The sequence below is a fragment of the Lathamus discolor genome, chromosome 6 (assembly GCF_037157495.1).
Source record: "Lathamus discolor isolate bLatDis1 chromosome 6, bLatDis1.hap1, whole genome shotgun sequence".
Lineage (NCBI taxonomy): Eukaryota > Metazoa > Chordata > Aves > Psittaciformes > Psittacidae > Lathamus > Lathamus discolor.
This window is the reverse complement of record NC_088889.1, coordinates 1,700,889-2,242,878: the sequence shown is the minus strand read 5'-3', so window position 1 is coordinate 2,242,878 and position 541,990 is coordinate 1,700,889. Positions and strand designations below refer to the sequence as shown.

The 541,990-nt window shown below is 54.8% G+C and overlaps 44 protein-coding genes, 2 long non-coding RNA genes and 1 pseudogene across 103 annotated transcripts; 28 read left to right on the top strand and 19 right to left on the bottom strand.

Annotated features, from left to right (window-relative positions):
* Positions 1-30,073: 30,073 nt before the first annotated feature.
* Positions 30,074-31,029, bottom strand: LOC136016717 (olfactory receptor 8U3-like; annotated as a pseudogene).
* A 1,725-nt stretch (positions 31,030-32,754) lies between these two features.
* LOC136017855 (olfactory receptor 5J3-like) lies at positions 32,755-49,064 on the top strand. The gene is made up of 7 exons (XM_065686528.1): positions 32,755-32,969; positions 33,348-33,415; positions 35,679-37,210; positions 37,742-37,893; positions 37,983-38,111; positions 46,804-46,976; positions 47,408-49,064. Exon 7 carries the CDS (start codon positions 47,879-47,881, stop codon positions 48,815-48,817), a length of 939 nt encoding a protein of 312 aa, XP_065542600.1. The 5' UTR covers positions 32,755-32,969; positions 33,348-33,415; positions 35,679-37,210; positions 37,742-37,893; positions 37,983-38,111; positions 46,804-46,976; positions 47,408-47,878; the 3' UTR covers positions 48,818-49,064.
* Positions 34,965-38,548, bottom strand: LOC136016716 (olfactory receptor 5AP2-like). Its single transcript, XM_065684348.1, has 3 exons — positions 38,441-38,548; positions 38,182-38,265; positions 34,965-35,903 (listed from the first exon to the last, which is right to left on the bottom strand). The coding sequence occupies exons 1-3, from the start codon at positions 38,546-38,548 to the stop codon at positions 34,965-34,967; spliced, it is 1,131 nt and encodes a 376-aa protein (XP_065540420.1).
* Positions 42,288-44,280, top strand: LOC136017856 (olfactory receptor-like protein COR4). Its single transcript, XM_065686529.1, has 3 exons — positions 42,288-42,366; positions 42,905-42,970; positions 43,178-44,280. The coding sequence occupies exon 3, from the start codon at positions 43,290-43,292 to the stop codon at positions 44,214-44,216; it is 927 nt and encodes a 308-aa protein (XP_065542601.1). The 5' UTR covers positions 42,288-42,366; positions 42,905-42,970; positions 43,178-43,289; the 3' UTR covers positions 44,217-44,280.
* Positions 49,065-52,194: 3,130 nt separating the features above from the next.
* LOC136017092 (olfactory receptor 5AU1-like) lies at positions 52,195-55,896 on the top strand. Of its 7 annotated transcripts, none has more exons than XM_065685090.1 (4): positions 52,195-52,288; positions 52,428-52,473; positions 53,958-54,120; positions 54,650-55,896. In XM_065685090.1, exon 4 carries the CDS (start codon positions 54,687-54,689, stop codon positions 55,497-55,499), a length of 813 nt encoding a protein of 270 aa, XP_065541162.1. In that variant the 5' UTR covers positions 52,195-52,288; positions 52,428-52,473; positions 53,958-54,120; positions 54,650-54,686; the 3' UTR covers positions 55,500-55,896. The 7 variants fall into 7 exon arrangements, with proteins under 7 accessions (XP_065541162.1, XP_065541161.1, XP_065541163.1 ...); XM_065685089.1 differs by having other exon boundaries at positions 53,958-54,823; positions 54,953-55,896; XM_065685091.1 differs by lacking the exon at positions 53,958-54,120 and having other exon boundaries at positions 52,428-52,471; positions 54,658-55,896.
* Positions 55,897-59,636: 3,740 nt separating this feature from the next.
* On the top strand, positions 59,637-60,587 carry LOC136016713 (olfactory receptor 8I2-like). The gene has a single exon (XM_065684342.1). The coding sequence runs from the start codon at positions 59,637-59,639 to the stop codon at positions 60,585-60,587; it is 951 nt and encodes a 316-aa protein (XP_065540414.1).
* Positions 60,588-63,251: 2,664 nt separating this feature from the next.
* LOC136017807 (olfactory receptor 8U9-like) lies at positions 63,252-64,181 on the top strand. The gene has a single exon (XM_065686438.1). It carries the CDS (start codon positions 63,252-63,254, stop codon positions 64,179-64,181), a length of 930 nt encoding a protein of 309 aa, XP_065542510.1.
* A 3,817-nt stretch (positions 64,182-67,998) lies between these two features.
* Positions 67,999-68,961, top strand: LOC136017183 (olfactory receptor 5T17-like). The gene has a single exon (XM_065685259.1). The coding sequence runs from the start codon at positions 67,999-68,001 to the stop codon at positions 68,926-68,928; it is 930 nt and encodes a 309-aa protein (XP_065541331.1). The 3' UTR covers positions 68,929-68,961.
* A 4,800-nt stretch (positions 68,962-73,761) lies between these two features.
* LOC136017802 (olfactory receptor 8U3-like) lies at positions 73,762-88,297 on the bottom strand. 3 transcript variants are annotated; one of them, XM_065686431.1, is made up of 3 exons: positions 88,250-88,297; positions 74,131-75,074; positions 73,762-74,027 (listed from the first exon to the last, which is right to left on the bottom strand). In XM_065686431.1, exons 2-3 carry the CDS (start codon positions 75,059-75,061, stop codon positions 73,771-73,773), a joined length of 1,188 nt encoding a protein of 395 aa, XP_065542503.1. In that variant the 5' UTR covers positions 75,062-75,074; positions 88,250-88,297; the 3' UTR covers positions 73,762-73,770. The 3 variants fall into 3 exon arrangements, with proteins under 3 accessions (XP_065542503.1, XP_065542502.1, XP_065542505.1); XM_065686430.1 differs by lacking the exon at positions 88,250-88,297 and having other exon boundaries at positions 74,131-75,133; XM_065686433.1 differs by lacking the exon at positions 88,250-88,297 and adding an exon at positions 86,873-87,050 and having other exon boundaries at positions 73,961-74,744.
* On the top strand, positions 80,066-81,369 carry LOC136017803 (olfactory receptor-like protein COR4). Its single transcript, XM_065686434.1, has 2 exons — positions 80,066-80,132; positions 80,340-81,369. The coding sequence occupies exons 1-2, from the start codon at positions 80,116-80,118 to the stop codon at positions 81,367-81,369; spliced, it is 1,047 nt and encodes a 348-aa protein (XP_065542506.1). The 5' UTR covers positions 80,066-80,115.
* A 7,808-nt stretch (positions 88,298-96,105) lies between the features above and the next one.
* Positions 96,106-98,073, top strand: TBX10 (T-box transcription factor 10). The gene is given in 12 exon segments (XM_065684333.1): positions 96,106-96,255; positions 96,709-96,766; positions 96,769-96,847; positions 96,917-96,951; positions 96,954-97,017; positions 97,075-97,099; positions 97,101-97,247; positions 97,341-97,518; positions 97,582-97,633; positions 97,707-97,761; positions 97,763-97,853; positions 97,856-98,073. Coding segments are annotated over 12 exon segments (1,152 nt in total).
* Positions 98,074-98,136: 63 nt separating this feature from the next.
* Positions 98,137-106,663, bottom strand: TCIRG1 (T cell immune regulator 1, ATPase H+ transporting V0 subunit a3). Its single transcript, XM_065683190.1, is given in 20 exon segments — positions 98,137-98,380; positions 98,458-98,486; positions 98,488-98,630; positions 98,703-98,823; positions 99,342-99,452; positions 99,530-99,646; positions 99,754-99,967; positions 100,227-100,345; positions 100,427-100,517; positions 100,590-100,747; positions 101,308-101,447; positions 101,540-101,690; positions 102,433-102,645; positions 102,723-102,816; positions 102,918-103,000; positions 103,082-103,208; positions 103,675-103,769; positions 104,886-105,115; positions 105,699-105,777; positions 106,467-106,663. Coding segments are annotated over 20 exon segments (2,514 nt in total). The 5' UTR covers positions 106,584-106,663; the 3' UTR covers positions 98,137-98,298.
* A 1,720-nt stretch (positions 106,664-108,383) lies between these two features.
* Positions 108,384-111,783, bottom strand: NDUFS8 (NADH:ubiquinone oxidoreductase core subunit S8). Of its 2 annotated transcripts, none has more exons than XM_065683191.1 (7): positions 111,686-111,783; positions 110,610-110,697; positions 110,440-110,502; positions 110,270-110,359; positions 109,248-109,420; positions 109,027-109,155; positions 108,384-108,604 (listed from the first exon to the last, which is right to left on the bottom strand). In XM_065683191.1, exons 2-7 carry the CDS (start codon positions 110,647-110,649, stop codon positions 108,473-108,475), a joined length of 627 nt encoding a protein of 208 aa, XP_065539263.1. In that variant the 5' UTR covers positions 110,650-110,697; positions 111,686-111,783; the 3' UTR covers positions 108,384-108,472. The 2 variants fall into 2 exon arrangements, with proteins under 2 accessions (XP_065539263.1, XP_065539264.1); XM_065683192.1 differs by having other exon boundaries at positions 110,610-110,657; positions 111,686-111,751.
* A 2,395-nt stretch (positions 111,784-114,178) lies between these two features.
* On the bottom strand, positions 114,179-124,506 carry LOC136017304 (aldehyde dehydrogenase family 3 member B1-like). 2 transcript variants are annotated; one of them, XM_065685502.1, is made up of 11 exons: positions 124,419-124,506; positions 120,393-120,551; positions 119,913-120,075; positions 118,063-118,173; positions 117,822-117,942; positions 117,653-117,738; positions 117,365-117,446; positions 116,416-116,802; positions 116,041-116,207; positions 115,073-115,172; positions 114,179-114,429 (listed from the first exon to the last, which is right to left on the bottom strand). In XM_065685502.1, exons 2-11 carry the CDS (start codon positions 120,515-120,517, stop codon positions 114,236-114,238), a joined length of 1,536 nt encoding a protein of 511 aa, XP_065541574.1. In that variant the 5' UTR covers positions 120,518-120,551; positions 124,419-124,506; the 3' UTR covers positions 114,179-114,235. The 2 variants fall into 2 exon arrangements, with proteins under 2 accessions (XP_065541574.1, XP_065541576.1); XM_065685504.1 differs by lacking the exons at positions 119,913-120,075; positions 120,393-120,551; positions 124,419-124,506 and adding an exon at positions 119,287-119,480.
* Positions 121,115-132,978, bottom strand: LOC136017301 (aldehyde dehydrogenase family 3 member B1-like). 5 transcript variants are annotated; one of them, XM_065685497.1, is made up of 12 exons: positions 132,895-132,978; positions 131,174-131,278; positions 130,157-130,363; positions 129,498-129,660; positions 127,140-127,250; positions 126,920-127,040; positions 126,750-126,835; positions 126,456-126,537; positions 125,480-125,866; positions 125,231-125,397; positions 124,419-124,518; positions 121,115-122,087 (listed from the first exon to the last, which is right to left on the bottom strand). In XM_065685497.1, the coding sequence occupies exons 2-12, from the start codon at positions 131,209-131,211 to the stop codon at positions 121,894-121,896; spliced, it is 1,656 nt and encodes a 551-aa protein (XP_065541569.1). In that variant the 5' UTR covers positions 131,212-131,278; positions 132,895-132,978; the 3' UTR covers positions 121,115-121,893. The 5 variants fall into 5 exon arrangements, with proteins under 5 accessions (XP_065541569.1, XP_065541571.1, XP_065541572.1 ...); XM_065685499.1 differs by lacking the exon at positions 132,895-132,978 and adding an exon at positions 131,679-131,751; XM_065685500.1 differs by lacking the exons at positions 131,174-131,278; positions 132,895-132,978 and adding an exon at positions 130,833-131,164.
* On the top strand, positions 132,320-136,846 carry UNC93B1 (unc-93 homolog B1, TLR signaling regulator). Its single transcript, XM_065685501.1, has 12 exons — positions 132,320-132,382; positions 132,681-132,783; positions 132,871-133,012; positions 133,111-133,264; positions 133,337-133,498; positions 133,561-133,675; positions 133,749-133,842; positions 133,924-134,048; positions 135,391-135,573; positions 135,651-135,924; positions 136,094-136,212; positions 136,306-136,846. The coding sequence occupies exons 2-12, from the start codon at positions 132,700-132,702 to the stop codon at positions 136,579-136,581; spliced, it is 1,728 nt and encodes a 575-aa protein (XP_065541573.1). The 5' UTR covers positions 132,320-132,382; positions 132,681-132,699; the 3' UTR covers positions 136,582-136,846.
* Positions 135,122-137,906, bottom strand: LOC136017308 (uncharacterized). Its single transcript, XR_010613891.1, has 2 exons — positions 137,809-137,906; positions 135,122-136,627 (listed from the first exon to the last, which is right to left on the bottom strand). It is a non-coding gene; the product is annotated as an uncharacterized LOC136017308 (long non-coding RNA).
* Positions 137,907-137,982: 76 nt separating this feature from the next.
* MAX (MYC associated factor X) lies at positions 137,983-141,749 on the top strand. Of its 2 annotated transcripts, none has more exons than XM_065685508.1 (5): positions 137,983-138,149; positions 138,367-138,393; positions 139,752-139,859; positions 140,524-140,653; positions 140,733-141,749. In XM_065685508.1, exons 1-5 carry the CDS (start codon positions 138,114-138,116, stop codon positions 140,921-140,923), a joined length of 492 nt encoding a protein of 163 aa, XP_065541580.1. In that variant the 5' UTR covers positions 137,983-138,113; the 3' UTR covers positions 140,924-141,749. The 2 variants fall into 2 exon arrangements, with proteins under 2 accessions (XP_065541580.1, XP_065541581.1); XM_065685509.1 differs by having other exon boundaries at positions 137,987-138,149; positions 140,530-140,653.
* FNTB (farnesyltransferase, CAAX box, subunit beta) lies at positions 141,747-147,286 on the bottom strand. 3 transcript variants are annotated; one of them, XM_065685505.1, is made up of 12 exons: positions 147,160-147,286; positions 145,304-145,368; positions 145,136-145,208; positions 144,622-144,713; positions 144,126-144,272; positions 143,962-144,045; positions 143,785-143,871; positions 143,148-143,277; positions 142,925-143,057; positions 142,548-142,659; positions 142,338-142,452; positions 141,747-142,236 (listed from the first exon to the last, which is right to left on the bottom strand). In XM_065685505.1, the coding sequence occupies exons 1-12, from the start codon at positions 147,250-147,252 to the stop codon at positions 142,132-142,134; spliced, it is 1,236 nt and encodes a 411-aa protein (XP_065541577.1). In that variant the 5' UTR covers positions 147,253-147,286; the 3' UTR covers positions 141,747-142,131. The 3 variants fall into 3 exon arrangements, with proteins under 3 accessions (XP_065541577.1, XP_065541579.1, XP_065541578.1); XM_065685507.1 differs by lacking the exon at positions 142,338-142,452; XM_065685506.1 differs by lacking the exon at positions 145,304-145,368.
* Positions 147,287-150,783: 3,497 nt separating this feature from the next.
* On the top strand, positions 150,784-154,095 carry RAB15 (RAB15, member RAS oncogene family). Of its 9 annotated transcripts, none has more exons than XM_065683832.1 (7): positions 150,784-151,021; positions 151,883-151,943; positions 152,069-152,129; positions 152,238-152,315; positions 152,431-152,520; positions 153,423-153,590; positions 153,686-154,095. In XM_065683832.1, the coding sequence occupies exons 1-7, from the start codon at positions 150,898-150,900 to the stop codon at positions 153,839-153,841; spliced, it is 738 nt and encodes a 245-aa protein (XP_065539904.1). In that variant the 5' UTR covers positions 150,784-150,897; the 3' UTR covers positions 153,842-154,095. The 9 variants fall into 9 exon arrangements, with proteins under 9 accessions (XP_065539904.1, XP_065539900.1, XP_065539896.1 ...); XM_065683828.1 differs by having other exon boundaries at positions 150,798-151,021; positions 153,525-153,590; XM_065683825.1 differs by lacking the exon at positions 150,784-151,021 and adding an exon at positions 151,530-151,792.
* Positions 154,096-155,783: 1,688 nt separating this feature from the next.
* On the top strand, positions 155,784-156,589 carry GPX2 (glutathione peroxidase 2). The gene is made up of 2 exons (XM_065685135.1): positions 155,784-156,008; positions 156,178-156,589. Exons 1-2 carry the CDS (start codon positions 155,784-155,786, stop codon positions 156,526-156,528), a joined length of 576 nt encoding a protein of 191 aa, XP_065541207.1. The 3' UTR covers positions 156,529-156,589.
* A 1,222-nt stretch (positions 156,590-157,811) lies between these two features.
* CHURC1 (churchill domain containing 1) lies at positions 157,812-160,273 on the bottom strand. 3 transcript variants are annotated; one of them, XM_065685510.1, is made up of 5 exons: positions 160,169-160,273; positions 159,938-160,073; positions 159,025-159,095; positions 158,144-158,253; positions 157,812-158,019 (listed from the first exon to the last, which is right to left on the bottom strand). In XM_065685510.1, exons 1-4 carry the CDS (start codon positions 160,205-160,207, stop codon positions 158,161-158,163), a joined length of 339 nt encoding a protein of 112 aa, XP_065541582.1. In that variant the 5' UTR covers positions 160,208-160,273; the 3' UTR covers positions 157,812-158,019; positions 158,144-158,160. The 3 variants fall into 3 exon arrangements, with proteins under 3 accessions (XP_065541582.1, XP_065541583.1, XP_065541585.1); XM_065685511.1 differs by having other exon boundaries at positions 158,156-158,253; XM_065685513.1 differs by having other exon boundaries at positions 159,938-160,016; positions 160,169-160,255.
* Positions 160,274-161,929: 1,656 nt separating this feature from the next.
* SPTB (spectrin beta, erythrocytic) lies at positions 161,930-188,630 on the top strand. Of its 2 annotated transcripts, XM_065685595.1 has the most exons (36): positions 161,931-162,019; positions 166,710-166,904; positions 166,978-167,129; positions 167,881-168,054; positions 168,166-168,257; positions 168,340-168,420; positions 168,543-168,658; positions 168,860-168,972; positions 169,053-169,240; positions 169,319-169,436; positions 170,149-170,307; positions 170,379-170,681; positions 171,419-171,569; positions 171,661-172,522; positions 172,957-173,094; positions 173,270-174,029; positions 174,123-174,325; positions 174,428-174,518; positions 174,595-174,741; positions 174,825-175,088; positions 175,352-175,567; positions 175,669-175,758; positions 175,879-176,154; positions 176,993-177,123; positions 177,395-177,599; positions 177,674-178,048; positions 178,691-178,935; positions 179,400-179,538; positions 179,615-179,699; positions 182,422-182,618; positions 182,700-182,809; positions 183,130-183,214; positions 185,145-185,302; positions 186,497-186,670; positions 187,289-187,331; positions 188,445-188,630. In XM_065685595.1, the coding sequence occupies exons 2-36, from the start codon at positions 166,763-166,765 to the stop codon at positions 188,607-188,609; spliced, it is 6,948 nt and encodes a 2,315-aa protein (XP_065541667.1). In that variant the 5' UTR covers positions 161,931-162,019; positions 166,710-166,762; the 3' UTR covers positions 188,610-188,630. The 2 variants fall into 2 exon arrangements, with proteins under 2 accessions (XP_065541668.1, XP_065541667.1); XM_065685596.1 differs by lacking the exons at positions 182,700-182,809; positions 183,130-183,214; positions 185,145-185,302; ... (1 more) ...; positions 187,289-187,331; positions 188,445-188,630 and having other exon boundaries at positions 161,930-162,019; positions 180,693-182,472.
* Positions 188,631-189,326: 696 nt separating this feature from the next.
* Positions 189,327-202,299, bottom strand: PLEKHG3 (pleckstrin homology and RhoGEF domain containing G3). The gene is made up of 18 exons (XM_065685609.1): positions 202,238-202,299; positions 199,652-199,952; positions 199,459-199,559; positions 198,884-198,953; positions 198,737-198,783; positions 198,524-198,674; positions 197,308-197,442; positions 197,052-197,234; positions 195,593-195,685; positions 195,419-195,505; positions 194,566-194,599; positions 194,375-194,482; positions 194,198-194,272; positions 193,601-193,639; positions 193,479-193,486; positions 193,198-193,383; positions 192,227-192,298; positions 189,327-192,154 (listed from the first exon to the last, which is right to left on the bottom strand). The coding sequence occupies exons 2-18, from the start codon at positions 199,922-199,924 to the stop codon at positions 189,875-189,877; spliced, it is 3,942 nt and encodes a 1,313-aa protein (XP_065541681.1). The 5' UTR covers positions 199,925-199,952; positions 202,238-202,299; the 3' UTR covers positions 189,327-189,874.
* A 1,689-nt stretch (positions 202,300-203,988) lies between these two features.
* Positions 203,989-235,973, top strand: NUP160 (nucleoporin 160). Its single transcript, XM_065685597.1, has 35 exons — positions 203,989-204,235; positions 205,007-205,217; positions 208,637-208,859; positions 209,878-209,956; positions 210,865-210,979; positions 211,672-211,830; positions 212,585-212,662; positions 213,399-213,496; positions 214,318-214,402; positions 214,841-214,909; positions 215,206-215,289; positions 216,390-216,560; positions 216,670-216,769; positions 218,337-218,502; positions 219,104-219,219; positions 219,324-219,484; positions 221,390-221,523; positions 221,841-221,911; positions 223,670-223,829; positions 224,447-224,516; positions 227,223-227,321; positions 227,648-227,767; positions 228,404-228,499; positions 228,613-228,707; positions 229,477-229,573; positions 229,662-229,767; positions 229,851-230,011; positions 230,591-230,651; positions 231,399-231,509; positions 232,984-233,107; positions 233,870-233,971; positions 234,205-234,346; positions 234,556-234,681; positions 235,378-235,482; positions 235,623-235,973. Exons 1-35 carry the CDS (start codon positions 204,033-204,035, stop codon positions 235,707-235,709), a joined length of 4,185 nt encoding a protein of 1,394 aa, XP_065541669.1. The 5' UTR covers positions 203,989-204,032; the 3' UTR covers positions 235,710-235,973.
* A 2,059-nt stretch (positions 235,974-238,032) lies between these two features.
* FNBP4 (formin binding protein 4) lies at positions 238,033-249,745 on the top strand. 5 transcript variants are annotated; one of them, XM_065685599.1, is made up of 17 exons: positions 238,033-238,218; positions 238,447-238,518; positions 239,697-239,833; positions 239,946-240,153; positions 240,767-240,917; positions 241,009-241,114; positions 241,318-241,656; positions 241,747-241,957; positions 243,375-243,493; positions 245,659-245,763; positions 246,627-246,760; positions 247,102-247,199; positions 247,779-247,960; positions 248,337-248,570; positions 248,653-249,183; positions 249,263-249,420; positions 249,547-249,745. In XM_065685599.1, the coding sequence occupies exons 1-17, from the start codon at positions 238,092-238,094 to the stop codon at positions 249,635-249,637; spliced, it is 3,003 nt and encodes a 1,000-aa protein (XP_065541671.1). In that variant the 5' UTR covers positions 238,033-238,091; the 3' UTR covers positions 249,638-249,745. The 5 variants fall into 5 exon arrangements, with proteins under 5 accessions (XP_065541671.1, XP_065541674.1, XP_065541673.1 ...); XM_065685602.1 differs by having other exon boundaries at positions 241,006-241,114; positions 247,132-247,199; XM_065685601.1 differs by having other exon boundaries at positions 241,006-241,114; positions 248,358-248,570.
* Positions 249,746-249,789: 44 nt separating this feature from the next.
* On the top strand, positions 249,790-253,667 carry AGBL2 (AGBL carboxypeptidase 2). Its single transcript, XM_065685611.1, is given in 12 exon segments — positions 249,790-250,025; positions 250,109-250,237; positions 250,341-250,529; positions 250,634-250,741; positions 250,815-250,965; positions 251,046-251,813; positions 251,892-252,054; positions 252,162-252,288; positions 252,387-252,484; positions 252,560-252,669; positions 253,214-253,250; positions 253,253-253,667. Coding segments are annotated over 12 exon segments (2,334 nt in total). The 5' UTR covers positions 249,790-249,919; the 3' UTR covers positions 253,601-253,667.
* Positions 253,668-253,740: 73 nt separating this feature from the next.
* MTCH2 (mitochondrial carrier 2) lies at positions 253,741-258,041 on the top strand. Its single transcript, XM_065685605.1, has 13 exons — positions 253,741-253,891; positions 253,980-254,064; positions 254,185-254,291; positions 254,391-254,417; positions 255,075-255,128; positions 255,202-255,259; positions 255,367-255,418; positions 255,546-255,605; positions 255,986-256,079; positions 256,198-256,242; positions 256,586-256,653; positions 257,658-257,733; positions 257,859-258,041. The coding sequence occupies exons 1-13, from the start codon at positions 253,805-253,807 to the stop codon at positions 257,943-257,945; spliced, it is 900 nt and encodes a 299-aa protein (XP_065541677.1). The 5' UTR covers positions 253,741-253,804; the 3' UTR covers positions 257,946-258,041.
* A 690-nt stretch (positions 258,042-258,731) lies between these two features.
* On the top strand, positions 258,732-261,368 carry NUDT8 (nudix hydrolase 8). The gene is made up of 4 exons (XM_065685607.1): positions 258,732-259,648; positions 259,725-259,857; positions 260,808-260,885; positions 260,989-261,368. The coding sequence occupies exons 1-4, from the start codon at positions 259,443-259,445 to the stop codon at positions 261,217-261,219; spliced, it is 648 nt and encodes a 215-aa protein (XP_065541679.1). The 5' UTR covers positions 258,732-259,442; the 3' UTR covers positions 261,220-261,368.
* A 325-nt stretch (positions 261,369-261,693) lies between these two features.
* Positions 261,694-265,319, bottom strand: NDUFV1 (NADH:ubiquinone oxidoreductase core subunit V1). Its single transcript, XM_065685604.1, has 10 exons — positions 265,189-265,319; positions 263,806-263,888; positions 263,549-263,719; positions 263,294-263,477; positions 263,010-263,199; positions 262,626-262,838; positions 262,385-262,551; positions 262,225-262,306; positions 261,972-262,117; positions 261,694-261,874 (listed from the first exon to the last, which is right to left on the bottom strand). Exons 1-10 carry the CDS (start codon positions 265,246-265,248, stop codon positions 261,791-261,793), a joined length of 1,380 nt encoding a protein of 459 aa, XP_065541676.1. The 5' UTR covers positions 265,249-265,319; the 3' UTR covers positions 261,694-261,790.
* Positions 265,320-265,743: 424 nt separating this feature from the next.
* On the top strand, positions 265,744-268,172 carry LOC136017368 (calcium-binding protein 2-like). Its single transcript, XM_065685606.1, has 7 exons — positions 265,744-266,076; positions 266,457-266,618; positions 266,714-266,744; positions 266,900-267,034; positions 267,132-267,241; positions 267,327-267,474; positions 267,554-268,172. The coding sequence occupies exons 1-7, from the start codon at positions 265,837-265,839 to the stop codon at positions 267,577-267,579; spliced, it is 852 nt and encodes a 283-aa protein (XP_065541678.1). The 5' UTR covers positions 265,744-265,836; the 3' UTR covers positions 267,580-268,172.
* A 1,144-nt stretch (positions 268,173-269,316) lies between these two features.
* On the top strand, positions 269,317-270,452 carry CDK2AP2 (cyclin dependent kinase 2 associated protein 2). Its single transcript, XM_065685608.1, has 4 exons — positions 269,317-269,686; positions 269,759-269,862; positions 269,975-270,107; positions 270,205-270,452. The coding sequence occupies exons 1-4, from the start codon at positions 269,596-269,598 to the stop codon at positions 270,270-270,272; spliced, it is 396 nt and encodes a 131-aa protein (XP_065541680.1). The 5' UTR covers positions 269,317-269,595; the 3' UTR covers positions 270,273-270,452.
* Positions 270,453-271,202: 750 nt separating this feature from the next.
* On the top strand, positions 271,203-282,805 carry PITPNM1 (phosphatidylinositol transfer protein membrane associated 1). 3 transcript variants are annotated; one of them, XM_065685064.1, is made up of 23 exons: positions 271,205-271,401; positions 272,455-272,669; positions 272,757-272,878; positions 274,771-274,992; positions 275,572-275,886; positions 276,257-276,352; positions 276,485-276,592; positions 276,747-276,808; positions 276,886-277,130; positions 277,843-278,032; positions 278,157-278,264; positions 278,365-278,513; positions 278,798-278,976; positions 279,286-279,456; positions 279,685-279,834; positions 279,939-280,087; positions 280,170-280,280; positions 280,441-280,557; positions 280,725-280,873; positions 280,965-281,114; positions 281,458-281,641; positions 281,870-281,998; positions 282,088-282,805. In XM_065685064.1, exons 1-23 carry the CDS (start codon positions 271,324-271,326, stop codon positions 282,355-282,357), a joined length of 3,669 nt encoding a protein of 1,222 aa, XP_065541136.1. In that variant the 5' UTR covers positions 271,205-271,323; the 3' UTR covers positions 282,358-282,805. The 3 variants fall into 3 exon arrangements, with proteins under 3 accessions (XP_065541137.1, XP_065541138.1, XP_065541136.1); XM_065685065.1 differs by lacking the exons at positions 279,685-279,834; positions 279,939-280,087; positions 280,170-280,280; ... (4 more) ...; positions 281,870-281,998; positions 282,088-282,805 and having other exon boundaries at positions 271,203-271,401; positions 278,798-278,897; positions 279,286-279,450; XM_065685066.1 differs by lacking the exons at positions 278,798-278,976; positions 279,286-279,456; positions 279,685-279,834; ... (6 more) ...; positions 281,870-281,998; positions 282,088-282,805 and having other exon boundaries at positions 271,203-271,401; positions 276,951-277,130; positions 278,365-278,504.
* A 590-nt stretch (positions 282,806-283,395) lies between these two features.
* On the bottom strand, positions 283,396-285,732 carry AIP (aryl hydrocarbon receptor interacting protein). 2 transcript variants are annotated; one of them, XM_065685073.1, is made up of 6 exons: positions 285,525-285,729; positions 285,176-285,355; positions 284,752-284,940; positions 284,465-284,641; positions 284,238-284,379; positions 283,396-284,158 (listed from the first exon to the last, which is right to left on the bottom strand). In XM_065685073.1, exons 1-6 carry the CDS (start codon positions 285,621-285,623, stop codon positions 283,953-283,955), a joined length of 993 nt encoding a protein of 330 aa, XP_065541145.1. In that variant the 5' UTR covers positions 285,624-285,729; the 3' UTR covers positions 283,396-283,952. The 2 variants fall into 2 exon arrangements, with proteins under 2 accessions (XP_065541145.1, XP_065541146.1); XM_065685074.1 differs by having other exon boundaries at positions 283,993-284,158; positions 284,246-284,379; positions 285,525-285,732.
* Positions 285,733-285,962: 230 nt separating this feature from the next.
* On the top strand, positions 285,963-292,382 carry LOC136017084 (antigen WC1.1-like). Of its 4 annotated transcripts, XM_065685069.1 has the most exons (12): positions 285,963-287,605; positions 287,695-288,012; positions 288,749-289,051; positions 289,132-289,446; positions 289,786-290,094; positions 290,170-290,478; positions 290,559-290,936; positions 291,014-291,151; positions 291,256-291,339; positions 291,475-291,558; positions 291,785-291,895; positions 292,044-292,382. In XM_065685069.1, the coding sequence occupies exons 1-12, from the start codon at positions 287,182-287,184 to the stop codon at positions 292,148-292,150; spliced, it is 2,880 nt and encodes a 959-aa protein (XP_065541141.1). In that variant the 5' UTR covers positions 285,963-287,181; the 3' UTR covers positions 292,151-292,382. The 4 variants fall into 4 exon arrangements, with proteins under 4 accessions (XP_065541141.1, XP_065541140.1, XP_065541139.1 ...); XM_065685068.1 differs by having other exon boundaries at positions 289,786-290,478; positions 292,065-292,382; XM_065685067.1 differs by having other exon boundaries at positions 289,786-290,478.
* A 117-nt stretch (positions 292,383-292,499) lies between these two features.
* Positions 292,500-303,163, bottom strand: LOC136017085 (NACHT, LRR and PYD domains-containing protein 3-like). The gene is made up of 8 exons (XM_065685071.1): positions 302,388-303,163; positions 298,840-299,135; positions 296,420-298,097; positions 295,644-295,772; positions 294,731-294,901; positions 293,677-293,850; positions 293,441-293,602; positions 292,500-292,980 (listed from the first exon to the last, which is right to left on the bottom strand). Exons 2-8 carry the CDS (start codon positions 299,120-299,122, stop codon positions 292,782-292,784), a joined length of 2,796 nt encoding a protein of 931 aa, XP_065541143.1. The 5' UTR covers positions 299,123-299,135; positions 302,388-303,163; the 3' UTR covers positions 292,500-292,781.
* CEND1 (cell cycle exit and neuronal differentiation 1) lies at positions 301,191-325,397 on the top strand. Of its 7 annotated transcripts, XR_010613829.1 has the most exons (4): positions 301,191-301,304; positions 302,043-302,143; positions 302,314-302,655; positions 316,091-316,266. XR_010613829.1 is itself a non-coding variant. In XM_065685077.1 (3 exons), exon 3 carries the CDS (start codon positions 316,268-316,270, stop codon positions 316,652-316,654), a length of 387 nt encoding a protein of 128 aa, XP_065541149.1. In that variant the 5' UTR covers positions 301,220-301,304; positions 302,043-302,143; positions 316,091-316,267; the 3' UTR covers positions 316,655-325,397. The 7 variants fall into 7 exon arrangements, 6 of the variants coding, with proteins under 6 accessions (XP_065541152.1, XP_065541149.1, XP_065541148.1 ...); XM_065685077.1 differs by lacking the exon at positions 302,314-302,655 and having other exon boundaries at positions 301,220-301,304; positions 316,091-325,397; XM_065685080.1 differs by lacking the exons at positions 302,043-302,143; positions 302,314-302,655 and having other exon boundaries at positions 301,217-301,304; positions 316,091-325,397.
* Positions 325,398-329,337: 3,940 nt separating this feature from the next.
* GATD1 (glutamine amidotransferase class 1 domain containing 1) lies at positions 329,338-335,785 on the top strand. 4 transcript variants are annotated; one of them, XR_010613837.1, is made up of 9 exons: positions 329,338-329,498; positions 330,614-330,690; positions 330,949-331,054; positions 331,772-331,879; positions 332,588-332,682; positions 333,668-333,761; positions 333,846-333,916; positions 334,492-334,603; positions 335,114-335,785. XR_010613837.1 is itself a non-coding variant. In XM_065685179.1 (8 exons), exons 1-8 carry the CDS (start codon positions 329,378-329,380, stop codon positions 335,118-335,120), a joined length of 723 nt encoding a protein of 240 aa, XP_065541251.1. In that variant the 5' UTR covers positions 329,338-329,377; the 3' UTR covers positions 335,121-335,785. The 4 variants fall into 4 exon arrangements, 2 of the variants coding, with proteins under 2 accessions (XP_065541251.1, XP_065541252.1); XR_010613838.1 differs by having other exon boundaries at positions 335,111-335,785; XM_065685179.1 differs by lacking the exon at positions 333,846-333,916 and having other exon boundaries at positions 335,111-335,785.
* Positions 335,786-343,166: 7,381 nt separating this feature from the next.
* TALDO1 (transaldolase 1) lies at positions 343,167-351,027 on the bottom strand. Its single transcript, XM_065685165.1, has 8 exons — positions 350,843-351,027; positions 348,521-348,644; positions 347,972-348,079; positions 347,208-347,339; positions 346,594-346,769; positions 345,796-345,993; positions 344,663-344,808; positions 343,167-343,394 (listed from the first exon to the last, which is right to left on the bottom strand). Exons 1-8 carry the CDS (start codon positions 350,937-350,939, stop codon positions 343,362-343,364), a joined length of 1,014 nt encoding a protein of 337 aa, XP_065541237.1. The 5' UTR covers positions 350,940-351,027; the 3' UTR covers positions 343,167-343,361.
* Positions 351,028-352,994: 1,967 nt separating this feature from the next.
* EPS8L2 (EPS8 signaling adaptor L2) lies at positions 352,995-416,200 on the bottom strand. Its single transcript, XM_065686506.1, has 21 exons — positions 415,899-416,200; positions 395,007-395,071; positions 393,419-393,474; positions 378,835-378,899; positions 374,278-374,439; positions 373,262-373,411; positions 373,059-373,138; positions 372,518-372,657; positions 371,610-371,689; positions 371,041-371,167; positions 370,475-370,563; positions 369,720-369,794; positions 368,881-369,029; positions 368,585-368,711; positions 367,584-367,699; positions 363,098-363,209; positions 361,804-361,911; positions 360,247-360,388; positions 357,035-357,218; positions 355,927-356,059; positions 352,995-355,609 (listed from the first exon to the last, which is right to left on the bottom strand). Exons 2-21 carry the CDS (start codon positions 395,048-395,050, stop codon positions 355,538-355,540), a joined length of 2,211 nt encoding a protein of 736 aa, XP_065542578.1. The 5' UTR covers positions 395,051-395,071; positions 415,899-416,200; the 3' UTR covers positions 352,995-355,537.
* Positions 416,201-420,881: 4,681 nt separating this feature from the next.
* Positions 420,882-428,645, bottom strand: TMEM80 (transmembrane protein 80; the record flags this gene model as incomplete). The annotated part of the gene is made up of 5 exons (XM_065684283.1): positions 420,882-421,996; positions 423,037-423,129; positions 423,241-423,334; positions 425,254-425,270; positions 428,018-428,645. Coding segments are annotated over 5 exons (1,038 nt in total), but the record flags the coding sequence as incomplete, so codon positions are not given.
* DEAF1 (DEAF1 transcription factor) lies at positions 427,996-453,841 on the top strand. 6 transcript variants are annotated; one of them, XM_065686509.1, is made up of 13 exons: positions 427,997-428,962; positions 429,723-429,820; positions 430,893-431,022; positions 433,574-433,720; positions 434,511-434,650; positions 435,291-435,356; positions 436,249-436,375; positions 438,036-438,164; positions 439,328-439,456; positions 443,380-443,630; positions 450,215-450,280; positions 451,089-451,175; positions 452,975-453,841. In XM_065686509.1, the coding sequence occupies exons 1-13, from the start codon at positions 428,686-428,688 to the stop codon at positions 453,071-453,073; spliced, it is 1,746 nt and encodes a 581-aa protein (XP_065542581.1). In that variant the 5' UTR covers positions 427,997-428,685; the 3' UTR covers positions 453,074-453,841. The 6 variants fall into 6 exon arrangements, with proteins under 6 accessions (XP_065542584.1, XP_065542585.1, XP_065542581.1 ...); XM_065686510.1 differs by lacking the exon at positions 452,975-453,841 and adding an exon at positions 451,740-451,940 and having other exon boundaries at positions 451,086-451,175; XM_065686508.1 differs by having other exon boundaries at positions 427,998-428,962; positions 451,086-451,175.
* Positions 453,842-455,062: 1,221 nt separating this feature from the next.
* Positions 455,063-468,124, bottom strand: DRD4 (dopamine receptor D4). The gene is made up of 4 exons (XM_065686384.1): positions 467,813-468,124; positions 456,880-456,992; positions 456,002-456,549; positions 455,063-455,301 (listed from the first exon to the last, which is right to left on the bottom strand). The coding sequence occupies exons 1-4, from the start codon at positions 468,095-468,097 to the stop codon at positions 455,099-455,101; spliced, it is 1,149 nt and encodes a 382-aa protein (XP_065542456.1). The 5' UTR covers positions 468,098-468,124; the 3' UTR covers positions 455,063-455,098.
* Positions 468,125-471,028: 2,904 nt separating this feature from the next.
* Positions 471,029-489,193, bottom strand: LOC136017784 (uncharacterized). Of its 3 annotated transcripts, XR_010614080.1 has the most exons (5): positions 489,025-489,193; positions 477,571-477,894; positions 477,061-477,194; positions 474,731-474,816; positions 471,029-471,097 (listed from the first exon to the last, which is right to left on the bottom strand). It is a non-coding gene; the product is annotated as an uncharacterized LOC136017784 (long non-coding RNA). The 3 variants fall into 3 exon arrangements; XR_010614079.1 differs by having other exon boundaries at positions 474,731-477,194; XR_010614081.1 differs by lacking the exon at positions 489,025-489,193 and adding an exon at positions 478,637-479,165 and having other exon boundaries at positions 474,731-477,194; positions 477,571-477,836.
* SCT (secretin) lies at positions 478,394-486,034 on the top strand. Of its 3 annotated transcripts, XM_065686385.1 has the most exons (6): positions 478,394-478,628; positions 480,944-481,040; positions 481,962-482,066; positions 482,345-482,449; positions 484,077-484,178; positions 485,681-486,034. In XM_065686385.1, exons 2-6 carry the CDS (start codon positions 480,952-480,954, stop codon positions 485,790-485,792), a joined length of 513 nt encoding a protein of 170 aa, XP_065542457.1. In that variant the 5' UTR covers positions 478,394-478,628; positions 480,944-480,951; the 3' UTR covers positions 485,793-486,034. The 3 variants fall into 3 exon arrangements, with proteins under 3 accessions (XP_065542457.1, XP_065542459.1, XP_065542458.1); XM_065686387.1 differs by lacking the exon at positions 484,077-484,178; XM_065686386.1 differs by lacking the exon at positions 478,394-478,628 and having other exon boundaries at positions 480,785-481,040.
* On the top strand, positions 487,689-501,612 carry CDHR5 (cadherin related family member 5). Of its 2 annotated transcripts, none has more exons than XM_065686382.1 (14): positions 487,689-487,794; positions 488,278-488,456; positions 489,304-489,354; positions 489,959-490,051; positions 490,169-490,267; positions 491,669-491,779; positions 492,108-492,284; positions 492,669-492,759; positions 493,616-493,713; positions 494,275-494,481; positions 495,522-495,638; positions 495,802-495,874; positions 498,240-498,397; positions 499,258-501,612. In XM_065686382.1, the coding sequence occupies exons 1-14, from the start codon at positions 487,752-487,754 to the stop codon at positions 499,741-499,743; spliced, it is 1,983 nt and encodes a 660-aa protein (XP_065542454.1). In that variant the 5' UTR covers positions 487,689-487,751; the 3' UTR covers positions 499,744-501,612. The 2 variants fall into 2 exon arrangements, with proteins under 2 accessions (XP_065542454.1, XP_065542453.1); XM_065686381.1 differs by lacking the exon at positions 487,689-487,794 and adding an exon at positions 487,883-488,082.
* Positions 501,613-508,894: 7,282 nt separating this feature from the next.
* Positions 508,895-538,004, top strand: BUB1B (BUB1 mitotic checkpoint serine/threonine kinase B). The gene is given in 24 exon segments (XM_065686380.1): positions 508,895-509,143; positions 509,502-509,655; positions 512,158-512,217; positions 512,437-512,581; positions 513,371-513,567; positions 513,660-513,838; positions 513,942-514,135; positions 519,031-519,125; positions 521,728-521,954; positions 522,821-522,933; positions 524,264-524,361; positions 524,641-524,693; positions 525,080-525,164; positions 525,533-525,635; positions 526,295-526,581; positions 527,448-527,638; positions 530,025-530,171; positions 530,336-530,448; positions 530,722-530,883; positions 531,562-531,704; positions 533,009-533,180; positions 533,325-533,431; positions 537,417-537,581; positions 537,583-538,004. Coding segments are annotated over 23 exon segments (3,282 nt in total). The 5' UTR covers positions 508,895-509,143; positions 509,502-509,512; the 3' UTR covers positions 537,686-538,004.
* The last annotated feature ends 3,986 nt before the right edge of the window (positions 538,005-541,990 follow it).

The window sequence follows — 541,990 nt, the reverse complement described above, 5'->3', positions numbered from 1 at the left end:
CCAGATGCAAGACTCTACACTTGCCCTTGTTAAATTTCATCAAGTTTCTCCCCGCCCAACTCTCCAGCCTGTCCAGGTCTCGCTGAATGGCAGCACAGTCCTCTGGTGTGTCAGCCACTCCTCCCAGTTTTGTGTCATCAGCAAACTTGCTGAGGGTGCACTCAGTTCCCTCATCCAGGTCATTGATGAAAATATTAAACAGCACCGGTCCCAGCACCGACCCCTGAGGAACTCCACTAGTCACAGACCTCCAGCTAGAATCTGCGCCATTGACCACAACTCTCTGCCTTCTTCCTCTCAACCAGTTCTCGATCCACCTCACTACTTGATCGTCAAGCCCACACTTCCTTAGCTTATCTGTGAGGATGCTGTGGGAGACAGTATCAAATGCCTTACTGAAATCAAGAAAAACTACATCTACCGCTCTACCATCATCCCTCCACCTAGTCACTTCCTCATAGAAGGCTATAAGGTTGGTCATACATGACTTCCCCCTCATAAAACCATGTTGGCTGTTCTTAATGACCCCCTCATCCTTGATATGCCTAGTGATGGAGTCAAGAATAAGTTGTTCCATCATCTTTCCAGGGATGGAGGTAAGGCTGACCGGTCTATAATTACCCGGGTCCTCCTTCTTGCCCTTCTTATAGATTGGTGTGACCTTTGCCATCCGCCAATCCTCAGGCACCTCGCCCGTTTCCCACGACTTACCAAAGATGATGGAGAGTGGCCTAGCAATGACCTCCGCCAGCTCCCTCAGCACCCGTGGGTGCATTCCATCCGGACCCATTGATTTACAGATGTCCAGTTTGCATAGCTGATCCCTAACCCAATCCTCATCTACCAAAGCAAACTCCTCCTTTGTCCTGACTCCTTCTGGGGCTATAGAAATCCGGGGCCCTCGGAGAGAGTCTGCAGGAGTAAAGACAGAGGCAAAGAAGGCATTCAGCACCTCTGCCTTCTTTATGTCCTCTGTCTCCAGGGTACCCACTTCGTTCAGCAGTGGGCCTATATTGCCTCTTGTTTTAGTTTTATTTGCTATGTATTTGAAGAAGCCCTTTCTATTGTCTTTAACCCGACTAGCAAGATTGAGTTCCAAGGAGGCCTTAGCTGTCCTAATTGCCTCCCTACATCCTCTAACAACTGTCCTATATTCCTCCCAAGCGGCCAGCCCCTCCTTCCATAATCCATAGATTCTCCTTTTCCACTTGAGTTTGCCCAGCAGCTCCTTGTTTAACCACGCCGGTCTCCTAGATCCCTTACTTGACTTCCTACTCATTGGGACGCTCCGATCCTGAGCTTGGAAGAAGCGGTCCTTGAATGCTAACCAACTATCTTGAGCCCCTTTACCGCCTAGTACACTTTCCCATGAGACTTCCCTTAGCAGTTGACTGAAGAGGCCAAAGTTGGCCCTTCGGAAATCCAGAACTGTGGCTTTGCTAGGTATTCTATTCCTCCCACACAGGATCCTAAACTCCACCATCTCATGGTCACTGCAGCCAAGGCTGCCATTGACCGTCACCACTTCGACCAAACCCTCCTTGTTGGCGAGTACTAAATCTAGCAGCGCTGCTCCCCTAGTTGGTACGTCCACCATTTGCATTAAGAAATTATCATCAATGCACTCGAGGAACCTCCTAGACTGTGAATGACTGGCTGTGTGAGTCTTCCAGCAAATATCGGGGTAATTAAAGTCCCCCACGACGACTAAGGCATGTAGTCGCGAGGCTACTTCCAGTTGCCTGTAGAAAGCCTCATCAACTCCTTCGTCCTGATCAGGAGGTCTGTAATAGACCCCCACAACTGTATCACCCGTGCCAGTCAGCCCCTTGATTCGCACCCACAGACATTCCACTTGCTCCTCATCCGACCCCGGACAGAACTCAATACATTCTAGTTGCTCTCTCACGTAAAGAGCAACTCCACCACCTCGCTTCGCTGACCTATCTTTCCTAAAAAGGACATAGCCATCCATGACCACATTCCAGTCATGTGAACTGTCCCACCATGTCTCTGTAATCGCCACTAGATCATAACCTTTAGCCCGCACACAGACTTCTAACTCCTCCTGTTTATTCCCCATGCTGCGTGCATTGGTGTACAGGCATTTCAGGGAGCCAGTCCTAGTACCCTTTTTCCCCTGCGGGACAGGGTCTAAAGAGCTATCCTTTCCCACAAGTGAAACAAGAGATTGATAGTCCTCCTTAGCCCGCCATTCTTCAATCCCTAGCATGTTCCTCTTGGGCTTGTCCCCAACAGGCCCAGTTAAATCTCCTCCCCCCTTCCTAACTAGTTTAAAGCCCTGTCAATAAGCCCTGCTAACTCCTGCCCCAAAACCCTTTTTCTTCTCTGGGACTGGTGTATCCCGCCTGTCACCAGCAAACCAGGTGTCCCATACAGCAGCCCGTGACTGAAAAACCCAAACCCCTGCCTTTGGCACCAGTCACGTAGCCATACATTAACCTGCAGAGTCTTCTTATATATCCCTTCAGCCTCGCTTGCAACAGGTATGGAGGCAAACACCACTTGCGCTCCAGACCCTTTAACCAGCCGTCCCAGGGCCCTGTAGTCTCTCTTCATTGCCCTTACGTTCCTCGTAATAATTTCGTCACTGCCAACCTGAAAAACCAGCAGTGGGTAGTAGTCAGACGGCTGCACCAGTTCAGAGAGCTTCTTTTTAACATCTCTAATCCGAGCCCCAGGCAGGCAGCAGACCTCCCTGTGGGGTGGATCCGGTCGACAAATGGGCCCTTCTGTTCCCCTCAGAAGGGAGTCACCCACCACAATTACTCTTCTTTTCTTCTTGGTTGGGGAAGTTCTGAGGTATGTGGGTGAGTGACTAGCCCTGGGTGACTCACTAGATAGATTTGCCTCACCATCTCCATTCACCTGGCCCTGAATTTCCAAGACCTCGTACCTGTTATTCAAGGGCAACTGGGAGGGAGGAAGGGATTGTGAGGGTTTTCGCTTACCTCTCCGAGGAGGAACCTCCCTCCATCCATCCTTGTCCATTAAGCTCTCTCCTTCTGTCTGATGGTAGGAGGGAAGGGGATCCATAACTTGTTGAACCACTTCCCTCTACCCTTGCCTTAGGGTGTGGTTCCACCAATCTATTTCACTTTCACACTCTCTAATGGCTCTCAACCTTTCTACCTCCTCCCTCAGTTCAGCCACCTGCCTGAGCAGGTCATTTATTTGCTCACAGCGAACACAAGCAGTGTCACTGGCTCCCTCCAATACAAGTGCCAGGCTCAGGCATTCGCTGCAGCCAGAGACCTGCACAGCTGCATGTCTGCAGGAAGGCTCAGTCTGGATACCCACATTAGTACTCACGACAGCTTTCGATCGTGTTGTAACCATGATCTATCTGGTCAATCAATCCGTCTACGTCCCTCAGCACTCCTTCCCCCTCCTGTACTCCAGGCGAGTCCTCTCGATGAGGCGGATGGAACGCTTCCCTGCCCGCTCGCCTGCCCGCTCGCCTGCCCGCGCGAACTGCCGCGCAAACTGCCTCGACCCTCTGCCTCGACGCTCTCTGTTTGCCGGCTCTGTTCGCCGCGCTCCTGGTCGCCGCGCTCCCTGGGAAGGTTTTTTAGCCACTCCCAGCTGGTGCCACTCCTCTTGGCTCCGCCCCCTGTGAGTCAGCCCCTCGCGGGAGCTGAGCTTCCGAGTCCTGGGCAAGTCCTGTTGAGGACTTGAGGCTCCCTCCTCAGTGGCTCTTGTCGCTCTGAGGTGAGGCTCCTGGACGCTGATCTCTCCCCTCTCCGCTCCGGTGTTGCAGGCGTCCTCTCTCAAGCTACTCACCTCAGCAACTGATCGAGAGTCTTTGAAGAAAGAAGCCTGTGGCAACCCAAGCAAAGGCAGCCCAGCGGTTTGTGCTTGCACACCTTCTGCAGGCTGGTGTGAGCTCTGCATGCTGCCCTCCGCGAGCTCTTCTTTAGCAATGCAACAGCTACCTACCTCCTGCCACTGCTCCTAAATCCTGAGGCCTCTCTCACCTGGTTCTTGCTGGTGTAACTGGGGGGAATGATGATAGTGACAGATCACTTTGACACCCCAGAGGCTCTTTCACCCTGAATTCATTAAAAGTCTGTTCAACTCTACCCCGTTTTACCAGCTTTCGGCTATACTTTAGAGACCTACAGCCGCTGGTGATCACTTTGCTCCAGAGCTGATTTATTAGAGGAACTTGCTGCGGAGTACTGTTATGGACAGAAAAGAAGAGCTTTGAATCAGGGCTGCTCATTAGCAGCAGCAATCAGTCTGGCAGATCCCAGCCACATGTAGCCTTTTGTTCCAGAATAGTCAAAGGATTTGGAGAGAGAGTCAGGTGGCTGTAATATAGTAGGGATAGAACAAGCCCAGCAGCCCTGGACAAACTGAATAACTTCATAAAAGATGCCTTTTAAAGTACCATTTTTCTAGTGCTAACTTGTTAAAGAAGTATTTATGAGCAGACTTTCTATGTACTTGGTGTGGTGCTTTGTACTGACTACGTAGACCTGTTACACGTTTACACCTCTTAATGATTGTCTTTGAGGCGTATGTAGTAATTTAATGACGTTTACGACAGAAAACCGATGCAGTTCTGTGTAGTAGCAAGTGATTTCATTTCCGATGAAACTGTAGGCTTTTGTAGTGCTTGTGTATTTTTCTGGTTGGCAGTTACGAGTTGTATTCTTCCTGCGCTGAGGCTTGTCCGCTTGATTGTAGAGAGGGGCAATAGGATGGTAGATACCACACTTCTTTAATAAAAGAAAACCCTAAATCTTGGTCCCTTATCCATGATAAAATCAGGTGAGTTTTGTGGCATAGGCCTGAAATTCAGCTTTTGCACCGGAATAAACTATCAAATACATCTAGGGCAGGTTCAAAGTATGCGATGAGGGATCTGTTTCTATAATTAAGTAAGACATGGGGACCTTACATGTGCTGGATAGCAACATATAAATGGACAGGCCAAGAGACTGGAACAAACCTGGTTTTTTCCCTCAAGAGTTCCCGAGCTCTGGATATGTTAAAAGGAAAGATCTGCTTTGCTGAGTTAGCGAGAAAAATTGCATTGAGATCAATAAATGCATTGTGGAGATGAGAGGCTATGGAAGGGAACAGCCATGCTTTGCATGCTTTGCTGTGCCTGGCTTTTCCTCCCCTGGCAGTCTGAGGGTGCAGCCTGTCTGTGGTGGTAGCGGTGACTGTTGTTGCCTGCACCTTCTTCCTTTGGGAAAATTCGGAAGAGTAATTGAGCAAGTAGGAGATGAGTTCTCTGTGAAGCTGTTGGGCTGTTTATGTCGAAGTGCTGCGCTAAAGCTCTGGTTTAGCACAGCTCTGCGCTTTAAAGTGTGTGATGAACAGCACACCGCTTTCAAGGCGGCAGCGTAAGCTGGTAGGATATTCATTCTCCCTGTTGTAGGAACCTAGCTTAGGCATGTAGTTCGCCAGGACTTCGTTTGTAGGCCGTGGAGTATGAGACTCTGAAAGTGAGTTATTCACATGATTTAGGCTTGGCTCTTGCTCTTTGGAAAAGAAAGGTAGAGAATTACTGGCTGCTGTGATAGAACTGACCTGTTGGGCGCAGCTATACCAGAAACCCCTGCCCTGCCCTAGCCTTCCTTTCCCATCACTTGTGCTTTCCCTGGTACTTGCCTGTCCCATAACGAGTGAAGAGAAGGAGCTAGGACCAATGGGAAATTTATGCAGCCACATTCCGCCCCACCCCCCACCGCCCCCCCGGGTTTCCCTCCCCCCGCCCCCGAGGTGTTCGACTCCTTTAGTTCCCTACCTCATCCGGGGAACGCTTGTGCTGCTGCTGGGGAGTGGCTGGGAATGTGCAGATAGACAACTGAGGGAGCATGGGGTTGCGTCTTTTCCTGGCAGGGAGATGCTGGATAAGCAGAACTTAATGGCAAAGCTGCGCTGTGAGTGGTAAAAGAAGTCTTTGTCAGATGAGTACTTGCAAAAAGAGCTGCAGGCTTCATAATCAGAGTTTGGTGTTCTCAATCCAGCCCATCCCTTGTATTGCAAAAACATTATGGTACTAAAAGAGTTTGTGTGACTGTTCTTCATGATCTGTGCGACGCTCGTGCAGAGTAGAAAACTGCACAGAATAAAGCTGTTATCTCACTAGGGAACTTAGTAGGAAGATCCAGGTGGAGAAAGCTTCAAATCCACTTGCAAAGCACTTGCATGGTGTCAGAATTGTCCAGGTCTAGGTCTAGCTCTGTTCCTTCCTGGACCCTTTAAGTAGGGAAGAAATCACATAAATAGGTAAATAAATAAGGAATTGAAGTGGCATTAGTATTTCTTTTTTGCCTACAGATTTTTAAATCTTGCCAGACTGAAGCTCTCTCTTTCATCAGGTTTTTTGAGAAGAGCCCTTGCCGAGTGATGTGATAGAGCCTGTCACAGCTGGCTTGGAGCACAGCAGCTTCAAACACACGGCCCTGTTGGATACCACCTGTAGACAGGTACTCCTGTCCTGTGGCCTGTATTTAGTACAGCACCTGTTCACGTGCCTAGTATGTGCTATACGCGAATATAAGCCTTGCTAGGGAAGAAAACTGCAGGGCTTGTTGCTGGACACGCAATGCTGGATGGAAGCACTGGAGAATTTAGCAGCACCCAGTGATCTTGCCCCTTTGCTGTTAGTGATTGTATAATATATCCCCTTCAGTACTGTTTTCTTTCTGGCAGATGGGAGGGGACAGCCTGTATGCTGTTTTGACAGGCTTTCAGCCGGTCGAATGGGAAATACAAATCCAGACTGAGAAAATGGAGGGGACGGATAGCCGTTAATTTGCCCAATATCCAAGGGAGGAAATCTTGAGATTTGTCTCTAATGCAGAAATAATTCAATATTGACCAAGTGGGTGTCTTCAATGGGGTAGCACCTGGAAGAGGCCAATATTTAGGGGTTTTGCCCAAGGCACATTTAGTCCTGCTCTACTGTTTAGTGAAAACGCCCAGTGCAGATGCCACCAGAGCCTCATCTCGTGGAATAACGCTGTAAGAAAGAATGTGGTTTACTTGGGAAAGTCTTGACCTCTTCATATGAAAATAACACACAACTCAGTATTTTCACGGTGTATAAGTGAAACGCAGTTATTTTATTTCTTTTCTTTTCTTTTTTTATTTTTTGTCAATAAAATACCATTTCCTTTCCCAAATGTTTGGGTTTGGGTTTTTTTTTCCTCGGTGATATGTCTCTTTCCTCGGTTAAGTGGAAGTTCCCAGGGATGGTAACTGTGGGATTGGTGTGCTGGCATTTGTCGCCGTCTCACAAATACCTCCTGTAAGTTACCTGGAGCTGAGCCTTGTGCCTGTCCTGCTGTGTGTTACCTCTCCTCTGCTTGCCGTCCGCCTCAGGGAAGCAGACGGAGGTGCTTCCACTTTCCTCTGCAGCCGGCCGGAGCTTTCCTCCCAGGAACCCCATACAAGAAAATCTCACTCCCTGAGGCAGTGCCTTGCTATTAACTGCCAACTGCTCCCGAGTTCCTGCAGATCTGGCCAATTGCAAATAATTATTGTGAAGAACGCCTAAAAGCCAGAAGGAAAGAATTTAAACCTGCTTGCGCCTGAGTATTTCAAAACCCCAGCGTCAGGAATAAGGAGAGGTAAAACACACTGAACCCTCTGGGAATCTGAGGTATTTAAGTAGCCTCTGCAGTTAGCGAGGTTTCAGTGGGTGGACGTGCTGTCAAGAACGGGCAGTAAATCTCAGTGCAGCGTCAGAAGGGGACTAGCCTGACAGCTGCTGCTGGGTTAGGTCTCCTGAACAGCAGGCCAAAAGGAGAGGCATGACAACAGGTCCACGTCTTCTTGGTCATGTCCTAATTTATTGGCATTTTTGCGGTCGCTCTCACGCTGTTTGCAGAGGTCTCCGCTGCGAGTCTCCTTGCATCCAAATCTGCCGAAGGACACTGCTTGTGCCGAATGCCTGGAAGCCAGCTGGACTGCAGTCCTTACCGCATGCAAGGGATACTGCTGCTGAAGAGCCTAATCCTAACTTGCGCAGGAAACAACTCCTAGCTACCTTATCTACGTCTACCAAAATGATCCTCAAGTCCTATGCATCCAAGCGCCCTCTTGGAGGCGCTGCCCGCTCCCACGGCTGTGTGCAGCCCCATCGTGAAGCTGCTCTCGGGAAGCGTTTGGAGAATGCCGAGAAGGTCGTCACCGTCGCCTCTCTCCTCTGAGACGCCGAGCCGAAGAGCGGGCTGGACGCGGCGTGTGCCTGCGCTCTGCCTTGCCGGGCCCTTCATCCTCTTTGCCCCGGCTTCTGTTCCGCAGGGGCGGAGCTCCCTTGCTGGCTGCCGCTGCCAGCGGCCGCTCTCCTCTTTCTGTGCAGCCACAGGAGCCCCAACAGCATGAGCGGGGCGTCAGCAACGAGCCAAAACCCGCCGTGCTGCCAGACAGCGAGGAGCGCAACTTCCTGGAGCCCCCGCGGCTCCTGCTTCTTCTGCAGCTGCTGCTGCAGACACATCAGGAACTGCTGCTGCTGCTCCTGCTCCTCCTCATACCGCCGCAGGTTGACTCGCGTGATCAGGTCTGGCGGCTCGTTCCCCCTGAGCACGAAGTGCAGGAAGCTCAGCACTGTCAGCATGCGGCCGATGCCCAGAGCCATGGTCTGCAGGAGGAGGGAGAGAAGGGGTAAAGGCAAAGCGCTCAGCAGGGCTGGCCGGGAGGGAGATGGTGGCTGGCACAGGGGCAGGAGATGCAGGGGCCGAGCGACGGCTGTGACAGGGCACGAGGGAGCTGGCGGGCAGCACGGGAAAGGCTGCTGAGCGCTGCCCCATGGGGGCACGTCCTCACAACCCCCTCATGCACTCCTCGTGGCTGCCAGCCCCGGCGCGGCCCCTCTGCGCCCAGCCCTGAAGGCAGCATTATCCCTGCCCAAGGAGCTCCATGCGGTGCCTGCACCCTCGCCCCGGCCTTTGAGAGCCCTCCATGGCCCAGCACTTGTGCCAAGGCCCTCACCCAGCCTTGCCTTCCCCCCGCCCGCCACACTCACCGCTCTCCCGAGCTATACTGCAGGGGCAGTGCCGCTGCTGCTAGTGCCTTAAGGCACCCCTCTGTGACGTCAGAGGCACCACAGCCCCATGGCAACACCCCGCTCTGACGGCCACGCCCAACGCGTGGCTCTCCGGCCCCTGCAGCGGGGAAATACCGCCCCCCCGTGGCAGGACAGAGCTCCCAGGGCCCCTAAGCCTCCCCAGAAAGAGCAGCCGCCCTGGCACAAGGGCCTCCCTGGCCTGCACAGGGAGCTCCACGCCCCACTGTGCCCTTCAGTCGCCCTCCTGTCTCCCTCCACGGCACCCACAGCAGCAGCCTTGAGGAGCCTGTGGGCAGGAGCTCTTGGTCACGCTTTCCCACCTATGCATGTAGCACGCACACTCCTGCCACTCCCAGCTGTGCTGGAGAATTACATAGCGGCCCAGCGCCCAGAGACTTGTGACAGCCCAGCCTGATGTGAAATCGGGCGGCTGTTTATCAGAAGAGTTATGGAGGCTGAGACAAGGAGGCACAAAAGCACAATGTAGTCAGTTCTAAGTAACGTAAGTTTGATGGCTTTGTAATGGAAAAGAACTGCGGTGCTTCAAGGTAGTTGACATCGTTTCAGGTCCTTAGGACCTTAGTACAAAAAGTGTATGAAAAGCAGAAGAGAAAAACCGGGCCTGGGGATGGGGATTATCTGGGACTAGCAGGTGTCCAGGATGGGCAGAAGTTACGAAGATGGTTGGGAGAAGTAAACGACCCTTGAAGACCACCAGCACATTTTTTGTATGCATGTGGGAAAGTTTCTGGAAAATGGTGTCATTCATGTGTAGCCTCATATATAAGGATGGCCTGTATAGCCATACGGGGACACACGTTAGGAGGAGCTATGCCCCGTGTCTCCCGGCACCACAAGAAAGAATACCTGCTTGTCAACTTGAAACTCTGTTGGCGAGTTTGTTCCTGGAGTTTTCTCCAAATCAAGGCTTATCTAGTAATGGTCTCATTGCAACTGCCTCTGCTGAGGAAGAAAAGCAAGAGCAAATAAGGAGCAAGCAGATCCTTTCCCTGGAGAGCAACTTGCCGAGCCTCACGGTTGGGCTCCCAGTCCTGGCTCCCCTCACAGCTGCTGCAGCTGCTGCAGCAGCATAGAAGAAGGAGCCTTTGGTAGGGGCAGAGCAGAGCAGAGCGAGTTCTGCTCCTGCCTCCCCGAGGGCTTTGCTTACCCCTGCAAACCGCTTATTGCCTTGGTGCTCTTTCGGACAACAGAGCTGCGGTGTTGCACGTACCCCCTCACCTGCAGCATCAGTAGAAGCATCTAGGAGCTGATAACGTTGTCCCTGTGGGCGTTGAGGTCCTGGTAGGCACTGCCCGTTCTTATGGCCGCTTGCAGCCCTGTAAGAAATGTGTTCTAGGCAGCCCAGGTAAAGGTGTGACTACAGCAAGTCTGGCAAGAAGAGCTGGCCCCGTGCAGTCAGGCATAGGAGTGGTCCTCTCCTGTAGATCTCTCCTGTTTCCCTGAGGGTTTTCAGCTCCATAGTGGTACCTCCCATACCAACAGTTGCCTAAAGCTCTCAATTTCTTTTGAGCAACTCCCTGGTGTTGCTGTCCACATTTCTGAGATCTGTGCTGTACCTACAGATGGTGTCAGGTCTGCAGCTCTTTACCGTTACACGTCTCCCACTTTGTATTGTTCTTGCTGATCCATGGGGCTTTAAGTGCTGCGAGACCCAGTCAGCCCCCCGCAGCCTTCTGGCACCCACAATCACAGAATCACAGAATCCCAAGGGTTGGAAGGGACCTAAAAAGATCATCTAGTCCAACCCCCCTGCAAGAGCAGGGTAACCTACAGTACATCACACAGGAACTTGTCCAGGCGGGCCTTGAATATCTCCAGTGTAGGAGACTCCACAACCCCCCTGGGCAACCTGTTCCAGTGCTCTGTCACTCTTACAGTAAAGAAGTTCTTCCTGATGTTAACGTGGAACTTCCTATGTTCCAGTTTACACCCATTGCCCCTTGTCCTATCACTGGATATCACTGAAAAAAGCCTAGCTCCATCATCCTGACACCTACCCTTTACATATTTGTAAACATTGATGAGGTCACCCCTCAGTCTCCTCTTTTGCAAGCTAAAGAGACCCAGCTCCCTCAGCCTCTCCTCATAAGGGAGATGTTCCACTCCCTTAATCATCTTTGTGGCTCTGCGCTGGACTCCTTCAAGCAATTCCCTGTCCTTCTTGAACAGAGGGGCCCAGAACTGGACGCAATATTCCAGATGCAGCCTCACCAAGGCTGAGTAGAGGGGGAGGAGAACCTCTCTTGACCTACTAACCACTCCCTTTCTAATGCACCCTAAGATGCCATTTGCCTTCTTGGCCACAAGAGCACATTGCTGGCTCATGGTCATCCTCCTATCCACCAGGACCCCCAGGTCCCTTTCCCGTTCACTACTTTCCAGCAGGTCACCCCCCAACCTGTACTGGTACATGGGGTTGTTCTTCCCCAGATGCAAGACTCTACACTTGCCCTTGTTAAATTTCATCAAGTTTCTCCCCGCCCAACTCTCCAGCCTGTCCAGGTCTCGCTGAATGGCAGCACAGTCCTCTGGTGTGTCAGCCACTCCTCCCAGTTTTGTGTCATCAGCAAACTTGCTGAGGGTGCACTCAGTTCCCTCATCCAGGTCATTGATGAAAATATTAAACAGCACCGGTCCCAGCACCGACCCCTGAGGAACTCCACTAGTCACAGACCTCCAGCTAGAATCTGCGCCATTGACCACAACTCTCTGCCTTCTTCCTCTCAACCAGTTCTCGATCCACCTCACTACTTGATCGTCAAGCCCACACTTCCTTAGCTTATCTGTGAGGATGCTGTGGGAGACAGTATCAAATGCCTTACTGAAATCAAGAAAAACTACATCTACCGCTCTACCATCATCCCTCCACCTAGTCACTTCCTCATAGAAGGCTATAAGGTTGGTCATACATGACTTCCCCCTCATAAAACCATGTTGGCTGTTCTTAATGACCCCCTCATCCTTGATATGCCTAGTGATGGAGTCAAGAATAAGTTGTTCCATCATCTTTCCAGGGATGGAGGTAAGGCTGACCGGTCTATAATTACCCGGGTCCTCCTTCTTGCCCTTCTTATAGATTGGTGTGACCTTTGCCATCCGCCAATCCTCAGGCACCTCGCCCGTTTCCCACGACTTACCAAAGATGATGGAGAGTGGCCTAGCAATGACCTCCGCCAGCTCCCTCAGCACCCGTGGGTGCATTCCATCCGGACCCATTGATTTACAGATGTCCAGTTTGCATAGCTGATCCCTAACCCAATCCTCATCTACCAAAGCAAACTCCTCCTTTGTCCTGACTCCTTCTGGGGCTATAGAAATCCGGGGCCCTCGGAGAGAGTCTGCAGGAGTAAAGACAGAGGCAAAGAAGGCATTCAGCACCTCTGCCTTCTTTATGTCCTCTGTCTCCAGGGTACCCACTTCGTTCAGCAGTGGGCCTATATTGCCTCTTGTTTTAGTTTTATTTGCTATGTATTTGAAGAAGCCCTTTCTATTGTCTTTAACCCGACTAGCAAGATTGAGTTCCAAGGAGGCCTTAGCTGTCCTAATTGCCTCCCTACATCCTCTAACAACTGTCCTATATTCCTCCCAAGCGGCCAGCCCCTCCTTCCATAATCCATAGATTCTCCTTTTCCACTTGAGTTTGCCCAGCAGCTCCTTGTTTAACCACGCCGGTCTCCTAGATCCCTTACTTGACTTCCTACTCATTGGGACGCTCCGATCCTGAGCTTGGAAGAAGCGGTCCTTGAATGCTAACCAACTATCTTGAGCCCCTTTACCGCCTAGTACACTTTCCCATGAGACTTCCCTTAGCAGTTGACTGAAGAGGCCAAAGTTGGCCCTTCGGAAATCCAGAACTGTGGCTTTGCTAGGTATTCTATTCCTCCCACACAGGATCCTAAACTCCACCATCTCATGGTCACTGCAGCCAAGGCTGCCATTGACCGTCACCACTTCGACCAAACCCTCCTTGTTGGCGAGTACTAAATCTAGCAGCGCTGCTCCCCTAGTTGGTACGTCCACCATTTGCATTAAGAAATTATCATCAATGCACTCGAGGAACCTCCTAGACTGTGAATGACTGGCTGTGTGAGTCTTCCAGCAAATATCGGGGTAATTAAAGTCCCCCACGACGACTAAGGCATGTAGTCGCGAGGCTACTTCCAGTTGCCTGTAGAAAGCCTCATCAACTCCTTCGTCCTGATCAGGAGGTCTGTAATAGACCCCCACAACTGTATCACCCGTGCCAGTCAGCCCCTTGATTCGCACCCACAGACATTCCACTTGCTCCTCATCCGACCCCGGACAGAACTCAATACATTCTAGTTGCTCTCTCACATAAAGAGCAACTCCACCACCTCGCTTCGCTGACCTATCTTTCCTAAAAAGGACATAGCCATCCATGACCACATTCCAGTCATGTGAACTGTCCCACCATGTCTCTGTAATCGCCACTAGATCATAACCTTTAGCCCGCACACAGACTTCTAACTCCTCCTGTTTATTCCCCATGCTGCGTGCATTGGTGTACAGGCATTTCAGGGAGCCAGTCCTAGTACCCTTTTTCCCCTGCGGGACAGGGTCTAAAGAGCTATCCTTTCCCACAAGTGAAACAAGAGATTGATAGTCCTCCTTAGCCCGCCATTCTTCAATCCCTAGCATGTTCCTCTTGGGCTTGTCCCCAACAGGCCCAGTTAAATCTCCTCCCCCCTTCCTAACTAGTTTAAAGCCCTGTCAATAAGCCCTGCTAACTCCTGCCCCAAAACCCTTTTTCTTCTCTGGGACTGGTGTATCCCGCCTGTCACCAGCAAACCAGGTGTCCCATACAGCAGCCCGTGACTGAAAAACCCAAACCCCTGCCTTTGGCACCAGTCACGTAGCCATACATTAACCTGCAGAGTCTTCTTATATATCCCTTCAGCCTCGCTTGCAACAGGTATGGAGGCAAACACCACTTGCGCTCCAGACCCTTTAACCAGCCGTCCCAGGGCCCTGTAGTCTCTCTTCATTGCCCTTACGTTCCTCGTAATAATTTCGTCACTGCCAACCTGAAAAACCAGCAGTGGGTAGTAGTCAGACGGCTGCACCAGTTCAGAGAGCTTCTTTTTAACATCTCTAATCCGAGCCCCAGGCAGGCAGCAGACCTCCCTGTGGGGTGGATCCGGTCGACAAATGGGCCCTTCTGTTCCCCTCAGAAGGGAGTCACCCACCACAATTACTCTTCTTTTCTTCTTGGTTGGGGAAGTTCTGAGGTATGTGGGTGAGTGACTAGCCCTGGGTGACTCACTAGATAGATTTGCCTCACCATCTCCATTCACCTGGCCCTGAATTTCCAAGACCTCGTACCTGTTATTCAAGGGCAACTGGGAGGGAGGAAGGGATTGTGAGGGTTTTCGCTTACCTCTCCGAGGAGGAACCTCCCTCCATCCATCCTTGTCCATTAAGCTCTCTCCTTCTGTCTGATGGTAGGAGGGAAGGGGATCCATAACTTGTTGAACCACTTCCCTCTACCCTTGCCTTAGGGTGTGGTTCCACCAATCTATTTCACTTTCACACTCTCTAATGGCTCTCAACCTTTCTACCTCCTCCCTCAGTTCAGCCACCTGCCTGAGCAGGTCATTTATTTGCTCACAGCGAACACAAGCAGTGTCACTGGCTCCCTCCAATACAAGTGCCAGGCTCAGGCATTCGCTGCAGCCAGAGACCTGCACAGCTGCATGTCTGCAGGAAGGCTCAGTCTGGATACCCACATTAGTACTCACGACAGCTTTCGATCGTGTTGTAACCATGATCTATCTGGTCAATCAATCCGTCTACGTCCCTCAGCACTCCTTCCCCCTCCTGTACTCCAGGCGAGTCCTCTCGATGAGGCGGATGGAACGCTTCCCTGCCCGCTCGCCTGCCCGCTCGCCTGCCCGCGCGAACTGCCGCGCAAACTGCCTCGACCCTCTGCCTCGACGCTCTCTGTTTGCCGGCTCTGTTCGCCGCGCTCCTGGTCGCCGCGCTCCCTGGGAAGGTTTTTTAGCCACTCCCAGCTGGTGCCACTCCTCTTGGCTCCGCCCCCTGTGAGTCAGCCCCTCGCGGGAGCTGAGCTTCCGAGTCCTGGGCAAGTCCTGTTGAGGACTTGAGGCTCCCTCCTCAGTGGCTCTTGTCGCTCTGAGGTGAGGCTCCTGGACGCTGATCTCTCCCCTCTCCGCTCCGGTGTTGCAGGCGTCCTCTCTCAAGCTACTCACCTCAGCAACTGATCGAGAGTCTTTGAAGAAAGAAGCCTGTGGCAACCCAAGCAAAGGCAGCCCAGCGGTTTGTGCTTGCACACCTTCTGCAGGCTGGTGTGAGCTCTGCATGCTGCCCTCCGCGAGCTCTTCTTTAGCAATGCAACAGCTACCTACCTCCTGCCACTGCTCCTAAATCCTGAGGCCTCTCTCACCTGGTTCTTGCTGGTGTAACTGGGGGGAATGATGATAGTGACAGATCACTTTGACACCCCAGAGGCTCTTTCACCCTGAATTCATTAAAAGTCTGTTCAACTCTACCCCGTTTTACCAGCTTTCGGCTATACTTTAGAGACCTACAGCCGCTGGTGATCACTTTGCTCCAGAGCTGATTTATTAGAGGAACTTGCTGCGGAGTACTGTTATGGACAGAAAAGAAGAGCTTTGAATCAGGGCTGCTCATTAGCAGCAGCAATCAGTCTGGCAGATCCCAGCCACATGTAGCCTTTTGTTCCAGAATAGTCAAAGGATTTGGAGAGAGAGTCAGGTGGCTGTAATATAGTAGGGATAGAACAAGCCCAGCAGCCCTGGACAAACTGAATAACTTCATAAAAGATGCCTTTTAAAGTACCATTTTTCTAGTGCTAACTTGTTAAAGAAGTATTTATGAGCAGACTTTCTATGTACTTGGTGTGGTGCTTTGTACTGACTACGTAGACCTGTTACACGTTTACACCTCTTAATGATTGTCTTTGAGGCGTATGTAGTAATTTAATGACGTTTACGACAGAAAACCGATGCAGTTCTGTGTAGTAGCAAGTGATTTCATTTCCGATGAAACTGTAGGCTTTTGTAGTGCTTGTGTATTTTTCTGGTTGGCAGTTACGAGTTGTATTCTTCCTGCGCTGAGGCTTGTCCGCTTGATTGTAGAGAGGGGCAATAGGATGGTAGATACCACACTTCTTTAATAAAAGAAAACCCTAAATCTTGGTCCCTTATCCATGATAAAATCAGGTGAGTTTTGTGGCATAGGCCTGAAATTCAGCTTTTGCACCGGAATAAACTATCAAATACATCTAGGGCAGGTTCAAAGTATGCGATGAGGGATCTGTTTCTATAATTAAGTAAGACATGGGGACCTTACATGTGCTGGATAGCAACATATAAATGGACAGGCCAAGAGACTGGAACAAACCTGGTTTTTTCCCTCAAGAGTTCCCGAGCTCTGGATATGTTAAAAGGAAAGATCTGCTTTGCTGAGTTAGCGAGAAAAATTGCATTGAGATCAATAAATGCATTGTGGAGATGAGAGGCTATGGAAGGGAACAGCCATGCTTTGCATGCTTTGCTGTGCCTGGCTTTTCCTCCCCTGGCAGTCTGAGGGTGCAGCCTGTCTGTGGTGGTAGCGGTGACTGTTGTTGCCTGCACCTTCTTCCTTTGGGAAAATTCGGAAGAGTAATTGAGCAAGTAGGAGATGAGTTCTCTGTGAAGCTGTTGGGCTGTTTATGTCGAAGTGCTGCGCTAAAGCTCTGGTTTAGCACAGCTCTGCGCTTTAAAGTGTGTGATGAACAGCACACCGCTTTCAAGGCGGCAGCGTAAGCTGGTAGGATATTCATTCTCCCTGTTGTAGGAACCTAGCTTAGGCATGTAGTTCGCCAGGACTTCGTTTGTAGGCCGTGGAGTATGAGACTCTGAAAGTGAGTTATTCACATGATTTAGGCTTGGCTCTTGCTCTTTGGAAAAGAAAGGTAGAGAATTACTGGCTGCTGTGATAGAACTGACCTGTTGGGCGCAGCTATACCAGAAACCCCTGCCCTGCCCTAGCCTTCCTTTCCCATCACTTGTGCTTTCCCTGGTACTTGCCTGTCCCATAACGAGTGAAGAGAAGGAGCTAGGACCAATGGGAAATTTATGCAGCCACATTCCGCCCCACCCCCCACCGCCCCCCCGGGTTTCCCTCCCCCCGCCCCCGAGGTGTTCGACTCCTTTAGTTCCCTACCTCATCCGGGGAACGCTTGTGCTGCTGCTGGGGAGTGGCTGGGAATGTGCAGATAGACAACTGAGGGAGCATGGGGTTGCGTCTTTTCCTGGCAGGGAGATGCTGGATAAGCAGAACTTAATGGCAAAGCTGCGCTGTGAGTGGTAAAAGAAGTCTTTGTCAGATGAGTACTTGCAAAAAGAGCTGCAGGCTTCATAATCAGAGTTTGGTGTTCTCAATCCAGCCCATCCCTTGTATTGCAAAAACATTATGGTACTAAAAGAGTTTGTGTGACTGTTCTTCATGATCTGTGCGACGCTCGTGCAGAGTAGAAAACTGCACAGAATAAAGCTGTTATCTCACTAGGGAACTTAGTAGGAAGATCCAGGTGGAGAAAGCTTCAAATCCACTTGCAAAGCACTTGCATGGTGTCAGAATTGTCCAGGTCTAGGTCTAGCTCTGTTCCTTCCTGGACCCTTTAAGTAGGGAAGAAATCACATAAATAGGTAAATAAATAAGGAATTGAAGTGGCATTAGTATTTCTTTTTTGCCTACAGATTTTTAAATCTTGCCAGACTGAAGCTCTCTCTTTCATCAGGTTTTTTGAGAAGAGCCCTTGCCGAGTGATGTGATAGAGCCTGTCACAGCTGGCTTGGAGCACAGCAGCTTCAAACACACGGCCCTGTTGGATACCACCTGTAGACAGGTACTCCTGTCCTGTGGCCTGTATTTAGTACAGCACCTGTTCACGTGCCTAGTATGTGCTATACGCGAATATAAGCCTTGCTAGGGAAGAAAACTGCAGGGCTTGTTGCTGGACACGCAATGCTGGATGGAAGCACTGGAGAATTTAGCAGCACCCAGTGATCTTGCCCCTTTGCTGTTAGTGATTGTATAATATATCCCCTTCAGTACTGTTTTCTTTCTGGCAGATGGGAGGGGACAGCCTGTATGCTGTTTTGACAGGCTTTCAGCCGGTCGAATGGGAAATACAAATCCAGACTGAGAAAATGGAGGGGACGGATAGCCGTTAATTTGCCCAATATCCAAGGGAGGAAATCTTGAGATTTGTCTCTAATGCAGAAATAATTCAATATTGACCAAGTGGGTGTCTTCAATGGGGTAGCACCTGGAAGAGGCCAATATTTAGGGGTTTTGCCCAAGGCACATTTAGTCCTGCTCTACTGTTTAGTGAAAACGCCCAGTGCAGATGCCACCAGAGCCTCATCTCGTGGAATAACGCTGTAAGAAAGAATGTGGTTTACTTGGGAAAGTCTTGACCTCTTCATATGAAAATAACACACAACTCAGTATTTTCACGGTGTATAAGTGAAACGCAGTTATTTTATTTCTTTTCTTTTCTTTTTTTATTTTTTGTCAATAAAATACCATTTCCTTTCCCAAATGTTTGGGTTTGGGTTTTTTTTTCCTCGGTGATATGTCTCTTTCCTCGGTTAAGTGGAAGTTCCCAGGGATGGTAACTGTGGGATTGGTGTGCTGGCATTTGTCGCCGTCTCACAAATACCTCCTGTAAGTTACCTGGAGCTGAGCCTTGTGCCTGTCCTGCTGTGTGTTACCTCTCCTCTGCTTGCCGTCCGCCTCAGGGAAGCAGACGGAGGTGCTTCCACTTTCCTCTGCAGCCGGCCGGAGCTTTCCTCCCAGGAACCCCATACAAGAAAATCTCACTCCCTGAGGCAGTGCCTTGCTATTAACTGCCAACTGCTCCCGAGTTCCTGCAGATCTGGCCAATTGCAAATAATTATTGTGAAGAACGCCTAAAAGCCAGAAGGAAAGAATTTAAACCTGCTTGCGCCTGAGTATTTCAAAACCCCAGCGTCAGGAATAAGGAGAGGTAAAACACGCTGAACCCTCTGGGAATCTGAGGTATTTAAGTAGCCTCTGCAGTTAGCGAGGTTTCAGTGGGTGGACGTGCTGTCAAGAACGGGCAGTAAATCTCAGTGCAGCGTCAGAAGGGGACTAGCCTGACAGCTGCTGCTGGGTTAGGTCTCCTGAACAGCAGGCCAAAAGGAGAGGCATGACAACAGGTCCACGTCTTCTTGGTCATGTCCTAATTTATTGGCATTTTTGCGGTCGCTCTCACGCTGTTTGCAGAGGTCTCCGCTGCGAGTCTCCTTGCATCCAAATCTGCCGAAGGACACTGCTTGTGCCGAATGCCTGGAAGCCAGCTGGACTGCAGTCCTTACCGCATGCAAGGGATACTGCTGCTGAAGAGCCTAATCCTAACTTGCGCAGGAAACAACTCCTAGCTACCTTATCTACGTCTACCAAAATGATCCTCAAGTCCTATGCATCCAAGCGCCCTCTTGGAGGCGCTGCCCGCTCCCACGGCTGTGTGCAGCCCCATCGTGAAGCTGCTCTCGGGAAGCGTTTGGAGAATGCCGAGAAGGTCGTCACCGTCGCCTCTCTCCTCTGAGACGCCGAGCCGAAGAGCGGGCTGGACGCGGCGTGTGCCTGCGCTCTGCCTTGCCGGGCCCTTCATCCTCTTTGCCCCGGCTTCTGTTCCGCAGGGGCGGAGCTCCCTTGCTGGCTGCCGCTGCCAGCGGCCGCTCTCCTCTTTCTGTGCAGCCACAGGAGCCCCAACAGCATGAGCGGGGCGTCAGCAACGAGCCAAAACCCGCCGTGCTGCCAGACAGCGAGGAGCGCAACTTCCTGGAGCCCCCGCGGCTCCTGCTTCTTCTGCAGCTGCTGCTGCAGACACATCAGGAACTGCTGCTGCTGCTCCTGCTCCTCCTCATACCGCCGCAGGTTGACTCGCGTGATCAGGTCTGGCGGCTCGTTCCCCCTGAGCACGAAGTGCAGGATGCTCAGCACTGTCAGCATGCGGCCGATGCCCAGAGCCATGGTCTGCAGGAGGAGGGAGAGAAGGGGTAAAGGCAAAGCGCTCAGCAGGGCTGGCCGGGAGGGAGATGGTGGCTGGCACAGGGGCAGGAGATGCAGGGGCAGAGCGACGGCTGTGACAGGGCACGAGGGAGCTGGCGGGCAGCACGGGAAAGGCTGCTGAGCGCTGCCCCATGGGGGCACGTCCTCACAACCCCCTCATGCACTCCTCGTGGCTGCCAGCCCCGGCGCGGCCCCTCTGCGCCCAGCCCTGAAGGCAGCATTATCCCTGCCCAAGGAGCTCCATGCGGTGCCTGCACCCTCGCCCCGGCCTTTGAGAGCCCTCCATGGCCCAGCACTTGTGCCAAGGCCCTCACCCAGCCTTGCCTTCCCCCCGCCCGCCACACTCACCGCTCTCCCGAGCTATACTGCAGGGGCAGTGCCGCTGCTGCTAGTGCCTTAAGGCACCCCTCTGTGACGTCAGAGGCACCACAGCCCCATGGCAACACCCCGCTCTGACGGCCACGCCCAACGCGTGGCTCTCCGGCCCCTGCAGCGGGGAAATACCGCCCCCCCGTGGCAGGACAGAGCTCCCAGGGCCCCTAAGCCTCCCCAGAAAGAGCAGCCGCCCTGGCACAAGGGCCTCCCTGGCCTGCACAGGGAGCTCCACGCCCCACTGTGCCCTTCAGTCGGCCTCCTGTCTCCCTCCACGGCACCCACAGCAGCAGCCTTGAGGAGCCTGTGGGCAGGAGCTCTTGGTCACGCTTTCCCACCTACGCATGTAGCACGCACACTCCTGCCACTCCCAGCTGTGCTGGAGAATTACATAGCGGCCCAGCGCCCAGAGACTTGTGACAGCCCAGCCTGATGTGAAATCGGGCGGCTGTTTATCAGAAGAGTTATGGAGGCTGAGACAAGGAGGCACAAAAGCACAATGTAGTCAGTTCTAAGTAACGTAAGTTTGATGGCTTTGTAATGGAAAAGAACTGCGGTGCTTCAAGGTAGTTGACATCGTTTCAGGTCCTTAGGACCTTAGTACAAAAAGTGTATGAAAAGCAGAAGAGAAAAACCGGGCCTGGGGATGGGGATTATCTGGGACTAGCAGGTGTCCAGGATGGGCAGAAGTTACGAAGATGGTTGGGAGAAGTAAACGACCCTTGAAGACCACCAGCACATTTTTTGTATGCATGTGGGAAAGTTTCTGGAAAATGGTGTCATTCATGTGTAGCCTCATATATAAGGATGGCCTGTATAGCCATACGGGGACACACGTTAGGAGGAGCTATGCCCCGTGTCTCCCGGCACCACAAGAAAGAATACCTGCTTGTCAACTTGAAACTCTGTTGGCGAGTTTGTTCCTGGAGTTTTCTCCAAATCAAGGCTTATCTAGTAATGGTCTCATTGCAACTGCCTCTGCTGAGGAAGAAAAGCAAGAGCAAATAAGGAGCAAGCAGATCCTTTCCCTGGAGAGCAACTTGCCGAGCCTCACGGTTGGGCTCCCAGTCCTGGCTCCCCTCACAGCTGCTGCAGCTGCTGCAGCAGCATAGAAGAAGGAGCCTTTGGTAGGGGCAGAGCAGAGCAGAGCGAGTTCTGCTCCTGCCTCCCCGAGGGCTTTGCTTACCCCTGCAAACCGCTTATTGCCTTGGTGCTCTTTCGGACAACAGAGCTGCGGTGTTGCACGTACCCCCTCACCTGCAGCATCAGTAGAAGCATCTAGGAGCTGATAACGTTGTCCTTGTGGGCGCTGAGGTCCTGGTAGGCACTGCCCGTTCTTATGGCCGCTTGCAGCCCTGTAAGAAATGTGTTCTAGGCAGCCCAGGTAAAGGTGTGACTACAGCAAGTCTGGCAAGAAGAGCTGGCCCCGTGCAGTCAGGCATAGGAGTGGTCCTCTCCTGTAGATCTCTCCTGTTTCCCTGAGGGTTTTCAGCTCCATAGTGGTACCACCCATACCAACAGTTGCCTAAAGCTCTCAATTTCTTTTGAGCAACTCCCTGGTGTTGCTGTCCACATTTCTGAGATCTGTGCTGTACCTACAGATGGTGTCAGGTCTGCAGCTCTTTACCGTTACACGTCTCCCACTTTGTATTGTTCTTGCTGATCCATGGGGCTTTAAGTGCTGCGAGACCCAGTCAGCCCCCCGCAGCCTTCTGGCACCCGCAATGTTTCTCAGAGGCTTTGAAGAAAGAAGCCTGTGGCAACCCAAGCAAAGGCAGCCCAGCGGTTTGTGCTTGCACACCTTCTGCAGGCTGGTGTGAGCTCTGCATGCTGCCCTCCGCGAGCTCTTCTTTAGCAATGCAACAGCTACCTACCTCCTGCCACTGCTCCTAAATCCTGAGGCCTCTCTCACCTGGTTCTTGCTGGTGTAACTGGGGGGAATGATGATAGTGACAGATCACTTTGACACCCCAGAGGCTCTTTCACCCTGAATTCATTAAAAGTCTGTTCAACTCTACCCCGTTTTACCAGCTTTCGGCTATACTTTAGAGACCTACAGCCGCTGGTGATCACTTTGCTCCAGAGCTGATTTATTAGAGGAACTTGCTGCGGAGTACTGTTATGGACAGAAAAGAAGAGCTTTGAATCAGGGCTGCTCATTAGCAGCAGCAATCAGTCTGGCAGATCCCAGCCACATGTAGCCTTTTGTTCCAGAATAGTCAAAGGATTTGGAGAGAGAGTCAGGTGGCTGTAATATAGTAGGGATAGAACAAGCCCAGCAGCCCTGGACAAACTGAATAACTTCATAAAAGATGCCTTTTAAAGTACCATTTTTCTAGTGCTAACTTGTTAAAGAAGTATTTATGAGCAGACTTTCTATGTACTTGGTGTGGTGCTTTGTACTGACTACGTAGACCTGTTACACGTTTACACCTCTTAATGATTGTCTTCGAGGCGTATGGAGTAATTTAATGACGTTTACGACAGAAAACCGATGCAGTTCTGTGTAGTAGCAAGTGATTTCATTTCCGATGAAACTGTAGGCTTTTGTAGTGCTTGTGTATTTTTCTGGTTGGCAGTTACGAGTTGTGTTCTTCCTGCGCTGAGGCTTGTCCGCTTGATTGTAGAGAGGGGCAATAGGATGGTAGATACCACACTTCTTTAATAAAAGAAAACCCTAAATCTTGGTCCCTTATCCATGATAAAATCAGGTGAGTTTTGTGGCATAGGCCTGAAATTCAGCTTTTGCACCGGAATAAACTATCAAATACATCTAGGGCAGGTTCAAAGTATGCGATGAGGGATCTGTTTCTATAATTAAGTAAGACATGGGGACCTTACATGTGCTGGATAGCAACATATAAATGGACAGGCCAAGAGACTGGAACAAACCTGGTTTTTTCCCTCAAGAGTTCCCGAGCTCTGGGGGCGCAGCCAGGAGGAGTGGCACCAGCTGGGAGTGGCTAAAAAACCTTCCCAGGGAGCGCGGCGACCAGGAGCGCGGCGAACAGAGCCGGCAAACAGAGAGCGTCGAGGCAGAGGGTCGAGGCAGTTTGCGCGGCAGTTCGCGCGGGCAGGCGAGCAGGCAGGGTAGCGGGCAGGGAAGCATTCCATCCGCCTCATCGAGAGGACATGCCTGGAGTACAGGAGAGGGAAGGAGTGCTGAGAGACGTAGACGGATTGATTGACCAGATAGATCATGGTTACAACACGATCGAAAGCTGTAGTGAGTACTAATGTGGGTATAAAGACTGAGCCTTCCTGCAGACATGCAGCTGTGCAGGTCTCTGGCTGTAGCGAATGCCTGAGCCTGGCATTTGTATTGGAGGGAGCCAGTGACACTGCTTGTGTTCGCTGTGAGCAAATAAATGACCTGCTCAGGCAGGTGGCTGAACTGAGGGAGGATGTTGAAAGGTTGAGAGTCATTAGAGAGTGTGAAAGTGAAATAGATTGGTGGAACCACACCCTAAGGCAAGGGCAGAGGATCCCCTTCCCTCCTACCATCAGACAGAAGGAGAGAGCTTAATGGACAAGGATGGATGGAGGGAGGTTCCTCCTCAGAGAGGTAAGCGAAAACCCTCACAATCCCTTCCTCCCTCCCAATTGCCCTTGAATAACAGGTACGAGGTCTTGGAAATTCAGGGCCAGATGAATGGAGATGGTGAGGCAAATCTATCTAGTGAGTCACCCAGGGCTAGTCACTCACCCACATGCCTCAGAACTTCCCCAACCAAGAAGAAAAGAAGAGTAATTGTGGTGGGTGACTCCCTTCTGAGGGGAACAGAAGGGCCCATTTGTCGACCGGATCCACCCCACAGGGAGGTCTGCTGCCTGCCTGGGGCTCGGATTAGAGAAGTTAAAAAGAAACTCTCTGAACTGGTGCAGCCGTCTGACTACTACCCACTGCTGGTTTTTCAGTTTGGCAGTGACGAAATTATTACGAGGAACGTAAGGGCAATGAAGAGAGACTACAGGGCCCTGGGACGGCTGGTTAAAGGGTCTGGAGTGCAAGTGGTGTTTGCCTCCATACCTGTTGCAAGCGAGGGTGAAGGGATATATAAGAAGACTCTGCAGGTTAATGTATGGCTACGTGACTGGTGCCAAAGGCAGGGGTTTGGGTTTTTCAGTCATGGGCTGCTGTATGGGACACCTGGTTTGCTGGTGACAGGCGGGATACACCAGTCCCAGAGAAGAAAAAGGGTTTTGGGGCAGGAGTTAGCAGGGCTTATTGACAGGGCTTTAAACTAGTTAGGAAGGGGGGAGGGGATTTAACTGGGCCTGTTGGGGACAAGCCCAAGAGGAACATGCTAGGGATTGAAGGATGGCGGGCTAAGGAGGACTATCAATCTCTTGTTTCACTTGTGGGAAAGGATAGCTTTTTAGACCCTGTCCGCAGGGGAAAAAGGGTACTAGGACTGGCTCCCTGAAATGCCTGTACACCAATGCACGCAGCATGGGGAATAAACAGGAGGAGTTAGAAGTCTGTGTGCGGTCTAAAGGTTATGATCTAGTGGCGATTACAGAGACATGGTGGGACAGTTCACATGACTGGAATGTGGTCATGGATGGCTATGTCCTTTTTAGGAAAGATAGGTCTGCGAAGCGAGGTGGTGGAGTTGCTCTTTACGTGAGAGAGCAACTAGAATGTATTGAGTTCTGTCCGGGGTCGGATGAGGAGCAAGTGGAATGTCTGTGGGTACGAATTAAGGGACAGACTGGCACAGGTGATACAGTTGTGGGGGTCTATTACAGACCTCCTGATCAGGACGAAGGAGTTGATGAGGCTTTCTACAGGCAACTGGAAGTAGCCTCGCGACTACATGCCTTAGTCGTCGTGGGGGACTTTAACTACCCCGATATTTGCTGGAAGACTCACACAGCCAGTCATTCACAGTCTAGGAGGTTCCTCGAGTGCATTGATGACAATTTCTTAATGCAAATGGTGGACGTACCAACTAGGAGAGCAGCGCTGCTAGATTTAGTACTCGCCAACAAGGAGGGTTTGGTCGAAGTGGTGACGGTCAATGGCAGCCTTGGCTGCAGTGACCATGAGATGGTGGAGTTTAGGATCCTGTGTGGGAAGAATAGAATACCTAGCAAAGCCACAGTTCTGGATTTCCGAAGGGCCAACTTTGGCCTCTTCAGTCAACTGCTAAGGGAAGTCTCATGGGAAAGTGTACTAGGCGGTAAAGGGGCTCAAGATAGTTGGTTAGCATTCAAGGACCGCTTCTTCCAAGCTCAGGATCGGAGCGTCCCAATGAGTAGGAAATCAAGTAAGGGATCTAGGAGACCGGCGTGGTTAAACAAGGAGCTGCTGGGCAAACTCAAGTGGAAAAGGAGAATCTATGGATTATGTAAGGAGGGGCTGGCCGCTTGGGAGGAATATAGGACAGTTGTTAGAGGATGTAGGGAGGCAATTAGGACAGCTAAGGCCTCCTTGGAACTCAATCTTGCTAGTCGGGTTAAAGACAATAGAAAGGGCTTCTTCAAATACATAGCAAATAAAACTAACACAAGAGGCAATATAGGCCCACTGCTGAACGAAGTGGGTGCCCTGGAGACAGAGGATATAAAGAAGGCAGAGGTGCTGAATGCCTTCTTTGCCTCTGTCTTTACTCCTGCAGACTCTCCCCGAGGGCCCCGGATTTCTATAGCCCCAGAAGGAGTCAGGACAAAGGAGGAGTTTGCTTTGGTAGATGAGGATTGGGTTAGGGATCAGCTATGCAATCTGGACATCTGTAAATCGATGGGTCCGAATGGAATGCACCCACGGGTGCTGAGGGAGCTGGCGGAGGTCATTGCTAGGCCACTTTCCATCATCTTTGGTAAGTCGTGGGAAACGGGCGAGGTGCCTGAGGATTGGCGGATGGCAAAGGTCACACCAATCTATAAGAAGGGCAAGAAGGAGGACCCGGGTAATTATAGACCGGTCAGCCTTACCTCCATCCCTGGAAAGGTGATGGAACAACTTATTCTTGACTCCATCACTAGGCATATCAAGGATGAGGGGGTCATTAAGAACAGCCAACATGGTTTTATGAGGGGGAAGTCATGTATGACCAACCTTATAGCCTTCTATGAGGAAGTGACTAGGTGGAGGGATGATGGTAGAGCGGTAGATGTAGTTTTTCTTGATTTCAGTAAGGCATTTGATACTGTCTCCCACAGTATCCTCATAGATAAGCTAAAGAAGTGTGGGCTTGACGATCAAGTAGTGAGGTGGATCGAGAACTGGTTGAAAGGAAGAAGGCAGAGAGTTGTGGTCAATGGCGCAGAATCTAGCTGGAGGTCTGTGACTAGTGGAGTTCCTCAGGGGTCGGTGCTGGGACCGGTGCTGTTTAATATTTTCATCAATGACCTGGATGAGGGAACTGAGTGCACCATCAGCAAGTTTGCTGATGACACAAAACTGGGAGGAGTGGCTGACACACCAGAGGACTGTGCTGCCATTCAGCGAGACCTGGACAGGCTGGAGAGTTGGGCGGGGAGAAACTTGATGAAATTTAACAAGGGCAAGTGTAGAGTCTTGCATCTGGGGAAGAACAACCCCATGTACCAGTACAGGTTGGGGGTTGACCTGCTGGAAAGTAGCGAAGGGGAAAGGGACCTGGGGGTCCTGGTGGATAGGAGGATGACCATGAGCCAGCAATGTGCTCTTGTGGCCAAGAAGGCAAATGGCATCTTAGGGTGCATTAGAAAGGGAGTGGTTAGTAGGTCAAGAGAGGTTCTCCTCCCCCTCTACTCAGCCTTGGTGAGGCCGCATCTGGAATATTGCGTCCAGTTCTGGGCCCCTCTGTTCAAGAAGGACAGGGAATTGCTTGAAGGAGTCCAGCGCAGAGCCACAAAGATGATTAAGGGAGTGGAACATCTCCCTTATGAGGAGAGGCTGAGAGAGTTGGGTCTCTTTAGCTTGCAAAAGAGGAGACTGAGGGGTGACCTCATCAATGTTTACAAATATGTAAAGGGTAGATGTCAGGATGATGGAGCTAGGCTTTTTACAGTGATATCCAGTGATAGGACAAGGGGCAATGGGTGTAAACTGGAGCATAGGAAGTTCCACGTTAACATCAGGAAGAACTTCTTTACTGTAAGAGTGACAGAGCACTGGAACAGATTGCCCAGGGGGGTTGTGGAGTCTCCTACACTGGAGATATTCAAGGCCCGCCTGGTCAAGTTCCTGTGTGATGTACTGTAGGTTATCCTGCTCTTGTGGGGGGGTTGGACTAGATGATCTTTTGAGGTCCCTTCAAACCCTTGGGATTCTGTGATTCTGTGAAGAAAAAAGCCGACTGCCTCAATGCAGTTGAGTCTCTGCTTTGTCTTGATGTTACCTCCTGTGCCTTCCTTCTGCCACCGAGTGACGGGAGCCAAGGATTTATCCCCAGTGCAGCAGAGAACATCCACGTGCCAGCATCACCTCTGTGAAGCACCTGATGTGAAGAGAGGTGAGCTCCTGCCAGACTCCAAGAGCCCAGCTTGTGGTGCTGGGGCTGTAAATACAGCTGCATGTGCTCTCCTGGGAGGAAGCCTCCAGGGCTGCTCATGCTTTCCCAGAGGATAACAAAGGAAATGGTGTGAAATCACCTCTGAAAGGCATTGTGGTGCTTTTGCATCTGAGAGGCACAGTGTGAATGAGCCAAACCTGAGCACAGCTACACAGCAGCAGCAGTGATGAGCAGTTCATAGGATTCTTATGACATACTTGTGGACCGTGCAAAGGTTTTGGTCTCACCTTGGCAACAGAATGAGAATGGGTTTAGAGACATTTCAGATCTTGCAGAGGGTCCCTAAATGCGACATGAAGCACAAGTGACTCCTTCTCTGGAGTTGCTGATATCCGTCTGTGAAGCCTTGCAGGCCCAGTTTTCCATCTCCAGTGGGATTATCCACATATAGTGTCTGGATGTCCAACACCTGAGCTGGTGCTTTAGGGTTTCCACTGTATTCAAGGGTGAGAAATGGGCATTTGAGGCATTAATGAATTGTCCCAGGGTGAACTAATAGGCCTTTATTCCCCTGAGCAGCCTCAGCTGGGGCTCCATCCCCACTCTCTGCCCAGTTGTCCTCCACCTCTATTTAATCTCAGCCCAGGGATGTTAGGCTATGTTTGTGTTTTGGGTTCCAGTTTAGGAGGAGTTGTGCACATCTATGGAATCCTTTGATGGTGAGCAAAGCTTGCTCATGTATCTTCCTAGCAATTGCTGGGCCTGACCCTGATCAGGGCATTGATTTGACCTGTGTTGGCTTGGTTTGGCTTGGTCTTGGATCTGCCTCATAATCCCCCACTTGCTTGATGCTCTGCAGTCTTGGCTGAATTTAGCCCAGGTCTCTGTTCCTGCCCTATTGCTCTTGCTCAGGTACTGTGGGATGGGTCCTGCACCCCATGGTGTTCTCCTTCGGTTTTGTTTAGATAGATTTAGGAGACAAACCCCTGTGGCAGTCTCCAGGATCCTGCAGACTAGAATCTGTCACCCTCTGCACCCAACAGCCCAGCCAGTGCTCACTGTTCTGCCAGTCCCTCTCCATCCCGACCATATCCCTACATGGGCAACTTAGGACATAGTCTATTCAGGGAGGGAAATTAGAGTGAGAAATTGAACATTGCATTCAAGTGCTATTTCCTGATCCAATTTCAAAGGCCTCTGTCCTTCCTAACTTTTCAGCATTTAATTGCATTGATCGTGGCTCCTTCATTGACCACAAGCAGAAGACACTTTTGCCCCAGACCTAAGTCACCATCAACAGGCTTAATTTGTAAGTGACATAGACAGTTTGGTTTTCCCTGGTGTGCTTTAGCATGAGCTGGGCATGGACATGGGATGCGGGTGCTTATTGCCAGCTGATTTCCATTTATCTCACCATGTACGTAAACAGGAATTAGGATGAATGTAAAATACCCTTTAAAATGAATGGGATGAGCCCTTGATGTGCCCAAATTCTCTTTACCACTGGGTGGTCTCAGCACAGTTCATCATCCTGTATTAAGAATTGTACTGTCTCCAATTCCCTTTGAAGTGAAATCTCTTGTGAAGCTGCATCCTGGGGAGGGATTCCCCTCGATATTCGAATATGCAGCTTGAGACCTTGATTCCCACCAGCTTCTGCTCTTTGAAAGGCACAAACAAATGCAATGACTCTTTTGAAACCTTTGCTCTGACTCTTTTTCAGCAAGGAAATGTAAAACTGCACTTCCTCTTCCCTCCCACCCCAGCAGCTTTAATAAAGAGCTCGCAGGTAAGAGTGAGGAATTTTATTGGAGCTGAGGGACAAGGTCAAGATTCTTTCTAGAAAAAGACATGTTTACCAGTGCCAAAAGTTATAAATGAATAGACCTAATTGGTGGTTCCTGTGAGGAAAAGTACCCTCGGATAACTCAAGGTAATCTCTTCCAAAAGGTTGGTGACTGTGAACTGAAATGAAGTTTGAGGTTCCTTCTCCTTGTTTTCCTTCCAAGGGAGATGTGATTTGGGGTGCGTATTTCTCCATTCAATCCTGTCATTGGTACCTACATCAAATCATCAGGATTAGGGGAATTCCCATTCATGTCCTGGATGATACCACTCTTTTATGTTGCCAGCTGTTGAACAACCTCCTCCTGCACTTGACCAGAGCCCCCTTCACCTCCTTGTTCCTCAGGCTGTAGATGAATGGGTTGAGCATGGGAGTGATCACAGTGTAGCTGATGGAGGCCACCTTATCCAGGCTGCTGTGACTAGAAGGTTGTAGGTACATGAAGAATGCTGTACCATAGAACAAGACAACAGCCATCAAATGAGAGGTGCAGGTGTTGACGGCTCTGGCCCTGCTCTGTGCTGAGCCCATCCTCAGCACGGTGCCGATGATAGAGATGTAGGAGAGCAAAATGACCACACTCGTACTCACCTCATTGATGGTGACGAAGGCAAAGGTGACCATCTCGCTGCCGTGGGTGTCAGAGCACACGAGCTTTAGCACAGGAACTTCATCACAAAAGAAGTGGTCAATGCAGTTGGGACCACAGAAGGAACCTCCAAACACGCACCATGTGTAGATGACGGCACTGAAGAAGACAAATAAGTAGGATGATGCTACCAGCTGCCAGCAGATGCGTCTGGAGATGATGGTCACATAAAGCAGGGGGTGGCAGATAGCAACGTGCCTGTCGTAGGCCATCATGGCCAGCAGGTGACAGTAGTAGCAATGAAAGCAAAGGTGAAGAACTGCACCATGCAGCCAGTGAAAGAAATGGTTTTGTCCTCTGATAACAGGTCTGCCAGCATCCTGGGGGAGATGACTGTGGAATAGCAGATGTCATCGAAGGCAAAATGGGTGAGGAAGAAGTACATGGGGGTGTGGAGGCTGGGAAACACCCAAACCAAGACAATAATGCCAACGTTCCCCACCAAAGTGACAATGTAAATCAATAGAAACAAGACAAAAAGTGGGGTCTGCACATGTGGGCTGTTTGTAATTCCCAACAGGATGAATTTAATCTGTGTGTCATTTCCTCCCATGACCAGGTGCTCCCTGCTGAGGCAAAAGGAAGAGAAACATCACTCTGATTAAGAATAGAGATTCACTTTTGGACCATATGTAAGTCCAATCAATGAACAATCTAACTGTCACGTTTTGGTGGAATTACTATATTCTACTATATTTTCTAATCTGAAATTATATGGTTTTTTGTTTTTCAGTTGAGGTATTTACAAAGAAAGAGGGAGAGCGTTTAAGCCACAAATGGCATTTTCGTTTTTCTATGCTGGGAAACTTAAAACTATGCATTTATTCAAGCACGTGTGTTTTCAAATTAAAAAAAAAGAATCAGAACTTTCTTCACGTTCAATTTGTAGGCAATTTGGTCAAAAGATGCCTCAGAGAAACCTCACAGGACCATATGTAAAACTGGAGCAAGAGAAAGTCCCAGTCCCTGTGACTTACACATGAAAGACCTTCCGACATTTTCCCTTGGCTTTTGATTATCATTCGAGTCTTGAAATAACATTTATGAAAATGCTATATATACGATATAATTCACATTGGTAAATTCATGATTTATACCTTTCTGAGCTCCAGCACAATAAAGCATCCTAAACACATGGGCATTATGTTGCTTATTTGACAATGGAGCAGCTGATAAAACGCACTGATTCCTAAGGCTGATTTGTTAGTGACTGTATTCTGCTGACAATCTGCAACGTTGCATTTCTTTATAACAGAATAAGATTCATCATCATTTCAGTCTTGAATAAATCAGTGCATCTGCTTTAGCTGCCTATGTAAAAGAAACAAAACCTGCATCAGACATTGCTCCCTCTTACTATAAAGAAAACCCATGTTGGTAAGGCTGTTTTCTGATACACCTTTGCCAAAGAGTACACTAGAACCTGAAGACAAAAGCCCACTGCCTCAGTGCAGGTGAGGCTCTGCTTTGTGTTGGTGTTACCTCCTGCGCCTTCCCTCTGTCACCGAGTGATGGGAGCCAAAGGTTTATCCCCAGTGCAGCAGAGAACATCTACGTGCCGGCATCACCTCTGTGAAGCACCTGATGTGAAGAGAGGGGAGCTCCTGCCAGACTCCAAGAGCCCAGCCTGTGGTGCTGGGGCTGTAAATACAGTTGCATGTGCTCTCCTGGGAGGAAGCCTCCAGGGCTGCTCATGCTTTACCAGAGGAAAACAAAGAGAAGAAACAGCAAAGGGTGTGAAATCACCTCTGAAAGGCACTGTGGTGCTTGGGCATCTGAGAGACATGGTGTGGATGAGCCATGCCTGAGCACAGCTACACGGCAGCAGTGATGAGCAGCTCACAGGATGCTTCTGACATACTTGTGGACTATGCCAAGCATTCTGTTTGTCATTGCCAACAGAATGAGAATGGGTTTAGAGCCATTTCAGATCTTGCAGAGGTTCTCCAAATGGGACATGAAAGACAGGTGACTCATTCTCTGGAGCTGCTGCTGTCCTTCAATGGACACTTGAGAGCCCAGTTTTCCAGCCCCAGTGGGGTTATCCACATGTCCTGGATGTCCAACACCTGAGCTGGTGACTCTGGGCTTCCACTGTATTCAAGGGTGAGAAATGAGCGTTTTGAGGCAGGGATGAATTGTCTCAGGGTGAACTAATAGGTTTTTGTACCACTGATCAGCCTCAGCTGTGGCTCCATCCCCACCCTCTGCCCATTGGTCCCCCATCTCTATTTAAGTTCAGCCCAGGGAGCTTGTGCTTTATTAGAGCAGTTGTGGTTTTCAGTTTAGTAGGAGTTCTGCACATCTGAGGAATCCTTTGATGGTGACCTAAGTTTTGTTGTGGATGTGTTTAGCAATTTTTAGACTGGATGCTGACCAGGGGATTGACTTGGCTTGGAGTTGTATCTGCCTCCTCATCACCAACTTCCCTGATGCTCTGGAATCTTGGTTGAACTTGTCCTTGGTCTCTGTTCCTGCCCTGCTTCTCTTGCTCAGGTACTGTGGGATGGGCCCCGCACACGGTGGTGTTCTCCTTTGTCTCTGTTTAAAGATATTAAGGAATCAAAGCCCTGTGGCAGCCCCCAGGCTCCTGCAGAGTAGAACCCATCACCCTCTGCACCCAACAGCCCAGCCAGTGCTCACTGCTCTAGCAGTCCCTGTCTGTCCAGACCATGTCCCTGCATGGGTAAAAAAAGAGTTGTTCTTCTCAGTGACAGAAATAGAGTAGTAAGATGAACTTTATTTCCTGGTATTTTTCTCTGGTCATCAGTTAATTCTGTTTTACCAAGTATGATATTAGAGTTCTATGGCAGGACCTCTGTTATTCATCTGATATGGGAATTTTGTGTCTCTTCTCTTGCTGCTGTTTTCCAGAGCACACAGAGGACACTGTTCATGACCCATATACTTCCCAAATATAAGTTAATTCTCCCCCACAACAGGTAAAGGAAAGATATTTTCCCACATGTCATGGTTTAAGCCTAGGCCATAAATCAGAACCACACAGTCTACTACCTCCCCCCCACTTTATTCCCCCAGCTCCTGGAAGGATGGGAAGGAGAATGGAAAGAAGGCAGCTCCTATGGGTTGAGATAAGAACAGTTTAGTAACTAAGGTATAACACAAACCACTGCTGCTACCACCAATAATAATAATGATAAAGGAAATTATAAGGGAAGACAATACAACACCTCACCACCTGCAGACTCATACCTCGCCCCACCCCGCAGTGAATTAGCCCTTCCGGGTAACTCCCAGTTAACCTCCTGGGCATGATGTGCTGTGCTATGGAATACCTCTTTGGCTAGTTTGGATCAGGTGTCCTGTCTCTGCTTCCTCCCAGCTTCCCCTCCTCCCTGGCAGAGCATGAGGCTCAGAAAGTCCTTGGTCAGAGTAAGCATTACTGAGCAGCAACTAAAACCATCGGTGTTATCAGCGCTGTTCCCAGTCCCAAAGTCAAAACCACAGCACTGCACCAGCTACTAAGAAGGAGAAAAAATGTCTGCTACTGCTGAACCCAGGACACCACAGCAGTGGGGTTTTTTTTTTTACGTCTTTCTGACCCAGACAGCTCTCAGTTACCATTGGTTCTGGGTTCAGGAGTATCTTTCACCTATAGAAACTTGCCTCCTGCAGTATTTATAAGTGCAATGCACCACTTGGTGTTTCCTGGTGTGCTTTGGTGTGAGCTGGGCATGGACATGGGATGTGGGTGCTTATCTCCAGCTGGAATTCCATTTATCTCACTGTTTGAGTAAATGGCACTTAAAAAGAGTGTAAAACACACTTCAAATAAATGCAAGGATCCCTTGAAGTGCCTAAATTGTCCTTAACAGTGGGTAATCTCAGCACAGTTCATCAATCTGTATTAGGTAGTACATTTTCTACAGTTCTTTACTTGAAGGTAAATCTAGTCTGAAGCTGAAGCCTGGGGAAGGATTTTCCTTGATATTTAAAGGTGCAGCTTGAAACCTTGATTCCCACCAGCTTCTGCTCTTTGAAAGGCACAAACAAATGCAATGAATCTTTTGAAACCTTTGCTCTGACTCTTTTTTAGCAAGCAAATATAAAACTGCACTTCCTCTTCCCTCCCACCCCAGCAGCTTTAATAAAGAGCTTACAGGCAAGAGGAATTTTATTGGACCTGAGGGACAAGGTCAAGAATCTTGCAAGAAAAATACATCTTTATCAGTGACAAAAGTTGTAAATGAATAAAGGTGATGGTTGTTTCCTGTGAGGAAAAGAGGCTTGGGATAATTGTGGGTAATTTCTTCCTCCAGGCTGGGGACTGGGAACTGAAATGAAGTTTGAGGCTCAATCTCCTCTTGTTTTCTTCCAAGAATGGTGTGATTTTGGGGGTCTGTTTCTCATTCAATACTGTCATAGGCTTTTGTGCAGAAACTGTGGAAGAACTTCTATAAAGTCATGAGTATCAGTGGAAAATCTCCATATTTCAGTGTCCCATAGGCTTTCACACTGGACATGAACTGTTCATGTCCCAGATGACAGAACTCTTCTATGTTGCCAGTGGCTGAAGAACCTCCTCGTGCGCTTGATCAGAGCCTCCTTCACCTCCTTGTTCCTCAGGCTGTAGATGAATGGGTTGAGCATGGGTGTGACCATTGTGTAGATGATGGAGGCCACTTTATCCAGGCTCCTGTGGCTAGATGGAGGTTGTAGGTACATGAAGAATGCTGTCCCAAAGAACAAGGCAACAGCCATCAAATGGGATGCACAGGTGTGGAAGGCTCTGGCCCTGCTCTGTGCTGAGCACATCCTCTGCACGGTGCAGAGGACAGAGATGTAGGAGAGCAAAATGACCACGCTCGTACCCACCTCATTGATGGTGACGAAGGCAAAGATGACCATCTCACTGCTGTGGGTGTCAGAGCACACGAGCTTTAGCACAGGGCCCACATCACAGAAGAAGTGGTCAATGAGGTTGGGACCACAGAAGGAACCTCCAAACACGCACCATGTGTAGATGATGGCACTGAGGAAGGCGAATAGGTAGGATGATGCTACCAGCTGCCAGCAGACACGGCTGGAGATGATGGTCACATAAAGCAGGGGCTGGCAGATAGCAACGTGCCGGTCGTAGGCCATCATGGCCAGCAGGTGACACTCAATAGTAGCAAAGAAAGATAATGTGAGGAATTGGGTCATGCAGCCAGTGAAAGAAATGGTTTTGTCCTCTGATAACAGGTCTGCCAGCATCCTGGGGGAGATGACTGTGGAATAGCAGATGTCAATGAAGGCAAAATGAGTGAGGAAGAAGTACATGGGGGTGTGGAGGCTGGGAGACAACCGAACCAACGTGATAATGCCAATGTTCCCCACCAAAGTGACAATGTAAATCAATAGAAACAAGACAAAAAGAGGAGTCTGTGCACATGGGCTGTCTGTAATTCCCAACAGGATGAATTTATTCTGTGTGTGATTTCCTCTCATGACCAGGTGTTCCCTGCTGAGGCAAAAGGAAGAGAAACATCAAAGTGATCAAAAATGGAGATTCAGATCTGGACCACATCTTTCTCCAATCAATGACCACTATACCTGCCACACTTTAGATTATTCCGATATATTTTCTAAACAAAATTATATGTATATGTTACGTTTTTCAGATGAGGTAATCAGAATAGAACAGGTAGGTTTTTAAAGCAGTAAATGGCATTTTTATTTTTCTATGCTGGGACAATTAAAGCTACGGATTTAGTCCAGCACGTGTGTTTTCAGGCTTGAGCAAAGAATAAGATCTTTAATCATTTTCAATTTGAAGGAAATTTGTGCCAGAAGACACCTCAGAGGATCCTCATAGGATTGCACATAAACGTGGAGCAAGAGGATTTCTCAGTCCCAGTGAAAGCCCTGCTTACACATGCATGACCTCTGGATACTTTCCCTTGGCTTTTGATTATCATTCCAGTCACCAAATCACATTTAACAAACTCTTTGAGATCATTTACAACAAATAATATTGACATTGTTAAATTCATGATTTATACCTTCCTGAGTTCCAGCATGAAAAAGCATCCTAAACCAGCGGGCATTCAGTTTCTTGCTTTAAAATGAGTTGATGTTGTAACAGGCTGATTCTAAAGGCTGATCTGTTAGTGACTATATTCTGCTGACAATCTGAAATGTTGCATTTCTGTATAACACAATAAGATTCATCCTCATTTAACTCTTGAATAAATCAGTGTATCTGGCTTAAGCTGCTTTTGTAAAAGAAATACAACCTGCATCAGATATTGCTCCATCTTCTTATAAAGAAAACCCACGTTGGTAAGGATGTTTTCTGACACAGCTTTACCAAAGATGACATGAGGACATGCAGACACAAGCCCACTGCCTAAGTGTAGTTGAGACTCTGCTTTCTGTTGTTCTTACCTCCTGTGCCTTCCTTCTGCCACCGAGTGATGGCAGCCAAGGGCTTAACCCCAATGCCACAGAGAACATCTACGTGCCGGCATCACTTCTGTTAAGCACCTGAAGTGAAGAGAGGTGAGCTCCTGCCAAACTCCAAGAGCCCAGCCTGTGGTGCTGGGGCTGTAAATACAGCTGCATGTGCTCTCCTGGGAGGAAGCCTCCAGGGCTGCTCACGCTGTACCAGAGAAAAACAGAAAGAAGGAAAAAGGAATGGGTGTGAAATCACCTCTGAAAGGCACTGTGGTGCTTGGGCATCTGAGAGACATGGAGTGGCTGGGCCATGCCTGAGCACAGCTACACAGCAGCAGGTATGGGCAGCTTGTATCATGCTTCTGACATACTTGTGGGCCATGCAAGTGTTTTGGTCTGAACATATTGACACAATGAAAATGGGTTTAGAGACATTCCAGATCTAGCACACAGTCCTCAAAAGGGACATGAAGAACAAGTGACTCCATCTTCTGGAGCTGCTGATGTCCCTCTGTGAACACTTGAGATCTCAGTTTTCCATCCCCAGTGGGATTATCGACATATAATGTCTGGATATCCGGCAGCTGAGCTGGTGCCTCTGGACTTCCACTGTATTCAAGGGTGAAAACCAGGTATTTTGAGGCAGGGAGGAATTGGCCAAGGCTGAACTAATAGGCCTTTATCCCCCTGAGCAGCCTCAGCTGGGGCTCCATCCCCATCCTCTTCCTATTTTTCCCCCATCTCTATTTAAGCTCAGAACAGGTAGATTGAGCTTTACTAGAGGAGTTCTGGTTTCCAGTTTAGTAGGAGTTCAGCACACCTGTGGAATATTTTGGTGGTGATTTGGGTATTCTTATTTATTTTTCTAGCAATTTTTTCACCTGATCCTGCACAAGAGATTGACTCCACCTGACTTGGCTTGGTCTTGAATCTGCTTCCTCATCCCCAGCTTTCCTGATGCTCTGGAGCTGTGATCGAACTTGGTCCAGGTCTCTGTTCCTGCCCTGCTTCTCTTGCTCAGGTACTGTGGGATGGTCCCTGCACACCAGGGTGTTCTCCTTTGGCTCTGTTTATAAAGATTCAAGAGACAAACCCCTGTGCACTCTCCAGGCTCCTGCAGAGCAGAACCCATCACCCTCTGCACACAACAGCCTATCCACTGCTCACTGCTCTGGCAGTCCATCTCCATCCAGAACATGTCCCTACATGGGCAAAATAGGAGATACTCTTCTCAGTGAGGTGAGTAGAGTAATAAATTGATCCATACATTCAAGTGTTATTATCTTTTCCTTAGTGCCTTCTCCTTTACCAGGTACAACGTTAGACTTTCATTCTTCACTAGATTGACAACACTTTGATCTGGAAGTAGCTTTGGCCCGATGTTTGTCTGCTGCTTTTGTGACAGAGGACACCAGAGATTCACTGACACCAAGGGCTTTGGTTTCCCCAAGGCCTTCCTTAGGCTTCTAGGCTTGGTATGGAACCTTTTCTAAGTCTTGCTTTCTCCCTATGACTGGTTTGCGCAGCAAGACCACAGACAATCTGATTTATCTACACTCTTGTATTGCCTGCAGGTTTTTTTTCCCCTCCGTCTTGGTCTTTTCAGATTTACACTTGACATTAGCACCTGGCTCATTGCTAGACCTGCTAACAAGCTGTTCCACAGCTGTCAGCATCCCAGGTGATAGCTTAAAATCTGCTTTATGATCTCTTTGAATTTTCAGGGGCTTCTTCCTTTTCCTGTGAAGTAGAGGAATTGTAACTATTAATTAATGAAGTACATTATTACAATAGGAGAGATGTGTTTCTCTCGTTTATGTTAGGCCCTGCACTGTGGTTTCTGTCCCCTTTCTTATCTAAAGGATAAAGCCAGATAAGTTATCTAAAGATGAGATTTGCTAACTAATGTTTAGCTTGAGAAGGTCAAGTTCTTTCTATTTCAGAATACAGTCTTAAACGCTCAGGTCTATGTTGGCCACATTTGAATCATCTGATAGCAAACGTCTCTGTGCTGCCAAGCTCTTTAGCATTTAATTATACCCATTCTAGCTCATTCATTCACAAAGGTAGAAGCCACTTTTTCCTTGACCTAAGACAACATTTCCTTTCTAGTTGATGTTTCCCAGAGCACAGAAAAGAGACTGCTCACTATCCATATACTTTCCCAATAGAAGTTAATTCCCACTCGCAGCAGGTAAAGGAAAGATATTTTCCCCATCAGTGTGTTTTGGCTTCACTAAAACCCAGACAGCTCTCAGTTACCGTTGATTCTGCGTTAAGGGTTGTCTTTCATCCATAGAAAATAGACATATGCTTAACTTTCAGATTAAATCCACCCTTTGATTTTCTGGTGTGTTTAACCGTGAGCTAGGCATGGACATGGGATGTGGGTGCTTATCTCCAGCTGGAATTCCATTAATCTCACCATTTAAGTAAATGGCACTTAAGATGAATGTAAAACATGCTTAAAATGAATGGAAGGATCCCTTTATGTGCCAAATTATCCTTAACACTGGGTAGCCTCAGCACAGTTCATCATCCTGTACTAGGAATTATATTATCTATAATTTCTCCTTTGAAGTGAAATCTCTTGTGAAGCTGCAGCCTGGGGATGGAGTCCTCTTCATATTCAGAGGTCCAGCTTGAGACCTTGATTCCCACCAGCTTCTGCTCTTTGAAAGGCACAAACAAATGCAATGACTCTTTTGAAACCTTTGCTCTGACTCTTTTCCAGCAAGCAAATATAAAACTGCACTTCCTCTTCCCTCCCACCCCAGCAGCTTTAATAAAGAGCTTGCAGGTAAGAGTGAGGAATTTTATGGGAGCTGAGGGACAAGGTCAAGAATCTTGCAAGAAAAACAAATATTTATCAGTGACCAAAGCTATAACTGGGTAAAGCTGATTGGAGTTTCCTGTGAGGAAAAGAGGCTTGGGATAAGTGAGGGCAATTTCTTCCTCCAGGTTGATGACTGTGAAATGCAATGAAGTTTGAGGCTCCTTCTCCCCCTGTTTTCCTTACAAGGAAGGAAGATGTGATGTCATACATCTGATTGAAGGGACATAGGGATTGCTCTGACTAACTCCCCTGGTCAACAGCCTCTGGTTACCATCATTCCAGCCGTCAACACCTGACATTAAAAAGCACAGGGAGGTGTTGAAGCATCCACAGTGTTGTGGCTGCTCATGCAAAGCCTCTACAGCTCTGAAACAGGGAAGAGAAATGTGGAATGCGGTCCCCTCTCCCTTGCACCCACCCCAAACGCTGGTCCTGTCTCTGTGCTGGCACCCGGAATCTGCCATCTTGTCTAACACCTCCCGTCTCCATGATCAATCCCAGCCTGACAACAGGAGATGGATGGGCAGAAGCCATGGCTGTGGGGACATGGGATGTGTGCAGGGAGGTCATTGACACAGGGATAAAGGCTGGAGGGGGCAGAGAGCAAAGGGGCTGCTCCATAGTCCCCTTCAAACTGCAAACTGCACCACCTCACTGCACACCATGGGGCAGGATGAAGGATCCTGGGGCTCTGCAGGAAACAGGGGACATTCCCATGGAGATGCTGGTGGCTTCTGCCACTGCTGGTACCCTGGTGATGGAGGCACTGGGCAAGGGCTGAAAACCCTCCCTGCTCTGCATGGAGCTGGCTCCAAACTGGGACTCAGCCTTCACTTCTTAGGGATCAGTGCTTAAATCCTTCCTATGGACATCATAATGGAGAGGAGACCCTTGCCCCCATGTGCTGTGGAGGGGGCCAAAGGGGCTGTCAGCAGTGCAAGGATTTGGGACCAGGACTGATGCAAAGCAAGGAGGGACCATATCCGTGCACACCCCCCTATGTCCATCACGTCCATACACATCCATACACATATCCCATGCCCTGTGGAGCCAGCTCGGCCCCATCCATCTCCTGATGTCAGCTGAGCTGTGTCTGCAGGGCTGGTATTGAGCATGGAGATGAGGAGGTGCGAGAGGCAGAGCTGACAGCAGGAGGAGGATGGAGGGGGCTCATCCGCAGCATCGCACCGTGTCCTGCCGCTCCTGTGAATGGTTTTAGTGCTGGAGAGAGAAGGAGAGGATGTGGCTTTGGAAGGACATGGAACGCCAAATGATGCTCAGATTGTGGGGGTTTGCTCCCAGTGTGCACTGCCAGGGGATCTGGCTGATCTCTGGTGGGAATCCGTGTGACATGCACTTTCCTTTCATGTTTGGCTGTAGAAGGAGGTTCCCCATAACCCCCATGAAGGCTTGAACCTGCCCGAGGGGAGACTGAGCTGAGCTCTTAGGCACAAGCTCTTCCCTGGGAGGGTGCTGAGGCGCTGGCACAGGGTGCCCAGAGAAGCTGTGGCTGCCCCATCCCTGGCAGTGCTCAAGGCCAGGTTGGACACAGGGGCTTGGAGCAAGCTGCTCCAGTGGAAGGGGTCCCTGCCTGTGCCAGGGGTTGGGGCTGGAGGAGCTTTAAGGTCCCTTCCAACACAAACCTCTCTGGGATTCTGTGATGGGCTTGGGAGCACCCATCAGAGCCACCAGCGACAGGGGCAACCCTAAAGCATCCCTTCAGAAGGGCCCTTTTCCCCTGTTGCTGCCCACTTCACCCCTTTACCACACTCCTCATCTGTTCCTTCACATCTCCTTCCTTCCACTTTCGGGCACCTCTCCCTCAGGCTCTCCTTTGTCACTTGTGCTTCCAGCACGATGGGTAGAAGCAGGTGAATGTCATCATCAAGGAGAGCTCAAGGACTGGGGCTGCCTCGGTCCCCCGTGGGTTTAAGAACCAAATTCCTCAGGAAGCCGTCTCCAGGCAGAGGAAGGACAGGAGGGTGACCATGAGTAACCAGTATGGATGTACCAAGGGCAGGTCATGCCTGACCAACCTGAGTGCCTTGGGTGATGTGAGCATTGATGGCTGCTTGGACAGGAAGTAGTGGACAGCATTTACCTCACCAATAGCAAGGTCACCACGATCTTCTGTTAGTTCCTTTGCAGCCAAACTTGTGAGCTATGGTTTGAAAGTGGTTTCCAGGTGGAAAACTGGTTCATTGCACATGGTGCCTGACATTGCTGATGGACCCTGGTACCAGCTCCCACTGGCAAGGTCCTTCCTCACCTCCCTGCCATGATAATGTCAACCATGGCCACTCTGCAGCTGTGACTGCCTCAGAAATGCTCCAAAAGGGGATGTGAAAGGTGGGGTTGTTCTGTGGTTTGCTCTAAGGGAGCCCAAAGCCCTGTTGCTCGCTCAAGCTGAGGTCATCTCCTCTGGGTACACTTCTTCTCCAAACCAAGCAGCACAGAGAAGAGATAATGAGCTGCTGTGGGCTTTGTCACCTCCTGGGGCCCAAAGACATTCACAGTCCCACATCCCTACACACATGAAATGGGAAGGGGGTTTGCTGATGCTGGTTCATTCCCAGGCTCCCTGCACAGCTCCAGGCACGTTCATCTTCACATCCATCTCCGAGAGCATCAGGAGGGCAGCAGAGACAGAGCTGAGAGGTAAGTGAGGGGCAGCATCTTTCAGCCCATCATTCTGCTGTGGTTCTCTCTTGCCAACAAGCAGCAGCTCCTGTCTCCATCTCCTGCCCTACTGCAGGGTCCTGGGCTTCTTGATGATGCTCTGGGCTTCCCAGGGAGCTGCTTGTGCTGTGTCCTCCCCACGCTGCTGCTGAGAAGGCAGCTTTGGAGATCACCCTGGTGAGGAACACCCTCAGGAGGCTTGCTCACTGACCACAGTGTGTCAGGAGGGAGGGGAAATCAATATTAACCATTGTGTAAAGTTGCATAGGATCATAGTATGGCTTGTGTTGGAAGGGACCTTAAAACTCACTCAGTTCCACCCCCTTGTGATGGGCAGGGACACCTTCCACTAGAGCTGGTGCCACTGTCAAACCTGCACTTTCCATAGGTCAGGAATTCATTCCAGTTCGGAAAAAACAGAAGCAGAGAGGGAAGGAGTGGGTGGTTGGCAAATGCCCACAGAGGGATGAAGGATGAGCTCTGCACTGTGAAAGCACCACGTTTCTCTGTGTTCCAGCTTGAGCCGGATGAACTCCAAGCCCCAGACTGAGCATTAATGCAGTCAATGAAGTGCAGCACTAAGGTAAAACTACTCGAGTGTGCAACCTCCCATTGCTTTCCACAGAGGTCATTGCTCAACATCTCAAGGGGAGCCAGAGGAGCAGGCACCACGTTGTGCCATGGTGTTTAACTGCTTGAGCACCCCTTTGTTCTACCTGTGCTGGGACAGGACTTTCACCAAGCTGTTCCTCATTGGTCTGTGCCTGAACTCTCCCTTTACATCCTGCAGGACTGTCTCTGAGCAGCTCCCACCACACAGAGGCTTTTCCACCTGGGACATCCCTGCCTGTTGGAGAAGAAACCTGCAGGCAGGAGCTCACACAGAAAGCACCATCCAGCCCATGGCACAAAGCAATTGCACCCAAGTGACCGAGTTCAGCCTGGCGGGCTTCACAGAGGACCCGGTGACTCAGGGCAACTTGTTCCTGCTCTTCCTGCTCACCTACCTTGTCACCATCGTGGGCAACCTGGGCATCATCATCTTAATCAGGGCCAGCCCCCACCTCCACTCCCCCATGTATTATTTCCTGGCCAACCTGGCCTTTGTAGACCTCTGTTCTTCCACCATCGTCACCCCCAAGATGTTGGTTGACTTGATGTCGGAGAGGAAGAGCATTGCTTATGCTGGGTGCGTGGCTCAGGTCTTCCTCTTTCAACATTTTGGGATAACTGAATGCTTCCTGCTGTCTTCGATGGCCTATGACCGTTACGTGGCCATTTGCCATCCCCTGCTCTACCCCCTTGTCATGTCCCCAAAGTGCTGTTTCCAGCTGGTGTCTGGCTCGTACCTCATGGGGCTGACCAATGGCGTGGCACAGACCATCAGCATGTCCACCCTGTCCTTCTGCAGCTCCAGCACCATCGACCTCTTCTTCTGTGACATTTCCCCTCTCATCTCGCTCTCCACCTCCAGCACCACCCTCAGCTGCATCATCCTGACCACTGCAGCATCTCTCTTTGGTGTGTCCAGCATCCTGGTTATCCTGCTCTCCTACGTGGCCATCATCGCCACCATCCTGAGCATCAATTCAGCAGAGGGCAAGGGCAAAGCCTTCTCCACCTGCACCTCCCACCTCACCACCGTCAGCATCTTCTATGGGGCGTGCTTTTTTATGTATTTATTCCCCAGCTCAGACAGCTCAAGAGGAGCAGATAAATGGGCCGTGGTGCTCTACACCGTGGTGACTCCCATGCTGAACCCCTTGATCTACAGCCTGAGGAATAAGGAGGTGAAGGAGGCATTGAGGAGACTCTTGAAAATAAAATGATCTTGCATGATGTAAGTTTAGGGCCAGATAGAATGGAGATGTGGGGGAGATGCTCAGGGTTTTGTTAAGGATGGACAACATGTTGGTGGTCTTCTGCCCCCAGACTTACATGATTCACTGGTTGATGTGATTGAGAATGCAAATAATTTCACTCTCCAAACTTTGATAATTATATTTAGTAGTTAATTTCACATAACGAAGAGACAGGCAGACAACTACAAGCATGCACTTCTCTTCATCTGAGGATGAGGGGGGACGTTATCACTCCCTCCAACTGCCTGATAGGAGGATGGAGCCAGGAGGGGCTGGGCTGTGCTCCCAAGGAACAAGGGATGGGACAAGAGGAAACAGCCTCAAGCTGCACCAGGGCAGGTTTAGATGGAGCTGAGGAACAATTCCTGCCCCAGAGGGTGCTCAGGCATTGGAACAGGCTGCCCAGGGCAGGGCTGCAGGCACCGGCCCTGCGGGTGTTCACACACCATGGAGACGCGGCCTCAGTGCCATGGGTTTGGGGTGGCCTCGGCAGTGATGGAGAACGGTTGGACTGAATGAGCTTGAAGGGCTTTTTCTTTTCGCTCTCCATTTTGCATGGCAAATGAGAATAGACAGAGAGTGAATTCTACCATTCCACTAAATCAATGTCCATTTCTAGACAGTGTTGTTAAATTCATTAAGGGCCTTAAGAAAAGGACAAAAACACCTTTAGCAAGAGAAATAGAGATGACAGCAAATAAGTGTGATGCCATGCAGGAAGTATTTTTAGGTTTTGATGTACAAACCTCATTCAATGATTTCCAGCACCATTCACCTCATTTCATTTCAGACAGCAAAGAATTTAAGTGAAATATGGTAATTGTGTGACCACTAATATGAATGAAGTCCCTTTGAAAGCTTTTTAAGATGTGGAAGTGATGAATCCCCACCAAAGAGCAGATACTGTCAAGGAACCCCTGTCCACTGCTCCACACCTTTGCTTGCCATCCCCCTATTGACAGCAATAAAAGCCATGCTCTCCATGGCAGCCTGACCAGGACAGAGTATAGGAGCTATGGTGTTGTTCAGCAGCCTTCAGACCTGATACATGGCAGCCCATGGCAGCCTGGAGCAATGACTTTGCCTGCCCTCAGTTCTCTCCTGCTGCCTTCCTGCACAGAGAGCTGCTGTGTGACGGGCAATCATTGTATACATAAAACACTCCAAAATACTCCAATGTGTGCATTACCTGAGCCCACAGAGCTGCAGCCTCTGCCAGGACCATGGTGAAACCTGGAGCCATGGCTGAGCCTGAGGGCTATCCTAGAGACATGAAATAACTTGGGCTGCAGGGAGAAGCTCCATGGCTGGATTCAGGTAAGTTAGGATCTAAGTGGTTTGCTCATTTCTTAACAGCACACAACTAACAGGCACCCAGCGTCAATCACATGAACCCTGCTTTGTTCCCTGGTTATTATTTAAGCCAAACAGAATCACAGAATCACAGAATCCCAAGGGTTGGAAGGGACCTAAAAAGATCATCTAGTCCAACCCCCCTGCAAGAGCAGGGTAACCTACAGTACATCACACAGGAACTTGTCCAGGCGGGCCTTGAATATCTCCAGTGTAGGAGACTCCACAACCCCCCTGGGCAGCCTGTTCCAGTGCTCTGTCACTCTTACAGTAAAGAAGTTCTTCCTGATGTTAACGTGGAACTTCCTATGCTCCAGTTTACACCCATTGCCCCTTGTCCTATCACTGGATATCACTGAAAAAAGCCTAGCTCCATCATCCTGACACCTACCCTTCACATATTTGTAAACATTGATGAGGTCACCCCTCAGTCTCCTCTTTTGCAAGCTAAAGAGACCCAGCTCCCTCAGCCTCTCCTCATAAGGGAGATGTTCCACTCCCTTAATCATCTTTGTGGCTCTGCGCTGGACTCCTTCAAGCAATTCCCTGTCCTTCTTGAACAGAGGGGCCGATGGTTGATTCCCTGCTGAGCCTTGGAGACAACCAAGGACAGAGGTCTCACACCCTCCTTGGCCCCTATTTCAGTGTTTGACTGCTCTTACAGTGGGGTTTTCCCCCTCCCTTTGTTTCTAACTGGAATTTCCCATGCTGCAAATTCCCAATAGCAAATCTCAGATTTACCCTCATCTGCACGATAAAGCACATGGAGAACTTGCTGGTGGCATCAAGTCAAAAAGAATGTGACACTATTAATTCTTTCATGCATCCTTTCTCTGTCCCTGAAATCATAGAATCATGGAATGGTTTGGGATGAAGGGAGCTTAAAGCTCCTCCAGCTCCAACCCCTGCCACGGGCAGGGACCCCTTCCACTGGAGCAGCTTGCTCCAAGCCCCTGTGTCCAACCTGGCCTTGAGCACTGCCAGGGATGGGGCAGCCACAGCTTCTCTGGGCACCCTGTGCCAGCACCTCAGCACCCTCCCAGGGAAGAGCTTGTGCCTAAGAGCTCAGCTCAGTCTCCCCTCGGGCAGGTTCAAGCCATTCCCCTTGGCCTGTCCCTACAGGCCCTTGTCCCAAGCCCCTCTCCATCTTCCTTGTAGCCCATTTAGACACTGATACCATGGTGCTTTTGGTATGTTTAAGGAGCCTTGGAGAAGAAGAGAGGAGAAAACTCCCAAGGAAAGATTGACCCAGCCACTGACCCTGAAATAGTGATATTCACTTTAAAATGTGAAGAATATTTCTACAAAGAAATATTCTGCTGATGGAGAACGGAACTTCACTGAGGCTTCTGGTCCTGACACTCATCTGGTGGGGTAAGATTTTTTTCTCATCTTTAATCCTGTAAAGATTTAGTTGTTTTATTCTGAACCTCCATGTTATCAGGGACAGAAACCTGTAATTCACACTTTCATGGGGGTGAGCATCTTAACTTAGTGTCTAACTTAGACAACCAGAGTTGAGTGAGTTTGGTTTAGTACAGCTCAATGCTCTCATCATGGTGTTGACTCCTCTTAATTGTATATTCTCTCAATTGTATCCAGGGAATAACATCTTCAGACCCAAATTTTGCTCGTGGTCTCCTGGCTTTACCTCCCCAAGGTTTCCAAGACTGCAATATTAAACTCTTTATGTACTGAATGAGTGTTAGGGTCATGCAGCACCCCTTCCCTTCTCCTTCCTTAATTCCCAGCAAATTAAAGGCTCTTTTTCCTTCATCTCAATGACTTTTCCAAAACCACCAAAGGAAAGCTACAGTACTTTTAGGCTTATATGAGTTATAGCCAGAAGCTGCTGCCAAAATCAGAGCTGTCTTCAGAGAAAATCACAGGAGATCAAGGGCAGAGCTGATGGCTTGGTCTGTGTCACATCAATCCCTCTCTGCTGCTGTAGCCATTGGTCTCATCAAACTGTAGGTACCAAAACGGGATCCAGTGGTACAAAGGAACCTGCTCAAAGGTGTCTGGGGAAGCTGGGATGCTCTCACTTCAGAAGGGGCCTTCTCTTTCCTTGGGCTGTGTAGGAGGGCAAGCTTGGAGCAGATGGCCACAGAGCAGTCCATTCCACTGTAGCTCCCTGGAAATGAATAGTGGGGATGCCCTTGATGCACAGGCTGTTAATTGTCAAGTTATCCCATTCCAGTTCAAATAAAGGCATGGTTTCCACTGTCCTGTATTTTCCAGACTTTTTCCTTCCTTGGCAGATACAAAAGCCCTGAATGGCAGAGCAGAATCACACCTCAGCAGCAGAGTTCATCCTCAAGGGTCTCAGTGACCAAGCGGAGATGAAGGCAGCCCTTTTTGTGCTGTTGCTGCTCATCTACACAACCACCCTTCTGGGCAACGCAGGGATAATTGTAGCCATCCGAGGTCACCCACAGCTCCACACATCCATGTACCCCTTCCTGGGCAGCCTCTCCATTGTTGACATCTGCTTCTCCTCTGTGGTAGCCCCCAGGACTTTGGTGAACTTTGTATTGGAGAAGAAGACCGTTTCCTTTGCTGGCTGTATGAGTCAAGCTTTCTTCTACATTGTGTTTGTGACAACTGAGTGTTTCCTGCTGGCTGTCATAGCCTGTGACCGGTATGTGGCCATCTGCAACCTCCTGCTCTACTCGTCTGTCATGACTCAGAGGTTATGTGTGGGGCTGGTGGCAGGGTGCTACATTGGGGGTGTCCTGAACTCCATCATTCAGATGACCTCCATCATCAGGCTGCCCTTCTGCAGCTCCAATATCATCAACCACTTCTTCTGTGATGTTCCTCCTCTCCTGGCTCTGTCCTGTGCCAGCACGTACATCAAGGAGATGATCCTCTTCTCCTTGGCTGGTGTCATTGAGCTCAGCACCATCTCTGCCATTCTGGTCTCCTACGTCTTCATCTTCTTTGCCATCCTGAGGATCCGTTCTGCTGAGGGCAGGCAAAAAGCTTGCTCCACCTGCCTGTCCCACCTGATCGTGGTGACCATGTTGTACGGAACAACCATCTTCATGTATTTACGCCCTAGCTCTAGTTACTCCCTGAACACTGACAAAGTGGTCTCCGTCTTCTACGCGGTGGTGATCCCCATGCTCAACCCCCCCATCTACAGCTTGAGGAACAAAGAGATGAAGGACGCTCTGAGGAGAACAGCAGAAAGAATCACAGTCAGGCTTTGAAAACCCTGATCCAGGGATGTGGGTAACATGAGGATTTGTCCCAGAGGCTGTGGAGCCTCCACCCATGGACATGTTCAGAAGTTGCCTGAATGAGGCCATGAGCAACCTGATGTGACCATGAAGTTAGCAGGACATAGTTGTTGTTTCAGAAAGGACATCTAGGAGGTCTCTGTTCCTATGACTCTCAAATTATACACTTAAACACATAGATATGTGTGTATATATATATAAACACAATATTAAATGCATCCTAAACTACAGATTTATATATAACACAATATATTCTTGTGTTAAATGTGAACACCAACACACACGATACGGACTTTCCTTGCCTCAGTTTAGTTGGGGTCTCAATGATTTATGGGCTGGGTGGGGGAGGCAGCTCCTATGAAAAGCTTTTCCCAGAAAGGATGGAATCCCATGATCTAAACGGGTGAACTGATGTTTTAATGCAGTTATGGAGCAGTGGGATATTGTGTGTGAGCCAGGTGAGTGAAATGCAAATTCTTCAACAGGTCTGTGTTTGGAACCAGGCTGCTGAGTTAAATCATAGTCCAAATTGGCTTTGCCACCTCTTTTCAGGCAGCTGTAGAACTTTGGCCTTTCATTTTTCCTCCTCAAGTTCTGCCTTTCTCAAATCCTTTAAGGGAAGCTCTAAGGAGTTTTCTAATTTATACCCGCAGTGGTTTGTTAAAAACAAAGGCAAGAATGTTATCAGTGGAGTTGGCCGCAGGAGAGTTGCACTTTGGGTTGAGGCAATGGGGATTAAAGAAACCCAAAGCAAACATGGAAACGCCCAAACAGCCTGAAACAGCAGGAACATTGAAGGGAATGAAAAAAACCCAACCAAAAGTCTTTCTTTCCTATGCAAGAAGTAATTCCTGGCACAAATTGCAGCTCCCCCATATCCTGGTTGCTATAAAATCGCGATGCCACCAGGGGGAACAGTACCACAGGGTTTCCCCACGCCCCAAAACTTCCCTATTTCTTTAGCAGCTCATCACTCAAAGGTGAGTGATGTCCCTGATCCAATTGTGTTAACAAGCTCCTCCGGGAGGGGATTTGGAGACGATGGGCTGACAGGAAGGAGAAGGCTTGGCTAGGTCCTGGATGGGGATTTTCCACCTGTGGTCACTTGAGCTGTGGCATCACCAGTGGGAAAAACACTCTTTAATACAGGGGAAAATAACCCAAACAGGGATGTGACCCTGGCCAGCACTAAGTCTTTATTCTTTATTTATACTTTATTCTTATTCTTACTCTTTACTAAAGTTACCATTCTGAAGCTGACTCTTACTGTTGCCAGCAGGACATGACAGTATCCACATATGCCTGCTCTTTAGATGCCCATTTCCCCTTCAAAGCTGCATTTCATCTACTTCTGAACAAAATCCATTCCTTTTCCTATGTGACTTATGTTCCTTCTTCGTACCATTGCTCTCTGTGGTCACCTCCAAGAGGTGCAAAATGGTCATAGGAGTCCCTCTAGGTATCAAAAGGCAGAAGATTTGAAAGAAGTGACTAGAAAATCATGGATCGGGATTTCTTATACATCACCACCACCTACTGGACATTGCTGGGAATAGCCACTCCTTTTTATTTAAGATAAAACCATTTTCTTACTCGCTGGGAAGCTTTGCGTAGCCAAGTGGCTTGTTCTTGCCCAGGAAGCTGAGAAATAATAGGTAAATAAACTAAGGCCATCATGTTGCCTCTGCACTTGGCTGATCCTGTGTAGACAGTTCATTTTCTGACCCTGTTCAAGCAATGTCAGATGGCTTAACAGCTTCAAAGTCCCCTCACATTTAGAAATGACGCTTTAAACCCCACTTTTCCTAATGCAATTCTTGGCTGAGGCTTCAGGTTGTATGAAATGTAGATTATTGTAGATTCATAGAGTGGTTTGGGTTGGAAAGGACCTTGGTTCCAACCCCCGGCCATGGTCAGGGACACTACACACTAGACCAGGTCACCCAAGACTCTGTCCAACCTGGCCTTGAGCTCTGCCAGGGATGGGGCAGCCACAGCTCCTCTGGGCACCCTGTGCCAGCGCCTCAGCACTCTCACAGGGAAGAGCTTCTGCTTTACATCCAACCTGAACTGCCCCTGTTTCAGTATGAACCCATCACCCCTTGTCCTATCACTCCAGTCCCTGATGAAGAGTCCCTCTCCAGCACCCTTGTAGCCCCCTTCAGGCACTGGGAGCTGCTCTGAGGTCTCCACGCAGCTTCTCTTCTCCAGGCTGAACAGCCCCCATGTTCTCAGCCTGGCTCCATACAGGAGGTGCTGCAGCCCCTGATCATCCTCGTGGCTTCCTCTGGACTTGATCCGTGTCCTTCTGATGTTGAGGATAGCAAATTCACTCTGCCTTTTAAATGGTTTTTCTCTTAAATAGTCTGGGCTATCCATACACACTTTGAAGTGCTAATTCATGGTGTTTTAAATGATTCCCTTCTCCATCAGTTGTTTCCTATAGATGCACAGATCCCTCTCAGAAAGTATCCCCATTGCACATCTTTACTCCTGACAAAGCCATCCCAGATTTTATAATGGAAGCAGACAAAAACACATGAGATCTCAAAACAGGTAAGGTCTCAACCTTTATCCCATGTAGGTGAAGGATTTAATTCCTTGTTGTTGATGTATGTAAATGACACCCATCACCACCTAAATAATGCCAGGCGAGCAGCTGGGATTACTTAGGTGCTCTCTGGTGCTGAATTAAATGGGTGAGGATGCCTATACAGTAACCAAGTTCACTGGTGGATCTATCCTGGTAACCGGCATGGGGTAGGAAACCCACCTTTTGTTACGGAACATTGAGTGCTAGGCAGGACAAAACAGGGTCATTCTCTACTAGGGCTTTTGGGGAGTGACGAGGTGACTTCTGTCCTTTTCTGGAAGGCCCTGCAGCCCCCTCTCATTTTTGGGAGCACAGTAACGGAAGCATTTCTGATTGAAAAGTCAATGCAGCTGCACCAAGATGAAAAGGAAGTTGTGCTTTTGTATTTTCATTCTAAGTAGCAGCATAAACTGAGATAAAGGAGAGCTGGGTTTCTCCTCAGCTGAGGGAGGGACACTTCTAAGAGTCCTTCCCAAGGGGTAATCTTGTTTTTGAATACAGATACGACACACTACATACCAATATGTACTAAACCACCTTTGGGGATTTTTGAAGGCTGTATAGAAGTCTTAACGGCAGCAATTTTGGGCTGGTATTGTTCAAATAACACCTTCTGGTGCCATTAATTGTAAAACCTGTTGGGTGTTTCCTGGCCTGGCTCTTGGGAGCCCTTTGGGCTGACCCTTGCCTGGTCTGACAGCTCCCTGGCGGTTAATGTGTAATCCCCTGACTTGTTTTACCCCTGGCTCTGTGAATACCACAAAGGACAACGCTCTGGAAGGATGGGTAGATGCTGCGTGGGAGAAGACAGAGCAGCATTACCCTTCTAGCTGGAGCCTGGAGAAGCTGTGAGTATTAAAACCCATTTCAAGTGGATCTGAGAGCAAAGAGGAGGAAATCCCTGAAATGAAAACCCTGCTTTGTCCTGTGGCATCCACAGGATCCACAGGCCTTGTAGCAAACCTTACCTCCTCTGCTTTATTTCAGGGCAGTAGAAACCATCACCTTGAGGAATCAGAGGGATGCTGGTGGTGTGAGCATGGCGCTTTTTTGCTTCATATTTTAAACAATCCTTTTCTTCACTCATTTGATAGTTTGTGCTGTAAGACTCTCAGAAGAGCAGCTAGCCAGACAGTGTGTTGTAGCTCTATAGAGCTGGCACCTTCCCCTTCTTCCTATACAGAGTTCTTGAGGATAACATCCACTGTGATGGCTTTGGACTGCCAGAGTGGAGACTGAGCTGAGCTCTTAGGCAGAAGCTCTTCCCTGGGAGGGTGCTGAGGCACTGGCACAGGGTGCCCAGAGAAGCTGTGGCTGCCCCATCCCTGGCAGTGCTCAAGGCCAGGTTGGACACAGGGGCTTGGAGCCAGCTGCACCAGTGGAAGGGGTCCCTGAATGATGGACATTGAAACCAAATGAGCTTTAAGGTCTCTTCCAACACAAATCACTCTGGGATTCTATGCTTCTGTGAGAGCAAGCTAACTGCTACCTAACCGGGAGCTTGTGCTGCAAGGTTTTGCTCGGCTATAGGGTCTCAACAACATCTGGATGTTCTCCTATCCATAATGTCAAGAGTTACATCTTGGATAACACTAGCAACAGTCTGCTTGGTGAGTCCTAGGGCAGCTTGTTGAAAGCCTGGCCAAAAAGCAAGATCTTACCAAATCGGAGTAGGAAAGCCACAAATGGAGGTCCTTTCCCCAGGAAGACAGGGACAAATATTCAGTTAACTCTTCAGCAGAGTGTGGACCCACAGCCTGCATGGGTAATATCTAAACAAGGGCAGCAAGTATGGTTTTTTAGTTTATCTCCATTCCAGTGAGCGTGCTCAAGCTGCAGGGAGATTTGATTGCTGGGGGGAAGCTCTCATGTATAGCACAAGCTGCAGCCTTAGAAACATCCCAGGCTTCATATCTGCACCTTGGATCACTTCATACCAAGCAGTTGGTTTGTCAAGCAAGAAAAAGTGAGGGTGAGCCTTTGTTAATTGTGAGCTTCAGGTCAATTCTCCTCTGGCAGGAGATGTGTGTGTCTGGGCAGGTGGATGCTGCCTCAGGGGGAGGATTGAGCCCCAGACCCAAAGAGTTTGATTTTCATTACTTGGGTCACATCTTCCAGCTCTGTGGTGATGTTTCAGGAGCTGCTTTGCCTCTGGCATCTCTATGTGAGCAGTGAAAAGCAGCTCTAAAGCCCCATTAATAACACTGGGAGAACACGCGCTTTGCTCACAGGACATCTGAAATGAGGAGTCTGGCTCTGGAGGTGGACCTCATCCCTTCAGCAAAGGGTCATCAAATAATGATGACTCTTAAGTACGGCTCTGCTTGTCAGATACCAGGCAGCGAGGACTCCTGTTTTGCTCTCTGGTGTAACTCTGTCAAACGATGATTAATGTTAGGCAGGAAAACTCAATGAGGATTTATTCTACCTGTCGTAAGCTGTGATTTTAGGAGCTGCTGATTTCTGCCAGGGATAATTTATCTTTGATCAAGCCTGAATGTATCTTTTGTCTCCAAGTTAGGCATCGTGTCTAAAGCAAAGTGAGGAGAGAAATCCTGGCTCTGCACCATCCTACCTTAAGGAAAGAAAGCCACATTTGCCCTCAAAGAGCTCCTCCTGGGACACAGAGAACAGCCATTTATTTCTCATGTACTCACACTGGACTGGCAGCACCCAAAAGATAAGAAATAATTCCCTTTTCCCAGCAGTTACTCGGGAAGTCAAGGACTTCCATGTGTCAATGGCTTGAGAGGAACTATGAGGAACCCTGCAGTTTATTCATTCTGGTGTTGCCCTCCCTCCTTGCCTTAAAATATCTACTTGCTTCCAAGTGTGTTGGTGGTGGTTGTGGTGTTCAGCCGAGACTGGCCTTGGGAACTTGGTGTTTTCCTCTCCCAAAGAGAATTTACCTTATATTGACATATATATATACCTATGTGCGTGTATATATGTATATATACACACTTTCTATTGACTTAAAGTGGTGTAACCGATTGATAGACAAAACCTGACACTCTTAACATTATTGAGGGATTTGGGCCTATTCAGCATTTCAATTTAAAGACATAAAGCAGGCAAACTGCTTATAGGGTCACTATGGTTGAAGATAATTATACGTCCCCCTCTGAGTTTATTCTCCTGGGCTTCACAAACAGGGAAGACCTGCAGGTGATGTGCTTTGTCTTATTCCTCGCCATCTATGTGGTTACCTTCATAGGAAACCTGGGAGTAATTGCATTAATCAGAATGGATTCCTGCCTACACACCCCCATGTACTTCTTCCTCAGCCACTTGTCTCTCCTGGATGTCTGCTACTCCTCCACCATCATCCCTCAAGCCTTGCTGAATGTTCTAGTGGAGAAGAAGGTGATTTCCTTCATTAGGTGTGCCACTCAGCTCTTCTCCTTTGCAACCTGTGCCACCACTGAGTGCTATGTGCTGGCTGCTATGGCTTACGATCGCTACATGGCCATTTGTAACCCCCTTCTCTATTCCACGGTCACGTCCCAAAGGCTTTGCACTGGGATGTTGGCTGGTGCCTACTTAGGTGGCGTGATCAGCTCTACCATACACACGGTTTCCATATTTCGTCTCCCGTTCTGTCGGTCCAAGACAATCAATCACTTCTTCTGCGATGGACCACCACTGCTAGCCCTCTCCTGCTCTGACACCCATGCCATCGAGGCGATGGTTTCTGCCGTGGTGGGGTTCAATGTACTGAGCACCACGGTCTTCATCCTCATCTCCTACTTGTTAGTCCTTGCCACTGTCATGCGGATGCGGTCTGCGGCTGGTCGACGCAAAGCTTTCTCCACCTGTGCCTCTCACTTCATCTCCATTGCTTTGTACTATGGCAGCTCCCTCTTCATGTACCTGCGCCCCAGCTCCAGACAGTCCTCGAAGCATGACGAGGTGGTCTCCATGCTGTACTCTGTGGCTGTCCCCATGCTGAACCCGCTCATCTACAGCCTAAGAAACACGGATATGAAGAACGCCATGAGGAAAGCAAAAAGTAGAGTCCTCTCCTCTTTGTCCATTCATGGTTCCCTGCCCTGGTGAGGAGAAGAAGCAGGCTGGATATAGCACCTTCAAGGATGGTAGGATATTGTACCTTCAAGGATGGCTGGATATAGCACCTTCAAGAAGGATGGTTCGATATTGCACCTTGAAGAGGATGGTTGGATGTGGCACCTTCAAGGATGGGTGGATATAGCACCTTCAAAAAGCAGGGACTAAATATACCTGGAAGCATGACACCTGGAACACATGCTTCTCCTTAAACCAAGGCTACATACTGTGCTGGGATGGACAGGACTTTCTCTGGCTGCAGCCCAAGATCTGACAGTGACTGTGTATTGGAAAGAAAGTCCTTGTCCAAAGTGATTGTTGCTTAAATCTTACTTGAAATTAATATCTTTTATTATTCAAATGCTATTAAACATAACAATAAACTATATTTCAGGCTTCAGAGAGCAAAAGGGAGAAGACAGGTGGTGGCTTTGCCCTGCGGACATCAAACCAGCTGGTACCTGAGCTCATGTTTTATATTAGCAAATATTTTCTGGTGTTATTTCTGGTTTTAAGGAAATATTAACTGATATTTCCAGGTATTTCAAGACCAGACCACAAGTTGGGTCATATGAAATGACACAGGGGAGACTGAGATGAGCTCTTAGGCAGAACCTCTTGCCCTGTGAGGGTGCTGAAGCGCTAGCACAGGGTGCCCAGAGAAGCTGTGGCTGCCCCATCCCTGGCAGTGCTCAAGGCCAGGTTGGACACAGGGGCTTGGAGCAAGCTGCTCCAGTGGAAGGGGTCCCTGCCGATGGCAAGGGGTTGGGACTGGGTGACTTTTAAGGTCCCCTCAATACAAACCGTTCTATGGTCGCACATGGTGTGAATAAAAGTGCCCTAGTACGGGGTAGCTTTGCTTCAAAACCCCCCACATTCCTGACCCCATGCACAAGTGATTAAGGGTTATTTGAGCAGAAATGTAGCCATTCATAGATAGGTTCTCCATCAGATAATTCATATGCACAGGTATTGAACAGGGTACATTAGAAAATCCAAGCTAAAGCCTTAAAACTTTGGTTTATGTATCATATACTCAACACCTTTAGGTGGTTATTTGGGTTGGTCATAGGAAACTCACTGCAATCACAGCAAAGCTCTGCTGGAGCCAAGACCACTGCTTTCCCTTCACCTTATGCAGGGTGGGGGGTTCTTCAAAAGCAAATAAGCTTAGAACTTACAGCAAATTTCAAGTACGTGGCTTTGTGTTCTGATGAAAAGGATGCACCAGAACTAAAGAAGCTACAGAAGAGCATTGATTCAGTCAGAAAAATACAAAAAAAGAGAGAAAAAATCCTAAAAATTTCCAAGAAACCAGAGAAGAAAATATAAAATCTTTCCTGTTTTCTACATTTCGGGATGTATTTATTTGATTTTATTGTCTTACACTTGGGTGGACATGATGTTTCTCTGTGTATCATTAGTGCAGTGGATATAAATCCAGGTTGGACACAGGGGCTTGGAGCAAGCTGCTCCAGTGGAAGGGGTCCCTGCTCGTGGCAGGGGTTGGACCTGGAGGAGCTTTAAGCTCCTTTCCAACCCAAACCAGGCTGGGATCCTGTGAAATAAAGCTGTGACATTCTGTTGGTCAACAAAGCCCTTGTGGGAAATGGGGACAAGTCATATCTGAGCCTCTGCTCTGCTGTGAATTTCAGTAGGGGTGCAAAGAGCCTGAGTGCTGGTGGGAGGGAGGATTTGGGGTCCTTCTCCAGCCTGAGCAGCCAAGGTGCTGCCAGCCTGCGTCACTGATGAAGCTGATGGAGCAAGTGCAATACCCAGCTGTCTGCATCTGGAACCTCAAGCTGCATTGTTCACCCTGCACAAGCGCACCCAGGTATTCTTAGTGGCTCTTTTGGCCTTCATGTAGTTCTTTTCAATAACCTTTGAGTTACACATTTCTCTTCTTTCCGATATTTGATTGAGGGTTATTTCTCCCACTGTTATATTGATTTTCCCACTTCACAAACTTTGGGTTTCACCCAGTGCCCAATGGGGAAGAAAAACATCCAAACCACTCAGAAATCCTTTTCTACCCTCCTCCAGGGCATCTCCTGAACAGTCAGTCTGGTGCCTTCCAGCAGAAAACAAGGTTTACATTGAAAACATCTAAAGCCACCTGTATACTTCTACTTCTTCCTTCCCCACACTTTTGTAGTTCACTTTTCTACCCTGTTTGCCCCATCCTTTGTCTTTTCTTAATGTCTGGGGCAAGGTTATCATTCAGTATTTCTCCCAAGGGTTTTATAATGTCTCTTCAGCTAGGAGAAGCATTCAGGACACGCCGGCACTCACGCTTCTTCAGAGGAAGACTGGGAAATCTGACTTCATCCTGTTATATCCTCAAAGCAGCCATGTCTTGAGCCAATGCTTTTGACCGGACTGTTGTACAATCACTACTAAAGTGTATGGAAAGAAATGCATCTGATGGAAAGGACTCCCTAAGACCACCTCAAAGCATCCACACAGAGGATGCTTTGTTGTGCTTGTTTCCAGCTCCCTTCAATGCAATATTAGATGATCTCTGTGGATGTAAAGGGCTTCCTCGGGGAAACACTGAAAGGAAGAGGTATGTGATAGATGGGGAAATACAGAGCAAACTGTCCTGGGCCTCTCTTCCTGGGTAGGTCTCTGCAGGAGAACTGGTCTTGGAGGTGTTGATGCAGCCAGAAAGACTTTGGGGAGAGAGGAATTGAGAGGTTGTTCTGCTGATCAAGTCAAACTAATTATCCGATGGAGGAGGGTCCTTTGGGAGAACAGTTTGCACAACACAAGCCTCTAAGGTAATGCCTCATGTGAGATAAAACCCCTCCACCAGCCAGCCTGGAGCACCCTGCTCCCAAGCATCTCTCCTTCAACCCATCGCATGGGCTCCATGAGGAGCTGCAGGCACTGCATCCACCACCACCTTCCTCTTTAACCAAGCAGGTATAAAAGGGTTTGATGGGTGATGGGTCCAGTTTGACCCTGGTCGTGCTGCCTCTCACGTGCTTGATGGCATGCTGAATTTCACTCTTCTTCAAAGACTGTGGTGATAGGGCAAGGGGTGATGGGTTTAGACTAAAGCAGGGAAGTTTAGGTTGGAGATAAGGAAGAATTTCTTCCCTGGGAGGGTGCTGAGGCGCTGGCACAGGGTGCCCAGAGAAGCTGTGGCTGCCCCATCCCTGGCAGTGCTCAAGGCCAGGTTGGACACAGGGGCTTGGAGCAAGCTGCTCCAGTGGAAGGGGTCCCTGCCCGTGGCAGGGGTTGGAGCTGGAGGAGCTTTAATTTCCCTTCAAGCCAAACCATCCTATGGTAGTCCATGGTGTGAATGAAAGTGCCCTAGTATGGGGTAGCTTTGATTCAAAACCCCCCACATTCCTGACCCCATGCACAAGTGATTTAGGGTTATTTGAGCAGTTGTGTAGCCTTTCAAAGATAGGTATTCCATCAGATAACTCATATGCAGAGGTATTGAATGGCAGAGATGAGAATATCCAAGATAAAGCCTTAAAATTGTGCTTTATATATCATATATTTAGCATCTTTAGGTGGATATTTGGGTTGGTCATAGGAAACTCACTGTAATCACAGCAAAGCTCTGCTGGAGCCAAGACCACTGCTTTCCCTTCACCTTATGCAGGGTGGGGGGTTCTTCAAAAGCAAATAAGCTTAGAACTTACAGCAAATTTCAAGTACATGGCTTTGTGTTCTGACGAAAAGGATGCACCAGAACAAAGGAGAGTACAGAAGAGCATTGATTCAGTCTGAAAAATACAAAAAAGAGAGAAAAAATCCTAAAAATTCCCTGAAATCAATGAAGAAAATACAAAATCTTTTCTGTTTTGCAGATTTGGGGATGTATTTATTTTATTTTATTGTCTTCCGCTTGGGTAGACATGATGTTTCTCTGTGTATCATTTGTGCAGTGGATATCAATTATGTCAGAATTATTCTCTTTTAATTTCAGGCTGTGTAATGACTTCCTAGACCTCTTTGACTTCAGATCTGGGTCTACAGACAGAAATGCACCACTAAAAAGACAACATTTTCTATTTACTTTAAGGATTAAACAACTAAACTTCCACATTATTTCTCTCTTAGGGATTTATTCCTTTCATTTCAATCCAAATCCATCAACTTGTTGAAATGATGGATGCAGGAAACCTCACTGCTCTCTCCAGCTTCATCCTCTTGGGTTTCTCTGATGCCCCAGAGCTACAAACCACCATCTTCACTATCTTCTTATCCCTGTATGTTTTAATGGTGCTGGGGAACCTGATGATGATCCTGCTGATCAACACTGACCCTCACCTCCGCATCCCCATGTACTTCTTCCTGAGCCACTTATCTTGCATGGATTTTTGCCTTTCCTCTGCTATCACCCCAAAAGCTCTGGAGACTTTCCTGCTGGGGAGAAGCCACATCTCCTTTTGGGGTTGCTTTGCCCAGATGTATATTTTCATGGCTCTGGCTATCTGTGAGTGCTTCCTCCTTGGGGTAATGGCTTACGACCGGTACACGGCTGTGTGCAAGCCCCTGCTCTACACCACTACCATGACCAGGGCGCGCTGCTATGGCATGATGGTGCTGGTGTACACCATCGGGTTCCTCACCTCCCTGGTGCAAATCATGCTGGCAGGGAGGTTGTCCTTCTGTCGGGCCAGGAGCATCAACCACTTCTTCTGCGAGCTGCCCACCCTCCTGCAGCTCTCCTGCTCAGACACAAGCACAAACGAGGTTGTGTTGGTGTCCAGTGTTACATTTAACTCCACCGTCACTCTCCTGATGATCCTGGTGTCCTACACCCGCATCCTCCACACCATCCTGCAGATCCCTTTGGCCACGAGGAGGCTGAAGGTCTTCTCTACCTGCGCCTCCCACTTGGCTGCCATCATCATCTTCTACGCACCCGGGATCCTCACCTATGTCCATCCTCATGAGGCATCCTCATGGGATCAGGCAAAGCTGGTGTCGGTGTGTTACTCCATCCTCATCCCAACCCTCAACCCCCTCATCTACAGCCTGAGGAACAAGGAGGTGAAGGGGGCTCTGAGGAGGCTGTGGGAGAGAAAGCTGCTGCCACATCTATCCAGGTTTTGAAAGCACATTTGGAACTCTCTGTTACTGTGGAGGTAAGGAAGAATATGTGGAATATGTGATTATGGAATTGATCATTAATGGCCATTACTGGTTATTATTGCTCACTATTGGTCATTCTTACAGATAAGGAGATCACACAGCAAGTGCAGAGTATGGAGAACCAGCACAACGAATGGTTCTCTTCAAACAGCTTCAGATGTTTTTAAGCATGGCTAGAGCCTTCAATACTTCATCCAAATAAGTTTCAGGTCTTTAATAGCAGGACTGAGACAGCACCATGGTGTTTTGTGTCTAAATTGTGCTAAATGAAAGTAGTGCCCACAAAAAGGAGGCTCAGCCTTGAGGTAAGGCACTGACCACTGTCTCCACTACCTGCTTGATAAGAATATTCTCAATGATGACTTGGGGGAAGGACCAAAGGGTCTGATACAGCTCCGGTATCCCCAGCACAAGGAGGACATGGAGCTGCTGGAGCAAGTCCAGAGGAGGCAACGAGGATGGTCAGGGCTGGAGCACCTCCCATACGGAGCCAGGCTGGGAACATTGGGGCTGTTCAGCCTGGAAAAGAGGATCTGCGTGGAGACCTCAGAGCAGCTCCAGTGCCTAAAGGGTCTACGGGAAATGTGGAGAGGGGCTTTGGCCAAGGGCCTGCAGGGACAGGCCAAGGGGAATGGCTTGAACCTGCCCGAGGGGAGACTGAGCTGAGCTCTTAGGCAGAAGCTCTTCCCTGTGAGGGTGCTGAGGCGCTGGCACAGGGTGCCCAGAGAAGCTGTGGCTGCCCCATCCCTGGCAGTGCTCAAGGCCAGGTTGGACACAGGGGCTTGGAGCAAGCTGCTCCAGTGGAAGGGGTCCCTGCCTGTGGCAGGGGCTGGAATTGATGAGCTTTAAGCACCTTTCATCGCAAACCAGTCTGGGATTCTATGAAAGAAACTGATACAGGGCATTATCCGGCTCCATAAACTAAAATCTCTTCAAGTAAGTAGACAGGGAAGTGTTTCATGAATCCATGCACCAAGACCACAGTGTAGTGGATAAAACGTGTCACAGCACTTCGACCTAGTGGACAGATATCAGTGAGAAGAATTTTGTTTAGATACTCCTGCAGTTCTGGTGTTGATTTGAGTTCAGGTGGTTGCTGTTTCCTTGCTTTTCTCATCACTGCTCATAGCAAAATGGAAGAAAAACCCCAAATAGACGATAAAAACCTGGTGTGGGGACAATTACTGTCTTAGTGAAGTCAGCAAAAGCAAAAATTAACTTTTGAGGTGGGTTTTACAGTAAGATGTTAAGAAGGGGCTACTATGAGACTAAAAATGGTTGCAGGAACTGCTCTTTGCATTGCTGAAATCCTGTTTAAGTAGCATTAGGAAAGCCAGTAGAGAAAGTCATGAGAATAATCAGGGGTGAATCATGTAGACATTCACTTATCATCTACTCCCTCTCCTCAATGTGGGAGAACGGGGAAGACATCTCCTTAAATCCACATAGTTACAGCAAATTGTTCCTGGGCTCTATTAGTGCACCTGGAAATGAAGAGATTGATGCTCCTGGTTGATGTTGCTTGTTGTCAAGCTTCATGGACTGGAACACCTCCGAGGTCAGAGAAATTAGTATAAATACATCTTGAACACTAGAAACTGGAGAGGGCTTTTGTCTGCCCTTGCAAGATGCAGCAGCAAATCACCCTCAGTGCAGCTTGTAAGGAAAGAGTGCTAAAACCCACTCTCAACACCTGCTTGGAGATGAATGTGGCCTCAGTCATCATCTGGAGGAGCAGCCAAACTCATCCCAGTTGCTGAAGGAACTACATGGACCCTGCAGGTTTCTCCATCATCACTGTGACACCTTAAATTTCCTTTCTTATGGACTGTGTCTGCTGAAAACTGTGTTCATCTCAGCTTTAAAATGCCCACGCTTCTGCTCTGTTTTGCTTTGCAAAAGGAAAGGAAAGTCAACAGGAAAAGGATTTCTTCCAGTGGAATTGTTCCATGTTGGTTTATTTTAGAAAACAGCAGTTATTTTCCAAATGTACCTGTCATTTCCTAAGGAAAACCCAAAATGTTTTCAATGTCTGTGCTGGTTTGGGCTGGTATAGAGCAAATTGTCTTCATAGTAGCTACTATGGGGCTATGGTTTGGATTGGTGCTGAAATGGTGTTGGTAAGTCCAGGGTGTTTTAGTTACTGCTGAGCTGTGTGGGGCTTAGTTACCACCTGGGGTTAAACCTCGACCATAGAATAGTTAGGGTTGGAAAGGACATTAAGATCATCCAGTTCCAACCCAATAGTTAGGGTTGGAAAGGACCTTAAGATCATCCAGTTCCAACCCAACTTCCAAGAATTTCTCAGTTATTGACCTTCCTTCTGTGTTGAATGTACTCAGGAAGACATAAATAGGAGAGATGAAATGCTGAGCTAAACCCAGGTGGGTGTTCTCACTGTTGAGCTTGAGATTTTGGTTTTAGGATCCTCTTGTAGCCACTAAATGGAGGCTTGGCTCTTCCAAGAGCCCAAATCTCTTCCAAGAGCTATCCAGAGTCCAACTGACCCTGTAGCAGGATGAGTTCTGCTTCCCTTTGGTGACACTGAGGAAGCTGAGGGTCCTCTTGAGCTGCCCATATCATTGTCTATTTTCCCATCTCCTGCAGGTTGATGCATTACAGAGGATGACACCCGTCAATCACACTGATGTGCGTGAGTTCATTCTTCCGGGGCTGACCACCCGCAAAGACCTCCAGGTCCCCCTTTTCATGGCGCTCCTGGCCATGTACATGGTGACCCTCTTGGGGAACTTTGGGATCATTGTGTTAATCAGGACTGATCTTCACCTTCACACCCCCATGTACTATTTCCTCAGCCACTTGGCTTTTGTCAACATCTGCTACTCCTCCATCATCCTCCCCAAAATGCTGGTGCAGATTTTGACGCTGGAGAAAACCATCAGCTTCTCGGGGTGCGCAGCCCAGCTCTGCTTCTTTGTCACATTTGGGGTCACCGAGTGCCTCCTGCTGGCTGTGATGGCCTATGACAGGTATGGGGCCATCTGCAAACCCCTCCTGTACCCCACCATCATGTGTGCACGGATGTGCTGGTGGCTTGTGGCTGGTTCCTATGCTGTTGGTGTCTTCCGTGCGGTGACCCACACCACTATCATCTTCACCTTCTCCTTCTGCCACTCCAATGTTATCTACCACTACTTCTGTGACATTGCCCCACTCTTAGCTCTCTCCTGCTCCAACACCCACACCTACGAGGTGGTCATCGTTGCTGTTGTGAGCATAAACTGTCTCAGCACCATGACCATCATCTTTATCTCCTATGCTTGCATCCTCCCTGCTGTCCTGAGGATCCACTCAAAGGAGGGCAGAAGAAAAGCCTTCTCCACTTGCACGTCCCACCTGATGGTCGTCACCACGTTCTATGGGGCAATCTTGTTCATGTACCTGTGCCCCAGCTCCACCTTTGCGTTGGATGAGAACAAAACGGCCACGTTGTTCTACACCATCATGACCCCCACATTGAAGCCCTTGATCTGCAGCCTGAGGAACAGGGAGGTGAAGGCTGCCCTGATGAGAGCAGCTGGGAGAAGGCAGTGAATGGAGGAAGCTGGTGACCAGGAGGGTGTTTCCTTGTTGCTGTTATTGAGCAGGACTCATTGCACAGAGGGCTCTGTGAAGGTGTACTGAGGTGATTACTCTAATTTCTCTCTCATTTATAAGGTATCTGACACTGATTTGACATGTAACACCTGCCTAGATGAAGGTGGGTGAGATGAAGCCCAACCTCATTCATCACCAATGGTCAATGAGCACAAAGAGCTCCTCCAAACACCTTGATTCATCCTGTTCATCTCATTGCTCTGTTCAACAGCTACAGAGACAGCCTGGACTACCCTGGGCATGGGTTTCCAGGTTGCAAGGTTCAGAGGTGAACCCAGAAGAAGAGCCAGAAACTCTCTTCCTATGGAGTGTCTCTGAAACCCAGTGCCTACCAGGCTGGCTGAGAATGGAACAGACCCAAAGGACCACAGGACATCATATAATCAGTTAATAACTCGATCACACAACTTTCCATTCTACTTTCTCATGGTAAGGCTTGTGGCACTCTTAAATAAAGCTTTTCCACCCAAAACCTGGTTCCTGCAAGTGAAATCACAGGTTAAGCTGAAGGTGTTTGGTCCTTCGAAATGTGTTGGTGCTAATTTCTCTGGAAGCCTTTGGGCAATTTGAGCCTTGTCTTTGCTGTTCCTTTGCCAATGGTGTGCAAATGTAAAGAACTTAATCGCATGCTGGGTCAATATTGACTCTTTCAGCAGTGATTGAATCATCAATGTTGGATTTCCCAGCTCTTAAAACTGATTAAAAAATTTGACTTTTTACATAAATCACCAATAAGTTAAAGAATGGAGATTGCTGTGGATATCCTGAAGGTCTCTCTGTCAAAGAAGCAAACCCAGGTAAAAAATACAAGTAACCAACTTTAAAGTTGGGATAAACAATGTTCTTGCTCAAATAAATCATTCAACCAAAGGGTATTTCCTCCCACCCATAGGAAACAGGCACCTCTGTGTGTAATTCACCCTGTTGTAACTCCAGTCTCTAAAGCAAATCACATGAATCACAGCCCAGAAATGCCTGTTGGTCTCCCAGCAATGGAAACCTTTGTGCATGCGTGTATTTATACGGATATCTAGGATTATGAGATGAATCCTGGAATCCTGGACTGGTTTAGGTTGAAGGGAGCTCAAAGCTCATCCAGTTCCAACCCCCTGCCACAGGCAGGGACCCCTTCCACTGGAGCAGCTTGCTCCAAGCCCCTGTGTCCAACCTGGCCTTGAGCACTGCCAGGGATGGGGCAGCCACAGCTTCTCTGGGCACCCTGTGCCAGCGCCTCAGCACCCTCCCAGGGAAGAGGAGGTGCCTAAGAGATGCCTAAGAGCTCATCTCAGTCTCCCCTCGGGCAGGTTCAAGCCATTCCCCTTGGCCTGTCCCTACAGACCCTTGTCCCAGGCCCCTCTCCAGGGAGAGGGATCCATGCAGTAAGACCAGCTTTGCTTTATTTTAGTTTGATTTGGTTTAGTTTAGTTTTCAGTTTAGTTTTTATTTATTTTAATACTTCATATTGTTTTAATTTATTATTCTAGACTATTCTTTAGCTAAGTTACTTTAATATATATTTTTGTTTGCATTTTATGTTGTTTTCAATTTTAAGTTTCATTTTAATTTTATAATTTTTAATTCTTCTTAATTTTAATTTTTTTCTTTATTCCATTTTTTAATTTAATTTTATTTTATATTTTATTTTTGTATTCCTCTGTCATCCATCTCTGCACCCCCACATACACGCACACATACGTATGACAGAGAAATATAGTAATAATTGCCCTTCTCCCATAGGAAGCTCTCCAAAACACTTCTCAGCCAAAGCACCTCGAAGGTCTCAGTGGATTAGAGACAAGGGTTACAAAGCAATTACACCAGCAGGGGGGACAGGCAGTGCATATAAGTGTCCTCGTAATCTGTCATAACTTAATGTGAAGCAAGGAAGAAGAACCAAATGTGTCACAGGTAAGGACAAGGGGTCATCCAGATTTGTTTTATTGCTGGAGCTACAAGGTGGTTTATAATTCTTAGGGGATCTACAGTATCAAAGAATCCCAGCCTGGTTTGTGTTGGAAGGGACCTCAAAGCTCCTCCAGCGACATTCTCCTGACACTGGCAGGGAACCCTTCCACTGAAGCAGCTTGCTCCAAGCCCCTGTGTCCAACCTGGCCTTGAGCACTGTCAGGGATGGGCCAGCCACAGCTTCTCTGGGCACCCTGTGCCAGTGTCTCCTTGTGCAATACAGTACATAATTCCTTGCAGGAAGCAGGAGGGCAGGAGAACGGTTTCATCCTTCAGAGATGTGATCTGTAGAGAGGAATTTGATTGTTCCAGGTTGTATCTTTATTAGACAAACCAAGAAGAGCTGTTTGTTTCGTGGCGGAGCCAGATAACACCAGAAGAAGGAAGATCACAGAGCACATGGCTTTTGTGGAGGTTGTATACCAGTTATAATGGCTTGGTTCTTTTTTAAAGTTATAGTAGCAGAGAGCAGCTAAAATACCAGTTATAATAAATCTTTATCTCTGCAATGCTGGGGATCTCACCCTGAGTAATTCTGTGATACTACAGGTTGTGCACAGGGCTAAACCCTGTGTGCTTCTTCCACCTCTGTATGTGGTTTATCTGGTATTTCCATTCTGAATATGAGCCAGGCTGTTTAGTACCAGGTTTGCAGGGAGTTATTTTGCTGATGAGAAAGCCATACTCAGTGCACTGCAGTGATTGACTGACAGTGACAGACACCCCATAGAGCAGCACAGTGTTTTCCATGATCGTAGGCTAAAATTGAGCTGCTTTACCCAACAGTTTTCTTATCTCTTTCCTTGGTCTCTTTGAAATATCTGTTTATGTCACAGTGGTTCCTTCTGAACCCCTGTGGAGTCTGCTCAGTATCCCTCACTAATTATGTGATTAAAAGGCAGGATGTCATGGTGTATTTCCATATGTTTAGAACTCTTAAGTATGAATTTTAGAAAGAGGAGGTGTAGGTAAAGATGTTAAAAAGGGAAAGATTTTGTTGTGCTTTTTTTTTTTTCTTTTATTGGTTTCTTTTCTCCCTCATGATGGCACCACACCATTTCTATATACTCCATAGAAGAACAACCCTGAAACAGCAAAATACATGAAAAGTTATGGAAGAATAAATGGGGTTTTCCTCTTTTCTCTCTGCAGTGCCCAAGCAAAACGACCTTTAAGGAAAACCTCTCTGGGGAAGGCTTCCTAAGGTGCCAAATGTTCTATTCTAGCTCAAAGGCTGGATGTGATGACCTTAAAGGTCTTTTCCAACCCAGTTGATTCTATGGTTCTAAACCCTAGAATTATAGAGTCACAGACTGGTTTGGGTTGGAAAGCACCTGCAGTTCAGCTACTTCCAGCCTCCCAGGCGTGGGCAGGGACATCTCACACTAGACCGTGTCACCTCTAAAGACATGGTCTAGTGTGAGATTTTCATTCTTGGTGTCACTAATTCATTACAGGAAGCACTGAACCCCTTCTTTTACTCTTTCTTTGTTAGAACTTGGCAGGGTTACACTGGAATGTGATATATACCATGAGTATACAACAGAGAGATGTGTGTTAGAATGAATGGAATAGGGAACACTTGGCAGAGTAACTGCTACCAGAATAAAACCTTCATTGTTCTGCAAACTGGTTTTTGATGAATGTTGATGCAAATGAAGCAAATCTCTGATAAGGGGAGGGTCTGCCATCCAGACACTGGGCATTGCTGGGCTTTTTAGGTGCCGAGTGCCTCCATTAACTGTTTATTACGGCTCTATGAATGCATCTTACAGTGTTTTAGGAGAAGATGGCTGAGGAAAATCAAACCAAGCAAGTGACAGAGCTGACTCTTGTGGGACTTACGGACAACCCGCAACTACAAGCGCCTTTGTTCATCCTCTTCCTCCTCATTTACTTCATCACGCTGGTGGGGAACCTGGGCATGGTTGTGCTCATCAAGAGCAGCGCTCAGCTGCAGTCCCCCATGTACTTTTTCCTTAGCAACTTATCTCTGCTCGATGCTTGCTACTCATCGGTGGTGGCACCGAGGACATTAATGAACCTTCTGATGGAGAAGAAAACAATCTCTGTCATCGGCTGCGCAACCCAGCTTTACTTCTTCATAGCCTTTGGCACCACCGAGTGCTTCCTCCTGGCTGCGATGGCGTATGACCGCTACATGGCCATCTGCAAGCCCTTGCTGTACTCATCCCTCATGTCCCATCGGGTCTGCATGCTGCTGGTGGTCAGCTCCTATGTGCTTGGCCTGCTGCACTCCTGGGTGCACACAGAGTTCGCCTTTAGCCTGCCTCTTTGCCAGCCAGCCAAGGTCAACCACTTCTACTGTGAAATCACGCCTGTTCTGGCCCTCTCCTGCTCTGACACCCGTGTCAATAGGTGTCTGATATTTGTCCTTGTTGGTCTGGTGGAGATGGTGACCATCTCGGCCGTCCTGGTCTCCTATGCCTTCATCCTCGCTGCTGTCTCGAGGATCAGCTCTGCTCAGGGCCGGCACAAAGCCTTCTCCACGTGCACCTCTCACCTGGCTGGAGTCACCATCTTCCACGGGTCCATCCTCGCCCTGAACTTCCGACCAGGGTCTGGCAGCAGCCTGAGCACGGATAAGGTCTTTGCTGTGTTCTACTCGCTGGTGGTGCCCATGCTGAACCCCCTGATCTACAGCCTCAGGAACAGGGAGGTGAAGAACGCCCTGAGGGACTTTGTCAGGTGGAAGTAGCTTTGGCACAATGTTTTGCTGCTGGTTTTGTGACAAAGGTCCCTAGATCTTCACTTGACACCAAGGACTTTTGTTTGCCTTCCCTATTCCTTAGTCTTAAAGACCTGGTTTGGAAACATTTCCAAGTCTGTCCTTCTTCCTATGACTGGCTTCTGTCACAACACCACAGTCTGATTTATCTGATGTATTTTATTGCCTGTATTTCCCCCCCTCCCCCCACCTTGGTCTTTTTAGATGGGCACTGGACATTAGCTCTGGGCTCCTTGCTACCCTGTCAAAATGCTCTTCCACAGCCATCAGCATCTCCCAGTTGATGGCTTAAAACCTGCCTTACGACCTCTTCTTATTTTCAGGGCCTTTCTCCCCTGCCACTAAAGGGCAATGAAATTTTTCTGTAAAAGCTCAGGAAATAAAATCAAACTAATGAATGAAGTACTTTTAGAGTTGTGGTCAATGGCTCGATGTCCGGCTGGAGACCAGTAACGAGTGGTGTCCCTCAGGGATCAGTGTTGGGACCGGTCATGTTTAACATCTTCATCGCTGACATGGACAGTGGGATTGAGTGCGCCCTCAGCAAGTTTGCCGATGACACCAAGCTGTGTGGTCCGGTTGATACGCTGGAGGGAAGGGATGCCATCCAGAGGGACCTTGACACGCTTGTGAGGGGGGCTGATGCCAACCTTATGAAGTTCAACCATGACAAGTGCAAGGTCCTACACCTGGGTCGGAGCAATCCCAGGCACGGCTACAGACTGGGCAAAGAAGAGATTCAGAGCGGCCCTGCAGAGAAGGACTTGGGGGTGCTGGTCGATGAGAAAATGAACATGAGCCGGCTGCAGTGTGCGCTCGCAGCCCAGAAACCAACCGGATCCTGGGCTGCATCCAGAGGAGCGTGACCAGCAGGGCGAAGGAGGTGATCCTGCCCCTCTGCTCTGCTCTTGTGAGCCCTCACCTGGAGCATTGTGTGCAGTTCTGGTGTCCTCAACATAAAAAGGGCATGGAACTGCTGGAACAAGTCCAGAGGAGGCCACGAGGATGATCAGGGGATTGGGTCAGAGAGAAGGCTGCATGGAGACCTCAGAGCAGCTTCCAGTACCTGAAGGGGGCCTATAGGGATGCTGGGGAGGGACTCTTCGTCAGGGACTGCAGTGACAGGACAAGGGGTAACGGGTTCAAACTGAAACAGGGGAAGTTTAGATTGGATCTAAGGAGGAAATTCTTTCCTGTGAGGGCTGTGAGGCACTGGAATGGGTTGCCCAGGGAGGTTGTGAGTGCTCCATCCCTGGCAGTGTTCAAGGCCAGGTTGGACAGAGCCTTGGGTGCCATGGTTAAGTGTGAGGTGTCCCTGCCTGTGGCATGGAGGCTGGAACTGGATGATCTTAAGGTCCTTTCCAGCCCTGACTATTCTATGATCCTATGATATCAAAGGTCTCTGTCCTGCCGAGCTCTTTAGCATCTGATTATATCGGTTCTGCCTCCTTCACTGAGCACAGGTTGAAGCTACTTTCCCACAGACAATAGACAACATCTCATCTGTTGCTGCTGTTTGCCAGAGCACACAAAAAAGACTATTCACCATCGATGTTCTGTTCAAATCAGTTAATTCCCACTCTCAGCAGGTAAACGAAAGATATTTTCCCCCATCAGTGTGTTTTGGCTTCTTTGAGACCCAGGCAGCTCTCAGTTACCATTGATCCTGCATTCAGGATTGTCTTTCATCCGTGGAAGAGAGCCACTGTCTTCACACCTATATGAAATACTCTATTTGGTATTTCCTTGTGTGCACTAGCGAGAGTTAAGCATGGCATGGAATGTGGGTGCTTGTCTCGGTCTGGAATTTAAGTAAATGGCACTTAAGATGAACGTAAAACACCCATTAAAATGAATGGGATGACCCCTTAATGTGCCCAAATTGTCCTTAACTCTGGGTGGTCTCAGCACCGTTCATCATCCTGTGTTATGAATGATATTGTCTACAGTTTCTTCCTTGGAGTGAAATGTCTTGTGAAGTTGCAGCCTGGGGAGAGATTCCCCATGATACACAAAGGTGCAGCTGGAGACCTTGGTTCCCACCAGCTTCTGCTCTTTGAAAGGCACAAACAAATGCAATCACAGAATCACAGAATCCCAAGGGTTGGAAGGGACCTCAAAGGATCATCTAGTCCAACCCCCCCGCAAGAGCAGGGTAACCTACAGTACATCACACAGGAACTTGTCCAGGCGGGCCTTGAATATCTCCAGTGTAGGAGACTCCACAACCCCCCTGGGCAACCTGTTCCAGTGCTCTGTCACTCTTACAGTAAAGTTCTTCCTGATGTTAACGTTGAACTTCCTATGCTCCAGTTTACACCCATTGCCCCTTGTCCTATCACTGGATATCACTGAAAAAAGCCTAGCTCCATCATCCTGACACCTACCCTTCACATATTTGTAAACATTGATGAGGTCACCCCTCAGTCTCCTCTTCTCCAAGCTAAAGAGACCCAGCTCCCTCAGCCTCTCCTCATAAGGGAGATGTTCCACTCCCTTAATCATCTTTGTGGCTCTGCGCTGGACTCCTTCCAGCAATTCCCTGTCCTTCTTGAACAGAGGGGCCCAGAACTGGACGCAATATTCCAGATGCGGCCTCACCAAGGCTGAGTAGAGGGGGAGGAGAACCTCTCTTGACCTACTAACCACTCCCTTTCTAATGCACCCTAAGATGCCATTTGCCTTCTTGGCCACAAGAGCACATTGCTGGCTCATGGTCATCCTCCTATCCACCAGGACCCCCAGGTCCCTTTCCCCTTCACTACTTTCCAGCAGGTCAACCCCCAACCTGTACTGGTACATGGGGTTGTTCTTCCCCAGATGCAAGACTCTACACTTGCCCTTGTTAAATTTCATCAAGTTTCTCCCCGCCCAACTCTCCAGCCTGTCCAGGTCTCGCTGAATGGCAGCACAGTCCTCTGGTGTGTCAGCCACTCCTCCCAGTTTTGTGTCATCAGCAAACTTGCTGAGGGTGCACTCAGTTCCCTCATCCAGGTCATTGATGAAAATATTAAACAGCACCGGTCCCAGCACCGACCCCTGAGGAACTCCACTAGTCACAGACCTCCAGCTAGATTCTGCGCCATTGACCACAACTCTCTGCCTTCTTCCTTTCAACCAGTTCTCGATCCACCTCACTACTTGATCGTCAAGCCCACACTTCCTCAGCTTATCTATGAGGATGCTGTGGGAGACAGTATCAAATGCCTTACTGAAATCAAGAAAAACCACATCTACCGCTCTACCATCATCCCTCCACCTAGTCACTTCCTCATAGAAGGCTATAAGGTTGGTCATACATGACTTCCCCCTCATAAAACCATGTTGGCTGTTCTTAATGACCCCCTCATCCTTGATATGCCTAGTGATGGAGTCAAGAATAAGTTGTTCCATCATCTTTCCAGGGATGGAGGTAAGGCTGACCGGTCTATTACCCGGGTCCTCCTTCTTGCCCTTCTTATAGATTGGTGTGACCTTTGCCATCCGCCAATCCTCAGGCACCTCGCCCGTTTCCCACGACTTACCAAAGATGATGGAGAGTGGCCTAGCAATGACATCCGCCAGCTCCCTCAGCACCCGTGGGTGCATTCCATCCGGACCCATCGATTTACAGATGTCCAGTTTGCATAGCTGATCCCTAACCCAATCCTCATCTACCAAAGCAAACTCCTCCTTTGTCCTGACTCCTTCTGGGGCTATAGAAATCCGGGGCCCTCGGGGAGAGTCTGCAGGAGTAAAGACAGAGGCAAAGAAGGCATTCAGCACCTCTGCCTTCTTTATATCCTCTGTCTCCAGGGTACCCACTTCGTTCAGCAGTGGGCCTATATTGCCTCTTGTGTTAGTTTTATTTGCTATGTATTTGAAGAAGCCCTTTCTATTGTCTTTAACCCGACTAGCAAGATTGAGTTCCAAGGAGGCCTTAGCTGTCCTAATTGCCTCCCTACATCCTCTAACAACTGTCCTATATTCCTCCCAAGCGGCCAGCCCCTCCTTCCATAATCCATAGATTCTCCTTTTCCACTTGAGTTTGCCCAGCAGCTCCTTGTTTAACCACGCCGGTCTCCTAGATCCCTTACTTGACTTCCTACTCATTGGGACGCTCCGATCCTGAGCTTGGAAGAAGCGGTCCTTGAATGCTAACCAACTATCTTGAGCCCCTTTACCGCCTAGTACACTTTCCCATGAGACTTCCCTTAGCAGTTGACTGAAGAGGCCAAAGTTGGCCCTTCAGAAATCCAGAACTGTGGCTTTGCTAGGTATTCTATTCCTCCCACACAGGATCCTAAACTCCACCATCTCATGGTCACTGCAGCCAAGGCTGCCATTGACCGTCACCACTTCGACCAAACCCTCCTTGTTGGCGAGTACTAAATCTAGCAGCGCTGCTCTCCTAGTTGGTACGTCCACCATTTGCATTAAGAAATTATCATCAGTGCACTCGAGGAACCTCCTAGACTGTGAATGACTGGCTGTGTGAGTCTTCCAGCAAATATCGGGGTAGTTAAAGTCCCCCACGACGACTAAGGCATGTAGTCGCGAGGCTACTTCCAGTTGCCTGTAGAAAGCCTCATCAACTCCTTCGTGCTGATCAGGAGGTCTGTAATAGACCCCCACAACTGTATCACCCGTGCCAGTCAGCCCCTTGATTCGTACCCACAGACATTCCACTTGCACCTCATCCGACCCCTTTTCTCTGACTCTTTTCCAGCAAGCAAATGCAAAACTGCACTTCCTCTTCCCTCCCACCCCAGCAGCTTTAATAAAGAGCTCGCAGGTAAGAGTGAGGAATTTTATTGGAGCTGAGGGACAAGGTCAAGAATCTTGAAAGAAAAGTAGATATTTATCAGTGAGAAAGGCTATAACTGGATAAAGCTGACTGGTGTTTTCTGTGAGGAAAAGAGGCCTGGGATAATTGAGGGTGATTTCTTCATAAAGACTTCTGACTGAGAAGTGAACTGAAATTTGAGGCTCAGACTCCTCTCGGTATTCTCCCAAGAAGGGTGTGATTTGGCGTGCGTATTTCTCATTCAATACTGTTATTGACTTTTGTGCTGCAACTGTGGAAGAACCTATATCAAATTATGGGGATTATTGGAAAAAATGTTTCAGTGTACCATAGGCTTTCTCAGCTCACATGAACTGTGCATGTGCTAGATGATAGAACTTTCTTACGTTGCCAGTGGCTGAAGAACCTCCTCGTGCACTTGACCAGAGCCCCATTCACCTCCTTGCTCCTCAGGCTGTAGATGAATGGGTTGAGCATGGGGGTGATGACGGTATAGATGATGGAGGCCACCTTATCTAGACTCCTGTGGCTAGATGGAGGTTGTAGGTACATGAAGAACTTTGTACCAAAGAAGGAGGCAACAGCCATCAAATGGGAGGCGCAGGTGTGAAAGGCTCTGGCCCTGCTCTGTGCTGAGCACATCCTCAGCACGGTGCAGAAGATAGAGAAGTAGGAGAGCAAAATGATCATGCTCGTGCCCACCACGTTGATGGTGATAAAGGCAAAGATGACCATCTCACTGCTGTGGGTGTCAGAGCACACGAGCTTCAGCACAGGAACTTCATCGCAGAAGAAGTGGTCGATGCGGTTGGGACCACAGAAGTATCCTCCAAACACGCACCATGTGTAGACAATGGCACTGAGGAATGCAAATAGGTAGGATGATGCTACCAGCTGCCAGCAAATGCGTCTGGAGATGATGGTCACATAAAGCAGGGGCTGGCAGATAGCAACGTGTCGGTCGTAGGCCATCATGGCCAGCAGGTGACACTCAATAGTGCTAAAAAAAGCAAAGGTGAAGAATTGCATCATGCAGACAGTGAAAGAAATGGTTTTGTCCTCTGATAACAGGTCTGCCAGCATCCTGGGGGAGATGACTGTGGAGTAGCAGATGTCAATGAAGGCAAAATGGGTGAGGAAGAAGTACATGGGGGTGTGGAGGCTGGAAGACACCCGAACCAAGATGATAATGCCAAAGTTCCCCACCTGAGTGACAATATAAACCAATAGAAACAAGACAAAAAGAGGAGTCTGTGCACATGGGCTGTCTGTAATTCCCAACAGGATGAATTTAATCTGTGTGTGATTTCCTCCCATGACCAGGTATTCTCTGCTGAGGCAAAAGGAAGAGAAACATCAAACTGATCAAAAATGGAGATTCAGATCTGGACCACGTCTGTATCCAACCAATGACCACTATACCTGCCCCACTTTAGATTATTCCAATATATTTTCTAACAAAAATTATATATATATATATATAATGTTTTTCAGATGAGGTATTCAGAAAAGAACAGGCAGTTTGTTGAAGCAGTAAATGGCATTTTTACTTTTCTATGCTGGGACAATTAAAACTATGGATTTAGTCCAGCACGTGGGTTTTCAGGTTTGAGCAAAGAATCGGATCTTTAATCACTTTTGATTTGAAAGAAATTTGTGCCAGAAGACACCTCAGAGGATCCTTATAGGATTGCACATAAACGTGGAGCAAGAGGATTTCTCAGTCCCAGTGAAATCCCAGCTTACACATGCATTATATACAGGCATTTTCCTTTGGCTTTTGATTATAATTCCAGCCACCAAATCACATTTACTGAACTATTTGAGATCATTTACATCAAATAGCATTGACATTGGTAAATTCATGATTTATACCTTCCTGAGCTCCTGCATGATAAAGCATCTTAAACCTATGGGTATTCAGTTTGTTACTTTAAAAAGGAGTTGATGTTGTAACAGGCTGACTCCAAAGGCTGATTTGTTAGTGACCATATTCTGCTGACTATCTGAACTGTTGCATTTCTGTATAACACAATAATATTCATCCTCATTTAACTCTTGAGTAATTCAGTTCATCTGGCTCAAGCTGCCTATGTAAAAGAAACACAACCTGCATCAGACATTGCTCCCTCTGATTATAAAGAAAACTCACATTGGTAAGGCTGTTTTCCGAAGCAGCTTTCCCAAACAAGGGCACACTAGAACATGCAGAAGCAAGCCCACTGCCTAAATTCAGGTGAGGCTCTGCTTTCTCTTGGTGTTACCTCCTGTGCCTTTCTTTTGCCACCAAGTGACGGAAGCCAAGGATTTATCCCCAACGCAGCAGAGAACATCTACGTGCCAGCATCACCTCTGTGAAGCACCTGATGTGAAGAGAGGTGAGCTCCTGCCAAACTCCAAGAACCCAGCCTGTGGTGCTGGGGCTGTAAATACAGCTGCATGTGCTCTCCTGGGAGGAAGCCTCCAGGGCTGCTCATGCTTTACCAGAGGAAAACAAAGAGAAGGAAAAAGGAAATGGTGTGAAATCACCTCTGAAAGGCATTGTGGTGCTTGGGCATCTGAGAGACATGGTGTGGATGAAGCATCCCTGAGCTCATCAGCTGAGAACATCTCAGCTACACAGCAGCAGTGATTAGCCACTTATAGGATGCTTGTGACATACTTGTGAACTATGCAAAGGTTTCAGTTTGACAGTGGTGACAGAATGAGAATGGGTTTAGAGCCATTTCAGATCATGCAGAGTGCCCCCAAATGGGACATGAAGCACAAGTGACTCCTTCTCTGAAGCTGATAATGTCCCTCTGTGCACACTTGAGAGCCCAGTTTTCCATCCCCAATGGGGTTATCCACATGTAGTGCCTGGATGTCCAACACTTGAGCTGATGCCTCTGGGCTTCCATTGTATTCAAGGGTGAGAAAGGGGCATTTTGAGGCCATGATGAAATGTCCCTGGTAAGGTAATAGGCCTTTATCCCCCTGAGCAGCCTCAGCTGTGGCTCCATCCACACCCTCTCCCCATTTGCCCCCTAACTCTATTTAAGTTCAGCCCAGGGAGGTTGGTCGATGTTAGAGGAGTTCTGGTTTCCAGTTTAGCAGGAGTTGTGCATATCTTTGGAATCCTTTGATGGTGACGTAGGCTTCATCATGGATCTGTTTAGCAATTGCTGGACAGGGTGCTGACCAGGGGATTGACTTGGCTTAGTCTTGTGTCTGCTTCATGATCACCAACTTTCCTGATGCTCTGGTGTCTTGGATGCAGTTCATCTAGGTCTGTGTTCCTGCTCTACTTCTCTTGCTCAGGTACTGTGAGATTGTGAGATGGTCCATGCCCACGGTGGTGTTCTCCTTTGTCTCTGTTTAAAGAGTTTAAGGAAACAAACCCCTGTGGAAGTCCCCGTGCTCTGCAGAGTAGAACCCATCACACTCTGCACCCAATTACACCCACTGACACAGGGATAAAGGCTGGAGGGGGCAAAGAGTAAAGGGGTTGCTCCATAGTCCCCTTCAAACTGCAAACTCCACCACCTCACTGCACACCATGGGGCAGGATGAAGGATGCTGGAGCTCTGCAGGAAACAGGGGACATTCTCATAGGGATGCTGGTGGCTTCTGTCCCTGGTGGTACCCTTGTGATGGAGGCACTGGGCAAGGGCTGAAAACCCTCCCTGCTCTGCATGGAGCTGGCTCCAAACTAGGACTCAGCTTTCACTTCTTAGGGATCAGTGCTTAAATCCTTCCTATGGACATCATAATGGAGAGGAGACCTTTGCCCCCATGTGCTGTGGGGTGGCCACAGGGGCTGTGAGCAGTGCAAGGATTTGGGACCAGGACTGATGCAAAGCAAGGAGGGACCCTGGGGGACAGACACAGGGGGATGTCCTCCCAGCCCCCCTGTGTCCATCACATCCATACACATCCATACACATATCCCATGCCCTGTGGAGCCAGCTCGGCCCCATCCATCTCCTGCTGTCAGCTGAGCTGTGTCTGCAGGGCTGGCATTGAGCATGGAGATGAGGAGGTGCGAGAGGCAGAGCTGACAGCAGGAGGAGGATGGAGTGGGTTCATCCGCAGCATCGCACTGTGTCTTGCAGCTCCTGTGAATGGTTTTACTGGCGGAGAGAGAAGGGAAGGGGAGGATGTGACTCTGGGAGGGGTTGGAACCCCAAATGATGCTCAGATTGTGGGGGTTTGCTCCCAGTGTGCACTGCCAGGGGATCTGGCTGATCTCTGGTGGGAATCCGTGTGACATGCACTTTCCTTTCATGTTTGGCTGTAGAAGGAGGCTCCCCATAACCCAAATAAAGGCTTGAACCTGCCCGAGGGGAGACTGAGCTGAGCTCTTAGGCACAAGCTCTTCTCTGGGAGGGTGCTGAGGCGCTGGCACAGGGTGCCCAGAGAAGCTGTGGCTGCCCCATCCCTGGCAGTGCTCAAGGCCAGGTTGGACACAGGGGCTTGGAGCAAGCTGCTCCAGTGGAAGGGGTCCCTGCCCGGGGCAGGGGTTGGAGCTGGAGGAGCTTTAAGCTCCCTTCCAACACAAACCTCTCTGGGATTCTGTGATGGGCTTGGGAGCACCCATCAGAGCCACCAGTGACAGGGGCAACCCCAAAGCATCCCTTCAGAAGGGCCCTTTTCCCCTTTGCTGCCCATTTCACTCCTTTACCACAATCCTCATATGTTCCTTCACGTCTCCTTCCTTCCACTTTCGGGCACCTCTCCCTCAGGCTCTCCTTTGTCTCTTGTGCTTCCAGCATGATGGGTAGAAGAAGGTGAATGTCATCATTAAGGAGAGCACAAGGACTGGGGCTGCCTCAGTCCCCCATGGGATTAAGAACCAAATTCCCCAGGAAGCCGTCTCCAGGCAGAGGAAGGACAGGAGGGTGACCATGAGCAGCCAGCACAGATGTACCAAGGCCAAGTCATGCCTGACCAACCTGAGTGCCTTGGGTGATGTGAGCATTGATGGCTGCTTGGACAAGAAGTAGTGGCCAGCATTTACCTCACTGTAAGCAAGGTCACCACGATCTTCTGTTGGCTCTTTGCAGCCAAACTTGTGAGCTATGCTTTGAGTACAAGGAATTGAAGGCAGGTGGAAAGCTGGTTCATTGCACATGGTGCCTGACATTGCTGATGGACCCTGGTACCAGCTCCCACTGGCAAGGTCCTCCCTCACCTCCCTGCCATGATGATGTCAACCATGGCCCCTGTGCAGCTGTAACTGCCTCAGAAATGCTCCAGAAGTGGATGTGAAAGGTGGGGTTGTTCTGTGGTTTGCTCTAAGGGAGCCCAAAGCTCTGTTGCTCGCTCAAGCTGAGGTCATCTCCTCCGGGTACATTTCTTCTCTAAACCAAGCAGCACAGAGAGGAGATAATGACCTGCTGTGGGCTTTGTCACCTCCTGGGGCCCAAAGACATTCACAGCCCCACATCCCCACATCCCATGAAATAGGAAGGGGGTTTGCTGATGCTGGTTCATTCCCAGGCTCCCTGCACAGCTCCAGGCACGTTCATCTTCACATCCATCTCAGAGAGCATCAGGAGGGCAGCAGAGACAGAGCTGAGAGGTAAGTGAGGGGCAGCATCTTTCAGCCCATCATTCTGCTGTGGTTCTCTCTTGCCAACAAGCAGCAGCTCCTGTCTCCATCTCCTGCCCTACTGCAGGGTCCTGGGCTTCTTGATGATGCTCTGGGCTTCCCAGGGAGCTGCTTGTGCTGTGTCCTCCCCACGCTGCTGCTGAGAAGGCAGCTTTGGAGATCACCCTGGTGGAGAACACTCAGGAGGCTTCCTCTCCTCACTGACTACAAAGGGCTCCTGGATGAGCACCAGAAGCTCTCCTGAACATTCAGGGTGCTCCCCATTGCTGAAGTGAGGCAGCTCTGAAAGGTGACTTTTTTCCCCTACAAAAGAAAGCCATCAAGGAGAGATTTTTGAGTTCTGGGGGTTGCCTGTTTCTGTTGTAGTGTCGAGGATCAGACAAAAGACCCAGGAAAAGATTTTAGGGCAAACCAAGTGTGTCAGGAGGAGGGGGAAAACCAACCTAAACCTCTGTGTGAGAATGCATAGGTTAATAGCATGGTTTCGGCTGACGGGAACTTAGAGCTGATAGAGATGCAGCCCCTTGTCATGGACAGGGTCACCATTCACCAGAGCAGGCTGCTCCAATGCCCGTTAAACTGCACTTTACATAGTTCAGGAATTCATTACAGTTTGCAGTTAGGAAGAAGCCCCAGCAGAGTGGGAAGAAGCAGGTGCTTGGGAAATGCCCCAAAGAGGATGAAGGATCAACTCCGTGTTATGCAAGCACCACGTTTCTCTGTGTTCCAGGTTGAGCCGGATGAACTCCAAACCCCAGGCTGAGCACTAACACAGGCGATGAAGTGCACACTAAGGTAAAGATATTCAGGTACGGAATCTCCCCACTGCTTTCAACAGAGGTCGTTGCTCAACATCCAGGAGCGAGCCAGAGAGCAGGCACCACGTTGTGCCATGGTGTTTAACTGCTGGAGCACCCCTTTGTTCTACCTGTGCTGGGACAGGACTTTCACCAAGCTCTTCCTCATTGGTCTGTGTCTGAACTTCCCCTTTACATCCTGCAGGACTGTCTCTGAGCAGCTCCCACCACACAGAGGCTTTTCCACCTGGGACATCCCTGCCTGTTGGAGAAGAAACCTGCAGGCAGGAGCTCACACAGAAAGCACCATCCAGCCCATGGCACAAAGCAATTGCACCCAAGTGACCGAGTTCAGCCTGGCGGGCTTCACAGAGGACCCGGTGACTCAGCGCAACTTGTTCCTGCTCTTCCTGCTCACCTACCTTGTCACCATCGTGGGCAACCTAGGCATCATCATCCTAATCAGGGCCAGCCCCCACCTCCACTCCCCCATGTATTATTTGCTGGGCAACCTGGCCTTTGTAGACCTCTGTTTCTCCACCATCGTCACCCCCAAGATGTTGGTTGACTTGATGTCAGAGAAGAAGAGCATTGCTTATGCTGGGTGCGTGGCTCAGGTCTTCCTCTTTCAACATTTTGGGATAACTGAATGCTTCCTGCTGTCTTCGATGGCCTATGACCGTTACGTGGCCATTTGCCATCCCCTGCTCTACCCCCTTGTCATGTCCCCAAAGTGCTGTTTCCAGCTGGTGTCTGGCTCGTACCTCATGGGGCTGACCAATGGCGTGGCACAGACCATCAGCATGTCCACCCTGTCCTTCTGCAGCTCCAGCACCATCGACCTCTTCTTCTGTGACATTTCCCCTCTCATCTCGCTCTCCACCTCCAACACCACCCTCAGCCGCATCATCCTGACCACTGCAGCATCTCTCTTTGGTGTGTCCAGCATCCTGGTTATCCTGCTCTCCTACGTGGCCATCATCGCCACCATCCTGAGCATCAATTCAGCAGAGGGCAAGGGCAAAGCCTTCTCCACCTGCACCTCCCACCTCACCACTGTCAGCATCTCCTATGGGGCATCCTTTTTCACATACTTAAATCCCAGCTCAAGAGGAGCAGATAAATGGGCTGTGGTGCTCTACACCATGGTGACTCCCATGCTGAACCCCTTGATCTACAGCCTGAGGAATAAGGAGGTGAAGGAGGCATTGAGGAGACTCTTGAAAATTAAGTGATCTTGAATGTTTTAAGTTTAGCCTCAGGTAGAATACAGATGTGGGGGAGATGCTCAGCTGTTTGTGAATAATCTCAAATAGACAACATGTTGAAGAGGTTACACCTTAACTTACATGATGCATTGGCTGCTTTGATTTCACCAGCTGAGAATACAAATTGCAAAAGCTTTTACAATTCCCTGCACCCAAGGTATGCTCTATGTTGTGTGTTGCTCTCCTTTTGCTTGGCAAATCACAATAAACAGAGTGAATTCTACTCCTGCACTAAATCAAGCTCTGTTTCTAGACAGTCATTAAGGGCCATAAGAAAAGGACACGAACACACTTAAACAAGAAAAATAAAGGGGACAGCAAATTACTGGCACAAAGTGCAGGCAGGTTTTTTAGGTTTTGATTCTCAAACCTCACTGAATGATTTCCAGCACCATTCACCTCATTTCATTTCAGACAGCAAAGACCTTAAGTTTAATGTGGTACTTGGGTGGCTTCTGTTATGAATGAAGGTGCTTTGAAAGCATTTTTAGATGTTTTAGTGAAGAATCCCCACGACAGGGCAGTTACAATCAAGAAACCCCTGTCCCCTGCTCCACACCTCTGCTTTCCATTCTGCTGCTGACAGCAATAAAAGCCATGACCTCCATGGCAGCCTGACCAGAACAGATCATAGCAGCTGTGGTGTTTTTCAACAGCCTTCAGACCTGATTCGTGGCAGTCTGTAGCAATGGCATTGCCTGCCCCAATGTCTCTCCTGTTGCTTTCCTGCACAGAGAGCTGATGTGTGATGGGCAAACACTGCATACATAAAACACCCCAAAATACACCAATGTGTGCATTACCTCAGCCCATAGAGCTGCAGCCTCTGCCAGGGCCGTGGTCACCCAAGTCTCTGTCAGCCTGGCCTTGGACACTGGCAGGGATAGGGCATTCACAGCTTCCCTGGGCAACCGATTCCAGTGCCTCACCACCCTAACAGGAAAGAATTTCCTCCTTAGATCCAATCTAAACTTCCCCTGTTTCAGTCTGAACCCGTTACCCCTTGTCCTGTCACTACAGTCCCTGATGAAGAGTCCCTTCCCAGCATCCCTATAGGCCCCCTTCAGGTACTGGAAGCTGCTCTGAGGTCCCCACGCAGCCTTCTCTTCTCCAGGCTGAACAGCCCCAACTTCCTCAGTCTGTCTTCATACGGGAGCTGCTCCAGTCCCCTGAGCATCCTCGTGGCCTCCTCTGGACTTGTTCCAGCAGTTCCATGTCCTTTTTATGCTGAGGACACCAGAACTGCACACAATGCTCCAGGTGAGGGCTCACGAGAGCAGAGCAGAGGGGCAGGATCACCTCCTTCGCCCTGCTGGTCACGCTCCTTTTGATTATGGTGGACAGGAGATGTCACTGTGCAGACAGACCTCCTCTCCTTCAAACCTCTCCCCATAAACAATTTATATCTGCTATACAATGAGATGTTAGCAGCAGCCAGGCTTGGTGCACATCACCTTCACACTGTGCTTTATCTGAATTAAACATTCATTACTTATGTCCAAACCAGCAGTTCAGGTGGTGGCTCCATGTGTCATAGAATCATAGAGTGGTTTGGGTTGGAAAGTACCTTAAGATCATCCAGTCCCAACCCCCTATCACGGGCAGGGACACCTTCCACTAGAGAATGTTGCTCCAAGCCCCTTTGTCCAACCTGGCCTTGAACACTGCCAGGGATGGAGAATTTACCACTTATTTGGGCAACCAGAAGTCATGAAGTAACGTGTGCCTGTTCCTGAGCTGTCCCAGTCATTCCTTCACGATGATGTGCTGCACCACACACACATAATTCCATAGTCCAAGACCATTATCCCAATGAAACATCCACATGAGCATGGGTAGAGCGGGTCAGATTGGATGAACCCATGTCAAGAAGCACACAGGTATCTGGGACTGAGTTCAGTTGCCTGAACATTGACTATTAACACCCTGGAGGGGCCCCTGGGTCTCCTTCTGAGCTTTCAGATGTTGCTCCAGAATGACCCAGGTTGCATGATGTACATGTCAAGTGCATGCAATGTCCTGGGCCCTTCAGGACAGAGCAAATGGCACCGCATTTCTATATGAGGGAGACCAAATCTGACCTGGGGCATTTCTCTGCATCTGTCTCCTTCCTGCAACTTAAGCAATAGTTTCCACCACCACATACAAGGAAACATGAAAAAAGGGGGTTCTTGGTTCTTAAATTATGGGGTTTTTTTTTTTTCCGTTATGAAATTTTAGTGCAACTGAAAGGAAAACTAAAATAAAGCTTTTAAGGCTGTTGGGAGGAGGGATTAGGAGATCTGAAGCAGTTTCATCCCCTTCAAATTCAGATATATAAAAGCTGAGTCATTAAATCAGTTTTGTGTCTCCATCTGTGCTCAGTGAAGGTGTGTTTCCGTATCCCTAGGATTTGTTCAGATAAAGAGAGCAGCTTCAAGTGTTCGTGTTTGAAAAGACAAACACAAACACACACACACACACACAGAGCTTTCTCCCCTCCTTGTGTTTCCATCCCCATCATAGGCTGGGCTCAGGCTGCATGAACTGGGCTCCTTTCAGGCTCCTAGAACCAACCAGGTTGGTAAAGCCCTTTCAGCCCATCCAGTCCAACCATTCCCAGCACTGCCAAGGCCACCCCTAACCCATGGCACTGAGGCCTCTTCTCCACGGTGTGTGAGCACTTGCAGGGCCGGTGCCTGCAGCCCTGCCCTGGGCAGCCTGTTCCAATGCTGAGCACCCTCTGGGGCAGGAATTGTTCCTCAGCTCCATCTAAACCTGCCCTGGTGCAGCTTGAGGCCGGTTCCTCTTGTCCTGTCTTTTGGATTAACACAAACTGAAAATAGGTTTGAGGGGGGCAGCTGATCCAGTCTGACCTCCAGGAGGCCTTCAGATCCTGACTGGAATTAGTTTAATCCAGAGAAAGCTATTCTGAGATGCATATACCATGGACAGAGGGGGCATGGTACAAGTCCTTCTGATGTTCAGACCTGCTCTGGACCACATCCATCCTCACCAACTGTCCTAGGGTGTGATAAAACATCCTCCTATTCCCATCCATTCTAGAAGGGACCTGACTATCTCATAACTAAACAATGAATTCTAGCTGTTGAGTCAGGTGACCCCATTGCCATGCTTATTCTCCAATCCCAAATTCATAATGGTAGGAAAACCACGCTTATGAAAGCCAGTCAAAAAAGGAGGATGGACGTACTGGACTTCAACTTCCCTCACAGCTTAAGAGACACAAGCAAACCCATTCCAAGGCAATTAATAACAAGAGGTTTAAAGTATGAGGTGTCCTTGAGAAGGTCCAAAGGTGAGGGGAAATGCAATGAGCTTCCCCAGTTCCATTACTAGAGGGTCAAAAGCAGGAAGGGACAAAGCATCCCATTAGCAAGAACCACATTATCTGCACTTGTCATGAACACAAGGATGTGTCTTTAAAGAGAGAGTATGACCAAGCTTGTATGGGCACAGCAAGCCCTCCAGCAGGCCCGAGATCCAGCCCTTCACAATACAAGCAGTCACAGCTATTTCCATCACAAGTGATGCTGCTCACTTTGCCAAAGCAAGAAGTGGTCCTTGGGGACCAACCACCCTTCCAGGAGTCATCAGCTTTAACAAGACCTTCTGGGGTTTACCAAGGAAGTTTCCTCATCACCACGAAAGCTTCTCAGAAGACTTGGATGTGACTTACCTCATTGTTCATAACAAGCCATCAGAGATTCATTAGCTGGGGATAACAAGAAAGAAACTTTCTTCCTTGTGAACAAAGTTCACTCCTGCAGCTGCCTTGCTTGACAGAGATGGCTCCTGCCCAAAGCCAGTGAGGTGGAGGGTCAGTGTGTTGGCATGTTTGTGTATTAAGGACAACTTCATGGGCCTGGATCATAGAACCCCAGACTGGTTTGGGAGGGAAGAGACCTTAAAGCTCCTCCAGCCCCAACCCCTGCCCCAGGCAGGGACCCCTTCCACTGGAGCAGCTTGCTCCAAGCCCCTGTGTCCAACCTGGCCTTGAGCACTGCCAGGGATGGGGCAGCCACAGCTTCTCTGGGCACCCTGTGCCAGCGCCTCAGCACCCTCCCAGGGAAGAGCTTCTGCCTAAGAGCTCAGCTCAGTCTCCCCTCGGGCAGGTTCAAGCCATTCCCCTTGGCCTGTCCCTACAGGCCCTTGTCCCAAGCCCCTCTCCTGCTTCCTTTCAGCCCCTTTAGGCACAGCCAGGTTTATGGAGAAAAGTTTCTCTGTTAATGCTCTTGAAAGAGCAAACCAACACTAGTATTTTCCAAGGAATAATTTCCTATCCGTCTGTGGAGAATATAAACCCTTCTTCAGGAAGTCAATTTCTGCTATTAGCAGCCTTCATAAAAGGAAACACACACCACAACACTGCCTACATACATTTTGCTTTCTTAGTCCGTCCATTCTGCAGGGAAGGAGACAGATGCAGTGAAACACCCCAGGTCAGGTTTGGTCACCCTCATATAGAAATGTGGTGCCATTTGCTCTGTCCTGAAGGGCCCATGTCATTGCCATGCACTTGACATGTACATCATGCAGCCTTCAGAAGGGTTGGGTCGCTCTGGAGTGACATCTGAAAGCTCAGAGGGAGACCCAGGGGCCCCTCCAGGGTGTTAATAGTCAATGTTCAGGCAACTGAACTCAGCCCCAGGTGCCTTTACGCTTCTTGACACTGGTTCATCCAATCTGACCTGCCTTACCCATGCTCATGTTAAAGTTTCATTGGGATTATGGTCTAGGACAGTGGAATTACGTCTGTGCGGTTCAATACAGCATCGTGAAGAAATAACTGGGACAGCTCAGGAACAGACACCCGTTACTTCATGGCTTCTGGTTGTCCAAAGCAGTGGTAAATGCTCCATCCCTGGCAGTGCTCAAGGCCAGGTTGGACACAGGGGCTTGGAGCAAGCTGCTCCAGTGGAAGGGGTCCCTGCCCGTGGCAGGGGCTGGAGCTGGGTGAGCTTTAAGCTCCCTTCCAACCCAAACCGTTCCATGGTTCTATGAAAAGCTGCTTTCACCTCCTCGCTTTGGAGTGCAGTTCCTGAAGGACCCCAAACCTTCAGCACGGTGAGCTGGTGTTTCCCCTTAGGTTTAAACCGACTCTTCAGGCTATGGCCTGTGTGTGCTCTGAACACAACCCACACTGTAGCTGTGTCTGCCCATCACCCTTCCCTGCAAGTGCAGAGAACCATCCACTTTTTCCAGAAGAAACCCCTGATATGGATGTTTGAAATAGATTCAAGCTGAATCAAAGCCCCCAAATCATTGTGTCTATAAGAGGAACCTTCGGTGACTGATTCAGATGTGGAAACCTACAATTAGATAGCATGACTCCTCAGACTGATGTGACTCAACCCCAAACCATGGAATGAGAAATCATGAGTAAGCTGCAGCTGGGATGGAAAATAAGCTTTGCCTCGATGGACAGACATAAGGAGAAGAGGAGGTGATGGGGGAGATCTGGACAAACCTGAGAGCCTTTGAGCCATGAAACAAGTTGGGCATGTCTGGATACAACACATGGCCAGAAGCATGGAGCATCTGTGTCGTCAGCACCAGATGACATCCAAGGAAAAGCCAACACTGCTCACACAGGGTTTGGAAAGGCTGTTCCTGAACCAACTTGGGTGACTGCTTGTCACAGGGGATGAAATTCCACCCTGTTCCTAGGTCAGCATGGTGGTAGCTTTCCATGGGGCAGGCTCACCCAGGAAAGCAAGATGCCCAGATACATCCTGTGGAGGAAATAAGTACATTTCCTATGAGGAAATAAGCAGATGGGCACATGAAGCTGAGAGCTGGTCTTGATAAGGTTCCCCACCACCATGGTGATGGAGATGAGCAAAACATTCACAAAGAGCAGCTCCTACAGGCTGGTGAAGCCCAAGAGGACAAACGTGGTCACACTCCAGTGGTTTCCTCCAGCCACTCTCTTGGCAGCAGGAGACAAAGAAACATGGCAAGAGGTTAAATCACTTCTCTCAGCTCACAGGAACACACAGTGCATGAGGGTAATGCAGGATTTGGGGTTTCCTTTATGAATGCACCCAATTACGTGGACATAAAACCATGATGGTTGAAGGTCCTAAATAATAAGCTGAAAAACAATACCTTGATCAAATAATAGTCAATCGTTCCTATATGGAAAAAATAATCTTAATGCTTAAATCCTAAAGCTCTGGCTGGCCTGTTAGGGAAAGAATTGGTCCTGCAAAAGATAAGCATCTTCTCATGAGCATCCAAATTCTTTTTAAGAAGTAGCCTTGTCTGGGATGATTTCTTTCCTGTTTGTGGGGGTTGTTCTTATTTAAGGACAAGTAAATACAATTATATCATGCCTTAATTTACCACAAATTAGTGTTGCATTAAATAGATAAGAGATCACATTGGAGTGATTTTCTGACTGTAGTAATGTTTGAGTCAACTAAAGCAAGACCAGAATCCCTGAATGCATTTCCATGTACACGTAGCTTCAAGGGAAAAAAAACAGCCCCTTCTCATCTGAATTATACTTGCATACGTTTCTTCCTCTGTTCTAGCTTATATTTAAAGAACATGTGTGTATATAAATCTATATGAAAAGATGACTGCTGCTGCTGTTATCCTTAAATATGCATCGACCTTAAAATGAGGACATGACCTTAAGACGTGCGTGTTGCCTGTTGAGAAATGGGCATTACTCCTCCTTCCCCTCCCACTTCCCTCTTTCCATCAGCCCCTTTTCAAACAAGATGACCATTTCTGCAGCACATTTCACCTTCTCCCTCCACCCTTCCCAAAGCAGCTTTTACTTCCCCATTCCACAGCCTGTGGTCAGATGTTCATTGCACAAAGTCCCTTTACTCACCACCAATGCTCTTCCCAGGGCGCTGGTGGGTGCCTTTGCTCCAAGGACTTACAGGGCTTTAAACTAGTTAGGAAGGGGGGAGGGGATTTAACTGGGCCTGTTGGGGACAAGCCCAAGAGGAACATGCTAGGGATTGAAGGATGGCGGGCTAAGGAGGACTATCAATCTCTTGTTTCACTTGTGGGAAAGGATAGCTCTTTAGACCCTGTCCCGCAGGGGAAAAAGGGTACTAGGACTGGCTCCCTGAAATGCCTGTACACCAATGCACGCAGCATGGGGAATAAACAGGAGGAGTTAGAAGTCTGTGTGCGGGCTAAAGGTTATGATCTGGTGGCGATTACAGAGACATGGTGGGACAGTTCACATGACTGGAATGTGGTCATGGATGGCTATGTCCTTTTTAGGAAAGATAGGTCAGCGAAGCGAGGTGGTGGAGTTGCTCTTTACGTGAGAGAGCAACTAGAACGTATTGAGTTCTGTCCGGGGTCGGATGAGGAGCAAGTGGAATGTCTGTGGGTACGAATCAAGGGGCTGACTGGCACGGGTGATACAGTTGTGGGGGTCTATTACAGACCTCCTGATCAGGACGAAGGAGTTGATGAGGCTTTCTACAGGCAACTGGAAGTAGCCTCGCGACTACATGCCTTAGTCGTCGTGGGGGACTTTAACTACCCCGATATTTGCTGGAAGACTCACACAGCCAGTCATTCACAGTCTAGGAGGTTCCTCGAGTGCATTGAGGATAATTTCTTAATGCAAATGGTGGACGTACCAACTAGGGGAGCAGCGCTGCTAGATTTAGTACTCGCCAACAAGGAGGGTTTGGTCGAAGTGGTGACGGTCAATGGCAGCCTTGGCTGCAGTGACCATGAGATGGTGGAGTTTAGGATCCTGTGTGGGAGGAATAGAATACCTAGCAAAGCCACAGTTCTGGATTTCCGAAGGGCCAACTTTGGCCTCTTCAGTCAACTGCTAAGGGAAGTCTCATGGGAAAGTGTACTAGGCGGTAAAGGGGCTCAAGATAGTTGGTTAGCATTCAAGGACCGCTTCTTCCAAGCTCAGGATCGGAGCGTCCCAATGAGTAGGAAGTCAAGTAAGGGATCTAGGAGACCGGCGTGGTTAAACAAGGAGCTGCTGGGCAAACTCAAGTGGAAAAGGAGAATCTATGGATTATGGAAGGAGGGGCTGGCCGCTTGGGAGGAATATAGGACAGTTGTTAGAGGATGTAGGGAGGCAATTAGGACAGCTAAGGCCTCCTTGGAACTCAATCTTGCTAGTCGGGTTAAAGACAATAGAAAGGGCTTCTTCAAATACATAGCAAATAAAACTAACACAAGAGGCAATATAGGCCCACTGCTGAACGAAGTGGGTACCCTGGAGACAGAGGATATAAAGAAGGCAGAGGTGCTGAATGCCTTCTTTGCCTCTGTCTTTACTCCTGCAGACTCTCCCCGAGGGCCCCGGATTTCTATAGCCCCAGAAGGAGTCAGGACAAAGGAGGAGTTTGCTTTGGTAGATGAGGATTGGGTTAGGGATCAGCTATGCAATCTGGACATCTGTAAATCGATGGGTCCGGATGGAATGCACCCACGGGTGCTGAGGGAGCTGGCGGAGGTCATTGCTAGGCCACTTTCCATCATCTTTGGTAAGTCGTGGGAAACGGGCGAGGTGCCTGAGGATTGGCGGATGGCAAAGGTCACACCAATCTATAAGAAGGGCAAGAAGGAGGACCCGGGTAATTATAGACCAGTCAGCCTTACCTCCATCCCTGGAAAGATGATGGAACAACTTATTCTTGACTCCATCACTAGGCATATCAAGGATGAGGGGGTCATTAAGAACAGCCAACATGGTTTTATGAGGGGGAAGTCATGTATGACCAACCTTATAGCCTTCTATGAGGAAGTGACTAGGTGGAGGGATGATGGTAGAGCGGTAGATGTAGTTTTTCTTGATTTCAGTAAGGCATTTGATACTGTCTCCCACAGCATCCTCATAGATAAGCTGAGGAAGTGTGGGCTTGACGATCAAGTAGTGAGGTGGATCGAGAACTGGTTGAAAGGAAGAAGGCAGAGAGTTGTGGTCAATGGCGCAGAATCTAGCTGGAGGTCTGTGACTAGTGGAGTTCCTCAGGGGTCGGTGCTGGGACCGGTGCTGTTTAATATTTTCATCAATGACCTGGATGAGGGAACTGAGTGCACCCTCAGCAAGTTTGCTGATGACACAAAACTGGGAGGAGTGGCTGACACACCAGAGGACTGTGCTGCCATTCAGCGAGACCTGGACAGGCTGGAGAGTTGGGCGGGGAGAAACTTGATGAAATTTAACAAGGGCAAGTGTAGAGTCTTGCATCTGGGGAAGAACAACCCCATGTACCAGTACAGGTTGGGGGTTGACCTGCTGGAAAGTAGTGAAGGGGAAAGGGACCTGGGGGTCCTGGTGGATAGGAGGATGACCATGAGCCAGCAATGTGCTCTTGTGGCCAAGAAGGCAAATGGCATCTTAGGGTGCATTAGAAAGGGAGTGGTTAGTAGGTCAAGAGAGGTTCTCCTCCCCCTCTACTCAGCCTTGGTGAGGCCGCATCTGGAATATTGCGTCCAGTTCTGGGCCCCTCTGTTCAAGAAGGACAGGGAATTGCTGGAAGGAGTCCAGCGCAGAGCCACAAAGATGATTAAGGGAGTGGAACATCTCCCTTATGAGGAGAGGCTGAGGGAGCTGGGTCTCTTTAGCTTGGAGAAGAGGAGACTGAGGGGTGACCTCATCAATGTTTACAAATATGTGAAGGGTAGGTGTCAGGATGATGGAGCTAGGCTTTTTTCAGTGATATCCAGTGATAGGACAAGGGGCAATGGGTGTAAACTGGAGCATAGGAAGTTCAACGTTAACATCAGGAAGAACTTCTTTACTGTAAGAGTGACAGAGCACTGGAACAGGCTGCCCAGGGGGGTTGTGGAGTCTCCTACACTGGAGATATTCAAGGCCCGCCTGGACAAGTTCCTGTGTGATGTACTGTAGGTTACCCTGCTCTTGCAGGGGGGTTGGACTAGATGATCTTTTTAGGTCCCTTCCAACCCTTGGGATTCTGTGATTCTGTGATTCTGTGATTCTGTGAAGGACACATTGATGGCTCATTTTAACACAGTGCACACCACAAGCACCGTGTCCCTCTCTGCTAAGCTGCCCCCAGCCTGACTTGGTGCTTAGAGCAACTCTTCCCCATGGGCAGGACTCAGCATTTCCCCTTTTTGCAGTCTGTGTGATTCCATCTGCCCATTTTGGACCCAAATTTTGCCTTTGAAAAGCCATTTTGCATCATATGCCTCCAAATTTAAATAGCCTCAGGGTAGCTCTTTCCTGTTTGCAAAAGCAAGAAACGAAACCTATAGTGGGATTTGTTCCTTGTAGAGAAAAGCAGCTGACAGCAGACAGGGCTTTGCTAAGACTTTAACACCTTTAAATGGGTTCAGAAGATCCAGCTGAAGTTGTCTACACCCTCCTCAGGCAGGGGGAAGAAGGCAGCTGCTGTTTCCTATTGATAATGGCTTACACACTCAATGGCCATCTCCTCATCCTCATTCATCTCCTTCACCTTGGGTGATATAGTTATATCTATAACTAAGTTATAGATATATGAAGAGTAGATACCTCAAACACACACCTTGCATCTAACACCACTGAAACCAGCCATTCTCAATACCGTTCCTTGCCTAAACAGCGCAAAACATCACCCATCCCACACCAAATACCCACATCTTATGACACACACAAGCATCCCTTTCTCTGTGGTCTCTGCTTTACACACACATGCTGACACTGCAGGTGTCTAAAGCCAGCTGAGACAAGTCCTGCCCATGGCTCTGTCTGTCCTTTCTCAACCCAACATTCCCTTTCTCACTTTCATCCTTTCTCAATATACAGGAAATGCAAATTGCTCTTTCTTGGGCTCAAAAATCATAAATCAGAATCCCAGCCTGGTTTGGGTTGAAGGGAGCTTAAAGCTCCTCCAGCCCCAACCCCTGCCCCGGGCAGGGACCCCTTCCACTGGAGCAGCTTGCTCCAAGCCCCTGTGTCCAACCTGGCCTTGAGCACTGCCAGGGATGGGGCAGCCACAGCTTCTCTGGGCACCCTGTGCCAGCGTCTCAGCCACCCTCCCGGGGAAGAGCTTCTGCCTAAGAGCTCAGCTCAATCCACCACCCGTGTCTTTCCAAGCCATGAGCAGTGGTAAAGGCAGACACAGAGATGAACTCCCCAGTGTCTGAATAAGATCTCCCTGCTTCTTCCACCAGGACACTCAGGGGGGTTCTTTGCTCCAGGACAGCAATGGTGTCTAAAAGAAGCCATTCTAATGTGTCCCAATTCTCTTTCAAAAGCAAGAGAAAGACACCTTGGACATCAGTTCTAAAGAGAGTAAGACCAAACTGAGACTCTGCCTTTCCTTTCTGCACTAAGGGAAACTAAGGTATTTCTGCTTCCAGCTAGCCTAAAGTGGTACTCCATGCTCCTGGTTCTTCCCATACATACAGCTTTCACACAGTGGAAAGGAGTCCCCACCCCAGTGTAGGATCTACATGTTTGAAGCCCAAGTGTCAAAATCCTTTCCAATCAAAAGGGGGAAAAACCACATTTCCCTTGCTTCTGGGTCATTTTTAACCCGCTAGCTAAAGGAAACATACAGAAACCTCCTAACAGGACCGCATTCACCCTCTTTCACATGCAACTCACAGTAAGGAACAAACATGAGTGTTTTCTCCTCACCTGTTTCTGATCCAAGGTCTCATTACAGCTGATGAGACTCAGCCCAATGCAATCAGCAGAGTTCATTCAGATCTCTTCAGCTGGACCAATGGAGGTGTCCCCCCTTGCAGTGAGATGTAGGAACCCCACCAAATCTCCCTCAGCAATAAAGGGAGCTGATGGACCCAGTAAACACATAGAGGTGACCTGGTGCATTCAAATGGAAGGAGATAAGTGCTTGCCTAAAGACATTTGAGATAATTCTAAACCCAGTCACTAAGTACCCAAAGAAGGGAAGGTAGCTCCTACCCAGCATTTGCTCAGCTCCCTTTAAACCAGATTTAACTACAATGAAAGCAGCTCCACCTGGAAGTGAGGAGCTAAAGCCATTAGGAGCTCATCAGCAGGGATGCCAGAAGCCAGCCCCCTCATTGCCTGCTCATCATGGCCCACCAGGAAGATGCATTGCAATGCTGGCTGCTGCTTCTGCTTCCTAGAACCTCACCTGGTGTTTGCTCTCATGGTCAGATGATAACACCATTGAAGGCAGTGGCAGCCCTTAGACACAGCAAACCACTGGTTTCCTTAAACACACACAGCAAGGAACAAAAAGCTTTCGGTTTTGAGAGCAGCAGCTCCAAAGTGAAGCCACAATGAGCAGAGGTATAGGGGTGTAGCCACAGACTTGTGTTTTCAAGACATTAAGGGTTCATGTTCCTGTTTAACACGTGGTGATGGTGAAGGAGAGACCAGCTGGACATAAAGTCATTGAATATTGTTGTAGAAGGCTCCAGAGAGAGCTTATTGTGGCCTTTCAATACCTTAAGAGGGCTCCAGGAAACCTGGAGAGGGGCTTTGGAGAAGGGCCTGTAGGGACAGGCCAAGGGGAATGGCTTGAACCTGCCCGAGGGGAGACTGAGCTGAACTCTTAGGCAGAAGCTCTTCCCTGGGAGGGTGCTGAGGCGCTGGCACAGGGTGCCCAGAGAAGCTGTGGCTGCCCCATCCCTGGCAGTGCTCAAGGCCAGGTTGGACACAGGGGGCTTGGAGCAAGCTGCTCCAGTGGAAGGGGTCCCTGCCCAGGGCAGGGGTTGGAGCTTTAAGGTCCCTTCATCCCAAACCATTCCCTGGTTTCTATGATTTCAGAGACAAAGGATGCATGAAAGAATTAATGGTGTCACATTCTTTTTGACTTGATGCCACCAGCATGTTCTCCATGTGCTTTATCGTGCAGTTGAGGGTAAATCTGAGATTTGTTATTGGGAATTTGCAGCATGGGAAATGCCAGTTAGAAACAGAGGGAGGGGGAAAACCCCACTGTAAGAGCAGTCAAAAAACTGAAATAGGGGCCAGGGAGGGTGTGAGACCTCTGTCCTTGGTTGTCTCCAAGGCTCAGCAGGAAAACAACCGTTGGCTGGGTTAAATAATAACCAGGGAATTATCAGGAGGCTTTGGGAACAAAGCAGGGTTCATGTGATTGACCCTGGGTGCCTGTTAGTTGTGTGCTGTTAAGAAATGAGCAAACCACTTAGATCCTAACTTAACTGAATCCAGCCATGGAGCCTTCTCCCTGCAGCCCAAGTTATTTTCATGTCTCTAGGAGAGCCCTCAGGCTCAGCCATGGCTCCAGGTTTCACCATGGTCCTGGCAGAGGGCTGCAGCTCTCTGGGCTCAGGTAATGCACACATTGGAGTATTTTGGGATGGTTTATACATGCAATGTTTGCCCATCACGCAGCATCTCTCTGTGCAGGAAGGCAACAGGGAGAGAACTGAGGGCAGGCAATGCCATTGCTCCAGGCTGCCATGGGCTGCCATGTATCAGGTCTGAAGGTTGCAGAACAGCACCACAGGTCCTGTAATCTGTTCTGGTGCCAGCGCCTCAGCACCCTCCCAGGGAAGAGCTTCTGCCTAAGAGCTCATCTCAGTCTCCACTTGGGCAGGTTCAAGCCTTCATGGGGGTTATGGGGAACCTCTTCTACAGCCAAACTTGAAAGGAAAGTGCATGTCACATGGATTCCCACCAGAGATCAGCCAGATCAAACCCCCACAGTCTGAGCATCATTTGGGGTTCCAACCCCTCCCAGAGCCACATCCTCCCCTTCCCTTCTCTCTCCAGCACTAAAACCATTCACAGGAGCTGCAGGACACGGTGCGATGCTGCGGATGAGCCCCCCTCCATCCTCCTCCTGCTGTCAGCTCTGCCTCTCGCACCTCCTCATCTCCATGCTCAATAACCAGCCCTGCAGACACAGCCCAGCTGACAGCAGGAGATGGATGGACCGAGCTGGCTCCGCAGGGCATGGATATGTGTATGATGTGTATGGATGTGATAGACATAGGGGGGTGTGCACGGATATGGTCCCTCCTTGCTTTGCATCAGTCCTGGTCCCAAATCCTTGCACTGCTCACAGCCCCTGTGGCCACCCCACAGCACATGGGGGCAAGGTCTCCTCTCCATTATGATGTCCATAGGAAGGATTTAAGCACTGATCCCTAAGAAGTGAAAGCTGAGTCCCAGTTTGGAGCCAGCTCCATGCAGAGCAGGGAGGGTTTTCAGCCCTTGCCCAGTGCCTCCATCACCAGGGTACCACCAGGACAGAAGCCACCAGCATCCCTATGAGAATGTGCCCTGTTTCCTGCAGAGCCCCAGCATCCTTCATCCTGCCCCATGGTGTGCAGTGAGGTGGTGGAATTTGCAGTTTGAAGGGGACTATGGAGCAGACCCTTTGCTCTCTGCCCCCTCCAGCCTTTATCCCTGTGTCAATGACCTCCCTGCACACATCCCTTGTTCCGGAGGTGACAGCTTCTCCCCATCCATCTCTTGCTGTCAGGCTGGGATTGAGCATGGAGATGGGATGTGTGGGACAAGATTAGAGCTTCCTGGTGCCAGCACAGAGACAGGACCAGCATTTGGGATGGGTGCAAGGGAAAGGGGACCACATTCCACATTTCTTTTCCCTATTCCTTAGCTATACAGGATTTGCATGAGCAGCCACAACACTGTGGATGCTTCAACACCTCCCTCTGCTTTTTAATATCAGGTGTTGATGGCTGGAATGATGGTACCCAGAGGCGCTTTGACCAGGGGAGGAGTCAGAGCAACCCCTATGTCCCTTCAATCAGATGTATGACCTGAAGGAGACCCAAGAGTTGACCCTCCCCTGCCCAATGTACCCCGAGATCCATCTGGCGACCAGCAGTGGTCCCAGCAGTCCCATGGCCGCCGCTCACCTCCCGTCCATCATCACCATCACATCAAGGCGTGCAGGCAGGGTGGGAAGGGGCCGTGCTCCAGCCCCCGGGGACCCCTGCGCTGTCTCCACCCCCAAACTGGGGCATAAAACCCCGGCAGGATGCAGGGCACAGCCCAGAGCTGAAGCTGCCTTGCTCCATTGGGGTCCCCACAGCCACCATGCCAGGGGATGGCGACGCGGATGCTGCACCCATGGCAGGTAAAACCCACCCGTGGCCGTGCTCCCCTGTGTGCAGAAGTGGGTCCCAGAGCGGTTTTGGGGTGCGGGGAGGTCCTCCAGCCCCACAATAACAGGGCAGCAATGGGGAGGGGGATAAACCCCGCTGTGGAATGGATGGCAATGGGGGGGGGGGCGATGGTGCACGGGGTCTGCTCCCGTATGTGAGGTGCAGGATGAGGATGCATCAATACCCCCTTTATCCCTCCACAGCCTTCCTGGGGGGGCCAGGCGAGGGGCCCCTGTGCACCCCCAGCCTGGGGTGGGCGCAGAGGGGCCGGGGAGCGGCGGCAAGAACCGGCGCGTGTCCCATGCCACGGGCGGCTGGAGATGGGCAGCCTCTGGGAGGAGTTCAACCGCCTGGGCACCGAGATGATCGTCACCAAGGCAGGGAGGTGGGGACCACAACGGGGCAGGGGGTACCATCAACGGCGGGCACCCCCTCCCATCCGCTGTCCTCGCAGGAGGATGTTCCCCACCTTCCAAGTGAAGCTGGCAGGGCTGACCCGCTCTCCGACTACGTCCTGCTCATGGACTTCATCCCGCTGGATGACAAGAGATACAGGTGGGGATGGGCGACGGGGATGCTGCGGGGCTGGGTCTGAGCCCCCCATCCCTTCAGATACGCCTTCCACAGCTCCTCCTGGGCTGGCGGCAGGACGGGCAGAGCCGGCGGCACCCGGCCGGGTCCACTTCCACCCCGATTCCCCGGCCAGGGGCGCGCAATGGATGCGGCAGATCGTCTCCTTCGACAAGCTCAAGCTGACCAACAACCTCTTGGATGACAACGGCCACGTGAGGACCCGACCCTGGGGTGGGGAATGCGCCCTTCCATGGGGGGGTTCCTGCCCATCGCCCCTCTTTGTGCTTCCCCCCCCCCCTCCCTAGATCATCCTCAACTCCATGCACCGCTACCAGCCCCGCTTCCACGTGGTGCTGGTGGACCCGCGCCGGGACAGCGAGCGCTTCGCCCACCAGAACTTCAAGTCCTTCAGCTTCCCCGAAACCCAGTTCATGGCGGTGACAGCTTATCAGAACCACCGGGTGAGCCCCGCGGCGGGGGCACGTCGGGGTACCTCCCGCGGCACCCCCCGTGACCCCCATCCCGTCCATAGATCACCCAGTTGAGATCGCAGCAACCCCTTCGCCAAGGGCTTTCGGGATGGGGACCCTGAGCCGTGGTAAGACCCACCCCGACACCACCCCGATGCAGGGCTCCCTGGCACCCCCCTGAGCCCCGCATCTCTCTTGCAGGTGTGGGGTGCCAGCAGGGTCCCTACTGGGTGCAATGGGACCCCGTGCCCGGGCCCACGTTGTTGCCCTCCCACCCCGAGAAGCAGGACAAAGGTAGGGGGGGAAGAGAAGGGGCTGAGCCCCTGGTGCTGTCTCTGCCCCCTCCAGGGCTCCCCGTGGCCGTGGGGCTCTGGCCACTGCTGGAGCCCCACAACCAGCCCCAACAGTGCCAGCCCCCGGCTTCCCTGAGCTGCCCGTGCCCCCCTTCCAGCCCCTCGCCTGCCCCCCAAGTGTCCTTGTGGGGTCCAAGCCCCACGCTCTGCCCTACCCCTTGCTCAGCACCTACAGCACCACCGCGGCCCCCGCCTTTGGCTATGGGCAGCAGTGATGGGGGGCACCCCCCAAACCCCTCGGGACCCCCAGCATGGCGGAAGGAACAGAGATGCCGAGCTGGGGACAAGCCATGGGGCTTTATTCACTGCAAGCAGGGGACGAGAGGCTGCAGCCAGACCCCCAACTGCCCCCCTCAACTCTGGGTTTTGGGGGGCACCCCCCAACTGAGCTCCCATCAGTGGGGCAGGGCTTTGGCTCCAAACCTCCAGCATCCACACGGCTATTCCCAAGAGTCGGGCGCGAAGGCGAAGGGACAGAGCTTGTATCCAGCACCCACATAGAACTTGTTCTGGAATTCCACCCTGCCGAGGAGAGGGGCCGGGTGAGGAGCAGCGCTGGGGGACCCCATCCCACCAGCACCCCCCTCACCACCGCTCACCAGTGCAGGCGCAGGGCGTGGAGGAAGGCCAGAGAGCCCCTCCATCACCAGCAGGATGGCCACGGTCAGCACGGCGAAGGCGGCGAAGACGGGGACCAGCACCGCGCCGCCGGCGTAGCTCAGGCGCACGAAGCCGTTGCTCATCACCATGGTCCAGAGCACCTCGGAGAGCTCTGCGGGGCCCAGAGTGGGTGAGGAGGGAGGCAGAGGGGGTGAAGCCGTGCCGGGGACACGGGGACACTCACGGGCATGGGCCAGGCTGAGCGCCCAGAGCCGCAGGTAGGATGCGGTGTTGGAGACGCAGCCCAGGCAGTACTCGATGGTGTGGATCGCCTGGTGCATGAAGACCTCGGCGAAGTCCAGGTGCTGCAGGGATGGAGGGGACACGGGACAAAGGTGAGGACAGGGGACGTCAGGGAGGGACATGGGACATCAATGACGGACACGGGACATCAGTGGGGGACATGGAACATCAATGAGAGACATGGGACGTCAATGAGAGACATGGGACATCAATGAGGGACATGGGACATCAATGAGGGACATGGGACATCAGTGAGGGACATGGGACGTCAGTGAGGGACATGGGACATCAATGAGGGACATGGGACGTCAGTGAGGGACATGGGACATCAATGAGGGACATGAGACGTCAGTGAGGGACATGGGGTGTCAGTGAGGGACCAATGGTAAGGGACGTGGGACAGCAGTGAGGGAGGTGGGGCACCAATAAGGGACACAGGGCATCAATGAAGGAGACAGGATGGTGGTGACACGGGGCACGAATGACCGACCAACGGTGAAGGACATGGGACAATGATGAGGGCGCAGGACATCAATGAGGGACGCAGCCACCCCAACCCCACCAGCGCGGTGCCCATCACCTCAGCGTCAGGGCCGTGCCCGCCATTCTCCACGTCCTCCATGGTGACATTGACGGAGTTCCCAGCCTCCTGCCCCTCCAGCAGTGGCTCCTGCTCCCCGGTGCCCGCCGCCTGCACCAGGACATCACCGGTGGTGAGACCCCGCAGCGCCCACCCCACTGAGCCCCTCACCGTGGCCCCGGCCTCACCATGGGGTGCCCTGTCCTTGGCGTGCGCCGCCGGCACCACAGGTACAGCGGGGTCCCCAGGAGCAGGACGGGCACCGAGGCCAACGCCAGCACCACCAGCACAGTCTGCACCGGCACCTGCGGCACACGGGACACGGCTTTAGGGTCCCAGCCACGCCAGACCCATATTGCCCCCAGCCTGGGCAAGGGGATGGGTACGCGGTGCTGGGCCCCATCTCTGTTACCTGTCCTGGGTAGAGCGGGAGGTTCTCGGCGCTGGAGGTGAAGAGGAACATGTCGATGAAGTGGATGAGGATGCTGGGGGCCACCAGGGAGTCGGCGGCGCTGAACTTGATCCACTTGTAGAAGATGAGGAAGACGAGGTAGCCAAAGAGAGCCAGGAGGAAAATCATCTCGGGCAGGAGCTCCAGCACCAGCCGGTGCCGCTGCTTGAAGTGCCTGGGCAGAGGGACGTGAACCACGCTCAGCATCGTGGCTCCTGGGCTCCCAACACAGGGATACAGGACACGGAGCTGCTGCGAGGGCTGGGGCAGCTCTGCTCTGGAGCCAGGCGGAGAGAGCTGGGCTGGGGCAGCCTGGATGAGCTTTAAGGGCCCTTCCAGCACAAACCATTCCGTGATGACCCCACGTGCTCCCCCAGCACCCTAAGCATGACCATGGGCGGCCAGCACCCACGGGTGCAGCCATGAGGACTCACAGGTGGTTGAAGACCCCCAGCAGGACACCGAAGCCCATGTGCACGATGCCCAGCACCACGGACATCTTCATCTTGAAGGAGTTGAGGAAGTTGAGGTGGTTGGTGGCCAAACTCCAGATCTATCACGGACAAGGTGGGTGAGCCTCCAGGGCCGCCCCACTGAGGGCCCCACCGCATCCTCTCCCCCATGGGACACTCACTGGGTCTATCCCAAAGGGATAAGGCCCTTGGAAGACGCCGGTGACGTTGGGGTCCAGGGTGAGGAGCGGGTGGGTGGCGAGGTAGGCAGAGCTGTGGGCAGAGCAGGGGGTGTCAGGGGAGGCCGGCCCCAAGCAGGGCTCCCAGTGGGGTTTGGGGTCCCACCTCCAGGAGGAGTGGTTGGCCATGGTGGCCACGCTCCAGGCGGAGGGGAAGATGACGGTGGCTTTGCTGAAGCACTCGTTGTAGATGAAGCCGGTGTAGATGGAGAAGGCCCCCATGAGCAGGATGAGGTAGCGGCCCTCGAAGAACATCAGCCAGATCTGGTGGGGGAAACGTGGCGCCGGTGTCCCGTAACAGCAGCCCTGCCCTTGTCCTGTACCACCAACACCCCATCCCGTGGCCCCAGAGCCCACCCTACGCCTTCAACCCCATCCCATGCAACCAAGCCCCGTCCCATGCCACCACCATCATCCCATGTCCCCAGAGCCCACCTTATGCCTTCAACCCCATCCCATGCATCCAAGCCCCATCCCACGCCACCAACTTCATCCCATGCCTCCAAGCATGTCCCATACCACCAACCCCATCCCATACCACCATGTCCCACACCACCAATCCCATCCCATGCCCCCAACCATGTCCTACACCTCCAAGCCCATCCCATACCTCCAATCCCACCCCATGCTCCCAACAATGTCCAACACCTCCAAGTCCACCCCATGCCTCCAAGCCGCATAGGATGCCCCAAACCCCATCCCATGTCCTACACCTCCAAGCCCACCCCATGCTCCCAACCATGTCCTACACCTCCAAGCCCATCCCACACCTTCCAAGCTCACCCCATACTTCCAAGCCTGCCCCCGCCCCGGGTCCCACTGACCTCGTTGCTGGCCTGCCTCAGGCTGGGGCTGTCCTCGTACAGCACCATCCAGAGAGCGAAGAGGAACATGATGAGCCCGTGCCCCACATCCCCAAACATGATGGCGAAGATGAAGGGGAAGGTGATGATGGCATAGGGCGCTGTGGGGCACAGGGAATGTGTCATATGGGCCTCCTAGGGCCCCATCATCCAACCCTGGCCCGTGCAGGGGTCTGGGGCAGGGGGGCCTCACCGGGGTTCACCTCCTGGTAACTGGGCACCCCATAGGCATCCACGATGCTCTGGAAGCCGGCGGTGAACTTGTTGGTGCGGATGAGGGTGGGGGGACTCTCGGTGGTGGGGATGCGCTGCACGAAGCACTCCACGCTCGAGCCGCTCTTGTACTGTGGGGAGAGCACCCAGGGCATGACCCACAGCACCCCCGGCTGGAGCCCACCCAACCAGCGTGGGACATGGGGACACCTCTGGAATGGAGATAAGGGGACATCGAGCAACCCTGGCATGAGGACATGGGGACACCGAGCATCCCCTGGCATGAGGACATGGGGACACCAAACAACCCCAGCACAAGGACATGGGGACACCAAGTACCCAACACAAGGACATGGGGACACCAAACAACCCCAGCACAAGGACATGGGGACACCAAACAACCCCAGCACAAGGACATGAGGACACCAAGTACCCAACACAAGGACATGGGGACACCAAACAACCCCAGCACAAGGACATGGGGACACCAAGTCCCCAACACAAGGACATGGGGACACCAAACAACCCCAGCACAAGGACATGGGGACACCAAACAACCCCAGCACAAGGACATGAGGACACCAAACAACCCCAGCACAAGGACATGGGGACACCAAGTACCCAACACAAGGACATGGGGACACCAAGTACCCCAGCACAAGGACATGGGGACACCAAACAACCCCAGCACAAGGACATGGGGACACCAAGTACCCAACACAAGGACATGGGGACACCAAACAACCCCAACACAAGGACATGGGGACACCAAGTCCCCAGCACAAGGACATGGGGACACCAAACAACCCCAACACAAGAACATGGGGACACCAAGTCCCCAACACAAGAACATGGGGACACCAAGCCACGCACCGATCCCTGGCGCAGCGCGTCCTGCACTTGGGTGAGGTCCCTCACGGGGCACCAGACCTCAGCAATGAGGCACTTCTCGGTGACATCGAAGCTGCACTGGTTGAGCACAAGGTAGATGGCCTTCATCTTCTGGACCTGGACCTGCCAGGTAGGCAACGCCAGCACCACCTTGTCCAGCACCTGCGCCAGGTACTGCTCCGTCTCCTCCAGCACCTACGGGTGCCCAGCGCGGGTGAGGGACGGGGGTCTCACCGCGGTACCCCCGGTACCCACCACGGTGCCCAGCTCACCACGCTGAGGTCCTGGATCTGGCTCTGCAGCCCGCTCATGGTGTCCATGCGGCTGGCTTCACTCTCCGGGTAGGGATACACGTGACAGTGGAAGCTGGGATGGAGGGACACCAATGTGTTGGGGGGGCCCAGCACGTCCCCGTGGGGGGGCCCGTGGTGCTAAATAAAGCCCTGTGCGACCGGATGCTGCCTCACCAGTCGGAGATCTTGCGGATCTTCTGCCCGATCTGCTCGCCCCAGTAGGAGATGAGGAAGATGACCCAGGTGATGCTCTCGCCCTGGGGACGGCACGGTCCCTGTCACCCCGGCTGCCCCGGCCCGTGCCAGCCCCCAGCACCCGGTGTCGGTCCACCCCTCACCGTGGCCGGGTCCTCCATGGGCTCGGGCATCTCCACGAAGGTGGCCACCAGGTACCCGCGGCACGCGCGCCACAGCAGCCGCTCGAAGGCGCTCACCCGCCACGGGTGGATGACGCCGGCCACGAAGCTGCGGGGACATGGGGAGGGTTGGGATGGGCATGGATCAGCTGCGGCTCCTGCCCCATGGGTGGGGTCCTGCCCCATGGCCCATCTCCAGCCCTTATCCCACAGCTTTCTAGTTACCCCATTGCTAAGCCATTGCCCCATGGCCCGTCTCCAACCCCTACCCTACAGCCATACCCATTGTCCCATAGCCCACCTCCAACCCCTACCCTGCAGCCATACCCACTGGCCCATGGCGCATCACCAACCCCTACCCTACAGCCATACCCATTGCCCCATGGCTCATCACCATCCCCTACCCTACAGCCATACCCATTGCCCCACGGCTCATCACCAACCCCTACCCTACAGTCATACCCATTGCCCCATGGCTCATCTCCAACCCTTACCTACAGCCATACCCATCGCCCCATGGCCCACCTCCACCCCCTACCCCACAGCCATGCCCACTGCCCCACATCCCCTCTTACCTGATCTTGCGCTCCAGGTGCTGGTGCACCGAGGGGTCGAGGATGGGCTCATGCTCCGAGAGCGCCCGCGGCCGCGCCGGCGAGCCCAGGGCTGCCTGCGGTGATGGGCACCAGGGAGCTGAGCCCGCGGCGGGGAGACCCAACACAGCACCCCCAGGAGCCCCCCAGCACCCCCCAGCACCCCCTAGGACATCCTCAGCACCCCTCAGCACCCCCCAGGACCCCCAAGACCCCCCAGGACTCTGCAGCACTCCACAGGACCCCAAAGACACCCAGGACCCCCCAGCACTCCCAGCATGCCCAGCACCCTCCAGGACACCCCCAGCACACACCGGGAACCCCCAGCACCCCCAGGACCCCCCAGCACACCCCCAGCATCCCCCCAGCACCCCCTATAACCCCGCACCCCCCACCCCAGCACCCCCAGCACCCCACTGGCACCCCCCATGACCCCGCACACTCCCCGCCCCCCAGCACCCCCAGTACCCCCCCGGCACCCCGCACCCCCCCATCACCCCCCATGAACCCTCCCACCCCCGCGCACCCCCATGACCACCCACGACCCCGACCCCCCCCCATCACCCCCCATGTCCCCACCCCCCAGCACCCCCCAAGACCCTGCACCCACCCAGCACCCCCAGTACCCTCTGGCACCCCCCATGTCCCCATCCCCCCCCAGGACCCCATGACCCTCCATGACCCCACACCCTCCCAGCACCCCCCCATGACCCCGCACCCCCCCAGCACCCCGCACGCCCCCCCATCACCCCCCATGACCCGCACCCCCCCAGCACCCCCCCATGACCCCGCACCCCCCCATCACCCCTCATGAACCCTCCCCCCCCCGCACCCCCATGACCCCCCATGCCCCCAGCACCCTCCATGACTCCGCACACCCCCCAGCCCCCCAAGCACCCCCCATGTCCCCACCCCCCAGCACCCCCCCGGCACCCCCCCCTCACCCCCCATGAACCCTCCCCCCTCCCCACACCCCCATGACCCTCCATGACCCCGCACCCCCACCAGCACCCCCCCATCACACCCCATGAACCCTCCCCCCCTCAGCACCCCATGACCCCGCACCCCCCCCCAACACCCCTCCGGCACCCCCCCCATCGCACCCCATGACCCCTCCCCCCCCCCCAGCACCCCATGAACCCTCCCCCCCGCACCCCCATCACCCCCCCCGCCCCCCCCCCCCCCGCACTCACCGCGGGGCCCGTGAGCCGCTGCCCCTCCCGCAGCACGTGCAGGAAGCGGCGCAGGTCCCGCAGGCGCCCGCGCAGGGCCGCGCGGTTGCGGGAGACCTCGCGCAGCTCCCGCGCCAGCTGCTCCGCCTGCTCCTGCACCCGCAGCGCCTCCCGCGCCGCCGGCGCCCGCGGGCGGCCCCGCACCGCGCCCGGCTCCCGGCCCGCGCCGCGCAGCTCCTGGCGCAGGAACGCTGCGGGACACGGGGCCGGCATCGCAGCACGCCCCGGGGGGCTGCGGGGCCCCAGCGCAACGGGCGTGCAGGGAGGGGGTGCAGGGAGGGTGAAGGAGGCCACGGAGGTGCCAGGGAGCCGGAGCAGCCCTGCTCTGGAGCCGGGCTGAGGGAGCCCGGGGAAGAGAAGGCTCCGGAAGGGGAGACCTGAGAGCAGCTCCAGTGCCTAAAGGGGCTGCAGGGAACCTGGAGAGGGGCTTGGGACAAGGGCCTGTAGGGACAGGCCAAGGGGAATGGCTTGAACCTGCCCGAGGGGAGACTGAGCTGAGCTCTTAGGCAGAAGCTCTTCCCTGGGAGGGTGCTGAGGCGCTGGCACAGGGTGCCCAGAGAAGCTGTGGCTGCCCCATCCCTGGCAGTGCTCAAGGCCAGGTTGGACACAAGGGCTTGGAGCAAGCTGCTTCAGTGGAAGCGGTCCCTGCCCGGAGCAGGGGTTGGAGCTGGAGGAGCTTTAAGGCCCCTGCATCCCAGCCCATCCCACGATCCCATGGGGTTGGATGGGGTTTGGGGCACCCCCCCCCCGCCATGCAGCACCCCCATCACTCACTGAAGGTCTTCTCCATCTCCTCGCAGCGCCGCACCTCGCCCACGAAGCGGCGCTGGAAGGGGCTCACATGGGGGTTCAGCTGCAGGGACACAGTCATGGCATGGCCCCAAGGGGACACAGAGGGGCTGATGGCACCTGCACCCCTGGGCCAGGGCTGTGCTGCTGCCCGCAGTACCTCTGGCACCCCCAGCCACCCAAACGTAGTCCCCTGCACACAGCGCACCCCAAAGTATAGACCCCAATGCCCCTGCACTCATGGCATCCAAACCACCCAACCAAACCCACTGCACCCAGAGCACCCCAAACCACCCATCTCTACCCCTTACGACACCCAGAGCATCCCAAACCATGAACCCCAATGCCCCTGCATCCAGAGCATCCCAAACCACCCCAACCAACCCCCCTGCACCCAGGGCACCCCAAACCATGAACCCCAATGCCCCTGCACCCAGAGCACCCCAAACCACCCATCTCTACCCCTTACAACACCCAGAGCACCCCAAACCATGTACCCCAATGCCCCTGCACCCAGAGCATCCCAAACCACCCCAACCAACCCCACTGCACCCATGGCATCCAAACCACCACAACCAACCCCACTGCACCCAGAGCATCCCAAACCATGAACCCCAATGCCCCTGCACCCAGAGCATCCCAAACCACCCCAACCAACCCCGCTGCACCCAGAGCATCCCAAACCACCCCAACCAACCCCGCTGCACCCAGGGCACCCTAACACCCCCCCCGTGAGCCCCTTGCCGCACTCACATCCCTGAACTCGAGCAGCCCGCGCTCGCCCAGCTCGCTGACGCAGCTGTAGGCCGAGGCAGACTGGAGGAAGAGCTGGGCCAGGCAGATCTCCTCGCTGCGGAACAGGGACCCCATCGCGGCCCCACACCCGGCCGCGGGGCTGCGCTGCGACCGGACACGGCTCCTGCCTGCGGGGAGCAGCAGCGGAGGCAGGACTAAAGGGGGGGGTGCAGAGGGATGGAGACGGGTGAGGTTTGGGGTGTAAGGGGGGGACCACACAGGAGGAATGGAGATGGGGTGGGATGCAAATGGGGTATCAGCAGGGTTGGTTGTTAACGGGGATCAGCAGGGTTGGATGTTAATGGGGTATCAGCAGGGTTGGTTGTTACCGGGGATCAGCAGGGTTGGATGTTAATGGCGTACCAGCAGGGCTGGATGTTACTGGGTACCAGCAGGGTTGGATGTTAACGGGGATCAACAGGGTTGGATGTTAACGGGTACCAGAAGGGTTGGATGTTAATGGGGTACCAGCAGGGTTCGATGTTACCGGGTATCAGCAGGGTTGGATGTTACCGGGGTACCAGCAGGGTTGGATGTTACCGGGGATCAGCAGGGTTGGATGTTATTGGATGTTAACAGGGTACCAGCAGGGTTGGATGTTACCGGGGTACCAGCAGGGCTGGATGTTATTGGATGTTAACGGGGTACCAGCAGGGTTGGACGTTATTGGATGTTAACAGGGTATCAGCAGGGTTGGATGTTACCGGGGTACCAGCAGGGTTCGGTGTTACCGGTACCAGCAGGGTCTGGGGCGCACCGCGGAGCCGTCCCGGCGCGGATCCCTCGGGAAGCGCTGGGACACGCGAGGCTCCGCATTGCAAAACCCTTCCCATTCCCGCCCCCCACCGCCCCTCCCGCCCCCCCCCGCCCCTCTGAGTCACGGCCACGGGGACCGGACCCCCCCTCCCCTCCCCTCCGCCCCCCGACGGGAGCGAGACCCGGGACCCCCCTCACCAGGACCGGGACCGGGACCCGGAGCGGAGCCGCCCGCCCGCCCCTACCCGGCAGCGCGGGGCCACAGCGGGCTCCGCACTTCCTCTTCCCCAGGAAGGGCCCGGCCGCGGGGAGGGACCGGACCCGGAGGTGGGGGAGCGACCCCGGGGCTCCCCGCGTCCCCCCCCCACCCCACAGCGGGGCCGTCCGGAGCCGGGAGCCCGAGGGGCACGGAAGCAGGAGCGCGGCCCCGCTGCGGAGCAGGGGAGCGCTCCCCGGGACCCTGCCCCGGGAAGGGCAAGGTTGGGACGAGCCCCGGGTGCAGGCAGGGGCTCCCCCCCGCGAGCACGCCCCGACAGCCCCGTTCCTCCTGATCCCGGCGCCTTTTCCTGCCCTGCGTCCCTAAAGCCCCCCCACGCGGCGGGGAACCACAGAGGCAACCGGCTCGGAAAGCACCTTGAAGATCACCGGGGCCAGCCCTGCCAAGGCCACCACGGAGCCACGGCCCCAGGAGCCACATCCACACCCCCTGTGAAACACCGCAGGGCCGGTGCCTACAGCCCTGCCCTGGGCAGCCTGTTCCAATGCCTGAGCACCCTCTGGGGCAGGAATTGGTCCTCAGCTCCATCTAAACCTGCCCTGGGGCAGCTTGAGGCCGGTTCCTCTTGTCCCATCCCTTGTTCCTTGGGAGCAGAGCCCAGCCCCTCCTGGCTCCATCCTCCTGGCAGGCACTTGTAGGGAGCCATCAGGTCCCCCCTGAGCCTTCTCTGCTCCATCTGAACCCCCCAGGTCCCTCAGCCGTTCCCCATCACTCTCGTGCTCCGGGCCCTGCACCAGCAGTGATGCCCAGGACCCCTGGGGGGTCCTGATCCCTTCTATGTGCCTGAGAGGTTCCCCCCATTCCTTGCTCCAGTGCTGGGAATGAACGGACAAAACCAGAGCTCTGGGTTAGGAAGGGGCCGGTGGCCCCAGTGCTGAGGGGGGCAGATCCCCCCCCAGACCCTTTACTGGGGAGCAGGGAGGCCCGGATGTCACCGGTACAGGTAATCAGCCTGGATGTTGGCAGCGATCTCGGCCTCCCACTTGTCGCCGTTGTTGAGCAGCTTCTCCTTGTTGTAGAGCAGCTCCTCGTGTGTCTCCGTGGAGAACTCAAAGTTGGGACCCTGCCGGGGTGGGAGATCACGGAATGGGTTGGGATGAAGGGACCTTAAAGCTCACCCAGCTCCAACCCCTGCCCCGGGCAGGGACCCCTTCCACCGGAGCAGCTTGCTCCAAGCCCCTGTGTCCAACCTGGCCTTGAGCACTGCCAGGGATGGGGCAGCCACAGCTTCTCTGGGCACCCTGTGCCAGCGCCTCAGCACCCTCCCAGGGAAGAGCTTCTGCCTAAGAGCTCAGCTCAGTCTCCCCTCGGGCAGGTTCAAGCCATTCCCCTTGGCCTGTCCCTACAGGCCCTTGTCCCAAGCCCCTCTCCAGGTTTCCTGCAGCTCCTTCAGGCACTGGAGCTGCTTTAAGGAGATGCTGGCTCTTATGAGTCCCCCCCAGAGCTCCCAGCACACCCACAGGGGGTCCTGACCCCCGGCCTCACCTCCACGATGGCATCCACAGGACAGGCCTCCTGGCAGAACCCGCAGTAGATGCACTTGGTCATGTCAATGTCATAGCGGGTGGTGCGGCGGCTGCCGTCGGCGCGGGGCTCGGCCTCGATGGTGATGGCCTGTGGTGGATGAGGGGGGACCCGGTGTCACCCCCAAGGGGGGAGCCAGCGCCCCAGGGGGAGGTGGGGGAGGAGGAGGAGGAAGGCTGGACCTGTGCTGGGCAGATGGCCTCGCAGAGCTTGCAGGCGATGCACCTCTCCTCCCCGGAGGGGTAACGGCGCAGAGCGTGCTCCCCCCGGAACCGGGGGCTCAGGGGGCCCTTCTCGAAGGGGTAGTTGATGGTGGCTGGCTCCCGGAAAAGGTAACTCAGAGTCATGGACAGGCCTGGGAGAGGAGGAGATGGGTTATGGCATGCATGGGGTGGGGGGGGGGCCGGTGCCCCATAGAGAGGCTGGGGGCTGCATAGAGCATCACAGGAACACCCCTCAAGCATCATCCGTGCAGCCTGGAGAGGAGAAGGCTCCTGAAGGGGAGACCTGAGAGCAGCTCCAGTGCCTAAAGGGGCTGCAGGGAACCTGGAGAGGGGCTTGGGACAAGGGCCTGTAGGGCCAGGCCAAGGGGAATGGCTTGAACCTGCCCGAGGGGAGACTGAGCTGAGCTCTTAGGCAGAAGCTCTTCCCTGGGAGGGTGCTGAGGCGCTGGCACAGGGTGCCCAGAGAAGCTGTGGCTGCCCCATCCCTGGCAGTGCTCAAGGCCAGGTTGGACACAGGGGCTTGGAGCAAGCTGCTCCAGTGGAAGGGGTCTCTGCCCGGGGCAGGGGTTGGAGCTGGATGGGCTTTAAGCTCCCTTCATCCCAACCCATTCCATGTCTATGATTCCACTGGGCATCCACCTGGACCACCTCTGCGATCCCTTTCAGAGCCCTTTGTCAGGAAGCTCGGCTGTGGCCAGCTCTCCCCTTGCTGCTGGTGCAGGAAAGCAGCTGAGGACGTGCTGCAGACACAACGCCCGTCCCCAGCTGCCCTTAGAGGGGAGACAGAAGCTTGGCTTCCGTAGGGTCACTGCCTCCACGCAGCTCCTCTTCTCCAGGCTCAACAGCCCCAGTGCCCCCAGCCTGGCTCCATACAGGAGCTGCTCCAGCCCCGGAGCATCCTCGTGGCCTCCTCCGGATCGGCTCCACAATGAGGAGGCTCCGAGGGGTCTGTTCCTTCCGGAGGCAGCTCCAGGCCTCACCTCGGATGAGCTCAGTCCAGAGCAGGGTCTGTGCAGCGCGGTCGGTGATGGAGCGCATGTCCATGGCCGGCTCCTGGACATTGACGTACTCTGTGGGGAGAAGGGAGCTGTGCCCACCCCACAGAGGGGCTGCTGTGGGGCAGGGATGGGGCAGCCTGTCCTTTACTCACTGTAGCAGCCCCTTGGGGGGGTGGTCCCGAGCAGGCGCAGGTAGCCCAGGGGGGCTGGAGGGCCTGGTGGAGGGAGCGGGGCGGGGGGAAGAGAGGAAGGTCAGGGGGGGTTGGTGGGGGGGTGATAGGGGAGTAAAAGGGGGGCGATGGGGGTCCCGCTGTGGCCTCACCTGGGCGGGCAGCCCGGGACACCAAGCGCAGCGCAGCCATGTCCGGTCCTGCAGCCACAGAGGGGCCTGGCCTGGTGCTCACCACCGACTGTGACCCCCCCCCCCAAATAAGAGAACCAGGTATCCCACCCCCCCAACAGACCCACAGGTCTTGTTCCCCCCACCCACCCTCCCCATGGTTCTCTGCCCCCCATAAGGGACCAAGATATTCACCCCCCCCGCCATAGCACCCAGGGGTCCCAATACCCTCCCCTCAAGGGACCCAGGGGTCCTGCCCCCCATAAAGGACTGGGGTGCCCCACCACCCACCCCCAGGGCTCCTGACACCCCCCCCCAAGGGACCCAGGGGCCCTGCACCCCCCAACACAGGACACAGGGATCCTACCCCCCCCCCCCCCAGACAACGCAGGGGTCTTCTCCCCATACAAGACACTGAGGTACCCCCCCCCTCCCCAGAGGTCCCAACACCCCCCCCATAATGGACTCAGGGGTCCTGCCCCCCACCCAAGAGACTCAGGGGCTCTGTCACCCCCCACAAACCCTCCCCAAGGGACACGGGGGTCCTGCCCCCCCCAACACCTCCCATAAGGGACTCAGGGCCCTGTCACCCCCACACACCCTCCCCAATGGACCCAAGGAGCCTGGCACCCTCCCCAAAGGGACCCAGGGGTCTCTCCCCCCCCCCCAACCCAGGCTGAGGCACCCCCACCAAAGGTCCTGACCCCCTCCATGGGTCCCGACCCCCTCCATGGGTCCTGGCCCCCTCCATGGGTCCCGGCCCCCTCCACCTTCTACAAAGGACCCGGACGCCCTTGCCACCCCCCCCCCCCCGCACCCCTTTATTGCCCCCACTCAGCCTCCCCTGCCCCACAGCACCCCAAGGCCCGACCGCCACCCGCGGTGGGACCAGGCCCATGCGCCCCATGTCCGTGTGTCCCGGGGGGGCCCATCCAGCCCCTGCCCGGAGCGGGTGCCGGGGCCCCCCATGGCCCCCCCGGGGCCCCCCATGAGCTCCCGCTCCCGGTCCCGGTCCCGCTCCCGGTCCCGGTCCCGCTCCCGGTCCCCGCCCCTCTCACCTCCCGCAAGGACCCGGCCGTCCTGACCCCGGCCGCCCCCGGGCCTCACTGCGCAGGCGCGGAGCGGCGGCGAAGGACATTGGGCGGTGCCTCAGCGGGAAGGGCGTGGCTAAACTCGCTTCCCATTGGCTGAGCTCCGCCGAGGAAAGGGAGGAGTAGGAGAAAGGAGTCGTGGATTGGACTGTGCGGCGGCGGGGCAGGGAGGTGATTGGCTGGAGGTGAGGAGGGGCGGGGCTAAGTCTAAAGCGGGTGTTGAGGGCAGCGGGGGTACCGGTTGATGCTGGGGTCGCGGGTTCGATCCCGGGGGCTGGAGCTCCGCGGGCGGCACCGGAGGAGGGCACCGAGCGCTGCCCCTCTGCGGCCGGGCCGGTGGCACCGGTAACCCCGGGGCACGGTCCCGAGCGCGGCGGTGCCGGTGCCCCCGATGCGAGGACGCGGAGCTGCTGCAGGGAGCGCAGCGGGGCCGCGGGGATGCTCAGGGGCTGGAGCAGCTCCCGCATGGAGCCAGGCTGGCAACAGTGGGGCTGCGTGGAGAGCCCGGAGCAGCTTCAGTGCGTGAAGGGGGCACAAGGATGCTGGGGAGGGCTCTTCCTCGGGGATGGCAGCGATGGGACAGGGGGTGATGGCTTCAGGCCGGAACGGGGGGGATCCGGATTGGGTGTAAGGAGGGAATCCTTCCCCGTGAGGGTGCTGAGGCGCTGGCACAGGGTGCCCAGAGGAGCTGTGGCTGCCCCATCCCTGGCAGTGCTCAAGGCCAGGTTGGACACAGGGGCTTGGAGCAAGCTGCTCCAGTGGAAGGGGTTGGGGTTGGAATTGGATGTGCTTTAAGTTCCCTTCATCCCAACCCATCCCATAGCTCCCTGATCCCAGCATCAGCGCAGGGCTGGGCTTTGGCTTCAGGCTGAGACCAGCTCTGATTACAGACCTCAGCAGCACTCACGCTGATCCAGGAGCTTTCAGTCTCTCCTGCTCTGCCCGGGAGGTGGGAGCGGAGACAGGAACGTGCCCTGAGCTATCCCAAGGGATATTCCATACTGGATACTCCATACGTGCCATGCGCAGTAGAGAAACAGGGGCGGGTTGGCTGGGAGCTGCTTGGGGACCGGCTGGGCACCGGTCAGTACCTGTGCTGTGCATCCCTTGGTGTGTTCCTCCATCTCCTTTAATCCCTCTATTTACTGTGTTCCATCATTGAACCGTTCCCTCATCCCTTGGTTTTCCCGTTCTCCTTCCCATCCCACCACTGGGAAGGGAGCGCTTGGTTCGGACTTAAACCCTCCCGGCAGGATGGGACCTGAGGGTGCTGCTGCTGCTCCTCCTGGACCCAGCGGCTGCTCCTGGCTGCAGATGGAGGTGGTGGCAGCATCCGTGCTGGACACTGAGGGTGGGCCTGAAGATCCCTGCTCCCGGCTGATGGGGTTATCCCATCGCACCTCCAGCAGCACCCGGGTCGTATTCTGCCCCTCACAGGGGTTCTTGTCCTCTGCTGGGGGAGCTGGCACCGTGATTCTCCCCACAGAGGTGCTGTCTGAGGGCAGCATGAGCCCAACGTGGTCAAAACCACCCCATGAATCAACATCAGGCTCACAGGGGGCAGCCCCATGGCTCTGCTGCTGCCATGGAAAGGATGGGATGGGACAGGAGCATCCCTGTGGGATGTATGGATAAAGAAACCCCTTTAGGTCCAGGCTGCCAGTGCCTAAAGGGGCTACAGGAAACCTGGAGAGGGGCTTTGGCCAAGGGCCTGTAGAGACAGGCCAAGGGGAATGGCTTGGACCTGCCCAACCCATGCGAGACAAGGGGCAACGGGAACTGGGACGAGCCCAGCTCCAGGATTCGGGAGCAGAACGTTGCTAGGGACCTTCCCAGAGCGGGGATTGCCAAAGGGCATCACCCGGAGCCCCTCCACCCCCTCGGCCACGGCCAGCAGTGCTGGAAACACTGTGGGACGCTTCCAGGCCCTCCTGCAACCCCACCAGCTCCCAGGGCACCCTCCCAGTTCCCCCCTCTTCCTGACCCCAATCTCCATCCCATACCCTGATGGAATGGGATGGGATGGGACGGGAAAGAATGGGATGGGATGGGATGGAATGGAATAGGTTGGGATGGAATAGAATGGAAGAGGATGGAATGGAATAGGATGGGATGGAATGGGACGGGATGGAATGGGATGGGACGGAATGGAATAGGATGGAATAGAAAAGAATGGAATGCAATCGGATGGGATCGGATGGGACAGAATGGGATGGGATGGAATGGAATGGAATAGGATGGAATGGGACGGGATGGGATGGAATGGAACGGAATAGGATGAGATGGAATGCGACGGGATGGAATGGAATAGGATGGCATGGGATTGGATGGGATGCAATGGGATGGGATGGGATGGAATGGGACGGAATGGAATGGGATGGGATGCAATGGAATGGAATAGGATGGAACGGGATGGGACGGATGGAAGCACACAGGGCTCACCAGAGGGAAGACAACACCTTTCATTGCCCACGGGCACCAGTCCCCCCACGGAGGGAGGAGACTGGATGGGGATGCTCAGAGCAGGGCGCAGGAGCCCTTGTGCTTCACCCCGGAGGCAGCGCAGACGATGCCCATGCGGTGCTGGCTGTAGGGGGGGTAGCGCAGGGCGTTGAGGGCCTCCAGGCCCATGTTGCGGTGCAGGCACCCGCGCTGGTGGCTGAAGGTGTCGAAGGTGAACTTGCCGTGGTACTTGCCCAGCCCGCTGCACCCTGGAACACACAGCACAGGGCTCCAGGCAGTGGCTGGATGGGGGCATCGTTCATCCCGTCCTTCATCGCCAGCTGGTGCAGGACCCTCCGTGAGGGTGCTGAGGCGCTGGCACAGGGTGCCCAGAGAAGCTGTGGCTGCCCCATCCCTGGCAGTGCTCAAGGCCAGGTTGGACACAGGGGCTTGGAGCAAGCTGCTCCAGTGGAAGGGGTCCCTGCCCGTGGCAGGGGTTGGAGCTGGAGGAGCTTTAAAGTCCCTGCATCCCAAACCACTTCGGGATTCTATGCTAATTAAGCTCCCCTTTTAGGGCAGCCGGTGATGGAGACTTGTCCCTGGCACCACGTCTTTATCCAGCTGCTTTCTAACACCAGCATCACGGGGAGCGCTGGCCATGGCCAAGCTTCCCAGGAAAGTGATTTAAAGAGGACCATGGAGGTGGTCTCCATGGATGCCCAAGTGGAACCATGGAAGGGTTTGGGTTGGAAGGGACCTTGAAGCTCCTCCAGCTCCAACCCCTGCCATGGGCAGGGACCCGTTCCACTGGAGCAGCTTGCTCCAAGCCCCTGTGTCCAACCTGGCCTTGAACACTGCCAGGGATGGGCTCAGGCTCAGCTCGCAGCGGCCAGGGCTGGGGTTTGCACCTACCGATGCCACCGAAGGGCAGCGAGGTCAGGATCATGTGCATGAGGGTGTCATTGCCGCAGAAGCCACCGCTGCTCGTGCGCTCCAGGACCTGGGCCACCACCTGGGAGGGGAGCAGAGAAGGTGGAGGGGAGGCTTGGAGCCTGCTTCCAGCTCCAAGCCTTCCCCACAGCCAGGCCTGGCTGCTCTGAACCAAAGCTTTGGAGGAGGACCCTGGTTTAACCCCATAGAATTAACCAGGTTCATAGAATCATAGAACCATAGAATAGTTAGGGTTGGAAAGGACCTCAAGATCATCCAGTTCCAACCCCCCTGCCATGGGCAGGGACACCTCACACTAAACCATCCCACACAAGGCTTCATCCAACCTGGCCTTGAACACTGCCAGGGATGGAGCACTCACAACCTCCCTGGGCAACCCATTCCAGTGCCTCAGCACCCTCACAGGAAAGAATTTCCTCCTTAGATCCAATCTAAACTTCCCCTGTTTCAGTTTGAACCCGTTACCCCTTGTCCTGTCACTGCAGTCCCTGATGAAGAGTCCCTCCCCAGCATCCCTATAGGCCCCCTTCAGGTACTGGAAGATGCTCTGAGGTCCCCACGCAGCCTTCTCTTCTCCAGGCTGAGCAGCCCCAACTTCCTCAGCCTGTCTTCATACGGGAGGTGCTCCAGCCCCTGAGCATCCTCGTGGCCTCCTCTGGACTTGTTCCAGCAGTTCCATGCCCTTTTTATGTTGAGGACACCAGAACTGCACACAATGCTCCAGGTGAGGGCTCACAAGAGCAGAGCAGAGGGGCAGGATCACCTCCTTCGCCCTGCTGGTCACGCTCCTTTGGATGCAGCCCAGGATCCGGTTGGTTTCTGGGCTGCGAGCGCACACTGCAGCCGGCTCGTGTTCAGTTTCTCATCAACCTTTCAGATCACCAGGTCCAACCTTCAAGCATGGGGCGAGCACAGCCCCTAGACCATACCTTGTCATCAGAGGAGAAGACATACACGGCCAGCGGCCGCTCGCGGTTGTTAATGAAGTCAATGGCTTCATCCACACTGGCCACAACGACGATGGGCAAGATGGGGCCGAGGATGATCTCCTGCATGATGGGATCCGAGGGCTGCACGTCCACCAGGACAGTCGGAGCTGCGGAGAAACCACCCCAAAGGCAGCAGAGATTGGAGGTGACGCCTTGGTCCTCTCCCCAAAACCCTTCCGCTTCGGAAGGAGGACGCGTCCAGCTCCGTGATTCCCAAGGGACGCTTCCCTGAGTGTCCCCTCCATCCAGAACCTCCCCATCACTGACAGGACCCTCCCCAAAACCCAAGCGCAAGGATGCAGACGAAGCCCTCACCGATGTACCGGTCCTCCTCATCCGTCTGCCCGCCGATGGCCACTCTCCCGCTGCGCAGCAGCATCCGCAGCCTCTGGAATTCCTTCTCGTCCACGATGCGCCCGAAATCGGGCGATTCCCGAGGGCTGGAGCCGTAGAACTCGGCGATGACTTTCTGCAGGGCGGGCAGCAGCTTCTCCCGCATCTCCAGGGTGCAGAGCACGTAGTCGGGGGCCACGCAGGTCTGCCCCGCGTTGAAGAAGCGGCCCCAGGCCACCCGCCGGGCCACGCTGCGCAGGTCGCACGTGTCCGACACGTAACAGGGGTTCTTGCCCCCCAGCTCCAGCAGCACCGGGGTGAGGTGCTGGGCAGCGGCTGCCATCACCATCCTCCCCACGGAGGGGCTGCCTGCGGGCAAGGGATTGATGCAGCAGGGGCAGGCCCCCACCATGGTCACAAACCCAGGTCCCCCCAAGCTGTGTCCTCAGTGCCGTGGGTTAGTGGTGGCCTTGGCAGTGCTGGGGGCAGGTTGGATGTGATGGTCTCAAAGGTCTTTTCCAACCTGATGGATTCCATGGTTCTATGATGCAGCTCAACCCATGCCCTTCACTTCATTGGAAAGGGATGATCCTAAGGTCCTTTCCAACCCAAACCATTCCATGAGGAGCCAGGAGAGCCGTGTCAAGCCCCACTCCTGTCCTGCACCCACCTCAGTGGAGGCTGAGCCCCCTCCATCCCCACCATGCTATCCCCCGGTTCATCCATTACGAACCCCAGTTATGGCTATGAGATGCTCAGACATCCTGACACCAGATCCCCAACACAATGGGCCCTGTCTTCATAGCGGACCAGTACGGGGATGCTGCCCAGCAACTCACACAGATGGGAAAGGTAAGGAAGAGCGAGGGGTTCAGTGGGAGCTCCATCCCACCTTGCACCAACCCCGCAGCAGGCTCTGCTCTGGACATACCAGTGAAGAAGATGTAGTCAAACTTGTTCTCCAGCAGCCTGGTGGTCTCCTGAACACCAGCGGTCACCACGGCAAAGCAGTCCTGCAATGCAAGAGGAAGGGACCCCATGCTCAGCATCACCCACGTCTGTTGTGTCCCCATGCCCACCAACAGCATCGCAGCCATGTGCACACCAGAGGAAGGAGGCACAGCAGCTCCTCAGAGCAGTGCTGGTGAGGGCAAGGCAGGGTTGGGAACACCATGGCCCTGGGGCAGGGACAGGGACAAGGCCAGGAATTGCTGCTTACTCTATCCAGGTAACTGGGCAGCGCTTCAGCCATGAGCTTCTCAACATTCTTGGCCTTCTCGGAGGGCTTGATGACAACGCAGTTACCTGGGGGGAGATGGAGAGGACATCACTGCAGTGACCGGGTGACCACCAGCCCTTGGGGCACCCAGCCTGGATGCTCAGCTCACCAGCAGCGATGGCCCCAACGAGAGGCCCCAGGAGGAGGTTGATGGGGCAGCACCACGGCCCCATGATGAGCACCACGCCGTAGGGGTCCTTGCGGATGAAGGCAGAGTCCAGCCGCGTGGCCTGCAGGACACCCACCTCGTGAGGACCCCATCTCTTCGCTGCAGGCCCCATCCCCGTGCCCCGTCCCACCCAGCTCTGCGCAGGGCACGGGTCCTTGCCCCATCCTCTCCCTGCTCTCACCAGGTTCCTCTCCACGGGCTCATCCTTCATCCACTGGCTCAGGTTGTTCAGGGTCGCGTGGAGCTCGTTCTTGCACAGGAGGATCTCGGTCAGCTCGGCTTCGAAGGGGGGCTGAGGACAAGGAGCCATTATCCCTATATAGACCTTATCCATAGATATACACCATATCCCTTTATAGACTTTATCCCTATATAGACCTTATCCCTATATAGACCTTATCCCCATATAAACCTTATCCATATATATACACCTTACCCCTATATACACCTTCACCTTATCCCTATATACACCTTATCCATATATATACCTTATCCCCATATATACATTATCCCTATATACACCTTATCCATATATATACACCTTATCCCTTTATAGACTTTATCCCTATATAGACCTTATCCCTATATAGACCTTATCCTCATATAAACCTTATCCATATATATACACCTTACTCCTATATACACCTTATCCATATATATACACCTTATCCCCATGTATACCTTATCCCTATATATACACCTTATCCCCATATATACCTTATCCCTACATACACCTTATCCCTACATGCACCTTATCCCTATATATACACCTTATCCCTATATATACCTTATTCCTATACACACCTTACCCCTATATACAACTTATGTCCATATATATACACCTTATCTCTATATACACCTTATCCCTATATATATACCTTATCCCTATAAATACCTTATCCCTGTATATATACCTTATTCATATATATATATATCTTATATCTATATATCCCTTATCCCTATATATATCCCTTACCCCTATATTATATCCCTTACCCCTATATACATACCTTATCCCTATATATATATACACACACACCTTATCCCTATATATACCTTATCCATATACATACACCTTATCCCTACATACACCTTTTCCCTATATACACATTACCCCTATATACACCATTGCAGGCTCAAACCAGCCAGTCTTGAGGGCTACCCGCCACCCAGGAGGCACGATCTGGGAGGAAATGGGGTGGAAACGGGAATATCCAGCTTTTGGAGCCTGTTCTGTAGGGGTTTGGGCAGAGTGAGCTGAGGAAGCATGGGGAAGATCCACTACTGGGGCTGCAGGAGGGAGAGCAGGAAGCAAAGGACACCAGAGGTCCCGTGCAAGGGGGGGATGTAGGGATGCTCCTGGAATCATGGAATGGTTTGGGTTGGGAGGGACCGCAAAGCTCACCCAGCTCCAAGCCCTGCCTTGTGGAGAGGGACCCTGCAGGATGGAGGAGAGCGGGAGCAGAGCAGGACCGCGGCACAGCATCAGAAGGGAGGCTGAAGGAGCGGGGCGGCTCTTCCAGGGAGGGAGGCAGGAGGAGAACACCACGTCGGTGCCTCTTCCAAGGAAAAGGGAACCCGAGGCCGATGAGGAAGCAGTGCGGCTGATCCGAAGGACGTCCATCCCCGCTGCGGGACCGGGCCAGGCGATGCCACCCAAGACAAGGCAGAGCCCACACGGGGCTTTCCAAGGGGAGGGCAGAGAAGGGGAGCCTGGGAGCTCGCCGCAGGGTACAAAGAAGAGGAAGCAGAGACCCCAGCGGCCAGGGAGGCTGAAGGAGGTGGCTGATGTGGGATGGGGTGGACCACAGGCAGGAGGATGCTATCGACAGAGCCACGGGAGGTTTGGGATGAAGGTACCCTAAAGCTCCTCCAGCTCCAACCCCTGCCATGCGCAGGGACCCCTTCCACTGGAGCAGCTGGCTCCAAGCCCCATCCAAGCCAGGGCACTGCAGCAACCCCCTGCACACCCACAGCCCCTCGGGCTCCTCCAGCCTCTGGTCCCCCATTCCCGGCTCCCCTTCCCCTCACCTTGCCCACGTCCAGGGCCGTGGCCTCCAGGATCTCCTGCTTCTTCTCCTCCAGGAAGCGCCCCAGGGCCTCCAGCTGCGCCACGCGGTACTCCATGGGCCGCGTCTTCCCCGAGAGCCAGGCTGCCCGCAGCAGGGCCACCAGCCCCGCATAGGGGTTCCCGCTGCACGCATCGGGGTGTCACAGGGACCCTGCGCCCATCACAGCCCCACGTCCCCCCCCAGCCCCACATCACCCCAAACTGGGACCCACAGACCTCAAGGACAGGGCAGGGAGTCCCCACTGTGCCCCCTCCATGGCACTGATCCCGGCATTCCCTTGTCTCGTCCCTTGGCCCATGGAACCCAAACCTGTCCCCCAGCACCCTTCATCAGCACCCAGGTCTGCATCACCCCAACCCAGCATCACCCAGCACCCCGGGGGGAGGGCAGAGCACCCGCACCCCTCCTGCTTCCCTCCAGCCCAGCCTCATTCTCTTACCTCATGCCATTGCCATCCACGCTCCCCTTCCCATCACCACCATCATCATCCTCAGGAGCATTCCCAGTGCCCACGTCTGGGAGCTGCTGCGGGCCAGGCTCTGGGAAGACGCTGCTGGTTTCCATGATCCCAAGGGAGCAGGACGGGGCTGGAGCTTCACTGCAAAGGATTCCAAAGGATGGAAACCACGAGCTCCCCACCGCAGGTAACTAACGGGGTGCTCTGCCCGGAGGAGGCGGCTTTGGGGTGCCAGGACCCTGGTGAGGTGTGGGGCAGGACGGGTGCTGCCTGGGTGCTGGTACAGGCTGCGGAGGGAGGCTGCCCGCTTCCTCCTCTGCCCCACCGCACATCAGCGCTGGCTCCGCTCCAGCCCCAACCACTTGGGATGCAAACCATGCCCCAAACTCCATCCCTGGCGCACGTCAACAGCAGCCACTGGGTACGGGATCATCGTGGAATCGTGGAATCAGCCACGTTGGGAAAGAGCTTTAGGATCAGCCAGTCCAACCGTTCCCATGGCGCTGAGGGCCTTGTCTATGGGGTTTGTGAGCACTTGCAGGGCCGGTGCCTGCAGCCCTGCCCTGGGCAGCCTGTTCCAATGCCTGAGCACCCTCTGGGGCAGGAATTGGTCCTCAGCTCCATCTGAACCTGCCCTGGTGCAGCTTGAGGCTGGTTCCTCTTGTCCCATCCCTTGTTCCTTGGGAGCAGAGCCCAGCCCCTCCTGGCTCCATCCTCCTGGCAGGCACTTGTAGGGAGCCATCAGGTCCCCCCTGAGCCTTCTCTGCTCCATCTGAACCCCCCAGGTCCCTCAGCCGTTCCCCAGCACCCTTAGGCTCCAGGCCCTGCACCAGCTCCATTCCCTGCTCCGGCCCCGCTCCAGCCCCTCCAGGTCTCTCTTGGGGTGAGGGGCCCGGAGCTGAGCACAGGATCCCAGGTGCGACCCCCCCGGTGCCCAGCACTGGGACTGATGGAGCTCAGCAGGGTGCGATGCTGTGGCTGGGGGTGTGCGTGTGATGCACGGGGACACTGGGGCTCTGAACCCCCATCTCTGGGGCGCAGCTGATGGATTCCTGCCCCAAAGCAGGGTGATGAAGCAAGGGGAGGCCACGCAGCAGAGCTCAATGCAAAGCCTTTACTACAGGCAAAGACTTGCCTTTACTAGAGGCAAGGTTACACAGAGGAGCAAAGCAGCAGGCAGCACTGAGAGAAGGCAGAGCGAGGTTCGCACAGAAGGAGAGGAGATGGGGTGAACTGCTGGTCCTCATCCTCCTGGGGACCATTTCTTCCCTGGGAAGGGAAGTTTGGGGTGAAAAGCAGAACTTATGGTATTCCATTGCGTGTCGATGCCGAGGATGCAGAGCAGAGTCCACTGTGGAGGCACGACGGGTGCAGGACGAGGTGTCCATCCCATTGTCCAAGCCAGAGGAGGTGGAAAGGGAGGAGGACACCAATGGTGCCATGAGCTGTCCCCATCCTGAATCCATGAGGGTGCAGAGCAGCCTCAGAGCAGGGTGCAGGTGCCCTTGCGCTTGATCTCAAAGGTGGCCGTGAGGAAGCCCAGCTTCTGCTGGCTGTAGGGGGGGTAGCGCAGGGCGTTGAGGGCCTCCAGGCCCATGTTGCGGTGCAGGCACCCGCGCTGGTGGCTGAAGGTGTCGAAGGTGAACTTGCCATGGTACTTGCCCAGCCCGCTGCACCCTGGAACACACAGCAAGGTCCAAACCTGCCCTGGGGCTCTGCTCCTGCCTGCTCCAAGCTTTCATCCTGGAAGCGCTCCTGCTGCTGAGCAGGGATGTGGTGATGGAGATCTCGCCTTTCCCTTGGCCTTTTCCAGCTCTACAGCTCCTCAAGCACAGAATCAAGGAATGGTTTGGGTTGGAAAGGACCTCAAGATCATCCAGTTCCAACCCCCCTGCCATGGGCAGGGACACCTCACACTAAACCATCCCACACAAGGCTTCATCCAACCTGGCCTTGAACACTGCCAGGGATGGAGCACTCACAACCTCCCTGGGCAACCCATTCCAGTGCCTCAGCACCCTCACAGGAAAGAATTTCCTCCTTAGATCCAATCTAAACTTCCCCTGTTTCAGTTTGAACCCGTTACCCCTTGTCCTGTCACTGCAGTCCCTGATGAAGAGTCCCTCCCCAGCATCCCTATAGGCCCCCTTCAGGTACTGGAAGGCTGCTATGAGGTCCCCACGCAGCCTTCTCTTCTCCAGGCTGAACAGCCCCAACTTCCTCAGCCTGTCTTCATACGGGAGGTGCTCCAGCCCCTGAGCATCCTCGTGGCCTCCTCTGGACTTGTTCCAGCAGTTCCATGTCCTTTTTATGTTGAGGACACCAGAACTGCACACAATGCTCCAGGTGAGGGCTCACGAGAGCAGAGCAGAGGGGCAGGATCACCTCCTTCGCCCTGCTGGTCACGCTCCTTTGGATGCAGCCCAGGATCCGGTTGGTTTCTGGGCTGCGAGCGCACACTGCCAGCTCATGTTCATTTTCTCATCGACCAGCACCCCCAAGTCCTTCTCTGCAGGGCTGCTCTGAATCTCTTCTCTGCCCAGTCTGTAGCTGGGCCTGGGATTGCTCCGACCCAGGTGCAGGACCTTGCACTTGGCAGGGTTAAGCCAGCAAATCCTTTTGCAGGTCAGTGTTTGAGATGCAAGGGCCTCATTTTAGATGGGCTTGGAGCAACCTGGTCTTACCCACGGTTGGAACCAGACGAGCTTTAAGGTCCCTTCCAATGCAAACCATTCCATGATCCCATCTGAGTTCTTCTCCATTTATCTACACAAGCTTTGCTGGAGCTACAAGGCTCCCTTTCCCTCTAAGGCCTCTATCTACCCATGGTTAGGAGCTAGCAGTGTGGCCCCCATGAAGGTCAGCTTCTTCCCAGAGTATTTCCAATTGGGAGCCCCCATTATCACCACCAGTTCTCCCAGTTGCTGGGGCTGGTTTCATGCTGAGGTTGCACAGGGTGGTTAAAAGCCCAGTGACTGCTGTGGTGTGGAAGCTTTGACAAATGCCATCTAACCCGGAAGAGCTCAGGCCCTGCTATGGAATGGCTTCACCTCCTCATCCCAGGTAGTTTGGCTGAATCACTTCCATAAAGATAAGTTCCGGAATGGGAACCACCAAGGATTGTTCCTGAGCCACAGGCAGGTGAGGAATTAATTGCGGTTGGCTCTTGTGTTGTCCCATTATGTGTGATTCAAGCTGCTGAGCAAGGGCAGCAGGAGACTGAGGTGGTTCCTCCAGAGAACCCTCTGGAGACCAGGAGGTTGGGAAAGTATCAGGAGAGGATTCCTGTTTTCCCTGGATAACGCACCAGGCAGGGCCCAGGCAGAGCAGACCTCGCTTTTCACCTGAAAATACAACTGATGTTGCCTGTGGAGACCAGAAACTCTTTGTCTTGCCCATCTCCAAGGTACCATAAGAAGGTTCTCCAGATGATTACAAGAGTTTTGCTCCCACTATTTAGTCCTAATGAATGCACAAGCTTGCTCCTGAGGGATGCTGAGGGCTCCAATCCAGCACCAGGATGGCTGGAGGAGGAAGAGCCATCCACATATCCATCACCTATCCAAGAGCACAATGAGCTGATGTGCTCCATAATGAGGAGAGACCAAAGGGAGCAATGGTTGAGCACCTCCCACTTGAGCAAGGCAGGAACCCAACCCTGGTACAAAACTCATTCACAGTGCCCACGCTGCTCAGAAATAGCAGGGAAACAACCAAGGGGCAGAGAATTCCCAACCTTTTATATGGAATATCTGCACATACACAGGGAATGTAGTGCTTGGGACAGCAAACAAAGAGAGGAGAACCTCACAGGGCTCCGTACATGCAAAGCCAGAGAGCTCAGCCCTTCTGCAGTGAAGCCAAGGGCTTCTGGTGAAGTCCTACAGGTGCAAAGGGGTTTCCTGCACACCACAGAGCTCTGGGGCCACCAGGACCCCTCCTCATCCATGGCCAGTGCGGTTCAGGCTCACGGTGGCCAGGGACGGGTGGGCTGGGGTTTGCACCTACCGATGCCACCGAAGGGCAGCGAGGTCAGTGTCATGTGTGTCAGGGTGTCATTGCCACAGAAGCCACCGCTGCTCGTGCGCTCCAGGACCTGGGCCACCACCTGGGAGGGGAGCAGAGAAGATGGACATGGGCCTCACACCTTGGTTCCACCAGAAACACTTGGACCATAAACCTCCTCCAGCTCCAGCCCCTGCCCCGGGCAGGGACCCCTTCCACTGGAGCAGCTTGCTCCAAGCCCCTGTGTCCAACCTGGCCTTGAGCACTGCCAGGGATGGGGCAGCCACAGCTTCTCTGGGCACCCTGTGCCAGCGCCTCAGCACCCTCCCAGGGAAGAGCTTCTGCCTAAGACTCAGCTCAGTCTCCCCTCGGGCAGGTTCAAGCCATTCCCCTTGGCCTGTCCCTACAGGCCCTTGTCCCAAGCCCCTCTCCAGGTTCCCTGCAGCCCCTTTAGGCACTGGAGCTGCTCTCAGGTCTCCCCTTCAGGAGCCTTCTCTTGCCCAGGCTGCCCCAGCCCAGCTCTCTCAGCCTGGCTCCAGAGCAGAGCTGCTCCAGCCCTCGCAGCAGCTCCGTGGCCTCCTCTGGCCTCACTCCAACAGCTCCAGGTCCCTCTGGTGCTGCTGCCCCAGAGCTGAACACAGCGCTCCAGAGTGGGGGTCTCACAAGAACATCACCCACCTCATCCCCCAGTCCCATGTGCTTAGAGCAGGGCTCAAACGACCCCTCAGAGCATGCCCTGGGGCTTCAGTGAGGTGGACACAAGCCCTAACACCTGATTTCCTCACCCCCTTTCCTGTTCCATGCCCCACACACACCTTGCAATCACTGGAGAAGGCATAGACAGCCAACGGCCGCGGCCTCTCGTTGATGAAGTCAATGGCTTCATCCATGCTGGCCACAACAACGATGGGCAGGATGGGCCCGAAGATCTCCTCCTGCATGATGGGATCAGAGGGCAGCACGTCCGCCAGCACCGTGGGAGCTGTGGAGAAGGGTTATGGCACCACATCACCCAGTGCCCAAGCAAAGGAGCTCCCAAAATCCCCCAGCCCCCCCGTCCTCACCGATGTACAGGTCCTTCTCATCCGTCTGCCCGCCGATGGCCACTCTCCCGCTGCACAGCAGCGCCTGGATGCGCTGGAATTCCTTCTGCCCTATGATGCGGCCAAAGTCCGGCGACTCCCGAGGGTTGGAGCCATAGAACTCGGTGATGGCCTCGCGCAGGGCGGGCATCAGCTTCTCCTGCATCTCCAGGGTGCAGAGCACGTAGTCGGGGGCCACGCAGGTCTGCCCCGCGTTGAAGAAGCGGCCCCAGGCCACCCGCCGGGCCACGCTGCGCAGGTCGCACGTGTCCGACACGTAACAGGGGTTCTTGCCCCCCAGCTCCAGCGTCACGGGGGTGAGGTGCTGGGCAGCGGCTGCCATCACTATCCTCCCCACGGAGGGGCTGCCTGCAGGCAAGGGAAGAGCGGAGTCAGGGCTGCGAACACTCCAGGTACAGCCCGGCTCTGGGATGGAGCGCGCTGGGGAGCCAGGTCCTACCAAGCCTCAGATACAAGCATAGAACCATGGAATGGTTTGGGTTGGAAGGGACCTTAAAGCTCCTCCAGCTCCAACCCCTGCCACGGGAAGGGACCCCTTCCACTGGAGCAGCTTGCTCCAAGCCCCTGTGTCCAACCTGGCCTTGAGCACTGCCAGGGATGGGGCAGCCACAGCTTCTCTGGGCACCCTGTGCCAGCGCCTCAGCACCCTCCCAGGGAAGAGCTTCTGCCTAAGAGCTCAGCTCAGTCTCCCCTCGGGCAGGTTCAAGCCGTTCCCCTTGGCCTGGCCCTGCAGCCTCTTGTGCTCTCCCCTGTTACAACATCCTGGATCCTCCAACAGATCATGGATCCTCCACATCTCCAGCACAATGAGCTCTGACTTCTTAGAGGGCAGGCAAGCACAGGCTGCCTGGGCAGGGTAAGGAACAGTGGGGCTTCCAGAGGGAATCCCTCTTCCCACCTTGCACCAACCCCGCAGCAGGCTCGGCTCTGGACATACCAGTGAAGAAGATGTAGTCAAACTTGTTCTCCAGCAGCCTGGTGGTCTCCTGAACACCAGCGGTCACCACGGCAAAGCAGTCCTGCAATGCAAGAGGAAGGGACCCCATGCTCAGCATCACCCATGTCTGTTGTGTCCCCATGCCCACCAACAGCATCGCAGCCATGTGCACAGCAGAGGAAGGAGGCACAGCAGCTCCTCAGAGCAGTGCTGGTGAGGGCAAGGCAGGGTTGGGAACACCATGGCCCTGGGGCAGGGGCAGGGACAGGGATAAGGCCAGGAATTGCTCCTCACACTGTCCAGGTAGCAGCCCAGCGATTCAGCAAGGAGCCTCCCACTGTTCTTGGCCTTCTCGGAGGGCTTGATGACAACGCAGTTACCTGGGGGGAGATGGAGAGGACATCACTGCAGTGACCGGGTGACCACCAGCCCTTGGGGCACCCCAGCCTGAATGCTCAGCTCACCAGCAGCAATGGCCCCAATGAGAGGCCCCAGGATGAGGTGGATGGGGTAGTTCCAAGGCCCAATGATGAGCACCACGCCATAGGGGTCCTTGCGGATGAAGGCAGAGTCCAGCTGTGTCATCTGCAAGAAGACCAGGACCTCAGTGCTGTCCCCTCCCTGAGCTGCTCTGCCCCGTGAGTGTCCCCCTCTTTCCTCCCCAACCCAGAGCTTCTGCCTCACCAGGTTCTTGTCCACGTGCTCGTCCTTCATCCAGTGGCTCAGGTTGTTCAGGGTGTTGTTGAGCTCGTTCTTGACCAGGAGGATCTCAATGAGATAAGCCTCGAAGGATGGCTGGGGACAGACATCATCATGGATCATCACGATAAGACATCATCCCAACACCGACCCCGTCATCTCCCCTTCCACAGAAGGCATCTCCCCTCCTCTTCTGCCCATGAAGAGGAAGGACAAGACATCAAGTAGAAGCTATTAAGCAGAACCATAGAAGGTTTGTGTTGGAAGGCACCTTAAAGCTCAGCCAGTTCCAACCCCTTGCCATGGGCAAGGACACCTTCCACACACCTCAGTCTCCCCTCGGGCAGGTTCAAGCCATTCCCCTTGGCCTGTCCCTACAGGCCCTTGCCTGAAGCCCCTCTCCAGGTTTCCTGCAGCCCCTTTAACATCTCCACAGCATTTGTCCTTCTCCTGAGGCCACATCTCTGACCTGCTGACGGGGCAGGAGCCCTGAGCCAAGGGGGGAACCAAGCAATGTCCCCAGGAGCTTCAGCCAAGCTGGTGCTGGTGTCCAGGGAAGCTCCATGTGGCAGACATCGGATGGGACAATGCTCTTGCACTGTTGTGCCCATGTCCTGACCACCAGAACAGGCAGAACCCCCCATAGCCCCTGGTGCTCCCGCAGTGCCATGGGAAAGGCAGGTGGGGTGAGATGCCTCCGTTTGGGAATTAAACCCAGCAGAAAGCATCCCAATGGGCAATGGACACAAGGCCCACATGGCCAGTGATGGGGCACAGCAGTGGGACAGCAGAGCTGGGATCACAGCGGCTTCCAAGGCACATCCTGCCCACGGTGGGTCCTCTCTGCTGCTGTAACTGTGAAGCACAGCTCGGGATGCCCTTGCAGGAGAAGTGGGAAGACGCAAGAAGATACCGAGCAGGCTCAGTAAAGCCCTTCCAAAGTCCTGGGGAGCAGCAAGAGCAAAGCTCCTGCGCTGCAAAGCACATCCCAACATCCTTCAGACTCCTCCAACCCACCCAAAGGGGTTGAGCCCTCCTCCATCACCACAGCACTTTGGGGCTGGGGGGTTTGGAGGCAGCAGCTTCCGATGTTCCACCACCAAAGCCCGCTCAGGAGACCTTCAGGTGCATGGTGCCACCGGATGTGTCACTGCCAGGAGGCATGGGAGGGCTCAGCAAGCCCAGGAGGTGTCCGGTGAAGCAATGGGGATGCTCTCAGCCCTGTCTGAGAGTTGCATCACTGCAAGGATGAGGAAACTGCTGCTGCAGATTAAGGGTTCCAAGGAGACATCAAGGTTAGGAGATGGGATATTGAAGCTGAGGTCATGCAAGTGCCTTCCAAGATCAATGGGGAGCAAGCGGCACGGCTGGAGGTGAGGCACCCACCTCAGATATGTAAGAGCAGGTGAATTGTCCATCTAACTATGACGGTCCAACTGCATAACAAACGTGTTAGTGGACAACAGGAACTCATTACAGGCAATTAGGAGAGACGAAGGACGCACTTGGAGCTCTGCTGCCCATCTGATGCTGAAGGAGAAGGTCCTCCCCTCACACAAACAAGGCAATTACAAACCCTGGGAGATGTCAGGATATTGCAAGCCGGCTCTGATACACCCATAGATGTAAGTCCTTTAGGTCTGAGTGATCCCACTATATGATAAGAGCAGTTACCCCTCTGAGAACATCTCCTGATGATCCATGAGGGAAGCATGGGATGGGCTGCAGCACATCTCAGGGAGGGGAAAAGGGTCCTGAAGCACCCAGATGGACAAGAGATGAGCTCAAAGCCCAAGACAGAGCCATGGCGGGGATGCTCCTGCCGTGTCAGCGTGCTGCAATACCCAGGGCCACATCCAGGAGGGACCCGGATGCAGATCCCAGTGGAACCAGTCCCCGCAAGGAGCCCCGGCAGGAATGTGCAACCCCAGCACGTTGCACAACACCACCGGTAATCCCGAGTGCGACCGTGCTGCTGAGGAGCACCCCAAGACATCACCTCTGTGGAGGGCACCCGAAGCCACCCCTGACTCCATGTGTGGGGCAAAGCTTGGTGACACCCCGGGTCCCCCCCTGCATTGGCCAACGGGGGCTTGGCCTGCTTTAATGCTCCGGGGATGGGATTAATGGCACGGGGCCTGCCCAGCACCACGGTCCCTATGTACAGAGAGCTCTGCGGGGAGGCAGCACCTATGGGTGCACCACAGCAGCCCCGAAGCACAGCAAGGGGGGATGCAGGACCCCAGTGAGGACGCCCACAGAGCTCCAGACACGCGAGACCCAGGTGAAGGGCTAAGAATGGTCCCAAAGGTGCTGCCAGCACCCGGCTCCCCTTCCCCTCACCTTGCCCACGTCCAGGGCCGTGGCCTCCAGGATCTCCTGCTTCTTCTCCTCCAGGAAGCGCCCCAGGGCCTCCAGCTGCGCCACGCGGTACTCCATGGGCCGCGTCTTCCCCGAGAGCCAGGCTGCCCGCAGCAGGGCCACCAGCCCCGCATAGGGGTTCCCGCTGCACGCATCGGGGTGTCACAGGGACCCTGTGCCCATCACAGCCCCACGTCCCCCCCCAGCCCCACATCACCCCAAACTGGGGCCCCACAGACCTCAAGGACAGGGCAGGGAGTCCCCCCTGTGCCCCCTCCATGGCACTGATCCCGGCATTCCCTTGTCTCGTCCCTTGGCCCATGGAAGCCAAACCTGTCCCCCAGCACCCTTCATCAGCACCCAGGTCTGCATCACCCCAACCCAGCATCACCCAGCACCCTGGGGGGAGGGCAGAGCACCCGCACCCCTCCTACTCCCATTCATCCCAGCCTCACGCTCTCCCCTCACCATTCATGCTCCCATCCCCATTCCCACCTTCAGCATCCTCAGGAGCATTCCCAGCCCCGGGAGCTGCTGGGATGTGGTGGCCCCTGGACCCCAAACCTCTCCCCCCATCATCAGCACCATGGGGACCCCATTACCCTGTGCCTCCCTTCTGCCCCCCAGCCCCTCGCTCTCACCATGCAGCACTGCACATCACCGGCCCTTTCCTGATGCTCCCGGTGCTGCTCCCGCTGCCTCCACAGCATCCGGCGGCATTCCCGGGATCACTGCACACAGGGATGCACTTCCCACAGCCGGGCGGCTGCTGCCCAGGCAGCTCAAGAGGTTGCTGCATGCCAAGGGTTTGGAAGGAGCTGCTGGGCTGCACTGAGAGCGTGGTGGCCCTGGGGACAGACACAGGGATGGAAGTGCCGGAATGCCGGAGCTGGAAGTGCTGGAATGGCGGCTGGATCCCAGGAGGAGTCACCCGTGTCCCAAGCTGCCTGTGGCACCTCTGGAGGCTGAAGCTGTGCTGCTTGGGGCTGTCCTGGGCTGACTCATCCCGGAGGAGCTCCGGTGTGCCCGGCGGGACATGCCTGGCATTCCCGGGATCACCACCAGCCTCTGGCCCCGCTGCTGTGGGGTCACCCCATGGGGACGTCAAAGACCCACACTGACCCATAGGGACCCCTAAGGACCTCAGTGCGGGCCAACACTGGGACTTCCACAGCCCACTTGGGTCCACCAGGAGCTGTGGGGCAGAGCTGCAGCCCCATAGCTGCCCCTCTCCATGCCCCAATGCACCCACCTTCCCCCAAGGGAACCCACCCAGAGGGGGGCCCCACAACCTCCGTGGGACCCCAAAGGGCTCACCTGTGGGGCTCAGCGGTGGCCAGAGGAGCTGGAGGCGCTGCTGATGCTCAGGGGGATGCTCCTAAATGCTGTGGGGCTGGTGGCCAGGCCCCATGGCCAGCGATGGGCAGGGCTGGGCCCCGCCTCTGTGGGGCCGGCAATGGGGCCAAGGCCTGGGATGGGACCTCCCCTCCATGGACAGTGGGGTCCTGGGGGTCTCCTGTGGTCCCCAGCACCACCATGAACCATGGGGAACCGATAAACACCCATGGAGCTGGTACCCAGGGCCACCCTGAGCAATGGGGACCCCACAGACACCCCACAGGTCCCCTGCCCCACATCCCCAGCACCGTGGGGCTCACCCACAGCACCCCGATGGCAGCACCCGAACTGGCCCCATGGAGGGTGATGCAGTGGTCCCCAAGCAGCCGCTGTCCCCATGGAGGATGCCTCACGTCACCAGAGACCTAAAGGGACAGCAGGGATCAGAGACTGGAATGGGATCATCGGGGGGGGGCCCCATTACACTGCACCCCCCCAGCACCCCAACCCCTGCACAGCACCCACTGACCCCCCAGCACCCTGACCCCTCCACAGCACCCATTGAACCCCCAGCACCCTGACCCCCCTCCCCAGCACCCATTGAACCCCCCAGCACCCTGACCCCTGCACAGCACCCACTGAACCCCCAGCACCCTGACCCCTGCACAGCACCCATTGAACCCCCCAGCACTGGTGGCTCCTTCTCCTCCCCCCAGACATCCCCCGGTACCGGCTGGGCCGGATCCTGCCCCAGTCCCCGTGACCATGCCAGGGCGTCACATTCGGGCCCTCCCTGCCCCCGGGCACCCTGGCCTGGCCACACACCCATGGGTGCTTCCAGCACCGGGTTTGGGTGCCGCAGGGACCCGCACGTGTCTGGTCACCCCCAAACCTGCCCCGCACCCACAAACGGCCCAGGGTTGGGAAGGGGAAGCGAGAGCGGAGGGACCCGGCAGCACCCAGCACCCAGGGCTGGAGCACCCACACCGGGGCCTAGTGCGAGAGCTGGGGGGAAGGGGATGGGGTCAGGGTGCTGGGGGTTCAATGGGTGCTGTGCAGGGGTCAGGGTGCTGGGGGGGGGTCAATGGGTGCTGTACAGGGGTCAGGGTGCTGGGGGTTCAGTGGGTGCTGTGCAGGGGTCAGGGTGATGGGGTGTTCAGTGGGTGCTGTGCAGGGGTCAGGGTGCTGGGGGTTCAATGGGTGCTGTGCAGGGGTCAAGGTGCTGGGGGGTTCAATGGGTGCTGTGCAGGCGTCATGGTGCTGGGGGGGGTTCAATGGGTGCTGTGCAGGGGTCAGGGTGCTGGGGGGGTTCAATGGGTGCTGTGCAGGGGTCAGGGTGCTGGGGGGGGGTTCAATGGGTGCTGTGCAGGGGTCAGGGTGCTGGGGGTTCAATGGGTGCTGTGCAGGGGGTGCGGGATCGGCCCCTTTAAGCGTCCCCGTCCCGCCCGCCCCATCCGAAAGAGGAAGCGGTGCCCGCCCCGCCCCGGGCGCCGGTAGCAGAGCGGGTCCCGGTGGGGGGAAGCACATGGGTGCGGGGCTGGGGGTGCTGGGTGCTGAGGTGAAGGGTTGGGGGTGCAAGACACGGGTGCAGGGTCTGGGGTGCAGGGGGCAAAGTGCATGGGTGCAGGCCTGGGGGTGCAAAGCGCATGGGTGCAAGGGATGAGGGTGCTGGGTGCAGGGTCTGGGGGTGCTGGGCACAAGGGTGCAGAGGCTGGGGGTGCAAGGGCTGGGGTTCAGGGTGCAAAGCACATGGGTGCAGGGGTGCAAAGCGCATGGGTGCAGCGCTTGGGGGTTGCCAACAGCACCCCCCCACCCTGCCCCATGCAGGCCCCCCCCCGGAGGCAGGATGCAGAAGGACCCCGGCGTGTACCAGGCTGCAGGCACAGCAGTGGCGGGTGACAGGCTGGGTGCGGAGGGGACAGAGACGCAGGTGAGGTCCCTATGGGTGCCCCCCATAGGGTCCCAGTGGTGCCCCCCCCCCCCCCGGGGGCTCACAGCCACTGTCGGCCCCCCCCAGCTGGATGACTTTGTGGGTGCTCACCCCGACTACAACGAGGAGGAGGAGGAGCACAAGTTCTTCCGCCGCAAGCGCCTCGGGGTCATCAAGAATGTGTTGGCCGCCAGCCTGGCCGGGACCCTCACCTATGGGGTGTACCTGGGTATGGTCCTGCTGCTCCTCAGGGGCCCCCAGTGTAGTTTTGAGGGGGGGGGTGTCAGGGTAGGGGGGTGACAGGCTCTGGACCCCCCCCCCCATCAGGCCTGCTGCAGATGCAGCTGATCCTGCACTATGATGAGACGTACCGGGAGGTGAAGTACAGCAACATCCAACTGGAGGACATCGACCGCAAGGTGTTGATGGGCATCAACGTCACCCCCATCGCAGCGCTGCTCTATACCCCCGTCCTCATCAGGTACTGCACTCTCCACGCTGCCCAACAGCATTCCCAATGGGAATCCATGCTTCCCTCTCCAATCCCTGGCAGGTTCTTTGGCATCAAGTGGGCCATGTTCCTCGCAGTGGGTATCTACGCCTTCTTCGTCTCCAGCAACTACTGGGAGCGCTACTACACGTTGGTGCCCTCCGCCGTGGCCATTGGGGTAGCCATCGTGCCCCTCTGGGCTTCCATGGGCAACTACATCACCAGGTAGGCAGGGGTGGGGGGGTTGAGGTCCTGGGTGACACCAGCTGACCCATTGTGCCATGTAGGATGGCCCAGAAGTACCACGAGCACGTCAACTACAAGGAGGAGCAGCGGGCACCACGAGGGGCCAGTGATGCCTACATCATCATCTTCCAGACCATCTTCTATGCCTTCTTCCATGTGAGTGCCGGCACAGGGAATGGGATGTGGTGGGCAACGTGGTGCTGAGCACCTCCTGCTCTCCGTGTTGCAGCTGAGCTTCGTCTGCGCCCAGATGCCCATGCTCTTCTTCCTCAACGAATACCTCTACCAGCTCAACCACACGCTCTTTGGGGTGAAGCACTGCGGTGAGGACGGGGTGGTGCAGTGGGGGTGGCATGGGGACCTCCTGATGGGGGGGGGAAACCACGGTGTGTGCCCCCCAACAGGGACCCTGAGCCACGGCACCCTGCCTGGCTTCAACACCACGGTGCTGCAGAGCCTGCCCCGCAGCGTCAACCTCATCGTGGTGGACAGCGTGCTGATGGCGGCCGCCTTCCTCGCCATGCTGGTGGTGAGTGAGCTGGGGTGGGCGAGGGGCAGGCTTCCAGCAGGGCCAGCATCACCCCTATGGAATCATGGAATTAACCAGGTTGGAAAAGACCGTCAACATCATCCAGCCCAACCACTGCCCAGCACTGCCAAGGCTCACGTCCCCAGGAGCCACATCCACAACCCCTGTGAAACACCGCAGGGCTGGTGCCCGCAGCCCTGCCCTGGGCAGCCTGTTCCAATGCTGAGCACCCTCTGGGGCAGGAATTGTTCCTCAGCTCCATCTAAACCTGCCCTGGTGCAGCTTGAGGCCGGTTCCTCTTGTCCCATCCCTTGTTCCTTGGGAGCAGAGCCCAGCTCCTCCTGGCTCCATCCTCCTGTCAGGCTCTTGTAGGGAGCCATCAGGTCCCCCCCGAGCCTTCTCTTCTCCATCTGAACCCCCCAGGTCCCTCAGCCGTTCCCCAGCACCCTTGGGCTCCAGGCCCTGCACCAGCTCCATTCCCTGCTCCAGCCCCGCTCCAGCCCCTCCAGGTCTCTCCTGGGGTGAGGGGCCCGGAGCTGAGCACAGGATCCCAGGGGCCCGATCCCTGCCCTGGTCCTGCTGCCGCACTGGTGCTGGTGCAGGCCAGGATGCTGGGGGCTTCTCGGCTGCCTGGGCACGAGCTGTTCCTGCTCAGCTCCATCAGCTCCTTTTCCATGAGCGGTTTCCAGCCGCTCTTCCCAAGCCTGGAGCGTTCCATGGGGCTGCTGTGGCCCAAGCACAGGCCCCAGCACCGAGCCGGGTTGAATCTTACCCCATTGACCACAACCCAGGGATCCAGCCTGGCCAGATCCTTCTTGCAGAGCCTCCCTATCCTCCAGCAGATCAACTCCCACCCTTGGTGTCATCTGAAGTGACTCAGGGTGCCCTCCATCCCCTCACCCAGATCATCAGTGAAGATATCAAACAGCGCTGGCCCCAACCCCAAGCCTTGAGGGCCACCACCAGTGTCACCATCTAGATGTGACACCATTCACCAGCACTCCCTGAGCTCTGCCATCCAGCCAGTCTTTTACCTAGCAAAGAATCCACCCACCCAGGCCATGAGCAGCCAGTTTCTCCAGAACACTGCGGGACACCGCATCGATGCTTTACTAAGGTCCAAAGGGACAATGTCCACAGCCTTTCCCCCATTCACCAGGCAGGTCCTTTGTTGTAGAAGGAGATGAAGTTGGTCAAGCAGGACCTGCCCTTCTGGTGCTGACTGGGCTGATCCCCCTGTTTGTCCTGCACGTGCTTTGTGATCCGCAGCAGAAGATGGCTGATCCTAAGGTCCTTTGCAACCCGAACCATCTCACTTGGGATGATGTGCTCCCACACGCAGGTCCTGGTGCTCTGCAGTGCAGCCTATCGACCCACGGAGGAGATCGACCTGCGCAGCATCGGCTGGGGGAACATCTTCCAGCTGCCCTTCAAGCACATGAGGGACTATCGCCTGCGCCACCTCTTCCCCATCTTCATCTACAGCGGCTTCGAGGTGCTCTTTGTCTGCACCGGCTTCTCCCTGGTAGGGATGGATGGGGACAGAGGGGAGGTGACAAAGCAGGGACAACCCAAGTGACACTGAGCCCGTCCTCCCTGCAGAACTATGGCGTGTGTGCCCTGGGGCTGGAGAAGCTGGCCTATCTCCTCATGGCCTACGGGCTGTCCGCCTCGGCCTGCTCCAGCCTGGCCCTGTGCATGCTGCGCCTGCAGCGGCACATCCCGCTGCTGGCTGGAGCCTTCATCCACGCTGCCCTCCTGGTGACGCTGTTCTGCTGGGCACCAGAGCCCCGGCTCGTGGGCCAGGCTCCTCTGCTCTACACCATCGCTGCGCTCTGGGGCACGGGGAGCGCCCTCAACAAGACCAGCATCAGCAGTGAGTAGCAGGAAGGTCCCCACCGCGGCTTCTCTTGTCCCCCATCTTCCTCCTGCAGCATCTCCTCATACCTGGTTGTCCGCAGCTCCTTGGACACGCTGACAAGGAGCAGGACAGACCCACAGTGTCCCCAGAGGGGGACACTGACAGCAGCTCTCCTCCGTCACAGTCCTCCTGGGCATGTTGTACAAGAACAAGGAGCGCCAAGACTTCATCTTCACCATTTACCACTGGTGGCAAGCCCTGGCCATCTTCACCGTCTACCTGTGGTCAGAGCTACCCATGAAGGTGACCACAGTGAGGCGGGCAGAAGCCCACGGCAGGACCTGGCAGTTTAGGGGGTGCAGCCCCACGCTCACCCCCCTCTTTGCCCTGCTGCAGGCCAAGCTCTCCATCCTGCTGGCGACGCTGGTGGTGGCGGTGGGCACGTACCTGCGGATGGAGCAGCAGCTGGGGCAGCGCGTGGAGTACCGCCTGCCCCGCATCCCGCGCCCGCGCCACCAGATGCGCGGGTACCGCTACCTGGAGGAGGACGACTCGGACCAGACCGGCTCCGAGGGCGATGGAGACGGGGAGGAGGAGGAGCAGGAGGAGCGCCCAGCACAGGCCACCAGCAGCGAGGAGCTGCCCGGAGAGGATGAGGAGCAGCAGGGTTAGAGCAGCCGGGCCTGCTCCAGCACGGGGGTGGCCCCCACCTTGTTCTCTGTAGCAGAAAGGGGGGGTCCTCAACCCACCCTGGAGCTGCACAAAGACTCCTGAGCGGGCTCGAGTTTCCATAGGTGCCTCTGCAGCAACCCCAGGCAGGCCTAAAGACCCCATTGCAAAGCCTGCAGCCCATAGAAAGACCCAAAACCCCTCAGGCCAGGCCTGCAGCCCCATAGCCAGCCCCACAGCCCCCCCCCAGGCAGGCCTGCTGGCCCCCTAACCAAGACTAAAGCCTCTCAGGCCAGGCCTGCAGCCCCATAGCCAGCCCCACAGCCCCCCCAGGCAGGCCTGCTGACTGCCTAACCAAGCCTAAAGCCCCTCAGGCTAGCCCCACAGCCCCCCCAAGGGAGGCCTGCTGACCCCCTAACCAAGCCTAAACCCACTCAGGCCAGACCCACAGCCCCATAGCCAGCCCCACAGCCCCCCCAGACAGGCCTGCAGACCCCCTAACCAAGCCTGAAGCCCCTGAGGCCGGACCCACAGCCCCTCAAGCCAAGCCTATAGACCCCCAGGCAGGCCCACATCCACAGACAGACCCATAGCCTCTCAAGCCAGACCCACAGCCCTCCCAAGGGAGACCTGCAGACCCCCTAACCAAGCCTAAAGCCCCTCAGGCCAGGCCTGCAGCCCCATAGCCAGCCCCACAGCCCCCCCCCCCCCAGGCAGGCCTGCTGACCCCCTAACCAAGCCTAAAGCCCCTGAGACCGGACCCACAGCCCCTCAAGCCAAGCCTATAAACCCCCAGGCAGGCCCACATCCACAGACAGACCCATAGTCTCTCAAGCCAGACCCACAGCCCTCCCAAGGGAGGCCTGCTGACCCCCTAACCAAGCCTAAAGCCCCTCAGGCCTGACCCACAGCCCCATACGCAGCCCCACAGCCCCCCCAGACAGGCCTGCTGACCCCCTAACCAAGCCTAAAACCCCTCAGGCCAGACCCACAGCCCCATACCCAGCCCCACAGCCGCCCAAAGGGAGGCCTGCTGACCCCCTAACCAAGCCTAAAGCCCCTGAGGCCGGACCCACAGCCCCTCAAGCCAAGCCTATAGACCCCCAGGCAGGCCCACATCCACAGACAGACCCATAGCCTCTCAAGCCGGACCCACAGCCCCCTTCCACCCCGTTACCAACCCACCCAGCCCCTTTTAACTCCGCTATACCCCAATAAAGCCTCTCCCACCTCCATCGCCGTTCTCCACCTCCGCCTCGCCGCAGCCTCTCCTCCCTCCATGAGGGGCACCAGCCACCACCACCACCCTGAGGTGGGGACTACAGCTCCCGGCGTGCACCGCGCCCTAGGGCGCGGTGCACGCCGGGAGCTGTAGTCCCCGCCTCAGCATGGCGCTTTAACACCTTACCTCCAGCGAACTACAACCCCCATAATCCCCCGCGCCGACTGGGAAGGGGGGGTGTAGTCACGTGCTCCGCCGTCCACGCCTGCGCGCTGCGGGCTGTTGTTGTGGCGGCGCGGCCCGGCCGGTAGCGATGAGCGACAACGATGACATCGAGGTGGAGAGCGACGTGAGTCGAGCCCCGCTATCGCGACAGAGCGATAGGAACACCCCCACCCCGCCGCTATCGCTTCCCTACGGGTACCGGGAAGGGGTAGCACCGGTAACGTTTGGTTTCTCTTCCCTCTTCCTCATCGCGGCGCCGTTTCCTGGTGCCTTCCTCTTCCTCCTCTTCCTCGTCCCGTTCGTATCCACCCCCCCCCCAACCCCAAACTGGGCCCCATCAGGAGGAGCAGCCCCGGTTCCAGTCCGCGGTAAGCGCCGGGACCCGAACACGTGGGGGGGGGGGGGGTTGGAGTGCGCCTGCGCCGAGGGGGGGGTGGGGGGGTGGATTTGGGGGCGAAAGGGGTTTTTGGGGGTGTCGAATAGGGGGGGATCTGTGGGGCTGGGGTCTCCTGGGGGGGTCTGTGTAAGGGGTCCTGTGGGGCTGGGGTCCTTATGGGAATGCCCATGGGGCTGAGGGTCTTATGGGGGGGTGGAGCTGTGGGGCTGGGGTCTCCTGTGGGGCTGGGGTCATTATGGGAATGCCCATGGGGCTGGGGATCTGTGGGGCTGGGGTCTCCTGGGGGGGATCTGCGTAAGGGTTCCTGTGGGGATGGGGTCCTTATGGGAATGCCCATGGGGCTGGGGGTCTTATGGGGGGGAAGCTGTGGGGCTGGGGGTGTCCGGGGGGGGTGGGATTTATGGGGCTGGGGATGTTCTTAGGGGCTCCTTTGAGGCTTGGGGTCATCTTGAGGGGGGAAGCGGGAGGGCTGAGGCTTCTGGGGGGCACCCATGGGGCTGGGGGGGGGGTGTCTGTGGGGCTGGGGTCTCCTGGGGGGGGATCTGCATAAGGGTTCCTATGGGGCTGGGGTCCTTATGGGAATGCCCATGGGGCTGGGGGTCTTATGGGGGGGTGGAACTGGGGGGCATCTGTGTATGGGTTCCTGTGGGGCTGGGGTCCTTATGGGAATGCCCATGGGGCTGGGGGTCTTATGGGGGGGGAAGCTGTGGGGCTGGGAGGGGGCACATATGGGGTGGGGTCTTCTGGGAAGGGGGGAGCTGTGAGGTTGGGGGTCTTGGAGGAGGGAGATCCATGGGGCTGGGGTCTTCTGGGGAGGGGACACTCATGGGCAAGGGGGGCTTCTTAGGAGGGGACCTGTGGGGCTGGGCCTCATCCAGGGGGGCAACCTGTGGGGCTGGGGGTAGAAGCCCACTTCTGGGGTTGTGGATCTGGAGGGAGATGGTGCTGGTGGGGTGGGGCAGAGCTGTGTGGGGCTGGGGCCCTTGGTGTGGGGCACTGAGGTTTGGGGCTCAGGTGTCCTGTGGGGCCGGGTGTGGGGTGTAACCCATGGGGGCTGTGCCTGTTGGCGAGGGTGCCCCAGGGCTGGAGGTGGGGGGGCACTGGGGGCAGCCGGCACCTCCAAAGGCGAAACTGAAAGCAACAGGAACCGAAAGCCCCAGGAGCCGCATCCTTCCCTGCGGGTGCTGAGGCACCACCGAGGCTCTTCCCATGCATCCCGGGGGCCCCATAGGGCTGTCCCAGGGCAGGATTGGGGAGCAGAATGGATCCCCCCACCCCTCCCTGCCCCATGGTGCCACCCTCATGGTCCCTTTGTCCCCTCCATCCCAGGCTGACAAACGCGCCCATCACAACGCGCTGGAGCGCAAGCGCAGGGACCACATCAAGGACAGCTTCCACAGCCTGCGGGACTCCGTCCCCTCCCTGCAGGGAGAGAAGGTGAGTTTGGGGAGCGTGCTGGGCGCTGGGCTTCCTGCCGCCGTTCCCGAGGGCAGGAATTGCGGCCCGAGCCGTGCGGGTCCAGCCTCTGGAGGTGCCTGTGGAATCCAGGGTGTGGGGCTGCAGGGAGACCGAGTAGCTCCTAAAGGGGCTGCAGGGAACATGGAGAGGGGCTTGGGACAAGGGCCTGTAGGGACAGGCCAAGGGGAATGGCTTGAACCTGCCCGAGAGGAGACTGAGATGAGCTCTTAGGCAGAAGCTCTTCCCTGGGAGGGTGCTGAGGCGCTGGCACAGGGTGCCCAGAGAAGCTGTGGCTGCCCCATCCCTGGCAGTGCTCAAGGCCAGGTTGGACACAGGGGCTTGGAGCAAGCTGCTCCAGGGGAAGGGGTTGGGGTTGGAACCGGATGAGCTTTAAGCTCCCTTCATCCCAAACCATTCCGTGTTTCAGTTCTCAGCCTAATCCAGCACCATCGGGAGGTCACAACCATCCCTTCCCAGCCCTCACCACGGGGGTCCCAAGCCAAGAGCTCTGCTTCAGTGCCCTCGGCACCGCAACCTCCTTCCTCCCTGCCGCTGTGCTGCGGGAGGGACGGGATGGACAAAATCCCAATGGATCCTCCCTGGACTAGGTCTTTATCTCGCCTCTTGTCTTTTCCCACTATTGCAACAGGCATCCCGGGCCCAAATCCTGGACAAAGCCACAGAGTACATCCAGTACATGCGCCGGAAAAACCACACGCACCAGCAGGACATCGACGACCTCAAGCGCCAGAACGCGCTCCTGGAGCAGCAAGGTGAGGAGCCGAAGGGAATCCCGTGGGATGCGGGGTGGGATAAGGCCCGGGGGATCCACGTGGTGGCTCTGCCTTGCAGTGCGCGCGCTGGAGAAGGCCAGGTCGAGCGCTCAGCTTCAAGCCAGTTACCCCTCGACGGACAGCAACAGCCTCTACACCAACGCCAAGGGCAGCACCATCTCCGCCTTCGATGGCGGATCCGATTCCAGCTCCGACTCGGAGCCCGACGAGCCTCAGAACAGGAAGAAGCTGCGCATGGAGGCCAGTTAGGCCCCCCCCCGGGCCCCCCACTGCCCTTGGCCGTGTAAGGACTCTTTCCCTTCTCTCGTAGAGGCTCTCGGACTGCAGCTTCCCAAAGCCCATCCCGGCCCTTTCCCCGCTCTAACCGCACCGGCCCCGGGGGGGAGCCGGCCAAGCAGGGCCCCGACAGACTTGGGGGGGGGGGGGTGTGCTCCAAGGAGACATCCCCATTGCCCCCCCCGCCAGCAACCAGCGAGCCCCTCGCCCTCCTCCTTTCTGGTTTTATATGAGCATTTCTATTTATACCCGGGGACCACAGCAGTCCTGAGCTGAACGGGGAGGCTGTGCAGCCCCCCTCAATGTGTGTGTGTGTGTGTGTGTGTGCCCCCCAAAAAGGCCAGGCCCCACCGAGGGGAGCTGCTCCTGCCCCCCCATCAGACAAGCACTGGAAGGAAGTTGGGGGGGGGGGGGGGTCTCGCTATTTATTCTCTGCGTGTGCAATTCCAACTGCCCCCAATGCCTGCGGGAGCTTTGGGGGGACACACACACACAACGCCTGCACCCCCTCTTTCCACAGCACAGAGCCAGGCTGGGTGCTCTCTGTGTGCATCCTGTGCCCCCCTTCCTTTCCTCTGTCGCCCTCCCCATCGCCCTTCCCCTGTGCCATTCTCTGATCTCTAGCATCCCCTCCCTGCCCCATAGGTGCCCCCCACCCCCCCCCCCATCCCCATTTTGATGCCAATTCATTCCATGGATCTAAGGTATGTTGTACATACTGCCCAGAGTTGTCTTGCAAGTTGAGGCTTCCCTTTACTATAAGACTCTAAAGAATAAAACGGGACAAAAAAAAGCCTTATTTTAACTTCCCGGTATTCCCGGCGCACGGAAGGGACACCGGGATTGGAGCCAAGCATCACCTCCCAGCCCCAAAGCGTGGCACGGAGCAGGGGGGGCACAGCTCTGCACCCCCCCCCACCCCTGCCCGCACACAACACGGGGGCAGCTCAGCCTTGGGGCTTTATTCATTCCAAACAGCTCTGCCAACGGACCCCCCCAGGGCCGGCTCGGCTCCCAACGGGATCAGCACCGGGAATGGGCGGCAGGAGCTGGCGGCCACGGGAGCACGTTTTTGGTATTGCTAGCACCCTGAGGACCTCGCTCTGCACCAAAGCACCCGGGGCAGGGCAGTCTTGGGGTGGATGGGGCTGGGGGGGGGCAACAGGGATACCCCCCCCTCTTTACTCGGCTGCTGGCTCCAGGCTGGGCACGGGCTGCTGCAGGAAGTGCATCACCGCCCGCACCACCTTCTCCGGGGTGATGTTGTACACGGGGTGCGTGGCCTGCTGCGGGGAAGCCAGAGGAGAGGAGAAGGGGGTCAGGAGCCTGCTCGTGGTGCTGGGGTGGGGGGGCACCTGGGTGCTCAGCGGTGATGCTCAGCACCTACCAGGCGGTTCTCAGGGGTGCCCAGGACCACTTCGTGGTGCAGGTCGCCGCTGCCGAAGTGCTGCGCTATGGCCAGGCCGCTCAGGCAGTAGCACGTGTGGTAGAAATCCCGGGATCTGGCCACGGCAAAGGGGATGGTGGGGGTCCAGCGCACCAGGCACTGCCCCCCCCCCCCTCTCCCCGCCTCCCACCCCATAAGCGTGGTGCTCACTTGCCAGGCTTGTCCAGCAGCCCCCCGGCCGGGCACTGGCAGCACAGGAGGATGTATTCCTGCAGCGCCGACTGGTCGAACATCCAATGGGTCATGCTCAGGGCTGGGTCGCCTGGAAGGGAAGAAGGGAAGGTGGTGAAATCCATGGAGGGGATGCCAGGAATGTGGGAATTCCGCCCCCCCTTCCTCAGGGCTTCCTCCACACCACCAAGCCTCAAACGTCGCCCTGATGCAGCAGCTCCCACCGGACACAGGGACCCAAAATCACTGCGCTTCATTCCCTTCCCATAACACCTTCATGTCCCCATCATGTAGATGCTGTTTGGGGAGCAGAGGAAAGCAGGGACCACCCCCCCCCCCCACCAAAGCCAACTCACCCTTGGCGTGGAGGGCTCGGTGCAGCAGGGGCAGGAGCCCAGCTTGCCAGAAGGAATAGCATCCATCCACCAGCTTGTTGCAGCGGCCTTGGAAGCCGCCCTCGAAGCGCATCTGCCGGCTGGTCACCCAGTGCTGGGCAGGACAGAGCAGGATGAGGCCGGGGGGGGGGGGTACCGAACCCCCCCCCCCCATCCCGGTGAGGAAGGGGCTGGAGGTGCTCACCAGCAAGCTCCGCAGGTTCAGGAGATGCTCCTGCTTGAGGATGACCAAGGCGGCCACGCCGCAGAAGGTGTAACCGCCGTGAGCTTCCATCCCTGGCACGCCGCCGATGCCGCCCTCCCAGTTCTGGCACCTGCACGGGAAGAGAGGACAGGATGGGACCAGGATCCCAGCATAAGGAGCTGCTGCGAGGGCTGGAGCAGCTCTGCTCTGGAGCCAGGCTGGGAGAGCCGGGCTGGGGCAGCCGGGACAGGAGAAGGCTCCTGAAGGGGAGACCTGAGAGCAGCTCCAGTGCCTAAAGGGGCTGCAGGGAACCTGGAGAGGGGCCTGGGACAAGGGCCTGTAGGGCCAGGCCAAGGGGAATGGCTTGAACCTGCCCGAGGGGAGACTGAGCTGAGCTCTTAGGCAGAAGCTCTTCCCTGGGAGGGTGCTGAGGCGCTGGCACAGGGTGCCCAGAGAAGCTGTGGCTGCCCCATCCCTGGCAGTGCTCAAGGCCAGGTTGGACACAGGGGCTTGGAGCAAGCTGCTCCAGTGGAAGGGGTCCCTGCCCGGGGCAGGGCTTGGGGCTGGATGGGCTTTGAGCTCCCTGCATCCCATCCCATGATCCCATTGCCAGGCCCATCCCGTCCCCACCTCTCACCTCGCGATCCACTCGGCCGTGCCGGCGAAGAGCGCGGGGGTCAGGATGTTGGTCAGGGAGGCCACGGATGCAGCACAATAGGCGCTCCTGTGGGACACAGGATGGAGCCGGGGGGGGGGGGGTCAGGGAGGTGACCCCAGCCCCACGCTGGTACCCAGGGCAGCCCCATGCACCCACCTCACATCCACCTCGCCCCCGACGTGCATGAGGAAGGAGCCATCGGGCTGCTTCAGCGAGCGCAGGTACTGCAGCAGCTTCTTCCTGCCAGAGCCATTGTGCTGCGGGGGGGGACACACACACATGCCCTGTGCCCCCCCCCCGTACCCCATCACCATCCGTACCTGTCAATGACACCGAAGGCCTCCTCCGTGCCGATGATGCAGAGCGCGTTGACCGCAGCATAGGTGGGGGCAAGGTGGGGGTGCTGGCCCGGACCCCCCCCAAACCCCCCCTGGGGGCTCTGGCAGCGGCTCAGGAACTGGCAGACACTAAAGGAGAGGCGGCAGGGACCCATTGACGCGATGGGGACACCCCATAACACACAAGGGTCCCGTGTCCCCCATCCCCCCCCAAACTGCCCCCCCCCCCCCCATAAGGTCAAGGCTGGGGTTATCTCATCCCCCCCCCCCCCCATCACGAGGCGCTGGCACCAAGAAAGGCCCCATTGATGGTGACAAAGGGAGGAACAAAGCTCCTTTGGTGCGGGGGCAGCGGGAGCTGGCACCTCCAGCATCACATGGGGCTGCGGGATGTGGGGTGAGGGTCCCCAAGCTGCCTCCATAGGGTGGGATATGGGGGGGGGGTCCCCCCAGTTCTTGGGATGCTGCTGGTCCTTACTCAGAGGCAACCGAGTGGGGAATGGGCTCATCCAGCAGCTCCAAGCTGTGCAGGATCCAGTAGCAGAGCCAAGGGCGGCTGGCATCCAGGCACTGCGGGATAAGGGGGGGCATGGAGGATATGGGGGTGCAGGGAGCATCCGGCCTCATTCTGCTCCAGGACACCCTGCTTCCTATGCCGATGGAGCCTCAAGGAGCCCACAGGGATGCTCAGGAACTGGAGCAGCTCCCATACGGCCTCTTCCTCAGGGATTGGAGCCGTAGGATAAGGGGTGATGGGTTCCAACTGGAACCGGGGCGGATCCGCATTGGATGTAAGGATGGAATCCTTCCCTGCGAGGGTGCTGGGCACAGAGCAGCTGTGGCTGCCCCATCCCTGCGGATCACGGCCGGGTTGGATGGGGCTTGGAGCGCCCTGCTCTAATGGGAGGCGGCGGCGTTGGAAGCGGATGGGATTTAAGATCCCTTCATCCCAACCCATCCCAAACCATCCCATGGCCCAGCAGCTCCGGTACCTCATAGGCTTCAGTGAGCTGCCGGAGGCCTCTCTTCAGGTAATGGAAGTGCTTTTCCCGCTGCAGGATGAACCTGGAAGACAGGAGGCAGGGATCGGGAGCCGATGGCACCGCATCCCGGCTTCGCGGCCGCATCCCAGCGCAGGACCGGCTGCCAGCGGAACTCACGGCGGGATGCGATGGTTCGTCTTGCAGGCATCGAACACCTCCTGCACGAGGTCCTCCACCTTGGTCTGCACCCGCCAGGGAAGCGGAAACAAAGCCCACGTGAGCGCCTGCCCCATTCCCAAGGTTTTCTCCGGCACGGAGCAGGGGGAAAAGCAACGCGACCGAAGCCGCTCGATCCCGTTCTGCCTACGGGAGACTTAACCGGAGCTGCGGAGCAGCTCTGAGCCGGGATTGGAAGGGAATCCCGCTCGGCACGGGCCGCTTTCCCAAGACGGAGCTGGGCTCGTCCCCATGGAAAACCCGGGATTTGGGATGCTGCTTCCGAGCCCACTCGAACGCCCGGCATCGGGGCTGTCCCAAAGCGGGATAATCCCTATGGAAAACACCAGGGGGAGGACAGGCAGCACCAGACCCCCCCCCACCCCACTGCCATCCATGGGCACCGGGTGCTGGCGGGCCGGGACGAGCGGGAATGCCGCGCGGATTGGGAAACACAGCCCTGCCTTTTGCACCGCTGCGGCCCATCCCGGCGCCGGGACCTGGGTCAGATCCACGCGGAGCAGAGGGAGCTCCCCCGCCCACCCCGAGCTGGGAGTGGGGGACACGTCACAGCCCCCAGGGGTGCCCCGGCTGCTGCCAGGGGGAGGAAGTGGGGCAGGGAGCACCCAGCCCCATGGCGCCCATAGCCCGGCCCCATAGCACCCTCAGGGCAAGCTTCACAGCACTCCATAGCCCAGCCCAACAGCAGCCAGCCCCACAGCACCCTCAAAGCCAGCCCCAGGGCACCATGACCCTACAGCACCCATAGCCCGGCCCCACAGCACCCTCAGATCCAGCCGCACGGCCCAGCCTTACAGCACCCTCAGGGCCAGCCCCATAGCACCCCATAGCCGGGCCTTGAAGCAGCCTGGTGGCATCAGGGACAACCTCAGGGCAGCTTCAAAGCCGGCCCCATGGCACCCATAGCCCAGCCCCACAGCACTCTCAAGGCCAGCCCCAGGGCACCCATAGCTCAGCCCCAGAGCAGCCCAGCACCCTCAGAGCCAGCCCCACGGCATCCCAGAGTCCGGCCACAGAGCACCCCATAGCCTGGCCCTATGACAGCCCCAGGGCCAGCTCTATGGCACCCATAGCCCATGGCACCAATAGCCCAGCCCCATAGAGCCCAATGGCCCAGCCCCATGGCACCCACAGCCCATGGCACCCATGGCACCAATAGCCCAGTCCCATGGCACCCATAGCCCAGCCCTATGGCACCCATAGCCCATGGCACCGATAGCCCAGCCCTATAACACCCAATGGCCCAGCCCCATGGCACCCATAGCCCATGGCACCCATAGCTCAGCCCCAAGGCACCCATAGGCCATGCCACCCCCAGCCCAGCCCGATGGCACCCCCAGCCCAGCCCGATGGCACCCCCAGCCCAGCCCCACGGCACCCATAGCCCAGCCCCACGGCACCCCCAGCCCGGCCCCACGGCACCCCCAGCCCAGCCCAGCCCCATAGCACCCAATGGCCCAGCCCCATGGCACCCATAGCCCATGGCACCCCCAGCCCAGCCCAGCCCCATGGCACCCATAGCCCATGGCACCCCCAGCCCAGCCCCATGGCACCCACAGCCCACGGCACCCCCAGCCCAGCCCCATGGCACCCATAGCCCATGGCACCCATAGCCCACGGCTCCCCCTGCCCAGCCCCACGGCACCCCCAGCCCAGCCCAGCCCCATAGCACCCAATGGCCCAGCCCCATGGCACCCATAGCCCATGGCACCCATAGCCCACGGCACCCCCAGCCCAGCCCAGCCCCATGGCACCCAACGGCCCGGCCCCACGGCTCCCGTGCCCCCGCCGCGCACCTGCTCGGCGGAGGTCGCTGTCCGGACGCCATCGTCCCGCAGCCGCCGCCGGCCGCCGGGGGAGCCGCGCGGGGCCGGGCCCGCTCCCGCCATGCTGCGGGCGGGGACACGTGACCCCGCCCCGCGCCCCTCCCCGCCGCGCCGCCGCGCCCTGTGACGTCACCGCATTCCCGCTCGCAGCGGTCCCGGCGCGCGCCCGGGGCGCCCTGGGCCGGGCGGGGGCCGCGCCTCGAGCCGGGAGCGCCGCGGGCGCGGGGCCGCACCCACCCGCAGCGCGGCGCGGCCAGCGCGGGCCGGAGGCTGTGAGCCCCGCACCCAGCACCCAGCACCCAGCACCCAACCTGCACCCAGCACCCAGCACCCAACCTGCACCCAGCACCCAGCACCCAGCACTGCACCCAGCACCCAACCTGCACCCAGCACCCAGCACCCTGCACCCATCACTGCACCCAGCACCCAGCACCCAACCTGCACCCAGCACCCAGCACCCAGCACTGCACCCAGCACCCAACCTGCACCCAGCACCCAGCACCCTGCACCCATCACTGCACCCAGCACCCAGCACCCAACCTGCACCCAGCACCAGCACCCAGCACTGCACCCAGCACCCAACCTGCACCCAGCACCCAGCACCCTGCACCCATCACTGCACCCAGCACCCAGCACCCAACCTGCACCCAGCACCCAACCTGCACCCAGCACTGCACCCAGCACCCAGCACCCAACCTGCACCCAGCACTGCACCCAGCACCCAGCACCCAGCACCCAACCTGCACCCAGCGCCCAGCACTGCACCCCAGCACCCAGCACTGCACCCAGCACCCAGCACCCAACCTGCACCCAGTACTGCACCCAGCACCCAGCACTGCACCCAGCACCCAGCACCTAGCACTGCACCCCAGCACCCAGCACTGCACCCAGCACCCAGCACTGCACCCGACACTGCACCCCACTACACAGCACCCATCATTGCACCCAGCACCCAACACTGCACACCAGTACCCAGCACCCAGCACTGCACCCAGCACCCAGCACTGCACACCAGTACCCAGCACCCAGCGCTGCACCCACCACAATACCCATCACCATACCCCAGTACTCAACACCCACCACTGCACCCAGGACCCAAAACTGCACCTAACATCCAACACTGCACCAATCACTGCACCCAGCACCCAGCACCCAGCACTGCACCATCACTGCACCCCAGCACCCAGCACTGCACCCAGCACCCAGCATTGCACCCAACCTGCATCCGGCACCCAACACTGTACCCAACATCCAGTACTGCACCCAGGACCCAAAACTGCACCCAACATCCAATGCTGCACCCATCGTTGCACCCATCACTGCACCCCAACACCCATCAATGCACCCAACACCCATCCTGCACCCAGCACCCGTCCTGCATCCAGCACTCATCCTGCACCCAGCACTGCCCCCAGCACCCATGCTGCACCCAAAACCCATCCTGCATCCATCACCCATCCTGCACCCAGCACCCATCGTGCACCCAGCACCCATCCTGCACCCAGCACCCATCACTGCACCCTTCACTGCACCCAGGACCCAAAACTGCACCCAACATCCAATGCTGCACCCACTGTTGCACCCATCACTGCACCCCAACACCCATCAATGCACCCAACACCCATCAATGCACCCATCACTGCACCCAGGACCCAAAACTGCACCCAACATCCAATGCTGCACCCACTGTTGCACCCATCACTGCACCCCAACACCCATCAATGCACCCAACACCCATCACTGCACCCATCACTGCACCCAGGACCCAAAACTGCACCCAACATCCAATGCTGCACCCACCGTTGCACCCATCACTGCACCCCAACACCCATCAATGCACCCATCACTGCACCCAACATCCATCACTGCACCCCAACACCCATCCTGCACCCAACATCCAGCACTGCACCCAGCACCCATCCTGCATCCAGCACCCATCCCGCACTCAGCACCCATCCTACACCCAACACCCATCCTGCACCCAGCACCCATCCTGCGCCCAACACCCATCACTGCACCCAGCACCCATCACTGCACCCAACATCCATCACTGCACCCAGCACCCATCCCGCACCCAGCACCCGACACCCCACCCAACACTGCATCCCCGCACCCAAAGCCGCACCCAGCACCCACCACTGCCCCCCAGTACCGCTGCAGCCCCCCCGCTGCTCCTTGTGTCCTGGGGCCATCCCGGTGCCCCCGGTGCCGCCCCTGTCCCCCCCCGGTCCCTCCGCGGCTCTCCCCGGTGCAGCCCCGTGGGTCACCCCCTGCTCCCGCTGCACCCCCGGCCCTTCCCCTTTGTCTCCCCTTGCTCCCTGGGTGCTGAACCCAGGACAGGGGGGTCCTGGGGGGTCCCCGATTCCCCCCCCCCACATTCCCCCTTGCACCCCTAAGTTCCCCCCCCCGGTGCCCCACAGCATCCCCGGTGTCCTTCCTGCTGACCCCCGGGCATCTCCCGGTGCGTCCCCTCCTGCCTCCCTGCGCATCCCCCGTGTGCCCCTTGGTGCCCCGGAGCATCCCTGGTGCTCCCTCCCCTGCATCCCGGTCCACCCCCGGTACCCCCCTCCCAGACCATTCCCGGTGTCCCTCCCGGTGTATCCCTCGTCCCCTCCCCATGTTCTTCCCCCCGCATCCCCCGGGATTCCCGATGCTCTCGCGGTGCATCCCCGGCATCCCCCTCCCGGTACCCCAGGCCATCCCCTGTGTATGCCCCGGTCCATTCCCACTGTCTCTCCCCCCCATTTCCCAAAGCATCTCCCGGTGCATCCCCGGTGCCCCTGGATCCCCGGGTTTCCCACCTCGCTCCCCACAGCATCCCCCCGTGGGGGCCACCCACGGTGCATCCCCGGTGTCCCCTCCCCTGCATCCCCCCCGGTCCATTCCCCCCGTTCCCTAAAGCATCCCCCGGTGCATCCCTGCTGCTCCCTGCCCTGCATCCCCCGGTTCCCCCGCTGGTCTGGCCCCCGGTGTCCCCCCGGTCCACCCCCAGTATCGCTCCCCCCGTTCTCCAAAGCATTCCCCGGTCCATCGCCGGTGCTTTCCCCCCATCATTCCCCACTCCATTCCCAGGGTTCCCCCGGTCCATTCCCGCTGTTTCCCCCCATCATTCCCCACACCACCCCCGGTGCTTTCTCTTCTACACCCCCCGGTCCCTCCCCAGTGTCACTCCCCATTCCCCAGCGCATCCCCCGGTGCATCCCTGGTGCTCCCTCCCCTGCATCCCCCTGTTTTCCCGCTGTGTTTTCCTGCTTCATCCACTGCATCCTCCTCTCCATCCCTGCATCCCCTGCTCCATCCCCGCTCCATCCCTGCATCCCTCGGTCCATCCCCGCTCCATCCCTGCATCCCCTGCTCCATCCCCGCTCCATCCCTGCATCCCCTGCTCCATCTCCGCTCCATCCCTGCATCCCCCGCTCCATCCCTGCATCCCCTGGTCCATCCCCGCTCCATCCCTGCATCCCCCGCTCCATCCCTGCATCCCCTGGACCATCTCCGGTCCATCCCCTGGTCCATCCCCGCTCCATCCCCTGCATCCCCCCTCTCCATCCCCGCTCCATCCCCGCTGTCTCCCCCCACATCCCCCCTTGCACCCGCCCCCAGCCCTCGCCCCGCCCCGGTGCCAGCCCGGCGCGGTGGCGGTGGCGGCGGCGCAGCGCTCCCGGCCCCGGTACCGGCGGCGGCGGCCCCGGTGCGGCCCGGTTGGCCATGGCCAAGCAGTACGACGTGTTGTTCCGGCTGCTGCTGCTGGGCGACTCGGGCGTGGGCAAGACCTGCCTGCTCTGCCGCTTCACCGACAACCAGTTCCACCCCGCGCACATCTCCACCATCGGTACCGGCCGCACCGGCAACGGCGACCGGACAGAGCGGGCGGCGGCACCGGGGAAGCGGGAGCAATGGAACCGGGGAAGGGGGGAACGGGAACCGGGTTGAAGAGGGAAGCCGTGAGGCACCGGGGAACCGGGAGCAGCGGGGAGATGGGGAAGCGGGGAGCCAAGGCACCGGGGAACGGGAAACCGGGGGATCCGGGAAGCAGCGGCACCGGGGAACCGGGAGCGATGGAAGGGACGTGGCGCTAGGGAACGGGGAACCGGGGAGCCAGGAGCATCGGGGAACCGGGAGCGCTGGGGAGCCAAGAGAATGGGGAACCGGGAGCACCGGGCAACGGGGGAGCCAAGGCACCGGGGAACGGGAACGGGGGCACCGGGGAACCAGGAGCATCGGGAAACCGGGAGCACTGGGGAGCCAAGGCACGGGGGAGCCGGGGAGCTGCGGGCCTGGGGACCCGGGAGCCCCGGGAGCCAAGGCACCAGGGAACGGGAGCCCGCGGGCACCGGGAGCAGCGGGGAACGGGAAAGCCGTGGGCACCGGGGCTGTCCCGGGAGCACAGCGGGGGATGCAGGGGAGGAAGCACCGGGAAACCGTGGACACCGGGAGCGCTGGGGACCCGCGGCACCGGGGAACGTGGAGATGGGGGCACCGGGAGCGCCCACCGCGGCCGGGCCCGGCTGTGGGGCCGGGCTGGGCACGGGGGAGCTCCGGGACCCGGTTTGGCTTCACAACGGGGCCTGGAGAGGGACGAGGACGGGGTGGGAGGAGCAGGGTAGGGGGACCCCGGTGCCGGTAGCCCCCGGTGTGTGTGTGGGGACCCCGAGACACCCCATAACCCCCCCCCACCCCGACCCCATCGCAGGCGTTGACTTCAAGATGAAGACCATCGAGGTGGACGGCATCAAGGTGCGGATACAGATCTGGTGAGTGCCGGGGGGGCTGAGCCCCGCTCCTACCCCCTCAAAGTGGGGCGGGGGGGGGGGGGGGCTGAGGCCTGGGCCCAGCTCATGCCATGGGTGCTGGGGCTGAGCTCTTGCCCCCGGTGCAGGGACACGGCAGGGCAGGAGCGGTACCAGACCATCACCAAGCAGTACTACCGGCGGGCACAGGTACGGCGAGGGGGGGACTCCTGGAGCACGGGAGAGGGGAAACTGAGGCACGGGGGGGGGGGGGGGGTGTTAAATGGCCGCATCCCCCCCCCCCCCGTTATTCCATAGGGCATCTTCCTGGTGTACGACATCAGCAGCGAGCGCTCCTACCAGCACATTGTGAAGTGGGCCAGCGACGTGGATGAGGTCTGGAGGGGGGGGGGGGGGGGGATGTAAAGACCTGGGGGGGGGGGGGGGGGGGGGGGGGTCCCCTTGATGTAGTGGGGGGTCCTCACGCTGTTTCCCCCCCCCCCCCCCTCAGTACGCCCCCGATGGTGTCCAGAAGATCCTCATTGGGAACAAGGCGGACGAGGAGCACAAGAGGCAAGTGGCCAAAGAGCAAGGGCTGCAGGTGAGCGGGGGCTGCGGGGCCCCCCCTGCGCCCCGGCATGGACGGAGTCCCCCTGCATCCACAGGGAGCCCAGCAGCCCTCCTGCAGCCCTATGCGTGTCCAGACCCCCCCCCCAGCATGACCAGGGACCCCCCCCCCAGTGCCTGCACACCCCCAGGGCTGCCCTGACACCTCCCTGTGTGCCCCCCCAGTGTGACCCCAAATCCCCCCCTGTGCCCCGACATGGACTGAGCCCCCCCCGTACTCCATAGGGACCCCAATAACCCCCCTGCACCCCTATTTGTGTAAAGTGTCCCCCCCCATCACATCCAGGGACCCCCCCCCAGTGCCTGCACACCCCTAAGGCTGCTCCGACACCAACCTGTGTGCCCCCCCAGTGTGACCCCAAATCCCCCCCTGCACCCCAACATGGACTGACCCCCCCTGTACTCCATAGGGACCCCAATAACCCCCCTGCACCCCTATTTGTGTAAAGCCCCCCCCTCCATCACATCCAGAGACCCCCCCCAGCATGACCAGGGACACCCCCCCCAGTGCCTGCACACCCCTAGGGCTGCTCCGACACCTCCCCGTGTGTCCCCCCACAGTGTAACCCCAAATCTCCCCCACGCACCCCAACATGGACAGAGCCCCCTATGAGCCCCCCCTGTACTCCATAGGGACCCCAATAACCCCCCTGCACCCCTATTTGTGTCCATTCCCCCCTCTCCAGCATGACCAGACCCCCCCCAATCATACCCAGGGACCCCCCCCCCCAGTGCCTGTGCACCCCCAGGACCCCTCTTACACCTCCCTGTCCCCCCCCCATAACCCCAACCACCCCCCCGCACCCCAACATAGCCCCTGCACCCCCAAAGCACCCAGACCCCCCCCCCCAAGTCCCCCTTGCTCCCATTGCCCAGCCCCGGTGGGTGCCCCTATTGCAGCCCCCCCATGTGCCTGGGGGGGGGACGGACACGGGGGGGCACTGGGGGTGCTGGTGCCCCCCAACCCCTCGCCTGCAGCTGGCCAGGGAGTACGGGATGGATTTCTATGAGACCAGCGCCTGCAGCAACCTCAACATCAAGGAGGTATTGGGGGGGGGGGGGGGATGGATGGGGGGGTCAATAAAAGGGGGTTCAGGGGGGGTCCCCCAGGCTCACACCCCCCCCCCCCCCGTTCGCAGTCCTTCACGCGGCTGACGGAGCTGGTGCTGCAGGCGCATCGCAAGGAGCTGGAGGGGCTGCGGGCCCCCCCCCGCACCCCCACTTTGGCCCGCTTAGAGGAGGACGAGCAGCAGCCCCTGTGCAGCGAGGACACCCCCAAAACCTGCTGGTGTTGAAGCAGGGACCCCCCCATGGACCCCTCTTTGGATCCCCCCCATCCCTGGGCTGTGCTGGGGGGGGTGACACACACCCCGCGTGGCTGCGGGATGGGGCAGCCCCATGGAGGGGGGGTGATGGGGACAGACGAGATGGGGTGAGCCCAGGCAGCGCCCATGGTGGGTGGGGGGTGATGGGTGCTGCTGCCCCCCTATGCCCATGGACCCCCCCCCCCCCCCGTTTTACACATACAATAAAGGTGATGCTGGAGGTGCCCGGGGCTCGGTGCTGCTGGAGGGGGGGGGGTGTCCATGGGGCCCGGGGTGGGGGGGGTCCATGGGTGGCTGTGCCCCACTGGAGCCCCCGGCACCGTGCATGGGGCAGCGCCGGGGCACAGCAACACGAGCGGGTATCAATAATTGAGGCTGTGCCGGGGCTGCCGCGGCGGTGTCCCCTTTCCAGGCCAGGGCAGGGCATGGGGACGTGGGTGCTGGGTCCATGGGTGCTGTGCTCATGGGGTGCTGGGTCCATGGGGTGCTGTGCCCATGGGGATGCTGTGTCCATGGGGTGCTGTGTCCATGGGGTGCTGTGCTCATGGGGTGCTGTGTCCATGGGTGCTGGGTCTATGGGCGCTGGGTCCATGGGTGCTGTGTTCATGGGGTGCTGGGTCCATGGGGATGCTGTGCTCAGGGGGTGCTGTGCTCATGGGGTGCTGTGGCCATGGGGATCCTGTGCTCATGGGGTGCTATGGCCATGGGGATCCTGTGCTCATGGGGTGCTGTGGCCATGGGATACTGTGCTCATGGGGTGCTGTGCCCATGGGTGCTGGGTCCATGGGGTGCTGTGTCCATGGGGTGCTGTGCTCATGGAGTGCTGTGGCCATGGGGTGCTGTGTCCATGGGTGCTGTGCTCATGGGGTGCTGTGTCCATGGGGATGCTGTGCTCATGGGGTGCTGTGTCCATGGGGGTGCTGTGGCCATGGGGTGCTGTGCCCATCACCACTGCCGGCTCAGTCCCAGCTGTGGGAGCATCCCCACAGGGATGCAGGAGCCGGCCCTGGCACGGACGGGGATGTCGTTGTCAGAGAGCTCGGTGATGGGCACTGGGATGGGTGGGCAGCAGGATGATGGTTGGCATTGGATCCTGGTGGGCATCGGCATGGATGGGCACTGGGATGGTGATGGGCACTGGGATCCTGGTGGGCATCCGCATGGATGGGCACTGGGATCCTGGTGGGCACTGGGCTGGTGACGGGCAGTGAGATGGGTCGGCAGCAGGATGATGACTGGCATTGGATGGTGGTGAGCATTGGAATGGATGGACACTGGGATCCTGGTGAGCACTGGGATGGCGGTGGGCACTGGTATGGGTGGGCATCGGCACAGATGGGCACTGGGATGGCGATGGGCACTGGGATGGGTGGGCATTGGCATGAACGGGCGCTGGGCTGGTGATGGGCACCAAGGTGGTGATGGGCACCAGGATGATGCTGGGCTCAATGCAGATCAGCGCCAGGGTGAACACTGGCCCTGGGACCAGTGGGCACCAGCCCTAGTGGGCAGGCAGCAGGCACCGGCATGGCAAACACCGGCAGCCCACAGGCGATGCCAAGGCAGCCTTGGGGTGGCACCCACACCGCGCCCCCCATTCCCCATCCCATGTGGGTCTGAGTCACCCCCTCTCCACCCCACACCCCCCCACCTCCCGGAATCCCGTTACATCCCGCCTCCCCCGGCTCTTCCCACCCCGTGGGCCCGGGGAACAGCATCCGCGCCATCAATTATTGAGCTGGGTTGGAGCGTCCATGGCCCTGGCCCCGCGCCACCGCTCCCTCCCCGCGCCAGGGGGGACGGCTCCGGTTTCCAGCGGGACAGCTCCGGATCGGGCCCATCACGTGGGCACCGGGAAGCCCTTAAGGCTGCCTGCGGCCGCGGGGCAAGGCAAGGCAGCAGCACCGCAGCCATGAGCATCCCCATCGCCAAGTCCTTCTACGACCTCAGCGCCACCTCCTTGCAGGGCGAGAGGGTGGACTTCAACGTGTTCCGGGGCCGCGTGGTCCTCATCGAGAACGTGGCATCGCTCTGAGGCTCCACGGTGCGGGATTACACCCAGCTCAACCAGCTGCAGGCCCGCTACCCGCGGCGGCTGGTGGTGCTGGGCTTCCCCTGCAACCAGTTCGGCTTCCAGGTAAGCGCCGGGAGCCGTGGGCTGGGTTGGGAGGGAGCGTGATGCTCCTCCGGTTCCATGGGCACGGATGCTTTCCGCTCGACCCCGTCGCTCCAAGCACCGCCCGACACCGTTGGCGCATCCCCAGCTCCATAGGGAAGCGTTCTCCTGCCGGAATTCCTCCTTCCAGGAGAACGGCACCAACGAGGAGATCCTCAGCATCCTGAAGCACGTGCGGCCGGGGGGCGGCTTCGAGCCCAACTTCACCCTGTTCCAGAAGTGCCAGGTGAACGGCGCCGACACGCACCCCGTCTTCGCCTACCTGAAGCTCCATCTCCCTGCTCCGGCCGACGAGGCAGGGACCCTGATGGCGGAGCCGCGCTTCCTGGCCTGGAGCCCCGTCCGGCGCTCCGACATCTCCTGGAACTTCGAGAAGTTCCTGGTGGGACCCGAAGGGGAACCGTTCCGGCGCTACAGCCCCCGCACGGCCACGGCGCAGCTGGAGCCCGACATCCAGCGCCTCCTCAAGCTGGCCAAATAGATCCCGCATCCCATCCGGCGGGATGCTCCCGGCTCTCCGCAGGGTGACGGTCCCCTCCGCAACGGCCACGGGGAGGGGGCTGGATGGGGGCAGAGAGCGGGAGGCACCGGGGTGCTGCGGGGGGGTGGCAATAAAGGAGGAGGGAGCGAACCCCAAAGTGTGCGTGGTCTGGGGGGGGGGGGGGGGGGCTACGGGGGCGGGGGGAGCAGGAGGAAAAGGCCCTGGATGCTGGATGCGGTGGTGGATGGAGCCGTGCCCGGCTCGCTGCGGGTGTCATTGGGTGCCAAGGGCAGCGCTGTCACCCCAGGGACCGATTTTGGGTGTCACTGGGTGCCAAGGGCAGCATCACACCCCAGGGACTGATTTTGGGTGTCATTGGGTACCAAACGCACCATTGCACCCCAGGGACTGATTTTGGGTGTTACTGGGTGCCAAGGGCAGCACTGTAACCCCCAGGGAGTGATTTTGGGTGTCACTGGGTGCCAAGGGCAGCATCGCACCCCAGGGAGTGATTTTGGGTGTCACGGGCAGCATCGCACCCCAGGGACTGATATTGGGTGTCACTGGGTGCCAAGGGCAGCACTGTCACCCCCACGGAGTGATTTTGGGTGTCATTGGGTGCCAAGGGCACCACTGCACCCCAAGGACTGATATTGGGTGTCACTGGGTGCCAAGGGCAGCACTGTCACCCCCACGGAGTGATTTTGGGTGTCATTGGGTGCCAAGGGCAGCACTGTCACCCCCAGGGAGTGATTTTGGGTGCCACTGGGTGCCAAGGGCAGGATCACACCCCAGGGACTGATTTTGGGTGTCACTGGGAGCCAAGGGCAGCACTGTCACCCCCACAGAGTGATTTTGGGTGTCACTGGGTGCCAAGGGCACCACTGCACCCCAAGGACTGATATTGGGTGTCACTGGGTGCCAAGGGCACCACTGCACCCCAAGGACTGATATTGGGTGTCACTGGGTGCCAAGGGCAGCACTGTCACCCCCATGGAGTAATTTTGGGTGTCACTGGGTGCCAAGGGCACCACTGCACCCCAGTGAGTGATTTTGGGGTGTCATTAGGTGACACAACCCAGAGAAACAGGCCCTGGGGGGTGCAGTGATCCCAAAGGATCCCATGTAGCTTCTAAGCAGGGTTTGGGAGAGTAGGATAGGTGCTGAGGTGCTGGGAAGGGCTGGATCCACTAAGGGGGAAGGAATTCCACAGCCTCACAGGAAGGAAAAGCCCCCCCAATCCCTTCCTTGCCCCGCAAGCAGCTATGGGGAGCCCATGGGGGTGAAGGCTGTAACACGTCACATTTATTGCCCCACACATGTGGGTTCCTGAGGTGGGGTGAGCATCCTTTGGGACCGCTTTTTGGGGTGACAACACGCTGGGGCCCCCTTCGTGCCTTCAGCACATGGGGGGCTCAGGCTGTGGTGCTCCTGCCTGTTCCTGGAGCTGGGATGTGCGCATGGGAGCATCTGGCAACCACTATATCCAGGCTGGAAGGTTGGAGAAGAGAATCAGGTAAAGGAGCACGTTATCCATCGGGATCCCAGTGCCAGGGATCTCCCGGTGCCGATGGGGAGTGGGAAGGGAGACCCTGGGACACGCAGGGATTCATACTGGGATCCAAACCGGCTTCAGAAGAGCGGAGTCATCTGCCTGGGGTCATCAGGGAGGATGCTGATGGAGTCCTCAGCCCGGCCACAGAGCAGGCACAGCATCGTGTATTCCTGGTGGGACAGAGAGGGATGAGCGCAGGAGGGTGTATTCCCGGTGGGATAGAGAGGGATGAGCGCAGGAGGGTGTATTCCTGGTGGGACACAGAGGGATGAGTGCAGGAGGGTGTATTCCTGGTGGGATAGAGAGGGATGAGCGCAGGAGGGTGTATTCCTGGTGGGATAGAGAGGGATGAGCGCAGGAGGGTGTATTCCCGGTGGGATAGAGAGGGATGAGCGCAGGAGGGTGTATTCCTGGTGGGACACAGAGGGATGAGTGCAGGAGGGTGTATTCCCGGTGGGATAGAGAGGGATGAGCGCAGGAGGGTGTATTCCTGGTGGGACACAGAGGGATGAGCGCAGGAGGGTTTATTCCTGGTGGGACACAGAGGGGGGCTGCCACAGCAGCTCCGCTGCTCTCCTGCCGCAGGAAACCCAAGCCAGCGCCATCACCCGATCCCCGATCGCAATCGGATCCGCCGGGATCTTGTTCCCAGCTCCCCCCAGCCCATTTTCCAGCCTTCAGCTGCTGCCTAGGAAATGTGCCAGGGCGGAGGCGGGTAGAGCCATGCTTTGCCGCACCGACATTCCCACTGGGCTGCACTGGGAGGCACGAGGTGAGCTGGGAAGCAGGGACGAGTGCCAGCGGCGCTCCAGGGAGCCGCAAGCACAGGGATGGCTTCCGGAAGCACAGGGAAAGCCTGGACCACCACCACAGGGGCTCGCACGGGGGTGTCCCCAGAGCTGGGGGGGGGGGGGGGGCACAAAGCGGGGTCCTGGGGGTACCTGGTAGTCGTCCACCACGCTGAAGGTGTACTCATGGCGCGCAATGAGGTGGTGGCAGCTCCTGCACAGGTCTGGGGAGCGGGAGGACACCGGGATAACGGGATGCGGCTGCTCCCACCCCAATGCCCTCAGCCCCTTGGGGACAAAGGGGTGCCCCCCCCCTAGTGTCCAGGAGCATCCACACCCCTCAATCCCCCCCCAGCACCTAAACCCCTTCCCAGCCATCAGCTCCCTGGCACCCCCCAAGCCCCAACCTTGAGATCCCCACTCAAGCATCACTTCCCCAGCCCATGACCCCCCCCCAAAAGCATCACCCCCACCCCAAGGGTACCCCCCCCCCCAGCATCGGACCCCAAATGAACCCTCCCTCAGCTCCATAGGCCTTAAACTGCCCCCTCCGAGCCCAAAACCCCAAAGGTTTCCCACATCCCCAGACCCTAAAGGCCCCCCACCGGCCCCAAAGGTCCCCTCAAGCCCCAAACCCCAAAGGTCCCCCCAGAGCCTGAGACCCCAAAGGCCCCCCCCCCCGGGGCCCAAACCCCAAAGGTCCCCCTTATCCCTAAAGGCCTCCATAGCCCCAAAGGCCCCCATAGCCTCAGAGGCCCCCCATAGCCCCAAAGGCCCCCCATAGCCCTAAAAGGCCTCCTCCAACCTCAGACCCCAAAGGATCCCCCCCATCCCCAAAGGCCCCCTCAGCCCCAAAGCCCCCCCATAGCCCCAAAGCCCCCCCATAGCCCCAAAGCCCCCCCTCAGCCCCAAAGCCCCCCCCATAGCCCCAAAACCCCCCCTAGCCCCAAAGCCCCCCCTCAGCCCCAAAGGCCCCCATAGCCCCAAAAGCCCCCCATAGCCCCAAAGGCCCCCATAGCCCCCCCACGGCCTCAGAGCCCGAAGGGCCCCCCCCGTCCCCGCTCACGGTCGTAGGTGACGATCTCCTCCCCGCCGTGCAGCCCGGCCGCGCGGTTGCTCAGCAGCACCAGGTCCCGGCGGCCGCACTGCGCGCACCCCACGAAGTTGAGCAGGAAGGAGCCGCCCTCCAGGCAGGTGGTGCCCTGCGGCGGCGGCACCGGCACACGGTCGGTACCGGCACCGGGGTCACCCCGGCCCAGGTCCGGTCCGGTCCGGCCCGGCAGGGCCCCGGCCTTACCCGCTCCGGGTACTCGGTGCCCACACAGCCGCCGCACATCCCGCCGCAGCTCTCGCGAGACTTCCGCTGAGGGGCGGGGCTTAGCCCAAAGGGGCGTGGTGAACACTGCTAACCCCGCCTACAAGACGGGGTTTGAGTGTGCCCATATATGGGCGGGGTTTGTGTGTGAATGGGCGGGGTTTGTGAATGGATTGGGCGTGGTTTACGGATGGAGGCGTGGTTTTAGGATGGAGGCGTGGTTTATGGACGGAGGCGTGGTTTATGGATGGAGGCGTGGTTTGAGGATGGAGGCGTGGTTTCTGGATGGAGGCGTGGCCAAGCCATAGCCCCCTCCCCGTCAGCCGGGCGGTAGCACAGGACTGGGACCCCCGGACCCCCCCAACCGGAGCCGGCCCCAGCGGGGTGCCGTCCCCCCCCCCGGTGCATGGGCAGCCAGCGCTGGGCTGCGGGGCCCTGGGGCCGTTGGCCGGGGGCACTCCGTGGGGCTGGCTGGGGGCAAGCGGGGCTGGTGGTGGAGGGCAGGGCCCGTTGGGGGTCACCTGAGCGCTTTGGGGATGCTCGGCAGCGCCTGTGGAGTGGCCGGGGCTACCTGAGGGAGCCCCAGGGCCAGTGGGGGACCCTCAGGACTGGATGGGGGTGCCTGGGGTCAGCGAGGGTACCCCCAAGACCAAGAGCACCCAGGGCTACTGAGCTACACCTAGGGCTAGCAAGGAATCTCTGGGACCAGCTACGGGAGCCCCAGGGCTGGTGGGAGACACCCAGGGCTAGTGGGGGGTGCCTGGGGACTACCTGGGTGACCCCCATGGGTAGCCAGCAGTGCCCGGGGCCAGGCAGAGCTGCTCGGGTCGAGCTGGGGGCCACCTGAGCTGATAACGGTGGACACTCAGGGCTAGCGAGGGTACCCCTGGGGCCAGCTGGGGGAGCTCTGGGACCAGCTGAGAGCCTCCCAGAGGTGGCCAGGAGTGCCTGGGGCAAGCTGGGGTGTACTTGGGACCAGCTGGGGGACAAGCTGGGGTAATGGGGGCTCCCCAGGGCTAGCGCCGGGGGGGGGGGGGGGGCGCGGTGCTTGGGACTCAGGGCTGGCCAGGGCTAGCTGAGGGGTGCCTGGGACTGAGTGAGCCCCATGGCTAGCCAGCAGTGCCCTAGGGCTAGTGGGGGAACCCTAGGGCTAGCTGAGGAAGTGCTGGGACTCGCTAGGGGACCCGCAGGGCTAGTGGGGGAGACCCAGGGCCAGTGGGAGGTGCCTGGGGCTAACGGAGAGACCCCCAGAGCTGGCCAGGAGTGCCTGGGGCTTGCTGGGAGACCCAGGGCTCGTTGCGGGGGGGGACACACGGGGGACGAGACACCCATATCTAGCTTGGGGGGGGCACTCCCCGCTGGCCCCCCATGGTACCCAGCAGTGGCTAGGGCCACCCAGGGCTACTCGGGTCCCTGTTACCCCCCCCCCCCAACGGGGTACCCGGGGTCCGCCCGGAGCGGCGGTTCCCGAGTTACCGGTTGGGGAGGGTTGTTTGGGGGGGGGGGGGGGGGTTCATCGGGGCGCTGCGCCGCTCCGTGCCCGGTAGGAGCCGGTGGTGGCGGCGGCGGCGGCGGCCGGGGGGGGCCGCTGTGCTGCATTGCGGGGCGGGCGGCTCGTCCCCGCCCGCCTCCGCCCGGCCCTCCCGGGGGGAGCGGGGCTATCGGGGCCGGGCAGCGCTCTGGCCCCGGGCAGGAATGTCCCTGCGCGCACAGATAATGTTATTTATATCGCGGCACACGGCGGCTCCGCTCCCCCCGCCCCGCTCCGGTCCCGGCTCCGGCCCCGGCCCCGCCGCCGCCGCCGCTCGTCCGCCCGCCCGCCGCCCCGTGCAGGTGAGAGCCGCGGCCGCCGGGATGCGCCGCCTCCGGGGCTGGTGATGGTGGTGATGGAGAGGGAGGGATGAAGGGGGAAGAACCGGAGCGGAGCGGGGCGGGGAGGCTGCGGGGTGGTGGTGGTGGTGGGGGGGTACCAGGACGCGGTGCCCGCCGCGGGTGCAGCGCTGCGGGGGCTGCGGGTACCGGGTAAAGTTTGGTGGGGGCTCAGCGCTCGCCGTTATCCCCCTCGCCGGTGGCAGCGGGGGGGTCCCCCGGGGGTGCTCGGAGCGGCGGGGACGGGAAGGACGGGGCGGGCGAGCGGCGGGGACTTTCTGGGGACACCCTGGGGACGCTGGCCCTATGGGGGGGGGGGACACACGGACACACACCCCACCAACAAGAAGAGGGGTCCTGGGGGGCTCCGGTAGCACCGGGTGCGTGGCGCTGGGACACGGTAGGACACAGTCTCCGGTGGTGACTCACGGTGGGACGCGTCCCCCCCCCCCCGCCTGCTCAGAGCGACTGGGGGAAACTGGAGTTACTGGGAGGAGTTCCCCAGCTCCTGTGCCCTTGCCCCCCCCTTGTCCCGGCCGCAGGAGGATGCTCAGGGATGGGTGTTGGGATGCCCCCCTCCCCAATAAGCCAGATTCCTATTCCAAGGCAGCTTTTGCCTTTGTAAATCTCCTGCTCCTGGAGTCAGGGAATTGTGGAGCTGTTTCCCTGTTGGCTTATCCCAGTGGAGCAGCGTTTGGGGGGGATATAAGGAAAGGAGACCCCCCCCCCCCCGGGCCAAAACGCCAGTGGGTGCTGGCCCAGCCTCCCCCCGAGGTGCGTTTTGTCGCTATGGGGTGGTTTTAGGGTCCCATGCAGTGCTTTTGGGGGGGTGCAGGGGGGCAGCTCCTAAGAAGGGAGCCAGGGGAGGCCTATTTATAGCCAGCAATGTCTGTGGAGCGTCAGCACGTGTGCGTGTCACCGCGCCCGGGTTAGGTGACATGGGACAGTCCTGGCACGGCCGGCATCCCGCGCCCATTCCAGCCGTAGGGAAACCCAAACCCTCACCCATGGGTGGGAGCGCGAGGCCCGACGCTGCCCGGAGGAGCTGTGCCGTGCCAAAGGAGCCCGTGCTGTGCCGAGCGGCCGCGCCGAGCAGGACCATCTGCTCCAGGCCCTTCCCATGTGCTTGGGATGCAGGAGGATGGATGGGGGGGGGGGGGGGATGTGGGAATACCCCTCAATTCCTGCCTCTTCCCAACGGGGCTGGAGATGGAGGTTGATGGAGGTGAAGCTCGAAGCGTTAATGGTGAAGTGAAGGAGCCGGGGTGACACTGGGTGACACCAGGACTCACCAGTCCCACTACGGAGGTGATGGAGCAGCTATTTTGGGGTGATTTGGGGGTGTTTTGGGGTCCCCGCGAGCGCTCAGGCAGCAGCCGGCGGTGCTTTGGCAGCACATTGCGATGGTGAGGGCCGAGCCGGGGGTGCCCCTGCAACCATTGGGGTGCAAGGGGGGGGGGGGGGTCACCCTGTCACCCAGGCCCGATGGGGGGGACACTGGCAGCGGCACGGTGCCAGCCCCTCACCGGGAAGTGCTGATTCACGGCGCTGCCCTGGCCCCGGCCGCAGGATGCTCGTGCTGGGGACGGCATCCCGGAATTCCCGGGGTGGGAACACCGGGATGGCGGTGGCTTTGCCGGCGAGGCCGTTTGGAAGGCGCTGGGGAAGCAGAGGGAGATTTAAAGGCTGCGTGAGCGCCCGCGCCTGATGCACGCTGGCAGCTCCCTTGGGTCCCATCTCCTCTTCCTCTTCCTCCTCCTCCTCCTCCTCCTCGGATGCTCGCAGCCATGCCCTGCCTGCTGTGGTGATGATGGTGTAGGGGAAGGCCCAGCCAGGACCGGGGCCTCCCCACCGGCGCGGCAGAGACCCGACACAACTCAGCACGCTCGGTGCATCGCATCCCTTTGGGATTGGGATTGGGATTGGGATTGGGGGGGGATGTTCCCACATCTGGGCTTCCCCAGGGGCTCTCCTGCAGGACCTGAGCGCTTGCGTGGCCCTGAGCGCTCTCCTGTGCCTTATTGCGTGTCCCTGCGTGCACTCCCGTGTCCTTGCTTGCATGCGTGTGCTCTTAGCATGTCCTGGCTCACGCGTGCACACGCAGGCACACTTCTCCATGCCCGTGCTCACATGTGCATGTGCACGTGTGAGCCTACACGCTCTGGCACACTTCTACAGGTCCTCGCTGCTTGCGTGCGCATGCTCTGCATGTCCTTGCTCACGCGTGTGTGTTTTCACATGCTTTGGCACGCTTCTTCGTGTCCTTGCTTGTGTGGGCACTCTGTCATGCTCTTGCATGTCCTTGCTCATACATACATGCTCTTACACACTCTAGCACGCTTCTACACATCCTTGCTCACACATGTATGCTCTGGCACGCTCCTGCATGTCCCTGCTCACACGTGCATGCTCTGGCACGCTCCTGCATGCCCTTGCTCACACGTGCATGCTCTGGCACGCTCCTGCATGCCCTTGCTCACACGTGCATGCTCTGGCACGCTCCTGCATGCCCTTGCTCACATGTGCATGCTCTGGCACGCTCCTGCATGTCCTTGCTCACATGTGCACGCTCTGGCACGCTCCTGCATGCCCTTGCTCACATGTGCATGCTCTGGCACGCTCCTGCATGCCCTTGCGCCCATGCACACGCTCTGGCACGCTCCTGCATGCCCTTGCTCACATGTGCACGCTCTGGCACACTCCTGCATGCCCTTGCTCACATGTGCATGCTCTGGCACGCTCCTGCATGTCCTTGCGCCCATGCACATGCTCTCACACGCTCCTGCATGCCCTTGCTCCCATGCACACACTCTCACACGCTCCTGCATGCCCTTGCTCCTATGCACACACTCTCACACGCTCCTGCATGCCCTTGCGCCCATGCACACGCTCTGGCACGCTCCTGCACCCTCCCGCTCCAAGCGCCTGCTCTTACCGTCCCCAGCCCCACGCACAGGCTCTATCACACCCATCCACATCCCTCCTCCCCCGTACAACCCCTGCCCGCTCCATGCCCAGCCCGGCCCCGGAGCCAAGTCCCTGCCTGCGCCCCTACGATTACGGCGCGGAGCCGGGCCCGGCCCAGCGCTGCCGGCCCCGATAACGCCCCGTGCCGGTGCCCCGGGGGGTCCGGGGACACCCATGGCCGAGGGTCCCCTGGGGGCCGGGGGGGGGGGGGATCCCGGCTGGGTGCTGGCTCCTGCGGGGCCCCAGCGGGGCCCCAGCGGCCCCCCCCCTCCCCGCCGGCAGCTGCTCAGGGGCATTTATAGGCACCAACCACGTCCCGTCCGTGTCTCAAATGTCCCCGGGGCGGGTGGCCCCGGCCCCGGCAGCTGTCACCCACCCGGTGCCACCGGTGATGGTGGTGACCCCGATATGGGGTGCGGGCAGCAGCACCCGTGTCCATGGGGGTACCAGGGCTGTGGCACTGGGTGTGATTGGCACCCGCTCTGTGTCACCGGTGATGGTGGTGACCCCTCTGTGGGGTGCGGGCAACAGCACCGGTGTCCATGGGGGTACCCAGGGGTGAGGGGACACCATGGGGACCTGGGTTGGGGTGATTGTCACCTGCTTTGTGCCACCGGTGATGGCGAACCCCCTCCATGGTGCTGTGATGGGGGGGGTGTAACAATACCTGCATCCCTTGGGGTACCAGGGGTGAGGGGACACCAATGGGGACCCCGGTTGGGGCCGTTGTCACATGCTTTGTGGCACCGGTGCCAGTGAACCCCCTGCATGGTGCGGTGTTGGGGTGGGTGCAACAGCACCCATGTCCCAGGAGGTACCCAGGGGTGAGGGGACACTCGTGGGGACCTGGATGCTGAGTGTGATTGACACCACTTTGTGCCACCGGTGATGGTGAACTCCCTCCATAGTACTGGTGCTGGGGTGCGATCAGCACCCATGTGCTTGGGGGTACCAGCAGTGACGGGACACCCATGGGGGTCTGGGCTGGGGCACTGGGTGTGATTGTCACCTACTTTGTGCCACCAGTGCTGGGGAACCACCTTCAGGGCACAGTGCTGGTGTGCGAGCAGCACCCATGTCCCTGGGGTACCCAAGGGTGAGGGGACAGCCATGGGGACCCGGGTTGGGATGCTGGGTGCCCTTGTCACCCACTTAGTGCCACCTCCTCCATGACGCGGTGTTAGGATGGGTGCAAGAGCACCCAAGTCCCTGGGGTACCCAAGGGTGAGGGGACACCCATGGGGACCCGGGTTGGGATGCTGGGTGCCCTTGTCACCCACTTAGTGCCACCTCCTCCATGACGCGGTGTTAGGATGGGTGCAAGAGCACCCAAGTCCCTGGGGTACCCAAGGGTGAGGGGACACCCATGGGGACCCGGGTTGGGATGCTGGGTGCCCTTGTCACCCACTTAGTGCCACCTCCTCCATGACACGGTGTCAGGATGGGTGCAAGAGCACCCATGTCCCTGGGGTACCCAAGGGTTGGGATGCTGGGTGCGATGCCAGCACCATGCATCCATCATTGGTCCCCCCCAAGCCCGCAGCACCCAGGTGCCCCCAACACCTCTATGGGGACGAGGTTAAATCCCTTTGAGCAGCTTAAGCGGCTTCTAAGCCGCAAATCCCCGCGAGGCGCCGGCACCGCGGCGATGCCGACGGTGATGTCCCCGGCTCCCGCTCTGTGCCAGGGGCCTCTCGCCGGCAGCCAGCGGCCACCCGGCCGGGGGACAGAGGAGGGACCATGACCTCGGTGAACGACTACGAGGTGCAGCAGCAGCAGTACAGCCGCATCAACGTGCGCTGGGACGCCTCCGATGACGAGCTGGACAACGACAACAGCTCCGCGCGCCTCTTCGAGCGCTCCCGCATCAAGGCGCTGGCAGGTCCGTGCCGGGGCCTCTCGGTCCCCCCGGGTTGTCCTCGCTGCGGGTGCCACCGCCTCCGTTCTCCTTGCAGACGAGAGGGAGGCCGTGCAGAAGAAGACCTTCACCAAGTGGGTGAACTCGCACCTGGCTCGGGTGACCTGTCGCATCTCGGACCTCTACATGGACCTCCGGGACGGGCGAGTGCTCATCAAGCTGCTGGAGGTGCTGTCAGGAGAGCTTCTGGTAGGAATGCTGCGCAGACAGAGACCCCAGGATCCATCCTATCCCATCTCATCCCATCCCATTCCATCCCATCCCATTCCATCCCATCCCATTCCATCCTATCCCATCCCATGCCATCCCATTCCATCCCATTCCATTCCATCTCATCCTATCCCATCCCATCTCATCCCATCCCATCCCATCCCATCCCATCTCATCCCATTTTATCCCATCTCATCCCATTCCATCCTATCTCATCCCATTCCATCCCATCCCATGCCATCCCATCCCATCTCATCCCATCCCATGCCATCCCATCCCATCTCATCCCATCCCATTCCATCCCATCCCATTCCATCCTATCCCATCCCATGCCATCCCATTCCATCCCATTCCATTCCATCCCATCCCATCTCATCCCATCACATCCCATCCCATCCCATCCCATCTCATCCCATTCCATCCCAATCCATCCCACCCCATCCCATTCCATCCCATTCCATTCCATCCCTTCCTATCCCATCCCATCTCATCTCATCCCATCACATCCCATCCCATCCCATTCCATCCCATCCTATCCCATCCCATCTCATCCCATCACATCCCACCCCGTCCCATCCCATCCCATCCCATCCTAAGCCCCATCAAGCCTGTTGGCCTTGGCGTTGACCAAGGTTCCATCAGGGTGGTCGCCAGCATGCAGGGGTGTCCCCGGGTAGGGAATGGGGTGCGCAGCACAGAAGGGAGGGTGCTGAGCTCTGTCATGCCCCAGCCCAAGCCCACCAAAGGCCGGATGCGGATCCACTGCCTGGAGAACGTGGACAAGGCGCTGCAGTTCCTGAAGGAGCAGAGGGTGCACTTGGAGAACATGGGCTCGCACGACATCGTGGATGGCAACCACCGCCTGGTCCTCGGCCTCATCTGGACCATCATCCTGCGCTTCCAGGTGAGGCTGGGGGGGCACATCCCAGCTCAGCACCCCACGGACCATTCCCGAGCGGGATCCCTCCCTCCATGGACAGCCGCATCCAAGCCCGCGGTGTTCTTCTGCCCCCAGATCCAGGACATCATCGTGGAGACGCAGGAGGGCCGGGAGACGCGCTCTGCGCGGGACGCGCTGCTGCTCTGGTGCCAGATGAAGACGGCGGGGTGAGCGCTGGCGCACGCACCCCTCCGTGCTGGGGACCTGGGGTGACCGGAGGCTGACGGTGACGTCCTGTCCCCATCACAGGTACCCCCACGTGAACGTCACCAACTTCACCTCCAGCTGGAAGGACGGGCTGGCCTTCAACGCCCTCATCCACAAGCACAGGTAGGGGGGCCCCGGGATGCTGGAACTGGATGAGCTGAAGGTCCTTCCCAACCCGACCCATTCGATATCCCCGGGGGTGTCCCATGGGTGCATCACCCTTATCCCACCCCCTTTGTCCCCAGGCCTGAGCTGGTTGACTTCCATAACCTGACCAAATCCAACGCGCGGCACAACCTGGAGCACGCGTTCAGCGTGGCCGAGCGGCACCTTGGCATCACCCCACTGCTTGACCCTGAAGGTGAGCTCCTGCTGCCGCCCCGCCTGCCTCGGTTCCCCCATCACGCCCTGGGGACAGGCCCTGGTCCACGTGGAAAGGACAGAGAGGTTTCCAACCCCATGGAAGCGGGGTGTGGGTGGGAGCAAGGGGGGGGACCTCATGAGGCTGTGGTGCCCCATTGATGCTGGCTCAGGATTGATGCTTCTCGCCCTTGCCGAGCAGATGTATTCACGGAGAACCCCGATGAGAAGTCCATCATCACCTACGTGGTGGCTTTCTACCACTACTTCTCCAAGATGAAGGTGCTGGAAGTGGAGGGCAGGCGCCTGGGCAAGGTAAAGGGATGGCACTGAGGTGCGATGGGTTCTTCTACGGTACCGGCATCGAACCACGCTCACCACCATCCCCACCACAGGTCATTGAGCACGCCAAGGAGACCGAGAGGATGATTGAGGGCTATGGGGGGCTGGCTTCGGACCTTCTCACCTGGATCGAGCAGACCATCGCCTCCCTCAACAGCCGCAGCTTCGCCAACTCGTTGGCTGGGGTTCAGCACCAGCTCCAGGCCTTCAGCACCTACCGCACCGTGGAGAAGCCCCCCAAGTGAGTGTCCCCCAGCCCCACCGTGCCCGCGTGTTGGTGTGGGGCACCCATGGGTGCTCAGCTCTCCTCTCCGGGCAGGTTTCAGGAGAAGGGGAACCTGGAGGTGCTGCTCTTCACCATCCAGTCGCGGATGAGAGCCAACAACCAGCGCGTCTACACCCCGCACGAGGGGCGCCTGGTGTCCGACATCAACCGGGTACGGGGACGTCCTGCTGCCATGGGGATGTATGGCTGCTCCCACGGCACCCTATGGCCTGGGGACAGCTCTTGCCCTGGTAGCCGTGGTGGTTTTGCCCTCCAGGCTGTCCAAGGGCAGGTTGGGTCCATTTCCTGGGGGCACGTTGGTTGGGCCCATCCCGGGTCAAGGTGGGTCCGTCCCAGAGCAATTCAAGCCCATCTTAGGATGGGTCCAAAGGCTTGTTGGGGCCATCTCCTAGGTCAAGCTATGCCATTCCTAGAGCAGTTCAGGCCCATCCCAAAGCAATTCAGGTCCATCCAAGGATGGGTCCCAAGGCAGGTTGGGTCCCTCTCCTGGGGACAGGTTGGATCCACCTCCTGGGCCAGTCTAGCTCCATCCCAGAGCAATTCAGGTCCATGTTAGGATGGATCCCAAGGTAGTTTGGATCCATCTTCTGGGGGCAGTTTGGGTCCATCCCAGAGCAGCTCAGGTCCATCACAGAATGGGTTTCAAGGCAGCTTGTGTCCATCTCTTGGGTCAAGCTGAGTGCATCCTAGAGCAGCTCAAGTCCATCCCAGGACCCACTCAGTCCACCCTGGTGCAGCCCGGTCCATCCCAGGACAGGTTGCATCCCAGCACCCATGGGCCACTCCGGGGCTCCCCAGCAGAACAAGCCCCATGGGTCGGTGTAGGGCCATGGCGGGGACACCGGTGCCATCCCTACCCGCAGGCCTGGGAGCAGCTGGAGAAGGCGGAACACGAGCGGGAGCTGGCGCTGCGCAATGAGCTCATCCGGCAGGAGAAGCTGGAGCAGCTGGCGCGGCGCTTCGACCGCAAGGCAGCCATGAGGGAGGCCTGGCTGAGCGAGAACCAGCGCCTGGTGGCACAGGTAAGGCTGGCGAGCAGGACGGGGACCAGGGCACCCAACCACAGCCTCACCACGGGCTTTGTGATGGGCAGGACAACTTCGGCCACGACCTGCCCGCCGTGGAGGCGGCCAAGAAGAAGCATGAGGCCATTGAGACGGATACGGCCGCCTACAAGGAGAGGGTGCAGGCCATCGAGGCCGTGGCCAAGGAGCTGGAGGCGGAGGGGTACCACGACATCCAGCGCATCAACAAGCGCAAGGACAACATCCTGCGGCTCTGGGAGCAGCTCCAGGAGCTGCTGGCTGCCCGGCGGCAGCGCCTGGAGATGAACCTCACCCTGCAGCACCTCTTCCAGGAGATGCTCCATTGCATTGACTGGATGGATGAGGTCAAGGTGAGCCACCGAGGGTTGGGTATCGCCATGGGTGCCACTATGGACTGGGTGCCACTGGGGGTTGGATGCCATCATGGGTTGGATGCCACTTGGTTGGGAGCTGCCAGGGGCTGGATGGCACAATGGGTTGGATGCCACCATGGGTTGGGTGCCATTGTGGGTTGGGTGGCATGATGGGTTGGGTGCCACTGTGGGTTGGGTGCCACAATGGGTTGGATGCCACTCTGGGTGGGATGCCACCATGGGTTGGGTGCCACCGTGGGTTGGGTGCCACTGTGGGTTGGGTGCCACCGTGGGTTGGGTGCCACCGTGGGTTGGGTGCCACTGTGGGTTGGGTGCCACATTAGGTTGGATGCCACCGTGGGTGGGATGCCACTGTGGGTTGGGTGCCACCATGGGTTGGGTGCCACTGTGGCTAGGGTGCCACAATGTGTAGGGTGCCAAAATGGGTTGGATGCCACCATGGGTTGGGTGCGACTGTGGGTTGGGTGCCACCATGAGCTGGGTGCCACCACGGGTTGGGTGTCACCAAGGGCTGAATGCCATCATGGTTTGGGTGCCATTAAGGGCTGGATGCCACCATGGGTTGGATACCACCATGGGTTGGGTGCCACCATGGGTTGGATCTCTTGGTCTCACCGGGCAGGGCGCTGGTGGGACTCACCCTGGGATGCGGATGAGATGCTGGGTGCAGCTGCTGGAACTGGCAGTGGGTGCCACCTCGAGCTCTCCCATAGGTGCAGTTGGCATCGCCGGAAGCTGGGAAGCACCTTCTGGAGGCCGAGGAGCTGCTGCAGACCCACCGGATGCTGGAGACCGACATGGCCCTGCAGGCAGAGAAGACTCGGGCCATCAGCGCTGCCGCCCTCCGCTTCGCCGACGCCGAGGGTAGGAAAACCGGGATGCTCCGGGACCGCGGCACGGCAAAAGCCGGGACGGATGCGCCGTGCTGACGGACACCCACCCCGTTCCCTTCCAGGCTACCGCCCCTGCGACCCCAAAGTGATCCGTGACCGCGTCAGCCACTTGGAGCTGTGCCGCAGGGAGCTGCAGGCGCTGGCGGCCCGGCGCAGAGCCTTGCTGGAGCAGTCCCGCTCGCTCTGGCTGTGCCTGTGGGAGCTGGACGAGGCCGAGAGCTGGATCAAGGAGCAGGAGCAGCTTTACTCCTCGCTGGACTTCGGCAAGGACCTGCCGGGGGTGCTGCTGCTGCGCCGCCGCCACGAAGCCTTCGAGGCGGAGCTGCGGAGCCGCGGGGAGCGGCTGGAGCGGGCGCTGGCGGCCGGCGAGGGGCCGTCGGGGCCGGCTGCGGGGCGGCTGCGGGAGCGGGGCTGCGCCGTGCGGGCGCTGTGGGCGCAGCTCGAGGAGTTGGCCGCGTTCCGCCGGCGGGGGCTGAGCCAGGCCGAGGGCTTCTTCCAGTTCCAGGTGGAAGCGGAGGAGCTGGCGGAGGCGCTGCGGGATGCGCGGCGCAGGGCGGGCGGCGCGGAGCTGGGGCAGGATGAGTCCCGCACCCGCGCCCTGCTGCGGCAGCACCAGGAGCTGCTGGAGGAGCTGCAGGGAGCGCGGCAGCACCTGCAGGAGCTGGCCCAGCGAGCGGACGGGTTCCCGGCGGAGCTGCGCGCCGGCCCCGAGCCGCAGAGCCGGCTCCTGGCGCTGCGGGAGCTGCACGCCGAGGCGGCCGCGCTGGCCGAGCGCAGGGGCAGGCAGCTGAGGGATGCGCTCGACCTCTACACGGTGTTTGGGGAGAGCGATGCCTGTCACCTGTGGATGGGGGCCAAGGAGACCTGGCTGCGGCAGCTGGAGGTGCCTCAGGCGCTGGAGGACCTGGATGTGGCGCAGCGCAGGTGAGGGGACCCGTGGTGGGGGCTGAGCTGCTGCCCCTTCTCAGCCCAGGGAGCTGGGGGTGTTCAGGACAAGGCTCCGGAAGGGGAGACCTGAGAGCAGCTCCAGTGCCTGAAGGGGCTGCAGGGAACCTGGAGAGGGGCTTGGGACAAGGGCCTGTAGGGACAGGCCAAGGGGAATGGCTTGAACCTGCCCGAGGGGAGACTGAGCTGAGCTCTTAGGCAGAAGCTCTTCCCTGGGAGGGTGCTGAGGCGCTGGCACAGGGTGCCCAGAGAAGCTGTGGCTGCCCCATCCCTGGCAGTGCTCAAGGCCAGGTTGGACACAGGGGCTTGGAGCAAGCTGCTCCAGTGGAAGGGGTCCCTGCCCGGGGCAGGGCTCGGAGCTGGAGGAGCTTGAAGCTCGCTTCATCCCAACCCATCCCATGGTGTCTCTGCAGGCTGGATGGGCTGGAGCAGGAGATGGCCACCGTGGCTCCCCAAATCGCTGCCGTCAACCAAGCAGCCGATGGTTTGCTGGCAAGTGGTCACCCGCGCAGCCCCGAGGTCCGGCAGTGCCAGGAGCAGCTCAACGAGAGGTATGAGCATGGGCGACACTGGGGCAGACACAGGGGCTCTATGGAAGGGGTCCCTGCCTGTGGCAGGGGTTGGAGCTGGACGAGCTCGAAGCTCCCTTCATCCCAACCCATCCCATGTCCCTATGACCCCGGGATGCTCGGGCCGGTCCCCTCCATCACCGCCATCTCCCCGCAGGTGGGACCGGTTCCGGGCGCTGGTGTCCGAGCGCCGCCGGGCCGTGGGCTCGGCCTTGCGCTTCCTCAACTACCGCCTGGAATGCCAGGAGACCCGGGAATGGCTGCAGAGCAAGACCCAGGTTGTGCAGGCCACGGCCGAGCTGGGCCGGGACCTGGCCGGCGTCTTGGCCACGCAACGCAAGCTCTACGGCATCGAGCGGGAGCTGGCGCTCACCAAGGACCGCTTGGCCGCGCTGCGCTCCGAGGCCGACCAAGTAGCCCAGGAGCGACCCGAGGTGGCCCCGGAGGTGTCGGAGCGGCTGGGAGCGGCGGTGGCCGCTTGGGACGAGCTTCAGGCAGCCCTCGGGGAGCAGGCGGCATCCCTGGGGGAAGCGGGGCAGCTCCGGCGCTTCCTGCAGGACCTGGATGACTTCCAAGCGTGGCTCTTCGGGGCTCAGAAAGCCGTGGCGGCCACCGACGAGGTGCCGGCATCGCTGCCGGAGGCCGAGGAGCTGCTGCAGCGGCACGAGGCCGCGCGCAGGGACGCGGAGGAGCACGCGCCGGCCTTCGGCGCGCTGCTGGAGGCCGGGCAGAGGGTGCTGGGGGAGCAGGCGGACCCGCAGTACGAGGGGCTGCGGCAGCGCCTGCGCGGCGTCGAGGACGGCTGGGCTGCCCTGGGCAGGATGGCAGAGGCTCGGCAGCGCTTCCTCAGCCAGTGCCGCGGCTTCCAAGAGTTCCTGCACGATGCCAAGCAGGCGGAGATCCTCCTCACCAACCAGGTGGGCGAGCAAGCGGGTCCATGGTTGGGGGGGGGGGGGGGTCCTGGCTTACGGGCATGGCGAGGCGTTGACCCCGCGGCGTGTCCCCGCCAGGAGTACACGTTGGCACACCTCGACCTGCCCGGCACTCCGGAGGGCTCGGCCACCGCGCTGCGCCGGTTCCAGGAGTTCCGCGCCGGCATGGAGAGCAACGCTGAGAAGGTCCCCAAGGCGGTGAACGGCGGCACCAAGCTGGTGGCCGAGGGCAATATCTTTGCTGAGAAGATCGCTGAGAAGTGCCAAGGCCTCCAGGAGCGGTGAGTCCGGCGGGGGGGTCGGTGGGCACCGTGGGCGCATGGTGGTGGGGATCGTGCCATGGGCATCACTGACCCCATGCCCGTCTCCGGTCACCGCACCAGGCACGGAGCCGTCATGGCCAAGGCGGAGGAGGCGGCGGAGTTGCTGCAGGACAACCACGAGCTGCAGAGCTTCCTGCAGAGCTGCCGCGAGGTAGGCACACGGCACCGCCGGTGGCGCCGGGGACGGGGGGTACCACCGGCCGAGCCCTGACACCCGTTATCCGCAGCTTGAAGCCTGGATGGACGAGAAGATGCTGACGGCGCAGGACGCATCCTACGGTGACACCCGTGGCCTCCACGGTCGGTGGCAGAAGCACCAGGCGTTCATGGCCGAGCTGGAGGCCAACAAGGGCTGGTTGGAGAAGACGGAGGTGGTGAGTGCCGATGGGTCGGGCGGGAGGTGCTGGCGCCGCCGCCGAGCATCGCTGCGCTCACCGCCAACCCATCGGCACCGCAGGAGGGGCAGGAGCTGGCGCGGCGCAAGCCCCGGCACAGGGAGGCGGTGACGGGGCGCCTGCAGGAGCTGCGGCAGCGCTGGGCCGAGCTCAACGGGGCCGCCCAAGCCAAGGGCCGGCAGCTCTTCGAGGCCGACCGCGCCGCGCTGTACGCCCGCAGCTACGGGGAGCTGGAGACGTGGCTGAGCCGCGCCGAGCAGGAGCTGCGCGGCACCGAGCGCGCCAAGGACCTCCCCGCCACCAACGCGCTGCTCAAGAGGCTGACGGTGGGTCGGGGGCACAGGGGCCCGTGTATGGGGTGAAAGAGGGTGGCGATGGGGGGGGTCCCCATACGGAGCCCGTCGGTCCCCATCCTTGCTCTGATCCCCACGCTCTGCCCCGTGCCCCATCCCTGGTGGTGTTCGAGGCCAGGTTGGATGGAGCCTTGGGTGCTGTGGTTTAGAGCATGGTGTCCCTGCCCGTGGCAGGGGCTTGGAACTGGGTGATGCTGGGGTCCTTTCCAACCCAAGCGGTTCTCTGATGCTACCAGAGGTTGGAAGAGCAAGTGGGAGCGTGGATGAAGGAGCTGGAGGAGTTGGGATTACAGGGTCCATCCCCTGCCGGGGATGTGCCGGATGGTGACAGGCACGACCAGAGGCTCCGGCAGCGCTGCCTGGAGCTGCTGGAGCCGCTGCAGAGGAGGAGGAAGGAGCTGGAGACCGCTAAGGCCATGTACCAGCTCGGGAGGGACCTGGAGGACGAGACGGTGAGCATCCTCTCCACGCAGGGCTCCGGCGTGCCAGACCGGGGTTGGGGGGGGGCACCCATGGGTGCCGTGCGGTGCTCATTGGGTGCTGTCACCTCCAGCTTTGGGTGCAAGAGCGGCTGCCCCTGGCGAGGTCAATGGAGCACGGCACCGACCTGCCCAGTGCGCAGCGCCTGGCCAAGAGGAATGAGGTGGGTGCGGGCGCAGGGCAAGCACCCATCACCCGCGGCGTCCCGGCGGGTCCTGCATCCCATGGATGAGCCTTCATCCCCCGGCTCCCCGGGCTCACCATCACCCTCCCCTCGCTGCAGACGCTGCAGAAGGAGCTGTGGGGCCACGAGCCGCGCCTGGCCGAGGTGCTGAGCAGGGCTGAGGAGGCCACGAGGGGAGAGGAGGCGAGGCCGGAGCTGGAGGCGCGGGTGCGGGCGCTGCGGGAGCAGTGGCAGGAGCTGCAGGAGGAGGTGTCGGCGCGGCAGCGGCGGCTGCGGGAGGCCGGGGAGGCTCAGCTCTACTACATGGATGCTGCAGAGGCCGAGGCTTGGATCAGCGAGCAGGAGCTCTTCATGGGAGACGAGGAGAAGCCCAAGGTGAGCGGCGGCTCCGTGCGGTGCTCCCGTGTCTTGGGGCATCCCGGCGCGGCGAGCATCCGGCATCTATGGAGGGGCTGAGAGAGCTGGGCTGGGGCAGCCTGGAGGGGAGAAGGCTCAGGAAGGGGAGACCTGAGAGCAGCTCCAGTGCCTAAAGGGGCTGCAGGGAACCTGGAGAGGGGCTTGGGACAAGGGCCTGTAGGGACAGGCCAAGGGGAATGGCTTGAACCTGCCCGAGGGGAGACTGAGATGAGCTCTTAGGCAGAAGCTCTTCCCTGGGAGGGTGCTGAGGCGCTGGCACAGGGTGCCCAGAGAAGCTGTGGCTGCCCCATCCCTGGCAGTGCTCAAGGCCAGGTTGGACACAGGGGCTTGGAGCAAGCTGCTCCGGTGGAAGGTGTTGGGGTTGGAGCTGGATGGGCTTTAAGGTCCCTGCATCCCAACCCATCCCATGGCTCCGATTCTGTTCTGGTCCCGCAGTGTGCCACGCTGTTACACACCATCCTGCGCCACGCTGTGCCATTACATGTCATCCATCCCATGCCATGCTCTAGCATCTCATGCCATGCCATCCATGCCACTCTATGCCATTCCATTAGAGGTCTTCCCGTGCCATATCTTGTCATTACATGCCATCCCATAGTTGACCCTTGTCATCAATCCCGTGCTAACCTGCCACCCCATCCAGTTCCAAGCCATTACACACCAACCCATTACACACCAACCCATAGCATGGCCATGCCCTACTGAGCTCCTCACCGCACCTGATAGATTCAGGCCATGCCCATAGCATCGGGAGCTGGGGCTGGACTGACGGGTGCCGCTGTCTGTCGCACCGCAGGACGAGGAGAGCAGCTTGGTGATGCTCAAGCGGCACGTGCGGCAGCAGCGGTCCATCGAGGACTATGGCATCACCATCAAGGAGCTGGCGGCGAGGGCTCAGCAGCTGCTCTCCACCGGCCACCCCGAGGGGTAGGTGCCCGCATCGCCCGTCCCCCGTCCCTTCGGGTGTCCCCAGGGTGCCCCCAGCACCGAGCTGGGTGCCGCGGCAGGAGCGCCGGTGCCATTGCTCACCGCAACGGTGGCATCGCCGCGGCTGCAGCGGGGAGGGGGTGGCACAGGGATGCAGGGGGGGTCGCGCCATGGGTCCTTCACCCCAAACACCCCCCGTTTGCCCTCACGGGCGGGTCGGGGCCGTGCGCCGCGGGTGCGAACGGCGCTGTCTGTGTGCGGGGCCGCGCAGGGAGCAGATCATCCGGCTGCAGGGCCAGGTGGACAAGCACTACGCGGGGCTGAAGGAGGCGGGCGAGGAGCGGCGCCGGCGCCTGGAGCACATGGCACACCTCTTCCAGCTGAAGCGGGAGGTGGAGGACCTGGAGCAATGGATCGCCGAGCGCGACGTGGCCGCCTCCTCGCAGGAGATGGGGCAGGACCTGGACCACGTCACGGTGAGGATGCCGGGCTGGGTGCGGCGATGCTGATGGGAGGGTTTACGGGGGATGAAGTCGACTCTTTTGTGCAGCTCCTAAGGGAGAAGTTCCGGGAGTTCGCCCGGGACACGGGCAGCGTGGGGCAGGAACGCGTGGACCGGGTGAACCTGACCATCGAGGACCTCATCGATGCGGGGCACACGGAGGCAGCCACCATGGCGGAATGGAAGGATGGGTTGAACGAGAGCTGGGCTGACCTCCTGGAGCTCATCGACACCCGCATGCAGCTCCTGGCCGCCTCCTACGACCTGCACAAGTACTTCTACGATGGTGCTGAGCTGCTGGCCCTCATCGGCGCCCGGCGCCGGGAGCTGCCGCAGGACCTGGGCGAGGACACGAGCTCGGTGGAGGCTTTCCACCGCATGCACAGCGCCTTCGAGCGCGACCTCCGGCTGCTGGAGACGCAGGTGAGGCTGCGCAGGGGTGGGTGATGCTGTGCCAGCGGGAGCCGAGAGCATCCTCTTGTGCCAGCACCAGTGCGGCAGCAGGACCAGGGCAGGGATCGGGCCCCTGTGCTGGGCACTGCGGGGGCTGCACCTCGAATCCTGTGCTCAGCTCCGGGCCCCTCACCCCAAGAGAGACCTGGAGGGGCTGGAGCGGGGCCAGAGAAGGGCAATGGGGCTGGAGCAGGGCCTGGAGCCCAAGGGTGCTGGGGAACGGCTGAGGGACCTGGGGGGTTCAGATGGAGAAGAGAAGGCTCAGGGGGGACCTGATGGCTCCCTGCAAGTGCCTGACAGGAGGATGGAGCCAGGAGGGGCTGGGCTCTGCTCCCAAGGAACAAGGGATGGGACAAGAGGAACCGGCCTCAAGCTGCACCAGGGCAGGTTTAGATGGAGCTGAGGAACAATTCCTGCCCCAGAGGGTGCTCAGCACTGGAACAGGCTGCCCAGGGCAGGGCTGCAGGCACCAGCCCTGCGGGTGCTTAGAGGATGTGCGGATGTGGCTCTGGGTGCCGTGGCTCGGTGGTGGCCGTGGCAGTGCCGGGCAATGGTTGGGCTGGGTGAGCTTGAGGCTCCTTCCCAACCCGGTCGGTTCCCTGCTGCCTGCAGGTGCAGCAGTTCCAGGACACGGCAGCGCGCCTGCAGACCGCCTATGCCGGGGAGAAGGCGAGCAGCATCCAGGAGCAGGAGCAGGAGGTGGCCCGAGCGCTGCGGGAGCTGCTGGAGGCGTGCAGCGGGCGCCGGGCACGGCTGGAGGACACGGCCGACAGGCACCGGTTCTTCAGCACGGCGCGGGACCTGCTCTGCTGGATGGAGAGCATCGTGCGGCAGATCGAGACCCAGGAGAAGCCCAGGTACGGCTGCGCCCGGCGCGGGCCTGGTGCTGCGCGGTGGAAAAATGGGATGAGAGCTGGGCTGGGGCAGCCTGGGGAGGAGAAGGCTCAGGAAGGGGAGACCTGAGAGCAGCTCCAGGGCCTAAAGGGGCTGCAGGGAACCTGGAGAGGGGCTTGGGACAAGGGCCTGTAGGGACAGGCCAAGGGGAATGGCTTGAACCTGCCCGAGGGGAGACTGAGCTGAGCTCTTAGGCAGAAGCTCTTCCCTGGGAGGGTGCTGAGGCGCTGGCACAGGGTGCCCAGAGAAGCTGTGGCTGCCCCATCCCTGGCAGTGCTCAAGGCCAGGTTGGACACAGGGGCTTGGAGCAAGCTGCTCCAGCAGAAGGTGTTGGGGTTGGAGCTGGAGGAGCTTTAAGCTCCCTGCATCCCAACCCATCCCATGGATCTATGACCCATCCCCAATGCCGTCACCTCTGTGTCCCCAGGGACGTCTCCTCAGTGGAGCTGCTCATTAAATACCACCAGGGCATCAAGGCTGAGGTGGATGCTCGGGACAAGAGCTTCAGCGCCTGCATCGAGCTGGGCAAGAAGCTGCTGCAGCGCAAGCACCAGGAGTCACCCGAGGTGAGGGCACCCAGGTTGGGGGGTGCGGTAGGGTTGGTGCCACCGCGGCCACCCCTGACTATGTCCCCCCCCGCAGGTCAAAGCGAAGCTGGTGGAGCTGGTGGAGAAGAGGAAAACCATGATGGAAATGTGGGAGCAGCGCCGGGAGCAGCTGCTGTTGTGTGAGTGGTGGCGGGGTGGTGATGGGGATGCGGTGATAATGGTGGTGATGTGGTGATAGTGGTGGGCACGTGGTGGTGATGGGGATGTGATGGTGGTGATGGGGATGCGGTGGTGATAGGGGAGATGTGGTGATGGGGATGGATGGTTGTGATGGGGATGGGGTGGTTGTGATGGGGATGAGATGGGGATGGGGTGGTTGTGATGGGGATGAGATGGGAATGGGGTGGTTGTGATGGGGATGTGGTGGTGGTGATGGAGATGTGGTGATGGTGATGGAGATGTGGTGATGGTGATGTGCTGGTGATGGTGGTGGTGATAGAGATGCAGTGGTGATGGAGATGTGCTGGTGATGGAGATGGGGTGATGATGCGGATGGGGTGATGATGGGGATGGGGTGATGGGGATGGGGTGGTGGGGATGGGGTGGAGTGGTGGGGATGTGGATGTGATGGTGGTGGTGATGGGGATGTGGTGATGGTGGTGATGGGGATGTGGTGATGGTGGTGATGGAGATGGGGTGGTGATGAGGATGTGGTGATGGTGGTGATGGAGATGTGCTGGTGATGGAGATATGCTGGTGATGGAGATGGGGTGATGATGGGGATGGGGTGATGGGGATGGGGTGGTGGGGATGGGGTTGGAGTGGTGGGGATGAGGATGTGATGGTGGTGGTGATGGGGATGTGGTGATGGTGGGGATGGGGATGTGGTAATGGTGGGGATGGGGATGTGGTGATGGTGGTGATGGAGATGGGGTGGTGATGGTGATAGGAATGTGATGGTGATGGTGATAGGGATGTGATGGTGGTGGTGATGAAGATGTGGTGTTGCTGGGGATGTGCTGGTGCTGAGGATGTGGTGGTGTTGGGAATATGGTGATGGTAGTTGTGACGGCAATGATGGTTGATGATGGTGATGACGGTGGGGCTGAGCACTGTCAGGTGTGCTGAAAACACTGAAATACTCCTAAAACTGACTGAAAGATTGCTTACAGAATGCAGCAACCAGCCACGGGCATAGCAAAACTGATCTGCCGGCTGCTTGAGCAGCCTCTGTAAGAGACAGGTCCAAGTGATGGTGTTTAACTGAACGGTCATCATGAAAAATGAGCCTCTTTAAAGTTTCATGGCGCAAATTTGGTTGTTGGATCACTGGAATCTGGGAGAGGAAAGGTTCTGTCCCTGTGCCAGTGATGGGCCGAGTGTTGCACGCAGGGCTTCAGCCTGCTCATGTGGTAACAGGGTGAAACGGTGGCAGGTAAAAGGGTTCCGGTGTTTAGCAAGGATGGAGCACTGAGCTCGCTGGGCTCTCGCACCACCATCAGGCAGTGATGGTGATGGTGATGTGATGGTGATGGTGAGGTGATGATGGTGGTGATGGTGGTGGTGATGTGATGGTGATGATGGTGGTGATGGTGATGTGATGGTGGTGGCGATGGTGATGGTGATGGTGATGTGATGGTGGTGATGATGGTGATGGTGATGTGATGGTGGTGGCAGGGTCTGAGCATTGCCAGCCCTGTTGCAGTGCAGTGCTGCTGGCGATGGTGATGGGGAGTGATGGTGGTGAGGATGGTTATGAGGCTGATGGTGGTGATGGTGGTGGTGGCAGGGTCTGAGCACTGCTCTCCCTGCCCGCAGTGCTGGAGATGTTCCGATTCTCTCAGTTCTCTGTTGGTGGTGGTGATGGTGCTGATGATGGTGGTGATGATGGTGATGATGCTGGTGGTGGTTTTGGTGGTGCTGGTGGTGGCAGGGTCTAAGCGCTCCCATCCCCATCCACTGTACTGGAGGTGTGCCAGTTCTCCTGCATGATGGTGGTGATGATGGTGGTTGGTGATGATGATGATGGTGGTAGGGAAGGTGATGATGCTGGTCGTTGTTAGCGCTGGTGGTGGCAGGGTCTAAGCGCTCCCACCCCTGCGGTGCGGGAGGTGTGCCAATTCTCCCTGGTCATGGTGATGAGGGCTAGTGATGACGATGGGTGGTGATGGTGATGGTGGTGATGGTGGTGGTTGGTGATGATGATGGTGATGGTTGATGATGATGATGGGTGGTGATGGTGGTGATGATGATGGTGATGGTTGGTGATGATGATGGGTGGCGATGGTGGTGATGATGATGGTGATGGTTGGTGATGATGATGGGTGGTGATGATGGTGATGACGATGGTTGGTGATGATGATGGCTGGTGATGGTGGTGATGATGGCTGGTGATGGTGGTGATGATGGTGGTGATGGTTGGTGATGATGATGGGTGGTGATGATGGTGATGACGATGGATGGTGATGGTGGTGATGGTGATGGTTGGTGATGATGATGATGATAGTTGGTGATGATGATGGGTGGTGATGGTGGTGATGATGATGGTGATGGTGGTGATGATGATGGGTGGCGATGGTGGTGGTGGTGATGGTGATGGTGGTAATGATGATGGGTGGTGATGGTGGTAATGACGATGGGTGGTGATGGTGGTGGTGGTGGTGATGGTGGTGATGGTGATGGTTGGTGATGATGATGATGCTAGTTGGTGATGATGATGGATGGTGATGGTGGTGATGATGATGGTGATGGTGGTGATGACGATGGGTGGCGATGGTGGTGGTGGTGGTGATGGTGGTGATGGTGGTGGTGATGGTGATGGTGATGATGACGATGGGTGATGGTGGTGATGGCGGTGATGGCACTGGTGGCAGGGTCTAAGCGCTCCCACCCCCGCCGCAGTGCTGGAGGTGTGCCAGTTCTCCCGTGACGCCTCGGTGGCCGAGTCGTGGCTCATGGCGCAGGAGCCCTACCTGGCCAGCAGCGACTACGGGCACACGGTGGACGCAGTGGAGAAGCTCCTCAAGCGCCACGAGGCCTTCGAGAAGTCCTCGGCCACGTGGGAGGAGCGCATCGCCGCCCTGCGGAAGCTGACCACGGTGAGCGCGGCGCGGCACCGAGCGCGGTCCCCATCCCACAGCCCCATCGCCCCCTGACGCCCCTGTCCCCTTCCCCGGCAGCTGGAGCTCCTGGGCGGGCGGACGCTGCGTGAGGGACTGGCACGGGACAGGACGACGCATTCCGAGGCTCCGGAATACCGCCTGGATCTGGATGGGGAGCTGGAGCCTGGGTAAGAGGTGCCGGCGGCATCGCTGCGGGGATGCGGCGGCTTCTGGGGCAGGCACATGGGTACCATCAGCAGCATCCCTCTTCTGCAAGGGTTTGGTCTGGGAGCAGTGGATCAGCGCAGGGAAAGGGGAAAGGTGGAGGCTCAGTGCCACCATTCCAGTGCTTCCGTCCCTTGGTGGGCCAGGAGAGCAGCCGGCCCTGGCTGGGATGGGGATCTAGAACCATGGAATGGTTTCGGTCGGAAGAGACCTTAAAGCCCATCCGGTTCCAACCCGCTGCCCTTAGGCCAGGCTGCTCCAAGCCCCTTCCTCCCTGCTGCAGGTCTGAGGAAGAGGAGGATGAGGAGAAGAGGAAGGGCACGAGCACACAGGACACCTCCGCACCCACCACCGATGGACCAGAGCCGGTCAGTTCTCACCTTTAGCTTCCTCCTTCCCCGGCAGCATGGAAAGGTCTCCCTGCATGTCCCATCGTCTCCTGGCAAACCCATCACCGTGTCGTGCCGACGGCTCCTGCACCCCCCTCGTCCTCACCTTGTTCCTTGCCTTGAGTTGAATAAATGCTATAAATCACCCCCAAAAGGCCGGCTGGGCCCATGGGTGCTGCACCCATGGGTGCTGCACCTTCCCCTTCCCTTCCCATCACTCCTCTTCGGGACCAGGCTGTGGGAGGCTGGCACCCACGGGTGGCTCTGGGCAGAGCTGGGTTATCTGCATGGGCTGGGCAGATCCCGGTCACCATCCCCTGCTGTTGGTGTGCACCCCCGGAGAGACCCATGGGGACACCCCATGGGTCTGTGGCACCCTGGCATGGGGGGGAGCATCAGGCAATGGACACACAGCTTCTGGCTCACATCACGGCTTGTGGCACCGGGGGTGTTGTCACTCCTTGGGTATCATCACCCCATGGGGGTGTCACCCTGTGAGGCATCATCACACCAAGAGATACCATCACTGTATGGGCATGGTCACCCCATGGGGGTATCACCTTGTGAGGCATCATCACACCAAGAGATACCATCACTGTATGGGCATGGTCACCCCATGGGGGTATCACCCTATGAGACATCATCACCCTAAGGAGCAGCATCACTGTATGGGCATGGTCACACCATGGAGGTGTCACCCTGTGAGGCATCATCACACCAAGGAGCATCATCACTGTATAGACACGGTCACCCCATGGGGATGTCACCTTGTGAGCCATCATCACCCTGAGAGCCACCATCACCCTAAGGAGCAGCATCACTGCATGTGGCCATGGTCACCCCATGGAGATGTCACCCTACGAGACATCATCACACCAAGAGATATCATCACTGTATAGACATGGTCACCCCATGGGGGTGTCACCCTATGAGGCATCATCACACCAAGGAGCATCATCACTCTGTGGGGCATTGTCACCCCATGGGCCATTGTCACCCTACAAGACCTCAACAACCTGTAGGGCATCACTGCTCCACATGGAATCCTCACCAGCAGGGCATTGCCACCATCAGGGCACCGTCAGCCCCATATGCCAACCAACCTTGTGCTTGCGGCCACCCGCTCCCCTCCTGCCTGCTCTGCCTGCTTGGGGCCATGGACATCCTCTGCTCCTGCTGCCTGCTTGGGGACCGCATTGCTTTGGGTTGCTCTGCCTGCTTGGGGCCATGGGCATCTTCTGGTTCATTGGGGACAGGGTCCCCTCTGCCTGCTTGGGGCCATGGGCATCCTCTGGCTCCTTGGGGACAGGGTCCCCTCTGCCTGCTTGGGGCCATGGGCATCCTCTGGTTCCTTGGGGACAGGGTCCCCTCTGCCTGCTTGGGGATGTGGCCCTTTCCACTGCCTGGGGACACAATCCTTCCCTGCCTGCCTGCCTGCGGGCATTGTCCCTGTTCCGCTGGGCGCTGCGGTGCCGGCAGACACGTGCACGCACCCATGGGCGCACGGGGGCACCGGCACCTCGGCATCACTGAGCCCCTCCCGTGACACCCAGTGCCTGCCCTGGGCTGGGACCCCCTTCACTGCCCCCAGTCCCCCCCCCCCACCACCCCAAGCGCCCTGGGTAGGGGTCGGCACCGCAGCGGCTCAGCCCCATCACCGCACATCCGGGGGTCCCTGCCCCACGGGTGTCCCCAGGGTGCTCCTTGTCCCATGGCTCCACCACGCCCCAAGTCCCTGGTGTCCCCCTGGCACCCACCGCCGCTCGCCCCGGAGCCGGTGGGGTCCCCATCGCCGACACCCGGCACCCATCACCTCGGGGCCACGGGCGATGAGCGCGGTGCCGCCGTGGCAGGCGCAGCCCCTCGGGCCGGGGCTCTTGGTGGTGACGGGGCTGTTGGTTGGCGGCAGCTGACGCGGCCGGTGGGCGATGAGGAGCCGGCCTCGCCGCGGCGGGAGGAGCCGGAGGAGCCGGCGACGCTCCCGGCCCGTGCCACCAACATCCAGCTGGAGGGGTACCTGGGCCGCAAGCACGACCTGGAGGCAGCCACCAAGCGGGCGTCCAACCGGTAGGAACAGTGGTGGTGATGGTGGTGGTGGTGATGGTGATGAAGGTGGTGGTGGAAATAGTACTGGTGGTGATGGTGGTGGTGATGGGTATAGTAGAGGTGGTGATGGTGGTGGTAGTCGTGGTGATGATGGTGATGCTGCAACTAGATGATCTTATGGTCATTTCAGACCCTAACTATTCTATGGTTCTATGATGGGGATGGGGATGCGGATGGTGATGAAGGTGATGGTGGTGATGATGATGGTGGTGATGATGGAAGTAGATGATCTTAAGGTCCTTCACTACCGTAACTATTCTATGATTCTATGGTTCTATGATTGTGATGGTGATGATGATGGGGATGGGGATGAAGGTGATGATGATGGTGGTGATGATGGAACTGGATGATCTTCAGGTCCTTTCCAACCCAAATTATTCTACGATTCTATGATGGAGATGATGGTGGTGATGGTGATGATGATGGTGGTGATGGTGGTGATGATGGTGATGGTGAAGATGGTGATGGTGATGGTGGTGATGGTGATGGTGGTGATGATGGTGATGGTCTTGATGGTGATGGTGATGATGGTGATGGTGTTGATGGTGGTTGGTGATGATGATGATGGTTGGTGATGATGATGGTTGGTGATGGTGGTGATGGTTATGGCGATGGTGATGATGGTGATGGTGATGGTGTTGATGGTGATGGTGATGAGGGTGATGGTGATGAGGGTGATGGTGGTGATGGTGATGGTAATGATGGTGATGGTGGTGATGGTGGTGATGGTGATGGCGATGGTGATGGCGATGGTGATGATAGTGATGGTGATGGTGACGGTGGTGATGGTGATGGCGATGGTGATGGTGGTGATGGTGGTGATGGTGATGGTGATGGTGGTGATGGCGATGGTGATGATGGTGATGGTGATGGTGTTGATGGTGATGGTGATGAGGGTGATGGTGATGAGGGTGATGGTGGTGATGGTGATGGTAATGATGGTGATGGTGGTGATGGTGGTGATGGTGATGGCGATGGTGATGGCGATGGTGATGATAGTGATGGTGATGGTGACGGTGGTGATGGTGATGGCGATGGTGATGGTGGTGATGGTGGTGATGGTGATGGCGATGGTGATGGCAATGGTGATGGCAATGGTGATGATGGTGATGGTGCTGGTGGTGATGGTGCTGGTGACGGGGCGCTGTGGCGCAGGTCGTGGAGCACGCGGTACTGCGTGCTGCGGGGGGGCCAGCTCGCCTTCTTCAAGGACGCCAAGAGCCGGGCGTTGGGGCTGCCCTGCCACGGCGAGGAGCCGCTGGGGCTGCAGGACGCCTCCTGCGAGGTGGCCGCCGGCTACAAGAAGAAGAAGCACGTCTTCAAGCTGAGGTACGGCCCCGGGTGCCCTGCGGTGGGGTGCGGTGGGGTGCTATGGGGTGCTGTGGGGTATTATGGGGTGTTATGGGGTGCTATGGGGTATTATGGGGTGCTATGTGGTGGTATGGGGTGCTATGAGGTGTTATGGGTTGCTATGGGGTGCTATGGGGTGCTATAGGGTGCTATGGGGTATTATGGGGTGTTATGGGGTGATATGGGGTGTTATGCGGCATTATGGGGTGTTATGGGGTGATATGGGGTGTTATGGGGTGCTATGGGTTGCTATGGGGTGTTATGGGGTGTTATGGCATGTCATGGGGTGCTATGGGGTGTTATGGGGTATTATGGGGTGCTATGGGGTGTTATGGGGCATTATGGGGTGCTGTGGGGTGGTATGGCGTGTTATGGGGTGATATGGGGTGTTATGGAGTATTATGGAGTGTTATGCAGTGCTATGGGGTGTTATAGGGTGGTATGGGGTGTTATGGGGTGCTACGGGGTGTTATGGGGTATTATGGGGTGCTATGGGTTGCTGTGGGGTGTTATGGGGTGCTATGGGGTGCTATGGGTTGCTATGGGGTGCTATGGGGCGGCACCCACAGCACCCGCCTCACTGTGCTCTGTCCCCAGGCTCAGCAATGGCAGCGAGTGGCTCTTCCATGGCAAGGATGAGGTGAGTGGTACCCGTGGCACACGGGGCGGTCGGTGGTGCCCAGGGGGATACAGGATGGGTGGCGGTGCCCAGGGGACACTCGTGGTACCCAGGGGCCATGGGGTGGCCAGGGGTGCCATCAGGACATGGTGTGGGGCTGGTGATGCTTGGGAGGACATAGGTGGCTGGTGGTACCTGGGGGACCATGGGGTAACCAAGGATGCCATCAGGACATGGTGTGGGGCTGGTGGTACCCAGGGGCCATGGGTGTCAGTAGCTGCCATCAGGACATGGTGTGGGGCTGGTGATGCTTGGGAGGACATAGGTGGCTGGTGGTACCCAGGGGACTATGGGCTAACCAAGGATGCCATCAGGACATGGTGTGGGGCTGGTGGTACCCAGGGGACCATGGGGTAACCAAGGATGCCATCAGGACATGGTGTGGGGCTGGTGGTACCCAGGGGACCATGGGGTAACCAAGGATGCCATCAGGACATGGTGTGGGGCTGGTGGTACCCAGGGGCCATGGGCTAACCAAGGATGCCATCAGGACATGGTGTGGGGCTGGGGGTACCCAGGGGACCATGGGGTAACCAAGGATGCCATCAGGATACGGTGTGGGGCTGGTGGTACCCAGGGGCCATGGGCTAACCAAGGATGCCATCAGGACATGGTGTGGGGCTGGGGGTACCCAGGGGCCATGGGCTAACCAAGGATGCCATCAGGACATGGTGTGGGGCTGGGGGTACCCAGGGGACCATGGGCTAACCAAGGATGCCATCAGGACATGGTGTGGGGCTGGGGGTACCCAGGGGCCATGGGCTAACCAAGGATGCCATCAGGACATGGTGTGGGGCTGGGGGTACCCAGGGGACCATGGGGTAACCAAGGATGCCATCAGGACATGGTGTGGGGCTGGGGGTACCCAGGGGACCATGGGGTAACCAAGGATGCCATCAGGACATGGTGTGGGGCTGGGGGTACCCAGGGGACCATGGGGTAACCAAGGATGCCATCAGGACACGGTGTGGGGCTGGGGGTACTCCTGGGCTGGCTGTGGGAGATGTGGGGCAGCCGGAACCAGCCGGGGGGTGCCCAGGGCATCCCCTGCTCACGCGGCGCCCGTGTCCGCAGGAGGAGCTGCAGGCCTGGCTGCAGGGGCTGAGCGCGGCCATCGGCGAGTGCCAGGGCTGGCGGGGCAAGGCCCAGAGCCTGCCCCCGGCCACGGCCCCCCCCGCGGGCCCCCTGCCCCGCCGGGACAAGGAGAAACGCTTCAGCTTCTTCCCCAAGAAGAAATGACCCCCCCGGGCCGGGGGGGGGGTGTCACCCCCACACATGCGTGTGAGCGGGACACGCGTGTACACGGACACGCGTGTGACAGGGACGCGCGTGTTACCCCTGCAGCCGCATCGATGGGGGCAGCCGATGCGCTCCTGCATCCCGGGCCCTGGGGGCACACCCGTGTGCGGGCTCGCCCCGATGTACAGCAGCGCACGCGTGTGCGCGGAACACGCGTGTGTCACGTGTGTACATACGTGTTTCTATTCCCGTACCCAGGTACGCGCTTAACGGTCGGCACACGCGTGGGGGGGGGGGCACGGCTGCACACGGCCGTCCCCGTGCGCACACGCGTGTGCGTGTGTACCGTGCCCCCTCCCGGTGTGTGCCCCCCCCGCCCGTGCACACGTGTCCCCGCATGCACACACGCGTGTCCCCGCACGCAGGAGCACCCACGGCCATGGCTGTAGTGCCGCCCCCCCCCACCCCCCCCAGCACCCACTTGGGGGGCTCCCATGGGTGCCCCCTTAAGCCATACCCACCCCCACCCTGCACTACATGGGTGCGGAGGGGGCACCCATGGGCACCAACCAAAGAGCATCGGCACGGGGGGCACCGCTCGCCATCACCCACCTCCCCGTGTGTCCCCCCCCATTGGCGGATGGGGGGACCCCCCCTGCACCCCACGGGCACCCCGGGGGGGGGGGGGGGGGACCAGAGAGGAATTTTTGGCTCAGATTTGGGTTTTTTTGTTGGATTTTTGATAATAAAGATGTGAAAGCGAGCGGGGCGCAGTGCTGGGGGGGGCGGGCATGGAGGGACCCAGCTCCTTGGGGGGCCCCAGGGTCCTGCTTCTCCCAAGCAACCTGGGGGTCCATTGGTTGCCCCTTGTCCTTGGTGGGTTGGGGGTCCATGGGGTCCCCCTTCTCCTGGGCAGGTTGGGGGTCCATAGGATGCTGTTTCTCCTCGGTGAGCTCAGGGGCCATGGGGTCCCCCTTCTCCTGGGGGGAGAGGTTGGGGGTCCATTGGGTGCCCCTTTTTCCAGGTAGGATGGAGGTCCATAGGGCGTCCCTTTCCCTTGCTGAGCTGGGTTCCATGGGGTGCCCCTTCTCGCACACAGGTTGAGGGTCCATGGGGTGCCCCTTCTTCCAGGTAGACTGGAGGCCCCTCTCACCCTCCATGGGGTGCCCCTTCTTCCACATACACCACAGGTCCATGGGGTACCCCTGAGCACCCATTGCTGGGCGCCCCTTCCCTCTGGTCCGGGTTTCTCCCCTTTTCCTCCCTTAGCTGGCAGCGTCGAGGCTCTGAAACTTCTGCCTTAGGTCCCTGACGAGGCCGTGCCTGGGGGGCTGCGATGCTCCGGGGGGCTGAGATGCTCCATGGGGCTGTGATGCACTGGGGGGCTGTGGGGCACCAGGGGGCTGTGATGCTCCGTGGGGCTGTGATGCTCCATGGGGCTGTGATGCACTGGGGAGCTGTGATGATTTGGGAGGCTGCGATGCTCCATGGGGCTGTGATGCTCCGTGGGGCTGTGATGCTCCATGAGGCTGTGATGCTCCGGGGGGCTGTGATACTTTGGGAGGCTGCAATGCTCCATGGGGCTGTGATGCTCCATGGGGCTGCGATGCTTTGGGAGGCTGCAATGCTCCGTGGGGCTGCGATGCTCCATGGGGCTGCGATGCTCCGGGAGGCTGTGATGCTCCGTGAGGCTGCGATGCTCCGTGGGGCTGCGACGCTCCGAGGGGCTGCGATGCTCCGTGGGGCTCGGGGCAGCGCCGCCGGTACTCCTCGGAGCCCTGGTACGCTTTGCACCGCTCCACCACGGCCTTCAAGCAGATCTTCTCCCTCGTGGTGGGCGAGCGGATCTGCACGTAGCTGTGGGGCTCGGCGGGGGGAGCCGGCCCCTTCTCCAGCACCAGCACCCGCTGCCCGGCTCCGAGCGCCGCCTCCGCCGCCACCCACAGGGCCCCCCCGGCGCTGCCGTGCGCGCTGGGTCCCCCCCCGGCCTCAGCGCTCCGGCTGCGGCCGCCGCGCTCCTTGGCCGCCGGGCGCCCCCCCCGGCACGGCCCCTCCGGTGCGGAGCGGCTCCGGGTCACCGGCGGCGGCCGCGCGGAGCCGAAGCGGGCGCGGAGCTCCCGCACGTCCGGCCAAGGGAAGGGCTCGGAGGAGCCGGCGCAGGCCCCGGGCAGGGCCGGGGGCACCGGCAGCGGCCCCGGCCCCGGAGCAGCGCACGGGGCGGCCCGGTCCGGCCGCGGCGGCGGGCGGCGGGTACCGGAGCGGCGGCTCTTGATGCGCAGGCTGTACTGCCGCGCCAGCCGGTACACCCGCGTGCCGGCGGGCGGCGGGGGGGGCGCAACCGGCCGGGCTTCGGGGCCGGGGTCCAAGTCATCGTCCTCCAGGATGAGGAGCGGCTCCGGGCTCTGGATCCTGCTCTCCAGGGTCTGCATCCCATTGCCGGGGCTCTGGATCCTGCTCTCCGGGGTCTGCATCCCATTGCCGGGGCTCTGGATCCTGGTCTCTGGGGTCTGCATCCCATTGCCGGGGTTCTGGATCCTGGTCTCTGGGGTCTGCATCCCATTGCCGGGGCTCTGGATCCTGGTCTCTGGGGTCTGCATCCCATTGCCAGGGCTCTGGATCCTGGTCTCTGGGGTCTGCATCCCACTCCTGGGGTTCTGGATCCTGTTCTCTGGGGTCTGCATCCAATTCCTGGGGCTCTGGATCCTGTTCTCCGGGGTCTGCATCCCATTGCCGGGGCTCTGGATCCTGGTCTCCACGGTCTGCATCCCATCCTCAGGGCTCTGGATCCTGCTCTCCGGGCTCTGCATCCCATTGCCTGGGCTCTGGCCCCCATCCTCAGGGCTCTGGCCCCTGTTTCCGTGGCTCCGCACCCCGCTCCCGGGGCTCTGCACCCCGTTCTCCGGGCGCAGCTCGCCCGCTCCCACCACGGGGGACACCGGCGCTGGATGCGCGGGGGGCTCCGGGCTGCCCGGGGGCCGCGGGAGGCTGTTGAAGCGGGACACGGAGCTCCTCACCAGCCCCTTGGGGATGAAGGAGAGGCTCTCCCGGCGCCGGACGCTGAAGGCGCCGTCGCGGTGCTCGGCGCTCCCGTAGTAACTGCGGATCTTATCCAGGAGCAAACGGTCCCGGTTGGAGAGCAGCGACCCCCGGCGGGCTCCGGGGAAAGGCTCGGGGGAAGGCACGGCCCTGGGGGACCCCCCCCCGGGCTCCCCGGCTTCGACGGGGAGGCCGCTGCCATCCAGGCTGAGGGCGCTGCCGCCGTGGCTGCCCGGCCGTGCCAGCGGCCCCTCCATGGCCAGGCTGCTCCGCCGGGACAGGCTCCCACCGCCCCCGAAGCGCTCGGCGATGATGCTGGCCTGGTCCAGCACCGAGGGCGGCAGGATGCTGCCCGGGGCCCCCTCCTCATCCTCCTCTTCCTCCTCCTCCTCCTCGCTGCTCAGCACCTGCAAATCCTCCGCACCGCGCGGTGGCAGCGCCGGGGTCCCCATCGAGGATGGGGCTTTGGGTGCCCCCGGCACCTCGGGGTGCTCCCCGGTGCTGCCGGCCTGCGGAGGGGGCACGGGGTGGGTGCTGGGTCCCTGGGGACCCCCGGCCAGGGGCTGTGGGGCTGCACCGACCTTCTCGCAGCTCCCCGGGCCCCAGCTGCTCGGGCGCTTGGGTGGCTCCAGTACCGGTGGGTGACCCCCGGGCTGGGGACAGCAAATGGGGGGGGGGGGTCAGGAGATGGATGAGAGGGGGTCAGTCACAGCCAGACCATGGCTGAGGACCCCAGAGTGGGCTTGGGGTGCCCCACAAGTGATGCAGGGTGCTACAGGGCTGATGCTGGGTGCCCTAGGAACAATATGGGGTGTCCCAGGGGTGATGCTGGGTGCTACAGGGCTGATGCTGGGTGCCCTAGGAACAATATGGGGTGTCCCAGGGGTGATGCAGGGTGCTACAGGGCTGATGCTGGGTGCCCTAGGAACAATATGGGGTGCCCTAGGGGTGATGCTGGGTGCTACAGGGCTGATGCTGGGTGCCCTGGGAACAATATGGGGTGCCCCACAAGTGATGCAGGGTGCTACAGGGCTGCTGCTGGGTGCCCTAGGAACAATATGAGGTGCCCCACAAGTGATGCAGGGTGCTACAGGGCTGACACTGGGTGCCCTAGGAACAATATGGGGTGCCCCAGGGGTGATGCAGGGTGCTACAGGGCTGATGCTGGGTGCCCTAGGAACAATATGGGGTGCCCTAAAAGTGATGCAGTGTGCTCTGGAAGTGATGCTGGGTACCCCAGAAGTGATACAGGATGCCCTGCAAGCAACATGGGATGCCCCAGGAATGATGTGGGTGCCCCAGGGGTGATGCTGGGTGCCCTAGGAACAATATGGGGTGCCCCAGGGCTGATGCTGGGTGCCCTAGGAACAATATGGGGTGCCCCAGGGCTGATGCTGGGTGCCCTAGGAACAATATGGGGTGCCCCAGGGCTGATGCTGGGTGCCCTAGGAACAATATGGGGTGCCCCAGGAGTGGTGTGGGGGGCTCTGGGAGCGATGCGGGTGCCCTGTGTACCGCTCCCAGTGGGTGCCCCCCCTGGGTTTTGGGGTACCTGCTCCTCCTGGGGCTCCCCCAGCAGCTCCTCGGCCCCAGGCAGCTCCTCGTGACCGTCCCTGCCCAACTCCTCCTCTTCCTCCTGCTCCTCTTCCTCCTCCACCGGGCCCTCAGCCGCTGCCCAGGCGCTGGGGTGCTGGGGGGGCTCCCCCATTGCCAGCAGAGCCCCATCGCTGCCCGCGTGCTACCGGGGGGCGAGCGCCGGGCTCAGCACCACGGCCCCGGTGTGCCAGGGCTGGGGTCACCGCGCACCCCAAGCACCCCGTGCTGCAGCCTTACCTTGAGCCCTGCAAGAGAGAGCAAAGGGGAAGTTGGGGGGGGGGGGGCAGCACCCAAAGTGCCCCCCTGCACCCCCAGCCCCACTGCCCGCACCCAGGGGTGCCAGCGCCCGGGCTGCTCACCTTGCTCACCCAGGTGCTGCAGGATCTGCTTGGCCGGCTCTGCGGGGAGAGGGTGGGCATCCAAAGGGGGTCCCCATGTCCCCTAACAGCAGTCCCCCACCCCATCCCAAATCCCATTAGCATTCCATCCCTAACCCCATTGGATCCCACCCCATCCCAAATCCCATTGGCATTCCATCCCTAACCCCACTGGATCCCACCCCATCCCAAATCCCATTGGATCTCACGCCATCCCAAATCCCATTGGCATTCCATCCCAAAGCCCACTGGATCCCACCTCATCCCAAATCCCATTGGCATTCCATCCCCAACCCCACTGGATCCCACCTCATCCCAAATCCCATTGGCATCCCATCCCAAATCCCATTGCCTCCCAGCCCATCATAAACCCCACTGACATCTCAAACACATCCCAAATCCCACTGACTTCCCATCCCAAACCCCATTGGTACCCTACCCCATCCCAAACCCCATTGGTTCCCTACCCCATCCCAAACCCCATTATCATCCCACTCCATCCCGCATCCCATTGGCATCCCATCCCATCCCAAACCCCACCGTCACCCCAACCCCACCGTCACCCAGCCTCATCCGCACCCGACTGCCTGCGCCCCATGTGCCCCTGCATCTGCTCCGGTGCCATCTCGGTGTGGTCCTGGTGCTGGAAGGGCTCTGTGGGGCCAGGGACGCCCACATCAGCGCTGGCACCCCATGGGCATCGCGGGCACCAGGGGCTTCCCCATGGGTAAGGGATGGGGGGCACTCGGGGCTCACCGGACTGGCGCCGGCCCTGGCGCGGCTCGGCCACGGGCTCAGCCAGGGGCTGGCAGGACCAGCTCTTCTTGAGGCGCTCGGGGCTGCAGCGGGGCAGGCGAGGGGGGTCTGCGGGGACACGGGGTGACAATGGGGGACACGGGGGACAGACGAGGGCAGGGAGGGGAGCGCGGGGCGCTGGCGGCACTCACAGAACAGATCCATGTCCAGGATGGCTTCTTTAGCCTGGGGAGGAGGGAGGATGGAGAGAGATGGGGTGAGGATGGAGAGAGATGGGGTGAGGATGGAGAGAGAAAAGGGGTGGGGACGGAGAGAGATGGGATGGGGATGGAGAGGGATGGGGTGAGCATGGAGAGGGATGGGATGAGGATGGAGAGGGATGGGATGAGGATGGAGAGAGATGGGGTGGGGATGGAGAGGGATGGGGTGAGGATGGAGAGGGATGGGATGAGGATGGAGAGAGATGGGGTGAGGATGGAGAGAGATGGGGTGAGGACGGAGAGGGATGGGGTGAGCATGGAGAGAGATGGGGTGAGGACGGAGAGGGATGGGGTGAGCATGGAGAGAGATGGGATGAGGATGGAGAGGGATGGGGTGAGGATGGAGAGGGATGGGATGGGGACGGAGAGGGATGGGGTGAGGACAGAGAGAGATGGGGTGAGGATGGAGGGAGATGGGGTGAGGATGGAGAGAGACGGGGTGAGGATGGAGAGGGATGGGGTGAGGATGGAGAGGGACGGGGTGAGGATGGAGAGGGACGGGATGAGGATGGAGAGGGACGGGATGGGGACGGAGAGGGATGGGGTGAGCATGGAGAGGGATGGGGTGAGGATGGAGAGAGATGGGGTGAGGATGGAGAGGGATGGGACGAGGATGGAGAGGGATGGGGTGAGGATGGACAGAGATGGGGTGAGGATGGAGAGAGAAAAGGGGTGAGGACGGAGAGGGATGGGGTGAGGATGGAGAGAGATGGGGTGAAGATGGGGCGAAGCCACCCCACTGCGCCATGGGGACCCCAGCATGGGGACCGTCCCCATCCCTCACCTTCTGCGGGATGATGGCGTGGTGGTTCTCCAGGATGAGCCGCTTGATGTGGTGGGTCCACACGCGCTTCTCCTCCACGCTCTTGGCCTGGGGGGGGGGGCACAGGGGGAGGTCAGCGGGGTTGGGAAGGGGGGTCCCCAGGGGGTCCCCGCACCTCACTCTGCGCGCACCCACCTGCAGGCTGTGCTGCTGCTTGATGTGCTTGTAGTGAGCCAGGCTGAAGCAGAGCGAGTCCCGGGTGCTCTCGATCAGCATCAGCGAGGAGCACTGAGGGGGAGGCCGTCAGAGACCCGGCCCAGCACCCACCAGGGCGCCCCGGCCCCAGCACCCATCATGGTCCCCACCACCCCATTAGACCCCAGCATCTCCAGCATTCCCTTACTCGTCCTGGGTCCCCATCCTCAGCACCCATCCTGGTTCCCCAACACACCTTGGGGTCCCCATTCCCAGCACCCACCGGTCACCTCCATCCCAGCACCCGTCCTGGTCCCCACCATCACCAGCACCTACCAGTCATGCTCTGGGGTCCCCATCCCCAGCACCTGTCCTGGTCTCCATTATCCCCAGCACTCACCAGCTCTCCTCAGTCACCCCTATTGCCTAGACCCCTTGGGTCCCCATCCCCAGCATCCATCCTCATTCCCCAGTTTCCCTCAGGAGCCCCATTCCAGCACTCACCAGTCACCCCCATCCCAGCACCCATCCTGGTCCCCACCATTGCCAGCACCGACCAATCACCCCCTGGGCTCCCCATCCCCAGCACCCACCAGTTACCCTCATCCCCAGCACCCACCAGTCATCCCTATCCTCAGCATCCACCAGTCCCCCCCATCACAAACACCCCCTGGTCCCCCATCCTCAGTACCCATTCGGCTCCCCATCCCCAGCACCCACCAATCACCCCCATCGCCCATTCTGGTCCCTCATCCTCAGCACCCACCAGTCCCCCCCATCCCAGCACTCATCCTGGTCCCCCCATCCCAGCACCCATCCCAATCCCCCATCCCCATCACCCGCTATGTTCTCCATCCCCAGCACCCACCAGTCACCCTTATCCCCAGCATCCATGCTGGTCCCCACCATCACCAGCACCGACCAGTCACCCTCTGGGGACCCCATCCCCAGCACCTATCCTTGTCTCCACTATCCCCAGCACTCACCAGTTACCCTCATCTCCAGCACCCACCAATCATCCCCATCACCCATTCTGGTCCCTCATCCCCAGCACCCACCAGTCCCCCCCATCCCAGCACCCATCCCAATCACCCCTATCCCAGCACCCATCCTGGTCCCCACCATCCCAGCACCCATCCCAATCACCCCCTAGGTTCTCTGTCCCCAGCACCCACCAGTCCCACCCATCCTGGTCCCTACCATCCCAGTACCCATCCTGGTCCCCCCATCCCAGCATCCATCCTGGTCCCCCCCATCCCAGCACCCACCAGTCCCCCCCATCCCAGCATCCATCTTGGTCCCCCCCATCCCAGCTCCCATCCCAATCCCCCATCCCCATCACCCCCTATGTTCTCCATCCCCAGCACCCACCAGTCCCCCCCATCCCAGCTCCCATCCTGGCCCCCTGTCCCTGGCACCCACCAGTCCCCCCCATCCCCGGCACCCATCCGGCACGCACCGGGATGTGGCTCTTGTAGACGTAGTGGTCGCCGCGGCGCTTGGTGATGAGCAGGGTCTTGTCGAAGAGGAACACGGCGCGCTCGTGGCGCGCGCGCTGCACCCGGAACGTCCCCTCCAGCACCAGCTCCCCATAACTGGTCAGGTCCGGCCCCTTCCAGCCCAGCAGCAGCGATTGGATCTCCTGCACGGGTCCATGGGCATCACCGGCTCGGCCGGCGCCGCGGTGCCGCGCTCCCGGTGCCGCCGGCACCCACCTGCTGCCGGATGGCGTGCTCGTGCTTGCGCTTCATGTCGTTGATGTACCAGGCCACGCAGGTCATGGTGTCGATGGCCTCCAGCACCACCTCGTAGTCGTCACCGGACTTGTGCTCGAAGTGCTTGGCGATCTCCTGCCGGCACAGGACGCGGTGCTGGATGCGCCTGTGCCGAGCTGGATGCGTGCGTGGTGCCGGGGAATGCGCCGTGCTGGGTACCCGTACCGGCAGCCCATGCTCTGCCGCATCCCTGCGCCATGCCAGGCGTACGGGCTGTGCTGGGTGCCCGTGTCACACCCCCATGCCATACGGGGTGGCTGTGCCGTGCCATGCAACTGTGCCACGCCAGGCACCCAGACCGTGCCGAGTGCCCAGACCATGCACCCATGCCATGCCATGCAGCCAGACCGTGCAAGGTGCCCATGCCATGCACCCATGCCACACCAAGTGCCTGTGCCACGCTGGATGCTCATGCCAGGCTATGCACCCATGGCATACTGGGTGCCTGTGCTCTGCCAGGAGCCCATGCCATGCTGGGTGCCTATGCCACGTCCCTATGCTATAAGCAGGCACCCAGACCACACCAGGTCTCAATGCCAAGCGCCCATAGCACACTGGGTGCCTGTGCCATGCCATGCACCCATGCCACACTGCTGCCCGTGACATGCTGTGTGCCCATGCCATATCCCCATGCCACACTGGTGCCTGTGCCACACTGTGTGCCATGCCATGTGCCATGCCACACTGCTGCCCATGCAGTGCCATGTCCCCATGCCACACTGGTGCCCATGCCATGCTGTGTGCCCATGCCGTATCCCAGTGCCACGTCCCCATACCACACTGCTACCCATGCAATGCCATGTCCCCATGGCAGGCACCCATGGCACACTGGTGCCCATGCCACACTGTGCCCATGCAATGTCCCCTTGCCACATGCTGCCCATGCAGTGCCATGTCCCCATGCCACAGTGGTGCCCATGCCACACTGGTGCCCATGCCATGCCATGTCCCCATGCCACAGTGGTACCTGTGCCACACTGGTGCCCATGCCATGCCATGTCCCCATGCCACAGTGGTGCCCATGCCACACTGGTGCCCATGCCACACTGTGTGTTCATGCCCTGTCCCCATGCCACACTGCTGCCCATGCCACAGGGGTGCCCGTGCCGTGCCACGTCCCCGTGCCACAGCGGTGCCGGTGCCGGCAGCGCCTCACCTGGAGCAGGAGGTGGTACTTGAGGATCCTCTGGACGGGTTTGAGCAGGAAGGCGCCGAGGGGCAGCGCGTGGCGCAGCCGCTCCTGGCACTCGCGCAGGAACCGCGCCTGGGCCTTGCTCCGCATGCACTCGGCCAGCGCCGCCACCGAGCTGCGGGCAGGGAGTGGGCTCAGCCCCTGCCCGGCCCCTGCCTGCCCCAGCCCCGCACTCACCTGGGGTAGTTATTGCAGTACTGGGTGTAGATGGAGAACTCCTGGCTCTGCGGGCAACGGGAGCGCCGTGAGAGCCCGCCGGGGCGCCGGAGCCCCCATGGTGCTCAGCACCATGCCCATCCCGTCCCGTTCCCCCCCTCTCCTTACCCGGGTGACGAAGCAAACGGCCACGGCCACCGGGTCACTGGCGCAGCTCTCCAGGTTCTGCAGGAGGGTGCTGGGGGCACAGCGGGGATGCAGCGGTCATGGGATGGGCTGGGGTGAAGGGACCTTCAAGCCCAGCCGGTTCCAAGCCCTGCCCCGGGCAGGGACCCCTTCCACTGGAGCAGCTTGCTCCAAGCCCCTGTGTCCAACCTGGCCTTGAGCACTGCCAGGGATGGGGCAGCCACAGCTTCTCTGGGCACCCTGTGCCAGCGCCTCAGCACCCTCACGGGGAAGGATTCCCTCCTTACGTCCGATTCCTTCCTTACATCCAAGCTGGATCCCCCCTGTTCCAGTCTGAACCCATCACCCCCTGTCCTATCGCCCCAGTCCCTATTGAAGAGCCCTCCCCAGCACCCTCGTAGCCCCCTTCACACACTGAAGCTGCTCTGAGGTCTCCACGCCACTCCTCTTCCCCAAACCGAGCACCCCAATGCTCTCAGCCTGTCCAACAGCAGAACCCCCCCCCACCTCCATCCACACCACGGGGTGGCCCCATCCGTGTCCCCCCCAGCACCCACCTGCTGAGCTCGTAGATGTCCTCGATGTTCCCAAAGAGCGCGCTGACCTGCTCCGGCCGCAGCACCGGCTCCTCGGCATCGATGATCTTACCCAGGTAACCCTGATGGACAGCACAGTGACACCCATGCTACCAGCCAGGCGCCCCCCCACCCATAGCCCCATCCATGGGGTGCCCCCCACCCCGGCACCCACCTCCACGATGCTGCGCAGGTCGCGGGCATAGGTGCGCTCCGACTCCACGATCTCCAGCACCACCCGGCCCAGGTAACTGGGCTCAGCACCGGGGCCACCAAACGGTGCCAGTGGGTGCCCGGCGCAGGGCCCCGGCCACCCCCCCGGGGCAGCGTTGTTGTTGCTGTTGTGCTGCCCCTCGGCCCACGGCTCGGCCCCGCTCCCGCTTGGATCCTCCATGGCGCAGCCGGGATGCGGCACCGCGCTCAGGGCAGGGCAGGCGGGCACCGGCATTCCGGCATCCCCTGGCACCGGTGGGGGTCTGCGGGGGGGGGGGGGAAATGGATTGGTTATGGGGTGCGGAGACACCCCGGGCTCTGGGTAGTGTTTCAGGTCAAGGGGGGAATCGCACTGCACCATAAAGAGCCCTTGGGTTGACCTGACGGCCAAGCCCTCCAGGCTGGGCCCCAGCATCGCCAAACCCCCACATTCCTCAGTTATGGCAGGATACAACCCCCCCCCCCCCCCCGGCTCCTGGCCAAGGCCTCCCACCCATTGTAGCACTGCGATTTGGGGGTTCCCCCCCCCAACCCCTTACCCCAGTGCCAGATAACGCATTCCAGGACCCGGTGGCCGTGCTCCCTAAGGACACAGCAGCCCAGTGGGACCAAGGCCACGGCCACACCAAGCCCCCACCCGCAGCACAGCGCCGGGGCCGTGCGTCAGCACCGCGCCCATGGGACACCTTCCCGGTGAGCTCAGCGCCGGCTCGCCCTTCCGGACCACCGGGTGCCACCGGGACCCTCCCGCGGCACCGCAACCGCTCGGTGCCAGCGGGGCTGCGGCACCCAAACCCCATCCATTGGCTGCAATGGGATTGTTGGCCAAGGGACAGTGTGTGACCAGCGCGGGTGGCCGCGGGGACGGTGACCTTCAGCCGGGCCACGTGCCCGTAGCGGGGTGGCCCGAGCCCCCCGGCACTGGGGGTGCCAGCACCGAACCGGTCAGGCCGGTTCCTGCCAGCGCCTCCCCATCGTGCCGCATGGCCGCGATCCCGCCGCCGCCCTCCCCATGGCTTCCCTGTGTGAGCCCCCAAACCCCCACCGCGGTGCCCCCCAAGTGGGGCCCAGCACCGTTAACAACCCCTTGTGCCGTAGCCGGGGGTCCCCAGATGCTGGTTCTGCCACGGGGCACCCGCTCAGCACCACGGGGCTGGGGGATTTGGGGAGCAGCACCCCCCAAACCCCAAATCCTTCTGCTTTGCCCCATGGCCACCTTGAGCAGGGGGGAACTGAGCCCCACAGGCACTGGGGGCACCAGAGCAGCAGCATCACCCCATAGAGTGACCCCCATCACCACCCACACTGGGGAGACCCGCAGGTGGCACTGGGGGGGTCCATACCCACTATGGGGGGACACTGATGCTCCCCCCCACCCCGTGATGGGATTTGCAGCCACCGCATCCCACCCCCGATGGCCACCCCCGGCTGCCCTAATCCGCTCAGGATTACAGCACCGGGCCCACGTCACCAGCACCGCGGCCGCTCGCCTCGCACCGGCCACCTCCTCCGGGGGGGGGGGGGGATTAGCCCTGACCTTCCCCCCCCCCCCAGCCCCATCGCAGGGCACGGGGACCCGCAGGGGTGCCGAGCAGGCTGCGGCCCCTGGGTGCTGCCCCACTGGGGTGCTCCCGTTCCTCTCCAGAACGGATCCGTTTCCAAGGGGGAAAGCGAGGCAGGAGCCGCGGCTGCTCCGGCCGTGGGGCGCATTCCAGCGGGGAACGCGGGGCACAAGGCACGGCCCACGGCGCCGGCACAGGCAGGGCCGGGGGTGCCGAGCCGAGGCCAGCCCTGGCAGAGCCATATAAGGGCAGGCGCTTCCCCGTTTCCAGGCGTTTTCCAAGGATCCCAGCGCTCCCTTGGAACGGGCAAGGTCGCTGCGGGCTCCAGCGCAGCTGCCGCGGCTCGGCGCGCCCGGCGCTCCCGGCTCCGGCTGGCACCGCGGGCACCCGCTGCTGCTGGCACCGCTGCCGGGGGTGCCCGTGGGGTCCCTGCGTGGCCAACGGGCCCCCAGTGCCACAGGACGGGTGCGGGCCCCCCCCCCGGCCCCCACATGAGGATGGGGGTCCCGCATCCCAGCCCTCGGGGGCACCCCGTGTGCCACAGCCGCTGTTCTGCGCCCCTCGGATGGGCCTGGGGTGTCCCCCCCCCCCCCACCTCAGCCCCATGGGTGCCTGCTCGTGGGGCTCCCAGCACCCCCAGCTCTGCCCCACGGCTCACCAGGACCTTCCACCCCGTCCGGCACCCACGGCTCCTGCCCCACTGCGATTCACGGCCTTGGGGCTCCCGGCACCCGCAGCTCCATCCCATGGGGACCCACGGCTCCTGCCCCACGGCTCCTTCCCGCACACACCCGCGGCAGCACAACAGCGCCCGCCGCACCGGGACCCGCGGGTCCGGTTCCAGGGGGGTGCGATGGGTCCCACCCCGCGGCACCCGCGGGCCCCGCTCCACCGGCACCGGCCCCGGCGCCTCCCGCCCCGTCGGGCCCCGTGTCCCGGCTCCCGCAGGCGCGCCCCCGTTCCCGCGCGCCCCGGGCCGGACTCACCGCGCGCCGCCGCCGCCGCCGCCGCCCCGGCCCGGCCGTGCCCGCAGGAAGCGGCGGGAGAGCCCCGGGGGCGGGGACTGCGGCCGCCCCGCCCGGGCTGCCCCGAGCCGACCGGGCCCGCCGCGTGCGGGGAGCGACCGGTACGGGCCCCGTACGGCTCCGGTACGGCCCCGGTACAGCCCCGGTACGGCCCCAGTAGAGCCCCGGTACGGCCCCGGTACAGCCCCGGTACAGCTCCGGTACGGACCCGGTACAGCCCCGGTACGGCCCCAGTAGAGCCCCGGTACGGCCCCGGTACAGCTCCGGTACAGCTCCGGTACAGCCCCGGTACAGCCCCGGTACGGGCCCCGTACAGCTCCGGTACGGCCCCGGTACAGCCCTGGTACAGCTCCGGTACAGCTCCGGTACGGCCCCAGTACAGCCCCGGTACGGACCCGGTACAGCTCCGGTACGGCCCCGGTACAGCCCCGGTACAGCTCCGGTACAACCCCCGTACGGTGCCGGTACAGCCCCGGTACGGACCCGGTACGGCCCCGGTACAGCTCCGGTACAGCCCCGGTACAGCTCCGGTACGGCCCCGGTACGGCCCCAGTACAGCCCCGGTACGGCCCCGGTACAGCCCCAGTACAAGCCCCGGTACGGGCCCGGTACAGCCCCGGCACGACCCCGGTACGGGCCCCGTACAGCCCCGGTACAGCTCCGGTACAACCCCCGTACGGTGCCGGTACAGCCCCGGTACGGCCCCAGTACGGGCCCGGTACGGTGCCGGTACCGTCGAGGCATTGGTCCTCGTAGGGCCCCACTGTGGTACCAGTGTGATGCTGGGCACGGCCCCAGTACGGTCCCAGCATTGTGCTGGGCACGGTGCAGGCACTGTCCTGGTATCAGCCCAGTACGGAGCTGGTGCTGCCCCAGTCCGGTGCTGGGCACGGCGCTGGGGTGATCCCGATGCGTTCCCAGTCCCCTCCCAGTGTGGTGCTGGGCACATTCCCGGTGTGCTCCCGGTACAGTCCCGGGGCGCCCTGAGCGCGATGCGCGGGGACCCACCGGGGCATCCCATGGGGTTCTACCGGTGTCACCGGCCATGGGGCAGATGTGGGGCACCGCAAGTGAGCCCCCCACACCCAGCGCCCTCCGTCCCACGTCTGCCCTTTCCCTGGCCTGATCCCAGCTCCATCCGCATCCCCATGTCCCCATCACACCACGGGAGCCCCAAAACTTGGGTACCACCTTGTCCCCACGGGCCGCTTCCCAGACACCCCAAAAGTCCCCTCTTTCCTCGCTCCAGACACCCTTCCCCATTCCCTCCCCCCAGATCCCTCTTCCCATACCTGTTCCCCCCATCTCCATTCCCAACCCACACCATCCCCTCTCCACAGACCCCCTCCCCATATCCCCCTAAATCCCCTTCCCTCTCCCACAACCCCCCATCTCCCCCCATACACCCCAAATCTCCCTCCCATACACCCCAAATCTCCCCCCATACACCCCAAATCTCCCTCCCATACACCCCAAATCTCCCCCCATACACCCCAAATCTCCCTCCCATTTCCCTCTCCCCATATCCCCCCACATCCCCATTCCCTCTCCCACAACCCCCCATATCCCTCCCATACCCCCCCAAATTCCCCCTTCCCTTTCCCAGACCCCCCCCCCATTTCCATACCCCCCCCAATCCCCCCTCCTCCATCCCGCCCGCCCACTAGGGGGCGCCGCCACACTGCCCCCCCCCCATAACCCCTCCCTCCCTTCCCGTGCTGCCCCGCGCGGGCGAAGCGGGAAGGCGCCCGGCAAGATGGCGGCGGCGCTGTCGGAGCGGAGCTGCCTGGAGCTGAGCCCGGCGGCGCGGGGCCCTGCGCGGCGGGTCCCGGAGCTCGGCTTCACCCCCCCGGGCACCGCCCCGCTCCCCGCCGGCCGCTACGGGGACAGCGCCGGCGGCTTCTGCTACCGGGACAGCGCCCAGCTCGCGGCCGCCACCAGGAACCGCTTCGTGAGGTGGTGAGTGAGGGAGCGGCGGCCTCCAGCGCTGCCAGGGATGGGGCAGCCACAGCTCCTCTGGGCACCCTGTGCCAGCGCCTCAGCACCCTCCCAGGGAAGAGCTTCTGCCTAAGAGCTCAGCTCAGTCTCCCCTCGGGCAGGTTCAAGCCATTCCCCTTGGCCTGTCCCTACAGGCCCTTGTCCCAAGCCCCTCTCCAGGTTTCCTGCAGCCCCTTCAGGCACTGGAGCTGCTCTCAGGTCTCCCCTTCAGGAGCCTTCTCTTGTCCAGGCTGCCCCAGCCCAGCTCTCTCAGCCTGGCTCCAGAGCAGGGATGCTCCAGCCCTCGCAGCATCCCCATGGCCTCGCTCCATCAGCTCCACGTCCCTCTGGTGCTGCTGCCCCAGAGCTGGTCCTTACCCCCAACCTGAGCGTCCCCTGTTTCAGTCTGAACCCATCGCCCCTTGTCCTATCGCTCCAGTCCCTGATGAAGAGCCCTCTCCAGCATCCTTGTAGCCCCCTTCACACACTGCAGCTGCTCTGAGGTCTCCACGCAGCTTCTCTTCTCCAGCCCCAATGCCCTCATCCTGGCTCCATACGGGAGCTGCTCCAGCCCCTGAGCATCCTTGTGGCCTCCTCTGGCCTTGCTGCAGCAGCTCCGTGCCCCTCTGATGCTGAGGACCCAGACCCAGTGTCCAAGCGGGGTCTCACAGGGCAGAGGGGCAGGATCCCCTCCTTCCCCCTTTCTCTTGCCCCGGAGCAACCCTCACCCTTTGCCTTCTGTGCCCCCCTCAGGACCACCTCTGGAGACACCGTGGAGCTGGTGGAGGAGTCCCTGGACGTGAACCTGCTGCACAATGCCGTGCGGCTCCGCATCCACGGCTGCCCCCTGCTCCCGGGGGGGGTGCACGCCTGCGAGGTGCAGAGCCACCTCGTGCTGCTGCTGCTCACCGGGCAGAGCGTGCACCGCCTGCTGCTGCCGCACCCCTCCCGCCTGTACCGCAGCGTGAGTGCGGGGGGTCCTGCCCCCCTCCTGCCCCCCTCCCTGCCCCCCTCCCTGCCCCCCCTCCTGCCCCCTTCCTGCCCCCTTCCCTGCCCCTTCCCTGCCTGCTCTTGCTCCCATCCTGCCCCCTCCCTGCCCCCCTCTTGCCCCACTACTGCCCCCTCCCTGCCCCCCTTCCTGCCCCCTTCCTGCCCCTTCCCTGCTTGCTCTTGCCCCCGTCCTGCCCCCCTCTTGCCCCACTACTGCCCCCTCCCTGCCCCCTCCCTGCTCCCCCTCCTGCCCCCTTCCTGCTCCCTTCCCTGCCTGCTCTTGCCCCCTCCTGCTCCCTGTCCTGCCCCCTCCCTGTCCCTGCCCCCTTCTTGCCCCACTACTGCCCCCTCCCTGCCCCCTCCCTGCCCCCCCTCCTGCCCCCTCTTCCCCATCAGGAGCTTTCAGTGAAGCCTCTTGAGTGTGTTGTAAAGGAGCAACGGCCTCAATGTGCTTCTCAGCGTGGGCATCAAATGCTGCTTCCTGCTGAGACAGGGTTCACTTGGGCTGGGATAGGGTCCAGACCCCCCAAAGCCCCCTTCCCAATGCCCATACCTCCTTGGGGTACAGAATTCGGGCAGGACAGGGTTAGTTTGGGCTGGGATAGGACCCAGACCCCCAAAGCTGCCTCCCTTATCCCCATACTTCCTGCTGGGACAGGGTTCATTTGGGCCAGGACGGGATTCATTTGGGGCAGGTCAGGACCCAGACCCCCCAAAGCCTCCCCTCCTCCCCCATAGCCGATACTTCCTGTTGGGAGAGGGTTAATTTGGGCTGGGATAGGGTCTAGAATCACCAAGATCCCCTGCCCTACCCCTATACCTCCATATTTTGGGCTGGGACAGGGTTCATTTGGGGCAGGACTGGGTTCCTTTGGGTTGGGATAGGGTCCCAACCCCCCAGAGCTCCATCCCCTGTCCCCATACCCCATACTTGCTGCCAGGACAGGGTTCATTTGAGTTGGGACATGGTTCATTTGGGCCAGCACAGGGCTCAGACCCCCCAAAGCCCCCTCTCCTATCCTCATACCCCATGCTTCCTGCTGGGACAGGGTTCATTTGGGCCAGGACAGGGTTACTTTGGGCTGGGACAGGGCCCAAACCTGGCCAAGTCATCCCACCCTATGCCATACACCATACTTCCTGCTGGGACAGGGTTCATTTGGGCTGAGATAGGGTCTGGACCCTCCAAGCTCCTTTCCCCTGTCCCCATACTCTGTATTTTGGGCCGGGACTGGGTTAATTTGGACTGCGATCTGGTCCAGACCCCACAAAGCCCCATCCCCATACTTCCTGCTGGGACAGGCTTCATTTGGGGCAGGACTGGGTTCCTTTGGGTTGGGATAGGGTCCCAGCCCTGCAAAGCTCCATCCCCTATCCCCATGCCCCATCCTTCCTGCTGGGACAGGGTTCATTTAAGCCTACCAAGAGTTAACTTTCACGCTGGTAGCTTGCGTGGTGCCATGGTTTGGATCTGTGACCAGACCCCTGTTGATTACACACCAAGAATGTAACCTTTGCGGAGCAGCGGTTGGGCAGCCTCAAGGCTGCGTCTGTTTCAGGCTCTTCCCCCTCCGTGGGAATACATTTGGGGCTTTGCAGTGCTTTTGGAGGGGCACAAATGGGAACATGGCCTGTGATAACCAAAGGGATGTTCCTTGCTGTGTGTTATAGAACCGTAGAATGGTTCGGGTTGGAAAGGACCTTAAGATCATCCAGTTCCAACCCCCCTGCCATGGGCAGGGACACCTCACACTAAACCATCCCACCCAAGGCTTCATCCAGCCTGGCCTTGAACACTGCCAGGGATGGAGCACTCACAACCCTCCTGGGCAACCCATTCCAGTGCCTCACCACCCTAACAGTAGGCATGCTTGGGCATAAGAGGGAAAAGAGGGGTTCTGGGTGTTGGCCATTGTTTGCCTGAGAGCTGGCTGCGTGTTGGTGTGTCCAGCCTTTGGGAGCCTTGTGTTCTCCTTGTCCTTCACTTCCTGTTCCCTTCCCTGGGAGGGTGCTGAGGCGCTGGCACAGGGTGCCCAGGGAAGCTGTGGCTGCTGTAATTGTGGGTCAAGATTAAAAAGTGCTTGGTTTATAGAACCCCAGCCTGGTTTGGGTTGAAGGGACCTTAAAGCTCCTCCAGCTCCAACCCCTGCCATGGGCAGGGACCCCTTCCACTGGAGCAGCTTGCTCCAAGCCCCTGTGTCCAACCTGGCCTTGAGCACTGCCAGGGATGGGGCAGCCACAGCTTCTCTGGGCACCCTGTGCCAGCGCCTCAGCACCCTCCCAGGGAAGAGTTTCTGCCTTACCTGCATCCTGAACTCCCCCTGTTTCAGTCTGAACCCATCACCCCTTGTCCTATCACTCCAGTCCCTGATGAAGAGCCCTCTCCAGCATCCTTGTAGCCCCCTTCAGACGCTGAAGCTGCTCTGAGGTCTCCACGCAGCTCCTCTTCTCCAGCCCCAACTTTCCTAGCTCCACAGTGGGATTTGCACCCTGACCTGGAGCCCTGTGGTGCTCCCGGAGGTGCAGAGCTCTGCCCTGCAGCTTCTTTGTCCTCCAAACCTCTCTGGTTGGATTTCCTTATGGATGCTTTCAAGTGCTAAACTCCCCAGTGCTCTGATGCTTGGCCAGCTGCAGTGAGTGTGTTCATCAGTGCGGGGCAGCTCCCTGTGTGGAAGTGAAAAGTAATGGGAAAAAGAGTTGGATAAGGACAGGCAGCTAGAAGTCTCTCCCTCCGGAGCTGAATGGACTCAGGGTGTAGGTATCGCACTTGCAGCAGTGTTCCCAAACCTGAGCGTGTCTCCGATACGCAGAGCTGGGGAAGCCAGGTCTGTTCCTGACCTGCCCTCTGCCCACAGCCAGGTATAAAATGCTCTTATTTCACTTACAAGGTGGTTCTTACGCAAGGTTTACATCACATTTACCCATTTGCTGTGGCTTTTCCCTCTGGTGTCTGTTTCTGGTGTGTCTCAGCAGGTCCCTTGCCTTTGTTGGGGAGCTCCTCTCTGCCTTTTAGGGTTCCAGAGCTTTCCCAAGGGCTGAGGCTGCGCTGCTACGGAGCTGCTTTTCATGCTTCTCTACCAGCATTTAGCTATGAGCTGTCATGAAGGAGCTGCTGGGCTGTGGGGCTCCTTTTGGGGCTGTTAAGGTGTATGAGGGGGGGACCAACAGGGTCTTCTGCTAGGAAAAGGCAGGTTTGGCAATCCCTTTCCTACCCGCTCCTAAAGAGCAGTTGTGGGTTACCAGCAGCGGTGCTGATGGGAGATCTCCCTGGAGCAACCCTTTTTGTCAGCCAACAGCATCGCGGTTGCCATTCCACACGTGTCTGGTTGTAGGTTCTGTCCCTTGTGTCCACGTGTGCTCAGGCTTTGTCCTCTCTGTGCTTCCCCCCTCCAGGAGCTGATAGCAGAGAGCCAGATGCAGTCGGTGTTCGCGGACATTGGCAAGAGCAGCTTCAGAGATCCTGTGAATTACTGCGTGATTCCCAACGTGCCAGGCCTGGCACCCAACTCCGTTGCCTCAGCAGCGTGGCTCAGCAGTGAGGGGGAAGCTCTCTTTGCCCTGCCCTCGGCTGCAGGGGGGATCTTTGTCCTTAAGCTGCCTCCTCACGATGCACCAGGTAAGGAGCAGGAACGTGCTGCCTCCTCCCTGGGGCACAGGGCAGCTCATGCCCTCTCCTTGCTTTCAACTTCGGACAAGGGCCTGTAGGGACATTCCGAGGGGAATGGCTTTAACGTGCCTGAGGGGAGACTGAGCTGAGCTCTTAGGCAGAAGCTCTTCCCTGCGAGGGTGCTGAGGCGCTGGCACAGGGTGCCCAGAGAAGCTGTGGCTGCCCCATCCCTGGCAGTGCTCAAGGCCAGGCTGGACACAGGGGCTTGGAGCAAGCTGCTCCAGTGGAAGGGGTCTCTGCCTGTGGCAGGGGTTGGAGCTGGAGGAGCTTCAAGCTCCCTCCCAACCCAAACCAGGCTGGGGTTCTGTGTTGATTAGATCCTTATTCCACACCCAGAAGCTCTTCTCCGTGGTGCCTGTGAAGCCCCTCACCGGTGGCACTAAATAGTTTGTCCATGAATACTTCATGTGTGTCTTTATCATAGAATCACAGAATAGTTCGGGTTGGAAAGGACCTCAAGATCATCCAGTTCAACCCCCTGCCATGGGCAGGGACACCTCATACTAAACCATCCCACACAAGGCTTCATCCAACCTGGCCTTGAACACTGCCAGGGATGGAGCACTCACAACCTCCCTGGGCAACCCATTCCAGTTCCTCACCACCCTCACAGGAAAGAATTTCCTCCTTAGATCCAATTTAAACTTCCCCTGTTTCAGTCTGAACCCGTTACCCCTTGTCCTGTCACTGCAGTCCCTGATGAAGAGTCCCTCCCCAGCATCCCTATAGGCCCCCTTCAGGTACTGGAAGCTGCTCTGAGGTCCCCACGCAGCCTTCTCTTCTCCAGGCTGAACAGCCCCAACTTCCTCAGCCTGTCTTCATACGGGAGGTGCTCCAGTCCCTGAGCATCCTCGTGGCCTCCTCTGGACTTGTTCCAGCAGTTCCATGTCCTTTTTATGTTGAGGACACCAGAACTGCACACAATGCTCCAGGTGAGGGCTCACAATATCCCTTTCTCTTCTGAAAGGAGCTGTTTCCGTTGTGGAACTGAAGCAGAGCTCAGTGGTGCAGCGGTTCCTCACCGGCTGGATGCCAACAGCCATCAGGTGAGTGTCTGGTGATGAAGGAGCGAACCTTGTTGTGTCTTTCCCCTCACGGAGAGCTTCCAGCTGAAGTTAAAGGCAGACAATTCACATCCATAAATACCCTGCCAAGAAAAAGGAGCTGGGTCACAGGACCCATCGTGACACGGAAGTGGGGACTTGAGCGCTGGATTAGCTCATCTTAACAGGGTCCTGCTGATGCGGTGTCTGTGTCTACAAATATGGGCCTCCAAGGATTTGCCCAGGATATGGCTCATGGCCAGAGGAGATTAGGGATTACACCAGTTGTATGTCCTTGCTCCTGCCCAGCAGAGGTTACGTGTGGTTGACGGGCTCCTTGTTCAGCCTGGAGAAGGCTCCTTAAGGGGAGACCTTAGAGCAGCTCCAGTGCCTAAAGGGGCTCCAGGCAACCTGGAGAGGGGCTTGGGACAAGGGAGGTAGGGACAGGGCACGGCATGGACACAGTGTGCATGCTGGGCTTGGTTTTGGATTGGAGTTGTTGCTATCTCAGTTGCTACCTTGGAGCACACAACCACATTCTAAGCCCCGTAACTTTGAAATGAGAGCAAGTCCTCCATGCCCTGGTTGACTTTGACCATCAGTGGTGTGTTGCCTGGGGCTGTTTGGATGCTTGCTGCCCTCTGGACCCTTTGCTCGCATTCTGCCAGCAGTAGGCTGGGGCTGGGGAAGCCAGGGTTGTGCTTTGGCTCTACCAAAGCAGGTAAAGAACTGGTTGTTACTGGTGTTGTGGTCTCTTCTGCGCCTTGGACACTGCCCTACACAGTCCTGAAGTGCTGCTCTCTCCTGGTCTCACCCCACTGCTGTATTGGTGCTATTGAAACCCTGTGCCTTGGATCTCTGCATTAGCTTTGCTTTGCTTCGAAGCTGTTGAAACAACCTCTGTGTTTCAGAGGCGACTGCGGCCCCTCGGACCTGCCCATCAGCCTCTCCGTGCACTGCCTCGATCACGACGCCTTTCTCTTTGCTCTCTGCCAGGACCATAAGCTTCGGATGTGGTCCTATAAGGTGAGCAAGGCCTGGATTTAGGGGACCAGCACCTTCCATGGCCGCTCGGGTGACAGCCTGAGGCTTTAGGAACAAAGGCTGCGTGGTTAGTGTAGGTTTAATCTGCTTTACATTGTCACTGCAGCTTCTACACACTCAGGTTTGGGATGGTCTGAGACCTGTTGCGGTGTGGGTTTGTAGCTGGGATGGGGTTTCTCTACATGCATAGGGTAAAAGGCACTATTAGGGTATTTAAGGCACTATTAGGGTATTTATGAGCATAGGGAAGCAGGCAGGAGCTCTTTTAAGTGCTGAGGAGGTGCTCCCGAAGGATTTTGTTCCTCTTTAGAGGTGCTAAGAGCATCTCTGTGACATGGCTGCATGGCAACAAGAAGTCACTAAGCAAAACCTCAGCTCCTGTGTGCCGCTTGCTCCAAATGGGAGTGCCAGAGCTAATGGAGCAGCACAACTGCTTTCACGGCTCATCTGCACTGGAATGTGTGTGTTAAAGGAGGGAGGGGAAGCTTGACCCTACGTGCCTGAGCAGAGAGCACAGGAATGGACCTCTGCAGGTCAGGCACACGTAGGGATGCTTTGCTCACATCCTTTAGGGGAAGATCAGGGCAGAATTTGAGGAAAACGAAGGGAAAAGAGCAGTTTTTCCATCCTGACCCTTCCCTAAGCTCTTTGCCTGCCACCTTTTCCCTGTGCAGGATCAAATGTGCCTGATGGTTGCAGATCTGCTGGAGTTCATGCCGGTGAGCAGGGACCTGAGGCTCGCAATGGGGACCAGCCACCGCCTGCGACTGGCCTTCTCCCCATCCCTGGGGCTTTACCTTGGCGTCTACATGCACGCACCCAAGTGTGGGCAGGTATGGAGTGATGGGTTCCTCATTTTGAGCGCATCTTTCTTGGGCTGCGTGGAAATAGATCATTGCTGCTCGGATTTGGGTCTGTAAAGCAAGAACTAGGGCAAAGTTTCACGTGTGACCCTCTGGAGAGAGCGGTTCCTTGTGAGTAAAGAGTTTGGCTCTCCGAGCACTGCAGGATACACGTGCCCTCATCCTGGGAGTGGAATTCCCTGTGTGACTGCGCTGCTCTGGCAGTGCTAGTTCCCTTGTTCACCTCCTGTTCCAGTAGGATCCCAAAAGCACGTATGTGCCGTGGGAAAAGGGAAGGTCCGTGAGGAGCTCAAAGGGTGGAAATACTGGTAGGACATTCACATCAGGCTCCTGGGAGCGTGTGGACTCATCCCTGTGTTGCCAGACATTGACTTCTTGTGGGGAATGATATATTTAGCCAGGCAGGAATGACAGCGTGGAGCGGTCTCGTCTGCTGGACAGCTTACCCTGTCCATTCCCAGGGGATCCATATACGTAGTAGAAGTGGTCATGACTTTGCTGGCTCTGGTAAGAACACACAGAGCTTGGTTTGGAGCAAGCAGCCTGAGGATGTGGGGCTTTGCCACCGTAGTCTCCTAAGCCAAAAAGATTCAGGTCGAGGTGTGTGTCCTGCCCTCAGCCCTGCAGGGATGGTGAGGGTAGCATCAGGCAAGGAAAGGGAGAGATGAGCTTCCTGGGCTGCTTACTGAGCCTTTAGCAAATGCCTCACAAGGTGTGTTTGTAGTTCTGTGTCTTCCAGCTGGTGAGCACTGAGAGCAACCGCTACAGCCTTGACCACATCTCCTCCCTGTTCTCCTCCCAGGTGAGTGCAGGGCCCAGCTGCCCAAAAGGCACCAAGGTGAGAGGGAGCGTTGGTCACTGTGTGATCAAGGGCTGGAGGAGCCTGGATGGAGCAGCCCTGAGGGGAAGGACTTGGGCTGCTGGGTGAGGAGCAGCTCCCCATGACCCGGCTTCAGTGAGCGCTTGAGCCCAGAACCCCCCAGTGTGCTGGGCTGCACCCCCAGAGCGTGAGCAGCAGCTCAGGGAGGGGATCCTGCCCCTCTGCTGTGTGAAGGGGAGACCTGAGAGCAGCTCCAGTGCCTAAAGGGGCTGCAGGGAACCTGGAGAGGAGCTTGGGACAAGGGCCTGTAGGGACAGGCCGAGGGGAATGGCTTGAACCTGCCCGAGGGGAGACTGAGCTGAGCTCTTAGGCAGAAGCTCTTCCCTGGGAGGGTGCTGAGGCGCTGGCACAGGGTGCCCAGAGAAGCTGTGGCTGCCCCATCCCTGGCAGTGCTCAAGGCCAGGTTGGACACAGGGGCTCGGAGCAAGCTGCTCCAGTGGAAGGGGTCCCTGCCCAGGGCAGGGGTTGGAGCTGGAGGAGCTTGAAGGTCCCTTCCAACCCAAACCCGGCTGGGATTCCGTGATCTGAGTGTGAATAAAACCTTCCCAAGGCCTGCTTACACAGTAGGAGGGAATGTTTTGCTGTGTTTTATGTCCACACGTCTCTGGTGTCCTTGAATTTATGATAAGAAACTAAATGCACTTCCCCTCTCTTGCAGGAGACTCTCATTGACTTTGCCTTAACCTCCTCGGAGATCTGGGCGCTGTGGCACAACGAGGAGAACCAAACTGTTGTGAAATACATCAACTTTGAGCAGTGAGTTTCGGTCCTGACCTGCTGCTCTTGGTTACATTGGTCCCCCCGGGGCAGGGCCGGGGGGGAACTGCAGGAGCAGCTCCATGTGCTGCTCATTAAAGCACCTCTTGAGCTCCTCACCTCCTGTCCTGCTGTGCTGACTCAAGTGTGTGGAGATGCAGCGGGTCCCGGTTCCTCCCGTCGTGCTGTTTGTGTCACATCCACCGCGGTGTCCTCCTGCCGTGCATATTCCCTGGATTTTTAGTGTTCCGGGGGTTGGGCTCTGTAATAAAGCCATGGCTCACCTGCAGGAATGTGAACAATGCGGAAAGCCAGGCAGGAGGCTTGCGGGGCACGGAGGCTGCTGTGAGGGTGGCAGAGGGAGGGCTCTGCTTCATCAGCACCTCCTTCGGACCAAAGCTGGCCAGTCTGTTCCATGAAAGGTGATGTTTTAGGGAGACCAGTGATGGGGAAGCATCATCCCTCTCTTTATAAAGCAGAAAGGGAAGGTTTGGTGCAGGAGAGTTAAAGAGCGGGGCAGGGGGGAAATGCTGTGAGTAACCAAGTTTAGGCAGAGGAATGTAATGGTCGGTGTGAGAAAGAGCCACTTGGTGAGCATGTGTGATGGGGAGAACACTGATGTTAAGGAAGGAATCCAACCTTTTCTTTTAGCTTAGAGCTGGGGATTGAGCCCTCTGGCTCAATCCCCCCCTTGTCTCTAGCCCAGCTCCCCAGGGTTAGGATCCCTGTACAGTTCACCATCGCTGGTGGAGCTCAGGGGCTTGGTTCTGGTGGCTGCTCCTGTCTTGGAGCTGATCCTGGTTCTCACCGTTGTCTTCCAGAAACGTGGCAGGCCAATGGAACCAGGTCTTTGTGCAGCCGCTGCCTGAGGAGGAGGTGACGGTTCGACACGACCAGGACCCCAGGGTGAGCACAGTGTGAAGCGGCAGCAAGCAGGAATGAAGCTTCTGTGCCCAGGAGAGCATTGTGCCAGCTCAAGTGGACAAATTACATTGATAGAGACCTAAAATTACACCAGATGAACGGGGACAAGCCTGAGCCTCCGTTAGCATTAAAGCCCTGAGGGTGGTGATGAAACAAGTTGAGGGATGAGGAGAATTTCAGGTCTGTCAAGAGAGAGCCTGCAGCCAAGATGTGTGAATAAACAAGGTCTGGAGTGTGAGGGAAGCACTGATCCGTATGGGAACTGCCAAGGGGCTGGAAGCAGGGGAGCGGGGAGGAGGGTGTGGGTGTGAAGTGGGGCAGATCCAGGGGATGAGCTTGGGATTGGGAGGAAAGACCAGAAGCAGTGTCTTCAGTGGTTCCCCGACTTGTGTGTTTCCTTAACCCGGGATCTTTTCGCAGGAAACCTACCTGGAATATCTTTTCACACCAGGCCGCTTCAGCAATGCAGCCATCCAGAAGGCTTTGCAGGTTAGTAGAAGGCACAGCAGGTTCCTGGGCTTCCTTTCCATTGCCTGCTCTGAACAGAGACTCAGCCCCCCCCATAGAGCTGTTGCTCAGGATATATCCCCTCAGCTCTGGCTCCTCCAGGACTGCTGAGGGCAGAGCAGAGCAGCACACGGTGTCCTTGCAGGATTACGACCACTCTCATCCCACAAAGCACTGGCTGATGCTCTTGCATCTGCTGGATGTTGCTTGCTGCTGCTTGAACCTCAGGGAAGCAGCGCTTTGGCTTTAAAGTGAAAGTTTACTCTGCTGCTTTCCAGATCTTTTCTCAAGGAACGGAGCGACACATGGATCTGACGTGGGATGAGTTAAAGAAAGAGGTTACCTTGGCTGTGGAGAGCGAGGTGAGATGTGCTGGTTTGCCTCCTGTGATGTTCTGTTCTGACGTCTGTTGTTGTGCTGGTTTGGCCAAGTTAAATGAGGTGCAAAGTGACCTCAGGCCTTGTTTTGCCCTTTGTGTCTCCAAATGAGTTGTGTGAAAGTACAAAGCTACATCCTTCCTGCCTGCCTGTTCCATTCCCTCCTCTGTTCTGGAGGCCTTTCTTGGTGTTCTGCTGTTGCTTTCTACAGGTGCACTTTGCCAGAGCCCATGCAGCTCCCTGCGTGGGGATGCTCGTAATCACAGAATCCCAGTCTGGTTTGGGTTGGAAGGAAGCTTAAAGCTCAGTCCCCCTTGGCCTGTCCCTACAGGCCCTTGTCCCAAGCCCCTCTCCAGGTTCCCTGCAGCCCCTTCAGGCACTGGAGCTGCTCTCAGGTCTCCCCTTCACGCAGCAGAGGGGCAGGATCCCCTCCCTGAGCTGCTGGGGGTGCAGCCCAGCACACGGGGGGGTTCCGGGCTCAAGCGCTCACTGAAGCTGGGTCATGGGGAGCTGCTCCTCACCCAGCACCCCCAATTCCTTCCCCTCAGGGCTGCTCCATCCCATCTCCCCAGCCCGTGTCTGTGCTGGGGATTGCCCCAAGCCAAGGTCAGGGCTGTCGAACTCCATGATGCTCACATGGTCCTACCCCTGCAGCCTGTCCAGGTCCCTCTGGATCCCATCTTTTCCCTCCAGTGTATCAACCACACCACGCAGCTCAGCATCATCAGCAAACTCACTGAGGGGGTCACTCAATCCCGCTTGTCCATGTCTCCAGCAAGGATGTTAAACAGCACCAGCCTCAGTACCAACCCCCGAGGAGCTCCACTTTACCTAAGCTTGTGTTGTAAATGGTTCCTGTGGGCTTTGTCCCCTTTGCTGTTTGCTGTGTGAGTCACTGCTGTAGGGAAATACTGGTATTTTGACAAGAAAGAGAACTGCAGCTGGTGTTTCTAAACCTTAACCACCCGAAGATGTGACACTGGTCATGACACAGCAAACCACCACCGCAGCAGCTTGAACACTACCATTTACCTCTCTGCTTCCCTGCCTGTAGCCACCTGAAGTCTCACCGTGTGTCCTCTCAGTTCCAGGGCAGTGTGACAGAGTACGAGTGCTCCCTGGAGGAGTTCTGGCAGCTGCAGGTGGAATTCTGGTCCAAGTTCTATGCCTGTTGCCTTCAGTACCAAGAAGCTCTGTCGAGGCCCCTGGCCCTGCACTTGAATCCCCACACGGGCATGGTGTGCCTGCTCAAGAAGGTGAGGCTGGCGGTGCTGGCCCTTGGGCTGCTGGGGCCACCTTGGAGCTGCGATGTGCATGGAGCTGTGGGCTTGGGGAGCTCCAAGAAGGGCTTTCTTCTCTTCCTAGGGCTCCCTGTCTTTCCTCGTGCCCTGCTCCTTGGTGGACCATCTCTATCTCCTCTCTAATGAGCACCTCCTCACTGAGGACGACACTGCCATCTTTGATGGTAAGTGGGGAGACCTGGAGCTTTTCACTGCTGGAAGCTGCACATCGGGGAAGCCGCAGGCAGAGGAATGAGGGGCTTTGCATAGGAGTCCCTTGAAGGCTCCATGTTTGTATGGAGAGAGCCGTCTTATTTTGGCATTCATAGGGGGTTGGTTTTGTTTTGGCACTGTGCTCACAGCAGGACATAGAAAATGATGTCAAGGCTGCAGGGCTGCTGTGACTCACTGCAGATACCTTCAAACTGCTTGATCTTAGATTCCAGACTGTGTTGCTGGGTGGCAAGGACCTGCATTGATGGATCCTCTGCCCTTTTAGCTTTATAAGCTACCTATGGATGCTGGGGTTAACTGGTACCCTCTTTGTGCCCGCTCTCTGTGGGGCTGAACGTGAACCCTGCTTAACTTTTAACTCATTTGGGTGCTTGCTCTGCTTTGCCATCCCCACCAAGAGCTGCAAGATGTGCTCTGACTCAATGCAGGCAGTTCTCTTCTGTGATATTCCCCAATCTCTGCGTCTTGGTGATGGAGTAAACTCAGATATTACAGATAAAGGGGAAACCTGTGACCATCTGAGCACCCTGGGCTCAGCACCCAGTGCTGCAGACTTAGTTTGTCACAGAATCCCAGCCTGGTTTGGGTTGGAAGGGACCTTACAGCTCCTCCAGCTCCAACCCCTGCTATGGACAGGGACCCGTTCCACTGGAGCAGCTTGCTCCAAGCCCCTGTGTCCAACCTGCCCCTGTGGTCAGTGTTTCGTATCAGTGTTCCTGTGTAAGCTCTGGACAGGGATTATCCCATTTCTCCTCCGGGAAGCCAATACCAGAGCGTGCAAACCCTGTTGTTAATATTGTGACCACGGTGCCCCTCTGCGCTTTGCGGGCCTGGGAATGACGTTTTGCTGGGAAAAAAGCAATGGAAAATGTTACCTAAGCTCCACTTTCATGCTCGAGTGCCTTTTCTAAGAGGAGTTGTCATCCATTTGCTCGAGCTATTTTGGGACCTGAGGGGAAGGGAAGCTGGCCTGGGCTGGCGCTGGGCGGCTCGTGGTGCCTGCTTTGTCTGCTTCAAACTGCTCCCCAGATGTGATTGTAAAAGCCCATGGATGCAGGATTGCTCTGCAAAACGGGGATTTAGGCAGGGCTGAGCGTTCAGCTCCACTCTTAAGAAGGCAAAACTCCTCCCTGGGCTGCTGCAAGTCGGGAGCTGCTGTTATTAGCGTGTGCTCTGCGCGGCAGAGCCAGGCTGAGCTCTTTGCTCCGGGCTGGGTTTTGCTCTTACACTGCACTAATGATTCTCTTTCAACCTGTGGCTGGGAAGAAAAGCCCTTGGAGGGAATTTCATTGCTTTATTGTTGCATCGCTGGCTTTTGCTTTGCAAAGAATAAAGCCCAACTCTTCCCCTTGTCAACTCCTTCAGCTGTAATGTGGGCTCGTCGTTAGGAAGGGTCATTTTAGCGTGTGGGACTGAGACCAATGTGCTGCTAGGAGCTGAACTAACTGGTTTTTGATGGTCCTCCCACCTTCCCTTTGAAATCTCTTGTAAATATACAGTTAGATTCTTTCATTACAGATTTGGAGATGTCTCGTGATGTTGTCTGTCTTGTCCAGTGCCTTCGCCTGATCGGAGAATCAATTTCCATGGAAATGGCTTTCCTCATGGAAATGGCTTGCTCCCGCCTCCAGCCTCCAGAAAAGGCTGCAGAGCAGATCCTGGAGGACTTGATAGCTAATGACACGTAAGGAGATGCTTTTGCAGATGTTCCCCTGCGGGGACACTGAGGATGCCTGAGCAGGGATTGCCTGGAGCCATCCTCCATTGGCATCCAAGCGCCTTGGAGCTGTGTGGGCTCTGCCTGTGCTACAAGGGGCTTTTCCAGGTCCCCTCGGAGATGGGAATGTGGGTGTTGGTGGCATTAGCAGGGTCTTCCCTCCAGAACCCCCTTTCTACTGCTTGCAGCCCTCTAGGAAATAAATGCTGGTGATCCTCAGGTGAGATAGAGGAACAGGTTCCTGTTAGGTGATTATTGTAGTGTGGAAAGCAAGTGCCTGCAGACACTAGGGAGAGGTCAGAGCCTTGGTCAAGCCGTGTGGTTACTGTGCTAACCTCCTGGAACCATTCCCCTGTGGAATGCCAGCTATCTGCCTGCTATTTCCTCGTAGCCTGGGGGAGTGGAATAAATAGACCAGTCCCTGCAGGCGCTGCAATAAAACTCCAAGCCAGAAGAGGTTTCCCATCAGAAATGTCCAGGCTGATCTGATACAACGCAAGGAGGAAAGGGAGCCCTCTTGAGCTTAAACCTCATGATGACGATGATGATGATGATGTTCGCTTTGCAGGGAGAATGTGATGGAGGATATCCACAGCAAACTGCAGGAGATCAGAAACCCCATCCACGCCATCGGAGTGCTCATCCGAGAAATGGACTACGAGACGGATGCTGACATGGAAAGAGGTGACAGCTCCTCAGCAGCCCATCCGGGCTGGGCGAGCAGCAGCTCTGCAAGTGTTCTTGTCGGTCTGGTTCCTGCTCTGTAGCCGGGTGGTTTTCTCTTCCAGCTCATCACCTAAGTATGCGCCTGAACCTCACCCAGCTCTACGGGAGCGCTACGGCTGGCAGCGTGGTTTGCTGGGGGGTGTGTAAGGTCGCCAGCATCCGTTTCCTGATCTGTCGGGACCTGTTGGTCCTCCAGCAGCTGCTCCTTCGCCTTGGAGATCCTGTGAGTACAGCCCTTGGAGCTATTGCTCTGCCTGCTTTGAACTCGGGGATCTGGGCTCCTGCTGGTGCCAGGCTCCCAGCTCCGTCTCTTCCCACAGAGCATTGGTTGAACCAGCCCCAGGCCTGGGCAAGCCCTGTTGGCTTGTGTCATCCTAAGCAAAGCTCACGCCCCAATTCCCTCTTTCCACGCTGAGCATCCAGGAAGAAGGAATTAAACCTCTTTTGTGGGAGAAGGGCATTGTTTCCAGCCTCCCATCTGAAGCAGCATTGCCTGAGCACGCACAGTTCTCCATCGCTTCCCCATCCCCACGCCAGCACACGCAATGGCAGCGTCGCAGCATCGCTGTTTACCCACAGGCCATGGTTTTGGCCTCTCCAAGGCTGTTCCAGTCAGTGCAAACAGCCCCTGTGATGGCAGCGGAGTTTGCGGTCATGGACTGGGCTGGGTCCATCCTGTTGGGCATGTGGCCACGTGAGGGAAGGTGCTGAGGGTTTGGGTGGACACAGGGATGCGGAACGAGTGCCCAGACAAAAGGGAGCGTTGTTTAAACTAACACTATTTACCTTGGAAACATGGCTGCAGGAGCTGCTTGCTTGAAAACTCCTTCTTCCTGGATAATCATCATGGAGTCACAGCCTGGTTTGGGATGAAGGGACCTTAGAGCTGAGCTTAAAGCCACGGGCAGGGACCCCTTCCACTGGAGCAGCTTGCTCCAAGCCCCTGTGTCCAACCTGGCCTTGAGCACTGCCAGGGATGGGGCAGCCACAGCTTCTCTGGGCACCCTGTGCCAGCGCCTCAGCACCCTCCCAGGGAAGAGCTTCTGCCTAAGAGCTCAGCTCAGTCTCCCCTCGGGCAGGTTCAAGCCATTCCCCTTGGCCTGGCCCTACAGGCCCTTGCCCAAAGCCCCTCTCCAGGTTTCCTGCAGCCCCTTTAGGCACTGGAAGACTGTTATAAGGTCTCTGTTGTCACAGAATGGAATCATAGTGTAGTTTGAACATAGAGTGGTTTGGGATAAGGTTGCTCTGGAAGCATTTAAAGCACGTTGCAAGGTGCCCTTCTGGAGCCAGGCGCTCCCAGACCACACGTGCCCTGCCGCTTGCTCGCTCGGGAGCTGTTGCTTTGCCACTTTGACTCGCTCGTGTCCTTCACAAGCCTGGATTGTTTCTCTTTGGTGTCACCAAGCTCTTGGCTGGAGCGTGCAGGGATGCGACACTGGGGCAGCAGGACTGGGCCCTTTGTGGTCTCTGCAGCAAAGTGGTTTTGCTCTTGGTGATGGGATCACACCTTTAGTGTTTGCAGGCCAGAGAAGCACTCGGTGTGCACACAGCTTTGCTTGTTCACCTTTCCCCGTGGGGTTTGGGCCACCAGAAGAGTTAACTCACCCCTTTGTCTAAAGTGATACAGGACGTTTGGGTGCTGGAGAGGGCCTCTTTGTCAGAGCCTGTAGGGCCAGGCCAAGGGGAATGGCTTGAACCTGCCCGAGGGGAGACCGAGGTGAGCTCTTAGGCCGAAGCTCTTCCCTGGGAGGGTGCTGAGGCGCTGGCACAGGGTGCCCAGAGAAGCTGTGGCTGCCCCATCCCTGGCAGTGCTCAAGGCCAGGTTGGACACAGGGGCTTGGAGCAAGCTGCTCCAGTGGAAGGTGTTGGGGTTGGAGCTGGATGAGCTCGAAGCTCCCTTCCAACCCAAATCAGTCTCTGATCCTTTGATTTCACCCTGGAATCTGTGACTGGGTTATTCTGGCTTATGCAAGGGTCCTGCTGGTCTCTTGGTGGTTGAGTTCCTTGCTGGGCTCGTGACCTCTGTGGTACTTGCAGGAGGGACAAGCAGGGCCTGCCCCAAACCCCATTGCCTGCCCTTAATCCTGACATTGCTTTTGGTGTTCCAACCCCTGTGCTTTGCTTGCAGACGGTTTTGGGAGGGGGACAACTGTTCCAGTCCCAGCAGGACCTTCTGCACCGCACCTCGCCCCTGCTGCTCTCCTATTACCTGATCAGGTGGGCGAGCCAGTGCCTGGCCTCCGACGTCCCTGTGGACACCCTGTAAGTCCCTACCATGCCCATTCTGCCTTTGATTGTAGATTGCTGCTAAAGCCACCTGCAATGCCCTTCCTGGTAGGAAAAGCTGGTGGTTGCTGTGGGAGTATGGCTCGGGGCTGGGATGGGGGGTGTCAGGTTGTGCTGGGGAGGATAGGTTTGCTCCTGCTGTGTTTTGTGCCTTGTGCTCCTTGCGTGAGGTCTCCCTGTTCTGGGGCTGTTGCCTTTTCCAGCAGTAGGAGTCATCCGAGCTGAACAATGAGCACAATTAAAGCAGGAGGCGTTTTGTTGTCTCTTCACTGATGGCTTTTCTTCTTCTCTAGGGAGTCTAATCTGCAGCATCTCTCTGTGTTGGAGTTAGCAGACACCACTGCTCTAACAGCCCATAGACTGGGTAAGGCAACGCTTCAGCAGCTCCAGGCCTCTGCTATTTGTACCTCTTGCACTCTGAAACGCTTCATGCATTCTACAGCAACCTGACAGGAGGATGGAGCCAGGAGGGGCTGGGCTCTGCTCCCAAGGAACAAGGGATGGGACAAGAGGAACCAGCCTCAAGCTGCACCAGGGCAGGTTTAGATGGAGCTGAGGAACAATTCCTGCCCCAGAGGGTGCTCAGGCATTGGAACAGGCTGCCCAGGGCAGGGCTGCGGGCACCGGCCCTGCCAGTGCTCACACCCCGCAGAGATGAGGCCTCAGTGCCATGGGTTAGGGGTGGCCTTGGCAGTGCTGGGAATGGTTGGACTGGATGAGCCTGAAGCTCTTTTCCAGCCTGGCTGATTTTGTGATTCCATGATTTATCCCACAGCACCCCGGGAAGCATAAGGATGTAGAAATACTTCCCCAAAACACGCTCATGCTTTCAGTTGGGTGCAGTTCAGTCCTGAGTGATGCTCACAGCTGGTACCTCAGGGGAAATGGCAGCTGATGAATCATTCATGTTTCCATAGAATCCCAGACTGCGTTGGGATGAAAGGGACCTTAAAGCTCCTCCAGCTCCAACCCCTGCCACAGGCAGGGACCCCTTCCACTGGAGCAGCTTGCTCCAACCTGGTCTTAAGCACTTTTATGCAAAGACATACACTTCAGGTTACTGTTTTGGGGGGCAAAATCCTAATGGGGGAGACTATAAAGCAACCTCATGAGGATGACGGTGATGTGTGCCTTGAAGTGGTTAGAGGGAGCAGGGCAGCGGAGAAGAGGCCCCAGTAAGGGCCTGCTGTGACTTGTCTGCGCTTGGAGGCTGAGATGCTGCTGTGACAACCAGGCAGCAGCGCCATGTGCGAGGGGCTGGGAGCTGGGGAAGGATCCCTGCTGCTTCCTGGGAGCCCTTTGGGGCACCTTTGCGAGCAGACTGTGACCTCTGGAGTCCAAAGGCTCCCTGCATGAGCATCTGGGGCCAGGAGGCACTTTCTGCCTCCATGTAAATGTCAGGGAGTGCAAGGAAGATTGAAAACATCCTTTGTGTGTGCCAGGCTCGTGGGCTCTTTCTTGGCCTGCTCATGAGGAAAGTCCTGTTTGGCTGCTGTGGCTTAGGTGGCGGGGGGGGGAAAAGTATGCGAAACGTAGGGAGGGCAGAAAGGAGGTGGCAGCCTGCGGGGAGGCGTTGGGAACAGTTGCTGATGGGAGCTGGGAGTGCTGGAATGAGGAGGGAGGCATCTGAGCGGAGCCAGATAGCCAAATCAGCACTGCCTCCGCCCTGCCCCGCACCACACAGCAGGGAGAGCTGCAGCTGGCTTGTGAGGAGAGCAAGCAGCGAGAGCAGAGCCCTTTGTTTTCATCTCGTGATGGAGCTGGGGTTAATAAACATGGCGCTCCGGGGCTCTTTGATCTCCTGCTGCTCCCCCAGACTTCAGCCAGAGAAATCCAAACCCAGCGCGTTGGGAGCGTTGGACGTGCTTTGTTGTTTGGCTCTCACTTTGTGAGCAGCAGGGTGCAGCCCCGGGCTCTTGGGGCCAGGGATGGGCAATGGGGCCGGTGCAGGGCCTGGAGCCCAAGTGTGATGGAGAAGGGCTGAGGGACCCGGGGGGGGGTTCAGATGGAGAAGAGAAGGCTCAGGGGGGACCTGATCGCTCTCTTAAAGGTCTTTTCCAACCTGGTTGATTCCATGCCTGCTGCAGGCCCTCTCAGCATTCCTTTAACCTGTCTGTTTCAGTATCCAGCCCTCAGACAATCGTGGAGCTGTTCTTCCAGGAGGTGGCCAGGAAGCACATCATATCTCGCCTCTTCTTGCAACCAAACACCAACTTGGCTGAAACAAGCTTGAACTGGCCCCATCTCATCACCGCCATAGTGGCTGACTTCCTGCCGCTCCTGTATCCTTGCCTGTGCCCACTGTAACCAGGAGGAGGATCCGTAAGGCATGGAAGCCCTGAGCCCTGGTGTGGAGGCTCCGTATTGTCCCATTTCTGAGGTTGGGAGCATTGGTGGGTCTGTGGAAGGAGGGTTGGGGCTAGCAGAGGGGTTAAGGTGCTGGGCTGCGGAGCTCTCAGGGGCTAAGTTAGCCACCTCTGCCATCTGCAGCTCCAAAATCCATGTTTTCCACGTCCAGATTTCCAAGAGAAGCCTCGTGAACAAGTGGCTGTTGTTGGTGTTAATGGGATTTGTGGGTATTTGAAGATTTCGCCCCATTTGGGTGCACAATAAGGGATCTGAGCTGTGACTTTAAGCCCCTGAGCTCTAGGAACTTGCCTTGGCCAGGGGAGATGCTGGGAGACTTGGAAGGGGAGCAGGAGCTGGGCAGTTGGGGATTAGATGTGCTAATGGTTTTGTTCCTTATGGATAAACCTCATTGCAGAATAATGACTGGTGTAAAGAGAGGTTTAGTCTTCTCTCCTCTCCCTCCACAAAGGGAGCAGGAGAGTCAAGCTTTCAGGCCTGTTCTCCGAGCTCTCCAGCCTCGATTGTCCTCTCTTCCTTAACCTCTGCTCAGATGGCCCAGCAATCCCAGCTTCCTATTCCCGGAGTGCCTGATGGGGAACTGTCAGTACACCCAGCTCCAGGTGAGTGCTTCCGGCTGGCTCCTTGAGCTGAAAGGGGAAGAGCAGTGAAGTGCAGTCGTGGGTGTCTCTCAGCCGCAGCTCTACACCTTGTGTTACCCCTGTGCATCACCCGCAGCGAGCTCTGCGCAGCCGCTTACCTCTCCTGGGGAGAAGCCACCCAAACCAGCAGCTTCCCAGTCGCTGGAGTTTGTTCTGTGCTCCCCTTGGTGCTGCTCTCTGAGGTCAGAGGTGAGCTGATCTTCCCAAGCTCTCCTCTCCCACATCTGCCTCTTGGAGATGATGGGCTGGAAGTTTGTCCTGCAGCTGCAACAGGCTGCAAGGAGTGATGCTTTTGGAGAGGGGAGAGTGCTTTGGGTTGGAAGGGAGCTTAAAGCTCCTCCAGCTCCAACCCCTGCCACAGGCAGGGACCCCTTCCACTGGAGCAGCTTGCTCCAAGCCCCTGTGTCCAACCTGGCCTTGAGCACTGCCAGGGATGGGGCAGTGTCTCTGTTACAGCTATCACAGCATTACCACAGCGAGCAAACAGGAGGCAGCAAACCTCCTCCATCTCCCTCATGCATCTGTCTTGTTCCCTGCAGTGCCCACCCCTGCTCACAGGAGGGTTTCTGCTCCGTATCTCAGCTCTAGACAATGCCACAGGGAGTTTGCTAGGGAATGACTTCGCTGATGCTTTCCCTTTCTGTGTTTTCAAGACAAAGGCAGGCAGAAGTGCTCAGGATCACTCCACCCTTCCCAGGGGGGAGCTCAGCCTCCCAGGGCTTCTATCCCTGTGTGCAAGGAGCATCCTGGTGGAGCTGGGTTAACTGTCGCAGTGAGCCCTTAGTACAGCAGCTCCCTGGCTCCTGACGTGCCCACATCCTTTCCTGGGCTGCCCTTCCAAATGGGGTGCCCACAGGGCACGAGGCTCTGTCTTCAACCCAAGCTCTGTTCCAGGAGGACTCAGCTATGCCTCAAATGTCCTTAGTAGTAAAAACACAGCTTAAGGAGCATCCCTCATCTTTCCAACCCCCTCGGGAGCAGGAGTGAACTACTTTGCCTCAGGTGCCTCTGTAGGCTGCTGTATTTCAGGCCACTCTTCCTCCGTCATCTCCTGTGTGCTCCCCAGGGGCTGGGTCCTCGTGCTCCAGTTGGGAAGCTCACGATCCCGTGGCTGCAGCTCCATGTGACCCGGTGCAGAGGCCAGTCCTTGGGGCTGTGCAGGCTGCTCTTAATGAGATGCTTTCTCTCGTGCTTTACAGACCCTTTTCTTCTCCTCAGCCCCTTTCCACCTGGGGGCTGAATGACTTTTGTGCTCGGATTGCCACCGAGAAGAATGGCAAATGGGCTTTGGAGGCAGGAAATGGCAGCACGGTTTTCGGGCAGCTTCCTTCTCCCTCCTTTGAATTGCCTTGCATTGCTTTCGCCTCACTTGTGGCCCGCCTCGAGGAGGTACGAGAGGCTTTTATCTCTGCAGGAGCAAGCTCTTCCTCCTCCCCACTGCCTTCTGTCACACTCGCTGATCCCACTCGGTCACAACAACGTGGATTAAGTGCTTTGACCTTAGGGAGCTAACACCGGCTTTGCACGGAGCGCGAGCACCGTGACCCAAATAGAGGTGGCCATGCAGGAAGCCCCGTGCCCAGGGAAGGGCAAGTAACCAAAGCAGTGCCCTGGGGCGAGGGCCAGGCCGCTCCTTGGGGCTGGTTCTGTGGGCCAAGCTGTTGAGCAGGCTCAGGGTGGGATTGATCTGCTGGAGCTGGCTAATCCGGGGGCTCAATCCGGGCTTGGAGGGGGTGCGTTGCCACGTGGCTTGTGAGATACATGCTGGGGGCTGATTGCACGTGCAGAGAGGTGCAGCTTGGCCTGTGAGACCTTGCCTTTGCTGCTGGGTTCTGGCCTCTCCTCCTTTCCTCTAAGCCCCTGCTAGTGGGACGTTGCTGCTGCTTCACATGCAAAGAGCATCCACTGCTCTCCCAGTGATGCCGGAGTTGTCACCGTGCCTCCTCGCTGCCTATGGATAGGTGATGACACTTTGCAGCCCGTACGTTATCCCGGCAGAGCAGGCACAGGGCCAGCTTGTGTCAGTTCACCCTGGCCAGTGCCGGGGTTGTGGTTTCCTTTGTGGTGCCATCAATGCTCCACCTCATCCCTGCCTGTGCTGCTGTAATCCGTGGTCTTCGTGGCCGCTCTCCCTCTCCGGCTCCTCTTAACACCACCTTTGCCTGTTGTTCCACTGCCTTCACACACGTACACCCTGGTTCATGCTCTGTTTCCCTGCAGCAGGTTTGCAGTGGCTGCAGAGCATCATGTGTGACTTCAGGGGGCTAATTCTGAGGCTCTTCCTTAGGGATGCTGGAGCTCTTTGGAGCAGGTTGTTTTCCAGGAGCATGGGGGGGGGGGGTGTCTCCATGCACTCAAGGAACTTTGGGGCTGGGAAAACCAGCCCTCGAGCTGGAAGAGTGGGAATTTTGTGAGCACAGCAGCTAAAGGAGCCACCAAATTAGCACTGTGGTGTTACAGACCTAACCCTTCCTCTGGTCCCGGGTGCCTGCAGGTCACTAGTGAGGGCTTAACCTGAATTATAGAACCATAGAATGGGTTGGGTTGCAAGGGGAGCTTAAAGCTCCTCCAGCTCCAAGCCCTGCCACGGGCAGGGACCCCTTCCACTGGAGCAGCTTGCTCCAAGCCCCTGTGTCCAACCTGTCTCCCATTCCTCCCCTCCCATAGGAATACATTCGCCTGCTGCAGCCGTGGTGCCACGTGAACATGGGCTCCTGCTGCTTCATGATGGGCAGGTGCTACCTGGTCATGGGTGAAGGCCACAAGGTAAGGATCTCATCTCCTTCCCTCCAGCTCTGCCTCCCTCTGGGATCCGGGACCGTTTCCCTTGGGAGGCAGCTGGTGCACAGGTAGGAGCAGCCTTGTTTCTGCTGTACAAGTCAGGAACCGTCGTCCCCAGCTCTGCTGCCTTCAGGCAAAGGATGGGATTGGACAGGGTGGTGGGACCTGCTCTTGGGGACGTTCTTGCTAGCGTGGGGCCAGCAGGTCTCATGCAGTGGAGCTGGAGCAGGCAGCAGCGTCCTCTCCCTGGTACAAGAGGCTGGGTCAGCCCCAAGGGACACACACAAGCTGCTTTTCTGGTCTGCTTCTAGGCTTTGGATTGCTTCTGCCAGGCTGCATCAGAGGTGGGGAGAGAAGAGTTCTTGGACAGGCTGATCCAGCCTGAGGAGGGGGAGATGGTCTCCACTCCACGCCTGCAGTACTACAACAAGGTAGGGCCGAGGCAGCTCCATGTGCATGATCCTGACCAAGTAAACTGGCACCAAGGCCTTCCACACACACACTGCTTGGAGAGGGAATTCCTGCTCAGTCCCAGGCTTTCAAAGAGGTGACTTCAGACTCCAAACCCCCTCTTTTTTGGGTTGGTGAAACCTCTGTTTGCTTTCTCTGGGGGAGAATGAGGAGGTGACTACAGTGAAAGCCCAGGTACTTTCCACCTATTAGCTTCCTAATAGCAGAGGACTTTGTTACCCAGCAGGAAAAGGCAGGGTGAGATCCAGCTGCTGGAGGCAGAAGCCAGGCATGTCCAGGCTCGATGGGAGATGCTCCTTAAGGGGAAGGTTATTAAGCGTTGTGGCAACTGGAAATGAATGTCTGTGAGTTAGGATAAGTTCTTCGTGCCTGATGCCATAGAGCAGACAGGCTGCAAGCTTGGACCCAGCTCCTTGTGAGGGATTCCCTGCCTTTCACATCCAGGAAGGGTTGTCAGGTGTCTTTGGAACCAAACCCGTCCCTATTCCAGTCTAAACGCTGCCAAATGCTTGCTCTCGTGGTTAGCAGGGACAGGAGCAGCTCTTGTAACAGGCCAAAGAAACCAACCTAACCCGGAGGAGTGTTCTCTTCTGCAGGTTCTGTGCTTGCTGGACATGGTGGGTTTGCCGGAGCTGGTCATCCAGTTGGCCACCCTGGCCATCATGGAATCAGCGGATGACTGGACAAGCCAGGTACAGGGCACTGCTTTGGCATCCATGTGTCTCTTCAGGGAGAGCTCCCAAAGGGATTCTTATCAGTTTGATCACTCCAAACGCGCTGGTTTATGTTCTTTTGGTGTTTTCAGGCTACTTTGAGGACTTGCATCTTCAAACATCACTTGGATTTGGGACACAACAGTGAAGCATATGTAGCCTTAACGCAAAACCCAGATCCGGGCAGGTAGGTGATAGCTCTAGGACCTTCATGCTCACTTGTCTCAGAGGTCCATGTACCAGTTTTCCCCATCAGGTTGGACGAAGCCTTGGGTGAGATGGTTTAGTGTGAGGTGTTCCTGCCCATGGCAGGGGGGTTGGAACTGGATGATCTTGAGGTCCTTTCCAACCCGAACTGTTCTATGGTTCTATGGTCAAGCCGCAAGGAAGATGACACTTGAGGGCAGGATGTGCCTGCTGCGTTAAGAGGTGCTGTTTAGTGTGTGTGGAGGTGTGCTAGGAAGGCTTTTAAGGATATTTGGGATGGGCAATATCCCAAGGGAAGAAACTGAGAGGGAGAAGGAAGGTGATTCAGGGAAGAGCCACAGGAATGACTCAAGGGCTGCATGTTGGAAAGCTTCAGGAGTCCAGGCAATTCAGTTGGATAAGGAAAAGAGCGAGTTCCATCTGAGTAGTCAAATGGGTAGAGGAAGCTTCCCCCTAACAGGAGGATGCGCTGAGTGGGAATGGCTGGGACAGGCATTCAGTGGAGACCCAGGAATGCTTTTTAATTGAGGCTGAAGAATGGATCTTACCCAACCAAGGCAGAGGGATGAGCCTGCCCTCCAGAGAGCCCTTTGCAGAGCATCCAGGACCTCTCTTTCCAGCACTGGAGGAGTCTGAAGGGATTTATTGGTTCAGAGCCAGCCAAGAACCCTTTGGAGCTTGTCACCAAGCGGTGGGTTCATGGCTCCGAGCCTGCAGATGGGATTGGTGCTGTGCTCTTCTCCCTGCAGGCAGCTGGACTGTCTACGCCAGCTAGTGGTGGTTCTGTGCGAGCGCTCCCAGCTCCAGGACCTGGTGGAATTCCCTTACGTGAACCTCCACAACGAGGTAACCGGCCCCGTGCAGGGAAGGATGGGGACAGAATGGTTCCTTTTCAAGGGCTTTTTAACCCATTCGAGCCTCTCCTGTGCTGCAGGTTGTGGGCATCATCGAATCTCACGCTCGAGCGGTCGATCTGATGACCCACAACTACTATGAGCTGCTTTATGCTTTCCACATCTACCGCCACAACTACCGCAAGGGTGAGCTCAGGCTGGGCCCTTGAAACCCCCCCCTCCCCGGGGCGGCCTGGCCCCAGGCTGATGCCTTCCCCTTCCCTCCTCAGCTGGAACGGTGATGTTTGAGTACGGGATGCGCCTGGGCAGGGAGGTGCGGACGCTCCGGGGGCTCCAGAAACAAGGCAACTGTTTCCTTGCTGCTGTGAACTGCCTACGGTTGATCCGGCCGGAATACGCCTGGATAGTGCAGCCAGCGCCCGGAGCTGTGGTAGGAAACCCCGAGCTTGCTGTGGCCTGTGGCGGGGGGGGACTGGGTGAGCTTTTAAGTCCCTTCCAACCCACTCCATGATTCCATATGAATCCTCTGAGCTGAGCTATTGAATGCGGGACACATGTGGGAAGGAGCTTCCAAAATCCTTTTGGATGTGAGCGAAGGCACTGACCACCTTAACCTGCTGCTCTCCTCTTCTTGGCCAGCTTGTGCAGCGCTGCCTTGTGCTACTCAGTGTAGACATCGGCTCCCTACGTCACCCTTGTGTCACTGTGTGGAAGCAGAGCAGCTTTTGGGAGAGGGCTGGTGTGCATGTGGAATCCCAGCCTGGTTTGGGTTGGAAGGGACCTTCAAGCTCCTCCAGCTCCAACCCCTGCCCTGGGCAGGGACCCCTTCCACTGGAGCAGCTTGCTCCAAGCCCCTGTGTCCAGCCTGGCCTTGAGCACTGCCAGGGATGGGGCAGCCACAGCTTCTCTGGGCACCCTGTGCCAGCGCCTCAGCACCCTCCCAGCGAATTGCTTCCTGCCATCTGGAACCAGGCTGTAGCTTAAACCCCTTTCTGCTTTCTCCTGCAAGTACGAGCGCCCTGGAGCATCCCCAAAGAGAAGCCACGATGGGGAGTGTGCGGCTGTGCCAAGTAAGTGTCCTGTCCTGCTGCTTCCTCTGTGTCTGCAGCCTCTACCCTGGCCTCAGAGCTCTGCTGCTCCCCTGGGAGTGGGGAGATGGCTCAGGGCAGCTCAGCTCAATGCTATGGCGGGGGGGGTTGAAACTTAGGTACCGCTCTCTGGCTTTCCTGCAGCCCCTTTAGGCACTGGAGCTGCTCTAAGGTCTCCCCTTCAGGAGCCTTCTCTTCTCCAGGCTGCACACACTCCCCTGCAGCTTTATGTGCTGCCATCCATCCCTTTTGCTTTCAGTGGTAATAACTTGTAATTAAACCCAATGAAAAAGCCTTTGAGAGGCAATTTCTGGTTGTTCAAGCCCTCGTTCCTTGGCAACCCTGGCGTTGCAGTGAGTGCCTGCTGTAAGGTCTCTGCTCTGTGTCTGCCCAAGCTCAGGATGCTGGCGTCAGGTTCGCTTTGCAGTCCTCAGTGCTGGAGCAGGAGGATTTCAGGTCAGGTATTTTTAAACCAATTCTTTCTGACTGAGCTGCTTTGTAGCAGATCCTGGCAGCCAGCGCAGGGCCTGTTCCCAGCCACCAGCTCACATCTGGAGCAGAGCAGGAGTTATACCACGGACACAGACCCACTTTGAGGCATCAAAACCTGACCCTTCCTTCAGTGCTTTCCCTGCTGCCACTCCTCGAAGGCTGGCAGAAGGCTGCAGGCATTTAGCAGGATGCCCAGAGAGCCCTCTTTTCAGTGCTGAGAGCTTCCATGTGTTCCAGCAAGTCGCCAGATCGAGATCCTGGAGCTGGAGGACCTGGAGAAGGAATGTGTGCTGTCCCGCATCCGGCTGACGCTGGTGCAGCACGACCTGTCCACAGCGGCTGTGGCAGGTAAGAGGGACACAGCAGCCACCTCTGCTTCCCCCGAGGTGCTTCCAGCACTTCCAGTCCCAGCTCCATGTGCTTCTGTTGTGGTTTAAACCCAACCCCAAAGCCCGTCCCCTCACTCCCCCCTTCTTGCCCTCCCCCTGCTCCTGGAGGGACGGAGAGGAGAATCGAAAAGAATGCAACTCCCATGGGTTGAGATAAGAACAGTTTAGTAACTAAGGTATAACACAAATCACTGCTGCTGCCACCAATGATAATAATGCTAAAGGAAATAACAAGGGAAGAGAATACAACACCTCAAAACCAGCCGACTGATAACGCCCCACTCCCCCCAGCCAAGCACTGACCGATACCTCCTCCAACCCTGCAGTCCCCCAGCCCTTCCAGGTAACTCCCAGTTACATCCTGGGCATGACGTGCTGTGGTATGGAATACCTCTTTGGCTAGTTTGGGTCAGGTGTCCTGTCTCTGCTTCCTCCCGGCCTCCCCTCGTCCCTGGCAGAGCATGAGGCTCACAAAGTCCTTGGCCAGAATAGACATTACTCAACAACAATTAAAACCAATCGGTGTTATCAGCTCTCTGCCCAGGCTGGAAGTCAAAACACAGAGCTTGCACCAGTTACTAAGAAGGAGCAAAACGGCTCCTGGTAAAGCCAGGACAGCTTCCAACCCAGAGACAAAGGCAGGAGCTGGCAGGGAGCCTTCAGATGCCCTCCCTCCTATGAAACCTTGCCCCTGGGTTCAGCAGAGCAGAACCAGCTTGAACTCTTCCCCCATCTTTTGGCTTTGGTTTGCAGCGTGGGGTTATGCTCATGAGTTGGGACAAAAAGGCTTGGAAATCTGGATGGAAATTGCCCCCAGATGAAGCAGGATTGGAAAGCCTTAGAAAACCCACTTGCTTGCAAGACAAATCCTTGTCCTGGCCAATTCTGCTTCACAACGGTGTTAGCTTGCCAAAACGGTTCTCTTTTGGGGAGCAGCAAGCTGCAGCTCTGCCACCCTGCCCCTCTACGTGTGTTCTGCCGCTCTCTGTATGAGTTACACAACGTGCACGTGGTTTTCCCCTTTAAGGATCAGGAGGGAGCTGACTTCCCAGTGATGGAGACCCGAGGAGCTGAGTTTCATCTCACCCCTCCTGCCTGTGCTGGCAGAGCTGAGGGGCTGAGCTCAGTTGGACCCAGGCTATGGTGCCCACGTCCTCCCCCAGCCTGTGCCTCGCCAGGGCTGGCTCCATGGCTCGCTGCTGCTTATTGCAGTCCCTCCAGGGCTCATGAGATGCTCCCGAGGCCAAGGAAGCCTCAAGGCATGCGATGAGGAGCACCCCTGCGGGGTGTTTTCCACTGGGCCCTTACCGTGGTGCTGTTGTGACTGCAGCTGAATTGCATGGGGTTAGGCCCCAGTAAGCACTGGGCTGTGACTGGGATTGGTGTTTTCCTGGTCCTCCTCCTCCTTGCTCCCCATCCTCCTTTCCCCACAGGTAATTCCACACCTGAGGAAACGGTTGCTCTCCTGGTGCGGGCCGGGCTCTTCGACACGGCCATCACTCTGTGCCAAACCTTCAAGCTGCCCTTGACGCCCATCTTTGAGGGACTCACCTTCAAGTAGGTGGCAAACCTCTCCCCCCGCACCTCAGGTGATGCACACGTGCTCCGTGATGCTCACAGGGCGCAGTTTGCAGCTCCCTGGCATTAGAAGCTGATGCTGTCCTCACCGTCTTCTTGCCGTGGCCGCTAATGACTACACGGCAGCAGCCGATGTAGTGGTTTTGGGGTGGAACTTGCGCTTTGACACCTCGAAAGTGAAGATAAGGGAGCTTTGGTGGTCAGGTTGGGATGGGGGAGACATCTCCTTGGTCTCAGGGCTGAGAGCTGGCATCTGATGGTCGCAGTGATCCCAACCCAGCTACAACCAGTATCTGGGGCCCTTCCTGGTGCCTTGGCTCATGGCACCTCCTGCTGCTGCTCGCAGGAGATGCATCCAAGCTGCTGGGCAGCTGTCAAGGAGCACTTGGCAGAGCGCTTGCTCCTGTGTCAGGTCTCTGTGCTGGCCCTTTGCTCTCATGCCCCATCTCGACCCCAGGATTCCTCCTCTGCCTCTCTGCACCAAGCTCTGCTGGGACCTGGTCCTGTAGCTGACTGCATGGAGGACATCTCCAACCCAAGCCCTAAAGCTTCCTAACATGAATTCCTCTCTAACACTTGGAGCAGCTTGGAAATCACTCTAACATCCACCTTTTCCTGCCAAGCCAGCTCATTCGAGGCTGCTGCTTGGGAATAGCCCTGCCAAGGGATGGTTCTGCCCCTGGCAGCTCTGGTCGGGGGGCTCTGAGGGCAGCACCCCTCTTTGCATCGCTCTACCTGCAGGTGCATCAAGCTGCAGCTGGGAGGGGAAGCAGCACAGGCAGAGGCCTGGGAGTGGTTAGCAGCAAACCAGCTCTCTGCCCTGGTTACCACCAAGGAGTCCAGGTAAGGCCTTGTCTGGTAGGGGCAGAGAATTGCTCCCAAAGCTGCTCTCTGTGGTCCAGAGGGTCACAGGTCCATAAACCCCCTTAAAGCAGACCTGTGGGGCTGGGATGTGGGGAGATCCACATCCTGTGCTGCCCTTATGGACCTTGGGCAGCAGGCCAGGGGACCGTGGCTTCGCTGGCAGGGCCAGGAGCTGCTGCCATGGGTTCCAAGGGGAAACACTGCTCTTGTAGTGCCACGGATGAAGCCTGGCGCCTGCTCTCCTCCTATCTGGAGCGTTACCCATCGCAGAACAGCCTGTACCACCGCTGTGTCATCAACAAGCTCCTGGCACATGGGATCCCTCTGCCCAACTGGCTCATCAACAGCTACAAGGTGACAACAGGGATGGGGGTCACTGCTCAGCACATCCTGGCCAGAACACCCCAGCTGCCCTCACCACCCCTTCTGTTGGCTCCTCCTCGGTGGAACTTCATTCCCATTCCCAGCTCCAGGAAGCATTGTGCCTATTCCTGACGCTCGGAGCAGCATCGCGGTAGCCCCCGGGTGCATCCCCTGGTTGATGTTTCCCCCTTTGCTCACAGGAGGTGGATGCTGCCCAGCTGCTGCGGCTCTATCTCAATTACGACCTGCTGGAGGAGGCCGTGGATTTGGTCCTGGAGTATGTGGATGCTGTGCTGGGAAAAGGGCACCGGTACTTTGGAATCGAGGTGAGGCTTTGGGATGCGGGGACGCGTTCCCTGGGGCACATCCTGCTTGGGCCTGGGTGTTGCATCACGGAGCTGCTGCGAGGGCTGGAGCATCCCTGCTCTGGAGCCAGGCTGAGAGAGCTGGGCTGGGGCAGCCTGGACAAGAGAAGGCTCCTGAAGGGGAGACCTGAGAGCAGCTCCAGTGCCTGAAGGGGCTGCAGGGAGCCTGGAGAGGGGCTTGGGACAAGGGCCTGTAGGGACAGGCCAAGGGGAATGGCTTGAACCTGCCCGAGGGGAGACTGAGCTGAGCTCTTAGGCAGAAGCTCTTCCCTGTGAGGGTGCTGAGGCGCTGGCACAGGGTGCCCAGAGAAGCTGTGGCTGCCCCATCCCTGGCAGTGCTCAAGGCCAGGTTGGACACAGGGGCTTGGAGCAAGCTGCTCCAGTGGAAGGGGTCCCTGCCCGTGGCAGGGGTTGGAGCTGGAGGAGCTTTAAGCTCCCTTCATCCCAGCCCATTCCACGTCTCCGTTGTGCCCATGACGGTGCTTCCAGGACAAAGGGGTGAGGAACCCCCCCCTCCGATGCGAGGGGCCCTCCCGGTGGCACACGGGGCGGGCAGGCCCTGGGGTTCAGGAGCTCTTCCTCGCTGTGCCCATGGTGAGGAGCGTTTCTGCTGCCCTCACACCCCAATGTTCCCTCTCCCCCCCCCCCCCCCCCCAGTTCCCCCTCTCAGCCACGGCCCCCATGGTGTGGCTGCCCTACACCGCCATCGACCAACTGCTGCAGGCGCTGCGGGAGAGCACCACCAACCAGCACAGCGTCGAGGTAGGTCCTACCCCTTCCCTATTGGAACACCCCAGCGGTGTCCTCTGCTCCGAGCCGGGAATGTGGGGCAGGACAAGGAGCCGGGGGGCGGTGGCGGGGAGATGGAGCCCTCACCTCCTGCTCTCTGTGCCCTGGCCCAGCTCTACCAGAAGCTCTCCGATAAGATAGAGGACTACCAGCAGAAGGTGAGCGTGGCCACCCGGGACCGCCTGTACCGCCGCAGCTAGAGCCAGCCCCACAGCGCAGGCCTGCCGGAGGGGACGGCCTTGGTGGGGGGGGGGGGTCTGGTTCAGCCCCTGGTGCTCTTTGCACTCATTCCATCCCCATCAAGGCCCGGTTTGGGGAGCTGGGGGTCACCTCACGCTGTTCCTCATGGGGGTGATGAGCAGGGCCTGGGGGTGCACCCCCTGCTCCCCCCCACCCCGGTGCCATCCCCTCGCTGTTATTTATTTGGTGTGGGTTTGGATAATAAACTCCCAAGTGTTGCTACAGGTTTGTGTCCTGCACCGGCAGCCCTGCGTGCCCCACGGCACGGCAGAGGTAGGGCTGGGGGTGGAACGGGGGTATAGGGCTGGGGATGGTACCGCCATGCTCTAAGGTGCTATAGGGTAAGGGGCTATAGAGCCCCTAGGGGTTGGGTTATGCTACAGCATAAGGTGGGGCTACAGCTCTGAAGGGCAGGATGGGGTTATAGGGCAGGGATGGAGCTATAGACTCAAGTGGCAGCACCATACTCTAGGGTGGGACAGGGGCTATAGGCTAAGGGGGTAGGTGGTGTGCTATAGGGCAATGATGGAGCCGATAGGTTTGAGTGCCAGGAGTGGGGCTATAGGGCAGATAGGACTGGAAGAGGGCTATAGGCTCCTAGGTTAGCACTGCTCTAGGGCAGGGATGGGGCTATAGATCTGGAGGGGGCCTATAAGGCAGGACCAGAGCTATATGTTCACAGGGTAGCACTATGTTACAGGGCATGGGTGAGGCTATAGGCTCAGAGGGCGGCACTGTGCTATAGGGCAGGAGGGGGTCTATATGATGGGATGGGTCTATAGGGCAGGGATGGGGTCTGTAAGTCAGGACAGGGGTCTATAGGGCAGTGTTGAGTCTATAAACCCAAGGTGGCTATAGGGCAGGGATGGGTCTATAGGGGAAGGCTGAGGTTATAAAACCAGGGCTGGGTCTATAGGGCAGGGATGGGTCTATGGGGGAGGGCTGAGTCTATAAACCCCAGGTGTCTATAGGGCAGGGATGGGGCTATAGGGGAGGGCTGAGGCTATAAATCCAAGGTGTCTTGTCGTGGTTTAAACCCAACCACAAACCTCGTCCACTCACTCCCCCCTTCTTGCTCTCCTCCTGCTCCTGGAGGGACGGAGAGGAGAATCGGAAAGAATGCAACTCCCACGGGCTGAGATAAGAACAGTTCAGTAACACAGGTATAACACAAATCACTGCTGCTGCCACCAATGGTAATAGTGCTAAAGGAAATAACAAGGGAAGAGAATACAACACCTCAGCACCAGCCAACAGATAACTCGCCCCACTCCCCCCAGCCGAGCACCGACCCATACCTCCTCCAGCCCTCCAGTCCCAGCCCTTCCGGGTAACTCCCCGTTACACCCTGGCCATGCCGTGCTGTGCTATGGAATACCTCCTTGGTCAGTTAGGGTCAGGTGTCCTGTCTCTGCTTCCTCCTGTCTCTGCTTCCTCCCGGCCTCCCCTCCTCCCTGGCAGAGCAGGAGGCTCAGAAAGTCCTTGGCCAGACCAAACATTTGAGCAGCAACTGAAAACATCGGCGTTATCAGCTCTGCTCCCAGGCCAGAAGAGCAAAGCACAGCACTGCGCTGGCTGCTGAGAAGGAGAAAAATGACTGCTGCTGCTCAACCCAGGACATGCCTATAGGGCACGGGTGGGTCTATAGGGGAGGGCTGAGGCTATAAAGCCCAGGTGTCTATAGGGCAGGGATGGGTCTATAGGGAAGGGCTGAGGCTATAAAGCCCAGGTGTCTATAGGGCAGGGCTGGGTCTATAGGGGAGGGCTGAGGCTATAAAGCCCAGGTGTCTATAGGGCAGGGATGGGTCTATAGGGGAGGGCTGAGGCTATAAAGCCCAGGTGTCTATAGGGCAGGGATGGGTCTATAGGGAAGGGCTGAGGCTATAAAGCCCAGGTGTCTATAGGGCAGGGATGGGTCTATAGGGAAGGGCTGAGGCTATAAAGCCCAGGTGTCTATAGGGCAGGGCTGGGTCTATAGGGGAAGGCTGAGGCTACAAACCCAAGGTGTCTATAGGGCAGGGCTGGGTCTATAGGGGAAGGCTGAGACTACAAACCCCAGGTGTCTATAGGGCGGGGATGGGTCTATAGGGGAGGGCTGAGGCTATAAAACCAGGGTATCTATAGGGCAGGGATGGGATATAGGGGAGAGCTGAGGCTACAAACCCAAGGTGTCTATAGGGCAGGGACGGGTCTATAGGGCAGGGACAGCTCCGTCGGGGACCGCTGGCTCTAGAACCCGACCTGTGTGGGCGGAGCTCCCTGAAGCCCCTCCCCCTGACGTCACGACGCAGCGCGTCCCTCCCTGAGGCGCCTCTGCCGCTGCCTCCTTCTCCGCCGCCGCCATGGGGAAGAAGTCCCGCTCGGCTCCGTGCCGCCGGCCCATCCTGCAGCTCTCTCCTCCGGGGCCCCGCCGCGACGACGCCGCGGCTGCAACGGCGACCGACGGCCCGGAGTCCGGTTCCGAACCGGGTAAACGGGGATGGGGCGGTTACGGTGTTGAAGGGGGGGGGGGGGGAAGCGCTTTGTTACCGCGGCCTTGCAGGCCTCGGCGCGGCCTCCTCAGCGCTGCGGCCTAAGGCCGGGGGGAAGGCGGGGGGAAAGGGGGGGAACGCGGGGCTAAGCCCCGCGTTCCCCCCCTTTCCCCCCCCCTTCCCCCGGCCCCTTTTAACCCCTTCCTCCCCCTTGATCCCCTCACAGACGAACCCGAAGCAGTGACCGACCCCCCGCGCAACCCTCTCCCCCCTGCTCCCGCTGCCGTTAAGCCCACAGGTACGGTCCTTTCATGAGGTAAAACCCCCCCTAAAAACGCGTTTTCACCTCGGTTTTAACGCTGGGGCAGCTCCCGATGGCTTCGTTGCTCGGAAAACGGGTGTTTTCCCGTCGGAAATGGGGGAAATTGATGTGGTTTTAGGGTATTTATTATTGGGGGGGTGGTTGTGCCCCTTTAACTGCTTTGTTTCCTAACGGGGTGAATGAGCCCCTTCCTAAATACCTCGTTATTAGGATGTGAGCATCATTTTAATTGCTTTGGGGGCTTATTTCCAGTGGGGGGTCACTTCTTAACCTCATTCTCCCATTTCTTAACGCATTCAGGGTGATGATCCCGTTTAATTCCGTTCAGGATGCTATAGAGTCATTCCCCCCCAGTTTTGGGGTGGAAAATGGGGGTTTTACCCCCACTTCGCTGTTTCTCAAGGGAGTGCTGTGATGTTAAATCCCCTCTTTAAATGATGATGTTTTTCACTTCAAAATACAGATAATGGGATAGTTTTCCACCCAGTGTGTTTTTCCTGCTGGGAATAACAAGTGATGCCGTTTCCCTTACCTATTACCTACCATTAATCCTTAAATCCCAGAATCCCAGCCTGGTTTGGGATGCAGGGACCTTAAAGCTCCTCCAGCTCCAACCCCTGCCCCGGGCAGGGACCCCTTCCACTGGAGCAGCTTGCTCCAAGACCCTGTGTCCAACCTGGCCTTGAGCACTGCCAGGGATGGGGCAGCCACAGCTTCTCTGGGTACCCTGTGCCAGCGCCTCAGCACCCTCACAGGGAAGAGCTTCTGCCTAAGATCCAACCTGGATCCCCTCCCCGTTCCAGTCTGAACCCATCACCCCTTTTCTATCTCCCCAGTCCCAGCTGAAGAGCCCCTCTCCAGCATCCGATTAAACTCAGTGTCACAATACAGTTACGTTGGGAGCAGTGACCCCCTCCCTGGTTTGCAGGCAGGATGTGATTTTCCCCTCATCCTTTTATTTTTCCAGGGTTGGGGAATTCTTTTTTCCTCCCAGTTTTGTTCCATTGTTGGGGTTTTTACCACCCAAGGAATGTATTTCCCATTCCCAGTGTGGCTGGGGGCCGTTCCCGCTGCATTTTGGGGGTCAGGAGATATCCCTATGGATGCTTTAGTGCAGAGGAGCCACTGAGGATCCCTGACTCTCCCTTCCCCAGGAGGTCTGTGCCTGCTCGGTGCCTATGCAGACAGTGACGATGAGGAGGGTGAGACCCCAGAGAAGTCTTCCCGTTCCGTGGATGCCAATGGCAACAATTCCTCGGATATCGACAGCACCTTGGCCAATTTCCTGGCGGTGAGTGCAGCTCCAGCGGGGAGCTCCGTGGTCTGGGGTGCTGAGCTCTGTTTTGCCTCCGCTCTCGCCTCCTTTGGGATCAGAAGCGGACACGGGGCTGTTGTTTCCACAGGAGATCGATGCCATCACGGCTCCCCCGCAGCCTGCAGAGCCCGCTGCAGCCTCGGCCTCCTCCTCCTCCTCCGCTGTGCTTCCTCCCACACCTCCCCGCCCAGAGCCGAAGGAGCCAGGTTCAAGCCAGCCCTCGGGCACAGCCAATGGTGCTGACCCTGTGCCTGCGCAGGAGTGGCAGTACGATACCCAGTGCTCCCTGGCTGGAGGTGAGGCCCTCATCCACCCCGGGGAGCCTGGCCCTGCTGGGGGGGCAAGTGGGTGTCACTAGGGAAAGGGAGGGTGACAGCAGAAGCATAGAACTAGAGACTGGGTTGGGTTGGAAGGGACCTTAAAGCTCCTGCAGCTCCAGCCCCTGCCACGGGCAGGGACCCCTTCCACTGGAACAGCTTGCTCCAAGCCCCTGTGTCCAACCTGTCTCAGCACCCTCACAGGGAAGAGCTTCTGCCTTAGCTCCAACCCTGTTTCAGTCTGAACCCATCACCCCTTGTCCCATCACTCCAGTCCCTGATGAAGAGTCCCTCTCCAGCATCCTTGTAGCCCCTTTCAGACACTGGAAGCTGCTCTGAGGTCTCCACACAGCTTCTCTTCTCCAGCCCCAATGTTCTCAGCCTGGTTCTATACAGGCTCCAGCCTCTGAGCATCCTCATGGCCTTCTCTGGCCTTGCTCCAACAGCTCCGTGTCCTCTTTATGCTGGGGACCACCAGCACTGCACCCAGTGGGGTCTCACAGAGCAGAGGGGCAGGATCACCTCCTGGGGGGCTGATGGGGTTGGTGTTGTGCTGTGGGTCACATCCTGTCCTTGTCCCTGTCCCTGGCAGTGGGGGAGCTGGAGATGGGTGACTGGCAGGAGGTGTGGGATGAGAACACCGGCTGCTACTACTACTGGAACACCCAGAGCAACGAGGTGACCTGGGAGCTGCCACAGTACCTGGCCACACAGGTCCAGGGCCTGCAGCACTACCAACACAGGTCGGTGACCCCCCAAGACCCTGCTGGGGGGGGCCTTGTGGGGATGTTGTCCCTATTCCTGCCCTTCACAGCCTCTCCTCTTCCTCAGCAGCACCGTGGCAGGCGCCAATGGTGGCTTTGTAGCAGCCGCTGAGGTGTACCCCCAGGAGAAAGGGGTCGGCCGGGGGACCCCCATCACCAAGTGGGAGGTGAAGAAGGTCAGTCAGATGTGATCAGCACCAGGGTCTGGTGGCCACAGGGCTTGCAGGTGCCCTTTGGGCTTGCAGATGCCCTTTGGGCTTGCTCCGTGGTGGGTGGCAGCTCAAAAGAGCTGCCCCATCAACACGGGCACCTTCCTCTGTGGGGCTGGTGTTGAGGGGCTGGGAGCTGCTGGAAGCTCACTGCGGGGTTTGACCTGCAGGAGGTGAATGAAGGTGTTCAGGCCCTCTCCAACAGCGAGGAGGAGAAGAAGGGGGTGGCTGCAGCCCTCCTGGCACCGCTCGTGCCCGATGTGGTGAAGGAGGAAGAGGAGCGGTGGAGGAGGAAGGTGATCTGCAAAGAGGAAGTGGAGCCACCTCCAGAAGAGGAGGTGAAAGCAGAAGAGGCTCCGGCCGCTCCGGAAGAGCCGGAGCCCAGCAGGGATGCCCTGGAAGACACGCTCCAGGAGGAGCTGTGCAGCGTGGTGCAGTCAGGGGAGAGCGCTGAGGAGGAGGAGGAGCAGGACACCCTCGAGCTGGAGATGGTGCTGGAGAGGAAGAAGGTGAGGAGCAAGGGTTTATCCTGGGAATGGGGCCTTTCCCCCGTGGCTGCTCCTCAGGAGGAGGCTGATGGCCCTGGGTGTCCCCCGCAGGCGGAGCTGCGTGCCCTGGAGGAGGGCGATGGCAGCGTGTCCGGCTCCAGCCCGCTGTCCGACGGGAGCCAGTCGGCCTCGCAGGATCCGGCCCGGAGGTTGGCCTCCAAACGGGGCAAATGGAAGCTCTTTGTGGGAGCTGCCAGCCCCGAATCTGCCAGTCGAGGCTCCAGCAAAACAGGCCGGGAAAGCCCGGAACCGGGAGAAGCAGGTAATGGGAAAAGCTCCCTTGGGAGCAGGGGGTTGCATGGGCTGCAGCTCTCTCCCAAAGGGGGTGTCCTGGAGCTCCTGTGGCATGTGGAGGAGCCGGGATGGCCACCGCCGGGTTCTGTCCCTCATCCCATTAAAGAGCATGGGTGGAGAGTGCCCGAACCCAGTGCTTCTGTCAGGAAAGTGGAGAGCAGCGTGCCTGTGCTCAGTGCTTTGTCATGGAGGCAGAACCTCACTGTGAGGAAGACCCAGTTCACGTGAGGCTGCTGGATCCTGGGCGGGGGGGGGGCGTCAGCTCTACCATTCGAGCAACAACAGCCCCCACACTCCTGGTGGTGCTCTGCTGTCCCTGCTCTTCTAGACTCATCAAACCCATGTTCAGAGCAGTGCAGTGGGAGCATCATATAGACGTACTGCCTTAGGGAAAGGAGATCACTGCATGGCAGTTGTAGTGCTCTGCTACACCCTGCCCTTTGCTGCCTGTACCTTGCTGCCTGTACCAGCCCTCCTGCTCCCCCTCCCCAGACGCACTGGAGGGCACAGCCTGTGCCTGGCAGCTGTGGGGCTCTGGATGTGCCGGTCCCTCCCCAAGCACGAGGCTTTGGTCCAGCTTCCTGCCCCGTGGCACAGCTGGAGGGAAACAACTCCCATTACCAGGAAAAGCTTTTCCACAAGTGCCCTGAGCTGAAGAGGGAGATGGAGCCTGCCCCCAGTATGGCACTGGGGTGGCCCTAAGGAGTGCCTGCTTCAGGCAGAGGATCCTTCAGATCCAGGATCAGGCCTGGCATGAGGTCAGCTCCGAGGGGCGTTTTCGTTGGATGGCGTTCCCTGTGCCTCGTGCAGCACATCCCTGGAGCTGCTTTCCCACTCAACAGGGAGCTGTTGCTCCAAAATAAGCCATTTGTAGCTGAGTCCCCTGCTGCTGTGGGGGATTAAGGGACCTCTCTGCTCTTTGAGCACCAGGACACACTGGGAACTGGGGGGTTTAACCCCAAGGGCTTTAGGAATCGCTCACAAACTTCCCTGCCGGAGTGTGGCACTTGGGCAGTGCATTGCTCACAACTGTCCTGCCAGGCTATAGAGGCAGAACCTTGTGTTGTGCCAACGTTTTGGGAGCTCTGATCATTATAAACTTACCTAATACCTGGTAATTTCTTTTGATGAAAGCACTGTGGTCATCTGGTGAGCAGCTCCCTTCATGCTTCCTTGCACTCCAGGCTCCTGCTCCTCTTGGAAGGACCACCCCACACACCAAACCGCAGAGGCAACGGCCCTCTCTCCCTTTTAATCCCAGGCTCTTGACACTGGCTCCTACAGGAAAGGAGGCTCCTTCCCTGCCCTCTCCCGCTGCCTGGCACCGTGTCTCCAGCCGGCTGCGTGCTGGTGGGAGACCCGACCTCTCCTTTCTTCTCCTGCAGGAGCCAGCATGGAAACAACCGATGCCATTCCAGACAAAGAACCAGAGCCTGAGGAGCCCCAAGAGAAAGCCAAAACTCAGGGGCCACCCAAAATGGAAGAGGAGGAGCAGGACCTCAAGGTATGGACACGTGGAGGCGCGTGTCGCTGAGATCCGTGTCAGCAGCAGCATGGAGGGACACGCTGGCTCCTTTGGCTACCTCTGCCCAGGGGAGGCCAGCAGCTGTGGGGACACTTGAGCTTTGGGTGGTGGCTTTGTCCCATCTGCCAGTGGGGATGGCATCTGTATCCCTGTGGAAGCTCTAAACCTCAGATCCCAGGGTTAGATCCTGCTGTGAGAGCAGCCGTGCAGCATTGGGCTGGCATTCCCGATGCTGATATCCTACCAGGAGCCAGCAGCAAAAGCTTGGAAAACCCATTACATGGACTCCAAGGGGGGCTGTGGGGGGTTCAGAGCCTGAGCCCTGGGTCTTGTGACAGAGGGGGACGTGTTTGTCTTGACTCTCTTTTCACCAATAACCATGTTACAGTCCGGTGGCACGTCCCGTTCCCAGGCGGAAGACTCCTCGTCCGTAATCTCTCTGTTTCTGGAGCCTGCTGGTACCTGTTGCTCTTCCCTTCCTCCCAGGGTCACTTGTGGAAGTTGTTGTTAGCTCCAGGCCGGGGGTTTCTGCAGCATCTGCTGCTGGTTTGCACTCCCCAGCCTTGGTTTGCTCTTTGTGGCTGTGGCAGGGACACACGGAGCTGTCAGGGAGACCTTTGTCCTTTGAAATCCCTGCTCGCTCGTTACCCGCGCTGTTCAATTTGGCTCCTAAGCGTCCTTCTGGTAGCAGACGTTGGCACCAACCTGTGCTGGGTGGTTTCTTGATGAGAAGTCAAAAGCCAGCCTCCTCCCTGCCCCCTGTTCCTGCCACTTCATTATTTTTCCAGTGTGGAAGGAAAGGGTTTCCTGGCAGGTTCATAGAACCATGGAATGGTTTGGGCTGGAAGGGAGCTTAAAGCTCCTCCAGCTCCAGCCCCTGTCACAGGCAGGGACCCCTTCCACTGGAGCAGCTTGCTCCAAGCCCCTGTGTCCAACCTGGCCTTTAGCACTGCCAGGGATGGGGCAGCCACAGCTTCTCTGGGCACCCTGTGCCAGCGCCTCAGCACCCTCCCAGGGAAGAGCTTCTGCCTAAGAGCTCAGCTCAGTCTCCCCTCGGGCAGGTTCAAGCCATTCCCCTTGGCCTGGCCCTACAGGCCCTTGTCCCAAGCCCCTCTCCGGGTTTCCTGCAGCCTCTTTAGGCACTGGGAGCTGCATCTCTCCTATGAAATAACTCAAGGAGAGCTGAGATGTGATGGCCCTGCCCCAGCACAGCAGCATCCTCATGAGGCTTGAGGATGTTTTTTAACTGCATTTTAAGTAAAATAAGGGAAAACAGTCCCCAGCAGAACCAGGCCCACTGGCCCTGGAGCCTTTCAAGCCATCCCCAGTGCTCTGGGATGGGCAGTGCAGTGTGGCACTTCCCCACACAGGATCCCTTTGGAGCCGGTGGAGGAATGCCGTCTCCTCGGGTAATCCATTGGCTTCATCACTTCGGGGTAATCTCTCTTCTGCCAGCTCTGGTTTGCAGGGATCCAGCAGGGCCTCCTCTGCCAGCTCACCCTCAGCACTGGGGTATTCCCTGGCTTCTCCATAGTTAACATGGGAATGAATTCGTTTCCCTGCTTCAGGCATCTGCTAAAGCCTCTGCTGAAGAGTGAAGGGAAAACAACATTTTTAGAGCATTCCCATTGGATACCCCTTCCTGGTGTCCCCATTCCTGGCTTATAGCCGCTTCCATGCCTCCCCGCAGCTGGGGGATGGACATGGGGATCCCCCTGTCCCCGTGCAGTGCCCACACTGGGATTTTGGCCCCGCTTTATGCTGCGGTCGAGTGATGGTTGTCACTGTGGGACTGAATCTCTCATGGAGATCCTGTCTCTGCTCAGGAGTGAGTCCTGAGACGATATCCCAGCCCGCTTCCTTTGGGAAGCAGCTGGGTTAGATGTAGCGCTTCCTGATGTAACTCCAGAGCCTACTCCCCTCCTTTGGGACGAGAGCCACATGGAGAAGCCAGGATTCCCTGGCACCTCCCTCAGCTACAGCAGAGCTCCCATTCCCTGGGGCGCAGGAGGGAGCGGGGCTGACAGGGACCCACATCCCAAATCCCGTTTGCCGGGATGGCCTGGAGCGAGCCGCGGGGCCGCGGGCGCCCGGTGCCGCTATGGGCGGGCGGCTCTTGACTCTGTGCCCTTTCTCCCCGGCAGTTTCAGATCGGAGAGCTGGCAAACACTCTGACAAACAAACTGGAGTTCCTGGGCATCAACAGACAATCTATCTCCAACTTCCACATGTTGCTGTTGCAGACAGAGGTAACCAAGCCTTGGCCCCCTCGCTCGCTCCGGCCTTCTGTTCCGAAGCGCATCAAATCCTGCCCGGTGATCCTGGGGGCTGCGTGCCCACCTTCTTTCCTTCCTCTTTCTTTCCTGTTCCCTGCCTTCCTTTTCCCTGCCTTCCTGTTCCCTGCCTTCCTTTTCCCTGCCTTCCTTTTCCCTGCCTTCCTTTTCCCTGCCTTCCTTTTCCCTGCCTTCCTTTTCCCTGCCTTCCTTTTCCCTGCCTTCCTTTTCCCTGCCTTCCTTTTCCCTGCCTTCCTTTTCCCTGCCTTCCTTTTCCCTGCCTTCCTTTTCCCTGCCTTCCTTTTCCCTGCCTTCCTTTTCCCTGCCTTCCTTTTCCCTGCCTTCCTTTTCCCTGCCTTCCTTTTCCCTGCCTTCCTTTTCCCTGCCTTCCTTTTCCCTGCCTTCCTTTTCCCTGCCTTCCTTTTCCCTGCCTTCCTTTTCCCTGCCTTCCTTTTCCCTGCCTTCCTTTTCCCTGCCTTCCTTTTCCCTGCCTTCCTTTTCCCTGCCTTCCTTTTCCCTGCCTTCCTTTTCCCTGCCTTCCTTTTCCCTGCCTTCCTTTTCCCTGCCTTCCTTTTCCCTGCCTTCCTTTTCCCTGCCTTCCTTTTCCCTGCCTTCCTTTTCCCTGCCTTCCTTTTCCCTGCCTTCCTTTTCCCTGCCTTCCTTTCCCCCCACATGGAGGGGAAGAGCATGGCTTTTCTCGGAGGCAGTGGCTTCCTCCTGGCTCCCCCTGTTAAGGGAGCCTCCCGAACCTCGAGTCCCGTGTCCCTGGGGGGGGGGGGGGGGTTGCCATTTGCAGCCTCCCTCCAACAACTTCCCCCCCGCTGGTTCTTGCCCTCTAGACCCGCATTGCAGACTGGCGAGAAGGTGCTCTCAATGGAAACTACCTCAAACGCAAACTCCAAGACGCAGCCGAACAGCTAAAACAATACGAAATAAACGCCACCCCTAAAGGCTGGTCCTGCCACTGGGACAGGTACGAGCTCTCCTCCCTTTCTCACCTTTCATCTCTGACATCTCAGACATGATTTGTGACCATCACCACCCGACGACGTGGGCGCCGTCCCCTCTCGGAGACTTGAGAGCAAGCTTCTGTGTTAGCAATGCTGGGCAGGCAGAGAGCAACATCTCCCGGCGCTCACAGCACGTTGTGGGGTTTGAGGCAAGCACCCACGCTGAAGGATCCCAAGCGGAGTGCTCGGAGACGGAGCTGATTCCCTGATCGGACAGAGCTCGTGGTCACTCTCCTGAGTGGAAAGCGCTGTTGGAGGGCGGGCCTGGGGGGTCGCGCATGCGAGAGCTCTGTGAACTTTGCAGGATCTCTGGATCACCTCTTCTGACCAACAGCTCTACCCAAGGACAAACCTCACCTCCCCGCCGGAAGGAAGAACAAGATTTGTGTCTCCTGCCAGCAGGTCAGACCCAAACATTTCTTTGTCTTTTATTTTTTTTGGCTTTTCTGGATGGAATTGCTTTTCCTTTGTTTTGAAATCTTTGCTCTTTTGTTTTTCAGCTCCCAGATCCGCTCCCTCTCTCTAGCATTCACTGTGTTGGGTTGACACCCTATAAAGCCGCCTCCTCCGCGCACCACGGGGTAGGGGGGGCAGCCTCTCCTCTCCATCGGGGCTGTTCCCCCCCGGTGCCTCTTCTCGGAGGGCGACTTCCAGCCGAGGGGCAGCGCTTGCAAGCCCCCCCGGGGCTGGCGACGTCGCTCCGCTGCTCCTCGCAGCCCTTCCCTTCCCTCGCAGCGGGGAGAAGGGGGGGGCGGTTCAGGGGCCGACCTTCAGGCAGCCAACAAATAGCTCTGAGCGAAAGCGCCTCCGGGTCTCTCCGGTCCTCTCAAAGTTGTTTTGGGAATGGTGGCAGCCCTGCCTGCAAAGCAAAAGGGGTCTGAATGCCTGCGAGAGCGCGCGGCTGTCGCGGGCAGGCCCGCCTCGGAGTGTCGGTGGCGGGGAAGGGAAGCTAAAAGCTGCCTTCTGTTTCTTGTGATTTAGGGAGCATAGACGCTATTTCTATGTTAACGAGCGCTCAGGAGAGTCCCAATGGGAATTCCCCGACGGGGAGGACGAAGAGGAAGGACAGCGGACATCCGACGGGAAAGCCAGCGCCAGTCCTCCTAAACCACCTCCAAAGGACAAGGGAGAGCGCGCCGAGGATGCTGCCGAGCGCCCCGCAGGTACGGCCGGGGTGAGGGGCTGGGGGGGGGGGGTATCTGAGCCCCAGCGCGGGTGTTGTGAGGCCGCACCGAGCACTCAGGTGATAGGGATCCCTCCTTGTCACCTCGTGGTGGCTTCAGGGAAGCATCATCCACGTTGTCCCATTGGATTTAGGCGTCACAGCGGTGCCGGGGAAGGCGATGTCGAGCCCATGGCCTGAGCTCTGCCTGCCAGGGCCCTGGCAGGGAGGCAGGAGCAGGCAGCCCTGTCCGTAGCGTGGGTTTTCAAGCCTGTGTCAATGTGTATTCTTCAGGCTCCCTTTGTAAAGAATCCTTCTCAGGCCAAGTTCCTGCTCCGTCTCTCATGCCGCTCACTCCATTTTGGACTCTGCTTCAGTCTTCCGTCCCGGTCCTCCAGCCTCCTTTGCCTTTGGAAATGCCTCCACCGCCTCCGCCACCACCGGATTCGCCTCCACCACCCCCTCCGCCACCGCCGCCGCCGGGAGAAGATGGAGAGATCCAGGAAGTGGAGATGGAAGATGAGGGGGGCGAGGAGCCGCCTGCCCCGGGCACAGAGGAAGATGCTCCCCTGAAGCCTCTCCCGCGCCCGGCTGCCACCGCCGGCACCCAGGTGCGTGCTGCCACAGCGGGCCTGGGGAGGGGGCTGGTTCGTGGCCTCATGGCTGTGGCCCTCACCCCCTGCTCCCCTCCAGGCTGCTGCCGAAGCCAGCCCGGTGCCGCTGCTCTCTGTGAAGCCGCAGAAGAGGAAAGCCGTGGAGATGGCCCCGGCGCTGATGCAGCGCACGGCCACCATCGGCAGCTGCCCCGTGCTCTACAGCCAGCCCCTGATGCCCACCGCCAAGTACCAGCCCTCCCCGGTGCCCTTGGCCTCGCTCCGGCCCCGCCAGCGCCTGCAGGGCGAGCTCCAGGGTCGCCCCAACCTCCGCATGGGGCCGGGCCCCCAGCCCACCCCAATGGGGCTGCAGCCGGGCTACATGAGCGTCACGGCGCCCGCCGCACCGGCCCTCATGAGCTACTCGGAGTGTGCCACCTCCGTCAGCCTGGCCGCGGCCGCCGTGCAGCCGGCACCGGTGCGAGGGGCACTGCCCGCTGCCAACACCAGCACCGGCACCACGGAGCAGCCACCGCCACCACCGCCCCCCCAGACCCCCCCACCGCCCGTCCCCAAGGCCCCACCGCCACCACCGGACAAGGAGAAGCCGAGGAAGGGGCGGAAGGAGAAGGTGAGCGCATCCTCCAGTGCCGTTTGGTGCCTCTCTCCCCTTCCCAGCCACGCCGCGGCTCACTGTGTGTCTGGCACAGGGCAAGAAGGGCAAGACGAAGATGCCGTCGCTGGTGAAGAAGTGGCAGAGCATCCAGCGGGAGCTGGATGAGGAGGAGAATTCCAGCTCCAGCGAGGAGGACCGGGAGACCACGGCCCAGCGGCGCATCGAGGAGTGGAAGCAGCAGCAGCTCATGAGGTACGTGCTGCCCGTCTGCTCCTTCCTCACTCCCTGCCCACCGGCAGCCCCATCTCTATCCCCGGAGGGGCACACAGGGGCGGTGGGGAGCCCCCCGGGGTGCTGACACCCCTCTTTGTCCCGCAGTGGCATGGCAGAGAGAAACGCCAACTTCGAGGCGCTGCCCGAGGACTGGCGAGCGCGGCTCAAGCGGAGGAAAACCGCGTCGAGCACATGAGGGCTCCGGAGCCTTTGTCATTCCCGACCCTTTTCCTTCCTTTTTTACAGATGTACAGTTCCAAACCCTTCCCACGCCCGTTGTCCAATAAACTGTAGTAGTTTGGGATGTGCTGCCCGGTGGAGGGGGGGGGTTGGGGCTGGTGCTGTTGGGGCCCTGTTACGGTGTTGCCCAGGAGCACTAAATCCCTCTGGCTCCTGTCCCAGCACCTCCCAGTGCCTCCGGTCGCTCAGCGACCGCGTCCCAGCTCCCGGCACTGCCGGCACCGGGGCTCTTGCCACGATGCAGCCCAGGGAGGGGGAACCAGGGGGGTTTGGGGGGGGGCTGCTCCCCGACCCCTACGACAGCTTCATGCATCACCACTTGAGCTACTACGGCTACTTCCAAGGTAGGAAGAGGAGGCTGTGGCTGTCCCCATTGTCCCCTCGTGCCCTCCCCCAAGTGTGGGGCTGCAGCGTTGCTCTCCCCAAGGCCACAAGATGGGTGCACGCAAGAGCCCCGTGGCCTCGGGGGACCCCACGGAGCAGCATCCCACTGAGGCGCTCAGCACGGGCAGCACCAATCCTGGCCACCGGCGGGGTCCTGGGCAGGAGCTGAGCTGTGAGTGGGCCCCCTCCCTGCACTGGGGCTGCCCCCGCTTTGGGGTGCGGGTGGTGGTGGGGGTGTCCCCCCCCCAACCTGCCACTGGGCCCCCCACCTCCAGCTCATCTTGCAGCCCCCCGGGCCCTGCAGCGCACCCCTGGCCAAGGCCCACTGAGCCCCTCGCTGCGGCACGGGGGGGCCCTGGGGGAGCCGCGGGGTCTCTTTGCTGTGCCCTCACCGGGGGGGCTCCTGCCCCCTCCCCGCTGGCCTGTGGAGTGCGAGGTCATCCAGGAGCGCATCGAGCACATTGGTGAGGGGCAGCTCCTGCTCTGTGTCCCCCCCCCCACACCACACCCTGCTGTGCCCATGGTGCCCATCACTGCCCTGTGTGTGTCCCCGTGTCGTCCCCCCCAGAGTGGGTCCCCCCTGAACCAGAGCCCTTCTGCCAGCCCACGAGCATGGAGCAGGCCCCGGCCCCCCTCAGCGAGGAGCAGGGCACCATCGTCTATAACTGCAGCCCAGGTAGTGGGAGCGGGCAGCACCCATGGGTGCCCCCTCTGCCTCCCCAAACCCCCATCACTGGGCCTCTCTGCAGTGCCCCACGGCGCCCACTTCACCCGTGCCCGCGTTGGGGGGGCCCCGGGGCCCCTGTCCGTGGCAGCAGCGCCCTTGGAGGGGCCCCAGGACACGACGCTGCTCTTTGAGTCCCGCTTTGAGAGTGGCAACCTGGAGCGAGCCGTCAAGGTGTAAGAGAGGGGCTGGGGGGGGGCAAGGGGAGGCCCTGGTGGGGCTGGGAGCCGGAGCATGGCCCACTGCCCCCCCACAGGGGCCCCTATGAGTACGTGCTGCGGCTGCGGCCGGACCTGTTCACCACCAAACACACCCAATGGTTCTACTTCCGCGTCCAAAACACCCGCCGGGAGCCCCTGTACCGCTTCACCATCGCCAACCTCGCCAAAGCCAAGAGCCTCTATGGCGAGGGCATGAGGCCGCTGTTCTACTCCCAGCGGGACGCCCAGAGCCGCGGCATCGGCTGGCGCCACGTTGGCACCGACGTCCGGTACTACCGCGGTGCCGGTGAGCGGGAGCCGGCTGCTTTCCACCTCTCCTGGACCATGCGCTTCCCCCACGATGGGGACACCTGCTTCTTCGCCCACTCCTACCCCTACACCTACACGGACCTGCAGCGCTACCTGCGGGCCCTGATGGGCGACCCGGTGCGGTCGCGGTACTGCGCGGTGCGGGCGCTGTGCCGCAGCCTGGCCGGCAACACCGTGTACGTGCTGACCATCACCAGCGCGGGCGGCTCGGCCGCCAAGCGCGCCGTGGTGCTGAGCGCCCGCGCGCACCCCGGGGAGAGCGGCGGCTCCTGGGCCATGCGCGGCTGCCTCGACTTCCTGCTCAGCGCCGACGCCGACGCGCGGCTCCTGCGGCGCCTCTTTGTCTTCATGGTGGTGCCGATGCTCAACCCCGATGGGGTGGTGGTGGGCAATTCCCGCTGCTCCCTGTCCGGCCGGGATCCCAACAGGGCCTATGGAACAGCGATGCCCGCAGCGTTCCCTGGCGTGTGGCACCTGCGGGCTATGGTTGAGAGGTGAGGCGCGGCGCGGGGAGGTGATGGGATGGTGTTGGTCCTCCCATGGTGGTGGTGGTCACATCCTGGTGCGCCCAGGGTGCTGGCGGAGCGGGAGGTGGTGCTGTACTGCGACTTCCACGGGCACAGCCGGAAGAACAACGTCTTCATGTACGGCTGCGATGGCGGCGGGACCGGCGCGGGGCTGCGGCTGCACCAGCGCATCTTCCCCTTGATGCTCAGCAAGAACGCCCCTGACAAGGTGGGGGGCAATGGGGCGCGGTGTCCTCACCGAGCTCCGCGGTGGCACCGGGCGGTGAAGGCCGTGTCCCTATGGGGCTGGGGTGCTCACCCCGGGGCTGGCCCCAGTTCTCCTTCCCCAGCTGCAAGTTCAAGGTGCAGAAGAGCAAACTGGGGACGGGCCGGGTCGTGATGTGGCGCTTGGGGGTCTCCAACAGCTACACCCTGGAGGCGGCTTTCGGCGGCTCCACGCTGGGTGAGGGCCCGGAGGTGCCGGTGCCGGTGCCTTGGGGCCGGCTGGGCCCCGGTTTGCGGAGCTGCAGCGTGCCCGGTGTCCCCTTCGTGTCCCTGCAGGCGGGAGGAGCTCCCACTTCACCGTGCGGGACCTGACGGCGCTGGGCGCCCACCTCTGCGACTCCCTGCTGGACCTGTGCGACCCCGACCCGGCCAAGGTGGGCTCCAACCGCGGCGCCCGCGGGGCTGCCGGTGCCACCGGCGGCTGGGGTGACCCCGGCTGCGTCCCGCAGCTCCAGCAGTGCCTGGCGGAGCTCGATGCGCTCCTGCGGCGGCGGCTGGGCCGGGATCCGGGGGCTGCTGGCAGCTGGAGCGATGTGGCCGCATCTGAGCTCGAGTCCAGGTACGGGCCGGCTGGCGCTGGTGATGGTGCCAGTGCCGGTGGTGGTGCTGGTGTTGGTGATGGTGCTGGTGCCACTGTTGGTGCTGGTACTGCTGCCAGTGCTGCCAGCGGTGCTGGTGTTGGTGCCTGTGGTGTTGGTGATGGTGCTGGTACTGGTGCCAGTCATGCTGGTACTGCTGCTGGTGCCAGTGCTGGTACTGCTGCCGATGCCAGTGCTGGTACTGCTGCCGATGGTGCTGGTGCTGATGTTGCTGGTGCCAGGGGTGCCAGTGTTGGTGCCGATGGTGCTGGTGTTAGTGCCAGTGCTGATGTTGCTGGTGCCAGTGGTGCCCGTGTTGGTGCCAGTGGTGCCGGTGCTGATGTTGGTGCCGGTGCTGATGTTGCTGATGCCAGTGGTGCCGGTGTTGGTACCAGTGTTGGTACCAGTGTTGATACCAGTGGTGCCAGTGTTGGTGCCGGTGTTGATGTTGCTGGTGCCAGTGGTGCCGGTGCCGGTGCTGGTGCCGGCTGACCGCGCTCCTCCTCCTTCTCCTCCCCCCCGCAGCACCAGCGGCTCCGACAGCTCCGTGTCCCCCGCGCCGCCGGTTCCGCCGCACCCGGTGAGTCCGCGGTGCCGCCGGGCGGGCTCCCCGCGGCCTGCGGGCTCCTCACGGCCCTCCCCCCCCGGCAGCCGGAGCCGCGCAGGAGGAGGCGGCTGCGGAGCCGCAGAGCCAGGGGCGCCGGGCGCCGGCCGAGCGCTGCCCCCCGGAGCCGGGACCCCTTCGCCGCCGCCGGGCCTCCGAGCCGCTCGCTCCGTGCCCCCCGGGCCAGGCTGGAGCCGTCCCGGCCCCGCAGGCACCCGGGGCCCGGTGCTGGCCGTGGGGCCGCCACGGCGGGCACCGGGACTCGGCCGGGCCGGGCCCCGCGCTGCTGCGCCTGCGCTCGCCGTTAAAGCGGTGCCGCGGCCACCGGGCCCCGCCGCCATGGCCGGCCCGCAGCGCCCGTTGCCATGGCGACACCTCAAGGCGGGGGGGGGGGGGCCCCTTTTAGTCCTGGCCGGAAGCGGTGCGCGGGCGCGCCGGAAGTACCGGGGGGGGGGGTTGACGGAAGCGGAAGCGGCGGCGGTGTCCTTCTGTGCCGTGACGGCGGCGGCACCATGGCGGACAGGGCCTCGCAGGTGCTGCTGGGCTCGGGGCTCGCGGTGCTCTCGCAGCCGCTCATGTACGTGAAGGTGCTGGTGCAGGTAAGGAACGGGGTTACCGGGGGGGGGTACAGCGGGGTCCCGGTCTCCGGTCCCCGGTCCCGGCTGCAGGCTCCGGCTCTGGCCGCAGGTCGGGTACGAGCCGCTGCCGCCCACGCTGGGCAGGAACATCTTCGGCCGCCAGGTCTACCAGCTGCCGGGGCTCTTCTCCTATGGTGAGTGCCGGTGCTAACGGGGGGGGGGGTACCGGTGGGGCGGCGGGTTCTGACCCCCCCCACTACCACCACTACCATCACCATTACCATCACCACCATCATCACCACCACCTTCCGTAGCCAAGCACATCGTGAAGGTCGATGGAAGAGCGGGGCTCTTCAAAGGCCTCGTCCCGCGCCTCTGCTCCAGCGCCATCGGCACCGTGGTGCACGGCAAAGTGCTGCAGGTACCGGGGGGGGGGGGGAACAAACACGGGGACACCGCGGCTCGGGGCGGGGCGGGCCCGGCCCCGGTGCCTGCGCTGACCCTGACCTTTGCTCTGCAGCAGTACCAGGAGGCTGAGGAAGCTGGGGTAGGTGCAGGGACGCTGCTCCCTACTGAGTGCTCCTCCTCCATCATTCCCATCCCGCCTTCCCCTCCGATCCTCCTTTTTCCCCTCCATCCCTTCTTTCCCTGGGCCCACTCCAATCCCTCGTTTCCCTGTATCCCTCCTCCTTCTTCCCTATCCCTTCTTCTTCTATTCCACTCCCTCCTTCTCCTTCCCCTCCGTCCCTTCTTTCCCTCTTCACACTCCAATCCCTTATTTCCCTCTATCCCTTCTTCCCCTCTTTCTACTCCAATCCCTTCTTCTTCTCCATCATTACAATCTCTTTTCTCTCCAGCCCTTCTTCCTTTCCTTCCACTCCAATTCCTCCTTTTCCTCCATTTCTCCTTCCTATCTTTTCCCTCCAGTCCTTCCTTCTATTCCTCCTTCTTCTCCTCCATCCCTTCTTCCTTTCCTTCCCCTTTAATCCCTCCTTTCCCTCCATCCCTTCTTCCTTTCCTTCTCCAATCCCCCCTTCCTTGCACCCCACGTGCCCCATGGCTGCAGTCAGAGCATCCCAACATCAAGGGAAAAGCTCAGGGGTCTCTTCCAGGGGGAACTGGGTCCTTCCAGGGGTGCTGGGGAGGGACCGGTGCCTCTTGGGGGTCTCTTCCCCCCCCCCCCATTGCCTCTTTCCCTCCCCAGCCTGGAGCCAACAAGAAGGAGCCGGTGTCATCGCTGGAGCAGGTGCTGAAGGAGGTGAGGATGAGGAGGGTGCTGGGGGGGGGCAGAGGGGCTCCATGTGTGTCCCTGACCCCCCCTTTCTCCCCAGACCTCCCAAGAGATGGTCGCTCGCTCCGCTGCCACCCTCATCACCCACCCCTTCCACGGTAGGTGCCCCCCCCCCCCCCAGCCAGGTGACAGGCGCTGTCACTGCTGTGTCATTGGGGTATCCCTGTGCCCCCCCTTGACCCCCCCTGCCCGTCTCTGCCCGCAGTGATCACCCTCCGCTGCATGGTGCAGTTCATTGGCCGGGAGACCAAGTACAGGTATGGGGGGGTGGGCAGTTCTGCTATGGGGAGCTCTACCATGGAGGGGGGGGGGCTGCCATGGGTGCTGCCCACCCACCCATGGGGTCCCCCCACCCATGTCCCCCCCCTCTGCTCTTTCTCCCAGTGGGACACTAAGCGCCTTCGCCACTATCTACCGGGAAGAAGGGATCCTGGGCTTCTTTGCGTGAGTGATGCCCGTGGGGACTTGGGGGGACACAGATGTGGGGTGATGCTCCCCATATCCATGGGTGTTGTTCCCTGCCCTCTCGTCTCATTGGGCTCCAGGGGCCCTCGGGTGCTGCTGGGGATCCTGGGTTTCAGCAAGCCCCCCCGCCTCGCAGCCCGCACCCCAGTGTGCTGGGCTGTTAAAGGGACAGCAGCCCTCCCCTGGACCCCAGTGGCGATGCTTCAGGTCCCTCTGCACCCGTATCCTCCCTGTTTGCCCAAACATCCCCGCTCTGGGAGCTCCCCCTTCCCCCGGCACTGCGGGATCAGCTGCTCCAGGCTTTTCCCTGGATCCAGGCCCATTCCGGGCTCACATTCCTGCTGCCTCTTCTCTTCCAGCGGCCTCATCCCCCGGCTGCTCGGGGACATCCTCTCGCTCTGGCTCTGTAACATGCTGGCCTACCTCATCAACACGTACGCGCTGGAGAATGGGGTACGGGCTCCGTGCCCCCCTCAGGGAGGGCTGGGGGGGGGGAACGGGACAGGGGCCTCTTTTGGGGTGGCACCAGTGCAGCTCCATTGGGTTGAAGGTGCTTTTCCTCCTCCTGCAGGTCTCGACCGTGGCTGAGATGAACTACTCGCAGGCGATTACTGGAGTGAGTACAGCGTGTGTGCGGGGGCACCGCTGCCGTCCTGCAGGGAGGGGGAACGGAACGCAATGGAATCCCCTTTTCCCAAGGGAATGAGGGGTTCCTGTACCTCCCGTTGTCAGAGCCAGGCTCCGCAGGGGTCAACCCAGGGGAGGAAAGGGCTGCTCCATGGAGGATGTACATCACCCTGTGCCCCCATGGGCTCCCGGCCTTGCTCCATATGGAGCCCGGGGTTGGGGAGGGGGGGGGAATCCCTGTGGATTTCTGGGAGCTTGGTCCCCCCCACATGGAGGGGAGGGGGCACATTCCCACTGGAGCTGCTGCCCACCAGCCCCTCTGTGCTTTGCAGTTCTTCGCTAACATGCTGACCTACCCCTTCGTCCTCGTCTCCAGCCTGATGGCTGTCAACGACTGCGGGTGAGCCTGACCCCCCCCCAACTCGGAGAGGGCTCTGGTGGGGGGGGCACCGTGTCCCTCTGCCCCGGATCAGCTCCCAAACTGCCTTCCCAGCAGTCCCGGGTGGCAGAGCTGGTCCAGACTCAGCGTGGGGAGAGCTGGGGTGAGGGGGTGCAGGGCAGCATCCAAAGGGGCAGTTTGGGGCTCAGCCCAGTGCAGGGCTTGGTCCTGGGTAGAAATAATTCCCCAGAATTATGGAATGAGAGAGTGAGCCGGGCTGGGGAAGCCCTGCAAGCTCATCCGGTCCAACCATTCCCAGCACTGCCATGGCCACCGACCCACGGCCCCAGGAGCCACATCCACACCCCCTGTGAAACAGCCCGCAGGGCCGGTGCCCGCAGCCCTGCCCTGGGCAGCCTGTTCCAATGCTGAGCACCCTCTGGGGCAGGAATTGGTCCTCAGCTCCATCTGAACCTGCCCTGGTGCAGCTTGAGGCCGGTTCCTCTTGTCCCATCCCTTGTTCCTTGGGAGCAGAGCCCAGCCCCTCCTGGCTCCATCCTCCTGTCAGGCACTTGTAGGGAGCCATCAGGTCCCCCCCGAGCCTTCTCTTCCCCATCTGAACCCCCCAGGTCCCTCAGCCGTTCCCCAGCACCCTTGGGCTCCAGGCCCTGCACCAGCTCCATTCCCTGCTCCGGCCCCGCTCCAGCCCCTCCAGGTCTCCCTTGGGGTGAGGGGCCCGGAGCTGAGCACAGGATCCCAGGTGCGGCCCCCCCAGTGCCCAGCACAGGGGCCCGATCCCTGCCCTGGTCCTGCTGCCGCCCTGGTGCTGGTGCAGGCCAGGATGCTGGGGGCTTCTCGGCTGCCTGGGCACGAGCTGCTCCTGCTCAGCTCCATCAGCTCCTTTTCCATGAGCGGTTTCCAGCCGCTCTTCCCAAGCCTGGAGCGTTCCATGGGGCTGCTGTGGCCCAAGCGCAGGCCCCAGCACCGAGCCGGCTTGAACCCTGTGGGTCTCTTCCCTTCCACAGGCTCGCTGGGGGCCTCCTTCCCTACGCACCCCCCTACTCCTCCTGGCTGGACTGCTGGAGCCAGCTGCACAGGGAGGTGAGCATCCAGCACCGGGATCGCTGCCCAGCCATGGGGCACATCCACGTGCGAGCCTGGCGGTGCCAGCGCAGGACCTGCCCTGGCTCTGCCTCACCCAGCCCCATTCCCCCCCCATCGTGCAGGGCAACATGAGCCGAGGGAACACGCTGTTCTTCCGCAAGGTGCCCGTGGGGAAGCGGTACGTGTGGGAGGAGCGGCGGCTGCGCTGAAGCCGGGAGCAGGAATTGCGTGAATCCAGCGCCGGGCTCCGGAGGCAAAAGAATTCCAAGCGAGTGGTGATTTCTATATACAGTTTTTTAAAATGAGGCAGTGCTCCGAGGTGCCGGTGGATGTGAGGGGGGGTTTGTCACCGGGCCCGGCGCCACCATTCCCTATTCCCTTTCTTCCCTCTTCCCTGCTGTTTCTCCGACCCTTTCTCATCGCTCGGATGCTCTCCCCGCGTCCCTCCTGTCCGCACCGGCCCTGGTGCCTGCGTGTGTCTTTCACCTCGAAGCGGTGTTGGTGTTGCTGAAGCTGGTAAATCCACTGGGAGCAATCCCTCTCCTGCTGCCCGTGGTTCCATCCAGAGCCTTTTCCCAGCCTCCGACCTCTTTTGAGGCTGTTTCCACCGAGGGAGTTCCCTGCTGCGATGGCGGCAGCCAGAGCTGTCACCCGCTGATGGAGGAGCGGCTGGACCAGTGTCACCCGCCTTGCCTACAGCCACCCCGCCTGGCTGTGCGGGTTGGGGTCACCCAGTAACGGGTTGGGGGGGGTGATGATGGTTGGGGGCAGAGGTGGGATCGATCCCACCATTGGTGTTCCCAAGCTCCGGCATCCATGGAGTGGGGGGGGGCACAGCACCCTCAGACCCTGCTAAGAGGGGGACACGTGGCTGGTGGCACATCCCGGCTGTGGAATGGGGCAGGGGGGTGTTGTACACCCGGTGATGGGGTTGTGAGCTGGAATCGAGGGTGCACGCCGGGGGTCTGCGTGCTAAGCTGGGGAGGGGGGGGGCTGTTGGACACCCAGGCAGAGGCTTGCACACTGGGGCAGGGACCCCACAGCCATTGGGGGCTGTTGCCCACCCATCAGCGGCTGTTGCGCACCCCTTGGGGCTGTTACACCCACGTTAGGGGTCCTTGCACACCCAGCAGGAGCTGCTGCCTGCCCCTTGGGGGCTGTTGAACACCCTGTAGGGACTGTCACCTGTCCATTAGGGGACATTGCCCCCCCACCAGGGGCTGTTACCTCTTGGGGAGTGCGCCCAGCAATGGGGTTGCACACCCCTTGGGGGCTGTTGAATGCCCCTGCGGGACCGGAGCACACCCATGAGGGGCTGTTGCACGCCCGGTAATGGGGTTGCCCGCCCGTTTGGAGCCATTCCCCTCCCGTTGGGTGCCCTTTCCCACCCGTTAGGAGCCGTTTCTCTCCGTTTGGGAGCGTTTCCCTCCCGTTAGGAGCCATTTCCCACCCTTTAGGAGCCGTTTCCCTCCCGTTAGGAACTGTTTCTCTCCCGTTGGGAGCCGTTTCCCACCCTTAAGGAGCGTTTCCCTCCCGTTAGGAGCCATTTCACACCGTTTAGGAGCCGTTCCCCACCCGTTAGGAGCCGTTTCACGCCCGTTGGTGGCCGCTGCGCACGGTGCCAGCGCCGGGGGTGGGGGCGGTCCCGGCGGCCGGGAGTGAAGGGGCCGGTCCCGGACGTCCTCCCCGCCCCGCTCGGTGCCGCCATGGCGGAGCCGGGCTCGGGGGACCCCGGGGCGCTGCTGAGCAGCGGCACCGAGCGGCGGTGCCGGGCGCGGTTGGCGGCGGCTGCGGGGCGCGGGGCGGCGGCGGCCGCGGTGCTGGTGCCGCTGTGCTCGGTGCGGGGCCGGCCCGCGATGCTCTTCACGCTGCGCTCCCGCAGCCTGGGCGGGCCGCACAGCGGCGATGTCAGGTACCGGCACCGGCACCGGCACCGGGCACCGGCACCGGCGATGAGCGCCCCCCCCCCCACCTTTTGGCTCTTGCAGCTTCCCCGGGGGGCGGCGGGACCCGGCGGACGGAGACGCGGTGGCCACGGCGCTGCGGGAGACGCGGGAGGAGCTGGGGCTGGCGCTGGCGGAGCCGAGCGTCTGGGGGCAGCTGCGGACGCTGCCGGACCGGGTACCGGGCACCGGGCACCGCGGGGCGGACAAGGACGGGGGGGGGGGGTAGGGGACAAGGGCGTAAGGGCAGGGACATGGGGGGGGGGGACACACAGGGACACGGGGTGAGTGACAGGGAAAGGGGGCACAGGGCTTGGAGTGGGGCACGGGGCGCTGGGTTATAGGGACGTGGGGTGACAGGGGCATGGGTAAGAGGGACTGAGGGCGCTGGGTGACAGACGCGTGATGGGTGCCCGTGTGGGATGCAGGGGGTCATGGGTGGTACTGGGGGGACAGGGGGGGCACCAATGGCACTTTGGGGACAGGGGTCACCAGTGGTACTATAGGGATGGGGGGGTCACCAATGGCAGTATGGGGATGGGGGGGTTACCAGTGACACTATGGGGACGGGGGGGTCACCAGTGGCACTATGGGGATGGGGGGGTTACCAGTGACACTATGGGGACGGGGGGGTCACCAGCGGCACTATGGGGATGGGGGTGTCACCAGTGGCACTGTAGCGATGGGGGGGTCACCAGTGGCACTATGGGGATGGGGGGTCACCAATGGCACTATGGGGATGGGGGGGTCACCAGTGGCACGATGGGGACGGGGGGGTCACCAATGGCACTATGGGGATGGAGGGGTCACCAGTGGCACTGTAGCGATGGGGGGGTCACCAGTGGCACGATGGGGATGGGGGGGTCACCAGTGGCACGATGGGGGTGGGGGGGTCACCAGTGACACTATGGGGACGGGGGGGTCACCAGTGACACTATGGGGACGGGGGGGTCACCAGTGGCACTATGGGGATGGGGGGGTCACCAGTGGCACTATGGGGATGGGGGGGTCACCAGCGGCACAATGGGGATGGGGCGGTCACCAGCGGCACTGTAGCAATGGGGACTCACAGGTAACACTCTGGGGCCAGGGTTCCACCTCCCCACCCCTCTCTGACCCCCCCCGCAGCAGGGGCTGATGGTGGCCCCCGTGGTGGCCAACCTGGGTCCTCTGGAGAACCTGACGCTGGCTCCCAACCCGGATGAGGTGGGTGACCCCGCACCGGCCCCGTGCCCGTGAGCAGCACCCACACCCCCCCACACCCCCCCCCCCGTCGCGGTGCCACCACTGGCCCCCGCCTGTGCCGCAGGTAGCCGAGGTCTTCACCCTGCCCCTGGCCCACCTCCTGCGGGAGGAGAACCAGGGCTACACGCACTTCCGCACCGCCGGCCGCTACGGCTACACCCTGCCCGTGTTCCTCAACGGCCCCCACAGGGTGTGGGGGCTCACGGCCATCATCACCGAGCTGACCCTCGAGCTCCTGGCGCCCGAGCGCTACCGCAGCAAGACCGTGGTGCCGGCGCGGCCCCGCTCCGCCTGACGCCGCGGGGCTCCCCGGGCCTGGGCTGGGAGGTTCTTTGGTCCATGGGGATGGGGCTGCGGCAGGGAAATGGTGCCCCCCCCTCCTCCATCATGGGGGCCGCTGCCCATCGAGGAACACTGTGACTTAGTAAAAAGCCATGTTTGGAAGTGGCTGTGCCGTGGGCATCAGCGCCAGCCCCACGGGGGGACACAGCTGCGCCCTTGGCACCAGGACGGGCACGAGCCACAGGGGTGCCACCGCGGTGCTGGCCCTTGGGGGGGGGCTCTGCGGCCGTGCAGCACCCCGGCTGCTTGGTGCTGCCCCATGTCCTGTCCCATAGAGGGGCCATGGAGCTGACCCCCTGATCCTCAGGGGGCTCTGAGAGATTCCCTGCTCCCAGAGAGGCAGGAGCCAGAGCCCCCATTGCTCCCTTCGCACATTCCAGACCCACAACCGCCTCCTGCGGCTCTCTTCGAGCAGGGAGAGGCCCCATGAGCACAGCAGCGTTTATTGAGCCCCACGAGCTGCTGTGGAAGCCCCTGACCCCCACGCAGGCAGGGATCAGCAGGACCCCCCCCCCCCCAACCCCTTACGCTGATGCCGCTCGGGCTTTGGCCTCCCCATAGCGCCGCATCCTCTCCTCCAGCTCGGGTCGGAAGTGGCGGATGAGGCCCTGAGCAGAGCAGGGTTAATGGGGTGGGGAAACAGCTCCTGGTCCGTCCCCCCCGCCACCCCCAGCCCCACATCTGCCCCCCAAGCGCCCCCCCCACCTGCACAGGCCAGGCCGCGCCGTCGCCCAGGGCGCAGATGGTGTGGCCCTCGATCTGTTTGCTGATCTCCCAGAGCGCGTCGATCTCGGCCGCCTGCGCGTTGCCCTGCACGAAGCGAGCCATCACCTTGTTCATCCAGTCCACGCCTGCGGGGATGGGGAGGACGTGACGGGGACCGGGGCGGGGGGGTGTGTGTGTGACCCACACCCTGCCCCACGGCTCCGTGCCCCTCCCGTCCTGCCCCATGGCTCACCCTCCCGGCACGGCGTGCACTGCCCGCAGCTCTCGTGCTTGTAGAACTCGATGAGGCGAGCGATGGCTTTGACGACGTCGGTCTGGGGAGGAAGAGGAAGGTGAAGGCGCTGCTGTGACACCGGGGCGGGGGGGGCACAAAGACGGGGCTGGCCCCTTACCGATTTATCCATGACGATGACAGCGGCCGTGCCCAGCCCGCTCTGCGCCTGCACCAGGGCGTCGAAGTCCATGAGCACGGTCTCACACACGGCCTTGGGGAGCAGCGGCGTGGACGAGCCCCCCGGGATGACGGCCAGGAGGTTGTCCCAGCCGCCGCGGACACCCCCTGCCAAAAGAAGGGGTCAGAAGGGGCCAAACCGGGCGCAGCGCTGGTGCGACGGCGTCCCCTGTGCCGCCTACCCGCGTGCTTCTCGATGAGCTCCTTCAGCGGCACCGACATCTCCTCCTCCACCGTGCAGGGGCTGTTGACGTGGCCCGAGATGTTGAAGAGCTTCGTGCCCGAGTTGCGCTCCCGGCCGAAGCTGGCGAACCAGGCCCCGCCGCGGCGGCAGATGGTGGGGGACACGGCCACCGTCTCCACGTTGGCCACCGTGGTGGGGCAGCCGAAGACACCTGGAGCAGGGCAGAGCACGATGGTGGCACCGGGAGCAGAACGCCCCATCCCTGGCGGTGCTCAAGGCCAGGTTGGACACAGGGGCTTGGAGAAAGCTGCTCCAGTGGAAGGGGTCGGAGCTGCCTTCATCCCACCCCATCCCATGACGCCAGGAGCATCCATCGCCGTACCCACATCAGCAGGGAAGGGTGGTTTCAGCCGGGGCTTGCCCTGCTTGCCCTCGATGGACTCGATCAGCGCCGTCTCCTCCCCGCAGATGTAGGCTCCGGCGCCCCTCACCACAAAGACATCGAAGGCGTAGCTGGACCCGCAGGCGTCCCCCCCCAGCAGCCCGGCTTCATAGGCCTCCCTTAGGGCCACCTGCAGCGGAGAGGGGGCTCGCATGGCTCCGGGGGCTCCCCTCCTCACCCAAGGGGTCGTGTCCCCCCCCCCAACTGCCCCCAACCCTCCTCACCTGCAGGTTGGAGGCCTCGTTGTAGAACTCGCCACGGATGTAGATGTAGGCAGCGCGGGCGCCCATGGCCCGCCCGGCCACCAGGCAGCCCTCGAGCAGCTTGTGCGGGTCGTGGCGCATGATCTCCCGGTCCTTGCACGTGCCGGGCTCGCCCTCGTCCGCGTTCACCACCAGGTACTTGGGTCTGGATGGGGCGGGCGCCATCACCGCCGTGCTCCACACAGGGGCCCCGGGGGTGCCGCTCCCGGCACTCACCTCCCATCCGGGGGCTTGTTCATGAAGCTCCACTTGAGGCCCGTGGGGAAGCCGGCGCCGCCGCGGCCACGCAGCCCCGAGGCCTTGATCTCGGCGAGGATCCAGTCCACCCCCTTGAGCAGGATCTCCTTCGTCTTGTACCAGTCCCCGCGGCGCAGCGCGCCCTGCAGCCTGCGGAGCCGCACGGCCACTGGCACCGGGACCGGCACCGGGATCCAGGCCCCCCCCTACCGCCGCCACCGCCCCCCGGTCCTCACCTCCAGTCGTGCCGCCCGTAGAGGTTGGTGAAGATGCGGTCCTCATCCTTCAGCGACCCGAACTGTGTCTTCTTGGGTGCTGTCTGCGGGGAGACACGCACTGGTAACAGCAATAACACCGGGAACCACGGTACTACCGGTAACACCAATAACACCGGGAACCACGGTACTACCGGTAACACCAACACCGGTAACCATGGTACTACCGGTAACACCAACACCAGGAACCACGGTACTACCGGTAACACCAACACCAGGAACCGCGGTACTACCGGTAACAGCAATAACACCGGTAACCGCAGTACTACCGGTAACACCAACACCGGTAACCACGGTACTACCGGTAACACCAATGACACCAGGAACCATGGTACTACCGGTAACACCAATAACACTGGTAACCACGGTACTACCGGTAACACCAATGACACCGGTAACCACGGTACTACCGGTAACACCAACACCAGTAACCATGGTACTACCGGTAACACCAATAACACAGGAACCATGGTACTACCGGTAACACCAACACCAGTAACCATGGTACTACCGGTAACACCAATAACACCAAGAACCATGGTACTACCGGTAACACCAACACCAGTAACGACAGTACTACCAGTAACACCAATGACACCAGTAACCACGGTACTACCGGTAACACCAATGACACCGGTAACTGTGGTACTACCGGTAACACCAATGACACAGGTAACCGCGGTACTACCGGTAACCCCAATAACACCGGTAACCACAGTACTACCGGTAACACCAATGACACCGGTAACCACGGTACTACCGGTAACACCAATAACACCGGTAACCACGGTACTACCGGTAACACCAATAACACCGGTAACCACGGTACTACCAGTAACACCAATAACACCAGTAACCACGGTACTACCTATAATACCGGTAACTGCGGTAGCACCAACACCACCAGTAACCGCAGCGGGACCGGTAACACCGGTAACTACGACAGTACCAGTAACGGCAATAACGCTGGTACCCACGGCAGTACCGGTAACACCGACACCACCAGTACCCGCGGCAGTACCGGTAACACCGCTGGTAACGCCGGTGCCCGCAGCAGTACCGGTAGCACCAGTAACACCGGTAACGCCGGTACCCGCGGCAGCACCGGTAACACCGGTAACGCCGGTACCCGCAGCAGTACCGGTAACACCGGTAGCACCGGTACCGCGGCAGCACCGGTAACACCGGTAACGCCGGTACCGCGGCAGCACCGGTAACACCGGTAACGCCGGTACCGCGGCAGCACCGGTAACACCGGTAGCACCGGTACCGCGGCAGTACCGGTAACACCGGTAACGCCGGTACCGCGGCAGCACCGCCCGCCCCGCTCCCCTCCCCTCTCACCGAGAAGCAGGCGGCGGCCCGGGGCAGGCGGCGCAGCCCCAGCAGCTGCCGGGCGGCCATGGCGGCCACCGGCACCCCCGTCACCTTCAGCCGCCCCCGCAGCGGCGCCGCGCTGTGACGTCAGCAACCAGCGACGCTACGCGCGGCCCTGCGGCGCCAGCAGCGCCAGCAGCGCCGCGGAGGAGGCGTGGCCACAGCAGGGGCGTGGTCTCGGGGAGGGGGCGTGGCCAGACGGACGTGGGGGCGCGGTTACGCGGCCGTGGGTGGGGCTGAGGGCGTGGCTTACGGGAGGGGGGCGTGGCCACTCTGGCCGCGCTCCGCCACGTGCCCCGAGCGCGGGTCGGGTTTCGCGCTGTAACCGGAGGCCGCCCTCGACCTCCCCCGGTGCCCCCCGGGGCGCCCGGTGCCGGTGCCCCCCTCCCGGCACCCTGCGGGGGCTCTGACGTTGAAACCGGGCCCCTCGGTACCCCCGGGCCCGCTCCGCCCCCGCCGCAGCCCTGCCTGTGCCCGTGCTCCCCCCGCACCGGCCCTGGCTTCGTCCCTGCGAGGGAGCGGGGCCGGGGCGAGCGCAGGGCCCCGGGGATCCGGTTTCCCCCCTGCCGAGCCCCGAGGCTGCGGAGGGAGCGGCGGCGCGGGGCGGCTGTGGCCATGTTCTTCCTCTTCCGCGCACCGACCCGGCGGGGCGCCGGCAGCCCCGCGCCCCCCACCCACTCCCAGAGCAGTCAGGGCGGCCGCCGCGTCCACCCTGCCCCACGGTTTGGGGGCCGGCGGAGCCGCGGCCCCACCAGCACCTTGGGACGGCCGAGGCCCGGATGCGCCTGTTTCCCTATGGAGCATCATCGGGCCCCCGAGGAGCCGGGCTCCCGGCTGCCCCCCGCTTCCCGGCAGGTAACCGGCGAGGCCCGGGAGCCCGTGGGGAGGGTGGGGGGCCGGGAACAGCTGGGCGGCTCCCCACATCTGGAGCAGGGCATAATCCGGGGGATTATGTGTGTGCGCGGGCGCGGCCCCCCCCGCTGCCCTGCATATCCCCAGATATTCCATAAAAACCTCCAATCCCGGCACAGCCGCTCCCCCCACACCCCCCCGGGCCCTCTCCCCCGGGGCCGGGCATGCCCTGCGGCGCGGGCGCAGCCCCGGCCATGGGCAACTGCACCAAGACCCCCGAGCGGAGGCTCCCCAAGGTACCCCTGGGTGCGCAGTGGGAGCAGGAGGAGGATGATGAGGGCCCCCCCCCCCCCCCCGCCGCTGACCCCGCGTTGTCCCCGCAGGACGGGAAGCCACGCTCCGGCCCCGCGCCGGCCGGCAGCGGGGACCCCGAGGAGGTGTCGGAGGCGGCGCAGTCCCCCCCGTTGCAGGGGTACTCGGTGCTGCAGGGGCTGGTGGGGCCGGCCTGCATCTTCCTGCGGCAGAGCATCGCCGTCACCCAGCGGGTACGCACCGGAGCCGGCACGGCCGGGAGGGAGCCGGGGGGGGCGGTGGGAGAAGGACCCTTCCATTGGCTCTTCCCATGTTCTCTCTATGCCAGGACCGAGAGCTGCGGCCTGAAGAGATCGAAGGTGAGCGCTGCCCGCGCCGGGGCTGGGGGTCAGGTCTGTGTGGTGCTGTGCAGTGCTGTGCTGTGCTGTGCGGTGCTGTGCGGTGCTGTGCGGTGCTGTGCGGGGCCGTGCGGGGCTGTGTGGGGCTGTGCAGTGATGTTCCATGGTGCTCCCAGAGCTGAAGCAGGCGTTCCGGGAGTTCGACAAGGATCGCGATGGCTACATCAGCTACAAGGACCTGGGCGAGTGCATGCGGACCATGGGCTACATGCCCACCGAGATGGAGCTCATCGAGCTGTCCCAGCAGATCAGTACGTGGGGGGGGAGCGGGGGGGCTCCCCCATCCCCCAGCCTGCCCCACATCGCCCTGTTCCCCCCCCCACCTCGGTCACCCCCTTCCCGTCACAGCCGGGGGAAAAGTGGATTTTGATGACTTTGTGGAGCTGATGGGCCCCAAGATGCTGGCGGAGACCGCGGACATGATCGGGATCAAGGAGCTGCGCGACGCCTTCCGCGAGGTGAGGGGATGGGGATGGGGGGGGACGGGGACCCGGACGCGGTGGCACCCCGAGGGTGGTGTCACCCAGAGGTGCTCGCCCGCAGTTCGACACCAACGGCGACGGGCAGATCAGCGTGGCAGAGCTGCGGGAGGCCATGCGCAAGCTGCTGGGGCAGCAGCTCAACTACCGCGAGGTGGACGAGATCCTCAAGGACGTGGATCTCAATGGGGACGGGCTGGTGGACTTCGAAGGTAGGACGGAGGGGCTGGGGCGGGGGGGGGCAGCGGGAGCATCCTCCGGGATGCTCCGTGTGTGTTCCCCCGCCGGCAGAGTTTGTGCGGATGATGTCGCGCTGAGGGCGGCGTGTGCCAACACGGGACCGCACGGTGCCTTATGAAGAGGAGGGGGCCACGGAGACGCCCGGTGCCGGTGCTGATACCGGCGCCCAAGCCCGGGGCAAGGCCCTCACCGCCGGTGCTCGGCCTCATCCTCGGCTTCGTGCTGAGGCCCCACCGCGGTGCTGGGCACCGGGGCTGCCACCGGGCTGGGCTTTGGCTGCTCTCGCCCTCATCTCTGACCTCAGCGTTCCCCCTTCCTGCCCTGAGCTCATCCCGAAGCCCTCCCGGCTCATCCCTCCCCCGGCTCCAGCCCAGCCCTGGCCCCCCACGCTGTGATTCCGGGTCTGTCCCGCTGCCTGCCCCCCATCACCCACCCCAGACATACCCGGGGCCGGGCGTCCCGCTGCTTCCTGGGCCCGGGTGGGCGTTCCTCAGGGCTTCAACCGGGGCATCCTCCAGGGAAGAAGCCGGGACTGAAGCATCCCGGTTCCACCGCGGCGGCGGCGGCGGCAGGGTCCTGCCCTGGGCGCGCTCTGCGGTGAAATTTGCCCTTTGGAAATGAAAAGAAATGAGCTCCGTGGGTGCTGCTTCGTCTTTGCGCTGGGATCGGGCACAAGTCGTGGGGCACCGCTCGGCCTGGTGGGGTCGGTGTTACCGGGGGGCAGCCCCGGGGCTGGTTCCGGGGGTCACAGCAGCGGATCCCCATCGCCAGTCCTTTCCCATCACCCCGCTGGGGCCATGGGGCTGTTGGGCTCATGGCGGGGCACCCAAAGGTGCCACATCCGACTGGTGAGCGGTCACTGGTGGTGGCCCTCAAGGCTTGGGGTTGGGGCCAGCGCTGTTTGATATCTTCACTGATGATCTGGGTGAGGGGATGGAGGGCACCCTGAGTCACTTCAGATGGCACCAAGGGTGGGAGTTGATCTGCTGGAGGATAGGGAGCCTCTGCAAGAAGGATCTGGCCAGGCTGGATCCCTGGGTTGTGGTCAATGGGGTAAGATTCAACCCGGCTCGGTGCTGGGGCCTGTGCTTGGGCCACAGCAGCCCCATGGAACGCTCCAGGCTTGGGAAGAGCGGCTGGAAACCGCTCATGGAAAAGGAGCTGATGGAGCTGAGCAGGAGCAGCTCGTGCCCAGGCAGCCGAGAAGCCCCCAGCATCCTGGCCTGCACCAGCACCAGTGCGGCAGCAGGACCAGGGCAGGGATCGGGCCCCTGTGCTGGGCACCGGGGGGGCCGCACCGGGGATCCTGTGCTCAGCTCCGGGCCCCTCACCCCAGGAGAGACCTGGAGGGGCTGGAGCGGGGCCGGAGCAGGGAATGGAGCTGGTGCAGGGCCTGGAGCCCAAGGGTGCTGGGGAACGGCTGAGGGACCTGGGGGGTTCAGATGGGGAAGAGAAGGCTCAGGGGAGACCTGATGGCTCCCTACAAGTGCCTGACAGGAGGATGGAGCCAGGAGGGGCTGGGCTCTGCTCCCAAGGAACAAGGGATGGGACAAGAGGAACCGGCCTCAAGCTGCACCAGGGCAGGTTCAGATGGAGCTGAGGAACAATTCCTGCCCCAGAGGGTGCTCAGCATTGGAACAGGCTGCCCAGGGCAGGGCTGCGGGCACCGGCCCTGCACTGCTCCCTCCCCCGCAGACGAGGCCCCGGGCCCGGATTTAACCATTTTCGGGTCTTTCCAACCCAAACCCAAAGGGGGCGGCGCTGCCTCCTCGCGTCTCCACGGTGACCGGGGGCAAGGCGGCGCGCTGACGTCAGCGCGGCGTCGCACGCACTCCCGCGTCATCAGGGCGAGCGGCGGTGCCGGCGGAGGCCGGGTCAAGCCAGGGCAGGCCGGGGCCTGCGCTTACCGGTACCGGGGTCTCGCTCCCCGCTCGTCCCCGTTCCCCCGTCCCCCACCGGGGCTCGGTTGTGCGCCGGCTCCGAGCCGAGCTGAGCTGAGGAGCGGCGGGCACAGGCGGCGCAACCGGCGGGGCGAGCGCGGGGGCCGCTCCCCGACCCCCGCCGCGCTCCGGGGCGCCGGCCGGCCGGCGGGGATGTCCTACAAGCCCATCGCGCCCGCGCCTGCGACCCCCGGAGCCGCCAGCGCCAGCCCCGCCCCGCCGGGGCCCGGGGCCCCCCCCGCCGGTGAGCGCAGCCCCGCGGGGGAAGGGTACGGGGGGGGGGGGTGCGCATCCGGTAACGCCGCGTTTCCCGCAGCCACGAGCGTCCCCTCGCCCTCCGGTTCGGTGCCCGGCGCCGCCGCCGCCCCTTTCCGGCCCCTCTTCAATGACTTCGGGCCGCCCTCCATGGGCTACGTGCAGGTGAGGCCGGGGGTGGCGGGGCTGGCACCGGGGTGACCCAGGGCAGCGGGGCCGGTCCTCACCCTTCCGTGCTTCCCCCTCCGTCCCCATCCCGGCGCCGCCGCCGCCGCAGGCGATGAAGCCCCCCGGGGCTCAGGGCTCGCAGAGCACCTACACCGACCTGCTCTCCGTCATCGAGGAGATGGGCAAGGAGATCCGGCCCACGTACGCCGGCAGCAAGAGCGCTATGGAGCGGCTGAAGCGCGGTAGGACCGGGGTACCGGGGGGGGTCCCTCACCCGGTCCCTCGCCCCCCCCCGCCGGCGCCGGGCTCACGCCGCTGTCGCTGTGCTTCTCCCCGCAGGCATCATCCACGCCCGGGCGCTGGTCCGGGAGTGCCTGGCAGAGACAGAGCGCAACGCCCGCACGTAACGGCTGCTGCCACCCGGGACCCCCCCGCCGGGGAGCCCCGGTGTCCCTGCCCCGCTGGCGGCCGGAGGTGGCGGGGGGGGGGGCAAGGGAAGGGAAGCGGCTGCGCTGCCCCCCCCCCCCCCCCCCCCGCTCTCCGGTGTTTCTAAATGCGTGTTTTTATAAATAAAGGACGTGGTCGGGGCTGTGCCTCCGGTTGGGGCTCCGCGGGGGGGGCTGATGGGGGGGGCACACGGATACAGAGAGAGAGGGGGGGTTTTGGGGCCCTGCTGGCTGCAACCGGTGCCCCCGGGGCAGGGCTCTTGGGGTGCGGTGCTGGGCCGGGGCTGAGCAGAGCCCGGTTTTAGCCCTTCCATCAGGGGCCGGTTCCGAGGAAAGCCCCGTTGGGCCCCGTCCCAGCCGTGGCCGTTCCGTGCCCGCAGGATCGGGCCCAGGGAAGTGGATATTGGGGGGGGGGTACGGACCCGGTGCTGCCACACGTGGGGAGCCCGTGCATCGGTCTCCCCGCCTCTGACGTCACGCCCCCCCCCCAAGCTCCCTACGTCACGGCCGTCTCCGTAGGAACGGGTTGTGATGTCACGGGCCGGTTCGGAACAGCGCAGGTTCGGCCGGGGGGGGGTACGGGAAGAGCCGAAGGAGGCCGAGGGGAGCCGAAGGGGAGGGAGGGGGGGGCGGGAGGAGCCGAAGGAGGCCGAGGGGAGCCGAAGGGGAGGGAGGGGGGGCGGGAGGAGCCGAAGGAGGCCGAGGGGAGCCGAAGGGGGGGGGGGGGGGGGACGGGAGGAGCCGAAGGAGGCCGAGGGGAGCCGAAGGTGGAGGGAGGGGGGGGCCGGGCGGAGCCGAAAAGTGCCGAGTAGTTCCGAAGGGGGGCGGGCGGAGCCGAGCCGAGCCGAGCGGGCGGGGGGCGCGCGTTGCCATGGGAGCGGGGCGGGCCCGGGAGCGTCGCAGCGGGCGCCGAGCGGGCCGGGCCGGGCCGGGCCGGGCTGAAGCGGGAGCGGAGCCGGGGTGAGCGGAGCCCGGGTGCCGGCCGCCCCTGCGGGCGCTGCCCCCCGGCGCCATGCTCATCAAGGAGTACCGCATCGTGCTGCCCATGAGCCTGGACGAGTACCAGGTGGCCCAGCTCTACATGATCCAGGTGGGACCGGGGGGCGCCGGGGCCTGCGGGGGTGTGGGGTGCAGGGGGCTCTGGGGCGGGGTGTGGAGCCTGGGGGCTATGGGGGGCTGAGGTGTTGAGCCTGAGGGGCTGTGGGGCTGAGCATGGAGCAATGGGGGGAGCAGGGGGGGTGCCGAGAGCTGTGGGGCTGAGCATGGAGCAATGGGGGGAGCAGGGGGCGTGCCGAGAGCTGTGGGGCTGAGCATGGAGCAATGGGGGGTGCAGGGGCTGTGGGGCTGAGCAAGGGGGGTGCCGAGAGCTGTGGGGCTGAGCATGGAGGAATGCAGAGGGCTATGGGGCTGAGTATGGGGGGCTATGGGGTTGATCATAGGGGGGGCTATGGGGCTGAGCATGGGGGTGGCTATGGGCTGAGCATGGGGGGCTATGGGGCTGAGCATGAGGGGGCTGTGGGGCTGAGCATGGTGGGGCTATGGGGCTGAGCATGGGGGGGCTGTCGGGCTGAGCATGGGGTGCTATGGGGCTGAGCATGAGGGGCTATGGGGCTGAGCATGGGGGGGCTGTTGGGCTGAGCATGGGGGGGCTATGGGGCTGAGCATGAGGGGCTATGGGGCTGAGCATGGGGGGGCTATGGGGCTGAGCATGAGGGGCTATGGGGCTGATCATGGGGGAGCTATGGGGCTGAGCATGAGGGGCTATGGGGCTGAGCATGAGGGGCTATGGGGCTGAGCATGGGGGAGCTATGGGGCTGAGCATGAGGGGCTATGGGGCTGAGCATGGGGGAGCTATGGGGCTGAGCATGGTGGGGGCTATGGGGCTGAGCACAGACCATGGGGTCCTGAGGCTGACCGCAAGGCCCTGGCAGGCTGCAGAGCTATCGGTGACATTCGGGTGGCTTTGTGGCCACTGAGCCAAGCCGGGCTCCCGGTGCAGGTGTGGGGCTGGGGTGGGTAAGCTCACGGGGACCGGGGGCTATGGGGCGTACAGGACCCCCGGTGAGGAGCCGAGGCCTCGGGGCTGTGCAGGTTGGTGGGGGGGGCGGTGGTTCCATGCTCCCCCCATGGCTTCCCCCCACAGAAGAAGAGCCGAGAGGAGTCGAGCGGCGAGGGCAGCGGCGTGGAGATCCTGGCCAACCGGCCCTATAGCGACGGCCCCGGCGGCAGCGGCCAGTACACGCACAAGGTTTACCATGTGGGCTCCCACATCCCCAGCTGGTTCCGGGCGCTGCTCCCTAAGGCTGCGCTGCAGGTGGAGGAGGAGTCCTGGAACGCTTATCCCTACACCCGCACCCGGTAGGAGCCGGCGGATGATGGCTGTGGGGCGGGATGTGGGGCTGGCTGTGCCGCCGGGCTCAGCGCTTGGCGCCGTGGGTCCCGCAGGTACACGTGTCCCTTCGTGGAGAAGTTCTCCATCGAGATCGAGACCTACTACCGGCAGGACGCGGGCCAGCAGCCCAACGTCTTCAACCTGAGCGCCGCCGAGAAGAGGCAGAGGATCCTGGGTGCGTTCGGCTTTGCTCTTTGCGCTGGACCCTTGTGGGTTGGGGATGGTTTGGGGCGAGCCGGGCAGGGGAAGGTGCCTGTGCCCCAAACTCCTTGTCCCGAGCCTTTGGTGCTGCTAAACCGGACTCCACCTAAAGACGGTTTGGGGGCACTTTGGGCTCTGCCTTCTTCCTGTACCTAGAGGTTGGTTTGCAGCCCTCTTTCCCTGGTCCTCCCCTCTCCTCCTGCATCCCACCCCCTGTCCTGCTCAGTTGGCACAGCTTCGTTTGCCGACCCTGTCCTGGCATCCCGCAGCAGCCTCCCTAGGGAGCACTGGAGCTGGCAAAGCCTGTCCCTGTTTCCGCAGGCCCTGCCTTGCTTTCCCTGCTCCACATCATTCTCCAGGTCTAAACCCTTCCCCTGCTTCCCTTGGGGCCGGGTGGGCATTGCCAGGAGCCCGGGGTTGGGATTCCTCCCTCCCCGCCGGCCGCTTTGGCTCCGGTGGCTGTGTCCGGCCTTTCCCGGTGCTGTGGATGCGGTGGGTTCGGGCAGCGGAGCGCAGAGCGTGACGCGCAGCTCTGAAAATGGAGGCCTAAAATAGGCACTGGGAGGAAATGATTCATCTGACCTATTTCTCTCATTGGCTCCTGCAGCAGCGGGGATGTCCGGCCGGGATGCCGGAGCTCGGGGCTGGGGACGATGGATTCGGTCCCTGCCACCACCGGGGATGAGGGCACAGAGCCCCGTGCCCGTTCTCCTGCCTGGTTTCCCTCCCTTCGTGCCATCTATGGGCTTGCCACAGGGACTTGCTTTGCCTCTCCCCCGTAGCACTCATTTAAAGCCCATCTCACGTTGCAAAGGGCAGCAGGGGCCCGTGGCCTGCGTGCAGCCCGGGGCCGGCAGCCTCCTGGCCAAGCTCCTTGCACTTGGAAGCCACCAGACCTGCTGCTTGTCCTATGAGTGTCCCTGCCAGGACCTGCGTGGAGCTGGCAGGTCCTGCCTGCCTCCAACCGCAGCGGGCTGCCACCCGAGCTGCTCAGCCAGCCCGGCAGGCTTTGCTGCTGTGGCCAAGCCGGGTGCCATCATCCCAGGGCTGGCCATGGGCTTTATGGGCTTGGGGCAGCCCTGCTTCCCTTGATGTGGCTGCAGAGGGGCTTTACCCTTTGCACCAATGGGACAGTAGCACCGGCAGCGGGCGCCAGCCCTGGGCTGTCCCCTCAGCCTCTCTTGCTGCTCAGTGTGGGCACCAGCCCATGGTCCTGTCCCACCCCACGGTGTGTTGGGGAGATGGGCATGGTGGCACTTTGCATTCCAGCATGGGGAAAAGCACCGGCCCTGCAGCAGATCCTTGCTTTTTGACTCTTAAAAGTCCTTTTTCCCCTTCCTTTTTCCAGCCCAAGCTGGAGGAAGAGGCCAGCAGATACCATGGGGGCAAATAACAGCAGGGTGATGGCGATGGCTTGGGCACAGCTCCATGAGAAGGTCCTGGGACCCCCCCCCAGATGGGGCTGGAGGGAGCTGGGCTGGAGCAGCCAAGCTGCAGAACTGAGTGCAGGGGGGTCCCCCCCCCCAAGGCTCTTCTTGGATCATGGTTTCCTGGTGCCATCGCTGAGCTTTGGGGGGAGCAGCCCTGCTTGGGGGATGTTGCTGTTGTACCCCCCAGCTCGATGGGGGCTCAGGTGGTTTTGCTCCATGCCTCATTATTGGGGTGTAGTGTGGGGGCAGCTGGGGGACTCCCAAGGGTGCCTTTAACGTTATAGCTGCAGGATAGAGATGTGTTTGCTACCGGTTGCGTTGGGTGCGTGCCTTGTGGGACGGATTTGGGGGGTTCGCTCTGATTTGGGTGCATTTTAACCTGGTTTTGTGCTCGAGCATCCCCTCACCAGGGGGGCAAACACTGTTCCCCCCGCAGACACCATCGACATCGTGCGTGACCCCATCTCCCCTGGGGAATACAAGCCCGAGGAGGACCCCAAGCTCTACCATTCAACCAAGACGGGCCGGGGCCCACTGGGGGATGATTGGCTGGAGGCCCCCGGCACCGGGCCCCTGATGTGTGCCTACAAGCTCTGCAAGGTGGAGTTCCGCTACTGGGGGATGCAGTCCAAGATCGAGCAGTTCATCCATGATGTGGGTGAGTTCGGGGCGCTGCTGAGCCCTCAGCTGCCCTTGGTACTGCTGGGGGGTGGCGTGGGGAGCCCCGGAGCCATAGAATTGTGGAATGGGTTGGAAGGGACCTTAAAGCTCCTCCAGCTCCAACCCCTGCCCCGGGCAGGGACCCCTTCCACTGGAGCAGCTTGCTCCAAGCCCCTGTGTCCAACCTGGCCTTGAGCACTGCCAGGGATGGGGCAGCCACAGCTTCTCTGGGCACCCTGTGCCAGCGCCTCAGCACCCTCCCAGGGAAGAGCTTCTGCCTTAGCTCCAACCCCGTTCCAGTCTGAACCCGTCACCCCTTGTCCCGTCACTCCAGTCCCTGATGAAGAGCCCTCCCCAGCATCCTTGTAGCCCCCTTCAGGCACTGGAGCTGCTCTGAGGTCTCCACGCAGCTTCTCTTCTCCAGGCTCAACAGCCCCAATGTTCCCAGCCTGGCTCCAGCCCCTGAGCATCCTCGTGGCCTCCTCTGGCCTTGCTCCAACAGCTCCGTGTCCATACGCTGGGAACACCAGCGCTGCCCACAGTGCTCCCATCGCTCCCTCCCCTCCCTCCCCACCAGGGCTGCGGAAGGTGATGCTCCGTGCCCACCGCCAGGCCTGGTGCTGGCAGGACGAGTGGACGGACCTGACGATGGAGGACATCCGGCAGCTGGAGGACGAGACGGCTCAGATGCTGGCTCAGAAGATGGGCAAGTGCAGCGGGGCCGAGGAGCCCCCCATGGCCGGGCCCAGCTCCGAGGGCAGGATGGAGCCCCGACGTGCCAGCGGGCAGGAAGGGGCTGAGGCGCAGCAGGAGGCTGATGTCTCCCCTGATGATACCTTTGCCAAGCAGTGGTCCACCTCTTCCCGGTCTTCCTACTCTTCTCAGCATGGAGGTAAGAGACCAGGGTTTGCATGGCTGGGATGGGGACCTCAGCCCTATCTGTTACTGTTGACCATAGGAGACGTTGCGGGACCTTTTCTTCCCTCTCCTGGGTCTTCTCTGGGGGGCTCTGAATGATCCAGGGATGGCCCTGACTCTCCTATGGGGCTCCAGGTGACCCATGGTTGGCTCTGGCTCTCCTGGTGGGGCTCTGGGTAACCCAGGGCTGGCCCTGCCTCCTCCCCAGGGGTTCCTGGGTGCCCCAGGGGTGGTCCTGGCTCTCCTGGGGGTCTCTGAGTGGAGGAACAGAGAGGAGCTATAGGGCAGGAGCTGCGTGCTGCTGTGGGGGGGGGCTCTGGGTGCTGACCCCACGCCGGTGGCAGGGGGGGTGTCTCCTCAGAGCCTGTCCGAGTGGCGGATGCAGAACATCGCCCGTGACTCCGAGAACAGCTCCGAGGAGGAGTTCTTCGATGCCCACGGTACAGCCGGCGTCGGGGTTTCGGTGACACCGGCTCAGGGTGGGCTGGATGTGCCTGGTGGGGGGCTGTTGGGGTTGGGGAGCAGGGACAGGGGTGCTCCCCATTCCCATGGTCCCCCCCGTGCCACCACAGAGGACCTGTCTGACAGCGACGAGGTCTTTGCCAAGGAGATGACCAAGTGGAGCTCCAATGACTTCTTGGACACGCTGGAGCAGCCAGTGGAGCTGGATGAGGCTTTAGGTGAGTGGTGAAGGGGGGGTCCAGTGCCAAACCATGGTGTGGGTGCCCTGGGAGGGGGCTGGCCCCACTCGGACACCCCAGTTGGGCTCAGCAGAGCTGGGTGACCACAGCCAGAACCCAGCCAGGGGAGCTCACCAGGGCTGTGTCTTCACAGGGGAAGGAACCAGCACTGCCAAGGTGGATGGAGAAGCTTTGGGGACATCCAGCTTCTCCGAGGTGCGTGTCCTGCTCATCCCAGCCCTGAGGCCGTGCTCCTGGCTATGGGTGCCACAGCAGCGCTCCCCTCCCCGCAGGGCAGCTCCTCGGACAGCACGGCCCCGGTGTGCCAGATCCACGTCCTCTTCCTCATCCTGCACAGCGGGAACATCCTGGACCAGGGCTCGGGAGAGCCGGGCTCCAAGCAGGCGGATGTGCAGACCTTGGCGGCCACCTTCGACGCCGTCACCCGTGCCCACTTCCCCGAGGCGCTGGGGCACGTGGCGCTGCGCCTGGTGCCCTGTCCCCCCATCTGCGCCGCTGCCTATGCCCTCGTCTCCAGGTATGGATGCGTGCGGGGGCCGTGGGGCTGTCCACATGGAAAACCATCCCAGAGATGTGGGAGGGGGACAGCGGAAGTGATGGCCTTGGAGAGTGGGATCAAACACAGCCTCAGCCGATGACACCGAGCTGCGTGCTGTGGTTGATAACACTGGAGGGAAGGGATGGGATGGGATCCAGAGGGACCTGGACAGGCTGTAGGGGTAGGACCATGTGAGCATCATGGAGTTCAACAAGGCCAAGGGCAAGGTCCTGACCTTGGCTTGGGGCAATCCCCAGCACAGACATGGGCTGGGGAGATGGGATGGAGCAGCCCTGAGGGGAAGGACTTGGGGGTGTTGGGTGAGGAGCAGCTCCCCATGACCCGGCTTCAGTGAGCGCTTGAGCCCAGACCCCCCCCGTGTGCTGGGCTGCACCCCCAGAGCTGCGGCTGCCCCATCCCTGGCAGTGCTCAAGGCCAGGTTGGACACAGGGGCTTGGAGCAAGCTGCTCCAGTGGAAGGGGTCCCTGCCTGGGGCAGGGGCTGGAGCTGGAGAAGCTTTAAGCTCCCTTCATCCCAAACCATTCCGTGATTCATTCTGTTCGTGTGGCATCCAGACCACGCAATAGGATGGGGATGACTCCTGCTGCAGCAACCTGTGGCGAGCAGGCATCATGGGGTGGGATGAGGACATCAGGGCAGCCCCATTCATCCTTCCCTTTGTCCCTGGCAGGCTGAGCCCCTACAGCCACGACACGGACAGACTGTACAGCAGCCAGGACCACATCCCCCTGGCAGCCCTCCCGCTGCTGGCCACCTCCTCGGGGAGCTACCTGCACGCCCTGGGCACCATGGTGGCTCGTGCCAACCAGGCCTATGGAGCCTTCCTGCGCTCCAGGGAGGGAGCCGGCTTCTGTGGCCAGGTCAGAGGGATCTGGGGGGGGGGAACTGGGGCTTGGCTCCAGCGGGAGCCTCTTTGCCCCTCTGTGGAGGGCCTGGGGGCTCTGTCCTTCACCCCCCCCTTGCATGGGTGTGTGCTGTCTGCAGGTAGTGCTGCTGGGGGACTGTGTGGGGGGCATCCTGGGCTTCGATGCGCTCTGCCAGACCAGGGTGGGCGCCGGGGGCAGCCGTGGCAGCAGCCGCCGCGGCAGCCTGGTGAGTACCAGCACCCTGCCAGGGCTCCGAAGGGGTCTGCACCTCTGGGTGCTGGTGGTGGCCAAGCAGGGCTGGGTGCTTACTGCCTTGCCCCCTGCAGAGCATGGAGCCCATCTCCCCGGAGCTGTGCGGCGGCCGGGACCCGCTGGCTGATGGAGCAGATGGAGCAGCAGGATCAGACCCCGAGCCAGGGCCACAGCCACTCTGCAGAGAGCAGGGGGAGAGCCACTGTCACAGCTCCTCGTGCAGGTGAGAGCAAGGGGATGGTCAGCAGCTCCCCATGGGAATGCTGCTGACCTCCCCGCTAACGTTGTGCTCTATGGAAAGGGTGAATTTCCCATCTGCACCAGCCTGGCATGGAGCATTGCATGGGGGCAGCCTGCCTGGGGGGGGTCTTGCTGGAGCTCCCCTGCTTCCAGCAGCTCCTCCGGGTTAATGGGGCCATGCCAGGCGCAGCTTTGCCCCTGGGCTGGTGGCAGTGGGACCATGTTCCCCCTCATCCCTCCCCATGCCCACTGGCCCTGCTGTCCCAGCCTGCAGGCCAGCGAGGCTGCGCTGGAGCCGGAGGCATCGCGGAGCAGCACCATGGCACTGGATGGGGCAGAGGGTGCCAGCACCCGCCTCGACTTTAAGGTATCCGGCTTCTTCCTCTTTGGCTCCCCACTGGGGCTGGTGCTCGCGCTACGCAAGACCGTCATGCCTGCTCTGGATGGTGAGGACCCCTGCCAGCCGTGGTGCCTGCCCCCAGCCCTCCTGAACCCCTCTGTGATGCCCCGCAAGAGCCCTGCTTGGGTCTGAACCCCTTGTGCTTGTCAGCATTGGTGTGTGCCCCACCATCTGTGCCAGCCCTGCCTGTCACTGGTGTCCTGGGTTTGCCTTTCCTGTCGCTGGGTGTTGCTTTCCCCTCCTGGGCATTGAGCTGTGCTGCCCTGGCCCCACCGGCCCTCGTGCCCTGTCCCAGTTGGGCTCCTCACCGTGCAGGCTGGGCAGCCCCAATCCCCCCTCCCCTTCTCTTCACCAGTGGCTCAGCTGCATCCTGCCTGTGAGCAGATCTACAACCTCTTCCACGCGGCCGACCCCTGCGCCTCTCGCCTCGAGCCCCTCTTGACCAAGGCCTTCCACGCTGTCCCCCCGCTCAGCGTGCCCCGCTACCAGAAGTACCCCCTGGGTGATGGCACCTCCTCCCTGCTGGGTGAGCACCCCTTCATGGGGCTGATCCTGGGCACCCTGGGGTGTGCTATGGGCTCCAGTGCCATGCTGGGGTACCCGGAGCACCCCCAGCACTGCAGGAGCCCAGCTGGGGAGGGGGGGAAAGTGATCCACAAGCTCTGCCCCCTGCCCCTTGGGGCTCTGCTGGAGGGGGGTCCCAGGGTAATTGGTGTCCCCAGAGGTCGGGGTCCTCACCCATCTCTCCCCACAGCGGATACGCTGCAGATGCACTCTGCCCTCTTCCTGCCCAAGGTGGACATGGCCACCCCTCCTACCCCCACCGGCACCTTCGGGGGCTTCTGGAAGAGCAGTGAGCCTGTAGAGCCCCCCGATCCTGCTAGCACCAGCGAGCTTGTCAAGAGTAAGTGCCGTCCCTGCCCATCCCATCCCATCCCACACCAGCACTTTGGGATGCACGAGGTGGGATAAGGTCCAAGGAGGGCTTCATTCCAGCTCTCCCCACAGTCCTGGAGCGCTGGTGGGGCCGGAAGCGCATCGACTACTTGCTGTACTGCCCCGAAGCCCTGACTGCCTTCCCCACCATCACCCTGCCCCACCTCTTCCATGCCAGCTACTGGGAATCCTCCGACGTGGTGGCCTTCATCCTGCGCCAGGTATGGTGGGCACGGGGGGGCGTGTGGGCAGCACAGCTCCATGGGGCCGCAGGGGCTGAGCTGGGACCGTGCTGCTGGGCAGGTGATGGAGAAGGAGGAGTCGCAGCCAGCAGAGAACGAGGAGGGCTCCACCTACAGCCCCGCTATCCCCCGGGAGAAGTGGCAGCGCCGGCGCACCCAGATGAAGATCCGGGTACGTGTCCCACGGCCGTTGGGATCCTGACCCTTTCCCAGAGCTCCGGCCATCCCGGGTGGACCCTGGTCATGGGCTCACGGCGCTGGTTCGCTCCTGTGGGCTGGAATGGGTTGGTCCCTCAGACCAAAGGGCCTTTGTGGCACTCGTGTCCCTGCAGAACATGACGGCAAACCACCGGGTCTGCGACGTGATCGTGTGCGAGGGCAAAGCCCAGGTCCTCAGCGGGCGCTTCATGTACGGCCCCCTGGACATGGTGACACTGACCGGGGAGAAGGTACCGCTGCGCTCAGGGGTGCCACCATGGCAAAGGGTGTGGGGCCGGTGTCACCCCCAGCAGGGGAAGGGACGTGGTGACCAGGACCCTCTGTAGGGTGACGGGAGAGGGCTGTAAGGACGTGTAGGGTGGGGACGCAGCAGGACTCGGCCCTTTTCCCTCTCCAGGTGGACATCTACGTCATGACGCAGCCGCTGTCGGGGAAGTGGATGTACTATGGCACCGAGGTGACGAGCGGCAGCGGGCGCCTGACCTTCACCATCCCTCCAGACAAAGCGCTGGCCATCGGCATCTACCCCGTGCGCATGGTGGTGAGGTGAGGAGCGGGTGCGTGGAGCCACCTCGGGTCCTCCTCCAGCCCCTTGGGGCAGAGCTGGAGCTGAGCCCTTGCCACTCTCCCACCCCAGGGGGGACCACAGCTTCGCCGAGGCGTACCTGACCGTGGTGGCCCCTGGCACCGAGTGCATCGTGTTCAGCATCGATGGCTCCTTCGCCGCCAGCGTCTCCATCATGGGCAATGACCCCAAAGTGCGGGCAGGGGCTGTCGATGTAGTACGGTGGGTGCCCCTCATGTAAAGGGGATGTTCTCCCCTCCTTTCATGGCGAGGTGACAAGAAAATTGGGGTAGCGGGGGCATCAGAGCAGGCTGATGTCCTAGGGAGGAGCTGAGGGATCTCCCAGCACCCCCTTTGCACAGCATCTCTGTGCTGATGCCTTCCTATGGGCAAAGAGTCCTCTCCTGGGGATGGTCCTTGAAGCCTGCTGTGGTACCCGCAGCTCTGCCTTGATGAACCCCTCGGGGGGAGGAAGGTTGTGGAGGTAGCACCCATGGGTGCTGTGCTGGTGGATGCGGGAGTGTCCCCACACGGGCTCCTGGCAGCAGTGTGCGTCCCCTCCTAGGCACTGGCAGGACTTGGGCTTCATGATCATCTACGTGACGGGGCGCCCGGACATGCAGAAGCACCGCGTGGTGGCCTGGCTCTCCCAGCACAACTTCCCCTACGGCTCCGTGTCCTTCTGTGATGGGCTCACCCACGACCCCCTGCGCCAGAAAACCGCCTTCCTCCAGAGCCTGCACACCGAGGTGGGCACGGGGCTGGTGGTGGTGGTGGTGGCGGGGGGCAGCGTGGGCTGTCCTGGGGGTCAGTGTGGGGATGCGCGGAGCTCAACCATGACGGAGCTGGCACCAGCTGCCAGGCACAAAGGGGAGGGCCCAGGCTGTGGGTGTTCCATCTGTCCCATAAAACAAGGGCAGCCCAGTGGGAAGGCTTGGTCCTTGCCCTAACACTGCTGTCCTCTTCTCCATGGGCAGGCAGAGATCAACATCATCGCTGGCTACGGCTCCACCAAGGACATCTCCGTCTACAGCTCCCTGGGGCTCCCACCAACGAACATCTACATCGTGGGCCGGGCCATCAAGAAGTTCAACAACCAGTGCCAGGTACAGTGGTGGGGCTGGGGCCGGGGCCGAGCTGCAGGGGCCAATCGCTGCCCCACCGAGGGAGCTTGCCATGTCTGTGTGTCCCACAGTTCGTGTCCGAGGGCTACGCAGCCCACCTTGCCCAGCTCGAGGCAGCAGCCCAGGCCCACTTACCCAAGGGCCCCTCGCGGCCCACGCTGGGCAAAGGCACCTACGGCTGCCTGGCACCCGTCGATGTCCTCCGCAAGCAGAACCAGCTCCTGCGGTCGCGGGGCTCCAGCCAGGCCGAGTGGGACGGGGCAGGGCCTTCAGCAGCAGCCCCAGGGCTGCCCAGGGCCAAGCCCCGCAGCGTCAGCCTCAAGCTGGAGGATGAGGAGTGAGGGTGGCACCAGCACCGCTCCCCCTCCGCCAGCCAGGGGTAACCAGGGCCGGAGCCTGCGGTGGGCACCGAGCCCATGGGAAGGAGATGAGGGCACTGGGCCCCATGGACCGAGGGGTCCTGGGAGGTGGGGCTCCGAGGGCTGCAGTGATCCCCTCGGGACTGAGCCACCCCAGGTCCCCCCCTCCTGCCCCGTCCCCCTGCTCCTGTGGGGCTGCAGAGCGGCTGCTGGGCAGCGCCCGGGGGGGTTTGTCCCCTGGGGAGCTGCAGTAAGGCCCTGCAGGCTCATCGGTCCCTGGGCAGCACTGAGGGGCCCCAAGGCAAGTGGCACTTCCCTGCTTCCCTCTTATTTATTTCCCTTGGGTGCCACAGGGCCGGGAAGGGGCGGGATTCGGAAGCGCTTCCTCTGTTCTCTTCCGTTCTGGTGTGCAATAAAGCGATGTAAAGATAAGGAGCTGGAGCCCTCCCGTTTGCTCTGTGTCCCCAAGACCCCAGCCAGAGCTGGCACCAGGACTTCCACCCACAAACCTGGTGTCACACGGGTCCTGCAGCACAGCAGCTGGGGCAGGAGCAATGTGGCACAGGTCATGGCAGGGAAAGGCAGCCTGGGGTGGCTCTGGGGAGGTGCTGATGCCAACAACAAGCTGCAGGTCACGCGTGGTTGAACCTCTTGCGCAAGAGGAGGGTTGGGCTGTTAGAGCAGGGATGGAAGGGAGCATGGGGAGAGGAAGAGGAAAGGGGGGTGAGGGCTGTGGGGCTTGGGGTGCTGCAGCAGCACAGGCTCAGCTTCGAGCTCCTGCAGCGTGGGGGACAGGCACCACCACAGCCTCTGCGGGTGTCAGAGCTGCCTTTACACCGAGTGGGGCTGCCTCTGCGCCTGTTCCACATCCACGAGGGGAAGCCCCTAAGTAAGGGCTCAGCTTCGCAGTGAGTCTGCAAGGCCTCAGGGCAAGGGCTTGCTGGGCTGCCTCACCCTGACCTGCAGCTTTGTTTTACCCCTTTGACCTCTAACAGCGACTTTCCTAAGTACCCAGGGACCTGTGGCTATAGCTTTACTTCATTTTGGCACAGCACAACCAGAGTTACATATAGATATAGCTATAGATAGCAGTAACAAGCACTTATTCTATATAAAATATTTACGACGCTGACACGATGATCCAGTAGAGAGGAAACACCGGCTCGGGATGATAGCAGCAGCCTTGGAAAGTGACAACACAGGATATACAGGCACAAAGGGGGCAGAGCTGGGGCCGAGGCTTGGCACCGCAGCCAGAACCAGCTCGTAAAGTATAAAACCATCAAAGGAAGGCTAAAATGATGCAGCAGAGCGCAGCTGGCTTGAGCTTGTGTCACCCCACATGGCATTCCTGGCGCGGTGGTGAGCACAGGCTAGAGCTGCACTTGCTCTGTGTGCTGCCATCGCTTTCCGCTGCTTAATACTGCCCCTAAGTGCACTGCTGGGCCACGGGTGAGCACCGGGGCCCCTCCGCCTGACTTCAAATAAGTAAGATCTGTATTAAACATTAATAAACATCAATGAACATTCCACATGTGGAATACCTAAAGGAACCGGTGGGCTCTCCGGCGCGGGCTTCACTGCGAGAAGATGCCCTTGAAGCGGATCTTGTCCTCGGCATCCTTCTCCCGCAGGCGAGCTTCCAGGCTCTTGAGCTGCTTGGAGACCACGGGGCGCAGCGAGGGGTCGAGGACCAGCACTTTGGCAAAGTCAGCCTGTGCCTCCGCCACGTTCCACACCGCGGCGTGGGCCTTCGCCCGCTTGAAGTAGGCCTTGACGTTGTCTGTGGCGGAGAGACGCCGGGTTAATGGAGCAGGGGCAAGGGGGACGTGCTGGTCCACACCTCGCCCACGGCTCCTTACCCTCATACTTGTTGAGAATGGAAGAGCAGTGATCCAGCACCTCGTAGTACTCCTCGCACTGCAGCTTGCACTGGCAGTAGTTTAACAGCAGGGGTGTGATCTTCTGGTCCAGCTCAATCCAGTCTGGAGATCCCGGCTGCTCCTGGAGGATGTGATGGAGGAGGGAGAGTGAGGGGAAGCTCCCAACCACTCCTTGTGACATCCAGGAGGGATGTGGGAAGACCCACCTTCATCTGCAGGTTCTTGAGGCAGGCGATGGCATCGTAGTACTTGGCAGCTGCCTCCTGCACCTTGCCCTGCCGGTACAGCTCGTTGCCTTCCTTGTGGATCTGGGGTACAGCCTGCAGCTTCTCCTCATCCGTCATGGCCCACGGGTCCTGCTGGTAGGAGCCGGGCGGCTCCACCTGCCAGCACCCCAGCACTGAGAGCAGAGCCCCAGCACCCTCCTGCCCGCAGCCTCCACCCGGGGCAGCGCTGCCGGTGCCCCCCCCCCCTTCACAAACGGGTGCCTCACCTTGAGCAATTCGATGTCGAAGATGAGGGGCTGGGGGTTCTTCTGGAGCTCATCGAGGTCGGGGTACCCCAGCGAGCAGTGGTTGTGCAGCTGGGCCATGCTGCAGCAGTGCTGCTGCCCTTCCAGAGGGTCCTTTCCTGCCGCGATGTTCCGCAGGCTCTTGGACACCATCGGGTAGAGCACCACGTGCTGCGGGGCAAGGAGGGAGCGGAGGCGCTGGGCCGGGAATGGGCCGGGAATGCACCGGGAATGGGGCGGGGGGAAACCGGGACAATCCCGGGCATCGAACCCGCGGCACAGCGCGGAGGCTCCGCCACGCGGGGAGGGGCGCAGCGTTGGCCACGCCCCCAAAGGGGTAAACCACGCCCCCCCCCCCCCCCCGACCACGCCTCCAAGGCAGCCCAAGCCACGCCCCCCTCCCCACCTTGGCCTCACAGCGGAAGCGGGCGCGCTCGCCGGGCCTCATGGTGCGCAGCGCCGCCTCCCACACCGGCAGCTTGAACTTCTTGCCGGCGATGAGCTCCATGGGCCTGCCCTGCTCCCGGCTGCTGTCCAGCGCCGCCTCCTCAGCGCCGCACCGCAGCGTCCGGTAGTGGAAAGTGGCCTGAAGGACGGGGCGGAAAGACTCAGGCCCGAGTAGGCCGCGGTCGTCACCATGGCAACGCGACGGGGCCGCGCATGCGTAGCTCAGCCTTCCTCCCCTCTCTGCCCCCCCCCCCCCCCCGCCTCCCCCCCCCCGCCCCCGGGCCCGAAGGCGGCGGCGCGGCTCTGACCTTGGTGCCGTCGCGGAAGTCGGGCAGCGGCCCCGAGCCCTCCCGCACCACCTCCTTGTCCACGCCGTCCGCCCGCAGCCGCTCGACCTCCTGCGCCATCGGCCCGGCGCTGCGCCTCGCCTCGGCCTGGCCTCGCCTCGGCCGCCTCCGCCGCCGCTCGGCTCTTTCCGGAGAGACGTGGACGCGCCCCCTGTCGGCGCGGGGGGGCGCTGCTGGGGGGAGCGGGCAGTGGGCGTGGCCAGACAGCGGAGGGGCGTGGTCAGCCCCTCCTCTCCGGAGGGGGCGTGTCCGGTCCTCGATGGGGCGGGGCCGGGCTCGGTGTTGGCGCGCCCGCTGCGCGCTCTCCCGGCGCTAACGGAGTCGTTCCGCGTTAAACCCGTTTGTGCCGTTCGGAGCCGCCCCGCGCACGGGCTGCGTGTGCGGGGCGGCCCCGGGGGCGGCCCCGGTGGCGGCCGTGTTGTGCCGCCGTGGGGCCTCACACCGGGGAGCCACGTGCGCGCAGCGGGGTCAGGGAGCCGCGGCGTGCCCGTGCTGCGCCGTTGGGACATCCCGGGGGACGCCAGCGCTGGGACCAGCCCCGTGCGCTACCCAGGGTGATAACGGGGACCTCTGAAGGCAGCAGGTTCCTGGCAGCCCCTGTGCCACAGCCACCGCTGCAAGGGGCCTCTCGGCCACCCGTGTTCCCTCTCTGCTGTGGGTCACCCCTGTTAGGGCACGGCGGTGCCTTTGCCCGGCCTTGCGCAACAGCAGCTCTTCAATGGGAAGCAGCCTCCGCACCCTCTCCATGTCCCCGCTGTGGCCTCTGGCACTGCTGATGGAGTCCGCCAGGTCAACCCCGGCCTCAACCGAGCCCTTGAGGGTTGCTTCGTGCTCCTTGCACCTCCTGCCCCCGCTGGGTTTTGCTGCTGCTCCCGGCTCGGCCGGCTGGGTCCCCCACCGGCTGCGGGTGGGCTCCGTGCCCCTCCGTGCGGCATCACCGCAGGCAGATGCCGCGGCGGCGTTATCGGGAGCCCCGCAGGTGCCTGGGGAGCTGCGTGCGGTCGGTGCCGACACCGGGTCCCTGCTTGGAGGGGGGAAAACCGCCTCCTTCCTGCCTGCACAGCTGCCGGCACCGCCATGGGCCACCTGCAGGCACCGCGGTGAGCAGGGGGGGCTGCTCCCACCTCAGGGCCCCCCAACTCAGGGTCTGCAGGCACCCTATGGAGGGGAGCACCCCAAGGATGGGTGCTGCTGGGCCGGGGGCTTTTGCTCTGTGCTGGTGCTAAGGGCGGCCCTGTGGGGGTTTGGGTAGGTTTTGGGGTGAATCCTGTTGGCGTTGGGCTCTAGCGAGGCGCCGCAGCAGGGTCAGTGCCATGGGGGGACACCGGATGGGTCCACGCGCTCTGTTGCGGCGCTGGGTGCTATGGGGGGGGGGGGCGGTTATTGGTTCACGTTGGGGACATCCGGGCTCCGACCCCCCGTGGCGAGGTGGGTGACGCCAGAAGCGGAGCCGAGTCTCATATTTGGGCACGGAGCAGGTTATTGGAGGCCGGGGCCCCGCCACATGGGAGATAACCCAACTGATAACGGGCTCAAAAGGTGCTGCCGCCTCCATTGGCTCCGGCACTGCCTATAAATCACCCAGCCCACCCCACGAGGGGGGGTCCGGGTGTGTGAGATGGAGCCTGTGAGGGTGCTGGGGGTACTCCTGTGGGTGCAGCTCAGCGTGGGGCAGCCGTGGAGCACCCCAGGGCCCCAGGCTGAGCTCAGCACGGCGCAGGGCCCCGATGAGCTGCGGCTGGTGGGTGGCGGTGGGCGCTGCGCCGGGAGGGTGGAGGTGAAGCACGAAGGTGAATGGGGCTCTGTCTGCAACTACGACTTCGACTGGGATGCCCACTGGGCCACCGTGGCGTGCCGGCAGCTGGGCTGCGGCACCGCGGCCACGTCGTCGCCGTACGCTCCGTTCGGGCAGGGCACCGGCCGCATCTGGCTCCACATCTTCTTCTGCCGCGGCGACGAGGCGATGCTGCAGGATTGTCCCCATTTCGGATGGGGCCAGCACTTCTGCAGCCACGAGCGCGATGTGGGGGTGACCTGCACAGGTGAGGTGGGGGATGCCGGTGGTGCCGGGATACCCGCCCCGTGCCGCGGCGCTGGGTATGGCTGAGGCTGGGCCGGTGCCGCGGTGCAGACGCGGTGGAGCTGAGGCTGGTGGGCGGCAGCGGTCCCTGCGCCGGGAAGGTGGAGGTGAAGCTGCGGGGACGCTGGGGCACGGTGGCGGACGACACGTGGGACATGGTGGATGCCGAGGTGGTTTGCCAGCAGCTGGGCTGCGGCTCGGCCACCAGAGCCTACATGGAGAGCAGCCGCTTCGGCCATGACGACAGCCCCATCAACGTGGTGCTGGTGAACTGCCGCGGGCACGAGAAAGCGCTTTGGGAGTGCGAGGTGAGGGGCTGGGGGCCCTACAGCGGCATCCATGACTTCGACACCGGCGTCGTCTGCCAAGGTAGGAGCCAGGAGCTGGTGCGGGCACGGCACAGAGCCCCACGTTTGGGATGAAGGGACCTTAAAGCCCATCCAGCTCCAACCCCCTGCCACGGGCAGGGACCCCTTCCACAGCAGCAGCTTGCTCCAAGCGCCTGTGTCCAACCTGGCCTTGAGCACTGCCAGGGATGGGGCAGCCACAGCTTCTCTGGGCACCCTGTGCCAGCGCCTCAGCACCCTCCCAGGGAAGAGCTTCTGCCTTAGATCTAACCTGAACTTCTGCTGTTTCGGTCTGAACCCATCACCCCTTGTCCTATCGCTCCAGTCCCTGATGAAGAGCCCTCTCCAGCATCATTGTAGCCCCCTTCAGACACTGGAAGCTGCTCTGAGGTGCTTCTCTTCTCCAGCCTCAACAACCCCCATGTTCTCAGCCTGGCTCCATACAGAAGCTGCTCCAGCCCCTGAGCATCCTCCTCTGGCCTTGCTCCAACAGCTCCACGTCCTTCTGCCGCTGAGGACCCCAGCTCTGCACCCAGCGCTGCAGGGGGGGGTCTCCCCTCCACGCAGCAGAGGGGCAGGATCCCCTCCCTGAGCTGCTGCTCACGCTCTGGGGGTGCAGCCCAGCACACGGGGGGGTTCTGGGCTCAAGCGCTCACTGCAGCCGGGTCATGGGGAGCTGTTCCTCACCCACCCCCCCGAGTCCTTCCCCTCGGGGCTGCTCCGACCCCTGAGCACCCACCCGGGGCCTCTCCCCGCAGGGTTCTCCCGGCTGGTTGGCGGCGATGGCACCTGCGCGGGGCGGCTGGAGGTGCGGCAGGGCCGGGCCTGGGCCGGGGTCTGTGAGGACGCCGTGGATGCGAACGCTGCCCAGGTCGTGTGCCGGGAGCTGGGCTGCGGCTCGGTGCTGGCTGTGCCCGGGGCCGCTCTGTTCCCGGCAGGAGCGGAGCCTCCATGGGACGCAGGATTCGAGTGCAGCGGCAGCGAGCTCCTCCTCAGCGCCTGCAGGCGGCGGGCACCGAGCGCCCGGGGCTGCCCCGGCCACGCCAGCATCATCTGCTCCTGTAAGCGCCGGGGACCCCGGGGGGTGTTGGGGGTCCCCCCCCAGCGCCATTGTCACCCCCCGACCCGCTTTGTGCCGCAGCCTACACCGGCTTCCGGCTGGCGAACCACAGCTCGCGCTGCGCCGGGCGGGTGGAGGTGATGGCAGGGGGGACGTGGGGGTCCCTGTGCGCCAGCGCCTGGGACCTGCCCGATGCCCGCGTCCTCTGCCACCACCTGGGCTGCGGCCCTGCCAGCGCCGTGCTCCCGGGAGGCTCCTTCGGCAGCGGGAACGGGAGCCTGCGGGTGGATGCCTTCGGCTGCAGCGGCAGCGAGCGGCACCCCGGCGAGTGCCCCGTGGCGGTGCTGGGGGAGCCGACCTGCCCCCCCGGGCACGCTGCCGCGGTCAAGTGCTCAGGTGCGTCTGGAACCCGGGGGAAGAGCCGCATGGGGCTGGGGGGACACCGCAAGCCCTGGGAATGGAGGATGCGGGGTCCTTTGGGGTGGGCGGGGGGGTGAGCAGGGGTCCAGCATCGCCCCAGGAGCCTGTGCTGCAGCCCCATGGCACCGCCGGTGCTTTACCGTAGAACCCCAGCCTGGCTGGGTTGAAGGGAGCTTAAAGCCCATCCGGTTCCAGCGCCTGCCCCGGGCAGGGACCCCTTCCACTGGAGCAGCTTGCTCCAAGCCCCTGTGTCCAACCTGGCCCCGAGCACTGCCAGGGATGGGGCAGCCGCAGCTTCTCGGCTCGATCCTGCAGGCGCTGCCGAGCCCCTGCGGCTGCTGGAGGGGCAGAGCCGGTGCGAGGGGCGGCTGGAGGTCAGCACGAGCCCCGGCGCCTGGGCCGCTGTGCCCGCGGGGCTCCGGGACACCCAGGTCGCCACCGTGGCGTGCGGGGAGCTGGGCTGCGGCGAGCCGGAGAGCGTGTACCCCGTGCCGGGCCCCAGCGCCGGGGGGCTGCGGGAGGTGCGGTGCGCGGGCAGCGAGGACGTCCTGGCGCAATGCAACGTCTCGGCCACGGCCGTTGCTCCGAGCGGCGCTGCCGAGGCGCTGGCTGTTGCGTGCTCCGGTGAGTGCCCCGGCAGGGCCGGGGGTGCCGGTCCCGCAGGCGGCAGCCCCGTTGCATCCCGTCCGTGTCCCGCAGGCAGCCGGCGGCTGAGGCTGGCGGGGGGCCCTGGTCGCTGCGCCGGGCGTGTGGAGCTCTACGTCGAGGGCGCTTGGAGCCCCGTGTGCCAGGACGCGTGGGGCATCCCGGACGCCACCGTCGTGTGCCGGCAGCTGGGCTGCGGGGCAGCGCTGGAGGCGCCCGGCTCCGCTCGCTTCGGCCCCGGCGCGGCCCCGCCGTGGCCGGGTACCGGTGGCTGCGCCGGCACCGAGGCGTCCCTTTGGGATTGCCCGGCCCCGCTGCAGAGCGGCTGCCGGCGCGGCGGCGGGGCCGGCGCCGTGTGCTCAGGTCAGTGCCGGGCACCCGCGCAGGCACGGCGGGGCCGCGCACACGGAGCCGCGCTGTGACCCCCGCGCTGTCCCCCGCAGGGCTGCTCTCCCTGCGGCTGGCGGGCGGCAGCGGCCGCTGCAGCGGGCACCTGGAGCTCCTCTACAACGGGACGTGGGGCCGCGTGTGCGCCAACGGCACCAGCCCGGCCACGGCCGCCGCCGCCTGCAGGCAGCTGGGCTGCGGGGACGGGGGCAGCCTCGGGGCCGGCCCTGCCCCGCTCCCGGCCCCCGCCTGGCTCGCCTGGGTGCGCTGCGAGGACGGGGCCCGCTCGCTGTGGCGCTGCCCCTCGGCTCCCTGGCGCCTGCAGCCGTGCGGGCCCGGCGGGGACGCGCATGTGGTGTGCGCCGAGGACGGCGCCGAGGGGACGCTCCCCCCGACCCCAGGGAGCCCCTGCCCGCACGGGGACGCGTGCACAGGTAGCGCTGCTGCTGAGCCCCGCGCCGGGCCGGCCGCGCTCCGCGGCCCCGCATCAGCGGCTCCCGTGTCCCCGCAGGGGTCCCCAGGGCCAGCAGCCCGCAGGCAGCCGCCGTGCCGGTGCCGACGGTCCTGTGCGCGGTGCTGGGGGTGCTGCTGTGCCTGGCGCTGGCTGCCCTGGCTGTGCAGATGCACCGTGCCTGGGCTGGGCGACGAGGTGCGTGCCGGGGCTCCCCGCCATGGGGTGGCTCAGAGGGTGGGCATTGGGTGACCCCGGTGCTGCCCATGGGCTCCTGGTGAGCGCTGCTGCTGCTGTTCCAGAGCCTGGCAAAGCCGTGGATGCTGTCTATGAGGAGCTGGACTACACCATGATGCCGGAGTACCAGAAGGTGCCCAGTCGCCCAGGTTGGTGCGCACGTCCCCATACCGGGACAGCTCTGCCCCGCGGCCCCTCCGCAGCACCGGGTCCTGGTGCTGTGGCACCGGCTCACCCCGTGGCCTCTCGGTGTCCCCTGTCCCGCTGTGCCCTCTCCCCACCAGGCTCCCCAACAGAGGGCTCAGAGACGAAGCTGCCCTATTACACTGCAGAGGATGTGGAGGAGAGTGACCCCAGCGCAGCCCCAGGTAGGGACACGGGGACAGGATCCCAGCGGGGACCCCCCTTAGGAGTGGGGAGCAAAGGGGGCGCAGGCTCCCCTTGCCTGAATGAGCCCAGCTCAGCCGCGGCTCTGGATGAGCACCCCGAGCGCCTCCCGGACACCCCCGGTGGTGTGGTTGGGGGGGGGTGACACAGCCAGAGCCCTGCCGTGGCCTCCGGGTCACCCCCATCCTCTCCCCATCGCTGCCCCAGGCCCCCCTGCCCTGCCTGAGGACGGACCCCCCGATGGCTACGATGATGCCGAGGCTGTGCCAGAGGAGTCCCTTGGCACTGGGGACACCCCCGAGGGGGTGGCACATGCACGTGAGTGTCCCTGTCCCCTGGAGAGCCACCTCGGGGGGCTCTTGGCTGCACGGGCTGGGGGGAGCAGCAGCAAATCCATGGGGCTGCAGCAAGACCCCAGATGGGGTTTAGCGGCCCCCACTAAGGCACCGGCCTCTGCTGCCCCAAGGTGGGCACCGTCCCCCCCCAGGAGGCACAGGGGAGCCGCCGGAGCAGCCCCCAGGGGACACAGGCTACGATGATGCTGATGTTGGCACCTTGGGGACACTGCTGTGAGGATGCTGCGGCCACACCACACGAGGCCACGGGGACACAAGTGCGGGTGGTGGGGCTCTGTCCCCAAGGACGGGTGGCCCTGGCCATGGAGGTCACGTCTCCCTGCCCAGGACCACAGCACAGCCGCTCCGGTGTCCCTCTGGCAGCAGCGCTGCAGGGATTTGGGTTTCGTTTCACTGTGAATTCCCATGGTTTTCCCTATTAAAACTCCAAAGCTGGCTGGAGACTCACTTCCAGGCTGGCACCTTGCTCCCGGGGACAGCAACCATCCCCTGGGGATGTGGGGCAGGAGCCGGACCCACAGGTGGGTCCCTGGGCGTGATTGGGACAGGGAGAAGAGCAGTGGAAGAAAAGGGAATAAGGGCCGCAGGGCCTTTATTTGGCATCCACCAACACGTGTGTTCCCACCGATAGCTGGGGGTCTATATAGATCCCTATAGACCTATTCCCCACAGAGGGGGAAATGGCAGAGGGAAGGATGTGGACCGGTTCTGCCCCGATCCCAGCGGGTGCAGGATGCAGGCAGCACCTCCTCCCCTGTGCCCCCATGCATGGGGCAGGCTCAGACCCGGAGCGGGTTCCCCCCCAGGTCACCAAGCACTGGGCTGGGAACGGCTGCGGTTGCTCTCCCCTAGAGGGGGGCTCCTCTGCGGAGCGAGGGGGGCACCCTCCTGCCCGGCACGGCCCCGCGCTGGAAGGGGAGCCGGGCCATGGCCCCCGTCTGCGGCGCCTCCTGCTCCAGGAGGTACCCGACCTTCAGGCCGGGCTTCAGCTCCTGCAGGGCAGCCAGGTCCTGCAGCGCGTCCTGGGGCAGCCCGGCCGTGCTCAGCCTGTGCCAGAGGGAGGAAAGAGCTGTGGGACCGCGCTCGGCTTGGGGGGGGGCCAGGGAGACCTGAGAGCAGCTCCAGTGCCTAAAGGGGCTGCAGGGAACCTGGAGAGGGGCTTGGGACAAGGGCCTGTAGGGACAGGCCAAGGGGAATGGCTTGAACCTGCCCGAGGGGAGACTGAGCTGAGCTCTTAGGCAGAAGCTCTTCCCTGGGAGGGTGCTGAGGCGCTGGCACAGGGTGCCCAGAGAAGCTGTGGCTGCCCCATCCCTGGCAGTGCTCAAGGCCAGGGTGGACACAGGGGCTTGGAGCAAGCTGCTCCAGTGGCAGGTGTTGGGGTTGGAGCTGGAGGAGCTTTCAGGTCCCTTCATCCCAAACCCTTCCATGGTTCCATGCCCCTCCCTGTCCCGCAGCGCTGACCCCGCAGCGCTGGCACAGGGCTGGAAGGGGACACCCGACCCCTTACCCCAGGGCCCGCAGCGGGCAGGAGGGGCTCCGGAGCTGCCGGCAGAGCTGCAGGACCCCGTCTGCTCCCAGCTCGTTGTCGCTCAGGTCCAGGCAGGTGAGGGGAGGCGTCCCCGCAGCCAGCGCTCGGCAGCAGGCGCCCGTCAGCCGGCAGCTCCCCAGCCTGCGGGATGCAGGCACGGGGATGTGCGGCTGGACCGGCTGAGCCGCTCCGGGTGGGAGTGGGCAGGCTCTTACCGCAGCGTCTGCAGGCGGCAGGAATGGGGCTGCAGCCCCTGGCACAGCAGCTCCGCACCAGCGTCCCGCAGCCCCTCGCTGAAGGACAAATCCAGCTCCTCCAGGCAGGGGCTGGTGCTCAGCACAGCGGCCAGGTCCTTGCAGCAGGCGCTGGTGAGACGGGAATACCGCAGACTGCAGGGGAAGAGCCTCAGCGCCAGCCTGGGGACCCCCAGTGCCCCCCCAACCGTGGTCCCCAACGCGGGGCCACTGCCCTGAGGGAGCGGGATGCAGGGATGATGCCACCCCAGGGGATGCCTTTGGGTACCATTCCAGTGCTCCCGCCCGGCCCGGGGGTTTGGTTGCCTGGGAAATGCCCAGGGATGCCCAGGGGTGCCAGGAGGGTGCTCAGGGATGCTGGGAGGTGCCGGGGGGATGCCCAGGGGGTGCCAGGGGGTTGCTTAGGGATGCCTGGGGATGCTGAAGGGATGCCTAGAGGTGCTGGGGGGATGCTCAGGGATGCCCAGGGGATGCTGGGGATGCAGGGGGGGATGCCAGGGGGATGCTCAGGATGCCCGCGGATATCAGGGGGTACCGGGGGGAAGCTCAGGGATGTTGGGGTTCCTAAGGGGATGCTCATGGATGCACAGGGATGCCTGGGGATGCTGGGGGAATGCCCAGGGATGCCCGGGGGTGACAGGGGGAAGCTCAAGTATGCTGGGGTTCCTAAGGGGATGCTCATGGATGCACAGGGATGCCCGGGGATGCTGGGGGAATGCCCAGGGATGCCCGGGGGTGCTGGGGGGATGCCCGTGGGTACCAGGGGGATATTCAGGGATGCCTGTGGGTGCCATGGGGATGCCCAGGGATGCCCGTGGGTGCCAGTGCCATGGGGATGCTCAGGGGTGCCCAGGGTTGCCATGGGGATGCCCAGTGATGCCCGGGGGTACAAGGGGGATGCTCAAGGATGCCTGTGGGTGCCATGGGGATGCTCTGGAATGCCCGGGGGTTGCCATGGGGATGCCCAGGGATGCAGGGGGATGCTCAGGGACACACAGCGTGCCGGGGCTCTCACCGCAGTGCACGCAGGCAGCAGCCGGGCTGCCGCAGCCCCTGGCAGAGCAGGCGCACGCCGCGGTCCCCCAGCGCGGTGTCCCCCAGCTCCAGGCGCTCCAGGCTGCGGTGCTGGGCCAGCAGCGCCGCCAGCGCCGCGCAGCAGCTCTCGGGCAGCCGGCACCACTGCAGCCTGTGGGCCAGCCCAGACAGAACCGCCCCCCCCCCCCCCCCGGCCAATGGGCATGGGGGGAACCACGCCAAGCCGCCCCAGCAGCCAATCAGCATCAAGGGACGATGTCCACCCATCACAAGGCCAATCAGCCTCAAAGGAACACACCAACCCACCACCTGGCCAATCAGCATGGAGAGAACACACTCAGCCTAAGCACAGCCAATCAGCATGGAGGGCCCCCCACCCCTTCCCTCCCACAGCCAATCAGCTTCAAGGGACCATAGTCACTCACCACATGGCCAATCAGCATGCAGGGCCCCCCACCCCTTCCCTCCCCCAGCCAATCAGCTTCAAGGTACCATAGTCACTCACCAAACGGCCAATCAGCATGGAGAGCACACATTCACCCTTAGCACAGCCAATCATCATGAGGGACCTCACCCACCCATTGCGGGGCCAATCACCATGGAGGAATCCCACCCTCTCACTCCCCAGCCAATCAGCTTGAAGGGTCCACCCCTCCCATGGCAATCAGCACGGAGCAATCACACCTTCTCACTCCCCAGCCAATCAGCATGGAGGGACCCCACCCTCTCACCCCCACAGCCAATCAGCATGGAGGGACCCCACCCTCTCACCCCCACAGCCAATCAGCATGGAGGGACCACCCCTCCCATGGCCAATGAAAGCCTGGCCTCACCCCACAGCTCCCTCTTATCCACCCAGAGCAGCACCCACCCGCCCCAGCTCAGCCTCTTACCGCAGCACCCGCAGGTCGCTGCCCGGGTGCCGCAGCGCCCGGCAGAGCACATCCATGGGGGACTGCAGCTCCTGGTGCTGCTGCTCAGCAACGGGACCGGGATGCGCTCCGGCATCGGCAGGACCAGAGCTGCAGGGCACAGAGCCATGGGTGGCTTTGGCACCGGCACAGCAGAGCTTGCCACCAGCTCACGGGAGGCCTCACGAGGGACCTCCATGGCTTTGGAAGCACAAAGGAGCACGACCAGAGCTTGGGGTGCACTTGGGGTGCACATCATCGGGGCTCTGCTTTTTGCGTGTGAGAAGGGGGATGTGAAGCCAGATGAACCCCTGGGCACAGATGGGTTTGTTAAGGCCAAGCAAGTTGAGCCAAGATGCTCCATCTCCATGCGTCCCACTACGCCCATGCCAAGGGAAGGCCCAGCATGATCCTTGTTCTCCCCAAGAGTAAGTAAAATCCTCTGCTCAGGAACTAAACCCCATGGAAAGAGCGGTGGTGGACGCCCCATCCCTGGAGACGTGCCAGGATGTGGTTCTGGACAACCTGATCTAGATGAAGACGTCCCTGCTCGTGGCAGGGGGTTGGACTGGCTGAGCTTTGAGATCCCTTCCAACCCAATCTATGATTCCATGAAAGGCCAAGGTTTGGTGGGAGGAACTAAACCCCAGGAAAGGACAAGGTGTTTGAGTGCAAGGAGCTCACGTGCCTTTAGAACCATCCTTTGGGGTGGAAAAGGAGGAATCTCTGTGATTTCGGGTCTCTAGAGCAATACTTACCGGGGCACTGACGCTGCCACCTCGTACTTGGCGTCCTGTTGGTGGAAGGAGCACCCCCGGAGGGTGACAGAGCCCAGCCCAGGCCATTGCCTGATGCAGAAGGAAAGAGCCATTTGGTCGTACAGGGTCAGCTTCACGTCCCGCAGCTCCACGTCCGTGAAACCACCCAGCGCCCTTCGCGCGAAGCTCTCTTCGCTCATCTCGAACAAGAAGTGGAACATGTCCAACCGGGAAAGCTTCACCCCTTGGCCGGGCTGGTTGGTGCCTCTGTGCCTCCGCTGCAGCCACCTCAGCAGCTCCTCCTTGGCTCGTGGTGAGGTTCTGCACCCGATGACGTTGCCCATGTACTCGCTGCATTCTTGGCTCACCAAACCAAACAGGAACCTCACTGTTACGTTCAGATCCTCCCTGGACTCGCTGTAGCTTTCTAGCAACACCTTTACGTCCTTTGTGATATCCCTTGAGTCGCCAACCACCTCCACGTTGTCCTCCAGAGCATAGGACATCGCTGCAAAGAACTCCTGGAGGTGCAGGTGGCTGAAGCTGTAGGTGTTCCCATGGTCCTCTCCTTGCCTTGGGATCGTCTCATTGAGGAAGAGGGGGAGAAGGTCTGGCTGGTCCAAGCCACGGTCCTTGATTTCCTTCTCCTCGAAGAGGACTTTGTGCTTCCAGATGCCATCGGCAGCCAAGGAGCAAAGCTTGAGGAGGAACCGGTGGAGGTCCTGTGGGCTGTCCCTGCCTCTGTGCCCCGCTAACCAGGAGAGGTAAAACACACTCATCCACGTGGCGGCTTTGGAGCACCCCATGAGGTCTTTCTCCTTGCAGAGCTCTTGCTTCAGGATGCTGCAGACGGTCCAGCTCATGATGGGGATGCTACATAAGCTGTAAAGGATCTCGTTGGCTCTGGCAAACCCAAAGGCCACGTCCGCTTTGTGGTCGTTCCCAAAGTACCTGTGGAAGTATTCCTCCCTCGTGGCTCCGGAAAATCCCACTATTTCCATGTAATCCTCCCCGTCCAGGCACTGCCCCAGGCTCTGAAGAGCCATCGGCCTCGTGGTGATGAGCAAGGAGGACTCGGGGAGAAGAGTCTTCTTCAGCAAGCCCATCAGGGTGGCTTCCAGCGGCTTCACTGCCCTGGGGTCAGAGCTCAGCTCCTCTTCGGGCTGAACCAAGGCAAATCCCAGGGCCTCGAAGCCATCAAGAACGAACAGGATCCTCTTCTGGTCCTCCAGGATCTTCCCAACCGGCACCCTCCGGTGAGGGCAGCACTTGGACACCAGCTCTGCCACGCTGGCCTCCTTGGGAAGGGCTCTGTCTTTGCAGTCTATGCAGAAGACGTAGTCAAACTGTGTGTACATGGTGCCTTCCCCCCACTCCACCATCACCTTCCTCACTGCCATCGTCTTCCCCATCCCTGGGGCTCCCACCAGCACCACGACCTGCGGGGTTTGCCCGTCTTCATCGGGGTCAAACAGTGCGGAGATGGTGCCTGGTCCATTGCTGCTGTCAGCGCATCCATGGCTGCTGTCCACAGCTTCACGCTCGCTCCGAGGCTTCCTGGTGATGGTCGGGGTGGTGAAGAGGCTCCAGAGGGACCGGCTCTCCCCAGGACGCGAGTTCACTTCTTTGTACCGGAGGAACCCCTGGACAACGTGCTCCTTGTACTTCTGCTTGTGCTCTGCGCCAGTGAGGAGCAGCATCAGTCCCAGGCACAACCAGATGCCCAAGGAGCTCCTCACCAGCCACACCAATGGGATGGATATTCCAACGCTCAGGGTTTTAAGCCTGGCAGAGGCAATAAGGGCATTGTCTGCCAGAATTTAGGGCCTCTGATCACCTGGGGGGGGGTTCTTCTCCCATCAGCCTGATCCATCAACCCCTGCTTTAACCACCCTGCAATCCTCATCCACCTGGGAGCAAATGCAACGGCCCGGGGCCACTGGCAGCCTCGGTCCCCCTCTGCTTGTGGCCCTGGGGACAAAGGCACCATCCCTGGGCTCCTGGAGATGCTTCCAGCTCCAAAGCGTTAACAGGATCACCCAAAGGCAAAAAGTGACCCAGTGCTCCCAGTGCCTGAAGGGGCTGCAGGAAACCTGGAGAGGGGCTTTGGGCAAGGGCCTGTAGGGACAGGCCAAGGGGAATGGCTTGAACCTGCCCGAGGGGAGATTGAGCTGAGCTCTTAGGCAGAAGCTCTTCCCTGGGAGGGTGCTGAGGCGCTGGCACAGGGTGCCCAGAGAAGCTGTGGCTGCCCCATCCCTGGCAGTGCTCAAGGCCAGGTTGGACACAGGGGCTTGGAGCAAGCTGCTCCAGTGGAAGGGGTCCCTGCCCGGGGCAGGGGCTGGAGCTGGATGGGCTTTAAGCTCCCTTCATCCCAACCCGTTCCCTGGTTCCATGACTGAAGATGAACGCTGGTTTCTTACCTTTCACCATCTCACCCAGCAGCTCCTCCGCGAGGTCTCTCAGGTTCATCTCCCTGAGCACCCCGATCGCTATCTCCATCGCCACGTCCTCGCTGTAGCTCTCGCCCATGCAGCTGACCAACGCGCACGGGTGGGTGGCTTTTGCCAGCGAATCCTTGGGGATTTTCCAGCCTCCTTCCCCGTGCACCTCCGATAGCTTCGTCTTGAACTCCTGGAAGTCTTTCAGGGTGAGACCCCGCAGCGCGCGCAGGAGGCCGGGTACCGCCGGCTCTTCCTCTGCCATCACCGGCTGTCACCTGAACACAGCAACGGGAGAAGAACACCCAAACCTCATCCTGGGGTCTGTACCCATGGGGGGGACTCGGGGCAGGGACACCCCCGTGGGGAGGATGCTGGAAGGTGCTGCCTGAAAACCCCACGGGGTTTTGCTTCTCAACCCAGCCCCACATCCAGCTTGGAACTGGAGCAGCTTGAAGGTCCCTTCCAACCCGACCCCTTCCATGATTCCATATCCCATCCCGTGGCGGAGGCAGGGAATGGGGAGCTGGGATTGCGGCACGTGGGGATTTTGTAGCTGAAGCTGCAGCTTTCATCCACGCGTGATGGAACCCAAGTGCTTCAGGGGGATGCGTTCAGCAAAGCTCCCTTGAGGGATGCCGGGAAAGGGTGCTTGAAGGCACGCTGGGAATGGAAGGAGGAGGAAAAACGCACTTCTGACTGACAGCACCTTGGCAGCCGCTTGCAGCCGGCGCTGCTCTCTGGGAACAACCGCTCCTCTTGGAAGCGCAGGGCACAGCCTGGTCCTTCCCTGGGATGCTGCTGCCAGCCGGCCCCACCAGCAGCAGGGCTTGCAGGGGGTCTCCACAGCCAGGGCTGCATCACCCCCGCTGTAACCCATCCTGCGGTGCCTGCGAGCTCCGAGGGAGGAGGGCAGCACCACCGGCCCTCTCCTCTCCATCCCACCATGGAGAAGCCCCTTTCACCTGCCTGGCTCCCTGTCTGAGCTGCTGCTTGCTCCCCTGTGCTGGGTTAGGGGATGTGACCCACTTGCTGCGTGGGACGCATCCTGTGCTCAGTACCAGGGGATTTCTGGGTGCTGCCTGGCTCCGGTGCTCCTTCCCCACATCCCCTTCTCTCTGCAGTGGGCAGGAGGAGGTCACTGGGTTTATGGCTCATTTCCTTTACTTCCCTTTTGTCTACACAGCTCAAAATGCTTCCAAAATGTGGAATCTGAGCCATAGAAGGTACCTTCCAGAAGCCTGAGGCTGGGAGTGCATTGTGTGGGGCTGGTTACCCCCTAGGGCTGAGGCAGCCAGCCCCACACACCCCAGCCTCAGCACATCCAGGCTCTGGGCACTGGAGCTGCCAATTCCCACTTCCCCATCCTCCTGCTGTGTTGAGGGGAGATGCAGAGGCCAAGGGGGCTTCTGCATTGATGTAGCAGTGGTAAAAGGGGTTTATGAGTGCTGGGAGCAGGCATGTGGGGGCTTTTCCTGTATTAAATCACGGATTTCCACCTGCTCGCAGCAGGTCTGGAGGATGTTAGGAAGGGGAAGCACGCACTTAATGCTCTCAGCTGAGCCTGGCACAAGTCCCTAAAGCAGTGGGGAGGGCTGGTGCTGCCGGTGTGGGGCCAGACAGGCAGCAGAAGGGACATCAGCATCACCCACAGCCAATCCCGCCTGTGCCAGCTCGTCTGAGCCAAGCGGGCTCCTGGAGCCAAGGACTGCATCAAGATCACCTTGTGCATCCCTGCTCTGAGCCGCGCTGGGAGCCGCATCGCTCCCGGCAGAGCTGGGTCCTGGCATTCGGCCCCTTTGTTTTCTGCAGCTTCCTTCAGGCAGGTTTTTAACTGACAGAGGGGTTTGAGCAGCCTGGGTGCTCCTGTGCACATTGACACAGCTGAGATGCACCCGGACCTGGCTCCTGCGGGCAGGAAACACCGATCACCCAGCCCCAACCCCTGCCATGGGCAGGGACCCCTTCCACTGGAGCAGCTTGCTCCAAGCCCCTGTGTCCAACCTGGCCTTGAGCACTGCCAGGGATGGGGCAGCCACAGCTTCTCTGGGCACCCTGTGCCAGCGCCTCAGCACCCTCCCAGGGAAGAGCTTCTGCCTAAGAGCTCAGCTCAGTCTCCCCTCGGGCAGGTTCAAGCCATTCCCCTTGGCCTGGCCCTACAGGCCCTTGTCCCAAGCCCCTCTCCAGGTTTCCTGCAGCCCCTTTAGGCACTGGAAGGCTGAACGAGTTATTCTGCAAGCAGCTGAGCTCAGCAAGTTGGTTTCTCATGGACTGCTGGGTATAACCTCCTTACGACATCCGTGATTTCTACACAATCACTTGGAGCTGGTCAGTGGGTCCAAGTAACCGTACGGACAAAGATGGACAAGCATCACAGAGCTTGGTTTGCTCAGGAAATCAGGCCTCAAAGATCTACAGACAGTGCCAGGACCCGGCTGCAGTTTGGGGTAAGAGCAAGATTAGAGCTGAGTGATGTGAATTGGAGACCTGGCCTGGCTGGAGGAGCTGAGGCTGTGGCAGGGAGGGCTCTTTGCTGTCAACCAACGCGCTGCTCCTTGGCAAGAGGGGTTTGTCACCCCTTAACTCACCACTGGGGCACTGTCACACTTGGAAACCCCTTGCACTGCGGGGGGGAGCCCCTACTCCTGTTTTCTCTTGTCCACACACAAGTATCCCAGTTTACCAGGCTCCTCCCCTCCCATTTCCCCCAGTTTGTACCCCCCCACTTGTATTCACTGCAAACCCAGCCTGGCTTTAGAGGAGCCAGTGAGAGATGCAGGCAGGGACCCAGTGCTGCAGGGGCAGCCCTGAGCTGCAGAGCCAGCAAACCCCAGCTCAGCCCCAGATCACAGGGGATGTGCAGATGCAGCTGGACAGCCCCAGTCCTCCCCAGTCCAGTCCAGTCCAGTCCTCTCCTCTCCCTCTCCCCCGCCCGCCTTTGGCATCCTGTTCCTCCCCCTCTAAATCCCAGCCCTTCCCTTCGGATTGGAGCATGGCTGCCCCCCCCCCCCTTGCTCTCCATCTTCATGCAGTCTGCAGAGGTGCATTGTGGGAAACTCCCAAGTTTCCCCCCCTTCCTCTGCCTTCTCCCTCCCTCCTCTCTGCGCAAGAGCCAGCTCCCAAGGTGTGACTGCAGGACACAAGGTAAGAGCTGCTGCTTTCCTGCTTTCCTCCCCATACAACAGCACCCGGGGTGGGGGGAGAGCGCCGGGGTCCCAATCCATGGGTGCTGCGTTCCTCCTGTGGGTGACAGAGCGAAACAGAGACCCCCATCTACCTGGTCAAGGTGAGTGGCCCCTGCTCGCAGCAGCCTGGGATGGAGGTCAAGGGCTCAGGAGCATGAACCCCCACAGCCCCCCCCCGTTAAACAGGGCTGCTTTCAACCCAAACCGGTGGGGACGGGTGGCCCCCAGCAGCTCCCTTCCCACCCCAGCTCCCTGCTCCTGCTCCCTGAAGGTCAGGCAGCCGGAAAAGCCAGTTCCGCATACGCAGCGCATGGGCTCCCATCTGCTCCCTGTGCTTCCTCCTACCTGCGATCCCCTTGGCTCGGCCGGCCTGGTCCCGGTGCTCCCGGAGGGGCAGCAGCAGCAGCAGCGCCGGGATGGACGCTGGGCTCTGATGCTGCAGCCGGGCTCTTCCAAGCATGGAGAAGCGGAGCCATGTGCCGGAAGCGGGGCTGCCGGGAGGAAGGAGGGGAAGCGGCAGCATCCCCCTCAGCCTTCAGCCTCGGCAGGAGCCTGAGCCCTCCCCAGCAGGGTTTGATCCGGTTTCCAGCGCGTTTCCTCTTCCTTCTGCATGGTTTGTGGTGTTGGTTTGCTTCGTGCTCTGCCCGGGGGTGGGGGGGTTCAATGTCTCTTATTGCTGTGGGTGCTGAGGCAGGAGGCAAGCACGGATAGGAGCAAACAGCATCCTGTGAATCATCTTTCCAAGGGAAGGAGGTGGGGATGGCTCTGTTAGGTTTGATCTTAAAGGGGTGTCCTTCGATATCAAAGCAGCTGGGGCTGGAAAAGAGCTCACAAAGGGAAATCTGCCCCCAAAACAGACTAAAATCGAGATGACAGCGGGAATAGCGCCTATGCTGCGCTATGGGGAGAATATCGCCCCGAAGGAGCGGCAGGGAGGAGGGTACCAGGGCTGTGTGCTTCCAGGGATGGAACGCATGGGGGATGTCTTGGCTTTTTCAGCCTCATGTCCCTGCTGCTCTATTCTATCCCTGTTCGCAGCGACCTGTTGCTTTGGTCCCTGCTCCTGTTTCGTTCCCTGATCATCCGGCAGCTTCTGATGGGGTTTAGGGGGGGAAAAGAGGATCTTTCCCAGCCTGGCCGGGCTTTGGCATGGAGGGGGAGGAGGAAGCGCTCCCATTGCAGCCCCGTTTCCCTGGGTGGGGCTTGGGCAGGATGCTGCCGGGAGAGGGAGGATGCAGCAGCCTGGATCCAGCTCCCTGCTCCGTCTCGGCACTGACCTCCGCAAGTTTGACCTTCACAGGTTTGACCTTCACAGGTTTGACCTTCAGCGTTTCCCATCTTTCCTCAGCCGCAGCGCCCAGCACCAGCCTCTGGCACCGGGATAATGTGGTGGGATGGGGGAAGGAACCCAGAATTCCCCTAAATGCGGATATCCATCCCTCTGCATCCATCCCCTCCCTGGCAGGCTGCTGGGGCCGGGGCCTGTGAGCACCCTGGCAGGCTCTCCCCATCCTTGCTTCAGCACGGGGGTAGGTAGAGGGGAGGGATGGAGCTCTCTGAGTGAGCGTTTCTGGGCTGGATGAGCCCCATCCATCCTCTCCCAGGTGCTTCCCAGCTTTGTGCAGGCAGGGATTGCGCTCTGGCTCTGCCGCACAAGGTAAGTGATGGGCTTTATCCCAGAGCGTGCCAGGAGCATCCCGGGAATGTCACTGCCTGGTGCTGCGTTGTTCCCTCTGTTCTCAGGTTGGTGCCTGCAGAGCTGGGGACTGATAGATCCAGGACCTGGCTCTGCACATGCAGAATTGTCTCTATAGTCATTTGCTGACCACAGCAGAGCCACAAAGGAGGGTGATGCCGCCAAAGCCTGGTGCAATCCTGCTATCGATCCCGAGGGATGGGTTTAGGATGGAGCTGAAGAGGGACGTTAAATTTGCTGCTGTTTCCTGCAGTGGTTGGGGCTGTTTCACCATCTCAAATGTAGCCCGCATCATCTTTGCTTGTGGATGCTGAATTTGAGATACAGGAGCCACTGACTGTCAGGAACAGGCCTTACAAGCAGAGATCTGTTAGAATCAGCCTTCTGCGTGTGGGTACCAACTGCTTGGGGAGCAGCATCCCAAACTGGAAGCATCTGCTCCCTTGCCAAAGGCAGTTCCAAAGTGCTGGCAGGCTCAGTGTAAAGAGCAGGGCTCTGGTGGGAAGGGATGAGCTGTTCATCCCTCTCCAGGAGGCAGAAGGGAGGCAGGAAACACTTGCTGACCCCGCCACAGTGTTATTCCAGGGATGGCACCACTGAGCCATTGCTGAGCAGAGAACTGAGGCATGGTCGCAGCCGTGTGTTAGGGTGGATTTGGTTGGGAATTGCTCATCTGCTCCCTCCTGGAACAGCTCCAAGTGATGGAGGAGGAGATGTCACTGATGCTGAGCTATGAAGCTGTGGTTGGAAGGGTGACAGCTCCATTTTCAACAGCAGAGCTGCCGCAGGAGGCTGCTGGGCCAGCTTCTTATGGGGCTTTTGGGCTCTGGTGGCCTCTCTTCTGATGGTACAGGAGGTGCCAGCCTGTCCCCAGGAAGGGATGTGCCACCTTTTGATGCAGCAACTTGTCCCCAGTGCCCAGCATTGGTGGCATTGAATTGCTGGCTCTGGGAGGGCTGGAAATGTGCTCTAAAGAAACAAAGTGAATGGGTTTGAAATGCAAAAGCCAAGACGTGCAGTGCCCAGGGCAGGATGCAGGGGTGGCACAGTGGTCTGGGATGCGGGATGCACCCATACCTGCCTGTAGGATGCCACACTGGTGGGTTAAGGCTCTGTGGTTCACGTTGCTGGCTGCGCATCTCCCACTGCATCTCCTGAATCACTCCCTGGTGTAAACTGCTCCAGTGCTTCCATGCAGTGTCCTGCAGAAGAGTTGCCATGGAAAACAGTCATCCTGGCTGAAAATCCTCGCCTTTGTTCCCTTAAATGTCTGCTTTGGGTGAGTGATGCTCAGCCCGGTCAGGGGGAGGTTTAATGTTTTAGCACCTCATCCTTTTTGATGGGTAAAGTTACAGGCTTGTTCCACTACAAAATATGGAACTAGAAAGGGGGAAATCAGGATCTGATTGTGCCTGATGTGGGGCTCAAAGCCAGGCTGGAAGCTGGGCCAGCACAGCAAAGTGAGGCGCTCGGGAGCTGTTTGAGCTATGACAGTGGCCCCTTTGGAAGCCGTGTTATGACCCGGCGAAGCTGGGGTTTGCTTTGCAGCAGGAGGCTGTTTCCATCCCAACCTCAGCAAAGCATTCCCAGCTTCTCTCTCATTCTGGAAGCTGTGGCTGAGATTGCAGCAGGTTCAGGTGCACCACGAGGGCTGGTGGCACTTGAGGGGGGGGGACCAGGCGGCTTGGCCAGCCTTTGCCAGCATGACTTCCCCTGCCAGCACCGTGCTGGGTACAGCTCAGTGCCCACCCCTATAGACATGAGTCAGAGCATGTGATTGGCACCCGTGGAGAGTCTGAGACAAAGATCTTCTGTTTCCCAACGCTGTTTTGGCAACTCCTCCCTCATTTCTGCTGCGGTTTGGGGGGCAGACCACAGGAAAGGGGTTTGTGCTGGGCGTACCAGCGCGATGTGGGGTCTGGGTGATGTGCTGCCCCTTTGGGACCGCGGGTGATGGATGCTGATGGAGGAGGGAAGGGGTGCTCTTGGCTGGGGTTTCCAGGCAGCAGCCTGTGTGTGTCTGAGAGGGCTGTGGGCAGGAAGCTGATGTGAGCTGCAAGTGCCATGGTGCTGCAGGGAAGTGGCTGGGTTTGTACCTAGGAAGTGGCCTGCAAGGAGCTGGTGCAGCAGGATTCGTGCAGCAGGAGCCCGCTGGTTCCGCTGATGGCAGGGTGAAGCAGCAGCGAGCGCCGCTGCCCTCAGTGCCGCGGGTTGAAGAGCAGAGAGAGTCAGTTTAACCGCTTCTCATGGGCCTTATGGCTTTATTTCCCCATAAGGGAGAGAAGAGAACAGAGAGGAGGAGCATGGTTTTGCCATGCAGGTGGCTGTGTAGAGAGTGCCTGAGCCGTGCAGGTTAGAGCTGTGCTTTGGGGGTAACAAAGAAGTGAATAAAGCCCCCGGCAGAGTATAGTGTGTCTGCAATGGGGGTTGGACTGGATGATCCCCAGAGGTCCCTTCCAACCCTAGTGATGCTGTGGATGTCACCTCCATCTCTCAGAGAGGGGTCAGGACAAGCTCACTCAGCTCAGATGTGATCGTCTGCAGAGGTCATGGTGTAGAAGAAGATGGTTTTGCCTTACTCTGGGCTTATGCTGGTGGGGAGTGCATTGGGGCTGCTTGTGGGACCCCAAACTGCTGTGTCACCCATGCAGGAGCATGGCAGCGCAGCCTCTGAAGGGGACACTGGAACCTGGGTCGTAAGCTGGGACTTGGCCCCATCTCTCTGCGGTTGGTGCCCGTTGTGGTGCTCCGGGCCTGCATCCCACAGCCATTCCCTTTGCAGATATAAGGCAAAGCTACAGGACCCATCCTGCTCCCACATCCCACCTTGGTACCGGGAATAACTCAGCCTCTGAACTGATGCATCATGCAGAGAGAGGTGAAGATCCCGGTGGCACGGGGAGCGAGGGGCTGGATGTGCGAGGCTGGGTGTGCTCCGCGTGGTGATGGATGCAGTCTGGTCACTGGGAGCAGCCACAGGATGGATGCAGCCATGGAGGTTTGCTGGCAGCGACTTGAAGCCGCTGCTGCTGCCTTTAAAGAGATTTCCAGCATCTGACACTCTCCATCTCGAGATGGAAAGGGTTTGTTGAAGAGGGAAACGTTTAATCCGGGAGGAAGGGGGGGGAATGTGGGGAGCAGCAAGGAAAAGGATCCATAAATATCCCATCAGTGAAGTGGGTCAGCAGCCTCTGGTGCTGTGTCTCTGGGGGGGCTGGTGGGCAGCAGGCTCCCTGCTCTGGTCCTGCTGCACCGAGGCTGCTCAGCAGCACCTCCGAGGAGCACCCCTCTTGCTGGGCTTGCCTTGGGTTCGATCCCATTTGCCGTGCACGGCGTCAGGAGCGGGGGGGATAAACCAGGCTGTAAGGGAGCTCAAAGCCTCCCTGGGGAGCTGCCCACGGCAGCTGAGCTCCTTATGTAAAGCTGGTTTAATATTGATGGTGGTACCGAGGCACTGCATTACCTCATCTGTCTTCACAGCGCTTCTTGGAGATGGGGAAAGGCTTAGTCACTCTATGCCATCGCTTCTCTTGGGTGCTTGCCTGGCATCTGCCTGCCTTTAACGTGGTTATTTCCCCCCAGCAGCTCAGGAAGGGGGTGAAGTGCTCTTTGTGCCCATTAGAAATGGGGACTTGAAGTACTGAAGCACAAAATACACTGCTCGGTTGTTGGGATGGGGCAGGGACTGAACACAAATCCAGCCTGGATGGGTCACTCCCCATCTGGCAGAGGACACAGGCACAGACCCCTGAGGATGCTTTCCAAAGGACAGTGTCTGCTGCTCCAAGCTTGTGGGGTTAGACAAGAAGGTTGAGGGCTCAAGCCCTGAAATCCTGGAGCCATCAGCAGCTCCCCTCTTCAGCAAGGGAAAAGGTTAGGCCTTGCCTATCATAGAATCATGGAATGGTTTGGGTTGAAGGGACCTTAAAGCTCCTCCAGCTCCAACCCCTGCCCCGGGCAGGGACCCCTTCCACTGGAGCAGCTTGCTCCAAGCCCCTGTGTCCAACCTGGCCTTGAGCACTGCCAGGGATGGGGCAGCCACAGCTTCTCTGGGCACCCTGTGCCAGCGCCTCAGCACCCTCACAGGGAAGAGCTTCTGCCTTAGCTCCAACCCTGTTTCAGTCTGAACCCATCACCCCTTGTCCCATCACTCCAGTCCCTGATGAAGAGCCCTCCCCAGCATCCTTGTAGCCCCCTCACACACTGGAAGCTGCTCTGAGCTCTCCACACAGGTTCTCTTCTCCAGGCTGAACAGCCCCAGGACGTCCCTGCCTGATTCCCCCTGGGTTTCCAGAAGCGATGGGATGTGCTGGTGCCTGACACAAGCCCTCTGATGGGAGATGGCCTCAAAGGGCAGTGGAGGTGCCACACTTGAGCCCGTGTTTTAAGGTGAATCCCATGCAGGGAAAGCAGGGCCAGCCTGGCTGCAGTCAGCAAGCTCTTTCTCACTTCTACCCTGGAACAAGTCAGGGGCGTGATTCCAGCTCTGCCTTCAGCTGTGGGGGCACAAACCCTGGTTTACTTCAATGGGGTTGGATGGTGCCTTACATGATGCTCAGCTGAGCTAGCCAGGACCTGCGGTTCCTCCTGCAGTCTTCTCATTGCAGCACACACTCAGTCCCTCCTTTCCTTAACTCTCCTCCAAGCCACTTTGGTGTGCAGGGAGAAGGAAGGGAGGTGAGAATGGATTTAAGCCTCAGGATCACAGGAGGGACACCCCAAGTCCTGTGCTGTGGTGCTCTGAAATGATCCCTTCTCCAGGGCAATGTGCAATGATCACAGCCTATTTCTTTTGCCATTAAATGCCAAGGGGCAATGAACCAGCATTGCCCTCTAGCCAGTAACCCTGGACCTCTTTGGAGAAGCCTTTGCCTCTCAGAACAGGCTGCCTTTCCCTCGACACATCATGAACTTGCTCTATCCATGTGCTCCAGCTGATTTCCCTCGCACCACTTCAGTCACAGAATCACAGAATCACAGAATCCCAAGGGTTGGAAGGGACCTAAAAAGATCATCTAGTCCAACCCCCCTGCAAGAGCAGGGTAACCTACAGTACATCACACAGGAACTTGTCCAGGCGGGCCTTGAATATCTCCAGTGTAGGAGACTCCACAACCCCCCTGGGCAACCTGTTCCAGTGCTCTGTCACTCTTACAGTAAAGAAGTTCTTCCTGATGTTAACGTGGAACTTCCTATGTTCCAGTTTACACCCATTGCCCCTTGTCCTATCACTGGATATCACTGAAAAAAGCCTAGCTCCATCATCCTGACACCCACCCTTCACATATTTGTAAACATTGATGAGGTCACCCCTCAGTCTCCTCTTTTGCAAGCTAAAGAGACCCAGCTCCCTCAGCCTCTCCTCATAAGGGAGATGTTCCACTCCCTTAATCATCTTTGTGGCTCTTCGCTGGACTCCTTCAAGCAATTCCCTGTCCTTCTTGAACAGAGGGGCCCAGAACTGGACGCAATATTCCAGACGCGGCCTCACCAAGGCTGAGTAGAGGGGGAGGAGAACCTCTCTTGACCTACTAACCACTCCCTTTCTAATGCACCCTAAGATGCCATTTGCCTTCTTGGCCACAAGAGCACATTGCTGGCTCATGGTCATCCTCCTATCCACCAGGACCCCCAGGTCCCTTTCCCGTTCACTACTTTCCAGCAGGTCAACCCCCAACCTGTACTGGTACATGGGGTTGTTCTTCCCCAGATGCAAGACTCTACACTTGCCCTTGTTAAATTTCATCAAGTTTCTCCCCGCCCAACTCTCCAGCCTGTCCAGGTCTCGCTGAATGGCAGCACAGTCCTCTGGTGTGTCAGCCACTCCTCCCAGTTTTGTGTCATCAGCAAACTTGCTGAGGGTGCACTCAGTTCCCTCATCCAGGTCATTGATGAAAATATTAAACAGCACCGGTCCCAGCACCGACCCCTGAGGAACTCCACTAGTCACAGACCTCCAGCTAGATTCTGCGCCATTGACCACAACTCTCTGCCTTCTTCCTTTCAACCAGTTCTCGATCCACCTCACTACTTGATCGTCAAGCCCACACTTCCTTAGCTTATCTATGAGGATGCTGTGGGAGACAGTATCAAATGCCTTACTGAAATCAAGAAAAACTACATCTACCGCTCTACCATCATCCCTCCACCTAGTCACTTCCTCATAGAAGGCTATAAGGTTGGTCATACATGACTTCCCCCTCATAAAACCATGTTGGCTGTTCTTAATGACCCCCTCATCCTTGATATGCCTAGTGATGGAGTCAAGAATAAGTTGTTCCATCATCTTTCCAGGGATGGAGGTAAGGCTGACCGGTCTATAATTACCCGGGTCCTCCTTCTTGCCCTTCTTATAGATTGGTGTGACCTTTGCCATCCGCCCTATGGTAATAGTCCATATGACCGTGCTGTTTTCCATCTGAAGGTCTCACGTGGGTAAGTTCAACCTCCTGTATCACACTGATCGGCACTGAAGGGTACAGTTGGACATGCAGAGCTTAGGCAGCAGCACTTGATCCCCCCAGTTTCTAACAGCCTGGTCCTCATTTCAGCTCATCTCACCTTGTGTAGTCACAGCCCTGCTGCTCATTTGGTTTTCCCTGTTCCCTTTCCAGGGAATTGTGCGTTTGCAGGCTCCTCTTTGGAGTGGCTGAATCCTGTTTCTCCTCTTTATGCTCTTTATGTTTCTCCTCTTTATGCCTGGAGAAGAGAAGGCTGCGTGGAGACCTCAGAGCAGCTTCCAGTACCTGAAGGGGGCCTATAGGGATGCTGGGGAGGGACTCTTCATCAGGGACTGTAGTGACAGGACAAGGGGTAACGGGTTCAAACTGAAACAGGGGAAGTTTAGATTGGATCTAAGGAGGAAATTCTTTCCTGTGAGGGTGCTGAGGCACTGGAATGCTTTGCCCAGGGAGGCTGTGAGTGCTCCATCCCTGGCAGTGTTCAAGGCCAGGTTGGATGAAGCCTTGGGTGGGATGGTTTAGTGTGAGGTGTCCCTGCCCATGGCAGGGGGGTTGGAACTGGATGATCTTGAGGTCCTTTCCAACCCAAACTATTCCATGATTCTATGATTCTGCCCCAGGAACACAATCTGCAGACTTCGGTCTGCTGGGGCCTGCATGTGTGGTGGTGACTCAGCCCTGGGAGCCAGAGCCAAACTGCCCTTCCCAAAGGGAAGCTGCCTTAGGAAAAGGTCATTTTGTGTCCCTTAGGATGCTCGTTTGGTCTTAAAACCAGCCAAATGCCACCTGAGGCTTACAGAACCTGCTGGGGGACCTGAAATGAATGGGGTTTGAGGTCTCTTCATCCTCCATGGCGCTGAAAACCTTTTGCTGTGTTGGTGTAAGGGCAAATGGCTTAGGAATATGCAGGGGGTTGGAACTGGATGACCTTAAGGTCCTTTCCAACCCAAACTGTTCTATGATTCTATGACTGTGTTGGGTGTTGTTCAAAGTCCTCCTTTAGCTTCAAGAAGGAGGGTCCTGCGAGGCACAAGCCATCTCCTCCAGCACTTCTCAGTGCTTTCCGCTCTCCTGGCTTCCAGCTGTGTCCTTCCAAAAGGAATTGTGGGCAGGCTTGGCTGTACACCTGGTCTCCTTGCTGATGACCTCCATCCCCAACCCATGGGTGACTGCGCTTGGCTCAAGCAATTTGGGGTTGCAGGATGGTCTTTGCCGTGGTTCAGCTGCTTCAGGCTAAGGGGTTGGGGGCTGACAGTGGAGATGAGGCAGGAAGAAGCATTAATACTGGCCTAGTAATAGGGAGCCATTTGATTCTTTGCCCAAAACCCAGCACAGGCCATGCTGCCTATGGGAATGGGGCTTTGGTGCTTGTAACTCTTCTCTTCGTCCCATAAACACGAGCCTTCCTGCCTGTTTCCCAGACAGGTAGGAGTAACAAAGAAAGGGAGGGGAGATTAGGGGGTAAGGAAGAAGATTTGTGGGTATATAAGGTCTTTTCTGCCATCTCTGGCTCTTCCTCCACAGCATTTGCTGCAGGTCTGATGTGGTCAGCAGCTATTTCTGAGAGTGATGCTTTCAACTGGAGGACACCCAGCATATCTCATATAAACCATGTAGACGAGGCCCGCAGTGCCATGGGTTAGTGGTGGCCTTGGCAGTGCTGGGGAATGGTTGGACCTGATCTTAAAGGTCTTTTCCAACCAGGTTGATTCCATGATTCTTAAGTTGCTGCTTTTCCCTTCCAGCTTGAAGCAGTGGGGGAAAGGTTGTAGGGCTTGGGGCTGGTCTCTGCAGAGGGAAGCCTTTCTCCTGCTGTTATGGTAAAGCTGTCAGTGACTCATCTGCTCCATTCGGTGCAGATTGATGCAGCTTTCATCTGTGCAGCAGCTGAAATCGATGTATTACATATACAGGAGGCAGATGAACAGATGTATTTGCTAATTCACTGTGGAGGGGGGGAGGCGGAAAAGGTGCCCTTCAGGGGAGCCAAGGAAAGATGCTCCTCATGTCAGCCCTGTTGCACTGACCTTGAGAGCCACACCAGCCAGCAGCACCCCAGGGGGGCTGTGGGGGCTGTGTGATGCTGCTTTTGCAGGGGCTTTTATTCCCCCCTTTTCTCCTTGATCACTGCTTCCATTACCTCTGCTCCCTCTTGCCAGCCTGGTTTAGCTGCTGGGAAGTGAACCCCCCCTGCAAGGCACAAGTTGTTAAAGAAAGAAACGGCACAGGGTGAGGGGAAAGGGAGGGAATGAAACCTCTCAAGTGCTGCTGTCTGTGTAGGAGGCAGAGAGGGAGCTGGAAGGGGGAGACAGGCACTGAGGAGCAGAGAGAAGGGAGGAATAAATAGATGTGAGGAGCTCTAAAGAAGAAAGCAAAGGTAGAGAAACAGGCCATTAGAGAGCAACTTTGTGTGACTGAATGAGGGAAGAGGGGGAGACAAAAGGGCTGTGGAAAAAACCCTCACATCTGCATGTGCAGGCTGAGCTTTTGGAAATGAGGAAAGCATCTATCTTCAGTCTGTGGGACACAGAAGTGCTTAAAGAGGAGCACAAGCCCTTGAAAGCACAGGGCTGGAAAGGGAAAGGAGCGGGGGTGATACCCAAGGTGGGGGAGTCTGCTTGGGAGGAAGGTAATAGCATACAGAAGGGGGTTAAGTGCTGTGATGGGAGAGGATGTTCTGCTAAGAGGACCTTGGGTCAGGGCAGAAGTAGCAGAAAGGGAGCCTGAGCTTCTCAGATGCATCATCTCAACCGAGCCAAAGGGGCTGGAGGGATGCTGGGCAGTTCTGCGCCCAGGTCCAGACATAGGAAACCACGTCAGAAAGCCTTTTCATGTGGACGCTGAAGAACTGCTGATATTGGTTTTTTTGCCTTACTTTGATTTCTACCTCTTTTAAAACCTTTTCTAATCTGTGTGTGGGACTTCCGTTGCTTGTAGTGGAAACCCACCTGGAAATCAAGGCGCTCTCTACCGAGCTCTTTGTAGCAGAGCAGGGCTGTGGGACAGGGCTCAGAGCAAAACCATCCTTCCTGCTTCCAGGAACCTGGAAACCAGAGCTGATCACGGAGGGGTGTGGATTAACTGTGAGGTTCTTGGACCATGCAGAACCCCCATTTCTCAGCCCAGGGGCCAGATTCCCCTCTCCGTGCTTTACCCATCACCTCCATAGGCTGCATGTGGCTTTCCTAGGGGAAGAAGCAGGCGTTTAATGCTTGGCTTATATAGTAGAACCACAGAAATAGTGGAGAGTGTGTGAGTGGCCCAAGTGATTGCCATCAAAGTGACTAAGCAGGTGATGTAATATTCATGACGTGATGAATGTGACTCTCCCTGCTTTAACCTCTGAGCCCGCTTCAGGCTTGGGCTCCACTTACTATTCCTTCGTGCCAGCCTTGTACCAGCTGTAAAACGAGGATGGATTGCTCCCAGAATGAAGGGCAGAGCCCTGTGAGTGACTGCCGTGGATCATAGAATCATAGAATAGTTTGGGTTGGAAAGGACCTCAAGATCACCCAGTTCCAACCCCCTGCCATGGGCAGGGACACCTCACACTGAACCATCCCACCCAAGGCTTCATCCAACCTGGCCTTGAACACTGCCAGGGATGGAGCACTCACAGCCTCCCTGGGCAACCCATTCCAGTGCCTCACCACCCTCACAGGAAAGAATTTCCTCCTTAGATCCAATCTAAATAGGGTTTCTGCTGAGCAGAGCTCCATGACTGCTTTTTGGAGGCAGTAGGAAGGACAAGGTGGTACCTGCAGGAGTATTACAACAGGAGCAGGGAAAGGGCAATATTCCTGCACGTCACCAGGTCTACGTGTTTGTCTACCAAGCCCCACAGAAGGTCTTAAGCTTGGTGAGCATCTGGGGTTGTGTTTGTGGGGTTACAGGATGCCCAAGTGCATGCTACCTCTTCAGCGAAGCACCAGGGGAGAGTGGTGGTGCTTTGGGTTCCCAAAGAGGTGTAATATGACAGACTCAGAAATGTGAGCGTGGTTTGGCTGCAAAGAGACTGTGCTCTTCTTTAACACACAAAGTGGGTTTGGAGCATGTAGAGCTGCTAGGGAGATCTGCCTGCTGTTGTTTTCTCCATAGGAAGGGCATGGACTTGGACTGAGTTACAAATCTAAGGGAAGAGTAGCTACTATCCTGCTTAACCCTGGCTATAATAACCCTGGGGCAGGTTATCTGCCTCTCACCTGTCCATGTGCTATCTCAAAACTGGTCACCATGGATCATCCAACGCCTTCTGGAGGCTTCAGGCTCCATCTCAGCAGATATTACCCAGCTAGAATTCATCCTCTATGGGAGGTGTGTTAGGTAAGTGCTGTGACAAGCCTTCTGTCCCCATTCCATGCTACAGGAAGAGTGGAGACTACACTCCCAGGTAACTGCCAGCCTTTCAGACAGCCTTTTCGGTACATGATGTACCAGTCTATGGTCACCATGCCTGGTGCAGCGTGAGAGTGATGGACTGCCATGATTTCAGTGCTGCAGCTCCCTCCGTCGACTCCAGTTGAGAAGCTGGTGCCTATCAAACAATGGCTTACAAAGGAGAGCAAAGGTGGGGTGGGGGGGATTCTGTCTTACACCAAGCTTTGCGCTGGCATTTCTGTGAGTAGGTTTCCTCCAGGCCAGTGTTTCTATGGAGATGGAGGGTGGAACACCACCGTGTTCGCCTGTTTCCCAGAGGAATCAGCGGCACCGACCAGTGCTGCAACCCTGGGACCATCTTGGATGTCTTTAAAGCACTCTGAGCCGCTCTGGAAGGAGCATTTGTGTGCGGAGGTCTTTGAGGAGCCTCTTTACGTCTAAATGCAGGCAGTGAACAAGCTCCTGTTTCCCTGAGCAGGCAGGAAGCTCTCGGCAGGAGGTAATGAAGCAGGCTCATCCCACAGCTGCCTCCTGTTTGCTCATTATTGCCCAAGCTCAAAGCTGATGTGGTGCTGCACCGGGTGGCAGCCACCTCCTTGCCTCCCATCACGCAGAGGTGTAGCCATGGGAGCTCCGTGTCCTGGCGCACTCTGCCTATTGAGGCTCACTGGGGGTGATGCTTCTATTGTGTGTTTAGCACCTTTTGAAGCCCATTTTGTCCATTAGCTGAATTCTCTGGGTGTAGCTGTGCTGTTCACTGCTTTCATCAGAAATGGCTCCAGTTAATCCCCTGCAGCACATCTGACATCCTGCTCGGCTCTGCAAGGAGGCAGGAGTGAGATCTCTCAGTCACTGTGAGATGCAGCTTTACAGTAAACGGATGCACTTGCACCGGAGTCAATGCACGGGTTGGCACCAGCTGAGGATCTGCTGCTTGCCTCACTTTGTTGTGGCTGCACCAGAAACGCTGACAGCAATAATCCTTGTGGCTGCAATAACTGAGGAACTAATCCTGCTTTTGCTGCAGTATCCATCTGGAAGGAGAGGATCAGACAAGATCACGCATTAACCACTTCCTAAACTGAACTGCTGCCAGAAGGGTAGAGGATGAGATAGAAGCAGGGAGCAGCTATCGATCTGCTCTCCTGTGGAACACAATGTTCTCTCCTCACCCAGGAGGTAGGGATCTGTGCTGAGAAATGAAAAGTGAGATTTATTTGGTTGGACGTGAGCATCTCTCGTCACTGACAAATGGCATCACATACAGAGATGGGGTGGACTTGGATTACAGATGGAGCCTGGCTGTGGCAGCAGGGATGACAGGCAGTGCCACTTGCTTGATGTTCTTGCAGGTACAGGGACTGTAGCAGAAGCTTTGAATAGAGCTCAGAGTTACTCAGGGAAGATCCAACATCTTCCCAGCTGTGTTTCTGTCCTCCTCTGTTACCTCCAGGTAGGCTGGCACTGGATGCTCTGGCCTTCCCCTCACCTCACTGCTCTGCTTCCTCTTCCAGGTGCTGTATCATGCTCAGATAGGACCCCGCCAGTGTGAGAATCATCCCAAGACGACCACTGCAAGGGGCTGAGCTCAGGTGCTTCCTCTGCCTTCTGCAGCAGCCGGAACAGCAGGAGAGGAGAGCTGGGATAGCCCCGTGCACTGCACCCACTCACAGCCCACAGCGCTCACAGGGATGGATTCCAAAGGCAACGTCCGAAGTGGGAACAAACCCGACGCCAAGGCCCCCAGCTCCGGGAAGCCGGAAAAGCCCAGCCCTGTGCCTGCCACCAACGCAGACAAGAAGGATGCCCCCAAAGAGCAGCCTGCTCCTGCCACCAAGAAGGCGGGAGGCGACGCTGCCATCGCCAACAACCACAGCAGCCTGAAACCCAGCCCTGCGGCCACCGAGACACAAGAGGCCACGGGCCCGTCCCCTGACTCTGAGAACAAGGGAAACAGCTCCGAGGAGTCGCCGGGCAGCATCTTCGACAACGTGAAGCCCTTGCTCATCGTCGGAGGGGTGGCGGTGGCCGCGCTGGCGGTGGTTGTGGGAGTGGCCTTCCTAGCCCGGAAAAAATGATGGAGCCGGGATGGGGATGAGGAACCCAGCCCCGTTGTACAGCTCCTTTTGAGACCAATGCATGCCGAGAAAGTCTATACATATCTCTCTATATACATATCTATATAGTGAGCTAGATAGGTCAACAACAACCACCAACTGCAACTCCAAGTCTTGTTGAAGACAACTGTGCGGTTTGACCCGGTGCGGGGTAACTCCATGCACTCAGTGTGTTCTTTCATGTACTATATCTTGGCTTCTACCACTGTGTATAGGTTACAGCTTCTCCTGATGGGTGTAAATGACGGTGTCCCCTCCCCTCCCCTGCTGTCCTCCCTGGGAGACACCCTCACCTCTCTTGCAGTCCCCTGTTTTCGAGTCCAAAGTGTCCTGCGTCCCGTCCAGAGTCCCTGCTTTGTCTTTTGGTTCCTGTTTGGATTGGTTTCAAGTTGGGTTGTGGTGAAGATGGTGTAAGGGGGAGATGGAGCCTTGTGCTAAGACCTGCTTTGCCTGTCGCTGTGTGTTGGGCTGGTGTTTATCCACCAGCCCCAGGGCAGGGGAAGCACTGGGCAATGGCAGGCTCCATGACCAACCAGCACCTCTAATAGAGGTCTCATGTATCTGCTGCTCATCAGCCCACCTTCCAGCCAACTGGAAAGTTCCCCATAGAAAACAGGCTGAGACTGCAGCGTGGTAGAGCTGAGGATGCAACGGGGGATGTCACATCAAGCCACTTCCCTGCTGAGCTGCCAGGGGGGAGTGAGCAGAGGGGCTGTACAGTGCACAGAGAGATACCTGGTGATGCCCCGTGCTGACCTCGGGCAGGCAGGAGCTGCCATCTGCTTGGTTCCTTTCACGCTGGCAGGCAGCCTTTGGGATGCCAGGGCTCAGCAGGGTCATACAGCAGTGTTTGGGAATAGAGAGACTTTGTTTTGGATCTAGTATTTCCTAGGTTAGGCTGGGCTTTGCTGGATGCTGTGGCCTCAGCCCCAACTCCCTTGTGGTCAGCTGGACTCTTCCTGGTCATCTCTTTGGGCTTGGGATCAGGCTTTTCACTTGATTTTTTTTCCCTGCTGAGGGCTTTGGTCTCTTGGTACATGAGAAGGGAGAAAAGGGAGCCAGGAGCCGGTTTTAGGGGCAGAGAGGACCTGGGACCCCATAACACTGATCTGCTTTAAACCCTATCCAAGGGCTCTAGATGCCCATCTGCCCTGGGGGGATTTCTTCCCTCCCTCCTATGAGGGATCTGTCACTGCTCCACACTTTGGGAATGGAGACAAATTCCCATCCCTCGGGAACAGCCTGGTTTCATTGGTGAGTACCTTGGCTCCAAAGCCAAGGTACTAAACCTTGTGAGGGGGAGAAGAAAGGCAGGCGACGAGAGAGGGTGTTCAGTGCGTTGGCTGATGCCATTAACACTATAAGGTGAACAGACCTGGGTCTGAAAGCTTCCATTAGACTGTTCTTGGCTGCTGTGCTGCTGCATAACAGAGTCTCATGGTTTGAAATTAGGCCAGAGCTTAGGAGAGGTCAGAAGTGTGGGGTCTCCAGAGCTCAGCAGCAGTTGGAGCTGATGGCCAGGGGCTGGAGTGATGGTTGGTAAGAGGTTGTGATAGAGTGGAGTGGGTTCAGTTGAACCCGAGCTGTACATCTTTCACTGAGCCTGGATGTGTGAATTCAGTGCGTGCAGGGCCAGAGGAAGGTCTGGGTTCCTCAGGTACTGCCTCTGGGGTAAGTGCTGCTGGCGGCTGTGTATAACCTGATCTGGCAGTTCTTCTCTTGGCTCATGTCTGTCTTATTTACCTCCAGGAAGCTGAATGCACAGGGCTTCCCCAAACACAGGTATTTTAATGCAGCCTGGCCACTCCTATGGTGAGCTTTGCCATCCTCTTTTCCCTAAAACTCATAAAATATCCCCAAAGGTGATTGTGGGACTATCGGATGCTGCCTTCTGATGAACCACAGGCTGTGTGCTGCTGAAGTTTAATGCCTTCCTCTACCAGAATGGAGACAAGGGGCAGGCATGTTGGGCTTGGAACCAGTGCTACAGCCCCTGCGGAAACCCTGGTAGCTTAAAGCACTCTGTGGCCGTGTTGTGGTTGTGTCTCCCAGTAGCACTGCGTCACTTATGGCCTGGAGGGTCTCTGTGGCTTGCAGCAGAAGGCTCCATTGTGTTTCTTTAAGGCCACTTTTCCCTTGCGAACTGATTTCCCCTCCTCCTGTTTTGCAGATGTTATTTTGGGGACAGACAGGGGAGGGCAAGCAAAGGCAAAGGAACAGGAAGGTATCTGGAAAGCAGAGATGTGAGAGGACACAGCTCAGGGGCAGCCCGCGCACAGCTCCCTTGCAGTGAGTGCAGCTGGGCTTTGCAAGAGGACCCTGCTGGTGCCCTGCCCAACCTCTCGCCATGCTGGGGAGAGACTCCCATTGCATCCCGGCTCCTCCTGTTCCCCCTTGCACCCTGATCTGTGCGTTCTGGTTCCCCATGAGAGAAATCTGGGAGCACAAACCGGAGGCAAACTGCAGTGCAGTCCTGCCAGGAACCTGAGCTCCATGCCTATACCCGCTGGGAATAGAGCACCGGATCCAAACTGCCAGGGTTTGGATGTGGGGTGGCCATCCCTGAGCTCCTCTTCCCTCCGATCTCTGCAGCACAAAGCTCTTGGCACCAGGAAATCTTTGCTTATGTTGCTCACGAGGAAGGGAAATTGATGCTTTGATTCACCTTTTGCCAGAGGAGGGTGATGATTTCAGACAGTGGCTTCTGCTTTCAAGGGGAGGCCTGGCTCCAAGAGATGCTTCTGCCTGTCCTGTCTGTTCCCTCCCTCTCAGGCCCAGCATATGATTCTTTCTTTAGCAGTGTGTGACACTATCTATTACAGACAGAGCATCTATCTATTCTGCCATGACCAGCATAGATAGATAAAGGGGGAGGAAAAAGGAACACCTATTTTACTTTCTAAACTCCCCTATTAACTTAAAGGGTTCTTTATTTCCTTGACTTAACCTTTGGCAACAGAAGAGGGGAAGCCCAGTTCTCAGCCACCATGGGCCTTAACCATTTCTGTCCACCTCCAACTTCCCCCTGCCCTTTTTTGCCCTCAGATGCCAGGAATTTCACCCAGAAACCCACCGCAGAGATGGTGATGGGGCTGCAGCTCATCCCTGGGGTATGTAAGCACATGGGAGCCCTCCCTAGGCACTGAGCAGGGTATGTCCTGTTCATAAGGGGGTTTCCACCTACTGCGATGGCTTAGCGTTGCTGTCTGCTGTCTAGATTTGGTACCTGGGACTCACCCCTTTGGCAGTTTGGTTTGGAACATACCGGTGTTTGTGTGTGTATGCATCACCCTGCCTTGAAGCATATTCCGTGTCTCTATGTATACGTACATGTATGTGTGTATTACTGCAGTCTGGGAGAGGGGGGGAACAGCCAACCTGGAGATGCCCCTTCATTTGTTGCCCTGCGTTCCCACCAAGTGTCTTGTGCTGTCTTCTGTTGTGCCATTCACATCCTGCCGTGTAGCACCCGGATTCCTTTTCACCCCTGGTTTCTTCTCAGTGCACAGAATGTATGGCTAGTGAACTGCTGAATGTATGATGTGCCCCTTGTGCTAGAAGCTCAAAGTTCCTGTTCCCCCTCCCTGGATAGTCGTGTGGGCTGCTTGCTTTAAAACAAGGCACTTCTAGACTATACCGGACTGTGTTGTAGTGCTTTCTGAAGTGTGGGTCTAGTGTTGATTTGAGTCAGGTAGCTCGAATGTAGATGCCATACAAGCCCCTAAGCAGGCGGCTGGGGCGATGCACTTCAGTCCTGACTTGCAGACGACACCCTCTTAGCAAACACCTCCTGTTCTGCCTTAATGTGCCAGGCTGTGCAGTGGTTTCACTCTGAGATAAAACACACCCAGCGAGAAGTAGGCTGAGAAGAGCAAATCTGCCCCTCTCAGAGCTGAAGCTGAACCCAAACCCGTGGAAGCAGAGGCTTCGATGCCTGAACTCGCTGTGCTAAATAAATAGTTGTCTTTTCTCGTACTGAGCACACGCTGTTATTTGCTTGATGTTCTTTGTGTGGTGTTTGTGATACGAAGTCCTCCTAGTGCTATCTCCGTGGGGTTAACTCGAACCAGATGCTGTGCTTGGGGTTTGAAGAGATCTAGATTGCTAGTTTACTCTTTTGATTAAGTCTATAAATTAGGAATCTGAAGACATTGTAGCTTATCACTACAACTAGAGATTCAATTACTACACCTGACCTCAATGCGTTTTTAAGGAGCTATAAGTTTGAGTCGACTATAAAGATGTCATTATGTTCTCTTAGTGGAAGGTTTTCTGATGCTTCTAGCTTGAAGATGAAATGGATCACACTTCTGCTTCCTCTTTTCTCCTATGGAAAAGTCCTGTTATTCCTGTTAAGTTCCGCAGTAGGATGCAAGCAAATCTGGAAGCTGAAGGATAATGCAGCAGTGTTTTCAGCAGGGTAAGAATGCATTCCTGCAGGTGCTGTTCACCTCATGCTTAAAGCACTGGGCAGGCTCTTACCCTGAAGCCCTTCTTAGTTCCTTTAGGTTGAGTGGGAAGTTAAAAGTGGGTTTATGGCTCTGCTGAATCAGAGTTTAGGGGTCGATCCATGGGCTACTGAAAACAAGTTTTCCATTGGCTTCACCATGCTCTGCTCAGGCCTTTGAAGGCACCAGGGATACAACTGCAGGTCACTGTAAAATGGAAACCCATCCCAATGGCATGCTTTCTTTTTGAGCTGACAGAAACATTCCTTAGTCCTGCTTAGTGTAAGGAATGTGTAACTAAAGCCCCAAGAGCTGGTGAGAGATGATTCCTGCCTTAAAAACTTCCCTTCCTTTCCTGGAACCGCCACTGGGGTTTAGAAGTCAGCATCCTTCTATTCTGGGAATCGGCTGGAACAAACAGTCCTGAAGAGGTGCGAGGAAAATCATCCTTCAGGAAACACACCAAAGAAGGAAGGCAATGTCAAAATGTACTTGAGAGGTGGGATTCTTGGAATTTCAATCCGCTCTACACCAAGATGCGAGGCAGTGCTACTGAGTGCGTACAAGAAACGGTACAGGGATGTGCAGAGAAGAGAGAACAATTCCATCATCTTCACAGTTTTGGTAAGGACGCATTAACTTCCATACCCTAACCACTTCTAGTTATTTCTCTTGGACATAAGGAAAAATGACCAACTGATTCCGTGCAAGTTAACCTCCACTGACTTTTCCAAAGGAATTTTTGCTGCCCCTGTTCCGTCTTCAAGGGTTTGTGAAGCATGAAAAAGACCTGAAGTTTTCTACAACCAATTTTGTACGATTAAAGGAAATTGCAAGTTTATTCTTCAGGCATTTTGAAGGGCTTTGTTCTCCTTTTTCACATCCTAAAAGGACTGAAAATCCAACCTTACGTGCATTCCCATCCTCTCAGGCTGGGACTTCATGCTAAGGCAGGGATGCTGGTTCCCTTCCCAAGCCATGCAGCATCTTACTGCTGTCTCATTCCCATCATCATGAAGCTGGGAGACATCTCCCAGTGCACAGGAGAAGGCAATCACCTCATCAACTGGCTGCAGTTCTGCTTTACAGGTTGGGCACCTCCCTTTATGAAGAGAACTGGCTTTGGTCTGCATAATAAAGACTCTGTGTCTAAGTTGCTGAAGATCTGACCTGGGCTTCCTGCACATTTTGGGTCTTACAAGTGGCACTCAGTTGACAGCTCCACTGCAGAGTGTGATGAAGCCTGTGCAGCAACGTCCTCTGCTGTCATTCAGCCCATGTACTTCAAGCTTTATGCTCTTCAGGCTAAAGAAACCAGGAGAGGGCGATGAGAGCAGTGTCTGCTTAGTACTGTGGATCAAATCCTGCTGCTCGGGGCTTTCCAGCTCTATTTCTGCCATTTTCAGCTCTCTCTGTTTAATGGACTTTTCAGCCCATCATTTGCCTCTAAGTACTTCTCCTGCAGTGTTTTTGGCCTATTTTTGTTCTCTTGAAACTCTCTCCTGCCCTCACTGAGCTGGTGATTAGTTCTTTGCTGCAGTTTATCTATTTGAAGTATTATTTAATCACTAATGGGAAGTTATCTTTTAAGTGTCAAAGGGCACAGAATAAGACATCTGAGCTGTCATGGCAAAAATGAGAGGGTACTTAACCTAGGTTCATCAGACTGAAGGTAGTCATACAGAAAGCTGAGCTTGAGTTAGATCATCTTGAATTGAGATGGTGACACAAGGTGCTCCTGAGGGTACCGCAATATAACTGAGACCTTGACTTGGAACATGCCCCACATGCCATTCAGCTGCACGTGCCTGGGTCTGTCCAACACTGGTTTTCTATGTCTTCTACTGCATCTTGCTGTGGTCTGCTCTGTCACTTTACCTTGACTGGCCCTGAGGAGTTAGATCTGTTCATCAAAGGGGGTTTAGGATGACTTTTTCCTCTTTGAGATCATCAGGCCAGCCCTGTGACCTGCTTTCCTGTTTAACACCCAAATTCCTAGGCTGAAGATGCCAGATGTGGCTCCATTGGCTTATGGAGATCTAATCCATTGCTTGTCCTTCACGGATTCTTTGGCTACGGCACTGTACTCCCTTTCCTTTCCCTACTTCCTTCCTAGGCAACTGCAGATGTAGCCTCTCCACAGCTAGGCACAAACCCTGCCCCGAGGCTGAGGAAGACACATGAAAGGTGCAGGCAACATTCAGCCACTGAGCACTGCAAGAGCAATGCAGAATATGTGAAGCTTTCATCTGCCCTAATTGCTAAGGCTTAAGGGTCTGAGTCTGCAAGATGCTGAGTGCTCTTATCTGCCATGGGAGCTCAGCAGATGAGGAAGCCACAGCTGGAAGGTGCCTTTCTTGTCTTTGCTTTTCCATGCCACCCATGCAGCTAATATCAACCACCTGCATTTCTGCTGGCCTTGAAGAAGCAGCTCCAGGGGCCTACTGCAGGACTGATACAGAAGACTGAAAAGATTAAGGATGCAGAACACTGCAAAGGCTGAGGATGCAGAAGACTGCAAGGATCTTTTGGTTATGAATGGGCTGCTTGGGTGTTATCACTTGATGCAGTAATGCAAGAGTTCTGGGCCTTGAAAATCTACACCTGATTCAACTAACCATGCTGATAAGCTGGTATCAAAGCCTGCAGGATCATAGCTGTTGGCTTTCCAAATGCATGAGTTTGGTTCTACTGCATGTTATAGTCCCACTTGCTGCTTTGGACCGTGTGTGCTGTGCCTGGATGCTCTGGCACGCAGTAGCTGGGGACTTGTGCTCTCCATTCTTTGATGCCCTTCAAATTAAACATTTTGGGGTGTTTTTTTTTTTTTGCTGAAAACCATAACTTGGGTTAAACAGGATTTGGACCAATGCATTCCTCTTGCTCCTGTTTCTCCTTCAGTTGCTTCCAGCTTGAAATTCACAGAAGATTCTGTTACTTTTTCATCACTCAGAATGCAGAGCCCGATGCAGCAGAGCAAGAATAAAGGCACAGGTTCTTTCTGTCTGTGCACGACGATGCTCCGGTACCAAACCTCCCACCGGGAAACCTTTCATCATCGTTGCAACTGTAAAGACCTGCATTGTATCCCTGGTTTTGCCGCGGCAGCTTCAAGCACTCAAGTTTCTGAGGTGATTTGATAAGGACAAGGGTGCCCATACAGTTTTGTCACGTTAAAAACCAACCAACAAGTGAATAATTTGGCTTTCTTCACTTTTGAGCAGCCCTTCTAAAACCTGGTGCCCTTCCCCAAGTCACTGCTTAGGACCGTTTCCATTGATGTCTAAGAGTTGCAGTCTGGACTCCCCAGTGAAAACCAACTCTCTTATAGCGGTAGGTGCAGGCTGATAACAAATTGGTGGAGCAACTAAAACAGGAGGAAGGGAACGTGAAGGTCAGATTACAGGGGATTTTGATTCTTTTCCTTATGGTTTGCTTGGATTCTGTTACTTTTCCAGGGACTGATCCAAAGCCCTCGGGAAGTTATTGCTGGTAGCAGGGAAGCGCCTGCTGCTACCCCACAGGCATCTTCCCAATGGCATCAGTGGGGTTTGAGCCAGCCCCTACATGTGTTTTGCAAAGGATAGTGATCTTCAGAGCAACACCTTGATTTCTTCCCTGTACAAACAGACCTGCTCGTCACTGACACCTCTTTACCTGTGTTCAGCATACAGGTTTGGTTTGGGTTTTGCTTTCAGGCACAATATGCTGCTGAGACACATTTCCTGGAGGGAAATGGACACCTACCTACACACAAAGCTATCCAGCTGATTTATACCTTGTTGAATTTATAACCTTGTCTATGCTTCTATGGACACTTTGTATGGGCTGCAGCTCAAATCCTAAAATAGTCAAGAATTTTCCTTTCCCATATAGTATTCTATTTCCTTTGACTTAAAACAAAAACAAGCGTATAAATGCAATAATGCAGGTAGACTAGAAATACTAGATTGAAAATTAAAGTAGTTTAGCTTGTCCCATTGTGACCGACAGTGTTGTCCGACACCCAACGCTGTACCCGACCATATTCCAGGCTTTCTATGTAGCTGAATCTAGTATTAGCTTTGAAAACCCATTGTATGAGTGGTGGGTGGATGGGTTTGGAAACGTGTGCTCTCTACCCATTGTATGTTACTCACATCAGAAGCTGTATGGCCACTCCATATGCTGTGAAACTGTAAATGATTCCCAATACACCTGTAACTCTTACCAGGATTGTGAGAAATAAACTATATACAGAGATATATATACACACACATAGCTATATTGTATAATTCCTCCTGTGAGCATCTTTGTGTATGTGGGCTGTGAGTGCAAATGGCTGTAATCCCTCTCCCTCTTCACTCATGCTCATGCTTCTGACAGGTTTAGTGTTTGCTAGGAGCAGGGATCCCAGTAAGAACTGTAAGCAAAGGCAGTTCCTACCCAGATAAATGCCAGCCTGCCTGAGGAAAGCAGGCAAAGGAAGATGATTGTTATTCCCACATGGAAACTAAAGCATGGAATTACACTTGCCCAGAGCCACAAAGGAAATATTACTGATCCCAGTGATCCCCTGGTCTCCAGGCTTGGCTGCACGGTTTGCTGGGACCACTCTCCTCCCAGATCCCTGCAGTTTGATGGGTTTTGTCTTTAAGTTGGCCCGGGAGCATCCATCCTCATGAGTAAACAATCTCCTGGATACCTGGCTGATATCCAGGGAGGTTCCTGCACACCAGTGAGCCAGGGATTCCCTTGACCTCCCAGGCTCAAGGAGAGACCTTATAACAGTCTTCCAATACCTAAAGGGGCTACAAGAAACCTGGAGAGGGGCTTTGGCCAAGGGCCTGTAGGGACAAGCCGAGGGGAATGGCTTGAACCTGCCAGAGGGGAGACTGAGCTGAGCTCTTAGGCAGAAGCTCTTCCCTGGGAGGGTGCTGAGGCGCTGGCACAGGGTGCCCAGAGAAGCTGTGGCTGCCCCATCCCTGGCAGCGCTCAAGGCCAGGTTGGACACAGGGGCTTGGAGCAAGCTGCTCCAGTGGAAGGGGTCCCTGCCCGGGGCAGGGGTTGAAAGTGGATGAGCTTTGAGCTCCCTTCCAACACAAACCAGGCTGGGATTCTAATTACCTTCCTGTGAAGGGGAAGGCAGCAGGGATGCTGCAACTTGGAAGGTTTCCCTATGATTTGGACTCAGTGGAGGCCCCTGCACAAGGTGTCCTCCTTGGCCTGAGATGAAACAGCGCTGGTGACTGATAGAGAGGAGGGGAACGGGCTGGAGAATCTTCCTCTTGGGTCCTTCAAACAAAACCCGTGTCTCTTCTCACTGCCAAGGAGGGCAGCGGCAGACACACATCAGTGCAGCTGTGGTGCCAGCACAGGCAGCACTAACACCAGCTCGGTGCTTTCAAGCTCTGCTTTGGCTATGTTCCATCCACCCAGTCTGTGTTTCATCTACTTCCTCCCCTCCACGTATTTATAGATATTTATGAAGCATGAAAATCAGAGGCTACGTTTAGAGTTGGCTCAAACGACGCTTTGCTTTTCTCTGCTCCCTTCCACTCCAGCCATTATTTAGCCACAGAAAATGAGGCAGTGCCAAATCAGTGTGTTGTATGTGTTATAAATGAGAAATGTGGCAGTTCTGTGCTCTCAGACCAGATCTGGGCAGGAAGCAGTCATCTCACTTGAATTAACCACAACGTCCAGGCTCTGTCACAAAGAATGGTCTGTGTGAAGAAGCAAGTAACTCCTTATTGTCCTTGTGATCCCGTCGCTGTGCTGTAACTACTCCTATTTGTTAACCACACAAACGAAGCAGAGAGGGGCTGCAAAGCATTTCCAGTGCTTGCTGGAACAGAATTCAACAGGAGACCATTGGGAAAGCAGGGAAAGATCAAGTATTAGGACATCACTGGACAATTTAATCTCCCAGCAAGTGGGGCGTGCTCCAAAAAGATTGTCCTTCAATCTTTTCCCCTTAAATCATTGGCCCATCCTCTAATGCTTTGGATTTGAGGCAGTTCAGGGAGGGTGGGAGGAGCTGATGGAGCAGGATTGGAAACAGGGGTTTTAGCAAAAGCTCTGGGTTCACAAGCAAGGATTAAGGAGCATAAATGTGATGCTCTGTGCCAGGAAGACTTAGGCTGCTGGGGCAGCACTAAGTCCCTCACTTGGTAGCTAAACTCAATAGTGAAAGATACACTCTGGGTTTATTTGGGGTTATAAATGATTTTCTGGGAGTAAAGATGGGCAAAGCGGGAGGAACTTCCAAGTATTTCCATAGCCTGTGGATCCAGAACACACTTTAGGAGACTGATGGACAGATGATTGAAGACACTGACCAGCAGCCAGCCCGATGGCACGAGCTACATTTCCTTTAGGAAAGCTGCCAATTAGGTCCTTTCAAATACATAAACAAGAATAAGGGCAGAGTTGGGCTGTCTTCACGGTGTATTTATCATTTTATAATGGCACTTTCATTTTGTAATACACGGGGAAGCACTGAGATAAACCGATGGAATTAACAGGGATGAAAAGCGCGAATCCTGAAACTGAACAAGGTTTGGAGAAAGTACAGAGCCAAAAGCAGTGAAACCTGCAATGAACAAACATTTTCCTTAAGGAATAATATCTTATTGAAGATACAGGACATACACAAAGGATGCAATCCGGACCAGACAGGAAGGATGGGAAGCACAGCTTCGGAAGGGTTTTGGCTCACTTCATTTAGCTTGCAGTTCTGATGCTCCACATGTGTCTCATACAACATGTGATTGTTGTTGTTGTGGGATTAGTTCAGGGCTGTGAAAAATCAGAGAATCAAGGTATGCTTTGGGTTGGAAAGGACCTCAAGATCATCCAGTTCCAACCCCCCTGCCATGGGCAGGGACACCTCACACTAAACCATCCCACCCAAGGCTTCATCCAACCTGGCCTTGAACACTGCCAGGGATGGAGCACTCACAAACTCCCTGGGCAACCCATTCCAGTGCCTCAGCACCCTAACAGGAAAGAATTTCCTCCTTAGATCCAATCTAAGCTTCCCCTGTTTCAGTCTGAACCCGTTACCCCTTGTCCTGTCACTGCAGTCCCTGATGTCTGTCCCTCACAATGTCCCAAGGTTCTTCATCTCAGGGGTGAGAAAGTATCAAGAGCAAAACCTGAGAGAGAACTTAGAATAGCTTCAAACTAGGTTAAGCCACCAACAGATGAAGCCAGAACCATAAAACCAGCTTGGATTCATCATAGGACCAAACTGGTTTGGGTTGGAAGGGACCTTAAACAACATGAAATTCATCACAGCTTCTCTGGGCACCCTGTGCCAGCGCCTCAGCACCCTCCCAGGGAAGAGCTTGTGCCTAAGAGCTCATCTCAGTCTCCCCTCGGGCAGGTTCAAGCCATTCCCCTTGGCCTGGCCCTACAGGCCCTTGTCCCAAGCCCCTCTCCAGGTTTCCTGCAGCCCCTTTAGGCACTGGAGCTGCTCTCAGGTCTCCCCTTCAGGAGCCTTCTCTTCTCCAGGCTGCCCCAGCCCAGCTCTCTCAGCCTGGCTCCAGGGCAGAGCTGCTCCAGCCCTCGCAGCAGCTCCATGGCCTCCTCTGGCCTCCCTGCAACAGCTCCAGGTCCCTCTTGTGCTGTTCCGCAGGGCTGGCTGCAGGGGGGGGTCTCAAGGGGGTCTTGCTCCTCCTTATCCCGTGTGCCAGGAGCACAGCACCATTGGAATAAACCGTGGGGCTTTGGGCGAAGATGCTGTGGCAATCGGGCCAGCTGAGGACGGACTTTGTATAGTTTCAAGTCTGATGTTTGGAGCCCAGCGCCGCAGCTGGATGCGGGCACTGAAACCCAGCAGACATTCCATAGGATCACCGCAGAACCATGGAATGGTTTGGGTTGGAAGGGACCTAAAAGCTCCTCCGGCTCCGCGCAGGGACCCCTTCCACTGGAGCAGCTTGCTCCAAGCCCCTGTGTCCAACCTGCCCTTGAGCACTGCTAGGGATGGGGCATCCGCACATGGACGCCTCTTCATCCCCAGTCCTCACCGCGATGCCACCCGCTCCGAGGCGGACGGTCCCTACAAGAAGTGCTCCCTGTTTCCGCCCTATTTAATGAGGTAAACCCTATCAGTGCAGATACGGGCTCGCAGTGGGGCTGGACGCGGCCCCAGCTGCCCCCCATGATCCCCTCCCATGGGTGCCACCGGTTTAAAGGCTCCGCGGTCCCCCCGGTCCCTCACACCGACCCCTCCGCTCCGGTTCTGCGCATGCGCGACCCCATGAGGAGACGGGCGCCGCCTCCGCCTCCCCCGTCCCGGCCGGCCGCCGCCATGTCGGAGCGGCTGGGCAAGCCGAGCTGCCTCATCGTCGCCAGCGCCGCGGCCGCGGGTGAGACGCTCTCGGGGCGGGGGGGAAACCCCCGGTTCACCGGGTCCCGTTCCTCGCTTCGGCACGGCGGCGGCGGTGGTGCGCGCTCCTCCGGCCTGTGGGTCCGCTGTGTCCATCCGCCCTTCTCCGCCTCAGCCTTGCGGGGCCGGTGCCCAGCGTGCGGGGCCTTTGCCTCGCCGTGTGTGGGTGCCCTGCTGAGAGCAGTTCGTTAGGAAGGGGCTGGGAATGGTGGTGGATGATAAGGGAGCTGTGAGCCGGGAATGTGCCGCTGGTGGCAGGAGGGACAAGAGGGCCCCGGGTGCATGGGCAGCAGTCGAGGGGGTGATGCTCCCCGTCTGCTCGGCCCTGGTGAGGGCACCGTGTCCAGTGCTGGGCTCCTCAGTACAAGAAAGACAAGGAGAGGGTCCAGGGGAGGCCACGAGGATGCTGAGGGGTCTGGAGCATCGCCCTGATGAGGAGAGATTGCAGGAGCTGGGCCTGCTTAGCCTGAAGAGGGGTTCTCATCAGTGCAGATCAGGGCTCAGTGGTGCCCGCACTGCTGTGTGCAGCTGCGTTGTGCCCAGATGTTTGCCCTCTGGAAGCGCTCACCTGCAGTGCACATCTGCACGTGTGCTGCCCTGCACAGCTGTGCCGCTCACTACCTCCTGCGCTTCCCCTCTGTACCTGCTGCCGACACAGGGGCTGCTAAACTGTGCTTCCATGTGTATAGAATCATAGAATAGTTCGGGTTGGAAAGGACCTCAAGGTCATCTGGTTCCAACCCCCTGCCATGGGCAGGGACACCTCACACTAAACCATCCCACCCAAGGCTTCATCCAAGCTGGCCTTGAGTACTGCCAGGGATGGAGCACTCACAACTTCCCTGGGCAAATGGACCGGGGTGAAGCACCCAAACACCCAGAATACCTTCCTCGTGTGTTTCTCAACACACAGCTTGCCTGTAATGAAGGCTTTTAATTTCTGATACCTTAAAAGAACCCCCTGAAATTACTGAGAGCTTCAAAGATGAGCAGGAAACCCAAGCTGCTGTACTTTGCTAGATGAAATTATCTCTTTGTGGCTGGGATTGAAGTGTGACTGTTGTGTTCTGAAGTTGTTGGACTCTTGTTTTTCAGGTGTGTCAGCCCAGTCCTTCCTTCATTGCTTTACATTGACGAGTTCTGCTTTTAACCTGCAAGTTGCCACTCCTGGGGTAAGTAAAAATGGGCAGTTCCTGTGATTTCAGCCTGAAACCAGTTGATACCCCAGTAGACAAGAGAATTATAGGAAGTCTTTCTGGGAAGTGTTTTATTGGCTTTATAGGCTACTGGGCTCTTTTTAGTTTTCTTAATATTGAAGTGAATGAGTGCTTCCTGTGTGGTTCTGTCATAGCTTGAATCCCAGACTGGTTTGGGTTAGTGGGACCTTAAAGCTCATCCTGTTCCAACCCCCTGAACTGTGTCTTCCGTAGGGAAAGCCAATTGATTTTGCGGATGTGAACGAGAGCAACATGCGCTGGGTCCAGGACTTCCGTATGAAATCCTACGCCAGCCCTGCCAAGCTGGAGTCCATTGATGGTAAGAGCTTCACTGCTCACCCATGTGTCATCTCTATCTATCAGGGAAACAAGTGCTTCCTAGTGTTGGGAAGAACACCACAGAAAAGGCATAAAACTTGTGTTATTAGAAGAAGCATAGCAAATACAGTTCTTATTTTTTATGTAAGAGGAAGTCCTAGGAGCTGCACTTGTTTTCTCATATCTTGGATTGATATATATTCATATAAATGTTTATATATAAAACATATATATTGTATATATATTTATGTAGACACAACATATATATTCTCGCATATATATATACACATGATATATATTGATATTTAAATACTTGTTTAAAATAAGTATTTTTGCTAAAATAGAACCTAGCAGACATAGTGGTTTTAGGTTTTGTTCAGGTAAGAATGTCATTAAAAATCACAGAATCCCAGGCTGGTTTGGGCAGGAACGGATATAATCTTAAAGCTCCTCCAGTTCCAACCCCCTGCCATGGGCAGGGACCCCTTCCACTGGAGCAGCTTGTTCCAAGCCCCTGTGTCCAACCTGGCCGTGAACATTCCTAGGTCCTTTGTCCTAAAAAGGACCTTTTTCTCCACATAGATCATTAAGCTCAACACAGGTTTTGACTGGTTTATGTGGTTTTGTCTGAATTTTGTCAAATCTGAAATAGGTTTATGGTCAGGCTCTTCTGCTTGTTACTTTTATCCCAATGAGTTCATCCTTTCCTCCTCACCAGGTGCTAGGTACCATGCGTTGCTGATTCCAAACTGTCCTGGGGCTATGACTGACCTTGCAAACAGTGGGTACCTGGCGAAGATACTGCAGCACTTCAGCACTGAGAACAGTAGGTGAACATCATTAAGTGTTTTGTTAAATAAAATAGTAGTGCTGTGCTGTTAATGCAAGACTGTTACCTTCCAGTGACTTAAAAATGTTTACATAGCTGAAGAGTGTTCATAGCTGGAAAGAGCTGATTCAGAGTTATATATTTTGTCTTTAGAAGTAGCCTCTTTATGTAAAATGCATGTAAAAAATACCTGTAGCTTTTTAATGCTCATAGAATCATAGAATAGTCAGGGTTGGAAAGGACCTTAAGATCATCCAGTTCCAACCCCCCTGCCATGGACAGGGACACCTCACACTAACGTATCAATAGAAGAATCTCTGCCTCACAGTGATACAGAAATGGCGCGCTCCAAGTCAGCATGATTCAAGGTTGAGCCAAATGTGGAATGTACCAGGATCATCATTGATGCTGTAGTTAATCACGACTTGTGTTTGTCTCTCATTTACCATTTGAGCACGTGTTCTTCTCTTTGCTGCTGTCTCCAGGCTTGGACTTAACAGCTAGTAAATCATTGCAAGACTGGGGCTTTTCTGTGGTGTGTAGGAGAAACCTTGCAGGTTGAGAGAGAATGAGCTGTGTAGTATAATCTTACTGCAGGAAGGGAACAGGCTGTAGCATGAAGAATCTCCGTAACCTTCATCTGCGTTTTGTCTTTTTGTCTGTTTGAAGATGCTGCTCAAATATGCTTTGATTTTTCTCTCGCAGAGCCAATCTGTGCAGTTGGACATGGAGTCGCAGCCTTGTGTTGTGCCACCAATGAGGATAAATCCTGGGTGTTTCAAGGATACAGCCTGACAGGGGTAGGTTGAGCTTTCACCTGGCTTTTGCTGTGTGTGAGCCTGTGATTTCAGGTGATGGAGCTGATATTTCTCATAATATAAATCATCAGTATGGTACCCTTGATTAATGTAGAAGAGATTAAGAGCTATCATTGGAAGGGGGCCCAGTACTGAGTGCATGAAGGGATTGTCTCTCCTGTCATATGAAGCATGTTTTCCTTCTGATTGTTCAGTAAACAATCTTGGATGCTTGAAACTGAAGCAATAAAAAGCTGTAAGTGGCTGCTGCAGCTCTCTGCATTCATTGTTGAGGGCTTTAAAGAATTGCTTTTAGGTTTCATGAGTGCTGGGGCTAAGTTTTTGCTTCTCAAGGTGCTCTTTCATTTTAAAAGGCAGAGGAAGTTGTAGGGGAAAAAGCTGTTAGTACAGACTGGCTTGTGATTAAAGTAGATGCTGTTGATTTGTTTCATGTATTCACAGGCCATTTATATGGCAGTTGTACCTGTGTTCCAGAGTGCTGCAAACCTCTCTAGTACAACTTCTGGGGTACTCTGGCTATGGAAACCATAAGAAAACCAGTGTCCACCTGTGCATATAGAAACTGAACTTGGGATTCCAATTTTTCTAAGCTGTATCCCATATTAATTCCAAAGCAGAGTACTGTTGTGCCACTTGCAAACAGCATTTGTGTCCAAATGTTTGTGGCCAACACCCAAAGAGGTCTGCACTTTCGTAGAGTTGATTCCATGCACGCTGCTCAGTGTCTGGTTGATGTGCAGGAGTTCCTCGGTGTCATTCTTGCTCTTTGTCTCTTTCACTTAAGAGTTTTCAGTTTGTCCCCTATAGAAAATCCATGGAAGCTGATTGTGGTCATTTGGGTTTATGCTTCATTGCTCTCTGATTTCCTGTATGCAGCTGGGAGAATTGTAGGGGATGCATGTGTTGGTTTTGCTTGGCTTTTCCCGTAAAAACCAAGCCAGACTTCCTTCCTTTTGTTCTTTTCCAGCCCTCTGTGTATGAACTAGTCCGACAGCCTAATTTTGCCAGTTTGTCCATTATTGTGGAAGACTTTGTGAAAGATTCTGGAGCTACATTCAGTGGTATGGCACTCTCCTGTTGTCCAGGATTACATGTTTCCTGGCTGCGTTTGGGGAATTAATGTTTGTGTGCTGGTTTTACACAAGGCTCTGACAGGATATCTCATCTTGCGTTCCCATTTCGTGATAGAAACAAATACCCTCGTGGATTAGAAATGGTGAGTTGGACCTGCTTGAGAAAGCCCTGAGGAGGGCCACAAAGATGCTCTGAGGGCTGGAGCAGCTCTGCTCTGGAGCCAGGCTGAGAGAGCTGGGCTGGGTCAGCCTGGAGAAGAGAAGGCTCCTGAAGGGGAGACCTGAGAGCAGCTCCAGTGCCTAAAGGGGCTGCAGGAAACCTGGAGAGGGGCTTGGGACAAGGGCCTGTAGGGACAGGCCAAAGGGAATGGCTTGAACCTGCCCGAGGGGAGATTGAGATGAGCTCTTAGGAAGAAACCTTTGCTTTGATGGTTTTATCATGGAAAATTTCTTGATATATGCACTTTATCCACCTGGTGTTGATTGTATCGGGACCTGTCCTGCTGTCCTTCCATAGAAAGTCTTTCTAGTGAAATCCATTTCAGCATTTGGGCTTTAATATTGTCCCTGTCTGTTGGTGTTATAGATCAGCATGTCCGTCACCCATGAAATCTGGTCAAAATAGTTCTCTTCTGTGTAAATTCCATGAGAGATGTGATACTGACACTGAAGTAGTGTCCACTAACATGATGCCTGTTGCTATTCCTCCTGCATTTAGCCAGCAGTCCAGATGCTGTGCATGTTGTACTGGACAGGCACCTGGTGACAGGACAGAACGAGAATTCCACTCTTCCTGCAGTCCAGAATCTTCTCATCCTTTGCAATGTCAGGTGAGGTCATGGGAGATAAGAATTAGGGACAGGTAGCGGTGAGCAGCTCTAGTGTCAGGAATATTGCCCCAAAAGAGTTTTTTTTTCCCCTCTTGGTTAATTGCTGAAGTGTCATCTGTGTTTTGAGGCAGCTTTTCAGGTGGTTATGTCTTTTGGTAAATAGCATTTGTGGTTATTAAAAGGTAAAATGGGTTGGGAAATGTACAGCTGTGTATCAGGACTAGTAAAATAAAATGCAGAATAGGCCCTACTAAATGTTTCAGCTACAATAAACATCCCTTGTGTGCCATTCATTGTGCTTTGGGAAGTTATCAGTTGGTCAGCGATTGCTTTAGGATCTGGGAATGAATGGATTCAACTTTGGTGGCTTGGCTGCTTGACTGTCCTCGGGTAGAAGAACACGTATAAATAACCACCCCAATCTTCTTTTGTTCAGGTGAATGTGTGTTAGGCCTTTCCTGGCTGTGGACTAACAGGTCGTGTCATGTTTGGATGTGTTTCCTTCCGCAGGAAATGAAGGAGCAGGTCTCTTTGCATAGGATGGATGAAGAGCCAGCAGGTTAAGGAATTCCTTGTCTGTGAACTGGATAAAACATCCCTCTAAATTTGTCCTGGACTGTGGAGTGACTGTGACAGTGAAGTAACAGTGTCAGGCTTTGCATAGATGGAAAGGATGAAGGTTGTGACTGAGAACTTTGAAGTACATCACACTCCAGAAGCAACGATGAAACCATCTTGTATTTTTGTTGCTGTATCTTCTTGTTCAGCTGCTTCCCTCCAGACCAGAGAATTTCCAGATGTGGGAATGTCCTTTTAAAGGAAAGTTGGTGCTATGACTTCAGATTGCTGAAGACCTTACTCTGGGTTGATGTTATACTGATGGTTAGTAACTGCCCCAATGAGCACTTGGAACAATGTGAACCATGGGGTGTTTGTGTTTTAAATAGCAAAATCTGCACCCAGAGCTTGACTGAAATGCAGTTCCAGATGCAGTGAATGAAGGGAACCACCTTTCATTTGGTTACTGTCTGAACTCTGAATGTGTTGGGCACTTGGATGTGCTTGGAATGGGATGGAAAAAGCTCAGCTGCTCTCTGAATAAAGCTGAAGAGGCTGTTTGCAGCAGCGCACGCGGTGGTGATGCTGTCTGCATAATGAGCCCTTGTTTCCTTTGCCTGTTTATGTTGTTGGACTTGTGTTTTGAAAAGCTTGCTCAGCTGATTTTAAATGGTCTTCTGATGGCTGTTTCTTCTTTGTGGTGCTTATGTTATGGTGTTTGTTCTCTTGAAATCCTTCTCTTTGGCACGTACATTGCAGTTGTCTCTTGGTAGAATGCTATGAACAAAGGAATTAAATATGTAGGCAGCTCATTTGGATTGTGTCTTCTGAGGACCCAGCTGTAAGATGAAATCTGGCCTTCTCTTTCCCTCTGAGCTGCAATGGGGCCTGCTTTTTGGGCCTCAGGTGTTGAGCATGGAATAACCAGCCCAAGAATAGTTTTGGTTGTTGCAGGCTCAAACATACTAAATCCATGGGGAAGTGGGCAGGTGGATGGTTTCCTTCCCTCTTGGAACTGAGGGCAACTTTCTGCAGTGCTCTGAGGGAAGAGACCTTTGTGGTTGCATTAGTTTTTGTCTTAACAGGACAATGGGATGTATTGGCTACAACCAGACATCAAGCAGGGTCATTTTATGTCTTTTCTCTAAAAATTCATTTCTTCTAGTTCTGTCTCAAGAAATCAGAGTGATTTTTAAAAGATAAATCACTGTGGGGTTTGTTGGGTCTTCTACTGTTGTATTCTGAGTCCAGCTTATGGGTTTTTGGCTTTGATAGAAAGTAGCATTAGAATTTGAAATGAAAACTGGGCTTTGATAGGAATTAAGTAACTTTGCTAGCTTAAATCCTCATTCCTGACAAGACTTTTGAGGATTTGTTGACCTTTGTCATCAGGGCATACTTTCCATCTGGATTCCTGGTGCCTACTGAAATACAGGAAGTCATTGTGTTTCTACTGCAACAGTATTAGCGATTGGGGTAATTTTGTGTTGAACCTGCAGCAAGGAGACACTCTGTCACCCAAAGGTTTATTTCATTAGGGAAGGTGAAATTCCCTGCTCTAGGCTCCAGTGTCTGCCTGAGCAGGGAACTCAGCAGGGCTGGAGCTGAATGATAAGGGCCCTGGCGGAGATGGGTGCAACCTCTGTGGCTCTGAGGTGAAGGAGCTTTTGCTGCAGCTGCAAAGCCAAGTCTTGCTTCTGGAGTGGGAAGCTGAGGGGCTACAAGGCTGGATTACCTCAGACTGTGCTTGTGTGTGACAGTCCATCTCCAGACCTTCCCTTGCCTGCCTGTAACACAGAGTATTGATGTCTGCCCTGAGTCCTGTTTTCAGTCCTTCATGAGGAAGTTCTGTCCAGGCTCATCAATAAGCTGCCAGGTGAACAAGCACTATTTGGACTGCTCCAGCCTGCAATCAATTCTCTTTTGTACTATTTTGCCTTATTATGTGGCAGTCAGGACCCGTTGGAGCTGCTGTTTGTGCCTCTGTTGGGAAGTACACTGAGGTATGAAGTTCTCTGCCTGTAGATTCTTGTAACACTTCCTCCTCCTTCCCATATGGGGCAGATAAAGAGGAGTTCCTGTGTGTATCTTCCTTCTTTGTCATCACACATCCGTTTCTCTCTCCTCATAAGCTCAACTGGCCCCAGTGTTGAAGCTGCTCGTGCGAAATAGAGGGAGAATTGCAGGGTCCAGCAGACAGTGGCTGGAGAGGTGATGTGTGCAAGTGTTTGTGTCTCCAGCTTTCTGATGGGGTTGAGAAGGATGCTGGCTGGCTGGCTGGCTGCGGTCCAGCTTCTAGCAACAAAAGCAAAATGACTTCGGTAATGCAGCTCTCATGTGCATTTGTGGCATCTTTAGAAATGACACTGACAAATTGTGATTAATGATGATGGCTCTTAAAAGCTCTTGTACAGTGTGACCAATTTTAGCCAAGGATTGGAGAAAATAAACCTGTAAGTAGGAAAAGATCAAATTGAAGTAGAAACCACATGAAGCTGTTACATGTCAGGCCAGGTACATTCAGGAAGGTTTCATGCTGTTTATTCTGGACGGTGTTATGTCGGTGGCTTAAAATATGAAGGCAGCATCCATCATTTTGGCTCATTGTTCAACTTCTATGTCCATACAGGATTAATTGCACTTAGTCAGGAATGATACATAGAGTTTAGTTAGATCTATAGAGTTAAACCATTCAAGTTCTTGTTTAGTTCTCCAGTCTGGAAGAGCTTTCCATGCAGCAGGAAACCTCTTTTCAACCACACCTCAGGCTATTTCTGTAACTCCTATTTATTTTTAAAGGGTTGAGATCTGGATTTCAAAGGCCACCTGCATAGCCATAGCTCGGGGTGCTGGAGCATCCATCCCTCCTTTAGTTCCATGTTGATTCTGTTCCTCAAATGTAACACTTGGCATTTTTTATTACTTTTATCTTTTGCTTCAAGTTACCTACATCAACTAAAACCATGAGGTTACAGAATGAATAAGGAGTTTTGGTTATCTTGCAGCTGAAACTTCCTGTGTGAAGAATTTGAATACCTCAGCCTGTATCTTCTGTACCCTGTGTGCTGAGCTTCCTTCCTGGTCAAACTGAGAAACCAGACTGAAGCATCACACCCCAGGCAGCTGAGCAGGTTTGGGTTTTAGCACTTGGTTTCAAATGTTACGCCTTAAAATGGTGTGTGTTCTCCTCTCTGGTTAGGAGAGCACAGATGCTCAAACTGCTCAAGTTAAAAGGCTTTTCTTACCTGATTATATCTAACAAGACTGCAAAATAACAGCAGCTGGGGTTGGGGGCATTGGCTTAGATGAGGAAAGTTGCTTCTTGGTGCCTTGTGTCTGTTGACCTTTATCAGTGCCTTAGCTTGTGGTGCAGTTGGTGGTGGTGCTGCTTTACCACCATGTGTGCTAATCTTTAGCTGAAAGCTTAATTGAATGTTAAGCCACGTGTTTATGCTCCATCTAGTGATGTGGGTTAGAAATGTGGTGTAACTTGTAACTGCTGAGGGAATGGAAGTCATAGAATCATGGAATGGTTTGGGTTGGAAGGGACCTTAAAGCTCCTCCAGCTCCAGCCCCTGCCACAGGCAGGGACCCCTTCCACTGGAGCAGCTTGCTCCAAGCCCCTGTGTCCAACCTGGCCTTGAGCACTGCCAGGGATGGGGCAGCCACAGCTTCTCTGGGCACCCTGTGCCAGCGCCTCAGCACCCTCCCAGGGAAGAGCTTCTGCCTAAGAGCTCATCTCAGTCTCCCCTCAGGCAGGTTCAAGCCATTCCCCTTGGCCTGTCCCTACAGGCCCTTGTCCCAAGCCCCTCTCCAAGTTTCCTGTAGGCTCAGAACATGCTGGCTCTTGACATTCTCACTTAGCACATGATGTGCATTGGTTTTCCCCTCTACCTGGCTTGAGTGTAGCAACTGAAACAGCCACAGGGAGGACAAGCTGCTGGTGGTGCCTGCAAGTGCTCAGCGTTCCACTGTCTCTGTGATCAGCTGCTTACAGAGGACTCTGCCATTTCAGCCACGTGACGGGCCCTTTTGTCCCAGAGCCAGAACCTGCTTCTCAAACAGATGGAAAGCTTCAAATTCTAGAGATTTTTCAGCCCACACAAACCCTGACTGTTTCAGTGCTATGCTCTGGGGTGCTTGGTGCTTTGATCCTATGGATGGATGTTAGGAACCAGGCTGATTTCCTTAGAAATCTCTTCCTGGAAACAGCAGCTGCTGATTTATTTTGTTAAATCAGGGTTAAGTCTTGTCTGGGCTTGATTCATGGGAGCATGTTCTATGTTTTCCTGTTACGGGCAGGTATTGAAGTATCTGCTGGAAGCAGCAAAGTATGATGATGTATCATGTGATACATAGAGCAGAAATGTTTGTGGGATGACTCCAAAGAGACAAGGGGCTTTCTCACAGGATTTATCCATAGGATAAATTTTAACAGGTCACAGCTGTAAAGAAACATTCCTGTATTGCACCCCCATAAAGGATTTCTTCACCAAGAAATGTGATCTCAATTTGATCCTTACATTAAGTCCAGTTTTGCCTCTAACAATAATGGAAATGTCTTTGTAGTTTGACCAACCTGATGTTTACAGGGCAAAAAGAGATTGAGTGACATGAAAGGTGATGAGGAAGGGCCAAATCCCCAGCAGCTTAGGCTTTGATCATGAGTCCATGATCTGGTCTGATCTGATCCATGAGTCTGATCTGTGGCTCTCCTATGGCTTGATCCTGTAGCTGCCGTCAGCAGAGGTAGTTTGGATCCTCTGAAGCCAGAGGTGTCAGACAGCTTGAGCGGACTTCTGAGGAGAGGAAGTGTTGTCTCTTTAGAGCACTTGACAAAGCATTTGCTTGTTTTAGGGGATCCCTTACGGGATGTTTGTCCTCCTTGCTGTCTGCAGTGAATGGTTGTGAGTCATGGTAGACTCCGTTGGTGGATCAAATGGTTTAAATAGATTATTTTCCTGCAGCTCCCACAGGATTATCTTATAAAAATAGTGAGGAAAATGTGAACCTTCTGCTTTCCTCACCTTAGGTGCTGTGTGATGAGCTCTGCTCTTTGATCCTGGGTACCAGAGTGCTTTTGTGTGTTGCTGATGGAACAGCCCTTTTGGCTTTGTACAGTGTTCTCCACCGCCCTTAGCGTGGGGTTCTGGCAGTTCTGAGCTCCCTTGCAGGCAATCACAGCCACAGCAGTGAGCCAATGGGGCAATTCCAATAGGATTGAGTGCCACAACTCCTGTAAGAAGTTGCCTGCCTGCTGCATGTGTCACCAGGAAGCTGCACCTGAGTGTTGGGCTGTGTCTGGGTGCTGTGGACTGCAGAGTGCCCTCTGCTTTCTGGAAATCCTGCATTTCCTTAGGTAAACCCGTGCCTGGAGGCTGCCCTGAGTGTGTGGATGTCACAGGACAAATGGGAAGACCCCTTTGCAAATACTCGCTCTGTGTGATCCGAATCCATCTGAGCTCAGGCTGTACCTTACACCCAGCAATAAAGTGAAACCGAAGTCCAGACCCCAAAGGTGAGCTCATAAACTTCCTTCAGTTACACTGCAAGTTTGAGCAGCAGAGCCCCCAGTGGCCTCTGACAGTTGTCACCCTGAGAGCAGTGGCTGGGTCAGCCTGAAGATAAGGCTCCTTAAGGGGAGACCTTAGAGCAGCTCCAGTGCCTAAAGGGGCTCCAGGAAACCTGGAGAGGGGCTTTGGCCAAGGGCCTGTAGGGACAAGCCAAGGGCAATGGCTTGAACCTGCCAGAGGGGAGACTGAGCTGAGCTCTTAGGCAGAAGCTCTTCCCTGGGAGGGTGCTGAGGCGCTGGCACAGGGTGCCCAGAGAAGCTGTGGCTGCCCCATCCCTGGCAGTGCTCAAGGCCAGGTTGGACACAGGGGCTTGGAGCAAGCTGCTCCAGTGGAAGGGGTCCCTGCCTGTGGCAGGGGGTGGAGCTGGATGAGCTTTAAGGTCCTTTCCAACACAAACCACTCTGGGATTGTGACTTGTCCCTTGGCTGTACTTGAAGTTCAGTTTCCTCTCAGCAAGATGCCAATAACCCTGTTACAGCCTGTAATGACTCCAGTGATGTAGATCCCAGTGCAAGCTGTGACTTGCAGGGACAGGTCTGATGCTCTGTCACCCAGTGCAGGGAGGTGGGGCCTGGGCAAAGCTTTTAATGCCAGCTTGACTTTGAAAGGAGAAAAGTGATCTCCCTTCAGGGAGCTTGTTCCACCGTGGCCTGCTGGTCACTGTTACCTCTCCCTGTAGAGTAGAGTGGTCTCCATCAGTCCCCTGAGATAGCTTCATTACCCTCTGGCAGACAGGCACCTGGGAGTGCAGCATCACACACGTCTGTATGGTTGTTATCAGACCTGTATCTGATTTGTGAGCACAGAGCTGGTGTCACTTCAGTTGCAGCAGTACCCCAGCTCTTATGGCAGTGTTGTGACAGTAGTGCTGCTGTGGCACACTGCTGTCAGTGATCAGATGTTCCTTTGGCTTGTTTCTCTTGTATGACTCAAGCTGGATACAGTGTGTGTCTGTGTCTGTGATAGCGTTGTAGCCTCAGTGCTGCTTCCCCCCCTCTTTAAAGAGAATAGGCAACAGTTGATTGTGTCTACATCTAAACAGGAACCTCTTAGAATCAATTAGATTGGAAAGAACCTTTAAGATAAGCCCAACCATTCCCTGGCACTGCCAAGGCCACCACTAAACCATGTCCCCAAGTGCCACATCTTTTAAATACCCCCACATGTGGTGGCTCCACCACTGCTCTGGGCAGCCTTTTCCAGTGCACGACAACCCTTTTGGGGAAGAAATGTTTCCTAATACCTAGTCTAACCCTCCCCTGGTCCAACTTGAGGTCATTTCCTTTTGTCCTATTGCTTGTTCATATCTACTCTTGATGGAACTGGACCTATATAAACTAATAAGAGAAACTGAATTAGTCTTAAGAAAATACAGCATGGAATCTCATCACATGCAGCCCAACTTAATGGTAAGGCCTATAATTGGTAAATGCTGCATTAGGATTAGGCCCTTCCTGAGGAAGGCAGCCACAGAGCTCTTCCTCTTTTCCAAAAGCAGCAGTTTAAGGGCAGCAAGGAAAGGATGATATGAAAAACCCAAACCAAAGCAACCCACAAAACACAGAACCGCCTCATTTGTGGAGCAGAGTTGGCAGCAGTTCCATGACTGTTGCATAAAGAAAAGTGGTAACTCCTCCAAAGACAATATACAAAGCTCTTAACAGATGATCTTGAGCTGTAGCCACATGTTTGCTCTGTCAGTTCAGATTAACCAACTGTCAAGTGCTTTATTAACTGCTTGAGAGACTTAGTTCCTTCATTTTGAAAGCAGAGTCTCCACTGCCATCAGGGTATGTGTAGCGTGTGCATGTGCTGTAATCTCAGTGGCATTTTCAGCTTCAGTCATCTCCTTCTTGCTGTTCCCCTGTTTTGGGCTCTCAGACAAGTGCTAAACAATTATACTGGATAAAATTCCATAGGATACAGTTTTCTCCCATTTAAAAGCACTGAAATAGTCATTATGAGGGGAGGCACCAGATTTGCCAACCAGCAAGTCGCTAGTGCTGCCAGCTTGGCTGCAGAGATAGGAAAGGAATGGACTGGAGCCTAGTTGGTATAGTGTTATATATAGTATCATAGAATGGGTTGGAAAGGACCTTAAGGTCATCCAGTTCCAACCCCCTGCTGTGGGGAGGCTGTGTGTACATATATATATATACACACAAGCATATATATCTATATATATGTATCTGTTTATGCAATATATATGTGTATCTTGTAAGAGTACTTGTGGGTTTAGTATCAAGGAGGGCTTTAGAAACCTGGGTCTTCTCTTTAGCTACAGTAAAATAGGATGAAAGGCAAAATCGCTTCTTAATGCGTTATGGCTGTAGACTTAATTAGGAGTTTAGTATTAAATCAGTGTAAAAAAAGTGTGACCTCCTGTGTCAGGTGTGTCTGCAGCAGTGAAATGACCACGGACAAGGACAGGCTGTGTTACTTTGCATGTATTGACAAAAGTGCCACCAAAATTGGAAATGCTATCTGTCCTTTTGCAAATTGATAAAAAAAGCGTGATACAGAAATCTATCCATAGACAGCATGAGACTTGTACAGGCAAGACATTTATACATCCATCTACCCTCGGGTGAGCCACTCTTCCAACCCTCAGGAACATCCTCGTTTTCCTACTTCCCATTTTCAGCGCTGAACATTCGCTCCTAGAAAGGGAGAAGGAAAACACCAGAAGCTGAGGCAGGGTTGGGAGCTGAGCTTTAGCAATGCAGTTCACTGTGAAGTAGTTGTCAGTAACAGCAAGTTGTGGAGACCTCAGAGCAGCTTCCAGTGTCTGAAGGGGGCTACAAGGATGCTGGGGAGGGACTCTTCATCAGGGACTGCAGTGACAGGACAAGGGGTGATGGGTTCAAACTGAAACAGGGGAAGCTCAGGTTGGAGAAAAGGAAGTTCTTCCCTGTGAGGATGCTGAGGCACTGTCAGGGTGCCCAGAGACGAGGTAAATGCTCCATCCCCAGCAGTGTTCAAGGCCAGGTTGGGTGGAGTCTTGGGTAACACTTTCTAGAGTGACACAGCCTTGCCCATGGCAGGGGGGTTGGAACTGGATGATCTTAAGGTCCTCTCCAACCCAAACTATTCTGTGATTCTAAGTGCTAGCTCAGGTACCTTGGTGTGTATTTTTCCCCCCCAAAGCCACACAGTTCAGTTAATGCCCTTTGAAAGCCTCCCCATAAGCTGACACAGGACTTCCACATGGCCTGGGCTCTACTCGGATCTGCTTGTGGTGCCTCCTAGTGCCAAGTACAGACATGATTTACTTCCAGCTCCCTATCTAGAGATATTTACATATCTCCTACCACTACTGACAGCTTAAGAGTTTCAAATTAGACTTCAAGGCCTTTTCACTTTGACAGCAGTGTTATCTTGAGCAGCTGCCAGCCTTAAACACTGCCTTGGGCCTCAAGCACCTGGTGTGGCTGTAGACATCCGCATGAATTCTTTCTTGAGATGCAGGGAGGTTTTGCCACGCTCACTTCAGTTAGGTGGCCAGTTTGCAAGCTGCCTGTCCTACATAACATGTACCACCTGCACAGAAACCTGACCAGACTTGCTCACAGGTTCCTAATCCTTGGCCATACCACAGGGAGCTGCACGGTAGGAGCATGAGAGGTGGCAGTGGTAGGCAGGTAGCGTAAGCCAAGAGGGAATGGCTTTAACCTGCCAGAGGGGAGACTGAGCTGAGCTCTTAGGCAGAAGCTCTTCCCTGGGAGGGTGCTGAGGCGCTGGCACAGGGTGCCCAGAGAAGCTGTGGCTGCCCCATCCCTGGCAGTGCTCAAGGCCAGGTTGGACACAGGGGCTTGGAGCAAGCTGCTCCAGTGGAAGGGGTCCCTGCCCATGGCAGGGGTTGGAGCTGGAGGAGCTTTAAGGTCCCTTCACCCCAAACCACTCTGGGATTCTATGCTATAACATTTACCTTTAACATCCTCTCCAGCTTAATTGCATCTGCAGCAAACTTTCTGATCCCATCAGATAATTTCTCCACAGCCATTTGGTCTTCATTGTGGTGCCAGCGGAATGCCTTCTCATCCAGGTGGAGCTTCTTGAGATCAGATGCCTGAGCTGTGCAGCGGGACACAAAAGAGGGATAAAACCATCAGATTATCATCAAATAACCACCAGCTTCCTAAAACAGAAATGATTTAGGAAGGAACCAGCTCCAGCTGTTGAATCATTCCAATTTCCAACATGACTTGCTACAGGAGGACATTCTGGGATGCAGGACTGAAAGTGCCCCGATCTGGTTTTGGGAGAGGAAGAGAAGGTAACCTAGATACTCAGTTTCTCTTAAAACACAATGTTTATGTGCATGTTATTGTCTTGTATCTGCTTCCAAACGGCACTTTGAGGCCTATTACAAAGAATCATGCAACAGTCCTACTGCAGTGAGACTTTGTAAGCAAATATGCTGAACAATTTGGTCTTTGATCATCTAGCAAGTCCTTAACAAAAGCTCAATTGATAACACTCCTCCAGGCCAGCTCTGTCCTGTACCCAGCAGCCCATGGCTACACTGTGCACAAATCTCCTCTCCCGAGGTGTAAAGTAGCATTTGAAAAGGAACAACAGTGCAATGGGAATGTTCATTCAAAGCCATCATGGTACAGTATCACTAAGTCTTGCCTACAGTTCATTTCCAGAGTTTCTGGAGGGAAACCTCACCTTTTGGCATGTTTAGGGCCAATTCCATCACTGATGCCATATTAAGATCAAACCAGGTTTGTCATCTTTGCTAATGGTCAGTAAACTCTTATCCCAAGTGTACGATGTATAAACCTCCTCCTGCCCCCTCAGGAGAAGGTGCATGGTATTAAAACACAAGTCAGATCCCATCCTAATTCCAGTTAGCATCCTCAGTGTCACTCAAGACCCTAAAGAAGTGACTGGGTGGCAGTAGCAGCACTGTTGTAATGAGGCTACAGTGCTTTAGAGGGGGGGGTCAGGATTTACCCTTAGAGAAAGAACCACAGAGTTGAGGGGGACAACTCACTCAACACACAATAAGAAAAGGAGCCTGAGCAAGCCCCCTTTTTCCAAAAGCAGACTTACCCTCTTTTACACTGAGTGTGGGTGTTAACTTGACATACTCTTTGCTGAGCTCTGCCAAAAGCTTGGGTGAAATGGTGAGATAGTCACAGCCTGTCAGGGCTTTTATTTCACCGGTGTTTCGAAATGAAGCACCCATCACAATGGTTTTGTAGCCAAACTTCTTGTAGTAGTTGTAGATCTTGGTAACGCTCTTCACTCCTAAAAGGGAGAAATCAGCAGCTTTCAGGATGATACAACACAAGAGGGACATGGAGCTGCTGGGGTGAGTCCAGAGGAGGCCATGGAGCTGCTGTGAGGGCTGGAGCAGCTCTGCTCTGGAGCCAGGCTGAGAGAGCTGGGCTGGGGCAGCCTGGGGAAGAGAAGGCTCCTGAAGGGGAGACCTGAGAGCAGCTCCAGTGCCTAAAGGGGCTGCAGGGAACCTGGAGAGGGGCTTGGGACAAGGGCCTGTAGGGACAGGCCAAGGGGAATGGCTTGAACCTGCCCAAGGGGAGCTGGGAGGGTGCTGAGGCGCTGGCACAGGGTGCCCAGAGAAGCTGTGCCTGCCCCATCCCTGGCAGTGCTCAAGGCCAGGTTGGACACAGGGGCTTGGAGCAAGCTGCTCCAGTGGAAGGGGTCCCTGCCCCGCAGGGGCTGGAACTAGATAAGCTTTAAGTTCCCTTCCAACCCAAACCAGTCTGTGATGTACAAACAATCATTTATAACATGCCCAAACCCAAGGTGTTTTCACAAGGGGACTTGTGAATCAACTGCATTTTGATGAGTACCTATTATATGTTTAATGATACGTTAAAAGCTCACCTGGATCCTCTGAAGGTTCATAGCTTTTCTTGTCTCCATTTGCAACATACCAATCCAGGATACGCCCTACGAACGGGGAGATCAGAGTAACTCCAGCTTCAGCACAGGCAACTGCCTGAGCAAAGGAGAACAGCAAGGTCATGTTGCAGTGAATCCCATACTCTGCTTCCAGGACCCTGCAGACAGGGGGTTAAACCAGCAGTTTGCTCACCTACTGTCTGTTTTACTAAATAGTAGGTTAAACTATTAAGTTTCTTGAGTTACGTTAGGAATATTGCTCAGTTGAGAAGCTTTAAAGGTTTAAACTAACAGCAAGTGTTTGCTGCTGCCAGAATGTGCTTTATTAATGCTGTTCCTTGAAGCAAATGCAGACTCCTTAGTGTGACATTTCAGGAAACTCTTACTTGTGGCCTGGCGCTTGTATGAGCAAACTTCTCCTCTTTCAACACAAAGCTGCAGCACAGCACCTTCCTTGCTCACTGCACCCTAGTGACAGGCTTCCTGGTGCAGTGCTTTCAAAACAACTCCTTAGTTTAAGCATGGAATGTGTCTGGCAGGTGCCTGTGAGCAGGCAGAAGCATGCAATGAGTCAGCACACCAGGTACAGTACTTACTTGCCAGCCTGGATTCCTTCCCACGTTGAAGAGAGCTTGATGAGAATCCGATCCTTACCAATTCCTGCTTCCTTATAAAGGTCAATGAGGCGCCTGGCCCTTTGAATCATTCCTTCCTTATCAAAGGACAACCTTTGGAACAAGAGCAGGACTGCTTAAAATTGACTTTTAAATGCTCTCCCCCCAAACCCCACTGAAAAACATTGTCTTGTTTTATTAGTTATATGCCAATAGTGTGTTTCTGTTCTCAGAGATGCTTCCTCAGCCCATCAAGTAGGTGTTTGACAGCACCACTGCTCCTTGACTCAGAAGATCCACAGCTCCAGATGGTTTTCCTTGAGAATGTTATAGATTTCCTCCAGTTTTCCCCAATGAATGCAGGAGCTGAGCATTAGAAGTGACTTGGTAGTGAGTAGTTAACAGATAAACCCTATGTGAGTCTTGAAAGAAACTGTGCAAACAGATCTCTTGTCAACTAGGAAGACATCACACAGAAGAGAATAAGTGTACTGGAAGCATGAGGCTTCCCTTGCTTAAGGAGCAAGGGAAGATGACAGAAATCCAGACTCAGCATTTCTTGATCTCATGCAGTTTTGTCACAGAATCAAGCAGGAAATCCATGTTCTAACTAAACATTAACAACATAAACTCTTGCTAATCTCAAACAGGGAGCTCTCTAGTCAAGAACATCTTTCTCCAACTCACATCATGTCTCTTTTTGCCTGTACAAATCTCCAGGGTAACCCAGAGGGAAAAGAGCCAACCTTGCATCCACCTCTGTGGACACACGCCCAGGTATCCGCTTCAGTATTTCAGCTCCAAAGAGCACAAAAAGTTTGTCACAAGCATTTTTGATCTGCTCCTCTTCTGACCTGGAAAGCACAGAGAGCAAAAGCATTTCGATGAGGGGGAGGAGAAGAAAATGTGCATTCACGCCTTGCCATGGATCTGAAGATCTAATTTCATAGCCCATTTAACATTAAGCTCCAGAGTTCAAACAGCCACTTCTCTGCTCCGTGTTTAAGTGCCACCCTCCCTGCACCACCAGCAGTGTTACCTTTGGACACTGTCTCCTATAATGCTGTCAACTCCAGAGTGTTTCCCTAAGCAGCACGAGAAGGCCACGTGTGAACTGGTGCTTCAAAGCACATCCAAAATGAGCACAAGAAGTTCTGTCTTTAAGGATTAAGGCTTTTTTTGGGGCAGGAGATACACCCATGAGGGGAAAACCCCAGTACACTGCTTGTACTAAAGACTATTTGTATAAATAAGGTGTCTTAGACATCTATGGAGATAAAAACCCCCTTAGTTACCCGCCAAGCTTCTTCCCATAGGCAACAGCATCATCCACCAGTTCCTGGTAAGCTGGCATCTGAGCAGCAGCTAGGATCAGAGAGGGGTTTGTGGTGGCATCCAGGGGCTTGTACTCATCAATTGCTAGAGAAATAAAAAGAGCCTGTTTAGAACCAGGAGCAGGGCTGAGCAATTCTAAAGGCGTTTGCTCCAGTGTGTGTAAATACAAACCCTCGTGGCTGTAGGGTTGTAGTGTTCATGCTGGAGCAGATGAGTGCAGGGTGATGTTTAAATGCTGCTGCCTGAAAGCTTGTGCCACAAGGGCCATGAAGGTAATGGAGCTACAACAGTGAGGTGCAGCAGTTTGCTCACTGCTGCCCATGTCATGGAAAAGACAGATGAGAAGTGGTACTCATTTTCAACTTCCATCAATCCACATTGTATTCAGCAGCACAGCCATGTTCCAGGAATCACAGTGGGGAGGTGAAGACAAGGGGATCTTTCTTCCCTCTGAGCAGCTGTCTACAACTGCTTGCACCAGAACTCCTCACCAGCCAGGCTCCAGCAACTTTTCTTAGTGCTCTTGAAGCTTTCAAAGAGTTGCAGACTATTTCTTAGCATCCGTTCTTGTAATTCCTATGTACTCCCTTCTGTACAGAAGCTATTTCACCCATTGGTTTTCCTTAAGCCCTGGGCTACACCTCTTTGAGGGGACAGCCACTGTTTGCAGGAGCAGGCTGTGACCTCGATGTGTGGCCCTCGTCACAGCCAGGCTGCCTGGCATGCAGAGCCTGACTCAGCAACCAGGGCAGAGTGGGAGCCTCTGCAGGGCCCTCCAGCGATTCCTGCTCCCAAGCTCCCTGGTTAGCAGAGCTAAACATCAAAACCAACAGAATGTTCATAACTGGCTCATTTTCCTCAGGGATTTTAGGTGAAACCCCAAGTTTGAGAGTGCAACCTCATGTTTGAGTCATAAAAGTATTGTTTTTCCATAGCTCCCTCCCGGGCAACAATTGTGATCCTGGAGCCAGTCCATTCCGCACAAACAGGTCCTTCAAAACACGCTTTAATTCACACGGGTATGGCTTAAAATAAAGCAGGATGCGAACAAAAGCCAGTCCTGGATCACAAGCACAGTTTTAGAGAAGTGTATGTTGGCTGTTGGTTACTTCTTTCCAGCATTGCAGCATCTGAAGGGTCTTGTGGGTGTCTGGCAACAGGCACGGTGACCTCATGAAGCCTGTCACCAGGAGTTCCTGGTTCTCCCCACCACCAGGAACTGGGTGAGCGAGAGTTGTGCCATCAGGGATTGACCTGAAGTCCATGCGCATGTTGGGATGTTCCAGGGAGTCAGATGCTGACTGAAGCCTTGTCCAGACAGTCCGGAGGACCCACAACAGGGATCAAGTGTAAAACTGCTTCAAGGAGTCTTCAGTCCCTGAAGACAAGCACCCCCTTGGCCATCACAAGGATGTTTTCACAGCCGGGGTAGGCAGGTTTGAAATCCATGCCCCATCCCTGGCAGTGCTCAAGGCCAGGTTGGACACAGGGGCTTGGAGCAAGCTGCTCCAGTGGAAGGGGTCCCTGCCCGGGGCAGGGGTTGGAGCTGGAGGAGCTTTAAGGTCCCTTCCAACACAAACCATTCCAACACAAACCATTCCGTCACTCCATGAATTTGCTGGGCTCTAGCCAGGTTTGTTGCCACTCCAAAGCACACAACAAAGGCTGAAGTTATCTCACAGCGCTTCCAGCTCTCCCGATGGTTGATGAAGCTGCATCCGTGCTCCCATCCCTTTGTGCTACCGTGCTTCTCTCCGGTCAGACCGGCACAAACGAGTCACAGTTTCTCCGTAGCACTCGACACCAAGCAAGTACCAGCCGTGCGGGACCTGGCGGCAGGGTCAGTGCCTGCACACACGCTCAGCACCGTGGGGCGCGTGTCCCTGTGTGCTCCTAATCCTGAATTCGCCGCTGTGAGCCGGTGCCGCTCGGGACGGTTCATCCAGCGCGGGGGGGGATTAGCGCAGCAGCAGCAGATAACCGCTGGCCGCCGGGGGGGGGGGGGGGGGCACGGCAGGATCCAGGGGAGGGATTCTCCAAGTCCCATGTCCCGGAAAACCCCCGTGATGTGGAATTAAAACCATCCAAACCCGAGCCTTTCCCCCCCCCCCCCAGCGTTTAGGTAACGGAGCCTTTCTCAACGCCGGACACCCCCCTGCCCCAGGGTGGTTCGCTCCCCCTCCGCTGCTCGCCCCTTGGGCCGGGCGCGCCCACTCAACACCGGGCGGGAGGGAGGAAAGCAGTGACAGCCCCCCCGCCTCATACCCCTCGCAGCCTCTCACCGTTGAAATCCCCGGTGTCCGCCACCACCGTGGTGTGGTGCTTGAGCTGGTCCAGCACCGACTCCATCTTCTGCCGCTTCACGGGGGACACCGACATGATCCACGGGGCGTGCGGGACGCGGACTCGCGCCGTCTATGAGGAACCCGAACGGGAGCCGGCCAGTGCGCGCACCCGCCCCTCGCTCGCTCCCGACACCCGCAGCCAATCGCATCCCAGGAGGGAGGTGGCGAGCCAATCAGGAGCGCGGAGGTAAGACGGGCGAGACTGGGAGGAGCCAAAGGAGGAGAGACGGGAGGAAGGGAGTCGCTGATTGGGCGGCTCGTGAGGGCCGGTGGTCACCGTGGTGACGGGGATGCGGCTGCCCCCGCTCGCCATTGCCCCCCGCGTCGTGATGGCGGCCGGTACCCGGGGCTGCTGCCCGCTCCGAGGGTCCCTGCTGCCCCTGCGAACCCCCCTTGGGGCCTCCTCACCCCCGGGCGAGCCGCCTAAACTGCCCTCAGACCCCGGTTACCGTTGGGGCCGCGCCGCTGCAGGGCTCCGCCGGGACCCAAGATGGCGGCGGGACGGTGCCTGAGGCGTTGGCCCCGTTCGGCGGCCGTGAGGAGAGGCTCGCCTGGGTTAACCGGTTGCTGGAGCTCAGCGGTGCGTTTCCTCCCTCGCTGTTGTGGTAGGGCTTGAAAGCGGCTTGTGAGCCAGGGCCCCAGCCTGCTCTGCCGTGTGGAGAGCCCCTACCCCGGCAAGGCACGCACCGTTGGGCACACAGGGCTGTTTATCCACCTAAGCCTCATTTGAGGGAAGGCAATGCTGTTAACAGGGGTGTGATTCCAAACGGGAATGTTGCCGAATCTGCCACTTGGCTTTTAAGCAGGAGCTCTTTGGATCACGCTGTTCCCCTCATTTGGCTTGGCTTGTTCTCAGCTGTGGAAGCTGCCATGGTAATTTCCCTCCCTGATACACGGGAATATGCGTTTGTACAATCTTCTGGTGCTTTGTTCTACCCAAAGGGAGGACAATGGGAAGAGGCGTTGGGTTTGAGTCCTGTTTGGATCCTGTCACTGCGTAGGAAACGTGTTCTCATTGCCTCCAGAGCCCTTTGCCAAGGGATAAGACAGGCTCCTTTGTACATCCCTTCCCTTTGCTTTGTTCTCGGCCCTGCATTAGCTGGCATTGCCCATTTTCAGCTTGCCAGTGCGAAATGTAGCCTTGGGCGCTGCGTGTGTTGGCTCAACTGCATGTTCTAGAGCTATGAGGAATCTGTTCTTCAGGATGATGAGCGAGGAGGGGATGTTTTGGGTTCAGCCGGAGCTTTCCCAGCACTTGATTGGTACCACAGGTGGGATTTTCACCTGCCCCTGCTTTCAGACAGGAATGATTATCAAGGCTCTAACACCCTTCCTTTGAATGGCATTCCCGCAGGAACACAAGGAAACAGTTTCAGGTACTCCACTGGGTATCTCAGTCTCACAGTGACATTAACCTGCCAGAGGGGAGACTGAGATGAGCTCTTAGGCAGAAGCTCTTCCCTGGGAGGGTGCTGAGGCGCTGGCACAGGGTGCCCAGAGAAGCTGTGGCTGCCCCATCCCTGGCAGTGCTCAAGGCCAGGTTGGACACAGGGGCTTGGAGCAAGCTGCTCCAGTGGAAGGGGTCCCTGCCCGTGGCAGGGGTTGGAGCTGGAGGAGCTTTAAGGTCCTTTCCAGCACAAACCAGGCTGGGGTTCTGTGAAAAAACAGTCCTTAAGAACTGCTTTTGTGTTTTACAGAATCACAGAATGGTTTGGGTTGGAAAGGACCTTAAGATCATCCAGTTCCAACCCCCCCGCCATGGGCAGGGACACCTCACACTAAACCATCCCACCCAAGGCTCTGTCCAACCTGGCCTTGAACACTGCCAGGGATGGAGCACTCACAACCTCCCTGGGCAACCCATTCCAGTGCCTCAGCACCCTCACAGGAAAGAATTTCCTCCTCAGATCCAATCTAAACTTCCCCTGTTTCAGTTTTAACCCGTTACCCCTTGTCCTGTCACTGCAGTCCCTGATGAAGAGTCCCTCTCCAGCATCCCTATAGGCCCCCTTCAGGTACTGGAAGGCTGCTCTGATGTGTCCAGGCAGCCTTCTCTTCTCCAGAGAAAGTGAAAGACACAGAGCCCGAGTTATAAGTATAACTTAGCTATTTTAATAAATCTTATACAGTGCATGGTTGTATAATTTTATCCTTTGTTCAATTACATTAATGTACAGTACATTATAGCTTTATCTGCAGGCAGTACAAATATAACAGATGCACAGCTCAGTCATATGGAGATTTTAAAAGTGACTTCTGCATAAAGTCTACTGATACATTTATGTTATGAAATGCCCCCGTGGCTCCCAGCTTTCCACCTCTATTAGAATCCCAAGTAACTCTTAATTCTGTGTGATTTCCCTTCCTTTATACCCATAGCCCAGAATGGTGCTGTGTTCCCTACCTCACCATTTGGTTTTGTTTCCATTTTAGAAGAGATTCAGCCTCCTGTGCTTCAACACCTGCTTCCCATCTCCACCCGAACCCAGCGCCAGGGCTGCTCAGGAGGATTGGCCTCTTCATCCCTCCCTGACAAGGTGAGTGCCCTTTGCCAATTCCAGCTGCTGCAGTGAACCACTGACTAAACCATGCTCCTCCCCTGTGAGTTCCCTGCCTGCACCCCCCTCCTGCTGGTGCTAACCATGTCCTATTTCAACATGAGGAAAAGATACACTTTTTGGAAGAACAAGCCCAAAACTGAGAGGTGCATCAGTGTTCTCAGACTGAGACACATGTTCCCCAGTCCCTGCTTCACAGCAGCATGGCTTTTCCTATTAAATGTGCAAAGACTTAGGCATCTGCTTAGGCTTTAAAGGAGCTGGGACCATTGACAGCGGGTAAAGGAAAGCACATGTGTGTCTTTGTGGAGTCTGGACCTGACTTCCCATTCAGCCAAAGTTAAGGGGTGTGAATGAAGGAGGAGACAAAGTGTTCATGGTCTGTGAGCAGCTCCTGTAGATGTGTTTGCTTTGCTGCAAGTCGGTTTGGAAGTAAACTCCAGATCTAAATGCAGTCTGTGCCAATCTTGCTGTGGGCAGGAAATCAGACAGGTGCTTGTTTGAGCTTTTAAAGCTTTGATTAAATTACTGGTGCATAATCCCTTAATTTTGTCTCTAGGGAAAGGGATTTTTCCTTATGCCTATTTTGGATTGTAAGAATCAGGGGGTACTTCACTAGATACATGTGCATCTGCACATAATGTTATTAAGAAAACCAGGAAATGAAGAGCAACAGCCTCTGTTAAATTAATTTCTTTTTTTTTCTTGTGGCCATTTATTCTGTATTAAACCCCTTTTGCAGGGTTTTTATGTGGTTTTAATGTGCTTTTGTTTCTTAAGTTGTTTAGGAAGCATTTCAGATTGCTCTTGGCAATGAAAACGTGAAGGTGGGGACGAGGTTGGGAGCAAATAGCAGGGGCTTCTCTTCAGCTTGTCTCAGGCCTGGCTTTGGCAGTGCTGCAGCTCTGTGGCACAGGATCAGTGCCAAGGTGATGGGCTGCATGGCTGCCCTGAGCCCTGGCCTCTGTGCAGGCAGGGATGAGCACAGGATCATAGAATGGTTTGGGTTGGAAGGGACCTTAAAGCTCATCCAGTTCCAACCTCTGCCACAGGCAGGGACACCTTCCACTGGAGCAGCTTGCTCCAAGCCCCTGTGTCCAACCTGGCCTTGAGCACTGCCAGGGATGGGGCAGCCACAGCTTCTCTGGGCACCCTGTGCCAGCACCTCAGCACCCTCACAGGGAAGAGCTTCTGCCTAAGAGCTCATCTCAGTCTCCCCTCGGGCAGGTTCAAGCCATTCCCCTTGGCCTGTCCTTACAGGCCCTGGGGAGGGACTTTTTACAAGGGCCTGAAGGGACAGGACAAGGGGGAATGGCTTTGAAAACTGAAAGAGGGAAGGTTTAGATGAGACATTAGGAAGAAATTCTAATGTCTTCCTACTGCTGAGCCTTAGCTCACCTATTTGCAGATTCAAATCACTTGGATCCTGCTCATTGTGTAATGAAAGCCCATTGCCACTGTTTGAAGACAGTACTAACTGGTGCAGGAAGGAAGCAGCCAGTCTTAGATCCCAAGTGCTGCAGTTAATCCAAGAGGGGGCATGGGGGCACAGAAGGAGGACAGCGAGTTCTCACAGAGTCTCTGCAGGGCCATGGAGAAAGAAATGCAAAGTGAGGGGGAAAAGACTTACTTCTATGGTCCAGACTAAACATTCAGGCTGGCTCATTCCCTGTGTGTGCCATGCTCTTCCCAAGCCATGCCAGCAAGGGGGGTTAGAGCAGGGAAAGCCCTATGAGGAAAGCTTTGTGGGCTGTTTCTAGCTCAAATCCAGCCATTATCTGACATTCAGCCACGTGTGTGAATTCTCTTCTGCTCTGTTGCATGCACATAAAATTTCAGTATAAAATATATAGTTATATAAAAAAAAAAAATACTCCATGCAATATTAAAACACCTTTCCCAATGGAACATGGTCTTACTGCCTACCCTTCTCACCAGTGTTCATGAAAGTGTCACTTTGATGGCAGTTGCACACTAAGTGCTGCACTGCTGTCCCTCACCTGGAGCAGGGGTCGTTGCTGCCATTCCCTTTTCCTGCACTACTAGGACTAAGAGCTCAACTAAAGCGGAGAGTTTAATTAGCAGAATCAATCCTTTCCTGGCGGCGCTTCATGATCTCCTGCAGCTCGGACTCCCCTCTGCTCTTCTGGAATGGAAACAGAACAGGAAGGTTGAATTAACTGCAGCTTGAAGTTCAAAGTATAGTATTTATATGCTGGAAGAATAGAGCTGTTTTCAAAGGGGTGAGTGATACCAGTGAGAGGGGCAGGTTCATCAGTGGAAAGAGGGTGATGTGGGGCCTTTTGCTTACAAAACTTAATCAGCATTTAGTGGTTGTGTGGTTTTTGGTTGGTTGTTGGGGGTTTTTAAGTTGTATTTCATGAGATGTGTGTTTAATGGGGTACATGCCACTGGTGGTACAAGCACCCATTCAGGTAGGAACTGTCCCAAAAGCTAACTTACCTCCAGCTGGTTTTTCTCCACGGTGATTTTACTGTAGACTCTGTTGCCCTCATCACCACACACCTTCTTCAGCTCCTCCCTGTTGAGGGAGAAGAGCTGGGCTCCAGTGAGGATCCCAAGGTGTTCCACTGTCCTGGGAAGACACAAAGTGAGATGGTGGTTGTGTTACGCATGGCCTCTTGCCAAAGGTGAGGAGTCAGAGATCAAAGGGCTTGGAGCAGGTGATGTGCAGCTCCTACACCAGAAGTTTATCACACACAAGGCCCTGGGGCTGTGCCAGGGTGGCAGCTGTTGGGTAACCCAAGCTCTTGGCAGGGATGACAGGACATCAAGCCATGAGGAGTAGGTGAAGCCACGTGTCACCCTGGCACCCACTGTGTACCCAGCCTACGGGCATTGCAGTGATTTCACTCCAACCACAGCATGTTTGGGGAGCAATCCTGGAGCTCCTCTTGGCTCCCTGTGCAGAGTGTGGGTTGTAGCTCCTAACCCTTTACCTTGAACAGCTTTTTGGTCCTCTGCTGGTGGCTGAGGAGGGTCTGGCTCTTCCTCTCTAGGACAGCTTAGAATCACAGAGTGGTTTGGGTTGGAAGGGACCTTAAAGCTCATCCAGTTCCAACCCCCCTGCCATGAGCAGGGACACCTTCCACTGCAGCAGCTTCTCCAGAGATAAGCAGTCACCTGGAACTGGCACTCCAGGCCATGCGCTTAGTTACTTCACCAGTTATTTCTCTCAAAGCTCAGTGCTCTGAACTGGGTAACTGGGACCAGACAAGCACCAGTGGCAGGATGTTGTGCCATGCAGGGCTGTGAGTTGTGGGAATAAGCAAGACTGTTCCTTTATTTAGCTGCACATAAGGTCTTTTGCTGCATTGCAAGGCAAGGTTTACTTGATAGTGTAGAAGGAAGGGAGTAAGTCTGTGCTCTGGATTGGATATGATATATTAAATATAGCCTGGATTTAATATGCTTGAAATCTGATTTGCAACACAGACTCTGTAAGTAAATATAAGTGACTTCTAATCCAGCTGAAACGTTGCAAGCTGCCTCCCCCACTCCTTTCTACATGAAGGACCAGCATTTCATAGAGCAGTAAACTGGATCTTACTCTTTGCTGAATGACTTTGCCTCCAGCCAAGCTTTGACTTCTTCAGTGCTGGACTCGAAGGTGAGGGGCACAAAAACCTGCTGCGGCTTTTCCACTTTGAAATTCCGATGAGGAGGCTGGATTTTGTTGTTTGTGATCTTCTTTAGCAGCTCATCGTTCAGCTCATCCATTTGATGAATCAGTTCTGGGGAAACATGGCACAAGGTAGAGAGTAAGGGAAGGAAATCAAGCGTTCAGTCAGAAATCCTGTGAAATCAATGTGTTTGTGGGGAGACTGTGAGGAAGAGCAGATGTGGCTCAGCATTTTTATCAACTCTCTAGATACACCAAAGGAAAGTGCTTACTTTTGTATTTTAGTTGTAAAGAACAGGCTTAAGTACTTTGTTAGAGCAATAGGTTGAGCAATGACATTCTGACCTTCGAATTTCCATCAGGAGCAAACTTGTAAATGAGCCCACTACAGCTTTGGAGGCTGGCAGGCCTCCACAGGGAGCATCCTGTGGGAATCTGCCCTTTCTTCCCAAGCCAACACTCTCCACTTCCTTTGGCTTTTGGAACCTCACTTTCTCTTTGGGAGAAACTTAGATTTCTGCAGTTCTTCTCCAGAGTGATGGAGAGGAGAAATCACCAAATAACAACCGAGTGCTCATTGTTCACACAGTGATCACTGAGGCTAAAAAGCTGCTGAAGGGTTTCTTGCAGGGCAACTGTCTGAGATTTTGGCCTCATTGCTTCAGCTACATCCATCGTGGTGACTGGAGAGTCTTGGAACAAGTGTTCCTGCTCCTGGGAGACATTAAATCCCTGGCTTGCTGTTAACCAGCATCAATATCACTGTATAATTTCTAGAGGAAGGTATATTCTCTGTCCAGGTACATACAAACATACTCTGAGCTGTCTTATTTAATGAGCACATAAGTAAGTGGAGATTGCTCTGGTGTGCAAGAGGAGAGCTCACATGTGCAGAGGCATTTGCTTTTAGCCAACAGAACTACACCACCAACCAACCTGCCTAGGCAGTTCCTGGTCAAAAGCACTTGTTGAGTGTTGTATTTGTCAACATAATAGAAAGATGCTTTGGTAAGGACACATGCATTTTGGTTTTGTGACTGGTGTCTGTCCTGGGTGCTGGGAAAGACCCATATTTTCACCTGTTTTCATTGAATCCCAGCCTAGTTTGGGTTGAAGGGACCTTGAAGCTCCTCTGGTCCCAACCCCTGCCGCAGGCAGTGACGCCTTCCACTGGAGCAGCTTGCTCCAAGCCCCTGTGTCTAACCTGGCCTTGAGCACTGCCAGGGGTGGGGCAGCCACAGCTTCTCTGGGCACCCTGTGCCAGCGCCTCAGCACCCTCCCAGGGAAGAGTTTCTGCCTAAGAGCTCAGCTCAGTCTCCCCTCTGGCAGATTCAAGCCATTCCCCTTGGCCTGTCCCTACAGGCCCTTGTCCAAAGCTCCTCTCCAGGTTTCTTGTAGATTTTATATGTATATAAATTGTATATTTTGTATATATAATTGTATATTTTATATATATACAGATTTATATTGTAGCTGACCTTGTTTCTTCTGTTGCTAACTTCTCCTGTTCATCACCTCATTCAAAAGACATAAACCCACCACACCAACCAGCACAAGTTTGCTCAAGGGTGTAAACCTGATGTGATGGTGTCTTTGCTCCCGCTGGTGCTGTGAAGTGGTGATAAGGGAGAAGGTCCCATTCCCTGATGCCTGGTGTTGCTGTTGTGGTTTTGCTTTACTTTGTCATCTTCCTCTTTGTGAGTTACTTTGTTCCCTTCAGGCTATTGAAATAAGGAAATTGCCCTGCAACTTAGCAGCAGGGTGGGGTAAAGCCACATGAGACAGCAGGGGTCAATGGGCCCCCACAACCTGCTTCTGGGAATGAGGTTCCTATTTTTCCTGCCCCTCGGTAGCCATGTGCTTTCTTCCTGTTGCCCTTCATTGTTGTCTGATGTGGAAGGCCAATTCTGTGAGTACCTACAATTTGAACGTTGGGTTTGAGCCCTGCTCCTTCTACTTTTCAGTCTTCTGCTACTTGTAATAAGGAATTCACTGATTCCATTCCTCAGAGCTCCAGCTTTTGCTGGACAGCTAAATAGAAGCAGCAGGAAGCATGAGCTGGGAGTGAGCAGCACACTCAGCCAGTGTCACTTTTTCCATGGAACTCCTAAAGACTGTGGAGAATAACTTGGTGTTATTAATAGGTATGTGTCTGTGATGCTTGTGTTGTGGGGCTTTCCGTCATCCCAAAATGGCTTTGACTTACAGGAGTCCACAGCAGCTGAACAAGGGCTGAATCCTGATTGTGGCCTTGGGGAAACAGCTTGCTATGGGTGTAGGGAGGGATGTGAATGTGGTACATGGCAGATCTGCTGCCAGGGGTTCACTGGAACCACATGAAGGCACAGGACTGGTGGGTGCTGCGTGTGACAGCAGACAGGAGCAAAGGAATCCAGAGAAAGGGAAGACCTGGATGTGTGTGTTTGTTCAGCCACACTGAAATGTTTTTGCTGGGAAAGGCAACTCTCCCTAGGAGGAGGAAGGCCGAGCTGGAAGGAGGGTTAAGGTGCTTGTCCCAGGCTGCCTGAGAGCCTGTGAGGCCTCAGGACTGCTCTGTTGGCTGTTGTACAACCTGGAAACTCCCCCAAAACCACTGCTGGCCTAATGCTTATCACTAAAAGCTGCAGGTACTCCTTGTGCAGAGCCTTATGAGAGGGAACACACTTGGGTAGGTCTGGTTACACATACACAGTGACCAAAATAGTGACCAGGCTATGGTAAAACCTGGGACTGAGAGTGAGCAAAACCAAAAGCATGTGCTTACAGAGACTTTTCAACTAAGCCCCAAAATGCAAGGCCACAGTGCCACGTTCTCTGGCTGCCTGAGGCTGCTGTGTGACATGTGCAAGGTGCCTGATGCTGGGAGCGTGGTGAGGGACACACTGAATCCCAGCCTGGTTTGGGTTGGAAGGGACCTCGCAGCTCCTCCAGCTCCACCCCCTGCCATGGGCAGGGACCCCTTCCACTGGAGCAGCTTGCTCCAAGCCCCTGTGTCCAGCCTGGCCTTGAGCACTGCCAGCGATGGGGCAGCCACAGCTTCTCTGGGCACCCTGTGCCAGTGCCTCAGCACCCTCACAGGGAAAAACTTCTGCCTTAGATCCACCCTAAATCCCCCGTTTCAGTCTGAAGCTGTTACATACGTTCTTTGGCGTCCTGGGGAGAGTTACGGGATAACATTTCACTTCCCCATTTATCCCCAGCGTAGCTGGCAGGCAGCTTGTGAGTTGGGCTGGATGGTCCATATCCTCTGGGGCTCAGGTCTCCTTTGTACCTCTGGTTGGACTGGGTGATAAGAAAGGGGGAAAAAAAGATGTGTGAGATCTTTTATGGCCATTTTTCATTTTCTTGAACTTTTTGCCTCCCACCCACAACAGCAAATAGAGGAATAAATCACTGTGCTCTCCCTGTGCTGATCCAGGGCTGCTCAGCTGAGGCTGGTGAGACTCAGGTGGAGCTGCATGGAAGAAGTTCATTTCTGGGGTCTCACAGAACCCAAAGGCTGAGAGAAGGCATTTGCACCCCCAGAAAACATGTCACACTTGTCGCACTATTTTCTGCTTGTTTACTATGCTGTAGATGGCTATGCTCACACGTGCGACTCAGCCCTTCAGCCTTTTGCTGTGCAGAAATCACTGCTCACAGGGCTTCCTTGGGGATGGAGAGCATGGGAAGCAAATGACTTTCATATGAAACCAAGCACAAAGCCCATATGAAGCTAAAGCATCACTGCTCTGGTGACTGATGTGAAGTGGCAGCACTGCCAAGTGCCTGGAGCAGTTTGGAAAGAGTTTCTTGACACTTTGGTTGAACTAACAGAGCTTTTACCCACAGGCCTGCTGCGGCACCTTATGCTTTGGCCAAGCTGGGAAATACCAAAGGGGGGAAGCAATTCCATGTTTCCTTAGGGCATTTTGAGCTCTCCAGCTCATTTTTGCAATGCAAGGTGCTTGAGAGCAATATTCACTTAATACTCATATAGATGGTATTTCCACCTGCCTCCACTTCAGTAACTTGTTCCTGCTGCTGAACTGAGCTGGATGAGGGAATTGTCTGTCTTAAATTCAACTCCCAATAACATTGTCAGCATTTTCATGGCAAAATTAGCCTTTATGGCTGTTTTATGGCTGTTTATGGTCTTTCATCATGTTCATAGCCCAGCCCTGAGAGCAGCAGGGTTCGACAACAGGGGAGGGAGTAAACCTGAGAAGGGCATGGGTTTGGGAGGAAGGCATTGGCCAAAGGTGGAACTCTCAGAAGCCACTGTATCTAGCAGCTGTTTGATGACACCTCAGTGTGAGCCATCTCCTGTTGGGGTGACAAGCCATGGTGCTAGGTTGGGGTGGTTGTTCCATTCAGGGTCATCCTTCCTAGCAGACTGCTTCTGTAGCACAGGGCCTTTCCCGTCCCATGACCCTGCCTGGCAGTGCTTCACATCTGGGAGCAGGAGGAAAGCATGAGGCTGCTGCATGGGTGGGAAGGAAAGCCCTGATTTTGAGGAGGCAATGGTGGCAAAATGTGGGAGCTTTATCATAGGAGACTCAGGAATCTCCAGCATCCTGGTTCATCTACGTGTGAGGGTTCATCCCAACCTGAGCACAGCATCTTAAGAACTCCAGGGAGGTCTAATTACAAGGTTATATCAGAGGCTGCTTGTGGTCTGCAGCTGGGTACCAGTTAAACACCACCTGAGCACAGACCTGTTCAAGCTCGTCCAGTTTCACCACATCCAGGATGTTGTAAGGGACGTATCCAGCCTGCCCGCTCCGGTTGAGCAGCTTCCACCACTGCTTATTGTCTTCCAACACCTGGGAGAGGGGGAAGAGTAAACTGGTTAGTGAGGACATCAAATTCCTGCATACATAAAAGGCATAAAGTGGGAATAAAGGACACAGTAACATGAAGCTGGCAGAATAACGTCACTGAGGCCAGAAGCTGGCAAATGGGTATTGCACTCATCTGTAGTTCAGGATTGAAGCCTTTCCTGAAAAGCATCAGAACTTTCCCTGATGATGAACAGGAGAGCATTGCTGGGGGGAAACAGACCAGGGGGGCTCAAGAACTCATTGTTCATAGAATCCCAGAGTGGTTTGTGTTGGAAGGCACCTTAAAGCTCACCCAGCTCCAACCCCTGCCACCGGCAAGGACACCTTCCACTAGAGCAGGGTGCTCCAAGTCCATGTATCCAACCTGGCCTTGAGCACTGCCAGGGATGGGGCAACCACAGATTCTCTGGGCACCCTGTGCCAGCGCCTCAGCACCCTCCCAGGGAAGAGCTTCTGCCTAAGAGCTCATCTCAGTCTTCCCTCTGGCAGGTTCAAGCCATTCCCCTTGGCCTGTCCCTACAGGCCCTTGTCCCAAGCCCCTCTCCAGGTTTCCTGGAGCCCCTTTAGGCACTGGAGCTGCTCTAAGGTCTCCCCTTCAGGAGCCTTCTCTTCTCCAGGCTGCCCCAGCCCAGCTCTCTCAGCATGGCTGCAGAATGATTTTTTAATGTATTTTATTAAGTAATCTTCTCAGAATGGACGAGCTTTGCTGGCAGTTCCTCATTCTATCCATTTTTTGAACAGAGTTTTGAATAGAAGTCTTTGTCTCAAGTCAGATATGGTACAGTTGGTGTGTAGACCAAGTCACCCCCTACATTCTCCAGCTGCCAGCAGTGTTGGGATAAGAGAAAGGTTATGAAAAAGGATGTTTTCATAGAAAAGAATTCCTGGGGGAGGGCAGAGTGGTACTAATGAACCAGAAGGTGGGTGAGGATCATACTACTGTGACTTGTTTTCCTTCCTCCTGTGACTGATATGTTCCAGCTTAGCAATGACCCAGTGCTCAGCTGGCCTGCTCCAGCTCAGAGGTAAAGCTTTGACCTGACCAAACTTCATGTTACTGCTCAGAAACACTAAGGAAACAGGAGCTGGGAGCCACCAGGATCTCGAGGTCTCTCCGTGTTCCTGGCAAGGGGATGAGGGCACAGTTTTCCTCAGCCCATTGACATACCTCCAGGATTTCATCCTTCAGCACTGAGAGTTCGTTGGCATTTCGCGCAGTGAAATCGTAGCGGATTTTGGCATATCTCTTTGGTGGAGCCATTCCCTGTGCCTCAAAATTCCTGCAGGAGGGAAAACATGGAGGCTGAATGCACAGCCACCTGATCACTAAAGCAATAGAGGTTCACTGGTGAAGAGGAGTGATGAAGGAGTGATGATTGTGCAGGGCAGGTAGTGTCAGCTGTGCTTGTGTTAGAAGGGGGCAATGCCCCTTTCTCCTCTATTCTGAGGATGATTTTCCCCCCTTATTTTAGTGAAACATCCCATGTTTGGGAACAAACACACACAACAAGCTGTAGGGCTGTTGGTTTGTGGCCTTATTAAAGGGAACTATGAGGCTGCTGCTTTCAGGATGGAAGAAAAGCCTTTTCCTGTCAGCTGCTGCCTTGCAAGGACTGGGGAGACTGGGAAAGCACAAACAACATGTTCTGAAGACACCTCCTGAGAGCAATCAAGTGGGAAACTCTGCCATCCTAAGTGGAAACAACTGCTCCATATGCTAGAGAGGGGAGAAACAGGCCCCAGTGCTGGGGAAAGTAGTGTTGGGAATAAATACAGGCAGAACTGACTGGAAATCTGTGTTTTTCATCAGGCAACACTGAGCTACTGACACAGAATCTGCAGCTTCCACGGAAAAGTGAGTTTGAATGTTTCTATTCTAACGTTCATTCTGGGGTGGGGAAGTGGAATGTGCCTGAATATGTTGCTTGGGAATTCCTGACACAAGAATACATGGCTTTCAACACTGAACTGGCTTTTCATGTGGGGAGAGACAAAATAAATATGGTAGATTGGAAAAACTGGTGGAAAAGTGGAATGAAAGGTTCCCTTTGAGCCAAACTGAACTGGTTTCTTTTATCCCATGGGTTTTGCCTGGCTTAGGAAAAATTGCAGATCTCACCTTTTCCTTCTCCAGCTCAGATGTTACTTTATAATCCCAGAAAGGTTTGCAGTGTGGAAAGAGCAGAGAGGAGCTATTTTAATGCACCTTCTATGGAGCTTTCTGCTTCTGGCTTGCAATCTGCATAGTTACCCCCTGCTGCAGAAGGCCCCTGGGTGCTGTGTTCATGGTGGGCACAGCAGCATAGGGCCGGGTTCTCCTCTGGTTTGTGTTATGTGTAACTCAGCGAAGGCAGTGCTGTGGGGTTTAACCTGGTGGTTTTCTGTGGTCAGTGATTTTAAATCCATGAGCTGTGGAAACTCTGGACTGTTCCTGAGGCACCCATAAAACCGGGCTTCGAAAAGCAAGCCCATCTCATGCTTCCAGTTCATTTTACTGTCTTCATTAGGTGGCTTTTGGTGGTGTGAATAAGGTTGAAAACATTGCTTCAGTGGTTTGATATCACGCCTGTGGCTGTAGTTTGATTTGGAACAGCTCTTGGTCTGGTTACAGCCATGTGCAATACATAAAGTGTGAGTCTGCAGTGGAGGAGCAGCCTTTCAGGCTGAATCCATCAGTCAGGAATGGGAGTGGTGGCCTTACTCTGAAGGTGGGGAGGGGGAGGCTGGAATTACATCTCTTGTAGGATTCCAGAGGTGAGCTATGAGGAGTTTGAAGCTACTGTGTACTTTGCAGGCACCTGGCTTTTACACAAGTGACCTTTGCTGATGGTTGTAATGTTGCTTGGGGCTTTCATGACACTTCTTTGCAGCTAAAATCCCTGGTGTAAACCGGTATTATGTACTGATGCATGGCTATTATTGGTAATACAGGGGCTCTGGGTTAGCAAACTACCTCGGTGCACTCTGAAAGAAGCATGAGTAGAGCAGGAAATGTGTCTGTCCCAGCTGTGATTGTGGCAAACATCTGGACACATCTGGCTGAGGTTTGCTCTGGGCTGACAGAAGTGTCAAAGCACGTTCTCAATTGTAGCATCTGCTTCAGTGCCTTTGACTTTGATGGTTTCTTGCTTAAATGCTATCCATAAGGAGCTCTTAGTGTGTCAGTCTGAAAAGCAGGTAGAAAGGTACAACACCTACCCGAGGAGAAGAGGCATCGTCATCTACTCCTCCACAAGCCCACACTGTAGTTAGACTGGGTGGTGTCTCAGGGAGATGGTCACCTTGGTAAGAGGCACACTGCTAAGTTGTATTTGGGACTCAAACTACTATTTATAGTGCTGAGACTAACACTAAAGGCAGACTTAAATCGTAGAGCCACAGAGCAGTTTGGGTTGGAAGGGACCTTAAAGCTCCTCCAGCTCCACCCCCTGCCACAGGCAGGGACCCCTTCCACTGGAGCAGCTTGCTCCAAGCCCCTGTGTCCAACCTGGCCTTGAGCACTGCCAGGGATGGGGCAGCCACAGCTTCTCTGGGCACCCTGTGCCAGCGCCTCAGCACCCTCCCAGGGAAGAGTTTCTGCCTAAGAGCTCAGCTCAGTCTCCCCTTGGGCAGGTTATGTTCTCATGTAAAGTAAGTTCTCTTTATTTTCCATAACCTCCCTAAGAAACATGGTATTGGAGAGGAGAATTTGTTATCATAATTCTTTCCCTACTCAATGCTGTGTCTGTACTGTTTTATGGTCTCACCAGGACCTTTGATGGGGTGAATGAGAAGAATAAGTTATTTATAGAATCATAGAATCATAGAATAGTTTGGGTTGGAAAGGACCTCAAGATCATCTAGTTCCAACCCCCCTGCCATGGGCAGGGACACCTCACACTAAACCATCCCACCCAAGGCTTCATCCAACCTGGCCTTGAACACTGCCAGGGATGGAGCACTCACAACCTCCCTGGGCAACCCATTCCAGTGCCTCACCACCCTCACAGGAAAGAATTTCCTCCTTAGATCCAATCTAAACTTCCCCTGTTTCAGTTTGAACCTGTTACCCCTTGTCCTGTCACTACAGTCCCTGATGAAGAGTCCCTCCCCAGCATCCCTATAGGCCCCCTTCAGGTACTGGAAGGCTGCTATGAGGTCCCCACGCAGCCTTCTCTTCTCCAGGCTGAACAGCCCCAACTTCCTCAGCCTGTCTTCATACGGGAGGTGCTCCAGTCCCTGATCATCCTCGTGGCCTCCTCTGGACTTGTTCCAGCAGTTCCATGTCCTTTTTATGTTGAGGACACCAGAACTGCACACAATGCTCCAGGTGAGGCCTCACAAGAGCAGAGTAGAGGGGCAGGATCACCTCCTTCAACCTGCTGGTCACGCTCCTTTTGATGCAGCTGATATAGTTGAATTTAAGGTATTTTGCTGCCAGTTTGAACTTTGTAGTAGTAGCTGAGCTTATAAATCTTTTGGATTAGACAGAAACCCACAAAACCAAGTCTGGCTTGAAGGTTTTCTCCTAGTTTAGGGCTGGATATAGAAAAGCTCATGGCTGAGGGCTTTGCTGGGTCTGACCTGCCAGTCTTTGAGGAGCCGAAGCTGATAACTTCATGTCAAATCACTGCACAGTGGAGTATGGCAAAGGATTCGGTTTGGGAAGAGTTGGTTGAAACGTGGATCTTGTGAAATCTCAAGGGCTGGAGCTCATGTAAATAGCTTCATATATGTAAATATATATGTAAATAGCTCAATATGTAAATAGGTGAAACCCTTAAAGCTTTGAACCAAAAGCTTTGGTTTTATACAGATTTTATACCACTGAGTAATTTGTAATGGAAAACGGGCAGTAGGGCAGAGTATTTGCTTAGATTATAAAGGAACAGTGTTTTCACTGGGAAAAGGCTTGAGGCAAAGGGGTGGCCTGGTTAGTTCTGGGTTGGGAACTGAACTTCCCAAGAGTCCTGAAGAAAGCGGAAGGGGTTTTAACCATTTTCTGGATTTATCCCATTAAAAAGAGTTGTCTGAAACCAGCACCCTGCCAGTCTCCTGATGGAGAGGTGGGCAAGATTGGAAACACTTGTGCTTTCTTCAGCTTCTAATAAATGTGCTTCCCTTTGGTTGTGTCTCAAAGCAAAAGAAGGAGCTGCTGCCTTCAGAGAACCAAACTGGTGCTTCCTCAGCTGAAATGTTTTCCATGCAGGTCGGGCTGTACTTTTGAAAGCTGGAAAGCTCTCATGTGCCCTAGTACAGATTCTTCCTATGAGCAGGTTCCTTCTCTGCAAGCTGTTGTGGCTTTGGGATGGTTGAATGAATGGATGCTAACTCCTCTTAAGGCATGGAGAACAGAAGCAAGGTGTCTTTTGCACATGATCCTTAATATCACTTTGGTGGGCTGGTGTTATGAAACAAGACCTACTGATTGACTGAAGTCTGTATTTCCACCTCTTGTCGTGGAAATCGCATGTAACTCATTTCCCACCAGTAGGCCTACTGCCGATTAACTGGTTCGTGTGAGTAACCTTTGAGTTCCCTGACCTGGTTATCAAATCTGCATTAGTAATGGCAGGGTGTTACCTACCACATGCAAAAGCATCCTGGTGCTGTGATAGGTTGTGGTGTGTGTTTATGAGGTTGCAGGTGGGAGCTGGGTGGTGCTGGTACAGTACCTATTTACATGCTGAGTTACGTTCTGCTTGAAGGCATCCACAGCCTGGCTCTGCTCAGTGCTCTGGCCACGCTTGAGAGAGGAGTTCCGGTAAGGATATCCATTGGCTGATGAGAGCTGGGAAGGCAAAAATGGAGCCAGTGTTACCAGAGAGGGGAAAGATGTATCAGAGAAGAGTGACAGATGAATAGTGGCCTGGAAGCTTTTGATCATGATGAGGTGAACACCAAAGAAATGTTCTTCAGGCAAACTTGTATCTGTGGGGCTCAGTTATCATAGAATCCTAGAATGGTTTGGGTTGAAGGGACCCTAAAGCTCCTCCAGCTCCAACCCCTGCCATGGGCAGGGACCCCTTCCACTGGAGCAGCTTGCTCCAAGTCCCTGTGTCCAACCTGGCCTTGAGCACTGCCAGGGATGGGGCAGCCACAGCTTCTCTGGGCACCCTGTGCCAGCGCCTCAGCACCCTCCCAGGGAAGAGCTTCTGCCTAAGAGCTCAGCTCAGTCTCCCCTCAGGCAGGTTCAAGCCATTCCCTCTGTCCTGTCCCTGCAGGCCCCTGTCCAAAGCCCCTCTCTGGATATATGTAGGTCCCCTTAGGTATTGGAAGATACTATGGTATAGTATCTCATTTTCTGTCATCAGGAGGAGAAGCTGATCATCACTGCCCTTTTCTGGCCTTACTTTCTTTCTTAGTTAACTGGAGTAACCAGATCCCAACTGTAGAATCATAGAGTAGTTCGGGTTGGAAAGGACCTTAAGATCATCCAGTTCCAACCCCTCTGCCATGGGCAGGAACACCTCACACTAAACCATGGCACCCAAGCCTCTGTCCAACCTGGCCTTGAACACCACCAGGGATGGAGCATTCACAACTTCCCTGGGCAGCCCATTCCAGTGCCTCCTCTATTTGTCATTCCCCACCAGGAACTCCACAGCCCCACCTCTCACTCTGACAAAGAGGGAGGCAGAGAGAAGGGAAGATGACCATGGGCCATGAGACCAACCTCCTCTTGCAAGTGTCCGATGTCTATTTCCCAGGGAGCTCCACGGAAGATTTCCACGGGTGGTTCCCAGCCATTGCGGAATTTGGGGATGTAGGTGGGAATGTTAGCTTCCCGTGGCCATTCGGCTCTAGGACACGAAGCAGGGAATATGTGGTGAGATCCATGTCTCTGAAAGCACATCAGGGAGGAGCACTGGGGGCATCAGGGCATCCCTGACCCCCTGCCATGGCTGTAATGTCAAGCACTCCCCTGCCTTTCTCTTGGGGACCCTGGTGCGGCAGCAGCTCTGTCCTCACCTGGATCTGGTCCATGTCTCTCCCAGGGAGTCCCAGAGGTTTATCTCCTTTGGTGTGAGGTGTCCTCGGAGGAAATCTGTGGCGTCTTTGGAAAGAAGTGGGCTGACGACAGACCTGGCGAGGTCGGGGCCACCACAGCTACTGATGATCTGGATCACACACAAACAGGAGAGGTTTGGTAGGAAATGTTCAATATATCAAACCAGAACACACACAAAGGAACAGGAATCACAGACACAAGAATCAGTGGCTCCGATGCTTTGAAGCCTCTGTGTCTCCCCACTCCAAAGGACCAGGCTAATTCACATTAGACTTGTGCTTCCAAAGTTCTCCTCCACCTGTAAGGGGGAGGTTTCACAACACAGATGGACTAAGTTACTGGTTTGCTGTCACCTGAAAGAGACACTGCATTCCCTCAGTGTCCCCTTATTGTCCTCACACTGCACTGTGAGTGCTTGACTTTATTAAGCAAATGGTAGATAGTTCCTATGTTCCCCAAGGTATAAAATGAAAGCCAGAGGACAAGTCTTTGTGCTGAGGGGTGGCCTGAGTCCTCTTGGCAGCAGCTGATCCCTAGATCAGCTCAGTTGTCTCAGGAATCAGAGAATCAACCAGGCTGGAAAAGAGCTTTAAGCTCATCAGGTCCAACCATTCGCAGCACTGCCAAGGCCACCCCTAACCCATGGCACTGAGGCCTCATCTCCATGGGGTGTGAGCACTTGCAGGGCCAGTGCCTGCAGCCCTGCCCTGGGCAGCCTGTTCCAATGCCTGAGCACCCTCTGGGGAAGGAATTGTCCATACAAAGCAAGTCCACAGTGAAACCAGTGAATGAGGTTTACCAGTTCCAGTGGCCCAAATAGGAAGTGCACCAGCTCTGAGGCGCTGGGGTTCTGGATGTGCTTCCTCAGCTTGGCCTGGAAAAGGAAAGGAAACCCAGTTTTACTCCAACCTGCTTTTACCTTCTCTTTTCTGGCACATGGAGGGATTGCTGCTGTTTGCTGTAGTTAATAACGGCCTGAGAAATAAAGGAACTTTAAACAGTGCACCTGAAATCAGCGCAGAAGAGTGAGTGAGGAGTGGGAATCATCCAGTTTTAGTTGTAAGAATGCTAAAGCTTAGAAGGGACAGGGTATCTACTGTGTTAAAATCAGTCCTTTCAGAGCTATTTTCTAGAATCCCAGCCTGGTTTGGGTTGAAAGGAGCTTAAAGCTCCTCCAGCTCCAAGCCCTGCCACGGGCAGGGACCCCTTCCACTAGAGCAGCTTGCTCCAAGCCCCTGTGTCCAACCTGGCCTTAAACACTCGCAACTTCACAAACGCTTTGAGGCAGGGCTGTGTCTGTGAAGGGATCCAGGCAGTGCAGGGCCTCCTCTGCCTGCTCAGTCCCATCCTGGAGGTTATGTTTCTAGTTTCAGTTTCACAACTTGGCCTAAGAACCCTGCACAAGGTGTGTTCTAGATTCTGAAGGGTCTGGAATGCACACCTTTGTCCCTTCGTAGTGTTTTTTAGTTCAATTTTCACTTTAAATGCTTGTTATATGATATATGGGGAAAAGCCCTGTCACTGCATGGGAAGAAAACACCTTTTGTGTCTTACCAAGAGGTTAAAAGCCAGTTTGGTTTTCTGGAAGCAGTCGATGAACTCGGCCTCACTTGGGGGTCTTGCTCGAAGAGTCAGCACACCCTCTGCATGAGGAGGGAGAGAGAAGGACACTGTCATTAGAGCATCCCTGTTCAGGAGGGATTCACCTTGCTGGCATGCAGAAGGTATGACAGGAATGGGTGATGAAATGAGAACTACTGTAAGTCAAGGGTTGAGGAAAAGTTAGATGTATTTCTGTGTGCTGAAGGCTTCCTGAGGCTCTGTGTGCTCTGTGAGAGCTCCCCACACACCAGCAGCACCTTCCTAACTGGTGTAGCTGCTGTTGGGTCTATAGCTGCGCTGCTGCATCTAAGGTGTCATCCCAACCTTCATAGAAACATAGAATGGTTTGCGTTGGAAGGGACCTTAAAGCTCATCCAGTTCCAACCCCTGCCACAGGCAGGGACACCTTCCACTAGAGCAGCTTACGCCAAGCCCCAGTGTCCAACCTGGCCTTGAACACTACCAGGCTGTTCATCCATGCCCCTGTGCTCCCTGTTTCTCCCAGCTGCTGCATGTACCTGCTGGCCCTTTCTTCTTGTTCTTCTTCCCTTTCTTCCTCTGGTTGAGCTGCCTGAATGCCTCTGCAGCCTTCTGAAGCCTGGCGACAAACACCTCAATGTCATCCAGAGTGCAGTTCAGGATTTGCTGTGAGGACACAAATACAACAAAGCAAAGTGAATCCCTGAGTGTGCTGCCCTGCTTCCTGCCTCACTTCCTGCAGGAATGCGCAGGAACAGGGAATTCAGGCATGGAATTAAGCTGAATTCATCACTTCCCAAACACAAAGCTGTGCCTCATGCTGTACTTGTCAATGTGACAAGTGACCCTTGCTAATGGATGGCTGGAAAACAACCCCAAGACCATGCTGTGGGCTGGGGAGGAGCAGAGCTGAAGTCAGCAGAGCTGCCTCGGGTCAAAGGGAGCCGTAACCAAGCCAGTGATGGAGCTTTGCTTTTGGTCACCTTATCGTCATGCACAGTAGACAGTAGTTTGGCAATGACTATGCATTAAGTATCTGTTCATGGAAGAGCCCTTTGCTTCCCTCCTCTCTTCTCCCTACTGACCACGTGCCCTTCTTGTTACCCACCGTTTCCTTCTCAATCTTCTGTGCTAGGATGGCTCGGGACTCCTCGTGGTCGTGGCAGCCAGAGCCTCGTCGCTCATAGTCTGCAGAGAAGGCCGAGAGAGAAAATGGATTTACTCCGAGTTTGAAAATGGGCTCTATTAATTACTCTATTAATGGGCTCTATTAATTCCTTTCCTCAGCTGCTGTTTGGAGTTTTATATAGTATCCTGGTTATGTGTGTTCCTTATACCTAGAAACTGATCCTAAGAGAAGGTGGTGCAATGGGCACTGATGAGAGGTTACAGTTTGCTCATCATTTAATCAATCTGAGCTTTTGTCAGAGCAAGAGCTTATTTCTGTTACTTTCTTGAAAGGGAAATACAGCTTTTATCAAGCCAGCTCCAACAGGCTGAAGTCAGGATGCTTTTGGAATACGATTTAGATCAGCACATGATGGAGGTGAGTGCAGATCTGCAATTCCACACTCAACTCACATTCATACAAACTGCTTTACTTGAGAGTGAAAACTTGGCTCCTGCCAAGTCTGCAGAGGCAGGAATTTTCCTTTCTGATTAGGTCTTTTTAAGATCACTGGTGCCTGGTCCAAACTTAATGGCTCAGTTTTCCAAGGGGCTTTCAGCTATTTTGGGAATTTCAATATCCCAAGTAGTGTTGTTACAAGGAGTTTAAAGGAGCTTTGATTTATTGAGCTGTGGTTCAGCAGAAGATGCCTCCTGTGTTTGCTGTGGCTGATTTCTAGGCATTTATAAAGCACAGCAGAGACGCAACAACATGTCGTGCCTTTGGTATGTGCCTCTTGTCACACAGTGAAAACCCACCAGGCTTCCCTGTGCTCCAGCAGGACAGGGTGACCACAGGCCATTTCGGGAGGGTTGGGAATCCCACCACTTGCTGAGTGCTCCCAGTACCTGGATCGTGCTGGGAAGGGGGTGCCACCCGGTTCCTGTTCATCGCTGAGCTTCGCATGTCGTGCTGGATTGGGATAGGAGCCGGCCCTTGTGGTGGTGGGAGGATGGATTGCCTCTGCTTGATCTTCTCCTGGTTTGCTCTGCAAAGGGAAGAGACACAGAACCACCCTGTCAGTGCTCATCCTGCCTCTGAGGCTTCTGAAAATGGGTTTGTTTACTCCCAGTTGTATCACAGAACCCCAGCCTGGTTTGTGTTGGAAGGGACCTTAAAGCTCATCCAGCTCCAACCCCTGTCATGGGCAGGGACCCCTTCCACTGGAGCAGCTTGCTCCAAGTCCCTGTGTCCAACCTGGCCTTGAGCACTGCCAGGGATGGGGCAGCCACAGCTTCTCTGGGCACCCTGTGCCAGCGCCTCAGCACCCGCACAGGGAAGAGCTTCTGCCTAAGAAGAATAGGAAGGAACTTCCTTGTTTTCTTATCAAAGTCAGGAAAACTTGGAAACCGCTTGATCTGCCAGGTTTAAGTATCCCACAGTACTCACTTGAGTGTCTGTGGCCGTATCTTCTTCCCATGCTTGTGGTCTGCCAGGGCACTTTCGATGTCCTCATGGACCATCTCCGCCTCAAAGACAAAACAGGGATGTTTTAGGGGCTTTGCTTTGGAAGGCTTTGAAGGCTTTAAGTGGGTGCAGGAGGAAGAGCACAGTTTGTTCTGTTTCACCCCAGCAAGGGGGGCTCTGCTCACCTCCACCTCGTCGCAGTTGAAGAAGTGGATGTCAGGTTTGTGCTGTTCAGAATCCTGGCACACCAGGAGGAGGATGGAGGAATAACGCATCTGGTTCAGCACCGTCTGGCAGTGCTGGACTGTGGGCAGGGGAAAGTCCTCCAGCTCCTCCTGCAAGAGGAAGAGGAAGGGGTCAGGCAGCGGGGAAGTACTGAACTGATGGGGAATGGTCCCATGTGTGAGCTCCTAGGATTCCTGTTCGAGGAGGGAGACCTGGCAGAGCTTGTGCTTCTCCACTGTGGCTTTTTGGGCTCTTCAAAGATACATGTGAAGGTTTGCAGAGGGGCAGTGGCTTGGGACTGTGCAGTAGGAGAGAGATGGATGGCAGAGGTGAGCTCTTGTTCTCCTCCAAGTTCTCTGAGATTTCAAGAACTTGAGTTTTGTGCTCATCATCATCTTACTGCTGTGCTCTGCCTGCACCAGTACAGTTGTCATGCATCCCAGCAGCACACTGGGAGGAAAGATGTTTTGTGTGAGGGGTGCACCCGCCCACTGTGTCCTTGCATGACCTTGGGCTTATATTCTTTAGTTTCTCATTGCTCAAATCAGGGCAGACTATTCCACCATCTGGATGCTTTTTCCCTTTGGATTAGGTGTCCTATGCAGGTGTGTGTGTATTGCCTGTCAAAACAGGGCACTACTCTTGGGCAGGTGATCGTGTGTGTTGTTTTAATACAAGTAGTATTGTCCTTCCCTCTCTGCTTATGCCTTACGAGGATCTCTGTGGACCTGTCAGTGCATCACTCCCACAGAAAGCCTGAAGGTATCTTTCACCTGGAGTATCTGCACTCTGGAGCTGTGAGTAAATCACCTCACACCTACCTGCCCTTTGAATTAGAGCCAGCCCCTGTTCACTCAGCGAGCGGATTCTGGTAGGGATTCACCCTCATTTGGGCTCCTTGCAAATGTCCCTCCCAGGCAGGATGGGGAGGGAATGGGCTGTACCCCACATGTTGTTGTGTGGGGAGCTCTGATACCTGTGACTCGCAGTCCAGGAGGCGGATGGACTTGTCATTCACTTGCAGCAGCATCTCCTGTGTCCAGATCTTCTCTTTGGAGTTGAGCAGGATGAGTTTCCGGATGGCATCATCCACCGTCACGATGGACTCGCTCTTGTCCATGATGAAGGTGGCCAAGTGCTGGAGTCAGGGGGGAAAGGAAGGAAAAACAGGTCAAAACACTTGGTGGTGTGTGAATCAGTGTGAAACTGTTTCTAAAGGCTTGAACTCCTCTTTGCCTGCTCCATAGAGCACAGGGAAGAGAGAGTTGCAGCAAAATGTGTATGTTTTGGTGGTTAGCACCAGCCTGGCCACCGTGGTGAAAGATCTGGGTGTTGTAATGCAGCACAATGAGTTTCACCACCCATATTTATCTCCCTGTATGTCACTTCAGCACCTCTGGCCCCCATCCAGCAGTGCAGGTGCCTTGTACACAGCAGTTAGTCCCTGGTTAGTCTCACACTGACTTGGAAGCTTCAATATGGGAGTTAAGCTCCACTTGCCGAGCTAAAAGCAGCTGCATTCCATGCGAGGGAATGCTGGGCAGGGAGGCAGCTGCAGAAGGAAGTGTGTCACATCCCAGTGGTGCGTGTGCCCCCAGCAGTGGGTGAAGGCCACCCCAGAAATCCAGGCTGTTTATTTCCCTCCCCTCTGATCAGCAGCCAGTGCAGGGAATGCTGCTCTCTGTGCATGGGGGGAAGGCCTATCTGCCAGCAGAGGGGACCATGAGGCAAGAGAAGCTGGAAGTCTCTGACTCTGCAATAGTCCCTGTGTGAGTGACAGCACAGCCAGGCCATGGTGACAGCAGGGGAAGAGGAGATAATCGGTTGCAGTTGGCTCCAGACAAGGTGGATGCAGAGGGAAAGGCTCAGGTTTAAAGCCCTGGTAACCATGACAGGCAGAAAGGGCTGAGTCCTTAAACATGACAGTTGATGCGATGGTGGGAATTGGGTGGATAGGAATTGTGGTAACCAATTCCCAAGGACTGGAAAGAGCAGAGAATCACAGAATCACAGAATCACAGAATCCCAAGGGTTGGAAGGGACCTAAAAAGATCATCTAGTCCAACCCCCCTGCAAGAGCAGGGTAACCTACAGTACATCACACAGGAACTTGTCCAGGTGGGCCTTGAATATCTCCAGTAGAGAAGAGGATGAACACTGCAGAGTGTAAGACCCAATCCTGTGTTCATAAAGCAAAGGTATTGGGTGAGGCACTGGCCAAATAACACTCCTGACAGGTATGTGAGCTGAAGGCTGAGATTAGCCACGCAATCAGGCCTGAGAGACATGCTCAGGTGTGTTAGTGTGATGGTAAAACAGTGCATGGGAAGGTATTCACAAAGTCAACACTATCAGTGCAGAGGTGACAAACCCTCTGCTTTCTGAGCAGTGCAGGGAATTGGTTTATACCTGGTGACAGCCATTCTTATCTCTTCTATTATCTTAAAGGCAGGTTTACAGGCTACATAAATTCCTTTGGGGTTTACTGTTCAGTTAGATTTCATGCAGGTGAAAGCTACTTGAGTAACTCAGTATTTCCTCTTTTCCATTTCCTCCAAATACTGGTGGAATGAGAGGGAGAATCTTTGATTTATCCCCTTAACCTCCCTTTTCACCCACATGGCTCTTCAACTATAGTGGCTCTTGTCAGAATGGGCAATGATTCCATCCACTATTAAACTTCGACTTACAGATGACCTCAAAGGGTGTAAAATGCCTCTTGTAAGGAAACTTTTCTTCCTATCTCACTGCTGCCACTGAAATCCTGTTTGCCTCGGTCAAAGTTCAGGGTAAAGACTCCCAAGTGGGTGGCATGTGGCATGATTCATGAAGAATTCGTGTACGTGTCAGTGTTTAAAGTACCTGCTCTGCTTCCACGAGTGCCTGTGGGGATGGCAGCAGGGCCAGGGCCTCTCTCCAAGTGAGTGTTTCTTAATGTCTGTATTTCATTGTAAGCAACTGAACAGGCTCCTTCATGTCTAACCATGGACTTAAGCTCTCTGCTGGACTGGGGTCTTCAAACCAGAGAAGAGAGGGCTACTAAATACAGAATCATAGAATGGTTTGTGCTGGAAGGGACCTTAAAGCTCCTCCAGCTCCAGCCCCTGCCCCGGGCAGGGACCCCTTCCACTGGAGCAGCTTGCTCCAAGCCCCTGTGTCCAACCTGGCCTTGAGCACTGCCAGGGATGGGGCAGCCACAGCTTCTCTGGGCACCCTGTGCCAGCGCCTCAGCACCCTCCCAGGGAAGAGCTTCTGCCTAAGAGCTCAGCTCAGTCTCCCCTCAGGCAGGTTCAAGCCATTCCCCTTGGCCTGTCCCTACAGTGTCTGATGAAGAGCCCTCTCCAGCATCCTTGTAACCCCCTTCACACACTGGAAGCTGCTCTGAGGTCTCCACACAGCTTCTCTTCTCCAGGCTCAACAGCCCCAGTGTTCTCAGCCTGGCTCCACACAGGAGCTGCTCCAGCCCCTGAGCATCCTCGTGGCCTCCTCTGGACTTGCTCCAACAGCTCCACGTCCTTCTTATGTTGAGGACACCACAACTGCACCCAGTGCTGCAAGTGGGGTCTCACGAGAGCGGAGCAGAAGGGCAGGATCACCTCCTTTGACCTGCTGCTCATGCTCCTATATGATCCTCTTAAAAGTGTTTTCCTTTCTCCCCTTACCCAGTTTGCAGTGGGAATGGTGCAGCAGGCCTCACATGGCCACCTCCATCCCACGGTGGTCGGCACTGGTGTATTCCATTACAGGAATTGCCAGGCCTGGGACGTTCAGGCTGGCTCCTTTTCTTTGAGTGGTTGGCTGTGACACTGGGAGCTGCATTTGGCTGAGTTCCCGTTGTGGTGGAAGGGTTTTGGGTTACTTGAGAGGACACAGTAGCTGGGGGGAGCTGAAAGGTGATAGTCCATGGGGGCTCTGTTGTATGGGCAGATGAGGGAGCCCTGTGTTTAACCTGTCTGTGCTGATCAAGGAGGGTTTGAAGCAGGGGGTGATGAGGGATGGCAGCTCCTACAGCTCGTCAGATGAAGAGAGGGAAGGAGGACAAGAGCAGCTCCATTTCCTGTTTCCTTGTGCAGAATTCCCTTGTCCTTTTAACACCTTTTTTCCTCCATTCTCATCCCCCCAGTTACTACACACTTTCATTTGCTGAATCTTGATTATTCAGACAGGGAATTTTTGATAAATGATGGGTTCATGGGCCATTTTCAACTTAAACTGAAAGCACAAAAGAGGTCCATGTGTAATGAAACCAACTTCACATGTTTTACTCATCATTCCTGTCCTCCCTTGCCATCAGTGGTTCCCCAGCTGCAGGCTGCAATGACAGTGTCTGGCTGAACGACTGAGCAGCACTGGCTCTACAGCAGGTACCTGAGGCACTGACCTCCCATGCTCATGCCACAACTCATAGCAAGAGGATGGACTTGTTGATCTCAATGTCCACAAGCCTTGGTCCTAGATGGAGCCCAGCAAGGGAAAGGGGTCAAACCAGTGAGTTCTGAGCTTTGGTTCAGGTCACCCACTGGGTGTGCAGCAGCAGTGAGTGGTCCCTGTTTCTCTCCCCATCCCCAAAGCAGTGTCTGATGTGGATGTCTCCCACTCTTCAGTTCAAAGAAACATGTGAGATCACAGGGAGGGGCAGTTATATGGGCAGGGGTGACCTGTGTCATGGGAGAAGCCACCAAAGCTTCGACCCAGCTTTATTCCAGGGTTTGGGGGTGATTCAGACCTGTGCCATGGCTCTTTGTACCCTTGGGAGGATCTGAGCCGTACCAGAGACTCTTTGCTTGGACTTCCAAATAATGCCATTCTGTAATGGAACTCTGGAGAGCAGCAGGGAAATAAGAGATGCAGGAGAGTGGGTGTTGATTTTAGAGCAGTCAAAATATGAGAGGAGAGGAAGGAGAGGATCCGGTCCAGCCTGAAACTTCTGATTCATAGGAAGGAGTGGGGTCAGCCTTCTGAGACAATTCCTCTCCTGGCTTGTGCTGCTCTCATAGTCCTTTATGAGAGGAGCCTGTCATGCAGGAATTCCTGTGTGTCCTCTTTACTTTCCTACCCTTTTGTGCTCAAAGGAATCATACGAGAAGCTTGGATGACCCCAGCTTCAGTGTATGTGATGGAGAGGACTTGTGTGGCCTCAGCCCCAGGTCCAGGCTGGCAGGACCATGCTGGTAATTCCCTCAAGGAAGGAAAACTACAGGAGATGGCCAAGTCTGGAAGTGTGTCCTACAGTTCAGGAGCTGGAAATAGTGTGTGAAACCAGCCTGGGGGGAAGCTTGGGAGATAAGTATTCCTATAGGACCAGGAACTGTGGAAAAGAAACAAGCAGCTTCACTGTTTGCCTTTCAGGGTGTGAATCACAGAATGGTTTGGGTTGGAAGGGACCTTAAAGAGCAACTCTTACTCATTCTAAGAAGCCTCCCAGCTCCTGTTTGGCCTAATGAAGGTGTAGGACCAATAAGACACTTTGTGTTACCAGCAGTTATCACTGACATTGGCCTGGCAGCCCCATATGGTTTCATTGCATACTCACCTGTACGTGGTACTGTGATGTCTCGTGCATGATGATGTTGGAGTTGGAGTATTTTTTTCTTTGTTCTGCAACAAGAAGAAGAAAACAAGGCTTCAGTGGGGTGCTACAGTTATTCCCATCATCTCTGAGCTTCCAGCTTCAGTGGGAGTATTGGGAATAGTAAGAGACATTGATGATATTAAATTTGTAACAGGGATTGACATATTGGTGTGTAGGGGACATAGAATCCCAGCATCATTAGGGTTAGAAGGGACCTCTGGAGATCATCACAGGGGAGATTTAGGTTGGAGATATGGCTGAAGCTCTTCCCTGGGAGGGTGCTGAGGCGCTGGCACAGGGTGCCCAGAGAAGCTGTGGCTGCCCCATCCCTGGCAGTGCTCAAGGCCAGGTTGGACACAGGGGCTTGGAGCAAGCTGCTCCAGTGGAAGGGGTCCCTGCCTGTGGCAGGGGTTGGAGCTGGAGGAGCTTTAAGCTCCCTTCATCCCAAACCACTCCATGATGCTATGATTCTGTAACAGCCCTTGAATCATCCTCCAGCAGGAACCTTCTGCACTGCTGTGATGTTTTAGTTTGCTTTCTGGTGTTTCCTGGCAAGCCACAGTGAAGGGCTGTACTTAGAGATAGGGATCAAGGGCAGCCAGAGCCTGAGTTCCTTGTGCAATGTTTGCATGAGGCAAGAAATGTTCCTTCACTTCCTGCATTTCTTACTGGAAGGTGGCAGTAAGGAGCAACAGGGAGGAAACTGCTTGGAATTCTGTGAGGTCATTGAAAAGAATCCTGTAAGAATTTCCTCTGCCACCTCTTTCATTGGTGCTTGGCCAGGGATTCCTCCTAAATACTTGGCTGGAATAGCAGAGGAGTAACTATCCCAGCCCAGAGTGATCTCAAACATCTTCCTCACCACCTCTGGTCCCTGCTCGGCTTAGGAAACGCAATGGCAGTTCTATACACTTGCACCCTTCTTAAAGCCCGAGTTACAACACCATCTCCTCTGTTGCCACACTCGCAACCAAGGGGCCTTCAGAACACAGCAAATGTGTTTAGAGCAGGATGTATTAATCTTCATTTAGTTGTAGTGTACTTCAAAGCTCTGTAATGCCTTCTGGGGGCCGGGGGCTTCTCTCTGGCACCCAGAAATATCCTATAGGAATTCATTTGCTTTCTTTCCAAATTTATTAAGAAAAGGATCTTGTGAAAGGGGTGCAGGACCCACAAGGCGAGGATAAGTCTATTCTGAAGTGCAGACAGTACAATGAAGTGATGATCAAGGAGAGGCTGGAGGTGGGAAGGAGTCTGGATAAGGAGCAGTGACCACTGGACAGGCCACAGGCAACCAGGGCTCTGGTCACCCCTTGGGTGAGGACATCAGCCTAATGAAGGTGCTGGTAATGTAGCTCCTGCCTGGGGCCACCATGGGTTGTTTGACATCTCCTTTTGCTGCCCTCTGGAAGGTGGTTTGCTTCCTTTTAGTGCGTCCAGCAGGACAAATCCCTGCCTCTGCAAGGAATTCTTTCCTAGTTTGCCTCTGTGCAAATCCTTTCCTTTCTGGGGCAAGGATGAAGGAGCTCGAGTGGTAGCTCTGCCTTTACCAGTGCTGGTGTCTTGCTTTTCCCTCCCCTGTGTAAAGTAGAAGCGACCATTTCCTATCTGCTGCTGCTCCTATAGCACTACTGAAGTCACTACACCATTTGTTCCCCTCCATGAAGTGGCTTCTCAGTGCCCACTGTGGCCAGACATGGTCTCCCTCAGCACTGCCTTTGCCCCTGGCTGGGATGAGGCACAAATTGCTCTGCAGACAGAGAATCCACCCAGCCCCATCCCTGAGGGTAGAACGTGGGCTCCCTTAGGAGTCAGCAGGTTCTCCTGCACATTGGCCACCAAAGAAGGGAGGGAGAGTGGGTGATAGGAGCAGGGACAAAGGGGGAGTGGAGGGGAGCAGGGCCCGATCTGCTTTTGTGTTGTTTGCACATCTGTTATCAGGCTCTTTACAAGTGTATCTTATCATGGCTGCTGTGGGAGAGACTGGGGGGGACTCCCAGCTCAGGGAGGGGAGCTGGAATGTGTTCAGGGAAAGGGAAGGGGGAGTGGTGCCCCTGCCTGCCTTGGGCTCTGCATGGGGAGAGGCCCAGCAGGGGGGATGGAGGGGAAGAGGGCACCCACAGAAGGGAAAGCTTCATTGCAACACAAGCAGTGGCTGGGGCTGCCCAGGGCAGGGCTGCAGTCACCGGCCCTGCAAGTGTTCACACACGGTGGAGATGAGGCCTCAGTGCCATAGGGCAGTGGTGGCCTTGGCAGTGCTGGGCTGGGTGAGCTTAAAGGGCTTTTCCAACCCAGTTGATTCTGTGAAGCACTGCTGCCCTGACAGCCTTTTCCTTCTCTTCTGGCTATATCCCAGCAAAAACCGTCTCTGACCACTTCACCCCAAGACAGCGCAATCCCTGGTTGCTCCCAAACCGTGGAGTTGGTTTCTGCTGTCCTTGACACCTCCAAAGCCACCAGCAATCACTGAGACTCCTGCAAACAGAGACACCACCTCCAGCAGCTGCCCCAGCACCAGTTCAGACCATGCATCCTGTCCATCCCTTTCCCTGAGCTTGCTTGGGTGAACTTGTCCCACACACACAGAGTTGCACAGAGACAGCGGAGGGGTCAGTGCACTGCAGGGATAGGACAGAAATGAAGTCAGGATCAGGAAGGATGGAGGTTCCTGAAGCTGGTCATAGTGATGAAGAAAAAGCCCAAGTGTTGGCTGGGGGGTAATTTGCCACCTCTGATGTGTGTTCTCTTGTAAGCCTTGCAAGCAACAGAGCGCTGGCAAGGAGGAAATGCAGCAAAGAGAGCATCTTCCTGGGACAAGAGCAGAAGACAACCCCCAAAGCAAGCAGTCTGGAGCTTTAGCTTAGTCCTGAGGATGTTCTTGTATTCACTTCTCACCTGAATAGCTCCTACTTAAACCTCCTGCCAGCAGATCCCGGGCAAAAGAAGGAGAAGCTGGATCTGCTGCTTTCCCAGACAGTTAACACAGGCACGTGCCTTCTCAGCACTGATTGCCAGGATCCCTGTGAGTGATTCCTGTACACTCCTTCCTCACACGTGTGTGTGCTCCTGCATGGAACATGCAGCTTCATGCCCAGATTTCTCCTGCCTAGAACGTGATGGGATTTCCAATCAGCCCAGCCAGGCCCTGGAATGCTCCTGGTTCACTTTGAGCTCAGACCCTGTGGTGATGTGGGGGTTCTTTGGCTGTCCCAGAAGCAGAGGCTGGTGGGGAGGGTGCTTAGAGACTGGTTATGGCTGCACAAGCTCACACCTCTCGGGTACGTTACAGTGTGGGTCCTTCTCATGCTCTCTTGTTTAAGTGTTTATTGGGTGCTCTTGCTCCTGTGACCTGCCCTGCTTTGGGGCTGCAAAGTGCTGCTGGAGTTGGGACTGGGGCTTGGGACACGTGCGGGTTTGCAGCCTGCTTTGCCTTTGGGTTCCACCTTGGTAGCGTGAACTTTCCCTCTGGGATTCCCTTTGCTTTTATTCCTTCTTGGCTTCCAGGGAAGCAGGATCTGTGTGGTCCAGCTCAGCCCTATGGACATTGCCAGCAGGTGTCTCTCCAGAACAAGCTTTCCATGGGATTTAGCTTGGGGTTTGCACCATTCCCTTTGGCCAGCAGAGAGGAGCTTTTAATTTAAGCTCCTCTTGATGCTGCTCCAAAGTCACAGGGCTGAGCAATGGTACCAAACCCCTCTCTGGCCACGGGAGCACACTAAACATACAAAGATAACCAGCATGAAAAGAGAGGGGCTGCTTTCATTCAGAGCTTGGCAGGGGTTGAGAGAAGCTGGTTTCAAGCTGACTTTAAAGCTTGTAAACCCTTGTCCAACACTTTAAGCCTGAGCTGTGCCACCAGCTTGGCAGGACACCCGAGTGCTTTGCGCCCTGTATCCCTGTGACTGCAAACACAGCTTGTGCTCTGCCTCTGCCTGATCCTGGCAGCCCTGAAGTGGCTGGTGCTGGCAAACAGAAATGATTTGTTGATGGACATGTATGGAGGCCTCAGACTGGCTCCAGTGTCTGAAAGAGGGGGTACGGGGATGCTGGAGAGGAATTCTTCATCAGGGACTGGAGTGATAGGACAAGGGGTGATGGGTTCAAACTGAAACAGGGGAAGGTTTATTGGGTATCGGTTATCAGGTTAGAGCTAAGGCAGAAGCTCTTCCCTGGGAGGGTGCTGAGGCGCTGGCACAGGGTGCCCAGAGAAGCTGTGGCTGCCCCATCCCTGGCAGTGCTCAAGGCCAGGTTGGACACAGGGGCTTGGAGCAAGCTGCTCCAGTGGAAGGGGTCCCTGCCCGGGGCAGGGGTTGGGGCTGGATGAGCTTAAGGTCCATTCCCACCCAAACCATTCTGTGATTCTATGCTCACAGAGGTGTTAATGGAGGTGCCAGGTTTCTCTTTGATACCACCAGCACCGATTTAGAGGTGAAGCAAGAATAGTTCAGAGGGAAGGAGCTCAGACACCCACAGCAGAGCTCCCTGCTCAGCCCTTAGCTTCAGAGTGACCTCGAGTAAACTATAAACTACTTAATATCCCAGCACGGCTACTTCCTACCTTAGCCTGGCACTGAAGGGTCAATGGCACTTTCTGTGTGCTGGGGGTTTAATTGCAGTCTGCCCTACTTGAAATGTGGGGCAAGGTCTGGAACAGGCAACACATCCCCCAGGGATTCGTGGCACAGGTGAGACACTGATTCTTTGTCTCCATAACCTCAATTTCCTCACCCAGCATTTCTGGTGTAAATAGATGACACTACTGGAAATGAGAACACTGCTGCTGTGTGGGATGGAGGCACATTCGGACTCTGAGACACCCCATCCCCTCCTTAAAAGGGAGTGGAAAAAGCTGAAGTGGTTGGTCTGGAAACAAAGGGGGTTTACACTGGGACAGGGGAAAGTCTGTAGCACTGAAAGGACCCTTCCATAGGGACTTCTCTGTGCAGAGCTGTGCCAGGAGTTGGTATTCCTTGAGGGAAGAAAGGATTTCCGGGGGGATGCTGTTCCCAGAGGGAAGCTGGTTTCTGGCAGAGCAGCCCATGGGTCTGTAGCAGTGGTCAGGGCTGTGGCTGGTTGTTACAGACTCTGTGGGGTCCCTCTGATGCCTCTGCCCTATCCTCCAAGCTCAAGAAGCTGGATATGTCATGGTCAGGGATGGACTCGGTGTGTCCCTCTGGGAAAACGCCTGGAGAAGCCCTTAGGAATCTTGGGGACCTGTTGAAACCTCGGAGTGCTGCATAGCCCAGAGCCATCCCTGCGCTTGGGTGAGCTGGTTCAGGGGGAAAAAGCCCCTCTAAGCCATTTTTAGCCTTTTCCAGACAGCAGCAGCGCCAGCACAGGGATGAAATGCAGATGTTCCCTCCCTCTGCTGATTCTCCCTGGGGAATTTCTGCATTACCTCCAAAGTGGCAGAACTAAAACAAAAGTGCCTTTATTTTGCCTCGGGGCTGCCCACCATGAGCAAGGAGCTGTTTCTGCACAGTCTCTTTCCTGTCCCTTGCTTTAAGATGTCTGCTTGCTCTTCCTTCTGAGGTCCCTCCTGTGTCCTTGGCTCCTACCTGCACCCCACACCCTGGAAACTGCTATTTTTGTGTTTCCTCCTGGCATCCACAAATACAACCACAGGGCCTCAGAAGAGCCGGGCTTTCCGGGGACAGCAGGATGCTGGAACACTGGAATCTCCTTTCCCAGTGCTCAGGTTTGAGTTAAACACAGGAAGGATTAAAGATCCAGGCTGCAGATCACAAAATCACAGAACCCCAGCCTGGTTTGGGTTGAAGGGACCTTAAAACTCCTCCAGCTCCAAGCCCTGCCACGGGCAGGGACCCCTTCCACTGGAGCAGCTTGCTCCAAGCCCCTGTGTCCAACCTGGCCTTGAGCACTGCCAGGGATGGGGCAGCCACAGCTTCTCTGGGCACCCTGTGCCAGCGCCTCAGCACCCTCCCAGGGAAGAGCTTTTCCCTAAGAGCTCAGCTCAGTCTCCCCTCGGGCAGGTTCAAGCCATTCCCCTTGGCCTGTCCCTACAGACCCTAGTCCAAAGCCCCTCTCCAGGCACAGCCTTAGGCTCCATCTATCCAAGAAGTGTGCGTGCTTTAAAAATGGACTTTTTGGTTTATTTCCTTCAAACCAATGTGTTGAAACATTGGAGAGCTTTCCCTGGATTCACTGTTACTTGCCCTAGCTTGGACCTGGCTCTGGTTGTGCTGGGCTGATCCGAATACACCACACACAGAATGATGCTGTGGGGAGATCTGTGCCTGTTTGGCTCTAAGAAAGGGATCCTTCACCTTGCAGAGGTGAACTCCCTTGGCCACAAGAGGCTGCAGGACTCAGGTCACTTGTCCTGGGTGTCTCTTGGTGCCCTTCTCACAGCCCTGGCCCCTCTCTGCCTGTATGTACATATGATTGTGTATGTATGAAGGGTGGCATGTTGGCAGCAGGAGCTCATTTCCTCCTGGTTCATCTGACACCTATCCCATGGGGACACTCTGCAGTTCTACAGTGTCTTGCAAGGGTGTCATCCAACCCACCCCCTGCCCTGGGAGGCAGAGAATCTGCATAATCCCCATGTGATAAATAAGCATTAGAAGAATATAGTGATGGTTTCCCTGAAATTAGGTGGAAGCTGCTGTTAAAGGTGCAGGTTGGTGTCTAAGCTCTGTTTAACTGGCTTATCTTCTGTGACCTTCAGGAGCGGCAGCAGTGGGGGACTCTTTGGATATACAGGGGCTGGGCTGCAAAGGGCAAGGAAAGCTCCAGGGCTGTGGCACTGGTACAGCAAACATCTGCAGGTGGTAAAAGCTGGCATGAGCCCATGGTGATCATCACTGTACTCTTCCCTTTGTGACTGCCAAGAGAGCCAGAGAGGTGGCAAAACAGCACAGCTTTGTCCCTTGCTTTTGGTGTCTGGCAGGAGAATAAACCTCTTAGCACAGGGATCTTGCCTGGAGGAAGGTGGCTGATGTGATCCACTGCTGTGGCCTGAAGAGCAATGATAAGTGAATCACAGCTGTGCCATCGTTGAGCCCAGACATTGCTCTATGAATGGTATGGGTGATCCAGAAAGCTCTGAATGAGTATGGATGCCATGTGGAACATGCTTGAGGGTAGGGAGGCACTGAATGTCCCTGGGGGTGTTTAAAAGCTGTGTAGATGTGGCACTTGGGAACATAGGTTAGTGATGGCCTTGGCAGTGCTGGGGAACGGTTGCATTTGGTGATCTTAAAGGTCTTTTCCAGCCTAAGCATTTCTATCATTCTATGCACACACTCTGCTAAATTCTCTCATCTCTTGCCTGTAAGGATTTAGCCCAATGAGCCCTGAAATCCTCCTTTCAGGGGACAAAACCCTATAACAGGCTCTGTAACTGAACTCGCTTCAGTTGGTCAGTCCCTTCTGAGCCAGTTTGCTTTAGTCTTGCCTCCTACACAGAGATGTGGGGAGAACTGCAGAGCCAGAATGTTTTCTGCCACCAGTGCCTTGTGGCTAACCAGCGCTGTGGGACTGATGTTCCCCACTGGCACCAGTGGCCACTGAGGAAATGGGAGAAGCTGTGGCAGCAGGAGGTGGATTTTACCCAAGGGCTCAAACTGGTGCTGGGCTGAAATCCCAGTGAGGAAGCTGAAATCTGGGCTGGAAGGGAGCGTCCTGTTTGGCTGTGTAAGGACTGGAAGGTATGAAAGGGAGTAATAAACGAGGAAAAGAGGCAGGATCGATGCACATCCTGGAGGGACGGCGTTATCAGCTTGGTCCAGGAAACCAAACCACATCCTTTGTGCCAAGTTCCCTCCCCATTTCCATGCAACACCCTTTTCTGCAGGGAGTTAGGATGTGGCTGTGAACACTCCCTTCAGCCTGGCGGGTTGTGTGCATGGAGATTGGGATAACTCTGCCTGCTGGGCCCAGCTTAGAGCTGGAATACGTGGTTACAGCATCTAGGGATGGGGAGTAGTGCGGAGAGGGGCAGAGGATCCCTGGAACAGCATCCCAGTGGTACCAAGGGTGGGAGAAAGGGTGGTCCTGTGGGTAACAACCCTGAGCAGTTGCTCCATGCAGGGATTGCTGGTTGTAGAGGGGAAAAGGGAGCACCTTCACTTCTGAGCTTCCCTGCAGCTCCTCAATACCCTGATTCTCTTCAGGGAGCAGCCCTGGGTCCTGCCCAGCAGACAGAGTGTTCCTGTAGGTCCTGCACACTGCACGCAGTGTTTCTTGCTGAGCTCCATCCTTGCACAACCCAGGAGGTGGGTCAGGTTTATTTGCTCTTCTCGAGTGGGCTGTGTCTTCAGCTAATAAAGCAGGAATGTGAGCACTTGGGCTGAGCTGGGGGAAATGTTGTGTGTGCTGAGGAGGAATTTGGCCTCCTGACACCTCCCAGCAGCTGCTGACACCTTATCAACAGAGCAGCTCCCTGCTACCACACACCATTCATGCCTTGGGCTGTCCCAAGCTCAATGAGAGCCTTCTCATTCACTCCAAGAGTTTCCAGACCAAAGTAACGTGCCAGCCATGAGCATTGCTGCCCCATGCATAGAAACCTGGAGAGGGGCTTGGGACAAGGGCCTGTAGGGACAGACCAAGGGGAATGGCTTGAACCTGCCCAAGGGGAGACTGAGCTGAGCTCTTAGGCAGAAGCTCTTCCCTGGGAGGGTGCTGAGGCGCTGGCACAGGGTGCCCAGAGAAGCTGTGGCTGCCCCATCCCTGGCAGTGCTCAAGGCCAGGTTGGACACAGGGGCTTGGAGCAAGCTGCTCCAGTGGAAGGGGTCCCTGCCTGTGGCAAGGGTTGGAGCTGGAGGAGCTTTAAGGTCCCTTCCAGCACAAACCAGGCTGTGACCCCCATATAACACCACAGGCATCCCCCATGCCAGCAGCAGGAAAGAAGGGCTCAAATCCCCCCCAGGCACCAGGAACCTGGGGTCACAGCAACCCTGAGGCTGTTCTGCCCTCTCAGACAACACATACAATGCGAAAAGAGCAGAAGAAACCCCACAATAACCCACAGGCAGTCTGGGGCAGTGTGGTGGGAGCACCCCCCATTCAGCCTCTTTACCCCACACAAGTGCCTTCTGTGTGGGGGCTGTATGGTCCCACAGCTGTACCCCACACAGTTGCATCCATAGGGACTGTGGTCACATCTCTCAACCCACCCTGTCTTCACCACACGGGGTTTGATCCACAGGAGCCAGCAGGAATGCTGCTTTCCTGTTTATCTTCTAACCCTTTTTCCAGTTGGAGTTTTAAGTGTCTGAGGTTCTGAATGCAAGGGTCACCACAAGGCAATGTCAGAGAGGAGCCGGGGAAATCTGAACCTGGAATCTCGGGTGGGAAAGGGGATGTGAAGAAAGAAGCTGAAATGGCACCAAGGGAGCAGTGGAGGAGGACAAGGGAGTTATTCAGGCCTGGCAGGGGAGGGGATGGGGAATGAATGTCTCAGGCACTGCAGTGGGGAACTCAGCACTGGGGAACTGCACTGCCTCTCACCCACCTACTGCTGGAGCTCTTCTCTCCCTGTCACTGTCCCATTGTACTGGGAAAGAGCATCCAGGGATGCTCCCTGCTCCGAGCAGCTTTCAGTCTGTCCTAGCAAAGGGGAAAGCCATGCCCAGGGGGAAAATGCATTGGCCATGGCCATGGAGGTGGATGGAGACACAGAGCTGTGTGTCCATCTCCCCCATCCAGTGCTCTGGAAGTCTGGGCAAGCAGGGCAGGCCCCTTGGAAAGAGCAATACATACAGGACCTAGGAAATTGCTGTTAAGTTGGTGCTGCTGCCATCAGCACCAGGTCCCTCAATCCCCCTGTCATTTCCCAAAGGGAATCTGCAGGGCAGCCCAAGGGAAGTGGTTCCCCCTCTCCATGGCAGGCAGTCTTGGGCTTTGCTGGGTCTCCTGTGGGATGATAGCACTAGAGGCCTGGTATCTCCTGAGTCAGATGCACCTAAATCCAAACACCAGCCTTGCACCCTGCTTGGAACCTCGGGAATCACCTCCGTGAGTTCAGTGCTTTCCTGCTTTAGCTTCTGCTAACAGACCCGGGGGATGCATCTGCGTCTGAGGGACACGGTTGTCAGTGACACCGTTCGGACGCTGCCCACATCCCCTTGGGTTTAGGCACAGGCACGGTCCTCTCCTATGCAGCCACGTAGCTGTAGCAAGCTCAGTCTCCAGCCACCATCCTGCTGGGGCTGTGTCTTGCAGGCAGTGCCAGTGTGGGTTAAATCCATGCACAAACCCTCTTCCAGAGGGCTGTGGGGAAGGAGCAGCACCTCAGTGCTCCCACTGGGAATGGCCCTGTGGGCTCCAGCTGGGATAATGACCAAGCTCAGGGTTTGGGCAGGCGATAACTAAGAGCAACTGATGCCCCTTCTGGTGGTCCTCAGGCTGAGCCATCACTAGTAAATGCAGCTCTAGGGAAAGCAACACTGTTGAGTCAATGTTTCTGTCTGCTTTTGGGGTGATTCTTGAGGTGGCCCAAGTCTGTGATGGGTATCTCACAGCAGGGACCCCACCTTGGAGATGTGCCCATGTGCCTGGAGGCTGAAGGCCCTGTTGGAGACAAAGGAGGTCTGTGAAAGACCCCCACGAGCTGGTTTGTGACCATTAAACATAATTTACTCCTCCTCTATCAGCGTGTTCTGCCTAACCAGGGCCAGTGGCCTCTGCCTAACACAGCCGCTGGCAGCCCATGGGCACAGCACCAGTGCAGGCTCTGTCCCTGCAGCTCCCCAGGCAGCTGATACCTGTCCAGGACCACGCTGGGCAGCAGGAACGGCTCTTCTCTTTGTGTTGGTGCCCCGTGTCCTGTTACAGCACTGGGGCCTGGCTTGGGTTACATGGAGGTGCAGTGTCAAGCGATAGTGCCTCGTGGGCTGGGCAGCACTGCTGCTCTTGCTCCAGAATCCCTCTTCCAGCCCTGCATCCTTACAGGTTTCAGTCTTTCCCACAGCTGAGTGTATTGAGGCTGGGGTGGGCAGGCTGGAGCCAGCTGGCTGGATCACTGGGTCCCAGCTCTGCAGTGCCCCTCCATGTCCCCCTGCTCAGTTCTGTGGCCCTGGTTTTGGATCTGCAGGGCACTTCTGTGCGCCAGCACTTGAAGTGAGAGGCAAAGACACCCGAGGAGTTGGCCAGGGGTGCTGGGAAGCAGCTGAGCACCACAGGGACAGACACAGCAGCCAAACAGGAATGGGATGCTCTGAATGCTGCTGCAGAGCCATTTCTATCTTACAGCCCTGTGCGAAACCCACTGTCAGCATCAAACTGCCCTCCGCTCATGGTTACACTGCACAATGCATCACGAGAGGCAGTACTGTCTGATCAACCATGGAACCGTGCTTAGGTGGTCACCTACAGAAGTCACCCACAGGCAGAGGTGGCAGAAGCCTGCCATGGGAAGCAGAAATGCTCCCTTCCAGCCTTTCCTTGGCTTCTTCCAGAGCCATCCTGGTTTCCCCCCTCCTTGGGCTTTCATCTAGGTGCAGAACAGATGCCAGTAAGTGGAGAAGTAGCTTAATTTATTTATGGTATGCATTAACATTAATTCAGCTGGTGGCTGTGCATTGAGTAAGGTGGCAACTTGATAGTACCAGCCATTCCCCAGCAGAGCTGGGGCGTGCTCTGTGCAGACTCTTCCAGAATGGGGAGCTGAGCAAATGGGATACTGCTCTGGTAAGGCAGGAGGAGAGGATGAGTGTCCTGCTCCTGTGACAGCCAGGAACTCCAATGAGGACAGCTAAGCACTTAAAGGGGTATCAGCTCTGGCAGGGATAGAGAGGGGAAGATATTATAGAATCAGAATGGTTTGGGTTGGAAGGGACCTTAAAGCTCCTCTGGTCCCAACCCCTGCCGCAGGCAGGGACCCCTTCCACTGGAGCAGCTTGCTCCAAGCCCCTGTGTCCAACCTGGCCTTGAGCACTGCCAGGGATGGGGCAGCCACAGCTCCTCTGGGCACCCTGTGCCAGCGCCTCAGCACCCTCCCAGGGAAGAGCTTCTGCCTAAGAGCTCATCTCAGTCTCCCCTCGGGCAGGTTCAAGCCATTCCCCTTGGCCTGTCCCTACAGGCCCTTGTCCCAAGCCCCTCTCCAGGTTCCCTGCAGCCCCTTTAGGCACTGCAGCTGCTCTAAGGTCTCCCCTTCAGGAGCCTTCTCTTCTCCAGGCTGAAACCTCAACCCAAGGCCTCACTCCCATAGAAATAATATTTAGCCCTCTGTGTGCATTGGAGCATTGTGTATGCTATCCAGGGAGCTTCCAATGCAGTACCTGTGTGAATCTGGGAATCACTGTGCTCACTTCTTTGCAGGCCTGGCAGTATGCACAGGCTGAGGGTGCAGCCTGATGACACTGGAGGAAAATGGGAATATCAGTGGTGTGAGCTCCAAGCTGTCCCTTGGCAGCATCGTGATCCCAGAATCAAGGCCAGCTGAGCTTGGTGTGGTTTGTTTTCATTATGAAACATAATTCTCCCTGGAATTTCAGTTCTGGCCTGCTCTCCATCCCCAAATGTGCCAGCTCACAGCAGAAACTGATGCTGGGGGAGGGAAGATGCGAGTGCCAAGGGGACCCAGGTGTTTAAATGCTGGTTTAACACATGCTGAGTGTCCTTTGACAGCATCTTGAAGCAGGGGGTGAGTTTAAAGTCCTGCCAAGGAAAAGCCCTCAGGATGCACAGGATGTGCTCATGTGGTGCTGGGCTGAGCCAGCCAACTGCTGTGTGCAGTAAATCAGAGCAGCCCAGACTGGTTTGGGCCTTATATCTAACCTAAATCACTGCTGGCCTCAGGCGGCTGCAGGGAGCTAATGGGCAGCTGATTTACTCCTCTTGAGGCCTGCTTTGCTGGAATTTGGTCCGAGAGGTCCCATCCCTGGTAAAATTTGCTTTTGGGGTGTGTCCATGTGCAAAAAAGCCCTTTAAAACCTGTAACTCAGTACCGAAAATGGCTTATTTGAGCAACTCTGTTTGTTTTAAAGGCAGTTTCAGCCTTTCCCTTCACTGGCTTTGGCGGTGCAGCAGGTACTGTGGCTTGGTCCTTGCTTGTGCTGACCGGTACATCCCACCCTGAGACCCTAACAGCTCCAAACCATGGGCTGCCTTTGCCCTCGGGCACCAACCTGCTTCTGGGCTGTGCTTCCAGCATAGTTGTTGGATCTCTGATTCATTTCTACACGTGTCTGTAAGGGTTCTGTTCACCTCACAGGGATCTTTCTGCCCTGATCAGATCTGCAGGAGCCTTTGGTGCAGAGCAAAAGGAATGATGCCATTAGAGGTAGGAGGAGCCATGTGCAGAGTGGGGCAGCACCCAAACACTTCCACATCTCCTGTTGCTTCCTTCTGGGCTCATCCTGTGTCCTTTGGGCTCCAGGCAAGTGACTGACACAGATCAAACACCCACTTGGCACTGGCCCATCATGCACCATGCAGGCCCCAAAGAGCCTCAGGCAGTAACAGCAGGTTTCTGTTCTACCTTTATTTCCTTGTTTCACTTCTTTGCAGCTAATCAGAGGTATCAATGACTTTAACACTGCATCCACCAAGCACAGCCTCCACCTTGCCACCAGCCTGTCCCCAGGCACTGTAAGTCATTGTGGGACACTGCCCCAGGCCACTCCACACTGACCAACCTCCAGTCAAACCCCTTCAGCACCAAAGGCACTCCCCAGGGACAAACCACCCTCACTTGGGGGCTGCAAAGGGACGTTTCTCATCAAATATCAGCTCTGCAATGGGGGGCACGGGCAGATGGTTTGTACCCATCAGAACCACCAACCAGGCACACTGAGAGCTCTGAGGTGGGACAGTTTGGAAGCTCAGAGACCCCAAAACCTGCTGGTGTTCCCCCCATCTTCTTATCCAGGCGGTGACTGAGGGAGGTGACAACTTTCTGCCTGCTCTGCCCACTCCCCAGGCCAAGTTTTCACCTGGGATGCATTAAGGGACCCACAAAGATCAGGACTACCTGGTACTGACACCTACATGTTCTCTGCAGCTCTTCACCCAGTGCCTCCCTGGCTACTCCAGAGCTGAGGTGCTTTATAAACACAGTGCTACCAGGCTCTGCCCAAGCACCATCCTTCCAATTCCCTCTGCCTCCAGAGAGCCAAAGGGCACTGGAGTTGTCATGGTTCACTGAGTAGTTACAGGAGGATAATCATTAACCTGCTGAGGACAGTCTCTCTTCTGTTAGGCCTTTATCAGGGTATCTCAGGAACACACTGCAGAGGGTCTGGGTGAGGGGAAGCAATGATCTGCACAGCTTGCCCTCACAAAAGCACAGCTGGGCCCAGCACAGGAGGTGGTGGCACTTGCTGCCACATCAGGCCAGCCTGTGGTGTATGGAGGGCTGGAGTCATGAGGCTTTGATTGAATTCCAGCCTAAAACTCCCCAACAGCCACATCCAGATCCTCAGAGGTGCTTTTGCCATAGAATGCCAGACTGGTTTGGGTTGGAAGGGACCTTAAAGCTCCTCCAGCTCCAACACCCTGCCATGGGCAGGGACACCTCCCACTGGAGCAGCTTGCTCAGACTGAAGCCTTAGATGAGTTTGTGGACACAACTTACCATACAGGTCCTTTGCACTCAGCTTGGAGGCTCCATCTGCTCTGCCCATGCTGCCACTGGAAAAGACAAAGGTACAAAGAAACCATCAGCTCCCGGATCTTGGTAACATCTCCTCTCCCGCTGCAGCTCACAGCACCGTCAGCACTGCTGCTGTCATGAATGGGATTAGCCCTACCCTCATCATGTCTGTCACACATGGTATGATAGTAAGTGTTCAAGGCCAGGTTGGACACAGGGGCTTGGAGCAAGCTGCTCCAGTGGAAGGGGTCCCTGCCTGTGGCAGGGGTTGGAGCTGGAAGAGCTTTAAGATCCCTTCTAACACAACCCATTCCATGACTCCAAATTAGCAGGCAAAGCCTTTGCTTGGCTGCCTGTGCCAGCAGCTCCCTCTGCAACCCCAGCTGATACCCACACCGCGGGCACGTCACTGAATCCAGCAGCTGGAAACAGGAGACAGAGGAGCCCGTTGGGGCCTGTCCCCACTGGAGTTACCTTTACACAGTGTCCCCTGGAAGGACATTGCTTCTGGAGGGGCTGTTTTAGGGACAGGGGCTCCCAGTGTGTGGTAAGCAGGGTTCTTAGAGGGAGCAGGGCAGGTAAATGGAGACCCATCCACACTGTACCTGAGCCTACCTGAATCTTGTGTAAGGACCAACATTAAGATCCCTTGTTAATCGACCCTTCTGAGATGTGCTCCTTGAAGGCAGGGCTCAAATACAGAACTTGTCCAATGTAAAAATGTGGAAGGACCAATTCACAGAACCCCAGCCTGGTTTGGGTTGGAAAGGAGCTTAAAGCTCTTCCAGCTCCAGCCCCTGCCCCGGGCAGGGACCCCTTCCACTGGAGCAGCTTGCTCCAAGCCCCTGCGTCCAACCTGGCCTTGAGCACTGCCAGGGATGGGGCAGCCACAGCTTCTCTGGGCACCCTGTGCCAGCGCCTCAGCACCCTCCCAGGGAAGAGCTTCTGCCTAAGAGCTCAGCTCAGTCTCCCCTCTGGCAGCTTAAAGCCATAGCTGTGTGCAAACACTTGAGTTTTGGGGTGTCAGGTCTCCAAGCATGGGTTATATTCCCAGTAGGGCCACCCCCCCATGCCTGTGCTGTGCCCAGCAGCTCAGGCTTGGCAGGGGAGGATCAAAGCAGGACCTCAGGGTTTCAGGCACTGGCCTGCCCGGTGCAGTGAGCCAGTGGCTGGCCAGTGGCACTCTCTGCGCTGTCCCTGTGTCCCCCTGAGGGCAGGCAGTGGTTCATGGTGCTCACACACCTACACCCTGCTCTCCAGAGACCAGGAGCATGCAGGAGGGAGGGAGAGCTGGGGGTTCTGGCTCCATTGGGAAGCTGCTGAAGCACCCAAACTGCAGGTGCAGAGGCTCCTGGTGCCCCTCTCTTCCCTCCACCTAATGAGCCATAACCAGCATGCAGGATACAGGAGGCAGCGATTCTGGCTATGGGCACAGCTTGTGAGGTGCCCAGGAAGGGTGAAACAATCACCAGGGACTTAGGGACCAGTGGGACCACTGGGAGCATCCCCCTCTTTGGTAGGAAGGGGAAGAGGTGCCAGCATGGAGGAAGCCCACCATGGAGATCCTTACTTTGAAGAGCCAGGGTTGCTGCTGAGGGATCCCTTGAGACTCATGTTGCTTCACAGGACAGGCAACTGCAGCAGAAGCAGAAGAGACAGGGTTAGTGTTAGAAAACACCATCAGATGATGTATCCATGTGTGTGCTGCCCTTTCCACCTTCATCTGGGCTCTCCAAGCAGTGAAGTGAGCACCATGGGGCTTCTTTGGTCTGCCCTGTGGCTCAGACACCTCACAGCTCTGACCAGGATGCCTTTCCCAACCCTATGCCCACCTCTCCCCTCTTGCCCATCCCTTCCAGGCACATCCCAACTGTGGTATTCCAGCATGTCTTTTCCTAGTGAAGCAGCCCTGCCTGCGGTTCAGCAGGGATGGATGGGTGGGTGGATGTGGCTTTTGCCTTCATGGCCTGTCAGAGACCATTAACACACACACGGATCCCTGTGGCCATGTGCTGTTATGTGTCCTGAGTCACTTTTAATGCCTATAGTGCCATTATCTTCTGTTACGCAGCAATTTCAAGCTCTAGACCAGTTAAAGCATCCTTCCCAGGGCATTGCCATATAGGGAATCATGAGATAACTGTGGGTGCTGCCCCACTGGCACGTGAGGATGGAGAGGAGTTCACTGCGATGGCTGAGTGCTTGGTGAGAAACAGGCAGGTTATTTCCCTCCTCTTTCAGATGAGAATTACAAATACCATGAGAGGAGATCTGAGAGAGATGCAGGCTCTGCTCTGAGAGCACAACTTCAAGGGGAGGGAAAAAGGTAAAGGGCAAACAAGGTATAAAACACGGTATAACCAAACCTCAGGATGCTTTGTATTAGCATCCGAGACGTTCACCCCTGCTCCAGTGCAGGAGCTGAAGCAAAGCCAAGACAAAGTCGTCAGGTATTTTTATCCTCTTTGAGAAGCTCAGGAGGCTCCTGCCATGGGCTGGGGTCAGACCCTGCTCACCACAATGTGGTCAGAATCCAAAGGTGTGGCTTTAAAACATGGGTCGGCTTTAAAACACTCTCATTGCTGGCCTGAAGGAAGAAATCAGTGTCTTGAGTGAGATTCCCTGTGAGGGCACCTTTGAACGTGGGGTTTTCCTGAGTTTAGGCTGAAAGATGTGACATCCCCAGGGAATACTTCGGAGCCATCCCTGGCACCTGGGATTTCCTCTCTGGAGGCTGACTCTGGGGCAGGGCCTGTTGGGCTGTCAGCAGAGCTGCCCTGGATTCCTTACCCATCCGCTCCTATTCCTCCCGTTGGAAACGCTCATTTGTGGTATTTTGCTGCGTGTTTCAGCCCGAGGTGAGGGCAGGCTCTGGGTTTCTCTGGGCTCTGAACAAAGCTGTTGCTCAGAGGGATGTGTTTTGTGGAGATCCAGGGGAAGCACACGGCTCGTGTGTGTTGTACCCTGCTATCAGTTCTGCACAGCCACACATCCCAAAGAAGGGCGGTTTGGGGCTTCCACCCTCCTCTGTGTCACAGAAACCCTCCTGTGACGGCACTGGGACGCTGTTAGAAATTGCCCTGACATGGATTTTGCAGCTCCTATGTTAAAATCTCCCCTTTCCATCTCGTGGTTGATACCGAAGTCTGTGCACACACAGATACAGACTCACACACACGTTAGAGCAGAAACTTGGTGTTCTGCCAGCCCCTGGCAGTGTAATGAAACCCGTCCCTGGGCCCAAGCCTGGGTACCTGTGAATTTTCCCCCTGTTAATAGCTGTCTGCTGGTTTCCTTTTACCCTCCTCCTCCCCTTCCTATCTCCCACATCTGTGGGCATTAGCATAAGATACCTGGAGAAGGGAACGGGCTCTTATAAACCCAGCCTTGGTCTGTTTACCCTGCACCATCCAATCGCCTCGGTGCCACGGCTCAGGATCATACCTGGGAATGTTTCTGCCTGTTAATGGAACATTCCTGGCTCCCTTCCACTTAGTGCCCCAGGGCTGTGTCCTTAACAGACTGAAATCCAGGTGATGCCAGCAGGTAAGTGGCACCAAGCTGGCTCCCAGGCCCTAGTGTGACACAACAGGAGGAACCTGGGATGCAGCCCAGGTCACCCTGGTTGTTATTCCTCCTTCAGGAGCTCTGTCCAAAAGACAGTGTTGGAATCTCCTCCTGCTTTTAGAGGATCCCTGGTCGAAGCCTGTTAGCTGCCAAAGGAGCAGCCCCTGTGACAGTGGCAGGAGTTGGTGCTCAGCTGCAGGGTAAAGCAGGACTGGCCATAAAATGAGCCAGTTCTTTATCTCTCTGTAGCTGATAAGGAAGCAGTGATAAACTTGGGCTCTCAAGAGGAAGGCAGGATAAGCAGCTAGTGGAAAGGCCACTGGACCCTGCAGCTGTCATAATGACTTGTTAATGTGCTGCTTGAGGAACATCCACCATACACAGAGAGCAGAAGGCTCTTACGTGGTCCCCAGTGCTCCAAAAGTCTTCTGCCGGGCCCAGCATTAACACCACTGACCCGCAGTGAGGGGCTGCTTATAAACTGCTCCTTCTGACATGCCCCATCAAGTGACCCTGGTCCTTCTTGGCACTTACAACACAGTGAACCCCCGTGTCCCCTCTCCTGTCACCCAGCACCACTGGAAGCCTGTCTTCTCTTCCAGGGTGCCTGCATGAAGCTGGGAACAGTGATTGTGGTGCCAAGGCAGCAGGTCCTTCCCTGCTGGGCTCCATCCTATTTATTCCTGCTCTTTTCACTATTTAGCCTTTGCCTATCCCCACCTGCTGCATTGAGGGCCAGGGCTGTGTTCAGCTTTCAGTGATGGAGATGAGGGTGTGCTGTGATGCTGGCCAAGTTAAACCAGGACAGAGCCTCACACCACAGCTTCTAATTCCCTTTAAATTAACTGATATTAATTGAATCCCAGCTGGAAGCTTGGGGCCAGGGGACACGGTTCTGACTTTGTAATGGTTTTGTTAAACTCAGAGACAACTGGACTTAAGATGAGGAAAGTGAAGGGGAGACCCTGCCCCCCTGCAGCCCTGATCCAGCTCCGGGGCAGCAGCACAAGAGGGACGTGGAGCTGCTGGAGTGAGACCAGAGGAGGCCATTGAGATGCTGCGAGGGCTGGAGCAGCTCTGCTCTGGAGCCAGGCTGAGAGAGCTGGGCTGGGGCAGCTGGAGAAGAAGTTCCTGGTTCAGCTGCGAGCTGTAAGTGTCTCCTCACCCAAACCAGTCTGTGATGATGAAGAGAGGGCTGAAAGCCCTTGCGGCCAGAACCAAAGATAAGACTTGAGAGATGAGAGGAGGCTGGGGCCGGGTGGCTGCTGCTGCCCCGATCTCCCCCTCCCTGTGGGGCACCCTTAAGACCTCTCTCAGTCTGCAGCCCCTGAACATGTCCTCTCCCCACTGCCACTGAGCTGTGGCTCACGCTTCCCACATTAGAGGGTTCCTGATCTCCTTCCTATCTCCCTGCAGGGTGCGGCTGCTCCTGCTCCTTCCCCAGCAGCGCAGGAAGGGAAGTGAGAAGTGAATTGTGCTGTTTGATGTGAGGCTGTGCAGGGACTGCTTTTCCCTCTGCCCCATCAAATCCAGTTCAAGACCATCTGGTGGTGCAGGGCAGAGGTTCTTCCTGGGTCACCTAAGCCTTGCTCATGAGCATGGTGTTTAATGGGATTCGGCAGCTAAGCCAGGCTCAGATCCTGGCCATGGGGACAGCATTATGCTTTTGCTGGGGACTTCAGAGGAAACAGGGCTAAAGCCTGGCACTGGGACTGTCCCAGGCCAGATCTGATGTGCTGGAGGGCCTTGGGGAGGGCAGCACAAATCACTGCTGAAGGACATGGAGGTGGGGGAAGCCCTGGTGTGCTTTAAAGCAAAGGAAATCTCACTCCCTGATTTTCCGGCCGGTCTTATCCTCAGAGGTCAAATATCCTCCTGAAGACACCCAGAGCCATGGCAGGAGCCTGGCATTGTTGTCTGGGCTACGTTTGTGGGCTTTTATAGCAGATGGAAGCGGGCCATACATTGTTTTGGCTTGTGTGAGTCTCTTTGAAGAGGGAGCTGTGAGTTTGCAAGGGTGGAGAAGCTCAATGGGAGGGGAAGGAATGAGAGCTCTGCCTTTGGGCTGATGGCTGCTATTGTCCCATGTTATTTTTATGATGTACACTTCTCCCTTGGCTGCTGTGGTCATTCCTTTTTGTTCTTATAGCACATGGAAAAGGCTTGAGTGGGCAACAGGAAATGGGGAACTACCAGTGTCTTTTAGGGCTGTTATTATCATCGCTGTTAATAACGACAGCAGCATCTAGTGTCTGTGAGTGTTCTTCATCATGGGTCTAAGAGGACCTTTAAGACGGCAATCAGGTAGTGTTAGTATGAAAAGGCATTAGGATTCGCGACTGTAGCAGCAGGGAACTGCCTGTCAAAACACAACAGCTTTTGATGGAACAACAGTAGAAATACATGCAACCCCCCCTAAGCGGCTACCTAGGAGGAACAGCAAGGTTTTCCTAGTCTGCTCTAACCCATTCCTAACAGAGCTTGTCCTTGTTTCCATCCATCATCCCACTGTAATCTGCCAAGCGTGACAGGACCTCCAAAATGCCCACAAAAACTAGTGCTGAAATCTGCTTTCCCACCTGGAGCCATGGCAGTGACAGCGATGGGGTAACCCACGTGTCAAAAAAGGTGTCAAATAAGGTTTGATGCCTGTAGCCTGAAGTGTTTCTTGACCAGGTCCATAGAATCACAGACTCACAGAGTGGTCTGCGTTGAAAGGGACCTTAAAGATCCTGGCCTTGAGCACTGCCAGGGATGGGGCAGCCACAGCTTCTCTGGGCACCCTGTGCCAGCGCCTCAGCACCCTCCCAGGGAAGAGCTTCTGCCTAAGAGTTCAGCTCAGTCTCCCCTCAGGCAGGTTCAAGCCATTCCCCTTGGCCTGTCCCTACAGGCCCTTGTCCCAAGCCCCTCTCCAGGTTTCCTGCAGCCCCTTTAGGCACTGGAGCTGCTCTCAGGTCTCCCCTTCAGGAGCCTTCTCTTGTCCAGGCTGCCCCAGCCCAGCTCTCTCAGCCTGGCTCCAGAGCAGAGCTGCTCCAGCCCTCGCAGCATCCCCATGGATGCCTCTGGCCTCACTCCAACAGCTCCACACCCCTCTGGAGCTGGGGGCCGGGTTGGACCCCATGGAGTGATGCCAACATGCACAGTGGTCCCTTATGCCCTGTCAGGTCAACCCAAAGGTTTTTGGTGGGAATCGGCCTCATTCTGCAGCGCATTGTGGTGCTTGAGGATGCAGTCTCTGCACCAAGTAGATTCTGGTGAAACAGATGTGATGGGAACTCTTCCTGGGGGTCCTGCCTGGGGCAGGTGGGGGCAGGTATGAGGGTGCTGTGCCTGTGCATGCAGCTTGTGCCACTGGATGGGTCAGGCAGGAATGCTGGAGCAGCCAAAGCCAAAGCCAGTAACATAAAGCGTTGGTTGGAAACATTAGCTGGGACCACATGATGTTATCTGTTAACTTCCCAGGACAACAAAGCGCTGTCTGTCAGGAGGCTGAGTGCTTTCATGAGGGAGCATCACAGTGGTGAGAGCTCTCTGATGGACTGTCCTGCAAGGAGAAGTCTGGACCCACACAGGAGCGAAGGCAGCACATGCACTGTGATGCGTCCTGCTCTGCCCATGCTCCAGACAGGCCCCAAGACCATCCTGCGGGCTCCCATGACCCATCCTGCCCTTGTGGAGGGGAGCTGGCAGGTAGGCATAGCTACAGTCCTACATTAACCCACTCCCAAACCAGCTCTGCGGTGGTGCTGAGGCACTGGAATGTGTGCTCAGTGCTTCCCATGTGGCAGCGAGAGGTTTAACTTCACACAGTACAGTTCAGATCTCTAAAAGTGCCTGTGAGATGGATCCTGGGTTGGACCAGAGAACTTAACTGGGTCTCCTGTGGCCTGGTCCAGCCTCCTAATGATGAAACCACCCTTCTGCTTTTAGTTGCTTTTCTGAACCTGCCAGTAAGCGTGTTTGTTGGGGCTCACCAAATGAAGTTCAGACCTCCCTGGGAGGGCCTCTGCCTCTGCCTAGAATATGCCCCCTGAAAGAAACTCATGTTTGGATTAGTCAGAAAGCACAAGGGGAAACCCAGATCCAGAGCAAAGAAGCTGACGGTCAAACACATCCCAGAATCCCAGCCTGGTTTGGGTTGGAAGGGACCTCAAAGCTCCTCCAGCTCCAACCCCTGCCATGGGCAGGGACCCCTTCCACTGGAGCAGCTTGCTCCAAGCCCCTGTGTCCAACCTGGCCTTGAGCACTGCCAAGGATGGGGCAGCCACAGCTTCTCTGGGCACCCTGTGCCAGCGCCTCAGCACCCTCCCAGGGAAGAGCTTCTGCCTAAGAGCTCAGCTCAGTCTCCCCTCGGGCAGGTTCAAGCCATTCCCCTTGGCCTGTCCCTACAGGCCCTTGTCCCAAGCCCCTCTCCAGGTTCCCTGCAGCCCCTTTAGGCACTGGAGCTGCTCTCAGGTCTCCCCTTCAGGAGCCTTCTCTTGTCCAGGCTGCCCCAGCCCGGCTCTCTCAGCCTGGCTCCAGAGCAGAGCTGCTCCAGCCCTCGCAGCATTCTCCCTCAATCCATGGCACCCTTCCACTTATCTTACAGTGACAAAGGCACCCAAGATCACAGGTCACATTGCGAAGACACAAGCCCTATGGAAGAGGTGCGGGTGAACACGTGGGTCATCTCAGGGCATGCATGGCATGTACCCCATTACAGCAGTTCCAGTCACAGGCGTTGGGCACAACCTGCTCAGTGTGTGGAAGAAACACTCCCTGCTCTGTCCATGGATGTTTCACATTGTGGAGATTCTCCAGAAGACAAGCACCTGAATAAATACAGCCCAACAGGTCGGCACAGGCCTGAGCAGGGAACCATGAGCTCTTCACCCTCCGTGGCAGAAGCAGCAGCAGCTCTTTCAGGCTGAGGCAGCTCAGATCTCCAGCCACCCCTCTACCAGCTCTGATGGACCCCTACTGCCACAACTGCGTTGTGCCCAAATACTGCAGAGCATCAGGGTAAGATCTAGATCCAACGCTGAGGATCATGCTCCCAAGCAGCCTGCTCCTTGTTCACCCTCCTCCTCAGAAACAGTGATGTGGGCTTAGAGTATTTCCTGGTTCAGGTTGGAAAGGACCTTAAGATCCCCCAGTTCCAACCCCCTGCCAATGGAAATGCAGGGATTGGCTTCCTAACACCAAGAAGGGAACATCCACACCCTTGTCCAGCCACCAGGTCTGGCTTGAGCCCTGCTGAGTGCCGCTGGATCTGAGGGATCTGCTGGCTGCCCGGAGCTGACCCGGTGGCTCAGGAACCCAAACTGACACCATGGAGCAGAAGTGCCCACATTAACCAGCATTCAACAACCACCTGCAGACAGCACCGGGGAGTGCCCACAGGTACCCACACACTGCCTGTGGCTCTTTCCAGCCCGGAGGTGAGGCGCAAACAGACCTTAGCTCAGGTCCAGGTGAGGAGTCCGGGGCTGGATGCTCTTGGGCTGGGGAGAGGAAGGTTCTGCTGCTGGCTGAACCCAGCGAGGAGCTTTGCTATTCCTGCCAGGAGGTAAAAGCCTCCCTTCAAGAAACACAACCAAAAGCAAGTCCAGACAGTGCCTTGCTCTATAAATACCCAGGGGAAACACATAAATAGGCCCAGTCTCCAGGATCTTGGGAAAAACCTGGCAGCTGCCTCCACTACCCCTCTGAAAGTGAAAGAGGTGTTTGCAGAGTCCCTGTGCTGAGTCACAGCTCCTGGATTTACCCTTTTCCTCTCTCTTGGAAGGCTCCTGCGGGAGCCGGGTGGAGGAAAGCCACGGCGCAGGTCTGGGCTTGCTGTGTGGCTGCTGAGCCCATCTCTTGCCAGGGGGGCTGAGCATTGCCTGCGCTTGGGCTGCAGTTTAGGACAGGCCCAGAAGGAGCCTGCCAAATACTCATGGATGCTTTTGGAAGGATGGAAGGAGGTGGGTGAATGTGCCTTGTATAAAAGCTCGTTAAATGGGGTAAACTAAAAGAGCCCCAGGTCCAAAACTGTTCAAATGGGAGAAAGTGTAACGTGAGTCACTCGCACTCCGCAGGAAGAAAAGCCATGACGTGTTCCCAGGGCTGCCTGGGAAAAGAATCGTAGAGTCATGGAATCACAGAATCAGCCACGTTGGGAAAGCCCTTCAAGCTCATCCAGTCCAACCCTTACCCCAGCACTGCCAAGACCACCACTGACCCATGGCACTGAGGCCTCGTCTCCGCGGTGTGTGAGCACTTGCAGGGCCGGTGCCTGCAGCCCTGCCCTGGGCAGCCTGTTCCAATGCCTGAGCACCCTCTGGGGCAGGAATTGTTCCTCAGCTCCATCTAAACCTGCCCTGGTGCAGCTTGAGGCCGGTTCCTCTTGTCCCACCCCTTGTTCCTTGGGAGCAGAGCCCAGCCCCTCCTGGCTCCATCCTCCTGTCAGGCACTTGTAGGGAGCCATCAGGTCCCCCCTGAAGCCTTCTCTGCTCCATCTGAACCCCCCAGGTCCCTCAGCCGTTCCCCAGCACACTCGGGCTCCAGGCCCTGCACCAGCTCCATTTCCTTCTCTGGCCCCACTCCAGCACCTCAAGGTCTCTCTTGGGGTGAGGGGCCCAGAGCTGAGCACAGGATCCCAGGTGCTCCTCACCAGCTTTCCTCTGTCCTGTTGCTATCTGTGCCCACACCTCCTGTGAGCGAAGCCTGTGCCCTCGTCCTCTGACTGGTGGGTGGGAGCCATGAGGAGAAGGACACAAGGCTGGAGGGCTGCAGCCATCCTGTGCCAGGGCTGGCAGCACCCATGGGTGCAGCTCGCTTGGCATCCAGAGGGTTTGCTGAGGAAATGCACTGGTGGTTGCAGTGATGAAGGTTTCTCTGTGTCCTTATTCAACGCCTCCCCCCTCCAAAATGATCCCCTTTTCCTGGATCTGGACCACGGGCTTGGAATCACCACAGCAAGGGAGTCAGAGCTGTGATTTTATAAAGGGGGGAAGGATTTGACATTGACTTTTTATTTTCTCTGTGTAAAATTCAAGGCTCAGACATTCAGGCCAGTAAAACCAGGGAGTGACTCTGCATGTGTGCGTGTGTCATATTCCAGAGCAGGGGATGGATAACGGCCCAGGGCACTGCCCTGTGCTGCTCCAACCCGGCCTGAAGGAGGGCACTGCATCACCCCCGTGTCCAGGCAGGAACCAAAACCCTCTGCTAGTGTCTGCTGTTCCTCACATGCACCTCTCAAAGGGATCTTTCATTTCTCTTATGGCTTTTGCCGGCTTGTTGTGAAACAGTTGGGAGACTCAGCCAAAGCAGGATGAGCGGGTGGCTGGGGAGGGAGAAGGTGCTGGGGTCCCTGCTGGGTCCCTGCTGCTTCACACAGTGATGTGAAGGCTCTGCCTGGTCTTCATTGTGGTGGGACTTCAAGGCAAGCCCCTGAGCTGCTCAGGGCTCTCCCATCTGTGCCTGGAAGGTGGTGGGGTGTGCATGCAGAGCACCCATAGCAAAACTGCTTCTTCCAGAAGGTCTAACGTGCTCTGGTCCATCCATCAGCTGCCAGGTCTACACTGACACCATACCCCGCTGGTCCTTAGTCCCTGGTGGCCACTGGTCACCTCTTGCCAGCTGTGGCCATACAGGTCAGTGACAGATTGGCCTTTGCTGTCACAGCTCCTTTGAGCTCCTCACTCAAGTGCTCCGTTGTTCATTAACTGATGTTTTAGTGTGCAAGTTCACTGTGTCCCCCCTTCATGTCCCTGCTGTGCACCCCTCAGCTGGCCTCAGCACCCCACTTTGGTACTGCTTTTACATGAAGTCTGACAGATTAATTTGGCAGCATAACTCATTTTAGAATCCCAGAATGGCTTGGGTTGGAAGGGACCTTAAAGCTCATCCAGTTCCAGCCCCTGCCATGGGCAGGGACACCTTCCACTAGAGCAGCTTGCTCCAAGCACCGTCCAACCTGGCCTTTTTCACACTGCTTCCCAGTAACAGCCTTTAATTCCAGGAGGATCTTGATACTTAAACCTGAGCATCACTTGCCTGGCTGGTGTGAGCCCAGACAGGGCTGGAATCCTTTAAGGAATGACAACTGGGTGCTGGTTCCTCACCTTGTGAAGGTCAGAAGGAGTTTTGCTTGCCAATGGACTCCCCCATGCTGCCCGGTTCATGAGCAAGACAGAGGTGCTGAGATGGATGGGATGTTTCCATCACCTCCTTCTAAAGGAAGGGCATTTTTGGTCACTCCCTGAAGCATTGATTCATTCCCTTGGCAGAAATTCAGGCATGTAGCAGGGCACTGAGTGTGCCAAGAGCTTTTCTCCATCAGAGAAGTGCCTGTTATTAGGCTGAGAGCTGTTTTGGGACCATGTTTAGCTCCAGTCTGTCTCCAGCATGGTCACCCTGAGGTCTCTGGGGTTAGATGACTGTTAAACCTCAACCAAGAGCTACTCACTTCCCTGTATAGGTAGGTGACACCATCATATCTACCCCAAAGCAAGGGAGAAGGCTGCAGCCCATCTCCCTCTGCCTGCACCAGTGCGTAGCTACTTCACTCTGCTCCCTACTCCCTTTCCACACAGCTGCCCACAGCAGGTTGGGCTTGGGGAAGGGAATGCATCGGGAACTCTCATTTCTCGCTGTAAATCTCGCCCTGGGCGGGTGGGACAAAGATTTGAGGGAGGAGATTCATCTCTTGAATCACATCCCATTTGATGCTGAAGGCTTCCCCAGCCTTCCTGGGCTAATCCCAGCAGCACCGGCTGCCATCCCTTCCCACCCTATTCAGTGCTTCCTCCTCACTTCCTGCCGGTGTATTTTTGGCTACTTGCTAACAACTCCTTTGACCTGCACCCTGGCACATGGGAGCTCCGATGGTCACTGCAGGAAAACAGGCTCCTACCAGTGGAACCTGATGGCAGCCGTGCTCCTGGAGACGTGGCAGGGTCCAGGCCAGCTTCTGGAGTGTTTCTTGGGGGTGTATTCAGCCCCTCACTGTGCACTCAGGGCTCTGATGGGGCATCTTCCCTTTGGCTTGCACAGAGTGAGCAAGGTCTTGTGGAGGGGCTGCTCTTGGTTTCCTCAGCCCCTCTCTCATCCCAGGCTGCCCCGAGATGCAGGTACATGGCTGAGAGCTGGAGCGGGAGCACAAAGAGCCAGACCCAGGCCTGGCACATGTAATAGATATAAATGTCTGGGCTGGAATCCGCAGGGATGGATCATTCACATGGCTCAGGAGAGCTGCTGAGGGGGGGAATGGGCACAAAGAGTCCAGGCAGCAGCACCTGGGTGCTTTTAGTGGTGATGTCATCCAGCTTCCTTCTTTCTGCTGGTGTTTCACAACAGTTTGGGTTGGAAGGGACCTTACAGCTCCTGCAGCTTCAACCCCTGCCCCGGGCAGGGACCCCTTCCACTGGAGCAGCTTGCTCCAAGCCCCTGTGTCCAACCTGGCCTTGAGCACTGCCAGGGATGGGGCAGCCACAGCTTCTCTGGGCACCCTGTGCCAGCGCCTCAGCACCCTCACAGGGAAGAGCTTCTGCCTAAGAGCTCAGCTCAGTCTCCCCTCGGGCAGGTCCAAGCCATTCCCCTTGGCCTGTCCCTACAGGCCCTTGTCCCAAGCCCCTCTCCAGCTTTCCTGCAGCCCCTTTAGGCACTGGAGCTGCTCTCAGGTCTCCCCTTCAGGAGCCTTCTCTTGTCCAGGCTGCCCCAGCCCAGCTCTCTCAGCCTGGCTCCAGGCCTTTTCAAGCCCCAGAATGTCTGCTCTGATCTATGCTTTACCAGCCCCTCTGGAGATGTCAAGATAGGTACAATTCCATATGGAAAACAGTGATTTATCAGTTCCCAGTCACCTCTGAAAGGCAGAAATGGGAGTTCATCCAACTGGGTATTTGCTGTCAGTCTTTTGTTTGTTTTACCTGCAACATGCCGACATTCCTGGATTCCCACAGAGTCTCCCCATCGGAACCACAATGCTTGTTGCTGATACAAAACCATGTTTTGTTGGGAAATGTTCAACCAAACTTTCCTGCCCAGCTGGGGATAGCCCTGCTCTGACTTTGGGTTCCCGGGACAAGATGGACAGTGACAGGAAGCAGTGAGGGGAGGAGAACCTGGTGCTATTCCCAAAACCCCTGTGCAGGAAACTTGCTCCTTTCCTAAGACCCAAACTGCACCTCAGAGTTGGGATGTCAGCTCCTTGGGCTGACAGAGGTCTCCTGTGCCTCCTTCAGCACATCCTTAGGGCTCTGCTCCTACCAGAGACATTTACAGCCTCACCAAGAGGAATACACAGGTGACTACTTGGGATGTGCTACCTGGCTTGGAGAATTGGTGCTGGAAGAAGCAATGGGCTGTCCCCCAGGGAAGAGCTGCAGTCAGTGCCTGGCATTCCTATGGGCATGGCCACAAGTGCTGCTGATCCACATGGGCTCAGGCATTGCCTACACCTTTAAGCACCTCCTCTTGATGTCCTTGCATGTAGCATTTGGAGCCTTCAGTCAGCAAACTGCTAGAGACATTCCTTGTATTAACCCTTAGGGATGCTGCTGGATACAGCAACCTTATCCTGGCAGTTCCTCCCTCCTGCTTCCACATTCCCATTTGATTTTCACTCTGAAACCTGGGCTGAAGATGAGCAAATGGCCCTGATTCTCTCCTAGCCACTGTGAGAAGTCAGTGTTGGCTCCAGGAGCAGCTTCAGCACTTCCAGCCTCCTGCTGTCCCCAGCCACCACCAGCAGGATCACTGCAACCCAGCACAGGAACTGATGGGGCTGGATCCCCATTCCCGGACATGGGCATTCCTTAACTCACTGCTTTACTTTCCAGCCAGATCAGCTCCAGAATGAGACTCCCAGCCCTTGTGCTGGCACAAGGAAGGAGCATCACAGGAGTGTGAGAGCTGGAAATGGCTCAAGCAGCATCACTGCTGGCTGTGGAGCCTCCTCCTGCGTGTGAGCCCCAAACTCTGGGCTTCTGCAGCCTGCTCAGCTCCAGTCGGGGCTGATCTCTGGTGTCTGGGCTTTCAGGAAAGCCACCAACGCCTGTGGATGATGCCAGCAGGTTCTGCATCATGAACGGCCAGTTCCACGGTGAGAGCGGTCCCATGAGAAATCATTGCAAACCCAAAAGAGGAATGTTCCCTTTGCTATTTGTTCCATGTAGAATAGAAGGATGTGGGAGGCTGGCTTTATCTACAGGCTTGAAATGGCACTTTCTAATCTTACACTGCAGGAATGTTTTAACAGTCTTGGCACAAACCCCCCCTGATCTCCTGCAGGGGCCAGGAGGAAGGAGCACGATCGGTCCCTGCAGCAGACCTGGGCTGGGAGAAACCAGGAGTGATCCCAAGGGATCACTTGGTAATTGCTGTGGGCTGGTGTGGGGGTACTGCTGAGCTGGATGTCCTGAGCCAACCAGGTCCTCTTTAGCTTGAGCTATCGGGGACAGGAGTCAGACCTGTGTCTGTCACTGTGTGGTGCTGGCGCAGAGCACGGCCCCTACAAGCACTGACCTGGCAGTGACATGCACCTGGCTTATCAAGGACCGATCATGTTGGAGCTGGCATCACGCACCGAGCTCTAGAGAACAGCAGGGACTGTGGGGTGGTGACAGCCCAGAGCTCTCCCACTCTTCTCCACTGCTTCAGATGCTTCTCACCTTTGCCCGTTGGCAGCAGCAGCAGCAGGGAGCAGGAGTGTCTCTGGGCTTGTGCCAGGGATGGAGCAGATGTTGTGGGGCCTGCCTGGTCTCGCCTGCATGTGGCTGTGGCAGGCGGGCTTTGCGCGGCTTCTTTCTTCCAGCCTCCCTCAGTCCTCGCTTCCAAGGCTGTGATCAGACTTGCACCACATCTCCTTCCACTGACAGGCACCAGGGCGGGAGCTCCTCTCCTGCCTTCATCCTCCCTCTGGGCTCAGAGGAGCCAGAAACACGGGGCTCCAGAACTGCTCCATGCCCTCTCCCAGAGCTCAGTCCCAGCTTGGGAGCACACACATGGCTCTGGCTGCCCAGAGCAGAGGACAGGAACAGGACAGGCACACGGGAGGCTCTCTGCGGGGTTTCCCAGCCTCCAGCAGTGGGATTTAGGAGCTTTTGTTGCCCTTTTTCATCTCACCCCTGAATTTGCCCAGCTGCATGTGGCCACGTGTAAACTCTTGGCATCCTGACCGGCCTGTGGCAAGATGCTCCACAGCTCAGCCTGGCCACCTCCTTTTGTCCACGGGGCACTTGCCAGCTGCCAGGATCATAGGATGCCCCCAGCTCTGTTAGTCATGAACTGCTCCCTGTTCACCGTCTCCACACCACGGGCTGTATCCCAGATCTCGAGCAGAGCAGCACAACTATCTCCCTTCCAAGCTGGAGTATTGGATGTTCCATAACTTCAATCACATACATGAGGGACCTTCCTTCTTCGTTTCCAAGCTCGCAGCATAGGGAAGAGGGTGCTTCCATGTCAAGGGGATTGCAGAGGCAGTGGCCTGACCACACCTAGGGTGTTACCTGCTCATTCTGGCAGAGCCCAGCAGTGAGCACGGCTCTGGTACATTTGCCCTCCATTGATCCTGCTCAACCTGCTCCTGCCCAGTGGAGTGCAGCAGCTCATCCCACTGAGCTGCAGCTCTTCTGGCAGTCACTTCTCAGCTGGTGAAGCTTCATCAGCTTCATTTTCAAGTAGCAGCAACTCACAGCATCCAACTGGACAGCCCTGTGGATCTACAGTTAACCCTGAGAGCTGCTCGTGCCATGATTACTCTCTCAACCTGTCTCTTCTGTAGTGATAGGACAAGGGGGAATGGGTTCAAACTGAAACAGGGGAAGTTCAGGTTAGATTTGAGGTTGAAGCTCTTCCCTGGGAGGGTGCTGAGGCGCTGGCACAGGGTGCCCAGAGAAGCTGTGGCTGCCCCATCCCTGGCAGTGCTCAAGGCCAGGTTGGACACAGGGGCTTGGAGCAAGCTGCTCCAGTGGAAGGGGTCCCTGCCTGTGGCAGGGGTTGGAGCTGGAGGAGCTTTAAGGTCTCTTCCAGCCCAAACCAGGCTGGGATTTGATGATTTCCCCCATGTTATTCACACCCTACTCTGCTTTCATTGGAGTGAGCATGTGCTGGATGCTGGACTTGGGTTCTCAGCTACTGCAACTCAGCAGGCCCAGCTGGAGAATGCTTACTCACACTGCTTGGGAATCAGTCCTTTGACATCAGTGGGGCAAACTGCCATTCCCATAGCTCACACGTCTCCTGCAGCTTAGGTGTTCTCAGGTGGTGGGAAGGTGGAGGTGAGTCAGCAATGCACCAAGCCCATCTGGAGATCATCTAGAGATGCTGGCCTGCAGGTGCCTGGTGCTACAGGGCTCCTTCCCCTGCCAGCCTCCAGTCCCCCAGGAGGGACCTGCCTCCCTTCTCATGTGGATCTGGACATGGATCAAGCCTCTTGAAGTCTATCTAATTCCAATCAGGGGATTTGCTTGGGTGCAGTCTGGGACACAGATATTAAGGGCTGCAGTCTCAGCAAGGACCAATCTGCAATAGCATTGTGGTCATGGTCATCAACTGAGGAGCCATTTCTTACTGCCCAACCTTAGAGCAGACAAGCACCATCCACACCTGACCAGTAAACCTGGATACATGGTTTTCCTCTTCCTTCTTCAAGGAGTTTCCAAAGCCCCATATCCCAACCTAGAATCAACACCAGGAGCATCAGGTACTGAAACCAAGCCAAACTGCCTCCCTGTGTGAAAGTGTTTGAGATTAACCCAGGGGAATGGCCACAGACGAGTCCATTGCCTTCCTCCCCAGGGGAAAACATGCATGTCTTCCTAGGGAGCAGGGAGCTTTAATTACAGCTGCCTGCTGCACAAAGCCTGGCCCTCAGCTGAGCACAGCTATCATTAAGAGGCAGCAGTGTTAGGCATGAGAGCAGGCTCTAGCCTGTGATTTACGAGGGGATGGTGTGGGTGCAGTTACTTTCCTCTCTTCTCTCCCCAGTGTTTTTACAAGTGAATTCACTGATGAAAGAGTGTCTGAGGCTCAGGCAAATGGAGACCTCTGTGTTCATCTGCAGCAAAAGCTTCTTCATCCATCCAGTTATCACTGACAGCCTCAAACCACACTCGGAGGGTTTTGTGTCCACAAGTCACAGTCTAAGCCCCAACCCTCTGTTACCACCTATGAGCAACACCTAGAACAAGGGCAGCACCCTCCTCATTGCCACCCATCTCCTGCCACAGTGGTGGGATGAGGAGTGACCCCAAAGCAGTCCTGTTGGTGGCAGTGAGGCAGAAGAGAACAACCCATTTGTGTTGTCCACAGCCATGAGGTGGGTCAGGGTTTGGGTTTTGCTTTGCATTTGCTGGTGGCAGCTCTGGTTCTCCTGGCAGCCAACACCTCTAACACATAAAGAGGCCGGAAACAGCTCAGCTCCCACATAGCTCCCACTTCTGGTCACCTTCAGCAAGAGGCTGGGTACTTGTCAGTGCTCTGGGAGGGTGATGCTGACTGGGACTGTGCCTGTTCACTTGGTCTTAATTTCACTTTCTGAATTGCTCTGCAGTGCTGGGCATTACTGCTGGGTGCCTGAACTTTGGTTTATTGCCCCTCACATGGGCTGCGCTTTACCTTTGGAGGATGTAAATCTGGCCAGGTTGAGACCGATAAGACAGAGGGCAGAAAAAGAAAAGAAAAAGGAAGCAGGAAGAACAAAACTCAAACAAGTTCACCTCATAAAAAGCTTCTGGGGGCCAGAACCCAGCTGGCAACCAAAAAAAGGAAAGCATTTGCTGGCCCTTTCCAAGGAGGTGTTGAAAGACCCCAACCCATCAACTGTGGAGCGTTGCTACTCCAGCAGCCATTAAAAGAGCTGCCTTCACCTGGGGCAAGGCTGGGTTGGAGGCCTGTGAGCACTGAGGGCTCATTTGTGCCTTATCTGCCCATCACAAGAGCTAGGGCTGGTCCAAAATCCCATTGGCTGCCCCTTCCTAGGTCCTGGTGCTTAGCTCCTCCATCCCAGCTGGAATGCTTGGGAGAAGCTGTGGGAGCCTTTCAGGGAGTGGGAAAGGAGAGGTGAAGAGGTGGGCTAAGCCTCGGTGGGTGATCAACCAACTATGGTCTGGATGTGGCCCCTGAGATGAGGATTTCTAGCACAGGAGATGTCTCAACAGGGTAAGGAAAACCTTTGTGGGAGACTGCCCAGAGAAGCTGCGGCTGCCCCATCCCTGGCAGTGCTCAAGGCCAGGTTGGACACAGGGGCTTGGAGCAAGCTGCTCCAGTGGAAGGGGTCCCTGCCCGTGGCAGGGGTTGGAGCTGGGTGAGCTTTAAGGTCCCTTCCAACACAAACCAGGCTGGGATTCCATGACTCTATGCCTGCGAGTGGGGTTGATTTGTCACCCTCCTCTGTAGGAACCCCTGAGTCAAGTATGTCTGCAGGAACAGCCACCTCCAGGCTTCCTCTTCCCATGGGCTGGGAAGCTTCTGGGCTTTTCCCTCGGTGGCAGTGAGCACGTTGCAGTAACGCCCTTAGGAGCGTTTTGGGAGTGGGAGCAAGGGCTCAGCTCTCCGGGGGAATTGCAGTGCAGGTGAATGGGGAAGAGCTCCAAACCGGTCCAGCACTCGGCTCCACACCCCTCCCTCCCTCCTTCCTTGCAATTCCTCCTGATTTATCTGGATTATCAGGAAGTAAAAGCACCAGGGCTTTCTGGTTACCCCCTGGCATCGTGAGTGTCTGGTTTGCTGGCGGCACCATCCCCAGACAGGAGGAAGGAAGCATCTGGCTGCACTGGGGAAGGACAAACTTTCCCCTTGTTCAAACGGGAGCAGAACAACACCAATGCATGGGGTTGGCTCCCTCTGGGATCCCCTTTGACTCCCTCTTGAGAGTGATTTCATCCAGACGAGCTAAATACTTTAAGGATGGGTGAGAGCATCCTTTCTTCCTGAGCTTTCCACTTCAAACCCACTGCAAGTGGATGGAGCTGCTGTTCACAGCCTCTCTCCTACATGAAAACCCTTAATGCTCCCCTCTGCTGTAGCCCTGACATGAGAAGCTGTGATCTGGTGGCAAGTGGAGATCCAGGAGCCAAACTGATCTTGGGCCTCCTTGGATGCCATTTCCTGTGTCACTCAGGCACCACTCCTGATGGCGCAAGGGCCCTCCTGTAATGCAGTGGGATGAGCAGGGAGGATTCCGAAGGTACCACCCGTGCCCTCCCTTGCAGTGGGAGGCTCAAGCAGCTCCTGGGCAGGCAGGTGAGTGTTCTGGGTACCTGCTGAACCTTGGCCAAAGCAGCGAGGGTGAGGAGGCCGTGCTGACAGTCATGTGCACATCGATCTGCTCAGTGCTGCATGACTGCTGCTCTTGTGGGCACATACGCTGCTGCTGATAAAGCTTTATCGCAGTGCAGGAAGCCATCTCTGCCATTTTGGGAAGTGTGTGGACATCCCCTGGCACTTCTGCTTGGGGGACACTAGGGAGGGCTCACAAGGCTGGAGTGGCTTTGGATGGTGATAGTTTTATTGCCCATCACATCAGCGTCAGGTTGAAGGTGATGCACCACCATCTGCCTTTGGGTTAAGGGCAGTATTGCTGCCTGCTGCAATGTAAAGCAGACGTGAGGCCAAGGAGAAAACCACCAAACCCACAGACTGCCCTGACCTGGCACTTCTAGGGAGACCGTGGCATGGAAGAGGGAAGCAAGCAGAGTGTGACAGAGACACAGCACCAAAGCAGCACCCGGCCGGGATCCAGCCCTCCGAGGCTCCCCACGCATTCAGGCTTTGCACCCGGACTTATTTTATATGGATGTTTCTCAAGCCCATACAAGCCGATGCATATATTCACCCTGTTTCACTCCTTCCTTTGCCTACCACAAGGACTGAAACCTCCTGAGACCTTCTGCACATCCGTGTCTCTTTGGAATCTCTTTTACTTCTGGCCTGAGTTATCCATGGCCCTATGAAAGCACTCAGTTTTCCAGCACAAAGCCAGCCCATCAAGGGTCAGATCCTAACAAACCTCTGGCAGATTTGGTCCTCCAAAGAGGGTCTCCACCAGAGCAAAGCCTGGGTTCATCCTGCACAACCATTCCCTGGCTCTTTATGCCCTTGGCTGAAGCCACAGTGGGACAGCCCAACAAAATGGTGCCTGCTGTTCATGTTACAGCAGACAGTGTCTTCTTCTCTCTGATCCACCTGCAAACCAGCTGCTGCCCAAGCTGGTCCGTGCAGCTCGAGTGCTGCACCCATGGAAGTCGGGCAGACGGAGCCCCAGAAGCGATGCTCAGGACCTATTTCACCAGCCTTGGGGCTGGGTTTTGCCACTCCAACTGATGGGGAACTTGTTTGCAGTCAACCAAGCTGGGCACTGAAGGGCAGAGTCTGCTCCGTGGCACAGAGATCGTGCCAGAGGACATTTCCTCCTCCAGCTGTGCAGCACCCAGGCTGCCTTGCTCGGGTCTTTGCCCACCGTGCTCTTGATGGGAACCGGCAGAGGGGCAGAAACCAAAGCTTGTCTTGTAAAACTGCTTCACGACCCCAAGCAAACGGCGACTTCACCAGCGTCCAGCTCTATGATGCCAGCGCTCAGCTTGTTCTCAGGTGCCCCAAAGCACCCCCAAGTCCCTCCAAGCTCTATCACTGTACGACAAACCCACCCTGCCCTGCAGAGTGCAGCAGAGTGGGTCCTGCTCCCATCATCTGCTTGTGCTGGGCGGCTCAACCAGCCCAGCTTCAGCGGTGGAACCAGCACCAGGTACGACCCAGGCCCGACCGCAGCAAGGCTCAAACTCTTGGTATCACCCCAGTCACCAGTTTAAGCCTTTGTTCTGGGTTTACCCGTAGCTGTTAAAGAGTGCAGAGCAATAACCTTTCCACTCACAGATACTCCTGCAATGAATCCCAAGCCCCTCTTTATAGTCCTGTGTTGGGACTCCTTGATTCAGCTCCTTGCCTGCCCTTTCTGGGCACGAAGGACTCATTTTTGCTCCTAACCACCTGAAAGCTTGATCACTGCACTAAACGGAGCCAGGAATGTGCTCCTGAGGTGAAAGTGGGTCTGGGCTTCAGGCAGCCGGGCTGCTGAGTGTCATTCTCGAACTCAAAAAGAGCCCTTTTAGGAGCAGATCCCACCAAAGCAGCCACCGAGGGAGGGTGATCCCTGCTACTGGATCTGATCCCTGTCACAGCCCTCGCTCCGCGCAGCGTTTGGGAGCAGCCCAGCAACTCAAGCGTTACTCCCTGTTGCCCTAATTACAACAGGGCAATCACTGGATTTTACTACTGTGTTGTCTCACAATTATTCCCAGCCTTTAAGTATAACGTCAGGCAAATGACTCGTCCCTGAGCCTTGTCCCGGTGGAGTTTGCTCTGGCATTTTCCAGGCAAATAAGGGAAAGGGGACAGGAAAGCTGCGCTCCAGCCCCTTGAAAGCAGCCAGCGGCTCGCGGGGAGGCAGAGCCGAGGGAACGGGGCAGCTCCAAGCTCCGGTTCGGAATGCGGTGATGGCGAGCACACGCACCCAGCGCAGCAGCTCCTGCGGCGCCCACTGGGAACGGCCGAATTCCCTCCACGCACACCCCAAAGGAGGAACCCCCGAGGTTTGCGAACAAGCAGCAGCTCCCAACTGCCCTCTCCAGACCTCAGCAGAGCGAAGGCTCCTGCCCGGAGCCAGACGGGCGTTCTGCTGCCAGGAAAGTGCCACCTACCGGGCCCGTCCCGGTGGGAAGCGCAGGAACGGGAACAACCCCAGAAAACAACGCTGGGAAACGCCGTTTTCCCACTTTTCCCACTTAACCCCCCCCACCACCGAGGGACACATCCCAGGCACAGCCCCTCCGGCCACGCTCCCTCCACAGCTGCACCCACCGGGCTTTGGAAGCAGACGAACGTTGGGCAGGGGGATGTGAAGGGTTCGGGTGTGCAGGAAGGGACTTACCGGTGCTGAGAAGCCGCTCGTGTCCCCTCTGCTCCCGTGTGTCCTCTCCCGCAGCTATCCGTGACTTCCTACTTCAGTCCTGCTGCCATTCTCCAGCAGCCAAACTCCCTTTGCCTCCTGCCCGGGGCTTTGCCTGCGAGCCAAGGGGCCAGCGACGGAGCGCAGAGCAAGGCAGAGCCCACCCGGTGCCCCAGCCTGGTGGGGGTCCGCTCGCTGCCGCCTCCCCTCTGCCCTTGGGTGCCGGCGCCGCTCTCGCCGGCTGTCTGCGAGCAGGTGACAGAGGTTTCCTGGCAGAGCAGAGGAGGGGAGGGATGTGCAGGCAGCGAGAGGTGGAGCTGGCACCCGGAGCAACAGGTTACTGTATAACCAGGAGCCGGCCGCCCCGCACCTTCGCCCACTCCCCATGCAAGGGCACGGGGAGCTCGGGAGGGACGTGTGGAGCTTGAGGTGGCTTCCACCCGAGAACATTGTGTACCACGGGGAGCCTGGAGGCAGCCACGGGTGGCAAAGGAGTGCGCGGGGCTTGGGTTTCCATCGCCGGGGAGGGAGGGGATGCGCTGCCAGCTGCTTGCGGGGGGAACAAGGCACCTTTTGTGCAGCCCCGTGCTCTCCTCCGCAGCTCCGCGCTGACTCACGGCTGCTTTTCCTCCAGCTCCGCTCCTGCCTGCTGTCCGCAGCAGGGGAAGGTGCCATGGGACGCAGGGAGGGCAAAATAGCCTCATTCTTCGGGTCCCCACAGCAGTTGGGGTGAGGAGCAGAGACCCTTGGGGTACCCCACACCGTGGCACTGTGCTCCTTAGGGTTACACGGCCGTAAAGCCTCTTGTCTTGCCCCAGCTTTACCAGGAGCTGGCAGGGGGTAGTGGGGCCTGGCTGTGCCACACGTCTCAGCCCCACACTTCGGCCTCTGGCAGTGGGTAAAGGTAAGACACGGCTTTGGCAGAGCTGTGCTGGGGTTACAAAGGGAGAGGGGGTGATTGCTAAACCCACCCTGGGGAGGAACTGAGCTGAAGCAATTGCTGTGGTGCAGGAGGGGAGTAAAGGGCTCCAGGTGGGCACGGGGAAAGTAAGAATTGCTTCTTGCAGGAGTAGAATCATAGAATGGCTTGGAAAGGACCTTAAAGCTCATCAGTTCCAACCCCTGCCATGGGCAGGGACCCCTTCCACTGGAGCAGCTTGCTCCAAGCCCCTGTGCCCGACCTGGCCTTGAACACTGCCAGGGATGGGGCTTTTGAGACAATTCCATGGAAGTGCAAGTGCATCACAGGCCACCCCCCATCCCTATGATGTGTGTTGAACCCATGGCATGTAGAGATACCCTTGTCACCGGCCTCGGGGCAGAAAGAGCTGCAACTCTGACACCAGAGAAGGAAATCAGGCACTTCCGCCACGGGACACAGGGCTAGAGGCTTCCTGAGCTCCGTGCTCACGGAGCTCCCTGCCCCATGGTTTCCATCAGTGCCTGCCTTGCTAAGGGGGCTCGTGCTCAGCTCTGGAGGAGCAGGAGAACACCCCGGGTGAGTTACTGCAGGAGGAATGCTGCTGGGTGAGCCGGATGGGCAGCGGGAGAGCCACTTCCCTGCATGACAGCTCAGTCCTGACAGGAGATCAGCCTCTTCCGCCCGAGCGGAACGTGAACCGATACTCGGTGTGATGCACCCCCCCCCAGCACCCAGCATCATCCTCACTGCGATGGCAGTGAGATCCCAGGGATCTCGGCAAAGGGTGCACTGTGAGACATCGCCAGCACGAGGAGAAGCAGGTCTTGGAGGCTGCCAGCCACAATTCCAGGCAGGAGAAGGGATATTGGTTCAACAGAAGGGAAATGCAGTGGGAACATCAGCTCAACCGGAGCTCGGGGAGCCCTGCCAGTGGAAAGGCTTTGTGCAGCAGATCCCTACCCCCTGAAATGTGTTACCTACCACTGGGATAACACACTGGGACCACTGGGCCGGCTGACTTTACCGGGATGCAGACAGGGAGGTGGCAGGATTCTGCTTCAGAAGCCATTTGATGTGTTAGGCACTGTGCGTGCTCTCTGCCAGCCTCAGCTCCACGTTCACGATGAAGTGGGCTCCTGTGAGGTGCTGCACCCACAGGAAACCTCTAACTGCTGCGTGGAGGAGGCAGCTTTTCCTCTGGGCAGGGAAGAAAACCACAGTGGAGCTTATTACATCCTCCCTGTAACAGCTGATGTTGATGTGAGAGGGAATTACCCTGCTGTGCCGGGGGTTCCGGTATTCCTGCTCCGCTGGCTTCACTCCCTGTGTGGCTCCAGATGAGCAGCACATCCTCAGCCCCGCTCCTTCACTGGATTTGGGGCTGTACGTCGTTCCTGCCTGCTGAGGAACACGGAAAGGCTGTGGACCAATAGATCCCTATCTCTCAGAGTATCTCCAGGTTGGAAATCCCAGGAGGCCAAACTTGCCTCTCGGGATCAGCCTTTTAAATGAGCTTGGCGGCAGACACCCCTGTGATGGCTCGAGAACAAAGACTTCTCCCTGGCACAGCAAACACCACCCAAACCCAGCTCCTCAAAATAGGTGTTCCTCGCAGGTTTTAATGCACTTTTCATCCAACTGGCTCGTCCTGTTCCGGGAGGGTTGGGCCTCCTCATGAAAAGCTCCTGCAAGCTTCTGTCTGGCAAATGTCATCAATGGCTTCGCTGTGCTGTGCCTTATCCCAACAGTGGGAATGGTTTGGAAAGGTCAGAGAAACCCTCGGAGGCCAGGGCCTGATTCACTTGGCATGGAGAGGAGGTGTCGTGGAGGCAGGGTCAGCAGCACAAGTGGCAATTCCCAGTCAAAGCCTGGAGACACCTGACATGAAGGAGCTGCTGGAGCTTCTTCACCCACATTCCTCATGGAGCAAAGGGCTGCCAGCGGCAGAAGTACCCCAGTATCTGCTCCTCTAATCAGAACATGGACAATTTAAGATAGAATTCCATTCAAACGCTGCAGCAGAGCTGAGCTGCCCTGTTGAGGGTGCGAGACCGGGTTGGTGCCCGGAACCCCCAGTAGGCACTGACTGCATCCAGGACCCCATAAGCAGCATGAAAGCCAGCAGGCCCTGCTCTGAATGAGCTCAAAAATGGGTGTTTATTACCATAGGTGTCTGTTTACCCCACTGCTGACTGTCAGCATATTGTCACTCTGTGCTGCTGCTTGCTTTTCATCTATGGGATGGTTAGGGCGCAAAGAGTTCACCATGTTTTATATCATATATATCCCTGTATCTCCATAGAGAACCATAGAATCATGGCCTGGTTTGTGTTGGAAGAGACCTTAAAGCTCATCCAGCTCCAACCCCCTGCCACGGGCAGGGACACCTCCCTCTAGACTCCATGGCAGAGCTGCTCCAGCCCTCGCAGCATCTCCATGGCCTCCTCTGGCCTTGCTCCAGCAGCTCCACATCCCTCTTGTGCTGCTGCCCTAGAGCTGGGTCAGGACTGCAGGGGGATCTCCCCACAGAACAGCAGAGGGGATCTAGTTGTATGGCGCAGCACCCCGAATGGATGTAGGGCCGTAACTGAGGGGGTGGTGATCTGTGGTGGGGTCAAACACCTCACGGTAGGAACACCTCCCGCTAGCTTTCCTCTAATGCCTCCTAAACCTACACCCTGGCTCTCTGCTACCTCCAGTTGTGCTGATGGTTTGCATTGATTTTGTTGTAGTGAGCACCACGAGGAGGAAGGAGGCTGCAACTTGAGGTTAACGACGTGTGACCCCGTCTGCTGCACCACCTCCAGCCAGGTAAAGACGATCTCCTCTTTGCAGGGTTTCCTTTAAAGCTGTCAGATGTTCTAGTGCAGAGCTTTGTGGAGGGCAGGTGTAAATACCACAAGTTTGTGCTTCTGTTTGTCTGCACACAGAGAGGGGTTGGCTTGGCTTGGGTTTGTCACTGATGGGGTACACAGAGCTCGGTGTGCCCGGCACACCTCGGAACACGTGTGATGGGTACATTCCATCCTGCCAAGCAAACCTGGGAGGACAGGCGGGTGGGTGTTTGAGTCATGCAGAAGCATTCAGTTGTTCAGCTTCTGTGCTGCTCCTTGCACCCAGTTCTGCTGCTTTTCTGTTACCTTCATGGGTGCAGTCGTGTTCCTGTGGGTTGGTTGGGCCATTGACTGAGCAGGGTCCGGCCGTGAGGGATTCATGTCAATGTGTGTGTGTTGAATTTGAGGGCTCGGTGGTGTAACAGGTACAGAGCTGCTGTAATGTCTTCTATAGAGTCAGGCTGAGAGAGCTGGGCTGGGTCAGCCTGGACAAGAGAAGGCTCCTGAAGGGGAGACCTGAGAGCAGCTCCAGTGCCTAAAGGGGCTGCAGGAAACCTGGAGAGGGGCTTAGGACAAGGGCCTGTAGGGACAGGCCAAGGGGAATGGCTTGAACCTGCCCGAGGGGAGACTGAGCTGAGCTCTTAGGCAGAAGCTCTTCCCTGGGAGGGTGCTGAGGCGCTGGCACAGGGTGCCCAGAGGAGCTGTGGCTGCCCCATCCCTGGCAGTGCTCAAGGCCAGGTTGGAGCAAGCTGCTCCAGTGGAAGGGGTCCCTGCCCGTGGCAGGGGTTGGAGCTGGAGGAGCTTTCAGGTCCCTTCCAACACAAACCACTCTGGGATTCTATGATGTGGATGGAGCTGGTGTAATGTGGATGGAGCTGGGGTTTCCTGGCCTTTGAAGTGGCTCCCCTGGGTATAAATGATCAGACTGGGCTCCTGCACAGTAGCTTCTTACATCTTTTAGTCCCTTTTACCACCACTAGAAGCCAGCAGTGTGGCCGGGGCTGTACAGGGCCTGCACTGCTGGATTTTCAGCCCCTGGGTACTGCAAACAAGGGCAGACTTCAGGCATGCATCCCAGAGCAGGAGAATGGCCTACATGGAGCAGTGGCAGGATCAGAGGAGTCTTGCGAACACCCCGGGCTCACCTGAGCCTCCTCTGTGTAGCTTAGTTGTAGCCTGGGATGTCACCGAGATGCTCTGCACTTCAAACACTTCTTAGATCCAAAACTTTATTTATTTGAACAAGTAAATTCAACTATAAGAACTTCCAAATATAAAACCTGCTTGTACAAAACCCCCCCAAACTTCCCATTAACACATGGGTTTGATACAGTAAAAACTCTGAGCTTCAACACAGCTTGTAACTTAGAAGACAAGACTTAAATGTAGTCATTTTTGCAGTATAAACACATGTAACATCAAATAGAAATACTCCTGTTGGAACTTTTAAGTAGGACAGAAGAGCAAGTGAATGTTTGGGCTCACCTTAAAGCCATCCTAGTTAAACTAACATATCCTCATGCTACAGAGGTCTTTGGTCCCTCCAGCTGCCCAAACCCTGCAGCTTAGCTCTCTGGCTGTGCACAAAACTCAATTCAGCTCGTTCCCACAGGGATAAATCAGGTTCTGCCCTAGTAAAGTCAGGGTAATTACCACTGGGGTCTGAAAACACAAATGAGAGCAGCAGAGAGACCGTGCCCTCAAACACGAACGTGGTGGTACGGCAGAAATGAGCCCGTGCTGTGTCGCCCTGATTCATTTCTGTGTCACTCTGGGTGTAGGTGCTGTGATCCAAGGATCTCAACAGTGCTCAGATGATGCCCTGGCTGCTGTTGTGTATTGGCAATGAAGAGTTAGTGTGGATCCCTGAGGAATACCAGAGCATTAAGAGGTCTTGCTGAATCACCTCTTGCCTTTGCCCGTAAGCGTTCAGAGAGCGTAACACAGCTGCTGGACAGGATGTTTTACCTGTCACTCAGGTCTGCCCCTCAAAAACATGTACTTTAAACAGAGGAAAGTTTTACAGGACTTCTATATATAAAAGTATTAAATATATGAACTATAACCCCAACCTTTTATATTAGAAATGTGCTGATAACATGTTGAAGACCTGTAGGTTTATCTGTTAAAAGCAGCGATGGCCGAGATCTTGAGAATTGACTCCATCCCATAGAAGAAGAGCAGAACACTGTTGAGGATGACATCTGTTTTCAGCACATAGGTTTGCCACACCAGGAAATATACAGCCAGAAACACACTGCCCACTGTCATCACAAGACTGAGCCCCAACAGACTCTCTTCTTCTGTCAGGTTCCCCCTTACACCTTGAAGGAAAGGAAAAGCTGATGTGAGTCTTTGATTCCTTCTGACAGTATCACAACTCTAAGTCTAGAATGTTCCTGTTCAAAACCAGCTCTGGTTCTTACAGCTCAGCACACACTGAAATACTGGCCTGACCAGGCTCTGTCAGGGACCATGAGAACAAGCCCAAGCACCAGTGGACAATCCACTTCTTGCTGACCCAGCTTAATCTGAACAAAGAGCAGCCCGTGGATACTCAAGTCCTGGCTCCCACCTTTTCCTACCACAGATTATCAGCTCTGAGGCTGCAACCCATTTTGATCACTCAGCTTCTTGGTCAACCATCAAACTTGCCCCCAAACTCCCCAGGCTGCACTTAGTGTGACTGCAGTGCACACCTGAGAGCATCCAATCCTGATATTAAGATCTTATACGATACAAAATCTCCTCTATTCCCTGCTACTCCTATTTCAAATTACTCCCATTGTGGAGAAGCTGCTCTTCTCTCTTCCTTGCATCTTATTTCGAAGCAGTCTCAGTAGATTTTGCTGGTTAACTACATTAGGCTTGAAATTCATTTCTTTATTCATGCCCCAAATGCTCCAAGCAAACATGTGCAAAGCTTAAAGGCAGCAGGCTGAGATCACCCCATGGCAAGTCAGCTGAAGCCAGCACAGACCCACCTGGTCTCAGCAATATCAAGCACGGATTTGAATGCTAACTTGTTTCCTTATTAAAAAAAGACTCTATGAAGTTTCAGCAAGATCAGGGCAGGGGTCAGGAGGCCCTCTGAAGCCTTGCGTACTGGTGTACATGAAGCCCTTAGGTCTCCCCAGAGCCTTCTCTTCTCTAGGTTCAACAAGCCCAGCTCTCTCAGCCTGTCTTCATAAGAGAGGTGAAATCTATTGATCAGTCAGATAAAGCTTAATGACATCAGTGAACAACAGCCTCCAAATATCTGTTATTCTGCTAAATTGGCATGTTTTGACACACTTTTGATTCCAGAATGATCAGTGCTTAGAGCTTATATTGCATGAGAAGGTACAGTGCTAACGTGACCTACCCAGGTACAACCGGAGCACTTCAGCAATGGCCGTAATGACAAGCAGGGTAAGATCAACAGACAAAAAATCTTCTGGATAGCTGAAAGCTTGACCTGGAGAAGAAGGCAGCATAAATGAGGCAGGAAAACCCAGCCGGGACACAGAGAACCCAGCTCTGCCACAGGCACCCAGCCTCCTCCGGTGTTACAACAGCAGCAACTTACTTTTATAAAGCAACATTGCGAGAGTTGCCAGGAAGTAAAAGATTAAATAAAAGCCATTTACATAAAACAGAAGCTGTAGAGGAACAGCTGACATCTGAGAGCTGCTGTTAAGGATTTCTCATAGGGATGAGGTGGGATCTGGTTCATAAAATCACCATTCCCCAGTAACTACAAAATACTGTGGTTTTTTAAACTCAGTGGATCAGCTGCAAAGGGTTTACTGGGTAGGATTCAGAGTACCCGAGGTTGCAAACACCAGGGGTTAGGATAAGAACTTGCTGTTTCAGGTTTGGCTTCAGCTCCTGTTCAAGAATGTCATTTGGTATGTGGTGGGGTGGTTCTTAGCCTCAGGATATGAGGGAGGTGCATGTGTGTGTTTCCACAACAACTTCTCTCCCTCTCAGTCAGCTTGAAGCGGTTGACAGGGGGCTGGCAGGCTCCCAACACACGGAATTCCAGAGTCTTTGCAAATAGGTGGCTCTGTGAAGCAGCCAGGCCCCATCACTTCCCATCCCATGCCCACAGGATGGGAAGTCTGAAAGCTGTGCTCTTTGTTACATCTCTGAGAAGGGCCACGAGCTCAACTTTGAGATGCAGATCCATCAGGAACAGACTTCCTTAATGCACTGCTGACAAAGCTATCTGTTGGATAGTGCAAAAGCATATTTAGCTTTAGTTATTTCTCTGTATGGATCCACTGCCAAAGCACTTGAGAGCTCCACAAGCTTTAACACATTCCCAAAAGGTCCCTGAAGGACAGGGGCTGTCTTATGGACAGGGGCTGTCTTATAGACAGGGAGACATCAGTAGCAGGCTCAGGATTGATTCTCTCATCCCAAGGTGGCAGCCACCTAAAGGTACCCAGCCTGCCTAATTTAGCTGCCTGAGATCCCTCTGAATCCTGCAGAGATGAGCCCTTTCCTAGCCACAAGCTCCCGCACAGGTTGGAATGAGCCATGTCCAGTGTTAACCCTGGCTCATTGGAGACACCACAATCTTGGATGTCTTCAGGAGCCCACTGACAGACGCAGCCCCTGTATGGCAGGTCCGTATGTACTAAAGGAGTCTTTCGTTCTCAGGCACAGCAGCATGTTCCTAATGCCATATAGGAGACAGTGTAGGACATCCTGGAGCTCACCTCCACATGGAGAAGTTGGAATGTGGCTCCAAGTATCCACTTCTATGTATTTTTGATCACAAACGCCTTCCTTAGCCTTAAATAATACAACTTAATTTATACAGAAAGTTACCTGTTCAGATTTCATTATGTCCACATCTTTCTATACTCAAAATATCCCCTCCTCTCTCCCCGACCCTTCTCAAATCCTTGGAGTATCTCCAGGCAGGGACTTCATCCCAGGCACCTTTTAGAGGCTCTGCCCAGCCCATTCCTGCATGGAGCAGCCACCCACCTGCAGTGGCTGTATCCCAGTTCCCAGAGCAGCTCATGTCATTAAACCAGAACCAGGTTTTTGTGTTTTTCCAGTTGAAGGAAGGTGGAGCAGAAAAATTACTAGATGGGTTCTAAGCATGGAAACCTCTGAAGCTGAGGGTGTCTCCTCTCAGGAGATACTTAGATCTTGGCAGGAGTAAAGGGAGAATTAACATGAGAGAAGAGGAAGTGCTACTGAAAGCTGCTTTTCCTACCTCCTGTTGTCTGTGCCATCTGCCTGTGGGCTTTGCTGCATGGGGTTTGTGTCCAGCAGTCCACAAATCCCATTTTCAGCCTTACTTCCTAGGGAAATGAGAGTTATGGGATGATAAAACAGGGCTGTCAACCCTCTGTCAAGACTGTGAGTGGGGATAAAGGGGCAGGGTCTCAACTCAACCTCAGCTAATGCTGCAGAAAACAGTCTTAGGGGAAATGTTTTACCAGTTTTGCTTCATGTGGATGGAAAATCCAAAGAGTAACACGAATCCAGCAGGTTTATTGGGTGGGAAGATGGGAGCACATTTCAGCCTGGCTTCCTGAAGGTTCCCACATGTGAGGGGTGACAGGTACCAAAAGGATACAATTGATTCAGATCTTCCTTTACGTGGAGAAGGGAAAAAGAAAAGAGAAGAAAATCAGTCTAATGATGCGACCAAAGTGCTGCAGAAACACTCAAACAACTGTTTTGAGAGGTCAGACATGATTGTAGAAGCACTCTGTCAGGTCACTGGTGATTCATCATTTCTCAGATCACAGAGTCCAAAAAGAACCTTTTCAAATCCCTTCATTCTAATCTAATTTGGGGAAAATCCCTGCTGTGAAAGTGACTTTGAGAGGAACCCATCTCTTTCCCAACATGAAGAAGAACCCAGGTGTTACTTAGAACTCGTTTATCCTGTCCTTGCGCAGCAGATGACATTCATCCCCTCTAACCATGCAGGAAGGAGGGAGACACGGAAGGGAAACCAGAAGGTACCATTTGGTTTTCAATGGTGAGAAAGTGTTTGTGTAGCACATCAGGCTCCCGGTTCCTTCCAAACTGGTTCCCTTCAAAAGCAAAGTGATTCTATGTAAAACCGTAATCTATTCTGATCACCCACAGAATCCTACCTGTATTTCCTACAAGCGAATCCACACATCTTATTTTCCCTTCCTTTCTTCCTTCAAAAAGCACAGGCAGAATTCCCTTGCAACGTGATGGCACTGACCTACTAAAGCAGCTCTTAAGTAACTCATTAACATTCTTGGCCTCTTTCAGCCACAGGAGGAATTGAAAAGTTGGGATCTGTTTCACAGGGAGCAGAACTGTCCATGAGAGGCCATTGCATCCACCTGCCCTGAGACACCCCGTTGTCATCCAGTCAGTGGGACATACCTCACCCTCTCAATCCCACAGCTCCTCAAGGTTAATGTCCTCCTCCCCTAATAGCTTTATGCCCAAATTAATCCCACTAATGTTAGGCGCCTATTTAAGGGATTACATTTGAGAACACAGGGGCAATAGGGAAGAATTTAAGGTGGTGATTCACACAGTCCATGCTCTGAAACACCTCCTGTCTGTGTATCCTCTCTGTAAAGGGACAGACCTGTCCCCTTGCTTAGCCAAAATGTTTGCGTTCTTTTTGCAGGATGGGAGTTAAAGGTTTCATAAATACATTTGCTGCAGTGGCTAATGGTTAAAATGGGTTTGTATTTCTACCCTGGTATAAACCCCCAGGCGAAAGTCACACCAAGATGATGCGCTTCACAGAGACATCTCTGGTTTGTCGTTGAGACTGTGAAGTAGGATGGGAATTTGAAGTAGAATCGGAGAATCCCAGCCTGGTTTGTGTTGGAAGGGACCTGAAAGCTCCTCCAGCTCCAACCCCTGCCCCGGGCAGGGACCCCTTCCACTGGAGCAGCTTGCTCCAAGCCCCTGTGTCCAACCTGGCCTTGAGCACTGCCAGGGATGGGGCAGCCACAGCTTCTCTGGGCACCCTGTGCCAGCGCCTCAGCACCCTCCCAGGGAAGAGCTTCTGCCTAAGAGCTCAGCTCAGTCTAAACCAATCCAAATACCACAACTGCATCTGCAGACCTGTCGTTATCCCACAGGGAGCATCCGGATCTGAACATGTGCTGTATGAAGCTTTACCAGCACAGCCTCATCGCGCTGCCCCATAGCAGTGCTATAATCACAGCGGTAATTCCACCCGAAGGGCAACCCCATGCGAATTCCCTGCTTGCAGCTCCCCAGGTTTATTTAGAAGCTTATTTCTCCGCATCCTTTTCCACCAGAGAGAGGGCTCGGAGCCCTCGCAGGGAGGGCTTTCACAGCCGCTATTACTTAGCACACGCTGCCACCCCCCGAGCAACCCGGGGCATTTCAACCGGGTTGAATACGGGAACCTCACAACACGCCTGTGAAAGGGATACTGCCCTTAAAGAGTAATTAAAAGAGATCATTTCAGGTATAACAACAGGCTGCTAATCCCAGCTCCCCGAGACGTCTCCCTGGGAGGATTAATGCAGTCTGCGGTGCTGCTGGAAGAGGGCTGAACTGAAAGGGAGCATTTGGCAAACACTTTATTGTTGAAGCCAAAACGTTTCAAAACCAGTTTTTTTCCACCTAGGGCTGAAATGTGCATGTTTTGGGGATACCTTTGAGTTCTTTGAAAGAAGTGGAAATTCTTCGTTTTGAATGGACTTTGAATCCCAGTGGTTCGTAACGGGAGTGGTTCTCAGGGGAGACCTTAGAGCAGCTCCAGTGCCTGAAGGGGCTGCAGGGAACCTGGAGAGGGGCTTGGGACAAGGGCGTGTAGGGACAGGCCAAGGGGAATGGCTTGAACCTGCCCAAGGGGAGACTGAGCTGAGCTCTTAGGCAGAAGCTCTTCCCTGTGAGGGTGCTGAGGCGCTGGCACAGGGTGCCCAGAGAAGCTGTGGCTGCCCCATCCCTGGCAGTGCTCAAGGCCAGGTTGGACACAGGGGCTTGGAGCAAGCTGCTCCAGTGGAAGGGGTCCCTGCCAGCAGCTGCCCGGATTTACCTCAACGTATCGCTGCTGTCGCGATAAAGCTATCGGCCTGACCTCGGCCCCCTCCTCAGTCTGTGTCCCCCCCACCCGTGGGGCGGTAAGAGACAAGCTGTACCCCGGTGGGAAGCATCCCCCCGGTCACCGTCCGCCCCGGCGGGACGTGCACAAAGCGCTGCCGGTACCCATGGCGCCGAGCCGCTCACCTCGCCTCACAGCGGCCATCCTGCCTCACCGCCCCCTCCCCGCCCAGTCCTCCAGCGTCCCGGCAGGCTCCGCGCCGCGACCGTTTGTCCGCGCGCTTGGGCGGAGCCGCCTGCTCTATCCCCGCCCCTCTTGCCTTCGGGTGTTGTCGGAGCGCTCGGCCCGGTTCGGTCGCGTTCGGGCGGATTCGGGCACTGCCCGTTCGGGCGTCTCCGTTCGGGCAGGCGAAGGGGAATTCGGGCGCGATCGGAGAGGACTCGGCACAGCTCGGCTGTGCTCGCGCCCGCCTCACCCGCCTTCGGGCAAGATCGGAAAAGACCGGCACGAGCTCGGGATTCTTCGACCCTCTGGGCCGGACCGCTCGGGGACTCGGCCCTGTTCGGGCGCGCTCGGGTTCCCCACCCGAACTGTAAGGTATCGCTTCGGGCCGCGCGCCTGCGGACTCGGCCGGGCTCGGCCGCGTCCTGCCCTGGGATTGGTCGGCCGGCAGGAAACGAGGGCCCCGCTTCTCGGGAACCATCGATAGCCTTCGGACGAGGCCTCGAAACGCTCGGGACACTTCGGGCACCCTCGGAAGCGGTTCGGGAGCGCTCGATTCCGCCCGCCGAACACGCTCGGAAGCGCTCGGCCGAGTTCGGCACCGCTCGGCCCCCGCTAAAAAGCGCTCGAGTGACCTCGGAGGACCGGGGTCCCGTGCCCCCTCCCCTCACGGCCCCCTCCCGCCTGCGGGACCCGCAGCAGCGCCCGAGGGGCGCGGCGGTTGCTGGGGCCCGCCCCGGGGTCTGCTCCCGCCGCCCGCCTCGGATGGAGGACGCGGACTCGGCGGCGAAGCAGCTGGGCTTAGCGGAGGCGGCGGCTGTGGCGGCGGCAGCCGCAGTGGCGGCGGCTGCGGAAGGACCCGGGCGGCAGCGGCAGCGGCAGCAGCGGCAGCAGCAGCAGCAGCCTCGGCAGGCGGCGGCCTCGCAGTCAGAGGCGGCTGCGCAGGTGACGGCGGTGACGGTGATGGCGGCGGATGCCGAGCACATCGAGATGGCAGCCGCGCCGCTGCCGAGCGCCGACGAGGCCGCCGCCACTTTCGCAGGTCAGGGCGGGCGGAGCGCGCATGCGCAGCTCCCTCAGCCCCAGCGCCCGCCCGGTCTCGCCGCTCTGTCCCTCAGGGCCGGGCGGGCCGGGGCTGTGCCTCAGTCACCCCGCACAGAGTGACCCGCTCCTGGCCCCCGCACCGCCCCACCACAGCCGCACGGGCAGGCTGCCTTGTGCAGCCGAGGTCTGAGCCCCCGTCCCCTTAACAGCACCCCGAGGCGTGCAGGGCTGAGCCCCTCACGCCCCAGTGGTGTCTCCCTGCGGGCTGTTCTCTCGCTGGCAGCCCCGTGTGGCGCTGACCCGCTGGGTTTAGCCAGGCAGGCAAATACCCCACACGTAACAGAAGCATCCGGGTGGAAGTTCGGACGGTTTTTAACTGGCCAACAGCGGGTAATGGCACCCTAGAGCCCTGTGACAGAGAGAGGCAGTTCTCTTGATGTTTGCCACACACCCCTCTTCTAATAAACAGCATCGCCATTTGGGTTGGGGTTCCAGTATAGCTGCAATATTCATTTTCCCTTTAGTTCGTCCCATGCTGATAACCGCTTTTATGCTCTCAGGTTAAAGCACGTTCAATCCAAAGCTTGATACAAATCCAAACGGTTGTGCTCATAACACCCGCGAGGGGCCACGAACCCCAGGAGTGCTCTTGAATAGGAAGGAAGGAGGAAATGTGACCCTCGTTCTGGGTGTTTAGCTGATTATCAGGCCCTGTGGACACAGCACAACGTTAACTTGGCGTCTGCCTTGCGTTCCAGAAGTCACCACGGTGACCGTGGCCAGCGTCGGGGCCTCTGCAGACAACGTTTTCACCACGTCTGTGGCCAACGCAGCTTCCATTTCAGGACACGTGTTGGTGAGTCTGCCCTTCCCTGCCATGGCGTTAGCAAGGGCCCACCTCCTCTCTTGGTGTAAATGAAGGTTTGAGCTGAGGGAAGGCTGGAGGCGTGTTTTCATTGCAGAATACAGGCTTTAAGCCACAAAGCCATTACCTGGAGTATATAGCTTTCTCCTTTATCACCTATGAAAGTGATTTTTACCTTTCCCCCCTCATATACTCATTCTGTAATGGACTTGATAACCTCAAACATTTGGATTCGGATCGACTGAAACCTCCCAAACTAACCTAATAACTGCCGTAGCGATTGGTGGTTTAGGGTCCCTTTGAGAGGATTTGGGTATGTATTAAACCACATTAGTCTGTTAACTCCATCGATTTGATACGCGGATAGACTCCACAACTCGCTGGAGTTGTAAAGTAGGTATGCTTTTATTCAGCGCTGAGGCGCGTGGGGATTGCTCCTCCAAAGGCATGCGCACCTTTCCTTCGCCACTCAGTTCGTTTATATTACGTATAATGATTACCTAAACAGGAGATTGCTTCACACCTACTACATATGCAAAACCTATTCCCGTCTAGTATTATAATTAGTTTTCTGGCGTTTGTCCCATTGATGCGCTTGCGCAGTGCTTCTTGGTGGTGGTCGTTAGGGGGTCGTGAGGATGAAGGCCTCTAGTTCCTCTTCATCACAGCGAGTAACCTCTTGCTTTCACACAGACTCAATAGGGTTTTGGCTCCGATCCAAACCTCAGGTTCGGTACAAGTCGGTTTTATGTATCTTAAAGCAGAAACTTGTCAAGTTTGCAAATTTTGTTACTCTGGCTATCTTTTGTTCCTTTCTAAAGATACTATTTGAACAAGAATGTCTTAAATATTAAGCCATGAATGTCTTAAATATTAAGCTATGAATCTTATCGATTACAATTCTGCCTGGCAGCTGTAACTCCTACGGTTCTGCTTCACCATTCTAGCAACTTTGACTCCTACGGTTCTGCTTCACCAAGCACAGCGACTGCTTAAGCAAGCAGGCACAACGTTAACCCTTTATTTCCCAGTATCAGATTTCAACTCTTTATTTCCTCTGCAGTCTGGGAGAACAGCCCTGCAGATTGGGGACAGCTTGAACCCTGAAAAAGCCACTCTCATCGTGGTGCACACGGACGGCAGCATAGTAGACACGACGGGGCTGAAGGGGCCCTCAGCGCCTCTCACACCAGGTATAAGGCACTCCGGTTTTAACTGGCATTCTCCTGGAGGGGTCACTTTTCTCCACTTCCATTGTGTTTCTAGGAGTAAAAAACACTATGAGCATAATACATTGTAAAGTTGCTTTATAAGGATCATTTGTTCCCTCTTCGTATGGTATTTCTTGTATTTCCTGGGAGCAAAAGAGTTACTTTTATGGTTTGCTTTGTATTTCCATGTCAGAAATAGATTTAATTCTCTTATTAGTTGCCCTGCCGCTTGCAGATAAGCTTCTTGGGAAGTCTCACCCTGCTGCTGGGCTGTCACAAGCCTGTCTGCATCCATCCCAACACAGAGGCAGATGGATCAGTTTAATATAGATAATGCGAGTTCTGCACTTGGGTTTTAAAGTTCTTCTAGTTCTGCACATGGGTTCTTTTTAAAGGGCCCTTGAATACAGTTTTATCTCCAGGCAGGCCAGTTGCTGGTGTTCAAGTGTCACGACAGCAGGTGTCTGGATCGATAAGGTTTTGCTGACGGCTGTTTCGCAGTTTCCTGTTACCACAAGATGGCACAACAAACCTGCCGCGCTGCAGCTCAGCCTCTAGGAGGGGGAAGACGCATCCAGCTGCTTAGCCCTTCTACAGGTTACAATTTCAGGCTGCAGCACGCTGTTAGAGTGTTTCCTCAGAGGCAGTCTGCTTTCTGTTCATTTCGAGCTGGGCTGGGTCAGCCTGGAGAAGAGAAGGCTCCTTAAGGGAAGACCTTAGAGCAGCTCCAGTGCCTAAAGGGGCTGCAGGGAACCTGGAGAGGGGCTTTGGACAAGGGCCTGTAGGGACAGGCCAAGGGGAATGGCTTGAACCTGCCCGAGGGGAGACTGAGCTGAGCTCTTAGGCAGAAGCTCTTCCCTGGGAGGGTGCTGAGGCGCTGGCACAGGGTGCCCAGAGAAGCTGTGGCTGCCCCATCCCTGGCAGTGCTCAAGGCCAGGTTGGACACAGGGGCTTGGAGCAAGCTGCTCCAGTGGAAGGGGTCCCTGCCCGTGGCAGGGGTTGGGGCTGGAGGAGCTTTCAGGTCCCTTCCAGCACAAACCAGGCTGGGGTTTTATGATTTTGAGAACATTGAAGCTGAACTAGGCATATCAAGGATGAGGGGGTCATTAAGAACAGCCAACATGGTTTTATGAGGGGGAAGTCATGTATGACCAACCTTATAGCCTTCTATGAGGAAGTGACTAGGTGGAGGGATGATGGTAGAGCGGTAGATGTAGTTTTTCTTGATTTCAGTAAGGCATTTGATACTGTCTCCCACAGCATCCTCATAGATAAGCTAAGGAAGTGTGGGCTTGATGATCAAGTAGTGAGGTGGATCGAGAACTGGTTGAAAGGAAGAAGGCAGAGAGTTGTGGTCAATGGCGCAGAATCTAGCTGGAGGTCTGTGACTAGTGGAGTTCCTCAGGGGTCGGTGCTGGGACCGGTGCTGTTTAATATTTTCATCAATGACCTGGATGAGGGAACTGAGTGCACCCTCAGCAAGTTTGCTGATGACACAAAACTGGGAGGAGTGGCTGACACACCAGAGGACTGTGCTGCCATTCAGCGAGACCTGGACAGGCTGGAGAGTTGGGCGGGGAGAAACTTGATGAAATTTAACAAGGGCAAGTGTAGAGTCTTGCATCTGGGGAAGAACAACCCCATGTACCAGTACAGGTTGGGGGTTGACCTGCTGGAAAGTAGTGAAGGGGAAAGGGACCTGGGGGTCCTGGTGGATAGGAGGATGACCATGAGCCAGCAATGTGCTCTTGTGGCCAAGAAGGCAAATGGCATCTTAGGGTGCATTAGAAAGGGAGTGGTTAGTAGGTCAAGAGAGGTTCTCCTCCCCCTCTACTCAGCCTTGGTGAGGCCGCATCTGGAATATTGCGTCCAGTTCTGGGCCCCTCTGTTCAAGAAGGACAGGGAATTGCTTGAAGGAGTCCAGCGCAGAGCCACAAAGATGATTAAGGGAGTGGAACATCTCCCTTATGAGGAGAGGCTGAGGGAGCTGGGTCTCTTTAGCTTGGAGAAGAGGAGACTGAGGGGTGACCTCATCAATGTTTACAAATATGTAAAGGGTGGGTGTCAGGATGATGGAGCTAGGCTTTTTTCAGTGATATCCAGTGATAGGACAAGGGGCAATGGGTGTAAACTGGAGCATAGGAAGTTCCACGTTAACATCAGGAAGAACTTCTTTACTGTAAGAGTGACAGAGCACTGGAACAGGTTGCCCAGGGGGGTTGTGGAGTCTCCTACACTGGAGATATTCAAGGCCCGCCTGGACAAGTTCCTGTGTGATGTACTGTAGGTTACCCTGCTCTTGCAGGGGGGTTGGACTAGATGATCTTTTGAGGTCCCTTCCAACCCTTGGGATTCTGTGATTCTGTGATTCTGTGAATTTTTGTGGTGCACCATGTGACACGTGGCTGTGGAGAGGTGTCAGTCACATCAGTTAATCACTTGACACTTGCTGTAGCCAAGCTGTGCAGGTAACGGTGCATCCAGTTTGCTTTTCAGTTGCCGTCACCTTTCTTTTCCCTTTCTTTTCCCAAAGGACCTCAGTCTTCTCCTGCCCCTCTAACATCTGTCCAAGAGAAAACTGGAACCAAGTACAACTGGGACCCATCCGTGTATGAGAACGAGCTCCCGGTGAGGTGCCGGAACATCAGTGGCATCCTCTATAAGAACAGACTCGGCTCAGGTAACAGTGACCTTCTTGGCTGAGGGGGAAGCGTGACAGCTCCTCTTTGATGCTCTCTTCTTTTAATCAAGTTACTTTTCAGGGCTCTTCCTGAGGGAAGAAAAGACAGTTTCCCATCCCTTGTTCTCTTCTGGTTTGCTCTGTCTTCAGAGGCTTTTTAACTTCTCTTTAATCTGTGAAGATCCGCTGCTGCGCAGTGAGTCTCCCCAGCAATAGCTTAACTCCTCTAATGTTCTTTTTGTCTCAGTAGACCCATGTTTCTCTAAAGAATGACTGCTGGAAGGGAAAATAGAGAGCTTGTCTCCTAGTGGGACTCCTTAGCTGCCTTAGCCCCTCCTCTTCTCTTTTCTCCCTGTGGGAAAGCTGAAGCAAAAGCAGCAGAATCTGTCAGCAAGCCTGACGGCACAGCACAGCGCTTCCATCGTGGACGCAGTTGTCTTCACCACCAGAAGGACTAGATTGAAGTGCAAATTAAGGAAGAGCTTCAGTTCGTGGTGTTTTTGCAGGGAAGACTTATCCTTCCTGTGGATGAGGAATTTTTTTCGGCCTTTTGATGTGTTGGTGAGGCCTGAAGATGGAGCTCTCTAAACATGCACAGTCATTGTTGGAGCCAAGATAATAAATGGGCATGGTTATCCTGGAGTGGTGAGAAGCAGCAGATGGGTGTATTTGGTGATTGTCACAGATGAACTGCTATTTGGTCCTGCAAGTTCAGTATTTCCTTCTTTAGGAAAGTCACAAAATGATTCTTAACCTTTACTAACAATGTCTTTTCTCTGCTTTATTTCAGGAGGCCGTGGTAGGTGCATTAAACAAGGGAACAACTGGTACAGCCCTACTGAGTTTGAAGCTATGGCAGGACGAGCCAGCAGCAAAGACTGGAAGAGGAGCATCCGCTATGCTGGGAGGCCACTGCAGTGCCTTATCCACGTAAGTTTGCTTCCTCCCTCCTGCTGAAGAGACAGGTGGAGCAGCCCAAGCTGTGTGTGCTGCTACAGTTACATGGGATGGTGCCATGGGGCAACTTTGGTTGAGAATCAGAGATGTCAGAGGGATTTTGCTGGGTGGGTTTTCAAGCAGCACAGAGCAAATCCTGTACTTGAAAAGGGATTACAGTGCCTGCAGGGTGAAGTCCAGCCTTGAGCTGTAGCACAGAAATTGAGTTGTGAGCTCTCACTCATAGTACTGTAATTCAATAACCTGATCTGCTTAATTCTGTTTGCCTGACAAACATATTCGTTGCTTGCAGCATTTATTGGGTATTACTTTGGGTCATTTATTTCCTGCAGTGAGGAGCTTCGTGGTTAAGTCAACATTGCCATTAGGTTGGCAGTCGATTTGTGCTTGGGCAGAAGCTTTCTCCAGTCTCAGATTGGCACATTTGTGCCTTTTGATTTGAAAATTGTTCTCCCTTCACTCTGCTCCTCTGGGCTGGAGGGAGCTGGTTATGGATTAGGGCCCCTGAGAGGGAATGGGTTGTCTCTCTGGGAGCTATCTGCGTGTTTCTGGCAGGTTACAGCTATGCTTATGGGTTTGGTGACTCTAACACTGAGCCATTTTCTCGTTCCAGGATGGGATTTTAAATCCTCATGCTGCCTCTTGTACTTGTGCTGCTTGCTGCGACGACATGACTCTGGTGAGCTGTAGGCTTTACATCCATGAGTTTAAAACCAGTTCATCCCTCAAGCTGCCACAGCCGTTTGTGAGCAGGCCATGATGTCCTAAAAGCATTCACAAGTCCTGTGTTTGGGTGTGCTGTGTCCATGCTTCCTAAAGAAATGAGATAAGGAATTGGTAGCACTATTGCACCACAGCCTTGCTACAACTGGATAGTAGTTATTGCTTTTTTCTTCTTTTTTTCTCTTTTCTAAATAATAATGTATTTATGTGAAAGGCCTTCGGGGCTGTCAAAACCATCTGTGATGTTTCACAATTCTTTGAGGTGGAAAAGGTGTTTTTGCAAGGATGCAATTTAATCCTCTGTGTTGGGTTGATATTTTCATATTAAACTACTTGGGTTTTTTTTTTGTTTGGGGTTTGGTTTTTTGTTTCTTTGTTTCAAAAATGAGGTTAAAGTCCTGAAAGCTGCAGTCTTCAGGTGGACTTGAAGTAGTGGTTTGTGTTTCTTTTCTGCCACGAACTGGATGATTTGCTTGTTTCCTAGGCTTGAAGCTAACAGCTTCCTGCCTCCTCCTCACTCCTGTTCTCTTGTCCTCCACCAGTGGTTGATTATCTGCCAGTTCTACTCCTTAAATAATAGAGGAAAGAGGCTGAATCTGGGCCTCTCCAGCTGGAGGGAGCTGAGTGGGACTACTTTTTCCCCACAAAGTTCTTTTGCTTTGGAGATCTATGAGTTTTTTGATCACTTGTTGCAAGCTGCACATCTTCCATGGGGATATGTGCTGTGTGAGCATAGCTGCATCTAGGAGGATGAAAGTGAAGCCAAAGTCTCCAAAGAGCTGCCTCAGCTAATGCTTTTTCCTCTTCCTTTCTCTTTTATTTTCCTTCCTTTGGTTTGTTTTGCCCAGAGTGGTCCTGTTCGACTCTTTGTGCCATATAAAAGGAGGAAAAAAGAGAATGAAATGCCTGCAGCTCCAGCAAAGAAGGATTGCTCCAAAAACATCACCCTGCTGCCTGCCACAGCTGCTACTACATGTAGGTTCTTCTCTCCGGGTAAAAACTGTTTCCTCTTTTTGATAGGTTCAGACTAAAACAGGGGAAGTTCAAGTTGGAGATAAGGCAGAAATTCTTCCCTGGGAGGGTGCTGAGGCGCTGGCACAGGGTGCCCAGAGAAGCTGTGGCTGCCCTATCCCTGGCAGTGCTCAAGGCCAGGTTGGACACAGGGGCTTGGAGCAAGCTGCTCCAGTGGAAGGGGTCCGTGCCCATGGCAGGGGTTGGAACTGGATGATCTTAAGGTCCTTTCCAGCCCTAACTATTCTATGATTCTATGAGGAATTGCCACACTTGACATTTTATGTCTATCAGTGCCCCCTTGGATCTGGACAACTGAGAGAAATGCCTTTTGTTTTGCCATTTCCTTGTCTTTGGTAGTTTTATTGACTCAGTGTCTGGCTGATTTCTCTGCAGAAACTAGCACAGTGTTGCCACATCTCGACTGCAAGTGGAGTAGGGAAGCCTGGACATTTATTGCTCTGCCAAGAATCCCTGTTCCATCCCCTGAGATTGGGGTTTGGGAAGCTGGTGGGGGGGCTGTGGAGTAAGATTTGCACTCTTCCTTGAACTAGAAAAGTAGGCTCTAAGCAGCTGGAATGAAATCCAGAGCCTGAAAGTCGTTAATGGAGGAGGCAGAAGGCGATGCTTTTATCTGCAAATTCCTCTCCAACGTGCAGGACACACTTTGTTACTCACTGGGTTGATCAAACCATCTGTGTGAGGACACAAATTAATTTGCAAGCTCATCCAGCTCACACGTTCCCAGTCTCATCCGTGTGTCCTGCTCTCATCACACTAGAGGCATCTGGATGATAAAATTGCAAAGTAAGGGGAGGGGGAAGCAGCAGAAATGCCAAAATACCCAGCCAACAGTAAGATTAAATTACCAGCAATGGTGGGAAGAGACTTGAACAGGGATTCTGTCGAATTGGTTTTAGTTTTATTCCCCCAAATAGGGTCTTTTTTGTTTTAATCACCCCAAAATCTGTGGTGGTTTGTTAATGTGAGGTGCTGTGAGGTTGCACATTTGCTCATGCTGACATTGAGAGGGGGGTTTTGGTAGTAGCCACATATTTAATATCACATATTCCATATTTTATATATGATAGCTCGTATTTCATGAATCTGTAGCCTTAATGCCTTGAAATGAATCATTATTTGCAGATAATAATGCTCTGCTCTGGCTGAGCAGTGTGCCACAGAATCAGTGCCACACATCAGCCCCTTACTGATTAATGGTGCCAGATCAGTTACTCCTGTTTAAAAAGGGCTTTAAGCTTTTTGGAGCTTCTTGGGAATGTTCATCCAGAAGGATTTTGTGACTTGTTCCTTGCATTGGCTAAGCATAAGACATCACTCTGTGTAGACAGACCACTAGAATTGCCCAGCTGACCAAACTGTTGTAGAATTAGTTGTAATCTACAGGTTTTTATGTTGATTTAAATCGTAAGAACCACTCTTGTTGTAATAACTGATAATCAACCAGAAACTGTTGTGTGGTGTGATCCCAACTGGATTCTCAGAGGCCATTTGCTCTGTGAGTTCTCTGGCTCTGGATGATCCAGGACAGGGATATGAGCAGTTAAACCACTGAGGCCCCTGTGCTGAGTGTGAATCATGAAAGTGCTTCTGCTGTTTCCAGTCACGGTGACCCCCTCTGGCCAGATCACGACCTCAGGAGCTCTGACCTTCGATCGCACATCAACAGTGGAGGCCACAGCCATTATCTCGGAGAGCACATCCCAGGGGGATGTTTTCACTGGAGCCACTGGTAAGAGTTCGGGTGTAAGTATGTCTGCTAAACATCTGTGATGGGGAGGAAACAGGCTGGAGCAGCTCTGCTCTGGAGCCAGGTGAGAACTGGGCTGGATCAGCCTGGAGAAGAGAAGGCTCCTGAAGGGGAGACCTGAGAGCAGCTCCAGTGCTTAAAGGGACTCCAGGAACCCTGGAGAGGGGCTTTGGACAAGGGCCTGTAGGGACAGGCCAAGGGGAATGGCTTTAACCTGCCAGAGGGAGACTGAGCTGAGCTCTTAGGCAGAAGCTCTTCCCTGGGAGGGTGCTGAGGCGCTGGCACAGGGTGCCCAGAGAAGCTGTGGCTGCCCCATCCCTGGCAGTGCTCAAGGCCAGGTTGGACACAGGGGCTTGGAGCAAGCTGCTCTGGTGGAAGGGGTCCCTGCCCGTGGCAGGGGTTGGAGCTGGAGGAGCTTTAGGCTCCCTTCCAACCCAAACCTTTCTATGATTCTGAAAAAAGGATAAGATGCCCACTGCTATGGGAAAAGCATTTTAAATGCTGCATGAAAATGTTATTTCTCAGTAGTTTACAGGGAGAACTTTCATAACCCACTGTCCTTCCTTCAGAATGATTTGGGCAGCTTGAACTCTTCTCAGTTGCACAGAAGTTTGCCCAGGTGCCGCAGCTGCTAATGCTCACCTCTGCTGAATTCTAGGGGTTTATGTCATCCCTGTAATCCTTTCACTCCTTTGTCCTAAAATACTACCGTAAAAGAGAGGTAACTAGCTGGGTGCTTGAAACAAGTGAAGGAGTCTGGGTAAATGCTGGCAAATGCCAGAATAAATCAAACCGAAGAGACACGCATGACATATTTCAGGTCTTTCAGTCTGACTCATAGACAGGGTTGTGAGCTCTGCTGAGGGAACTGTCCTGCAAGAGCGGTGGTTTGGAGTCCTGTGGTTACTGCAACTACCTGGGGGTGAAGGAGGGAAGCAGCAGTAACCTTTGCCTGTAAAAGTGGAGGCAGAGAGAGATGAAGTCAGTACAAGGTTGATCATGCTCCTGTTTTTCATTTGCAGCCCTTGGAATTAGCATTGAGTGTAGGAACTTATATACATTGTAAGGAAGAAAGGGTGGCAGGAGCACGAGGAGAGCCTGTTGGCTGGGGTTCAGGGATTCACTGTGTTGTCATTGTTCCACAGTTCAGGACACCAACGTCCAGCAGCCGTGCAGGGTCAGTCACCCAGAGCCTCACTATCCCAGTTACCAGGACAACTGCCAGATCTCACCTTTTCCTGAAGCTGCGTTGCCAACATCTCATCCCAAAATTGGTATGTTATGTCCCTCGTGAGAGACAGCACTGCTTGCATTTGCTCTCTAATCTGCTTTCTCAGCAAAGGTAAAGATTGAGGGGAGAAGAATAAACTTTGCTGGTTTGCCTATGAGGTTATTAAGATTTGGACAAGCGGATTTTCCACTCTGTGCAGTTTCTCATTGTGTTACTGAGACCTTTGATGTGTGGTTTCCACCAGAGGAGGCTGTTGGGATCCTGCTTCCCACATCCTTGCCATCCCCTGCCATTTCTAAGCCTTTTGCTCCACAGCTTCTGTCACACTTGGGCACTGTGGCTAAGTGTGTCCTTATGGTTTGACTTGAGGAGAACATCCCCTCTAAAAGCGTGGCACAGCAGCTTTTCCAACCATTCTGACATCTCTCTGTGAGTCCACTGCAGATGCTGGAGGTGATTTTGGACAGGTTTGGTTGCTGTTCTCCCACCCAGGGTCAGTTTTCCATCCCTTAATGGTTGACTAATGCACATCACACCTGTAGTTTTTGATAGATGGGTTAAACTGATTATCGAATAGCTCTTCAAATGTAATTACATTCCCTAAGCCGTGACCTCCCATGGGTAGACCTGACCGCTGTGTTCAGTGAACCATGATGCTGTCTGAGTGTTGATGTACTGAAACAGCCAATGCTGGAGAAACTGGAATTGCCAGCTTGGGGTGTTCTTGTTTTCATCAAGCCTGGCCAGCAGATGCAGCAGGGAACACTCAGCCGCTGCCTGGTGATGAGGTGATTTATAGGCCTTTTACTTCGCTAATTTCTGTCATTCTGTGAAGTTACTTTGATACTTCTGATCTTGCTGGCACAGAGGAGTGTAAGAGGCTGGTTTTGATCCCTCTTACTGCTCTCTGAGACATCAAGAAGAGACCACATCAACATGTTGTATTCTGTTGTGCAGTTCGAACTCTTTCTGTTTCAAAGCCTGGGTTCTCCCCTCTGCATGACCTTTTATTTCCTTACTCAGAGCAGCACAGCACATTCCTGCTCTATCCGGAATGGAATCTCATTGTTGGTTTTAAGTCTTAGTCAGATCTTGATGTTATTAATTAAACAATGATTTTTTCTACCAGTGAACACTTTCTCTTGCCTGATATACCTCTGCCAGAACGGGGCATTGGAAGGAATTCCTGTTAGATAAGTTATCAAATGCTGTGTTGGGATAAATATTGTACTGGAAGTACAGCAGTGGGAAAGGCTCTTCTGCAAACACCTTTTGATGATAAAGGACCAGCTTATCTTTTCCTCATATCTAAGTGCAAATAGTTCTATGCCATTCATGTGCAACCTGGTTGAAATTAGTATTTTAATTAAGGGCTTCAGCATCAGATGTCCCTTCACCTGCGTGGTGGCCTTGCAGTGCTGTCACACGTCTAACACATGGTGGCCTGGGGTTTGAAGTTTGTCCTCTCCTCCAAAGCAGTGCTGGATCCTTTTCAGCTTTTGCTGCTTGCATGGAGAACCACCAGGTGTGATATGAAAAGGATTAAAGTGTTTAATGCACTTAAGTAGTTACTGTCTTGGGAGATACTCCATCCTGCAGGAAGCCTTGTGGGTCTGCAGATGCTTCCCCTCACTGCGAGTGTAACTCCTGGGCCGCAGCCTGGTGCAGGTCTGTCTGCCTCTTGCTGCTCAGGACAGTATGTACAGTTGGATTTTAAGTACCATTTGAAGTGTAGTCCAGAAGATTTTCCCTGACTGGGAGGTCTCCTGTTCTGTGTTTGTAACTGGGCTCTGCAGTTGCTGTCCTGTGGCCCTGCCCTTCAGTGAGAGAGGTTTGGGGCTTGTTTCTGCCCTTCTCTTTGGAGCTGCTGTAGACAGACCACTGGGGTTGGAAAGCCAGTATGTGTAGTGACACCCAGGGACTGTGGTGGGAGATTGCTGACAAAGTTAGACCTCTTCCTTCTAAGAAACAACTCAGTGAGGAATGTAGAGGTCAGCTGCTGGTAGATGTGAATGTCTTGGACTTATTTTCATGGCAGGTGGCTAGAGTTAGAGTTAAGTTGTAGAAAAGTCAGGCCAGTAAAGCCAGATAACATTTGATCCTGGAAGTGCTGCCTGAGGTGAGCTCACGCTGTGTACTGTTGGGTTCTTGGATCTAGATTTCATTTCCTCATACCATGGTCTTCCAGCGCAGACCTGGTGGTGGGAGCATGAGATGTTTCAGTGGCACAATAACTGTTGGTTCTTTGAAGCATTTGTGCTGTAAGGCTAAGACAGTGTTGGTTTTCTAGGACTTTCTAACACAGGCTTTGGGATAGGGAGAACTCTAGGGCCCAAATAACTGAGGGATTGAAGATTAAGTTCAAGGGAAGTGTGACGTGATTACCAGGATGGGAGCTCAGCTTCCTTCTGGTGGCTTCCTGCAAAGAGCAGTTACTGCTGAGGTTGTGGTTAGGGTATGAAAAAAGCTGCAGCACCTCAGGAGCTGGTGGGGTTTTTGGTCTTCTTTTAATGTCCCTTGGAGTGTGTTTAGGAGCATCGCTGGCCTTCTGTGCTTTTGGATTTTGCTTCTGTGCTGTATGTCAGACCAATCCCAGGCCCAGCTACAGGCTGGGCAGAGAAGAGATTCAGAGCAGCCCTGCGGAGAAGGACTTGGGGGTGCTGGTCGATGAGAAAATGAACATGAGCCGGCTGCAGTGTGCACTCGCAGCCCAGAAACCAACCGGATCCTGGGCTGCATCCGAAGGAGCGTGACCAGCAGGGCGAAGGAGGTGATCCTGCCCCTCTGCTCTGCTCTTGTGAGCCCTCACCTGGAGCATTGTGTGCAGTTCTGGTGTCCTCAACATAAAAAGGACATGGAACTGCTGGAACAAGTCCAGAGGAGGCCACGAGGATGATCAGGGGACTGGAGCACCTCCCGTATGAAGACAGGCTGAGGAAGTTGGGGCTGTTCAGCCTGGAGAAGAGAAGGCTGCGTGGAGACCTCAGAGCAGCTTCCAGTATCTGAAGGGGGCCTATAGGGATGCTGGGGAGGGACTCTTCATCAGGGACTGCAGTTGCAGGACAAGGGGTAATGGGTTCAAACTTAAACAGGGGAAGTTTAGATTGGATCTAAGGAGGAAATTCTTTCCTGTGAGGGTGCTGAGGCACTGGAATGGGTTGCCCAGGGAGCTTGTGAGTGCTCCATCCCTGGCAGTGTTCAAGGCCAGGTTGGATGAAGCCTTGGGTGGGATGGTTTAGTGTGAGGTGTCCCTGCCTATGGCAGGGGGGTTGGAACTGGGTGATCTTAAGGTCCTTTCCAACCCAAACCATTCCTTGATTCTGTGATTGTATGGATTTCATTTCCTACCTGTAGCACTCTACTTCGTACAAGAGTGAAGGGTTGTAGTTAGCATTCTGGAGGAAAAGGCTGTAGCCAAGACATTTCCTTCTTGCAGACTGCCCCAAACCATCAGTGTAAATCCCATGTGAGGAGATGTTAGTGTCTGAAGGTAAAACTTCCACCTGGGCTGTGCTTGTTCACTCTCACCTTTGGGATTGGGCAAGGAGAGGTCTCAGAGCTGCAGTGAGCATTGCTGGTCAGATACCCAGGGTATCTGAAACAGACACATACAACTGTGAGTACTTTTACTAAATGTGAGGTGTTTCAGTGTGGTACACGATTTTTACAGCCATAATTTGTTTTATGGGTAGGATCCAGGATGAAGAGATCCAAAGGCATGACAATTACTGAGGGTATTTTAAAGGGCTTCATAGCTGATGGCTTGGAAAGTGCAGGTTTCTAATACATGGAATTTTGTGGTGATAAAAACTGTGTCGGTTTTATTCCAGTCTTGCTTCAGGGTTGTGGTTAAGGTCAGAATTCAGGGGGTGCAGGGGAGTCGCAGCCAAACACAACCAGGAACTCCCCACTTTACAGAATGAAACGCCCCAATTCCCTGTATACTCTTGTTCTTCCTTTCCTCAGTGCTAACCTCGCTCCCTGCCCTGGCAGTGCCCCCCGCCACTCCCACCAAAGCCATATCCCCCTCGGTGGTGAACGGGCTGGAGGTGACGGAGCAGCGGAGCTGGCTCTACCTGGAGGAGATGGTCAATTCCCTGCTGCACACGGCCCAGCAGCTGAAGACTCTGATCGAGCAGGCCAAGCAGGCCAGCTCCTCCTTCCGGGAAGCTGCGGTCACACAGGCCAAAATCCAAGCTGACGTGGACAGGAAAGAGGTAACCACACCAGAGGGGGGGTGAGGTGGCTCAGCCAAGGGCATCGTTTGGGCTGAGGGATGGAGGGTGGCACCTCACTGAGTTTCACTGGGTGTAGCCGTAGTGGCAGCCCTTAGGAACTGGTCCTCGATGGCTTATCAAGAGAAATCTCCGAGTCACTTGTATCGTGGGGAAAGGAGCAGAGTGCTCTGGCCTTCCAAGAGCTGTGGGTAGCAGGCTGCACAGAGTGTTGGGTGTTACGAGGCCTGCGCTTGTCCCACCAGCTCTCCATAAACCCGTGGGACGTGGGCACTGGATCCTGGTGTAGGAAAGCTGGTGAGTGTTCAGCCGTGGTGGCTGCTTGCTTTATGGCAGGTGAGCAGGGCTGTCAGAGAGGCCTTTGGTGGCCCCAAGAGGCAGAGGGATAACAAGAACAAGCTGTAGAGTTTGTGAAGCAGATGAGCAGTGACATTGAGAGGTGTCTTGCTGAGCCTTGTGCAGGCAGAGGTGATGTCCCATGAGTCCCATGGGAAGACTACAAGGCTGGCTGGCATTACAGGAGCTTTGGCTTGTGCCCAGTGGCCCTTCTCTCCTCTGTAAGGGATTATCTGCAATGAATTCCTTGTTCTCTTGCTTTTCTTCTCTTCAGCTGGTGCATGGTAGGGACCCTCATTCTTCTCACCACTGCCTCATGCGCTTTGAATCTGGCTCCATATTCCCCTTCTCCCACAGGTCCACAGCTGCTGGTGTGGACTTGAGGGAGGGAAGTGGGAACAACATCCTGGAAAAGCGATGTCATTGTCAGTAGCTGGTGAGCCCCTTTCCTGTGCACCACTGCACTGCCTGCCATTGCCATCAGCGTTATTGCGAACATCGCTTTCCATTGACTTCATAGGCAGGAGTGTGCAGCAAGAGCCCTGGGTGGGGAGGCTGAGGACCCCTGTGACAGTCCTTGCAGTGTCTTTGATGTTCTTTGCCACGCTGGCTCTGCTAAACTCTCCTGTACGCTGCATCCTTGATGGTGCAGGTGTGTGATACCTTGAGATCCTTCCCTGCCTCCTGCCTGGGCAGGGTGGGTGTCCTGCTGCTGTCCAGCTGTGGGCCATCTGCTGCTGGAGAGCCCTGTAGAGTGTGGGATGCTGGAAAATTGGAAGCTTGGACATGTTTAGAGGTGGACCTCTGACTTGGTTTATCTTCTGCTCTTGTTCCAGTGTCTTTGCTGTCCTCCCTTGTTTATCCCTGCGGTGGGTTCTGGAACAGTTGTTTAGAGTCCATCCCCCAGCCTCTGATCCAAATCCACTTCACTTCAGTGGACTTCTAGGTCCTTCTTGCCCCAGGACTGGGAGTTAACATCACTGCCATGTGTGGATTAAAGTGCTGACTTCACCAGGCAGGGGTGAGCATGTGCTTGTTGCCAGAGGAAGCCCCTTTCCCTGTGTGTGTCGGGGGCACCTCAGCAGTTGTGTGCTTTGATAAAAGCACTCACTCATGGCAGCATTATTTTCATACCCAGTAACAATTCCCAGGCTTGGGGTTGTGTGCGGGCTTCTGGAACCATCTGGGCCCTATCACAAGCAGCTATTGCTGAATTCCTCCTGATGAATTCCGTATTTGGGAAGAACACTGGGTTTGTGGGTACAGGAAGGGATTGCAATAAACATCAAGGAATTGGCTGGCTGCTTCTGTGGCGGTCAGAGGTGCTTTTCCAGTCTCACCCTGATTTATAACTCAAGGCTCTTTCCCTCTCTAAGTATGCGTGCAGTCAGAGTGATTCTGCTGGCAGTGAGGGTGTGTGAGAGGGAGGAAGGGGTCCTCCTGCCTGCGTTGTTACTGATTTTTGCCAGACCAGTTTCACACAAAGGAAATGGGTGAGCCCAAGGGTGCTGGGGAACGGCTGAGGGACCTGGGGGGTTCAGATGGAGAAGAGAAGGCTCAGGGGGGACCTGATGGCTCCCTACAAGTGCCTGGCAGGAGGATGGAGCCAGGAGGGGCTGGGCTCTGCTCCCAAGGAACAAGGGATGGGACAAGAGGAACCGGCCTCAAGCTGCCCCAGGGCAGGTTTAGATGGAGCTGAGGAACAATTCCTGCCCCAGAGGGTGCTCAGCATTGGAACAGGCTGCCCAGGGCAGGGCTGCGGGCACCGGCCCTGTTCACATACTGTGTAGGTGCAGCCCTCAGTGCCATGGGTTAATGGTGGCCTCAGCAGTGCTGGGGAATGGTTGGACCGGATGAGCTTGAAGGGCTTTTCCAGCCTGGCTGGTTCCATGATTCTATGATTCATCACCACTTTGTGTTTGTTCCGCTGACAGAACTGCCAAGGGTTAATGAATGGTGGGAACCTTCTCCCCAGTGTGGGTGCCCCTCTGCGGGAGGCCTTGCAGCGTTCCATCCAGCAGCATGTTCCTGGTGTGTGGCACTGGAAGGTTGTGCCAGTGGGTCAGAGCTGTGGAGCTCTGTCCAACAGATTAAGCTGTAATAGAGCTGCTACTGTAACTCAGCTCTTCCTGGAAGAGTGACTTAATACAGAGCAGGATTAAAGGAATCTGTTAGGAGCAGGCTGCTTCCCAGCTGGATGCGCAGACGTCACTGCCATGGCCAGAACTAATGTGTATCTTTCCTTTTCACAGTGGTGCAGAGCTACTCTGTGGCTCAGCATCTCGGCTCTTGAGGATGCAGAGCTCAAGTGCTTTTGATCTTCATGCTGCACTTAGGATTTTTCATGGTTTTCACTTGCTACATTGAGCAGCTCCCCTTCCTGCCACAGCTCCTCTCTGATGTTGGCATTTCCACCTTCAAAATGATACCAACAAGGGGAATAATGTAATCCTGAGCTTCCTTTGAACAGTCCTGTCGTTAGCAAGTGGGACCAGAACAAAGCAGTCATGTCCTCTCTGACTGCACAGATAAGGATGGGAGTGGGGATGACAGAGGGATATGGGCAGCTACAAGATGTATCTGGAGCAGCTCTGCTCTGGAGCCAGGCTGAGAGAGCCGGGCCGGGGCAGCCTGGACAAGAGAAGGCTCCTGAAGGGGAGACCTGAGGGCAGCTCCAGTGCCTAAAGGGGCTGCAGGAAACCTGGAGAGGGGCTTGGGACAAGGGCCTGTAGGGCCAGGCCAAGGGGAATGGCTTGAACCTGCCTGAGGGGAGACTGAGCTGAGCTCTTAGGCAGAAGCTCTTCCCTGTGAGGGTGCTGAGGCGCTGGCACAGGGTGCCCAGAGAAGCTGTGGCTGCCCCATCCCTGGCAGTGCTCAAGGCCAGGTTGGACACAGGGGCTTGGAGCAAGCTGCTCCAGTGGAAGGGGTCCCTGCCCGGGGCAGGGGTTGGAGCTGGAGGAGCTTTAAGCTCCCTTCTACCCCAGCCCCCCTGTGACTGTGGTTCTAGGACACGAGGGGTTTTCATTAGTACAGTGGCAGCCCTGTAATGCCCCATGTCAGGGTCTGGTGTTGGCTGTTCCGAAGAACCCGTGGGTCACGTTCCAAGTGCTGGAGCTGGCAGCTTCACCGGCAGTTCTTCTGGCACACAACCTGTAACCTGGAATTCCTCACTTGTTCTGCATCCATCTCTGTCCTCTCCCATTCCTGTGAATTCACGCCGGGATCGTTGGTTTCTTGCTCAGTCTCAAGGTGAGTTTCTTCAATTGGAAGACCTCTTCCAAAGTTTAGTTCCATCTTCGCCAGGGGGGATTCCGATGCCCCTGGGTGGGCCCATGGCCTCTCTGGGCCTCAGAGCCTCCTCTTTGAAATAGGAGTAACGCTTCCTGCATGGGAGCTGTGCAGGCTCTGGGTAAAAGGCTGTGTGAGGAAGCGTTAACCTCGGTCCTGGGGTCAGGGCCCTCTGCGGTCCCAGCACTTGTGAAAATACCCCTTGTGCAGTAAGGCCTGTCGCTGAGGTTGGTGCAGAGTGTAAGGAAGTGGTTAAAGGTGTCCTGAGGGCAGTGCTGCCTGCAGGGCTGCTGCTGAGAGCCCCGCAGTGAACAAGCAGAGCCCGCACAGAGCTCCCTCCAGGCATGAAGCTGCGTAAGAGATGATGGCGGTGGTGGCCACAAGCCTGGTGCTTTCCATGTGGAAACAGGCACCTGCACAGTGGGGCTCAGCCTGAGCACGGCTTTGTGTGGGCAAACCCCAGACGTGAGTTACAATAAGGTTACTTCCACACCTGGGGCAATGACATTCGGAAGGAAGAGCAAACCATCAGCCCTGTTGGTGTGGGTTCAGGAGACAGAGCTGCGCCGTCAGAGCATCGTCAGGCTGCTGCTGCCCACTGTTCAGTGTGACTGAGTGTATCTGATCCTGTGCTTGCTTTGTGCTGCCTTTAGTGATGCAGGGAAAAACCTTTAGGAAGAGAGGGACTGGGGCAGGAAAGGCTCCAGGTCTCCTGCAGGAGAGAGGAGCTGGCCCCAAGGGGTGGGTTAAAGGCAAGAGCTTTACACTGAGGTCTGCGGGTCCGTTTGTTGGAGTGTGCATGAAGCCACTGTTTCTGTCAGATCAGGAGGGGGAGAGCACGTGGACTCCCCCTGTTCAGTGCAGGAGACACTGCTGGGAGGTAATGAAGCTGCTCAGGAAATGTGATAATCAGGTTTTCTGTCTAAATTTAAAAGAATTGGTGCTGGGACGTGACAAGTGTTTTAATGAAAGCAGCTCCCGTGCGGTGCAGCGATGCCTTCGGAGCACAGCCCCTCTGAAAACAGGCTGGGAGCTTAAAGCAGCCAACAGCTGGGCCAGCTGAGTTCTGCTTTAGAAAGATTAAAACAATTCGGGGTTAGAGAGTAGGAAATTAACCTAAAAAGGGTCGGCCAGTAAGCAATGCAGCTCTGGTGAGCGAATGAACACTGGTGTGTGCCAGAGGAGCGGGGAGGACGGTTGAGAGTTGGAGGTCGCTGCTTTTCTGGAGCTGTTTTGTGGGAGATCTGGATGCGTCTGGTTTGAGCCTCTCTCTTTATCACACCTTTTCCGTCTCCATCGTTTCTGCATGGCCTGAATTCCTCACGCTGCACACTATGGGGGTGGATAAGAAGGAGGCAGAAGGGGGTTAAATGTGTGGTTTCCATCAGCAGGTTTCAGGGCTGAGAGCTGAGGTGGAGGCTCTGGTGCGGCTCAGACAAGGGACAGAGGCGGCCGGGCTTCCTCCCAGTGTCTTTGCCATTGGCAGTGTCCCTGGACATCAGCGTTGGCCACACTTGGGGAGTCCGGTGGTGGAAGGGGTTTAAATTCCGGAGCTGCAGCACTTGATCAGAACGGGACTGAGCGCGTCCATCCCTGCCCGGGCTGGCCCTGGGGCTGTGTGTGCGGAGGTGCCCAGCTGGGTTGAAGCACCAGCTCAGCCGCTGCAGCGTCTGCATTTGCACCTCTTCACTAAGCGGGTGCTCAGGATCCCGTGGGGTTTTCCAGTGCCCTTCGCATGGGTCAGTGGGCAGCGGGAAGCTCGTTCCAGCCTCGCCTGCTGCCAGCCTTGGCTCTCTGCTGTGTGCTGGTGGCAGAGGAGGCTTCGAGTCCTGGCTCTCCACAGCCTGCTCTCACTGATGGGAATGGTTCCCTCAGGAATCAAGGTCATGTTCTTGCCGGGACACGGCAGGACGGGTTCACCTCGGGCTGGCCGGTGCATTCCTTCCCTGCCCCACAGGAACGCTCACGCCTTGCGCTCAGTTCTGGTTTCCCTGTCCCCACCACCTCCATCTGCCTGGGATGTTCTGATTTGAGCTTGTGTCCCGGTGATGCAAAGGTTTAGCAGGTTGTGACTGCACAGGAGGGTAACTGCTGGGATGCGGGCTCACAGAGACACCTGTGAGCTAAGCCCTTAATCTCCTTATGTGTGGGTCGCACTCACTAAACCCGCTTTGCCTGAAGGTGGGCTTCAGCTTTTTGTGTACTTTGCAACTGTTCCCAGTAAGTGTAAGTCGGGGTCAGCAGATAATCCAGTCGGGATCGGGTTTGGATTCCTCTGGTTCAGGGCTCCTGCCTCAGCTGTGCTGAGCGTGGCAGGGCAATGGGCTGCTGTTGGGCTGCTTTGAAGCTGCTGCACACCCCAAGTGTCACCCCCAGGGCGCTGCTTGATTCCAAACCTGTTTGAAAGCCTTTTCTGCTTCTATTAGAGGAGGAATAATGGCTGTGGCTGATGCTGTTCCTGAAGTCTTGGGGCTGTTCTGTCTGGTTTTCTTCCCCAGACCTGTTCTCTGGGCTGTGCCATCCCTCCAGACTCGGGATCCCTGGCTTTGACCCAGACTTTGGCTCATGAAGATGGCTCCTGGCCCTCCTACCTGGGCATCTTCCTCCTGTTCCCTGTGCTAACTTCTTAGGTTGTGGTTGGTGCAGTTCCCTTGTGGCAATGAAGCCACTGGCTTTAGGAAGGAGGCCTGGCTGGGTAGGGTGGGGAGAGCGGGGTTGAGTGAGGGCTGTAGTGAATGGCAGGTTGTCACCTCAGGCTGTTCGTCACAGACTGCTTGGTCTGTCTGCACAAGGTCACAGTCTCCCTCTCTTAGAAGGGGGTGAGGTTCCCCTCTGTCCTCTTGCAACTGCAGTTTTGGGTGCGATAGAAGCAAGCTCAGTGTCGGGACCCTTCACGTCATGCCCTGGCTGCAGCCACAAATCTGGTGTCTTTTCCCTTGCAGCAATACCAGAACCAGTTATTTCAGCAGTCAGAAGATGTGGATGGGAAGACAGAAATCATCATCAAGGTGAGCTGGGGGTGTCTCGTGTCTTCTGCTCTTTGTCTTGTTGCATCAGGCCCTTTCTGCTGGCCTGAATCCCGGCTGTGCCCCGGGAGCAGCAGCCCCGCTCAGTCACACCGTTAAGGGCAGGTACATGGCTGAGGTGTGAGAGCCGCTGTGAGGAGCTCGGTGCTGATCAGGGCGCTGGTTGGTTGTGCTCAGCCGAGAGAAGGAGCTGCTGGAACTAAAGACACCGGCGCTGCTTTGACAGCCTGTCACAGGCTCCCAGCACAGCCCCAACGTGCTAATGATGTGTCAGGATTTAATGAGCTGGAAGCAGAGTCCTCTCTGAAGTGCTGTTTCCTGTGGTAGTTCAATGATGTTTCCACCCAACACCCAGGTTATGTTAATTGCTGTCACTGATACAGATGAAAGTGATAGACACAAACACAGCCTTTAGAAACCAGGTGGGAATTTTTATCCATGTATCTTGTCTCGCCTCACTTCAAGTCCCTGCTCCTGTTACAGCTTTCTTAGTTTTACTCCTCCATCTCCCGTTGCCCTGGTGGGACACAGTTTATGGGGCAGTGCTGCTGCCTGGTGCAGGGACACACAGGAGCAGATCCCTTCCTCCTCCCTAAAAATGATTAAACGGAAGGGCCCCATCCTTACTCCTGCTCCCGTTGTCCTGCCTCAGACCCTCTCTGAGCCATATGCAGGTTTATAAACCAAACCTCTAAACCCTCACATTCGAGCTGAACTCAGAGCTTTGGGGTTCCTCCCCCCCCGGTGTTGTCCTCTCTGACGTGGTCACTTTGCTGCCTGTTCACAGCAGTCCTGTGTCAACTGCGGCCGGGAGGCGATGAACGAGTGCACAGGGTGCCACAAAGTCAACTACTGCTCCACGTACTGCCAGCGGAAGGTGAGAGCCTGGGGGTGAGCTGCCAGTTCGGTTGTTGCAGGGTGCCTGACGCTCGCCAGTGTGTGACAGTGGGGACAGCCAGGGGCTGTGCCCAGGCCCTGGCACAGGCTGTGCCACACGGGCAGGCAAAGCACAGGCACCAGCTGCATGGGCCCAGGGCAGAGGGTAGGGGAGGCCGCGGCACTTGCAGGCACCTTCTCAACGGTGTCTAAAACCTTTGGCCCAGCTCTGGACGACAAACCAGCTTCTCACTTCCCAGGGGACGTCTGCCCAAGCCGCTGCTGGTGCTCAGAGCTGCAAGAGGGTGGGAGGGTTTGAGGTGCGCCTCAGGGACCGGTTCCTCAAGGCTCCCCCGGGTTTGTGAGCCCTGGTGTGCGCTCAGCAAGCAGAGGGGGCTTTCCTGGTTCAGCCTAAAAGATGAAGTCAGTTCTGGAAGCTGTTCCATTCCTCTCCATTGCTGGTGCTGAACTAAGACCCTCGGGTGGTGCTGTCCCACAGGGGCACCGGCTGGTCCAGAGCTGTCCTTCAGGAGAGGGTTTAAGTCCGGTTCTGACTTTGTTCTAGTGGATTCTCCATGACCTGACAGGGATGCCCTAGATGAGTGTTTGGGTTGAGAAGCCAACATTGCACCTCCAATACGAGTGGTGTCCCTCAGGGATCGGTGTTGGGACCGGTCTTGTTCAACATCTTCGTCGCTGACATGGACAGTGGGATTGAGTGCGCCCTCAGCAAGTTTGCCGATGACACCAAGCTGTGTGGTCCGGTTGATATGCTGGAGGGAAGGGATGCCATCCAGAGGGACCTTGACACGCTTGTGAGGTGGGCTGATGCCAGCCTTATGAAGTTCAACCATGACAAGTGCAAGGTCCTACACCTGGGTCAGAGCAATCCCAGGCACAGCTACAGATTGGGCAGAGAAGAGATTCAGAGCGGCCCTGCAGAGAAGGACTTGGGGGTGCTGGTCGATGAGAAACTGAACACGAGCCGGCTGCAGTGTGCACGCGCAGCCCAGAAACCAACCGGATCCTGGGCTGCATCCAAAGGAGCGTGACCAGCAGGGCGAAGGAGGTGATCCTGCCCCTCTGCTCTGCTCTTGTGAGCCCTCACCTGGAGCATTGTGTGCAGTTCTGGTGTCCTCAACATAAAAAGGACATGGAACTGCTGGAACAAGTCCAGAGGAGGCCACGAGGATGCTCAGGGACTGGAGCACCTCCCGTATGAAGACAGGCTGAGGAAGTTGGGGCTGTTCAGCCTGGAGAAGAGAAGGCTGCGTGGGGACCTCAGAGCAGCTTCCAGTACCTGAAGGGGGCCTATAGGGATGCTGGGGAGGGACTCTTCATCAGGGACTGCAGTTGCAGGACAAGGGGTAACGGGTTCAAACTGAAACAGGGGAAGTTTAGATTGGATCTAAGGAGGAAATTCTTTCCTGTGAGGGTGGTGAGGCACTGGAATGGGTTGCCCAGGGAGGTTGTGAGTGCTCCATCCCTGGCAGTGTTCAAGGCCAGGTTGGATGAAGCCTTGGGTGCCATGGTTTAGTGTGAGGTGTCCCTGCCTATGGCAGGGGGGTTGGAACTGGGTGATCTTAAGGTCCTTTCCAACCCAAACCATTCCTTGATTCTATGATACTGACCCAGCACACAGCCCCTTTGCTGCCCATTGTTAGTCCTATCAGGCCGATCCCTGGCGCCTTGCAGTGCTGGAGAAAGAGCTGCTCCAGTAGAGCTCAGGGGGGTCCCAGCATAGTTTTGTCCTTCCCAAGGGTCCATTCTCCTCAGCCCTTCCCATCTCTCCCCGTGCAGGACTGGAAGGACCATCAGCACATCTGCGGGCAGGCAGCTGCAGTGCAGGCTGAGGATGTGCACGTCACAGACAGCGTGATGGAGAAAGTCAGTGTCTGAGCAAAGCTACCTTGGCATGGCCACTGCATCGGCCACCCACTGACTGGTGTCATCCGCACCCACTGGCTGGTTCCTCCACCACCTGCACCCTGCCCACGGGCAGACCCGGCTTTGAAAGACTTTTGGATCCAGGGACCTCGTTTGCCTCCTCCTGAGCCCCTTGCAGAGCTTTGAGGGAAACAGAAACTGTGAAATCCTCCAGTGCTGGGAGCTTTGGCTTCACCGAGGGGAACCTCCAGCGCAGGGACAGCAGCCACCTCCTCATCACCCATCTCTGGTGAGCTGAGCCTGCAGCAGGCGCTGCAATGGGACCTGCCGCTGTCCCCTTCTCGCTGTGCCTCCTACCTCTGGTCTGGACACCGAGAAGAGCCTTCGTTTGGTTTGTTTAATTGCCTTGAAAAGCTCGGTACAAGTTCTCAGCGTGCAGCGGAAGGACTGACTTTTGGTTGGGTGTTTTCCGGTGTTCCCTCTGTGCTGGGCAAACATGGAACATGTTGGGGCTTCTACCCTTGGGCTCAGGCGCAAAAGAAGAGGTTGTTAAATAAATGAGGTGAAAGCAGCCACGTGCCCGTGGTTCTGTGTCAGTTCCCATGGGTGAAGGCAGAGAGTGGCAGCAGCAGTGATGGGTGCGTGTCCTCATCAGGGCTAACCCTCTGTGCATTAACAGGGGGTTGTCCTGCCCTGGTCCTGTCAGGGCTAATTCCAGCTGTGGTGAGCACTGGGAAGTGATTTCCTTTGTTACCTGCAATAAAGTCAATTCATTATTCATGTGCTGCTTTAGTAGTTCAGGCAAATCAGGCACCGGCACTTGTGGTTCAGGATTATGCCCTGGCTGGAGGAGCCCCGCACACTGCTGGGGAGGGGGGGTGTCAGGGGTCACTTCTGTTGGTTATTCACTCCTGTCTGGTACTGGTTGGTCCAGGAGGGGTCCGCCTGAATCAGAGTGGCCCAATCCAGCACCACAAATCCTATCCGGAGTCACAGGAAGGTTAATAACAGAGAAAGATGAGATGGAAAACACCAGTCTTACAGCAGCGGCTTCTGATGAGTCTGTTCCTTCCTGCGTGGGGCTCACAGGTGTCATTATGTGATGCTCCTTGTGTCGCAGGGGATGGAGGCTGGTTTGTCACTCCGTGTCCCAGGGGATGGAGGCTGGTTTGTCGCTCCCTGTGTCCCAGGGGATGGAGACTGGTTTGTCACTCCCTGTGTCCCAGGGGATGGAGGCTGGTTTGTCGCTCCCTGTGTCCCAGGGGATGGAGGCTGGTTTGTCACTCCGTGTCCCAGGGGATGGAGGCTGGTTTGTCACTCCCTGTGTCCCAGGGGATGGAGGCTGGTTTGTCACTCCCTCTGTCCCAGGGGATGTAGGCTGGTTTGTCACTCCGTGTCCCAGGGGATGGAGGCTGGTTTGTCACTCCCTCTGTCCCAGGGGATGGAGGCTGGTTTGTTGCTCCCTGTGTCGCAGGGGATGGAGGCTGGTTTGTCACTCCCTGTGTCGCAGGGGATGGAGGCTGGTTTGTTGCTCCCTGTGTCGCAGGGGATGGAGGCTGGTTTGTCACTCCGTGTCCCAGGGGATGGAGGCTGGTTTGTCACTCCCTGTGTCGCAGGGGATGGAGGCTGGTTTGTTGTCCTGTGCAGGGACCCATCTGTGACTCTCCAGGCCAGAGCAGCCACCAGGATCAAAGCTCTCCCAGCTCCAGGCACCACGGTGGGACAGGGCTGAGTCACTTCTTTAGTGCTGGCTCAGAGAAGGCGAGCCCAGCCCAAACACCTCAACTAAAAGCCAGGCCCAGCCCTGCCCTCCCTCTGCTGCTTACACCAAGCACCAAGTGTTAAACAAGTATCAGAGCTGTATCCAGGAGTACTCACCTGTAACTCCTTGTTGTAACCAGCTGGGAATGCACAGCCTTCACCTCTCCCTCCTGCCCCCCCAGCAAAGACAGCAGCCCTTAGGCAGAAATAGAACTTTAATGAACTATACAAACCCCCCCCCACACCCCCCCCCGGCCCAGCCCTGCCCCGGGGGGCTCAGCAGAAGAGGTGCAAAACCTTGTGGAAGAAGTTCCTGAACTCGGCGTTGAACACGGTGTAGATGATGGGGTTGAGGGCGCTGTTGACATAACCCAGCCAGGTGACGGTGCTGGTGACTTGAGTGGGAACAGCACAGGACTTGCAGAGAGCCTTGGTGATGTGGACCACGAAGAAAGGAGTCCAGCAGAAGAGGAAAGCACCTGCGGAAGGGCAGTGAATGTTAAAAAGGGGTGAATTTAACGCAAAAGGGATAATCTTAACAAAAAAAGGGGTTGGTTTAACACAAGCCTGGGCTAAACAAGAAGGGAGGGAGCTCAGACGGCCCCGAGGCAAAAGCAGCAGATGGGCTGATGCAGAGAGCTGTGCTTACACCCAGACAAGGATGTCTTGCTTGTCCTAAACCTTGGTGCAAAGTCTGAGTTATGGATGAGTTTGGATTTGCATTTAAGCTGCCAAGAGGCACAGGTTTACCTTGAATAAGAGGTTAGGTTACAAACGCTGTAGGTGCTCCTGCTCTGTCCCAGGAAACGTGTTTGCTGACATCCCTGATACTGACATTTTTCCCTGGGTAATCAGTCCCTGATGATGAGCAATGGGTATGGCAGATGCCACAACCGGGCACAGGGACAAGGGGAGGGTGGGTGGGTGTCAAGACAAGTGTGTGTGAGGAAGAGGGAGGAGGACCCGGGCACTGGGGAGGTGGAACAAGAGGAAGGTGGCTCTTGTCTCACCAGCACCCGCTCCAGCAAGGACAAAGCCCAGTCCTCAGCATCCTGAGGCCATATGGCTCCTGCTAGGGGAGGCTGAGTGTGTTGGCTTCACCAGGTTCAAACAAGTCCTACTGGATGTGTAGGGAATCCCCTGCCCTGCCCTGCCCAGCCATCCCCAACTGCTCCTCACCAACAACGACAGGCAGCACCCGCATGGCCTTCCGCTCCCGGCCGTTGATCTTGGCCTGCTTCCGACTGTGTCCCGGGTGTGGGTACTTGAGGTGGGGGTAGGAGACAGTCTGGATCCCATTGCTCATCCCACAGTCCCCGGGATGGCTGGAGAGGGCGTAGGGGTTGCACTCGTCTGGCTCCAGCCTGGTCTGCTCGCTCGCAATGAAGGTTCCGGGGTGATAGAGCTTCCTGTTGGCGCCGTAGATGCCGCCCCTGAGCTTGGCCTTCCGGGCTTCTTCCCAGCGCTTGAGTCCTTGGAACATGGCGCAGTAGAGCACCAGCATAACGGGGCACGGGATGAAGAAGGAGCAGATGGAGGAGTACACGATGTAGTTGTCATCCTCCAGCTGACACAAGCTGGGGTCCCGGTTTGGGACGTTGTTGAGGCCAAATATGACAGGGGATGCGACAGCAAAGGCGAAGATCCAGGTGGTGGATATGAGGATCAACTGCCGCAGGTCGATCTGTCGCCGGTTGTAGTTCAGGGGGACTGAAACAGCGATAAACCTGCCAACACAGGCCCCGGGTGAGTCAGTCCCACTATGGTGGGGCCACCACTGGAAACGTGAGTCCTAAACCTCTTGCCACTGCCCTTTCCCCCTGCTTAATTCACCTACAGCTCCGAGGCCTGGGCTACAACCACTCACCCACTCAGAAGAGCACCCAAAGGGGCAGCTCTGCCCTTATCGTGTCATTGTGCAAGGATACTGATGGACACAAAGGTGGTGATGGGGGAGGACGGAAGGGCAGAGCATGGGGTCTGTGGGGAAGCAGCTTGGTGCCAGGACTCAGCACTCCCTCCTCTGGCGTGAGGAGGAGGAGGAGGAAGGCACTTACCGATCCACGCTGATAGCACAGAGGTTGAAGATGGAGGCCGTGCACAGCATCACGTCCATGGTCATCAGAGCATCGCACAGCACCGTGCTGAGGGACCACACACCTCCCTGGAACTGAAAAGATGCCCGGGATCAGCAGATGCCACGTCCCACTGGGTGAAAATGCCATGAAACAGCTCCATGCCTGGGCACCTCCACCACTCACACTCCCCTCCAGGTGAGCAGCCTGCCCTGGAGCGGTCCTGCCCCTGGCATGACCATCCCTGCCCAGCAAAGCAGCAGCACACGGGATTAACTCCACACCAGGGCTCGCAGCTTGCCTGGGACATTGTGGTCCTGTCCTGGCTGCAGAATTGAGCTGCACACCGGCACTGCCAAGCTAGTGGGACACTAAATAGACACACACTGCACACTGAGGGTGCAGAGGCCCATTAAGGGGAGCCAGAGGGCTCAAAACCCCAAGCTCCTCAAATTCCACCCTAAAATCCCCCCCCAGTAATGCAGGGCTCAGCATTCCCTACACAGCCCTGCTAGCCACAGGTCACTGAAGACGCAAGGAGAGGCTCCTCAACAAGGGACAGAGCAGAGCTCTATCATGCACCAGCTGCTCCAAGACCCTGTTTGCAGCCGACGTGAGTAGTTCCAGTGTGCTACACAACTGTTCGGGTCTGTCCCACTAAGCCCAAGGCCAGACTGTTCAAGGCAGTCAGACACTGAGCAGAGTGTTCTGCTCTCCAGTCACAGGCACCCAGGGTAAAGAAGTGCTGCCGGTGAGAGGACAGGACCAGCTGCTGTTGGTCTGCATTACAAATGTGGGCTTTGCCATATAAAAGGTATTAAGTTAAAAATCTACACTTCTGTGTCCCAAATAATCCTCAGAAGAAACCCAGCAAAGCCAGGAAATGCCCAAGGGTTTGTGCTTTATCACTACCAGCCTATGAGACAGGAATGTTGGCTCAGCAGGGTGCTCTGAATGGAATAGCTGTTGGCAACGGGAATACAAGGATGAGCTCCAGGAGCCCAGGATAAAAAGCACTAAATGTCACCTTCCTTTCCTTGTACCAGGAAACTGCCTCCTGGACGAGACCATCAACAGCTCCTTGATCAGAATTCTAACGTTAGTACAAGAGAAGCTGCTTTTGTCTTCCCCTGACATTAAGAGGGGCTCAAAACCCTGCTCGGCTCAAGCTCAGCCCCCTCCACCCCAGTTCAGCAGCTCAGAGGAGGGAAGGCTCCCTCATTCCCGTGTCAGACTCAGACACAGCTCTGATCCCACGCTCTGTGTGAGGGCTGCAGGCACTGATGAAGTTGTTGTCCAACCCACTCAGCTCCAGGCACAACAGAGCTGCCTGTGTCTGCTGTAACGGGGTCCTGGGCCCGGCTGCTGCTGCTGTGAGGAGCAGGACACAAAGTGAGGGCACCGGCAGGGAACACTGAGGAGAACTTGAGCTCAGCAAGAAACACTCAAGCTCTTGTGGGCACCCTGCGCCAGCGCCCCAGCACCCTCACAGGGAGAGGAGGAAATTCTTTCCTGTTTGGGTGCTGAGGCACTGGAATCGGTTGCCCAGGGAGGTTGTGAGTGCTCCATCCCTGGCGGTGTTCAAGGCCAGGTTGGATGAAGCCTTGGGTGGGATGGTTTAGTGTGAGGTGTCCCTGCCCATGGCAGGGGGTTGGAACTGGATGATCTTGAGGTCCTTTCCAACCCCAACTATTCTATGATTCTATGATTCTAAGAGCTTCTGCCTAAGAGCTCATCTCAGTCTCCCCTCTGGCAGGTTAAAGCCATTCCCCTTGGCCTGTACAAATACATATATATATATATATATAACATATATAACATATATATATAATATATATACATATATATGTATTTATAAATACATTTTAAAGTTAATGTATTTATAATTAGAAATTAGATTGCATACAAAATGTCCCTGGAACTTTGCAAAACATCAAACACTATATGTACTGTACATATACTCTTACTATTATATATTACTGTAGTAATAAATATTATAACAAATATATTGCTACTTGCAATGTATATAACTTATATATTTTTATGCATATGCAAGGTGTTGTATAAAAATATGTGTATATATATATATAAATATATATGCATCCCAGGGATTTTCTTCTATTTGATATACCTATATTTTAATCCCTATAATTTATCAATCAATTAATATTATCATAGAATCATAGAATAGTTAGGGTTGGAAAGGACCTTAAGATCATCCAGTTCCAACCCCCCACACTAAACCATGCCACCCAAGGCTCTGTCCAACCAATTATGTATTATACAGTGCATTAATATATAAATATAGGACATATATACATAGAGGGATCATTGTATTATAGAACATATAAAAATATAAGGTAGAACATATGGTGAGGCACTGGCACAGGGTGCCCAGAGAAGCTGTGGCTGCCCCATCCCTGGCAGTGCTCAAGGCCAGGTTGGACACAGGGGCTTGGAGCAAGCTGCTCCAGTGGAAGGGGTCCCTGCCCGGGGCAGGAGTTGGAACTGGGTGAGCTTTGAGCTCCCTTCCAACCCAAACCATTCCATGGTTATATGATATGTAAATAATGTCTATGTATTAATACAGCCTATATTATGGTAATACATAGTAAAGTACATAAACCATATATAACATATTATTATATACTATGAATTCCTCTTTAGAACATCAATACTGCAGCTGTGCGTGTGGAGCTGCTCTGTGGCACATGAACTTTCAGGAAGCGCACCTGAAGCTGTGCACATCCCCTGGAGACAGAGCTGCCATTCCACCACATCCCTGGGTTAGCTCTATCATACACACTTTGGGACCAACTTTGACCATCCTGGGGAAGCTGTTGCTAAGAAGTGAAAGGGAAAGCTACAAAAGCCCAATCCAGCATCTTAAGAGGGTGAGGAATAAGCCCAGCACCTTGCATGGGGACAGCAGAGGAGGTGCCAAGGGTGGGGAGAGTTCTACAATGTGCCAGTGCCAAGTGAGGAGTGATGGGATGATGTCAAGAAGAGAAAAGAGAAATAATTAATCCGTCACTGTGTTTGGTTCTAAACCAGGTGAAGTAGGGGAAAGGGCTTTAGTTTAGGCTAAGGAAGATGAAAGAAAGGCACCCAGAAACACAAGTGGCACCTCCCAGCACTTACACACAGGTTACATGACCAAGACTGGTAAGTGAACCGAGAGCACATGCCCTGAGCAGCCCCACTCCCCCAGGCACACAGCCAGGGGACCCCAGAGTGAGCCAGGCACTTCCACACCTACCACACTGCTACTCCCCAGGCTCTCCCCAAAGCAAACCTAAAGTAACAGTCACCCAGTTCCTGCATAGTCTAACTTTACTGATGCCATGCAACCACTGAGAGTGTGGATTTGTTCATGTAGAGATGCTAAACAGCAGGTTCTGGTTTTAACCATCCTGGCATAAGGAACACAGCCACGTAATGCTGGGCAGGAGCAGAACCCCCTGCCCCTGCCAGAACAGCTCTGCCAGGATTAATACCAGGCAGTAATGATGTCACGCACAGGATTATGATTAGTGGAGCTGCAAAGCCAAAGGAGACTCTGAAGAAACTGGCTATTTTTATACAGCCATCTCCTTGAGAGGTAGCCTGAACCTCCTGGGAAGGGCTGGATTCAGACCTGAATGCTTTGTGCAGCATGGATCAGCCACCCCAAAGTGAATCTGGGAGCTGAATCAGAAAAACCAACCCCCAAGTTGTTGCCAAGTTTAACTGGGATCCTGCCAAGGTCAAATCTGATTCTGGGCTACAGTTTCCAAAACCTTGTGATTTTGGGGAACTGATTGGTTCTGAAAAGGACAAGAGCTGTTGGGTTGCAGCACCTCCAGAGGACACAGCCTTTGCCGAGAGATTCACGTTGGGCTCTTAGGAAATGCTTTAAACCCTTCCCTTTCCTCACCAACCCTCAGCACTGACTGGGGGGTGGACCATGCTGGGCGAGGACTTCCTGTTGTACCATGTTTCTTGACTGCAAAATGTGCCAAGAACCTCTTGGATGGGCGAGTGACTTTGGATTAGAGGCATAGCTGGCTTTGCAGGGCCATGTGATTGAGAGGTACCTAATCACAGGAGAAGATTAGCCCATCGAGGTACACAGTGTAGAGCTTTAGGGACCATAAACAGCTCAAGCCACCTGTAAGATGTGCTCCAGAGGGACTTCAGTTCCAGTGGCACTTTTGGGTTCCCTGCTTTTTCAGCACAAGGCCCCTTGTTTCCCTCCAGTGATGCTCATCAGTGGCGCTGCTGTTCAGAGGACACAGCGAGCTGCACAGCAAGACATGATCTGGAGGCAAAGGACCTCCACTAGCAAAACAGAACAGAGCTCCCAAGAGCTCCAATGTAACCCCCCAAGCCAGCCTACCTGCTGCATTGCTTCTAAGGCTGGTGGTACGCTCTACACAGCTCTGGCTGAGCCTCACATGGGGGAGGGCATTGGCCACCACCCTCAAAACCTTGAGGCAGGACTTCTTGGAAGAGGATGGAAAACCGTATGGGCAGGGAGGGTCATGCTCTGCCAGTAGCTCAATGTTCCATAGCAGACAAGGAGGGTTTATAGGAAGGTGATAATGGTCACTGCTGCAGACACAAGCCTCTTTCCCAGAGACATTCCAGGTGCAGACTGGCTGCTTCTTCATCCAACCGGGGCTGGCAACGTCAGTAAGCTCACATGCAGCCACTGTGGTCTCTTACGTGATACCAGTATCTCATTACAAATGGCACTTAGGTTCTGGTTCAACCACGATGTGCAGAGGAGGAACAACTCCAACTGCTTCTGACAAAGAAGTGCTCAAGGCCGGGTTTGACGAGGCTTGGAGCAAGCTGCTCTAGTGGAAGGTATCCCTGCCCATGGCAGGGGATTGGAACTGGATGAGCTTTAAGGTCTCTTCCAACACAAACCAGTGTATAATTGAATACAAAGAGGTTATGGAAAATATTATGTAGGACAGTGGATGGCAGGAGATGGGACTTAACTTCTCAAGCACCCTTGCAGGCTGCCTTCCCAGTCAGGTCATTTTGATGTCCCTATCCCTAAACCCAGCTGATACCCAGGACAAAAATCTGCCTTCTTGCAAACTAGCCTGTTTCCTGAAGAACTCTTACACCACCAGTGCTCCTGAGGGCATGAACCAGGACAGGGCCAAAGGGTTTAGTCTTATTACTGATGACAACAGCTCTTGTCTCAGTTCTGTCACATGTGTCTGCACAGTACCACACGGCAGCTTCATACCTGCCCCTCTTGCCAGCCCTGCAAACAGGCTCACAAAGAAGCAGAGGGCACAAAGACATCCTCTAGTCTTTGGTGGTGATAAGACAGATACAGATACACCAGCAACAGCAGCCTCAAAGTGAATGAGGAGCTGCCCAGCTGAATTTCCAAACAAGCACCTGCCCGCCCTTAGCGAGGATATGGCGCAAACACATCACACAGAGAGACTAGAAGTGCTAGCCTTGGGAGCCCAGGCCTGCTGAGAAGGTTACAGCACCAATCAGAAGAGTAATGCACTTGCAAGGGAACACAGTTCAGCAGTAGTCAAAGAACTGTCCAAATGCCCACAAGGAGCTGACGCTGGGCCTGTCATGAGCTGTGATGACTTCTGCATTCTCCAGAGGACACAATGAAGCTGCAAGGGGAGAGGAAGGTGAGGGAGTGGGACACAAGACAAAGGTGGCCTCATGTCTGCTCTAACATCCTTTCTTGGCTTAAAGCATTGAAGTCAAGGGTTTTCAGAGTGAGAAGTAAGTCTGATCATCCATCTGAAACATGAAGCCCCAAAATTCTAAGACACCTCCCCACAATTACTGGTCACTGCAAATAGAATCCTTAGCACTGGTCAGTATCACCTCCCAGTACTGTGTGCAGAGACTGTGGCTCAGGCACCAGTCAGGCCTACAGGAACATCTCTTCCCACTAAAGCTGTAAGATTTGGGAATGAGTAATCTTGAACACTGCCACAGAAGGGATGACATGCACTCACAGAGCCGCAGGAAATCTGGAGGAGGGTAGAACTCTGGTCTCTCAAAAGAAGAACTGCATCACAGGCACACATACACATGAGATGCTTCAAAGATCCCTTTTGATACCAGTGGTACAAGCGACACCCAGAAAGTTTTATGCAGAACAGCATCACCCTGAGAACACAGCCTGTGTAATAGTACTGGCTGCTCTACAGCCCTGGGGATGTGTGAGGTGGAGTGACTGCTGGAAAGGCCCATCCTCCCCAACCTGTGGAAGGAGCTGGGTAAGCATTGCGGAAACCATTTCCTCTTTTTCATGCTCACACAGATCTTAGTGGCAAAGATGTTTATGTAATGCTGCCTTACCCAGCTCCTGGCACCAGCTCCTGGATCAGATGTGTTTGTTAGCTCAGGAAACCAGTGTGGATTAAGGAGAACGGATCAGAGGAGCAGTGTGTGAGCGAGGCAGGTAGGAGGGATGCTCTGCAGTGAGTACAAGAGTGGAAGTTGCTCAGCCTGACATCTGCTGGGAATGCCCCCAGTTAATGAGGACTAGATAAGCTGTGGCTCTGGCTCCTGCCATTGTCAAGAAGTCTTTGGGCAGAGGAAGCAGTTAAACACAGACAAGCCTTTGGAGTCATGCAGCTCCCTCCCTGCAGATTTCTAGTGGCAAAGCCACTTAGAGCCCAAGGAGATTCTGCAGTACCTCCACAGTACTTGCAGCTCTGCTTTCTCATGTGTCCTCACTGCCTCAGGGGAATGGTAACCCTCATTGTCAGTGCTGGCTCTGGTATCTTCTCCTGGAATCTCTTCACACAAAGGCAGGGCTTTGCTCCTGGGGAACTACTGCGCACAGCTGAGAGTGCCCCCGGCTACCTCTTTCCCCCTTCCTTCCCATCATTCTTGCCTTACTGACACCGGATGGATTGCTAGGAGAGCACTACACACTCTCCTCAGAAAGACAAGGCTGCTGTAGAAAGCAGTCTACTTTCTCCATGGATTTTTACCTCTTCCTGTCATACTGCTAAGACTTGAGATTCCCAAGCAAGTTGGAAGAGAAGCACCTTCTGCACATCAGGGCAGCCTGGTGTGTGGTGATCAACAACCGGCAAGCACTAGAACATGTCCCTGTTCTGTGTCTGAACAAGATCAGCGGAGGGTGCTGGACACATCTGCATCACCACACTGTCAGTTGGTGTATGACTTCCAGTGCATGTGCATGTCAGCAGTAGCTGACATGGCAAACAGCACTCATCCACCTCCATCCAAGCCAACACTCCAGACAGTGAGTTCATCTGGTTTTCTTTAAAGATGTGTAGTTCTAGAGAGAAACTGGCTGCAAACACTGCCCTGTCAGGAGTCCATGTCAACAGGCTCAGTTTGGAAACTGATGCTTTAAGCCAGTGGAAAGCTGATGCTTCTTCCTTCGCATCCATAGGGTGCTTCCTGGTTGTGAAGGATCAGAACTGACAAGTGACAGCAACATTTGGGTTTATGGAAGACCAGCTTTGTGACAGCAGTTTTAGCACTTTCTCATTAAGGTCCAAAGCATTACCTCGAGCTGCTCAGGTAGATAATTTGGCAGGACAAAGTAATGAGGAAATAAATACAGCCTGAAGAACTCCCAGCGATGCACAGGGAGCACTAGAGAGAGATTTAGGCCAGGGCAGAAATCAGGCAAAAATGTTCATCCCACATAGCAGAGGCTGGTCTGTGGGGAGGAGAGGTCTACAGGCTTTCCTGCATGCCTGGAGACTCAGAGCCTCAGGTCACTCAGTTTAGTTCCAAAGTTCTCTGAGCCAAGGACTGTCCTTTTTTATACTGGCTGTGGGACCATGACTGGCCAAGAGTAAGAGACACCATCTCCTGCTCATCATCAGAGAACACCACTGCACACTGTGGTGCTTCTCCCTGAGCTGCACCGGAGAGGACAGGACCAGGGAAGGTTTGCATTAGCTCGCCCCATTTCCTGCCCTTCTGCCAAGCTCTGGTTCCCTCTGAGGCTGCAGTGGTTGTGAAACAGATCAGAAAAGAAAGAGTCGTGACCACGCAGACCAATTTTCCCCTTGTCTAGCACCTGCTTCCAGCAATCCTCCAACCCTGCAGGCACAAATAAGGGGCATCCAGGGAGAACTGACACAATTTGGCTTCCTACAGCCAAGACTTCTGAATCCTCCCCATGGACTAAGAGTTTATTTGCGACAGGAAGTTAGGCTGGCTCTTTCAGAAGTACAAAAGGCGAATAGGTGACAACCACTGCAGCTAAAGCATCACAACCACCTTTTTTAACAACTAGAAATACCAGCCAAGATCAAGGCCTCTCACACTGTGTTCCAGCTTCTGTGAACAGCAGCAAAGGATAACTCACATCTCACAGGAAGGAATCCCATCCTCTCCGAAGCTTGTGGGAGATCTGTTGATCTGTGGGGATGTCAGATCTCACCTCAAAGGTTAAATCTCTCCAGCTATTTTCTAAAGCCCTGGCTGGGACGGATGGTTCCAAACACCTAACACAAGAAGCCTTCTTACAGGAAGAAAGCACAAGACAAACGAGCATCTCCTGCAGAATGAAAGAAGTGGCCAGGGTTCATTGTTCTGTTCCTGTTCAACAAAAAAACACCCTCCCACCTGGTTCTCAAGTTTTCCAATAGCCCTCAAAGTCACTTTTGCTCTGTCAGGAGCGCACTGAAGTTAAAAACAACTCCCGAGGAAAAATCCCACACCAAGAACAAAGCCTGAACTGAACGTTCAGGACTGGCCATGCTACATTGTCAGTGGCTACATGCAGTGATAGGGGTTGAATTCCAGCTAGTTTTAAATAGCAGCAACCACTACAGCCCCTATCAAGCATCTGATTCTGGTTTTGATTTGCCTCCAAAGAACGAAAACCTAAACTCCACAAGAATTCCATCCCCTGGCACTGCCTCAATGGTTACTCTCACTTCCTCTTAGCATATTTCTTAGGTTCTAAGGCAGGGCTGGGCACCCATTGCCTGAGCATCAGAATCTGTGGGATGTCTGTGGTAGTCAAGGAAAGCCCCACAGTGCTGATGCCCAAGCGGAAGCATTTTCAAAGGTACCTCAGAGCATATAAAACTGCATTTTAAGATGCCAGCAAAGCTCAAGCTTGTAGGCAAGAGAAAACCACAGTAAAGTGCATGGCTGCCCATAGAAACAGGAGCTGCAAGCATGGAGAGACAACAGAAAGAGCAAGGAGAAAAAGGAGATCCAAGTTAGCAAAAGCAGCTGTGAAGAAGGATGAAGGCAGGGACTTTCCAGCCACCAAAACCAGAGAGATTATGAAAGAGCAAACCCACCACAACCAAAGAGCACAGAGGGGGTTCCTCTCAGTGTGGTGGAAAGAAGGGAATCTAATGCTCCTGTTCTTCATTGGTTCCTGGTATGGTCCCCAGATGAGCCTGTCCCTCCAGAATACCTGTCTTCAGAGAGGTCACAGTGTCCTGCAAAGTCCTAGGACCAGGTAGAGGCTAAAAGCACCCTAAGCCCTAATCCTCAGCCTGCCTTGCTTAAGTATAGCCCCACCCCTGTGAGGTGTTGAGCAGCAGCCCTGCCATGGGAGAGAAGGGAGATGCTACCAAACACTGCTGGTGTGCTCTTGTGTTTGCCTCCAAGGATGGGAACACCATTTGGTCTCACTCATGCGGCCAGCCCTTTTCACTCCCCGATGAAGCATTAAGCCACCACCTTGCAACTCATGTGGCTATCAGAAAATGCAAGGCTCATCAGACTAAAGCTTTCTGGGGCTGCTCACCATGCACAAGGTTGTGTCCTGACTCTCCCCACATCTGGAAAGAAGAGGCCTGCTCTTTCTTCCACATGGATAGGTACAAATCCCTGCTATTTTGGCTTGTGATGTTTTTATCCACTGGAACAGGGAAGGAGATAATGGCTGGTGCTAATGGTCAGGCTCTAGTGAGGCTCCTCACCCCCATCCAACAAAGCCCCCCACAATCAAAGGCATCCTCAATCCCCTGGCAGTAAACATTTCTCTCCCTGTTACAGAGACACAAAGAGATCCAAAACCACTCAGCCTCCAGAGCTCCTGGTGTTCTTCCCCTCAGCTGTCCAGTCTTGGAGGTGAACAGAAAACTTGACCCAAAGTCCCCCACGGTGGCTCCAGCACATGCAGGGTCAGACATGTGCAAACCATAGAACCTGCCAGGAGGAGCCCTGCAGCAACCTAACCAAAAGCACCTTGATATAAAGTGATAGATCCCACTTATCTCTCTAAAAAGACCTCTTCCCCCTGTCAACTCAACATGGGAACCTGACTCCTGGCTAAAGGTGTCCCTTATGGTCAACCTCACCTAGACTGTGCTTTTGCCATGAAAGGTTGGACCAGATGATCCTTGAGGTCCCCTTCCAACCTATTCTATGATTCTATTCTATGATTACCACCAAAACCGGCTCACCTTATGCCAGACAGCCCAGCACACGAGCTTTCTCCCTTTCTAACCACTTGCTGATGGCAACACAAGGGCTCCCCAAAGCTGCTGACCCGGCCCGGGGAGACCCTCCCACGGCATCTCCACTCGGGGCATTTGCAGCTCGGCAACGGTCCGACAGGAAGACGGGGGAGCCCCCGAACTTGCACGGCGCCGGCTGCCGCTGCCGCTGCCACCGCCACCGCTCGCTGTCCTGCAGTGGTTTGCGATGCTGACAGCCGAGATGCCATGAGGGACTCGGAGGAAAAAGCCGCGGCGGTTTGAAAGCGCCACCAATGTCCCTGCAGCGGAGCAGGGCTGGTTTCCCGAGGGGCTGAGCAGCAGCGATGGCACCCCCGATCCGGAGGGATGGAGGTGGGAGCAAAAGGGAGATGGGCTTTAACCCTCAATACTTGGTCTCTTGCCGATCCCGCCCCGCAGCCCTGTAACTTTCAGGATCCCCAGTCCCACCGGTACCCTTCCACCCCGGTGCTCACCTCGGAGTAGACATAGAGGGGCAGGACGAGCAGGGCGAGCAGCAGGTCGGCGACGGCGAGGCTGACGATGAAGTAGTTGGTGGTGGTCTTCAGCGCCCGCTCCGTGCAGACGCTGAGGCAGACGAGCCCGTTGCCTCCCACGATGAGCAGGATGAGGACGATGCCCAGCACCAGGGCGGCGATGTTGTGCCCGGCGGCCGGCGGTGGCGGGGCCGGCGGCAGCGCGGTGCCGTTGCAGGGCGCGGTGCCGGTGCAGGACGCGGCCCCGGCACTGCCGTTGACCATGGCGCGGCCCCGGCGCGGCCCCGGCAGCCCGGCGCATGGGAGCGCCCCCGGCCGCGGGCGCCCGGCTCAGCCCCGCAGCTGCCGCCGCCTCTCGCCGCGCTCCGCCGGCCCGCACCAAACTTTCCGCGGAGCGGGGAGGAGCCTCCGGCCCCCGCGCTCCCAACTGGGTCACCAAGCGGCTTACGGGGAGGCGGAGAGGGGGGGCGGCTCCCGGGGGGCCGGTCCCGCTCCCTCCGCCGAGCCCCGGGGGATCCCCACCCGCTCCGGCCCGGAGGTGACGGACACGTTGTGGAGGTGGCGCGTCCAGCCCTTGAGGATGCTCTCCGTGGACCGATCCCCGCTTGTAGCCCAGCTCCTCCGGTGGCCCAGGTGAGTGCTGGCAGTCCGGGCTTTACCGAGAGAACCCCGGGGATTAACGCCTTGCCCTTCACTGCCCAGTTTACCCCAGCTGCCTCCTGCAGTGAAGGAGTCTCCTTCTCCCAGGATTAGGCTTTATGTTGCCTCTTGAGCAGGAGGAAGAGGGACAGCTGTGCACTGACACAGCTAAGATTTCTTCTTTGATTTGCTACCCTTCTCCAGGTACAGCAGCAGTGGGTTGGTGATCCATATTTGGCAGTTCACACCTCAAAGCAGTGGTCAGTCGCTCTGTGAGTGGTAAAAAACAGCACATTTCCCTCCATTCCTCTGAGTGAGACCAGGTCTTTCTCCAAACAGCACTGGAATGGGAACTCTCGCCTTCGGCTCTGCCTGTGTTTCTACATTCCGTTGAGAACAGTTTGTGTTGCGGGCACAAGCATGGCTGCACATCCCTCAGGTTGGGAAGACCACATCTGGAGTGTCCTCATCTGCTGTGGAGTTCAGACAAGGAAGATCTGTATTATCCAGTGCAGTGAACTGAGACAAAACTACCCCCATAGTGTTTTTTAAACCCGTATGTTGTGAGAGTCTGAGTGTGCCCAGTGGTTTCTATCACCTGGTCACATCACACCTTTCAGGTCTGGTGGCTGGTCACTAGAATGTCACTGCTGGCACTCTCTGCTGTCACAGCCTTCACTCAGTGAGCTGGTACAGCAGAACCACTCTTACAAGAGCCCTTTTACTCCAAGAAATCAACTCAAATTAGCTAAAGAAGGCCCTAGAGTGCATTAATGAAATGGCACTGAAACCCTGCGTGGTCAGAATATCCTTAGTCTATTTGTTTCTAAACTACCTGAGCAGTAAAGAGAACAGGATGGGGCCGTAACTGCAGGCTGCCTTCCCACAGGGATTAATGCCTTGTATGTAATCCACTTTAGCAGTTAATTTCTATTCATTATCTTGATTTTCCCTGTGGGTTAGTGCAGAATGACTCTTTTAATTCTCAGTGTGGAAGCCCTTATTCCAGTCTAGCAGTGCTTTAATCCTAAACTAGTTTAATCCAGGAGTAGATTAAACTAATGTGAAATAAGGCGTTTGATGTCCAAACCCAAGCAGCTATGCAGAGCAGTAATTAGGGTGGCTCTTCCACTGCTCACTCAGAGGCTGCACTAAGCCTTGCTCACCATCACTGAGGCCCACGGCTCCCCCCTGTGCCTGCTGCCACTCTGCCCACAGCACATCCCTTGGCAGACACAGGGGTTGGAAACCACATCCTGCATGGGCTGACTGGTTTGGATCTGCTGTGTCACAGCATCTGCAGGGGAGCAGTGAGTCCTGGAGAGCAAAGGTTAACAGAAAAGCACCTTTTTTTCCTGTTGGCGGGTATAAGCACCAGACACAATCCTTTCTTGGGTAAGAGTAACTGTCAGAAGACAGAAAATTTGGTGATACATCAGCATATCTGAAGGTCATATAATCAGAATCATGGAATGGCTTGGATTGGAAAGGACTTTAAGCTTAACCAGCTCCAGCCCCCTTCCACGGGCAGGGATACCTTCCACTAGAGCAGCCTGCTCCAAGCCCCTGTGTCCAACCTTGCCTAGAACACTGCCAGGGATGGGGCAGCCACAGCTTCTCTGGGCACCCTGTGCCAGTGCCTCAGCACCCTCACAGGGAAGAGCTTCTGCCTTAGCTCTAACCTGAACTTCCCCTGTTTCAGTTGGAACCCATCACCCCTTGTCCTGCCACTTCAGTTCCTGATGAAGAGTCTGTCTCCAGCATCCTTGTAGCCCCCTTCAGGTAGTGGATCTCATGTCACTGCGAGCAAAAACAGATGACAAATGACAGTCATTGCTCACCCTTGTGGAAAGCAAGAAGGGTTATAAGTCAAAGTGATGGACAGTGAGTGCTTAAGAGCACCTTTGGAGAGTGATATGGTCAGTGGTTTTGAACAGCCCTGTTTTGCTTGGGTGTGCAGCTTGCAGTGTCCTGGTTCCCCTGTCACAGTGTGACAGGCTGCTGGCTCAGAGAAGGGGGAAGAGGCTGGTAAAGCCACCCATAGCTGCTTTTTTTGACAGGAAAAATTGGTTTATTCTGTCCTAAGGACGTGCCATGAAGGACACAAGGTATGAACAGCAGCACCTCAGCCTTATGCAAAATGGTGCCCCCTTCATAAACCGATCAGATTGGTCCCCCAGCCATCCTAGAGACAACGCTGTCCATACACTAGGGATGGAGTCTCTGTGTAATCCCATGTCACTGCTTGTCAAATAAGGGGAAATGAGACTGGTACCCAATACCTCTTAGGGCCTCTGCCTTCCTTCTGTGCCTCTGGCATGCAAAGCCAATGTCACCGTCATTGCCCTCCAGCCGCCTCCAAACTCAGCTGCCAGAGAGCAGCCCATGGCAGCACCAGGAAAACACCCATTTCTTCACACAGCAGTGGGGGATCTGCCTTTTCAGGGAGCTGGTCCCCAGCAGCCAGCCAAGGAGCCAGGAGCTCCACAGAGACTCCACAAGGATGAATTAATGGAGGATTCAGACCCGAGCCAGTTCAAAGGATCAGGAAGGTTGTGAGTTGTGATACCTGTCAGAGTCCCAGAGATGTGGAGCTTTTATCTGTAGTTTCTCGCAGTTGAGGCACTGGATTTTTAAATAGAAAAAGAGAACAAAATTACCTGCCAGAGTTTCAGCTTAAAGTCAACTGTTGAATAGTACCCTGATACCTGGGCAACAGATCACAGGGGCTATCTTGAGGCTCGGAACAAAGGGAGGAAAATCAAGAGCTTTTAAGGCCAGTCGTGTTCCTTTTATTTGTTATATTTAGCTGAGCAATTCTCTGTGAAAAATATCATCTGCAGCAAAGCCATCCTGCTTTACACTCTGCAATGTACTTCCCAGAAAAGAGACAGAGCAGCATCCTGCCTTTCAGGTTAACCTTTGCAGGAGAGGGAGAGGATAGCAAAGCTCTCCTGGCTTTTCAGGCTTTCTTGAGCCCCCTCCAATAAGCTGCAGGGATTTATGTACTCACCAAATAGATCTTTTGACATTTAACATTCTGGCAAGTTATGATAAATCCATGTAAGATGTAAAAGCTAATGCATTTGGGATGGTGATTAGCTGTGGCTATGGAACTACAGGGAAAATGGCTGGATTTTCTGTCTCAGCTTCGAGACAACAGTAGATGTTTCTGAGGTTTCAGACTAAGCCACATAATTGATCTCACACAGGGGTAATCTGGTGAAATCTGAGGGTTTGTGTCATAGGGCAAATCAAATTAATATACTTCAAGAGCTCCTACTGGTTTTAAAGCCTCAATGAGCTTATTAGAGCCACTTGTTATGAGAAACCTCCTGAGGAGGAGGAGAAGGGGAAAGCAGCATGGGCAGGGAAGGGCATGCCTGTGAGCAGCAAGCACTGATGAGTACATCTCCTTCCACCCCCATCTCCACAAAGCCTGTTCTTGCTCACCTGGAAGGGATGTTCTTTCAGGTCCCTGACAAAGTCCAAAGACGGATGCAGCCAAAATGAAGCCAGCAGTTGTGTAGCTGTCAGGAGCTGCTGTTTCATTGCTGGCACTGCACACCTGGAACAGCTGGGCGAGCCTGTCAGCCTGGGCACAGAGCCTGGCCACTGAGCCTGGATATGGATGCAGAGCCTGGACACACAGCCTGAACACTGACCCTGGACACTGACCCTAAACACAGAGCCTAGGCACAGAGCCTGGACACTGAGCCTGGGCACACACAGAGCCTGGGCACACACAGAGCCTGAACACCCACAGAGCCTGGACATGGACACCATGCCTAGACACACATAGAGCCTGGACACACACAGAGCCTGAACATAGAGCCTGGCCACAGACCCTGAACACAGAGCCTGGACACACACAGAGCCTGGCTACAGTCCCTGGCATTCTTATAATTAAAACTAATCCTCTGAAGTGCTTTCTCTTCTTCCCAGACCCAGCAAACAGCTGGAGGCTGAGATTACAGGCGCTGATGCCAATTAGAGCTGTGATAAGGCCACATGCACCGGGAGCAGCAGCGCAGAGCTCTGCTGGGGACAGGAGGCACTTGGAGCTCTTCCATTTAAGGTACAAGGTGGATTCTGGCTGGGCAGAAGCAATGCTGGGCCAGGAGGGCATGGGTGGGCAGAGCACTCCTGGGGAGGAAGCCTCGTGTCCTGTCCCATCATGTCCCTGCAGTGGTATCTGTTCCATCCACCACACTGTGGAGTCTACCTGGGGACGGGCAGCGTGTACCCACTTTGGCAGTCATAGAATCATATCACAGACTCACAGACTGGTTTGGTTGGAAGGGAGCTTAAAGCTCCTCCAGCTCCAACCCCTGCCATGGGCAGGGACCCCTTCCACTGGAGCAGCTTGCTCCAAGCCCCTGTGTCCAACCTGGCCTTGAGCACTGCCAGGGATGGGGCAGCCACAGCTTCGCTGGGCACCCTGTGCCAGTGCCTCAGCTCCCTCATAGTCCTCAAAGGAGATTTAGAAGAAGGCCCAAAGGGTGTAAAAAAGCAGCAAGTAATTGATGGGGGTGGCAGTTTGTCTTTGCAGGTCTTTATAAAGCTCTCTTTGCTTCCTTGGTGATGGAGACAACCACAGTACATACACATAGGTTGGAAAACCGGAATTCCCCCTTCCTCTGAAAACTAGACTGTTCCCTGCAGCTGCCTTTTGCTTTTCCAGTCGCAGTGCCAGCCGTGGCAAACCCAACCCTTATTTCTCCCTAGTGTCCTTTCCACAGCAGGGAAGAAGATTTCCTTGCAGGAGGGAAGTGCCTCACAGCAACCCTTCCACATTCAAGACTGTCTCCTGCTTGTTGCAGGTGTGTCTGCACAGGGGGCAGCATCTGCAGGATGAGCCTGACTCAGCCCCAGCATCTCCAGGCACAGCATCTCTAGAGAGGCAGCCCAGCACCCTTGGGGAACCCTCTGGCCTAGCACCCATTCCGATCCAGAACATGGGGTGAAAGATGTTCTGGCTTGCTTCCTAAGTGCCTCATTCCATCCCATGGACAGCCAAGGCGCTGTGCCAGCGCCCAAGGTACCATCCGTGCACCAATGGGGCACTTTTCCCTTTTCTCTTCCCATTTCTTAGCAAAATGTTTTAAGCTTTTTATTTTTCCAGTGGGAGCCAAACACCAAATATTTTCCTTAATCTCTTCTTTGAAAAGAAGATTCTGGTGTTTACTGCAGATTTCACCCAAGGATTTGGCTGGAAGCAGATCCAGCTTGGATTAAATTGGCTGAGGTCTGCTGTAGCACAGCCCAGAGCTCCTAACACAAAGGTTTGGATGTCCTTGCCCCTGGGTAATGTTGCCAAACATGGAGCTAGCTGGCATGTCCAGCACCTTCCCTCTAGACTCCAGAGCAAGTGAAGGTGACATCTTATGTTTTTGGCTCCCACATTTTAACTTTCTTTTTAAACTGGTGCAAATCCAGAAAGGTGCCATATGCTGCAGCAAAGCACGGCCTTCTTGGACTCTGCTGCCCAGCCAAGTAAAGCAGAGGAGAGACAGAGGCAGTCTAAGCACACCCCCCACCTCAAGAGCTGCACAGGCAGATTGAGAGTGAGCCACATACATCCTGGATCCAGACACCACCTTTGCTTAGAGTAGTTTGCCCCTCGCTGAATCAGATGCTGCCATGTAGCCTCAAAGAGCAACAGAGCTGGTGCAGGGCCTGGAGCCCAAGTGTGATGGGGAATGGCTGAGGGACCCAGGGGGTTCAGTCTGGAGAAGAGAAGGCTCACGGGTGACCTTATCACTCCCTGCAATTGCCTGACAGGAGGATGGAGCCAGGAGGGGGCTGGGCTCTGCTCCCAAGGAACAAGGGATGGGACAAGTGGCCTCAAGCTACACCAGGGGAGGTTTAGATGGAGATTAGGAACACCATGAGGGGTTGACATGTTTCCTTGACACTGGGTTTATTCCATAACAAGGATTGTTTCCTACCCTGTTCAGGGTTTGGGAATAGTAGCTGAGTCCACCCTGGGGCTTGGGAGCCAGCTGGGTGTTTTTCTATGGTCCCACAACCATATAGGACTGTGATTTTCCTTCTCCCTTCCTCTCCCAGGGCCCTCTACATCTGTCCCACTCACCCCTTCCTCCCATCCCTCTCTTCTCTTTCACAGCCAGAATTACCAAATCAGGTGGTAAAGATTAAAACCACTCCTGAAACCATCCTGTGCAAGAAAGGAGCATTTAGAACTCTAAATCCTCCAATCCCCTTATACCAATTAGGATCCTTTCTCTTACAGACCTGGGAGTGATGCTGGAAAATGACTCCAGTGTGCTCTCAGGAGACAGCAGCATCATGATCAGCTCCTTGACGTGGGAAAGACTCACCTGTAAATGTACAAGAGAAAATCCCCACCACACACATGGACTCACACACACACAGGTTAAGGAAGGTAAAAAAAGAATGGGGGAGGTAGAAGTTCCTGAACACTCCCTAAGCTGATTAAAGGGTATTTTACGTAGGAAGGATTTAGCCATTCAGTTCCTGGCACCATCTGCCCTCAATAAACTCCCATGTCATCAGCAGGGGCCACCACTGGATGGGGTCACAGCTTGTGCCTGGGTTCCTCAAAGCTCAGTGCACCTAGACAGCTTCAACAGGACTTGTGACAGCATTGCTGGATGTGTGTGGGGTGGATGAGGTGGTCCTTCCCCACCTTTCTCAGCCTGTGTTGACCCTGTGCACTTAGCTTTGAGGCCACAGACCCCAATGAGAGCAGTGCAGAAGCTGTAGAAATATTTTGGGATGTGTGTTTTGGCCAACCGGGGTGTTTCAATGAAGAAGAGCAGTCCCAGCAGAGCCTGAGTTGCTGCAGTAGCACAGCTAGGGTCTGGACTGTGAACAAGCTGGCAAGAGATGCTGCCTGGGATGGGTTGCCCTGGATAAACAGCGTCCCCAAAGGCTGCATGGGCTTTCCTGGTCCAGGCAGGAGCAACAGTGTCTACATGACACTGTAGCAGCATTTATCCAGTAAAGCCATTTTATCCATTTATCCATTTATCCAGGAGGTGGGGTCTGACTGCATCCACACTGCTCCTACAGCCAGAGGCTTTTCTGCTCCCCTGTATTAGCTTCTTTGCAGTGTGAAGGAGAGTTTCTCCCCTTCAAAACCCAGAATGACACCCCCCCAAGCTCTGTGTGCTGGTTTTGAGACCCTGCCTGCATCCTTCATGTGGTGTGGGGTCAGGATGTCCAGCTTTATGATGAAACCTTCTCTTCTTCCAAATGCACTTCCTTCTGTCTTTTCCTCCAATGCAGGCTCATGTGCTTTCCTTAAACATTGCCAGATTTGGGGTTAATGCATTTAACATGGTTATAAGATGCTGCATTTCACACTGCAGGTTTTGTGACTCCCTGCCACTGTAAAGGGGAATAAAAAGACCTTCTCTGCTGTTCTTAGCTTTGATGCCTTTGGAATGGGTCAGCTTGTGTGCACTAGCCAGTAAGTATCCTTTAATGCAGGGTCTTGCTGTCAAACTGGGGATGACTGCTCTGTTTCATAACCTGTGCTCACTGCCATGCACAAGGGTGTTCGCAGCCAACAGTGTGGCTGCTGTGAATAGCCCTTGAACCTGGATTTACTTAATGCAGCTCCCCACAGGTCTCTCCACGTTGCGCATGTCAGTCGGTGTCAAGCCTAAGCAGAAGTGACTGCACCAAGATCCTGGTGGCTTTATACCTGGCAATGTCCTTAGGGCAGCTCATGTCCTGCTCAGGGGTGGCCTCAGAGCTCACAGACCCCTTCTCCCTTGGCTGTGTGTCCCTGTCCTCTTCAAGAAGTGTTGATGCACAGCCTCAGTGCTCCTTAGTGTCACCTCTTTGGTGCACTTTGCTATATACCCTCTAAAAAGGTGTTATGTCCCCTGAACAGGTAAGTCACTGGCAGTTGGTGGCAAGGATCTGACTTTTTGCAGCTTTGGGTGTGACAACTGTTCAAGGAGCAGGGATCAGATGAGGGCAGTGATGTTGTTTTCCCTTGTTCTTAGTCAATGATGGGGAGTTTTCCTCTGCAATGATGCTGCACAGAGATGATGGTTTAGATGACAGTGATAGATGGATGATTTAATCACACTTTATTTCTGTTGCACACAGGCTGGGGAATCTCCTCTCCCACTTTGAATGCTCACACAAATGGAGAAGGGGAAAAAGCAAGGTGCAGATTCACAAGGCTCCATTCAGCTGATACTGTTAAGCAGACCTGTTTATCACTCCTGCTTCCATAATGTCTCCTGATGAAGGTTTAATGTGAATTCTAGTTAAAACACAATCAGATGTTGTTTCAGGACTGGGGATTTGCTTTGGGCTCCTGTTTATTCAGGTATAAATTTCAGCTTCCAAAAGTTTGAGGTTTCTTTTCATGGTTCATAGCTTCCTTATTAGGGAGCTCAGGAGCTGCATTAAGCTCGTGGCTGTCACCTGCATTGTGTTGCAGCTGTGCTGGGCATGGCCACACAGTTTTCTACCCCATCACTTTTTCCCTCTCTGCCTGGCAAACCCCGGCGTTTGGTGCACCAGATTGCCCGGTTCATGTGCTTCCAGCCCCCAGAAGCTTTTGCTGTCGTGTTACTCACCCTCTGCTGCCATCATGGGGCCACCTCGTCATTGCAGCCTCTTCTGGATGTTCCCTCCTTATACCCGGTTAGATTCTCACAGGAAACTGAGTTTTCTCCAGGGACTGGGGGCATTTCAGACCCACTGAGGTTCTCTGCAAAGGAAAGGACATCACATGACTCATTTTTAGCTCCCTATATATTATTTAGCCTTTTAAAATAAACTTTCTTCCTCCTTGCCTTGTTCCTACATGTTTGTTCCTCTTTGTTACTTGTAGGTGTTTGGCAACACCATGAACAAGCCCAAACTGAAGCTGCCATCACTGATGCAGCCAGAAAATAGACAAATACAGGAAATTTGAAGATTTAGATGCAAAGAACAAAGCCACAAGAATTTCAGATGTCACCACGTCACTGGGGGCTCCCAAAGCAGGGCCAGGATCCCAGAGAGGAACGGCAGCACAAAGGCAGCTGAGGAAACCAGTCCTTGCAGAAAGGAGAGAGAGATGGCTGGGAAATGCCTGGACTGACCTGCACTGTCTGAAGGAGGAAATGGGCTTCCCAGTCCCAGCGGTGGCCATGTCACCTCTCCATATTGCAGTCCTGGAATGGGATCTGGAATGTCCCTGCTGTTTCTTCCCCTCCCTTTTGCAGGGGCCTGGCTGCAGCCTGCAGCCACAGGCAGTGGTGCTGAGGATTGGTGCTCAGCAGGGTATGGGTTATTCTTCCAAGGGAAAGGTGACAGGGAAAATCAGATCCTTCCCAGCTTTCCAGCCGTGGGGATGCCCTCTGCCTTTCTAAAGAAAACAAGGCAAGTAGACAAGAAGTGGTGTAGTATAGCTCCTGTTTTTCCAGCTGGAAGATAAGAAGATTTATTTATAATCATTAATCCTTTCATGCTACTTTATACAACATAAAGAAAGAGAGAAAGGTCGTAATCCTGTTTTCTCTCTCCATTTTCATGCCACCTTTAGTATTTGAATGCAACCATCTTCAAACCCTGGGAAAAGCAGGGAATTTATCCCAGATGTTTCCTATGCATATATAAATATGCTTCTTTTCTTGAAGCTGTGACACAGGCTATGATACAGCCCAGATGCGGCTGTGAAAACACAGTCTGAGAAGGTGGTGTCCCTTCCTGCAGAAGTCAGCCCTTATCCCACTGGTCAGTGTTTGCCCTAAAACATGACCCGTTGTTTAGGCAAATCCCAGTACACACATGCACTCACCAACAGTTCCTGGCAGCTGCAAACAAAAGGCAAGTCAGGATTAAAAAGGAATGGCAGATTAAGCTGCTATCAAGAGGTAATTAAAGTCAGGAGGAGAGATAATGATGACAATCATAATGAATCAATCCATACAGGGATGTTTGCCCAAGGAATTACTGTCACTAGAGACAGAAGCAGGAATTCTTGCCCATCAGCAGAACTGGGTTATTTGCTGTTAATCACAATTACTCATATTCATATCTTTACCCAAATAATTGCTTCTGATAAGGGCTGCACATTTATAGGGGGCCATGGAGAGGAGTGGGCCAGTGGAGCATCGTTGCAGTGAGACAGCAGAGAGCCCAGGGTGACCAAGGGGTGGTGAGTACCATGGTGCTGACTCTGTCAGGCTGGCCCCGTGGCATTGTCCCCTCTTTCAGTTTTCGGGTGGTGGGTTTCAGGCCCCTGTGATGCTTTGCTGAGCCATTGCCATGAGGATATCCATCTCTTGAACCGCAGTGCTGGTTTTCCTCCTTTGGAGCAGGGGGGTTTTCCTCCTCTAGAGCAGGCAGAGGAAAGAACAGGGCCCAAAGAGCAGCTGGACGAGATGGCTTCCAGAAATACATGGTCTTTAGTTTTAGATAGAGTACAGCAGATGGGCAGGAGCAAGAAGGTGCTCAAATGGCTGTGTGCCAGCCTGTTTGGAAGCTCTCCTAGCAGTACGGCTCCTGCAGGGTGATGAAACCGTGATTCAGCAAAGCCTTTGGGTGCCATCTGACATTTCAACTCTAGGATTTGTCTGCTGGGAAGATCTGGGATGCTCCATGGTCCTAGGCTGTTTTGGTGAACACTTCTCTCAGCTAAAGTCCCAGCTAGCTACGGAGTTTGCATTTACTGAAAGCCAGCATCACTGGGGAGGGCAATGGAAAGCTCTGAAGTATCTTAAGAAGGTTTAAACAGCTCTACTGTGAAGACACTGAAGATCTACCTCCTCCCTGGGCTCTGACTGATTTAAACCCCAATGCAATACATCACTGTATTGATGAATTGACACACAGGAGGAATTCCTCCCCAGCAGCCATTACTGCTCCTAGCAATTTCAGCAAGCGTGATCTACACAGGGAAGTCAAAGTTAGCGAAAAGGAAAAGGAAAGTTAATCTACTTGATTAGCAGCTACGAAGGTTATGAAGAGAGAGGAAACTCTAGAGTTAGGGTTGGGGTTTAAAATGGGCTCTTAAATGTGGTGCTCTAAGACAAATGCCAGCCCATGGTTGGCACAGGGAAAGCCAAACTGTTGTGGTGAGATCCTGGCTGGGGAGCAAGGCTCAGAATCCAGGTTTCACCCCTGAAGGATGGTGTTCTCTGGTTTCAGTGGCTGTTCTTGGCCCTTTCTCATCCCTCAGCTGGGAAGCAGAGCTGTGGAGCCTGGTTTGTTTGGACTTCAATAAGAAACTTTGAAGTGTCCTTCTTGTTTTACTGATTCCACCCTCCTCAAAGCCAAATCAGGCAGGAAAACACAACACTAGAGCATCACAAGTGTGTGTGAGATAAAGCTTATGGCTCCTTAATCATGCAACCCCTCTCACCTGTGTGCTCTGTGACCCCCAGTAAGTACTTGTGCTGTGGCTTACAGCAAATATATTTCTGTAGAAAGCCTCTTCTCATGCCTAGAGTAGTAAACATCCCAGAAGGGTGGCTAGAAACTGTTCAGGGAACTTTGACAGTTCTTTAATGCTCTTTTTACTGTCTAGTTTCAGACTAAAGTAAAACCAAAGTGAGAGGACTTTGGGGTTAGCAAGTGCTATGTGAGGGTTTCCAGGACAGGGATAGAAGGGAAGGTTTGCTACTGTGCAGGAGGAAAGCAGGAGTATTACACATTACAGATATGGTTCCTGAGTAATTCCTGGGGAAATGTGAGCACCCACAAAGGCACAGCCCCATCTCTGCAGGCATAAGGCTGCAAAAAGAACCTGGAAATAAAAGGGAAAACCATGCAATGGCTTGTGATGAACAAAATTGGCTTTTCTTTTTATTTCAGTAAGGAATCAAAATAGGAGGTTCTGCTGCTACTGTAAATGTGGTTATTTTTCTTCTCCTTCTTGAAAGATCAGAGCACAGGCAGATATTGGCACACAGAGCTCTTCCTTTCCCCTGTGTGGACATGAACTTTGAGTCGGTACATGCCATTTGGTTTGGTCTGAAAAATCCCAAATAGGTTTCTCCTGAGCATCCTCCAGGTATATTAATAACTGTGTGGGATGTGGGGGCTCTTAAGTCCTCTCCCTGAAGGCTCAGCTCTCAGAGACTTGTAGTAGAATGGGGTTTACTCCATGGTGTTGTGCTGCTGATGGATTAATTTACATGATACCTCCCTGTATATTCGATACATATTATACTGACTCACAGCAGAACTCCAGCACGTCCATCATGTCCCAGAGGCACCCTCAGACCTGTGCTCCAGGACTGCACAGTGGTGGGAAAACAGCTACAACCAACTTCCAATGAGCTGACAACCTGAATGATAGGAACTGCTCTTTTTTGTATTTTAAATAATACAACTTTTCCTGGCAGGAATTTCTGCCTAATATATAGTGGTGTTATTTATAGAGCCAGGTCTTCTGTCTGGCATGTGGCCTCTACCAGACAAAGAGCAAGGTCATTTCTACTGCTCATAAAAGCCTGTGCTTTAATTCAGGAGAGAACATGGTTTCCCTGACGACTGGTCTGTGGCAACTGATTATTCCTATGATTGTGCTATCACACTTCTCAGCATCTTTTCCATCCCGAGAGAGGTAAGCATTCCCTGCGCCTCTGCTTCCTTTTCTCCATGGCTTGTTGTTCAAAGAGCCTGTGAGCTATAAAGTCAGTCTTTTATTTTCCCTCCGCAACTTGCATCTGCTTGGATGTTGGGCATTTTCCTGCCTAAATTGGTTTAGTTGAATGAGGCAAATGTTGTGAACATTTTGTCTTGCTTGAGAACAGAAACCTTGATTTGTTTGGGAGAGAAAATCAGGCCCCCAAACAGACCGAACTACAGTAAAAGAGACACTTTTGAGCCTGTTTTCCTGCCAGGTACTTAGACAGGCTGATGAAGGGGGAAGTTTCTGCTTCAAATAGCTTAGTGCTATAAAACATAACTAAAAATAATCAGTCTTGTCAGCTCACCACTTCACAGTCCTGGGTAAGACCTGGCAGGGTTGTCCCTCCTCCCTCCTATGCAGGGACGGTTAAAGCACAGAGGACTAAAAGAGCTGGGCTGGAAGAGAACAGAGCTGAGGCTCCCCCCATGGCCACAACCAGGGCCTTTGAGCACAGTTTTTAATGCCTTGTCACTCAATCATTGCTGGTGCTGGCCTTTGGTACCACCACTGTTATCTACCTGTTCCTCAACCAGGTATCTGGGTGTTTAATTTCTTACTTCTCCAGTCTCCTGTTCTGCTCTTTTGTGCTGAATCAGCATTAACCTCTCATTCCTATATCCTTATGGTAAGGTGATCACATCAGAAAGAAGCAAGTACACGTAGTTTCTCTGTGTGATGATGAACAAAGATGAGTTCCTATAAGATTTGCCTCTTTTTTCTGTGTGTGAAGCTTTGCCAAATTCTTTCCAAATTCTTGGAACCCTGTTTCCTTGAGGGTACAGTTTAAATCTCATTCTCTGGTCCTAAAACCATTCCTTTTCACCATTCTTCCTCTCCTGACTTCCTCCCCAGGACTGAAAGGCATGCTGATGGGCTCTTCCACAGTGAGCTCAGCAAGATGAATGGCAATGCCTTTGTGCAGCAGCTGGTCAAGCACCTGATGGGCCTCAAGGAGAGGTAAGGACCAGCCAAAACCACCCTCCTGGGCCCTAGAAGTCTCCAGAGGGAGATGTGATCCCAGCAATGAGGGTGGTGTCCATGGAGATGAGCTGTCTCCAGCTCCAGAGCCAGTGTGAGCACTGTCCTCATCCAGAAGATGTTCAAGATGATACAGGAGAGGAAAAGGGGGGGGATGCAGGAGACCATGATGTTGGGAAGAGAGAAATTCCTGTGTCTTGTGGTGAGTCCCACATCACATGGCTGGGAGGAACAGGCGTTCTACTGCATGTTCCCAGGTCCCAGAGGCACTCAGATGGACTCTTCACCAGTGAGTACAGCAAGATGAGAGGAAATGCTCAGGTCCAGAAATTCATCCAAAACCTGATGGGCCGCAAGCGCAGGTAAGAGCTCTGCTTCCTGGGAATGGTAAGGAGCTTGAGCCATGTTCCTAATCTCCATCTAAACCTCCCCTGGTACATCTTGAGGCCGTTTCCTCTTGTCCCATCCCATGTTCCTTGGGAGCAGAGCCCAGCCCCTCCTGGCTCCATCCTCCACTTGTAGGGAGCCATCAGGTCCCCCCGAGCCTTCTCTTCTCCATCTGAACCCCCCAGGTCCCTCAGCCGTTCCCCATCACACTTGTGCTCAGGCCCTGCACCAGCTCCATTGCCCTTCTCTGGCCCCGCTCCAGCACCTCAATGTTTCTCTTGTAGTGAGGGGCCCAGAACTGAACACAGTTCCCACGTATGGCTCTGACTGCCAAACTGGGCAGGCTTTAGACATAATCCTATACATATGGCAAATATGGGGCCTTTCATCCAGCTGTGATACAGGCACACGAGCTCCCAGTGAAGCCACGTATATGAACACATCACCAGTTATAATATGTGGGGCACTGTGATACAACCCACGGCTGCTGCTGCCCTTGATGCTGGTATGTTATGAAGGGTCAATATTTCATACAGAGGTTTCCTTCAAGCCTGGTCTTTTCTTCAGGGCACAGACAGCACATTGATTCCTTCCCATCTGTTCTGTGTGCTCTGATATTTTCTGACCCCTAACAAAGTCCTGGCAGATGCAGGAGAGTTTTCATTTCCAAGAGCTTGCAAAAGGTAGAATCATAGAATAGTTAGGGTTGGAAAGGACCTTAAGATCATGCAGTTCCAACCCCCCTGACATGGGCAGGGACACCTCACACTAAACCATCCCACCCAAGGCTTCATCCAGCCTGGCCTTGAACACTGCCAGGGATGGAGCACTCACAGCCTCCCTGGGCAACCCATTCCAGTGCCTCACCACCCTAACAGGAAAGAACTTCCTCCTCATAATCAATCTAAATTTCCTCTGTTTAAGTTTTAACCCATTACCCCTTGTCCTGTCACTACAGTCCCTGATGAAGAGTCCCTCCTCAGCATCCCTATAGGCCCCCTTCAGACACTGGAAGGCTGCTCTGAGGTCTCCACGCAGCCTTCTCTTCTCCAGGCTGAACAGCCCCAACTTCCTCAGCCTGTCTTCATACGGGAGGTGCTCCAGTCCCCTGATCATCCTCGTGGCCCTTCTCTGGACTTGTTCCAGCAGTTCCATGTCCTTTTTATGTTGAGGACACCAGAACTGCACACAATGCTCCAGGTGAGGTCTCACAAGAGCAGAGTAGAGGGGCAGGATCACTTCCTTCGGTACAGCCATGGGTGGAAGGACATGCCAGTCCTGGGTAATGAAAGAGAGAGCAAGTCCATATTAAACCTTGTCCCTTTGCAAGCCAGAAACCTGATTTGAAGAGGACACTTCTTTTTCTTCCTGCACAGCTCTGGTGACAGCAGATTAATAGAGACGGGACCATCAGTGGGGTGCTGTGGGGTGAACCTGCCTTCCATAGCAGTGCTGCTTTACAGCTGTGCTGCTTACACTGCATGGTCTAGTGTGAGGTGGCCCTGCACATGGCAGGGGTTTGGAACTGGAGGTTATAAAGGTACTTTCCAACCCAAACCATTCTGTGATTCTGTGATTAATGATTTTCTTTATCTAAACCAGCCCTCCAGGCCCAGTCAACACGTATGTACAGGAGAGAGAAGATGAAAACAACCATGAGGAACTGTGCTTTATGAGGTTGTACCAGAGTTTTCTAAACACCAGGTAGGTGGGACAGGTTTGTCACTTCTGCGGCCCTGCTCATCACAGTATTAAGGCAGAAAGAAGACTTCTAGTAACTTGTAAAAGCCCAGGTGTTGCCCCAAGCACAGAAATCTGATGTTAATGATTCAAAGGGTTCAGCTGATATCATAGAATCATAGAATGGTTTGGATTGGAAAGGACCGTAAGTTCATCTGCTTCCAACCCCCTGCCACGGGCAGGGACACCTTCCACTGGAGCAGCTTGCTCCAAGCCCTTGTGTCCAACCTGGCCTTGAACACTGCCAGGGATGGGGCAGCCACAGCTTCTCTGGGCACCCTGTGCCAGCGCCTCAGCACCCTCACACGGAAGAACTTCTGCCTTATATCCAACCTGAACTTCCCCTGTTTCAGTTGGAACCAATCACCCCTTGTCCTATCGCTCCAGTCCCTGATGAAGACTCCCTCTCCAGCATCCTTGTAGCCCCCTGCAGACACTGGAAGCTGCTCTGAGGTCTCCAAGCAGCTTCTCTTTTCCAGACTGAACAGCTCCAATGTTCTCAGCCTGGCTCCATACGGGAAGTGCTCCAGCCCCTGATCATCCTCGTGGCCTCCTCTGGACTTGCTCCAACTAAAAAATATCTTTAAAAATATCCTCCAAAATATCTTCAAAAAGGGTAAAGGTGGAAGATTTATTAAATTGTCCATATTTTAAAATCACTTCTGCCTCATTCCCCACCACCTTGTGAGGCACGGTCTGAAGAACTGCCATTGCTGAATTGCAGCCTCTATCACACAGTTTTGTCCCTCCTGTCACTCTGCCCACAACCACACTCCCAGGGTGGGTGGTTTGCAGAGCTAGAGAAGCAAATGCTGTAGTTGAACTGCAAGGTGACATGTGGCTCTGTGCAACCTCAATTGATTACTATGCCTAGTTTCATGGTAACCTCTATTTCTATGTGCCAAACACGGCTGGCACTCAGTTTTGCGTTCCCTAAAGCAAAGCTGGCATGGAGAGTTACAGTGCCATATAAAAGTCAGTTATTAACAATAATAAGCCTAGGGAAATAAAATAGTATCTTTTTCTAATAATCCTGGATTGAAACAATTGTTCATCGCATTAGGAAACCTGATATAGCAGTTAAAATGGAAAGCCTTCCCTACCCTGACTTCATTCACCTATTGATTCAAACACCTCAGGATAGGCTGTCCCAGCATCCGGACATTGTCTCTTCCTAGTGACAAACCACTTTCAATGAGATATCTCACCGTGAAATCATTAAAATTAGGAGGAATAAGCTGGCCCTTAGTACCTCTTGTCCATGTTGCCCACAAAAATGGGGATGGGAACACCAACCTGTGCATTTGTAGGGTGTCTGGGTGCAGGCAACCATGATCAGGGTCCTTCTATCATACATCTGCTGCTTGGAGTCATCTTTGAACATGACAAGGTGGCCTTGTCACACCTCATGCTGCCTGTGCCCCCCAGAAATAACAACCTGTCTCTCATCTGTTCCCTTCCAACAGCCGCTCAGAGGATGATGCCAGGGAAGCTGCTGCAGTTACCAGCCAGTACATTTGCCCCATCTTTAAGCATCTGGCTGCAGACATGAAGGAAGACACAGAGAGTTTCGACTGAAGGTGAAGGAAAAGAGACAGCCAAGGAGGCAGCTTTTCATGTATATAGCCTTGAAATAAACAGGGAAGCTACTGGATTTGCTTAGGAAAAACCCTGGAGATCAGCAAGTAAATAAAGAAATAAATAATCTGGAAAGCAGCCAAATCCTAGTAAAACCTCTTTGATTATGAGTGCAATAGATGTCAGTGTGAAGTGCTGTCAGTAGATGGAGCCTGAATGAAGCACATGGCTTGCACTCTGTGGTAGCATCTGCCTGCTTCTGAAGTCAAATAAAGATTTGTCAGCTACACCTGTGCTTTGGCTGTTCTTTGGGAAACAGGCACAAGGGTTTGATGTTGGGCCATTAGGAATGTGGGATATGAGGGAAGAGGTATTTTGCCAGGCTTTCCCCACATAAACCATGTTGGGATCAGCTGGAGTCTCTGGCCATACATTCCAGGTCTGGGAGTCAAGACTGCCCACAACCCAACCATACAAAGAGGCTAGTATCTCCATTTAGCAGAAATTAGAGTTTGCTGCAAAGAAATGTATAGAATCACAGAATGTTTTGGGTTGGAAAGGACTGTAAGATCATCCAGTTCCAACCCCCTGCCACGGGCAGGGATGTCTTACGCTGAAGCAGTTTGCTCCAAGCCCCATCTATCCTGGCCTTGAACACTGCCAGGAATGGGGCAGCCACAGCTTCTCTGGGCACCCTGTGCCAGCACCTCAGCACCCTCACAGGGAACAACTGCCTTACATTTAACCTCATTTCCCCTGTTTCAGGTTGAACCCATCACCCCTTCTCCATCACTACAGTCCCTGATGAACAGTGCCATGGGCAGGGATACCTTCCACTAGAGCAGCTTGCTCCAAGCCCCATCCAACCTGGCCTTGAACACTGCCAGGGATGGGGCAGCCACAGCTTCTCTGGGCAACCTGTGCCAGTGCCTCAGCACCCTCACAAGGAAGAACTTCTGCTTTTTATCTAACCTGAACTTCCCCTGTTTCAGTCTAAACCCATCACCCCTTGTCCTATCGCTCCAGTCCCTGATGAAGACTCCCTCCCCAGCACCCTTGTAGCCCCCCTTCAGATACTGGAAGCTGCTCTGAGGTCTCCACGCAGCCTTCTCTTCTCCAGGCTGAACAGCCCCAATGTTCTCAGCCTGTCTCCATACGGGAGTTGCTCCAGCCCCTGAGCATCCTCGTGGTCTCCTTTGGTATTCTTCCAACAGCTCCATGAACTTCTTATGTTGAGGACACCAGAACTGCACTCAGTGCTGCAAGTGGGATCTCATGAGAGCAGAATAGAGCAGTGGGATCACCTCCTTTGAGCTGCTGCTTATGCTGTGGGGGTGCAGGCCAGCACACTGGGGGGTTCTGAGCTCAAGCACACACTGAAGCTGGGTCATGTTCAGTTTCTGTGAACTGAGAAATGTACTGAGAACTATTCAACATAGATACACAGAGATTTTGAAGAGCAGCTCTGAAATATGGCATCTTCAGCTGCAATAATGTGTGCCTATTGCAGAACTGCTCATCTGTCCTGCACCACTAGTTTTCATCATTTATGATGTACCTGACACCTCCAAAGAAGCCAGTTGCTCTCAAATGTTCATCTAAGCATCCATTCCCTTACTGTGATGCTGAAATGCTCTTCTCAAGGACCTTGACATTTATCTATTTTGGTCCATAGGAAAGAGACCTTTCAGAAGGAGTGTTGACAGCCTGTATTTTGTTAAGCCACTAATGACCATCTGGCTAAAATGCAGCATGTGAGAACTTTCTGAAATCAATGGGAATATTAAAGGGAGCAGTGAGATCAGCTGTATCCTTTCTCCTCTTACACCACAAGCAAGCTGAAAACAAGTGTGTTTGTCCACTTCTTCCCTACTGCAGGAGGCTGGAGTATACAGGGACCTTTCTAACAGTCAGACCTTGTCCTCCTTTATCTCAGGGGGCTTGGCTCTAAATTCTGGAATGCTTCAAACATATCCTGTTGCTACAAGGAGTTTAGGGGCAGGTAAGACCCAGGAGCACAACAGAAATAGAAATCCATGCGTCATCATGTTCCATGAGTGGTAAATGGCTCTCAATAAGTCATCCAACGAGGCAAAGAGGCAAAGGTTGAACTGCAGCAGACCACACCAGCCAGGCAATGCTTTTTGCCTTCATGCACTGGGAGAAGCAGGGTGGAAAGATTAGCTCCGTCAGAGAGAGTTTTTTCTCAACATGGCTGTTTCTTACTGGCTCTTCACTTCTGTGCTCTTTCTGCTCCTTTTCATAACAGACATTTCAGCCCAGCAACAAGGTAAGCTCTTGCAGAAGGTCCATGCCCACAAAGGAATAACCCCATGGCAGCAGGTTGCACCACTACAGGGGGAGATTTTTACACTCTGAGATAGCTTTGTTCAATGACCTTCTCCCCAACAGGAACCAGAGGGACCCCAGGTCTCACCCAGCTCTGTCACTAAGGCAATTTTGTCTCATTTGTGTGTTTTTCCAGGGTGTTCTGTTAGTAACAGTGAACCAAGTGTTTATGAAAATAACTCTCCTGGCTATGTGGTGACCACTATCCATGTGGATTCAGGCTTCACTGTGACCATTGATCCTACTTCCCAAGATGCCAAGTTTTTCACTATACAGGGGTCTGAGCTGCAGCTGACTGAGTCTGTGGACTATGAGGTAAGCCTTTAGCTAACAGGATATAAGGATGAGATGGGTAATTCTGGGATTTAATAAGTTTCAGTGTGGGGGCTTGGATATTCAGGGATTCATAACCCATTTCTAAAGGATCAGTTGAGTTTGAGCTCACTGCTTGGGAGGACACCCTTCCACAAGCAGAGTATAGGGAGTGGGGGGTGCACGGTGTGCCTGCTGTCACCTTCCTTCAATGACTCTGTCTGAATTAAAGCAAGGGGAAGTTTTAAAACCAAAAATGTGACAACTGTAGTGTTCAGAGCTCTCCAGGACTCCTATAAAATGGTCCCTGTGTGCCTGTAGAAAACAGCTCTGAGCAGTGAGGTGCTCTTAGGTGAAGCATAAAGGCAGTTTAAAAGGTCAGTGTATTCAGATAGGTTGCTACTAAATTATTTTACCTTTCTGGAATGCTGTGTTCACAGCCATAAGCATCTTTAAGCTGCCTTTCCCCCAATATAAACCCCCACATGTGTGTGAGTGAACAGCCTGCAGGTGCCACTGTGTTGTGCGTGGGACGGTTCCGTTTCATTCAAGTAGAAATTTCTGGGTTTACCTGAAGTCCTAGAAGATGGCCAATAGCTCTTCTGATGCTACAGCAATCACAGGGGAGAGGCGAGAAGACAGGTTTGCTTTGACTTCATCATGAACAGGATCCCAGCACTGGTGGATGGCTGTAAAGGAAAGAAAGAGGAAGTTAGATCGTCTTGAGAACAAGATAAAGCTCAGCAGCATTTCTGATCTAGCAATGCATGTACTTGTCTCATTTACTTTAGAAGGAGTTAGTACATTTTGGCTTGTTTCTATACTGACTCGGTTTTGTGTTTACATACAGGAAAACACTGTGTTGATAGTGACCCTGATTTGTTGGAACTCTGACGTGCAGGTGAGTGCTCTTTCAAACACACAGCGCTGTTATGGTGTGCTGCAGGGCAACACGTACTTCCCTCTGCTCCTCCTAGTCCACAGGCCTGGATGAGGAGATGTATTTTTCTTTGTGGGCATACCCCTCTCAGTCAAAGAGAGAGCACCCAAAGATCTGTGATAGCGCAAGGGGAACGGCTTTAATCTGCCAGAGGGGAGACTGAGATGAGCTCTTAGGCAGCTCTTCCCTGGGAGGGTGCTGAGGTGCTGGCACAGGGTGCCCAGAGAAGCTGTGGCTGCCCCATCCCTGGCAGTGCTCAAGGCCAGGTTGGACACAGGGGCTTGGAGCAAGCTGCTCCAGTGGAAGGTGTCTCTGCCCATGGCAGGGATTGGAGCTGGAGGAGCTTTCAGGTCCCTTCCAAGCCAAACCATTCTATGAATGGGGAAAGGGTGGGAACAAGCTCCCTCCCTCTCTTCCCCCACTGTGGGTTGGCTGCAAACCCAAGCCCCCTTCAGTCCTTCCCCAGATGTGCCCCTTACACCATCCCCTCTGGTCACTCTTCAAAGCAGTATCTACCCCAACAGTCTTATTTTTGTCTTTGACTCTTATTTTACCCTTTCTGCAGAGTGATTCCTTGGAAATTCTGGTGACCATTCTCAATGAGAATGACAACAGCCCAGTGTTCAAGCAAACCAACCTCACCCAAGTTGTTCCTGAGGTAAGCATCGCATGGAAGTGAAGAGGGAACTCAGTGCTGTGGGGCTAAGGAAGCATTAGATGGGAGAAGTCTTAAGCCCATTTCATAGAGAGAATAACCACAACAACTTTATTGCAGGATACAAAAGTGAATGCAACCATTATAGCCCGTGAGGAGTTAACTGCCAGTGATGCTGACCTGGACACCATCTTCTATGAACTCACAACAACAGTGCAGGTGAGAATCTATGGGAAAAAACAGTAGCTCTAGGGAAGTCCTTGTGTTTAATTCAGAAGAGCCCAACTTTAGAGGCTCAGGTCACTGTATTGCATTTAGTTCTCTGACAGCTTTGACAACATTCAAAAGGTTGGTTTGGTTAGCAGATGAGAGCATTCAATATTTCAGGTATTAATCTTTTACTGCTTCTACTTTTATTCCACTGTACAGAATCAGCTCTTGTCTAGGATGTCCTGAGCCATATCATCCAGGGAAGTGTTGTTGGGATGTTCTGTAAACACGTTGGGTAGAGACCTTTGTACCTCACTGGGTTGAGGGTTGTGCTGAGTTGAACAGGGAAAGGAGGAGTCCTTGTCCTGTTTGCCAACAGTGTCCATGCAAAGTGGAGATAAATAGAGCTGCTGAAGATTCTACAAAAACCCTTTGGCAAAGCCAAAGGCAGGCTGCTTTTAACTGGTTCTGGTTCAGTGAGTTTATCTGCTCTTTGAGGTTCGCTTGGTAATTCTAGTCAAGACATAAAGTTAAAGGAGAACCAAAACAAGTGCAGATCGTTCTAAAGTAAAATGCAATGTATGTTATCTCAATTTGCCTTTGCGGTGTCTTCTAAAGCTCTAGGCTAAGGCAACTGATCTTGTCAGCTCTGAGGCTGAGCCATCCTTGATCTGTCTTGTGCGTGGATGTGAGATTGCTTGGCTGTCATGGACCTAAACCAAAGGCAACACGTTGAGTGTAGGAAATAAATGAGGTAAAAGATGTTATCCAGTGCCTGCTGAGCAGGAAGGCAGGCAAAGCAGGGGGGCTTTCACAGGAGCACTCACAGGAGCGTGAACAAACCTTTCTGACAAGACAGCCCGAAGACATTGGGGCTGTTCAGTCTGGAGAAGAGAAGCTGCTTGGAGACCTCAGAGCAGCTTCTTTTGTCTGAAGGGGGCTACAAGGATGCTGGAGAGGGACTCTTCATCAGGGACTAGAGTGATAGGACAAGGGGTGATGGGTTCCAACTGAAACAGGGGAAGTTCAGGTTAGATATAAAGCAGAATTTCTTGCATGTGAGGGTGCTGAGGCGCTGTCACAGGGTGCCCAGAGAAGCTGTGGCTGCCCCATCCCTGGCAGTGTTCAAGGCCAGGTTGGACACAGGGGCTTGGAACAAGCTGCTCTAGTGGAAGGGGTCCATGCCTGTGGCAGGGGTTGGAGCTGAGTGATCTTTATGTCCTTTCCAACCCAAACCATCCTGTGATTCTATAACAAGCCAGGATCTGGCATTCTCACACTGCCCCTGTCCACTCACCTGGGTCCTCAGGATTAAAGGTCTGACTGGGATGACAAAGACAGCAATGAGCAGTGTTTTGATCATGTACGTGACTCAGTCTCCTAGTAAGGATTTTCCTTTCCCCCCACCAGGACACAGAAGGTTATTTTGCCATAAAAGGAATTAATAACCCAGAAATTTATTTAAGAAGAGCATTGGACTATGACAAATTTAAACTGACAACATTGCTGCTGTATGCACAGGTAAGTTCTTCAGGAGGAACAAAGTGCCTTGTTTGCCCCAGTGGCCCTTAGCTGAAGGAGAAGTCTGAATGGGAGATGTCTGGGATGACAGGGGGAAGGTGCATACTGGGGTGGTGAATTTGGAGTAGCCTTCCACCCTTCATAACTACACACTTGCACTCAGTCCACCTTCATCAGCAGAATGAGATAATTCACTGCTTTAGCTAATCTCACTAAACTGCTAAGCCTTAGAGTGGAGTTACAACAGCTAGAACCCCCTGGGCCATTGGCTTTTGCAGGTGGGCTCTTCTTTGGGCATCTCATGAATCTGCTTTGCCTTTGGGTACAGGACAGGCCTGTGGGCACCTCCGAAGCCACCAACACAGCTACTGCAACAATAAATATACTTATTGAACAGTCAGACACCAAACCACCCTGGTTCCAACCCTGTACCTTCATTAACACGGACAACAACATCTGCATCAGCAGTCCCTACACTGGGAGGGTCAATATCTCCGAGATGTCGGTAAGCAGCACTGATCAAAATGTATCCTTAATGCTCAAACAGTATCCAGATGCTGTTCCCAGTGGATAGTTCCTAGTAACTTCCATGAGCTCATCCTGATCTTCAGTCATCAATGCAGCCTGGCAGGGAGCCTTCATTCTGGGAAGTGGAGGTTCCCCCCGCCCCGGCAAGCAGCGCTGCTTCTCCCTGTCCCTGCAGCAAATCACAGTGAGAGTCAAGAGCTGGAAACCCCTTTGCTCTGGGCTGTCCTCCCTTTTGCCCAGTTACAGCCCTTTCCCAGCAACAGATGCCATTCTGCCCACACAAACCCACCAGAGTCATGCTGGGCTCGAGGGTGCTGCTGTGGTGCTACAGTGAGGTATGTAATGTTTTGCCTTGTTGCAGACAGAACCACTCATCCTGGAGCCTGGGCCTATCCATGCTATTGATCCTGACTACACTATAAATGAAAGAATTGTGTACAGTATTGTTGGTGGTGAGTAGGAGTTGTTGCCTTCCTCAGACTGCATTGTTCGTGTCCCCCTACGTTACCTGCCCAGAGTAGACCCCCTCCATGGCTGTCTAAACATACCCACAGTGTCTCAGAGTGAGGAAGAGAGCTAAAAGTTTTACTTCTATTTTAACGTATCTCCAACATCAATGTTTTCATTATTCAAACACAGATTAGAGATGTAGGAAGCAATTTGTACCCCTACATCAACACAAGATGGTTTCTGTGTCTAGGCTTTTTTTTGTAGTCAGAAAGAAATAAGCATTTCTAGAGGAAAATGCATCTCACATTGAGGCCAGTGTTCACAGTAAGGTGGATACATCATGCACTGAGATGCTGCTTTCTCTTCACAATATACGTAACAAGATCAGGTAGGAGATGTTTTCCCCTTAGATGCCTAGAGCTATTTGAGACGAATCTCCACCCAACTATTCTCTGTAGCTTGGTTTCTCACCTTTAAAATAGGAATAATTCTTTCCTTATCTCTTTGAAATGCGTTTTGGGTTCAGGTTAGGGAACTGGAGAGCTTCAGTCCTCAAATTGTACCAGAGGCTCTGGGCATTTAGCACAATTGAATCTGGCTATAGCTGGGTCTAGGCCCTGGAAAGGCAAAGCTTTGCTGTTCTGCCTCATCCGGTTGGGTTTACATGCATCTCCTTAGTGCTTTTTGTCTGTTGAGTGCCTCTGAATCCCTGGCCAGCAGTCTCAGCCCTTGGAGCAGCAAGGCCAGGAAAGCTGCATGATGTCCTGGGGGTATGGTCATTAAGAGGTCAAAGTCCATGAGCTCCAGGTCACTTGATGAAGGTATATAATGACTGAATAGTTTTTCCATTTTCTTTAGGGGATACAGACAAAGTATTCTCAGTGGATGCAGACACAGGGAATCTGACTATGAACAAAGCAGTCACTTCCCCAGATGGGTTCCTCCTGCAGGTCATGGTAAGTGTGATGGCACAGCAGCCAAGAGCCCAGCATAGCTGGCTTTCCAGGAGGCAGCAGTTTGATATCACAGGAGTCAATGCTGTTAATAATGATTCAATTACACCCTTTCCTTTGGAAGGGCCTCTAGCATTTGACCAGTCTTACACCAACTTACAAACCTCCTGTAGAAGTTAAGAGGCATTTTCCCTCTGTGTGGGTGATACATCAAAGCAAATTTAATTGAACAGGGACATCCTGCTGAGCTGAAAGTATGGAGGAGCATGACTGGAAAGCTTTCTTTAGGAATGACTGGAGCTTCTGTTACAGTAGTTAACATAACCCTAGAGACAAGCTCCTCTTCTGGCTACAGCTCAAGAGGAAAGGGGTGAGCTGAAAAGAACTCTGTGCACAACACACCAACCACAAGGACTCCATAAGACTCTTTATACAGGCCTGGTTCAAAGCTCATGGAAAGTGATGGGCAGAACACTATGGGTTGCAATGGGCTTCAGATCAAGACTATCGTTTTATTTCTTATCACTACTAGGAAACAGGTAGCATCTCTCGTTTTCTCTCCAGGCCACCCAGGTCAACAACATCCAGAAATATTCCGTAGCCAGTGTAGAGATTAAGGTCGTCAATAAAAGTGAGCATCCACCATACTTCGAGAACAAGATCTACAGTGGGACTGTGTTTGTTGGTCTGGCCCTGAGAAGCTTTGTCTTCCAAGCTGGTGATCCTTCAAGCCCCCTGATGATAACAGCAATGGATGATGACTTCCCTGATGTAAGAAACTGAAAATGCATCACATTCATTCTCATTGCTTCAGGGATAGGATCAGAAAACATGAGGAAGGGGAGGTGGGAGAGGAAGACACATCTTTTCCTCTCTTGTTCTGTATTACATTTCCCTGGAAATTCCACCTGGATCAGAACTGCTTCTGGTGTGATGTAATGTGGAGGACCTGCTGGAGTACTCTGTTCTAAACCCCCAGATTTATGTAGGTCAGCTGATCCACTGCAAAACAGAATGCTGAGTAAAGCCCAGGGTTAGGCAATGAATGGGAATGGGTCCAGGTCTGAATGAGTGCTGGGTGAAGTGTTTCCTAGAAGAGTTTGTGGCAAGATCCCAGGAGGATGTGTCCTCCCTGCCAGGTCAAACAGAGTTACCTGTGAACTGGCTTGGGAGGAGGAGCCAGCCCAAAGACAGCAGACTAGGAAGAACCTGCAGTCCTGGGCTGGAAATTGTAACCTTCTCCCTGTAAAGACTCCTTTGGAGAGAGCCGTTCTTGAGCAATGCACTGGGAGAAGGGAAGGGAAGAGAGACTTCCTGATCAGCCATTCCCACTCCACTGAGTAAAGAAATAAGTTCTGGTTTTATTTCTGCAAAGGCTTCCATAACATGACTGAGGCTTAGTAAAGGAGTAACAGCCTAGACACAACGGAAGAAATTGTGCAGCCCTCAGCACAGGTCTATTCTACATGTACATCCCCCTTTGGCACTGTTGTAAAGGCAGAACTGATCAGATTTACAAGGTTCCATGCCCAGATACGTTTTGCTTGAGCAAATGCTAAAGTTCCACCAAAAGCTGGGTGAGACTTGGGTTGTTTTGGATGCAACACTTTGAGGATACATTCTTGACTTCTGAGCACCAGAGTGAACACACTTGAGTTCAGCCTTTCTCACCTCCTCAGTCCAGATTTATTTACTGCTCTGTACCCTTCCTCGTACTTCAGGTGTGTTTGACAAGTCCTGCAAAGGCCTGTTACGAAGATGCCCCCAAAGCACAAACTGTGATTTAATCATTCATTCTTTTGGATTTTCAGAAAGTCAACCCAAATATTGAGTACTACATAAAAAACAGCACTGACTTCATTGCAACCAAAGACGGATTCATCCTGACTAATGTGGTGCTGCAGTCCCCAGAAACTGTAACCATTGAGGTAGGGCAGCTTTCTTCATACCTTGCTGGGGTCATGGAAGGGAGGGGTAGTGCGGTGAGGAGACAAACAAGGTATGTTGTCCACAAAGGGCCCACTGTGTACCTTGGGAGTGAGCTGGAGATCTAGAAAGTCCCTAAGCTCTCTCTTTCCCATGTTCACACAGGCTGTTGGAAAAGACACGGTGAGCCTGCAGGAGGCAAGCACTCTGATTGTGGTGGAGGTCATGCGTGCTGCTGGTAGGTTGAGTGTCTCTTTGGTTTCTGCTTTGTGGAGATAACTGGTGAGTCTTTTCTTCTGCGGGCAAACCAGCAATGACAGGTCACCCACTGAAGTCTGTGGACCTGGCCTGGGACCAACCCCCTACTTACAGGAGGTTCTACAGTGGTTGTGAGAGAAAATAACATCCTTACAATGCTGTCACCACATGCCTCAAACAGCCTTCAGAGACTTTAAGTAGTGCTGTGTATTGTAATGTCTTGTTATTCTAAAGCTAAATCTGGGGTTACCTTCTGCTGTTCTGTGGGTCAGAAAGAACCCAGGATGTCTAATCATGGCAAAGGAGGGTTGTCCTGACACCTTGGTACATCATTGCTCCTTTTTAGCCAAATCCAGAGAAAGCTGCAATGTTATTTCCTATTTATACAAAGCAGACAGAAGCTGGCACAACCCCACAAAGCCAGGCTTCCTCATGAGCCTAGGCTCAGGTCAAGTCAAGTTTTATACTCCAAGATTTTAAGGTCTTAGCAGGAGAAGATGACCCATGAGAAACAGGAGAAACATGAGGCTTCATACACAACCCTCCAGCTAACATTTGGCTTTGTTGATGTAAAAATTTTTCTCACTTCCAAGCTTCTTAGAAATAGTTCTTACGTAGGTCTTATAAATTAGTTAGATTTGAACTACTGCTTTGGATTAAGATGTGAAAATGAATGATATTGGCTCATCAGGACAGGCATTTAATGCCCAGACTTCATTGTTTTATACATGAACATGTGTGATTGAAGTTCCCAGTTGAGTGTTCCCATTACATCACTCTTTCATCACCACCATTATGGGGATTTCTGGAGGATAGAAATGTGGATGCCTGGGTGTGAATCTGTCACTTCACAGCTAAAACCACTGGCTGTGTAAAAACCACCTAAAACCAATTTAAGGGTGCAGTTCAGCTCACCCAGTTTGAGTGTCAGTACATGGAGATAGAACACTCTCAACAGATGTACCAACACCTCTATGCAACTTATAAATGTTGCTCTTCCTATTTAAATCATACAACATTTGATGACTATGCAAAAAGTAGATTGAAATTGCACTGAAAAACTCAGAGTCTGAGAGGAATTGTGCTTTATACTATAGTTAGCATCCAGGAGTGGCCTAAGCTGAGCTGAGATCACCGTTTGCCTGGCAAATCTGCAGGATATTTAACCCTGGACACTAAGAGGTGGTGATAAGGAATGTGCATCCAACAGGTTGGAGAATGCTTTACCAAGTGTCCTGATATCCAGGGAGAAACTAGGGTTGTTTTTAATATACTCTTCTTCTGGGAAGTGGTAACTGTACGTTGGCCTCTGGTTTGCCAGAGCAAAGCTCACATGGGTCTCGAGGTAAGGCATTCCCAAGGTGAGCCAGCTCTCACAGAGGCAGTGTCTGCTGTACAGCACAGGAGGAGTTAAGGGTGGTGGAGCTCCCCAGGAGGTATGATGAAGCTTAGGTCCTAAACCGTCACCAACTGTATTAAAGATAAACTGAGGGTGCAGTCAGATGTGGAGGGAATATTCAAAGTCCATTGTCACAAACAGGCCAGCATGAGAACAAAACTGTGATTCATTAATCATTAAACTTTAGAGACTCGTTTACACTACGAAGTGAAGCTGGAACATGTAAATATGAAGAATCCAGCGCCACCAAAGCTGTTTAACCCTGAGGAGGTTACTGTCTTTCCGCTGTAATGTTGATCTCTCTACAGATCTGCTTACACTGCCTGGTGGCTGAAAGCACAAGCTGCTCCTGAGAAGGCTGCTATATATTGCTACAGCTGCAAAAAGGCACGGAAGGCTTTCCTGTCCTGGGGACCTTCTAGAGCTTTTCCTGGGTTTTATGCCTTTTTATTTCTTGTTTTAACGTGCTCATCGGTATCAGAGGTGATGCTCTGGATTAAAGGAACTTCGGCATTTTCACACGTGTATAAACCTCACTTTACATTCTGGTGTACATGGGTGAGGTGGGAAAGTGAAAGGTGTACCTAGCTTTACTTCATGTAACATCTGCTGACTTTCTACTGTCATATGTCTATTAGGTTGGTTAAGTCAGCGGGAAGAGTCATGTCCTGTGAATGGATGCTACTTCCACTTCATGTAACTTAACTGGAAGTTACAATATTCTGTGGGTGGTGACTTTAAAAACAAACCCTGTGCTTTTAGGACAGCAAACAAATGGCTTTCTGTGATATTAAATATATCCCTGCCACATTCAGGAATGCAGGATGCTGCTTTGCCCTTCCAAAATTGGTCGGAGCTTCTCCTGCATTGGACTGTTATGTTAAAAGTGCTTCCATAAAAAGGTGCCATTTTTAGGCTTTGTAACACTGTTTTGTTTTTCTTGTAGCTGGAGCTGTAACCTCCTCTGATAAGGCATACACTGCCCAGGATATGGCTATCTTAGGTGGTACATTAGCAGCACTGCTATTACTTGCCTTAGTCTTCCTTGGAGTGATGATATATAAACAGTACAGAAAACCAGTCAAATACCTGATAAGGAAAAAGGTAAGTGCCTTTTTGTACCTAAATTTGAGCTACAAAGTGGGATCTGAGGAGGTTTTAAGGATGGGATGGGCTGTCCAAATACTATATGTCCATGTTTCCTATGCTCCTGAGACACTGTTTGCAAAGGTGGCATTGCTTTGGTGATGTTTGCTGTTGTTCTTTTCTGCCCCTGGTGGCTGGAGCTGTATGGTAGATGATGAGCAGACATGGGAAGGTGAGGACCACAGCTCCATGGAGGACAAAATCTAGGATGAATGTGGCACATCAGAGGCAGTCTCTGAAAAACATGTGTCTATGGCATGAACCACTGTTCATCCTCCCTCTGTGGTCAAAAGAGATAAAGGCCCCTTATATCCTATCTTAAAACCTGGACTTAGTTGTCTGTAGCTGATCTGTTTCCTTTTAGCGCTCTCAAGTCCATGGCACCTGGTTGCTTTGAAGTTAAGGAGATAATTCCTCTGACCAGATGCTGGTTGGTCTTTGCATTAGGATGGGAGTGTCAAGATCCTAGACCCCACTGACTACAGCATGAGTCCAGAGCACATAGCTCAGATGAATACTTCATACCTCACTCTAACTGAGTTAAATCCCACTCCAGGGCAATACCCAAAGTGGATGGGTACAACTCAGTACACATTGCTGGTGCTCAGGCCTCCTGGAAAATATGCCCATGCTTATCTGACAAATAATTCAGAAATGGAGTCAGTAGAAAATAGCTGTTCTAAGGAGCTGTATCTCTCCCAGGCTTCAAATAGGTCTAACTGCAAACCAAGCAGTAGTTGCTCAGTCATTTCAGCCACTCAGTCTTTCCCTGTGTCTTCTCCTTTCACTACAATCACAAGGTGTCTCTCTTCCTGTAGTTCTCAAAGGAAATCGCTGGGGGTTTCCAGAACCAAGGCTACAAGCAAGATTCACTCTCAGATGTGAGCACCAAACAGCATGAGACACCAGAGAACGGCAGTGTTCGGTCAATGACACATGTACTGAAGCAATCAGCATTTCCATTGCCCTCTTCCAATGCAGAAGAAATGAACAGCCCCCCAAAGCCTTCTGTAGCTTCCACCATCACCTTTGACCAGGAAGAGAAAGAGGAAGAAGTGGAAGAGACTGAGCCTAAGAAGGAAGTGAAGTCTATCCTCAAGACAGACAGGAATATAGCAGATGATGGCTACAAAGCTGTGTGGTTTAAGACCAGTGTGGATCCAGAAGCAAGAGAAACAGTTGAAGTGATTGAGGACAACGCAGTAGATAGTGATGATGAGAGTGACCAAGATATGCAGGAGGAGGAGGAGGAAGATTATGGCAAGAATGATGACCACAGAGGTCTGGGAGTGCCCTCAGCCTGAGAGCTCCCCGCCAGCTGCAGGAGCGATGGTCAACAAGTCTCACACAGATGCAGTGACAGATGACAGTGACCTAGGATGGAAATAGGCCTGCATCCACCCTCCCCTCTCCTTCCCCCAGAAAAAAAGGGGCAGTCTATGCTGTTTTGCTGACATGGAGCCCCTCTTTCTGCTGAGGGGAAAAGCTGGAATGCAGGAGGATGAGGTTGCCTGTCCTACTTGCCTGAACACAGTGCTTAAAGCCAGAAGAGATTATAGCTACTTCGACACTTTTGTGAGACCTTAAAGTATCACTTAGGATCTGAGGGATGGATGGATGTGTTTCATGGGAGGAATTGAGTTACACAACCCAATGCTCACCTCCTCTTGGTGGGTGAATAAGCCACCACTGACTCCTTGGCTGTTTCCTTTAGAGTCTTAAGAGTTTGATGTCAACTGCAGGGTGTAAGGCAGGACAAGTCACCCTGACCCTGCTTCAGACTGCATACAGAAGCTCGTTGCAGGGCTTGTCTCTGCTTTCCACCATGCCAGACTCTGCTCCAGCACCTGCAGCTGGTATGTGCCACCATTGTCCTTGTCCTGCCAGCAGCCAGGAATTTACATGCTGGGGAGCTGCTGTTTCCTCTGTCACTGGTAAACAAAGGCTGATCACATGCTCTTTAGTGAAGGACTTTGTCATCAATTTTTCTATGTCATAAACCCAGTAATTGTGCAGTAGTTCAGCTGTCAGGGAAAAGAAAAACTCCTGCCAGGACATGCCTACAAAATCCCAGAGCTATTTTGTGCTCCCTGGGCTTTTGGCACAATGGATATCATTCCAGAGGTGCTGAATATGGGGGCCAGCATGCTGTTTCCCTTTTTGACCTTGTCCAACAGGGCTCAAGGTATTGTTTTTGTTGTTGCTGCTGAAGGTGGAGGTCAGCGTTGCCTCCAAGTGCCAGATGTCACCATCATTTCTCTGCTCCTCTCTTGGCTCAGACCCCAACCCCTTTGCATACCACCTTTCTCCATTCAGGAGGAGCACAGCAGGCTCTTTTGCTGGTAAAATACCATCTTTCAAGCTCATTTAGAGCCAAGATGTAACCTGAGGTGGTTCACTAAGAACGTATCAGCTCTGCTTATGAGTCCCAGGCTTCAGCTAGAAAGCCTACTGATCTCTGTATTGACTTCATGAGGTGACAACCCCAGAGCATGTTGGACCCTGCCTCCCTCAATCCTCCCTCATCTTCAGCAATATTGTCTTCAACTGTGGTCCTGCCATAGAGCCTCAGTTCAGCAAACTGAGCATTTCCATTTCCAGGTAGCATGGGGATTAAACTGTTTGATGGTCTGGGCTAGATTTACATCTCCCATCACCCAGTCTCTTCCCCAGCTGGCAGCCAAATACTGGGGTGACTTCCACTTGTGAGAATATGGCTGTGTGCTGTGGGCCCCTCACTACAAAAGAGACACTGATATAAACAATGGTTATAAGGAGGAAGTTCTTTACTGTGAGGGTGGTGAGGCACTGGAATGGGTTGCCCAGGGAAATTGTGAATGCTCCATCCCTGGTGGTAATTAAGGCTGGGTTGGACAGAGCCTTGGGTGACATGGTTTAGTGTGAGGTGTCCCTGCCCATGGCAGGGGGGTTGAAACTGGATGATTTTAAGATCCTTTCCAACCCTTACTATTCTATGATTGAGGGGCTGGAGTGGGGCCAGAAAAGGGCAACGGAGCTGGTGAAGGGCCTGGACGTCTCCCTGTCCCAGGGTTGCCTAGTGCTCAGGTTTGCTCTCCTTTCTCCAAAGAGAAAGTGTGGACTTGAGGAGCTGAAGGTGGAGTCTGAGATGTGGAAAGCTTTCTTCCTTACTGTAATAAAGCTGTTTGCTCAGATATTGCAAGTGCAGTTTGTCTGACAACAGAGGGTGGGGAGTGTGCCCTGTGTTTGCTGTGTAAGCATGGTTGCTCAGGGTTATCTTGTGGTTGAAGCCCAGCTAGTAACTCAGAACCATGTAGCTGCTGGCTCACTCCCCCACTTCCTCCCCCCAGCTCCTGAAGGAATGGGGAGGAGCATCTAAAGCATGTAACTCCCACAGGCTGAGATAAGAACGGTCCCGTAAGAAAGGTATAACAGAAACCACTACTGCTACCACCAATAATAATAACGATAAGAAAGATAACAAGGGAAGAGAATACAACCACTCACCACCTGCTGACCGATACCCAGCCCAACTGAGCAGAGGTCTAACCCTTCCGGGTAACTGCCCCCAGTTTATATAGTGGGCATGATGTGCTGTGGTATGGAATACCTCTTTGGTTAGTTTGGGTCAGGTGTCCTGTCTCTCCTTCCTTCCAGCTTCCCCTCTTCCCTGGCAGAGCATGAGGCTCAGAAAGTCCTTGGTCAGAGTAAGCATTACTGAGCTGCAACTAAAACCATCCGTGTTATCAGTGCTGTTTCTGGGCTGAAAGTCAAAACCACAGCACTGCACCAGCTACTAAGAAGGAGAAAAATGACTGCTACTGCTGAACCCAGGACATGTCTACAGCAAATATTTCCCATGGGACTGTGGGAGCTCTTCAGTAGTTGCTAACTGCTGGTGTTAACACCTTCAAGAGTGAGGGTAGAGCCTACCTGCCCCCCATTCTGATGCTACTCACTGGAAGATTGCTGATGTTGGGGGTGAAGCTGGAGGGCTTCTCTATGTGTTTGCTTTTTTCATTTCTGGCTAAAGGTCCAAAAATGAGCCACCAGCTTGCTGTGCAACAAGAATCAGCACTTAGGAGGGTTCAGTGATGCTAAGGGATCATTTTGGCAATGCACGACAGTGTCCCAAGCCAGTGACTGGCATAACCCAGCTTCAATGGGACAAAGGCTGATCTCTGTGGAAGCAAAGCAGAAAGCTAAACTAAGAAGCAGATGTTCCACTAATGCAGCAGTGAGTGTTTCCCATCGGATGGGCAAAGGGAACACATATAGAGCATTGTGCTCTCTAACCCATGTGGGCATGGGAAGAGACTGGAAAGGACAGAGAAGCTGTAAGAGAAGGAGCAAAATGCAGGTAAAAGCAATTGGATGCTTATCAGCACCTCTGCCCCAGCTTTCCGCAGTTGGGACCAGATCTCTTATCCCCAGCTATGTTACATGGATTGTGATTGGCAATTCCTGCCTCAGGAATTCCTGCATTAATAATGAGTTTTGAATTATTTTAAAGCATAATGACCTACAAAGTGACTGCCTGGGACTGGGAAGGAGAACTGCTGATTGCCAGATCCTATCTGCCTTCCATGCACCAGGAAAAAGATTCCTAAGAGAAATGCTGACACAGACAAACCTGATTACTGAAAGCAAGGGACAGGTGACAGGCTCTTCTCAGTCCTGGGGCAGCTGGACATATGCAGTCAGGTATTGCTGGGCTGGTATCTACAGCAGGGTGGTGAATTTGGCCCCACTAGCTGTTACTATGATGAAGTGACAGGCACAGGTACACACAACACCCCTATACCAGCTGCCCCCTAAGTGTGTGAGAGCAGAAATGCCTCCTGCTTTCCAGCAGTGTTTTTTCTAGCCATGGGATTATTTGAGGCACAGCTTCCCTTTCACTTTCACATTTAGAAGCTGTTCTCTGTGGCCTGTCCTTCTCTAACTTTTCCTTCTACACACTGGAAAAAGGAGAAATCCTTTTCTGCTTGTCCAGATGAGACGTGTGGTCAATGACTGAACTGAATGGTTTCCAGCAAAAGGCAGCTCGTGTGGGCTACATTTCCCTCATTGCTGTGCCCTATGCGGTCTGCTCCTGTCCGTTGGCACACTGTTGTCAGCCTGTCTTCCCTTTGCTGCTGTACTTTTTGGGTCTCACATGCATTGGGACACTGATTTATGAACTCCCTCCATTTGCAATCTGTCCCCATCTGTCGGTGCTTCACCTTCTCCTCACTGCTGTGCTTCTCATGCTTTTGGCCTTTTGTGTTTGTGTGAATCGTGAACTGAATTTGAATGTTGAATGCTGTTTGAGTCGAGGCAGCCTCAGTCTGCAATTCATTGGCTGTGGGTGCTCTGGCTCCCCACCACTTGTGTGTGATTGAAATCCCACCAATGTGCTGCTCACCTGCCAGGCTCCCTGATGGCGGTTCCTCCCTCTGCAGCCCCAGCTGCTCAATCTGTTCCCCCACAAGCTTTTGTATTCTTTTATCCTGCAAAATTCCTACTGGAAATACCCAGAAGTCGGTGCTTGCCAAGAGAAAAGTTAAACTGCAGCACCCGCGAGGGTACAAGTGTGTTCGAATAGTGCCATCACATGGACAGCCAAAGCAATGGGAAAGCTGGAGCACCTCCCGTATGGAGACAGGCTGAGAAAGTTGGGGCTGTTCAGCCTGGAGAAGAGGAGCTGCGTAGAGACCTCAGAGCAGCTTCCAGTATCTGAAAAGGGCCTACAAGGGTGCTGGAGAGGATGCTTCATCAGGGACTGCCGTGGCAGGACAAGGGGTGATGGGTTCAAACTGAAACAGGGGAAGTTCAGGTTAGATCTAAGGTAAAAATTCTTCTTGTGAGGGTGCTGAGGAGCTGGCACAGTGTGCCCAGAGAAGCTGTGGCTGCCCCATCCCCGGCAATGTTTGAGGCCAGGTTGGACAGCGCTTGGGTGACATGGTCTGGTGTGAAGCATCACTAGACCCCACGGCAGGGGTTTGGAACTGGATGATCTCACGGTCCTTTCCAAACCAAACCATTCTATAATTCTGTGCTCAGCACAATTCTAAGGAATTAATTCCTCCATTAGTATAACCCTGGCTTAAGAGGGTAGGAGAATATGCTCGCAGTTGTCAACAAACAACCGTCTGCGGGGGAAGAATAGTAGTTTCAGTGTGGCAGTGGTAGATCTGGGTTTGAGATTTCAGGCCGAAGCTGAAGGGAGACTGAAAAGCATTGCAGAGGTGCCGCGGCTGTTAAACTGATGCTTGTGACTTTTCTGAGCTTTGAGCACCCTCTTCTGGAGTAACCCACAAGTAAAACGTGACCGTCTCATTCTTGGCCTCTACAGAGAAAAGCAGCAACGGCTCTTGTCTGGCAGGGCAAACTGTAAAGCTGAACTGAAATGAGCAGGTGCAAGCAGGGAGGTTGAAAAGTCAAGTAAAACACACATTTTACCTTCAAGAAGTAACAGAAACAAACCAAACCAGTTCCCAGGTGTATGGAAATGAATTTCTGCTAGCTGAAGTTCTGGCCCCATTTAGAACTGAAGAACCTCATTGAGTCTTCACTGACATAGCTGACATCAAGTGCATCCTTTTGTCTTTTTTGCCTCTAAGAGAAAAATGGTTTTGGCAAGTGGCTGATAAATGTGCAAAGGACACTTCAGGATTTAGTTTTGAAGGGGTGGAAGATGCTTGGAAACCTGTTTGTATGCAGGAGAGCGGAACCATCTAGCATTTATCTGAATCAATAGTGAACCCTGATCTCTGCAACCACATAATCCAGATGAAATGATTCTTGATCTCAAAGGACAACACCCAAATGTTAAATAGTCTACTGCAGAAGACGTGGTTTAACCTGATTTGCCTTGGATATACAGTGTCTTTAGCTCCAAAGGGATTCTTTTTCCTTCCAAAACAAGTAAATTCAATTTTATTCTGGTTTATAAAATTTATTTTTTCATTACCTTGTTACTAAGCCCTTATAAAAGTAAAACTGACCTCAGCGGACTTGTGGATGGAAATTTGCAGGAATAGGATCAACTCTGTCATGTGGATGTTGAGCAAATTATGGCCTTTACTTTCTATAAATACATATTTTATCCAATCAATAAAAACAAAGCAGTCACCAAATAGATTCAAAGGAACAGATCTGGAACTATAATAAAAACTGAGACTGCAGAAATGACGTGTGAGAGCAGTGACGCAGTAATAATACACAGATAGAAATTGAATTTCAGGGAGTATTTCAATGGTGTTTACAGCAGCAAAGGCAGTGGCTGAAGCAGAGTGAAAACAAGCACAAAATCCATATTCCTCATAGTAATTGCTGTCTCCAAACATGTTAGAAGTTTTCCTTCCAAAGCCTTCTCCCTGTGCCTTTTTCCCTTGTTTGTGGCTCAACAAAGTCAAATTTTACATTATAAAATCAGAAAGTTACATAAACTCACTGACCTGTGGTTAAGGTTTCACAAGATTTCCTTCACCACCATCTGACCACACACCAATACTGTGTCCTGAGACTTTTGTGTGTATGACATTAAAGAAAACAACTTTGATTCAACTGAAACTTGGAGGATGCTCCTCCAAGGCAGTCACTGATGCAGAAAATCAGGATATTCATAAAATGGAAGCACTTGCTACCCAGTTTACCTTTGAGTTATTACTCATCTCTATTAGCTGGATATGTTGCAGCGTACATGTATGGCTCTGTATCTGTGCCAGGACTCAGGAACAGAATGGAAACCAATTATCAAAAAGGATACCTATGCTTGGAAATCTTATTCAGGGCAATATTCAACAACAGGTGATTCATCACATAGTTTCAAAGTTTTAGAAACACATGCTGGCCACAACATCTTGATATAAAAGTTCTAGTTCTAACAACAATGGCAATACTCATCATAAGAAAGTACTGCAGAAAAAAGTAGGTGGAAAGATTGAAATCCAGTTTTAAAGCGTTCAGTCTAAACATGTTATATCTAAATGTGTTGTACCTTGTCCCCAAGAGCTGCTCAAGATCTCTGCCTGCATTCCTTATCTTTTCCTCTTCAAACAGCTTAGATAACTGTTCTCAGGCTTGGAAACTTGTTATTATAACATGGGTTAGCCTTGGAGAGCTCCTGTAACACATCAAACAAAAGATGTGGTAGAGAGAAAGTGGTTGTACTCTCACAGAGATCTCAGCACTACTGGGTTTCCCTGGCTTCTGAACACTGTGAAGCACCCATCTTAGGCTAAACCTTACGTGGTCTCTTTTGCGCCCAGCAGTACCAGCTCCATTACCGGGTCCTTGGGTTACTGCAATGTACCACCTTTCTGAAGGGTCCTGCTTTGTCACTTGTGTGTAGAACACTAATGGAGATGGATTAATGCTATCAGGTATCATGTTAAAATAGCCTGTATTTCTAGAAACAGAAAGTCAGGAGATCACACTATGTATGATCCTCTGTTTCTTCACAGGCTCTTGGAAGAGGCCCAAAAGAATGAGAAAGAGGCTTTTGTCATTACTCTGGGCACTTCTGAGTTGAGTTTTCATTCATGAGCAAGACCTTCTACATTGAAAATTCCCTTGTGCTATTGGCATAAGAGCACTAGCAGGACTGTGAAAACTCATGTGCAGGACATTGTGCCTACAGCAGCACACAACATCTGATTTATGTTAGATGAGACACAGGGAAGCTGCTGTAATGAATGATAGAGATTGCAGTTCTGTTTTTCACCTTAGCTTTGTGTAAGCTGAGATAAACACTTGTATGGTAAGTCTTAAATGAATAGCTGAAACATTTAAGAGAGCATATTATACTTAGTATATGTATGCTTGGAGTTTTTTATCTTTCTGCATACATTATGTATTTCATTGTAGGTAAGTATGTTGACTGTTCAGGTATAGAAGTAACAGCCTTATTGGGGGTATATAAGACCATACATCCTTCTTAGGTATGTCATGAATGTCTTGCCCATGTCATGAAGAAAGACAAACCAACAACCCAAATACCAGGCCGTGAATATCCTTTGTGTTTACTTTGCATACTTGCACTCACAAGAGGATTTGTGTCATTGATGACATCTACAAATGCTTCAGAATATGTGAACAATGTAGGGTGATTATTACACCTCATCTGTGACATGAAAGTTTCATAACTCACAAGCATCGCAAATGCCTTCAGAGTCTGTGGGTTATTAATGTCAGTTGTGAAGAAAACAAATGGGTTCTACTCACGAGATATTCAACTTACTTTATGAGCAATATTTTTAATGGATCACCTTTCCAGTAATAGCAGGCAGGTCATCTATAGAACTCTCAGGAAATTTCTTCCCATGTCTCAGGCAATTTTTTTGTCAGGTGCCTTATATTTCACTTTCTGCAGATATAGAACGCAAAGGGAGTCAGGTCTCTGTGCATTTAACACCCTAAAGATACTGGATTTTATTGAGATCTCAGCTTTCATTTAAAGCAAGGTAAACAACTTGTCCTAACTCCTTTCAGTTAGCCTACAGGAACACAAGTCAATGCTAAAGAACAGCTTGAACTAGTCTGAGGAGTTGTTCAAGCATTTCAGCCTTCTCACTAGGTTGGTAACTCTTGAGGACATGAGTGTACCATGTCAGTAAGGGCTGAGCCGGAACACTTGGTGTCTCACCACACGATCCCTGGCACTGGAAGCAGCACCGCAATATTGCTGCAGCCTGTTGGGCTAAGCAGGCTCTGGCAATGCTGGTGAAGAAAAAGCAAGGAACCAGGCAGAGTACCACATGAACACAGCAACACTGCCTCTGGGGCTTGAGCTGGTGCCTCTGCGTGCACAAGCTTCTCTTTAAAGTATAGTGGTTACTTGGAGCTACTCTGGGGGTCCCAAATGGTGCACTGTATTTGGCAGGGATACCTGGAAAGTGAGGTTTGTGTGACAGCAGAGGGGAGCTAGTGGCTAGCTGCGTGTCAGAAGTCATCCTCCCCTCAGAGAAAATAGAATGAGAACCACAGAATGGTTTGGGTTGGAAGGGACCTTAAAGCTCCCCCAGCTCCAACCCCTGCCACGGGCAGGGACCCCTTCCACTGGAGCAGCTTGCTCCAAGCCCCTGTGTCCAGCCTGGCCTTGAGCACTGCCAGGGATGGGGCAGCCACAGTTTCCTTGGGCAAGTAACAGATTTAATTTTCAGTCAGAGAAATAACCTGGAGAAACCAGCGATTCGGTCATTAGCGAAGCCTCATCCAGACGAGCACCGGAGTTGAGCCTGGAAACACATGCGAGCAGGACGAGAAGGACGCACGAGTCCTCCTTATGGTGACGACGCTTCTGTTAGACCATTAATTATAAGTTAATTAATGACAAAGTTAATCACGTATTTCACCTGCCTGAACCGCTCGTCGCCGGGCGCCTGAGGGAAACTCGGAACCAATCAGGAAGGGCGTGGCGCAGGAGTTGGCCAATGGGGAGGAGGCTGGCGGCCGTTGGGGGTTCAAATTTTGAAGGGGGTTGGGACCGGTTCTGCCGTTACCTCACGGGGCTCCTCGGGACCTCCGCGCTCGGGCTGAGGGGAGAGGTGGGGAGGTCGCAGCGGCGAGCCGCTGATCCGGAGCCGCGTAAGGAGCGGCTTCTCCTCACGCTCTGTGCTAGCGGGCAGCCTGCACGGGGTGGGGGAAAAGTCGCCGCCGCGCTCCTCATCCCCGCCGGGCATCGCCTCAGCGCAGGGTCGAGACCCGTCTGTGCTCCCAGCCCGCTGCAACTACTCGTAGGTGAGGAGCCACAGGGGCCTGACTCAGTTTACGGTGCTGCCGGGCTGCCTCTCGCCGGCCTCTGTGGGGGGGGTAGCCTCGGGGAGGGAAGGGAGCATGCATGTGAGGAGGGAAACGGTTTAATCTTAGTAGCTTTTGCTGCTAACATCAGCAGCCTGAGGTTCCTGGGTTTAAAGAAGTGCTTAGCTCTTGTTCTGTGTAGGTCCCATGGAGGGGAGTTGTGCGTGTCCAGTTGCCTCTAAAGGCTGGGGACCTGAGCGGTGTGCTGCTGGCTGCGCAGTGTGGTGGATCGGCTCTGCCGGGTCTCGGTTTAGTACCCTACTAATGACTCGGTTCTGTGTTGTTTCTGTCCTTAAAGCAGAGGCTGTCATGTCGCGGGACTGCAGCGATGAGTGGGAGCTCAGCAAGGAGAATGTGCAGCCCCTGCGGCAGGGCCGGGTCATGTCCACCTTGCAGGAAGCCCTGGCTCAGCAGGAGACCTCCATCCACACTGCTGTTCAGCTCAAGAAACAGTGAGCCGGGTTTTGACGCCTTTTCTCTTATCTTCCTGCCTCCTCCCCCTCCTCCTGTTTTATATGTCTTATTTAACTCTACTGATTTCGTAGGCATTAAGAAAAGCATAAAAGATCTGAGGATAGTCTGTGCTATTACATTCCAGGTCTTTAGGACTAATGCTGTGGGTGTTACACAGTAGACTACTATTTGTATGTTTGTAACAGCAGTCAAAAAGCAAACACTAGGGACATTCAGCTGTGTACTTTTAAATGTACTCATTAATTAAAATACTTAAAGGTTACAAGAAAGGGAGTGGGTTTTTTTTTGTCTTTCCTATAGTATTCTATTGCAGCAGTGTGGTTTTTAGGAGGGAATTATTTCCTACTATCAGAATCATAGAATCATAGAATAGTTAGGGTTGGAAAGGACCTTAAGATCATCCAGTTCCAACCCCCCTGCCATGGGCAGGGACACCTCACACTAAACCATCTCACCCAAGGCTTCGTCCAACCTGGCCTTGGACACCGCCATGGATGGAGCATTCACAACCTCCCTGGGCAACCCATTCCAGTGCCTCACCACCCTAACAGGAAAGAATTTCCTCCTTATATCCAATCTAAACTTCCCCTCTTTGAGTTTTAACCCGAACATAGGCACAATACAGTTATTTGTATGTTTTGCCTGGATTGCAAAGGCTGAATGGGCTAAGTCAGCTTGCGTCTGCTCTGTCTTGCCCGCAGTATTCTATGGATACAACTGTATGACTTCAGGGGGCATCTGTGTCCATAAGCTATTCAGTTACAGTTGTATTGGCTGGTGCTCAAATGTGCATGCCTTGTGAAGGCCAAGCTGACTGTGTGAAGAGTCTGCATAGTTGTGTCTGTAATATGTTGTCAGAATTGGTAGCACTAGTGCTTGTCATGCTGAACCATCTGGGTGTTTTCCTGTAAAGTCAGCAGTGTCTGTGAATACTTGTCAGCTGCATCTGGATGTATTTTTCGTGGAAAGCCATGGAATTATTATTGTATAGGGATTTGCAAGAGGGTTTGTCCAACTTGATTCATGTTTGTGAGGTGGGATGATGGAGCAGAGCCTTCCAGTAAGAAGGAACTGGGGAGCTCTACAGGATAAATTCAGAGCCAATGCTAAGCACAAACTAGTGTTCTTATTTAACTCAAACTGCAAGGTGGTTTTCTGTCTTAATGTGTTTCCTGTGGGGGAAGTCATCATATTGTAGGGATGGAATGATGCACAGGAGTTGAAGAATGGGACAAGGTGATGGCTCTCAGTCTGGCCGCTTAAATGTGTTTTCACTGTGTTCTCTGGTATTCAGTTCTATAGTTGTCTATCATCAGGCTTTTACATCCATCTGTGTTTGTGTTCCAACCTCCTTCTCTACATAAATGAGAGATGCTTCATGCAAAAACTAACCCTCGCAATATATCTGTCTACTAATAACACTTCATAACAGAACATTCTGTCAAGAGAGAGCATATAAGCTTTGTGATAGTCAAAATTCTTGGGAATAACCTTTGGAAAGATGCGTATCTGTTCTTATTTAATAATGATACATTTCCCAGCACTTTCATAGAATCATAGAATAGTTAGGGTTGGAAAGGACCTCAAGATCATCTAGTTCCAACCCCCCTGCCATGGGCAGGGACATCTCACACTAAACCATCCCACCCAAGGCTTCATCCAACCTGGCCCTGAACACTGCCAGGGATGGAGCACTCACAACCTCCCTGGGCAACCCATTCCAGTGTCTCACCACCCTAACAGGAAAGAATTTCCTCCTTATATCCAATTTAAACTTCCCCTCTTTGAGTTTTAACCCATTACCCCTTGTCCTGTCACTACAGTCCCTGATGAAGAGTCCCTCCCCAGCATCCCTATAGGCCCCCTTCAGGTACTGGAAGGCTGCTATTAGGTCCCCACGCAGCCTTCTCTTCTCCAGGCTGAACAGCCCCAACTTCTTCAGCCTGTCTTCATACAGGAGGTGCTCCAGTCCCTGATCGTCCTCGTGGCCCTCCTCTGGACTTGTTCCAACAGTTCCATGTCCTTTTTATGTTGAGGACACCAGAACTGCACACAATGCTCCAGATGAGGTCTCACAAGAGCAGAGCAGAGGGGCAGGATCACCTCCTTCAACCTGCTGGTCACGCTCCTTTTGATGCAGCCCAGGATACAGTTGGCTTTCTGGGCTGCGTGTGCACACTGCAGCTGGCTCATGTTCATTTTCTCATTGACCAGCACCCCCAAGTCCTTCATTTTGAGGAAGGGTGAAAAGTTTTGTTTGGTTTTTTTTGTGTGTGTTTGTGTGGTTTTTTGGTTGGTTTTTTTATTTTTATTTAATTATTCCAGTGTCAGTGAAAGCTCAAGTCTAAATATATGCTAACTCAGCCTTTCTTGTAATACACCCCCAAAGTGGTGTGAGAGTGAAGGTCTTAGCTTACAGTGTAGAAATCATCTCTGCATTCGTACACCTGTCTTTATTGGATTCATGTTTTCTTTTCTAGGGAGTTTGAATCTGAAATCCGATTTTACTCTGGAGATGATCCACTGGATGTCTGGGACCGGTGAGTTCCCTTTTGTTTCAGAAGAAAGAATAGAAAGGTCAGATAACCTTGTAAAAGGTTGGGGAAAATATTCTAGTTTAATAAGATTTTATAACAGTTTTTTTATGTTGTGTTTCAGTACTATGCCTGATTGTTTTCTATATCTCCATGTGCTGCACAGAAACAGAAACCTTGTATCTTACTCAGAACTCACTTCCTATTTATATATGCCATCTGTAGGTACATCAGGTGGACAGAACAAACCTTCCCCCAGGGTGGAAAGGAGAGCAATCTGCCTGCATTACTGGAAAGGGCAGTGAAAGCTCTAAATGAACAGAAGCAGTATTACAAAGATCCCCGTTATCTTAACCTCTGGCTCAAGTTTGTAAGTGTTAATATTTTGGGTGCTGCTTTTTCTTGATATTATGTCATTTGTACACAGTTAAGCTGGTTTTTGTAACAACAGAGTCAAAGTATATATTGTACAACTAGTTAAATATGAAAGTATCTGTAAATGTTGTCTACTCCTGAATTCCACTTCTCATTTCCAATAGGATATTCGGTCCTTTTTAGGGCCATTCAGTTTGGACAGCTAGAAACTCCACAAATTTTGATTATTTAAGGATAAAAGATATTTAACGATCTGTTTTAGATGCTATTTCTGTCCTACCAGGTATTTTAACTTCTGTCTTGTATCCACATTCTGTGTTTAAGCAAAACCAAGCTGAGTGTGATCTGGTCTTGCCTTTTCTCTCCATTGCTATAGTTCTTGTTGTTCTTGTTGTCTTAAAGCAGCTTTTCTCCAGGTTTAGATTCCTGAGCTGATTTACCATTTCCAAAACTGCTAAGAAATATGTTTTACTTTGTATAAAGCTAAAATAACTATTAGGAATACTAACATGATAGAGTTCAATCATAGAATTGTATGATTCTAAAAATACCTAAGAAATTGCCTACTTCAACTATGTAGGCTGAAATTAGTGGATTGGTAATAACATTGACAAAGGCATATTGACAGAGGTTTTTCTTGTTACTGTTCTCCTATTGAAAATCCTTTTCCTTAGCCTTATGTGCTGTGTATGTCCTGACCTTACACAGCTGCTCCTGTAAGGCTTGTAGTGAAATTGGAATCCCTTGCAGTCCTCCAATTACTGAAATACTTCACTTGTTTCAGGGAAATTACTGTAATGAGCCCTTGGATCTGTACAGTTACCTCCACAGCCAGGAAATTGGCACAACACTGGCACTACTCTACATCACATGGGCAGAAGTACTGGAGGCTAGAGGAAGCTTTAAGAAAGCAGATCTGATACTCCAGGAAGGCCTTCAGCGCAAGGCTGAGCCCTTGGACAGGCTCCAGTCCCATCACAGGTGAGCTTGTAGCTAAAGGGAAGAAGTTTTACATGCTTCCTTGGATCCCTGGTGCAGTGAAGCTGATGCTGACTTCTCCAATATCTTCTCAGGCAGTTTCAGACCCGTGTTTCTCGTCAAACACTACTGGGGCTTGAGGAAGCTCCTGATGAAGAAGAGACAGGTCTCCTGGGAGCTGCAGAACCTCAGAGAACCTCACTGGCAGATCTAAAAGGCAGGGGGAAGAAAAAAGTGAGAGCCCCAATCAGCCGTGTAGGAGATGCTCTTAAAGGTATATTCAGTTGCTGAAGCAACATATGGTGGGGAGAGTTGCATCCTTGTGGGATTTGCATTTGAGTGTGATAGTTAATTAGCACAAATCTTTTTGCTTATAGTCACAAACCAAACCAGAAGCTTCCAGACTCCAGCATCTCAGCAGCTTTCCAGCAATCCAGGTTTTGCTGTGTTTGATGAAAATTCAGCTTCTGGACCTGAGATTCCTGTTCTGACACCACAGCCATGGACAGCCCCTCCAGCACCGAGGGCCAAGGAGAATGAATTGAGTGCAGGACCTTGGAACTCTGGCAGGGTAAGCAGTCTCCTTCTTCCTTCCCTCCTTTTCCTTTCTCCTCTTCAAAGGAGAAAGAAGTCATAAAATCATAGAATCATAGAATAGTTAGGGTTGGAAAGGACCACAAGATCATCTAGTTCCAACCCCACTGCCATAGGCAGGGACACCTCACACTAAACCATCCCACCCAAGGCTTTATCCAACCTGGCCTTGAACACTGCCAGGGATGGAGCACTCACAACCTCCCTAGGCAGCCCATTCCAGTGCCTCATCACCCTCACAGGAAAGAATTTCCTCCTTAGATCCAATCTAAACTTCCCCTGTTTCAGTTTGAACCTATTACCCCTTGTCCTGTCACTACAGTCCCTGACGAAGAGACCCTCCCCAGCGTACCTTTAGGCCACCTTCAGGTACTGGAAGACTGCTCTGAGGTCTCCACGCAGCCTTCTCTTCTCCAGGCTGAACAGCCCCAACTTCCTCAACCTGTCTTCATACGGGAGGTGCTCCAGTCCCCTGAGCATCCTCGTGGCCCTCCTCTGGACTTGTTCCAGCAGTTCCATGTCCTTTTTATGTTGAGGACACCAGAACTGCACACAATACTCCAGGTGAGCTCTCACAAGAGCAGAGCAGAGGGGCAGGATCACCTCCTTCGACCTGCTGGTCACGCTCCTTTGGATGCAGCCCAGGATACGGTTGGTTTCTGGGCTGCGCGTGCACACTGCAGCCGGCTCATGTTCATTTTCTCATCGACCAGCACCCCCAAGTCCTTCTCTGCAGGGCTGCTCTGAATCTCTTCTTTGCCCAGTCTGTAGCCGTGCCTGGGATTGCTCCGACCCAGGTGTAGGACCCTGCACTTGTCGTGGTTGAACTTCATAAGGTTGGCATCAGCCCACCTCACAAGCGTGTCGAGGTCCCTCTGGATGGCATCCCTTCCCTCCAGTGTATCAACCGGACCACACAGCTTGGTGTCATCGGCAAACTTGCTGAGGGCACACTCAATCCCACTGTCCATGTCAGCGATGAAGACATTAAACAAGAGCAGTCCCAACACCGATCCCTGAGGGACACCACTCGTTACCAGTCTCCAACTGGACATCGAGCCATTGACCACCACTCTTTGTGTGTGGCCATTCAGCCAGTTCTTTATCCACCAAGCGGTCCATCCATCAAATTGATGTTTCACTAATTTAGAGACAAAGATGGTGTGTGGGACAGTGTCAAACGCTTTGCACAAGTCCAGGTAGATGACAACAACGGCTTTACCCTTGTCCATCAGTTCCACAGCCCCATCATAGAAGGCCACCAAATTGGTCAGGCAGGATTTTCCCTTAGTGAAGCCATGCTGGCTGTCACCAAGCACCTTGTTTTTCATGTGCCTTAGCATGCTGTCCAGGAGAATGTGCTCCAAGATTTTACCAGGCACAGAGGTGAGACTGACTGGTCTGTAATTCCCTGGGTCTTCCATTTTCCCCTTCTTGAAAATGGGGGTTATATTTCCCTTTTTCCAGTCGTTGGGAACTTCACCTGACTGCCATGGTTTTTCAAATGGGATGGCCAGTGGCTTAGCAACTTCATTCGCCAGCTCCTTCGGGACCCGCGGATGGATTCCATCAGGTCCCACGGACTTGTGCATGTTCCGATTTTTAAGATGGTCTCAAACCAGATCCTCTCCTACAGTGGGCCCAAGGTCTTCATTCTCACAGTCCTTGCATCTGCCTTCTAAGAACTGGGTGGTGCAGTCAGAGCCTTTGCCAGTGAAGACCGAGGCAAAGAAGTCATTCAGAACCTCAGCCTTCTCCAAATACTGTGTAGCCAGTTCTCCTGAAAGCTTCCTCAGGGGGCCTATGTTGTCCCTAGTCTGTTTGTTTGCTACGTACCTGTAGAATCCCTTCCTGTTATCCTTAACATCGCTGGCTAAGTTTAATTCTAACTGGGCCTTAGCCTTCCTAACCTGGTCCATAGCTTCCTGGACAACATCCCTGTACTCTACCCAGGCCACCTGTCCTTGTTTCCAGTTTTTATCAGAGCCACAAAGATGATTAAGGGAGTGGAACATCTCCCTTATGAGGAGAGGCTGAGGGAGCTGGGTCTCTTTAGCTTGCAAAAGAGGAGACTGAGGGGTGACCTCATCAATGTTTACAAATATGTGAAGGGTAGGTGTCAGGATGATGGAGCTAGGCTTTTTTCAGTGATATCCAGTGATAGGACAAGGGGCAATGGGTGTAAACTGGAACATAGGAAGTTCCACGTTAACATCAGGAAGAACTTCTTTACTGTAAGAGTGACAGAGCACTGGAACAGGCTGCCCAGGGGGGTTGTGGAGTCTCCTACACTGGAGATATTCAAGGCCCGCCTGGACAAGTTCCTGTGTGATGTACTGTAGGTTACCCTGCTCTTGCAGGGGGGTTGGACTAGATGATCTTTTTAGGTCCCTTCCAACCCTTGGGATTCTGTGATTCTGTGATTCTTTTTTTTCCTTTGAATTTTCCTCAGCAGCTCCTTATCCATACAAGGAGGTCTCCTGGCCCTCCTGCCACACTTTCTTCTAGTTGGGATGCAGCACTCCTGAGCTTGTAGCAGGTGATCCTTGAATGTCAACCAACAGTCTTGGGCCCCTCTGCCCTCCAGGGCTATATCCCATGGAACCTTACTAAGCAGGCTCCTGAAGGGGCCAAAGTCTGCTCTTTTGAAGTCCAGTGCAGTGAGCTTGCTACATGCTCTTCTCACTGTCCCGGGGATCTGAAATTCGACCATCTCGTGATCGCTGCATCCAAGGCTGCCCTGGAGTACCACATTCTCAACGAGCCCTTCCCTGTTGGTGAGCACAAGGTCAAGCATGGCACCTCTCCTTGTTGGCTCCTCTATTACTTGCAGAAGGAAGTTGTCTTCCACACAATTGAGGAACCTCCTGGATGGCTTGTGCCGTGCAGTGCCATCATTCCAACAGATGTCAGGGTGGTTGAAATCCCCCATGAGAACAAGGGCCTGCGAGCGTGAGGCTTTTCCTATCTGCCTGTAGAGTGCTTCATCCACAGGTTCTCCTTGATCAGGCGGTCTGTAACAGATGCCCACACTAATGTCTCCCATGGCTGTTTTCTCCTTTGCCTGGGGTTTGTCTGTTTGTATGTGCAGTCTTCCTAGCTTTTTTCGGAAGAGTCTCTGGCTATGTGTAACCTATTCAAGCTTAGCAGGCTGATCTTGCTAGAGTAATTTTAAAAACTTCTCTAGGGTTGTTAAATCAAGAAATTGTTCCTAACAAAATAATAATTGGTGGAGATGGCCTGCGTGTCTGGAGGGAAGACAAGAAATAAATGTAAGAGGGGAAAACAGCCAAAGAAAGGGAGAGAAGCCAGCCACTAGTTAATTCTGGAAGAAAGAAGAGTTAAATTGGTATCTGAAACACAACCTGAAGGAAGAATTTGTTCTCTTTATATGAAAATAAGGCATGTACAGCATTCTGTATGTCTGTTTTGAAGTGCATGCAAGCAAAACAGAAGAGTGGAGATCAAAGGAATTGAAGAACTACTGTATCAATGGAATGTTTATCCTGACAGTAGGGTGACAGAAAGCAGGTTTCAATGGTTTAAGCTAGTGCTGGAGACATGAAAAGAAACAGCTGTGCTAGAGGTGTTTAAACTCTTCTAGAGAAGTGGTCCAAGATATTATCTGAAGGAAATGAATCCTATAAAATCACTTGTTTCATAGGTTCTTAACCCTCAGTGTTCTCCTGTTCTTTGTAGATTAGAGGAGAAGAATAAAAACTAATCAGATAATGAAAAATGTTTTAAGACTGCTGAATATAGAAGTTGTTGTAGGTGAAGCTTAGAAAGAAAAGCTAGGATGAAAGGAAGAATGCAGGTAGCTTGAAATTCATGGAAACTCCAGGAATAATCACTATCAAGTCCAAAGCATTTTGATGAAGTGAATGGGAAAGTTCAGAAAGTCACAGGTTTAGTTTAGCTGATATGAATGATGAGGAATTATCAGTGTGAAATTTCTTTTATCAGTTGCCTTGTTGAACTGCTTAACACATTCATTCTGGTCTCCCAGTTATTCCATATCCTTTTAATGTCTGCCCTTAGAGTTGTCTCCATTCCCCCTTTAATGGAATTTATTAGATTTTAATTAAAAATAAGAGATCTGTAACTATCAGAGAGCTGTGGATGTTCAATGCCCCTTCACTGAGGTGGTACTCATTCTGGCTTCTGTTACAGTCAAACAATAACCTTTTCTGAATGCATTGAGATACTGAAAGCTGCCCAGAGGGAAGAGGCTTCGCTTGACTGTCTTCACACTGGCAGTAAAAGAGAACAGTTTGAAAACTGGTGGAGAAAAGTCAGTTTGTGAAATATTCTCAGCATGTAACTTCTGCTTAAGAGTCTAGGGGAACTTTAAATAGGCAGATGAGAGCAGCGTGTTCTCAGACTAAATTCCATCTGTCTTCTCTCAAATAATGGACCACAGAAGTTAAGGGGGTTTTGTGATGTTGGAAAGGCCTCTTAAGAGGAAAATCAAGAAGTCTGGAGGTTATTAGTGGCTAGCAGAAAGAATAGTGTCACAGAACTGGGGCAGTCTTGGCTGAAAAGTGAGTACTACACCTGGGAAACAGACAAGAGGAGCAACCAAGATTCCCAGCTTGACCAGCATTTCCTCAGAAACAGCAACTAGGTACTGATAAGGACATGCAGAAGGCCTGTGTCTTGCTACTTTAGGTGCTAGTGTTCAGCTGATGGTCTGTAACTGTTTCTGTATCAGCAGAATTAACCTTGGAAAAGTCTATCAGGTCTAATGTTTATAAACAACAAAATCTACAAATGAGCCAAATCCTGGGGAAAGGGAGATTCGGAGTGCAGAGGAATGTAGAGTCTAAAGATCAATCTTTAAGCTGTTAACACTGACTTTTCCTTCCCCAGCATCCTCGCAGCAGTGTGAATTCTGGTCCAGAAGTGTCCTACCCACTGCCCAGTTTCACCCCCTATGTGGAAGAGTCAGCTCAGCTACAAGCCATGTGAGTCTTTGCTTTGGTTTGCAATAGGGAATGTGTTTGAGATTGTCAAAGCTGCCTTGAAAACTTCTGACTCATTTTGCCAAGTAGTCAAGCCTCTAAATCTGCAGGAACTTAAAGATCTGTCAATCTGGAAGCTTTGTGCTTTAGCTGATGGCAGAGGCTTCAGTAGAGGATGCATAAGAACATGGGAAGCTCCCAATGACCTGACAATGTGAGCCTGCAGCCCAGAACCCCGCCATGAGCAGCAGGTCGAGGGAGGGGATTCTCCCCCTCTGCTGCGCTCTGGGGAGACACCTCCTGAAGTCTTGTGTCCAGCTCTGGGGCAAAAGCACAAGAGGGATGTGGAGCTGTTGGAGTGAGTCCAGAGGATGGAGATGCTGTGAGGGCTGGAGCAGCTCTGCTCTGGAGCCAGACTGAGAGAGCTGGGCGGGGTCAGCCTGGAGAAGAGAAGGCTCCTGAAGAGGAGACCTGAGAGCAGCTCCAGTGCCTAAAGGGGCTGCAGGAAACCTGGAGAGGGGCTTTGGACAAGGGCTTGTAGGGACAGGCCAAGGGGAATGGCTTTAACCTGCCAGAGGGGAGACTGAGCTGAACTCTTAGGCAGAAGCTCTTCCCTGGGAGGGTGCTGAGGCGCTGGCACAGGGTGCCCAGAGAAGCTGTGGCTGCCCCATGCCTGGCAGTGCTCAAGGCCAGGTTGGACACAGGGGCTTGGAGCAAGCTGCTCCAGTGGAAGGTGTTCCTGCCTGTGGCAGGGGGTTGGAGCTGGATGAGCTTTAAGTTCCCTTCTGAGCCAAACCCTTCTGTGACTGTGTGATTTTATTTGACTATTGCTGCTCATTATGTGGAAGCCTGTATCATATTTATATATGCTAATTATTTTAATAGCTTAACTCAGTGTGTTTACATGAAAACACTGTTACCTCTCTTAGGATGCTGTTTGCTATGAAAGCAGCCCCAAAGTGAGAGAGGCTTACTGCTGTTTTCTTGTACTTTGCACTAGCATCTATCCAGAGTTTTAATCTGAAACAAGCTCTCCAGGTTTCCATGACAACAGTGTTGCTTAGGTCATGGACAAATTTGCTCGTTTGCCTGAAATTCCCTTCCTGCTTGTGCAGTGCTCACTGAAATGCTGATAAATCCCAGGAGATGCTCTGTGTTAGAGCAGGTGAAAAAACATTGTTTTGCAAAGCTGCTCCCCTTTTTCTGTGGCTGCTGATGGCTGTAGAATACACAGGTTCTTCCTAAGACAGAAATGGAAAAGAATGCTTGCTGTTACAGCCAGCTTTCAGGGCTCTACATTGTATATAATCAAAGAACAGTGCAAGGTAGCTAATGGCATAGATTTTTCCTGTGGGTTTTATATGCTGCATATGGACTGCAGAATAGCCCTGGCCAAGAACATGCTATAAATACAGTTTTAAGAATATGCAAAATAAGTTTCTGTCTAAACTATAACACTTTCTTACTCCTGAAAGCCAGTGATGCCATAGAATTGAATCTCTTGACATGCTGGTCTCTCAGATGAAAAATTACTACTTACAGAAGGCAGCACCTTTATACCAGGGAAAAGGAAGGAGTGGGTGGGAACTGTGAGCATGGTTCTAAATTAGCTAGAAGCAACTCAAGCAGAGAGTTTCCATGTAGTTTTATCCATGTAGCTGAAAGTTTAAAAGCAGCTTATTTTTCTGCCTTTGATTGCATTTCCTCATGATGCCCCATGGTCACCAAATCAAATCTGAAAATGTTAAACTGAAGCTGTAAACATGATGCAAATCATGCCATCAGTTGTCATCAGAGATTTGGGTAGGACCCTGGAGTGATCTTGGTAATAAACCCCCACTCACACAAGGAAAGCTTTAAAACATACCCACCCATTAGCCTCCTAATCTCCCCAGTAATTTAGGGTTGTGAGTCCCTTCAGATGCAAAGCAAACCAGATGTCTTGGAACTGTACACTGTTTTCTTTTGAGCTAAGTATTTACCCAAACTACATTTACATCATATTTTTTAGGTCAGTTGTTTAGGTCATCTTTTATCAAGGTACAGATAATTGGCAGAGCCATTTGGGTTACTGGTATGTATAAAACTACAAATTCTGGTTCCACTCTCCTCAAACTGGCTGTAGCACTTTTGAAAGCACTTTCAAAAGCACTTTCAAGCTAAGGAGTTGACAGCTGACAATTCCTTCCACTGTACAGTGATGGGCTTTTAGTGTCTGTTTGTTTTTTGTAATGGGGCACTTAATTTCTGTTGCTCAGCATATAAAACATTCCGGTTGAGCAAATTCCCCCCAGTTATTGCATCTTAATATTTTTCTTTTTTCTTAACCTTAAATGCCAGGCTTAATCTAGTCAAAGATCTTCACTCTTTTAAGTCAAAGAATCGCAGAATGATGTAATGGTTTGTGTTGGAAGGGAACTTCAAGCCCCTCCAGTTCCAACCCCCTGCCACACGCAGGGATGCCTTCCACTACAGCAGCTTGCTGCAAGCCCTGTCCAGCCTGACCTTGAATACTGCCACTGTCCTGCAGTTAGCCTCTGAGACTAGCTGTATTCTCTCTTATGCTTGCTTTTCTGTCTTACAGTGATAATAACTGTGTTTTCAGGACTCCCTGCAGAATTGAACCCAGCATAAATCGGGTTTTAAGTGCTCGCAAACCTGAGAAAGAGGAGGACCCACTGCAGCGAGTACAAAACTATCAGCAGGATGCTCAAGAGAAGAAAGAGATAGTGATGTATTGTAAAGATAAAGTTTATGCTGGAGTTGAAGAGTTTTCTTTGGAGGAGATCCGAGCTGAAATCTACAGAAAGAAAGCGAAAAAGAAAACTGAAGGTATGCTTCAAAATGGGATGACATAAAACTGTCTGGAGTGGAATCATCAAGTTGTATTTACTGCTATCAGCATAAAGCTGTTGTAGGCTTAAACTGTAGGTTTAAACCTACAGTGGTGTGTGTGTCTTTTTAAACTAACACAGAATACAGCAAACTGTTTGAATTTGCTAACATGTAGAGAGAAAGGAATGTTTGGCTCATGGGGAAGGAACATCATAGTGCTGATAGCAACTAAAGAGACAGTAAATAAGACCAAGGATGCCAGCCTCCAGGACAGCAGAGTGGTGCCCAGCATGGAGTAAGACTGAAATGGAACAGAAGCAAGGACATATACCAACTGCTAACTTAGCACTAGGACCTTATGAGCATGCACAAGCACTGAGGTCATTCGGTAAACACAGTGAGGAAGACTGTTGGTAACCACCAGAGGCCCTCACTCAGCAGGAAAGTGCATGCGTAATTAGAATGCAAATATTATCATTATTGGGAGAATCCATGAATATGCATGGTATGCTAAATATGTGGCTGCTGTGAGCAAATAATGGGTGTGCTCACCTTTGTGAAATGATTCACTTGTGTGCCTGGAGCTGCAGTAAAGAATGCTGCCTTCTAAAACTCCAAATTAAGTCTTAGAGAGTTTTTCCGACTGACTTCTATGGTAAGACTCTCTCTTACTGCAGCTGCTTTTCTCTCTTTTTACTGGGGCAGTTATTTAACTTTCTGAGGTGTAACATGTCTGACAGTTTTACATGTAAATGTGAAATGGGGAAAGAAACCAGAGGGTTTAGCTCCTTGAAATGTAATTTAGGCTTTAGGCACAGATGGCATGTGAAATGTGTTGTGCCATATAAGCTTTCCTTCCACAGAGGAGATGCAGGCCATAGCACAGGAAATGGATAAAATACAACGGAAAATTGAGGAGCTGGAGAAGAAATTAAAGAAGAAAGAAGGCTCTGAGCAGCAGCAGCCTTGTGAACAGGTATTGCCCTCATTTAATTGTTCTTTTCCAAATACCTATTCTTAAGTAAAATTACAGAAGGAGGAATAATATCTGATACGGTTCTCTTTGACTCACACTTGTTAAACTTTTGAAAGGATGCTTCAGTGTGTTGTACACATAGACCACCTAGTAAATGAATGCTCAGAGAAGTAGCTCTTTTCTTGTTCCCTCCTTGTCCCCAAGCCCTATCCTTTCACTATAGGAAAGTAAATCAAAGACTTTCAGTTTTGCACTGTTACTTTACAAGTATTGTTGAGTAACTTAACAACTGGACAGGATACCTTACCTTAAGGTATAAAGTTCTGAATTTTGGTAGTAAAGTTATGCCAAGTGCTTAAGGGCAAATAGCTCTTTCTTAATCTCTCTTCCTGGGTGGCCTCCTTTAATATAGTGAATCTGTAGTGCAAAAGAAGACTGGAGAGAAGCTGGAACTAAGGAAAGAAGTGAAGGGTTGTAAAGTGGTGTGGGGTAACCCCAGCAGGCAATTAAACATCACCCAGCCACTTGCTCACTACCCCTCAGTGGGATAGGGGAGAGAACTGGAAGTGTAAAAGTGAGAACTCATGCATTGAGATGAGGACAGTTCAATAGATAAACCAAAAGCTGTGCATGCAAGCAAAGCAGAATAAGAAGTTCATTGTCTACTTCCCACTGCAGCCTTATGTTCAGCCATTTCTGGGAAAAAAAGCAGGGCTTCTTCATCATGGGTAATAGTTACTTGGGAAGCCAAATGCCATAATTCTGAACATCCCCCCCATTCCTCTGGATTTCACTGCTGAGCATGATGTAGTACAGTGTGGAATATTCCTTCAGTCACTTGGGCTCAGCTGTCCAAGCTGTGTCCCCTCCTAGCTTGTGCAACAACAGTTTCCTTATAGCTTGCAAACAACAAGTGAAAGTTAATCATTTAAAGCTTTTCCTTTTTCCCAACTTCATCGCTTTGGCTAATAAAGCTCTCTTTTCCTTCCCCACTTCCAAAACAATGCCGTAGTAGAAAACATTTTAAATAATGAAATACAAAGCATGAATTTAATGACAGTTATGTAGCTGCTTACATACGTCTTAGTTGCAGTATAACTAAAGTCTCCTATGGAAGATTTATATGGCAAGAAGTAAAATTATGCATTTTAACTACACTAAGCAGAAGAATTGACTTTTCTTTCATGCAAGTAAAGAAAGTACAAATAAATGGCTGAAGATCACCAAAGCTTTAACAACCTACACAGAATTATCACTATGTTCTTGGAACCTTGTTGCATGGCTTGGGATTCCATCATGCTGGAACCAAGCTACAGTTTTGTTTCTACAGCCACCAGAGGCAACTGAATCTTCACCTCCTTTGGGACTGCAAGGATTTACTTCTTCCAGTGCAACAGAAGTTGGGGAGAAACAGTCTCAGTTGCAAAGGTAATACAGGATTTTCATTGCCAGCAATGACAATTTGTGGTTATGAATAGTTATGAATAATATGGATCATGAAGAGCCCATTTCTGCAGGCAGAATGGAATAAACCCCTCAGCATCACCCTGTAACCAGGATCAGTAATCTTTGTGTTTCTCTATTTGTGTGAACGATCTTAACTTCTTCCAAGGAGCAGTGTCAGCTTGCCTTGCCTTTTTGCAAAGTTTACTTATGTTTTATGAAGGTGTGTGAAATACAAGCAGCAACTTTGTGTCTCTTTCACAGTGAATTTCAGGTCTCTGAAGATGCTCAACTCCAGAAACCATCTTGTTCTGAGGGTAAATATTTACATTTTCTACCATTAAGAAGAAGGCCATGTTAAAGGAATTGCTCTTTCATAAGAACAGCAAGATTGAACTAACGCAATGCAACCCCACGATTCATTTTCACGACAAAACCCAGCCTTTTTAACCAGGCTTTTTTTAATGTCAGTTCTGCAATGACCTGTTAAGACTGCTATTTATAGGACCATGTATTAAATGTTTACAGTCCTGTTAGTTACGTGCCTGTGGAAACCTTGCTGGTTTGGCCTAGTGTAAAGAGTCCCTGCCCATGGCAGGGGGTTGAAACTGGATGATCTTAAAGTTGGTTTTCCAAACCATTCCTTAATTCTATGATTTTATGATTCTGTGATTAATTAGAGCCTCTTGGTTTTCCTTTTCAGATGTAGGTCTCCTTCTCCCACGGGATCCTCCTACGTTTTTCACCATATTTGATGAATCCTCTACTTCGGCAAGTCAGAATATAAGGTAGAATTATTCAAGGTTTATATTTCAAAGGGAGGGAAACTGAAGTATCAAAGTGCTCTGTGTGGCAGCTGAAATACTGTACAGTTTCTTATATGGATGTGGGGTGGCTTTTTTGTTTGCTTTATTTCATTACTCTGCATGGGAAGTCCATGATGAGGAAATACACTCCTGTTGTTTCTTCCCACTTAAAACTATTTAAGCTGCCATGCACACTTTTTCATTCTGGAGAGCTGTATGCATTTCACATTACTGATAGTTCTGTAGCAGAAAGTGATAGATTGATTCTCAAGATTTAAATATACCAGTTTCAATGTTGAAGATCAGAAGCTCCTCCTATAAGTATTTAATGGAATGTAACTTTATCTTAGTTGTTCAGCAGATCATGCACAGAAAAGTGCCCAGCGCCCTCTTGCTGTTCGGAAACCTTCCGATTCTCTACCCGCAAATGAAAACGTGTCACCAGAAGCATGTGTAAGGAAACAGTTTTTCCTATAGCAGATTTCCTATCACAGGGAAAACCAGTATAGAATGTTCTACTGTTGAATTGAGTGAGATTGGCTGGACTGACATGACATGCCATAAGCAAGGATGTGCAACTTCTGTCTGGCACGGCAATACTTGAATTGGGTGATGTTCAGGTTATGCTGGAAGCTTCATGGTTTTAGTAAGATTTAAGGTGGCCAATACACCAATTGCGTATAGTTCTGCGTTACGTGTTCTGTGTGTCTTTGATGCCCAGCATTTTTAATGATAGGACTTGATCTTAAATGTCTTTTGAACCTTGTTGATTCTGTAATTCTATATGTTCTATGATTCTAATAATGAGCTTGAAATGGAACTGAAATAAACTTCTGTAGTGTTCAATACTAAGTAGCCTTTAGCAGTTCATAGCAGGTCTGCAGTGCTCTAGAGGGTAACAAAGCTCCTCTTTCTAGTTGGGGAAAAACATGTGCAGTTACAGTGAGGGTTTAATGACTCAGTTTTAATGAGCAATGGAAGTAGAGTCTGTGAAGACTGTCATATTCATGTTGAAAGGTGCTAGGTTGGAAGAAAGGGGAGAGAATTGTTCAGCTTTTAAATGGAAGGAAGATTTGACAGAAAACTTTCACTGTCTTTCTGCTTTCTTTCAGGATGAGCTGAATGGAATTGAACCTTTGGCTGAAGATGCAATTGTGACAGGTTCCTACCAGCACCAAACCATTTGTGCCAACCCGGAGGACACATGTGACTTTGTTAGAGCTGCCCATCTGGCTTCAACACCCTTCCATGGTGTGGTAGCTCAGAGAATCCCAGATCCTGGTTTCTCCCAGAGTGTCCCAAAGGAAAACTGTCCAGCAGCTAAGAGCACACCCCCAAATCAAGAAATGCTGGTGTGTGAGGGAGTGTACAGTGAAGCTCTGTGTGTAAATAAACTGAGGTAAGTAACAGCCATGTGTCTTAAGCCCCTTTTTCTGTCTTTGGTTGTGCTTTTACTATTATGTTGTTGAAGAAACAATTTCCTGAAGAGATCAGGATATACTGAGGACAGTCATTTCTCTAACTCAGGGTCCATTTTGCCTTGAGCAGATTTAGGAGGCAATAGAAGCCTACTTGGCTTTCCAGCCTTACTGCTGCAGGACTTAATTCCATGTTTTTCCTACCAAATAAATTGCAAAGAAAGTAATGAACACATTCTGTCTTTGGAATCAGAGATTAAAAGCAGACTCATCAGTTCCTTTTCTACTTGTGTGCTGCTGTAATTATTTTAGTATATAGAATGCATATGGTGATTGTGGCTTAACTTCTACAGAGGAGAAAAGCTGGAGAGAAGGAAAAAAGCTGTCAAACAACCTCCTGCTTCTTGCTGTAAAGAAAAAAGCATCCATTGGGTGGGGTTTTCTCAATTTAGAACAGTTTGATTTGCTAACTCTTGGTATGTACACACATAGACCATGCTGAAGGTGTTTGCTTACTTGGAAAGAAAGAGCAAGAGTTATTTCCCACCCAACTCTCCACTGTTGTAAAAGCGCTGTAGGTCTGAGTTTTAGCAGTGAAGTAAGAAACAGTATTTCTTTTGTTGTAGCAGTCATTTTTAATGGGAGAGAAGATAAAGTCATCTGTAGACTGAGTGTAAACAGTCAGCTAATACAAAGCTCTGATGTAACTGTTGGTTTCCCACCAGGATAGGAAAGGACTTTGTGCTGAAAGGTCATGGGGTACACTCTATCCTTTTAGAATCATGAGGCTGGTGTTGTCTGGACACTGGATCTTCTGCAAATCTGACTAACTTGCCTTCATTTACAGCCCAATCATGGAAGCAAGCCTGGAAGATACTCGCTCCTCAGGTGGTTCTGCCTCCTCAGGATCATCACTTTCCTCTGTTACACAAATATCTACTATGAAGTACCTGCATATCCCTCAGAAACTGGAACTTGCGCATAGCTTGCCTGCTGAAACGGCTGCCGATTCTGGAGGGATCACTGAAAACACTAGTGGTTAGTACTAAACTGAGTTGAACTCACAACAAAGAACTTGCGACTGTTGCTAAACTATGGTGATTTTCCTGTATTTAGTATGTTCTGCTCTGCTTTCTGTGTATCTCCTGTTACTTTGACTTGTTGACTGAGCTTGTGTCTCCATTGTCAGAGCAGCAGTGAGGTGTACAGTGAGCAAAAGTTATGAAACACTTGCATAGAAAAATTACACCCAAAAGATATCAATATTATGGTGATGGAGAAGTTCCTTAAGGTATTCAAGCAGGGGGTGTGTAGGTGTAATGAGGTTGAATTCTGAAGTAAAAAAACTGGATTGGAGAAAAGGCCTGGGGGGGACCTTGTTGCTCTCTACAGCTGCCTGACAGGAGGATCTAGTGAGGTGGGGTTGGTCTCTTCTCCAAAGGAACCAAGGGATAACACAAGAGGAAATGGCCTCAAGCTGCACCAGGAGAGGTTTAGACTGGAGATGAGGAACAGCTTCTTCCCCAAAAGTGTTGTCAGGCACTGGAACATGCTGCCCAGGGCTGTGGTGGAGTCACTGTCCCGGGGGGGGGGTATTAAAAGATGTGGATGTGGCTTTTGGGGACATGGTTAGCGGTGGCCTTGGCAGTGCTGGGTTTATGGTTGAACACAGTGATGTTCCAGGTCTTTTTGAACCTAAACAATTATGACTGGACATTAGTGAACTTCTAAGACAGCTTTGTTTCGTCTTGATTGTTTTCTCTGTAATCACCCTGTGTGTTCTCCTGGTAAGTGCCACACTGAAACAGGTGAATATGAATTTATACAGCTTACAGTGAAAGCTGCACATTTGGCTTTACATTTGCATTCTTAACTTTGCTGTAAACTATCGTGCTACTTCACAGTATCCTTCTTTTTCCTATTGAAGGAAAACAATACTGGTATTTAAATAGTTGGTCTTTTTCACTCTTTCTAGCCAAAGATACTTGTTTCTCTTATAAACCTCTATATTAGTTAGGAAAGGAATGGTCATGGAAAGCCTTCAAAATCTGGCCTATAGAATTAGGTTTGCATTGAATGATGGTTTTCAAGGTGTTTCATCTGCTTTAACTCCTTTGATTTTGGTTTATGATATTTTGATTAGAACTGTGGATCTGATGAATCATGCTTGAGACCTGGAATGAAAATATGATTAGGAGAAGTGTTGTCACTGACACAGCTGAAGTACTTTGGATAGATCTTACACTCTTTATCATATGCTCTAATCTTTAGAGCAAAATGAAGAATCTTTACAGATTCTTTTCAGGAAAAGGCATTTCTTCAGATGCTTTAATGGTCTTTTCTTAAACTTCTGATCATTCCTGTTGCTTTTTTAACTTGCTTTCTGCACAAACTCCCTTGAACTGCAGTTCTCAGCCTGGAGGTAGTGACTCTGCTGAGGACTCCTTAATGTTGCATAGAGCAGGAAAATTACTTCAGATGTCTCTCAGTGTATCCCTGTACAATAAGCCATTAATTTCAAAGGTTTAGGATGATAAGTTATTAGAACACCTATTTAGCCTTTAACCCACAGAGTTTTCTGGATATACTTTCATGGAATTACTTCCCGAGCAATATCTTACTGCAATGCTTTTCAAATAAATAGAGGAGTAGGTAATGACACTGATTCTCACCTTTGTACTGTGAAAGCTTGAAATGCTGTCACCCATTACTGGTCATAATCTTTGGGAGAGGAGGGCAGTAGAAGCCATCTAGTTCTGCTGTGGTTTACTCTGCCTGCTTGTTTGAGAGAAACACCTTTCTGGCCACCTTGTCCAGATGAACTCGCCTACTGAAGGACTTTCTCTGTTCTGGCTATTATGCAGAAAGATAAACACAGATCTGCATGTAATTTTGTGTCTTCCAGGAGGAAAAAGCCATTAGATTCTTATTATTTCAGTGAGCAGCAGAGCTGGAGCCCTACTTTGGTTTCCTTTTCTAACGTAAATTCCCTGCTGTATTGAAAGGAGTAAGTTTTAATAAACCCCTTCATTTAAAAATCACAAACCGATCACTTACTCTGGACACTGAGTGTTCATTTGCTAAATGAGCTTGAATTCTGCCATGGCTGAACAGATTTGCCTAATAGAAATCAGAGCTTTCTCTTGTGTAAGATAATATTTTGCATGACACCAGAGTAGAACCATTGAGACCTCAGAGGAGATGGTCGGTAAGGTTGTTCTAGAGATGAGCATTATGTTCATTTCACAGAACAAGAAGCTATTGAAAAGAGATGAATTGACCTGCTGGAAGGTGATGCAGTAAATGAGTAGGCAGATAGAAAGGTTCCAATACTTGAGTTATTTTTTTTCTTGACAGATATAATCACCACAGAGACTCAACACCTGGTTTCAGCTCATCTCTTTCTATTACTTGTCTTTAGTAGGTGATGATGCAACTCGGATCCTGTGGAGCACTGAACAGCGTAAGAAGCTTTTAGGTCCTATGCCAGAATCACTGACTGCTTCTCCCTATTTCCATCTGGAGACTGGCCCTCTGCCTGTCATGGAGCTTGAGAAAGATGTTGAGCTAGGTGCGTATGGAAGAACCACAGTGCAGGAGATCTATTTGTGTTCTGCTTGCTTTGAAATACACTTCATCCTCACTCATTTTGTGTGGTGTAGATGGGGAATAACTTGAGCATCCTGGGTACATGTGTCTGCTGTGACAGCTCATGAATGTAAACTTTCATAACAGGGAATGACACATACTGCATCAAGTGGGAATATTGGGCCAAGGAAGAAAACAAGATGTTTTTTGCCATTCCAGCTAACATTCCCCAGTTGGATGCAAAGGGATTTGCAATAAAGGTAACACATGATGGTGTTATGCAAGGAGTGTGAAATGTTAAAATCTATCCAGCCAATAGAAAGTAAAATGTAGTAGGGTTTGTCTTAATTTCTGAATTCCACGCATGAAAGTTGCTACTTCAAGTCCTCTTTCTCATTGTTTGTATAGATTAAAAATTTCTGACTGTGGAAAATGTCATTTTTAGTAAAGTGAGGAGGAAAAAAAGAATATGAAGATGAGCAATTTTCACTTTATGCCAAAAATAAATGTTCTTCTTCTGTGCCTTCTTCTAGGTGTATTCTCAGCCCATACCTTGGGATTTTTATATCACCCTTCAGTTACAGGAGCGTTTGAATGCTGACTTTGACCAGAACTTCAGTGAGAACTGCTGTTGTTATCTATTCCAGGATGGCTGTGCTGTTTTGCACAGGGATATCAATCGCTTCACACTTGGGGTCAGTACAGCCAAAGAAAGTGCAGGTGTAGATGATGTGAACTCTTGCATAGGTGCCATTAGTGAGTTGTTTGTCATTATGCTTATTGCTGAAGATGGGTTTAATTCTGCAGTCTAGATCCTCTGGCTTGTGCTTTATTTATACACAAGTTAAGAGTGTCCATTATAGCCTTAGTTGGAGCTGGCTTCGCATTCATGGATCCTGTGCTTCAGAGACAAACCTGAACCAATTTTTCACATTTTCTTTATTCATGAGTGATAAACAACCTGAGCCAAAGAGCCACATGTTATTCCACAACAGTGGCTGCACCTAAAACTTTTGTTTAACTTGACATTAATCAGTGACTTACTATAGTCTGCTATTGTAAGGTTGTAATGTCTTGCTGAAAGATTTACATTTTAGATAAAGCAAGGATATTTTGAGTTGTTTCATATAAGTAGGATATAAATTAGTGATTTCACTCTCCTCTTGATCTTTTGTCCACTTCTGAATAATAGCATCTCCTAAGAGCTCATTCTGCTTCTAATTCTGGCTGGGCTGATCATAGGCAAAATCTGATTATACTGAATTTGGGGTAGGACTGTTATCTCTGTACAGATGAGTAAGGGGGGGGGGGAAGGTGAGCTATAAATATTTCATCTAAGGCATAATAGATACATGTTTATTCCTTCCTTTCAGGATGTTATCCGTGGCTCGAAGACCATCACAAAGGAAGTTATCCTGCTGGTTGTTTATAATCTTCTTGGTGTGGTAGAGAAGCTCCATAACGCAGAGATTGTCCATGGAGATCTGAATCCAGATGTGTTCTTTCTGGGAGACAGGTTTGTCTCTTTGGGTGAATGTGGGAGGAGATATAATACTCACTTTTGCTACTTACTGCTCTTGGGCTTTTGTAACTTCCCCTCTTTAGCTGGGGAGCTGCTATTGCAGTCCAGGGGTTTTTTAGGCTACAGTGTGTCCTGAAGACAGTGAAAACGCTTTGCTTAGGAATTAGTCTTTCTTGTTTATTTCTGTGGAAATAGTACACAGTGATGTTGGGAAAACTTACACTAAGAAAATGGTTTTGCTATTGCCTATGTTCCCAAGTCCATATTTTAGCAATGTACTGGATGTTGGTAAATAACTTCCCTTCTGGGTTTATGTAGCTGAAACTGAGGAGATTAGAATACAAAAGGCAGGTGGGACAGGAATATCCAGGCACTCTCTGAAGCAGATTGCTCACCCTCCACTACAGTCCAGCTTGTAATGGGATACACAGATCTAGCTCTCTTCTCCAGTCAATTTCCCATAGTATGTTATCAAAGTCACATATCCCTTGGAATGTGATTTGTGAACTGAGTGTGGGAAGACAGGAACTTTTAACATCTAATGATTCAGATAGAATTCCATTGTTCTTAGCTAAAAAATAGCTATTGAAGTTAGTCATCTAACATGTATAGCCAATATATTTTACTTATAATGTATTTTATTTATATAATTCATTATATATATGAAATATGTACACTATATATAATTAACTTGTAAATTACACACATGTACTACTGAAGTTCTAATACTTCCCACACCCCAATGGACTGTCTTGCACGCCCCTCAGGGTTCTCTTTTGAAAGTCACTGATCTAACAGTGGCTGATGGGCTTGGATACTTCCTGCTAAACTTCTGTGGTGAATACAAACCAAACTGCAAAAAGGGAGGATAATGCATAAACTACCCGGGGACAAGTAAGTGCAGTGCACTGTCATCATACAGATTGTACTGTACTGTACAGATACTCCTCACTGCCCTTCCTATTTGTCCTTTAAGTGGGGACTAACAAAGGTTTATAAAAGTATTATGAAGCTTAATTCTTTCTTGTATAAGTATTCTGAGATCTTGGAGGAGAGGTGCTGAAGTGATGCTATTCTGTTCTACCAAGTTTTGGATAACGGGCATATCAAAATGATCTCGAAGCTTCAGGCTGCCACCTGGTTCTTCTCCATCCAGGGGTAGTCCCTTCAGCAGTAATTCTTAAACTAACCATCAGAGGGGAGCATTGACATGGCTAAGCCTCACCCGCACTACACTCACATCTCATTTCGTAAACTTTGTTAGGTTGTCTTATGCTTCATTTGCTTCCTCTGCTCAGGATCTGTGATCCATTTGCTAATGAAGAGATGATGAGAGCTCTGAAGATAGTGGATTTCTCTCACAGCCTGGATTTGAGATTGCAGTCTCAAGTAAGCTTGCCCAGCAGCTTTCCCATATCCCAGACTCCTCATGGACAACAGCTTCTGGCAGAGTGTCCATCTCTATACCAGGTGAGTCTGTATTTAGCAGGACATCTTAGTTTCTGTGTTTCCTTTACAGAATCTCTTTTCTTAAGTTATATTTTGCAAATGCTGTGGAAAGCTCTGACCAATAAATACTGAATAAAGAAAAATGCTTGTTTGTTGTGATTGCAGGTAGACTTGGTTGCCATTGCAGATATAGTCCATTTGATGCTGTTTGGGGATCACATCCAGGTCTATCAAGAGGATTCAGTCTGGAAAATCAGCCAAAATGTATCCAAGTAAGTCCTTTAGCAGAGAAAGCTGCTGATAGAGACTTCTAACTTCTTTCACTTCCTTTACAAAGCTTAGAATTCTGAACTTAGTGCTGTTGTTACTAAAAGCATTATTTTTGTGGGGAGTGAAACTTTGAAGCTATTGGATATGTTCCTTGTAAGTGCTTTGTAGGAGACAACTTTAAGCTGGCTCTGGCCTAACAATCTACGTACTACTACTTTGCTTTTTCTGTCCTTTCAGACCAGACAGCTCTAGTCTGGTTTCACTTGTTAGACCAAGCTTGGGGAAGTTTCTAAGTGGGTGGATGGTGAGGAGGAAAAAATTACATGAGCATGTTGCTTTAGAAATGGAGATTACTTTGTGTTCCTGCTTTTTTCAGCCTAGGCTATGTTGAAGGGCTACTAGGACTGATGCTATGGTTCAGTCTGTAACACCTGCAGAAACAGCATACATGCACAAGAAGGAAAATAATTTAAATACTTGTATAATTTAAGATGTGTGTGCAAGAAACTTCTTTGTGGAAGCTGCTGTTTATCCTCGGGTGTTAATTTCTGCTGCTCTCTCTTAGCCACATGTTTCGGCTCTAAGGCTACTCTGCCTTCTTCTCACCTTTGTTTGTTCTTAGATGAAACACTTGTTCATTTTGTTAGTCACATCCTGCAGAATTTTCTGCCTTAAGGTTTATAAGGATTTTCCAGAACACTCTCTTTATTCCAGAAGCTACTTGATGCATATCTGCATTTAGGTATATTCACATATCATAGTATATCAGCTGCACTCACTGTGTGGATGTACTTCTATAACCATTCTTTGAAGAAAACCTACAGTCAGGGGGTTGCCCAGTTCCCCACCAACCTGCACTGCTTCCACCTCCTAATTTGTTGCATTCAACCTTTGAAGAAACATCTCATCTTCTTAAACTGTGCACAGGGGAAAATGCTTTTTTCTTTACTGGCCATATGTTTCTACTACAACCACAGTTACAAGGCTCTAGTAGGCTTCTGCTGTGTACTAACTACATGTGCTGTACTGTACCTGGTAGCTTTTGGTTTTGCTTCCAATCAACTTACAGGACTAAACTGTGATGAACAAAATCACCAAGGGGGGTTGTTATCTGAAGAGATGAATATCAGTGACTTACAGGTTGGCAGTAAATACATATTTTATACCACCTTTGTTTTGGAAATACTAAAGAAAAGGCAACTAAATCATTGATGGAGACTAATGAGTCATGGTAGTAGGTGACTCTTTGAAAGGTACTTTGAAAGGCCTTTGTTCTCTATTGACAGAAAAACTAACATTCCATATCTCTGAGCTATGTAAATCTGACCTGCACTGAAAAATAAGACTCTTGTTTATTTCCATCAGAACATGATCTGATGTTAATGATATTTGGGTTAGAGGAGCAGGTTTCTGATAAGAGTTGCCTTTTACTTTAAATATTATTTAATTCTACAAGTGATTACACTGAGCTGCTGCAGATCAAGCCACACAGGGCCTGAATTGAGAAGGTAGGAATAGGGTGTTGGGGACCTGATCAGGATGTGGGTATGGGAAAAATAGCCTGGACAACTGGAGCAGGGGGAGCTGAGTAGCATGTATAGGAAATCTGAGTTTGGAAGGATAGCGAAGGGGTCAGTTGGAAAGGAATTCTAATCCAAGCTGGGGATGCTGGGTTGAATGAAGACTTGGGTAGAAGGGGAGTAAGACCTGAGAAGGGCTTTGGGAGCCTAAGGAGGAAGAAAGCAGAGCCTGTTCTGTGTGGCTGGAGCCAGGCTCTAAGGGCTCATTGCTTTCTCCAGTGTATCAGTGTGTAACTTTGCTTTGGAGTTGAGTACAAATAAGGAATTTCCATTTTCCATCCTGTCGTCTTCTTTGCTTCTGAAGGCATGATAGACTTTATTCATCCTCTGTAGTTCTTTTTCAATATCATGAAACCCAAGACCTGCTTGTACAGCGCTTTAATTACACATTGTACCTGAAGTATTAGATCAGTGTAAATGGGGCATTTCTTTATGTGAGAGTAAGGCCTCTGTACTGAATCTTATTCCCCTTCACACACAGATCTTTCAGTGTGTCTGGCTCTTATTAAATTACATTTCCTCCAGTCAATTTGAAGCTTTCAATAAACTCTCAATCTCTGACTAGCAAGTTCCCTGCTGCAGGAATCTTCATCCCCCAAAAGGGGCTGCACAATGAAGCACTGCCCTGTGAGAAGAGTCAGCTGCTGGGTAATACTCTTGTGCTTTATCCTTTGCATATAGTGACACTGGCAACACCCATAGAGACACAGGACTCTTTCCTGTTGCTTTTAGTAATTCTACTTTTCTTTGTAAAGCTCATGTTACTAATATCCCTTCTGCTAAAAGTGCTCTCCAAGTGACTTGTAAAGTGGTTTGGGGGTATTTTCTGTTTCTTTAGGAGTTGGTTTGTTTGTTGAGGGTTGCCTTGGGGAGATAACTCTCTTAAAAGAATGGTATGAGAGTTTAGGCAGCGACAAGTAGAAAGAAGGCTTCTTGCTAGAAGGCTGACTGGTGTCAAATGTAACAACCATGACCACCTTATGTTAGGAAAGCTTTACAAAAGAGGCTTAATTATTTTCAAGCATTAAGCACATTTAAAGATGGAAGCATGACTGTTAGAGCCACTACTTTTACCACCAGTTCAACAGAATACCAAAACAGTGGAAACTGCAAGGCAAAGCAGTAAATAGTTCTTCTAAAGGCACTCAATAAAGCAGAACCCACTGATGGAATGAATGCAAACACTTACGCACTGCAGTAAGTACTCCTGGAAAGGCAAAATGTGAATTATGATCAAGTTTCTCTTTTCATCTTTAAGCATTACTATAAGGTTGACACTCCATTTTTCAAGGGAGGAGGTTTTTGCATGTTGCCATTATTAAAGCATTTGGAGGTTTTTCAGCTCCAGAAGTGTTTTTCACTATAGTATTTTGGGAAACCTCATCTGTGGAGGCTTATGTGAGGTACTATATAGAAGCTGTGTTTGAATTTTTAGGATTCCTTTTGTCACTCATAAATCCTAAAACATCTTTACCAACCTTTAACTTCCTCTGCTATGCCTCTTACTTGTCTAAGTCCATGAGGAAAATGGCCTCAAGTCCTGTATACTCTTAGTTTCTTGATTAGGTTCTATATTACTTGATCATTTCTTAAAATGAGTTTAATAGTCCAGGCCAGATTCCTTCTGAGTCTGTGGCTGCTGCTGTGTCTGTGAGTCACATAGCAGAGGCAGATAACTTCTTCAAAAGCCACTGTGACTCCTAGCTTGAGGGAGGAAAGCACTTCAGTAGTCAGCAGCAGTGTGGTCTATGGACTTTTGTGTGAGACTGAAGAACAAAGGGTTAGCTCTGATATCACTTTTCTGATACTTTTCATTCTGTAATGAGTCACTTAACCTTTTTATTCCTGTTGTGTGGGTATATGGGAGAGGGGATTTATTACTGTTAATTGCCTTTGAAATGTTATCTCTATGAGAGCTCTGGCAGATGGAAGGCAGGGAATAAAGACAGTAAAACGGGCTGTAAACCCCTTTTCTTTCTTGTTTTCTCTTGCAGCTTTCCTTTAATACTGACCTATGAACTTAGCTTGTAATTGGGGGAATAAGAGGTACCTCAACCCCTTATTCAGGAGAGGAGTCTACCAATGTCATTGGCTCAAAGAGTGCTCTTGGTAACTCCTCTTGAAGTATGAAAGTGATAATGGTCAGGCATGCTAGAAGAGGTAACCAAAACCACTGGTTTTGTTATCCCTGTGGCACAGCCCACCTAGTTACTCTCCAGAATCCTACTGGAGAAAGAGAAAGGGGCCTACATGTATAAACTTACCAACACATTCCTGGCTTTCCTTTACATTTACTCATGTGAGTGAAATTATTATTTCAGCCTTCCTTCTCCCAGGGTGTTTAGTGCTGAATATAAATGGAAACCTTGACATGTGTCATCCTGTTTCACTGCTCTGTTTGTTTTAGGTCTTTTGACAGTGATTTCTGGAGTAAACTTTTGGGAAGAATTGTGAATGCAGATGGTAAGTCCACAGTGCCTCTGCTGAGGGCGTTAAGAGAGGAAATAAGTGACATGTTTGACAGCAGCTTCCAAGGACGACTTTGTGAATCCTTAGCTGAACTGGGAGAAACTCTTGGAGAACTTCCTGGGATTTCCTAGAGGTCAAATCCACTTTGTGTTAGAGAGGAATTTGTTGTTAAATTCTTATTTATTTTCTTCCAAGCATGAACAGTGATTGTAGCTGGCTCCGCAATGCTTCATTCACATTGGACATGCTAAAGACTGTTGATGTTGCATTAGTGCACAGATAAGCTCCTAAGCCTGCTGCATGAACTGGTCCATGTCCGACCAGTTTGCCAGAGAAAACTGGCTGTCACAACTGCCCCCTCCCCTTTCTGTATAGTTTAACAATGTGTTTAATACCTGTTCACACCCCAATCTCTGAAATGTCTTTGCCTACATTTAGTTGGTCTTTTAATTAGTGGTATTATAAATAAAGTTGTATTGTAATAGTAACTCTGTCATATTAAATGTTCCTGTGAGTTGGTCTCAAAGCTTTAATGTCCATGCTGGAGTGCTTCTGCCTGACTGGGAATTAATTGTGGCTGCTGGATACAAATTTGGTGGCTGCTTTCCAAACCACACAGGACTTCCTGGACACTTGAAGACAACTTGAACGATTCTACTTGGAATACGCTTTCATGGATGATAAAAAGTAGATTGTCATGAGTGAAAAGAATGCATGCTGAAATATTTGCTTCTCAGTGCAAGTATTCTGTTTAATTTTGCACAGGCTGCCCTTCCTGACAGGATTGAGCATCTTTCACAGATCTCAAGTCTAAATCTGTTTGCAGGTTTTGTGGACAGATCTTTGTGTTAACCTTTTAAGTGCTGTATTATTATGGGGATGGACTAGTGATAGGACAAGGGGTAATGGGTTAAAACTTAAACAGGGGAAGTTTAGATTGGATATAAGGAAGAAGTTCTTTACTGTAAGGGTGGTGAGGCACTGGAATGGGTTGCCCAGGGAGGTTGTGAATGCTCTCCCTAGCAGTGTTCAAGGCTGGGTTGGATGAAGCCTTGGATGGTGTCCTGGGTTCAGCAGTAGCAGTTATTTTTCTCCTTCTTAGTAGCTAGTGCAGTGCTATGTTTTCATCTTTTGGCCTGGGAACAGTGCTGATAAAGCTGATGTTTTTAGTTGTTGCTCAAATGTTTGGTCTGGCCAAGGACTTTCTGAGCCTCATGCTCTGCCAGGGAGGAGGGGAAGCTGGGAGGAAGCAGAGACAGGACACCTGACCCTAACTGACCAAAGAGGTATTCCATACCACAGCATGTTGTGCCCAGGATGTAATGGGGAGTTACCCAGAAGGGCTGGGACTGCAGGGTTGCACGAGGTATTGGTTGGTGCTCAGCTTGGGGGAGTGGGGCGAGTTATCTGTTGGCTGGTGCTGCGGTGTTGTATTCTCTTCCCTTGTTATTTCCTTTAGCATTATTATCATTGGTGGCAGCAGTGTAGTGACTTGTGTTAGACTTTAGTTAGTCAACTGTTCTTATCTCAACCTGTGGGAGTTGCATTCTTTCAATTCTCCTTCCCATCCCTCCAGGAGCAGGGGGAGGGCAAGAAAGGGGGGGGGTGTGAGTGGATGATCTGTGTGGATCAGTTTAAACCACAACAGGTGGGATGGTCTAGTGTGAGGTGTCCCTGCCCATGGCAGGGGGGTTGGAACTGGATGATCTTGAGGTCCTTTCCAACCCAAACTATTCTATGATTCTATGATTATTAAAATTAAAAACCCCCTCAATTTTATTGAAGAGAACAGAATTTACAGGATCCAAACCCAAGATGCTACATACCTCAAGTGTAGAGGAACTTCTTGGACTTGGGATTTACTTCCTCACAACTTCTCCCATGCATCAAAATGAGAGTAGAAAAGTTCCTCACTAGTAGCTTCTTGTGCCTGGAAAACTAAACTGGCTGTAAATGTGTTTTCTTTGGTCAAGTTCTCCAGGTATGGTTCTGTTTGATTCTTGCCTGTTTGTGTTAACTCTACGTTCTGCTCTAGAACTTCATTCTGTTTCTTCAAGTTGCTACAACCCATCTTCTTTCCTATTCTTTCTGCATATGTCCCTTGCTACTCCTCTTGTATCGACCTGTGGTTTTTTTCCTTTTCCAGATACCCTGTGCCTTCTTTATAGTCCCTTCATGAAGGTTATTATACTCTTGTCATTCAGGAGTAGAGCCTAAAAAGCACTGATTAGATATTAAAGCTTGCTTATGTAAACTGCTGCTGAAGAAGTTTTGTCTGCTGTCTCAAATAATGCTTCCTGTAATACAAGGCATTAGTCATCTGTTGAGCAAGCAGATGAAATAATGATCTATCTCTAGCCAGAGTGGAAAGCAAAGATCACTGATACATTACAGTTTCTTTAGCTCTAAAATGACTTGGGCATCTGTTAGTGCTTTCCTTTAGCTGAAATTTGTTTTCTTTTGCTGATCTACCTTCCTTTAACTGAAGTCTGGGGGATCTCACTTACTGTCCTCTTGCTTTCGGCTGCTTCACTTTATATCCTGCAACACTGATACAAAAACCATGTAGCTTAGGAAGAAGATGCTCATAACAAAGTAATGGTCATCCCAAGGACTTCTCAGGCAAGATGTATTTCTAGCCAACCCAGAACAACACTTCCTCTTCACCTGTTTCACAAACCTCATTCAGACAGAAAGCTTTTGAGAACAGCCTAAACACCCAGGTGAGAGCTCTCAGCAGAAGTTCAGTGAAGGGAATTTGTCCTTCAGGTCTTAAACATCAGTAAGTGACTCTTTCTCTTTAATGAAGTCTACTTTAAAGCCAAAAATGCTCCATTATTACTCTTACATTGACTTGGCATGTATTCTTGCTGAGCAGAATGTGTGCTACTCCTCCCCAGTACTGTGATATAACAAACACTTAGCCAATGGCACTACACCCTTCTCCACACAACTAAAGAAGAGCAACTAGCCACTATAAAAAGAGCAACATAGCTTGTGCTGCTTGTTCCCAGTTCTACTCTCATGGAACTCCACATCTCTTCCACATAGGTTAATCTCTGCCTACCCTATCCTATGAGCTGGTTGCACCAATATGTAGAAAGAAGTCAGGGACACCTTTTAGGATCTCCCTGTTGTATCTCTGTTCAAGTTTTGTTTTCTGCATAACTGGGTGCAACTATGATCCATTACATTCCTTGGACTTTCTTACACTCTTATTCATATACTATACAGTATATTGACATTTGCAATAGCTCCAATTTGATCACCATATATTTTAGTGATAACCTCACCTAGGTTATCACTAGGTTTCTAGGTCTGGGCATCAGACATGGTTTCACCCTACCCTCTACCACTTGTATTCCTTGTAATCTCAACATCTATATATGCCTCTTCCTCTGAAGACAGAACAATTTTGACCTCTAAGCATCTTGTGGGCAAGGTTGGTCTTCTGTTTCATGACCAGTCTATTACAACACTGGCCTGTGAGGTCTTGGAGCACAAGTGTCTTATATGATGGTTCAAAATGTGATGCTTAGGAAAACCTTGTCTAAAGTTGGAGGCAGATGCTTACTTTAAAAGGTTAAAGCAACCCACAACATGGCTTCTTGCCTGCAAATATGTACTTAATAACAGAGGGTAAATAGGTTTGACCATGTTCAGTTACCAGAAAGTAATACCATTGGAAGCTGGAGAGGAAGTGCTTCCTGGAGGAAATGCCACACACTTGTAATCTTACACATCCCTTCTGCTCACTTTGGTACCTGAGGAGAAAACGTCAAACTCTTACTAAAATAAATGTTACTTTGCCTAAGTAAATGGCCCTAAAAGCTTTCAACAGGAGGATGTTTCCTTCATTATACACCTGGGGGGTGCAAAACAAGTTGTGTGGTGTTTGTCAATATGAATGTTAGTCAAACAAAGTGCCTACTGAATCTGGCAACTCTCTGGTTAAATTTCAGAGTTGGAAGAGCTCTATTGTGAATGTAGGAGATGACAGGGAAGATTCCAGCAGATGCTCTATTTCAGTGTGCTAGAAAATCAATTATTGTTATAAAAGGGACTTTTTAATACTTTTTTTTTTAATTGGAAATTGGAATACATTTCATATAGCTGAAAGAAAAATTTCTATCTGTGATGCCTGAGATGTTGCTATTCTTCCTCAGCCTGCTTTCCATTTGAACACAAAGATGGGTTTGCATCTATATTACCTGAAGATACAGCAACAATATCCTGTTCTTTGGCTACTGTGGCAGTAGTGAAGTTTCTCCACTGGAATTAGTAATTTGATGCAATTTAAGTACAGTCTAATAATATGCATGATACTCCACTTGGCATAATATTATTGTCCAGATGATGCTTGTTCTGTTACCTGGGCAACCTGCAGTAGGAAAGTTATGGGTTTTGATTTATGCGCAGCTTATTTCCATTCTCCTGAAATGCTTCAGTAGCATCACAGTTGTTTGACAAGGAAGGTCAGAAGGATGGAGGCGATTTGTAATGTTGGAAGCT

Bases quoted from the DNA above. Each gene is read 5' to 3' on its own strand.
- LOC136016716 (XM_065684348.1), bottom strand. From the start codon at position 38,548: ATGCTGACAGCTGTGGAACAGCTTGTTAGCAGGTCTAGCAATGAGCCA. The intron at 38,266-38,440 runs GCAATACAAGAG...CTGTCACAAAAG, and splicing joins AGGGGAAAAAAAACCTGCAG to CAGCAGACAAACATCGGGCC. The intron at 35,904-38,181 runs GTAAAGGAGAAG...AATCACACACAG, and splicing joins AAAGTCTAACGTTGTACCTG to AATAAATTCATCCTGTTGGG.
- LOC136017856 (XM_065686529.1), top strand. From the start codon at position 43,290: ATGGCACAAAGCAATTGCACCCAAGTGACCGAGTTCAGCCTGGCGGGC.
- LOC136017855 (XM_065686528.1), top strand. From the start codon at position 47,879: ATGGCAGAGCAGAATCACACCTCAGCAGCAGAGTTCATCCTCAAGGGT.
- LOC136017092 (XM_065685087.1), top strand. From the start codon at position 54,537: ATGGTTGAAGATAATTATACGTCCCCCTCTGAGTTTATTCTCCTGGGC.
- LOC136016713 (XM_065684342.1), top strand. From the start codon at position 59,637: ATGGATGCAGGAAACCTCACTGCTCTCTCCAGCTTCATCCTCTTGGGT.
- LOC136017807 (XM_065686438.1), top strand. From the start codon at position 63,252: ATGACACCCGTCAATCACACTGATGTGCGTGAGTTCATTCTTCCGGGG.
- LOC136017183 (XM_065685259.1), top strand. From the start codon at position 67,999: ATGGCTGAGGAAAATCAAACCAAGCAAGTGACAGAGCTGACTCTTGTG.
- LOC136017802 (XM_065686431.1), bottom strand. From the start codon at position 75,061: ATGGGAGGAAATCACACACAGATTAAATTCATCCTGTTGGGAATTACA. The intron at 74,028-74,130 runs GTAAGAAAGTTC...AATTTGATATAG, and splicing joins GTTCTTCAGCCACTGGCAAC to GTTCTTCCACAGTTGCAGCA.
- NDUFS8 (XM_065683191.1), bottom strand. From the start codon at position 110,649: ATGGCTGCGCTGCGCTTGGTGTCCCGGGCTGCCCGCCCAG. The intron at 110,503-110,609 runs GTGAGGCCACAG...TCCCTCCACCAG, and splicing joins GTCCCGGGCTGCCCGCCCAG to GCCCTCCAGCCCCCCTGGGC. The intron at 108,605-109,026 runs GTGAGGCCGGGG...CCACCCCGGCAG, and splicing joins CTGTGGATGCCATCGTGGAG to GGTCCCAACTTTGAGTTCTC.
- LOC136017304 (XM_065685502.1), bottom strand. From the start codon at position 120,517: ATGGAAACCAGCAGCGTCTTCCCAGAGCCTGGCCCGCAGCAGCTCCCA. The intron at 118,174-119,912 runs GTGAGGGGAAGG...CCTTGTCCTCAG, and splicing joins CGGCCCTGGACGTGGGCAAG to CCCCCCTTCGAAGCCGAGCT. The intron at 117,943-118,062 runs GTGAGAGCAGGG...GGTGTCCTGCAG, and splicing joins AGCCCGTGGAGAGGAACCTG to GCCACGCGGCTGGACTCTGC.
- LOC136017301 (XM_065685495.1), bottom strand. From the start codon at position 130,641: ATGGGTCAGTGTGGGTCTTTGACGTCCCCATGGGGTGACCCCACAGCA. The intron at 127,041-127,139 runs GTGAGGCAGAAG...GTCTTCTTGCAG, and splicing joins AGCACGTGGACAAGAACCTG to ATGACACAGCTGGACTCTGC. The intron at 124,519-125,230 runs GTGTGTGTGGGG...CTCCCCTCCCAG, and splicing joins CCTTCTCCAGTGATTGCAAG to GTGGTGGCCCAGGTCCTGGA.
- UNC93B1 (XM_065685501.1), top strand. From the start codon at position 132,700: ATGCAGAAGGACCCCGGCGTGTACCAGGCTGCAGGCACAGCAGTGGCG. The intron at 133,013-133,110 runs GTATGGTCCTGC...CCCCCCCATCAG, and splicing joins CACCTATGGGGTGTACCTGG to GCCTGCTGCAGATGCAGCTG. The intron at 133,499-133,560 runs GTAGGCAGGGGT...TGTGCCATGTAG, and splicing joins ATGGGCAACTACATCACCAG to GATGGCCCAGAAGTACCACG.
- MAX (XM_065685508.1), top strand. From the start codon at position 138,114: ATGAGCGACAACGATGACATCGAGGTGGAGAGCGAC. The intron at 139,860-140,523 runs GTGAGTTTGGGG...TTCCCACTATTG, and splicing joins CCTCCCTGCAGGGAGAGAAG to CAACAGGCATCCCGGGCCCA. The intron at 140,654-140,732 runs GTGAGGAGCCGA...TCTGCCTTGCAG, and splicing joins CGCGCTCCTGGAGCAGCAAG to TGCGCGCGCTGGAGAAGGCC.
- FNTB (XM_065685505.1), bottom strand. From the start codon at position 147,252: ATGGCGGGAGCGGGCCCGGCCCCGCGCGGCTCCCCCGGCGGCCGGCGG. The intron at 143,872-143,961 runs GTGGGTGCATGG...TGTGTCCCACAG, and splicing joins GGGGGCGAGGTGGATGTGAG to GAGCGCCTATTGTGCTGCAT. The intron at 142,453-142,547 runs GTGAGCACCACG...TGCCGTGGCCAG, and splicing joins CTGCTGGACAAGCCTGGCAA to ATCCCGGGATTTCTACCACA.
- RAB15 (XM_065683823.1), top strand. From the start codon at position 151,660: ATGGGGGCACCGGGAGCGCCCACCGCGGCCGGGCCCGGCTGTGGGGCC. The intron at 152,316-152,430 runs GTCTGGAGGGGG...CCCCCCCCTCAG, and splicing joins GGGCCAGCGACGTGGATGAG to TACGCCCCCGATGGTGTCCA. The intron at 152,521-153,422 runs GTGAGCGGGGGC...CCCATTGCCCAG, and splicing joins CCAAAGAGCAAGGGCTGCAG to CCCCGGTGGGTGCCCCTATT.
- CHURC1 (XM_065685510.1), bottom strand. From the start codon at position 160,207: ATGTGCGGCGGCTGTGTGGGCACCGAGTACCCGGAGCGG. The intron at 160,074-160,168 runs GTAAGGCCGGGG...CCGCCGCCGCAG, and splicing joins GCACCGAGTACCCGGAGCGG to GGCACCACCTGCCTGGAGGG. The intron at 158,254-159,024 runs GTACCCCCAGGA...CTGTCCCACCAG, and splicing joins GCGTGGTGGACGACTACCAG to GAATACACGATGCTGTGCCT.
- SPTB (XM_065685595.1), top strand. From the start codon at position 166,763: ATGACCTCGGTGAACGACTACGAGGTGCAGCAGCAGCAGTACAGCCGC. The intron at 168,258-168,339 runs GTGAGCGCTGGC...TCCCCATCACAG, and splicing joins TGCCAGATGAAGACGGCGGG to GTACCCCCACGTGAACGTCA. The intron at 176,155-176,992 runs GTGAGCGGCGGC...GTCGCACCGCAG, and splicing joins GAGACGAGGAGAAGCCCAAG to GACGAGGAGAGCAGCTTGGT.
- PLEKHG3 (XM_065685609.1), bottom strand. From the start codon at position 199,924: ATGCCGGTGCCCGCCTGCCCTGCCCTGAGCGCGGTGCCGCATCCCGGC. The intron at 194,600-195,418 runs GTGAGGGATGGG...CCTCCTCCCCAG, and splicing joins ACGCCATCATCCCGCAGAAG to GCTAAAGAAGCCATCCTGGA. The intron at 193,640-194,197 runs GTGCGGATGAGG...CTCTCCCCGCAG, and splicing joins CATGGGGCGCAGGCAGTCGG to AGCCGGCCAAGCAGATCCTG.
- NUP160 (XM_065685597.1), top strand. From the start codon at position 204,033: ATGGCGGCGGCGCTGTCGGAGCGGAGCTGCCTGGAGCTGAGCCCGGCG. The intron at 233,108-233,869 runs GTAGGTGGCAAA...CTCTACCTGCAG, and splicing joins TTTGAGGGACTCACCTTCAA to GTGCATCAAGCTGCAGCTGG. The intron at 234,682-235,377 runs GTGAGGCTTTGG...CCCCCCCCCCAG, and splicing joins ACCGGTACTTTGGAATCGAG to TTCCCCCTCTCAGCCACGGC.
- FNBP4 (XM_065685598.1), top strand. From the start codon at position 238,092: ATGGGGAAGAAGTCCCGCTCGGCTCCGTGCCGCCGGCCCATCCTGCAG. The intron at 241,115-241,317 runs GTCAGTCAGATG...TTTGACCTGCAG, and splicing joins CCAAGTGGGAGGTGAAGAAG to GAGGTGAATGAAGGTGTTCA. The intron at 249,184-249,262 runs GTGAGCGCATCC...TGTCTGGCACAG, and splicing joins GGAAGGGGCGGAAGGAGAAG to GGCAAGAAGGGCAAGACGAA.
- MTCH2 (XM_065685605.1), top strand. From the start codon at position 253,805: ATGGCGGACAGGGCCTCGCAGGTGCTGCTGGGCTCGGGGCTCGCGGTG. The intron at 254,065-254,184 runs GTGAGTGCCGGT...CACCTTCCGTAG, and splicing joins GCCGGGGCTCTTCTCCTATG to CCAAGCACATCGTGAAGGTC. The intron at 254,292-254,390 runs GTACCGGGGGGG...TTTGCTCTGCAG, and splicing joins TGCACGGCAAAGTGCTGCAG to CAGTACCAGGAGGCTGAGGA.
- NUDT8 (XM_065685607.1), top strand. From the start codon at position 259,443: ATGGCGGAGCCGGGCTCGGGGGACCCCGGGGCGCTGCTGAGCAGCGGC. The intron at 259,649-259,724 runs GTACCGGCACCG...TGGCTCTTGCAG, and splicing joins CCGCACAGCGGCGATGTCAG to CTTCCCCGGGGGGCGGCGGG. The intron at 259,858-260,807 runs GTACCGGGCACC...CCCCCCCCGCAG, and splicing joins TGCGGACGCTGCCGGACCGG to CAGGGGCTGATGGTGGCCCC.
- NDUFV1 (XM_065685604.1), bottom strand. From the start codon at position 265,248: ATGGCCGCCCGGCAGCTGCTGGGGCTGCGCCGCCTGCCCCGGGCCGCC. The intron at 262,307-262,384 runs GTAAGGGGCCAG...CTTCCTCCCCAG, and splicing joins TCATCGTCATGGATAAATCG to ACCGACGTCGTCAAAGCCAT. The intron at 262,118-262,224 runs GTGAGCCATGGG...CCATCCCCGCAG, and splicing joins GTGCACGCCGTGCCGGGAGG to GCGTGGACTGGATGAACAAG.
- LOC136017368 (XM_065685606.1), top strand. From the start codon at position 265,837: ATGTTCTTCCTCTTCCGCGCACCGACCCGGCGGGGCGCCGGCAGCCCC. The intron at 266,077-266,456 runs GTAACCGGCGAG...TTGTCCCCGCAG, and splicing joins TGCCCCCCGCTTCCCGGCAG to GACGGGAAGCCACGCTCCGG. The intron at 267,242-267,326 runs GTGAGGGGATGG...GCTCGCCCGCAG, and splicing joins TGCGCGACGCCTTCCGCGAG to TTCGACACCAACGGCGACGG.
- CDK2AP2 (XM_065685608.1), top strand. From the start codon at position 269,596: ATGTCCTACAAGCCCATCGCGCCCGCGCCTGCGACCCCCGGAGCCGCC. The intron at 269,863-269,974 runs GTGAGGCCGGGG...CCGCCGCCGCAG, and splicing joins CCTCCATGGGCTACGTGCAG to GCGATGAAGCCCCCCGGGGC. The intron at 270,108-270,204 runs GTAGGACCGGGG...TTCTCCCCGCAG, and splicing joins TATGGAGCGGCTGAAGCGCG to GCATCATCCACGCCCGGGCG.
- PITPNM1 (XM_065685064.1), top strand. From the start codon at position 271,324: ATGCTCATCAAGGAGTACCGCATCGTGCTGCCCATGAGCCTGGACGAG. The intron at 276,353-276,484 runs GTACAGCCGGCG...GTGCCACCACAG, and splicing joins GGAGTTCTTCGATGCCCACG to AGGACCTGTCTGACAGCGAC. The intron at 280,874-280,964 runs GTGAGGAGCGGG...CTCCCACCCCAG, and splicing joins CCCGTGCGCATGGTGGTGAG to GGGGGACCACAGCTTCGCCG.
- AIP (XM_065685073.1), bottom strand. From the start codon at position 285,623: ATGGCGCAGGAGGTCGAGCGGCTGCGGGCGGACGGCGTGGACAAGGAG. The intron at 284,941-285,175 runs GTGGGGAGGGGG...CTTGCCCCGCAG, and splicing joins GCTTCCGCTGTGAGGCCAAG to CACGTGGTGCTCTACCCGAT. The intron at 284,642-284,751 runs GTGAGGCACCCG...GGGTGCTGGCAG, and splicing joins TCGACATCGAATTGCTCAAG to GTGGAGCCGCCCGGCTCCTA.
- LOC136017084 (XM_065685067.1), top strand. From the start codon at position 287,182: ATGGAGCCTGTGAGGGTGCTGGGGGTACTCCTGTGGGTGCAGCTCAGC. The intron at 290,937-291,013 runs GTAGCGCTGCTG...GTGTCCCCGCAG, and splicing joins GCACGGGGACGCGTGCACAG to GGGTCCCCAGGGCCAGCAGC. The intron at 291,559-291,784 runs GTAGGGACACGG...TCGCTGCCCCAG, and splicing joins TGACCCCAGCGCAGCCCCAG to GCCCCCCTGCCCTGCCTGAG.
- LOC136017085 (XM_065685071.1), bottom strand. From the start codon at position 299,122: ATGGCAGAGGAAGAGCCGGCGGTACCCGGCCTCCTGCGCGCGCTGCGG. The intron at 293,603-293,676 runs GTAAGAGCCTGC...TGCATCCCGCAG, and splicing joins TGCCGCCTGCAGACGCTGCG to GCTGGGGAGCTGCCGGCTGA. The intron at 292,981-293,440 runs GTAAGGGGTCGG...CCTCTGGCACAG, and splicing joins TGCCCGCTGCGGGCCCTGGG to GCTGAGCACGGCCGGGCTGC.
- CEND1 (XM_065685080.1), top strand. From the start codon at position 316,268: ATGGATTCCAAAGGCAACGTCCGAAGTGGGAACAAACCCGACGCCAAG.
- GATD1 (XM_065685179.1), top strand. From the start codon at position 329,378: ATGCGCGACCCCATGAGGAGACGGGCGCCGCCTCCGCCTCCCCCGTCC. The intron at 331,055-331,771 runs GTAAGAGCTTCA...CCTCCTCACCAG, and splicing joins CAAGCTGGAGTCCATTGATG to GTGCTAGGTACCATGCGTTG. The intron at 331,880-332,587 runs GTAGGTGAACAT...TTTCTCTCGCAG, and splicing joins GCACTTCAGCACTGAGAACA to AGCCAATCTGTGCAGTTGGA.
- TALDO1 (XM_065685165.1), bottom strand. From the start codon at position 350,939: ATGTCGGTGTCCCCCGTGAAGCGGCAGAAGATGGAGTCGGTGCTGGAC. The intron at 344,809-345,795 runs GTAAGTCTGCTT...CCCGCTGCACAG, and splicing joins CACACTCAGTGTAAAAGAGG to CTCAGGCATCTGATCTCAAG. The intron at 343,395-344,662 runs GTAAATGTTATA...CTCCCTTTCTAG, and splicing joins AGCTGGAGAGGATGTTAAAG to GAGCGAATGTTCAGCGCTGA.
- EPS8L2 (XM_065686506.1), bottom strand. From the start codon at position 395,050: ATGAGTCTCAAGGGATCCCTCAGCAGCAACCCTGGCTCTTCAAA. The intron at 371,168-371,609 runs GTGGGTAACAAG...GTGTCCTCACAG, and splicing joins AGAAGATTGAGAAGGAAACG to CAAATCCTGAACTGCACTCT. The intron at 369,795-370,474 runs GTAAGACACAAA...TTCCTTTTCCAG, and splicing joins AACTGGCTTTTAACCTCTTG to GCCAAGCTGAGGAAGCACAT.
- DEAF1 (XM_065686508.1), top strand. From the start codon at position 428,686: ATGGAGGACGCGGACTCGGCGGCGAAGCAGCTGGGCTTAGCGGAGGCG. The intron at 428,963-429,722 runs GTCAGGGCGGGC...CTTGCGTTCCAG, and splicing joins GGCCGCCGCCACTTTCGCAG to AAGTCACCACGGTGACCGTG. The intron at 429,821-430,892 runs GTGAGTCTGCCC...TTTCCTCTGCAG, and splicing joins CCATTTCAGGACACGTGTTG to TCTGGGAGAACAGCCCTGCA.
- DRD4 (XM_065686384.1), bottom strand. From the start codon at position 468,097: ATGGTCAACGGCAGTGCCGGGGCCGCGTCCTGCACCGGCACCGCGCCC. The intron at 456,993-467,812 runs GTGAGCACCGGG...GCATCTTTTCAG, and splicing joins CCCTCTATGTCTACTCCGAG to TTCCAGGGAGGTGTGTGGTC. The intron at 456,550-456,879 runs GTAAGTGCCTTC...CTGTGTTGGCAG, and splicing joins TGTGCTATCAGCGTGGATCG to GTTTATCGCTGTTTCAGTCC.
- SCT (XM_065686385.1), top strand. From the start codon at position 480,952: ATGGTTTCCCTGACGACTGGTCTGTGGCAACTGATTATTCCTATGATT. The intron at 481,041-481,961 runs GTAAGCATTCCC...CTTCCTCCCCAG, and splicing joins TCTTTTCCATCCCGAGAGAG to GACTGAAAGGCATGCTGATG. The intron at 482,067-482,344 runs GTAAGGACCAGC...GCATGTTCCCAG, and splicing joins CTGATGGGCCTCAAGGAGAG to GTCCCAGAGGCACTCAGATG.
- CDHR5 (XM_065686381.1), top strand. From the start codon at position 488,004: ATGGCTGTTTCTTACTGGCTCTTCACTTCTGTGCTCTTTCTGCTCCTT. The intron at 490,052-490,168 runs GTAAGCATCGCA...ACTTTATTGCAG, and splicing joins TCACCCAAGTTGTTCCTGAG to GATACAAAAGTGAATGCAAC. The intron at 498,398-499,257 runs GTAAGTGCCTTT...CTCTTCCTGTAG, and splicing joins AATACCTGATAAGGAAAAAG to TTCTCAAAGGAAATCGCTGG.